Below are 560,766 nucleotides of genomic sequence, written 5' to 3'. Positions count from 1 at the left end.
CCATTTATAACATCTCATTGACGGAGAGGAAAACTGCAGCTGGAGGCATACATCATAAACAACAACAACAACATTGTGTGTTATTAAAAAGGAAGGAGTTTCCGAGAAAGAGAGCGAAGGATAAACAGACTGGGAAAAAAATAGAAAAAACTTAAAATTAGCTACAATTTGAGTACATTTCTGGTTAATTGTCCTTTGGGACGTGATTTGATCTACAGATCTAAACATTTAGCTGCATAATAAAGCCTCAGTCAGCAACAGCAAAACCAAAAAAAAAAACTAAATCACCAGCACAAGCAGAGGATTATTTCCAGTAGCAATGATATTATATACTGCAGACTCACCTGATCAGGAATAAAACAGTCACCTAGTGTGAGATCAGCAGGATGCCGAAAAGAAGACTTTTTAGATTTGATCCTAATGGTCACACGGAAGCAGTGCCATGCATTTACGCCTAAATATATCACAACGTTTGAAAAGGTTATTGCTGACATTTAAACATATTTTCCTTCCAAAGCACCAGTGCAAATTACCGAGAAGTCAACATATTCATTTAAAACTATTTACCATGTCCAAAACTAAGGTTTCATTCACCAGTACCAATGTTTTTTTTGTCTTACTTCTGACCCTATTTGAACTACAATGCCAAGTATAGAATTTACTATACCTTTAATTTGAATAGATAACAGAATCCTGGTAGTACCAGGTAATCAAACATTAGTTGGAAAAAAATGTTATTTCTATATTAAAGGTACACTATGTGTCACAGTCACCGTCTGCACCATCCTGTCTTCGTCTTCACTACACTTCCCAGAATCCTTCTTGTTTCCACACCTGAACTCACTCCCTCAATCACCCACCTGTTCTTCTTCATCATCATCATCATCATCATCATCCGTGTCACCTGTCCTCACCTCATTATTGTTCATTAGTGTCTGTATTTAGTTCTCTTTGTTCAGTCTGTCTTAGTCGGTTCTTGTCTATGTTACGAGTTGTTTGTACCCTGTGAGTTTATTATTGTAAGTAAAGTTTATTGTTATTGGAAATTTGACTTCTTGTCTTCCTCTGCATACACCGCCTGTAACACTATATAACTTTTAGCCCAGGTTAAAAATACAAAACTCCATGCATTTTGTGGCAGAACATTGTTTTGGTTGTGCTTTGGCTCTGCATTACTGTGCAAATGGACGTGATTATCCTACTAATCATAAAACATTCACCATAGGCTTAATAAATGTAACCAGTTCAGATGGAAAGGATCTTAAGCTGAAGACGTTACTGTAGCTTTACGCATTAAGAGTCACGGTACAGCCTTGAAAATAAGTTCCAGCACAACAACCATGATGAAATGATGAAATGAGCCTTCAAAACACCATCTCTGTGTCGCTTTTACAACATTTCAAATCTCTCAATTCTCTCCGTCTCCGAAAAGCCGAGCCAAATGTTGATTCTTGTTTTATTACGAGCTCTGTCGCGTTTTCTTTTTCTCCTTTCTTCAGCTTTTTTTAAACGTGCGATTCCCCGGCAGTTGGAGATTGAACTGCTTCATGTCAACCTTTCTCGGTCACGCCGTTTCAAGTCGAACACACCCACCTTTTCTCTATTTACGGATATGACGAGACATAAGCAAATTCCCGCAAAAAACATCCCGCCAAGTTTAAAATATAAACGCTTATTATAGGCTTACCATAGTGAATCAGGTAAGAAAAAAAACACGTTTTGACAGATACATTGACTCATTATTTAAATGATGTTAATTCCGAACCCAAAATGTACATAGTGTGCATTTAAAGGATTAGTTCACTTTTGAAAAAACTTTTGCTGATAATTTACTCACCCCCATGTCATCCCATGTCATGTCTTTCTTTCCTCAGTAGAAAAGAAATTAAGGTTTTTGATGAAAACATTCCAGAATTTTTCTCCATATAATGGACTTACATGGGAACCAGACGGTCCATGGTCGAAAAGAGACTTAATAAGAGTTTCAGATGCAGCTTCAAATGTCTTTAAACGACACCAGACGATGAATAAGGGTCTTATCATGCGAAACGATCGGTTATTTCAAAACTTATTCCAAAAATGTAACTTTTCTAAGGACAAATGCTAGCGTTGATCTATTCTGTGAGGCGCGTTTGCAACGTCACGTAATACGTAATTCTGCTCAAAAGGTCACGGGCGACGTGGCCGTAAGTACAGAGTCAGTGTTTACAAGTTGAACGCATAGGTTGAACGTGCAAACTAACTCAAACGGCGTTTACAAAAAAAGAATTAAAAGGAAAAACAACGATGTCGGACGATTTTGATTCTGTACTTCCGGCCACGTCGCCCGTGACCTTTCGAACGTAATTACGTATTACGTGACGTTGCAAACGCGCCTCACAATATATTACAAGGCTAGCATTTGTCCTTAGAAAAGTTAAATTTTTGGAATAAGCTTTGAAATAACCGATCGTTTCGCATGATAAGACCCTTATTCATCGTCTGGTGTCGTTTAAAGACATTTGAAGCTGCATCTGAAACTGTTATTAACTGTCGTTTGGACCTCGGTTGGACCTGGTTCCCATTGAAGTCCATTATAAGGAGAAAAATCCTGGAATGTTTTCATCAAAAACCTTAATTTCTTTTCGACTGAGGAAAGAAAGACATGGACATCTTGGATGACATGGGGGTGAGTAAATTATCAGCAAAAGTTTTTTCAAAAGTGAACTAATCATTTAAATTCGTAGAGTATAATGTATATTCAGGATTCCCTGAATATTCATTATAGACTCAACATGAAGTAAATTGACTTGTGAACATGATTAGAAACGAAGTGTGACTCTATTCCAGGTGACTCCAAAGCAACTGTCTCCACAATTGGTTCACTGTAAATTACTGTGTTTGTTAAGTAATGAGGCGACCAATTAACTGTGACCGCAGGTTAATGAAGTCACGGCCTCTGTGGACAAATTTCAGAGCAACAGTTTGTGAAAACGCATCCAGCATCCAGCCGTCAAACATCTCCAGAGTGAATCAACACAAAGGACCATGTGACTTTTGGCGCTTTGAACAACAATACCTTTAATCGTCCCAGTAATATAAAACCACACTTTCCCATCTCAGACCGGCCATTACACCAGTCTGTGTGTAATTTGTCTCTTTCATTAGTGAGACGGGGCATCAATGAAGTTTTTCAGTGTTGTACAGTCTCGATACAAGACCTCCCTATCTCATGTCAACTGAGGTCTCGTAATGGCTCTGTATGTGTGTATCAGCCAAACACAGACGTTCAGTGTGTTCCCTAAACTGCGCTTCATCTGAGCCCAAATCTGGAGGATCATAACAGTTTGGCCTGCTTGAGCTCTGGGCTTTGACTGCTCTGAATGGGTGGGTAATGGGATGGAGGGGGGGGATCCCAGCGTGATACAGGACATGAGCTGAATACTTCAATACCTGTCAGGTGTACGGTGACATTGCAACATTGTTTGGGGAGGTTCAGATTGATTTCGGATAGCCTGGCTGGAGCAGAGGCTGATGGGAACGCCAAATAAAGCCATTGGTTTCATCTGTTGTCATGCCAACCTGGATGGGAGAGAAAAGAGGAAAATAAAGCGAAAAGTGACACAGAAACTGAAAACTGAAAGAAAGGGGGAAGTCACTGCGAATGACTGATGATTGCTGATAGTGTTGTGTATTTGCTGTTTGTGTTGTTTTACAATTTAGTATTCGGTTAATACTGCGAACACAACTCAAAAATGTAATCTGGGGGCAATTTACATGCCGTCTTTGTTCTTATGCCGCTTACAGCAGATATCCTCAATCTGCCATACTTTACTGTGACTGGCACTGGACTTGGTTAAAGGACAACTCCGGCGCAAAATGAACCTTTGGTCTAATTACACATTGTTACCTAGTCAGCCGTTATCTGAGATTTGTTTTCATGATTGCCGAATGTAAATAGTTTTATCTCTAAAAACAGTTTAGCCTATAACGCTAGTATAATGCTAGTATATAGGGCATAGAGTAATGACAAATAAAAATCGCTTGTTATTACCACTAACAAGGCTCAAAATAGCCCCACAGCAACACGACAGCATAATAAGAGTCCCTACATTCAAACCGAAGCATTGAGAACTCTGTCAGTGTCCATACAGTTTAATAAGAAGATATTTTATACACACAGTCAACTTCGCGAATACAGGAAGAAGCCATCTTTGAAAAATAGTCCCTACCAGTCGATCTACGAACGCCGATCCATGTGCACCGGTGAGATGTGAATAAGGTGATAAGGTGAGCGCGAACAGTAGGCTACGTGTACATATTGAAGAGAAGAAAACGGTTCGTGTTTGTGTTTCTTCCGTAAACAACGGACCATATGAGATTCTGCACAGTTCAGCGCACTTGGATCGGCATTCGTAGATCGACTGGTATAGACTATTTTTCAAAGATGGCTTCTTCCTGTTTTTGCGAAGTTGACTGTGTGTATAAAATATCTTCTTATTACACTGTTTGGACACTGACAAAGTTCTCAATGCTTCGGTTTGAATGTAGGGACCCTTGTTATGCTGTCGTGTTAGTGTGGGGCTATTTTGAGCCTTTTTAGTGGTAATAACAAGCGATTTTTATTTGTCATTACTCTATGCCCTATAGACCAGCGTTATACTAGCGTTATAGGCTAAACTGTTTTTAGAGATAAAACTATTTACATTCGGCAATCATGAAAACAAATCTCAGATAACGGTTGACTAGGTAGCAATGTGTAATTAGACCAAAGGTTCATTTTGCGCCGGAGTTGTCCTTTAAATGTTCTTCTCCATCTCTGTCTTTCAAACAGAAGTATTGGTAACACTTTATTTGGATGGTTCCCTTTAGACATAAGTAACGCTGCACATCAATACACTCTCATTAGAGGATTAGTAGACTGTTTGCTTAAAGGGACACTTCAGGATTTAGCATTAAGCTTTGTATTAGTAAAAACCTGTAGTATTTTCGAATTACCATGCTTTCTACCCTCATATCCCCCTGAGACGAGAGATTTATGTATTTTTTTGTCTGGAAAAAATCCTCTGATAACGCAAAAATTGTCATTTTGCGTCATCTGAGGATTTTTTTGTTCAGAGGCTAAAGACTACAGTCAGTAGTAGGGTCTGTCCCGCATGTTCTCATAGAGGGTGATGGGATCTCACTCACAGAATGAACACATAGTGTCGGCCATCTTTTTTTGGAAGCTAAGCTAGCAGGCTCTTGTTCTGTGGAGAAAGCTGAGTAGTATGGTTACCATCCTCTTTTTCCCGAATGTGTTTAAATGAACGCTAAACAAGTGATCGGTTGATGTGCGTTTTAACATTGCTAAGAAAATTTCCGCTCCTCCGTGAGACATACGAGACCGGTGCGTCTCACAGGTGTCGCTCATCGGTAATCATCGGTAAACCGCGGCCCTCACTCGTCCTGCGAGCCATAGTAAACATAAGCCCCTTTCACACAGTGTGTTGATCCCGGGAAATTGCTGGGAAAATGCCTTCTGTGTGAACGCAAACACGACCCAGGATTGATACCGGCATCGATGCCGGGTTGGTGACCTAGTAACATTGCCGGAATCAGTTCTGCCGATTTTTGCTTCCTTGTCGAAAAATGCTACCGTAGCGCGAATTGATGACAGAATGCCGATTAAAGTCGTATGAAATACAATTATAATACAATTCTAAGTTATGAGTAGCTACTGTATACTGTAGACGACTATTTTTACTTTTAAAACGGTGTGAAAAGTAAAAATTATCATAAAATATTCATCTTTGACTTGTCAAAGTACACCTTTCCTCATAGTAACTGAAAATTTCAGTTACTCTTTTTCAGCTGGCTGGCCGTACAAATATTCATATGGTAGTAAGCATTTTTTAAAGGGAAATTATATATTTTAACAGGAAAATGTACCTTTTGTAAAAAAAGAGAAAAAAATCTGTGAGTCTGCACATGCGCATAACCGGTAAGTAGCAAATCTCGATGGGTAGCATGAATTATCAGAACTCTTTGTGAACAAAAGCCAGGACCAATGCCGTAAGGGGTGTGTCATAGTGATGACGCTCGTGCCATCGCGCGACTCTGTTGCTCTTAGAAGAAAGTTTGTGTTCGTCATCAACAAAGAACGGACGAACAAATGTCTGCAAACTAGAACGAAGCAGAGACCAGGAGGTCCTCACTATCCGCGCTGAAGCTGAGATCGTTCAACAGCTTTGTGGAACGGTATGCGCGTGTACATGTTTTCGACGCGTACGTTACACGTCTCATCCTGACGTCATGTGTCTTTCCGGGAACGCACTCACAGATCCCGGCAAATCACTGGCAGTGTGAATGAACCGAAATCAAACAATCCCGGGACAAATGCCGGGTCACATTATCCATGTATTTTCCGGAATCTCTGTGAAAGGGGTTATAATGAATGGCGACTGTCGAACGCAAAATCCGAATCCCGGACATTTTGGGCGATCCCGAAACACATATTCGGGCAGACTCATCACGGAGACTCACTAGTAGCCTAGACTTGTTGTTTAACGACTGCGCTCTGTTACCGGTAGGCGTGGCCTCCTAGGGCAGCGAAGCAAGTGCATTCTGGGAGTTGTTGTCTTTCATCCACATAACCAAAAATACATTTTCTGTCTTTTCTCAGACTAGAAAGCTCCAAATTCACAATAATTTCACATTTCTTCGACATAAATGACCCATTTTAAATATACATTCATCTTTCCAGAGATGAGATATACCTTTAATATCTGCTAAAGCTTTATTTTGATGCAAGTACATGTCAACTTATTCTACTAACCCTAACAGTCTACTAATACACAACTAATACTCTAATGAGAGTTAGTTGACATCTAGGTGAAATTTACTTACTTATATTGAAGAGTATGTCTAAAGGTGACCATCAAATCAAAGTGTAACCGAATTCTCTAATATGCAATAAATAATACATATAATATATATATAATATTTCATTTAAACTGGTAGAGTTTGTGTTGAACCAACTGTTTAGGGAATTTATCCCAAAATGTTTAAGGCAGAGTTTAGATTGTCACAGACAGTCGTTTTTGTCTTGAACACTAGTGGACAAAATATATCATGTGTTATTTAAGTATTATGTTTAAACTTACATCCTTAAGCTGCTTTGTTATAGGTGATATGATCGAAATTTAAGTCTTTATGCATAAGTACACATCAACAAGTTTTGCTGGTCACTATATCAAATTGGTTCAGTTCACACATCACATAATCCTCAATAATACCACATGACAAATTAATAATGTTGACTTATGAACATTATTATGAACATAGGGGTATACGCATATAAGCATCCTTGCTTCAGCCTACTTTATTATCTTAAGACTTTTGTAACAAACATGATTGTGAATAGCTCAAATAAATAAATAATAATTAATAACTCCAACTACTGTAGGTCTATATCCAACATTGCCCACTTATAAGCACAGTACACTCACAGAAAGCCATACTATATAAATCCAACTGTGTATATCATCGCAAAATGTAAACTTTATTATCGCCCAGCTCTAATCTGCTAAATTTGACAAACAATTTTCACTATTAGCATACATATTACTTGGATATTGGCTGTTTATTAGTACTTACAAAGCACATATTAATGCCTTATTCTGCATGACCATATTCTACATCCCTTAATCCTATTCAATACCTAAATTTAACGACGACCTTACTAACTGTGTGGTGAAAATCAAGCTTTTAATGTTGTTTATGTGTCTATGTGATGTTTTTAATATGCTTTAAGACGAACCATGTGTAAATTCATAAGTCAACACCATTGCTGAGTATATTTTATCTTTAAAACTGCAGTGAACCAAAGACCGTCTCAAAAACACGGTTTGAAATCGCTGGTGTTTCTGATCTCACAAACTATACCTTGTAACCAATCAGGTCGACGTGTGACTTTGATAATCAATAATGAGTAGTTTATTGAGGCAAAAGTATTAGTGAAATGTTAGTTAATAATGAGAATTGGACCCTCATCTAAAGTTTGACCTACGAGACACATTTGGATTGTGAAAAGTGCTGTACAAAGAAATGTAACTTGTCTTTTCGAAGAGAGACAAAATAAGGGCTTAGGTGTGGATTAAATAATATTTGAATTGAATTAATAAATGAATGAACTTCCCAGGGAAGTCTTTTAACTAATCTTTAAAGAGAGGCAAATCTTGGCAGAGAAGTGGCAGAATCACAAGTTGAGTGTGTGTAGAACGAGGTCCATTAAACAGCCTCCATTAAGGGACGTGGCCGTGTGTGTGCTCTCCCTCGCTCTAGACGTGAGGAGTGTGCTACTGATATTGAGATGCTAATGGCTTCAGTACAATTATCTCACCATTTGAGTAAATGGACTCGGCCATGCGTGTGTGTGATCGTCTCGGAGAATGTGCTCTCCTGTACGTGTCGGAGCGAGCGGCTTCCATGAATATGGAACTACATCAGATTCGGTCTTTGTCGCAGAGGGTCATTATGGAAGCAAAAGCTCCACAATGAGACTTTTTTATTGGGTGGCAAAAGAACAATATAGAGATGGGGTCTGGTATTAACCATTCGTTTTTATGAATTGTGGGGATGTGTAATGTGCATGAAAGCAGCAATCAAACATTTGGTTAAGGACAGTTCTGTTGATCTTTTAGATTCCGGATACAAATTGCTCCTACTAAGGGAAGGGATTTGAACAAATCCTCATTAAATATGATGCAATGATAGCTCAAATCTTAGCTTACACTCTAAAAAAATTATGCATTGTCTCAACCCAAATTTGGGTCAAATATGGACAAACCCAAATGTTGGGTTAAAAATGCAATGAAAGTGAAAGTTGAAGTTGGGTTAAAATTTAACTAACATTTAACATTTAAGTTTGTCCATATTTTACCCATTGAGTTAAAACAACCCAGCATTGTTTAGAGTGCACGGGCTTTAAAAAAATTGTGTGTGTGTGTGTCTGCGCAAGGGCAGGGGATTCCCAGGTTTTTGGACTCTGAAATCTCACTGCAGCCTCTATACTCAACATGCGTGTGTGTCGGCACGGACACAATGGTTGTCGTCACATAGTCTGGGCTAGTAATGTGCTGAGAGAGGAGGGAAAAAAAGAGATTGTACATGAAGATGAGAGCAGGTTGACTCTTACAATACTCTCATTTATTGCGCTGAGCCTCCCAGGCTCCCAGGCCGTCAGCCCCTCTGTCTACAAGCCTCGGCCCAGGACCGGATCTCCACCCTGGGGACACACAGACTGCTGACGCCCCCTCTCCACACATCAATCACACACTGCAATCCTCCAAAGACATGCTCAGGGCAAGGACAGTCAGATAAGAGATGGCCTAAAATAGCATTCAATGGATCTAGTTGGGGATCTTCATCAAAAAAACAAAAAACATTTCAGATTACTGTGTTGAATAAACTAACCACTTTTCAGGTATTTTGCTTTGGACACACTGTTTTGTTTGGACATAGAAGAAAAGGTTCTGTATAGAACCTTAAAAGGTTCTATCAGCGTTACATATTTGGAACCCCTAAAATGTTCTATACAGAATCCTTTTTAAGGGTTCAATAATAAGAACACTTTAGGGTAAAAGGTTCTATATGGAACCTTTTGGGTTCATTTGTTTTGTCCTTTCCGGATTAAATATTTCATATTATTGACAAACATCAAGACCAATATATTTATGAATGCATGTGAATGATCACAAAATTCAAGATATGGGGGTTGGAAAATGTATATATTTATATCATTTTATGTAGTTAATCAATATCACATGAAGAGTGCCATTTCAGTTTTTCGCCTCCAAAAATCAGCATGATTCAAATGTGATATTAAGTAGAACAGTTTAATAAACAATAATTTAATTACAACTAAAATGTTGCAGAATAATGTAATATATGAATGAATAATAGCCTATAAAGAACCTTTGTGCCAAACGGGTTCTTTCTTGTCATTATAGAACCTGTTTTAGCATAAAAGGTTCTTTGGAGTTGAGTAAAGAACCTTATGCTTCATATTTAAAACCCCAATGAACGCTTTTTTCTAAGAGTGTATAAAGAGAGACACATAGAGTCTCGGTTTCACCCATCGGAAACATACTGTACAGTAAAAATGCTTTTTCTTGATCCAGCATCTCATTTCAGAGACTTTACACAACTCTTTTTACCAGTCTTGGATTTACAGGGTGACTGGATTTTTAACTTTGGACTTTTCTTAATTGGATTAATAGTAACTAAACTTACAATGCCCGACCCAAAAAAGCCGCTGTTTGGATTTAAATACACTAAAACCAATTAGTTCAGTTTACTTAATTTTAGCATGCAAACTCGTTGCCTTAATTTCATTAAGTAAGCATAACTTAATTGCATCAAGTTATATTTACTTAATCCATTTAAGTTTTGTCAACTTAATTCTGTCTATGATCTGAGGAAGTGTATTCCCAGAGTGCATTGCGGCATTGTTTTACTATTTTTGGCTTTATTTTACCATTACAATTTTATTTGCTATCGTTATTGGGGTAAAACCAGTCAAGTAATGTTTACAAGGTTTTTCTGAGTAATGAAGGCATGCATGCAAACCGTACAGATTACTAAGAAATTTTGAGTAAGTTCAACTAATTATTGGACAAAAAAAAAATATTAGTAAGAACAATGTTAAATTTTTAGGCAGATGCTTAAAAGCTCTTTGATTGGATCATTATTACAGTGATTATTATGTTTCTAGCATTGTATATTTGGAAACAGTTCCAGACCTTAAATTAATTGTAAGTCATTGGCATGTGCTGGAGGAGACTTTACAGAGTGCTGGACTCTTGCATTGTTAATACAAGATCTTGACCAAAAACTGATGCACCTCTTGATGGAAACAAATGTTGTGATATTCTCTTTAAGTGAATTTAAGGTCTCAGAACTCATTCTCTCAGAAGATTCATGTGTGAAAATGATTCTTCATGCGCCTCACAACCATTCTTACACACTTTGAGATGGTCATCCTGGAATATGGTCATGATGTTCATCCTACATGATTGTTTAAGAAATGAAAAGCTACACACTCCAACGATTAGTGCTAGAAGAACTGTTGCCAAACATAACATGCTAGAAACATAATAATCACTGCAATAATGATCCAATCATAGACTCTTAAGCATTTGCCAATTAAAATCCAAAAGCATTGTAGATATTTTGCTCTTTTTAAATAATTAACTTTAATTGGTTTTGAAATAATATTCATTTACTAAAGAAAACTAAATTTCTATTCCAATACTTATTTTAATTTTTTTACTGGATTTTGTGGAATACCACTGGGGTGATTGAATACCATGTTCTATGATTATGCTATGAACTATTTCAGATAAATTCACTGTATTCGATCATATTGTGACCTGTCACTTTTCATTCCAGTTAGATGGCCTTTTCCTGCCCAAGTGGGATCTTTTCAGCCTAAATAATCTGCACACCTGACCAGACTAGATAATCAAATGTCTGGTTACACGAGGCTATCCGGACTTCAACATGCATTACCTCCAAGAGCACCAAGAGCGTGTCCACTGTGTCTTTAACTAAACACAACTTTAAATATCTCTTAGATTCAGAGTTTGAGTCCAGAGTCTGCTGCGATATTAGTCTGATTTCTGTGGTCAGGCATTTTGAGCTTCTGTGTGTGTGTGTTGATCAATGTCTACATATGATATGAATAAAACACTCAATTAAATCTGTGGTTACACTTAGTTATTTTAAGGTTTTTAGCAGTTTTGGGGTTTTAAGCAATTTAGCAGTTACTATGGGGTTAGGGTTAGGAATAGGGGTTGGTTTAGTGTTAGTTGCGTGTAATTATGCACATTTTATAGTAATTACTACAGTAAAAGCAACATGTTGGGTCACAATTTAGATTAGGGTCCGGTTCTCACTATTAATGAACTATTAACTATAACTTTTGCCTCAATAAACTCCTAATAACTGCTTATTAATAGTTAGTAAGCTAGTTGTGTGGTTTGGGTATTGGATTATGGGATGTAGAATCTGATCATGCAGAACAAGGCATTAATATGTGCTTTTTTATATAAAACGGTTAGTTCCAATCCTTGATTCTGATCTTTCTGATTCTTTCATGCATATTACACACTGGAACGTTGTTGCTGTTTATGGTCAGGGACTATTTTTTCTAGTGAAAGGAAGGCTTTTAGTGCCTAACAACACCCTTCAGCCGTTACTTATTCATGATACAGCCTCGAGGCTGCGCGAATACGTAACGGCTAAGGGGCGTTGTTAAGGCCAATTTATACTTCAGCGTCTAGGGTACGCCGTAGTGTACGGCGTAGGCTACTCATATAGGTGACGTCGTCGTGAGGTTGGTTGCTCTGCAGTACTGCTCCAAAACGCTAGTTGGCGGCGGAGGGTTTTAATGTTACACTGTGTTTAGATTCCTCGCGGCTAGGTTACCACAAGCAATAGCGACTGAAAGAGAGCGTATCATGTTGGAGTTGGTTATTGAGGTGGAAAAACAGTTAATTTTAGTGAAATTCCTAAAACTAAAAGGCAGAAACGAGAGAAGACGTCGGAGGAAATGATGCGTGCGGAAATGCGTAGGAGGAAATGCGATGCTACCAAGCCGACCAATCACAGATCTCGCGGTCCACGTAGTCGCGACGTGTAGTTACATTTTTGAGGAGGTGCGCGTCAGGCTACGGCGAAGAGTACGCGGTATGGTACGCCGTACCTACTGCGCGCACCCTACGCAGAAGTAAAAATGAAACGAAGTGGAGTAATTATTCACGATACAGCGCTTGCCTCGAGTACCTTATTGGTTTTATAAAACGGTTACCACACAATAAAAATATTAAAGTAAAAAAAAATTTATTAGTGCAACTTTCATGAAGTGAAACACTAAAAGCCTTCCTTCCGCTAGAAAAAATAGTCCCTGACCGTGAACAGCAACAACGCTCCAGTGTGTGATACGCATGAAAGCTCAAATAAACACAACATAGGAACTGCAGTGTTGCGCAGTGATACATAGAGCCGTTGGGTGAAGCGGTCATAGCCGTGTTTTATCATGAATAAAGCACAGCTATTGACCAATCAGAATCAAGGATTGGAACTATGTTAATAAACAACTAGTTATTAGTGAGAATTGGACCCTAAACTAAAGTGTTACCAAAATATTTGTCACGATGTCACCTCTTAGCTGAATTTAAAGTCTGCAAGATTGCAGTAAAGTGGGGCAAATTGCATATTTTTACATTTTGGATGTTGAATAAAGAAGACGTGTGCTCAAAGTCTAGTGTGACCGAAGCCTAGGACTCGGACTACAGAGTCGAATGCATTACATTTATGAGCTCAGAAACTCTACAATAAAACATCTTCTTAAGAAATAATGTGCTGGTTTGAAACAACATGGGGGTGAGTAACTGATGACCAGTAAATCTGGGTGAGCGTTCCCTTTCGGATGTAGCAAACTTTTAAATCGTCACAATATTTAAAAATCAGACTTCTGCACAATCTGTCACGAGTGACTTGAAATGAAACGGTGCATTTCTGGACGCTGAGATGGCGGTGTGGTCAATGTAATCAGGCCACATCGAATAAAGATGCTCAGTCATGATGAGGTGGTTACGTGTGTTTGACTGAAAATACTGCCTGTTTAAAACACACACACACACACACAGTAGTTGGACCGGCTGGTGACCTGTTACACTGCTCCAGTAATCAACAGGGGTCTGTGGCTCCAGATGTGTGTGTGTGTAAGAGCGTGCAGGGGTCCCGTGATCTCATGAGCCAATCAGAGAGCCCATAAGGGTCCCGTGGAGCAGCACTGTGGGGTTCAACACTGTCCTTCTCCTCATCATCTTCATCACCCACCAATCAGAGAACAGCACTACAGCCACTCTCAACACACTGGACTCAGCGGGGAGGACACACACATACACACGCTCTTCTACACTGACGGAGAACAGCATGTGTCCGAAAACACACTCACATGCATTTCAAAAGCCATCAGTCGGCCACTGAATATACAATCACTCTCTCTCTCACACACACACACACACTCACAGGCACAAGCCTCAGCAGGGTTTCCAATAGAGAGCCCTCTTTCTCATACACACTCACAAATTCGCACAGTTCTCTGCAGAGAGAAGCCTTCATTGACAGTCAGATACCTGAACACACACTTTCTTTCGCATAATCTTCTGTCTTTTTTCTCCTTCACAGACAAATCCTACAGTCATCATTGATCTCTCTCACACACACACACACACACACACACAGTGCAATACACACTGCAATAACTTGGCCATGCAAAACTCCAACGCATTCTAACTGATGCTTTCTTTTAGCGTCAGTTACATGACGCGATCATACGGCGTCAAATAACTGACGCTAAAGGAAAGCATCAGTTAGATGACGCGGTTAGGTTTAGGTCTGGGATGGGGGTAGGGTTACACGCGATCCTAGGGCGTCATGGTCAAAATGCTTCAGTTAAGTGACGGCTTGGGGGTTAGAATGGGCTGAAAACTCACCAGCACAATGTTTAAAGCTTGAATTTTTTTACTTAAATATGATTCAGAGAAACAGTTCAGCCGAAAACCAAAGTCATCATTTACTCGACATCCTGAATGAGTTTGTTTCTTCTGTGGGACATACTGAAGATATTCTGAAGAATATTGGTAACCAAACAACATTTCCAAGTGCACTTGATCCTATTGAATCTGCACTTGAAAGTGTACTTCAAATCTTTAAATATTTAAAAAAAAAAAAACTGCAAATAATAATGCAAATAATATAATAGGCTAATATTAAAGGATTAGTTCACTTTTAAAAAAAAAAACTTTTGCTGATAATTTACTCACCCCCATGTCATCCAAGATGTCCATGTCTTTCTTTATTCAGTCGAAAAGAAATGAAGGTTTTTGATGAAAAAATTCCAGGATTTTCTCCATATAATGGACTTCAGTGGGAACCAAACGGTTCAAGGTCCAAATGAGAGTTTCAGTGCAAACTGTTCAAAGGGCTTTAAACGATTCCAGACTTAATAAAAAAATCTCCTGTTTGATCTCGCTAATCAAAATGAACAAATCTTTTTTCGTGTCATTTGGTTCATTCAACGAACGAAATGAACGAGTTGACTTGGGAAATGATTCGTTCATTTTGATGAACGAGTTCGAACAGGAGAGTCACGAACGCGCATCACAGAACAGAGCAAGGCGAGCATTTGAGCTTATAAAACGTAAACTTTATTTTTTTTTTTAAATGAGCGATCGTTTCGCTTGATAAGACCCTTATTCATCGTCTGGAATCGTTTAAAGCCTTTTGAACAGTTTGCAGTTTGCACTGAAAGTGTCTTTTGGACCTTGAACCGTTTGGTTCCCATTGAAGTCCATTATATGGAGAAAAATGCTGGAATGTTTTCATCAAAAACCTTAATTTCTTTTTGACTGAAGAAATAAAGACATGGGCATCTTGGATGACATGGGGGTGAGTAAATTATCAGCAGAAGTTTTTTTTGTTTTTTTTTAAAGTGAACTACTCCTTTAATGCTAAACATGTGCTTATTCAATTACATGACATTTTAAATTAAATTACACGAATGTATATTTCACTTGGTAGTACATTTAGCAGTAGGCTACACTTTAAGGACAATAGAAGTAATTTTGAAATATAAAGTATATACACAAGATTATAAATGTATTCTGTACGGGTCAAAAAAGCACTCTAAAGTTCAGCTCAATGCATGTAAGTGTCTGAGAATATTGCATTCAGCTTGCAGACTAAATGTTTTCTTTTAAATCATCTTACATAAACCACAAGACAAACAAAACACTGAGACTTTCAAAACTGTTCCACAAAATAAAGAAATATTTGTGCGCACACACCCCTTTAAGTCTACTGAGCTTTGAAAGAGCAAGCTCTGAGACGGTCCTGAATCACAGGTGAAGTGCCCTGAGGTCAAGAGGTCACTATAGGGGTACATCTAAAACCAATACAGTAAATCTCCTCCGTGCATCTTCACTGATTAGCAGATCATAAAAAGTGTGTGTATGCAGACCTACTGATGAGGGCACATGTATATCTAGATCTGATGTGTGTGTGTGTGTAGTCCTCCAGACAGTCTGTTAAAACCTCTGTGATTACCAGCACCTGTGCGGCCCACCATCTCAGCCAATCAGGTCACTCCGTTCGTGGTTGAACACGCAACCAGCTCATCAATATCTAGAAAGCCGTGATGAACCTCTTCCGTCCAGGCGGAGGAAGGACTGAATCCTTGATTGTGCAGCTGTTACTACACTGCTGACAAGGGTCACGACCCACATCTATCTCCAGTCTCCCTCGTTCAGTAGACCATTGTCTAGCAGAAAACACCATAAACCAGCCTCAATTGCCGGTTAGCTTGGCTAGAATCAAATCAGTAAGAAAAGTTACACCCATGGTTTTCAAAAAAGCTTTGGGAGTGAGTGATTTAAAGGGCTAGTCACCCAAATATTGTTCACCCAAAAGTAAAAATGCTGCCATCATATTTTGAAAAAAGGGTTAATTGGGGTTCTAAATATGAAGCATAGGGTTCTTTACTCAACTCCAAAGAACCTTTTATGCTAAAACAGGTTCTATAATGACAAGAAAGAACCCGTTTGGCACAAAGGTTCCTTATAGGCTATTATTCATTCATATATTACATTATTCTGCAACATTTTAGTTGTAATTAAATTATTGTTTATTAAACTGTTCTACTTAATATCACATTTTAATCATGCTGATTTTTGGAGGAGAAAAACTGAAATGGCACTCTTTATGTGATATTGATTAACTACATAAAAGGATATAAATATATATATTCTGACCCCCATATTTTGAATTTTGTGATCATTCACATGCATTCATAAATACATTTTAGGGTCTTGATGTTTGTCAATAATATGAAATTTTTAATCCGGAAAGGACAAAACAAATTATAATGAATGAACCCAAAAAGGTTCTATATAGAACCCTTATTATTGAACCCTTATAAAATGTTCTGTATAGAACCTTTTAGGGGTTCCAAATACTTAGCGCTGAACCTTTCGAATATTTTCTTCTAAAAGTGTACTACTCTTAGAAGAAAACGTACAAAAGCTGTCACTGGGGCTGTACCTTTTCAAAAGGTAAACTTTTGTCCATTGTAGGTGCTAATATATCAATTTTATGAGCTAATATGTCATTTTAGGTGTTAATATGTACATTTTAAGTGTTTCTACATTTTAGGTGTTAATAACTATGTACATTTTAGGTGCTAATATGAATATTTTAGGTGGTAATATGTACATTTTAGGTACTGATATGTACATTTTAAGTGTTAATATGTCCATTTTAGGTGGTAGTAAGTACATTTTAGGTGCCAATATACATTTTAAGTGTTAATATGTATATTTTAGGTGCTAATATGTCCATTTCATGTGCTAATATGTCAATTTTAGGTGGTAATATGTACATTTTAGGTACTAATCTGTATCACTAAGGTACCAATATGCAGCCTTTGGGTACAAAAGTGAACCTTTTGAAGAGGTACAGCCCTAGTGACAGCTTTTGTACCTTTTTCTGAGAGTGTACTCTTAGAAGAAAAGGTTCTAGAACCTTAAAACCTTTTTTATTGTTCAATAATAAGGGTTCTATATGGAACCTTTTTGGGTTCATTCATTATCATTTGTTTTGTCCTTTCTGGATTAAATATGTAAATATTCTATAGGTTCTATGTAGAACCTTAAAAGGTTCCATCAGCGCTAAGTATTTGAAACCCCTAATAGGTTCTATAGAGAACCCTTTATAAAGGTTCAATAATAAGGGTTCTATATGGAACCTTTTGGGTTCATTCATTATCATTTGTTTTGTCCTTTCTGGATTAAATATGTAAATATTCTATAGGTTCTATGTAGAACCTTAAAAGGTTCCATCAGCGCTTAGTATTTGAAACCCTAATAGCTTCTATAGAGAACCCTTTATAAAGGTTCAATAATAAGGGTTCTATATGGAACCTTTTTGGGTTCATTCATTATCATTTGTTTTGTCCTTTCCGGATTAAATATTTCATATTATTGACAAACATCAAGACCCTAAAATGTATTTATGAATGCATGTGAATGATCACAAAATTCAAGATATGGGGCTTAGAAAATGTATATATTTATATCATTTTATGTAGTTAATCAATATCACACGAAGAGTGCCATTTCAGTTTTTCAGCATGATTAAAATGTGATATTAACAGTTTAATAAACAATAATTGAATTACAACAACAAAATGTTGCAGAATAATGTAATATATGAATGAATAATAGCCTATAAAGAACCTTTGTACCAAACGGGTTCTTTCTTGTTATTATAGAACCTGTTTTAGTATAAAAGGTCTTTGGAGTTGAGTAAAGAACCCTATGATTCATATATCGAACCCCAATTTCTTCAAAATATCTTCTTTTGCGTTCACTCATACAGGTTTGGAACGGCATAACAGGAGTGAATTGAGACTTAATTTTCCTTTTGGCATGAACTATTCCTTTAAAACCAGAAGCATTTGGTCATGTTTGTTCAGCTGAACAGGTCTGCTCATTAAAAATACTTTAATAAATCAGATCCTTAATGTCAAGCATGCCGGATAAGCCAGAGATCTATTATAAATACTGCATGTGTGCTATCAAACTCAGGAGCCTAAAGTTTCAAGTAACCATCAGTCAGCCTTATAACAAAGAAAGCATTGGGAAATTGTTTTTAGTGTGTGTGTGTACTGTAGATATCCAGATCCAGATAGGCATCGAGATAAGGAATGGTTTGTAGACCAGAGCACTTGACTCTTATTTTTACTGTAATACAGGATGCGGTAATTGCGTTACTCATGTAGACGACGTGACTTGAAAGAGTTCAGAGTTGATGGTGTTTAGCCTTCTACCTCACTTAATGAGGAGAACTAAGCAAGCTTTCATCTTGCAATAAGCTTCAGATGGGATGGACATTGTTCAAATGAATCTTTCTCCACATACACAAAGGCCTGGATTGAAATGGTGATTCCTCTTAGTGTGGAGTCAATTGAGAGGTTAGTAAGTGGTCAGCATAGAGAGAAAACCTCTGTTCCTCTCTCTCGATTTATTCTTTTGTGATTTTTTTTTCTGTTTTTAGCCATGACTACAGAACAAACATCATCTTCACAGATCATTTCATAGAGCTACACCATCAGACAGGGTGGGTGGAGGACATGTCTGCACAACACAATCACGCTCTCCATCAACCACACACGCAACCACCCAACTCACACAAAAAGGGAGAAAAAGGGTGAGATTTGGTCATTTTTGGGATGTTTATGGCGTTATGGATGATTATTATTTCTTGTGAAATTAGTAAAAATCACAATGTCACAATGGAAAAATCAAAAATTATCTTCATGATCCAGTATGTACTTAAATCAGATAATAATCGTATTCACATAATAGTATAATACTATTTATCAAGGGATCATCAAATATATATATATCAAACATGGAGAAGCTGTATTCACCGTTGAAAATAATAAGCAGCAAACCATCATATCAGAATGATTTCTGAAGGGTCATGTGACACTGAATACTGGAGTAATGATGCTGAAAATTCAGCTTTGATCACAGGAATATATTTGAATTTTATTTAAAAAAAAGTGGAAGAACAGTTATTTTAAATTAAAATAACATTTCAGAATATAACTTTTTACCATATAGTTTTATTTTTCCAAACACCATTACCAAGTTGAAATGAAAATATCATGCTTTCACTATCCAGTTTTGTTACAATGCTTTTTGCATTTCCGGATATATTTTTGAATTTCTATTTAGTTCTGCCCGTAAATATGTTTACGGTAACATTTATTGCTAAAAATAATGGTTTGATCTTTCTGAAATCATGTTTGAATGGGTGACATCATACATGGATCAACCAGAGATAAGTTTCTCTAGTCTTTCTCAGTTACACTGTCAATGTCATGGGAAATATATATATTGTTTTTCAAAGAACAATTGATGAAAAAAGGAGATGTATCTGGGCAGCAGAATGTATTGATGACGAAATCAAAATTACACAAATGCGGTAATATTTTACATTAAGGTTTAATTTTAAATTTACCGTTTATTAACTACTTTAGTTAACATGAACTAAGAATTAAGAATACTTCTACAGCATTTATTAATCATAGTTATTGTTAATTTTAGCATTTATTAATACATTATTACAATCAAATGATATATTTGTCAAAATGAACTTGTGAACTAACATAAACAAACAATGAACAGCTGGATTTTTATTAACCAACATTAATAAAGATGAACAAATACTGCAACACATGTATTGCTTATTTGTAGTTCATGTTAGTTAATGCATTACTTAATGTTAACAAATTCGACCTTACTGTAATGTGTTACCGCAAACTGCAATATGTTACTGTAATGTGCTACCGCAAATACTCATCAGCAATATCAAGCAAAACAGCTACTACATAGAGACAATATCTGACAAAGACTGCAACAAATAAATAATCCTGTAAAAAAAACGGTAAACTACTGGCAGCTGTGGTTGCCAGCATCATACAGTAAAAATACGGTGTGTTACTGTTTTTGAAATTAACAGATAAATACCGTATTGTCAGCTACAGTATAAAACTTTAAATGCCCTAACACAAAAACAGTAAAACACTGTATAGTTAAGGTATGATGCTGGCCACCACATCCAGTAGTTTACCGTTTTTACAGGATTATTTTTTACAGTGGGAACACAACAATCTAAACAAGATAATTAAAGATGAACTGAACTGAAAAATTTCGACGTTGAAAACGTGTTGTTTATGACAATTAAAAGTAAATTACACTAAACATTTTTTTAAAATATATATTAATATAGCTTTTTTAAGCAACGCAAAATTGCGCTTGTTTGCGCTGGCAGTTCCGATGACGTCACTGGCATGGTAGGACCCGCGGAGCGCCATAGACAACAGCTGTAGGTCCTGTACACAGACGAAAATGAGCACTTTTAACGGCATGGATTACGCATTTGAGCCCGTGAGGGACAGGCCGGTAGTGTCTGACTACCACCACATGGAGGACGATCAGTTTCAGGCTTCACTTGCAGTACAGGATCGTTTGGGGGAAAGTGACTGTGGGCGCGAGCGCTGTGGAGTATAGACACTGCACGGAGACGATCTGTTGCAGAGAGGTCAACATGGACATTTATTGATCGGCGAAAAATGCATCACCATGCACCGTTCATTTCGGATGCTGTTCGGTGAGAGAAACGTGTTGAAGGAGGCTATGCTGTCTCTAATGGATGCCCGAGCTGAGACGCGAGCGCCCCATGGGGTATTTTACGAATAGGTGACGTCTGGGCTAACTTGTTACACTTTTCTCAGATTGTTTAGATTAACAGCGTACTGGCAGTTCACTCTATGGGCGAGGGTGCATTTAGGAAGGAGAAAATCCCATCCTTTACAGTAAACTATACATCAGGGATCTTTTCCCCCTCACCCGAATATCAAGGATTCGAGTAACGTTAACGTGATGCATTGAACTTGTAACTTGTGTAAATAAAACATTTCATGCATTGTCAGACGTTTCATGTACTCATTGACGAAAGTACACATCTCTAAATAGTGTGTCGCTAAAAAATCTGTTTCCTCAGCCATGTCAGCGACCCTCAGACTGTTTACAAGCTACGGCTGTTCTGCTGGTGCGGGTAGGCAACGGAGTGGCTTACCATGCCAGTGACGTAGTCGAACGTTGAAATCCAACATGGCGGCGCCCGTGTAACAAAAACAACACTTTTAATGTACCATTTTATCCCTTTTAACAAATTCTGCCATTTTAAAAATTGTACCAATGAGAATAAATAAAATACATCTGTTATATCACCTTTTCTCAAATTTCAGTTCAGTTCATCTTTAACTATACACACGTGTGACACAAATCATGGCAACAGAAAACACAGGAAAACTGAACTGAGAACAGATGCAAAACTAACTCAAAGTCCAAATGAAGAAAAACACAAACACAGTTATTATTTCATTCTCTATTCAAGTTTCTGAACTACAAACTTACTGTGGTGGGCTTAAATAATGCAACAATTAGGTTATGATATAACCTGAATACAATATAATATATACAAAATATTCAATGTGGGGTTTGCACATCTAGTGGTTCCCCAATGTGACAGTTAAGGCCCTTATTCTTCAGACCTAAGACTTTTTCAACTGTATTTGAAGAGTTAATATCAACAGTAACCTGTGCAAAATTACATGTGGATGTTTCCTGAGAAAGAATTGGCCGCTTAAATGGGCCGACCAAATAGACCAACCATTTTCAGTCAAGCAAAGTCTGTCAAATTCAAGAAAAAGTGGATCAGAAGAAAGTTTCCCCCTGAATTTAATGTCCAAACATTCTTAAAATAAACACATTTTAATCATAAAGCTGAGAGATTAGCATCTGAATTCTGCACATGGCTCAGGTCCGATCATGTTAAACAACCCAGACAAGTGGTTTGAGACGGGCACCGCGACAGTAAAAGTAGCTGAGCTGAGAAGGTCGAAGGGTGAGGCCACTGATTTAGAAAGTGCTAAGGTCTGAGCTCCCAATGCCATCAAACAATATTGGAAAAACCTCTGTGCCATGTGCAAAGCATTATTTGAGCTTATCTTTCTCAATGTTTATGTGACGTGAAGATCAAGTTGTCAGTGCGGCCATTTAAGCAGACAGGTATTATGTCAATGACAAACTCGTCAAAGCCTTCACTGGAACCAAACCAAGATGAAGAAGATTTCTGAGGTGTTCAAATCCCCCCACTAGAGCAGGACTGGTTCAAGGGCTGACCCACCCATCCGCCAAGCAAAATACTCCAAGACGCATGCAATTATAGTCTCAGTCAAAGGGCACGCACAATTTGCAAGCCTATTTACACAGCGGAGAACGCACCTCCCACCCTGCCAGGAATAGAAGAGATCAAGATCGGACGATGCAGACAACCTCGCTTTCAGCGGAAATCCACAGAACGAGTCAGGCACCGAACAGACAAGCGGTTGTAGAATATTAACAGTTGAAGAACATGCAAATGATGTGGTAAAATACTTCAATTGGACGATTCCGTTTCACCGAACATGTGGTCACAGTGGGAGCGTAAATGAGCTCCTGTGCTTGAGTTGACAAACACACACAACTCGCAGGTGTCTCGGCGCACGTTCCTCCAAATGAAGCCATATGAGGGCATCTAAACAGCAAACAGCCTCCTCCAGCTGTATAATATGCTTCCCACACCTGTGTGAGGTGAAGAGGAATGCAGTCTCGAGGATTTTCAGGGGACGGTAAATCTGCAGCACTTAAAGTTGTAGGCTCAAATCAGAGCCTTTTTTTCATTTCCGATCAGGGCTTGACATTAACACCCCTTTTTCAGTGCGTATCGATACTGAAATATCGGAAACGCTTCCAATACTCATTTTTTCCATAGAATAGAAACACGATAGCTTCAATTTCTCTCTGTATATCATCTCTCCGACAGTAAGTTGACACACAAACCCATCTCCCCTTACACTCTTAGAAGAAAAGGTTCTATATAGAATCTTTAAAGGTTCCATCAGCGCTAGTACGTATTTGAAACCCCTAAAAGGTTCTATACACTCTTAAAAAGGGTTCCTCTGGGTTCTATATAGAACCCTGGGGTTCCATACTTGGCCAATAGAACCTTTTACCAAAAAAAAAATGGTTCTGTATAGAACCATTTTGGAGTTCTATATATGAAGCGGGGGATGGAACCATTTCAGGTTCTAAATAGAACCATTTCTTCTAAGAATGTACTTTCCGGCGCAGATTTGGTGCTCACATCCAAAGTGTGGCGCATAAAGCCACCTCTTAGTGCTAAATTGAGATCTTTTTCGCTGCTTATTGCACTAAAAGCCTAGTTCACAGTCACACAACTTGATTTTAAGCCCGATTTGCAAATAGTTGAGCTCGCGGACAGGTCAGGGTGTTATCGCGCGCAAATCGCGGGGGATTAGCGGGCGATGAATGCGATGAAAGAGCCAACAATGCATCAAAGATGCTAAATATGATGCTAGATAGACCAAATCGACCAAAACGCATCTTAAAGGGTTAGTTCACCCAAAAATGAAAATTCTGTCAGTATTTACTCACCCTCGTGTTGTTCCAAACCTCTATGTGTTTATTTTTTCTGCTGAACACAAAGGAAGATATTTGGAAGAATGTTTTTATCAAACAGATCTCATTCCCTATTGACTACCATAGTACTATGATAGTCAATGGGGAATGAGATCTGTTTGATTAAAAACATTCTTCCAAATATCTTCCTTTGTGTTCAGCAGAACAAATAAACACATAGAGGTTTGGAACAACACGAGGGTGAGTAAATACTGACAGAATTTTCATTTTTGGGTGAACTAACCCTTTAATACCAGTAAACCGGGCCTAAGCGATGCTGACAAGAAGAACACACTGATTTAACAAAACCAGACAAATGTGCACTGTCTGTTTGTCTGTCTGTCTGTCAGTGCAGTGTGAATTGGCTTTGAAAATTACGATGATTTTCAGTTGATAGCCAAAATAGCAACATGTGGCAAACTTTCTTTGAGCACAAAGCAGAACGAGATGTTTTAAGGATTAGGCCGCTTCCCCTCTGATTCGGCTGGAGCAGGTCTCTCCCTCGAGACGGGTGTGAAAAACGGAGAGACCACCAGACCAGCACAGCTGCGCTCCAGCACCGAGATCCAGCGGTCCTCTGCGTTTCCTCTCCTCCACGGGACGACAGGACGCCCCAGGGCACAGCGCACCAATAAGAACAACATTCGTACAGAGAGCGGGTCAGCCCTGCCTTGACCCGCCATCAGAGCGCTGAGTTCTGGACAGAAGCCAGAGCCCGGAGAGAGAGAGAGAGAGAGTGGTACCACAGGAACACTTCCTGTACTCTGTTGTCCTTCCTGTTTTGAACAGCCTCAACAATGACTCCTTCTAAGATGAGAGGCACTCATTAAAGTCATTTTTAGGCAAGGTGCATCAGCTTTAATGTAGAAAATCCTGTAAAATTACACGAGTCGGTCTCTGAATTATCTCATACTTTGATAACGTTTTTCAAAAGAGCTTTCTCCAAACAATGCCTTAATACACAAATAAGGGTACATATCACATTTCTCTAGCACTAAACTGATTGGATTGTTGCTAGGAGACCAAGGAAACATGGTTCCCACGGCAATAACCCTCCCAACACAACTTGGATTCATGCTGATGATGTCATTTTGGTGTTCTTTAGTTGAAGCACAGTATTAGTATTTCTAGAGCTAGAAGAACAATATAAGGTATTTAAATATAAGGGACGTTACTCTGAAGACTGAAACGTAGGTATTTTGCAACAATAAAGTTTCAGATATATTATATATTCAATGTACACAGACAAACCCAACTGTTGGTTTAAATTTTTTAAAACAATTTTTAACCCAACAATTGGGTTTGTCTATATTTAACCCAAACATGGGTTGAAACAACCCAACATTTTTTAGTGTAGTAGTTTATATTATATTTTTAGTCTTCTATGCTGCCAAGACTGCATTTATTTGACCAAAAATATAGTAAAAAGGGTGCTATTGTAAAATATTGTTGTTTATTTGATTATATAATAAGATTTCATTTATTCCTGTAATCAAAGCTGAATTTTCAGCATCATTACTCCAGTCTTCGGTGTCACATGACCCTTAAGAAATCACTCTAATATGATAATTTGCTACTCAAGAAACATTTATGATTATTATCAATGTTGAAAACACTGTGCTGCTTCGGATTTTTTGTGGAAAGCATGGTGATTTTTTTTTCAGGATTCTTTGATGAATAGAAATTTCAAAACAGCAAAAGTGAACTGTCACTTTTGATCAATTTAGTGCTTCCTTGTTTAATAAAAGCATTAATTTATCTTTTAAAAAACAATTGTACTAACCCCAAAACTAGATTGTACAACAACATTATATATATATATATATATATATATATATATATATATATATATATATATATATATATATATGAAGAGTTCAGATGCAAAAGCCTCTAAATGCCATTTGAAATTTTCTTCTTTAATGAAGATTTTTATCAAACTTGTATATAAGTTCAGTAATTTCACTTAAATAACAATTAATAGGTAATTATCATTGCCATTTAAGTGAAATTACTGAACTTAAATATACAAGTTTGATAAAAATCATCATTAAAGAAGAACATTTCAAATGGCATTTAGAGGCTTTTGCATCTGAACTCTTCATATATATATATATACACACTCTAAAAAATGCTTAGTTGTTTTAACCCAATTTTGGGTCAAATATGGACAAACCCAGCCATTGGGTTACATTTTTTAATTGCATTTTTAACCCAATGTTTGAGTTTGTCCATATTAGACCCAAAATTGGGTTAAAACAACCCAGCATTTTTTAGAGTGTACAGTATATATATATATATATATATATATATATATATACACACACACACACTCTCTCTCTCTAAACAATGCTGGGTTGTTTAAACCCAAATCCGGGTCAAATATGGACAAACCCAAATGTTGGGTTAAAAATATAATTTCAAATTTTAACCCAACTTCAACTTTCACTTTCAACTGTTTTTTTAATTACATTTGGACAACCCCAGCCATTGGGTTAAAAATCTAATTTAAAAATGTAACCCAATGGCTGGATTTGTCCATATTTTACCCAAAATTGGGTTAAAACAACCCAGCATTTTTTAGACTATATATATATATATATATATGTATATATATATATTAAATCACATATAGTAAAATAAAACGTCAAATGAAACGCATTGCATAGTGGGAATATGTGTCATAGTGTAGGTCATCTGGGTAATACATGCATTTGTATATAAGATGTCTAAGATGATATTAAACATAAGATATCTTTAAAATTGCTGTGTTGATGTTGCTTTTCGATTCAATCGTCAAGTTGGAAATGGAAGTATTCAGGCTATTCAGGTGTTTCATGCATACAAATGTGCATCGCTGTAAACATGTGTTGAGTACGGATGCAGGATTCGGAGGAACCGGACTCATCACACAGCCAAACACACTGGAGGGATGGAGTCATCCATGGCCTTCATACTGTAGGATTTGTGTTGAACACAAAAGCCCAGCAGGGAGATTGGCAGAGGTGTGTGGGAGAGAGTGTGTATGCCAGAGCTTACAGACGTGTAATTATAGCGCGGTCCCTCGGAAAAAACGGCAAATGGCTTCGAGTTCGGAGAGGAAGGATGGCGGAAAAAAGGCAGAAGTGGACAGAGAGAGATTTTAATGTTACTGTAAGAAAAAGTCTGACAAATGTCAATAAAGAAAAAACACACTCCAATGAAACTCCCACAGACACACACTCGCATAGAGAACAGGTTCCCATGGCATTCATTTCACTTATCCTTTCACGAACCATCAAAACCATCTTTCTGGAATAACCCTATTATAGCATGACAGTTTCTCAGTCTCTGAAATAACTCCCCGATGGGTTGTAAAGCAAATAGCGAAGAGGTGTTTGCACTGGGAGTGTTTGCATTATGTAAACAGCAGCATGTCCTAAAGGTTGAGGTGCAGGAGTGTACTAGTCTTTGCACTGTTCTGGTTTCTCACACACTCGGCATCATGGGAATACTCAAGCTAATTAGCTCTCCGCATCTGGGAAACTTCAGCTTGTCTCCTCGCGGCATTGGCAACATTCCTGTTCCCTTAGTAAGATCACGCTGCCCCACAACGTCTCTGTGGACGACTAAAAAATACCCAATAAACAATGCTTCAAAACCTATAATTAGCCTAGAAAATAATTCATTAAGAAAGGAAACCACTGAAATCGCTACACGATGTGATTATTGGTAGACAGTATAAAATATACATGCTGTTGGCAAATCAAGTTGATGAATATCCAGACCAAAAAAAAAACCTGTGAACCGAAAACCAACGTGATTTTGTGGTCGAAGTATAAATATAACTACAAGTCAACGGTTTGGACACACCCACTCATTCTTTATTATCAAAATGATATTCATCAAAACCATGAACTAACAAAATTAGAAGTATGTTTATAATAGTGACCAAACAAAGTTGAACAAATCAAAATGATCTGGAACTCAGCTCTGCACACTTCATCAGATAATGTTGAAAAATTTAAAAAATGAAGATTCGCACACACCCTCAACAAGGTGCTGAAAGCATTCTTTAGAAATGTTGGCCCATACTGATAGGATAGCATCTTGCAGTTGATGGAGATTTGTGGGATGCACATCCAGGGCACGAAGCTCCCGTTTCACCACATCCCAAAGATGATCTATTGGGTTGAGATCTGGTGACTGTGGGGGCCATTTTAGTACAGTCAACTCATTGTCATGTTCAAGAAACCAATATGAAATGATTGGAGCTTTGTGACATGGTGCATTATCCTGCTGGGAGTAGCCATCAGAGGATGGGGGCATGGTGGCCATAAAGGGATGGACATGGTCAGAAACAATGCTCAGGTAGGCCGTGGCATTTAAACGATGCCCAATTGGCACTAAGGGGCCTAAAGTGTGCCAAGAAAACATCCCCACACCATTACACCACCACCACCAGCCTGCACAGAGGTAACAAGGCATGATGGATCCATGTTCTCATTCTGTTTACGCCAAATTCTGACTCTACCATCTGAATGTCTCAACAGAAATCGAGACTCATCAGACCAGGCAACATTTCTCCAGTCTTCAATTGTCCAACTTTGGTGAGCTCTTGCAAACGGTTGTAACGAGTGGTTATTTCAGTCAAAGTTGCTCTTCTATCAGCTTGAATCAGTCGGCCCATTCTCCTCTGACCTCTAGCATCAACAAGGCATTTTCGCCCACAGGACTGGATGTCTTTTCACACCATTCTTTGTAAACCCTAGAAATGGTTGAGTGTGAAAATCCCAGTAACTGAGTAGATTGTGAAATACTCAGACCGGCCCGTCTGGCACCAACAACCATGCCACGCTCAAAATTGCTTAAATCCCCTTTCTTTCCCATGCTGACATTCAGTTTGGAGTTCAGGAGATTGTCTTGACCAGGACCACAACCCTAAATGCATTGAAACAACTGCCATGTGATTGGTTGATTAGATAATTGCATTAATGAGAAACTGAACAGGTGATCCTAATAATCCTTTAGGTGAGTCTAAAATGAGGTTTTGGAATGAGCAACGAAGGCATGGGATGAGATGTGTAAGAAATGAGTACTACACAAAGGAGCTTTTTAAGGACAAATATATATATATATGCATGTGTTTTGTTTTAGAAATACAAACTAACTGTTAAACTAATCTCTCCTCAGAAATGAATGTGTAATGAGGGTCGTGACCCATAGGCCCCTGCAGGACATCTGAAATCTGTCTTCAGTCGGGATGACCTCCACCACAGCATGACTTCACAAAAATGTTAAAGCCTGATTCTGGATTAGCAGATGCGTGGGAGACATTCACTCTTGATTGTTTTCATGTATTTATGATTATTTATGAATTAGAGGTAAATTAATAGTTATAATTCCAAAACTATTACTTCTGGGGATATTCTATGACTATCCCAGACAGCAACATAGTGTCGGCCTAGATCCGTTCATTCCACATGGCCCAGATCTGGGCCAGATCTGGGCCGACACCATGTTGCTGTCTGGGACAAATGCAATCAACACAGGTTTCACGCTGTCTGAAGAAAATGTGCTTGCCTGTGCAAAAACTGACACTCAGATGCAGTTTTGTGTTTGGTCGCCACGGCAACGATATGTGGTTGCGCTATGATATTCTAGCCTTTAGATATGACTATTTCCGTGTAAGTATATGGACCTTCACTCATTTTTCTGTTTGTCGAGCAATAGGGGGAAAAAAATCTGAATTTTCAGAGAAAGGAATATCTGACTCAACACTAATTTTAAATTTGGGAATTATGGGAAAATCCATGTACAAATTAATTTCAGTTTATCATAATAGTTTACTTATAGTGTATCTCAGATGGATTTACAGATAATCAACAACTATACAGAAGGCTTGACTATTTTCTAAAGGTTGTTGTTGTTTTACTGTATGTTGGTTTTAATATTTAATTCAAATCTTAAATTAACCCTCTTAAATTCAAGTATATTTTTTGTGAATTCTGTCCTCTACACTGAAAATTATGATTATCATATTTTTTAATAGCCTAGCTGTTGGCCAACAAGTGGAAACAATAAAACAACAAACATTCAGACTAGTCAATTATGATGAAGATGGATTTTAACTGACACGATGAACGCGTTATAAGAACTTTTTATTACTCACAAAATTCTGTTTAAGACGGAGCCCCCCTAGTCCCACTTTGGCAAAAAAAATAATTATAACTATCTTGTGGCCTCAAGATACTAACTCGTGGCCTCTAGATAGTAACTCGTGGCCTCTAGATAGTAACTCGTGGCCTCAAGATACTATTTCTTGGCCTCAAGATAGTAACTTGTGGCCTCAAGATAGAGTTAGTATCTTGAGGCCACGAGATAGTATCTTGAGGCCACGAGTTAATATCTTGAGGCCACGAATAACTATCTCGAGGCCACGAGTTACTATCTTGAGGCCACGGGTTACTATCTTGAGGCCACGAGATAGTATCTTGAGGCCACGAGTTACTATCTTGAGGCCACAGGTTACTATCTTGAGGCCACGAGTTAATATCTTGAGGCCACGAGTTACTATCTTGAGGCCACGAGTTACTATCTTGAGGCCACAGGTTACTATCTTGAGGTCACGAGTTACTATCTTGAGGCCACGAGTTTCTATCTTGAGGCCACGAGTTAATATCTTGAGGCCACGAGTAACTATCTTGAGGCCACGAGTTTCTATCTTGAGGCCACAAGATAGTATCTTGAGGCCACGAGTTAATATCTTGAGGCCACGAGTAACTATCTTGAGGCCACGAGTTTCTATCTTGAGGCCACAAGATAGTATCTTGAGGCCACGAGTTAATATCTTGAGGCCACGAGTAACTATCTTGAGGCCACGAGTTACTATCTTGAGGCCACGAGATAGTATCAATGAATTTTTTTTGCCAAAGTGGCACTAGGGGGGCTCCGTAGTGTAAAGTCGTCATGAAACGGAATTTGCGATCATCTCTTCCCTATTGTGACGTATAATTCAAGTGAAATCTCAAACAAGAAAAAATGTGTGGCGGTGACTTGATTTTATACATGGGGAATTGATTGGCTGGTGAGATGTGGTTTGTGATTGGTGGATCTCATGTGAGTGACAGGTTGCCCCGCCCTCGTGCCATTAAACACATCGTCAGAGCACGAGGAGAGGGATAAGTGTTGGTTAAAAATGACAAAGGCACATGGAAAAAAATGTCACACATAAATAATTTATAATAAATGCTGCAATATTCTGTATAAAATAAAAACAGAATTGTCAAATTTGATTTTGTGGTGACTAGCCAAACAATGGTTTTATTTGTTGTATGCTACCTTTTGCCATTTTATGAATGGATCTTTTTTATTTTATAGTTGTTTCACATGGTTGTTGAAAAGCCTAAATATAAGCTAGGTTCCATTATGACAAATATCATGTGACAACATGCCCCGCTAATGGGTCAAGATGTGCTCACACACCAAACACTCATATCTTGATATATAATATCACTCTGTGAGTGTATATCTATATCTTTTTTCCCCCAACATCACCAATATATAATCAATAATGTTGTTATATCACACTGGAATAACCTACTCATTATTCTTATTTCTGTTCCTGTATACACTACTATATCTACATATATTTTGCTGTTTTTTTATTTATGCTTTTTTTTCTCTTTTTGTTTTTTTTATCTCCCCCAATGTGTACTTACTTTGTGTGTACGTCATTGAAAAAATAACTTTTTGCAACCATGTAGCAGCACTAGGCCTACAGTCACAGTGAATGATAACATGATTTGAATAAGGTTCGTCGGTTCTTGTAGAACAGCATGAGAGTATTTCAGTTGTGTGTTGCAGGATTAAACTGAATTAACGTAAGAGTCAGACTCAGAACAGATACATCACCTCAGAACATCATAGACTATCTGTCTGCCCTGATACTATCTCTCTCTCTCTCTCTCCATTTTCATTTGAGCATACCACATCTGTCCAATCCATGTGTGTGTGTGAGTATGTTTGGTGGTCACACTCCTTGGGGTCAGTTGCATAAACTGCTAGTCTTAAAAGTTAGTCATCTATTTCTTCTTCTTCAAGACATGGTCCTCACTTTTTAAAGTCAGTTACATGAAAAGCTAGGTTGGTTTAACTTGAATCGTTAAGGTAAGACTGATTACCTCTTGACTAACTGCTATTTGGCTAACACACAGTCTTAACATAGTGGCTAAGTTCCTGCAACCGGGCCCTGATCTTCTGTTAATTGCGGGACGCCAGACGTCCTCCACACCCGCCACTACTTAGATTCAAGAGATTAATGTCTCCGCTCTGGACCGCAGCGAGACCTGATTTATTCCTTCACGCCAGTTACAAACAATCTCTCCAAGCAGCTCCAGTTTCCCTCAAATGTTTCCTTTTTCTTTTCAGAAAGAAAGTCACTTGTTTAAAAAATTATGCAAATGTGCTGCATGTTGAGTGAATGTTAGCTATGAATTTATAGTTTAAAAAAAATGAAAAAAAAATCACCCTCCCGACTTAATTGGTGTTAAAGGGAAGCTGGTTTTGTTTCAGCACATGGCCATTGTGCTGCTGTTTGAGTTGTGCTGTGTGTAGCGAGACAGCCCCCTCCTGAGGACCTCCAATAGAAATCTTTCTCTCTTCCACTTTCTGACTGTCTGAACCAAGAAAGTGTGACATGTTCGGGTTTCTGTGAAGGAGAAACAAAAGGCCGCAGTCGCCATGAGCGGAGGTCACTCAGCACGGCTCGTTCAGCCTAATGACATCTGCCCATTAGCATTTGTTAAAATCAATTAAAAAAACGAAACGTTAAACAAGCGAATGAGCGAGGGGGGTGAACGATGTAACAAATGAGCTCATCAGACGAGGGCGACAAAGAAGTTGAAATGTTTTGCTACGCCGCTCTGACAGGAAGAGGCTTTAGGGCATCAGACGCGAGCGTTATCGAGCCACGATTCAGGATGGACTGTTTACGGTCTCGGCTTTACCTACATACATCACGAGTGACTAAAAATAACAAGCAGAGGACTGGAGCTGTTCAATCAACGTCAATCATTATAACCAGATGCACAGCCAACAAGTGCTTTCTTGCAGTCTCACTGCTGTACCAGTCTGTTTCAATATTTATTAGGCGAAATGTAAAAACCAAGCGCTTAGTATTCCAATTCTGTACGACTTTGCCTCGGCTACACAATTGCAGATATTAGGGTAAGTAAAACCTTCTCAAAATTACTTAAAGGAGTAGTTGACTTTAAAAAAAACTTTTGCTTATAATTTACTCACCCCCATGTCATCCAAGATGTCTATGTCTTTCTCTCTTCAGTCGAAAAGAAATTAAGGTTTTTGATGAAAACATTCCAGGATTTTTCTCAATATAATGGACTTTACTGGTAACCAAACTTTCAAGGTCCAAATGAGAGTTTCAGTGCAGCTTCAAAGGGCTTTAAACGACACCAGACGATGAATATGGGTCTTATCTAGCGAAACGATCTGTCATTTCAAAAATAAATAAAAACGTTTAAAGGGATAACGTTAGTTCACCCAAAATTTTAAATTATGTCAGTATTTACTCACCCTCATGTTGTTCCAACCCTGTAAGACCTTCGTTCATCTTCGGAACACAAATTAAGATATTTAAGATATTAAGATCGCTCCTGCATACAGTCCATAGGCTTCTTGAGGGATTGAAACTTGCCGGCCTCGAAAAGTTATTAAAGACATCGTTAAAATAGTCCAAGTGACTACAGTGGCTCAATCTTAACTTTATCAAGCGACGAGAACACTTTTTGTGCGCAAAAACAAACATAAATAGCAACTTTAATTCAACAATTAATTTCCTTCTCTTTGGGCCTCTAGTCAGTTAAACATCACACGTAGGCTCACTATTGGCCGTCGCTGGTCATGTGTGTGAGTGTGTGACGTACAACAACAGATCATACGCTGTTAAACTCGAGGCCCAGAGAGAAGGAAATGAATAGTTGAAATAAAGTCGTTGTTTTTGTTTGATTTTTTTGTGCACAAAAAGTGTTCTCGTCGCTTGATAAACTTAAGGTTGAGCTGTAGTCACTCTGACTATTTTAACGATGTCTTTAATAACTTTTCGAGGTCGACAAGTTTCAATCCCTCAAGAAGCCTATGGACTAGTATGGAGGAGTGATCCAGCTCTCAGATTTCATCAAAAATATCTTAATTTGACTTCTGAAGATGAACGAAGGTCTTACGGGGTTGGAACAACATGAGGGTGAGTAAATACTGACAGCATTTTCATTTATGGGTGAGCTATCCCTTTAAGTTTTGCTGTGTTCTGTGATGCACGTTCGTGACTCGAGTCATTTTCGAGTCATTTTGTTCATTTTTTTAGTGAAAACAACAGCTTTGGTGACTTATTCCAGTCGACATGAAATGGAAACTTACGATCGTGGTTTTCTTGCCTTGTTGAGTACATCAGAGTGAAACGGTTTCACAAACTTTCACGAAAATTGGAATTACAGTTTTTCTCATTTGCTAAGACACTCTAAATGAAACCGGGATCCCCTTGATCTCCATCATCACATTCTTAGCACAGCAGAAGTCTTCTCTTACAAATGTCACTTGTTTCACACATTTATCACAGATCTCATCGAAAGACCCCGAACCCAAACACGAACTTTTACGAAAATTGGAAATAATAACGGATAATTGGATCATTGACCTTTGCTATTGGTGGATCCTCAAAAAATCCTCAGACAGGCTATGACTTTGACTCCTCCAGACTGCAATTTGGGGCAAATAAGTGTTAAGGGTTTTTTTTTTTTTTTTGTCCATTGCTAGGGAGTTGCAAGGGTGTTCTAGGGAGGAGAGGCGGGCTTTGCAATTCGGGGCCTGTTTCAAAGACACAGTTGGTGGCCCACTATCATTTAGTAAAACGATTTACGTAACAAAATTAATTTAGTAACAAAACATTTAGTTGCTCTGAGAAGCGTAACGGCTCTGTGGATTTGTTTGGAACTATTTTTGTTGGCAAAAACACCTAACAAAAAGTCACCTAACATTAACACCTTGATTATACAGGGGTTGGACAATGAAACTGAAACACCTGGTTTTACAACACAATAATTTGTTAGAATGGTGAGGGCCTCATTTTGCATCCAAATACAGCACCAATTGACAGATAGAAGTCCTTCACAGTGACCAGAGGGATTATGAGCCGTTCCTCTTCCAGAACAGTGTCCAGGTCGCTATATGATGCTGGTGGACTCGCTCCTCCAAAACACCTCAATAATATTCAGATCTGGTGACTGTCAGACCATGGGAGATGTTCAACGTCACTTTCATCTTCATCAAACCCTTCTGTCACAAGTCTTGCTGTGTGTGTTGGTGCATGATCATACTGATACACGGTTTGAGCATCAGGTGATCCTCCAGAAGGGTTTGGTAGTCCCCGGCAGTGTCGTGTCCATCAAATACAATCAGGATTGTCATGATATTGGAGCTCGCACCATCACTGATCCACCCGTGCTTCACTCTGAAGATTGGCCGCCAGGCATATAGATGTGAAACCTCCAACATTGGCCAGTGTTTCAGTTTCATTGTCCAACCCCTGTAGATCGGTTCTATGAAATCAATAGGCTATCACATTTGCAACTGTGCTGATAGTAGGGAAAGCAGCACTTTTGACCCATATATTGTGAATTTGGGGGGCATTTTTATCAATTTTGGTTGCAATATTGCCCCTAGCCCCAATTAATTTCCGTGATGATGATTGGCAGGGCTCTTCTTTGAGTGTAAGCGGAAGCTCCTTCTGTTGTGAGACTCGTTTCAAGTAAAATGTGAGAAACAGCATAGGCCGCTAACAAGTCAAAACAGCTTACCATCAAGTCCCACTAGATATGGCTAAGGCCCCTCCTTCAATGTAACTTATCGTCTCAAAACACTTTGAAAGTAGATTGCTTAGAAAAGTCACACAAAGTTTGATATATGTATTGGAAGTTTAGTAGGATTAGGGGTTTGCTCAAATCTGCAAACAATAAAGATGCTTGTTAATATAATTGAGTTAATATCATTGAAATATTTTGATATACTTTAATAAAAAAAAAATTTGACATTGATCCTGTGTGAGGTTACGGATAAATAATTATATTTTACTGGCTTTAGAAATTCCAGCTATAAAACCGTCAGGATCTAAAGGGAATCTCAAGCACCTGTACGAGGTAGAGTGAGGTGTGTGTGTTTGTGTGTGTTTACACAGCGGGACACTTTGCCACGAGCCCCTAGAGATCCTTGCTCTGTTACACACACACACACACACACACACATCAGAGCTCTCAGGTTTACAACCCAACCTGCCCACCTGATCCCCCCCACAGTAATCAGTCTTCTGTTGGCACACGCAATTAAAAGATGTCAAACCTGGTTTCTTTAACCTTGTTTGGGTTTGGCTTGTCAGCATGTCAAAGGGTATCTAAAGAAGGTCTCAATTAAGGCAGAAAAAGAGCGGTCTGGAAAAGTGAGTTTGAGGAGAACTGCTGTCCCTCAGGCATGAGAAGGCGCTCAGGGAGACAATGGTCCGGGAACACGATAAGGAAGGGGGGGATACGGCGTGTCTGTCTCTCCCGCCCCCTGGGAATTCTGGGACTGAGACGCTGGGATCCTGAAGGAAAGGTATCAGGTTTGTAAGGCTGACGACTGCGGACGACTGGGATGAGATCCAACTGCTCCTCGCTGTCTCAGGCCAGGCATACGGAGGCGCCACCAGGTAACGAGAGGCGCGGGGTTTACGTGCCAACGAGCGTAACCGGAGATCCAAAAACCCAGATTGAAACTTTCAGTCCATCATAATTACAGAGGGAAACACTGCTGTCACTGGAATAGACTACAGTATCCAGAACTGCACAAAACACCTTCGTATATTCCGCATATTCACACATAAATCAAATGGAAACATTGTACTACTTTAAAACGAAAGCCTAGAAGCCAAGCGTCCCGATGTGTTCAGAGAGGTTTTTCGTAAAACACTTCCATGAGTACTTCACTAAATCCGCTTAAGCTGTCTAAATCCTCAGTTGGAAGCAGAACTACTTATCGAGGTGGAGTAAACTCTGCCCAGACAGCAACTTATGGTGCTTTTCCACTACACAGTACCAGCTCGACTCGGCTCGGCTAGTCTCGGCTTTGTTTGGTTTTCCACTGTGTAAAAGTTGTACCTGTACCTGCTTTCGGGTACTTTTTTGTACCATCTCCGGCGAGGTTCTGAGCGAGCTAAGGCGATACTAAAATGTCATGTAAAAACAATGCCGACTGCTGATTGTTCAGAGAGAGCCGTCATCATTACACGCGCCAGATGGAGAATAACCCCACTATTTTTAAATAGTTTGGCCAGAGATAGTTACTAAACTTACCAGTGTTGTAGTCGAGACCACCTCACTCGAGTCCGAGTCGAGACCGAGACCAGAGAGAGTCGAGTCCGAGTCAAGACCGAGTCCATAGAGAGTCGAGTCCGAGTCGAGTCCGAGACCAGAGACGGTCGAGTCCGAGTCGAGGCTCGAGGGCGAGACCAGAGTTTAAAAAATATGATCAGTTTAGGGTAAAAAGGCCACATAGTAGGTGGTGTTAAAAGTAATTTATTGCAATTTGTCATGCGCAGTTGCGCACTAGAAAATCACCAATCACTGGGCGTGTCAATCAATTTAAAGAAATATTTTATTAACATACATTAATAATCATGAAAAATATTTTGAATTGAACTCGAGTGGACTCGGGAATAAGTCCGAGTCCTAAAAAAAAAATGTTCGAGTACGAGTCAATTCCGAGTCCAAATGCACACGAGTCCATGACAAGACCAAGACCATTAAAATATGGTCTCGAGACCGAGTCCGAGACGAGTCCGAGTCTCAAGTACTACAACACCGAAACTTACTACTATTATTACGGCAACTCGGAAGAATACTCTGTGGTTGCCGAAGAGAAGATCCTGCGAGAGCTTGATGGGGCAACGAGGAACGAAAGGGGTTGCTATGACGACCGGGTACTATTTATGGAGGTACTGTCTGCAATGAAAAACGCAGCGAAAAGCGAGCTGAGTCGAGGCAAGCCGAGTCGAGTCGAGCTGGTATTGGTAATGGAAAAGCGCCAATAGTGTCGGCCCAGATCCGGGCCACATCCGGGACATGTTGATTCAACACGTACCAGATCTGGGACAACACTATGGGACAACACAACTGGGATGTTACCACTGTCATTGGTGGAAGGCTCTCCATATAAACAGCACTGTTAGGAAAGTCACATCCACATGACTGGAAAGCTGTCACAATACCTCATGGCAGCACATGCAATGTTTAATACTTCTGAAACAATGTAATTGTAAGTGCGTTATGTGATTTTTGTTGATCTTTACAAACTGAGGAACAATTTGAAATTATTTCCTGCGTTAATCGACAGCTTGCTAGTTGACTCGAAAATAAAAATCCTGTCCGGATTTGCTCACCCTGATATTGTTGACTTCAGTCTTCAAAACCCAAAGAAACAAATTTTTAAAGAAACATGTCTCTTCATTAAAGGAGAACTCCGGCGCAAAATGAACCTTTGGTCTAATAAAACATCGGTACCTAGTCAACCGTTCTCTGATATTTATTTTCATGATAATCGAATGTAAAGAGTTTTATCTCCAAAAACGGTTTAGCATATAACGCTAGTATATGGGGGCATATAATAAAAAGAGAAATCGCTAGTTTATACCACTAACAAGGCTCAAAATAGCCCCACACTAACAGAGTAACATAATGAGGCTCCATACACTCTCAGAAAAAAAGGGACAAAAGCTATCACTGGGGCTGTACCTTTTCAAAAGGTACACTTTGTACCTTAAGGGTGCATATTGGTACCTTAATGGTACATATTAGCACCTAAAATGAACATATGAACACTTAAACTGTACATATTAGTACCTGGAATGTACATATTAGCACCAAAAATGTACATATTAGCACATAAAATGTATATATTAGCACATAAAATGTACATATTAACACCTAAAATGTACATATTAGCACCTAAAATGAACATATGAACACTTAAACTGTACATATTAGTACCTGGAATGTACATATTAGCACCAAAAATGTACATATTAGCACATAAAATGTATATATTAGCACATAAAATGTACATATTAACACCTAAAATGTACTTATTAGCACCTGAAATGTACATATTAGCACCAAAAATGCATTAGCACATAAAATGTATATATTAGCACATAAAACGTACAAATTAGTACCTAAAATGGACAAAAGTGTACCTTTTGAAAAGTTACAGCGCCAGTGACAGCTTTCGTACCTTTTTTCTGAGAGTGTACATGCAAAACGAAGCATTGAGAACTTTGTAAGTGTACAGCATTAAGATCTTTTATAAAGACAGTGCGAACCATGAACCACAAACGACGTGCCAAGTGAGCTGAACTGTATGAAGTTCAGCGAACATCTGAACTGTATGAACGTTGTTCGTGGTTCGACTTGTCGAGACTGTTTTCCAAAGATGGCTGCCTTGATTTGAGCCTTGTTAGAGGTATTAACTACTGATTTCTTTTTACTTATTAAATGCCCCCATATACTAGCATTATACGCTAAACAGTTTTTAGAGATAAAACTCTTTACATTTGATTATCATGAAAACAAATCTCAGAGAACGGTCGAGGTACCAATGTGTAATTAGACCAAAGGTTCATTTTGAGTTCTCCTTTAAAAGTCCATTCACCCAAAACCTTTACACTTCAAAACGTTCATGAAGCAATCCAAATAAATTGAGGTTCACTACAAGTCTTGTGAAGAGGCATGATCACTTTATATGATAATTTAGGATTTTCAGCACATATCAATCCACAACCCAAACGTGCTTGCTTGATGCAAAGTACCAGTGAGGCTTGTTCTCAAGCAAGTTTGATTTAGATTTAGCTTACCATATTTGATGTGCTCAATGTAGGTGCGCTAATCAATGTTCGTATGTGGATAAAAGCCTAGCTCAATCTGTTCATAATATATAACGCAGTCATGTCTATCCAGAAGACTTGGATTCAACAGTTTGAAAAACTTTCACAATGTCTTTATGAGGTCAAAGTTTTGGGGTGAATGGATTTTCAATGGAGGGACAGAAACATGCTCACTTCATACTTCTTAAATCAGACTCTTAAAAATAAAATATCTTTTTTTTTATTTATCAATGCCATGGAAGAAACATTTTTGTTCCACAAAGAACCTTTCAGTGACCAGGTCTTAAAAGAAACATGTTTTTCTTAGAGTAAACAACTATATACTGTACAACCTTTTGTGTAATGGAAAGTTTCCATGGATGTTAAAGGTTCCTCGCGGATATGAAAATCCAATAAAAACCAATATGGAAAAAAACAACAGTGCGCAAGACACATCTGGAAATACATCATGGATCCTCACTAGGAATCAGACTTATGAAAGCATTTATATCCGTGTCAGTTTAGGGAAGCAGGACCAGCTAAAGCCAGCTAATCTCAAAAAAGAGGTGCAGACAGTCAGATTCCTGTAATCTAACTAACCTTCTCTACCCCCAGCGCTGAACTCAGATCACTGACTGACGGTGATGATGATGGATCCTCCACAGTAAAACACAAAAGCCTCTGTCTGTAGTGTGCGTTAACTCTGATGTCTGTGTTCGTTCTCAGCGGTTTGAGTGACTGCAGTCGGGGAAACCCTGCAATACAAGCACATATTACGGTTTACACAGCTCTCAGAGTGATGCCTCCAAGAATACAGTTATTTCCCCCACACACAGACCGTCAGATGCTTTAAGACATTTCAGCTGTGAGAGTTACGGACTGTGTTTTAATCCAAGAACTCTAGTGCTATGTTTTAGCTCACACGCTTCAAATATGACAAGCAGACTGCAGTAGAGATAAATATCTGTGGGTTAAATACAAAGTATCATGTACATAAAGCAACAAAGAAATTGTTGTGGATCCGACTGAGATATATTCCCACAGAAAAACCTGTTTAGATCAGCTTGGACCAGTTTAAAGTCCAGTTTAAGTTACAAAGTTACAGTTTAAGGGGTTTATATGGGCAATGCTGACCTTCATACCCACATTTTGCTCTAAAAACATCTAAATATAATTTTTCACCAGCTGAAAATTAAACAAGAAGACTTTTTTAAGCTCCTGGTTATCTGGGTTGAATCTTTCACAAAATCCAGTTCCACCATAAATATCTACTGTCAAAATCTTCAGTGGAAATCCTCTTTAACACCCCAGATACTCCAGCCACATTAATTATTCTCCTCTATTTGGATTCAGGCGAGAGGCCTTGATATGAACTCAGGAGCCAGAGGAACATGAGAGGATACAATTAATATCTGACATGGTCAAGAGTTCTGGGCTCAACTTCTCACATTTGAAGAGGATGACAAATGAAAATTAACCTCCAGACCTTAATTTTTTAACTGCACGCGTTGAGTAAAAGGGAAGAGATGGTAATTCATCCATGGAATCAGCACGAGTGGTCCGTGTGGCGGCAGGAAGGGTCGGTCATTAGCGAAGCACTCAATGCTAACTGCAATCAGAAGATGCATTAGCTACAAAAGGGAGGGAGCACGTTTTACAGCACATTTCTGCTTGTAAATTGATTTGGCTTGAAATGAGTGAATGATCCGAGGTTTAAATTCTTTATCATTGTGTTGTAATTCCAGCTAAAACTAGCTAATCTTCAGAGCTCGTGTGTCGAGGAGATCGAATTTTGCAGGTTTAACTTACCTCAGGAAATCATTTGGTTTAGGTTTGTAGTTCACGAACAGAATCAAAATGGAAAATAAATAAACAAATCGCATTTATAATGATATTTTTTATACAAATAGTTAGTTCTGATCATCTAATGTGATGTCATCATCCAAGATTGCTGACATAGATATATACACTGACTACTAGACCTCATCTTGTGGCTCTAAGCATGCGTTAAAACCGCCGCCATCTTGGAACAGGGGTCTTGTCATAGGAAGTAGCTAGGTAACGCTGCTATCTTTGCCTTTACGTCGAATTCATTGATGGTGGCAGCGTATGTTGTGCAGCGTATGATGTTCACGGATGAAATCTGAACTAGGAAGAATGTTTTTTACAAAAAAAAAAAATTCTTTCTGGAATCAATGATAAATACATGTCTGACCGTTGGAACAAACCAAAAAAAAAACAAGAAAAATTGCATTCATGATGATTTATGGTGATTTTATTTCCGTTAGACCTGTGTCTACTACATTGACGCTGATGCATTAAAGTGAGGGGCTCCCCTGTTTCAAGATGGCGGCTCTATTGACGCATTCGTTCCAATGAACTGCCGTAGCCAAGGTGAGGTCTAGTGTATGTCTATGGATTGCTGATCGGTAAGTTATAGGCCTATCTGTCGTTGAAGATTCAGAACTTTTGTTTTTAACAGGGTTTTGACAGATATTTTGATTTAATTGAAATTCACAAGCTCTTTATTTGATTCGAAGGTCCCAATTTATATTTACATCTAAAATAAGTAAAATTTACTTGTTGTATTCATGTTGTATTGTAAAACGTAGGCCTATTGCTGCTATTGAGGTGTAATCGGGGTGTAATACGGGTAAGGTAAGGACAAGTCAACCAATTGCAAATGCAATTACATAAATGAATTACAGCTGTAAATACATGCAAGTATTTTTAAAATATAAGTACAATGTAAACACAATAGCCTAAGTCCATTGTATCAAATTATTAATTTCAATGTTAGTACATTAAAGCCACTTAATGTAAAGTAAGATCGATTGGAATCTTGATTAAATTGATTCAATATCAGTTTCTTTTGAAAATAGTTCAGGTTCATGTCAATATTTCACAATAAAAAAATTAAAAAACTCAAACCTCAACCTCATTTCATGTCAACTCCCCAAACTTTAAAGTACATTACTATTAGTTTTTGAAAGTCTCTCATGCTCACCAAAGCTGTTTATTTGATCATAAATACAATAAAAAGTGATATTGTTAAATGATTACAATATAAAACTATTTTCAATCAGAATATATTGTAAAATGCGATCTGAGCTGAATTTTCAGCATCATTACTCATCTTCAGTGTCACATGAATCTTTAGATTCGCTGCTCAAGAAACATTTGATTATTACCAATGTTGAAACCAGCTGTGCTGTTTCACGTGATCCATTTTCATTCAGGATTATGTAATTAATAGAAAGCTTTTTTTTTTTTTAACAATTCAAGCCTTTACTTAACTTTTGATTCATTTAATGCATCCTTGCTAAATAAGTTTATTCCCTTTACATTTTACTTTTGTACAGTTGCACACATCAAACAAGTTTTACATAATACATTAAACAATGCAGGGTTTGAGCCTGTTAAGTAAAATCTTTTTATTTTAGACACATCACCAAAGAGATGGAAAGTCATACATTTGAGCAATATACAAAACATTTTATTTGATCAAGGAAGTGCTTCAAAATCTACATTTTTTACATTAAGGAAAATATTTGATGGAAAAAAAACATCAACTGAAAAATTCATCTCCACAGTAGACCAATGCGCTCATCTCTTATTATGTGAATAACTGCCCCCCTGTCTATCACAAATGTAACAAATGCAGATGTTTCATGTTTAATCCCTCATTAACACTGTGTACAACGCAATAGAACAGTGTGTGTGTGTCTCAGCCAGTCTTTCCAGGACGATGCAGAAGTCTTGCGTAGCTCACACCTGAGCCAGCCGCTCCAGGACTCGCCGATAATCCGCAAGCACGTCCTGGTAGCTTTTCTCCAGCTCCTCGTGTTGCATACTCGTGTCCATCTGGCTGATGTGGGATGCCAACTCCTCTGGCCTCAAACATTTCCGCATCTTAGTCAGCTCACGCTGGTTTTTCTACACGCACAACGAAAAATACACAGGTGTCAGTACAGCGAAAGAGAAAATAAGATGCAAACCAGCTCACCCGATCCCATCCAAAACCCGCCATTGAATAGAAACCCCAGGGCAAATGGGATTACATCACAGCTAAACTTCACATACAAAAACAAAGAGGGGAGAAATAAAAGAGCTGTGAACAAAAATTGAGTCTGTACGGTTGTTGAGAGGCTTTGGCAATGAATCAAGACACTCAAAACATGAACTCGCGCACAGAGAAATTTGAAGTTGGGTTAAAATTTTAAATAAATTTTTTTAACCCAACATTTGGGTTTGTCCATATTTGACCCAAATTTGGGTTAAAACAACCAAGCATTGTTTAGAGTGTAGATGTAAATCCTATCACAGCTTCATACGTGAGGATCTGAGTTTACATGACGGACAATCACTGTGGTCATTCTGTAGCAACTTACATAAAAAAAAAAACAGCAGGAATTGATTTACAAAATTAACATTTGAGGGATAATTGTGTTATACAAAACATCAAACGGTAGTGTTACCACAGACCTTATTTTCCTCAAGAATCAAAAAAAGCACTATTGAAAACCCATGGGAAATTCCAGAGAGAAAGAGAAGCCATGGCAAATCAGGCTTCCAGGTTGATATCACGACGACTGAACAACTCTACTGTGTAATTCATCCAGTAAAGAGCTAAAGCAGTGCGGATAGTGTGTGTGGATGTCACATGTCCCAGTGAAAAATGTCAACTTTCATGAAAAATTCTTCTTATTTTTCAAGATATTCCCAAGAACATTTCTCAACAATGATCCAACTTGTTTTAAATACCCAAAGGTAAAATGTTCAATTAATTTATTGGGTCGTTGCAATTATTAAAGGTATAGCGGAGGATCTTTCCGAATTTTAGAGAAGACCCGCCCTCTCCAATTTAAAAAAAAAAAAAAAAATGCACAAAAAAAACACTCCCGAGAGGGAACACCTACTATTACTATTTAAACTTGACGAAAGCAAACTTTTTATACTCTTGTCAGCAGTAAAATGAACGTGCATCTGTAAACTGTGTCCAGCGTCAGTGATTATAATGGCTTCTGTTTGCTTTAGACGCGGCACTCACATGCAGTGAAGGCAAAAGTCAGGCGTTAAGCGACTTAAAGGTATAGCGGAGGATCTTTCCGAATTTTAGAGAAGACCCGCCCTCTCCAATTTTTTTTTAAAAAAATGCACATGGACAAACACAACACTCTTGCTCCTGGTGAGGGAACGTCTATTACGCCTTACACAATTATGTAGCAAATTATAAACTAACTCAAAAACATTCATAAAAAAGACAACATGTCAAATGCCCTTCCGTGTTTTATTTACTTATTATACTGATCGATTGAGTGACCGAGGACTCAAGACATGATATGTGCAACCCTGTATCACACGAAATACGTTCCGAGGAAACTATTTTGCAAATCGCAAGTAAGTGACGTTACATAGCAACATATAAGCAGTGCTATACGTTGGTCCTTAACCAAATATGTCTCATTGTTAATAATACGTTATTTTTATACATAGTTGCATATGTAATGGAGAAGTAGCTTGTTGCATTTGTGTAATAATAAACACACAAGGTTTTAGAATATGAACACATGAACACACAAGATTTTAGAATATTTCAGGGTGATACCATTTATCATTTGGTCAAAAGGCTACTTTAGACAAATTGAGATGTTTACCGTGTCTATGCGGTGCATGACTTGTGCCAGGGCTAGCATTGCTAAGTAGCTTGCATTAACTTTTACTAGTGATTTTAAATGGATTTCTCCAAATAGCGTGACAAACTTTACCTGTCTAGTAGAATCTTCGCGACTGCGGCATCAGTGAGAAGCCCAACCTGTGCTTTTAGCGCACGCCAGCGTGTGAAATATTCACCCAAAATCACTCTGGTCTTGTTTCTATATTCTGCGGCCTTTCTCTTCTTATCATACACTTCGTATACATTTTTTTTCTCTTTCGACCCTCAGCCATTTTCAAAGGAATGGCTGAAACCGCAACTCCGACATAATACACATGAAAGTGAAAACTATAGGGACGAGCACGTACGACGGCCTTACGTAAACATATCACCAGAATGATTGACACTTAGATCGACCAATAGTATAGACTACCCACCCGGAAAAAGAAAATCCTCCGCTATACCTTTAAGTTTTTATGCAGTATATGACTTCCAACCAGCATTAAAAAAAAATTCTGGATCAAATCACCTACCCTGCCTTTAAATATTCTTCTTGGTGTTGATGAGATAATAACATCTAAAGTGAATGCAAACAGGGAAAATATTGGACTGGATCTATTTAAATTTAAATTATTGTGCATTGAGTGTCTTGCAGTGTCAATCCAACTTATGTCATTCAAATTAATCAATTTATGTTGTTAGACCTAAAAAAAATGTTGGGCAAAGTTCATTATTAGCGAATTACCACCATAAATCCCTACCCACACACACACACATTCAAAATTCTGCAACACGCATATGGTCTGCAGATCCTGCTCTATTTCCTTCCCAGCCTTATGTTTTTCCCTCTTTCTTTGGCTCGCTCTCTTCACTGCTGTCAGAGCTTTCTGTCCTGGACTGTGTCATGATGAGAGCGGTTCTGATCCAACACATCACCAGTGCTGGACTGAAGCAGATCTCAGATCAACTCACATTATCTGCAGAATATCAACTAATATCCCCACAACCTCCGAAGGATCAGGACACGTGCGGTGAAAAGAAACAGCTAATCGAGTACAACCCAAGTAAGACGAGAAGATAAAGACCACTGCATGGACACAGAATTCTGATAAATCCTCCTGAGAATCGTCTGGCATTCTACTGTGGAACACGGAGCAATTTAGTAGAATGTTCACGCTGCTCTTTTTCCTATTATGAATACAAACAGCAACCGGAACATGTTAAGCTCAGAGACTAGCCTATATTACAAGACTCCTGAAGACATGATAGATTTGCGTGAGAATCAGGACAAAATTTGAATTTATATTCACTAAAAACTAGGCCTGTGAAACGATTAATCGCATCCAAAAATAAAAGTTTGTGTTTACATAATATGTGTGTGTGTGAGGTAGGGCTGGGTAATAAATATTGATTTCTCGATATTAATCGATTCTCATTTTTATGAACCGATGTCGATTCTTAAATCTCAAGAATCGATTAGTCATCCTGTTTTATTTGAATGAATGGGACATTGTATCGCGGCTGCGCGCATCCAAAAAAATCGTAATAATCTTTGTCCTTTGTTACTATTGATTTGAAACAACGTCTCAATTTTCAAATTACGTCCATTTTCTTTAGAAATTCAAAACATAAATAACGTTTTGGCGCAGTGGCGTGAGATCGCTCTGGCGTAGCTCAAGAGAAGCAGCAGCGCTGATCTCTCTTCCGGCGTTTCAACCGTGGAAAGACGTCAGTTAAACAGCTTGTAATCAATGTCATGTATCGTCATATTTACCTCAGAAAACCCACATAAACTCGTTAGTCAGCTAGAAAAAAATAACAGAATATATACACCATATTACATATGCATTATAATCTTAATGTTCTTCAATATTTAATGCATATCTGAATAAATCTGGCAAGTTTTTATGACAGCCACCATTTAAATGTTTATATTTCATATAATCTTCTTATAAAAATAAATAAAAGTGTAATTTAAGTGTTTGTATAGCTACAAAACAGTTCATTATTACCTTCATATTAGGCTAATGAAGCCTATAGGCTACAACTGACTCCCATAGTTTACAGCATTAGTTAAGAGATTTGATTTCCTTGAGAAAAATTGCCATTTATTGTAACTGATATCCAAAATAATCAATATCGAATCGAAATCGAATTGCAAGCTTGTGAATCGAAATTGAATCGAATTGTGAAATTTGTGTCAATACCCAGCCCTAGTGTGTAGTGTGTATAATTAATTTGTATATAAAAAATACACACACATGCATGAATATATTTAAGAAACATTTGCATGTACAGTATATACAAAATTTATATTATACATAAATATAAATATTTGATATATTAATAACAAATTTTTCTTAAACATATACATGCATGTGTGTGTATTTATATATACAAATGAATTATACACACACACACACATATATTAAGTAAACACAAACTTTTATTTTGGATGCGATTAATCATTTCGCAGCCCTACTAAAAACACTGCTCAAATCTCATTTGTGGTTGCATAATGTATGCACTTTTATGGTAAAAACAGACTAAATAAATATTAACTTGGAACAAAATGAGAAAATTACTCTTCAGAATCATGAATATATTTATTCTGGTGTCACCATTGTCCTTGGGTTACAAACACAAAGTCCAAACCTATTCATTTGAACCCACAATGTAATATCCAATTTAGCATTTAAATCAACTAAAATGTCAGTTTTAGTTAACCTTTTACCATATGTCTTGGAGTATCGCAATAATATCGTATCGTGAGTTTTATACGGTGATATGTAGTGAATCATGACACGAGGGCATCGTTACACCCCTAACAGTAAGTCCAAAAACACAGAACAGCATTTATCATAATTAAAATATAATCTTTTGAAACATCATAAATGTATTTACTGTCACTTTTGATCAACTGAATGCATCCTTGCCAAATAAAACGTAAATTAAACCCCACCATTGAAACGTTTGTGCATTTCTTTACATTTTTGGACAATTTGATGATAATGCATACATTTTTTTCTCGCATAATCAGTGCAGAGAGTGCAATAAAATTGCACAGAGGTTGTGAAGTCCCCCTATGGTCAATTGTATCCCTCAAAACTTGAATGTAACTCGACACCCTTGCCTCATTTAGTATACGGTTCTATGAATATGTAAATGAGCCCCGCCTCCACTCACTCACACTTAAGAGTTTAACGCTGCACGATGGCAAGTGTAAATACTGGTTTAATTCAGCCATATATGTTTGAGTCAGAAACTGATTCAGAAGACAAGGAAGTGTGAATTATACAGGGTCGCATACAAAGTCAATATCAGAATGGTCGTGTTTTATGTATCGCTTTATAATACATCGGAGACATAACGATAATTCATATGATTAGCCTTTGGCTTGACTACGATATCAAACAGCTAATCATGTGTTGCTAATGTTACACAAACCATGGTCCCGTTCATCATCTCAGATTCAGAACGCGGCCTTCTACCAATCAGCATCCGCAGAAACACTTATAAGAAAAAAGCATATAGTACATCATAATATAAATCATATAACACAACTCACTCTACACTGATAAATGTGCCTGATTATTCATATCAACAGAAAAATACACGTCTTCTCTCAAGCTCCCCCGTTCCCCAGCAAGTTGATGTGATTGGTTACAGCACACGTGAGGTAGCGAAAAAGGGCGATTTCAGTGTTTTTGCAACTGTCTTTTTGGTTCACTGCAGTTTTAAAGAGAAAATACTCAGCAATGCTGTCGTCGACTTATGAATTTACTAGGGATGCACGATATATCGGCCAGCATATCGGTATCGGCCGATATATGTTCATTTTTTATGTTATCGTTATCGGCCTGGTAAGAAAATGTGGCCGATATATTAAAGCCGATAAATAATGTATTATTCCCTTCAGCTGAGACACTTGTTGAGCACTGTTTATGTTTTTGATTTTCTTGAAATATTATTGAAATCTCTTTAAAAAAAAATGAAAATATGGTTCGGTACAACATGTGCAGCGCAAATCTGTCATATCGTCTGAACAACACTATAATGAGAACATCATTATAATCGTGCGCTTGGGACATGGATTTAATTGTGAGACTTTTGTTGTTGTAATCAGGCTCTCAAAATTAGATACAAATTTGGATTTAAATTAATCGGCCGATATATCGGTTATCAAATATAAAGAATTATCGGTTATTATCGGTTTCATATCGGTGCATCCCTTTGTCTTAACGCATATTAAAAACACTAAATAGACATATAAACAACTTGATTTTCACCACAGGTGGTCTTTAAGATGTTAAAATACTGCATCCAAATCATAACTATAACAAACCAAAGCCTCCAGTAAGACAACCATCAGGGCCAAAATAATTGAGCGACATTGCACAGATGCTCAGCTCCAATCCTGAGACACACACAGCATCCGTGTGTCTTCACGCAGAGAGATGGAATTAGAGAGAGACCGTGTGCAGGTGACTGGGTGCTGCATTCTCCCAGCTAAATGGCTCCGCTTAAATCAGATGCAAATCTATAATAATGACACTTGTTGTGAATGGAGCTCGTGGTGTGGATGTGGAGACTGCGGCTGCCGCCCGGTGTGAGCCATTATACCCTCAAACAAACCCAGACCGAGGCCTCGGGTCCCTCTCGCTCTTAACACCGCGTGAGAGGATCACACAGGAAACGGCAGAAACTATTCACACCACTCAATGAATAAATTACGCCAGACAAAGACTGCAGAGTATCAGAACAGCAGCACTGAAAGAGTTTTGTTTCTGTTCGCTTTTACACGGCGCACTAACATAAACGGGGCTAGAAATGTGCCGCTCTCTTTGAAGTCAAGAAATGCTTCATTTCGCATGTTGTAGTTTGGAGAACGCTACACGGGCTGGCCAATCTTGGCAGTCGGGGTTTGTTTTGGCAAGACTTCACTTGTTTTGTTGTTTCTTGCGCCCCACCTTCAGTACATGAAGTCCAAGATCCTTTCAGTGCACTTTATGACTGACTAATCATTGCATGTTGGTTGTTGTAGCTACGCCTAATGGGTAATGCACTCCGTGTACAGAGTCAGATTGCAGTCATTCTGCTTCTTAAATGCGGCCCATCGGCACAGACGGAGACATGAGCAGATAAAACACACAAGCACACTTACTCTGTATGGTCCAAAGAGTCGCTTTTTCACCTCCAAGCGAAATTCTCGGGCTTTCTCTTCATCGCTCATGTCTGTGTTTCTGAGACGCAGAATTTCATAAACACGCCGTGCATGTTTCTAAAGGTTAGAGAACAGACAAAAGGCATGTTGTAAAGGTTTGTTTCATTTAACACACATTCTAGATAATTTTCATTCTAAAGTTTGGGGACAGCATCTGTGGCAATAATTAAAGGAGTACTCCGGCGCAACATGAACCTTTGGTCTAATAACACATCGGTACCTAGTCGACCGTTCTCTTTCATGATAATCCAATGTAAAGAGTTTTATCTCTAAAAACTGTTTAGCGTATAATGCTAGTATATGGGGGCATTTAATAAGTAGAGAGAAATCGCTAGTTTATACCACTAACAAGGCTCAAAATAGCCCCACACTAACAGAGTAACATAATGAGGCTCCATACATGCAAAACGAAGCATTGAGAACAGACCGTTTAATAAGAAAATACTTTATAAAGACAGTTCACTTCATGTATACAGGCGTCAGCCATCTTTGGAAGGCAGACTCGATAAGTCAAACCACGAACGCAGTTCATACAGTTCAGCTCACTTAGCACAGCGTTCGTGATTTGACTGGTTGAGACTGTTTTCCAAAGATGGCTGCTGTCTGTATATGCGAAGTGGACTCTCATTATGCTACCGTGTTAGTGTGGGGCTATTTTGAGCCTTGTTAGTTGTATTAACTAGCGATTTTTATTTTTCATTACTCTGTGCCCTATATACTAGCATATACGCTAAACAGTTTTTAGAGATATAACTCTTTACATTTGATTATCATGAAAACAAATCTCAGAGAAAAGTTGACCAGGTACCAACGAGTTATTAGACCAAAATCTAATTCATTTAGCGCCAAAGTTGTCCTTTAAAGGAGTAGTTCACTTTTAAAAAAAACTTTTGCTGATAATTTACTCACCCCCATGTCATCCAAGATGACCATGTCTTTCTTTCTTCAGTCGAAAAGAAATTAAGGTTTTTGATGGAAACATTCCAGGATTTTCTCCATATAATGGACTTCAATGGGAACCGAACAGTTTAAGGTACAAAAGACAGTTGCAGTGCAAACTGTTCAAAGGGCTTTAAACGACTCCAGACGATGAATAAGGGTCTTATCAAGCGAAACGATCGCTCATTTAAAAAAAAAAAAAAGTTTAAGTTTTATAAGCTCAATTGGTCGCCTTGCTCTGTTCTGTGATGCGCGTTCGTGACTCTCCTGTTCGAACTCGTTTATCAAAATGAACAAATCTTTTTTCGTGTCATTTGGTTCATTCAACGAACGAAATGAACGAATTTACTCGGGAAAAGATTCGTTCATTTTGATAAACAAGTTCGAACAGGAGAGTCACGAACCCTCATCACAGAACAGAGCGAGACGAGCATTTGAGCTTATAAAACTTAAACTTTTTTATTTTATTTTTTATAAATGAGCGCTCGTTTCGCTTGATAAGACCCTTATTCATCGTCTGGAGTCGTTTAAAGCCCTTTGAACAGTTTGCACTGAAACTCATTTGGACCTTGAACCGTTTGGTTCCCATTGAAGTCCATTATATGGAGAAAAATCCTGGAATGTTTTCATCAAAAACCTTAATTTCTTTTTGACTGAAAGACATGGACATCTTGAATGACATGGGGGTGAGTAAATGATCAGCAAAAGTTTGTTTTTTCAAAGTTAACTACTCCTTTAAAGGGATACTCCACTTTTTTTGGAAATATGCTCATTTTACAACTCCTCCAGAGTTAAACTGTTGAGTTTTACCTTTTTTTTTTACCTTTCTTCACCCAAAACAATTACTAAAGTGTTTCAATATTTTTCCTATTTAAAATTTGACTCTTCTTTAGTTACATTGTGCACTAAGACAGACGGAAAATGTAAAGTTGCGATTTTCTAGGCTGATCTGACTAGGAACTATACTCTCATTCCTGCGTAATAATCCAGAAACTTCACTGTTGCACTGTTGCATAACATTTATGACGCAGCGCCTGAAAATAGTCCCCAGCTTCCAACGTGACCGGGACTAAGTTTGTGTAGTCATCGCGCCTGCTGCACTCATGGTGCGACAGTGAAGTTTCCTGATAATTACGCAGGAATGAGAGTATAGTTCCTAGTCATTTCAGCCAATTGCAACTTTACATTTTCCGTCTGTCTTAGTGCACGATGTTACTATAGAAGAGTCAAGTTCTAAATAGGAAAAATATCGAAACACTTTAATTTTTTTGGGAGAAATGCTAATGGTCTGGTGCACTTCAATGATGTACGCTAAGCTATGCTAAAAGTGGTGCCGCCAAAACCGGAGATCAGCTAAATGGATTCAAAAAAGGTAAAACTCAACAGTTTAACTCTGGGGGAGTTGTAAAATGAGCATATTTCCAAAAAAGTGGAGTATCCCTTTAAGTCCTGAGCATTTAAAAGCAGAATATGCAAGGTTCATATTTTCTTTAACAATCTTCCATGAGTTCTTTAGTAAAATTGATTTATTTAAGCTGTACCTGCTGTCATATAGTACCTTAGATGTGGAACTAAGTTTAATTATGACATATCGATACAATTCCAGTTGAAAGTTTAGTTGTGTTTTACCAGTGTAATTCCCGTAGGTAGAGTTAGTCAGCCCATCATTTTTACAAAATTAACCCAGATAGTGTGATTAGGACAAAGCTGAGTCGTGCATCACCCTAAAGAAGTTTATTTTGTTAATTACCAACTGACTACGCAATATCCATCCAACTACATGGTTTTCACCAAAAAATATATAAAACATGGACCTGAAATGTTCTTAATTTGAGATGATTTAAGTGAAACAAGAGAAGATGTAGCACAGCTATAAAAGAAATGTCAGTGTGCCACAGATGCTATCCACATAAGCAGAGACATACACAAACGCAAAAGACAAAACCTGAATAAAAGGAAGAACGCTATCTAGAGTTATCATGTTTACTATGCTATATGGGTAACTTCCATAAGTTTAGCTAGTCTTTTTTGTACTAATGAAAGCAAAGACCATAGATGATCAGATTATTTGTTTCTAATCAATTAAACATGTAAAGGACGCTCACATTGCACGTCACATTACAGTAAGATAAGGTAATGTCCATATCCTAGCAGTCACTGATGAACAGTTTTGTAACAGTGAAGAGCAGAGTCTCTAAATACATTGCACAAAATGTACCAGTCCCAGCAATTATGGACTGAATCTTTAATGGCGTCCACTTCTCTGGTTAAAAGCATCTTGCTCTGGGATTCCCGAGCTACTCTGACTCCTTCTGTAACTATGACTCCGAGAGGTCCACCATACCTCACGCAGTTCCCACTAGGGTAGTATGGAGAGACACGCATTTTGCCTGGCCATGCCACAGGCACCACCCTGAGATAATCACTCACAAACAACACGAACAGAGGGGATTGTGGGGCATAAAAGGAGATGCTGGGTCATAATTGGAGCAGTTAAAGAGTGACCGGAGTGGCGAGAGAGAGAGGAGTCCCACAGGGGTCACTGTTAGGCCCACTCCCACTCACTACCTGCTAATGGCCCTCAGAGAAAACGGATGTTCACTCCTACCTTTAGGGGCATTGCAGGTTGAAAACCCATCAGGACAAAGCCATCATCACAGTAACTCTTTGTAGAATTAATTGTAGAACTACTTGGCCTTACACTACACAGCACCAGTAAAGTTTTAAAGGAAGGGCTGCGAAACTATGAAACAATATAACAAATGTATATTAATAAAACTTACATATATTTTTACTAAAACATTTTAAAGCAGATCAAATGCCACACAGGAACTTTTGGGAACACTTTTAGTGATATCGCAAACAACTAATTGGATTTACTGAAACAAAAAAATGATTAATGTAGCCCTCAAACCGTATTCACTTTATAGCCCTTAATTCTGTAATTGTGGACAAATGTGGGCACAGAGGACTCAAGTGTGATCCTAATTTTTATCTATTATAAATGTTATATCACTGTCTTCGATAAAGTTGTCTATCCATTTATGGTGTGTTTTTTTTTTATTTTGGGGCATTTTTTTATTTATTTACTTCAAAAAGTACCATATTTTCCATGCAAACTATGCTTATTTTTGTTTTATTTATTTTTAACCACATTAAAATATCATTCCAATAAGTTCTTAGAGCTAAAACCTAAAGATGAAGTGACTTTGCTGTCACCTGGTGTCTTATTTTGGCTTATTTTAGAGTACTCTAAATCAGTTTTTCCCATTCATTTCTATGGGTGCCCATTTTTGACCCAAATACAAGATTAAGGAGGTTTTTTTTCACCCACTTAACATTGTAGAATTGAGTCAAAAAAAAACAAACTCAATTCTGTGTGTGTTCAAGAGGCAAACTTAGGAAAAGTAGCCAAGTCTTGTACCGCTCAGATCAAGGGAAGTATTTTTTAAAAATAAATCAAAACTATTTTACCCACATTTGTCCAGAATACGGTTTTAGGGTTAAACTAAAATTATCTAATCAGGTTTGAAAATGGTGGTAGTATTAAATCGTGTATGTGAGAAGCAGGTTTGAATGCATCTTGTGACTTTTCAATCCTATTACAATCTTATTTTCACCTTTTCTCAAGTCTTTTCTGGACCATCAATATCAATAAAAAGGCCAAATTAATAAAGTAAAATAAATAAACATGTAAGGGAAGTTACCTTGTTGATCTTGAGTTTTTCTCTGGCCTCAGACGCCATTTCTTCACTGAAGCCCTGAGAGAGTTTCTCATTGGAGAAGGACGACAGAGTCAAGCACATCTTCACCAGCACAAAATCTCTCAGCTTCACATAACTTTCAGAAGGATCTTCCGCTGCAGAGAAGACAGTTGTGAAATGTCAGCCCACGGCTCTTGAACTTTTTCATTTGGTAAAATACAGTATTAAGATACTGACGCCAGACAAACAGCTCAACCTTTACGAAAACACTCATTACATGCTGAATACATCGTTGGAGAAAATTAAGATAAATGCATGTTTACTCTTGTAATCAGAGGGAACAAAGACTTTTACTAAATAAAAAAAAGAGATGGGAGACAAAATACAGTAATACAGTGTAGATTAGGACTGGGCAATACATTGAATGTTTACGATATATAGCAGATGCTGGCAATAAAAAAAAAAATGACGAACAAGCTAATATCATGATTTTAATATACTGAAAGGAGAACTCCAGTCAATTTTAACATTGAGCTAATTTTTTTTGTACATCTGGAGTGCTGTCAGTAAAGACAAAAACGACAAAAATCGGTGTTGCCAACACTGTGTTATCGTCTTTTTAAAATTCGCACCCTGTTGACTTCAGTGGGGCAAGTTCTAAACCTGCTTTTAGCCTCTATACTAGAGCCCGACCGATAAAGGATTTTGAAGGCCGATACCGATACAAATATTTTTGGGTTTTAAAATCCGATATTCTGATATATCGGCCGATTTTTTTTTTTATTAAATATTGTTGGATTTCACACACGTGTAAAAGAAAAGCTAACTTTTCTGCACAAGATACGTTTGATACTTTTTCTCTATGTCACTCCTCGCAAGTATAACTTACAGTATATTTTACAATGCAGGGACTGTAACTAGAGATATGCTAGTTATAAATACAGTAATCATTACTTTATTTAGGCAGAAAGTTGTTCATTGTGGTTTCCAAGCTCGTTAATGTTAACGTTAGCGGTCTTCCACTGATGATAGTGGCATTAGCTAGTCTATGATGAGCCATAATTTAGCAATAGATAACATCATACTCCAAATTGTAAAACATACATTTTCAATATAACAGGCCAAGGAGAAATGATAGAAGTGTGTTTCATCCGTTTTTATTTTATTTTTTAAATATGAATTTATCGGCCATTATAACTGCCGTCTGCCGATACCGATATTTTGGAAAATGCCTGATATCGGCCGATAATATCGGTCTGGCTCTACTCAATAAATCCTTGATTTGTCATTACGAGTGCACAGCCATGTGAGTGGTGTTATTAAGAGTGACCACGGTCAATCTGACTGCAGTAGATGTGAAAGATGATTTTCACTAATGATCGCGCGCGTGAGATCGACAATCGACTACTGTGGGCTTCGACCGAAAACAGGAAGTATTTTTGAGGGGAAATTTTTATTAACCCTCAAAGAACTGTAAGGGTATTTTTACAATTAATTTTCCGTCAGGTTTTATTTACTAAAAAAGCTTGTAAAACATTAACCCTTTTGTGCACAGACAATTGACACACCTCTTTAGGACAAATTGAACTTTCAGCATATTTGTGTTGCATTGATGTCACTTGAATGTAAAATAAGCTATGGGACCATAAAGACAAATGAAAAAATAAATCAGAAATTGAATCACTCAATTTAAAATAAATAAAGCTAATCAAATTTCCTCTGGAAAACAGTTTATTCATGTCTCTGGAGTCCTGGAGCACAGGAATAAACATTATAACTTGTACAGAACCAAAACTATTGTCATTTTTCCAAAAGAAGTCCAGGCGTTTGGGGCTAGGGTTGGGTATCGAGAATCGAGTATCGATTGGAACCGAGACTAACTTTTAGTTTTTCCCGGAATCGTTCAAAAGTTAAAATTTCAATTCCTAGTTTCGATATTCACAGTCCGCCGAGCGGAAGAAGAAACCGCTGAACAACACCAACGAAGAAGCGTCTACCGGAAGTGTTGGCATAACCACGCGAGTCGAACATGAGTACCTTACGTCGGCGATCCAAAGTGTGGCTTCACTTTTCTAAAAATAACGAAATCTCGGCAAAATGCAAAATTTGTGACAAAAGGAATATTTTTACAGGAGTATTTCCTTCAGAAAGGCCGTTGGTTAGCAAGGTTAGCTAAACTTTTTTGACCCTGCCTCTTAAAAGAATCAGAATCGAGAATCGTTAGGAACCGGAATCGAAACAAGGAATCGGAATCGGAATCAGAATCGTTCAAATTCAAACGATACCCAACCCTATTTGGGGCCTCATGAAATTCACTGGTGCCAAGCCTCAAAACAGTTCCTATCAGCAATCACACAGAGGGCCACGTCACAGGCTTTGCATTTCTATTTTATTTATTCTATTCTTTTTATACTTTTATACTTTTACAGTAAATAAATAAATGGCACTTGAGCTGGGTCTATCCTGGTAATCTAGTTCCTCATCTGTCAAAAAGCTCTGTTCTCCTGAGAATCCATCATCCTGCATGGCATTAAAAAAGCCCTTTGAAGCTGCACTGAAACTCTCTTTTGGACCTTGAACTGTTTGGTTCCCATTGAAGTCCATTATATGGAGAAAATCCTAGAATGTTTTCATCAAAAACCTTAATTTCTTTTGGACTGACTGAAGAAAGAAAGACATGGACATCTTGGATGACATGGGGGTGAGTAAATTATCAGCAAAAGTTTTTTAAAAGTGAACTTCTCCTTTAACAATGTCTTATATTAAACTTACTTTAGTTGCAAAAAGTTTAACTCATTTCATTGAATCAGTTGAATTGATTCAAACTGATGATTTGATTTGTGCAGCATCATAAGTGTGTCCAAAAGGCCTTTTATAGGATTAAAATGTTTTAGTAAAAATATATGAGGATAAATATTTGCTGTTCACCATTGTGTACAGTATGTATTTGTCATATTAGCGTATGATTGATACAAACGATTTAATATTATTCAGTGTGTTCATGTTTAGCGCAAATACAGTGTAGAAAAAAATATTCTAAATTATTTAATTAACTATTAAACTAAACTAAGAAATTACAATTACTAATCTAGACTATTATTAACTACATTTTTTATAATGGTTTTATATTATTTTATATAATGCTATACTACACAGCAGCTCCTGTTATCTGGTTCTCTCTGTATATAGAGAGAGAAATGAACAAACATGGTAAAATAGTGTGAGCTGGGTAGAGATCTGGTGGAGTGTGGTCTCTCTCTCTCTGAATAATTGTGTCTTTGTTGAGGGGGTGAGTGAGTGGCAGCATGTGGCCAGCACATTTCAGCAGCAAACTGCCGGCAATTAACATCACATCCCTTCACCTCCCCAAAACTGAAGGCAGAGCAGCTCAGCGGCAACAACTGCCTTATGAAAGGACATTCACAACACTTTGCCCTCGCTCTCATTCACACACACACAGAATGTCATTAGAAAGGCTGCGTGATCATACATGCTTTCTGAACGCATGCTCTAATGGTACTAGGCTTCACATTCATTTTTTTAATTAGATAAAGCCATTTGCAAAGTATTTCCAAGATCAACATGAAGAAAACAACGAGACAAATTATAATCGACTGTATTTGAACTTGCATGCTGCCATTAATGACTGCATTAATGCATGTGAAAGTTGGTCAACCAATACCAATGTTTCTCATGTCAGCTGTTCATTGTTGAAAAATAAACCCAAAAGTGTGATTAAAAATGGAGACTGACTTTATATTATCCCTTGTAATAATAAATTAATATACATGGAATATAGACCATTTCGCAAGATGTAAACAACACTGGTCCAGAAGCACTTCCTGTTTCAGTTTGTTTTCTTTATTTTACATGTAAAGAAAACATCTTAAAGATGTTTGTTTAACTTTTTGATTCAGTTTTAAATGTTCTGTTGGTTGTATTTTATGCCAGCTTTTATGTAATGTTAAAAAACTGAAACAGGAAGTGCTTCTGGACCAGTGTTGTTTACATCTTGTGAAATGGTCTATAGATTTGAGCTGCAGACATTGCCTTGCAACATACTATATTATTACTACAATTGATGTTTTTTATGTCCCTTTTTTCTTTCTCTTATAATTGTGGATACTACTGTTATGGATGCAATATCTGTTTCACAAAATTTGTTTTGCTGTTTTTTGTTGTTGTTTTTCCCAGCCAATAAACCCAATTGTTGAATGTCTTTACTAAGATTTCAGGTACCGTTCAAATGCAAGGAATTGTTATAATTACTGTAATAAAAACTATATATATATATATATATATATATATATATATATATATATATATACACACACATACACACACACACGCACAACTGGTCAAAAGTTTTAGATCAGTACGATTTTTTATGTTTTTAAATGAAGTCTCTTTTACTCACCAAGGCTGCTTTATTTGATGAAAAATAAATGACAAACAGTAATATTGTGAAATATATGTTGACAATTTAAAGTGACTGTTTTCTATTTTAATATATTTTAAAATGTAATTTGAAAGCTGAATTGTCAACATCATTACTGTTGCTGATAGCACATCAGTTTTCAGTGAAACATGATCCTTTTCTAACATTATAAATGTCTTTACTGTAACTTTTGATCAATTTAACTCATCCTTGATGAATAAAAGTATTTTCTAATTTCTTTCCCCCAAAAATAAAAAATAAATTCTTACTGACCCCAAACTTTTGAATGATAGTGATTATAATGTTACAAAAGCTTTCCATTTCAGATCAATTCTGTTCTTTTGAACTTTCTATTCATCAAAGAATCCTGAAATAAAAACGTAAAATACTGTTTTCAACATGGATATTATTGGATAATAATCGGAAAATAAATGTTTCTTGAGCATCATATTATAATAATTTCTGTAGGATCATGTGACACTGAAGACTTGAGTAATGATGTCTTGGTGAGCAGAAGACGCTTCTTTTAAAAACATATATATAATATATATATATATATGTGTGTGTGTATATAAATTTAAGAAGATTTTTTAATATTATTTGTGAATAAAGAGGCTGTAGAGTGATTGGAAATAAATAAACCTATCATAACTATATAAAACAATATATTTATACTACTACAATGGCCAGCAGTTTAGTGAGACGTGTAATAATGTAATGTGTGTATGTGTGTGTATATATATATATATATATATATATATTAGTTAGTGCTGGGCAACCATTAATCACGATTAATCGCATCCAAAATAAAAATTTGTGTTTACATAATACATGTATGTATACTGCGTATAATTATTTTGTATATATAAATACACACACATGCATGTACATATTTTAGAAAAATGTGTCATTTATAAATAAAATATTAATATTTATATATAATATAAATTATGGTTAAATATACATACAATATATACATGCATATTTCTTAAATGTATACAAGCATGTGTGTGTATATGTATACAAAATAATTATACCCAGTACACACACATGTATTATGTAAACACAAACTTTTATTTTGGATGCGATTAATCACGATTAATGGTTGCCCAGTACTAATATATATAAAATGGATATATTCAAGTTATGTTAGGGCCACAAACTGATATGATGGCTGATATTATAAATCTATACCATACAGTTATGCTATACTGTTTGCACCACTCACATTTTCTGTCACATTGTATCGTCTTCCAGCCAGGTTAGCATTATGTGGGGCAAGTTAGTATTTAAAAGATAATATTAGCACAAGTCTTTTGTTCAAATGTTTGGTTAAGTACACACTGCAGCTAAATTTGGTTGTCAATTCAGCTTTTCAAATGAACTCATGAAAAAATAGTGGATAAGAAAAACGAAATTGTGTCCTCCTAACCAGACGCGATGTGATAATATTCCAGCGACAAGCACTATGTCCGTCCAAAATCAATCAAAAATCACAGCCAATCAGAAGAGCGCATGGGCGGAGTCTCTCTGCAAACTGAACGAAATGGATACCCACAATCTAATTAATAAATATTTCACCATTTTAACACGATTCAAAATACATACTGGGTGACTGAATCAATCTGTCATAGAATACACTTGTTTTCAGTTTTATTTTAAAGATCTGAAAATGATGTAATCATGTAAACTATATTAAAACTCACATTAGATGCTTTTAACATCAAAACAAAACCAGAGATTATCACGGTCATACTCTGTTTGTTGTTCTTCCAGCCGCAACGTTGCAGAAATAGAAACCGTTTCTAAAATAGACCCGTTGTGTATATCGTCATCACGGCTGGTTAGGACAATAACTCTGATTAACACGGAAAAGACACCTTTTATTACGTGGCAATCACCACAATTTCGGGAGTGAGTCGTGTACTGTAATATGCACGAAATTATAATGTATGGGATTCGATCCTGAATCTTTACCATGTGTGTGTGGCCTTACGTATGAGAAGAAATCATTTCATTAGTAATAAAATAACTCACGCATGTTTAATCTAGGGCTTGTGTGTGCTCATCATACCTGTGATGTCCTGTACTTTAGCAAGCGTGCAGTAGTATCGGTGGACAGTCTCTAAGAGCTGAGCCCCGTGGCCTTCTCCCTGGAACGGTGGTAAGATCAGCATCTGGCTACACACACAATACACACAGCTTCAGTGATGCAGCACAGAAGAGCACACGATGATTAGGCACAATACCAATGTAAGATTAGAGCTCTTGAGCCTTTGAGCAACTGTTCTGCAAACACAGACCCTGTTACAACTCTAGCACTCTTCAGACACACACTACACCACTGACTTACAGAATCTGCTGAAACTGACATTATAGGACAGAGATTTTGTGCATTTTTACGTCAGTGAACCGTTAGCCGCAAGATGCGTGATTAAACAACAGGTGGCGGTAATGGCAAAAAATGAGTTGGTAATCTAACAAGAAGAAGAATATTCTTGCATCGCGCTGATTCGCACAGGCTCGACAAACACAATGTAGCTTTTGCTCGCGCTACACCGCTACTTGCTGCAAAAAGTAGGTAGCTACTGGAAAAGCTACACGTTTAAAAAGCAACTGAGCTACTGCCAAGCTACTGAAAAATGTAGCTAAGTTAGTAGCGTCGCTACTCTGCGTTATATATTCATCAACAAAAATAAGTATGTCCAAGGAAAGCGAAATCTTTGTTGTAACATCCTTTTAACGTTTAAGGGTATTTCCCACTTCCCCCAACGCTTCTCGATGCATTAAATCAATGCTAAAGCAATGATCTCTAAGAAGTGAAGCATCAGCTTCAGCATTAACCATGAGACGCATTGCTGGCCAGCCGAGCCTTGTAAAGTGGCGCTAAAAGGTCAAATAATTAAACGCCTTTTTCGACTTGAATGTGTTAGTTGAATGAGGGGTGTCAAGCGATTAATCGCGATTAATCGCATCCAAAATAAAAGTTTGTGTTTACATAATATATCTGGGTGCACTGTGTTTAATTATTTTATATATATATATATATATATATATATATATATATATAAATACACACACATGCATATATATATATTTAAGAAATATTTTCATGTACTGTATATATACTTATATAATTTATATTATATATAAATATAAATATTTTATATATAAATCATATTTTTTTCTTAAATATACATGCATGTGTGTGTATTTATATACACTACCGGTCAAAAGTTTTAGATCGGTAAGATTTTTTATGTTTTTAAAAGAAGTCTCTTCTGCTCACCAAGGCTGCAATTATTTAATAAAAAATACAACAAAAAAACAGTAATATTGTGAAATATTATTACAATTTAAAACAGCAGTTTTCTATGTGAATATATAGTGAAGTGTAATTTATTCCTGTGATCAAAGCTGAATTTACAGCATCATTACTCCAGTCTTCAGTGTCACATGATCCTACAGAAATTATTATAATATGATGCTCAAGAAACATTTATGATTATTATCCATGTTGAAAACAGTTTTTTACATTTTTATTTCAGGATTCTTTGATGAATAGAAAGTTCAAAAGAACAGAATTGATCTGAAATGGAAAGCTTTTGTAACATTAATCACTACCATTCAAAAGTTTGGGGTCAGTAAGAATTTATTTTTATATTTTTGGGGGAAAGAAATTAGAAAATACTTTTATTCATCAAGGATGAGTTAAATTGATCAAAAGTTACAGTAAAGACATTTATAATGTTAGAAAAGATTATTTTTTAAATAAATGTTCTTTTGAACTTTCTATTCATCATAGAATTTTAGGGGGGAAATGGTACACGACTGTTTTCAACATTGAAAATAATAATTTATGTTTTTTGAGCATAAAATCAGCATATTAGAATGATTTCTGAAGGATCATGTGACACTGAAAACTGATGTGCAATCAGCAACAGTAATGATGTTGAAAATTCAGTTTCCAAATTACATTTTAAAATGTATTAAAATAGAAAAAAATAATTTTAAATAGTCATAATATTTCACAATATTACTGTTTGTCATTTTTTTTCTTCAAATAAAGCAGCCTTGGTGAGCAGAAGAGACTTCATTTAAAAATATAAAAAAATCTTACTGATCTAAAACTTTTGACCGGTAGTGTATATAAATACACACACATGCATGTATATATTTAAGAAATATTTTCATGTACTGTATATAGATTTATATCTAATTTATATTATATATAAATATTTCATACATAAATAATATTTTTATCTTAAATATAGATGCATGTGTGTGTATTTATAATATATAATAATACACAGTGCACCCACATATATTATGTAAACACAAACTTTTATTTTGGATGCGATTAATCGCAATTAATCGTTCGACAGCCCTACGGTTTAATGACTCAATCAAATATAGTCCCTTGCCACCACCTCCGCAGCTCAGGTGATATAACTTAAGGTGACATACCGGTGGGTTTCGGTACAAAACCCTAATCAATATGCAATGAAAGACAACAGCTGATAACGCTGAGCTAAATATCCCATTATATAACATGTATATACATGACCTGTGAAATCAACATCAAAAGAAACAGGAAACCGTTTTCTCCAGCCTTTCAAAAGCCTATTATTTCGACTATGCAGGACTATAGGGTTAGCTGCAATTTATCCTGGTTGATCCTATCAGAATATACTCATTTTGGGTCGCGACCCAGCGCTTGCGAATTACTGATAAAGACTGCCTCAATTTAGCAGCTGAAAATGTTCTCAAATACAGTAAGCAATGATATCATCAGTCTCCCAAAGGTTATCTCTGTTCATTCATCAGCGGCCGACGTAATGAAACGTTAGCACGTCTTGCCAATCAATACATTAGACTCGTTTTCAAAACGAGCTTTTGGGTGGGTGATGCTGAATTGGTCGGCCTTATAATACCCGGTGAGGGGCTGGCACACAAGAGACGCGAGATGGTAATTTGGGAGTTTTAGGGACAAGGGAGAGAGAGAAAGAAGTGTAATTTTCCTTTCCTTTTTTTCCACAGAATAAAGCAGATAGCGGGCACGTGCTTCCTCAGTAATTACCTGACACGTGGTCTGGTTTTGTCTGGGTATACGTAGTAATTATACACTGTCATGTAGCCAACAGTCGCGTAAAGGGTCTCTCCATCCTTATTGTACTTCTCGAATCTGCAAGAAAGACAGAGAGATAGAGAGAGATGACAAAGGCAGGCAGGTCAATCGCAGGCACGCTCCCATGCACCGAACCCCCCTGTCCCGTCCCGTCGTCGCTGTCGCCGCCAGTGGCCCGTCGCTGCACCTGCTGGAGACACTGAATGCATTATGCACTTAATTGGTGCACTGCAACTTTGAGCAGAGAGCCAGGCATCTAGCCTCTTCACATCACTCCAGTCCATTTGCCCATTGTCTGTTTTAATAGGTGCCAAAGCAAAGAAAACACAGGCAGAGTCCCCTTCACTAACGCTGGAGACTTCATTCAGCGTTTCAAAAGACAACAACATTCAATTCAGCCTCTTGGTCTGACTCAAGAAAGAAAGAAACACAAGAGCAAAGAAACCAGACAAACAACACAAAGGAAACTCTTGCCAGATCAACAATTTGCTTCAATGCAGGAGAAAATATAATTAAAGCGGTCTGATAATTGGCCCCACGGGCCCCACAAAAGGCAGGAGAGACGTAACTGGGGCACGTTAGACGTGTGTGAGAAAGATTTCGAAAGTTACTGTTCACTATTAATTGACACTACATTCGTATCGGCACTCGCCGACTATGTGAGAGCACTTGATTTGGATTCTTTGCCTGCCAAAGTTATCAACACTAAGTTTTTGCCGACAAACTTAAATCTGTCCTTTACCCACCCTCAATGTCGTTCCAAATTGGGGTTATCTCTGACTTCTTGTTACGTACCCCCGAGACAGCGGTCTAACATTTAAAATGGACATTTAAAAAGAAATAAATATGAGTGGTTTGTTGTACAAGTCCATAGGAGTACCGTACGAGTGGACATGTCATTTTTTAGCAATCAAAAAGCATGTCTAATTAATAGAAATCATGTATTATTAATATACATACTATGGTAGTCAATGGGGATTGAGATCTGTTTGATTAAAACATTCTTCCAAATATCTTCCTTTGTGCTCAGCAGAACAAATAAACACATGAGGATGGCAGAATTTTAATTTTTGGGTGAACTAACCCTTTAATATTCACACACACTAGTCTACATTGCGATTTGATTTAAAGTGTACTGAACCGCTTTCTATTTATTCCTCAAAAATTTTAAGTAAATTCCTTTGTTATGACTGGATTTCGTCAGCATTTTGGGGGGGAGGGGGTCGTTTTGGACCTAAAACAATGGTAGGGAAAACACTGAAGCGGATACATTTATTCAGCACAAAAAGGTTATGAATGAAGCAAAAACACCCACAAAGAATATAAATATATGTACAGTGGTTATTTACATTATTTTGTAAGTTATTTACATTATTTTAACAATAGTAGGAGGACGAGGCGACGCGGGCAGCATCAAAGAAAAAAAAAACATTGAGACATCGATTTCTCAAATTATCCTCTTTTATGTAAGTCGACATAGTAAATGGGTAGAGTAAATGATGACAGACTTTACATTTTTGGGTGAACTATACCTTTAAGTCCTAATGCCAGTATTTGTTACATAATTTAGAGTTTTGTTGATTGTAAAAACAAAAACCGCACTTACCGTAATGGTTATACATGGAAGTCTATGGGGCAAGACATTCAAAACAGAAATGTAAAGTTTGTTTTACTACCGGTTACACTATATATATATATATTTTTTTTAATATAAATGTTATATGACCCATATAGTCTAAATCATCCTGTTCTACAGATGTAGGAACTTCACAGCTGATTGTGAGTGAACATCATTCCAGTGAGCGGATGCAAACACATTCTTGCCTGTTAGACTGAAGATCATTTGAATCTTAGACACTCACACTAGGAAGAAATCCCAGCGGTCATCGTCCACATCGATGAAACTGGCCGTCTCGATGAACCACATGAGAAACGTCTGCAGGCGCTCGTGGTACTCTCTGAAGCCTGGACATGAGATATCCACCTAGAGTCACGAAGAGCAGAGGAAATGGGAAAACTTTACACTTAGGTCTTATTTATAACCATTACTTCAGGTAATACAAATCCAGCTGTTCATTGATGTTAGTTCACAGTGCATTGACTAATGTTAACAAATACAACATCTAATGTTACCATACCATACCGACTTTATTTGTTTAGCACTTTACAACAACCTAAGTTGACCAAAGTGCTGTACAGAAAACATAAACATACCTAACCCTACATTCATCATTAATAACAAAAAAATCATGGAGTCGACATCTTGCTAGGTGTCAACAGCCAAAGAGAAAGAGTTTTTTTTTTTATGTTAAGAATGTAAACCTTGAAATTAGCATTAACCAAGATTAATAAATGCTGTAGAAGTATTGTTAATTCTTAGTTCTAAAGTAGTTAACTAATGAAACCTTATTGTAAAGTGTTCACAATGAATTGTGCGAGAACTTAATTAAGAGTTTGTCATTCTTTAAAATGGGCAGTGGGAAAGTCAAAATTTTTGCACTTTTGAAAAAACTTTTGCATAATATGACACATCAAAAAGTGTTTAAATAATTTTTAAATCATCCTGCTGGATATAAAGTATTAGCAGCAAACCAAAGGAAACATGGGTGCACCAAAATGTGCCGAAAGCATTGACCGAAACAGTAGTTGCATTAACATGGACACTAATAATCAGACTGTAATCGAACTAGCAGAAGTCAAAATAAAAAAGTAATATGTACCCATGTTTATCGGAATGAATTTGCCAAATCCGATTAAAACTTCCTTCGGATTGTAAGGGGTGGTTTAAACCCTTTCCAATATATGTAATATACTATAATAGTGTATTGTGTAAAAAAATATTCCAGCCATCGTTTAAATGTCTATGTTTCACCAACAAATTATGGTAGAAACATAATTCTATTATTAAAAGTTGATATAAAAAAGCCTTATTTATAATTAAAATGTTTGCACAACGTTTTTTGAGTGTTGATTATTAAATAAATTTGATTAAGTAATTGAATATTAAATAAACTTTCGTTTCCGAAAAGTAAAAAAGTCTAATATTTATTAGGGCTGTGCAAAGATTAATTGTGATTAATCGCATCTAAAATAAAAGTTGTGTTTACATAATATATGTGTGTGCGCGGTGTATATTTACTTTGTATATATAAATACATATGCATGAATGTATTTAAGAATTATTTGCATGTAAATACTGTATATATAGTTATATAAATAATCTATATTCTATATAAATATTTTATATATGAATAATGCATTTTCTTAAATATATACAGTACATGCATGCGTGTGTATTTATATATACAAAATAATTATACACAGCACACACAAATATATTACGTAAACCCAAACTTTTATTTTGGACGCGATTAATCGCAATTAATCTTTGCACAGCCCTAATATTTATTCAATAATATAAAAAAATATACTTTAAAATAAGTTTAATTTTATTTTTTTATTTTTCACTTTTAAGCCAGTGCACCCTGAATTTTTGGTTTCAGTCGAGAATTTTAATTTCGGTGCATTATGCTCGCCAGATTGTTTATCTAAATAGCCCTATGTTGTTAGAAATGACTGTTTAGTAAAAACTCCGTAGTCCTTGTTTTTGGGACAAGAGTGTCACTGTGACACCAAGTATCACTTATTTACTTGATATTTTAATGGTTTTATTTTGGCCCATCTACACTGATATGATGACGATACTGTGTTCATATTGCTTAACACTGGGACAAAAATTTAGCCCTGGCACTGTAGCCACGCCAGCCCACATTACCATCGACAACCCCACCCACAGACATCTGCATTCAAATGTGATGTAGTTAAGGGGGGTGGGGGGCATGCTCCCCCTAGAAAATGTTGATTTCTCTGACCTATTATGTGCAATTTAAGAATTTTTGGCCAAAAAAAAGGATAATAAATAGCTTTAAAACCATGTCAGTGGGCATTAAATTATTTAGTCAATACCTGCTCTCTCCTCCTCTACATCTTTCTCTTAGTCTCCTTATCCTGCCATATTTCTTCCCCTCCTCAAGCTGAACTTTGACTGATCGTCTTTTCATTTTTGTCTGTGTCAGTGAAGAAAGTAAGCAGGTTTAACTGATATTTATATGTTTTATGAATCATTTTCTTAAACAAGTTAATTTAATCAAGGCTACCAAGTCAGTATTTCCACCTTCTACAAGCTTTGGAATTTGAAAAGTAGGCTACAAATTATAGGCTACATTTAACGCGGTTGGTGGAATTGGCAGATGTTTCCTCATCATGCGCTGTGGAAATGCGTCAAAGCATTGCGATAGGCCAAGAGAAAAAGTGCTAAGATTCCGATTGGCCCAGAGAAAAAATGCTAAGATTCCAATTGGCCCTGAGAAAAAAAGTGTTAAGATTCTGATTGGCCCAGAGAAAAAGTGCTAAGACTGCGATAGGCCAAGAGAAAAAGTGCTAAGATTCTGATAGGCCAAGAGAAAAAGTGCTAAGATTCTGATAGGCCAAGAGAAAAACTGCTAATATTACGATTGGCCCAGAGAAAAAGTGCTAAGATTCCGATAGGCCCAGAGAAAAAGTGCTAAGATTTCGATAGGCCAAGAGAAAATTTGCTAAGATTCCGATTGGCCCAGAGAAAAACTGCTAAGATACCGATTGGCCCAGAGAAAAAGTGCTACAATTCTGATTGGCCCAGAAAAAAAGTGCTAAGATTCCGATTGGCCAATAGAAAAAGTGCAAAGATTTCGATAGGCCAAAAGAAAAAGTGCCAAGATTCTGATAGGCCAAGAGAAAAAGTGCTAAGATTCTGATAGGCCAAGAGAAAAAGTGCTAAGATTCTGATAGGCCAAGAGAAAAACTGCTAATATTACGATTGGCCCAGAGAAAAAGTGCTAAGATTTCGATAGGCCAAGAGAAAATTTGCTAAGATTCCAATTGGCCCAGAGAAAAACTGCTAAGATATCGTTTGGCCCAGAGAAAAAGTGCTACGATTCTGATTGGCCCAGAAAAAAAGTGCTAAGATTCCGATTGGCCAATAGAAAAAGTGCAAAGATTTCGATAGGCCACAAGAAAAAGTGCCAAGATTCTGATAGGCCAAGAGAAAAAGTGCTAAGATTCTGATAGGCCAAGAGAAAAAGTGCTAAGATTCTGATAGGCCAAGAGAAAAACTGCTAATATTACGATTGGCCCAGAGAAAAAGTGCTAAGATTTCGATAGGCCAAGAGAAAATTTGCTAAGATTCCAATTGGCCCAGAGAAAAACTGCTAAGATACCGTTTGGCCCAGAGAAAAAGTGCTACGATTCTGATTGGCCCAGAAAAAAAGTGCTAAGATTCCGATTGGCCAATAGAAAAAGTGCAAAGATTTCGATAGGCCACAAGAAAAAGTGCCAAGATTCTGATAGGCCAAGAGAAAAAGTGCTAAGATTCCGATTGGCCAAAATTTTGGCCAAGATTTTCATATTCCAGTTTGAACGCTGAATGACGTCGCCAGCAGTCAAAGCAGTGGGAAACTCTGTACCTTGTGTATATGGTAGGTGAGATCCTCTCCAGCCTCCACATTGTGAACTTTGTAGGTGTGTTGCAGGCTGCCGAAGGGTCTGAAGTTGGCCTCTTTCTCCAAGAGAGAGATGAAGTCATCTGTGTTACAGCAGAAACCAGCAGGAATGATCTCTCTGACCTTTTCCTCCACATCATCTGGCTGAGGACAAACAGAGAGAGAGAGAGAGAGAGAGAGAGAGAGAGAGAGAGAGAGAGAGAGAGAGAGAGAGAGAGAGAGAGAGAGAGAGAGAGAGAGAGAGAGAGAGAGAGAGAGAGAGAGAGAGAGAGAGGGCTTTAAATGACTAACTACCAACATTTCAACAAATGAAAAACTACCAACATTTGCAGTGAGAGAACAACATTTATGTAAGAGAGACCAGTGTATACTACAGTTCAAACAATAGAAACAAAGTAATCTTGTTTCAATAGAAACAAGATCTTTACCAAAAAATGATGCACCTCTTGATGGAAATAAATGTTGTGATGTTATCATCATCTTGTATTAACAATGCAAGAGTCCAGCACTCTGTAAAGTCTCCTCCAGCACATCCCAAGGACTCTCAATGAATCTAAGGTCTGGACTCTGATGATTCTTACAGTCTTTGAGCCTGATGAATCCTGACATGGTCATGCTGGTATACGTATGTTCATGATGTTCTTCCTACATGATTGTTTAAGAAGCGAAAAGCTACACACTCCAACAATTAGTGCTAGAAGAGCTGTTGCCAATCATATAACATGCTAGAAACATAATAATCACTGCAATAATGATCCAATCATAGACTCTCAGGCTTTTGCCCTTTTAAATCCATACAGCAACTTTGGCCGGGGCAGTGAATGTATGTTTGTATATGCATTTGGGGTGTCACGTTTCTCCAAATCCTCGATTCGATTACATTTTCGATTCTAAGGTCACGGTTCAATTCGATTATCGGTTTTTATCTATCGGCCAATCAGGATGCTCTCTGCGCTTCATGAGGCACACACACAACGTCTCTCGCTCTCTCCCTCGCTGCCGTGCGCGCAATACGGTTTGGAGCACAGTTTTTTCTGTCTCGCCATGCACGCTCGCTCTTGCTCGCTCACTCTAGGTTCCGGGAACTCCAGGAACTTCCGCGAGACTTGGGATGTCTGCAAACTGTGGTTTTCTAAGCGCGAACGTTGTCAACAGAACTCACTGGAAATCCAAAAAACTTGCAACACCTGCAACTTCAATGAGAGAGGTTCAAGTTCTGTTGATGGGTCTCCTGCATCTGCAGTTGCCATGCTATCTTTTGAATGCCTGTAGCTAAGTTAGAGGAGGCTGACCATTGACTCGCAGCACTTCAACACGTGTTTTTTTCCGCTCGGCAAGCCAAACGGACGTGACATGAGGGCGTGGCAGCATCGACGATTCCATTTTTTAATTCAAAGTTCGAGATTGTGAATTAATTTCGATCGATATCGATTTGAAATTGAAATCGTGACACCCTTAGTATGCATGTACATTATATATATATATATATAGACGAATCCGGCGAAACTACCGGAAGTAAGCGGGCGCCATTACTGAGCTGTTGCTGGGTAGCGTTGCGCCATTGCCTCCTATAGTTGCAACTTGCGTCCACTGGAATAAACAGCCCGCGATTTACGACTGTCACTAACGTTACAACGTTAGCCCTTGTATAATGGCGAGTGGGTAAACAGTTTCCGTTATAAATTGTTTCAATGGTGGCAGTAAAATTTCAATTTTGAAGAGAAAACACTGTGAATACCCCGGGTCGAGTGCCCCTGTCTGGTGCCTGTACGGTTTACGAAGATTTCCTGGGCGAGTACAAGACGCGGACATTCGCGTATAATAGCAATTATTTAATGACATAAGTAAAAAAAATGTAATAAATATGTGATATAGTGATCAGCAAAATCTCCTCTCTTGCTATTTTTTTCTATTCAATTAACATGCTATGGTCATTAAATGGCTTTCCTGAGCTAAATGTAACGTTATGTGACATAATTATTCTCCTGCTGTTATATTGACCTCTTTCCATGGTTTAAAAACACTAATTGGTCGATATTATGTATACTTTCTAGCTGTAACGTTACCTTACCCTTGCCTGTTGCAATGTGAAAATGAGATAAATATGGACACAAATGAAAAACATGAATTTGTTTATTTGATTTCATTTATTTATTTATTGTTGCCAAATGGACAGATCTTTTTTTAACGTTAGCAAACGTTAGCCTAGCTAGCTTGCCAAGCTATTTTCATAAATAATCATATTTTCATCATCAACCCAACAAGTCATTCTGCCTGGCTGTAGCTGTCATCGAGGGTGAATTCGCGTGATCACCGAGGTTTGTTTACATACCGGTGCACATGTCTATGCCGGTGTAACAGCTCAGTAATGGCGTCGCCACAAGATGGCAGCCTACACAGAACGCTCGTCGGATTCGTCTATATATGAGTGTGCTTGTGTGTATATATATATTATATATAGGGGTGTATTCGTATTAGGGCTGTCAATCTTCCTCTATAATACTATTCAAATTCCATTCCATATTTTATGTAATATTTGAAATATATTCGAATATTAAATGCTCAAATTCATCCTATTATTAATATTTATGACATTACACATTCTTATGGATCGCCAATGCCATAGCCTGTGGTTGTTACACGTTCTGTCCTCTAACATGACTACAATAAACATTTAGATCGTTTTCTTATTAACAATAAAAAGCGGAACAAACGCGCATCCAATAGACCCTTTTACAGTTGGTAAACATGGTGACGTTTTTTTGTGGACGGAGCTAAGGTGAAGGCAGAAAGAGCGCACGAGGCAAGATTATACCTTTTATTTTACTTTATTTGTATATTTTGAAATGTATTTGGTATTAATTTATCCTTGCACTCAATGGACTGAAAACTAGTTAACGTTATATTGTCCTAAAGTGTATCTCAGAAACACTGCATCCGTAGGGGGCTGTCTTTGTTCGCGGGCTATGTGACGTCAGAACTCGTAACTGGGAGTACATCGGTCTAGTACGAGTTCACGGGTGGGAAGTCACGGGTTTGACTGCCGTTCCAGTGCACTTTCACGGGTATAAGGATGGAAAAACACGAGTTACAGGTTGCCTGGAACGCGGCATTAAATTGTAGCCTGGATGCCAGCCCGAACTCCGCCCACAACATTTTTTGGTCGGGAAGTTCGGTCTGAACTCGATCCATTGAGGAGTAATGGATCAGGCAAAAAATGATCGGGCCAATCAGATTGCCAGGGCGGGCTTTATCCGATGATGGACAGATGATCTGCAGGGACGTAATCATCACGTTATTAAAGAGCGCTAACTGCTTTCCCTCAGAGATGACTGCAGCTGGAGAATTGAGATGTATCGATTCCGCTGTCGCGTGTGCTTTTAAAATTAATCGACAGCACATTCATTTTAATAGAAAAACAGAAAACGGCAATCAAGGCATTTGTCGATCGGAAAGATATTCGGCAAAAGTGTAACTTATCAGCTGGCTCTGACGGTCGCTAAGTTAAAGATGGGACGTAATGAAAAGCATGTGGTCGTTGTGGCTTCTCCTTCGATCGCACTCATGAAGGACCAAGTGAAAGAAGCAACACTCGTTATTTAACTTCTAAAATAAGTAAGTTCTGTAGTTGACAACTGCGCTATGCAAAGTATTTGACTTACTGCGTTGCTCTGATTGGTTGTAGGTCTGTCCGACTATCCAATTGAGTGCAGAGGTTTTTTTTTGTCCTGGTTCGGTTAAGACACGCCTCATAATCAAAGCCCTACGGAGCGGTCTCAGACTGGTCAGAATATGAGTTTGACGAAGTCAGGCTACTTAAATTGTGCTTTTTTGCCCTTTTTTGCCTGAACTTTCGACCGCTTTCGATTTTCACTGTACAGAGAGCTGAACATGATGAACTTTCTGCTAAGCATCTCTCTTTTGTAATTCAGAGTTTTTTGGTCTGTGAGTGACAACAGAACATTACGCTGAACATCCCTTTAAAGGCAAAGATCAGCACAGGATTATGAAAGTGTGCGTCTCTATAGAGGTAACGCACGTTCATCTTGCGGTAATCTAAAGCAGGTTTCAAACTCCCACAGAGCGAGAGCGGTTAACTCAGCTGTGTCTAGTGTACAGTGCGAGCAGCTGAATTTAATCATATAAACTGAAGTGGCACATTTATGAGTTATGCGTCTATTCCCCCGGTGCTCGGCCTTACATATAATCACAAAAGAGCCCTAACAGAGTAATTCCCTATTGTTCTGTCATTAAGCTATACTTCAGCGGTGATTGGCATGCCACAAAAAGGAATTAAAGGAAAAAAAATACATATTTTTGTGGCACAAAAAAGGAGACCCATTAGGCAATTAGCAATGTCAGCTGAGGAGTGTCCCCTCCCCCCTCCTCGTCTTTCTGTGCCTCCCCTGAAAGACCACTTAATTGAATACATTTACTACTTATCTTAAACCATGAATATCAGATGAAGTTCCCCCCACCGTAATGTGTCCCAGCTTCTCACCGGGCAATAAAATTTAATGAATTGATCTCGACTTAACAAAAAAGGGAAAAAAAGCCTGGATATGTATAATAGGTTCCTGTGTTCTGAGGCTGGTGAGCGAACTCAATCAAACGAGTTTGCCCTCTCCATTCACGGGCTACGAACCGGACAATAGCGGCACCCCCCTCCTCCACCCGCTCCGAGATTTTTTTACCCAGCAGAATGTGCACCCATGTTTGCATTGTATCCATTTCCAGCGGGCCTGACATGAGAACACTTTGTATTAAGTTGCTAAGCAGGGCCCTTTGGCCGCATGATGGGCTGCACTTGTGTCGCGGGACTCTTCATTCACAACGGCCACAAAACACACGACAAAAGGCTAATGCAACACGCCGCTAATTCCTGCTCATTCAGACATCAGCTAATATCAGAAGGGGATCGGTGCACCTGCAGCTCAGTAACACTCACTATTGTCCTGCTGCATTATGGGAGCGACGAGAGGACGACAAAAACAGAGCAGACAGAAAACTGTAAAAATAGTTTCTCGGGCAAATTGCTCGATCGCGCAAATAAAAGCGAGGCATTGTGGCGTTCCTGTATTAACTAATGGCGCTTAAGGATGCAAGACTCTTCAGAGACTTGAGGTTCGTTTTTGAGAATACGTCTTCTTTATACGACGGGGTTCAACAAAGGCATTGAATCCAATTACAACCCTTCTAATCAAAGACATCATCTATGGGGAAAAAAGATGAAAAAAGAACCCAATATGAGCAACGGTGGAGGCACAATCAAATAAACACAATAAACATCTTAAGTATGTTTAGCGACTAAGCGTAAAGGTGAAAGATATTCAGAAACGGCAGTCACACGGTGCCGACACAGTAAATGATTAGGTCTGATCTTATCGAACCTTTCAAAGCAAGCTCGTTCAATCGCTGTAGAAAGACAGAGTTGCAAAATTGGTCAGTGTGTCGGATAAACACATTTCCTCTGTGTAAAGTGTTTTATTAAAGCTGAAATTAAAGTCTGGGGTGATGGCCTGTAAAGAGTGTAGAATACAGAATGTCTCGCAAAAATACAATTTCTGCCTTCATTTACTCGCCCTAATGTCTTTCCAAAAACTGCATGACTTCCACACAAAAGGTATATTCTGACTCTCCTCTTCTTGATAACAAAATGAGACTGTCTGCGCTAGTGCTGAAGGATTAATTGCATTTGCGATAAAATCGCGATATGATGAAACGCGATTTCGTAATCGCAAGAGCTGCGATTACATTGGTCACGTGACACGCGAGAGAAAAGCAGTCTGCAAGATAAAGCATCAACTTGCACCGCTACGCGGTCTGGCGTCCAGAAAAGAACAGTTTATTGTGTTATTTATTCTCTCCTCTCCTCAACAATCCTGGATCGATTCAGAGAATTTCAGAATCGAGTATGAGCTTATAGTTTTTAAACACAAATGCGTGATGACGCTGCGCGTGCTTTAGAAACGAACCGGGTTCTGAATCTGCTTGCTTCTATTTTCTCGCTCTCTCTCTTCCTCACTCACACATACACACACACGACACCGCTCGAACCTTACAAAACAAAGTAGCTATAACGTTATTTCATAAAGTTCGGGACTGAACCGAATTACAAGGACATTCGCGGGCTTCATTGAACAGGTTTTGCTGCTTTGCTTGATGTTATAAAGTTACTCTTGCAGTGCACGTTCTCTCCCGTGGGAATTTTCTTTACAAATGCTTCACAGAGGCATTATTTATGTCTTTTGGAATGCAGTCGGCTTATATATTAAAACCATGAAAATCACTGAGAAGGCTGCTTTCATTTTAAAATACTAACGCGTGCTTTGTGAAGAGCGCTCGTGCATGCGGCCGTGAGCGACTCATTGGTAAATGTACCTGCATGTCAAAATGCTTTTATGACGCGAAATTAATGTAAACACGGTCAGTTATATCTTAAACCAACAGGACAAACCACATTTACAATTTCAAAAGAGATATATGCATTAGTGTGAATGCAGCATATTTAAACTGAGGGGAAATCACTCCAGCTCTTGAATGAAAAACATTCAGACAGCCTACTTTTAAATACAGAGACCACTCTTTCTTTATTGCTTCTAATGTTTTTTTTTGTTTGTTTCTCTTTATTTACTAGCTTTTATATTTTGAAGCTATATTATTTTATATAGCCTATTTAAAATTCTTAACATGTAATTGGTTTAATTAAATGTTTTTTTAAGTATGTGTTTTTACACATGTAATTAAATACATATTTTAAGAGTTATTAAGATTAATTAATAAGAAAAAAAAAGTAGATCGGATCATGAGCTATCTAAATATTCCCATCCCTACTGTACAATGATCTATTGCTTGTCTTTGTTGACTAATACAGAAGGTAAATAACTTTTTTTTTAAATCGCATATTAAATCGCAATCGCAATATTGGTTAAAAAAATCGCAATTAGATTATTTTCCAAAATCGTTCAGCCCTAGTCTGCGCTATACTCTGTGCCCTCAAAAGCTTGGGCTCTCAATCAGAGGGCCTCAAGGAGACTCAAAAGGCTTAAAAACAAAACAAGTTAATAAAGCTAATTAAAATCAACTTGTTTCTTCTTTTAATTAACTCCCTTATGAGTTGCTAGCCTTTTAAAAGTGTTGTTTCTAGACTGAAAAAATAACTTTCTTAAAGGGATACTCCACTTTTTTTTTTTTTTTTTGGAAATAGGCTCATTTTACAACTCCCCCAGAGTTAAATAGTTGAGTTTTACCATTTTCAAATCCATTCAGCTGATTTTCTGATATTTAGAAGAATATCAGTAACCAGACAACTTGTGGTCTCATTGACTTCCATAGTAGGAAAAAAAATACAATGGAAGTCAATGAGACCAGAAACTGTTTGGTTACTGATATTCTTCTAAATATCAAAAAAATCTGCTGAATACATTCGAAAATGGTAAAACTCAACTGTTTAACTCTGGGTGAGTGGTAAAATAAGCCTATTTCAACAAAAAAAAAAAAAGTATCCCTTTAATCCTTTCTGAGGAAATCACGAATGACTGAAACACTTCATTGGTTAAAAACAACCTAACCAGAATATTCAACATCTGTAATCCTGAAGATCGGATTGATCTAGATCGGATTGATCTATACACAGTATTTACCTCAATTACATCAGAAGTAACTGTAATTAAATTACAGATAAATTAAGAGTAATTCCTTACTTTACATTTTCAAGGGAAAAGTAATTCAATTACAGTTTATTAGTTTATTAATCAATTACAGGCAGTTTGTGCATAACTGCCCATAGTGCAAAACATTTGTAGATCATGATCACCACAGGTACCTTGCTGCCATGACTGTTTTCTTATGAAATACAATTTCCCAAACCCATTTAGTATAATGAAAATGCACAAAAACTGCAATGCAAAAGCTTACAGAAATATACTGTTGGCAAATTATATTACATTATTCCTTTGATTAAATTGAAATGCATTATAATTGCGTCTTAACAGACGCTCTGTCACTAGTTATGTGCATCCAGTCACTGTATAAACTGGCCTGTCAATCATCTTGTCACATCCTCCACATTTCATTTAAATGAATGTCCTAGTGTATTGGAGAGAAAAGAAATAGCATCTGCCAGTCAATGGTCTTTCATCAGAGACTCTCCTCATATTTGTGCATAATGACGCATTTAAAGGTTAACGGTCAAATGGATATTTATAAAAGTTCAGATTAAATATAACACGGATAACATCAAAATAAATATTTTTCATCAGGTTAAATGATGATTATTATAGTTAATCTAAACCACTCTACTTTTATATATTTTTATATATTTTCTCCTTTTCATTTTAGTAGTTTAGGTTTTTTTGTCAATATTTTTATTATTAATTTATATTTCAGTTTTAGTTATTGTAGTACATCAAGTTAAACTACTATATTAAATGGAGAAATGTTGCCTTGGAAACCAAATGAATAAATAAATTGTAGTTTATTCTAATGCAAGTGACAAAAATGTTTATGTTTTTAGATAAACTATAATAAACCTGATGTACACACAGATACAGAAGTAAAAGAGCTGGCGCTATGTCCGTTATACTGCTATTTTAAACAGTTAAATATAATATAATTAGGGCTGTGCAAAGATTAATTGCGATTAATCACATCCAAAATAAAAGTTTGTGTTTACATAATATATTTGTGTGTGCTGTGTATAATTATTTTGTAAATATATATATATAAATACACACACATGCATGTGTATATTTAAGAAAATGTGTTATTCATATATAAAATATGTATATCTATTTATTTATATATATACACATATATATACAGTATTTACATGCAAACAATTCTTACATGCATGCATATGTGTGTGTATATATATATATATATATATATATATATATACAAAATAATTATACACAGCACACACACATATATATTATGAATGTATACACAAACTTTAATTTTGTACGGAAGCATATTGCACTGAATTAGCGTGTTAATTATCTCAGAATTACGAGATAATTTTTCATGGAAAAAAGTTTTTGCTCTGTTTTTCTGAATTAATGACTTGATTATCTCAAAAATGATTAATAACTCATTAATTCATAAAAACAGAGTGAAAAAAAAATGTTTTTCAAGAAAAATATATCTCGTATATCTGATATAATTAACTTGCTAATTCAGAAAAACAGAGTAGATTTTGTTTCCTCAGGTGAATGCAATACGCTTCCGTAATTTTGGGTGCGATTAATCGCAATTAATCTTTGCACAGCCCTAAATACAATATATAATATAAGTTAAAGATAAAGTGGATGAATTCCTAAATATGCTTTTCCTGGAAAACAATGGCATGCGATGCACAACATTACTGATTGGCTTAATATTAATTAACTTAATAGTCTCAACATATTTAAAATAGTAGCATTTATTTTGCAACTACAATGTTGAAAACATGACAAAACACCAAATATTTAAGATTGCATGAGTCCTGGATAATATGTTGGAAAGGCACATGCATGCTTTGTTCAGAATGTGGTGCATATGTAAATGGATATTTTCATTAGATTGTATGAATATGAAAAGTGTCATATGTAAGCACAGTCAGTGAGATGAACACACACAACATGAAAAGAGCAAGTATGAGAAGCTGTACCTCCACACAGTCAAACTTGTCTGTGACCCTGGAAGTGTACTTGACTTTGAACAGGGTGTTCAGGTTCCCTGCACTGTAGTACAGCTGGATCTGAAGACCTTTGTAGCCAAACGCCACTTCACTGTGCAAAAGCAAAGCACAAACACTTGAGAAACAGGGAAGAATAATGACGCAAGGAACACACACTGATTACATATTAGTCAATGAATACATTAAAAATAGTAATAAATGCATAACAGTGTATGATATGAAATAGAAGGTTTACATACTCGTCTCCATACAGCTGATGACTGAACTCAGGGTGAAACGTTGTGCTTTCATCCTCCACATCCTCTGGGAACCGCACTACATCACACACAAAACTGACTTTACCCATTGGGAATTGAATGGAAGGTGAGCATTACATATCATAATGGAGTCAAATTAAATAAAAGTTTATTTTTAATTGCTGTTAAACATTATCATCATCCAAACAAATACGAAGCAGAAAAGGAAAGTTGCTTCAGATACATTTTTTTTTTCAGATAAACACGCTAAATTTTGAATAACAGCGTCTGAAAACGAAGTAAATATGGTCAATTTCATGTCGACTTCTTGTGGTGATTTTTATTGATTTACCTAATTTCAGGCATATAGCTTCGTTAGTGTCGCATTTATACTCCGCAAGTTTCTTCTCCATGTCGTTCACAGCTGTAGGGAAAGAAAGAGAAACATTTTTAATCATAATATAATGGCTTGAAGTGTCATTTCTGTCATCAGCTACACAACTCAACATAATACAATATAATAATCAGTTCAATGCAATAAAGAAAATATCCACACAGATTAATGAATTATGTACAAGTTCACTAATCAAATATAACACATTTGGCTAACGTTACATGAGCTTCCGTGTGTAAGTTAGACAAATAGACTTTCTTAATATTCCTCTTTGGAAAATCTCAAATCATGCCAGAGTAAAAAGCTATGTAATGTAAAAAGCTACTTTAGAGAAAAAGCATTTGCATTAATTCAATTAAAATGTATTTGTATGGCGCTTTTCACAACACATATTGTTTCAAAGCAGCTTTACAGAAATGTACATAGAAAAAAATATGGTCTTATACTTTTGGACACAAGAGTATGGATGTATATAACAAACTATACGTCACAGTAAATATGTATCTGTATATCTATCTAGCTGCTACACGTGTACATTTCTTGCTCGCAGTCAGGATTACACTCAAACACATCTAATACACTGACAGCTCACAGTGTGTGCATTTGCAGCTGTCTTCATCCTAATGTGCACTGCTTAATCTGTGTGATATTGTGAGTTCGTGTGTTTGTAAGAATGTCTGACATTTAAAAACGAACAGATAATCATGAAAACAAACATGTGCTGTTCTTCTCTGTGATGATTAGCATTTAGCCGAAGCTAAAACTCTGTTTCTGTATTGTATCGGCTCGCGCACATCTCAGCACACAGCACCGCTTGAGCTCCAGCATCACACACACTTACATGCTTCATGACAGCATCAGTAATAATAAAACACTGGCGCTATAAAAGGGTTTTCACACTCACCCGCCATTTTTGCGCGTCTTCTCCGTTCAACCCGCCAAATGCCAAAACTACTTCCTGTTTACCCACGTGCTTCCGCTCGCTAAAGCCATTGGATAACGTACCGCGTTGTTTTTCTCATCGCAGCAGAATCCGATTTGTCTAGTACTTTCAACAGCACCGCAAGAAAGAGCGAGCACTGGATCCTGGCATTACTGTCGTCAACACATCATTTATTATTTGGTCTGAACGTTATCTTGACAATATAGCTGCCACAGGTTGTTCTTAAAATATTCCTTGTTTTTTAAGTTCCTGTAGCACTTTAAAGGGTTGGTAGAATGCCATTTTCACAAGATGTAAAACAAGTTCTGATGTGTGAAGGTTTAGCACAAAATACCCCCCAGAGATTTTTATATAGCATGTTAGGACGTGTGTCCACCAAAGCGTTTTTCCACGCGCCTGGCGTATGTTTTCAATTGTTTTCAATGGAAGCGCCGCGTTTTTTAAACGCCATGAGCGTACCGAGGCGCTGAGCGTTTTTTTTTTCATGCTGAAGCGCCGAGCGCCCGGCGTTTTTACTGGTCGCTGGGAGTTGAAAAATGTTCAACTTTGGATAAAACGCAGCGCTCATCACTGTCACTTTTTACCCAGCCGTCCAATCACAGTGGAGGAGGGGCGGGACTAATACCACACCGACCAACTGTCAATATTCAAACTGCTGCGGATATTCTGTATCATAGCAACGAAACGTCTCAACGGAAAAAACGCTGTGCTGCCAAAACGCTCTCAAGCGCCCGGTGCACGGCGTCTTCAGCAGAGCGTCTAGCGTTTTCAGCTGGCTAAAAACACTTTGGTGGACACACGGCCTTAAAGTTGTCACTTTTTGAGGGTTTGCAGAACGCACCATTTTGTGCCTTGCCCTTTAAATGCAAATGAGCTGCTGCAGAGGGCGGGGTTTCGAGAGCCTGCGTATGTTCGCAGCGCGATTACCTCATGCAGACATACTAAAATGACAGAAACTTTTCGCCCTTCAATGTTAAAACGGAGTCAGTCAAAGATGGAGAGACATAAGAAGTAGTGACATATGTTGAATGCAACAGGACATCTCTGAATGGTTAGTTGATGCATTTATGTTGCTGATGTGAAGTTAACTATCTTCAACCAATGAACCAATGAGGTTCATTCTCGTGTTACGCATCACGTTTGAGCTTCAGCAAGAACCAATGAGGTTCATTCTCATGTTACGCATCACGTTTGAGCTTCAGCAAGAACCAATGAGGTTCATTCTCGTGTTACATATCACGTTTGAGCTTCAGCAAGAACCAATGAGGTTCATTCTCGTGTTACATATCACGTTTGAGCTTCAGCAAGAACCAATGAGGTTCATTCTCGTGTTGCGCATCGCATTTGATCTTCAGCAGGAACCAATGAGGTTCATTCTCGTGTTACACATCACGTTTGAGCTTCAGCAAGAACCAATGAGGTTCATTCTCGTGTTACACATCACGTTTGAGCTTCAGCAAGAACCAATGAGGTTCATTCTCATGTTACGCATCACATTTGAGCTTCAGCAAGAACCAATGAGGTTCATTCTCGTGTTACGCATCACGTTTGATCTTCAGCAAGAACCAATGAGGTTCATTCTCGTGTTACACATCACGTTTGAGCTTCAGCAAGAACCAATGAGGTTCATTCTCATGTTACGCATCACATTTGAGCTTCAGCAAGAACCAATGAGGTTCATTCTCGTGTTACGCATCACGTTTGAGCTTCAGCAAGAACCAATGAGGATCATTCTCGTGTTACGCATCACGTTTGAGCTTCAGCAAGAACCAATGAGGATCATTCTCGTGTTACGCATCACGTTTGATCTTCAGTAAGAACCAATGAGGTTCATTCTCGTGTTACGCATCACGTTTGAGCTTCAGCAAGAACCAATGAGGTTCATTCTCATGTTACGCATCACATTTGAGCTTCAGTAAGAACCAATGAGGTTCATTCTCGTGTTACGCATCACGTTTGATCTTCAGTAAGAACCAATGAGGTTCATTCTCGTGGTACGCATCACATTTGATCTTCAGTAAGAACCAATGAGGTTCATTCTCGTGTTACGCATCACGTTTGAGCTTCAGCAAGAACCAATGAGGTTCATTCTCATGTTACGCATCACATTTGAGCTTCAGCAAGAACCAATGAGGTTCATTCTCATGTTACGCATCACATGTGAGCTTCAGTAAGAGGTTTGTTCTCACGTGTCAAGCAGGTTCGGTTGAGCTTCTGTTTATGTTCGCTTATCAATGTTTATAGGTATAAAGCCTAAATTAAATCTGTTATCATATAAAGTGATGTAAAATTTGGAATTAGGTTTACGATCTCTTTTTATGAACTTTTTGACGCATTAAAATTGTAGTTGTTTAGCTGTCAATTGATTTCAGATTTCATCAAAAAGATCTTCATTTGTGTTCCAAAGATGAGCGAAAGTCTTACCGGTTTGGAATGAAATGAGGGCAAGTAATGATAGAATTTTACATTTTAGGGTGAACTAACCCTAAGCTATGATGAATACAACACATGTTCACCCCAATAAGCATTTCTTGAAAAGAAATTGCAGTAGCCTAGCAATGATGTCAGATTCTATTGCAGAAGTGTTAATTAAACAAATCTGAGTGGTTTTTGATGATGAAATTAGAAATAAATCACTGAGGAAAACCGTTCCACATTTCACAAAAGTAGCAGTCACCACCATCAGGCATTTATGAAAACAGACAACCTCAAATGCAATAAATGACTGGGTTAGTCTCTATAATCTGACCAAATTCATCCTAGACGATCTTAAAAGATCATAAAATACCTTGAGAGAGAGAGAGAGAGAGAGAGAGAGAGAGAGAGAGATCGGGTAAGATGTAATATGTTGTCAAACACTAAATTGGACCTTTATGAAGTGGGCCATTATGTCAGTTGACTCATAGATTAGATACACGGGGAAAATTTCCTCCAAACGGGGAAGATGGTGTGGGAGCTCAATAAAAAACATGACCTTTACGGACTGGAAGATGAAATAGCTGTTCAGACTGACCCTGGGAAATCCTGTGTCATTATCCCTGCCATGGTGATTCTGAGCTGTGCCGGACAATCTTCTGAATCCGCTTGTGTCTGTAATATCCTGACTGATTCCCTGACAGTACTGGATTAGTGGTTTACTGAAGGCACGTTCATGACCTCTCGTACATTACAGGGCTGCCTGAACCATAAGAGTGAAACATGTTGACTGATTTGTGATCTGTGAGGTGGATCCATGGGGAAAGCCACCTCAATCTCCTGATATTTGGAGAAACGGACAGTGAAATGTGATTTGTGGTCGTCTCTGAAACCTCCATGAAAACGTTCAAAAAGGATTTCAAAATTTCTGAAAAAGGCATAAATTATTTCAAGTTTACCAACTGTGTGTTGCAACTGTCACAGTTATTGTTACATTAAAACTTATCTCCGTTGGAAATATACTGTCATCCGTCTGTTTCATCTGACAAGCCGTGACAATAACAGTCTGTGGCTATGTTAAAGCTCGGACTTTAAAGGGGCGATGAACTGAGAAATCAAATTTTCCTTGAGCTTTTGACATCCTCTAGATCATTTTATAAGAATATCCTGTAAGTTTCAGAACTGAAAACGTCCTTGTTAGTCCAATAAAAGCTTTTATTGACACCAGGCTCAGCAAACGACTCATTTTTCAAAGTGGGGAACTATGACGTCAAAGAGGATAAAACACCACCCCCGCAGAAGAAGATCAACGCCTACTTCAGCACCACCCACCAATTCGCGCATTACACGCATAGCTAAATAACAAATAAGGCCTACCTCGTGATGACAAACCGGATCGAGCTTCCGAGCAATACAAAATATTGTGCAGTGCCTGGTTATGGAAGAAGACAGTCCCTGCATAAGCTTCCTCTGGATTCCAATAGGACTGCATGGATAAACTTTATTTTTAATGACGTTCCAACTGATGAGGGTAAAACATTGTCCGTTTGTTCGCTTCATTTCACTGAGGATTGTTTTGTAAACGAGACTGGATTTGTAGACCGATTAAGATTAAAGAACGGTGCTGTGCCGTCTCTGACAGGAATGGTGCAACACACGGACTCTGGGTCGAGCATGTATAGGCAAATCATTCCGGTTGCCATTTTACAACATTGGACGTTTTCAAAACAATTTCCCCCCACACGCACCGACGGGTGAGTTGAAACTCATTATAATATGCAAAACTGTTTTCCACTCACAGCAGTGGGCGTTTACTTCCATGTCTTCAGTGCGAGACACCCATAAAAACCGTTTTTCAGCTAGGCGCAAAACTAGGGTAGAAAATAGCCCATTACTTATTTACTGTATTTTGATGTTTTTGAATGCAAAAACCAAGCGAACGTCATAAGTTGACCTCAGACAACAATATAATAAAATTTAAAAAGCCAGTTCATGACCCCTTACATTAGTAATCAGACACGGACATGGAGACAATCATTAACCAATGAAACCCGGACTAGGCGGAGTAGGCAAAACAGGAACTAACAGAAACAGAACTTTGGGCTTTGGAGGTGGGCATGGAGCTGGTGAAGCACAGGGACCAGGAGGAGTTGGAGACAGACACCATGGTGGAGCGGACGGTCGGAGGAACCAGGGTGGTGCTTTGACTGAGGGTGGGTGCATGGAGTATCAGAGAGGCAGATAGGCCGGCGGCCTGGAAGTCCAAGGTGGAGCTGCTGGATCACAAGACTGAGTTGGAGAGCGGGCTTGGCAGACCGGGGCGCTGACGGAGGAAGTAAGTATAATGGAGAAGCCGGTGGAGCTGTAGGGGTGGAGGGTCGAGGAGCAGTCTGTGGCAGAAACTGAGCAATGTCTGACTGAGGCTGATCCGGAGAGCAAGTCCTGGGGCAAGTGGACCACGGTGGATTTGAGGGAGCGCAGAGGCGAAGGGCTGACAGGCCAAGGTGGAGACTTGGGCCTGAAGTGAAGTCCAGCTGGTGGACGGGAAGGAGCCGAGGAGCTGAACAACACAAGTGACAATCATGGATCCAGGGAACTGGATGAAACCAGCGGAAGATATAGGGCCAGGAAAAAATCAGGTAGGACCACCCATTCTCACCCCCAAGGCGTCACCTAACTGACCATGCTTCAATATCTGACGCTTTAGGCGCCCTTTAGCCAGTGTTGGGGAAGCTACTCTGAAACTGTAGTTTGACAAGCTACAAGCTACTCGTACGTTAAAGTAGTTAAACTACAGTCCAGCTACCCTTTTGGAAAAGTAGTTAGCTACACTACAAGTTACTATCAAAAAGTAGCTAGCTACATTGAAACTACTTTTACTTTTTGAACAACATACTATAAATGTTATATTACCTATAATTATTATAAGATGTTATAAATTATATATTATAAATAACTGAATAAGTGTCTGATGAATGTTAATTCAAATATTTTGTGTTTAAAACAATGCAATACAATTATGATTTCATAGAGTATTGTTTTATTACACGCAACACTCAAATATCTCAGACTGTTTGTCAAAAGTGCAAAATTGCAAAAAATAGCCTACTACATTGCAAGAACGAAATATACATTCAACATAAATTGCATTTAGAACATTTTCTCAAAAATAACGATTGAACTTGGACAAATAAGACCATGGGTAATTAACGTTTGTTTCTCCATCCTCAAAATCTGCCGTCACCTGGGTGTGTCACTGTCAACCCACTTCTTTACGTCAGTGAACCGTTAGCCGCAAGATGCGTGCAAACAACAGGTGGCGGTACTGGCAAAAAATGAGTTTGTAATCTAACAAGAAGAAGAATATCCTTGCATCGGGCTGATTCGCGCAGGCTCGATAATGTAGCAATGTAGCTTTTGCTCGCGCTACACCGCTACTTGCTGCAAAAAGTAGTTAGCTACTGGAAAAGCTACACTGTTTAAAAAGCAACTGAGCTACTGCCAAGCTACTGAAAAATGTAGTTAAGTTAGTAGCTTCGCTACTTGTAGTTAACTACTCCCCAACACTGCCTTTAGCGTCAGTTAGATGATGCCCTAGGATCGTGTGTACCCTACCCCCACCCCATACCTAAACCTAACCGCGTCCTCTAACTGACGCTTTCCTTTAGCGTCAGTTAGATGACGCCGTAGGATCGCGTCATGTAAGTGATGCTAAAGGGCGCCTAAAACGTCAAATATTGAAGCATGGTCAAAGGTGACGCCTTGGGGTGAGAATGCGTTGGGTAGGAACATCGTAGGAGGAAGATAATGCGGGTGGGACCGGAGCATCCAGGCAGGACCGACCAGACATCATATAGGTAGACGTCCCTGTCGACTGCTACAGCCTATATCCATGGTGTATAAAATTCAATATAAATGTTCGGTTTTGCATTGGACTCTACGATCGGCGGAAGTTATCGAGCATCCTTACACCTTCACCGGAAATAACGCCGTGCATAGAGCCCATTGGCACGGACGAGCCGTTTGCTAAGCTGTCTGCACATTTAATGAATCATATCTCACTGAATACCAAACTTATTTTCACGCTGGGTTTTTTGCTGCAAAGGTCATACATGTAGCTGTGATACAGGACTCATGGGATATTTTATTCACAAAATACAAACATTAGTCAGGTAATGTTAAATGTTAAATCTTTCTTGTGAAAAGTAATTCCAGAGCGATAGTCCACCGATTTGAGCAGGAATTGAGAGCTTTCTGTTCCTCCATTGAAACTGTAAGTAGTACGGTATACTGTCCTTGTCCAGAAAGGAAATAAAGACATAATCTAAGTAGTCCATGTGTAGTTACAATGTTTTGAAGCATCGAAAATACATTTTGGTCCAAAAATAACAAAACCTAGGACTTTATTCAGCATTGTATTGTCTTCCGGTTCTGTTGTCAATCCGTGTTCACGAGTCCGCAGTGGCGCTGATGACGCTCATCGTGTATCTTTGAAGAAAATAACCAAGTGTTGTTGAATTCTATTGTTAATAGCAGTAGTCACTGAACCCACTTGTCACTGTTCATTACTCTCAACAGAGTGCTGTTCATTTAAAAGCCACTTTCTCAACACACATCACTGCATAGTTAACCTTGCTCGTAAATGATCAAATCTTTAATTGATGGAGTTATGATTTTAATACCCCCCTTGTCACATGAAATAATTAAGTAGCTCTTTGAAATTAAGACTGCTTTAATGTGTAAAGGAACCACTGCTAGCAAGAGCTGAATTTCATCCCAGCGCCGGCGTGCTTGGTTTAGCAATGAACTTCTTCGTGCTTATCAAGCTGAACTTGTGCTTAATTATGTAGTGAAGCTGTTAAATAAATTGTTTGGAATTAATGTTTTCTCTTATAGGTGTGACTTAGGAAATGTGTGTGCTGGCTGTGACAGACACGTGTCTAAAGGATCACCGCGTGTGAAAATATGAATATGAATACAATGTGAGAGCTACACACTGATGTTCTTTGTTGAACATTTCCAGTGTTTTATGCTTTCAAATATTTCCACTGCAATTGCCCAGAAATGCAGTTCCTTTAATTGGGCGGAGCTAAAATATGGAAAAAGTTCATTTGATTTGTTTAAAATACCAAATACTTAAGTAGAAAACATCTTCCACAACATAGCTGTATGTGAATACATTATATTTATTAGCAGAAATTAAATAATACAAAACTGGCATGTCAAAAATGTAAAAAAACAACAAAAACAAAACGAACATTTTTGAAAACGACAACATTTACAATGGCAAACAAGAAAGAGTTATATCAGATGAGGTACCGATTTGACACAATGCCCCAAAATTAAGTTTATGGGAAAACAGTTATTGTATATTTCAGTTAATAATAAATTAACATAAATATCCACTGCAACAGAGAACAATAATGTATGATACAGCGTATACAACTTGCCCCTATCTCCATACACACATTGATTGCAATAAGACTCTGAAGATTAATTTTCCTGCATTTGCATGTGATGTAAGTAAAGCATGATGAATGCAATCAGATATGAGATGCATTTGTGTTGCCAAGTGTAAATGAAGTGGATAAATGATGTCTGAATATGAGAGGTACGACGTGTAAATCTGGTCTAAATAACATCAGAATGTGTGAGAATATTTCAAACAGCAGAAAACACATCAGTATATGTGTTTGGCCTTGATGCAAAGCTGCAAAACTGAAGTGAATAATGAATGCAAGTTCTGTCAATTTCATTCAAACCACATCAGACCGACAAGTTTAGTGGACTAGCTTTGATATTGTGGCAAACTGAATTTATATGGTAGTGTAACATTATTTTTCATCAGCGAAAATGTCAAATTGAAATCAAATTGCATCTGATTTTATCAAGGCTGTAAAAAGGGCATTGGATAATATGAACCAATAGCCAAGTAGCAGCAAAATAATCTGCATATTGCAAATTTATGTTAATGTAATGAAGGTTATGGCAATGTGGAGATGCTCTTGAGAGTAAACTTGACCTTTAGCCTCCACGCCAAAGTGTGTGCAGCTGGTGTTGAGTAGACCAGACCTCCAAACTCCCATTCAGTTCTGTCTCCTATACATTTTTTATATTGTTTCAACTGGAAATCACATCCCATTACTGATTTAAAACAGGTTGTGAATGCTCAGAGTCAGAGTATTTGAGAACTTTAAAGGGTGAAAAAGAGCACAGAGAAAAGTTTTTGAAACACAAATGATTTTTTTTTCTTGTTCCTCCTAAAGTCATTCAGAATTTGAAGCTGTTGTGTGGAGAATAAAGAGCTACCTTTCAGCAGAATGACACGTGAACATTGAAACCGTTCTGTACATTTTTTTTGTCATCAATGGAATCTATGAAAAGAGTTTAAAATGATCGATCCAGTATGTACTGATTTTGTTGGGACGCCGGAATCAATGACTTTGGTCTTTTCACCGGCAGAATAAAAAAGGAGTGAAAAGCAGCTTTAGCTCGGAGAAAATAAGCAGTCTTCTGATCGCTCTGGGAACAATGATACAAAGGAGTGATTGTGGTTGATTTTCCTCCATGTTCCCTCAGAAGATTTTACAGAGCAAACAAATGTTTATTTGTGTGGAGCGTTTCATTTCCCACTGCTATTAGTGCCACCAGACGTGCTGTTGAGTGGAAAATACTCTTAGATTTTATCTCTCTTCGATTTCAGCCGTTGGAATGATTTAGGGATGAGCACTTTAGTGGCAATGACAGACCACACATTATTCAGTGTCCTTGAGTGGGAAAAAAGAGATGGTATTGGCATTAGTTTGTGTAAATGGAGTGAAATATTGATGTTGTTTGTTTTGGAACTTGGAACTTTTAACAAGCAAATGGCATGCCGATGTACACAAGAAGTAGGACCGTTTGATAGCGTAAATATTGGATCTATAGTAAGTGGCTGCAAATCATAACTGTGTGTGGTTTTGAAATTAGGGTTTTGTTCATTGTGTTGTTTGTTTCCCTGACCTAGTTCCCTAATGTGCGCCAGTTAGTTCCCTTAATGACTGATTTTGTTCGCCTGTTGTTCTATAGGGATCTTCGCCCGTGACGTCACGACGCGGTTACATGCGCTCTGGTTGGCAAAAAAAGTAATGGCCGTTTGCCGCACAGCGTTATAAAGACACAAGTTAACCCAAAGATTGGGTACTGTACGGTGTATCATCTGTGTACACACATACCCTTATAGACTAAGGGCAAATTATTGGGGTTTTTTTTTTTATACATTTTTACGTATTAGTGGGTTAAGTGCAAAAATCGATCACTTTGCAATAAAACCATCAAATTTGGTAGGAAGGCTCACAAAGGGGGTCTGATCAGATTAAGGACCGTAGGAGCTTGAAATTTGACCCCTGGGGGTCATGGCGGTAATTTTTCAAATGTGGATTTCGACGGCTTGGAGCCAGAAGGGGCTTTTAACAAACTTTACAGGAGAGAAAAAACAAAAGTTTTACCACGCTTCAATCACCTGTATTATTAACCTTAAACCACAGACATTGCAACCACAGGCATACTTACATAGAATGAGTATTTAAGTAAAAAATGTCTGGCATATTAACACAATAAACATGTTCTAAAACATTTTCAAAAAAAAGTCAAATACGTCAGATACAACTTTTTGTTGCTTTATTCAATACAGTTTGATCTCAGATAGGTATTTTTGGCACCATTGGATAGCGCTCATCGAGACCTTTATTTTGATATAAAGAACTCATATTCACCAAAAATGCCACTTACGCCCCTCTGGCTCCAAGCCCTCGATTTCGTAACTGGAAAATGGATTAAAAGGTGTCAGAAACATAAAATGCAATAAAACATTTCACCATAAATACTTTGTACATGTAAATATGAGCACACTTTCACAAAGAAGGTCTTTAAACTTTAAAATATAAGATATGTTTTAAAATTTGCTCCTGTAATAGTAAATATTACTATACATGGGTTAATGAAATATCTGTAAATTCATGTTATGTGATCAAAATTAGATATCACAGTGACAAGTGATTAAGAGCTGATCTTTGTCTGGTCTCTACCAAAGCAATTCACTGATGGTGATACAAAAAGATCAACTGTTTTTAAACAGCTGGCATGGAAAGAGACACGCAAGGTAATCCACCACGGCAAATGTGCAACTTTTTTAATTAATTTCTGTCGTCTATCCATTATGACATTATGAAATCCATATTTGGTGGCCATTTTCAATTTTTTTAAACATATCTTATATTTTAAAGTTTATTAGTTAAAAATACATTCTATGTGAAAGTGTGCTCATATTTACACGTGTTATTGCATTTCATGTTTCTGGCAGCTTTTAATTCATTTTCCCATTACGAAATCCATATTTGGCGGCCATTTTGAAAAATGCCCAGCATGGCCCCCAGGGGCCAAATTTTGAGCGCCTACGGTCCTAAATATGATCAGACGCCCTTTGTGAGCCTTCATACCAAATTTCATGCTTTTCTGATGAAAATCTGTGCTTAGCCGCCCCACTATATATGTTGACCAATGTTATATATCAGAGGTGAGATCATTTTGTGTCAAAATATAGCCCATGGACAAATTACACCTCTATTTTACTCTAGTTGTAACACATTTACCAGTTATCCTTAGTTAACACAAGTAATAATCATAATTATGACTATTAGGCATCTAAAGATTTGTACGCCTTCATTAACTCTCTGGTAAACATAGATGGCGTGTCGATGAGATACAAGTAGATGTCGCCGAATGTCAAATCTGGCCATGTGTCCGGGCTTTTGCTCCAACTCTCACTCAGGTGATATGGATCAGGCAGAGAACATGAACCCTGGTTACATAAAAGCTTAACCTTATATCTCCTTTTAGCTTCTTCGTACAAAGAATTATCATATGCTGACATAACACAGGTAGACTGCTGCGTGTGTTTTGGTTCTTTCTGCCAACCAGTTTGCGCCCACGCCCATATCGTGACGTCACTTTTGACTCCGGCGAACATCGCTATTAGCTGACTCTGTTATTTAAGGCCTGTGTTTCCTCACGGTACGTTTACACGACAACGATATGCTCAAAACTGAGAAGCTTTTCACTTTCCGCGTACAGACAACACCATTGACAAAACGATCCCCATTCACATGGATCCACGAAAACGACTAAAAACGCTGTATTATGAAAACCGTTTTCAATAGTTTGCGTTTTCAAGAACCCAAAATGTAGTTGTAAATGAATGGCCAAAAATACGATAAAAAGTTTTACGTATTTAGTTGAAAACGTTGTCATGTAAACAGCCCCTAAGTTCCTTTGTCCAGTATTGTTTGCTCCAGTTTCAGTTTGCTTGGTTGGTTGTTTTGTGGATTAATAAAGGCTGTTCTTTTGGGTTTCCTTTCGTCATGCGTGCTTCTCTACAACTACTGCTCGTTACAAAATACTGGACCCTCAAATTGAGTCACTTACCGGCAGTCCAGCTGCTTTCCCTTGAGCAGGAAGAGCCTCAAGGACCAAACACGAGGATTTCTTACCGAATTTCTCAACCACTCATTGTGCGTGCTCTATTATGAATGAACGCAAAAAGGCTCAACTCCCCGGTGTCGGTCCATGCCCAGACAGCAAACTGACATTGAATCAACGTGGAAACGACGTCTCTCATGACATTGAAACAACGTTGATTTTGCTCATCGAATTAACGTTGAACCAACGTCAGACGCGGCATTCTTCAAAGCTAAATAAAAATCGAAAATTGGTTTGCTTTTATAACGTTGAAACAACGCGTTGATTTCAAGTTGATTTTCCGTTAGTTTTGAAAGAATGACGGGTCTGACGTTGGTTCAACGTTAATTCGATGAGCAAAACAATGTCAGATCAACGTTGTTTCTATGTCATATTTCCACGTTGATTCAATGTCAGTTTGCTATCTGGGTGGGGAACTTTTGCCGAGTCCTTGTAGAGGGTGCTGGTGAACTGCAGGTCTGACAGAGGCCTCGCTAAACATCTGACCAAGTGATCCCGCTACATCGTCCGTCCCTGTGGGGTTGCTTGTGGAGTTCAAGGGCATGGCAGTGTTGCAGACATTATATTTTCTTTTACATGGAGAAAAGCCTCGCACACACACACACGGCCGCGGTGGATATATTGTGCCTGGCCTCTGGGAATTATTTTTGTTTTGGAAGAGGACAATTTCCTTTTTTTCCCATCGCCGCTGGCCCTGTCCAGCACAAAAGCCGCTTTCCGACCAAGTAGTTATAGGAACTGTTCACTTCTAAACAGTTAGAACTGCTCTCCCCCAAACTCGGTTTTGCTGCTTGCGTTCACACTGGCCAAGTGGCTATAGGAACTGGTAGGACGCAAGCACAGCGACGGTCTTTATGGCTTCATCACAACAACAACAACCAACCGGCATGGAGGAGGCTATTGCAATGTTCCTGGTAACCTGTTCTGCCTTGCCGGGACCTTAATAACGGAGAACGAAAGGCGGCGTTTAAAGATTATGCTTGAGTTCTGTACAGAGAAACACAGAAGACGAAGGCTCCAGCGTAATATGATATTAAGTAATATGATGGAAGAAGATAAAAGAGCAGAGCGCAGGAGGCAAACAAAACGACGGGTAAGTTTAGCTAGCATTAGCAATTAGCTGGTTGAATGCGTTATGTTTGTCTTAATCCTCGTTGTAATGTTTTGCAAAAACACACAGCGTCTGGCAGACAGCGCGCTACAAGTTCCGTGTTGACAGTGGGCATGACTTATAAGTTGAACGTAGACCAAGGGAAAGGGAACTAAAAAAGTCCTCACTCTAGACTAGGTACTGAAAGAGTTATAGGAACTACGGTCTGAGGAACTAAATCCCCAATTTAGTCCGGTCGGAACATGAGAAAAAAAGGGTTATAGGAACGTTAGGTTCTAGGAACTGCAAAAGTCCCTCCGGTCGGAAAGAGGCTAAAGTCTCTAGTTGGTCCACCTACAGTAGGTACACTTTCATTAGGTACACCCTGCAAGTACTGGGTTGGACCCCTTTTGACTTCAGAACTGCCTTAATTCTTTGTAGTACAGATTCAACAAGAGATTCTGGTCCATTTTGACATGATATCATCACGCAGTTGCTGCAGATTTATCAGCTCCTCATGATGTGAATCTCCCGTTCCTCCACATCCCAAAGCTGCTGTATTGAACTGAGATCTGGTGACTGGACTAGAGGACCTTTGAGTTTGAGTTGGGCCGGCAGTGGCTCAGTGGTTCATGTAGGTTGTTTACAAACCAGAAGGTTGGTGGTTCAATCTGGGTCCACCTGACCGAGTGTCTAGAGGTGTCCATGACCAAGACACTTAACCCCATGGCGCCTTGCATGACTGACACTGCCGTCAGTGTATGAATGAGGCAAAATGTAAAGTACTTTGGTGGCCATTGGGTCTGTGACAGTCCTATAAATAAATGCAGTCCATTTACCGTTTAGTGAACTCAATGTCATGATCAAGAAACCCGTTTGAGATGATTTGAGCTTTGTGACAATGTGTTATCCGGCTGGAAGTATCCATCAGAAGATAGGTAACAGTCATGAGTCATAAAGAAACTGAAAAAAAAGAAACTGTAATCATAAAGGGATGGTCATGAGACGTCAGCAATACTCTGGTAGGCTGTGGCTTTTAAACATTGCTCAATTGGTACTAAGGGGCACAAAATGTCCATTACAGCACCAGCAGCCTGAACCGTTGAGACAGGGCAGGATGTATCCATGCTTTCACTTTGTTTATGGCAAATTCTGGTCATTCTGGCATCAAGGCATTTTTGCCCACAATACTGCCACTCACTGGATATTTTCTCTTTTTCTAACCATTCTCTATAAAAACTAGATATGGTTATGTGTGAAAAGTCCAGTAGATTAGCAGTTTGGGAAAAACAAAGTGATGGGCCGGTCTGGCACCAACAACCCTGCCACGTTCAAAGTCCCTTAAAGGGGTCGTATAATGCCATTTTCATACAAGTTAATTTGATTCTTTAGGGTCTAAATTAAAAGTTTGTAAAATACTTTAATTTAAAATTCTTGTTAGTATTGTAAGAAAACACAATTTTTACCTAGTCAAAAACAGCTCTGTTTTCAGCACGCCGTTTCAGTGCATATGCCTTTAAATGATAATGAGCTTTGCTCACTCCGCCCCTCTGTTCTGTGGGCGTTTTCACCACAACGCACGTGGAGTGTTGCCTTGACAACAGTTGAGGGTATATTTTGGTGAGAGAATGACAGTGGGATTTTCTGAGAACACATCTGTCCAAACGTATCAGTTTGAACCGGAGTCGGACCCGGAACAAGATGGCGGCATTGAGGTCACAAAAATGAACGGCTCAATTTGAGGCATGGGAAAACATATAAGGAGATTAAAACAAAAATAAAACAAAAATTTTTATCATTATATGATGTTTGCGTACAGGCACTGCCAACACACATTACATGCATGTACCATTATATGACCCCTTTAAATCAACTTTCTTCCCCATTCTGATGCTCAGATCAGAACTTCAGCTGATCGCCTTGACCATGTCATGATTAGATATTTGCATTAACAAGCAGATGAACAGGTGTACCTAATAAAGTGGTAAAGTAAGTAACTTTAAATGTAATTTCGAATAACACACTACAGTTAAAACCTAATAAAAGATTGTTAAAGTTTTATTAAAATACATTTTAAATGATTAAAAGGATTTAAAATGTATTTTAAAGTAAACTTTAATTCAACATTATTACAAAGCATATTTTTTTTAATTACTTAAGTGTGAAGAAACTTTTATGAAAGTAAATAAACTGTCTTAGCTAAATGGTTTTTTATTTAATATGATGAAACTACCTGCAATTACAGGTAATTATATATTTATACTTTTAAGATTTGAAGTAAGTGCACATTCAATACAATAAAGTGCACTTCCTTTTCCCAAGAGAACATCTTTTTTCGTTTTTGGGAATGACTTTTTAATAGACTGGCACTTGTGTGACTTTTAGTAACGTTTAAAAGTCTGAATGCCATTGCATGACATTACAAAATATCAAATATTTTAAAGAAAGATCGGCTCAGGCACACAGAGTGCTATATTTTAAGATCATTTAGAGCACCTGTGTGAACCTGAGGGAAACTGATTTCATTCATTTACTAAAAATATCCAGAAAAGCAATTGCAAAGACACCCAATGAGAGCTCATGTCACTGTTCTGTCCACTCAGCGGGTCTTGATGCAGACCGTGCTGCAGTTACTGATAGCATTTTGAGTTGTGGAGATCAGAGGCTCTGCGCTGGTAATACGTGATGAGTCCTGACAGCAGCGCTGACTCCTTCACCCCCCGCCCCCACCCCCGCCTCCTGCGGCTGATTGTGGGGCCGTCCGCCTGGATCTCCGGAAGCACCTGCCTCCTCTCCGGGGCTCAAAGCTCAGGATCAGGCTACACCTGATGTGGCTTTCATTAAACACACATATTGACTTGCAAACTCACAGAACACACACACACACACCAGCAGAGCTTGCCAACTGCCAGTCAAGATCCTCACATCTGTGATCTCCATAAGACGAAGGACTATGACTCAGACTGACAACACGTTTTAAACTCGCATGCACAGGATTCTGCTTTGGACACATTTTATTCCTCAGTCAGGGTCAGAAAAACACTGTAACATACTTTTACAAGTGCAACTGAATGAATGTTTGCGGATACTTCATTTTCTATTACAGTAAATGCAAACTGTAATATTGAATCCCACTTCCTGGGAGTTAGAAGTAAATCTCGATTGGCTGGTTTCACAGGCAAGGTTTAGTCCCAGACTAAAATGCATGTTAAAGGAGTAGTTCACTTTTCAAAACACTTTTGCTGATAATTTACTCACCCCCATGTCATCCAAGATGTCCATGTCTTTCTTTCTTCAGTCGAAAAGAAATTAAGGTTTTTGATGAAAACATTTCAGGATTTTTCTCCATATAATGGACTTCAATGGGAACCAAACGGTTCAAGGTCCAAATGAGAGTTTCAGTGCAGCTTCAAAGGACTTTAACTGACACCAGATGATGAATAAGTGGCTTATCAAGCGAAACGATCGCTCATTTAGAAAATAAATAACATAGTTTAAGTTTTATAAGCTCAAATGGTCGCCTTGCTCTGTTCTGTGATGCGCGTTCGTGACTCTTCTGTTCGAACTCGTTTATCAAAATGAACGAGTGTTTTTCCGAGTCAATTCATTTCGTTTGTTGAATGAACCAAATGACTCGGAACAAGATTTGTTTTCAGGAGTCACGAACGCGCATCACGGAACAGAGCAAGGCGAGCATTTGAGCTTATAAAACTTAAAATTAGTTATTTATTTATTAAATGGGTGATCGTTTCACTAGATAAGACCCTTATTCATCGTCTGGAATCGTTTAAAGCCCTTTGAACAGTTTACACTGAAACTCTCTTTTGGACCTTGATCCGTTTGGTTCCCATTGAAGTCCATTATATGGAGAAAAATCCTGGAATGTTTTCATCAAAAACTTTAATTTCTTTTCGACTGAAGAAAGAAAGACATGGACATCTTGGATGACATGGGGGTGAGTAAATTATCAGCAAAAGTTTTTTCAAAAGTGAACTACTCCTTTAAGATATTACACATCAGAAGGGAATGACTTTGATAAAGATGCTCAAGATCTGTGAGTCAGTTATAAGCACAAAGGTCCCACTGAGCCGTTTCGAACACTGGATTGTACAGAGGTCACATCCACCAGGCCCAATAGTTCACTCCTAATCTTTGTTTAGTTCAAGTTAAGCAGTTTGAGATGCCCACACAAAAGGGGGTTAAGTAATCGAGGGTAATAACACACTGCTCCCACTGTCGTATTAACTCTGATGTCAGTATTTTTTCTCGTTAAAACGTTTTTCTATACAATATCTGTGATGCTTTAGCTTGAGGCGTCGAACACCCTGTACGTCTGTTACGTGTGGCATAATATTTTAGTCTTGCATATTAAACACACTCAACCTGAACAGCTTTTGTGATTAAAGCTAAAGGGTATAAAAACAGTACAATTGCATTTATAGCTCGTAAGTTTGACGTTATTGCTCGTTTTCAACAGCAGTTGCTGCTTGGGTTGATTTATTTGGGAAAGAGGGAAAACTGGAATGACGCCTGCAGCCTGTAGTCAGTGTGTGTGTGTGTGTGTGTGTTGTGGCTCCGGTCCAGTCTTGTTTTCTTGTTTGTGTATGCGAACACACATTATAACGCAGCAGTAAAGCAGGTTATAGGACTGTAAAAAGCTTGTGGAAAAAATGAGCTCATGCTGCTGGGAGCAAGTCTTCCCAGTGAGGACAGCTGAGGCCTGCCTTCCTCTCTAACACTGTTCCTCTCTCGTTTTAGTGTTCCTCCCAGGGATGGACTGACTAAAATAAGCCCGGACCTTATATAGTGTATGCTTGCCCATTACTTACAACCTACAGCAGTTGCATCGCATAATCAATAATGAAAAGAATCATTTTACTGCAGTCTGATAAGTTTACATAGCTGTTTTGATAACATTTGGAACAATAAAGTGTTTAGGAGGAATAAGAAATCTTTTTCAATCAAGTTTTTGGTCACATTTAATTGTTTTAATTAATAACTGATCAAAAGTTTGAACCAATTAATATTTTTGTCAATGTTTTTTTTTTTTTTTTAAGAAGTCTTAGGCTCACCAAGGATACATTTATTTTATCAAAAATACAATAAAAGCAGTAATATTGTGAAATTGTGTTATAAATTAATATAGCTCTAATAATAACAATAATAATATTTTTAAAATATATTTTTAAACTTTAATTTAGTCCTGTTATCAAAGCTGATCATTATCCAGTCTTGAGAGTCACGTGATCCTAACGAAATCACTCTAATATGATGATGTGTAAGCAACATTTCTGATTATTATCAATGTTGAAACACTGTGCTGCTTCATATTAGGGTATGTAATATTTAAAAATAGCATTAATAGTACCACTTTTATTCAGCAAAAATGCCATAAATTCATCAAACATTTATAATGTTAGAAAAAAATTCTATATCAAATAAATGCTGCTCCTACTTTCAAAGAATCCTTAAAAAATGTATACCACTGTATTCCACAAAAATATTATTGTTAGGGTTAGTTCAAACAAGGAGAGATGGGATGAGAATCTAGATGCCAGCATAAGTTTATTTATGAATTCAAACCAGTAGGGGATAGCCTGGGAAAACCCAGACAACTTCCGGCAAATTTAGATTTAGATCTGTCGCGTCGAAATCGCGGCACCAATCAGAAACGTCTTGTAAACGTCTTCTGACTTGTAAACATGAGCATCGCGATCATTTGTTGTTAGAAACAAAACCCATGAAATGATATTCATATGACATGCTGAAATATATGCCACTGTAACTGGGATGAAGACATTTCACACGCGACGCAAGCAGAACACCTGCAAGTGACCTCCTCCTCCAGTGTTCAGGGCTATCATGGTTGTCAACAAATGCGCGTGCATGTAGGATGACGAGAGTTTACGACAGAAGTAGAGGACAATACTGTTTCCCAACTGTAGGGGGAACCGGAGAGCAAACGTTCCCTCGTGTTACTTAGAAAAGTTATTTTAAATGGTAATAGTATTTTTGATCAAATAAATGCAGCCTTGGTGAGCAGAAGGGACTTCTTTAAAAAACACTTTAAAAAAAAACGTAATTATCCCAAACTTTTACAAACCTTATTCTGATTATACACCGAATTGCTAAATAGTTATGTGTGAGTAACAAACCACAACAGAACAAAATGTATGTAATTTCACCTTAAATTCCTTCCCCCCCACAACAGCTCTCCAATGAAACATGGCAGGATTGACACAAATGACATTTTGTCGCAAAACACACATTTAAGTCAATGACATCAATGAGATGGTGCTTTTCTGGTGAAGCTTGACAGTCCCAGTATACATTCACATTCATTTTATGGAAAAGTGTGGTAATTTGTGTGACAAATGAGGGAGGGAAAAAAAGTTGATAAATGGAAAATGGGTAAACTATTCTGTAGCTGATTTATCTTCGTCAGTCAGAACATACAAATCTATCAAACAAAGCTATAAAAGTAATGTGTTAAGCATAGCTTAGACCATTTGGTTGAAGAGGAATCAGATGAGAAATATTTAAGCAACATATTCAAATTTTTTATATCTTGTTAAATCTGAGAACACCTCGAGACATTGTTGAGATTAATAAAACATCACTGACATGAGATTAAATGTGATGGTTTTTTCTCTGAGAAGCAAAAAAGAGTTCTTTTTGTTCTTCTCATTGAGGTCTAGCAGAAACATTTGATATACTGAAGATATCTCATTGGTGATTTTTCTTTTCTATGGGCCTCGGAGTTTCAGCAGTTCCCTTTTGTTATGATGTAGGTTTTAAAGGAAGCTTTAATCTCCTGAGTCTCTCATCCTCTATAATGCCATAATCACCTGCTTATTACAGGGAAAATGACACAGGCTTTCTCCGAAGCAGAATTAGCGCAGGGACATGCACTCTTTTGTAATCCAGCATTACATGCAACTAATTGAAGAAAAAAATATCCCCAATTTCCTGCAGTAGTGGCTTGTCGTCCTCGCTCTGAATGAATGCATACTTCACACAAACACACACTCACATCTGAGCGACTTTAATAGCTGCTTTTATCAGTGCAGGGCTTTCTGCTACGTTATTGTGTGAATATTCTCAGTAGAGGTCTGTTCATGTGAGAGAAGAAGAAACTAGACATGTTTATAGTGAAACCCATCCAAGATGGTCGACAAAACTAGAAAGTTATATCTAATTAAAACTGGGACAGTTTTTAATTAGATTTAACTTTCTATTTTTGTCCGCCATCTTGGATGGGTTTCACTGAGCTAAGTGAAATAGCTTTTGCAAAGACTATTTGACATCGCTGGGTTAAGGTGCAGTCACATTTACATTTGTTCAGCAACTTTCAGAAATCCGGTCATTTTAATAGGAATCCACAACCGCAAATTTCACGTGAGGACGAAAGTTTTCCCCATGCAGATTTTGTAACTGGTTCAAGTTGGTCTCGCAGATTCTCTGCGCTGACCAACAGAAAAGTTTGAAAGTGACTTCTAAAGGCCCTTTCACATTGAGTCCGAAATTCGCGTCTGAAATTTTCGCACGTTAAAAAATAAATACGACCTTACGTTATGTAAATCACGCCTGCATACTGTCTCCGAAACTTTCGTCCATCATAAAAAAAATATTAAATCGGGTTCGATTTTCTGCGGTATTCGCATCCGTAGCAAGCAGTTTGAATGGCGTTTGAATGAAGTTTTGACAATTCGGAGCCACCGAATCACGAATACGAAAAAACGCATATAAATTTCGGACTCAGTGTGCAATGGCCTTAAATCACTACACTATTGCGTTTGAATGGAGTTTTGACAATTCGGAGCCACCGAATCACGAATACGAAAAAACTCATACGAAAATTTCGGACTCAGTGTGCAATGGCCTTAAATCACTACACTATTGCGTTTGAATGGAGTTTTGACAATTCGGAGCCACCGAATCACGAATACGAAAAACTCATACGAAAATTTCGGACTCAGTGTGCAATGGCCTTAAATCACTACACTATTGCGTTTGAATGGAGTTTTGACAATTTGGAGCCACCGAATCACGAATACGGAAAAAACGCATACGAAAAATTTCGGACTCAGTGTGCAATGGCCTTAAATCACTACACTATTGCCTTTGAATGGAGTTTTGACAATTCGGAGCCACCGAATCACGAATACGAAAAAACGCATACGAAAATTTTGAACTCATTGTGCAATGGCCTTAAATCACTACACTATTGCGTTTGAATGGAGTTTTGACAATTCGGAGCCACCGAATCACGAATACGAAAAAACGCATACGAAAATTTCGGACTCAGTGTGCAATGGCCTTAAATCGCTACACTATTGACCTTTTCTTGCAGCGGTATTTCGCTAATGTGTCCGCACATTAAAGTTGTTAATGTTGTTCTGCAAAATTTTTCTAATGTGAGTTCGGCCAAAAGAAGGTATGAAAGGCAACTCAGTGGGATTTTCGGCAGAGCTTTCTGTCGTGAGAGTGTGAATGTCTGAAGGCAGAGTCGGAGGTGCCTGTGGGCCATCCTCTCTGCTCTTTATCACACACACACACAGGCCTCACTGGGTGTGTAATTTGTGACTTCTTTGATCAAAGCACAACCTTGTTAGCATTCTGCTCTACAGTCAAAACAGCTGTGTGTGTGAGAGAGAGACCCGTGATCCTCAGCTGTAGAGCATGCTGTATGTAGATTTTCATGCTCAGGGTAAATCCCACAGGTATAATCACCCAAATCTGCTCTCTCACCCAGCTTCTGCAGGATGGAGAGAATTGTGATGAAAGGAAATAGAAGGTTAAACCTTTCACCCAGGTCACCTTCCTCAACGGAGCTCAATGATTTTCTAAAAACATTAAACATGTCAATACCCAGTCTGACCCTTTAAAATCTAACCACAAAAACCTGAACTGTTAAGTCAAAATAAGAAACATATTTTAATCTTTTGCTTAAAGGAATAGGCTTCTTGTTTTTCTTTAGTGAAGAGTCTTTTCTGACCCCTCCCCCCCACCCAGACACTGAGTCCGTATCAAGACCAACTAATATAAACCGCTAGATATTCATGAACAATAACACTATAATAACTTTTATTAAAATTACCAACAAACATATTATGCTACACTTTGATTCTCCATGGCAATAGATTATTCACTTGAAAGAGATTTGCAAATTTGATTTATTAAATTGATCAAAAGTCACAATAAATAATTGTTACAACAAATATTTCAAATACATTCAGTTCTTTTGAACTTTTTAGTCATCAAAGAATCCTGATTAAAAGTATCACAGTTTCCACAAAATATTAAAGGAACATTGCGGAAGTTCTGAAATGTCTTACCGTTACTGACAGTGACCGTTAGAGAAACTGCCAATTTGGACCCAACTCCTCCACAGACAATTGAGCATACAGGCTGATAGAGGCAACCGTGGTGGACTGTCAAGGTGTTATTCTTTCTATTACATCATGGTTGGCTCATAAATGTACATAGCCCCTTTAAAGGGTACATATCATGGTTTTAAATCATTCATTTTTACATATAAATCATACCTTTGTGGTCCATTTAAAACATGACTGCAATGCTTGGGTCTGAATTCCTCATTATTATAGCTCCACAAGCCCCTTTTCTACCCCTTTTCTGATGTGCGTCTTTGAGCGACCCGTTTCAAAGTGGCCCCTTTAAATAAAATGGAGTTGCGTCATACCCCGCCCGCTCTCCAGGTCGATGAGTTCACGGTCAGTTCAACTCCCCACGTTCGGCCATTATTGTAGTTTGATAAGAGATATATGATTATATACGATACCTTCAAAGAACATTTTTATTCACACGTTAATAAAATGTCAACAACAGAGTCTTGTCCATCAAGCCTTACATGTTCGAGCCAGAGCGAGCGAGTTGATAAAGACGACGGCGAACCTGCAGAACAACCTCTTCATATGGATGTATTGGTATGTGAGTTAACTGTTTTGTGTTATTCGTGAAAGTCGACTATTTCTCTTGTTAAAACAAGCACACTGACAAAATAAATGACTACGGTCTAATCTTACCACAAACAATCTGTATTGATAATATGATACGTTTAGGAAAGCATCAGAAAACAACGCAGCTAAATGACCATTGATGAAACTCAAGAACAATAATACTGCAGACGTGTAACGTTACTTCAAAACAAAGACAAAGAAAGACAAAGGTACTGCTAAACCATGACCACCATGTGTTTTAAGAAAGTAAAGTACTTTATTTTTAGTAACGATATTTACAGCTTATCGAAATGCTCTGTTCGTCGTCTCCAAAGATAGAAGGAATTTACCTCTCATTCAGACGAAGTCAATCGGCAAACCCTTCTTTATACTGGCGGAGGTTGTTGAAGTGGGAATCCTTGAAGTGCTTCAGGTCACTACATCCAACATCCGAACATTTTGACTAGCCCTCTCGTAACTTCTGCATCATTGAGCTCGGACTACAAAATCGGAGCGAGAAATAATAATCGCGGATTGCTGGAAGTGTTGGGCCGGAAGTCGATGTCCTTATTTGGCAGTTCCGCTGCAAATACGGTGACGCACTTGCTCAAAAAACATCATAGAGAACAGAAAAATCTGAACAGGTTGAAAAATACGACCAAAACAGAATATAAAGATATAAACGAAGCACCTGAAGAGAATAATTTCATCTTTTCTGTACTTATAAACACTCCAAATATACAACAAAATGCATTTAAGGGCTAAAAAAGTGGATTTTGCATGATATGTCCCCTTTAAGCATCACAAATAAAAAGTTCTGTCATTAAACTCTAGATAGCACAGGCTTTTACTCAAACGCTTGCAATCCTGCTCCTCCACCTGGTGTGTGAGCCAGTCCCAGTCTCCGTTCTGGTGGGAATTCTCATTTTGTATGAAGGCATGGTGTAGAGCACCACCAAAAGTACCAAGGGTGAACCATGTGCTGACTTCGAGCCCCGGAATTAAGATTGAGGAGAGTGAAAGGATTAGCACCAAGCCCGTTCAGTCGTCCACCACCATACCTATTTCGTTGCCCAGCACCAAGTCTGTGTCGTTGTGGATGCTCCCACTACCACCTCCTCTGCCTATCCCATATTGACCAGGGAGGCTGTTTCTGAAATCTCTCCCTGTCCTGTATTGGGCAAGGAGTCTGTTTCTGACTTGGTCTGTTGAGTAGTACCCTTCTGATGTGACAGGGAAGTTACATTTTAAGCCTCGCCATTCGCCAACCCCATTACAGTTTTTCTTTTATAGTTTATTTTATTTGTATAGATCTAGAAGTCTCTCAGTCTTAAACTCCTCATGAGGCAATCTTTACATTGAAGTCAAGGCACCAGGTTTTATAGCGAAGCCAGTTTGAGAGATCATATAAAGTGGGTACAGTTCATGGTTGCCGGATCATGTGACGGCGGAACTCCTCTTGCTCCTCGTGCGACACGGGACTCACAATTCAGATCAATGTCAACTGCAGGAACTGTGGTTTTCAACAAACCAACCAACGAATGTACAAACTTCTGGAATGCAACAGTATACCCATGCTTTACATCAGGGGCTTCCAGGACACTGGCAGTATTCCTCAAAAATAGTTGGTGGGGCTTCCCAAACTTCTCATGGAGGGCCACCATGGTATCAGTAAATGAGGTGAATACAAATAAGCATCTGCAATCAGCTTAGCCTCATTAAACTGTATGTGGTCCACTTGATATTTCTAGAGTTCAGTACCATCTGGAGGAAGCATATTCTCCAAGGCTATTCTAAGTATGGCGAACTCGCTTGGATCCGGCCGGCTGAACTTGGTTATAGAAAGGGAGGGCCTCTATATGTTTACTCTGACACTGATGTGTGGGTTAAAGGTGGCATATTTGTCTCTACCTTAACCACAGGTGCTGGACTGAACTGGCATGGACCCAAGTTGTGGGGAAGAAACTGGAATTTGGGTTTCCGATATTAGGGATGTGCAGCTTAGGATAATAACTCTCTAAGCTCTTCGGGTGTTGGAGGCAGGGGTAGCCCATTTGGATTTTGACAGTAATACTGGGAATGGCGGTATGCTTGTAAAGGGTGAGCCTGAGAGACCCTTAAATACTTTGGTACCTGTGGTTGGTATGTAGCTGTGCCCGGTTTTTTAACTTCAAAGTCTCCATACCCCTTCTCAGTTCTGACTTAGTCCAGGGTGGAAGCTCAGGCCACTCTTCATCATTAGCTGATGTGGATGGTCTACGTGGCAGGGAGGATAGGACAGCAGTTGGGAGTCTGGTCATATTGGAGGAGGTGTCACCTCCCAGGGGGGTGGGATAGCATGTTTAGTTACGGGTCTGCCCCTACATACTGCACTTGGAGTCATATTCTGCATTTTGTTTGGGTTGCCCCAACAATGTCTTCATCAGACTCCATGATACCAGGAATGAACACTGCATCAGGATCGAAGGACCTGTTGTTGGGAAAGAGACTGCTAGGTTCTGGTTCTATTAATAAGCAGTATACACTCCTCGGTGTCAGTCAGGACACAAAGAATGAGGAGACTAGGGCTTCTTTCCAAAGTGTATTGAATAGTAGTTTCATGGTCATGTACTAACACTATGGACACCACAACGCCAACGGATAACAGGCAGGGAGAAACTTCTAGGCACACAGCTGACGTTCTCTCAGTATTATACAAGGACACAGCAGCAGAGCTAACTCTAACAATAATGGCAGAGTGACATGAGAGCGTCACAAGGCCGGTGGCGTGAGAAGTAATGAGCGACACCTGTGAGACGCACCGATGTCGCATCTCTCATGGAAGAGCGGAAGCAAAAAGGAGGAGCGACAACAGTGCAGATGGAGAGAGGAACAGGCATTATTTTATGTTGTGTTTTGTTTCTGGTTCCCGCCTCCTTCTTCCCATAACAACGAAACTCGTTACATTAGTTCCGAAATCCCGGAAAGAAGGAGGAACGCCCTGTCAGAGAGTCCTCGCCGCTGTGGGGAGTCCGTCACCATGGACGCTTGAGGTGGTGCACTGGAGTGAGTTGGTGGGGGGACGGTTGAGCTCGCTGCTGGCCGCCTGGAGCCTGCTGCCATCTACCATGAAGGGAAGAAGCAGGGAACGGGGGATTCCTGCCGTCTGCCCAAACCCGGAGGAGCCATCGCCGCCCACCAGGCCTGTGTGTAATAAAAACAGAACTATCGTTTTGTGTTTTAAAGCAGAAGTCATTGAAATAGCTCACCCCACAGAAGTACGTTTCTGAGGCTGTCACTTGCTGCTGCACTCTTGACTTCATTTACATTCTCATTGATGCCCATGACAGATGCTTTCTTACCAAACCTGCATATAAGAATGTGGCAATGGTGTCGTGACAGTGTCTCCTGAGCAGGCCACAAAAGATACTTCAGAAGAGTCTGCCACAAATATTCAGCAACAGTTTTATTGCACACAAAGCTAGTCTAGTGTACATAAAGTACACGCTCACTCACACAGTCATGCTCTCTCTCTCTCTCAGACACGCACACAGACATCTATCGTAGTTAAATTAAGATCATTGTAATTAGAACTCTAAGTACAACTTTACGCATTTTTCACAGTGAATAAAAAACATAATTGTGTCGCTTTATAAATATTTCCTTTTGAGAAAACTGACCATTTTATCATCAGATGTTGATGGGGGAGGGGGGGGGGGCTTTACATTTAATATATTTATTTTGTTAAATGTTTCACAAATCGTAAAGGAGAGAGAATGGGAGAAAGATCAAGGGTGAGAAATTCCATCAATAGCCATTAAACATGGTCTGCAGATTTTCCCTGCAAACTGATTCACTTTCATTTGCAAGTTTGTAGCAGCAGGACGTTCATATTCTGATTGACATCTGCTCTGAGTGTGTGTGGTTCTGTCTCTGTGTGAGTGTGTAGTTCAGAGTTCATATTGTGACTATAAGTGTATGTGTGCATGTGTCTGAATACTGATGGAGAGTGCTCAGGGTTTGATTGACAGATTTACTCGGTTGTCTTGAGAAGCAACAGGAGCGACAGCTGTGTAACTCTTCGACCTGTTGAAGACATGCGTACAGAAACAAAGGTCCGATGAATTCTTTAAAGTTTAGCTCATGTACAAAAATAGCTTGACTGCATCAAGGAATTGTTCTGTTCTGACGGCTTCTTTGGCTTCCACAGAGTTAACACATAAACTGTCAACTCTGTTATTACAGCTCTCCTAAAATCAGCAATGTTACTATCATTGTATCATGTCTGATATATTTAGGTTTGTTACTGTCACCTCTGTTACTATCAATTCTGTTACTATTTGCTCTGTGACTGTTTGTTCTGTTACTATCAGTCCTGTTACTATTATGTCTGTTACATCCAGGTTTGCTACTGTCACCTCTGCTACTATCAGCTCTGTTACTGTTTGCTCTGTGACTGTTTGTTCTGTTACTATCAGTTCTGTTACTATTATGTCTGTTACAGCCAGGGTTTGTTACCGTCACCTCTGCTACTATCAGTTCTGTTACCGTTTGCTCTGTGACTGTTAGTTCTGTTACTATCAGTCCTGTTACTACTATGTCTGTTATATTCAGGTTTGTTACTGTCACCTCTGCTACTATCAGCTCTGTTACTATTTGCTCTGTGACTGTTTGTTCTGTTACTATCAGTCCTGTTACTATTATGTCTGTTACATCCAGGTTTGCTACTGTCACCTCTGCTACTATCAGCTCTGTTACTGTTTGCTCTGTGACTGTTAGTTCTGTTACTATCAGTTCTGTTACTATTATGTCTGTTACAGCCAGGGTTTGTTACCATCACCTCTGCTACTATCAGTTCTGTTACCGTTTGCTCTGTGACTGTTAGTTCTGTTACTATCAGTCCTGTTACTACTATGTCTGTTATATTCAGGTTTGTTACTGTCACCTCTGCTACTATCAGCTCTGTTACTGTTTGCTCTGTGACTGTTTGTTCTGTTACTATCAGCTCTGTTACTATTATGTCTGTTATATTCAGGGTTTGTTACTGTCCCCTCTGCTACTATCAGCTCTGTTACTGTTTGCTCTGTGACTATTTGTTCTGTTACTATCAGATCTGTTACTACTATGTCTGTTATATCCAGGTTTGTTATTGTCACATCTGCTACCATCAGCTCTGTTACTGTGTGCTCTGTGACTGTTAGTTCTGTTACTTTCAGTCCTGTTACTACTACGTCTGTTACATCCAGGTTTGTTACTGTGACCTCTGCTACTATCAGTTCTATTACTCTTTGCTCTGTGAATGTAAGTTATGTTACCATCAGTTCTGTTACTAGTATGTCTGTAATATCCAGGTTTGTTACTGACACCTCTGCTATCAGCTCTGTTACTGTTCGCTCTGTGACTGTTAGTTCTGTTACCATCAGTTCTGTTACTACTATGTCTGTTATATCCAGGGTTTGTTACTCTGCCACAATCAGTTCTGCTACTATCCACTTTGTTACTATCCTTCCTATTATATTAATGTTTGCTACTGTCACCTCTGCTACTATCAGCTCTGTTACTGTTTGCTCTGTGACTGTTAGTTCTGTTACTATCAGTTCTGTTACTATTATGTCTGTTACAGCCAGGGTTTGTTACCATCACCTCTGCTACTATCAGTTCTGTTACCGTTTGCTCTGTGACTGTTAGTTCTGTTACTATCAGTCCTGTTACTACTATGTCTGTTATATTCAGGTTTGTTACTGTCACCTCTGCTACTATCAGCTCTGTTACTGTTTGCTCTGTGACTGTTTGTTCTGTTACTATCAGCTCTGTTACTATTATGTCTGTTATATTCAGGGTTTGTTACTGTCCCCTCTGCTACTATCAGCTCTGTTACTGTTTGCTCTGTGACTATTTGTTCTGTTACTATCAGATCTGTTACTACTATGTCTGTTATATCCAGGTTTGTTATTGTCACATCTGCTACCATCAGCTCTGTTACTGTGTGCTCTGTGACTGTTAGTTCTGTTACTTTCAGTCCTGTTACTACTACGTCTGTTACATCCAGGTTTGTTACTGTGACCTCTGCTACTATCAGTTCTATTACTCTTTGCTCTGTGAATGTAAGTTATGTTACCATCAGTTCTGTTACTAGTATGTCTGTAATATCCAGGTTTGTTACTGACACCTCTGCTATCAGCTCTGTTACTGTTCGCTCTGTGACTGTTAGTTCTGTTACCATCAGTTCTGTTACTACTATGTCTGTTATATCCAGGGTTTGTTACTCTGCCACAATCAGTTCTGCTACTATCCACTTTGTTACTATCCTTCCTATTATATTAATGTTTGCTACTGTCACCTCTGCTACTATCAGCTCTGTTACTGTTTGCTCTGTGACTGTTAGTTCTGTTACTATCAGTTCTGTTACTATTATGTCTGTTACAGCCAGGGTTTGTTACCATCACCTCTGCTACTATCAGTTCTGTTACCGTTTGCTCTGTGACTGTTAGTTCTGTTACTATCAGTCCTGTTACTACTATGTCTGTTATATTCAGGTTTGTTACTGTCACCTCTGCTACTATCAGCTCTGTTACTGTTTGCTCTGTGACTGTTTGTTCTGTTACTATCAGCTCTGTTACTATTATGTCTGTTATATTCAGGGTTTGTTACTGTCCCCTCTGCTACTATCAGCTCTGTTACTGTTTGCTCTGTGACTATTTGTTCTGTTACTATCAGATCTGTTACTACTATGTCTGTTATATCCAGGTTTGTTATTGTCACATCTGCTACCATCAGCTCTGTTACTGTGTGCTCTGTGACTGTTAGTTCTGTTACTTTCAGTCCTGTTACTACTACGTCTGTTACATCCAGGTTTGTTACTGTGACCTCTGCTACTATCAGTTCTATTACTCTTTGCTCTGTGAATGTAAGTTATGTTACCATCAGTTCTGTTACTAGTATGTCTGTAATATCCAGGTTTGTTACTGACACCTCTGCTATCAGCTCTGTTACTGTTCGCTCTGTGACTGTTAGTTCTGTTACCATCAGTTCTGTTACTACTATGTCTGTTATATCCAGGGTTTGTTACTCTGCCACAATCAGTTCTGCTACTATCCACTTTGTTACTATCCTTCCTATTATATTAATGTTTGTCACTGTCAACTCTGTTACTATCAACTTTATTACTGTCAGCTCTGTGACTGTTAGCTCTGTTTCTGTCATGTCTGTTAAAATCCGCTTTGTCACTATCAACTGTTTTATTTAGGCTTGCTACTCTATTAATGTCAACTCTATAACTGTTGGCCTTGACTGTTTGCTGTTTTACTATCATTTATACTATCGTCTGTTACATTCATCCCTCTTAGTATCAGCTTTGTTACAATCTCTTACTATCCTATCTGTTATATTCAGGTTTGTTACGGTCATGTTCACATCTGTTAAAATATCAGATGTTACTGAGAGCTCTGTTACTGTAAGTTATTCAATAGGCTCTGCCTGTCATCACAGATGCCATCAGTTTTGTTAAATAAGCTTTGTTACTATCATGTCTGTTATGTTTAGGTTTGTAACCTCTGCCACTGTTACTGTAAACTCTTTTACTATTAGTTACGATACTGTTTTCTTTGTAACTGTCAACTCTGTTACTATCAGATCTTTTAACGTCAGTTCCATTACTGTCACCTTTAACGATCCGCTCTGGCATCTCCTTTTCACCGAGTATCTGTAATGCATGATACTTTCGTGTCTGTTACTGTCATCTCAATTAGATAAAGAATGTTACTTTCAGTCCTGTTACTAGCAGCAATACTGTCATTATCAGATATCATGTATTATCATTTTTTACAGTCGGCTCTGTTTCTTTTAGCTCTTTTACTATTAGTTACGATACTGATAGCTCTGTTACTATGAGCTTTGTTGCTATCAAATCTTTCACCAGTTCTGTTACTGTCAACTCTGTTACCTCTTTTTTATTATGTACCTTTAATATCTATTACAATCTCACCTGGTACTACCAGTTATGTTACCGTCAGCTCTTTTAGATAAGACCTCAACTATAAAAATCTCCATTCTTGGCTCTTCATTTTGATGCACATACATTAATAAAGAATATGAAATTATATGATGCCTCCATTATATTCTGGCCAAAATCACTTAAACAGATAGATAAGTTTTTTTGTTTTGTTTTTTTTTTTTAACTCTTACAGCATCCCATGAGAGCTTGAAGCAAATCATCTCTGGTTCCATGATATTTGTTGCTAACAGGTCTGTTACTTTTAAATCTGTTACTATGTCAGCTCTGTTACTGTAATTTGATACCTTAAAGACAAACACAGTGTTTTTCAATCAGCCATGGTTCGCTAAAGTCAAACTGTTTAGGTTTTTTTTTTTGGAGTTTAATGATAGAGCTGAGCTGAATGACTGATACGATTAGAGTTGAGGTGATAATGCGGAAGCGACCTGTGGAGTCAGTTCAGTTTATACAGACGCAAAGAGGTTTATATAGTACTTGCTGATTTTCAAACAATAAGAGGGACCCCACTGAATTTGTGTTATTTTACAAATTATAAGTTATTTTACAAATCTGAAGATTGCGCGCCAGCCACAGAGTGTGATGTTCTCAACAGTATTGTAAACACGCCGCTGAAAGACAGACCTGTGTTTTTAGAAAGCAGTCTGCCTCCCAGGGGATTATGGGCCAGTGGTTAGTGTTACTCTTTTCTCTTAAGATGTCAACAGCACAGAGATAAACCAGAGAGAGAGAGAGAGAGAGAGAGAGAGAGAGAGCCTCCTACACTCCGCTAATCCACACACACACTCACAGAGAGAGACAGTGAACCAGTTTTAGAAACATGATGGAGATCAATACTGCCATCTACTGCTGTCCCTGGCTTTTCATTCTTCTCATTCTACCTTAGTGTTTCTCTCTCTCTCTCTCTCTCTCTCTCTTTCTAAAGAGGGGTCAGCACCTCCAACAGCTCAATTAGGCAAATATTACAACCTTTTTTTGTGTGTGTGTGCAATTTTAAAGAGCACACCATGAAAGTATCACAATAACGGCCCATTGACTATTGGTTAACTGTACATTAGAATCATGTTTTTGTATTTTCTCTGATATGTGATTGGTGGTGGATAATACATCTGACTTGTTTTAACTTTCTCATTGGCCATTTGTAAGTTCTCCACTCTATACAATTGTCCTAAAATGAATTTGTTCTTATCCACACACCTTGTTGATTTTGTGAAGTTACACAGAATAACCACACAAAACTACTCGACTATGCAACATCAAAGCCCACGTGTTAAATTCAAGAGGAACAGATTGAAATTGAAGTCGGTATAAAATGTAAATCAGTTTGATCTGATTCTGGTTGACAGGCCACTGGACGGGAAGATTATCAGTGTGAATACAGTGTTTTTACACAAATGTTGTATGGAGGCTAATATCATGAACCTTATAATGCATCCTAAGAAGAATTATCCAATGTCACTTTACTTTTGCAACACACTTATACATCTAGACCTCTGATTTCATCACTCTAAAAAGGCTTTATTTAGAAAAGTCAAACTCATGTCACGGCCATCGGTGTAATTGTGTTGGGTGTGTGTGTGATAGCGATTATGCAGGTGAATGACTTTTCAGAGATACATTTACCACTCGAGACAATGCCATCCAACAACAGAGAAGTGTGTGTGTGTGTGTGTTTGGTCAAGTTCTTGTTATTAGAGCGTGCAGAGATGTGCTTGCACTTTTAGTGATTCGACATGTGATTTTTACCTAATGGATAATTAAAAAGACAAAGATATATTTGCATTGAAGTATCGGCATTAATTACAAGTAAATTATGTTTTTCCCCCACAAAAATATTAAGCCGAACAAACTGTTTTCAACATTGATAATGAGAAATGTTTCTTGAGCATCAAATCAGAGCATAATATTAAGGATCACGTGACACTAGAGACTGGAGTGAAAATTCAGCTTTGATCACAGGAATAAATTAGGTATTACAAGTCGTGTAATGTTCCATTTCTTATAATTATAATATTTTTGGTATTACATCAGCCATCCTGCTCTCTAAATATTGTAAGGACCATCAGCTATTTATAAACAAGCTCACATTTGACCACACCTTCTAATTCACAGCAGTTTTCAAGAATGTGGCATAACTGAAGCCCATTTTTATCAAATTCTAATAGTGCACATAGGCTGGTAGGGGTGTCAGATAGAGAAGAGAGAGAGAGAGAGAGTCAGGTCAGGTCTGCAGGGCTGTGACCTCTGTCAGGGCATAATTGGGGCAAGATGCCCTGCAGGACTGTGTCTAACCGGCTACAGTGTGAGTGTATTGAGTTTGACAGCAGTGTGTATACCTGCGGCCTCCACTCTTAGAAACCGCCAACACACTTACAAGCGCAGCATGTGCAAGAGCGCTTCTACCACCGCCATTAAACATGCTTCTGTTATTTGTTCATCACTTTTAATATTGACCATCCTCAAGGGTTTGAACAAAATCGAATTATTCAGCGCTCGTCACACACTTGAAAAAAATATTTTGTTTATGATTTTCACCCACCCGTCCACATTTTCAGTGGGCTTGGTTCTAGAAATCCCAATATTTTTTTCCCTTGGAGGTATCTTTTAAAAATGATTATCAATATTAGCGTATTAGATTTGATATGGATCTGCGCATTTAATTTCCACAGGAAATAGAAGGCCATCCGGGTAACTTTGGGATATACTCATTCCAACATACACTCTCAGAAAAAAGGTACAAAAGCTGTCAATGGGACTGTACATTTTCAAAAGGTAAACTTTTGTCCATTTTAGGTGCTAATATGTACATTTCAGGTGCTAATATGTACAATTTAGGTGCTACAATTTACATTTCAGGTGCTAATATGTATAATTTGGTTGCTATATTTACATTTCAGGTGCTAATATTTACATTTCAGGTGCTAATATGTATATTTCAGGTGCTAATATGTACAATTTAGGTGCTAAAATTTACATTTCAGGTGCTAATATGTATAATTTGGTTGCTATATTTACATTTCAGGTGCTAATATGTATATTTTGGTTGCTAATATTTACATTTCAGGTGCTAGTATGTATATTTTGGTTGCTAATATTTACATTTCAGGTGCTAATATTTACATTTCAGGTGCTAATATGTATATTTTGTTTGCTAATATTTACATTTCAGGTACTAATATGTACATTTCAGGTGCTAAAATTTACATTTCAAGTGCTAATATGTATAATTTGGTTGCTAATATTTACATTTCAGGTGCTAAAATTTACATTTCAGGTGCTAATATGTATAATTTGGTTGCTATATTTACATTTCAGGTGCTAATATGTATATTTTGGTTGCTAATATTTACATTTCAGGTGCTAGTATGTATATTTTGTTTGCTAATATTTACATTTCAGGTGCTAAAATTTACATTTCAAGTGCTAATATGTATAATTTGGTTGCTAATATTTACATTTCAGGTGCTAATATTCACATTTCAGGTGCTAATATGTACATTTCAGGTGCTAATATTTACATTTCAGGTGCTAGTATGTATATTTTGGTTGCTAATATTTACATTTCAGGTGCTAATATGGACATTTTAGGTGCTAAAATTTACATTTCAGGTGCTAATATGTATATTTTGGTTGCTAATATTTACATTTCAGGTGCTAATATGGACATTTTAGGTGCTAAAATTTACATTTCAGGTGCTAATATGTATAATTTGATTGCTAATATTTACATTTCAGGTGCTAATATGTATATTTTGGTTGCTAATATTTACATTTCAGGTGCTAATATTTACATTTCAGGTGCTAGTATGTATATTTTGTTTGCTAATATTTACATTTCAGGTACTAATATGTACATTTCAGGTGCTAAAATTTACATTTCAAGTGCTAATATGTATAATTTGGTTGCTAATATTTACATTTCAGGTGCTAATATGTATATTTTGGTTGCTAATATTTACATTTCAGGTGCTAATATTCACATTTCAGGTACTAATATGTACAATTCAGGTGCTAATATGTACATTTTAGGTGCTAAAATTTACATTTCAAGTGCTAATATGTATAATCTGGTTGCTAATATTTACATTTCAGGTGCTAATATGTACATTTTAGGTGCTAATATTTACATTTCAGGTGCTAATATGTATATTTTGGTTGCTAATATTTACATTTCAGGTGCTAATATGTACATTTCAGGTGCTAATATTTACATTTCAGGTGCTAATATGTATATTTTGGTTGTTAATATTTACATTTCAGGTGCTAATATGTATATTTTGGTTGCTAATATTTACATTTCAGGTGCTAATATGTATATTTTGGTTGTTAATATTTACATTTCAGGTGCTAATATGTATATTTTGGTTGCTAATATTCACATTTCAGGTGCTAATATGTACATTTCAGGTGCTAATATTTACATTTCAGGTGCTAATATGTATATTTTGGTTGTTAATATTTACATTTCAGGTGCTAATATGTATAATTTGGTTGCTAATATTTACATTTCAGGTGCTAATATGTACCATTAAGGTACCAATATGCAGCCTTTAGGTACAAAATTGTACCTTTTGAAAAGGTACAGACCCAGTGACAGCTTTTGTACCTTTTTTCTGAGAGTGTATGATTTGGGACATTAATTCTAATTTGGGATAATATTTACAAAAAGCCTAAGTGAACTGGAACTTTCTACATCATTTGTGGTGTTTTATGAATGGGCAGGTGCTAAAGACTTCTAATGGTGCGATTTGCTTGTTTCGATATTCTTTAGTTGTTGAGATTTTTCACAGAATCATGTTTTGTTTTACCAGGAATTCCACAGTTAAACATGATTATTTAAAAAAAATATATGTTTAATAATCCAGGCTGATGACTTCAACAAAACCATATTCCACCTTGCATGACTTTTTTATATTGTTAAAAGTCAATTCCCTATTATTTGTTTACTGTGTTTGAATACATTTTATTCATATGTTTCAAGCTGTCAAACCTTTCACGTTAAACGACCAGTGGTGTAATGTAACACAGTAATAATACTTCCTTACAGTATTTAATTGTTGGGGAGTATCTGTACTTTACTTGAGTTCTTTCAACGTTCACTTTCAACAGAGCAAGGCTAGCATTTGAGCTTATAAAACTTAAACTTTTTTTTTTTTGGTTGAGCGATCGTTTCGTTTGATAAGACCCTTATTCATCGTCTGGAATCGTTTAAAGCCCTTTGAACAGTTTACACTGAAACTGTCTTTTGGACCTTGAACCGTTTGGTTCCCATTGAAGTCCATTATATGGAGAAAAATCCTGGAATGTTTTCATCAAAAACCTTAATTTCTTTTCGACTGAAGAAAGAAAGACATGGACATCTTGGATGACATGGGGGTGAGTAAATTATCAGTATATCTTTATTTTTTAAAGTGAACTACTCCTTTAATATCACTTTATTGCGATGCTCCCCAATTCTGATTGTAAGTAACTTTGCATTGTACTGTATGTCAACCTATTCTACTATCCCGAACCGAGCAGTCTACAGTACTCTAATGAGAGTTAGTTGACATGTCGTTACTTAAAGTTAGTAGAATATCTAAAGTATACCATCAAATAAAGTGACCGAAAATAAAATCGAATTCAAAATGTCAATGACAGTAAAATAACACTGTTCAAAAGGCTGAGCTGCACCGCCTCGTGCTCCACATCCACCACACAGTCACGCTAACAGGCTAATTAAAGCTATTGATAGATCACTCGGGTACTTAAGAGGGGTAATTAATGAATCAAATGACGGATAGGATCTTTTTTTAGAGTAACGGATATCCCGCTTTACCTCTCGGATCTTGATGGACAGTCTTACGGCCTTTTTAAAGAAACCGTTCGGATGTTTACAGAGTCCAACTCGACCCCGGGTGTCACTTCCGGCCCTCTGTGGCCCTGATTAGGGTCCCGGAGCAGTGATAGATGCTCGCGAGTCAGAGGCCGGGACGCCCCGGAGGGGGTGCTCTCTCTGGGGACAGGAGGGGGCGAGGTGGGCTCTCGGGCCCAGCGAGGCGAAGCCCCCAAGGGGAACGCGCAGAGAGTAAAGGGGTGGAGCTGGAGGTCAATCCGTCTCACACCAACCCTGATCCTGATGACCTTTGTGTTTCGGCTCTGAATGGACGCTTGTTTCGCCCGCTCCGTCCCTCTGACACAGTGACATCACGCCTTAAAGGGACCTTTGTTTTCGGGTTTATGTAGCTGATTTAGAAACACACAATCCTGATGTGACAAAAATTAGGGGCCAAATTGTCTAGCTCAAATGCCCCGTCCTATCTGATTGCCCCATACATCACTGCAAAACAGGCTTTAAAGGACCCCCAAATGTTTTTGTTTTTGCTCAGTTTTCATAAAGTCGTGGGATCTATAAATAGCCGAAGAAAGTTCAGATGCTTTGGAATGAATGTTGCGGACTATTTATTTGTTACTGCTATGATTTTCATAGTGCAAAACGTTTCAAGATTTTATGTTCACGGTGGTTGTTTTTGAGTGATTTGTAATTTGGATATGGGTGTATAGATTCTACAGTGTTTTTACTCAATAAAGTGATATATTTCAGCTATATACAGTATTAAATGCAGTGTAAAGTTTAATTGAAGAGTTCAGATGCAAAAGCCTCTAAGTGCCATTTGAAATTTTCTTCTAAAATGATCATTTTTATCAAGCTTGTATATTTAAGTTCAATAATTTCACTTAAATGGCAATGAAGATTACCTATTAATTGCCATTTAAGTGAAATTACTGAATTTAAATATACAAGCTTGATAAAAAATAGTAATTTTAGAAGAAAATGTCAAATGGTATTTAGAGGCTTTTGCATCTGAACTCTTCAATTGTGTTTTAAGAAATATAATTGTAAGTAAACTCGAATAAAATAAGTTTAGAGTATAAGTTTTCTAAACTCAAAAGAAATGAGTTAAATGAGTTAAATGACTTAACTTGTAGTGTTTTTCAGTGATGGGGGGGTAATATATTTTAAAGGAATGTACTTTAATTTTATGTTAATTGCAATTGAATTAAAATGTATTATAGTTTAAATTTATATTAAATGCAATTGGCTGAAATTTAGAGTGTTTTTGACCCACTTGTATTTATCTATTGTCTTTGGAATCTGTGAATGCACTGAAAAGCATGTATATTGTAAACTAAAATATACTTTAATGTAATTTGTATTGAAACTTGTATGTCATGAATTTAATCTATTCTAAATACATTTGTAAATACACATTTGCAATGATGAAGTTGCAATGCACATTTAAATATATTAACATTAAATGTACAAAAATCACAGTAAAAATTACAATTAAGTATTTTATGTGCTCTAGTATGTTATTAGTGAGACAAAAGATAATAAAAACATATGTAAATTTAAAATGCACTTTTTAAAAGTGGGGTCAAATCAATTTTTCCATTAATATTATATTATTAATAATATTATATTATCTGAAAGAACAATTTTCAAAAAATATATATACTTTTAAAGGGTTAGTCGGCCAAAAATAAAAATCCTGTCGTTATTTTACATGTTGTTTCAAACCTGTATGCGTTTCTTTCTTCATGTTGAACACAAAAGAAGATATTTTGAAAAATGTTGTCTGGAAAATTGTCTGGTTACCAACATTTTCAAAATATCTTATTTTTGTGACAACTAAAAGACAGAAATGTAATTTTTGGGTGAACTATCCCTTTGAGATTTGAAGTTCACATTCAGCAAGCACACTTCTTTTTTACTAGGCTATGTTAAAAATGTCCATGTTAAAATCCTCTCTAAAACAAGATTTATATTCTTGGACACACATGATGTTTGTATTTGAGTCTATAGAGCTTCAAGTTATGGAAGTAGAGTTATGTGTGTGTTTGTGGGTTTCAGAATTATTTTTCAGTGTGTGCACGTGCACTGTAAACCCTAATGTTGTCTTTACTTAAACAATCAAGTGTACTTGACTAAACATTACTTAAAATTTTGCATTTTGGCCCTGTCACTCAAAAATATAAGTTCAAATAACTTATTTACCTTCAAAATACGAAAACTTAAGATTTCAAGTGCTGTGAACTCAAAATAATGATTAAACCTTACAAAAGGTCATTTTCAAAAATGTCTTAACTGTGAAATGATGATACATTCATTCATGCTTTCTTTCAAGGTGTCATTCTTATTTTACCAGTAAACAAATGGCTTTCATTTTACAATTATTGATCGTAATGGAAATAAACTGATGTTTATTTAAAAAAAAACTGATACTTTAAACTTGACAAATAAACTTTATTGCCCATATTCAAGTGCTTTTGTAATACTGGGGGTTGCACAATTTTCATACATTTCACGTGCACATTTTTGCCACGTGTCAAAATGCATGAAAGAGTTCCTCACATCAGCCAACAACCAAGTCTCAATAAAAAAAATAAAAAAATAACAGAAATACAGCGACGACACATTATGTTGAACGTTAAATCAAATTCATTTCAAAGGTTTAAAACGTCTCTCTCTGATCTTCCTCTGATGCGATTTGTCACGCAAGCAGTTCTGCATGGCAACAAGAGAACTAATGCGCTGATTGGTGGATTACAAAATTGGTGATTTTCGCATCGTCTCGTCAGTTGCTGACACCAGTTCAAATGTGAAGACGGGACGGGAGTTATTCTTTGTGTAACATTCTCGGTAAGTACAATTATTAAGATATAAAGTTATTTTGTATGACTTTTTAACTCAGAAATATGTTTATTTAAATCCTTGCACGGTTAATAAAAGAGAACGCAGCCATAACGTTAATTAGTTCCTGGTCAAACTTTTCCAACACGTTTTATGTGATGATATGATAACTGCGATATCAAACGATTCTTTAATTTATTAGTTTAATTGTGTAATCGTGTATTTCTCGGCAAAAGAACATAGTTAACTAACGTTAACGTTATTTGAGACCAGTCAACTTTGTGATGTTTTTTTCTGGTCAATCTTTTGACAATCTCGACATTAATTAACAGTATTTTCTTCATGACTTTGTGATAGTATGATTATTGAAATGTCAACTGCTTATTTTCTTATTTTACTAGTGAGATAGCTACATATTCGACGATCTTTTTTTCTGTGCAAGAAAGAACATGGCAGCTATGCACAGACCATGCGGGTTATTTTTCCCGGGCAAAGGTCAGTTTTACCAGTAACTTGCAAATATTTTCATGATACATTTCTGATTTTGACTTGTAAAACGTAAAGTATCTATCACAAGTTGTAAGAACATTTGTTACTATAGCAACGAGTCTAGAACGAATAGTTCGTAGATTGTAAAATTAACGTCACGCTTGTCACCAATAATTACAGCGATTTAGTCATATGGAAAATACTATAGAAGTCAATGCGAACTAGCAACTTTTGGTTACAAACATTAAAAATATTACTTTTCGTTTTCAGCAGAACAAAGAAAGCCATGCACACAACTGTTTGAGCATGAATAGGCTATGATCATTTTCATTTTTGAGTGGTCTATTCCTTTAACGTGTTAAAAATATTTCTTAGCCTCTACATTTGTTTCCTAATTATAAAGCATTTCAATGTGCACGCTAATGTGATTATGTGATCTGCTCTTATCTCCCCAGTTCAACAGAATTGCTGGCAAAAACCTAAAGCAGGATTTCGAGAACCTTGATAGATATAGTCCACGGTTCATGGACCTTTTTTAAGCCAAAAGGGGGACTCCTGGTCAGTAACGGTTACTTGGCTAACTTTTTGAATCAAATAAAGGTTAGTAATGGTTAATAATAATAAACAAGGTTTTGTCTTATTTAAGATAACTTAAAGGATAACTTTTACTCACCCTCAAGTTGTTCCAAACCTGTATACATTTCTTTGTTAACGCTGAACACAAAGTAAGATATTTTGAAGAATGTATGTAATTGAACAATTTTGGGTACAATTGGTGTTCTTAGTATTGTTATTTTTGCAATGTTGGCCCAAAACTGCTTGGTTACAAACATTTTTCAAAATGTATTCTTCCTTTGTATTCAACTGAGCAAAGAAATGTACAGGTTTGGAATAACTTGAGGGCGACTAAATGATGACAGAAATTTCATTTTGGGGGAACTATATCTATATATTTAAGAGCATTCATTTAATCGTATATTCTTACAAAAGTTCTTCAAATATATTGATTAGTTGTTGGCATTAATGGAATTTTGTGTTTTCCTCCAAAGTTAGCCCAGCCAACGGAGGTCCTAACCCTTGTGATTCAAGGACTACCTATCATGCTTGGAGATGATGGTGACTATTTCTTCAAGTCATGTTTAGTAAGTGCATCTGTTCTTCACGTGTTAACATTAAAACAACCACCTGTGCTCCCATTAGTCTAAGCATTTGTCAAGCATTTGAAAATCATGTTGATTTTAAAGCAATAGTTTCCTGAAAAAATTAAATTTGCAGGAAATGTTTTCACCTTCAGATTATTCAAGATGAAGAAGAGTTTGTTTCTTCATCTGAAAAGATTTGGAGAACTTCAGCATTACATCACCAGCTCACAAATTGATCCTCTTTAGCAAACAGATGCTCAAACTTGTTCAAACAGCTGATAAAAACATCACAATAATCCACAATTAATCCACACGTTTGCTCTTTCGACTCTTACTTACAACACCCATTCGCTACAGAGGATCAATTTGGGAGCAAGTGATGTGATGCTACAGTTCTCCAAATCTTTTCAGATAAAAAAAAAACAAAACAACAACTCTATATATTTAATGGCCTGAGAGTGAGTGCATTATCATGTTTGGGTGAACTATTCCTTTAAAATACAAATGTAGCCAGTTCTTCAAATTAATAAATGTAATTTATTCTGCATACTTAAAAAAAAAAACCATTGTCTTTGCTGGAAACATGTACATTTTCATAAAGTCAAATGCGTACTTGTCCATATAATTTGGGATAAAGGTTAGTGCTATGTGTGTTTTTAATAAATCTAGTGCACGTTCTGATAAACATCAATTTATAAACATTTGATTCCTGATCGTAATACTCTATTTATGTCTGTTTTTACACTAGGTGTCTGATCATCGCAACTCCATCCTTAATGTGCCAGTGGGCATCTTATTTGAGGACACTGACCTTCAGCCCCCCAATTCCTTGTATTGAACTTCTACGATTGGAATAATAAAATGCAGGACCTCCCACAGGCTACGTATGTGTCTCCTCTTCGGTCTGATCTACGAACTTGAACTGAATTACCCCAAATCACTTGGCAACACGTTTGATTTCATCCAGCCTGTGTTAATGTCAATGGGACAATATTCTCTCAAGTCTAAATTGCAGTCTCTGGCAAACCAGCTTTTTGTAAAAAAAAACAAAAAAAAAAACTTCACTTTGAGACTTTAACACCACTCTGAGAATGTTCTACAAATGATTTGCAGGATATATATATACCATGTATTGGTACCATTTTTACTACCTCTTCAGTTTTGTGACCCAGAAAATATTTGTTTAAACAAAAATGCCACTTTGAGACTTTAATATTTCTGACAATGTTTTATGAGGGAAAATGGTTTAAATTGTGAAATGCTCTATAATTAATGTGCATTAGTCAGTTTAGTACAGTACCATGGTTGGTAACAATACCTCTACAGTGTGTTCAATTACAGTATAGTTTGTACTGTAATATTGTGCAAATATTTGGTCAAAGACAGTGACTATGGTCAGTATGCTTTACTTATTTTGCTGTGATTGCATAAAGCTTAAACCAGTAAAATGTTAAAAGAATGTACATTACGTGTAAATGTTCAGTACATTTACAAAAATCTGAGACTTAAGTGTATTTTGTAAGTGATCAGAGTTGTACAATTGATATTGCACTACTTAATGTTAGATACTGTTGCCACATTTAAAGTTATGTACAGTGTTGACTCATTTCCATTTGAAATTGGTCAATAAAGACTCAAAAGATCAATATGTTGTTCATTGTTTTATGTAAGTGCAGTGTGCATACAGCTTACAGTCAAAAATAATAGCTTTAATATTTTAAAATAATATTACAGTAACATTTTCATGTTAAGTTTACTTAAATATACAAGTACAATTGATATTAACACTAAGTTAAGTGAACTTTATTGTTTAAGTGTATTAAATAATCGTCAAGTTTGGTGAACTAAACAATTTAAGTCAAGTCTACATAACTACCAAGTTAAGTAAACTTAAATATGCAAGTTTTGGGAGACCCCATTACTCAATTAAATTGAGGGAACGAGTTTACTCAAATCAATTGAGTTAAATCAACTTATTAGGTTTTTCAGTGTGTGTATTTGTGGCCACTGTGTCTCTGCTTGTATTATACTGCCGTGGTTTGGCTTCATTTTGAGTCTAACCACAGATTTATTCCACCGCACTCCTAGAATCTCACTCATAAACCCTCTCAGAGCTGTTCCTGGATCAGCTGCGCCGCCTGAAACACACAGTTAAGATGGAGCGGTCTGATTCTAGTTCAGTACTGTGTCTCTGCTGTCTCTTTAGTCTTTCTCTGAATCGGCCGGCTGGTTTGCATAGGATTCGCAGATGTCTGGGGGGCTAAAATATTACCGGATCCCAGGATAAGCGAATATATTACCGAAATATTACCGAATCCCAGGAATGACCCATACACTCTAAAAAATGCTGGGTTGTTTTAACCCAATTTTGGGTCAAATATGGACAAACCCGAAATGTTGGGTTAAAAATGTAATGTAAAAATTTAACCCAACGGCTGGGTTAGTCCATATTTGACCCAAAGTTGGGTTAAAACAACCCAGCATTTTTTAGAGTGTAGGATTACAATTTGAATTTATAACTTTATAACTGGTTACAGTTTTTCATAATAGCTAACAAGCGTTTATCAATAAAGGACTTTTTCTAAACTCTCAACACAGCAACACACCTGCATCACACAATCAGCCAAATCTTCATTTTCTGCCCACAACCACATTTTGTTGAATAAACACAAACTCTACATTTTAAAATGCTAACATCCATTTGCTACATATACTAACTCTATCTCACAGCAAACCCAACTCAAAATTTAATCACTTCAAAATTGTGCTGTGGCTTAATTTCGTTTTGTTGTGAACTTACAACACACAGTCCAGCACACATTCTTACTCCTCTCCCCTAGCTCTTCTTCTCTCGTGTCCTCCTCCATCTACTCCTCTCCTCATCCATCTACTCCTCTCCTCCTCATCTACTCCTCTCCTCCTCCATCTACTCCTCTCCTCATCCATCTACTCCTCTCCTCCTCATCTACTCCTCTCCTCATCCATCTACTCCTCTCCTCCTCCATCTACTCCTCTCCTCATCCATCTACTCCTCTCCTCCTCATCTACTCCTCTCCTCATCCATCTACTCCTCTCCTCCTCATCTACTCCTCTCCTCATCCATCTACTCCTCTCCTCCTCCATCTACTCCTCTCCTCATCCATCTACTCCTCTCCTCCTCATCTACTCCTCTCCTCATCCATCTACTCCTCTCCTCCTCATCTACTCCTCTCCTCATCCATCTACTCCTCTCCTTCTCCATCTACTCCTCTCCTCATCCATCTACTCCTCTCCTCCTCATCTACTCCTCTCCTCATCCATCTACTCCTCTCCTCCTCCATCTACTCCTCTCCTCCTCGTCTACTCCTCTCCTCATCCATCTACTCCTCTCCTCATCCATCTACTCCTCTCCTCCTCATCTACTCCTCTCCTCATCCATCTACTCCTCTCCTCCTCCATCTACTCCTCTCCTCATCCATCTACTCCTCTCCTCCTCATCTACTCCTCTCCTCATCCATCTACTCCTCTCCTCCTCATCTACTCCTCTCCTCCTCATCTACTCCTCTCCTCATCCATCTACTCCTCTCCTCCTCATCTACTCCTCTCCTCATCCATCTACTCCTCTCCTCCTCCATCTACTCCTCTCCTCATCCATCTACTCCTCTCCTCCTCATCTACTCCTCTCCTCATCCATCTACTCCTCTCCTCATCCATCTACTCCTCTCCTCCTCCATCTACTCCTCTCCTCATCCATCTACTCCTCTCCTCCTCATCTACTCCTCTCCTCATCCATCTACTCCTCTCCTCCTCATCTACTCCTCTCCTCATCCATCTACTCCTCTCCTCCTCCATCTACTCCTCTCCTCATCCATCTACTCCTCTCCTCCTCATCTACTCCTCTCCTCATCCATCTACTCCTCTCCTCCTCCATCTACTCCTCTCCTCCTCGTCTACTCCTCTCCTCATCCATCTACTCCTCTCCTCATCCATCTACTCCTCTCCTCCTCATCTACTCCTCTCCTCATCCATCTACTCCTCTCCTCCTCCATCTACTCCTCTCCTCATCCATCTACTCCTCTCCTCATCCATCTACTCCTCTCCTCCTCATCTACTCCTCTCCTCATCCATCTACTCCTCTCCTCCTCATCTACTCCTCTCCTCATCCATCTACTCCTCTCCTCATCCATCTACTCCTCTCCTCCTCATCTACTCCTCTCCTCATCCATCTACTCCTCTCCTCATCAACTACTCCTCTCCTCATCTACTCCTCTCCTTATCCATCTACTCCTCTCCTCATCATCTACTCCTCTCCTCATCCATCTACTCCTCTCCTTATCCATCTACTCCTCTCCTCCTCATTTACTCCTCTCCTCATCCATCTACTCCTCTCCTTATCCATCTACTCCTCTCCTCATCCATCTCCTCCTCTTCTACTCCTCTCCTCCTCATCTACTCCTCTCCTCATCCATCTACTCCTCTCCTTATCCATCTACTCCTCTCCTCCTCATTTACTCCTCTCCTCATCCATCTACTCCTCTCCTTATCCATCTACTCCTCTCCTCCTCATTTACTCCTCTCCTCCTCATCTACTCCTCTCCTCATCCATCTACTCCTCTCCTCATCCATCTACTCCTCTCCTCCTCATCTACTCCTCTCCTCATCCATCTACTCCTCTCCTCATCCATCTACTCCTCTCCTCCTCATCTACTCCTCTCCTCCTCATCTACTCCTCTCCTCCTCATCTACTCCTCTCCTCCTCATCTACTCCTCTCCTCATCCATCTACTCCTCTCCTCCTCATCTACTCCTCTCCTCCTCCATCTACTCCTCTCCTCCTCATCTACTCCTCTCCTCATCCATCTACTCCTCTCCTCCTCATCTACTCCTCTTCTCCTCCATCTACTCCTCTCCTCCTCCATCTACTCCTCTCCTCATCCATCTACTCCTCTCCTCCTCATCTACTCCTCTCCTCCTCCATCTACTCCTCTCCTCCTCCATCTACTCCTCTCCTCCTCATCTACTCCTCTCCTCATTCATTTACTCCTCACCTCCATCAACTACTCCTCTCCTCCTCATCTACTCCTCTCCTCATCCATTTACTCCTCTCCTCATCCATTTACTCCTCACCTCCATCAACTACTCCTCTCCTCCTCATCTAGTACTCCTCTCCTCATCCATTTACTCCTCACCTCCATCAACTACTCCTCTCCTCCTCATCTAGTACTCCTCTCCTCATCCATTTACTCCTCACCTCCATCAACTACTCCTCTCCTCCTCATCTAGTACTCCTCTCCTCATCCATTTACTCCTCACCTCCATCAACTACTCCTCTCCTCCTCATCTAGTACTCCTCTCCTCATCCATTTACTCCTCACCTCCATCAACTACTCCTCTCCTCCTCATCTACTCCTCTCTTTTATCTACTACTCCTCTCCCTTCTACAACTATTCCTCTCCCTCGCCAAGATATAATTAGTTTCTCTCTCTGCTCTCTTGGCTGAGTTGTTCTGCACCACATTGAGCACAACCAATTCAAAGAGTCCTATTTTACTGTGTGAAGTCTAATGCTTCCAACTGAGGTTGGATCCAGCTATTTCTCAATATTTCAGTAATCTGTTACCCAAAAATGCTTATCGGATGTTTCAATATTTTTTTCTTTATTTTTTTTTTTTTTTGAGTAATTTTGAGTTGCTGTTGTAGCAGGAGTAGAGGCTTTGTTTTATTGGGTAAGCTTGTGTGAAAATAAAATAAAAATATTTTAGAAACGTGTTAATGGTCACAATGGTCACAACAGACGGACGTTGTGCTAATTGTGTTTAGAGTTTTGAAAAAGTGACGACAGATTGAAAAAAAACTTTAAGTTAAAATTGTATCACTCAGTAGTATGTGCCTTGTCATTATAATTAATCTTACATTCTACAGAACTGCTGCATGATTATGGGTGGCCAAAACGATTTAGTATTTCTGGTTCCATTGTCCTGAAGTCAGTGGGTTTTTAATAAATTGGTTCTTGGTGAAATAAGTCTGTGGTTAACACAATGTCAACATATTTTCACATTTTATTCTACGACATAATACACCAGTAATACACCCTAGTGATTTTAAAGCTTTTACTGTTTCTAACAAGTGGCTAATTTAAACGTCATCAGCTGAACTGAACAGGTAATCTCACAGTGGTCATTTCCAAGCTCCTGCAAACTAACTCAAACGTTCGGGTTTTGGGACTTTTTAATAAAGGTTAAAAGAGTTGTCGTCGGTGACCGTGGTGTAGTTTTGTTTATAGCCTTCATTTAGCTTTTGACTTCTGCCGATTGTATTTAGGCTTCAAAATTCATAAAAGCTGTGTTCATTTGTTTAGATTATCATGATAAATTAAGCATGCAAGAATCATAAAACTTTTTATTTTATTTTTATTTTTTATTTTGTGTTCATATCACGCAATAATCCAAAAGCAAATCGAAAATATTGTCTTATGTGTGAACTTGTGAGTTGGCTTATAAAAATCTGCATTTCAGAAAAGCATTTCAGAACAATTAAGATATGTATGATGTCAAGGGTAGGCTACTACCATCAGATCACAACAGATGACAGCATGAGTAAAAGGAGACATCAATTTGAATATGAAGTACAGTAGCACAGAGGCCTTTTAAATTAAATTAGGCCTACATATCACTCAACATTATCATAGGCCTACATTTTTACAAATTTGGCATTTTTTTGTTATTAATTCTTTTTAGTGTCTTAATAAAATAATTGAAGTCACAGAGAAAAATATTTAATCTGGGTATTCTTAAAGAATGTTTGCATTTATGAATGAAATATTTTGCCAATAAAACAAAAATATTTCCTAAATATTCTATTTTATGATTACAATTCGAAAAATAACAACAAATTCACCCAAAGTTAAATCAATTTTCCAATTTTAGTTTTGAAACTAAGAGCTTTGACAATCAAAGGGAACACCCAAAGAAAAGATGATCAACTGACTCAGTTCAACTGTTGTTCAGTGTTATGATAACAGTTTAAATGTCGTAATTAGCCAAATAAAATGTGATATTTGTGATATTTAAACTGTGTATTATTGTTTATCTGTTCTGCTGAACACAAAGGAAGATATTTAGAAGAATGTTTTAATCAAACAGATCTCATTCCCCATTGACTGCCATAGTAGGAAAAAAAATACATGATAGTCAATGGGGAATGAGATCTGTTTGATTAAAACATTCTTCCAAATATCTTCCTTTGTGTTCAGCAGAACAAATAGAGGTTTGGAACAACATGAGGGTAATACAGAACTTTCATTTTTGGGTGAACTAAAATATCTTGTTCCTGTTTTATAGCTAGCTACGTTTTAACCAGCGCTAATTTAAATAAAATGAACAAATTTAAATGGATGAATAAACAATTGTTGCCCAATTGTTATTTTCTTTATTTATTTGTAATGAACGGTTAGTTAATTTACATAATTAAAATAGGTGTCTCAACTGCACCATGGTACCACATATGGGCGCAGTTGAGACAAAAAGCACTTTATATTCGAGCTAATTGTGTGTCTAAGCTAATTAAATGTCATGTGGAAATTCACTACTTTTTCGGTATTTTTGTGTGAAAAATCAAGTCTCAACTGTACTCAGTCTACCCTACATTCAATCATAAATATAACAGTGTTGGATATGTCTAATAGATATTCCATTCTAGACAGTTGAACTCTATTTCTGAATATATGAACGCGTCGTCGTGCCCTCTGGTTCGAGAAAAAGGACGTTCGGATTGCAGCTCACCTTTTTTAAAATTGCTGTCAGTGTTATGTAGATGCTTTACACCCTGTGTGAATCCGGCATAGCAGGACGCGACGGATGTGAGATTCTGCAGGTATTATGACAGAGCGTCTTTGCATTGTAATGGTTTTGTTGTATAGTTGTTCCTGCTGGCTCGCCGCTGGCCCCTGCTGATGTCATCTAAACGTGCACGCGGGTGGCGGCTGAACGTACAGCAGTGAGATTGACTGACTGACTGAGGAAAATGGAGACAGAGGAGCTTCAGAGCTCTGCGGAGGGCCAGGAGATACAAACACACACCTGTGATGTCTCACTACGGTGAAATGAGAGGTTTCACAGTCCTAATTGCGGTCTGCAAGATGTGTGTGAGATTGCATTGGGATTCAACACTGTCACTCTGCGTGTTTTCAGATCCTCTCCACAGTCTGCTGTAACTCTACTGACCTTCTGCAGAGATTGTTTTACATTAACTTTGGAGGACAGTGTCTCTAATAGGCTACTTCATTCTGCAGTCCAGCTGGATCATGTGTGTTAACCAGCGGGTCGAGGTTTGACTGGTTAGTGGTTTCAAGTTAAAGTTAGTGTCCCTGTTTGGACTGGAGATGTCCAGCTTTCAAAATTAGCCATGTATTCTGCACCTTTTTTTTATTTTTTTTGACAAGGCCTTATGTTACAGGAGATGTTTTTGCCTCAACCTCAGAGCAGGTTAGTGTCAATCATGTTGGCTGCAATTACAGATGAAGAGTTCAGATGCAAAAGCCTCTAAATGCCAATTGAAACAAAAGCCTCTAAATGCCAATGTCCATATAATGGACTTCACTGGGTACCAAACGGTTCAAGGTCCAAATGAGAGTTTCAGTGCAGCTTCAAAGGGCTTTAAACGACACCAGAGGATGAATAAGGGTCTTATCTAGCGAAACGATCGCTCATTTAAAAAATAAATAATTTTTTAAAGGTTTTATGCTCAAATGCTCGCCTTGCTCTGTTCTGTGATGCGCGTGACTCTCCTGTTCGAACTCGTTCATCAAAATGAACAAATCTTTTTTCCAGTCACTCGTACAAAGATTTGTTCGTTTTGATGAACGAGTTCGAACAGGAGAGTCACGAACGCGCATCACAAAACAGAGCAAGGCGAGCATTTATGCTTAGAAAACTATTTATTTTTTAAATGACTGATCGTTTTTCGCTTGATAAGACCCGTATTCATCGTCTGGTGTCCTTTAAAGCCCTTTGAAGCTGCACTGAATCTCTCATTTGGACCTTGAACCGTTTGGTTCCCATTGAAGTCCATTATATGGAGAAAATGCTGTAATGTTTTCATCAAAAACCTTCATTTCTTTTCAACTGAAGAAAGAAAGACATGGACATCTTGGATGACATGGGGGTGAGTAAATTATCAGCAAAAGTTTTTTTAAAAAAAAGTGAACTACTCCTTTAATTATGTTTTGAGTCGTCAGTGTCACATCACCTTTCCTTTTCATTACACTTTTTAATTGTTTGGGTATTGAGGATCCTACTTGTTGCAGTGGAAGTGTAAATTTTACACTTCTTTTTTTATTTTTATTTTATCGTCTGATATAAGACAGTCAGTTTTCCCAAAACTAGCTGAAACATGGACTCATCTGAGCTCTGCACACATTTCCACTGTGTTTTGGATGACCGGATATGAGCTCGGGCTCAGAGAACTCGCCAGCATCTCCTCATAGAACTGATGAATAGCTTTCTCCAAGCGGAGCAGAGATTCAAGTTGCATTTCTACAAAATACAATTAAGTTGTTCAGTGAAAACATTGGAAATCTTTTCTTTGTACTTTTGTCAGTTAAATAAATTTAAAAGAGAATTAACAAATCATAGATTCTTGTTTTTTTTTTTTTGTACAAAGTACATCATGCCTGACTGTGGAATCATTGTATGTATTTACTGTTATGGGATCTAACAGGGAATAAAAATAATAAAAAGACAGACTTAATTGTATTGTCATTTATTGAAATAAATCACAATAGTTGTTTTTAAATGCAGAAATTATTGGACATTCACTTAAACATGAGGAACACTGTAGAAAACAAGGTTTTGAAATACTCAAACCTACTTTCTGCTTGTGAATACTACAGGATAGACTGATGACTTCAAACTGATTGAGATAAATCAGAAGACATTTACCAAAGTTTTGGTTTAGAAAAAGTATTGAGATATACAAAGACATTCAAAGAGGTTCTGCAAAAGTTACTGTTAGCGTTTCAAACAGGAGAGGGACACTGGAAAAGGAAGACCTTGATCTCGAAAAGAGCGATTCAGACAGTCTTTAAATCAACCCAGTATATTGATATGTATAATAAATACGTGATTGTGCCTCTGCTAAGGTGGAACAAAATCCATCATTAACAGGAGAAAAACAAAAGAGCAAAGAGTCACAAATTACTCCAGCATTTGGTCCAGAGCTAGACAGCAGAAATCTCCACTCGTGATGCTGAATGTGTCCCACTGAAACCTTCTACAAGAGGTAGATCTGGAGATTTCTCTAGCTCTGTCATCGAGTTTGATAGAGTACAACGGTTTACTAGTATTGCCAATAGTTTGATGTTAGGGTGAATCTTACAAAACCTCTCAAAGATGTTTCATTTTCCATATTTCGACCCCAAAATCAAAAGAAAACAGCAACATTTTAAAGAGATATTTTTAGGACATTTTCTACTAAATGACAATTAACCATTCTTACTGCATTACAAAAAATAAAAATGAAATACAAATGTAGTTTTGCTCAAATCTGTGTAAATTTAAGGCAGTAAATCTAACAAAGATTTTTGTTTTGTGAATTTGTTGAAAATGTGTTCATGAAAATCTAAGTATTTTCTTTTCTCTTTTTTTAATTTTGGGGATGAATTATGAGCCAGACACCGGTTCAATGAGATACAACTGTGTAAATGGTTTATATTTGGCTGTGCATAATGAGCTGAGAGTTTAACACACACAGTGAAACCTGGATAGAAAAACAAAAACATTCATTATGGTTTTTGTTTTTGCATGCAAAAGTTAAGGCTTCTGGTTGGGGGTCGACAGGGAGGCCTTCTGCTCTCGCACTAAGAATCGCACCTACGGTCAACGGTACATATTTTCATTCGAAACAAAAGCAGAATCAAAGGTTTGCAGACAGAAATAACTTCATTTCCAAAGAGAGAGATGATTACAGCTTTGGTGGTTTCCACGAGGATCAAGCGGAAAGGCGTTGGGCGGCCAGCTCCTCAGCATCGTCACGGTTCTCGTTGATCTCCACCAGTGTTCGCACAAACCGGGTCCATTCGTCGTTCCGCGGGACTGCAATTTGCTATGGAGAGAGGAGGTAAACGGGTAAAAGGTAAACAGTGTGTAATATGTTAGTGTTTTGTAAAGGGGTGTAAACAGTGTATAATATGTGAGTGTTTTGTAAAGGGGTGTAAACAGTGTGTAATATCTGAGTGTTTTGTAAAAAAGTGTTAACTGTGTAATATGTGAGTGTTTTGTAAAGGGGTGTAAACAGCGTGTAATATGTGAGTGTTTTGTAAAGGGATGTAAACAGTGTGTAATATGTGAGGGTTTTGTAAAGGGGTGTAAACAGTGTGTAATATGTGAGTGTTTTGTAAAGAGGTGTAAACAGTGTGTAATATATTAGTGTTTTGTAAAGAAGTGTAAACAGTGTGTAATATGTGAGTGTTTTGTAAAGGAGTGTAAACAGTGTGTAATATGTGAGTGTTTTGTAAAGAAGTGTAAACAGTGTGCAATATGTGAGTGTTTTGTAAAGAAGTGTAAACAGTGTGTAATACGTGAGTGTTTTGTAAAGGGGTGTAAACAGTGTGTAACATGTGAGTGTTTTTTAAAGGGGTGTAAACAGTGTGTAATATGTGAGTGTTTTGTAAAGAAGTGTAAACAGTGTGTAATACGTGAGTGTTTTGTAAAGGGGTGTAAACAGTGTGTAATACGTGAGTGTTTTGTAAAGAAGTGTAAACATTGTGTAATATATTAGTGTTTTGTAAAGAAGTGTAAACAATGTGTAATATATTAGTGTTTTGTAAAGAAGTGTAAACAGTGTGTAATATGTGAGTGTTTTGTAAAGGAGTGTAAACAGTGTGTAATATGTGAGTGTTTTGTAAAGAAGTGTAAACAGTGTGCAATATGTGAGTGTTTTGTAAAGAAGTGTAAACAGTGTGTAATATGCGAGTGTTTTGTAAAGGGATGTAAACAGTGTGTAATACGTGAGTGTTTTGTAAAGGGGTGTAAACAGTGTGTAATATGTGAGTGTTTTTTAAAGGGGTGTAAACAGTGTGTAATATGTGAGTGTTTTGTAAAGAAGTGTAAACAGTGTGTAATACGCGAGTGTTTTGTAAAGGGGTGTAAACAGTGTGTAATACGCGAGTGTTTTGTAAAGGGGTGTAAACAGTGTGTAATACGCGAGTGTTTTGTAAAGGGGTGTAAACAGTGTGTAATATGTGTGAGTGTTTTGTAAAGGGGTGTAAACAGTGTGTAATTTGTTAGTGTTTTGTAAAGAAGTGTAAACAGTGTGTAATATGTGAGTGTTTTGTAAAGAAGTGTAAACAGCGTGTAATATGTTAGTGTTTTGTAAAGGGGTGTAAACAGTGTGTAATATGTGAGTGTTTTGTAAAGGGGTGTAAATAGTGTGTAATATGTGAGTGTTTTGTAAAGGGGTGTAAACAGTGTGTAATATGTGAGTGTTTTGTAAAGAAGTGTAAACAGTGTGTAATATGTGAGTGTTTTGTAAAGAAGTGTAAACAGTGTGTAATATGTGAGTGTTTTGTAAAGAAGTGTAAACAGTGTGTAATATGTGAGTGTTTTGCAAAGGGGTGTAAATAGTGTGTAATATGTGAGTGTTTTTTAAAGGGGTGTAAACAGTGTGTAATATGTTAGTGTTTTGTAAAGAAGTGTAAACAGTGTGTAATATGTGAGTGTTTTGTAAAGAAGTGTAAACAGTGTGTAATATGTGAGTGTTTTGCAAAGGGGTGTAAATAGTGTGTAATATGTGAGTGTTTTGTAAAGGGGTGTAAACAGTGTGTAATATGTGAGTGTTTTGTAAAGGGGTGTAAACAGTGTGTAATATGTGAGTGTTTCGCAAAGGGGTGTAAACAGTGTGTAATATGTGAGTGTTTTTTTAAGGGGTGTAAACAGTGTGTAATATGTGAGTGTTTCGCAAAGGGGTGTAAACAGTGTGTAATATGTGAGGGTTTTGTAAAGGGGTGTAAACAGTGTGTAATATGTGAGGGTTTTGTAAAGGGGTGTAAACAGTGTGTAATATGTGAGTGTTTCGCAAAGGGGTGTAAACTGTGTGTAATATGTTAGTGTTTTTTTAAGGGGTGTAAACAGTGTGTAATATGTGAGTGTTTCGCAAAGGGGTGTAAACAGTGTGTAATATGTTAGTGTTTTGTAAAGAGGTGTAAATAGTGTTTAATATGTGAGTGTTTTTTTAAGGGGTGTAAACAGTGTGTAATATGTGAGGGTTTTGTAAAGGGGTGTAAACAGTGTGTAATATGTGAGGGTTTTGTAAAGGGGTGTAAACAGTGTGTAATATGTGAGTGTTTCGCAAAGGGGTGTAAACTGTGTGTAATATGTTAGTGTTTTTTTAAGGGGTGTAAACAGTGTGTAATATGTGAGTGTTTCGCAAAGGGGTGTAAACAGTGTGTAATATGTGAGTGTTTCGCAAAGGGGTGTAAACTGTGTGTAATATGTTAGTGTTTTTTTAAGGGGTGTAAACAGTGTGTAATATGTGAGTGTTTCGCAAAGGGGTGTAAACAGTGTGTAATATGTGAGGGTTTTGTAAAGGGGTGTAAACAGTGTGTAATATGTGAGTGTTTTTTTAAGGGGTGTAAACAGTGTGTAATATGTGAGTGTTTTTTTAAGGGGTGTAAACAGTGTGTATTTTGTAAAGGGGTGTGAACAGTGTGTAATATGTGAGTGTTTTGTAAAGGGGTGTGAACAGTGTGTAATATGTGAGTGTTTTGTAAAGGGGTGTGAACAGTGTGTAATATGTGAGTGTTTTGTAAAGGGGTGTGAACAGTGTGTAATATGTGAGTGTTTTGTAAAGGGGTGTGAACAGTGTGTAATATGTGAGTGTTTCGCAAAGGGGTGTAAACAGTGTGTAATATGTGAGTGTTTTTTTAAGGGGTGTAAACAGTGTGTATTTTGTAAAGGGGTGTGAACAGTGTGTAATATGTGAGTGTTTTGTAAAGGGGTGTGAACAGTGTGTAATATGTGAGTGTTTTGTAAAGGGGTGTAAACAGTGTGTAATATGTGAGTGTTTCGCAAAGGGGTGTAAACAGTGTGTAATATGTGAGGGTTTTGTAAAGGGGTGTAAACAGTGTGTAATATGTGAGTGTTTTGTAAAGGGGTGTAAACAGTGTGTAATATGTGAGTGTTTCGCAAAGGGGTGTAAACAGTGTGTAATATGTGAGGGTTTTGTAAAGGGGTGTAAACAGTGTGTAATATGTGAGTGTTTTTTTAAGGGGTGTAAACAGTGTGTAATATGTGAGTGTTTTTTTAAGGGGTGTAAACAGTGTGTATTTTGTAAAGGGGTGTGAACAGTGTGTAATATGTGAGTGTTTTGTAAAGGGGTGTGAACAGTGTGTAATATGTGAGTGTTTTGTAAAGGGGTGTGAACAGTGGACGATCAGGCTATTCTGAGAGTGAACTGACCCCTGGCTAACAATCCCATTTCTCATTCTTCTACTCGCTCTGCTTTCATCCCCTCTTGTGAGTGACAGAGGCCCTCTGTGGCCCCTGAAGGGCCCCTCTCTGACAGACGTGTAATTGGTGTGTGTCATCTTTAGAGGCTCTGCATGGGCTTTTTACACGACTGTCTCGTGAGAGAGCGAGAGTGAGAAAGCCGCCCCGGAGCGTTGATGAAGGTGAAGTCAGTCTGTGATGTGCGTGTTCAGTAAACTCTACTATCTCACCTCGCCGATGTCGTAGATGTGTATCTGTCCCTCTGAGTCCCCGACAGCGATCTCTCTGCCCGACTGAGACCAGCGCAGTCTGTTCAGAGCAGGACTCCCTTCCACAGCCACGCTGACAGAGGGCACCTGCACACACACGCACACATTTAGCTTGACTAATAACACCAATAATACCATTCGTTCAGTCAGTATCTAATCCATCCACATGATTAATCAAAGAGGTCACGTAACATGTAACAGCCTGATATTTCAAAAAGAACTTGTTGTCAAACACATGTTGAACTACAAACAGGACAAATCTGATCACAACAAACTGTCCAATGTTCATATACTAGTTCTGCTAGCTAAACCAGCTAAGTCCCCCTGTGGTGAAAATCACATTTTAAATGTTGAAATCGCTGGTGTTTCTGACGTCACAAACTATATTGTAAACAATCAGATCAACGTGTGATCGTCAACGAGTGGATCTCTGAGTAAGTGAGTGGAGGCGGGACTCATTTGCATACTCAAAGAACCACATGTACTAACTGACGCAAGGGTGTAGAGTAACATTCAAACTAAGAAAAAACTTTAAATATGTAATTTTGGTGATCAAAAGTGAGTTTTAAGGGATAAAATACTTGACTACAGTGGGACTTTAAAAAAAATTCAACTGAAAATGAATTGGATATAATTGTTTATATTTTCCAGCACTACTAAAAGAACAGATTTTGTCCCTCAGTGTAGAAGTCCGTGTGGCGAAAATAAATAAAGTTATTTCTGCATATGCAAGTGTGTGTATCAGTGATGTTTCAGAGCACGTATGCTGTTGTAACCTCGGTGTCGTTGTTGAGGTTCCACAGGTCGATGCGTCCGAGTCCGTCGACACAAGCAAACAGGGCGGGATGTACCGGAGACCACATCACATCATACACATAATCCGAGTTATCCTCAAACGAGTACAGCGGCTTGTTATTCTACAGGAGAGAGAGAAACACACAGTCGGCTGAGAGATTCGTGAATGACAGTGTCAAGTAATGAGTGTGTATGAACGATCCGTTACCTTGCTGCTCCAGAGTTTAACGGTCCAATCAAAAGAGGCGGTCAGGAAGAGATGAGAGAAATCTACCGGCCCAGTCGCTGTGTGACAGTGAATGCCTGTGATTGGACCATGATGTCCCTCGAACATCTCACTGATCCCTGCCCGACTGCTCACACACACAGAATGACAGAGGGTTAATAACCTCAGCATGTTTCCATCAGTCAGGTAACACTTCACATTACTAACACACACACACACACACCGCTGAGTGTGTGTGAGCTCATTACTGTGAGAGGTAAACAGCCGAGTGAGATGCTGAGAGTGTGTGTAGAGGATGAGATAATCACAGCATCACAAATGAAGTGTTCGCTCTCTCAGCTCAGTGCAGCACACACAAACACATCTACTATATCCCATTCATAAACTGCTGATTTTCATATCTCTTATTTAAAAAAAAAAATGGTGCAGGAACTTCCATTCAGAGCAATAAAGTTTTGGGAGATAACAGATGACGATCATAACATGATTTCTGCTTCAGTAAAGCTCTACAGTAGACACTATTATTAATACAAAAAATATATTAATTACATATACACATTCATTTACTATTTTCTAACAATTAATTATATACATATGCATATATATATATATATATATATACACACACACACACACACACACACACACACACACACACACACACACACACACACACACACACACAAAATAATACTTATCATTCAATGATACTTATTCAATTATTGACATACAATAAGTCATTATTACCATTTATATAATTTTATTAATTACTATACAGTAATTACAACAAATTTGTGAACTAAACAAGCATGTTGATCAGTCCACTAAAGAAACATTAAAACATGCCTTTCCACTAATTTCCCCTTTCAAAAATATGTTCATATAATCATATTATACATTGAACTATGTGTAATCCACATTTCCATAAATACAAAATTAAATATATATATATTAGGGCTGTGCAAAAATTAATTGTGATTAATCGCATCCAAAATAAAAGTCTGTGTTTACATAGTATATTTGTGTGTGCTGTATATGATTATTTTGTATATATAAATACACACACATGCATCTATATATTTAAGAAAATGTGTTATTCATATATGAAATATTTATATTTATATAATATAGATTATGTATTTATAAATATATACAGAATTTAAGCGCAAATAATTCTTAAATATATACATGCATGCATAGGTATTTATATATACAAAATAATTATATACAGCACACACAAATATATTATGTAAACACAGACTTTTATTTTGGATGCGATTAATCGCAATTAACTTTTGCACAGCCCTATTATATATATATATATATATATATATATATATATTACAGTTATCTTACAGTTACATGGCGCTAGGGATGGGACGATATGAAAATTTCATATCACGATTATAGTGTCCAAAATAATCGTGATTATCAATATTATCACGGTTTTGTTAAAAATTTATGAAAGTGCTCAAAAAGAACTGATGCTCACACTGAAAACATTTCAACAAGTTTTATAATTGAAAATCAACAAACAACAAATAAAACAAGCCTCTCTATGCAGTTTTTCTTTCTATAGACCCTTTTACAGTTGGTAAACATGGTGACGTTTTTTTGTGGGCGGAGCTTAGGTGGAGGCAGAAAGATCCGTCTAGCCGCTTCACTAACGCTAGTTAGCAAGGATTGTTAGCTTGTTTTTTAACAATGACTGGAGAAAATCCGATATTATCTTAATGTGTAAGCTCACTCACTGTCCACGACTGTGATTGTTATTTCCAAAAGTTATTTTTAATAGTTTTTTGTAAAACCCAAAATATGACCACACCTCAGATTTGGTCCTCTTAAAAGGCTGAAAAATCTCCTGAGCACGGTCACTGCCTTCCACCATTCCTTCTCGAATAGTAATTTAAAAAAATATTGCGTGCTGCGCGCCTGCGTCAGACTGGCCGACAGGATTCAGTGAGTTATTAAAATCGCGATAATCAAACACGGTTTTAATGATAATTAAATTTTAAACGATTATACTAACCGTCAGTACATTTTATCACAGTTTATCGTGAAACCGGTTATTGTCCCATCCCTACATGGCGCGTTTCTGGTCTCAAATCAAATTGTAGCTTTTTTATTTCTTAAAATGTATCATTTTTCTTTTCACTAACATTGCATGTGGTAATAAACAATTAGTAATGCTTTAACCTTTATCCGTATGATTGGGAAAAAAATCACTTCGATAAAGCAAATGTATCTACATATAATAAGAACACACGTGACAAAAGAACGAACGACTCGAACCCGAAGACTCGCGAACGACTACTACGTTTCTGAGGATGTCCCGGAACGACTCAGATCGGGACTGCAGACCCAGTTAAGCAATGAATTAGTCATTTCTGTCTCTCATAATTTGGCATTGCAATTTTTTTCACTTTGTGAATTGATGTGTTGGGGAAGTTGGCTAGTAACATTTTAAATCTATTCTTCTGAAGTGAACAAAATGACTAGAAACGTAGAAGTTTAATTGGCACGGACTGAAGACGGATGGGAGAATAGAGAAGACCAGGAGAGCTGTGTCCTCAGACCTTCAGTATCACAGTGACGTCAAAATAAAAGTCTGCCGTCTCGTCAAAATAAAAGTTCAGTGTCCAATATATCGGCCACACAGAAAAACTTCTATCTAAAAAATGCCAAATATTGGCTGATATATCAGTTGACCACTAATTTTGTGAGAAAGAAAATAATCAGATTACATGCACAGATCCAGAGATCTCCTGCAGTGAACAGTGTGTGTAAGTGTGTGCGTATTACCTGCCATGGCGACAGGCTGCGTACACTGATCCATCCTCACTCCCCACCACAAAGTTATTAACGTCACCCAGAGGGAAGGACATGGAGGTGACCGCAACGGATTTAGACTGCTTAAACACCAGCTCCATACTGTCCTGTTGACACACACACACACACACCAATAACACCGCAGCCAACAGATTAGAAATGCGTAATTTAAATGCAGCTGGCGTTTTACCAATCATTAACAACTGACATTGTGGTTTGGCAAATGTTCTTGGAAACTCAAGGATGAGTTAATGGTATACTAACTCCAAATATGCGCTCCCTCTGTGTGTGTGTGTGTGTGTGTGTGTGTAAGGCAGCAGGGAAGAGGTTGTGGCTCTCAGTGAGTCAGTGCTTCTGAAGCCAACAAATCACTTCCCTTTGGCATTTGTCTTGACTTGACTTGTCCACAACATTCACTATATTTACTGGTCGAGTGAGCAAGTTGTTTCTTTGAGTAGGATATTCAAACTCTGAAAACATGCATTTTTGAAGGCAGGGGTCACGTGAGGGCAGAGAGAATTGTGGGTACCTGTGGTTGAGACAGCATGTCCAGACTCCAGGAGCACATCTTTCCATCAGTAGAGATGCTAATGAGGTTATGAGCGTTCTGTGTGCCAACCACATTCACGCAGTACACTGGGTGCTGGAAGAGAAACACAACAGTAAGGTTAGGGCAGGGCTCCAGACTGAGACCAAATGGATGCATTTTGCGGCCATTTTTCCTGTCGGTACGAGCCAAATTTGATTTAGGTCAGCAACCACAACGTTGCCCAGCATCAAATGAAAGCAGAATGAAACTGCGCTACTCATTTGTGCTTCACGGACTGTTTATTAATTCGGATCGATAATCGCTTCGGTACATCATTATTACATTATTAAAACATTCAGATTCGGCGCAGAGTTCTCTGTTATAAATCATAGATATCAGATCAAACATCACTGACGTGAAAACCAGGAGAAACATTGTTCCAAGAACGACTATAGAAGGCTTTAAGTCCACAAAACAGTAACATTCACCATGGATTTAATGTAGAAACACTAACCGTAACTATTGTATTGTGACAGAAATACTCAAAGACTACAAATCTTTTTTTCCAGCACGTCAAAACTATAATATCATATTTACAGTGATGTGAATAAGTTTGGACACCCATGTTAAAGTTTCCTAAAAAGAGGAATAAAAAAATCATCTTTTGGATATTGATCTTAATGCCTTAATTATAAAAATGAGGAAAACTCCAACCTTTAAGGACACCAATTTTCTTTGTGGATGAATAATGTATCATAAATAAATAAACGTTTTTCCTTAAAATACAGGGTTCATAAGTCAGGACACCCCTATGTTAAATTCCCATAGAGTCAGGCAGATTTTTATTTTTAAATCCAGTTATTTTATGGATCCAGGATAATATGCATCCTGATAAAGTTTGTAAAATTAAAATATCCCCACATCATCACACACCTTCCACCACACCTAGAGATTGGCATGGGGTACTTTCCATAAGATCATCTTTCAATGCAAATCAAACCAGCTATTAGGCTAACTGAAGTAAAACCATGCCAATCTCTAGGTGTGGTGGAAGGTGTGTGATGATGTGGGGATATTTTAATTTTACAAACTTTATCAGGATGCATATTATCCTGGATCCATGAAATAACTGTCTTTTAAAAATAAAAATCTGCCTGTCTCTATGGGAATTTAACATAGGGGTGTCCTGACTTATGCACCCTGTATTTTAAGGAAAAACATTTATTTATTTATGATACATTAATCATTCACAAAGAAAATGTGTGTCCTTAAAGGTTGAAGTTTTCCTCATTTTTCTAATTAAAGCATTAAGATCAATATCCAAAAGATGATTTTTTTATTCCTCTTTTTAGGCAACTTTAGCATGGGTGTCCAAACTTATTCACATCACTGAAATGTTATTTTTAATGTGATGACCAAAACGTTTTGTGTTCATCCTTCAAAGATTGTCCCCATTTAGAAAACTCACTTATTTAAAGGGGGGGTTGACTGCGATTTCATTTTTTTCATTTTAAATAGTGTGTAATGTTGCTGTTGATGCATGAACAGTATCTGCAAAGTTGCAGCGCTGAAAGTTCAGTGTAAGCAGAGATATCGTCTTTTAAAAATCAGGAAGTATATTGCCTACAAAAACGACTCGAATGGGACTACAGCTGGGTTTTAGACGTCACTAACCCACACATTTACATCAACCCTCCCTCCGGAATATGCAGAAAATGGCATGACCATATTTCTGTGGCTCGTCGAGTGTGTTGTTCATGCAGCTGTCAGGTCTTCTGTGTTCATGCTTCCCACGGACGCTGTACTTCATCAACGATGGATAAAATTTATGTTTGATTATGTTCCTGAAAAAGACGATCGTAATCTAGCTCTCTGTGCTGCGCATTTACGGAAGACAGCTTCCAGAATCTCCACGAGTTCAACACCGGATTCAACAAGAAACTGTTACTAAAACATGAAGCAGTTAAACATTAAAACCAGAGGCAGCAGTTGTTGGGCCACAATCTGTAAGTAGGCTAAGACTTCATCATTTGAAATGTATTTGCATGTATAATTTCAGACGTAATTTTTTAGTTTTGGCTTTATATCCACTTAGTTATGCTATTTCGTGTCTACGACAAATGCGCACATTAGGCTACAAACATTTTGGACCTGAATTTGTATATGTACTAATTTTATAAATGTATTTTTCATGTATATACTGTACACTAGATGACTTTATTTATCGATTTGATCAAGAACGTAAACCAATGCTAACGCTGTTTGTGTATATAGTAGCCAGTCGGTTCGATGCCATTTTGTAAAACAAACGTGTATCAAAAAGTAAAAAAAATATATAGGCAAATTACCATTCAGAAACGTTTAGTTAGAGCTGTGTGTTGAGGTTCTGCTTGACTCTCTTCATCGCCGCTTTCTGGGTCTGATTCTGCCTCATAGAGACTGATACCGCAGTATCGACACTATTATGTACATTTGACAGGAACACATGTGCAACTCTCGCCCGTAAAGGTAATGGACGTGAAGTATCAGGACAACGTGCACTACAATTTAGCCAATCACAACACACCGGCCCAAACTAACCAATCTGAGCCCACTGCCTGTTTCTTGGGGAGTGGTTTCATTGAATCAGGATGTAAACTGATCGTTCAAATCACAGAGGAGAAAATGTCTTAAAATAATGGTGAAATTTATGAAAAATAAGACATTTAAAAACAAAACCACAAATACATGTTATATTGCACCCCATAAACACAATCATGCAAAGAAAAAAAGCAGTAAACCCCCCCTTTAAAACAAAACAAAACAAAAAACATTTAAATTACAGTTGTAACCAGTAGGTGGCTGCAGAGGACGCTTATTTTTGCTCCCTGATATCTATTTCATCATCACTCGTTTTGCTTTTGAATTAACATAATTAAAGTTAATTTGATCTACACCTCAAATTAAGCTCAGTGCTTTTTTGTCAGTCCTAATAAACACTTTTTGGTGTGCTCCTAAAGAAAATGTTAGTCTGGACCTCTGAGTTAGGGTGTCAAAAATAATAAAACAAATGTGAAAAATAAGTAGTATTTTGTTTTAGGACATCACAGTTTTCATATCTCAAGATTCTTGGACCGCAGCTACTGCTTCACCTCCTTTTCTGCATGGTGTGTGTGTGTGTGTGTGATGCCATGTACCGTGTGGGCCGCAGCAGAGAGAGGGGTCCTCTGGACAGGGGTGCGCCTGTTACTTCTGTTGTCCCACAGGACGATCTGTCCTGAATAAGTGCCACCGACAACCAGGTTAGGATGAAACTTTGCAAACGATGCGGACATGACCGCAGACTACAGGAGAGAGAGAGAGAGATACAAAGATATTAAAAGACATAAGAGTAATCCTTATGAATCTTGTTTGCCACGTGAGAACAAACCTTATTGGTTCTTGCGGACGCTCAAACTTACCGGAGTGACGTGAAAACAAAACTCATTGGTTCTCACACATCAAGCAAGCAGATTTAACCCTTTGTTTACCATATCTGATGTGCTTCATGTATGAGTTGATCAATGTTCATCACACTCTCCAGTTTACCAGCCACAACAAACTCGGCTAAGAAGATGGAAAAGTAACAAGTCCAAACTTCTGTGTGTGTGTGTGAGGGAGCGAGCTGTGTATCCGTTCCTGAGGGCAGCACATGTGGTTCTACTCAGGTTATCTACAACGGATCCCCTCAGGCAAAACACACACTGAACATACAGTAACACTCAACAAATACACCACCACTGAGATAAAACCTTCCAAGAAATGCCACAATCTGCTTCTGTAAAGCATGATTAAAATCTCATGACTTTACGGAGTGTTTAAATCAACTAAGGTCAACAGAGTTCACATTGGGAATTCTCATGTTATACAAGTTCTTACAAATGTCATATAAAAATAACTTAAATAAAATGTCTCATAAATATTGGTGATGGTTTTTTTTGTGCATCACACTAGTTTTGCTGTGAAAATTCATTTTGTAACGGTCAATGGTTATTAACACAGCAGCCTCAATAATGTTAAATTCTTTGCACATATACAAGTTGCTAAGAAGTTATTAATTACATACATTTTGATTTTAGTTGAAATTATTCATGTTAATTTAGTGCAATTAATTAAATTTAGTGCTTTATGAACACACAAAAAAATCAAGGAGATGATTCTGATTTGTTAAAGGGTCGTAAAAAAAAAAGTCACACTTAGCTTCCTCCCGGTCAAAAATGACCGACATAGGAAATTAATGGGAAATACGAAAAAATAGGAAAACTCAGAGAAACTTTTGGTGGTACAAGCTACAGATCAGCAACTGTGCAGAAAAAAAGTGTACAGCAATGAAGGGGTGACACTCTAGAACATCAAGAGTGCAAATAAGACCACCCCCCCCACACACACACACACACACACACATACACAGATAAACTGGCAAGACTGCACCAGCAAATTTGTAGAATATGAAAAATAAAATCAATAAATGAGAAAAAAATCTTGCTCAAATGCGCACACACACACACACACACACACACACACAGACATGAGAAATCATGTCTAAACCAACAAAAAGCCTTTCTATGTATTTGAATAGGAAGCTATAGGCAGCCTACAGGCTGTACAGGACATTGCACACATGTAACTATTTTTTACAGCCACTAGGTACTTGAATTATTATTTTTTTTATTAGCTGACACTCTATTTTGATGTGAAATGTTGTATTTATTGAAAAAAAAATAAAAAAAAATATAAAATAAAAATATGTATATTAATTCTAATGGAAAAAATAGCTCATAAAAATTATATAATTAATGCAAAGTATCATAAAAAATTCTAAAAATTCTAAATAATAATCATAAAATATTATAGAACAAAAATATATTTGAATGGTTATCCTGGGAAGAAGTAAAGTAAAATTTTAAGGCTTCGTCCGTTTTTGACCGGGAGGAAGCTAAGTGTAACCCATTTACGAAGAAGCCCAGAGGGTTAATATGCTTTGCTGAGCTGGAGTGAGTGAGTGGAGGCGGAGCTCATTTGCATATTCATAGAACCGCGTATACTAAATGAGGCAAGGGTGTAGAGCTACATTCAGTCTATTTTAAGGCATAACGGAACAAAATTTGAAGGAAAAATGTATAAATATGTCATTTTGGTGATCAAAGATGAGATTTAAGGGATAAAATGATTGACTACAGGGGGACTTTAAGATCTACCAAGTCAGAGGAATGCAAAAGGAGTACACAGATTTTTAATCTGGAGGGTTTAGTGATATTTAGTAAGCAGAGTACTGAATATAAGAAGTGTTACTGACTTACTTGAGTATGTGCACGAATGTGCATGTGTTTAAAGTAATAGATCCATCATAAATGAATATTCCCCCTCACCCATGTTGCTCTAAGCCTGTATGACTTTCTATCATACACGAAACACAAAAGGAGACGTTACGCAGAATGTTAGCGTGCTGCTTTATTCCATGCAATAAGTCAGTGTCCAGAACTGTCAATCTCCAAAAAGGACATAAAAGTAATCCATAAGTCAATATTTCATGTCTTCTGAAGACAATAGCTTTGTGAGACTCAAATAAAGTCAATATTCACTGAAAGTCTTCCTCTTCCCTGCAGTTCTCCAATCTCAGCCTCACTAGGGTTCAATTTAAGCATGCCTTTTGAGATGTCGCACGCTTTGGTTGATTGAACATGACTAATAAACACACGACTATGACAATATATGCTTTTTTCAAGTCTTCTTGGGTATTTTCATGATAATAAAGTACATTTTTACTTCAAAGCTAACAGAAATAGCCTTTATCACTGTATAGAATACTATGAAATATTACGTCTCACAGAAACATGCTCTCAAGTGTTGTTATGAGTAAAAATCATGTTATTAAATGTTGCCTTTTGTTGGATAAGAGGTTCATAAATGCTTCTCATGTTAAGAAAGATGTTCAGCGACTCATACTCGCAGCGTTTACAACGGGTCAGAGCCGTGCTTCACTGACAAGCTGCACATAAATTTTTTTTATAAATAATAACAATAATCGCAGCCTTTGTGATTTCAAAAATCGCAAAAAGCCAAACCGGTTTAAATGTTAATTGCAATTAATCGTGGAGCCCTACTTTTGATCCATGTAACCTTTAATTCTAATAAATACGTTTTTTTATACAAATACAAATACAAAATATAAGCAAAAGCACACGGACAAAGATACGAATGAATAAACCATGCTTTGAGTTTTTCAGGTCTATCAGATAGAAAAATACTTTAAATGTAAAATTAAATGTTATCAAATGTATATATATATATATATATATATATATATATATATATTAGGGCTGTCAGTTTAATGCGTTATTAACAGCGTTAACACAAACCCATTTTAACGGCGTTAATTTTTTTATCGCACGATAAACGTTTTTTTGTCCTAGCAAACTTTTTTTCACATGCTTTTGCATGCGTCCTGATCCATTTCGGCGTCTCGGGCTCGTCATCCACTCAAAGCCGGCTCGCAAGCCCAAACGTGTGTTTACGGCGTGCCTGTTGTTTTGTTTCCGGTCTAGCTAGATCTGCTTGTGCTTTGGTCGAAGAAGCAACAAAACGTCCTCGCGCGGCACAAGCCATTGAAATGAACGTGTTTCAGAGCGCAGCGCGAGGACGTTTTGTGCCGCACACACTCGTTTTGGCTTGCGAGACGGCCAAATAGTAACGTTACGTTTTGAGTGGATGACGAGCGCGAGACGCCGAAATGGATGCCCTAAGATTCTGAATGGAAAGTTTACTTTTAAAAAGTTGCCAAACTGTCCCATTGACAAGACCAAGTGATCTGTGTTTTGTCGTTGTGAACTGAGCTATCATCATCACACACACAGCTGATGCGAATTCTCCGCCCCCTTGTCAATATCAGGACCTCGTCAGTATTTCTTTCACCCTTTTATTGATACACAGTGTTACATTGTGTGAGAGATTATTTATATATGTTAGTGTGAAATTGAGCACTATTCCAATGTTATTTTCAATAATAATAATAATAAAAAAACACTAAACAAGCCGATCCACTTTTCCATGTTGACAAGAGCATTAAAATGAGAAAAAAATAATGTAACAAAAAGAAATCAAAAGACATTTAGAATAGATAAAAATGTGCGATTAATCGCGAGTTAACTATGACATTAATGCGATTAATCGCGATTAAATATTTTAATCGTTTGACAGCACTAATATATATATATACATATATATATATTGTGTACAAATATAAATATAGATTAATCCTATTAAGGCTACAAAAGTTATTCAGTCAGTGGCAGTGAAAGATTTTCTCTTTTTCTTTTGTTGTTTGATTAACATTAACGACATAGACCTGTCGATCGGACGATGCATGAGTACCAAATCGAGGTTTTAGGAGGTGTGTGCGTGTGTGTGTGTACCTGACAGTGGAAGACATACTCCGGTGTGGCCTTCTTGTATTTCATGTTCCAGACCAAAGCCACTCCATCAGGCTCATGTGGGGATTCCTCATTGTTGTTGTAAGAGGCGACCAGCAACTCTGGATACTGTGAACACACGTGTACAGGTCAGCAAAACAAAACCTGTGTCTATTCAAGAACAACTTTTGACTGCATGCATTAAGTCTGGTCCGCATTACAGCTCGTTCTGGCAAAGAACCACCCACTTACACACATTTAATCTTTTGTTTATGCTGACTATTACAAATATGCAAAAAAAAAAAAAAGTTAAATCATTTTTTAATAGGGACAAAATATACTTTTTATGTATAGTATGTCTTAATATGTCATTTTTGGATATTTTTTATACTATACCAACCAACTTTGAAAAGCACCTCAAAACATACAGTTTTTCACAACCATATTTTGGTTTGAAGTCTAATTTTTTTTTTTATGGAACACTTAAAAAAAAACATTTTTACCAGATGAGCTAGAGCTTTTGCTTGTTTTAAGAGGATCAGTAATATTTTCAACATTTCTGATGGTCTCAGACAAATTCCTCTTTTATTTCACATTCACTACTGCCATAATCAGAAATACATTTTGAAATATAGTGAAGATAATTCAGAGAAAATCAACGGTGAAAAAATAATATGTAAATGTGTGTGGCTCTGAAATTATGAGTGTAAAACTGATCCTAAACTTCATCCAAACAGGGTCAAATTGACCTGTAAAATCAAAATGACTAGTACATCTGTAGATTAAATGGTTTTGAAGATCAGTCAAGCATGTCAAAACCTTTAAATGGTACTGTACTAAAATAAATAACCATTCATGGTTACAGTAAATGACATATTACATCCATATTATATCACTTATCAAAAGTATAATTTATTAGAACTTGATCAACAGCTAATGTCATGTGTTATTATCATTGTATGCATGTAAGTTTTGAGGTAACGTACCAGTGGGGACCAATCCAGACAAGTTACCACTCGCTGTTTGGACCAGCGGTCATCAACAAACTTTCTGTTCAGAGACAGTTTTGCCCCAGCCTGCATCTCACTAGATACACACACAAACACACACATATCTCACATTAAACAGTGCATATGAGCAGCTCTGTGATTTATTTTTTAGGGCTGATGGTTACCCCTCCTTCTCCTCCATGTCCCGGCCGCTGTAGTCGAAGAAAACATCCACGCGTTCGGACAGAGCGCGCTCCACGATGCGTGTGCTGTGATCGAAAAACTCCATGAACTCCTCCGAGTGCAGAATCTGTAACTTCTCCTCTTCTGTTAGCTCATGAGGGGACGCTACACTCACCAACAGACACGGAAGAAACGACAGGTGTGGAATTGGACGAAATTAATTCCATTTATAAATCAGAATACTTTAATTCTTGATTCTAATGGTTAAAGGGATAGTTCACCAAAAAATGAAAATTTGCCCAGGATTTACTCTCAAATCATCCTAGGTGTATATGACTTTCTTCTTTCAGACGAATACAATCAGGAGTTATATTAAAACATTCATCATAAAAGTGCACCTATCATAATAAAAGTGCATCTATCCATGATAGAAGTGCATCTATCCATGATAAAAGTGCATCTATCCATGATAAAAGTGCATATTCATCATAAAAGTGCATCTATCATCATAAAAGTGCATCTATCCATCATAAAAGTGCATCTGTCATCATAAAAGTGCATCTATCCATGATAAAAGTGCATCTATCCATGATAAAAGTGCATCTATCCATGATAAAAGTGCATCTACCCATCATAAAAGTGCATCTATCCATCATAAAAGTGCATCTATCCATGATAAAAGTGCATCTATCCATGATAAAAGTGCATCTATCATCATAAAAGTGCATCTATCCATGATAAAAGTGCATCTATCCATCATAAAAGTGCATCTATGCATGATAAAAGTGAATCTATCCATGATAAAAGTGCACCTATAATCATAAAAGTGCATCTATCATCATAAAAGTGCATCTATGCATGATAAAAGTGCATCTATCTATGATAAAAGGGCATCTATCCATCATAAAAGTGCATCTAGCATCATAAAAGTGGATTTCATAAAAGTGGATCTATGCATGATAAAAGTGCATCTATCCATCATAAAAGTGCATCTATCCATGATAAAAGTGCATCTATCCATCATAAAAGGGCATCTATCCATCATAAAAGTGCATCTATCCAAGATAAAAGTGCATCTATCCATCATAAAAGTGCATCTATCCATCATAAAAGGGCATCTATCCATGATAAAAGTGCATCTATCCATCATAAAAGGGCATCTATCCATCATAAAAGTGCATCTATCCAAGATAAAAGTGCATCTATCCATGATAGAAGTGCATCTGTCATCATAAAAGTGGATCTATGCATGATAAAAGTGCATCTATCCATCATAAAAGTGCATCTATCCAAGATAAAAGTGCATCTATCCATCATAAAAGTGCATCTATCCATCATAAAAGGGCATCTATCCATGATAAAAGTGCATCTATCCATCATAAAAGGGCATCTATCCATCATAAAAGGGCATCTATCCATGATAAAAGTGCATCTATCCATCATAAAAGTGCATCTATCCATCATAAAAGGGCATCTATCCATGATAAAAGTGCATCTATCCATCATAAAAGTGGATCTATGCATGATAAAAGTGCATCTATCCATCATAAAAGTGCATCTATCATCATAAAAGTGGATCTATGCATGATAAAAGTGCCTCTATCATCATAAAAGTGCATCTATCCAAGATAAAAGTGCATCTATCCATGATAGAAGTGCATCTGTCATCATAAAAGTGGATCTATGCATGATAAAAGTGCATCTATCCATCATAAAAGTGCATCTATCATCATAAAAGTGAATCTATGCACGATAAAAGTGCATCTATCATCATAAAAGTACATCTATCCATAATAAAAGTGCATCTATCAATGATAAAAGTGTCCCAAAAGAGGAGTTAATAAAGGCCTTCTGAAGAGAAGTGATGCATTTGTGTAAGAATAATATCCATATATAAACTTTATAAAGTAAAATAACTAGCTTTCGAACAGAAACAACCATTCACTGCCATTATAAAGCTTGGAAGAGCCAGGACATTTTGAAATATAACTCTGATTGTATTTGTCTGAAAGAAGAAAGTCATATACACCTTGGATGACTTCAGGGCGAGTAAATCATGGGTTAATTTTATTTTTTGTAAGAACTATCCCTTTAACAATTGTTCCAGGTTCATTCTTGTTATTCCAGTTTTGAGCCAAGCAAGATGCTTAATTGTTGCACAGGGTAACTGCACATAAGTGGAAAAATTGATTTCGACCCACTGAACTATTGAACATTTAACACACACTCAAGGTGGAAACATGTCCATCACTTGGAGTTGAAATTGTCTGTTTCCCCCCCCATTGCATTATGTTCTCTAGTTGTGTGTCTAATATACCAACACTACACTAAAAGTCTGATTTCAGCAACAACCACTGCCAATTTTCATGGCAAAAACAGAACATATGTGAATTGTCTTCTTCAATCACGAATAACATTATGTCAACAAATATCACTGTTTGGATTATTATTATAGAGAAACATAAAACATCTAAACACACCAAATGATCTGTAATGCATTCCAGTGGAGTTGAACATTGAATACTTTACCTTCCTCTTCGTGTTTCTCCACTGGTTTCTCTTTCTCTACCTCCACCTCTGGCTGTGGTGCTGGGGCCTCTTCCTCCTCATCTTCCTCTGCAACAGTAACATCACACACATCAGGATCGTTTACACCAGAGCTGTGTTATTAAAGGACACATAATACTTGACTCTGGGTTAAAGGGATAGTTCACCCAAAACGATTAATCGCGATTAATCGCATCCAAAATAAAAGTTTGTGTTTACATAATATATGTGGGTGCACAGTGTATAATTATTTTGTATATATATAAATACACACACATGCATTTAAGAAAAAAAATATTTAGATATAAAATATTTATATATAATATAAATTATATACAAATCTATATACAGAAAATATTTCATAAATATATACAAGTATGTGTGTGTATTTATATATATGAAATAAGTATACACAGTGCACCCACATATATCATGTAAACACAAACTTTTATTTTGGATGCGATTAATCGTTTGACAGCCCTACATTTTTACAATTTAATTAATGCAATAGTGAAAAATTCATCGGCTTCAGCCAATAATTTTCATTTCGGTGCATCCCTATATTTAAGATAAGATAAAATGACCCATCACTGCTGGTAACACACAAGTGATGCTGCTAACAGAACAAGCAGGTGATAGATGTTCATTTCACCCTGAATATCAATTGAATTGTTGGAAAAAACCCAAAGTGAATCAGCCACCAAATTCAAAGTCCATGACTGCTGACAGACAAACGAGAACAACCTGTAGAGAGTGTGTGTATGTGAACATTGTATCTAGTCTGTCTTGTCTCTAATCTACAGGGGTCTTCACCATCACAGAGGTCTTAACCAACGGCCCGTCCAACAGACTCCCGGTGTAACTGAGACAGGGACTATTCAGCAGCGCATCCCATAGACACACGCAGGGCAGCAGGTGCCAGTGGCTGAGACAGCTGACGGCTGCCTGTGTGTATTAGGCAGATGGTTTTGCAGCAATTGTGTGTGTGGTGGCACGGAGATGGCACAGGGGTTTCTGCCTGACTGCTTTTAGTCAAGACTCTCTCCGGATACACAAGTTCATGCAATTAGAGAGTCGGCAGGGGGTCCATGGGCCGCTATTCACCCCCAAACATGAGCAGCTAAATGGAGCCCTGACCAGCTGTAAGCCACACACACACACACACACAGCTCATCTCCGACAATACTGACACCACTAAAGCCTGAACAAATGTAAAAAGCTCAGGGCAAAAAAAAACATGTTAAAAAGACCTCAAAGGAATAGTTCCCACAATGCAACATCTTCGTTTATTTGCCTTCATGCCATTCCAAACTCGTAAGACTTTCTTTCCTCCATGGAAAAGGAGAATATCTGCAGAATATTATAGCCCCATTACATTTTCAGTAAAATAAAAAAAAGAAATGGGGCCAGGTCTGTCAAGCTCTGAAATGAAAAAATTAACCACCATAAAAATAGCATATCAGGGTGCATGACTTTGGGATGTAAAAAAATATGTTTTAAAAATGCCATTTTTTCTGATAAATGTTGCAACTGTGATTTTAAATATCTTTTAAATTTGATTTTTTTTAAAAAAATAAGTAAATAATAAATGTTATTACAAGATAAAATCTAAAACATAATAAAAATATTAATATTTTTCAAGTTTTTTGTTATTAAGAATATATACATTTCTTGCATGATACAATGAGCAGAATAATTGCAGCAGAATGAAAATAGTGGAAATAAGATTAGAAAGCATGAATCTCGCGGTGTCAGAATGGCAGAATATCCGAAGCAAGACGCAACCCATACAGCCACGATGTCAGATAGTCTGAAGGGTAAACTAAATAAATGACTTTTGAATAATTTGTCACAAAAGTGTGCATTAAATGCGCTAAACATGAGCTGCTTCTTTTCCTTTGTATGGCATTAGGCGAACCCACTCGAAGGTGGATAGCGCCACCTACTGCATAACACCTGTGTTTACATGTGACGAAAATGGTATCGCATTCAAAAACGTGCACTCTGAAGCCTGTTTCTGGTCCCCAAAACGCCATTGCTGTGTAAATTAATGGCTATAACCCATAAAAAGTTGATTGTTTTTAGTTGAAAACTTCATGTCACGTAAATGTCCCAAGACGTTTGAGTTTTTACTTCTTTCTGCTCCTTTTCAATCATGTTAAATGCTGTCGTTGTATTTGTTTTAAATGAATGAAATAAATAATACATAAATATAGTTCTGTGAGGTATTATACTGACAAAAACTTCCGGCTTTTTTACGTACATCGGGAAATGCATTCAGTAAATGTGTTTCCATCGTAGTTTGAGCGCATTGGTTTTTGCAATTGAGCACATTCGTTTCTTTATGCACGTTTTTAGAATTGATGAGCATCTTGGCATTTCCATTCATGCTAGGTCCCAAAATACGCATAAAAAATAGGATGGAAACATAGCTACTGACTACAATAGGTCACTAGTTCCTCACATGTAAACATTTGAAGAGCTCTTTTCCAAAACGTGATAAACGCCATTTAAAAAAAAAAAAAATGAGTTTGTCGTGTCATTCTGCTGTGTACAGAACCCATTCACTGCTCCATCAACGTTTCATGCCAAATCGCTATATTTCCTGATAGTTCTTTCCAAACTGCGATAAGCGGCAAACCTATTTTTAGCCTAAACGCGATAAATCCTTGAATTCGATGAGCGTTCTACGCAATCGGCGAACTCTGAACCCGAACAGAGGTTTGTATTAGGGCTGTCAATCTTCCTCTATAATACTATTCGAATTCCATTCCTTATTGTATGTAATCCAGCACGGCGGCACTCTGAACCCAAACAGAGGGGTTAAATGCTCAAATTTATCCTATTATTAATATCTACGATTTTCATTTGTATTTCAATTAATCGTGTAGCCCAAGTCTATATTAAACCATAAGACAAGCTTTTCTGAGAGCAACAGAATGAAATACAAGTCATTATTCACTGAAAATACTCTCCTCCGCCACATCTTTCAAATGAAATAAGGCAGCCACGACATAAAGCATTTTTCTAGTCAGAATGACTTCTTGAACCATTTTAAATGGGAATACTATCAGTAAATAATGACTTTCAATGTTTTCGCCACACAAAGCTCTGACCTCAGCGCTACAACTAAAGACTTTGTACATCCGTCTAATGCCGAGTTCAGACTGCATGATTTTAGCCACGATTTTGGCTCGCCGACAGGTTTTGAGAAATCGCCGACAAATGCCCGAAATCACAGGCAAATCGGCGCTCGTTCCCGCGAGTGACAATCACGCAGTGTGAATGAACAAAGACGCGAACTGAGAGAATCACCGACGAGTCGCCGACGCCCGTGAGATATTTGGCATGCTAAATATCTGGACCTGTCGGCGATTCAAAATCCTGCTGTGTGAAAAGTGTTTTGACTGAAAACTACATCGGCGATCACCGGCAGCCAGTGAGAGAGCAAGATACAGAGCAGCAGGGAGTTCGGGGAGGAGTATAGATCACATATCAACATGATATGGCATTGTTTCAACAAAAAAAGCTTCTTCTCGGTCTATTTGGACACAATAAATGGAAGAAAAATTAGTAAAAATTTGGCAGGAGCACTCGTGTCTGTTTCACCAGCTGTACCACAACCGGGTCGAAAAAAAAGTCTCACGTGAGAACTCCGGTCTTGCACGTGTGGTGTCGCGCGTTGTTTCCTTTTCATATCTCACGCGTGTTTGTTGTGAAATGTAGTTTTCGTGCAGCGTGCTAGACAGAGTCTGTCGGCGATTTTTCTAAAGTCATGCAGTGTGAAACCTTCTGTCGCCGATCCATCGTCCAGTGTGAACACAGCAGCGACTGAATGCTGGCCAAGATAGTCATGCAGTGTGAAAAGAGCAGCGACCTGACTACTTTGAAAATCGTGCAGTCTGAAAGAGCCATAATGGACTGCTTTTGGTTGCCATTTAATAGTAAATAAAAGTGGCAAGGCCATTCTTCAAAGACTCTCACCTAATGACACAAAGCCAAAATAATGAATTTCCTTTAATTTCTCGACAAACGGTGTTCATATTCGATAATCAAAACGATGGTTTTGTGTTACGCCCATGTTAATGGCATGCTGTTTTGCATGACCAGAAAAACTTGTTTCAATAGAGAGCGAAATCGCCCTTTCCTGCAATAATCAAAATGATAATGTCATCTGTCAGCTTTTACATCGGAGACGAGTCCGCGGCTCTCTCTGGAAAGGCCGGGGTTTGAAGAGAGAAAGAGAGGGGGTAGGGGGGGTCTCTCTCTGATGAGTTTATGGAGTCGTTCTGATGACACGGGCCATCTCGCCGTGCCGGGCCCGTACTCAGGAACGAGAGAGGAGAGAAGGTTAAAATCTTTCCTTTCAAGGGCCTCAATCAGGCTTGGAGGAAAACAGTAATCAGTGTCTTTCAGTCCGGGGCCCGAACGCAGCGCGGCCCTTTCTCTGCCAGCCAGACCCGAGCAATCAACCTGCCAGGCATTAGCAGCGGAAAGACAATCTGAAAATAAGGGGTGTAATGCACCTGCCAGCAAAAATGCCCATTTGGAGAAAAGCAAGTGATCCTGGTGACCCCACAGAGAGGAGGAGAGAGAGAGAGAAAAAAACATTTAACAGAATTCACCCTGATGGCAGATCCCCTTCCCATCGACACCTCATCTCAAAGCTGCAGCAATTATAGCTTTTGTATCCCTCAAGAAATAAAAGCTTTTTTTGCAGGAGGGAGGGCGTAAGCAGAGAGAGAAAGAGAGCGGCCGGTAATCGGCAGGCTTTGTCAAAGCACAATGTATTAATGCGAGCGCCCCATGGGGTCAGAGGTTGTTCGAGAACAAGACTAATGCTCTTTGATGTCCTCTGCAGGTGCACAGACTCCGTCGGACGCCCGCAGAAAAGAGGACACAGGGAGAGAGACCCTCCGAACGCTGACTTCCTTGTTTGTGCTTGTGAAAGACGACCGAGCAAACCGTAGCTCTTTGAATAAGACTACGGGACTTCTGCGCAACTCAATGGACGGGTTTGTTTGGGATTGGCTTTACCCCTGGAAAAAGAAACAAGAAAAAGATGTGCGCTTCGAGCTCACACAGGAAGTTCATTCGAACAGATCGACAAAGATCAATGTTCAGTGTCACTTTTGGGCATCACAGGCCTGGATTTCAATTTCTTAAGGTCACATTTACCCTTGTTCAGCATACACTCATCTAGTACTAATACTGTGTTTGACCCCATTTCTCCTTCAGAACTGCCTTAATTCTACGTGGCATTGATTCAACAAGGTGCTGAAAGCATTCTTTAGAAATGTTGGCCCATATTGATAGGATAGCATCTTGCAGTTGATGGAGATTTGTGGGATGCACATCCAGGGCACGAAGCTCCCGTTCCATCACATCCCAAAGATGCTCTATTGGGTTGAGATCTGGTGACTGTGGGGGCCATTTTAGTACAGTGAACTCATTGTCATGTTCAAGAAACCCATTTGAAATGATTCGAGCTTTGTGACATGGTGCATTATCCTGCTGGAAGTATCCATCAGAGGAATGGACAAATGCTCAGGTAGATCATTTAAACGATGCCCAATTGGCACTAAGGAGCCTAAAGTGTGCCAAGAAAACATCCCCCACACCATTACACCACCACCACCAGCCTGCACAGTGCTAACAAGGCATGATGGATCCATGTTCTCATTCTGTTTACGCCAAATTCTGAATGTCTCAACAGAAATCGAGACTCATCAGACCAGGCAACATTTTTCCAGTCTTCAACTGTCCAATTTTGGTGAGCTCTTGCAAATTGTCGCCTCTTTTTCCTATTTGTAGTGGAGATGAGTGGTACCCGGTGGGGTCTTCTGCTGTTGTAGCCCATCCGCCTCAAGGTTGTGTGTGTTGTGGCTTCACAAATACTTTGCTGCATACCTCGGTTGTAACGAGTGGTTATTTCAGTCAAAGTTGCTCTTCTAGCTTGAATCAGTCGGCCCATTCTCCTCTGACCTCTCGCATCAACAAGGCATTTTCGCCCACAGGACTGCCGCACACTGGATGTTTTTCCCTTTTCACACCATTCTTTGTAAACCCTAGAAATGGTTGAGTGTAAAAATCCCAGTAACTGAGCAGATTGTGAAATACTCAGACCGGCCCGTCTGGCACCAACAACCATGCCACACTCAAAATCCCCTTTCTTTCCCATGCTGACATTCAGTTTGGAGTTCAGGAGATTGTCTTGACCAGGACCAAACCCCTAAATGCATTGAAGCAACTGCCATGTGATTGGTTGATTAGATAATTGCATTAATGAGAAATTGAACAGGTGTTCCTAATAATCCTTCAGGTGATTGTTTGTGTTAGTGGGCGAAATCCAGTTATTTCAATAGGAATCCACAGCCAAATTCACATATGGCTGAAAAAGCAAAAAGTTGCTGTTTTAAATTGGCAAATGCTTAAGAGTCTATGATTGGATCATTATTACAGTGATTATTAATGTTTCTAGCATGTTATATGATTGGCAACAGTTCTTCTAGCACTAATTGTTGGAGTGTGTAGCTTTTCATTTCTTAAACAATCATGTAGGAAGAACATCATGAACATATTCCAGGATGACCATGTCAGGACTCATCAGGCTCAAAGTGTGAAGGAATGGTTATAATCATTTTCAAACATGAATCTTCTCCTCTGAGTCCAGACCTTAAATTCATAGAGTCTTTGACAGTCCTTCCAGAAAAACGTGATTATACGATCACATGATTTAGTGCATAATCAGCCAAAGTCCGCATATTTATGCGGGGCCGCATTTTCGCCGCATAAATTGCCGTTTTACGTGTGTAAAATATGCAGGGCTTGCATGATTTCATAATCCTCGCATTTTCGTTGCAGAAAAGTCACATATATCTAAGCAGAAAGTTGAAAAATGTTGCGTTTGCGTCACACAAGTAAAACCTGTTGCAATGGGAATGTTATAAAGTGACGTAATTGCGCAACATGAACATCGAAAAGCTATAAAACAGGAGCACACTTTATTTTTTTATATTTTATTTATTCATTTTTACAGAAGGTGTAAGATATTCCTTTTGTAAAGCTACAAAACTTGTTTGACTCATCAATGTTTTTTAAGTTGTATGTGTTTATGAAGGTCTGAAATAAAACAAGATGAAATATTCCAGCACTTTCTATGATGTAGTATGCGTGTTTATCATAGGAAGTAATAAGAAATGACTCTTTACATTAAGTTAGTAGCCTAGTGAGAACAGGGTGTCGGGGGAATCGGTTCTCTTTTTTATCAAAAAATTTCATTGCATAAAATTGCATAAATATCCCGCATATTCCATCGCATTTTTCAGAAAACGAGCCGCATAATGAAGGATTTTTGCCAGCAGCAATCACAAAAAAAAATGCATTTTTCTGGAACTTGTATTTCATTAATTTTGTTGTAAAGAAATTATAAATAAATGCACCTCTAATGCCCCAAAGTATTAAAACCTTACACATTTAACATTGTTCAGTGAATATTTGCAGGCAAAATCCAGTTATTTCATGAGATCGGGAATGGGCGAAAGATTTCCCTATGCAGATTTCGCAAAGTTGATCATGCAGATTTTTCGCATCGACCAACAGAAAGCTCATTACCAAATTAGTTCTGTCTCAAAAAGTTCAAACTGAAAATAAAATGAGCAAAACGGGGGCTTTATTACCCCTATGATCAAAGTCGCAATTCCGGTGTCTAGGGCTGCAACGATTAGTCGACATTATCAAAATAAAAAGTTGTCGACAAATATCTTTGTTGTCGAGTAGTCGTTTGATCTCACGTAACCTAATGTAAGGGCGAGCAATATCACGATTTGACCGCTACGCCGCTTTGGCGCTAGAGTGTAATGCAGCCCTTTATAAATGCAAATGCGGTAAAAGAAAAAAACAGCGCGAATTATAACGAATCCGAACTAGCAAGGTTTGGCAAAGTTTTACAAAACTTAAAAACCAACAATGCTGTCATGTGCAATACAAGCAAGGCAGAACTTGCTTTTCACGGGAGCACCACATGCATGTTGGAGCACTTAAAGAGGAAACATCCCGGCAAAAGGGGAGCCGGTGAGCAGTGGCGCCTCCAGAAATTTTTCGTAGGGGTGGCCAGATGGGGCCAGTTAAAATCTTGGGGTGGCACACCAAAACTACAGTATAAACCATAATTTCAGAATTGTTTTCTACTGTTGTAATAAACCAGCCTGTAGAAAACTATCAGAAAGACTTAAGGAAACTCCTACTGATATACTTTGGTTTATTGTGTAATATTTAATGTTACTAATGATATTAGTAGGGCCCAACTAATATATATTACATTGTATATAATGATATATATTATATGATATAAGGGTCCTTGCCCCACAGCAAATTTCCAGATACTTACATAATTGTGATGAATTTAATCATGTTTAAGTTATTAGTTTGCAGTGTAAGATTACAGTTAACACCTTTAAATATTACATAAATGTATTATGAATTTTTAATACACTTAATGAGTGTATACATCAGCAGCAAAAAGTAATTCTTGAAAAAATCTGCACAGTAATTTTATAAAATCTAAATATGTTAATAAAAAAAATTACTATTAGTTCTCTTTTAAAATTCAATCAGGCAATCATGTCACAATTTTATATTTATATATTAATGTCAAGAATTCAGAAGTGCATAGCCTAAACTACAAATAAATTATATACAATTAAATTATGCTTATTTAAAATGTATTGAGCAGGCTAGGTATAACAAAATATATTGGCTTTTAATAATATTTCAGTGCGCAAACCCATGATTACATGAAAAACAGCGAGCACACAGCATGTATGCGCATCGCGGGTGCAGAATGATGTGCTCAAAGCAACATGGAGTCACAGTGTGCAGCAGCACTGCGCTTCATAAGTGCGCATTTAAAAGCTCATGTCACAAATCGAAGAAATGTTGAGCGCACAAAATAATCCTAGTGCGATTTGTTCCTTTGTTTCACAGTTATTGTGCGTTTGATGCCGATTCATAAATATGTATGTGTGATCAAACAGAACACGGTAGTGAGTCGTTTAAAAACAGCAACAAACTCCAAGAAAATAAAGTAATTTTATGCGAATATACAGACTTTTATCTACAGATCATGCATTTATAATGTCAATATATCATATTGGAGAGAGTTTTACCGTTCATCCAAGAGGCGCGCGTGCTGTTTGAATATGAATGGAGAATGATTGACAGCCGCAGAGGAGGGAAAACGAGTTTATACTTTAATGATGTAAATGTACTTCTGTCCCTCACATTAAGCTATGGAATGACTTCAGATGACTTTGTCACCCAAACTGACGTGAAAAAAAGCGGGAGGCGCCGAAAAGCGCGCTGTTTGCATCCCTGCCTGTCCAAACGTGGCAAAAAAGCTGCTGTAACAGTATACCATTTGGCACTTAAAAAGCACGTCACGACACATAATTCCCCGTCTTCTTTTACTTAAGAATATTTTTGACTTATTTATAAAATGCATAACTGATGCTACAAAAATTAATACTGGCCATTGGGGTGGCCAATGGGGTGGCCAGGAGTCGGCCAGGGGTGGCCATGGCCACCCCTGGCCACCCCCTGGTGGCGCCATTGCCGGTGAGAAGTGAGTGTTCTCCAGCTGGAGCTGACTAAACTGTAGTGGTAAAGTATCTCTTTATTAGATCATGCAATACTATTAATAGTAATAATATCATCAATAATAATATAATTACAGGAATGTGATGATTTAATTTGCATAGAATAAAGCTTGATTGAGCTTAGGAGTATTATTGTAACACTATTAGGTATTATAGTCTTATTACTTAAGACTTACAAAAGGAGATGTTAGGAATAATATCATGGCAGTTGCTTTTTCTTTTTCATTCTGTAAATTAAAAGGTGAATGAGAACATCTCCGTCAGCTCGATTCTCATGTAAAAAAAACTATTGTAATTTTATATCTATTGTTAATATTTTACTCTTTTTGTGTCCTGAAGTAATGACCCTTTTTCTGTTTGAGTTCTATGAAAAGCAGTTTAGTGTATTTAAGAGATGATGGACAATAGTGTTCATTTCGAGATGCTGGGATCAGTGAAGAGCTAGGCTGAGGGTTCCTCACTTTAAAAGAGATGCTCTCCATATAAGAGGATCCTTGTGATTAGTACGGGATATTAACCCTCCCGTGAGCACACAGGCAATTAAAACAATCATATTTAATTCAATTTTATACTCTCACAACCTGCAGCAAGCAGAGCTGTGGATCGGGGAGTAATGAAAGTGATTTCCGTACACACGTCTACAGCTTTTTGAAGGTGCACCAAGACCATAAAACGGACGGATGAAGCACCACTGGAAAACCTTCAGATATCGGTCATATCAGGTCAGTTTGAACATAAAAAAAAAGAAATCAACAATTAAGATGTGACAGACAGCTAGTGTTTCCCAGTGTGGTTCTACTCGCTCTCACAATGCAGGAGTGAGTCTCTTTAAGATTTAAGACAGTCAGTTAATTTACAGATTGTGAATGTAACCGTATCTGGCACTCGAACACACCTTCTGTCCCGCTGGGCACAGTAACGGCCACACACACCTCCTGACCTACACAGAGCTGAGCCTTTAACAGCCCCACATGCCTCTTTCCCACAAACCACTCCATCAGAGAGAGATGGGAAAACCTCACAATGTCACCCAGAGTGATTTGTTATGTGATGGAGGAGAGACAGAAGAGAGTGTGAGAGTTGATGAAATGATTATACAGTGGCAGGAATGGAAGGAGAGAATGTGTGTGTGTGTGTGGAGAGAGGAGAGCTTTTGGACAGTCTGAAGATAAGTCTTATTTAACACTTTCAATACGCAGTGGGATGAGGCTCAGTGATACAGAAGGGAAAAAATGTAGAGCTCGATATCTTTTCAGACTTTTTACGATATTGATATGTATCGTGATATGATTTTTATGTAAATGCTCTGAAATAGCTTAAAAATACATATGATTTTTTCACCAAGGCGGTAGCGAGGTAGCATCCTATTATCCAAACAGACAGTGTAGCCAAATATACTCAAGTACAATTCAAAATTAATGTAATTAAAATAAAATTGAGTATAAAATTGAGTAAAAAGCTATAATAAATATAAATATAATTATATATAAATAATTATAAATACAGATATATATATATATATATAAATATATATATATATAAATACAGATATATATATATATATATATATATATATATATATATAAATAAACAAATATATATACAGCTATATATATATGAAGAGTTCAGGTGCAAAAGCCTCTAAGTGCCATTTGAAATTTTCTTCTAGAATGATTTTTTTTATCAAACTTGTATATTTAAGTTCAGTAATTTCACTTAAATAACAAGTGAAATTACTGAACTTAAATATACAAGTTTGATAAAAAAAATCATCATTAAAGAAGAAAATTTCAAATGGCATTTAGAGGCTTTTGCATCTGAACTCTTCATATATATATATATATATATGCATTTCTTACTAAAGGGACAGGAGGAATATTTACTTGTAGTGATACATAACATTAACAAGTAATTAAACAGCAATATATCTACATAAATGTAATACTGTTCAAAAGTTTAGGGTTGATTTTTTTTTTTAAAAAGGGGTTATCGGATGCCCATTTTCCACAAATTGGTATGATTCTTTAGGGTCTTAATATTAAGTTTGTAACATACAGTACTTTGGTTAAAATTCTTCAATGGTTGTGTAAAAACACCCTTTTCTCTTTAAATAGAGTTCTGTTGACAGCGACCCGTTTCGGTGCATGTCTCTTTAAATGATAATGAGCAACAGCTCCCCCAATCCCTTTCTGGGACGAGTTGACGCACGTAAAGGGCTGACCGTATCCAAATGGCTGAGGGCGGAAGTATGCTAATATGGGAAATATGCTAATACGGGACAGTCCGTCAGCGTTTGTGGGCGGAGCATGAGCAATATGACATCATATTAATCAGAAAATCCAAACGGCTTGATTGAGTGTTTAGGCTGTTAGAGGATTTTTTTTTTTAAAAGGAGTGAATGGATTTTTTTCATTGTATGGTGGTTGTGTCCACACACTGGCACTGCAAACACCATATAAAAGTGAATTTTGCATCCGAAAACCTCTTTAAAGAAGTCTAGTATGCTTCAAATATGCTATTTATGATCAAATAAATGCAGAGTAAAAACAGTAATATTACGAAATATATTACAATCTAAAATAACTTCTTTATTTGAATGTATTTTAAAATGTAATTCCTGTGATGTCAAAGCTGAATTTTCAAAAGCATAATTACTCCAGTCTTCTCCTTAATTTCTTATTAACAATGTAGAAAACAATTGTGCTGCTTCATATTTTGAAAATATTACATGATCTGTTTCAAAGCACAGTGTTATTTCAGTTTAACCTTGGATTTTTATATTTTTTATTTAATTTTTAGAATGTTTTGATTGATCTTGTTATTTTATTTATATTTAGGGTTAATTTAAATTTAGGCTATTTAGGGTTAATTTATTAAATTATTTAGTTTTAGTTAGATTTTTTTTTTAATAATAGTGCTTCCAATTAGACATATTTAACTTACAAAGTATTCTGTAATAGAAAGTAAGTTGAGTACGAACTGTAAGAATAGTAAAAAACAAAAAAAATAATCCCTGATAATATCTGCAACAATTATCAGCCTAATCAGACAAATGGCAATTTAATTGTCCAATAATTATATAGTCATGATATCCCTAAAAATAGATCCCTAAAAGGGCTTTCATTAAAATGTTCTTTCATTATCTCCAAAAAAAACATCAACAGAATAAACATCTCAAAGACACACACACACACGGTAAAGCAGTGATCTTGTGTATTTGTCATGAGTGGGCCGGTCACACACACATGCACGACCGGCCACATGAAAGGGCACAACAGCAATTACACAAATCCTGACCTGCCTTTGGACACACACACACACTCCGATATCTCCACTAACCTTCTACTCATTTCCTGTGCCCCCTCTCTGTTAACGGATGTGTGTGTGTGTGTGTGTGTTTGTGTTTAATCTTGCCTTGACGTCTTATGTTTCTCGAGTCTCTGCAATTTTCCCTCAGCTTTCATCTCCATGTTCACTACGGTCAGATCATTTCCAAAAACCTTCACACACTTCTGATGTCTCACGCACACACACACACACACACACACACATCTGAATAGTTCTGTTATCAGAGGCTTGTGCTCTAACTCTGGGTTTAAACACAGCGCCACTCAGCATCCTCCTCCTTTGATTGACATGTGTCAGTCATGCTGTGTGATGCTCGAGGTTGCTTTTTTGACCATGATCTGCATCCTCACCATTACAGAATCAGTTTCTACTTGTTTCGGAGACATGTTTCATTAGTAACCAAAAAGAATTCCGGCTAAAAGAGAAGATCAAAAATAAAGATGCACAATATAATAGTGACCACAATCATAACAACCAATACTGCTTTATTCTTTAATAACTACTGGATTTTACTCATTTGCATTCGTTTATTTGTTAATTTCAAACTGTAAATTCAGTTTCTTTAACAGTTTTGAAAGGAAATATACAATACTGTTTGTGATCTATACTCTACATTAGTGATAGCCTAATACTGTTTTGAGATTATCAGCATTGGCCAATTACTATGTTCACTTGGAGCATTAAAGTGCCCCATTATGCTTTTCACATATTATCTTTCATGTAGCGTATAATATAGCTGTGAATGTAAATGGTCTGGCAAGATCTAAGTACAGATAAATGGAGTTATTGACTCCCAAAAGAAAAAACATTCTGAACTGCCTGAAACGAGTCGTCAGTAATCCCGGTCTTAATTCTTCGTAGGTTTGTAACACATTTGCGTAATGCCAGTCTATGATCTTCATTTGCTGCTAAGGAACCACATATACATTGAGCCTCAAACACTATAGTTGCAGCTGAGACTGGAGGAGTTTGATTCGTGTTGTTCATGTCGAGACTTTGACGCACTTTTAAAAGGATGTGGAAAACACGGAAAAATCAATGCCATCATTACTGTTTGCATCACAGTGTATCAAGTGCTGAGGAAGATCCGGAGCTAATATCTGACCAATCAGAGTGGAGTAGACCAATCCCAACTGACTGGGTCATCTGACCAATCAGAGCAGAGTGGACCAATCCCAACAGACTGGGTCATCTGACCAATCAGTGCGGAGTAGACCAATAACAACAGACTGGGTCATCTGACCAATCAGAGTGGAGTAGACCAATCCCAACAGACTGGGTCATCTGACCAATCAGTGCGGAGTAGACCAATAACAACAGACTGGGTCATCTGACCAATCAGAGTGGAGTAGACCAATAACAACAGACTGGGTCATCTGACCAATCAGAGTGGAGTAGACCAATCCCAACAGACTGGGTCATCTGACCAATCAGTGCGGAGTAGACCAATAACAACAGACTGGGTCATCTGACCAATCAGAGTGGAGTAGACCAATAACAACAGACTGGGTCATCTGACCAATCAGAGTGGAGTAGACCAATAACAACTGACTGGGTCATCAGACCAATCACAGTGGAGTAGACCAATAACAACTGACTGGGTCATCAGACCAATCAAAGCGGAGTGGACCAGTGATGTTTTCGTAAAAAGAGATGACGATAACGTAATGATTTCGTTAACGCATTGTTTTTTTTATGACGATAACGCGACGATGACTAGCTAAAAATAGCTCTGAGGTGACTAAAACATGACGAGACGTTTTCGAGTTTTCGTTGACGAGACGAGACGGAACGAAAATGATTATAAGTCTGACGTTCACAATGCATGTAATTTATGCCTGTTTTGCGTGAAATCAGTCTGTATGGAGCTAAAAATAAGTATCAGCAATGCTGCCGTTTCCTATCGTGTGCGCCCAGCACCGGCCGCCGCGCGTGCACCAGATTCCACACAACAACAACACAGGGTTTAATGGTAGTTTTTGTACCAAGTCAAGTCAATAGAGTAGCATATTTTGCAGCGATGTTTGTGTGAGCATATCAGTGAACATCCCTGACCACTCGGTGAGTTTGACGTCTTTGTAAACGAATGTTTAATGCGTTTTATGAATGATTGTGTGGGTGCTAACACACAAACCTAAAATTCTCGGGACAACAGCATTTGTCCAAATTTCAATCTTAACAGTTCTATTTCATCAGAAACGAGTGTAAAATACCGAACTAACCAAGACCAAATACAGTGTTTATTCAGGGATTGTCTTATTCATTTTTATGTTCAACACACTCCAAGTGTCATGTTTGTTTCAAACTTTATATTCAAGTATGCATTCTTTGTTCAATGCACCTCAGTATTAGATATTTATTTTATTATTTTGTTTCAGAATGTTTGCAACTTTGCACAAGTTAAAGATAGACTGGGTTGTATACATAATGTTTGTGTTTACAAATAATATGCATCTTATTGTTGCATACTACGTTGTTCATTGCACTTTCAGCAATTTCTCAAATAAAGCCACAATTGCCAAAGTAAGAATGTTTTTATGCTTGGCTTTTTTGGAGTAAAACAGTGATTCCACTGTTACCACTTTATCTGTGCACAATGTTCTAGTAGCTCAACGTTTTTGCCATTTAAACCATTCCTTTATTCCTTTATTACTGTGATAACTGGTGAAAATAGCTTTTAATATTCAGGGGTAAAACTATAACTTGAAATATGGGGGTAAAAGGTTTCTGCCCAAGGTGACAATGAAGTACAGCTTGGCAATGGCAGCACTGCATCTCCATCAATGAGAAAGTCTAGTTTATTAAACAAAGGTTTTAAGGTTAGCTTGTTTTATGAATTGCAACACTTGCTAAATCTGTCAAACCTAAGCCTATTTCCACTACTTTTTAAACTAAATTAATTTGTTAAAGACTACTTTTTTTTTTACTAAAATTGATTAAACTTGACTAAAACCTTTTGGTGTTTTCGTCGACTAAAACCTTTTGTGTTTTCGTCGACTAAAACTTGACTAAAACTATTAAGTTTATAAGCGACTAAAATGTGACTAAAACTTAAAAGCATTTTCGTCCATAAGACTAAAACTAAAAGGGCTGCCAAAAACAACACTGGAGTGGACCAATCACAACTGACTAGGTCATCTGACCAATCAGAGCGGAGTAGAATAGTTTTGTTTTCTGCCGTTTGAAATGCACAAGCTCTTTAAAGTTGGGTGGATTCAGATTGGCTGTCAATATTTTTATCAGCTGGAAAACACAATTTTGAAAGTGATTCAACTAAATTGTTCCTCGGTAATTATCGCTATACTATGATCCGATCACAGATATATCATGATGCCTGAATTCCCCTGAAGCATGTAAAACTCTGCAGTCTGCTGGGTGTGTGTGTATGTGTGTGTGTGTTTTAAATATATAACAATATCAGAAATTGCTTTGTTTACTGGCGATAACATAAAAAATGAATGTTTTGAATGGCATTAGTCAGAATTGCTGCATGTGCATGACCACAGCTCACCCTCTTTCTGCTGCGTCGTGGTGGGCGTCTGAGTCTCCTTGGTGTAGGACACCACCTCTTTGGGTGGGAAATCCACGTGAGTCGTCTTCGCCATTGCCAACTTCATAGGACCACGTCTGGGAGAGCGCACAAACACACACAGACACACAAATCATACGGAGGAACTGTGCACACACTGCTCAAACATCTAAAAATTCACACAGGCTTTTAAAATAATGCTGCTGTCTATGTAGTAGAGAGGCTTTATTAATTTATTTATTTTCTACTTGATGCTACATTGCTAGAGAAAACAGATAAAAATGCCTTTTCCCTGTTGCCAAAAACACTCATAATAATGCACTTTTGATTTTGGCGCCACCCTTCTGTTGATCGGCTTGTTCGTGGACAGGAATACAAAATTTCAAAAGCTCAATCTGTAGTTTAAATAAAAGTCCAGCTTCAGTCTCAGGCCCTGTGTACAGCTGGTGTGAAGATGCTTTTTGGTCGATCAGATCACAGGTGGACGACACTAAATACAGGAGTAAACGGGTCTAAAGCGTTTGAGCTTGTCCACTTTCGACCACTTCCAGAGGGAGTTGAAAACACATTAGAGCGGATTGCTTTCGTAGTGTAAACGCACATGTGATCGAATGTGTTCAAACAGCCACTTAACACCGTCTGCTCTCCGTCTACTGATCTAATGATGAACATTAAGGGAAGATCTCTAGCCAGACGGGGTTTAAACTTTGTCAGCTGAAGACCCAAGTTTGGTTTGAAGATGAAAAACGCACCAAGCACAATGTTCTCTCACCATTCCTGATTTCTAACACACACTCTTGATTAAGTCTATCAGAGCAGAAACTAAAGCTGATGATCTCCGTATGTTTTCCATTGTCTCTGTGTGCGTTCATATGTAAATTACACAAGCTTATTTGGCCCATTAGATCAAAAGTTTAAAGAAATGACAAACACTCAGCTAAAAGAAATCAGGACAGAAGTGGTTGAAAGTCTCTCGTCTACTTGTGATCGACTAAAATGCATCTTAATATCAGGTATAAACAGGACCTAAGAAAAGCCCCGTGATCTAATCACCCCTACCACATTTATAGACCATTTCACAAGATGTAAACAACACTGGTCCAGAAGCACTTCCTGTTTCAGTTTTTTAACACTACATAAAAGCTGGCATAAAATACAACCAACAACAAATAAAACTGAATCAAAAAGTTAAACAAACATCTTTAAGATGTGTTCTTTACATGTGAAATAAAGAAAACAGTTACAAACTGAAACAGGAAGTGCTTCTGGACCAGTGTTGTTTACATCTTGTGAAATGGTCTATAGGTGACTAGTAGGGCTGGGCAAAAAAATCGATTTTTCGATTAATCGTTTTTTAAAATGTGGTCGATTCAAAATCGATTCTCAACGGCCACGAATCGATTTTTTCCATATTAAGGGCTCACGGTGCTGCGTCTTCTCCCTCTGCACCAGCCGCGGCAAGCGCGCTGCAGGCGTCACACACTCGCGTTTAGGAGTCGGGACATGACGGAATATTCACTTGCACAATCGGGCCAGCATTGCATCGTAACCTATGATCGTAACTAACGTTTATCATTTTCACGTCTTTTTTAGTTTACTACTGTTCTGACTTGTCCAATTTCCAGCATCAATTTTGCATCTTGCATCAAAATCCAGTCTATTCATTGTATGCATTTAGTGTATAGTGTACCTAAAATAAAAAGAGTTTTATATACAGGTTTGTGGGTCTTAATTTCTTTCTGCTAATTAACCACTAGTAAATTTATGTCCTGTTCTTTTTTTTATAAATATAGGATTTGTATTACATCCAGTGGTGGAGGAAGTACTGAATCTCAGTACTTAAGTAAAAGTACAAATACCCAGATAAATATTTACTTTAGTAAAAGTAAAAGTAACACAATGACAACCATACTTAAGTAAAAAGTAAAAAGTACTTTATTTTAAATGTACTTTAAGTATTAAAAGTAAAAGTACTTGCATAACAATTTATTATCTTAATGTCTATTTTCTAATGATTAATAAAACATTTAATTCTAACTCATTCAACCTAATAGCCTACTCCTATAATGATGTTCAATAATGATGGAAAAAAAAATGTCACCATTTCTGAAACAAGCTTGCAATTAGGCAATATCATGCTTATCCTTACTATATGTTAATAACTATGTTTGGCAGTAGACGCGATTCATTTATGGTGTAATTCTGAACCTCTTGGCTTGCCATAATCCTAACCAAACCAAACATATATTACACACGGTGTGTTTCACGTAAAAACTAATTTTCGCGTATGAGTTGCATGATAAACACACTGCGTGTGAGACGCATTTAGTGACCGGGTTGATATACTGTATCTATGGCAACCAAACGTCACTGGTGAGACAAATGTGCAACGAACGGACGGTCAGATTACGTTTTGGCAGGGGAAAAACTGATCAGAAAATGTAACAGAAGTTGTATAAATGTAGTGGAGTAGAAAGTAGAATAATTGCTGCAAAATGTAACGAAGTAAAAGTAAAAAGTATGCACTATTTATTGTACTTAAGTAAAGTAAAGATACGTGAAAAATGTACTTAAGTAAAGTAACGAAGTATTTGTACTTCGTTACATTCCACCACTGATTACATCGATATTCATTATAGTTTAATCGAGAATCTAATCAGTAATCGAGAATCGAAATCGAAAATCGAATCGAGAATCGAAATCGAATCGAACTGAGAGCTTGCGAATCGAAATCGAATCGAATTGAACATGTGAATCGATACCCAGCCCTAGTGACTAGCATGTAACATTCTGACATGAAAAAAAAATATATAAATAATGTGAACACACTTGACTAGTGTGTGTTACTCATGATGATCTTAAAAAGCTTTTAGTTAAATACGTAGAAAACATAGAACATTTTTTTAAAGTAATTAATTAATTCTAATGGAAAAATTGGACCGGGTTGTGAAGGACAAGTTGGCAACAGTGCACTTGGGAACTCCTTCAATACTGTTGCTTCAAATACAGATAGTTTTGATTTGTTTAATATTTTTGGTCATTATATATGACTAAATATATATATATATATATATATTAGGGCTGTCACAAGATTAATCACGATTAATCGCATCCAAAATAAAAGTTTGTGTTTACATAATATATGTGGGTGCACTGGGTATAATCATTTTATATATATAAATACAAACACGCTTGAATATTTAAGAAAAAAAATATTATTTTTATATAAAATATTTATATTTATATATAATATAAATTATATATAAATCTATATACAGTATATACATGAAAATATTTCTCAAATATATACAAGCATGCGTGTGTATTTATATATATATATGTGTATTTTACATATTATGCAAACACAAACTTTTATTTTGGATGCGATTAATCACGATTAATCGTTTGACAGCCTTAATATATATATATATATATATATATATATATATATATTCATAATTTTGATGACTTTACTATAACTCTAAGGTCTGGTTTCACAGACAAGGCTTAGATCAAGCCAGGATTAGGCCTTAGATTTATTCGGATGTTAGCTTTTTATTAGCCTGACTACGTCAGACTTCCTACTTCCGCTAATTTCATTTCGCTCCTGTAGTCAGCCTGAGATAGCGGCCTATCTTTCAGTTTTCCACAAATAGACGTCTCTGCGGAACAACAAAAAGAAGGCATTTCCCAATTATTGGGCGTTTTCAAACCCGTCTAGGCATTTTCCGACCATCCAATCAAAACGCACGGAACGGACCCGGAAGCCCTTTCAGAAGCGGAGATGCGTTATTAATATTTCTCGTTTTCTTGATTTTTACTATTATGTCTATATCGCGACAACATTTCACAAAGCAATATACAGTTTACAGTTACCTATTTTCTTTAAAATAGAAACTCGTTTTTATAAGATAGGCGTTACAGATCTTGTATAATAGCCGGTGTGTATTATATTTTATAATATTCTCTCCAACCTACATGTAATTTGTCCCTTAAAAGGTTTACATTTTTTAAAACAAGTATTAAAAATTACGTTGTTACTCAACTATTTATAATTACATAGTTTTAATTTCGTTTTGTGTGTGTGAACACAACATAAATCAAGTTGTAACGGTGATTAACAAGGTAAATTAATAGCAATTTCCACTAATGATATCGAATCATACTGTAAAGCAATGGTGAAAATGATTGTATTGGTCTTTCTCACCTGTATTTTTCAAAATATGTTTATATGTAATGACTGATATTTAAGTGATATTTGTAACTTACATTAAATTACATATAAAGTCAAACATATTGAATGTTCATACAGTCCCTAAATATCCTCTGGAAATCACTGTGCTCACATTATAAGTCTGCTTAGATTTACATGCACATCTGTGTGGCAGTTACAACATCTACAGCGAACAGTGTGAATCCCTGCCACTCATGAGTCCTCTACAGGTTTGAAAGAGCAGAAAGAGTGCAGTACCCCAGCTCAGAGTGAAGCAGAAGAGTAGAGGGGTCGCAGTCCCAGTGCAGAGTCCTGTTAGTGTCAGAGCCACGGGACAGGGTTACACACACACACAGACACAGAGAGAGGTCGTTATATAAAAGTTGGCTAAAAACACAATGTTACGACACTTCAGAGCAGTTAAGAGAGACAAGCAGAACAGCTTCTATACACACACACCACAAACACAGAAACAGAACCAGATGTCCATGCAGGGCTACAGTATGTTTCTAAAGGAAATCATCTGTTCTGATGTCCACACTCCTCCAGTACACATCAGTTATTGCATGATGATCACAATTATTTGAGAAAATCCCATATAGAGGGAATGCATTGACACGTGACTTTCCCGCGTGACAACCCCCCTCAGCCTGCAGCCAGGAATTGTGTTGCCTGACATTTATGTTTGCCTGATTTCGACACCGGGGAAATAAAAGCAAGACCTAAACATAAAGCAAATTTGCCTGTGAACGCTTTATATAAATATAATATAGGTAGGTCTAAATCCGGGTGGTCACTTATATCAGTGTTATATATAGCCTATATATATATATCATATCGTCCAGCCCTAAAACTTTATAAGTTTTTTTGGTCAGTGTTTATTAAAAAAACATCCAATAATGCAGAATATGCAATGATAAATATTTAATTGATGAGCTGATAATGTATATAACAATACAAAATATATGGGTATGTTTTTATAGCTAAATTCAGCATATTGACACAAAATGATAACGGCAAATCCACCTTTCGCTGACTGGAGTCCAGCTGTTTCTGTGAATTGCAGCGATCCATTTGCTCCTCTTTCCATAGCAGTCTGTAAAAATATACCTCGGATGTTTTGTCAAATCTAGTTGTAGGCCTACAGTCAATCGCAAAGCTCGTTCCCACTTTATTTGTGTGTGTTGTGTTTGTTTTTCGCGGCATTCACGCTGAACACATATACAGCCGCTCAGTCTTTTTGCCACTCACTGTGAGGAACTGAAGGCACGCCGGCCGACGGTGACGTCACGCGCATACCCTCTATACCTTAAAGGGTTAGTTCACCCAAAAATGAAAATTAAGTCATTAATTACTCACCCCCATGCTGTACCAACCCCGTAAGACGTTCGTTCGTCTTCGGAACACAAATGAAGATATTTTTGATTAAATTTGAGAGCTGTATAACTACCACATTGGCTCCTAAAGGACTGCCTCTTGACGGCCCAGAAAGTCAATGAAGAAAATGTTTAAATATCCCAAGTGACTACCGTGGCTCAACTATATGTTTATCAAGCGACGCGAATACTTTTTGTGTGAAAAAACAAACAAAAATAACGAGTTTATTCGACTATTTCTTTTCTTCCTTGTAGGCCAGAACGAGACTTCCTTAGATTTCCACGACGCATGCGCGAGATTTGCGATCTGAAGTAGTGAAGCTGGTGTGAGCAGATCGCAAATCTCGCGCATGCGTCGTGGAAATCTAAGGAAGTCTCGTTTCTGGCCTACAAGGAAGAAAAGAAATAGTCGAATAAACTCGTTATTTTTGTTTGTTTTTTCACACAAAAAGTATTCTCGTCGCTTGATAAACATATAGTTGAGCCACGGTAGTCACTTGGGATATTTAAACATTTTCTTCATTGACTTTCTGGGCCGTCAAGAGGCAGTCCCTTAGGAGCCAATGTGGTAGTTATACAGCTCTCAAATTTAATCAAAAATATCTTCATTTGTGTTCCGAAGACGAACGAAGGTCTTACGGGGTTGGTACAGCATGGGGGTGAGTAATTAATGACTTAATTTTCAGTTTTGGGTGAACTAACCCTTTAAATGACACCATCATAGATTTACTATAAATATGAGAATTTTAGGTAACACTTTACTTGAAAGGGCATGCTTAAGACTGACATGACACCTTCATAATCATGACTAGAGCCCGACTGATAAAGGATTTTGAAGGCCGATACCGATACAAATATTTGTTGGTTTTAAAATCCGATATATCGGCCGATATTATTATTTTATTTTTTTTCAGAAACGAGCAACAAAATATTATCAGATTTCCCTAACATTTGTAGTTAATTATGAGTTTTAACTAAAATAATATGATAATGCATAACTGGTTCTCTCTGCCTGTTGCAGGATGTGTGGCACGTTATACACGAGAGTGCCCTCTGGTGGACAAACTATACAACTCCAACACTCATGACATGGTTGAAGTGTGATTCGCCCGTTTTTATTTTATTATTGAAATATTCATTTATCGGCCATTATAACTGCCGATACCGATATTTTATAAAATGCCTAATATCATCCGATAATATCGGCCTGCCGATATATCGGTCTGGCTCTAATAATGACATGACATGTTTTATGCATGTTTGTGACAACTGTCATTAAGTGTCATTCGCTCAATTATGACATTTTTAATGCAAATATGACATTCTTTGAGATGTCTTGACATAAACCGATACATCACAACCTGTCGGTGTCTTTGTCATGATAACTTGACATTACTAAGACAACACAACCTGTCATAAACATGACATAGCAGATTAATGATCAAACTTAAGAAACCACCTAGCTTTATGGGTTAACATTACATTATAACTCTCATGTGGTTGGTTTTGACATTGGCTGTCATGAAGCCATTATAACTGTGTCATGACTAATTTTTACAGTGGTAAACATTGAATTTGTCTTTAAAAGGTTATAATGGCCTCATGACAGTCAATTAGTAATGTATTGTCAATTGTAAAGCTAAGTGGTTTCTTAAGTTTGATAATTAATCTGTTATGTCATGTTATGACAGGTTGTGTTGTCTTAGTAATGTCAAGGTGTCATAGCAAAGACATCTCAAACAATTTCACATTTGCATTCAAAATGTCATTATTGAGCGAATGACACTTAATGACAGTTGTCATAAACATCATTGTCATAAGCTATCAAACTCATGTTTTCATGTGACCAGATGCACTAGTGCATATTATTTGGTCGCTAAATTGGTGCAATGTTCAGCCAAAAAGCTGTCTGTCACCCAAATAACTGTCTTAAGGTCTACCCAGCAGGTGATAAATACCTGTGAAGATTTGGGGTTATCCCAATTGGTTAGTTTTAGGGGTCTGAGACCTCTCTAAACTCTATGAAATGAAATCTGCCACCTTGAGTTAAACAGGATATTCTCACTATATACGGCAGTGACACAAGCCAAAAAGGAAAAGCAGCACAAGAGGTGTTTACATTATGATGAAAGATTTTCTTTTTAGTTTAGCTATTCATGAAAATACACTGAAAATGTATCTGGTGTATAATGTGTTGTGTTCGCTCAGTGCAGGGTCTGACACTAAAGTCGTTCTTCTATTAAGACAGTGGGGCATGAAATATCCTTCATCTCTAAAAAGAACAACAGACTGATGCGAATCGAGAGATTATTTTGGGCCATTTTTGATAGAAAAAGACATTGTGATTTCTCCACTCCATTAAGACCCCGAACTGGCGTGACGTCATTTCCAACAAAATCAGGCCAAAGCTAACTTTTTTTGAAGTTCGTTTCTGGAGTTTGAAAGTGAACTTTACAGAAAAGTTTGTTGCGGCCGATAAACACCGTTAGTCCGTGGCGATGACGTAACGGTAGCGTGTGGCTCTGAGGCTCCGCCTTCTTTGACGTGTACAATTTCTTCAGTTCAGTTCGTTGCGGTCAAACGTGAGTAAAAACATGAACACATACGCTTTATAGCAGGAATTGAGGTCGTTATTCTAATTGATAGAGACACTATAAAGCAATCAGTTGCACTTTATTTTTTAGTATGTGTACTTAAAGTGTACTTGCCTAAGAAGGTACTGGTAATATAAAGTAACTACATGGGTTAAGGTTAGGTTTAGGGGTAGGTTCAGAGTTAGTACCTAGTTATTATTGCAATTACTATAAGTAGCACATAGTTTGTAGATGGGGAACAGGACTGTAAAATAAAGAGCTACCAGTCAAACTATAGTTTGAATAATCGTAATTAAAGGAGTAGTTCACTTTTCAAAAAAAATTTGCTGATAATTTACTCACCCCCATGTCATCCAAGATGTCCATGTCTTTCTTTCTTCAGTCGAAAGGAAATTAAGGTTTTTGATGAAAACATTCCAGGATTTTTCTCCATATAATGGACTTCAATGGGAACCAAACGGTTCAAGGTCCAAAAGACACTTTCAGTGCAAACTGCAAACTGTTCAAAGGGCTTTAAATGATTCCAGATGATGAGTAAGGGTCTTATCAAGCGAAACGATCGCTCATTTAATAAATAAATAACAAAGTTTAAGTTTTATAAGCTCAAATGCTCGCCTTGCTCTGTTCTGTGTACATATGAACATATGATATGAACACAACCAGAGACGACAGAAAAACATACGGAGATCATCAGCTTTAGTTTCTGCTCTGATAGACGCAAGACCAGCCGAACGCTGTGAGTGTGTGTTGAGAGAACATTGTGTTTGGTGCGTTTTTCATCTTCAAACCAAACTTGGGTCTCCCGCCGACAAAGTTTAAACCCCGTCCGGCTAGAGATCTTCCCATAATGTTCATCATTAGATCAGACGGTGTTTAGTGTCTGTTTGAACACATTCGATCACATGAGCGTTTACACTACGAAAGCAATCCGGGCGAATGTGTTTTCGGTGGACAAGCTTAAAATATTTTAGACCCGTTTACTCCTGTATTTAGCGTCGTCCACTTGTGATCCGATCGACCAAGACGCAGCTGTAAACAGGGCCTGAATGATTGGAGAAATCCTGCATTCATCACCAGAAAGAAGTGTGTTGTTTTCACTGGAAGGTCCAGTCATGGACATTATGATGTCAAAGCATATTGAAAAAAGAAATATGCATAAATGAATGGTTCACAATAAGTGCATATCTAAAATATGCATTTAGAAAATAGATAGGGTTCATATTTATTTCATGCTGACTTTAAAAAGGCAACGAAATCCGTCCAGATCCTGACACTAACCCGACCCACGTCAGCGGAAGCACAACCTGTGTGTGGTCATGAGTGTGTAAGAGGGAGTATGACTGTGATGAGGGAGAATTTGGTAACATGACCTGCATGTGTGTAGGAAGTGGTGAAGTGGTGCGGGATATGAGTAGACACGGAGCCCCGGGGGCATCTGTGTGTGTGTGTGTGTGAGAGCTTCTGCTGTAATCAGGGGTTAAACACTCTCCACGGCAGCTCTTCACTGCTCCCGCAGGTCTTATTCCAGCATTTAAATCTATTTCTATATTCATAGTTTCACTAGCTGGAGCCATGGCCTAGTGCTTAGCTCATGCGCCTCAGAAAAGCATTGTGGGAAATGCGTGTTCGAGTTTTTTCCCCACTGCAAAATATTTTCCAGTTTCCCCTCTATTTTTTTGACTATCAATAATGAATTGTGGCAATATTGTTTTACAACCAGATTTTTGTAACCCTAAACTTGAATCTGGTTCTGATAATTCCCAGCTGACACCTAACAGATATAATGTAAGGCTGAGAAACATTATAGGCAAAAGATTAAAAAAATGCTAAGTTTTTTTTTTTTTAACAGGTTTTTGGTTAAACAGGGTCTTGGATTTACATTTTTATGTTTATTTTCTATGACATAAAATACATCAGTAATATGTGATTTTTTTAAATACTCCTAACAAGTGTCTAAAAGGACTAGAAAACTTCTATCCATTCGCTTTCACGGCCTTCCCACAGTTTGTTTATAATCGAGCTCTTGCAAACTATTATAACTCAAACTTTCAGAGAAAATGTTTTTAATAATAAAAAGTTGCCGTGATCTTAAAGGAGTACCAGTAGTTCACTTTTATTTTGCTGATAATTTACTCACCCCCATGTCATCCAAGATGGCCATGTATTTCTTTCTTCAGTCGAAAAGAAATGAAGGTTTTTGATGAAAACATTCCAGGATTTTCTCCATATAATGGACTTCAATGGGAACCAAACGGTTCAAGGTACAAATGAGAGTTTCAGTGCAGCTTCAAAGGGCTTTAAACGATTCCAGACGATGAATAAGGGTCTTATCTAGCTAAAGGATCGGTAATTTTAAAAAAACTAACAACAAAGTTTAAGTTTATAAGCTCAAATGCTCGACTCGCTCTGTTCTGTGATGCGCGTTCGTGACTCTCCTGTTCGAACTCGTTTATCAAAATGAACAAATCTTTTTCCGAGTCAATTCGTTCATTTCGTTCGTTGAATGAACCAAATGACTCTAAAAGATTAATTCATTTTGATGAATGAGTTCGAACAGGAGAGTCACGAACGCGCATCACAGAACAGAGCGAGTCGAGCATTTGAGCTTTTAAAACTTAAACTTTGTTTTGTTTTTTTTAAAGACTGCTCGTTTCGCTTGATCGTCTGGAATCGTTTAAAGGCCTTTGAAGCTGCACTGAAAGTGTCTTTTGGACCTTGAGCCGTTTGGTTCCCATTGAAGTCCATTATATGGAGAAAATCCTGGAATGTTTTCATCAAAAACTTTAATTTCTTTTCGACTGAAGAAAGAAAGACATGGACATCTTGGATGACATGGGGGTGAGTGAATTATCAGCAAAAGTTGTGTGTGGTTCGTTTATAGCACATGTTTAGCTTTTCACTTCTGCTGTTTGTTTTGAGGTTTCAAAATTCATAAACGACAATTGTGAGGATTATCGTGATGAAGAAAACGTATAAAAAAATCATAAACTTTTGTTGGTCACAGAGATCATTTCCTACATTTTTTTTGCCAAACTTTCAAAATTGAAAGTACATCTAAAAACCTATACTCTATACTATTATCACTGATCGGAGCTTTTCGCAGTGCATTCTGGGATTGCCTTCTCTGTAGATATAGACGGCCACATCCCCATCATCATTTTGGATCAGCCTTTGCATTAAGAGCCCATCTATGACACTCTCAAACGCAGACTAGATGGGTGTCAGAACACAGCTGATGTTTCATGTTTTGCTTCGCTCTTCTCAGGGCTTTTCCAGCAGTGAATTCTCTTTGAAGTTAAAGCTGAAAACAGCTAATGACAGACACGTATTCTGAAGAAGCTTTCCCAACCTGCTCAGACCTGCACAGCACAGACACAACAACCCGGACACTTCGTCCTTCATGTGATGTTAAGGCCTCACACCTCTCCGCTGCCACATGACATATACATCTATTATATATATATAGAGAGAGAGAGATAATACCTTGGTCCGGTGACCCCTTCTCCTGAGTCTTGGCTCCCGGCCTCACTAGGAGTTCCCACAGATTTGGCCGTGGGAGACACGGGTGCAGGAACTAAAGGAAGAGAAAAACACATCAACATACTTTCATCTGCATTGTTGAAGGTTCGGTTCAGTTCAATAAAATGCCTTTTTGCTCAATGTCTTGTAATATACTAGTGTTTTGGTGATTTTTTAGTGGATGTTGTAATACTGCAACTGCACACACACACAATAAATAAAAAAAGGATTAATTTTTAAATGGATATAGATATCTGTTAAATGATTATTAGTCTGAGCAAACATTTGACCCACGATTGTCAACATTAATTTCGTTTGAACAATATTCTTAATTAAAATGACAAATATTCAGAAAATGTGAGTGCTTGATGAAATTGCAAGAGACACCATCAAAACTACCGTGGTGCACTTCTGCCCCCTTGTGTTCAATCTATGAAGCTCACTACAGGGGTTTCTTCATCTAGTGCACACTCATAGGAACTTGCAGAGATTTTTAATATATTGGGATGCAGTCACATTTAAATTTGAACAAGCATAATTTCAGGGCCGAATTGAAATCATCTTCATATGAATCTATATGTGACAAAATTGGGGTCTCTGACTCAGAATGTGTTACAAAAAAGAGAAAGGACACTTTCAAATATGGCCTATATCTCTGTGTTGCTACCTACTATTTCAATAAAGTCTAACTATATATTTCTTTGACTCAACCCTTTATTGATCTGTGCATAATACAGTTTATTTATATAGGCGCCTTTTTGGACACTCAAGGTCACCTCACAAAACATGATTAAACATTACAGCAATAAATATGACAAATTACAACTATAGTTACGTCATATAAAATATGAGTACATGTGTGCATGTGTTATTTATAATTATTTTCCTTTTATACATGCAGATTTTAGAAATATTATTTTATATTGTGCACCATTTATGCACATAATTATTCTTTATTTTTTATTTATGTACTTATTTCCTTTTTTAGGGGTAAAATGGGGGTAAAAACTAGGGCTGTCAAACGATTAATCGTGATTATCCAAAATAAAAGTTTGTGTTTACATAATATATGTGGGTGCACTGTGTATAATTATTTTGTATATATATATATATATATATATATATATATATATATATAAATACACACACATGCTTGTATATTTAAGAAAAAAATCTTATTTATATATAAAATATTTATATTTATATGTAATATACATTATATATAAATCTATATACATGAAAATATTTCTTAAATATATACAAGCATGTGTGTGTATTTATATATATATAAAATAATTATACACAGTGCACCCACATATATTATGTAAACACAAACTTTTATTTTGGATGCGATTAATCGTGATTAATCGTTTGACAGCCCTAGTAAAAACTAAAACATGTCACTGTTAAAACTTCATATTTGAAAAAAAAAAATCAATCCAATATGGAATTTCACGTGATGGATGCATTAGAAGAAACTCATGGGTTTTGCATTGGATGAATTTGCTGCGCTGAACAATATAAAGCGACTGACTTTAGAAGTCATCTATGAGTAAGTGGTGCTAAAAGTACTCATAATGGACAATGGATTTGCTTTGCCCGTAAAATTCGGCTAAATATCTGATAATGTGACTGCACTTGTAGGATAAATTGTGGCCTAATAATATTAGGGGTGTAACAATATATCGTGCCACAATACAAAAATGCAACAATACGTATCGTGGATAGTGACAATATGTATTGTGTATAAAAATGACTGAGTGAGAAAAAAGTTTTCAGAGTTTTAGACATTAAAACACTATATATAATGTTGAATATAATGTATAATAATCCACTGGGGGGAATATTAGTGGTCCAGATAATGCCAAATGTCTGATGTTAGCAGTGAAAAGTGGCCGACATTTATTTGATATATCTCTAGTCAGTGACAACACAAGCATATTCGTCTAAAATAATTCAGTATTTTCAGCTTCAGAATCACTGAATATTGTTATTGTGGTGTCTCTATTGTCCAAGTCCAAAAGCCTGTTCATTTACACACATAATGTAACAACAAATTTAGCATTTTAATCAACATTACATTTTTTGTTAACCTTTTACTTGGAATATCACAATAATATGAATCGAATCATTACATCACTATAATAATATACCAAAAATGTGTTATTATTATTGAACATTGGGACGAATGAACATTGTCGTCTCACTGATAGCATTTAGAGTTTGATATCTAAGGACAGGTGAATCTGAAGGACATGCTGTGTGAAACTGACACACACACACACACGTACCCGCAGGTGTGTCTGACGTGATGCCCATACTCTGCAGAAGGGCATCCGCCTCTCTGCGCTTCTTCTCCAGGTCTGAGTCATCCTGCTGTGGGACGGCCACCTTCTTCAGCTCAGCCTGACACAAACACACTCAATCAAACACTTCCTTCAAAAACTAACTTTCTATTTTTCTCAAAGCACAAAAAAACAGCAATCTGACTCTTCCGCCAGGAACCATCCTACAGCATACTCAATTTTGACACAAATTGTAGTGTTGCCTGCATTAATCAAGCTCAACCCTGTTAAAGTTATAGTAAGATAAACATTTCTCTTTTTTATGGGAAATTTAAGTTGATCAATAACTGCAAACTAACACCGTCCAAACTTTTTTTACTCATGTAATGTGCTTGAAAATATGCAAATAGTGCTGAAGATTGTGGCGGATTCATTTCTTGAACAACATTGCTTCATATTAATATGACATGTTAAAGGTACAGTATGTAGGATTTCTCGCCACCAGGGGTCGCTAACCTCTTACAAAAACAAAGGCGTATATTAATGACGGATATTCCGCATTAAGTGGAATTATGGATTTTGTCGTCAAGCTGATGGATCTTTTATGGATGAGTGAATACAGTGATGTTTTTAACATGACTGTGGTGTGAAGCAGGGTGCGATTGCTAGACGTATACCAGAGCCACACGCAACGCGAGTCTCGCGGATATAAAAGAATAAGGACATTTCATTCTACCGAACTACAAACAAGTGCTGAATTACTCACACAGGTCTGTTTATTAGACGAATGACACTTCAGATAATGCAGCGCTGCTTTAACCCTCTGGGGTTGTTCGTTTCAGAGTCACACTCGGGGTGTTCGGGTCCAAATGGACCAAAAGGGCGGGATTCATATTTTTAAAAAAAAAATCATGATTTTTTTTTTTACTCGTTTTTTTATAATATTTTTTCTTTTCTTTTTTGGTGTTTTGAGAAAATTTCAAAAATATTTTTTTTTATAATTAGTATTAATGCAATAATTATGACAAAATTTCCCCCCATTGAACATAATAGAAAAAATATTTACATTTTTTTTTTTTTTTTTTTAAAGCTGTATTTCATTTTAGAGTCAAGGCTAGGCCTCATAAAAGCAATTTTTGAAATGAGATGGATGCCATCTGGTGGACAAACTGAGCATTTTAAAAATGCAAAACACATGTATAATCTGAATTTTTTGGTGTGTTTGTGTATAAAAGTGTGTTTGTGTGTGTGTGTGTGTGTGTGTGTGTGTGTGTGTGTGGATGTGTCTGTTTTGCACTCTTGATGTTTTATAGATTCACCCCTTCACTGTTGAGCATTTTTTCAAGATCGTGGCTGATTTGTAGATTGTACGCACAAAAAAACTCAGTATTTTCACATTTTTGCCAATTTCCCATTCATTTTCCATGCGGGTCCACCCAAGTGTGACTATTTTTTTTACAACCACTTAGACTATTCACATCCTGTCCCCAATTTTTTTGGGTGTTCAAATACCAACAAAGTCACCAAATTTCGGATCATTCCGAGGAAACTGATTTAAAAAAAAAATGTATTTAAATTGTTCGGGTCCATTTGGGCCGAACAACCCCAGAGGGTTAACAGTTACATTATCACACTAAATGGCATTTGAGTGTGTTGGATGTTGTTAGTTAGGTTGTGTGTTGGCTGTGCGAGACTAAGTAAGCTAGACCAACATTAGAATAACATGCAGATCATATTCTAACATTTCATCATGTTGAACTAAATAACATTGATTAGTTTTATGTTATATTTGCTCATCTGTCTAATAAAGTACATGCAACACTCGTGTCTCTGTCAAGTCGAAGTTAGTCGCGGACGTGGAGCTCTCGACATCTCCAAAACGATATTGATCCTCGTTTTAGTCCTCTTTTTGTCTTAAAGTCTGCTAAAATGTTTGAACAAAACAACAGCATGAGGTCTGTCGCCATGGTTACTATGGCAGTACGAGCGGAAACCGAGGGTAACGCGGATATGACGTCATTGACTGGCGACTCCTCGCCCCGACTCACACGTCCCCGTTTCCTTGGTTAAAATGATTTCAAACAGTTTGAAACATTTGGGATATTGTAAGTAATCAACTAAACAAAATATATAACATTGGCCTAGCGGTTTTTGGATATTTTACTGCAAAAATCCTACATATTGTACCTTTAACAGAGTATATGTGGATTATTGTTTTTATCGCAGTTATGCACAGTATAGTATAAAAGCATACTATGCACACTAAAGACAAGCTGTTTCACAGACACATCTTACAGCAACAGACCTCTGGCATGCTGGACAGTATTGAGTCGCATTCTTGTGTGTGAATGAATGCACATAAAGTGGAACTTATTGTGGTATATTAAAGGGATAGTTCACTGTCCTCACTTACTCACCCTCAAGTTGTTTCAAACCTGTATACATTTCTTTCTTCTGTGGATCACAAAAGAAGATATTTTGAAGAATATGGGTAACCAGACAGTTGGACCCCATTGACTTCCAATGTTTTTTTCACCATACTATGGAAGTCAATGGGGTCCAACTGTTTGGTTACTGACATAGAGAAATTTATACAGGTTTGGAACAACTTGAGGGAGAGCAAATAATGGCATCCCTTAATGACTAAAATAACTATCCCTTTAATGCAAGTAAAAAGTCTGTACCTCTTTTTTCTTGCGTTCCTCCTCCTTTCTCTTCTTCTCCTCTCTAATCTGAGCCAAGCGTTGTTTCTTTCGCTCAAGCTCGGCCTTCAGCTCACTTTTATCCGACATGATGCTTCACACACACACAAAGAAAAGAAAGAATATATGTCATGTTAAACAAGGTTTTTCTGTATAATGTTCAATTATTTAGAGAGACAATGTCAAAAAGACCTAGTCTCAGCCTTTTCTGTATATTAAACCTTTACATAATTTACATAAAAAAATAGTTTGCATATTTAGTTTTGTTGAGTATCATATTTGACCACATACGTTTTTTTTTAGGTTTGATATAGTGAGAATATGAAGCTCACTATCGAGGAGGAAAACAGCAAAAATGTGAAATGTTATGCTGTTAAATATTGATATGGCCAGCAAAGTGAAATTCTGATTGTAATGCAAATCAATGAGATCTTTATAAGCAGACTACTTACATAAAACGCTTATAATACTAGTCGTCACTCTATATCTGCTATTAAAATAATGTCTTAGTAAGATGATATTCCAATGCTCAGTTTTAAGATCGAAGCTCTGTTGTTTTTATTAGGAGGGGGGGGGGGGGATATAATGCAATGCAATACAATGATGATTGAAAGATGAACAAATAAATCCTCAAAAGCCTGATGTATCATACTGATGTACAGAAAATATGTATGGATAATCAAGCAAATGTTCATCTTATATATTACTAACAACATAAATGTTATTCATAAAATGAATAAAGATTTCACGACAAAAAGACATGCGTAAACAACCTGGGGCGGTTATACTTGATAAAAAGTATGAATTATCAACTAACCTGGCTATAGGCTACATGTTATAGAATTGTGTATCAAATATGATGTAGTAGGCTTTAAAACATTGACTAGCAGTTGACCAAGCATAAGGCGCTGAGGGAAAGAAAGAGACATTCTTCCTTCGCCTAGTCTCGTCTCAGGCTCTTCAGACAGATTTACAGGAGTCGTGTGTGTGTGTGTAATCTGACTCTCTCCACACACCACTCTGAATGACCACATTAAAACATGCACTTGAAACGGACTAGTTTAGTCCAGAAACCAGGCCAATTTCCACTGGAGACTTCAGGACTGATCCATGAGTCCTGATCCAGAAACATCACACCACAGCTCGTGATCTTAGGAGGAGTTTCACAGCACAATAAAACCACTGTTAAACTCAACACTTTAAACATAGAATCACACAAGATCATTTTTGTAATTTCAGCATAAGAGAACGAACTTCTTTTAACCAACATCCTGTATGATCTTAAGTGGCAAAACATACTGATCTTTTCTCAGAATGATATTGTTCTTCCTGAATTTTGGTGAATATATTTAGTCATTTCTCCTCAAGTTCACACAGGTGACGTCCATCACATTAACTATGAACAATGTTCTAATGTTTTAAATGACACTGCATTTGAATGTGTTTATACAACAAAATGACAATTATGAATCAACTATATATTAATGCATAATAGTTAACTGTCCAAGTCTAACATTATCAGCATTTTTGGAGTGTAGCAAAGAGAGCAGAGACAACTCATGGCATCGTAATATCATGTATTAATAATGATAATAATATAATTGTTTGTTTAGGCACTACAAAACTGAAAGTTCAATAATCGATTTCAAGTCTGTGTACACATAAACATTTACTGTAATCCATTTTAAAGCGGATTTATCTAACGTTCCTGTCAGTAATCCGAATGAGATTAACTTCTGCCTTCTCACAGCAGAAACAACAAACAACAACCATACATACCAACAAACACACAAACTATATATATATATATATATATATATACAAAAAACAGAGGACTTTAATGTGTGTTACTGCCATCTGATTCACAGTAGCAGCCCCAGTAGAAACCTACCGCTGGACTACACCCAACACATTTAAAAGTGACATACTGAAGGATAAACAGTTGACTTGTATTATAAACATACTACTGGAATGTTTTCTCTTATCTGAAAGCATGTTGTGGATGTGAACAGACCTGGTGGAGTTTATTGCCTGCAGAAAGCGATGCTTTTGTTGCACTGATCAGTTTCCGGGTGCGCGGATGTGGAGGAGGCGCGACTGACGGGTGCCGGCGAGGAACAAAATAACCGAATGTCTAAAACGCGATTGTTTTCTTCAAAAAGTAAACTGCTAAAATTCTTCATTAAAAGAAAACAGCAAAAATAACGTAACCTTTTTGTTAACTTATTGCTATATTTTACAGTTATTACAGTCTGGTGGCATGCCATGTAGGTTATTTGTACTTTAGTGTTTGCAAACAGTATTTTTTTATTAGAAAAAAACATATTTATTCCTTTATTTAATTTTACATTTCAATTTCTTTTTTTATAAATCCCAATATGCGTGGGGAAAATTGTGACATTGTTCTGGACTGGAAACCATTGGCTTCGTGCTTAAAATGTCTGGTTAGGAAGAACACAGAGTCTAGTACTATACCATTTTATTGTGCCATTGGAGCAAGAAGCAGAAGAGAGAGATGCAGAAGATAATGTGTCTTTTTTGTTGTTGTTGTTGTTGTTGTTGTTTCAAAGAACAAAAAAATACAAAATTCTTAAAAACAGGACAAATATTAAACTACACAAATACACATGTGTGTATTAACAGCAATCAGGCAAATATTAAACATATGAAAAGATTACCTGAAAAATCTAACCAAAATCGAATCTCATTCCTATCCCTGATCTATATGTAAGTGTTTATACATTGAATATAAATTGTAGTGATTGGTAGATGTACAGAGGTGTGCACACCTCGACTTTCTCAGTTTGTGTAAATCCACTCGGGGGTTCAGAGTATTTTACCTCCACACAAATAGAGGAGCCAGAATGCTTTACATTTCTTTGCTTAACATTGAACTCTCAGTATTTTTTCACCTGTTTCTCATGATTTCTCAATAGAATGCATTAATTATTAATGTGAATTATCTAACGTCATAGCCGCATCGTTCATTGTTATACAGTGTTACAACATGCTCCATCAACAGGGATTTTAACCTGGCTAGCAGGGCCGTGCACAGGGGGGTGGCTTGGTGGCTAGAGCCACTGCCCCTCTGCCCTCATCGACTGAGGTGCCCCTCTTCCCACCCCCACCGCTCCGCTGATTCCGCTAATCCGCTACAGGTTTTCCGAGTGGGGGTTCAATCTTCAACTGGCTGACTGGCAGCTGCCAGTGGTTGTCTGTCTGTCAGTCTGCCTTTGGCAAGTTTCAGAAACCATTGATTTTTGACAGTTTTTGTGTTTTGTGTTCCTCCCTTTATAGCTCATTTATTATGTATCTGTTGAAATTATTGTTATTAGTAGTAGGATCCCAATTTAATAGTCAAATGGCCGTGATCAGACTGGCAGTTTACAGACGCTGCTGGCCTCATCCAGTCAGCCGCGGGTGATCAGCGAATATAACGCGTTGCCTGACACTCTCGCTGAAAGGAAATAAAAAAAATTCTTATTATGAATATAATGTCATGCCTTCATTCTTGTGTATTATTGGTGTTTTGGGTACTGTTGTCGCGATTAAACCAATCAAATGGCCGTGATCCGACTGGCAGCTTACAGACGCTTGCTGGACGCTCATCCAGCCAGCACTGCAGTCAAGCCAGCCTCCAGTTCAAAATGAGCAGTCAAACTAGCCGCCCCTATATTTCTTTATGCGCTTATACACTAGCTATTACGGTAAGACCGTCAACCTCTCAACCTTTCTGAAACTGAAAACATTGATCTTCCAGCAAAAGCGATTTCAGTTATTCCGTCCATCCGTCCGTCCGTCCGTCCGTCCGTCCGTCTGTCTGTCTATCTATCTATCTATCTATCTATCTATCTATCTATCTATCTATCTATCTATCTATCTATCTATCTATCTATCTATCTATCTATCTATCATTAGACATTCAGAATGTCATATAGACATTCTGATGTTGTTTTACAAAATAAGAGCCCCCTGTTTTGTCCATACATTCAGAAAATCATAAAAATAAAAGTCCTAGCTTCCACAGGCCAATTCCTTCTCAGATGGAGAGGACACCTTCTCAAGGTGTCCACTGCAAAGTTTCAGGACATTCTGATGTTGTTTTACAAAATAAAAGCCCCCCAAAACTCATATATTATGCCTGTTGTCTCCATACATTCAGAAAATCATAAAAATAAAAGTCCTAGCTTCCACAGGCCAATTCCACCTCAGATGGAGAGGACACCTTCTCAAGGTGTCCCCTGCAAAGTTTCAGGACTTTTATTTTGTATGATTTTCTGAATGTATGGACAAAACAGTTACTATATTAGATTTGGGGGGCTCTTATTTTGTAAAACAACATCAGAATGTCCTGAAACTTTACGGGGGACACCCTGAGCAGGTGTCCTCTCCATCTGAGGTGGAATTGGTCTGTGGAAGCTAGGACTTTTATTTTTATGATTTTCTGAATGTATTGACAAAACAGGTACTATATGAGATTTGGGGGGCTTTTATTTTGGAAAGCAACATCAGAATGTCCTGAAACTTTGCAAGGGACACCTTGAGAAGGTGTACTCTCCATCTGAGAAGGAATTGGCCTGTGGAATCTAGGACTTTTATTTTTATGATTTTCTGAATGTATGGACAAAACAGGTGATATATGAGATTTGGAGGGCTCTTATTTTGTAAAACAACATCGGAATGTCCTGAAACTTTGCAGGGGACACCTTGAGAAGGTGTACTCTCCATCTGAGAAGGAATTGGCCTGTGGAAGCTAGGACTTTTATTTTTATGATTTTCTGAATGTATGGACAAAACAGGTGATATATGAGATTTGGAGGGCTCTTATTTTGTAAAACAACATCAGAATGTCCTGAAACTTTGCAAGGGACACCTTGAGAAGGTGTACTCTCCATCTGAGAAGGAATTGGCCTGTGGAAGCTAGGACTTTTATTTTTATGATTTTCTGAATGTATGGACAAAACAGGTGATATATGAGATTTGGAGGGCTCTTATTTTGTAAACCAACATCAAAATGTCCTGAAACTTTGCAGGGGACACCTTGAGAAGGTGTCCTCTCCATATGAGGTGGAATTGGTCTGTGGAAGCTAGGACTTTTATTTTTATGATTTTTTGAATGTATGGACAAAACAGGTATGAGTTTTGGGAGGCTTTTATTTTGTAAAACAACATCATAATGTCCTAAAACTTTGCAGGGGACACCTTGAGAAGGTGTACTCTCCATCTGAGGTGGAATTGGTCTGTGGAAGCTAGGACTTTTATTTTTATGATTTTCTGAATGTATGAACAAAACAGGTGATATATTAGTTTTGGGGGGCTTTTATTTTGGAAAACAACATCAGAATGTCCTGAAACTTTGCAGGGGACACCTTGAGAAGGTGTACTCTCCATCTGAGGTGGAATTGGTCTGTGGAAGCTAGGACTTTTATTTTTATGATTTTCTGAATGCATGGACAAAACCGGTAATATATGAAATTTGGGGGGCTCTTATTTTGTAAAACAACATCAGAATGTCCTGAAACTTTGCAGGGGACACCTTGAGGAGGTGTCCTCTCCATCTGAGGTGGAATTGGTCTGTGGAAGCTAGGACTTTTATTTTTATGATTTTCTGAATGCGTGGACAAAACAGGAAATATATAAGATTTGGAGGGCTCTTATTTCGTAAAACAACATCAGAATGTCCTGAAACTTTGCAGGGGACACCTTGAGAAGGTGTACTCTCCATCTGAGAAGGAATTGGTCTGTGGAAGCTAGGACTTTTATTTTTATGATTTTTTGAATGTATGGACAAAACGGGGGGCTCTTATTCTGTAAAATAACATCAGAATGTTATAGATAGATAGAATATAGTTATATAGTTATAGGCAGAATAGATAGATAGACAGACAGACAGACGGACAGACAGATAGACGGACGGACGGACGGAATAAATTAAATAGCCTTCGCTGGAAGATCAATGTTTTCAGTTTCAGAAAGGTTGACGTTCTTACCGTAATAGCTAGTGTATAAGCGCATAGAGACATATAGGGGCGGCTAGTTTGACTGCTCATTTCGAACTGGAGGCTGGCTTGACTGCAGTCAGCCAGCCGCGGTGTAGTCGGGGTATTCTGTTTTTCCTTTACCGGTGTTGTGCCGAATTTCGACCCCCGCCAAATTATTACCCCCCTAGTATTGGTAGGTTTAGGATTAGTTGTGGGGGAGGGGTTAAGATTAGGGGCGGGGTTGGGATTAGGCAATCAGGTACTGACTTCAACGAGGGGGGTAATAATTTGGCAGGGGGTCGAAATTAGGCACAACCCTACCTGTGTTAGGCCTACTTATTTTGATTAATTTATGATTTATTGTTTACTCAACTCTCAAGACCTCTCTTATTAAAACTATGGTGTGTCAACACCAGAAACGCTACCCCGATTGTCTGTAATTTCTAATATGTTCGGTCCTTTGTCTATTGGAGAATTTGAAACGAGCTGAACTAGACCCAGATAGCAAAAAATATCCGCACGGCTTCTTTTTGCCGCCGGCCTGACGCTGTCGCTATAGGTCCGTCCCGCTTAATCGATTAAGGGCTGTAACAATATTCAAACACCTTAAAGGGGTGATGAACTGAGAAATCAAATTTTTCTTGAGCTTTTGACATCTAGGTCATCGTATTATAAAAATATCCTGTAAGTTTCAGAACTGAAAACGTCCTTATTAGTCCAATAAAGCTTTTATTGACACCTGCCCCAGCAAACGACTCATTTTAAAAAGTGGGGAACTTTGATGACAAAGTGGATACATTACATACAGTCCGCAAAGTTGGGGGCCGTGGTCTGCGTGGGGGAAAGCAGCGCGACCAATGTAGGCTAGGCTATTTGAATGACAAAAATGTCATATTGCGTGTCATTTATGCCTGCCGACCGGCAATGGTACATTATGAACTGTAATAGGTTATGATTGCCCTTATTTAATTAAAAACTGGGTCAATGACCCAACCAAATGGCCGGAGGTGTCGTTTCCAGACTATTATTATCTGGTTGAATCTCCAGGTAAGACATCGCGGAAGCTACCGGCAACTAACTCAATCAACTTGCGTATAGCCTAAGTTACTATAAGTCCATAAAACCCAATTGTATGCTTCACTCCAAACTATTAATCCTTTTGTAAAACTGTGATAAGTAGTAGCTACGAAGTTGAGGGACTTTGCTGACAGTTATCCAAATTCCCACAGACTGCAGTCTGATAACCTTCAGCTAACGCTAATGTGACTGAGACATCCCTTATGAAAAACAACTAAAGGAATCTTGTAGTATTTTAGGACAAAATATTATAGTAACGTTAATCCTATAGGAATACTATTATATAATACTATAAGTATACACTACAATAGAATACTAACAGCCATAGGATTACTATAGTTCTTTTTCGTAAGAGATGTAACTGGCAAATCTGGCCCACTGCCTAATAACGAGTTAAACATCTACTATATCACACAGGGACCTCTACTCACACAGTAATCTAATAAGATATGATTAATTTTGCCATTTTGTCCTCCTATTCGGTTCTGTATGTATGTAAGAAAGGAGGATAGAACTTCAATTTATAATTTGTTAGTTTATTGGTGGTACAGAAAACGACACAGCAACTTTTCGGCATGATTGTTCTATGTATTTCAATGAGCGCCAAGACATCCCCAAGTGCATCGACGGGACTCATTATAATATGCAAAACTGTTCTCCACTCACAGCAGTGGGCGTTTACTTCCAAGTCTTCAGTGCGAGACGCCCATAAAAATCCAGCGTTTTTCAGGTAGGCTAAAAACTTGGACACAATATAGCCTATTACTTATTCATTTGGATGTTTTTGAATGCAAAAACCAAGCGAACGTCATAAGTTGACCTCAGACAACAATATAATATAATTAAAAAAGCCAGTTCATGACCCCTTTAAAATGCACACATGTAGGTCTTGGGGTAGTATGACCCCCCAAAAACCCCCTAACTACCTCAATTTTGCATGTGCTTGACTGTGTGGTAATGTGGGCTGGTGTGGTTACAGTGGCAGGGATGCCCCGTGCATATAGGCCTGCAATATACATTATTCTCTCTCTGTATCGAATCGTGTTATCTTATTACCCATCCCAGCCCCTGATGTTTTGGGTTCAGCCCCTGATTTTATTAAAACCTAGAAACGCCCCTGGTTAACAATTTAAAAACGAATAAAATTATGTTTTAACTGTATATGTTGTTTAAATCAAAAACAAACTAATTGGTAGTCTAATATTAAAAAGCCTTATATATATATATATATATATATATATATATATATATATATTAAATATATAAGAGGAAGCACCTGTGGAAAAAAGTATACCGCTTTTATATTTAAAATATACAAATAGTTTGCATACAATGATATATAACTTTATTGATAAAGGCAAGCAAATACATCTAAGAAATATATAGCAGTTACAGTAAAGTGAGATCTGTGAGTCTCTTTCTTCATTTTTTTTGTATCAGAAAGAAATATAAACAAAGCCTTACACAAAATTTATTTTAAAAATCTGACACAAAGTATACAGAAGCTGAAATAATCATCAATATTATTTATGACAATAACACTAGAGAAACAAAAAACACACTTGAAAAACCTTCAAAGTTCAGTTTTCTGCTTTAGGTTTCAATACCTGAAAAAGATGAACATATAAATCAATAAATGTAATAAATCTCACAGATATTTGCTAAATCATGACTTAATGAATCCTGTACCTGATGCGGGAATATGTGCTTAATCTTGTCCAGCTCTTCTGGATCTGATGTGATAAACCAGAATGATGACAGTAGCCACGCCCACCAGAGCAGAGAGAACCAATCTGATCACAGCTTCAATAGGACCACACCAGTGGTCTGAGGAATAAACACATTGAGTCAATAAACACTAACATCAACTAGTATGTCTGAATAAACAGAAATCTAATCAACAATCTTTTACTTGGTTCTACGGAGGCGTATTGCATTCACTTGAAGAAAAAAAATCTACTCTGTTTTTCTGAATTAACGAGTTAATTTTTCATGAGAAAAAAAAATTTGCTCTGTTTTTCTGAATTAACGAGTTAATTTTTCATGAGAAAAAAAAATTTGCTCTGTTTTTCTGAATTAACGAGTTAATTTTTCATGAGAAAAAAAATGTTGCTCTGTTTTTCTGAATTAATGAGTTAATTTTTCATGAGAAAAAAAGTTTTTGCTCTGTTTTTCTGAATTAATGAGTTAATTTTTCATGAGGAAATTTATTTTTGCTGTTTTTCTAAATTAACTCATTAATTCAGAAAAACAGAGCAAAAAAATTTTTCTCATGAAAAATTAACCCGTTAATTCAGAAAAACAGAGCAATTTTTTTTCTCATGAAAAATTAACTCGTTAATTCAGAAAAACAGAGTAGATTTTTTTTCTTCAAGTGAATGCAATACGCCTCCGTATGGTTCTGTGTAAGTGAGTTTTTATAACAGTCTGTCATCTCAAACTATAAAATGATTCAACAATTCAATATGTAAATACTTAATAAAATAAGAACATCTGATAGACAGGACAAATGAACTCTACTCACCATAGACAGAAACTCTGAATATTTTTGATGTGAAAAATCTCCCTTCTGCATACATCAGTAGTTGATAATCTCCATCATGTTCAGTTGTGGTGTGTGTGATGGTCAGAGATCCAGTTTGATTGTCCAGCTTCAGTCGGTCTCTGAATCTCCCATCAAGAACATCATCACATACAGTGATTCTGTCAAACCATTTATTGACGTCAACTAGCACAGTGTTTCCCAATCCAAACCTCCACTGAATCACATCATAACCCTTCATTTCAGTAAGATTCGAGTTTAGGGAGATTGAATCTCCCGCCATCACTGACACTAACTCCACGTCAACTGTCAAACACACAGAGAACAAACAGAAACAGATGAATACTGTTAAATAACTTTAGAAGGGTTACTAAATTGAATAGTTCAAAATTAAAAATAAATGATATAAAATAACAAAAACAAAATGGTATATGAATTAATTTGAATTTTGTCATTAAAAAAAACAGGGGTAAACGTTTTTGAACTCACCAATGACAGCGAGACAGAAAGTCTTGATCACACTGTTGATCTGTTGGTGAAAACGTCCAGTCTGTTCAGTTGTGGTGTGTGTGATGGTCAGAGATCCAGTTTGTGTGTCCAGCTTCAGTCTGTCTCCGAATCTCCCATCAAGAACATCATATAGAGTGATGCTGTTGGCCCGTTTATTAATTTCCGCTATCAGAGTTTTTTTATTTCCAAACTTCCATTGAATCACATCATCATCCTTCATTTCAGTAAGATTCGAGTTTAGAGTTGCTGAATCTCCCTCCATCACTGACACCAGGACTGAATCACCACACACACACACACACACAGAGGGAGAGAGAGAGAGAGGGTTGGCCACAGATTAAGACGGTCACTTGATGGATTAAAAGAAAGAGTTTGAAATTTAAAATGTAAATGAATATCATCATTAAACACCAAAAGCAAAATGGTGTTTGAATTATTGTATCTTTGTGTTGATTAAAATATACAAAAAAACCCTGAAATTTAACTCACCAATGACAAAGAGACTGAATATCTTGATCTTACGGTTGATCTTTAGTTGATAATCTCCATCATGTTCAGTTGTGGTGTGTGTGATGGTCAGAGATCCAGTTTGATTGTCCAGCTTCAGTCGGTCTCTGAATCTCCCATCAAGAACATCATCATGTACAGTGTTTCTGTCGGCCCGTTTATTGATGTCAGCTATTACAGTGTTTCCAAACCTCCACTGAATCACATCATCATCCTTTATTTCAGTAAGATCAGAGTTTAGAGAGACTGAATCTCCCTCTATCACTGACACTGACACTAACACTGGCACTGGCGCTGGCGTTGGCGCTGGCAATATTTCATATCCTTCATATTCTTCATATTTTTCATATGCTGAAGAACCAAACACACCTGAAGAACAGATATTTCACAGCTTTGAATTGGTTTCATGAAGCTTCACTAAAATACTTTTATTCATTTAAATGAGAAATTAATAATCCCGGGTGAAAAAAAGTTCACTAATACACATTTTAAGTGCACTTATTACACTTTCATAATGTAGAGTGCTCTATTTTCGCGCACTCACTTTGTCCTTAATATATTAAAGCTTATCTTTAGTACTGCTTAAGGTAAACTTAAGATCATCTTAGTGTACTCAACTGTGCTATTTTGAGACACACTGAAGATGAACTAAAGTGTAATTTAAATATACTATTTCAACTTCAAAACATGTATTTTGTTACCACTTTTAGTAAAACTGAAACCAACTTTAATACATTTTAAATGCAATAATAAATTATGTAAAATATATTCATATGCAATAAATATATACAAATTATACTTTAAATGAATTCCTAGGTTAAAAAAGTGCACTATACATTTTATTAAAGTACACATCCATAATGTACTTAAAGTGCTCCATTTTCGCACACTAATTTTCTTTAGTACTTCTTAAGATAAACTTTAATTTACTTAACTTAAACACACTGAAGATTAACTAAAATATGCTTTTAACATACTATTTCAGCTTAAATGTTTTTATTTTACCTGTTTAGTACAATTGAAACCATCTTTAATGCATTTTAAATACACTTATTAAAATAAATATATTATTTAAAATATAATATATACAATTCATAATATATAGTAAATAATTTCTTTCAAATACATTTTAACTATGTCAACAGGACTGTTTTAAACATAATTAAATAGCCTATGTGTTAAAAGTATTTTAAAAGTAGTCAGTACACTATTACTGTTATCAGTAGCATTTTCTGAGCACATTTTGGAAAATGTAATTTTTGACTATTACATTTTGAATATATTTTAAGTAAAATCATTTTAATTTAAACTTATGATAGCTATCTAAAAGTACACTAACAATGAACTATTTTTAACGCTTTAAAAATGTACTTGTAATAAATACATTAATAAAACTCTTCTGTGTATTTTTCAAATACTACATCTTATTTCTATGCACTAAAAATACTACTTAAGTAAAAATATTATTTTAATTAGTGTATTTATAGTGTATAATTTTTACAGGGTTTTTTTTTTAGCACAAAAAGTAAGAATGTACTTTATGGATTTAAGTGTTTTTTTAGTGCACTCAAGTAAACTTTATTTTCACCTGGGATATTCTGCAGATGAAATGATGAATGAAAAGAGAAATAGATTTATATGGAACAATAGGCCAAACTAAAAAAATACACTTTTACTTTAATGTTTAATCTCACACCAAAACTAATGCTGTTGAGCATCTGGGCTTTATATTTAAATTATTTACTTAATACATAAGTGAGTTTAGAGCTGAATTCAAACTTGAACTCATAGTAAAATCACAGATCAATTATTCCTAGATGAGAATAACAGTGAATGTTGATCCTCTCTGAAGAAATGAACCAGTAATTCATTACATGGTACCAGAACAGAAACAACTAAAGTCATAAAAACATTGAAACTCACCAACCAGACGCCAGAAACACAAACAGAACAAAACAGGGTGAAACATCTTCAACAGTTTCAGTCCACAAATATGAAGACAAACTCTACAAAACAGTAATTAAATGACAGACGCGCTGATATGAAGCTGCTCTGTAGTAAATTCATGAGAAACTCTACAATCAGTCAAATCATCTTGAACAGTTTTGATGTGTTTTACTGATTACTTCACATCATCTGAGCTTCACCAGATTGAGCTCCACGTCCACAAGATCTGATAGTGTTATTTTCACAAGTGCCTCATGAAGTTGCATGGACTAGAGAAGTTAAAAACATCTTGAAGCAACAGTTTGATCTTGTCATGAGATTCTGCAAGTGTTTGGCTCTGCTCTCTCCTGTAACTGTCTTCAGGTCGTTTGAAGACGTAGTTCATTTCTTATCAAATCTTATCAATATGAAACACCTGACGAATACAGTCACATATTTTAGTCACATAAGATTTAAAAATCACTTGATGTTAGTTCTCCAAAAAAAAAAAAAATAGATAAAATACTTCAAACAAACTGATACACACAGCACTTAAAAACTGCAGAGGAAGCTGTTTATAACACTAGACAGATTTCTGCATGGATATACCAGTGGAAAACCATGGCTGGTTTCAACACGCACAAACTGAACTGATAACACTTTATTTTAGATTCAAAATTTCAAAAATTAAATTTAATATGCTTTGTATGTATTTTTTTCATCAATTTTATGACAGCATTAAGCAAAATCATACAGTGTGTTAATAAAACATATTTATGAATTATTCTAATTTTTGGTGTTATTTTTTTCTTTGGATGTTTCTTTTCAAAATGTCTTTTCTCTTTACCTTAAAGTAAAAATAAACACCAAATGCACATATTTTGCTTTTCCTAAAATATAGGGACCACTTTATATTTAGTCCCCTTCACTAAAAACAACACTTCTTTTAATACTTAGCATACTTTAAGTAAATGCCTGTGTAGGGACTAATCATATGATTTGTGATATTAAAGTGCACGTTATTTGTGTTCATTACGAGTGTCTTCAATATCCCTAAGAGAAAAGATATAGATTTAAATGTATTAAATGTATTATTTTGAAGCAACTTCAAGCATTTGCACTATATTTTAATATATTAAAGGCCATGTTGCAGGTTAACCACCACTGTTGATTAATGGGTACATAACTCAAGATATGTATATCATTTTTAAAATGTCTCAAACATGGTCTTAAAACCAGTTTTACACATTTCTGGTAGTGACGGGGTTTTTTTTACGCAATCCGGTGATGACATCACGTTGGGCAGAAGCGGAGGAAAGGCGCCTCAGCCTAGTGTTAGAACTATGGCGACTGACTGGGATGAGGAAGAGTTGGCAAGAGGAGCCAACATGCATGATGGCCCGCAGCAGTATAATTTTGAACCTGCTAGACGTGAAGGGGCAAATGAAGAATTGCCAAGAACAAAGGAAAATGAGTGGAGAGTTAGGTCTAAGAAACATATAGGCCTTACCAACTGATTATTTATTTTACTTGCTTATTTTTTTTTGTTTAAAGTGCTTTTCTTTATAGCTTCTCTATAGATTTTCTTTTCTGTTGCTATGTTTGTCTGTAAAGCGCTTTGAGAAAGCAACTTTTAAAGGCGCTATACAAAATAAATCATGTATTATTATTATTATTATTATAATTAACTAAAAAAAAGTTGGTTTAGGGTTTACACTTTAAGATGTTTATGATTTAAAATGTATCTAAAACTGACATCTAAAAGACATCTATCAGATGTTAGCAGATGCTCTCCAGATGAAATGACATTTGATTTTGCAGATGTACGTGTGATAATAACGGAACGACGCAGACAGTCACGTGACGTGATACGGCGACTTCCACAATGCGGAAGTAAACAGAGTGGACGCTCTATGCGTAAACGAAACATCTATGTCAACGTGTTTACAGCAACCTGGCAAAACAAATAGACAATCAAGAAAACAGGTCAGAGATTACGGCTTTTTTCAGGGTTTGTTGTCCTCGGAGTTCAGCCGGTGTTGTTTAGCATGTGTCTTGGGCTATTAATGCGGTCAGAGGCCCAGTGTGCGCTGATGCTCCTGCGTATATGAGCTCAATCTCTCTCTCACACACAAACACAAACACACACACACACACACACACACACACACACACTGTGCTGGTGTGCTTATCTGTCTTAACACACGTCAAGCATTAACGTTACTCCGGGATTACCTACATGTGTAGGGCCATATCATTATAGGCTATAACGTGTGCAATGCCATTACCGAATAATACAGGACTGTGTTTTCTACAGAGTGGAACTGCATTTTCCAGACAGCCCTGGATAAACCAGGATCACTAGTGAACTAACGATGCATGTGCGAACATGACTGACATTCAACTTTACTCCACGAGAAACAACTACACAGTCTTTGGACAAGAAAATATGAGTTCAGAAAGCCAACAGGACATGTTTTTCTACATTTTCTGAAGAACTGAAGCTAACAACAAAAGACTTCAAAATGAGAATCTTCAGGACCTTGATGAAGACTGCATCTATGTCCAAGCAAATCGACTTTTACTCCAGATTCTCGCCTTCTCCTCTCTCTATGAAACAGTTCATAGATTTTGGTAAGTCTGGACTCAGGTGGATACAATTAAATATGTTAATAGAACAGTATCTAACGTGATCCAATCCTGAAGTGGAGTAGTTTAAGTTTGAGTAGTAAAAGTTTGAATATTTAAACTAATCCCTGTTCTATTTTTGTAATTTTAAGTAGATTACAATAGGATGTTAGTTGGGGGAAGTATCATGTGATGATGGTATTACAGTAATTTTACATATGTTATTGTTTGACTATCATATCTATATAGTTTTATATCACGGTGTTTACCAGAGGTTTTCTGGGCCCCTTGTGTAGTTAATGGACCCCAAGCGCTCATAACTCTGGGAATCCTGTACTCAGTCGCAACTTTATCAAATAAATGGTGAAATCACCAAATAATGATGATGATGTTCCCATAGTCTTTCTGTACACATTTTTCTCATCAGGTTCAGAGAACGCATGTGAGAAAACATCATTCACGTTTCTAAGGCAGGAGCTGCCTGTCAGGCTGGCGAATATTTTGAAGGAAATCGATTTATTGCCTGATAACCTGCTGAGGACTCCTTCAGTGCACCTGGTGCAGAGCTGGTCAGTGGGAATGCATGCGTGCAGTGCTAAAATTGGGATATGTTTGTCTATCTGAGCTACATTTTCTTTGGTTGTGTTGCATTTCTGTAGGTACATGCAAAGTTTCCAGGATATACTTGAGTTCAAAGACAGGAGTATGGATGATCAAGCAGTCACACATGAGTAAGAGATCTGATCAAATACCCTGCAGTGGAGGTCTTCTCTGGTCCTAAGATCTGTACCTGACCCCAATCATTTCACACCCAAACCCATAATAATGGACTTTTTTTTTTTTTGAAAAAAAGAGACCGAATGCATAAAGTTAAGCCAGAGTTCAACCCGACCCAAAAATAAAGATGAGTGGTGACTTTTTCAGTTGGACCAATGTCAAGAAGGGATTGATTATTTACATAGAAGCAGGGATTTATAGAGAAGTGAGGATAATAATATAATAGAATTATTGATACGCATTTGTTTTAAGTCGTAAAATATTGCTAAATGCTTAAAATAAAAAAACAAAAGATTGGCATATTTTAAAGTCCTCCTGTGGTGAAAATCCAGCTTTTAATGTTGTTTATGTGTCTATGTGGTGTTTTTAATGTGCTTTAAGACAAACCATGTGTGAATTCATAAGTCGACACCATTGCAGAGTAAAACTGCAGTGAACCAAAGACGGTCTCAAAAACACGGTTTGAAATCGCTGGTGTTTCTGACGTCACAAACTACCTTGTAACCAATCAGATCAACGTGTGATCATCAACGAGCGGTTTGAGTGAGTGGAGGCGGGGCTCATTTGCATACTAAATGAGGCAACGGTGTAGAGTTACATTCAAGCTATTGAATTTATTTATTTATTTACATTCAAGCATTTAATTTTGGTGTTCAAAAATGAGTTTTAACCCTTAAGTGTCACCCCCCCCCTTTTTTGAATATAGATGAAAATGCGCATTTCGAACTTAAATGGTTGTAATTCAAGAATGCTTTGGAATATAGACGTAAAAATGGTCTCGTTTTAAAAAAGACATTTGGCAGATTTTTGTAGAAGTGAAATAAATTAAGAATGTGAAACAGAAGAAAAGTTATAGAAGTTTGAGTTTATGAAAATGTACAATATAAAAAATTTAATTATTCATATTTTATATAAAATATATATTTTCAAAATCTGGCGACTCTAAAACTGCTTAAAAAAAATCAAAGCCAAAAATCTGAATAAGTTGTGTTTGAAATTTTAGGTTGATATCTCAAAAAATTAGCTTTCAGTGAGATTTTGTTTGGGCGCAGTACCAAACTTTTACACTAGGGCACAACCAGACTCCATTACTGCCCATATAAGGGCGCCTCCATTTCCATATGAAATAATAATAATTATAATTATAAAATAATTGAATGGAGGCTTTCTTTTGAACTCTTGGCATGAAAACAAACAGGTTTCTACCCTTCTTTCATGATTTTTCATGTTCATCACAATTTCAAAATAAAGGAAAATATTCTTGTTGCAAATTGATCAATTATGGCTCCTCTGTAATATATTTTGAAAATCTAGAGATTATAAGCTTTCAATTGATATATAGTTTGTCAAGATTAGTTTAGGTTTAGTATAGGATAATTCTGTTTTAAAAATGTAATGGATTTGGGCCCCCCGGTGGGCCCGTGACACTTAAGGGGTTGAGGGATAAAATGGTTGACTACAGGGGGACTTTAAAGAATTTGTAAGTAAAAGCACATTTATATTTGAGGATAAACATTATTTATTCCCAAAGGGGGACCTTCACACAATACATTTATTTAGAAATGACTTTTTTATACAAAAGTTTTGGACCCGTGAAGACCTCTACCTTTTAGCTCTGCTTGTGCTAACAAATACACTCACTTTTACACACATAAACACACACCTTTGTTGTTTTAGCTTTACAGAGGCTGTGATTAAGATCAGAAACCGCCACAATGATGTAGTTCCCACCATGGCTCAAGGAGTGGTGGAGTACAAAGAGACCTACGGCACCGACCCAATTACCAGCCAGAACATGCAGTACTTCCTGGACCGCTTCTACATGAGCAGGATTTCAATCAGAATGCTCCTGAACCAGCACAGTGAGACACACACACACACACACTCTTCTAGTGCTGTAGTTCATAATAGGGCCCATTATGGCCAGCAGAAATGTGAAGTCAGTTGAACGGGCTTCGGGAATGTAGTAGTGTAGTTTGGATTAGCAGCACCGACTGGCATGTTTACGAGTTTCACAGCCATCAGTGCCCCACATTTCTGAATCTCATTCATTGATCGCCACCCTTTTATGTCAATATATCAATAACATGATGATGTCTGTGTGTTTTCAGCTCTTCTGTTTGGGGGAAAGGTGCGTGACAATCCCGCTCATCCCAAACAGATCGGCAGCATTGACCCCAACTGTCTCGTCACTGATGTGGTCAGAGGTGACCGGGATTTTTCTTTCATATAAACATTTAACAATACTTAAAATATTTTATTTGTGGGGTAATGAGTACAGTAAATGCTACCATGATGGATGAATACTTGAAACTGGAAACTGGTTGAAGAGATGAAACAAAAGGATCTTGTTGGAAATTAACAATTGACTCCCTCCCCCTCTTAATATTTTTTAATTTAGATAATATCATTTTTTTACTAGGGTTGGGTATCGTTTGAATTTGAACGATTCTGATTCCAATTCCGATTCCTTGTTTCGATTCCGGTTCCTAACGATTCTCGATTCCGATTCTTTTAAGAGGCAGGGTCAAAAAAGTTTAGCTAACCTTGCTAACCAACGGCCTTTCTGAAGGAAATACTCCTTTTGTCACAAATTTTGCATTTTGCCGAGATTTCGTTATTTTTAGAAAAGTGAAGCCACACTTTGGATCGCCGACGTAAGCTACTCATGTTCGACTCGCGTAGTTATGCCAACACTTCCGGTAGACGCTTCTTCGTTGGTGTTGTTCAGCGGTTTCTTCTTCCGCTCGGCGGACTGTGAATATCGAAACTAGGAATCGAAATTTTAACTTTTGAACGATTCCGGGAAAAACGAAAAGTTAGTCTCGGTTCCAATCGATACTCGATTCTCGATACTACCCAACCCTATTTTTTACAGCAACTAATAAGAAACTTCACTGAAATCGAAATCGAAATTTGTTATGAAAAATAATATCACCAAAATAGTCCTAAATTAGACTCCTTCAATCAAACAGATGTGATCTTTAACTTGCCAGTTTTGACAGGATACCACCACGGCATAATCTGGATAGTTCACGACTACATGAGATATATATACACTGCAGACTTCATTAAGAAAATCTAGTTCATTTTGTATTATTTTGAGGTGAAATTTGATCAAATTTCCCTAGCAAATGCCCAAAACACTGCATTGACAAGCACCGCTCATATTTCTCCAGTATTTGTACAAATCTACTTTTCTATTCAACTTTTTTTTTTTAGATGCGTATGAAAATGCCCAAAACCTGTGTGACCGGTATTATATGAACTCACCTGAGGTAGTACTGGAGGAATTTAATGGTAACTTAAGTTTCTTCTACACACACTTTGAGTCACTTGACTGAATTGATGATCTGCAAATGCATCATGGATGGTCGTTAGTGTGACTGCTGGTTCTCATGTGTTTCCTCTGCAGTTAAAGGGCCGGATAAACCCATTGTTGTGGTGTATGTGCCGTCTCATCTGTACCACATGGTGTTTGAGCTCTGTAAGGTGCTGTACATCATTTTTCACCTTTTTTCACTCATAAAGTGTGTGTGTTCAGTTGTGCAGCACTACTGTATGCCTGTGGTGTGAATGGCTTCGGGCTTTAGATGTGCAGCAGTGCTGAGCTATTAATATGTTGTGTGACTCCTGCAGAATGCCATGCGCGCTACCATTGAGCTTCATGAAGATGCCATGGAATATCCCCCGGTGCACATCCAGGTCGTCCTCGGACACGAAGACTTGACCGTCAAGGTACGGACTGTGCTCAAATCTGCCGTAACCCCTCACCTCAGTTTATTACAGGATTAGATAATTTCAGAATGACACAATTTCCTGATAATTTACTCTCCTCCACGTCATCCAAGATGTTCATGTCTTTCTTTCTTCAGGCGAAAAGAAATGAATGTTTTTGAGGAAAACATTCCAGGATTTTCTCCATATAGGGACTTCAATGGGAACCAAATGTCAGTTTCAGTGCAGCTCGACACGATCCCAGCCGAGAAATAAGAGTCTTATCTAGTGAAACAATCATACATTAAAAATAAACATATTAACCACAAATGCTGGTCTTGCTCTAGCTCTGCGATGCGTCACACATTACGCAATCACGTTGAAAGGTCAAGCGTGACGTAGGCGGAAGTACCGACCTAGTGTTTACAAAGTGAACATGCATAGACTAAGTCAAACGGCATTTAAAAAAAATAAATAGAAGTAAACTGTTACCACTGTTGGCTTTGGTTTGCACAGTTGGGGATATTCAAATTAAATGACCCATCATACCATTGATCGGCTCTATCAAACTTGGATTTTTTTTTCCAGTAATAAACAAACACTGTTAAGTTGTTTTGATTGATACTGTGAAGCAGCTTTGATACAATCTGTATTGAGAAATGCGCTATATAAATATATTTGACTTGACTTAAAACAACAAAGTCGAATGATTTTGAAGTTGCAGGAGAAAATTTGAGTTTTTTTCGCATTCACCCTACGTTATTTAAAGGGATAGTTCACTTTGAAATTAATTTTTGATATGTTTTATCTTACCTCAAGGGCATCCAAGATGTAGGTGTCGTTGTTTCCACAGTATTTTCAATTTTGATATTTTTAGCTCAAAACCGTTGTTGTCTGTCAGTCATATAATGGAGGTCTATGGTCACCACCTCAAAGAGCAGCACAGAGAAGTCCAAATTAAACATGATTTAATGACTCATAAATGTACACATTGATGTCCTAAGACACGAAACGACCGGTTTCTGTGAGAAAACAAACAGTATTTGTATTGTTTTTAAACTTTTTCGGAAGTTTTACCTTTCATTGTGAAGATCTAAATATCGAAGTCGTCTTCCAGTGTGATTTCCTGTATATCTAAATATGTTTAGATCTTCACAGTGAAGGGCAACACTTCTGAAATCTCTGTGTAAGTAAGGAGTGACGTAGACGCGCGAGAGATCACTTCCGGCGCTTGCGCAGACCGAATTGCCCGTGCCGTCAGATCACTTGGACGTGGCTGTGGTTACAAGAGGTAAAAACGATATAAATACTGTTCGTTTTTTCACACAAACCGCTCGTTTCGTGTCTTAGGCCATCAGTGTGTACTTACATTTACGAGTCATTAAATCATGTTTAATTTGGACTTCTCTGCGCATGCTCTTTGAGGTGGTGACCATAGACCTCCATTATATGACTGACAGACAAGAACGGTTTGAGCTAAAAATATCAAAATTGAAAATACTGTGGAAACAAAGACACCTACATCTTGGATGCCCTTGAGGTAAGATAAAACATCTCAAAAATGTATTTCAAAGTGAACTATCCCTTTAACCAGAACACGCGTGACCTTTCAATGAGATTTCGTAATGCATGGCGCATCACAGAGTGAGCATTTGTGGTTAAAAAGTATATAAAAAGGGGATCGTGTCGAGACTTTGAAGCTGCACTGAAACTCCCATTTGGTTCCCATTGAAGTCCATTATATGGAGAAAATCCTGGAATGTTTTCGACTGAAGAAAGACAGACATGGACATCTTGGATGACGTGTGGAGAGTTAATTATCAGCAAATTTTAATTCTGAGGTGAACTGATCCTTTAATTATAGCTGAACAGCCAGTTAGAATCAATCCCTTCATTAGTCAAGGAAATTACCAGATTCCTCACATATTTTATCCTAACATTACCATCCAAATTTTTTTTAGTACTTTTATTCAGCAAGTATGCATTAAAATGTTCAAAAGTGACTAAAATGCTTTTTAAAATATTACAATAAATTTTTATTTTAAATAAATGCCGTTTTTTTAGCTTTCTGTGGATCAAAATGTCCGTGTTCACAAAAATATAAAGCAGCACAACTGTTTTTAACATTTGATAATAATCAGTAATGAGCATCAAATCAGCATTTCATAATGATTTCTGAAGGATCATGTGACTGAAGACTGGAGTAATGATGCTGAATATTATGTTTTACAATTAGGACTGTCTAATTAATGCGTTGATATGGTTAATTCTTTACAACGATTAGTCCACCAGTTCAGTTATACAACAGTACAATAAATAAGAAGTTATTGTTGTGTTATATTTTAGACATAATATTGTCCGAGTTTTGCCAGGACTGTTGTGCGTCTGCCGAACAACACACAGCAGTGTTTCATCACCGAGTGAATCCATGTTTTCAACTAATAGGGTGAACAAATGATTCAGTGGCCATTCAAAAGAGCCATTTACTTCATTCATGAATGAATGACATTTATTTTGATATTATTTAGAGTATCATTTCATTAAAAACAACAACCAAAATAGACATTTCCATGTTAAGAAAAACCTACTAAAGTGATAGTTCACCCACAAATCTGTCATCATTTAGGATTCATGTTACATAAACGATATTTTAGTTTTGGTCACCATTGACTTCCATTGTATATTCTTTTATATTTCACAACTCTTATTGTCAGAATCCTTGATCAATGATTGGCTATTATACAATCAAAACTAAGTTTGATGTGATTGATGATGACAGACTCTCATCTCGCTCTGTCATAGGTCAGTGATCGTGGAGGCGGAGTTCCACTGAGGAAGATTGACAGGTTGTTCACGTACACCTACTCCACTGCTCCTCGTCCTCAGATGGACACGTCTCGAGCAACTCCTCTGGTCAGTATGAGACACCACTGAAATATGAACATATAACCCAGGTTCATATTTGATGATGAGAAAGTTAACTGTGGCTTAGTGAATGAGGTACAAGCTCAGACAGATGGGGATGTGGGACGTTCGAGCCTTCGTTATTTCAGAACTTTTCGATTAGTAAAAATGGCAAATGCATTGTTTTGAATGGCATATTTCCTGTAAAGTCTTAAATGAGATGTTGAAGCACCCACAAAATGTTTATTAAGAGTGAAAGTTTGTCGTGTTGTGATCACAGGCTGGCTTCGGTTACGGGCTGCCCCTCTCCAAACTTTACGCCAGATATTTCCAGGGTGACCTGAAGCTCTACTCTATGGAGGGATTCGGCACAGATGCCGTCATTTACATTAGAGTGAGTATCTCTGAAATAAAAACTGTATTTCATCCACTCAAAGACATATACTTATTTTCATTATTATTATTATTATTATTATTACAGAATTTTATATTAAGTCAATTTAGATGCTTTGCATTTTTTGTTAATTATGATATATAACATTCTTTTTACTGTAATGCAAAAAACAACTCTCATCACAGTAATATGGGGTTAAAAAACATTGTATTACAGGAATGAGAATGTAATAGAAAAATATTTTGACACGTTACACTGAGAATTTGAAACAATGGGAAGCCTCTTCCGAAATGTTTAATTGTCACGTCACAATCCAAAACGGTTCAAAAAATAGATAAAAAAAAAATTAGTTAGAAATAAATATTGCATTTATTATAAAACACAGTAATCATCATAAAATGATTATTATTTAGATTATAAAAATACATATTCTCTACCATTCAAAAGTTTGTGGTTGGTAAAATTGAGTTGTTGTTTTTTAAAGAAATGAATATATTATTCAGCAAGGATGCATTAAATTGACCAAAAGTGACAGTAAAGACATATTGTTACAAAAAATATTTCCATTCATCAAAGAATTCTGAAAAAATTCTTAAAGGGATAGTTCTCTTTGAAATTAATTTTTTGGTATGTTTTAGCTTACCTCAAGATGTAGGTGTCTTTGTTTCCGCAGTAGTTTCAATTTTGATATTTTTAGGTCAAACCGTTCTTGTCTGTCAGTCATATAATGGAGGTCTATGGTCACCACCTCAAAGAGCATGCACAGAGAAGTCCAAATTAAACATGATTTAATGATTTGTGAATGAAAGTACACATTGATGGCCTAAGACGAGCGGTTTGTGTGAGAAAAAGTTTTTACCCCTTTTAAACTTTTTCGGAAGTTTTACCTTTCACTGTGAAGATCTAAATATCGAAATCGTCTTCCATTGTGATTTCCTGTATATCTAAATATGTTTAGATTTTCACAGTGAAGGGCAACACTTCTGAAATCTCTGTGTAAACAAGGAGTGACGTAGACGCGCGAGAGATCACTTCCGGCGCTTGCGCAGACCGAAGCGCCCGTGCCGTCAGATCACTTTGACGTGGCTGTGGTTACAAGAGGTAAAACGATATAAACACTGTTCGTTTTCTCACACAAACCGCTCGTTTCGTGTCTTAGGCCATCAATGTGTACTTACATTTACGAGTCATTAAATCATGTTTAATTTGGACTTCTCTGTGCATGCTCTTTGAGGTGGTGACCATAGACCTCCATTATATGACTGACAGACAAGAACGGTTTGACCTAAAAATATCAAAATTGAAAATACTGCGGAAACAAAGACACCTACATCTTGGATGCCCTTGAGGTAAGATAAAACATATCAAAAATTAATTTCGAAGTGAACTATCCCTTTAAGCAGCACTACAAATTTTTAAGCACTGAATGTGACACTGAAGACTGGAATAAAATATATATAGAAATGAAAAAATAAAAACGCGTTTCAAAATAGAAAACAGTTCTTTTAAATATTGGTCAACATAAGTGACGATTTTCAGAATTAATAATTCGAACCAAACATTTTAATGATCACGTATGATAATAATACATATTATTATTACAGTTGAAGAACTGGGCATGTTTTTGTTCGGTTCACCCGCATGACTAGCTTTTTCTGAAAAAAGAGTGTTTGATTTATTTTCTCTTTCACTCCTGAATTCCCTTTATAATAACGTGTGTTTGGATTCCTGAAGGCTTTGTCCACCGAGTCCATCGAGAGGCTTCCCGTTTACAACAAATCCGCCTGGAAACATTACAAAACCATCCACGAGGCCGACGACTGGTGCGTTCCCAGCAAAGAGCCCAAAGACATGACCACCTTCCGCAGCGCCTAGCCCCGTCCCAAACCCTGTACCTGCAGCAGATCTTCTCTTCATCCGCCTGCCCGTGTCGAAGAACCAGAGACAGTATTATGAACGCGAGCATGCTGAAACCTCACGTGTTTCCAGTGTGTTCTCATGAGGAAGTTTAACAGGTGGTCCCAGTATTGGAAGTTAGCTAAGTGCCATCACATCCCACATAGACGATAATGCAGTTGCAGTTGTGGTGTATTTTGAGTGTGTATTACCTTTGAGTGAGATTCAGTGTGTTTTCTCTTGCTTCTATATTTGAATGTGTAAGTCAGTATTTATTTATCCATCATCATAAGATGTTGATCATTATTGCTTTAATGTCTATAACTGGGACTTCACATTCCACACACAGTCCCATGTGTTACATGCATTGTTTTCAGAGACGATGAAAAGATCGAATGGTCTAAAGAAATGTTTTTTTTTTTTTTTAGAAACTGAGTGTAGCGTGAATAGTTTACTGTTAAATGCTTCTCCTACCAGAAAATACTTCCGCTAAGTAACAATTCTGGCACTTCAGTGACAAAACGCATGTTTGTGTGAGTTGTGTGCTTCTCTTGATGGGTTTAAACAAGTGTTAAGTTGTTCGAAACTCATTGTGTTTAATAAAGGACTGGGTGTAATTCCAGCGGCCTCTACTGGAGACGGACTGTAACTGCAGCCTCGCTTTAAAATTTCTGTCCTCATAATATCTAACTTCACTTTTGCAATAACTTAGTCAAATATTGATTTGAGGATTTTTAGTGGATGTGAAGTCAGTTCATGCAGGTTTTCTTACTGTGGACCTAAAAATGAATCATACCACAGTGTCAGAATGCATTTTTCTTTTTTATCAATATTTTAAAGTTTTGTCTCATGTTCAGAGCACATTGCAGTAGAATGAACTTTTTTGGCCGCTGCATCTGAATCTTTGTTTAAACAGTATTTGGCCAAAAAAAAAAAAAACGGTTGCACTTTATTTTACAGTACGTCGTGCACATGTATGCTTTACAGTGTGGTAATATAAGGTAAATACAAGGGTTAAGGTTAGGTTTAGTACCTATTTATTACCCAGTTATTGCAATTACTATAATAAGTGTACATTGGGAAGAGGACTGTAAAATAAAGTGCTACAAAAAAAAAAAAACATTTAAAGTCACAGTGCATTGGCGGTATTTATTCAACATACATTTCACATTTATGAAGACGAATGAGAGAAGACTGAAAGCCAAGTCCTTCATGACTAAGATGGAGACAGTGTTGAGTGTGAGTGGTGTGCCAGTGGTTCGTAGGTGTAAATGTAACTCTAGGAAAATGGGTGTTTCTCTGTTTTCTGCAGTCCCAGACACAAGCACATTACGGACTGTAGCTTTGTCTCATTATACAGATGTCCAGTCAGCAACCGAGAGCAAACAGCCCCGAGGGGAGAGGCAGACACAGTGCAGTGACACTCGCAGTTACTGACAAATACATCACTGCATTAGTATACGATTTACAGTTTGCATCATTTCCACTTATACTTGTAAGTGTTTTAATTTTCCTCGTGGACATAAACAGTGATTAACACAAAAGATGAGCTTTGAACATCAACGCTCCACATTCCTCTGCTGTATCCTTGGTAACAGAAGGACAAAAGAAGACATTTATTTTACAAGATCAAACACTGTGCGAAACGTGGTTTGTGAGTTCTCAGTTATCTACAAAACCCCAGGCTCTGTAAAGAGATTAATTAAATGTTGATTGTTATCATTGATTTATGATATATTGATGTAGCTGGCATTAATGTTTAGGTTGCAATGCAATAACTTTAATTTAAAGGACTCGGTGTCACGTGGTCAGTGAACTCTGAAGGTGACGTCAAATCAGTCCACCAGGTGGCAACACCTCCATTTGGCTTTGTGAGCCGGAAATGTGAAAAAAGTTTTTAGACCTACATTGTAGAGAGGTTTTCATTTGTTTAGCCTACGCATCTCCAATGATAGGCTTTAAAAGATCGTTTCAGTTTTCACCTGTGAGTCTGTGTTTACTGCGAGAACTAAACCCATGGTTTGCAGATAGCCTACTGTATTTTTCTTTTCTTTGTTTACTGCAGGCTATTTCCAGAGACAAACTTACAAGCTTTTAGAATGAAACTGTCCAAAATAAATAGCCATATAAAAATAAAATTCAATAAACACATTTATATATTTATATTGTAATGGTTGTTGGGTAAATAAGCCAATGCAATAAAATCACACTAAGCTTATACATTCAGAAAAGAGTTGTTCCAATCCTTGATTTTGATTGGTCGGTTCTACGTATCTCTGCGCAACACTGCACTTCCTATGTTGCTTTTATTTGAGCTTTCATGCATATTACCAGAAAAGGACTTTAATATTAGACTACACACTGGAGTGTTGTTGCTGTTCATGGTCAGGGACTATTTTTTTCTAGCGGAATCCATTTTTTTTTTTACTTCAATATTTTTATTGTGTGGTAACCGTTTTGTGTAGCTAGTAGCATAGTACAGTTAGGATAGCTTCAAGTTAGCATAGATTTATCAGTGTTTAGTACAGTGATCAGGATAGTAACGGAATAGAGGTGGACACGGGCTTCTCCACACAGCTCCACACGCAGTGCCAAACACTGCTCGTCCTGCATGGACTCCTCCACCACAGCGGCGTCTTGATGTGAGTGATCAGAACCGGAAGTAGCAAACGATTTTTCTCCAGTGCTGTGACGTATTTCCAAGTGAAACGGAATATTGAACAGAGGGCAGGGTTTTACTCTAGCGCTCCTCCTCTCCATCTCTCGCTCATAGCAAACTAACGGTTTGAGGGGAGTGGTTAAGCGTTTCCCCACCCAAGTTGTGAAACCTACGTCATCAGAAAAAGAAACCGTTCCAGACCGGAAGTAACTTTTCAGATTTTGATTAAAGATTACCAAGGTAAAACATTTTTTAAATATATTTTTACTTGCACGGATTAATTGTTCACCACAAGACTAGTAATATGCGCTAACAAAGTAAATAGGTTCAATTTTGATTTCACGGGGACTTTAATCACAATTTATGGTTAGGATAAAGTTAATCCTCTGGGGTCGACAAACGAGCTGGCGCATTTTGCTGGATTTTTTCACATAGCGGCAGAATATCAATATGAATATATGCCCACAGAGCGCGCGCTATGAGATCAACTCGACGACATAACTCATCAGATGCCGGTCGCGATGCGGGAGTTAAGACCGCAGTTTGAGCCAGCGGCTCGAATGGATTTGGCCCTGTGTCTACATACAATTCACCCTCATCCACTTCAGGTGAAGGTGAAGGTGAGGGAGAAAAGTCCTCGACTTAATGGCCGCTCTGTTGCAAAGGCAGCTACTTGAGTCACTCCAGTCTCGCTCTATTTTAGAGTCTGACAGCAGCTGTCACTCACGGCGGGTCTCAGGTGCACGCCCCCTAGCCCCGCTGGGGTCTGCCCATTTTTTCAGCATTTTTCAAATATTGCTAGTGGGTGGAGTCAGGCTCTGACCAGGGGTTTAGTTACCCTTTAAAGCAAGGTACTTGTGGCAAGTGCTGTATCGTGAATAAGTAGGCACAACGCGTGCGTACCAAGCCAAAGGACATTCCCATATTCTATATGCAGATTATTCATTAATGTAATAAAAGGCCACTTATTTCATGACTATATTTCTTACACTTTAAATAGGCATTTTGTATAAACATTTAAATTAATAATATAAATATCTTTCAAATGTATATTCATATAGGCCTACTTTCATATATATTTCATATAAAATATAACTTTACATTTAATATGGAATAAAACACTATAATCAATACTGATTGGCTGCATGTAATAAAACGTAGTCAATGTTAGATACAGGTGCAAAACATACTTGGTTACTAACGCAACCTCAGTTCTCTCTAGAAGAGGTTCTTTCGTACTGCGTAATAACTTACGCTAGGGGAAAACCTCTTTTCCTCGAGATATTGAAGCCAAAAAATTATCCTTAATTTTGAATTATTGCAAAACGCGTTACGGCAGCATACAGACATAGGCAAAGCGGCTAAGCGTGCCTATTGGCTGTCCTGCGGCAACTGCAGCAGCCTATCGAGAGCGGCCCTGTGGTGACGGTCCAATGGGGGCGCTTCCCGCCCATTGCGTCACGCTCCCGCCAAAGCAGGCGTGGCCTAGCCCTGATAACATAGCTCGATGGGCTGATATCGATCTATCGATCTGAATAGGGTCTGTTTCGAAGCGGCTAGGCCCTTAGCGCTACCGCTGAACGAAACGAAAAGCTGATCAGTCTGTCTGAAAACAGATGAGTGAGATACGTAGGCCTTTAACACCCTTACTGAGCGAAGGAGACCTGTGCTTTCCTCCTCCTTATGAACCAGTAGGGCAAACAGGGAGATAGCCCTGGCCCTAAAAAGTGTGTTGAGGGATTCAGGCACGTATGTCTTGGTTTGAGTATGACTTTTGAGTCGTTAGGCCCAAATTCCAGACACGTTGCGCTTATTGAGAGCGCTTGCAGATCCCCTATGCGTTTTACAAGCGTTTCATATCCGATGTCTGGAACGGCTCGTTTCAGGGCTTCTAGCACCATGGAAACGTCCCACATGACCATATTATGCAAAACATAATCAGTAACTATGACAGCAAACTAGCGAGTAGAACACAAGAAGGAAACACATGAATACAATGACCTACAAACTAAAGGTCAATGAAGACGAAACTGGAACTGAAACTGAGGCCTTGTCCACACTAATACGTTTTCGTTTGAAAACACTTTTTCTCTCTCCGTTTTAGCCTTCCTTCCAGACTGAGAGTGTGTTTTTATGAAAATTAAACTTTTTGAAAACGCAAATTTGAACACGCTTGAAAACACTGGTGTGGATGGAGAGGATTATGAAACGAAAACTCTGTTTTCAAATGTATCCGAAGTAAGACTTCGCCTTAAATCCCAGAGGAAACTCACTACAGACCCAAACCCAAGAAAACAGAACTAAGCATCCGTTTACATGCTAGCGTAAACTAAAAACGGAAAGCTTTTTATGCATTTTGGCAGTTCATTTACACGACAATGGCATTTCGTGGACCTGAAAATGCAAACTTTTGAAAACAAGTTTCAAAGTGTGAGTTTATAAGACTGATACTACCGTGTAAAATACAAAAATACAAATTTTTGAAAACACTGACGTCATGCCCTTAAATATTAAGTGTTCAGTCTTCTTTACAAAGTGCCATCGCCACCTACTGGCTCGGCAGAAGAATACAGAATTTTTAGTTGTTTTCGCGGATCCGTATGAAAGAGATCATTTTGACAATGTTGGCGTCACACGAAAACTCAAATGGAAAAACGTTTCCGTTTTTAGTACATCGTTGTCAAGTAAACATACCCTGGCCTGAAACCTACCCAAAACAAGACATAAAGCATGATCAACCGTAACAATTCAGATGTTGTCATTAAATGCATTTTGTGGCAAATAAATCAGACATGTAGACTGCTGTTGTGCTCACTGTGTGAAAAGTAATGGGTAAAAATGCCAGTTATATGAATTCCTATTGATTTAAATTTAGCTCCTACATTCAGATTATTACGTATGTGAACGAGGAAGGGTAATGATAACTAGCGAACATAAAGTTTGAACTTGACATTTATTGGTCATTGAGAAGTAAATGAAAATGTCATCATCAATAAATGTTTTCTGCAAGCCCATATCATCATAAATATTGAAAAAGCATGCACTTTTAGTGAAGTATATCCATTTATTAATGGGACTAAAGATCACAGACTCCCCCATTGTTGAAAAAAGGCCCAAAAATGTGAAGACTTGTTCTTATCAGCCAGTCTTACAAGTATGTAAACATGAAAAATTCCATTTCAAACTTTTAAAAAAAGCCAGACTTAGTAAAAATAGTAAGAAAAAGTCAAATGGACCCATTTTAAAATCGGTTTATCATTTATGCAACCAATTTCTGTGCTAAGAAAATTAGTTTTTACATCAGTAAACATTACAGAGAAACAAGTCAACTCAACTCAAAATTCATACTGATAAAAATGAATTTGCTTGCCCTGTTAAGACAAGACTGGCTGTAAATGACTGATTTTGAGCAGTTTGAGCTCGTTCCCTAAAACGCTTCGAAGGCAAAAACCCTTTAAAGCTGTACTTTGACACCACAAGCCTGCATTGATCATGTGTCCGAGAGATAAAGCCTGCTCATCGCACTGATCACATCAGCAGAACCTGACAGAGACAAAAGGTCATTTTGGTGATCAAAGATGAGTTTTAAGGGATAAAATGATTGGAATTTATGGATATATCTTCACAATAATAATAATAAAGTGACCCAAACTCAGACATGAACAAAACAGATCAAAAACAAACATAACCCTGACAACTATAGTGGCCGACCATTTTTTCTCTGTCCTTTGTTAATGTTTACTCATGTTTATTTATAATTTATTCATCCTTTTTTTTTTCTTGGGTTTTTCACCTTGACTGGTACATGTGAATTTTTGTCTTGATGTTCATTTATGTACAATTTCTGTTTCTTTGATAACAGGCAGGCAGATATGATACACTGTAAAAAAAAAAAATGTGGGCTGTTTTAACCCAATTTTTGGGTCAAATATGGACAAACCCAGCCATTTGGTTACATTTTTAAATGACATTTTTAACCCATTGTTTGAGTTTGTCCATATTTGACCCAAAATTGGGTTAAAACAACCCAGCATATTTTAGAGTGTAGATGATTCTGTCAACCTGAACTAATAATTCAGTGAGAAATGATCTTAAAGTGTCATCCGTGTCATCTATTCATAAATGAGCAGCCAGTGTGTGAGGATGGTCATCGTGTTTATCTTGAGGAGGGTGGAGGGCCTGTCTAAAGTGTGATCATCCGATAACTCGACCCAGGACGAGCTGGAATGAGGAAGCAGGAAATGCCAGTAATCCGACAGCCCTTGACACACGTCATCAACAAACTTAAACTCAAAAAGCGGATCTTTTCAAAACAAGCGCTCAGTAGGTCAAGAAAGTGTTCTCCTCTTAAAAACCTCTGTATATGCCTACTTCCATACCGTCTAGTAGGTGAAAAACAGTATGTGAGCTGAGAACATTAGAGAAAAGGTTCAGTGGTTCCATATAGAATCATAGGATTCTTAACTCAATTTTAAAGAACTGCCAAAAAAGTACTATATAATGTCTTACATTAATGCATAATACTTTTATGTCTACCAGGTTATCTCTTTTTTTCTTGTGATTAAGTTTATGAGCAGTTTAATTTAATTTGGATTTTACTGACAGTTACAACATGGCTGATGTAGTAGTACGTTTAATTTCATTCACACATTCACACTACATAGAACACATACTTAAACTTGCTTCATGACCGATAAAAAGTATGAAACGCCTCCATTGTATAGTTTTGAGTTTTGGGGAACGAACACGTCACAATACATCTCATTTTTAATAATTCATATGCAGAATAAAGGGGCGGGGCCTGGTTGAGTTAGTTAGTTGTGTGTTGAAACCAAACTGCCGGTGATGGTAAGGGGCGGGATATTTCCCAAACACACTCAAAACGCTCGAGCAATCACAACGCACTGATCCAGCTGACCAATCAGAGCACAGCCAAATCCATGGCTTTTCTGTGGAATTGGGCTATTTTTAAGTTGTTGCCGTGGGTTAATTTTTTTTTCACATGTTTATTTTCACCCATGTAGGTACAATTTTGGAACTTAAACACCCCCAAAACACTATAGATGTACAAATGCAGTGGAAAATTTGGCCGTCTGATGGAGAAAATTGCAATGGACTAGTTTAGGGATTTGACTGGCCATTTGACTATTTTTGGGATACTTTTTACTGGCCATTGGACTATTTTTGGGGATTTGACTAGTCATTTGACTATTTTTTTGGGAGACTTTTGACTGGCCATTGGACTATTTTGGGGATTTGACTGGTCTTTTGACTTTTTTGGGGGATACTTTTGACTGGCCATTGGACTATTTTGGAGGATTTAACTGGCCAAAGGACTATTTTTGGGGATTTGACCAGCCATTTGACTGGCCATTTGACTATTTTTGGAGATTTGACTGGCCATTTGACTATTTTGGGGGATTTGACTGGCCATTTGACTATTTTTGGGGATTTGACTGGCCATTTGACTATTTTTGGGATTTGACTGGCCATTGGACTATTTTGGGGGATTTGAATGGCCATTTGGCTATTTTGTGGGATTTGACTGGCCATTTGACTATTTTGGGGGATTTGACTGGCCATTTGACTATTTTTGGGGATTTGACCATTTGACTATTTTTGGGATTTGACTGGCCATTGGACTATTTTGGGGGATTTGAATGGCCATTTGGCTATTTTGGGGGATTTGACTGGCCATTGGACTATTTTGGGGGATTTGAATGGCCATTTGGCTATTTTGGGGGATTTGACTGGCCATTTGACTATTTTGGGGGATTTGACTGGCCATTTAACTATTTTTTGGGATACTTTTGGGGATTTGACTGGCCATTTGACTATTTTTGGAGATTTGACTGGCCATTTGACTATTTTGGGGGATTTGACTGGCCATTTGACTATTTTTGGGGATTTGACTGGCCATTTGACTATTTTTGGGATTTGACTGGCCATTGGACTATTTTGGGGGATTTGAATGGCCATTTGGCTATTTTGGGGGATTTGACTGGCCATTTGACTATTTTGGGGGATTTGACTGGCCATTTGACTATTTTGTGGGATTTGACTGGCCATTTGACTATTTTGGGGGATTTGACTGGCCATTTGACTATTTTTGGGGATTTGACCATTTGACTATTTTTGGGATTTGACTGGCCATTGGACTATTTTGGGGGATTTGAATGGCCATTTGGCTATTTTGGGGGATTTGACTGGCCATTGGACTATTTTGGGGGATTTGAATGGCCATTTGGCTATTTTGGGGGATTTGACTGGCCATTTGGCTATTTTGGGGGATTTGACTGGCCATTGGACTATTTTGGGGGATTTGAATGGCCATATTTGGCTATTTTGGGGGATTTGACTGGCCATTGGACTATTTTGGGGGATTTGACTGGCCATTGGACTATTTTGGGGGATTTGAATGGCCATTTGGCTATTTTGGGGGATTTGACTGGCCATTTGACTATTTTGGGGGATTTGACTGGCCATTTAACTATTTTTTGGGATACTTTTGGGGATTTGACTGGCCATTTGACTATTTTTGGGGATTTGACTGGCCATTTGTCTATTTTTTGGGATACTTTTGACTGGCCATTGGACTACTTTTGTTGCACAGACTTGGCAACCCTGGGAGGGCCTTCATAGAGAAAGGAACTAAACGTTATTGATATACTGGGAAGAGCTGCAACAATGGAGAATGAGGGGAAAATAATGTATTTTATTTACATTCAAGTATGCGTAAAAACTTAAACTTAATTAAATAGAGCAGATCAAGACTTTGAAAAGGACAAAATAAGTCCCCTTTAAATGAGCTTCTTTTTGATAAAAACTATTGGACATATTTCCCAGGTACATATACTGGGTCTCCCCTTAAGTGAAAATTTGGGGGTCAAAATAGATAGGGTCAATGCTAAAAGACATGAAGAAAACACTATTACTATGTAATGAGTTATAGTTAAAAAACTGTTTTGTGTAAGAAAATTCTTCATGATCATTACCTTGAATTAAGTGTTTATGCATATAACAATTTTATAATAATTGTATTTTCCATCATATGCTATGCAGCTTTCAGTTAACTTTCCATTTTTCTATTATCCCTGTAGTTTTTCATTGGTATTTTCTAAGATGTTTAATTGACTCACACACACTATAGACATCAAAAGCATCTGTTATGCTTCATAGTAAAACACTAATAATGACTTGCCCATAAAATTGTTTTCCTAATTTTAGTTCCCATAGCCATTATGTACTGTATGTTTCTCATACTCCAACATCATCTCAATCTTTTTATTGCCCCGGCCCTCTGACTGAAGCAGGCGCATCAGTGACACACACACACACACACACACACACACACTCTCAGACAGAAAACGGAAATATCTTCAGACATCTGTGAACAGAGCACATGAGACTGCCACATCACCCGGACACACTCACATATGCACTGCATCGAGAGACTGCTGACCAAATGTTTCTTTAATTGAGATTAATGTTCATGTAGTTGACATAATTGAATCATTGTGACAGCAGCAAGAATTCACACTGTGATTTCAACTCTGCTCCGACCTATGAACTTGTGTAATATAATATTCAAGACTAAAATCAATCTAATAAGCATTAAGGTGGACATATTCAGAATCAGATCAGTGGTAATCGATCAGTTTTGGGGTTTCAGTTCAGCTCTAATATTGAACACTCTGTAGCATATTTTCAACAAAACAAAAAATAATACATATACCTAAATTAATTACATGGATATAAAATTAAAATAATCTAAATTAAAAAATCGAAGGAAATCAAACTCAGTTTTTAAAATATTTTTTTCTATAGTCTTTTTCTTTTTTTCTTATTACATATATTTTTATATGATAGGGTGATGTAAAAAATTTGAAAAATATTCTGGTAAATTTAACCATTTATTTAACAAAATAAATGAAATAGGAGAACAAAAATGTCCATTGTTAGGGACAGAATGGCATTTTGTTTACTTTTTATACTACATTATTGATATATATATATATTTTATATTGCATTATTTTACAATATTGACACCTTAATTGTCACTGAATTATTAGTGGGTTTTTTTTACCCCAATTAGTGCTGACTTTATGAAAAAAACAACAGGGTGGACCAGTGGTAAAGAATGGATTATTTTCTATCTCTCATAACCAGTTTCATTATTACTTCAGTTTGAACTGGATTAAGATGGAAAACCATAAGTAAAACTTATCTAACGAACTTTAAAAGCATCAACTTTAAACATTATTTTCACAATCACTCTTGTATATTTCGAAGAGGACTCTTCTATATTTCGAAGAAGGAAGAAGGATAAGGTTGACATAAAATTTGAAAGATAAAATTGGTAAAAAAAAATAAATAAAAAAAAATCGATGATCTTGTTCAAGTGCCCAAACTGGACGCTCCACGCAGGTTTCTAAAAGGCTCGTCACCGTGCGCTAATTAATATTTATTACCCATATACCTTCGCCATAGTAGAATTAGCAAACTCGCAGTTGGGAAGGGGGTTGGGATTATTAGCAGCCCTGGAATGTGCTCGTGTAGCGTCGGGAGCGCGCAGCGGTGCGACAGGTCTGTGAAGTGGAGTTCAATAGGAAGAGAGACGCTTAGGGAGTTCGAGTCATTTGGCGAATCGATTCGTTGTGTCTGGACATTTCAGCGAGCCGGTTCTAATCCAACGATTTACCAGTCATTCCGTTCAATAGTGTTCCCTGAAGTTCTTTAAACAATAATTTGGTTAAAGTTAAAATCCCCCTACATTTTAACATTAAACGTACACAATTTAACAATAACAAATGTTTAATGTAATAATGTTTAAACGTACAAAAACCTAGGTGCATTACGATATCCCATTACACGTCCTTCTCAAAAAAAAAAAAAAAGCCTATGTCTGCCCTGAATATCATTTCGTATCCTTCTGTTTGAGACCCTGGTTGTTTGTTATATTTTACAGATAGCCTAGTTATTTTCCTACTTGCTCGAAAAGTGTGTAAACTGTTAGCGTCATTGAAGTTTTACTCCCAACAACGGTCTCCCTCACTGACTGATTTACGAACGCTTTCTGAATCGTTTCGATCGAATCACTTAAACAAATTGATTCAATCGAACGATTCCTTCGCGAATCGGATGGCACTACGTTGGAGAACCATGGCGGTGAAACAAATGACATGGTTGGGGAATCTGGGGATCTAAATTACACACAGCAGAAGAACCGGCGCCCGTAGACAGTGAGATATCCGTGAAGGTAAGTGAAGCAGATGACTTGAGTGTTGCAGAAGCTGTAATTGTTTGAAACTCGATTTCCGAAACTTTATTTTGATCATTTGTTGGAACTAATGCTGAGCTATTGTTCCACGGCGAGTCAGCTTTAACGTTAGTGGTGTTTGGTGGTGAGGTTTAACACTAATCGCGGTAACTTAGTTCTCGATCATTTGAAGAACATTATATAATCTAGATTCGACTATTTGACTAATATATAGGTATTCCGAGTCGCTGTCAGATCATTAAGCATTGATTCAATGAAGCCCAATGGATCTGCCAGCAAATCACAGTTGAAAACTTTTGATCTCAGTTGGAAAAGTTTCTTTGATCAGTCGGACGAGTGTCGTGGAGATTTGATCTGATAACAAAAGAGCGCCTAAATAACACACGTTTAACGTGCGCGTGCTTTCAAATCGCGTTAAAATGCTAAATCTTTTGATTGTTATTGTTTCTTTTCTTTTCAGATGTGCGCGGGGATTCGAGACAATGTATCAGAGTGACTGTGAAGGGCTAATTTCCACTCTCCAATTGAGGATTACAGGACCACGGACCTAAAAATACAGTTTTAAAGTAGGTTTTTAAAGTCATTGAAAATGATCAAGGGTGAACGCACCCTGCGGAGCGCGTCCCCGCATAGAAATGCTTACAAGTCGGACTTCCACGCCATTAAGTGCACTTTTGATGGGACCAAATCCGACAGCGAGGCCAAATCTTATGCTAATGGAGCCAGCGACCCCCGAGAGGACACCAGGGGGAGGCCGTTTGGCAACCGGATAAACAAAATCAAGAACATTTTCTTGCAAATGGATGGCCAGCAATCGCTTGAGAGTCAGGAGAATAAAGCAGATGCATCATCTCCCGTGTCCCCAGTGTCCAAGCTCCCAGTCAGCACCAGCAAAACCTCCCTCAGCACTGCCAACAACCAAGAGCCGCAAAACACAGACAGAACTCCAAAGGGAGAAGAAGGCGAGATAGATAAAGTCGCACTGGCGCAGAAATTTTCAGTGACCAGGAAGCTCTTTGAAAGAGGGATAAAAGAGCAGCCCGTCGCGGAGAGAAGGACCTCAGTCACCCGGAGGTCCTTCGGATCTTCTGAAAACAACAGCAACAATAGCGTCAGCAAAAGCCCGACGTCACCTGGGAGTAGCGCCGCAGAGGAAAAGAAGGACGTCGAGGACTCGAAACAAGTCAATAGGCTATCGCTGAATGCGGGACCTATTTCCAGGCGGTTGGAGAACTTCATTGTGGACGGTGATAATGAAGTTTCCGCTAAAAGCCCAGAGAAACTGAGCAGCGCCTCTGAGCAGTCGCTACGAGGGAGATCCCAGAAACCCACTTCCACAGTTACTGATCAAGTACACGAACCCACATCCCCAAACCCTGACGCATCACCCAAATCATTCCCGCTTAAAACAGAACCAGTAGCCGGTAGCCCTCCGTTCAAGTCCATCAGCCCGGTTTCATACAAACCGACCGGCAGGAGCACCGGCGAGCCTCTTTCGCCCACGGCTCATGGCCCATTTAAACGATCTCTGTCTTCTGGAAGTGACTCAGGCCTCTGTAAACGGCCTTGGAGTCCTGAGGAACCAAAAAGTGAGAACCACATAATTCCCAGTCCGTCTCGTGAGCCGACCGCCACACAATGCCTGGACCCGACTGGTGCGGGAGTGGTGCGGGCCGAGCTGGTAGTGGTCCAGAACGAGTCTTCAGAAAGCGAGGAGAACGACGAAGACTTTTTGGAGGATGCCATGTCAGAGGTGAAGCTACAAAGGGAGTCTCCAAAAGCAGATCTGAAGGTGTCATCACCTCAAAACCATGCTGAGGACAAACGGCTGGAGAAGGATGTATGTGTATCATCAGAGCTGGAGAATGAGGAACCGAATCGAGAAGAAGAAGAGGAGGAGGAGGAGGAGATCATACAAAAGAGGAATAGCTGTCATGAAGATGACGACGAGGAGAGCGAGCAGGAAGATCCGGACGAATGTGGGAAATCTTCTCCGGTGTTTTATAGTTTTGAGAATGCTGCGTTTTTGGATGATAAGGAAGGGGAATCGGTTCAGGACCAGCAGGATGAGGATGAAGATGAGGTCTATCGGGAGTATGATGATGCTCCCGGTTTGTCTGAGGATGAGGAACCGTCTCCAAGAAGGAAAATCAGATTCTCCACCGAGCCGATACGGGTAAGCGGTATCTTGCTGACATAACAGTAGCTGGGTTTGCGATTTGTGATTTTAAAGGAGTAGTTTTTAAAAAAAAACTTTTGCTGATAATTTACTCACCCCCATGTCATCCAAGATGTCCACGTCTTTCTTTCTTCAGTCGAAAAAAAATTAAGGTTTTTGATGAAAACATTCCAGGATTTTTTGCATATAATGGACTTCAATGGGAACCAAACTGTTCAAGGTCCAAATGAGAGTTTCAGAGCAGCTTCGAAGGGCTTTAAATGACACCACATGATGAATAAGGGTCTTATCTAGGACCCTTCGAGTCACGACTCGAAAAAAGATTTGTTCATTTTGATAAACGAGTTCGAACAGGAGAGTCACGAACGCTCATCACAGAACAGAGCAAGGCGAGCATTTGTGCTTATAAAACTTAAACTTTTTTATTTATTTTTTAAATGACCGATCGTTTTGCTAGATAAGACCCTTATTCATCGTCTGGTGTCGTTTAAAGCCCTTTGAAGCTGCACTGAAACTCTCATTTGGACCTTGAACCGTTTGGTTCCCATTGAAGTCCATTATATGCAAAAAATCCTGGAATGTTTTCATCAAAAACCTTAATTTCTTTTCGATTGAAGAAAGAAAGACATGGACATGTTGGATGACACGGGGGTGAGTAAATTATCAGTAAAAGTGTTTTTTAAAAGTGAACTACTTCTTTAAGGAAAACACTCAATTAATGTTTGTGTGAGCAGTCAGAAACATGATTGTGAAGTTTTGGGAGAGCAGGAAAGCTCCTCTCTGTAAGTCTGGGGTCAAAGGTCTGCCAACAGTTGGGCAACAGAAGGGCTCATTGCAGAACATTTGTTTGGGGGTTGAAAAAGGGAAGTATTTTTAGAAATATTGTTGACATTGTGGCCCAATGAGGGACAGAGACCTGAAACGCGGATGGTATATAGACAACTATGTTGGCATAGCAAAGCAAAGCTCATTAGAACAGCATTCCTTTCAAAAATTCCTCATGGGTGAAGAACATGTCTGGGTCATATCGGAGCCTAAAACGTAAATAGAATCAAATTAAAGACAAAAGCAGAGATGGGACTATTTAATAACGAGAATTTAAAGGGATATTTCACTTAATAATGAAAACTCTCTCATCTTTTACTCGCCCTCATGTCGTTCCAAACCTGTATGACTTTAAGAAGATATTTTGAAAAATGTATATACAATGGAAGTCAATGGTGACCAAAACTTTTTGGTTACCAAGATGTTGATCCACATTTTCTAAATGACACGCATTTCTTGTATAATTTTTTGTTTGTTTTTGGGCTTAAATAGGACCTGGACATGTTTATTTATCATATTTCTGCATGCACAAACACTTCTCAGATCTGATTTTGTCCCTGAAACCCAATGATCTGACACCACTCCTGTCCTATGGCAGCCTGCCAGGGTCATATGGTCCTGATCTACTTTGCCACGCTGCTCTTTTTGTCTGTTCAGGCCTTCAGACGCGTAAAAGAGTAGTTCATGTCATAACTACATTAATTGAACCCATGTCATCCAAGATGTCCATGTATTTCTTTCTTCAGTCGAAAAGAAATTAAGGTTTTTGATGAAAAAATTCCAGGATTTTTCTCTATATAATGGACTTCAATGGGAACCAAACGGTTCAAGGTCCAAAAGAATCTTTCAGTACAAACTGCAAACTTGTTCAAAGGGCTTCATTCCAGACGATGAATAAGGGTCTAATCAAGCGAAAAGATCGCTCATTTAAAAAAATAAAATAACAAAGTTTAAGTTTTATGAGCTCAAATGGTCGCCTCGCTCTGTTCTGTGATGCGCGTTCGTGACTCTCATGTTCGAACTCGTTTATCAAAATGAACGAATCTTTTTTCGTGTCATTTGGTTCATTCAACGAACGAAATGAACAAGTTGACTCTGGAAAAGATGGAGTTCGAACAGGAGAGTCACGAACGCGCATCACAGAACAGAGCAAGGCGAGCATTCGTGCTTATAAAACTTAAACTTTGTTATTTATTTATTAAATGAGTGATCGTTTCGCTAGATAAGACCCTTATTCATCGTCTGGAATCATTTAAAGCCCTTTGAAGAGTTTGCAGTTTGCATTGAAACTGTCTTTTGTACCTTGAACCGTTTGGTTCCCATTGAAGTGCATTATATAGAGAAATTATATTATATTTTTTCCATTATATTAGTTTCATCAAAAACCTTAATTTCTTTTCCAACTGAAGAAAGGATGACAATGGGAGTGAGTAAATAATCAGCAAAAGTTTTTTTTTTTTAAAGCGAACTACTCCTTTAATGTCTATTAATCTATTTTAAGTTCATCGTTTCCATGTAATGCATTCCTGAGCTCTGGAATGTCTTTCACACCTTTGCTGGTAATGATCAACAACACAATGTGTTTTCTATTTCCACTGGGCTGTTAGAAAATGTAAAAAAAATTAAACCGAGCACTGTCATAGTGTCAGCAATTTGACAAAACCCCAGTATTCGCCTGTTCCCGGGGCGTTCCAGCACCCCTATTCTCCCTCTATTCTAGTAAAGCTACTGTAAACTCGCACGCTCAAATCAGGTGTGACATGATACACATGTACTTCTGTGCAATCTTCATTCATCTGTCTGTTTGGAGATCTTTAACTGGACATTAATCAGAATTTTACATCGAAAACAGAAACTGGTGTTGCATTCTTGTGCAAAATTGAACAATGTTGCTATGCAGTCGTTAGGGCTATGTGGTTGCTAAGATGTCCTGATTGGTTCAACATATCGTTATGCAGTCGCAAGGGTTTTCTAGATTGATACATAATTGCTAAGGTGTTCTGAGTGGTTTTTACTAGGGCTTCATTGGAAAAACTGACATATTTTGTTTTTCTACAATATCTATTGCAATGTGATGACTTGAAAAGATATTTTGGCAAATAATTAATCATTCTAGAATGATTGGGGAGTGTATCTGCACTGAAAAAATGCAAGCGTAAAAGAACTAAGGAAATAAACATTGCTTTGTTTTTTAGGTAAGTCTAAAAGTCTACAATGATTAATCAAGTGGAAAATAAATATAATTAATAACTGTCCCCAATCAAGCAAGCCAACGGTGTCAGTGGCAAGAAGCCCAAATTCCCTTGGTCGGAGAAAATCTTTACATTAAAAGGATAGTTCACCCAAAAATTAAATTTCTGTCATTAATTACTCACCCTCATGTTGTTCGAAACCCGTAATTGTGCGTTCACACCGGACTCGAATAATGCGTCAGGCGCAAATAATTTCAATGTTAAGTCAATGCAAAGACACGTTACCTGCATAAAAAATACCTGCGGCGCGAATAAGGCGTAGAGTGCGGCGTGGTAGACGCAAATACGCCTCATTTGTGTGTCAATTTTGCGTGAATGAATGGCGCGAATGGCACGAATTGAGTGTCTGCCGCTTTAAGTGTGAATGATTTAGTTAGTGCTATTTGTGCATTCACGCGTTTGACGTGAATTCTGGTCTGCCGCCCGAGTTGAAAATCTGAACTTTGGTGTCAAATTCGCGCCATGTTAAGTTAACCAATCAGGAGCCTGCTGCTTGCTCACGTGTTGAAGGATCTGGATGCTTCAATACATTATTTTGTATTATGACTAAATGCGTGTGGTTCTAATGCACAACAAAGCAAATATTTTATTACTCAACTTTATTTCAATATACGAGACATGTTCATTTTGTATTGAATGTTATTTATTATTACATATCTAGATTAGATGAAATATTATTATGATGTAAAGACAATCAACATACATTTGCATACGTTCGTGTCTGGACGTGAGAGAGAAAAAAATCACAGGACAGGTTAATAACTGGAGGCTGGCTCTATTTAGCATCAAAACAAAAATAAATGACAGATTAGATGGATGAGGGCGAACCTCGCTCCGATGCGGGACAACATGTCATCAAACTGGGCGCGGGATAGGCGGAAGTAACGCTGACAGCGGCCGTCATCCAGCGCAGCTCCTGGAGCGAGCAAATGGTGAAACTCGCAAAACGGTTCGCCTCCGAAGGATCCGGTGGACACAAATATGACGACGATGATCCCCACGCCGCTGTTCTAGCTCTCCAAAGCAAATACAGAGCGGTGACTCTCTCGATGAATACTCGGTCGACATAAAAAAATCGCCGCCAACGGATTTCGATTCTGATGCCCATAAATTTCGCTTCAAACTTTTGTTTTTACGCGCGTCAGTGTCACTCTTGACGCGCAAATTAACACAAAGTGGTCAAGCGTCAAACTAGACCATTTTGTGTTAATTCGCGCGTGAAGAGTGAAACTGACGTACACAAATTAAGTTATTTTTATTGAAATCCGAGAGGAAATCCGTAGATCCATAGGCACCAACGTAATTGCAACTTTGGAGGCCCAGAAACGTAGTAAAGACATTGTTAAAACAATCCATGTGACTCCAGTGGTTCAACCTTAATGTTATAAAGCGAAGAAAACACTTTTCGTGCGAACCCCTCATAAAAATAACCACTTTACTTTTCAATAAACAGTGAATAAACTGTATAAGGAACACGTCCGGGTTCTACGTCAGAACATAGGCTTACTATTGGACGACGCTAGACATGTGAGCACCACAACACATGCGTGTGTGCTAGGTTGAACCACTGAAGTCACATGCACTATTTCAACGATGTCTTTACTGCCTTTCTCGGATTCCTTCTAAAACATCTTAATTTGTATTTTAAAGATGACCGAAGGGGGTAGGAATCTCTAGGTACGTGTACGTCACGATTCGTTTCGATTGCGATTCAGAGGGGCTGCGATTCGATGCTAAAGCAATTCTTCATTATCGGCAACTTTTTTTTGTGTGTGACTATAAATACTTTTCTTTAAAAGCACAAAGTAATGACCCATAAAGAATTAACGTACAAAATATTGTATTAACATTGCAAAGAACCAACAGGAAAATAAATGTGTGCCTGAACTAGCAGCAAAGTTGTAGTAAATTAATGATATAATAACGTCCGGTACAGCCGAGTGTTTTTCCTCCTCTGGGTGGAAACGTGTCATGGCTTCTCATATTTGTCGTGTTTCCGAAATATTTTATTCTACAAAGCTTACTAATAGTGTGGCTCTTGTCCAGCTTCTTTTCCCCTTCAACTTCAGAAGCCAAAATATTTCCACACGTCAGATTTTTACGAGGAAGGTGTTTGGTTTTCGCGCTCAGCCATCGCGTTATGTGCACGCCACAGACGGTCGGGCCACTGCACTTCCGCGCTTCAAAGTTCCGTCTTTTGCGTTCCGTCAATATTACGTTATTATAAACGCATATAATTTTTTTTTTTGGGTGAACTAACCCTTTAATGATACGTGACGGCAATGGTTATTTCTTTATGCCATTTTGAACTCAGCAGTTCGCAAATGCCTGCATTAATGGTTTTTGTTTACCTGGTTTGGAATGTCCCATTTTTTTTCCATGTAAACACGTGCTAGACGGACGTATTTAACAGTTGCGCTTGCGTCTTTTGTAGCATCTCGCGCATTGACATGCTGTTCAGGCCAGGGTTGGCGGAAACAAGGTTAAAGAAGAACAACTTAAGCGCATCTCTAGACCCTCGTCTCATGTTTTTAACGAAATCGCATTCTGTGTAAATGAGCACTACTCTGTTTAGCCGCAATGCTAGTTTGACAGGTCTTGCAAATTTATTGGCTCCGTGATGCATCATCTCTCCTGTATCCAAAATATCCCCAACCCACGAATGTTGATTTTTCTTTGGCCAAGTCCTAATCCTGCCCTGAATTCACCATCCCTTTTTCTGTGCTTTCTTCCATGTGCTTTCAACTGTAAACCCACTCTGTTCTGTTCTTCCGCTGGATTTAGGCGCTTTATATTCAGATTGCACACGACTGGCGGAAAATCATGCTTTCGGTGGTTTAGGAACGTTGCAGTTTTTTTAAGATTTTGATTAATCGACATGGTAAAACCACTCAGAACGTCTTAGCATGTTGCTTTGTGGTTGGTAGGGTATTTTAGGTGGTTTCTTGCATATTGGTCCAAATGTTACATTGCCATTGTAAAGTCTTAATTTCATAGCCTCTTTTCATCCGCATACAATTTAATATGGGAATCAGGATCTACCCAGGCTTAGGTCTATAAACCTTTCTAGGACCCACGTCTCACACTCATCCATCTCTTATTTCTCTGTGATTGTGAAATGAAGGTGTGTAACTGTGTAAACAGGTCTTGTCCTGGCTTGAGGGAGGTATTTTTCCACCATTGTTGTGTTTCATATTGGTTTTAACATGTTGAGCTGCAGTGTTGCTGTTGATGGGGTTCATAGGGATTCAGATGTTTACTACATGGCTGGTCAGACTTCTTTAAGTCTTTTTATGAACCGGTTTGGTGAATTGTGTAAAATTGTGAGTCTGCATCTCTAGTATATTTGAGGCAGAAAAGTGAAAAGCAGAGTGAAAGATTTTATCCTCTGGCTGTAGTTTACCTTTCTGTTGTAACAATGATTGTAATAACTGTCATTAAATAGAATATAAATCAATTGTAAATTAATTGTAGATTTGTTTTGGGAGTCCTATTGCTGTAGAACACTTAAGTGTCCGTTGGCACATGAAAAAATGTCAGGTCTGTCGCAGTAGTATACTAATATTGCGATATTTAGTTTTTCTGCAATATGAAAACCATTTCTTCAGATTAATTAATCTGTCTACACTTGAATGATGGGGTGATTTTGTTAGGGAGTGAATCTGCATTGAAAAAAAATAAACAAATGACAAGCATAGACAATATACAAATGAAATAAACAGTGCTTTGTTTTTCAGGTAAATCTAACTGTATTCAGGTACAGACAATAGCCATGTTTCCATCCACTTGTCAATCGAATTATCTGAAGTTCGGTTAAAAAACTCATGCGGATAAAGCTGGTGAAAGTGTGTTTCCATCCAACGGCTTTAAAGCGAATAAAAACCTGTACGTAATGACGTCACATGCTGTTTTGCGATCAAATTGTTATATCGAATTGATTTGAGACATTTTAAGGTGTTTCTATTAGTTTTCGCACTGAATCGAACAACATTCAAGCAAACTTTTGCGAACAAAGTTTTGTTAGACAAAACGGATCGCGCCATCTACCAACAAATCAATATTTCACAAGTTGTAGCCTAATAATGCTTATGTGCCAACTGATAGCGACATATGTAAGGGAAAATGTATGCGAGGCGGTTGTTAGCCTGAAGGGGTTGTATTCGCTATAACAGCCTCACTATACATTATCCTGCTTATTACATATAAATCAACCAAATAAATAAATAAATCAATAATTTGACAACATATTGACTTAAAAACGAGTTTATTGATTTAAAAACGAGTGTTGCTTCTGCTAAAGAAAATAGTCCGGAAATGAACTCGTCTTCTGGCGTGTTGCAACCATAAAAGGGCCTAAAACTTAATCGCTATTCATTATTTATTCGGCAAATAACGTTTCCATCAGCTTTTATCGCATTAGCCGCATATTGAAAGCCGCATATTGATATTCATGAAATTTAATCGAATTTTACTGTTTCCATAAGGCATTCTTCATTCGATATCACTTAATTCAAATAAAAACGTGTGGATGGAAACATGGCTATTGAATAATTAAATGTAAAATACCACTGCATGGTCTTCACTGTGTAAATGAAATATAATTAATCGCTGTTAAAGCTACAAAAGTGATTTTCTCTTTGTCTTTTGTTGTTTGATTAATATTAATGTAGACAGCAGCAAGTGTATTAGGCTGATGTCACTTTAAGAGCAAATGCATGGATCAAATATAAGACAGTTAAAGGTCCAATATGTACGAATTTTGTAATAAAATATCCAAAAATCACTTGCACAGTGTGATGTATTTCCTGCAGTTGTCTTACAATATCCCAGAATTCTCCAAAGTTCTTTTATTTCAGAGAAATTCCAATTGTAAATAAGTGCACGTCCCGGAAAAAAATGTCGCCTGTCAATGACGCAACATCCGAGCTATCCTCGGTTTTCGCTCGTACTGCCATAGCCGTGATGTAACCATGGCGTCAGACGTGGACAACTGCGTAGTGCGTAACGTTTAGCTGCACCCAGTTCTTGCTTCGTTCAAACATAGACCATGGCAAGCAGACTTTGGGACAAACAAGGAAAATTAAAATGAGGATCAATATCAGCGTGATGTTTTTGAGATGCCGAGAGCTAGCGTCCGAGACTAACTTGGACTTGACAGAACTTCACGAGTCACGACTTTACAGCTTTATTAGACAGGTGAGCAAATGTACATGAAACAAATCAATGTTATATAACGTTAGCTTGACATGATGAAATGTTCGAATATGGTCAGTATGTTATTCTTATGTTGATCTAGCTGCTAGTTTCGTATAGCAAACGAACTAACACGTAGAATAACATTATAACTTTCAACACACATTTAAATGCCGTTTAGTGTGATGGTGTAACGTTATACCAAGTGGAACAGTGCTGCGTTTCCCTCACAAGTTTAATTCATCTAATAAACTGACCTGTGAGTAATCCAGCGCTTGCGTGTAGTTCAATAGGATGAAATTTCCTCATTCCTTTATATCCCCGCAGTGTTTCCCCTAGAATTTTTTTCAGCAGCGGTGCTGTTAGGTGCCGGAGGTTGTTACCAAGCCGCGGTGGGCGGGGCGGGGTGGGGCTGTGGGCGGGGCGGTGTGCGGTTTGGGGAATTGCACCTCCGGGAGAATTTTTTTTTAAATAACCCCTTCAACCATGAGTTTGAAAAATGTAAATACATTTTCCATACACATTAGATCCATCTGCATGACAAGTTCCATCATTACGCGTATTCACTGTGTCCTAAACCTACGCCTTTGTTATTGTAAGAGGTTAGCGACCCCTAGCGGCGGAGAAAAATACATAATGTAGCTTTAATGATATTTTGACAGTTAAGAGGTCGTTATACTATAAAAAATAACCTGTAAGTTTTAAAACTCAAACTAAAATGTAGAAATTGATAGGGGAAAAATGAAACGTCACAACCCAGAAAAAGATTATTTACAATTTATTGAACATTTTTTCTTAATGGCAAAGGCCACACCCAATCTGTGAGCACTTAATTTTTCTGGGTTTTTCAGATGTGTGTGAGTGACAGTGATACTATTTTATGTTTTTGCAAGAATTTTATGTTTTTGCAAGAAGCCTTATGCTCATCTAGCCTGCATTTATTTAATCAAAAATACAGAAAAAACAGTAGCCTAATATTGTGAAATACTATTACATGATGTTATTTTTTAATAATAAAAGAAACTTTAAAAAAAGAGCAGATATCATCATATTAGAATGTAGGGCTGGGTATTGACACAAATTTCACAATTCGATTCGATTTCGATTCATAAGCTTGCAATTCGATTCGATTTCGATTCCGTTTCGATTCAATATTAATTATTTTGGATATCAGTTACAATAAATGGCTAATTTTCTCAAGGAAATCAAATCTCTTAACTAATGCTGTAAACTATGGGAGTCTAGTTGTAGTAGCCTGCTAGGATTCATTAGCCTAATATGAAGGTAATAATGAACTGTTTTGTAGCTATACAAACACTTAAATTACACTTTTATTTATTTTTATAATAAGAAGATTATATAAACATTTAAATGGTGACTGTCATAAAAACTTGCCAGATTTATTCAAATATGCATTAAATATTGAAGAACATTAAGATTATAATGCATATGTAATATGGTGTATATATTTAGCAATATACTCCTCTCTAGAGTTATTTTTCTAGCTGACTAACGAGTTGATGTGGGTTTTCTGAGGTAAATATGACGATACATGACATTGATTACAAGCTGTTTAACTGACGTCTTTCTACGGTTGAAACGCTGATTGAGCGAATCAATGTGACATGATACGGATTTGGATAAGTTGTACTCTATCTTTAACACACTTTCAGATGCTCATTCATGTTTATTTCGCGCTGTGACTGGTATTATTAAGCCGGAAGAGAGATCAGGACTATGAGCAGTAGGTGATACTTCCTCGTCCGGCTCATGGAAAAAGTTCGTACCGCTTTCTCCTTTCCACAAGTGCTCGCTGTCCCGTGGAGTCTCTCGTTGCTATGCAACCTTGAACAGAGGCGCGATTGGATAAACGAGCGCGCCGCCACCGCGTCATTTCTATTCTGAGTGGAGCGCGTATGGCTTATTTAAATTAACGAACGGCCCCTTATGGCAACGTGACATTAGCCTAATCGAAAATATTTCCATATATGGCTCTTTCCTCCGTTCTTGTCAACAAGTGGATTCAGAGCCACATTAGCAGCGCTGCCGGTCGCCATGTCTGTGTTTTTAGGTGTATAAGTGAATGAAGTGAATGTCATGATATTGCTGATCATGAAAAGATTTTGCGGCCGCGCTGAAAATCCAGCGGCGGCGCTGCGCCGCTGCTGAATACATTGTAGGGGAAACACTGTCCCCGGGACTCGCGTGTGATATATGTCTCTTATTAGCAATCGCGACCTGCTTCATACCACTGTAATGTTAAAAAAACATGAGTGTTTTCACTAATCCATAAACATTATTAGATCCATCTGCTTGACAGCGAGTCCCATCATTCAGCTCGTCACTGCGTCATAAACCTTTGTTATTGTTGGAAACTGTGCCCTCTTGTGGCCAAAAAAGCTACATATTGTAGCTTTAAGTGATATACTGTGAGTGTGTATGTTTATATATAGGCGGCCTATATTATACATAGATATATACATGCATACAATCAATAAATCATAGATGCATGATTAAACTTGGATGCATCCTGGATGCATCATTTTACAAATCCGTTATTAATTTTGGAGATTTTTGAAAATTTAAATGATTAGTATTAAAAAACTATTTGCAAAAAGCAAGGTATTGCCAAAAACACTCCAAATCATGCCAAAATCATGTGAAATTTTAACACATTTGTGTGTATTTACTGGGTCATTCCGTGTCAACTGAACCAGAGGTCCCTGGCTAAACATGTTGACTTTCTTTTCTGGTGAAAGACAAATATTAATGAAGAAGAAAGCCAAAATATTAAATGTCATGACGTGGATGAATATTTAAGGAGTACTCCACTATTTTGTAGGAGTCAAAATGACAATTTTCACCTGACCTTAGGAGGGGATCAAAATTGACTTTAGAAAGGCAGCATCATTGTTTTATTTTTACACAGATTAGGAGGTGTATCAGATGATTTTAGCCATATTATGTTGCATTGAATGCCAACGGTGACAGGGCAAAAATGTGAAAAGCACTTTTTTTTTGGTTTTTAGTTTGTATGCCTGTTAAATATATCTTAATATCCTTCTAGATTTTGGATCTTCACAAATTTTTCTTTTAATGTCTTAATTTTAAGGCCCTGATGGTTCATTTCAAGTAAGATTCCAGAAGGATTTCAATGTGGCTCCATGAGTAAATTGCTAAAATGTATTAATTTTCATGGGTCAAAAACCAAACGTGGGTCACTTTGCATTTACCTGATATTTTTGTTCTTTTAAGGGCTTCTTCGTTTAGAATAACACTTTTTTTTCTGCACGGTGGCTGGTCTGTAGTTTGTACCACCAAAAGTTTCTCTGAGTTTTTCGTATTTCCAATTCATTTCCTATGGTCGGTCATTTTTGACCGGGATGAAGCTAAGTGTGATTATTTTTTGAATGACCCTTTAACATATCCGAACCATATCCGATTATTTTGTGTGTGTGTGTGTTCACATAGGTAATACAACAAAAGTCACCAAGTTTCATCCCCCTCCGATGAAGCAAAAAAATGTAACATTTCAAAACGTAACAGTTTTCGGTCATTTTTGACCGAAGAAGCCCAGAGGGTTAATAAAGACGAATGTCTGAAAAACAAATTATGCTGAAACTAGAAATGTATCTTTTTTTCCCCTTTATCAAAACAATTGCATAGAACATTCCTAGTACCATATTCATTTTTCAAAGTTTGCATGCCTGTAACTCAGTATTAAAGATATCTCAAAATCTTAATAAACTTCTTTTTGAATCTTCTAAAGGCCCTAAATGGTCAAATCCCAGAGATATGAGGATCCCAATGTGACTATGTTCAAATTATTGGTTGAAATCAAAAACTGGGTCACTTTTCATACTGCTAATAATTATTGTATTTAAAGAATAATCACTAAAGAACAAATAAATAAGATTGAAAGTAGAAATATATCATGTCTCCCTCTATCAAAACAACTGGATATAGAACATAGTGCATAATGACTGATGGAATATATGCAAATAATAACGCCGGTAACCCAGGGATATGTCAGATTATGAATAACCAGGATTAATTTTTAACTCCGGGTAAAGTATGAGCAGTGTGAAACCCAGGATCCCATTTACCTGGGGAGGGCTTAGAATGACTATTTCAAGTGTGAGAGCTCTTAAATGTTTTAAAGTTTGATGTATCATCAGTTACTTCACATGCTATAACAATAGGAAATTGTAATACTTAATCCAGGTGCGGCAAATCTTGGTTTATTGATGTGAATACAATGCATGGGGAGAGCAAACACACTTTCCTAAGAGGCTTGACACTTGTAGTTACAACACTGCATATTTGAACTCTTGGCTTCAGAAGCTGTTTAAATCAACTAAAGCCCTCCTGCCAAATTTCTCTGAAACTGATTTAAATTTAGAATTTTAATTACAGACTAATATGCCACAACTTGACCATTTAAGTGTATTTTTTTGTCCCCCAAACTGCATGGTATAATGAAACATCATTTATCAGACGTTCCCCTTTAAATACAATACTTATCAGCTATGGGAAAAGTGAGTTTTTAACCGTTGAATATGGGTAATATTTAACAATTTGGACATGGAGCAGCTTTGAGATTTATGGAAAGCTCAGTTCTTGGCCGAACAACGACATTGGCCAAGAAAATAAATATAACAAACAATAGGTTAAAAATTGCACACTATTGTCTTGTTTTTCCTAGGGCTGGGAAACGATTAATCGCATCCACAATTGAAACTAACCGTTTTATAAATAAATATTGTAAATATTTTATCTAAAAAATCACACAAGTTTGCGATTAATCGTTTCATAACCCTAGTTTTGACCCAAAAAAGTTTTAATGTAAGAAACGTATGGGTTTGGAACGAGGTGAGGGTGAGTAAATGATGACAGAATCTACATTTTTGGGTGAACTGTCCCTTTAACAGACAAACACTGAACAATCAGACATTACTCTGGCAGTTCACACGGCCCTGTGAAGCTCTCGAGCCAACATCAACACACACTGACTGCAGACGGTCTGGTCAATGGTCTGCGGACCGCTGTAAACGTTCTGCTATTTTTTTGGGGATGATCTTTTACAACCCTCACACTCATTCAAATGTGTTCTCAGCTGGGAGGGATCTTTTATGACTTCATTTAAAAATATACAAATTATATTAGTTGTCTGTCAGATTCAGGAAAGTATTTTTGGAGGTGATTTATCTGCTGATATTAAAGTTTCTAATCTGGACACAGTGAAGATGAAGGTAAACTGTGTAATCTATGCTTCTAACATTTGACAAGTTTACTTAACAGTTCATTGCAGTGTGTGGACAATTTTTTTTTTTTGTTTTTTTTGTGGTAAACAGTATTTATTAATGTGCGTCTTGTAGGGATGCAACGGTACAGATAGCCCACGGTACGGTCCGTACCTCGGTTTTTGGGCCACGGTCTCGGTTCGGTTTCGGTACATGTTTTGTGCAGAAAGAGACTGCTATTTCATCCCAAAAATATGTTTTATTTTTCTTATGAGCATAAACAGAATGTCACAGTAATAACATCAATGTGTATGGAATAAATTAACACTCTAGTCTGTACTGAACCTCTTCAACTACCACTTATGAAATACAAAATGTAAACAAGGAAACTTTAAAATATTCAAGTGGATCCCAAATCCAAACCTTGATAACTGGTAAATGAAGTGATCAATGTGAAAGAAAAAGTGCACTTTTACCTTTAACATAACTTAGCTTGTGGTTTGAATAAAAAGAGCAGAGCAAAATAATATAATTAAAAAAAAAATACTGCATTCAGGATACAAAGTACAATGTTATTTACTCATCCACTTTTGAGAGATTCTTGTGCAAAAATATACTGCAGTCAAACGTTTGACTGGGTTTGCGTTATGCATCTGTGCTGGGAATGTAGAGAGTAGGCTACGTGGAGCCGAGGTGAGGCGTTTATTTAGTAAGCGTGAGCGCGCTGGGGCGGGCACGTAACTTACATTCGCAGCCTGACTCATATGAGTATTCAATGTGCGGCGGCTCGCTAACAACAGTGGGTTGTTTTGAATGAGATGACCCGTGTGAACGGGGAGCGCTTTATGAACGTCTATGACGCGCGAGCAGCGCCGGTCTGTTCGTGTGTCTGTTAGAGTGAGCGCTCGTGATCGACACACACACATTACCTGATTTATACGTGGTTGAACTGGCCGTGTGACAAACAAAGCGGGCGCGAGTTCGCGGGCGAATTTAATAATGTGGAGCGTTGTTAACTAATTGATCCATATAGTAAGGCGCTCCCGAATATAAGGCACAATACTGTCGTCTTTTGAGAAGATTAAAGGCTTTTAAGTGCGCCTTTTATAGTGCGGAAAATACGGTAAAAGGATCAGCACGAACTCTATGGCAGTCTTGGCAGAACCGAAGTCCCGCGGGACACGAGGTTAGATTGTCCCGTGCAGGGCTGACCGAACGGTCCGGGATTTTACCGTGTACCGTTGCATCCCTAGCGTCTTGTGAGCCCTGACAGTGTGTCTTAACCAGATGTGACTTTCTTGTGAACCCTGAAAATGAAAATGCCATACAACCAGACACCATTCAGTGGAATAATGTAATCCAGTTATAAAAATGGAAAATAATATAACATCGCGGAATATGAGGTTAATCCACATGAGCATTTCACCGTTTCATTTGATGGAACTGTTGTCTTATTATATATCACAAACTCTTCATGACAAACCATCAAAATAAAACTTTGGTTTAACTTGAAGAAATTGTGACACATTACTAATGTACAGTAGAATGTACTTACAATTATGAACTAAATTTTGTATGGAGTATTATTTTTCTTAAACCTCTGTTGTGTGGCATTTTGTTTGGCAAAAATAAAAAGAATTGTTCAATTTTCATTTGATTATGTTTAAAAGATGAATTAAATGATTCATTTTTTATGTCTTCATTTGGTTTCCACAGTTTTTTGACAATAAATTGTACATCATAAATCCAGAAAAATGAAAACAGACGTATATTTTTGAAAATGTTTTAATTAAATTCAGTGGGCCCTATTATTAAATAAATAAATAATTAAACTGTTAAAGTTTTATAAATTCATTTGATTAGACATGCTTTATAAATTATTGAAATTTAATTAAACCATTTGATTAGAATCCAGTAAAAAAAAAAAATGCATAAAACAGAAATTGGGAAAAATAAAACTTTATTTGAGGGGGAAGGGATCAAATATTCATAGGTCCCTAAAATATTTAATTGTATACATTTCATGATTTCAGTGAATTACTAATTTTTTTTTTAACTATTAAAACAGAATCCAGAAAAATTTAAAATTTTGGGCAGGGAAAAAAAACAAAGCGGATTTTTTAGGACCCCACAATCACAGCCACATTTTCTATTTAGCATACAAGATTTTGAACCAATCACATTTCCCTGGAGGCGGGGCCGCTCAGCGCATTGCCGCAGAAATAGAAACCAAGCGACAGACAAAACTGTTGTCACAGTAGCAGCTGGTTGGGACAGAAACTCATTAATATGGGAGAGAGAGAGAGCTCAGATTGTCACACATAGTTAGGATACATTGCCAGTGCGGTTTACGAATAGTTTGCATATTGCACGCAAAAGTTTTCTGACAACCGCATGGTCCAGTGTGTCAGGGTGCACCAAAAACAGTCTGTCCCGTTTTCCAGAGGGGAGGATTCGGGACTGAACCGGCTCTCACAGTAACCTGAGACTGTCCTGTAGAGGAAGAGACACAGACAGAGAGAGAGAGACTCTTTGTTCAGTAGAATAACTCCCTTGATCACTCTCTTCTGTTAGATGTCTCTGTAGCTCCTGAAGTCATTATGATCTATAAAAGAATAGAAGCTTGTTCCCCCCAAAAAAAAAAATGTAAAAAAATAGTTGTGACTTTTTATCTCACAATTGCGAGATATAAAGTCATAATTCTGAGAAATAAAGTCGCAATTGCGAGAAAAAAAAGACAGAATTGAGACATTATCTCACAATTTTGACTTTTTTTCTCACAATTACAAGTTTACATCTCGCAATTCTGACTTTATAACACATAATTGCGAGTTTTTATCTCCAATTTCGGACATCTTTTCTCAGAATTATGAGATATAAACTCGTAATTGCGAGTTATCAGGCCAATTCTAAGGAAACTAACTTTTTTCCCCTCAGAATAGTTTATATCTCGCAATTCTGACTTTACAACACGCAATTGCGACTTAATATCACGTAATTCTGACTTTATATCTCGCAATTCTGACTTTATAACATGCAGTTGTGAGATTATATCATGTAATTCTGACTTTATATCTCAAATGACTTTTATAACACGCAATTGCAACTTTATATCATGCAATTGCGTCTATAACTCGCAATTCCAATTGCGACTTTATATCATGCAGTTCTGACTTTATATCTCAATTCTGAGAAATAAAGTCAGAATTGCGAGATGTAAAGTCGCAATTGTGAGAAAAAAAGTCATAATTGTGAGATCATTATGACATAACTGTGGCGGAAACAAGCTTCCATAATAAAGGGTCAGGTTCTAAATCAACTTTTTTTTTTGTATTCGTCATTTTGGGGCTCTGAATTGTCAAAACACCTCTCAAAATGCTTGCTACAGAAGCAAAGAATGGAGAAAAATCGAACCCAATCCGAATTTTTATGACAGACGAAAGTTGACACAACATGAGGTCGTAGTTATTTTATAACGTGAGGAAAATTTCGGACAAGAATTTAGTGCAGTGCACTGACCTTGACTTTGAATAAATGGCTGCTTTTGCTACTGTACCTTTAAGACTTATATATGTAAATATTTCTGTTGTGATTGGCTATTCAGTAAGTGAACACAAAGCTAGTAAACACTATCGTTCATTAGGGAGAGCCAGGTTTATAGATGTTGACGGTAGTACTTTACTCCCACAAAGAAGATCATAATAATACATTTGTTTTCTGTTGTGTGGGATTGGCACATCCGCTTGCCATGCCCCGTTAGTTACTGTTGCTAACGCTGTCAAAATTTCTTACTGGTGCTTGTTTTGTCTCTGGCAAATATGTACAAAGAACTGATAGGATTATGTGATTTATCCCAGGAATTACTAAAGATTAACTGTTTTTATAGCCATTATTTTAATGTGGTCTGCTGGGTTGTCATGGAAGGCTTCAGCTAGATCCTGATGTGTGCTGGGACTGAATGCTGCACAACCAAAGAAAAATATCATCACGGTGTACTTACTTAAAAGAGGCAAGCAAAAAAAGACGGCAAGCCAAAATAATTATTTTTCCATAATTTATTTTTATATACATTTCATTGTTTTTAATTGGAACACTCACTAATTGTAAGTTAGACCTACATAAAGTGCCCCTATTATGCTATTTTAAACATTCATCATTTTATTTTGCAGTCTCCTTTCATGCATCCAAGGTAAAAAACAAAAAAACAATTGAATTTTCTCATAATATTCTCTGCAGCATCAGCTTGTTTGAAACTGTTTGACAAAGGATTCGGTCTCTCTAAACCACTCCTCCCAAAGAGTCTACTCCACTCTGATTGGTCAGGTGAGTCTGTTGTGATTTGTCTACTCTGCTCTGATTGGTCAGATGACTCAGTCTGTTGTGATTGATCAACTCCGCTCTGATTGGTCAGATGAGTCTGTTGTGATTGATCAACTCCGCTCTGATTGGTCAGATGAGTCTGTTGTGATTGATCAACTCTCCTCTGATTGGTCAGATGGCCCAGTCTGTTGTGATTGATCTACTCCACTCTGATTGGTCAGATGAGTCTGTTGTGATTGGTCTACTCTGCTCTGATTGGTGAGATGGCCAAGTCTGTTGTGATTGATCAACTCTCCTCTGATTGGTCAGATGGCCCAGTCTGTTGTGATTGATCTACTCCACTCTGATTGGTCAGATGAGTCTGTTGTGATTGGTCCACTCTGCTCTGATTGGTCAGATGACCCAGTTTGTTGTGATTGGTCTACTCTGCTCTGATTGGTCAGATGAGTCTGTTGAGATTGATCTACTCTGCTCTGATTGGTCAGATGACCCAGTTTGTTGTGATTGGTCTACTTTGCTCTGATTGGTCAGATAAGTCTGTTGAGATTGATCTACTCCACTCTGATTGGTCAGATGGCCCAGTCTGTTGTGATTGATCAACTCAGCTCTGATTGGTCAGATGAGTCTGTTGTTGAGATTGATCTACTCCGCTCTGATTGGTCAGATGAGTCTGTTGTGATTGATCAACTCAGCTCTGATTGGTCAGATGAGTCTGTTGTGATTGATCTACTCTGCTCTGATTGGTCAGATGAGTCTGTTGTGATTGATCTACTCCGCTCTGATTGGTCAGATGAGTCTGTTGTGATTGATCAACTCAGCTCTGATTGGTCAGATGAGTCTGTTGTGATTGATCTACTCTGCTCTGATTGGTCAGATGAGTCTGTTGTGATTGATCTACTCCGCTCTGATTGGTCAGATGAGTCTGTTGTGAGTGATTGGTCTACTCTGCTCTGATTGGTCAGATGAGTCTGTTGTGATTGATCTACTCTGCTCTGATTGGTCAGATGAGTCTGTTGTGATTGATCTACTCTGCTCTGATTGGTCAGATGAGTCTGTTGTGATTGATCTACTCTCCTCTGATTGGTCAGATGAGTCTGTTGTGATTGATCTACTCTGCTCTGACTGGTGAGATGGCCAAGTCTGTTGTGATTGATCAACTCTCCTCTGATTGGTCAGATGGCCCAGTCTGTTGTGATTGATCTACTCTGCTCTGATTGGTCAGATGACCCAGTTTGTTGTGATTGGTCTACTTTGCTCTGATTGGTCAGATAAGTCTGTTGAGATTGATCTACTCCACTCTGATTGGTCAGATGGCCCAGTCTGTTGTGATTGATCAACTCAGCTCTGATTGGTCAGATGAGTCTGTTGTTGAGATTGATCTACTCCGCTCTGATTGGTCAGATGAGTCTGTTGTGATTGATCAACTCAGCTCTGATTGGTCAGATGAGTCTGTTGTGATTGATCTACTCTGCTCTGATTGGTCAGATGAGTCTGTTGTGATTGATCTACTCTGCTCTGATTGGTCAGATGAGTCTGTTGTGATTGATCTCCTCTGCTTTCATTCCTCTCAGCAAACATATACAGTATAGAATGCCAAATGTGTTCTGAAAATCACAAGCTCCTCCAGTCTGTAATTCTCCTCTCAAGAATGTAATGAGTATGAATATATCCCACTATTTTTTCATAATTCATAATAAATGTAAGTATGAATGAAAGTTATTCATACTTACATTTATTATGAATTATGAAAAAATGTATGTAGAGTTTGTATGCAGATTTCACACTAATTTATGCGTACACATGATTAGTGAATGAGGACCATTGTTTTAATCAAATATCATTTCTATTCTTTCAGTAGTTTTTGAATCAATTTACCCGTGTAGATTGTGGTATGTAATGTTGTAGGTAGATATAGGAGGAGTCCAAAGAGTTTGAGTGTCTGCTCACTTGAACCAAATTTAAAAGCAGTTAAATGTATTTGTAGTGTAAACATTAATCCCTGTACTAAAACAAGCACTTTAAACAGTGCAGGTTATGTGTGACTTTCACTGTCTGACCATTTACAACAACTACAAATAACGATGAGCATTGCATACATTTGAATATATCTGAAGCAACAATGTAACCAGTTTTTGGTACTTTATCAACATCTGATCTTTCCTCGAAATCCATTAACAAGTGAGATGCATGTTCCTAGCAGGTGTCAACAGTTATCTTATCTATCTCTGCTGAACACTTGTGTTCAGATCATCGGAGATGTTAATACTAGGGCCATAGTAAAGAGCAGACAGCACATACGGTATTTAGTTGGCATGTGATGACACCTCACTGCGGTAATGACAGGTTGGTAAGTTAGCGCTTAGCTTCCCTGAGCCGTTGACTGTCTGTTTGCAGTGGGTGTAACTCCGTTGCTGGCATCTCAAATACTCAAACCACAAATACTATTGCGCATTTCACATGTTATGATGATAGTTTAAACATTTGTTGGTGGTGCTTATTTTTAACAGTGGTAAGATTAATTTATTATGACACTAACAGATGTCTGTCATGTTCTCTCTGAAAGACAGGGTTATTTTTATTGTTGTGTGTAAAATAGTTGAAATCACATCGGCAGTTCAAGTGTGAGTTTAATTTCTGAACTCTTTCTGCTCTTGATTCACTTGCTGTTTAATAGTCTGAACTAGAATGCTTGGTCATGGCAAAAATAAAGGAAATAATATATAAAGTAGCAATAGTTCAAATGGATCTAGGCCTATATTAACTAGCGGTTAAACAGATTGTAGTTGATTCGTGATCTGTACGGTCCCACGATTCAGAAGGCATGTCATTCGTCGATTAATTGCAAAGTTTACTCATCATAGAGTTAAAGTTTATCATTTGCACGTTTTTTTTGTCTTGCCAATGTACACATTCAAGCGATTTTAAACCATTCCAACGCAAAATGTAACACAATTAATCTCGTAATGCCAAATGTTTTTAACATGAAACAAAAAAGCTTGTTGAATCGCACTACTTGAAGAAATATGCATTGCATCAACCGTGCTTGCATTTTAATGCATTGGCTTTTTTATGGGCTGAAATTCAACATGGTTGTATATTTAAGCTGTGAATATTTCAATTCCAAACATTTCATAAATTTTAAAAATTCAATAATCCATATTCACCTTTCAGATTTCGCTTCCAAAATATTCTTTCTGTTTCAAAATTACAACCTATAATATTCGACAGGCCATTTTGGGTCCGTTTTATTTCACTTCCACAAATTCAGTGGTTCAAATTCGACAGAAAATGTGTCTGTTGCTCAATTTCATCAAGTCTTTTATATTTCCTTCATCCTCCTCACACACCGTCTGTTGTTGTTATATTTAGCAGCACAAGGTGTGTTCCTACTGTTTAGGGTTTTAATATGCATTTGTGTGCTGTCCTCGTGTCCTGGTTTGGCCATTGTAGTGTGTGTGTGTCCCATGTGTTTATGAAGTGCACTTGCCGGTCGCCCCACCTCTTACCGTTCACTCCAGGAAGTTCAACAGCCTCTCCTCAAAGCTACACAAAAAAAACTGAACAAACACACGGGTGTGGTGTAAACACGGGAATACTCGTGTTTCTGTGACACACATCAGCCGTCGCCGGAGGAATGTAACTCTCTCTCTTTGTCTCTCTCTCTCTCTCTCTCTCTCTCTCTGAAATACTTTAAATACTATAATTGAACATATTTTGGAAATACTCACCCCAATCTATGAGTATGTGTATAATAGTGCACTACTATACTATGCTAGCATTATGGATGGCAAATGTGCAGTACACAACCTGTATCCCACAATGCTGTGTGCTTGACTTGACAGTGATGTATCAATGAACTGGAAGTAATCTCCTCCTTGACTTATCATTTGATCTGACTGCCAAAAGTTAAGGCATTTTTTTCTAGTGCTGTCAATGTTAAAGGCATAGTTCACCCAGAAAGGAAAAGTATCTCGTGTTGCTCCAAACCTGTATGACTTGCTTTCTTCTACAGAACACACATACTAGTTTACAGCTTATGAATGATAAAACATTGACAGCCAATCAGAATCCATCCTGCTGTAATGAGCTCGAGCATTTAAAGTGACAGTCAAGCAGACGCTTAGAAAAACAGAATGATATCATCTGCTGGACGCTAATATTGTTATCATTCTTGGTGTGAACAGGCCTTTAAAGGAGTAGTTCACTTTTAAAAAACCTTTTGCTGATACTACTCACCCACATGTCATCCAAGATGTCCACATTTTTCTTTCTTCAGTCGAAAAGAAATTAAGGTTTTTGATGAAAACATTCCAGCATTTTTCTCCATATAATGGACTTTACTGGGAACCAAACGGTTCAAGGTCCAAAAGACAGTTTCAGTGCAGCTTCAAAGGGCTTTAAACGACAAACAAACGATGAATAAGGGTCTTATCAAGCGAAACGATTGGTCATTTAAAAAATGACTCGAAAATAGATTTGTTCATTTTGATGAACAAGTTCGAAAGGGAGAGTCTCGAATGCGCATCACAGGACAGAGCAAGGCGAGCAATTGTCCTTATAAAACTTAAACTTTTTATTTATGTTTTAATTGGCCGATCGTTTTGCTACATACAATTTGCAGTATGACGTTTTCCATGGCTAAATTATGGCTCATCATAGACTAGATAACCACAAAGCTAGCTAATGCCACTATCATCAGTGAAAGACCGCTAACGTTAACATTAAAGGTGGAATACCTAAGATTTTTGCATTAAAATATCCCAAAATCACAAGGCCAGTGTTATATATTTAGTTAAAGGGTTAGTTCACCCAAAAAATGAAAATTAAGTCATTAATTACTCACCCCCATGCTGTACCAACCCCGTAAGACCTTCGTTCGTCTTCGGAACACAAATGAAGATATTTTTGATTAAATTTGAGAGCTGTATAACTACCACATTGGCTCCTAAAGGACTGCCTCTTGACGGCCCAAAAGATCAATGAAGAAAATGTTTAAATATCCCAAGTGACTACCGTGGTTCAACTATATGTTTATCAAGCGACGCGAATACTTTTTGTGCGAAAAAACAAACAAAAATAACGAGTTTATTCGACTATTTCTTTTCTTCCTTGTAGGCCAGAACGAGACTTCCTTATAGATTTCCACGACGCATGCGCGAGATTTGCGATCTGCTCACACCAGCTTCACTACTTCAGATCGCAATTCTCGCGCATGCGTCGTGGAAATCTAAGGAAGTCTCGTTCTGGCCTACAAGGAAGAAAAGAAATAGTCGAATAAACTCGTTATTTTTGTTTGTTTTTTCACACAAAAAGTATTCGCGTCGCTAGATAAACATATAGTTGAACCACGGTAGTCACTTGGGATATTTAAACATTTTCTTCATTGACTTTCTGGGCCGTCAAGAGGCAGTCCCTTAGGAGCCAATGTGGTAGTTATACAGCTCTCAAATTTAATCAAAAATATCTTTATTTGTGTTCCGAAGACGAACGAAAGTCTTACGGGGTTGGTACAGCATGGGGGTGAGTAATTAATGACTTAATTTTCATTTTTGGGTGAACTAACCCTTTAAGATGATAACTTACAATATTCCAAATGTTTCAAACAATGTTTAAATCGTGAGAAAATTGAGATTTTAACCAAGGAAACGGGGCGTGTGAGCAGGGCTGAGCTGGGAGTCGCCAGTCAATCGTGTCATATCCGCGTTACCTCGGTTTTCCGCTCGTACTGCGTGTAGTCCTGGACAAATGCGGTAGTTGTAGTTGTGCGTTCGCGTCTATCAAGCAACAAACGTCAGGTTGTTTCGCGCATTTGTTATGGAATGGAGCACAATTATTCTTTAGCGATTGCACCTGGTTCTGTCGACAAAGACAAGTCTCATAAACGCAAACGTCAACGAACGGGTCAACCAAACGACCCAAGAAGAATTTGGGACAAGAGAAATAAAACCAGCTCTAACTAGAAAGAGACGCCGATCTTGCATGTGTTTTACTTGACAGGTGAGTAACACCGTGTTCTGTATTCAAATTTCATGTCAGTAAACCATGCAAAATAATTAGTATTATTGTTAGAATGTCTTGTTTTCTATGCATATGATGTGAAAAATCGTAAGGTCATATTCACCGCGAATACTTCTCGGAATGTGAACTGTTGGCCGTATCTTAGAAAACGACGTTTATCTGAAAAGTGTTTCAACAGTCCGTTACTTTTAAACCTGACTTTTCTTGCGGTTATTTCAGTTTAATGAAAAACAAGCATGTCATTAAACGCAACAGTTATAGAAATCGAACTTTACCTCATCCATGACAACTAATTTTTGATTCCCGTCTGACTGATTTATACTGTCTTTGATTTATCCACGGTGGAGTTGAAAACAACAGTTCCCATCATTCCGCGTTCCTCCATGGCGTCATCAAGCAAAGCCGTTGTTGTTGTTTTGAATGTAGCGCCCTCTAGCGGCATAAAATCTTGGGTATTGTAGCTTTAATGAGCTTTGGTTCCTCTGTTCTGTTGCGACAATAAAAGAAACAAGTTTCTTTTTAAAATGCATTATCATATTATTTTAGTTAAAACTCATACATAAATAACAAATGTTAGGGAAATCTGTTAATGTTTTGTTGCGCGTTTCTAGAAAAAAAAAAAAAACAATATCGGATTTTAAAACCAACAAATATTTGTATTGGTATCCCAGACAGCAAACTGACATTGAATCAACGTGGAAACGACGTCTCTCATGACATTGAAACAACGTTGATTTTGCTCATCGAATTAACGTTGAACCAACGTCAGACGCGGCATTCTTCAAAGCTAAATGAAAATCGAAAATTGGTTTGCTTTCATAACGTTGAAACAACGCGTTGATTTCAAGTTGATTTTCCGTTAGTTTTGAAAGAATGACGCGTCTGACGTTGGTTCAACGTTAATTCGATGAGCAAAACAATGTCAGATCAACGTTGTTTCGATGTCATGTTTCCACGTTGATTCAATGTCAGTTTGCTATCTGGGATCTGCCTTCAAAATCCTTTATCGGTCGTGCTCTATTAAAGTGTCGGTATTACGGTGTTGCAGATCTAGATGAAGGACAGCGGGCTGCATAGCAGTTTGATGGCTTGAAGAGGAAAGCTGTTCTTCAGTTCGGTGGTCTGTGATCGGATGGATCGTAAGCGTCTGCCTAGGGCTGAAACGATTCCTCGAGTTACTCGATTACAAAAAATTCCTCAAGGCAAAAAATCTGCCTCGAAGCCTCGTTAAATTCCAATGATGCGCACTGTACGCGCACGCAGGGATCTGATTGTTTCACACGGACCAAATGGCCTTTACTATTTAAGTTTGTATTCAAAGTTTTACATGTTTTACAGTAAATTGATTTAACTGTATTGTCATATAATTGTTGGCACTGGCACTTATAAACACTAAATGGGTAAAAATTGCATAAATAGGCTTAGTTTTGGAGCCAAATGTTGGAGTTGGAATAAATAGCTCTAGTTTTTTAAAGAAATAAAAGCCAAACACCTTATCATTTTCGTTACACATAATTTGTTTTGGTTGTTTAAAAACACACACAAACAAATTTTCTGATTTGATCAAATCGGTGTTAACTGTGAGCAAATGAATTGCATTCCCGCTTAAAACAAGCGTTCGTAAATATTTCCAATAAAAGTTGCACTCATCAGTTTATTAGACGAATGAAACTTGAGGTAACGCAGCGCTGTTTCACTTGCTCTAACAGTTACACTATCATACTAAACTTTGTAACAAAAATAATATGATAATGCATTTTAAAAAGAAGCTTGTTTCTTTTATTGGCACCACAGAACGGAGGAACATCAAAATATATTAAAATTCTGATAAATAAAATAATAATTAGTCCCTACATTGCCTTATAAGCTACCGTAATCAGCAGGTTGCAGGATGTGTGGCGCGTTATACACAAGAGTTTCCAACAGGGACGGTGTAGAGTGCCCTCTGGTGGACAAACTATACAACTCCAACACTCATGACATGATTCAAGCGTGTTTCGTCCGTTTTTATTTTATTTTTGAAATGTTCATTTATCGGCCATTATAACGGCCGATACCGATAGTTTGGAAAATGCCTAATATTAGGCCGACAAAAAATTAGGCTTCTGCTGCTTCCGAACGGACTCATTTGAGGAGACAGTGGATTTCCAAATGTGTTGCTCTGTTTCCACGGGATTCCACAGCGTTCACATTTGCGATTTCTCATGCGAACCGCGCCCCGTTTCGAACTAAACTGCCAGTGTGAAAGCCCACTAAGTATGCTAGATCAACATACAGATCACATTCTAACTAACATTTCATCATGTTGAACTAAATAACATTGATTCATTTTATGTACATTTGCTCACATTTCTAGTAAAATACATGCAACACTCGCGTCTCTGTCAAGTCGAAGTTATTCGCGGACGTGGAGCTCTCGGCATCTCGAAAGATTTTGATCTTTGTTTTAGTCCTCTTTTTGTCTCAAAGTCTGCTTGCCATGGTCCATAATGTTTGAACAAAACAACAACAGTGTGAGCGTAAGTATAACCTGCTAAGCATAACCCAGTTGTCCGTCTGTCACCATTGTTACTATGGCAGTACGAGCGGAAACCGAGGGTAACGCGGATATGACCCCATGGATTAGTGACTCCTAAAATCGCAATTTTCTCACGTTTTACAAAAAGTTTGAAACATTTGGGATATTGAAAGTAATCAACTAAACAAAATATATAACATTGGCCTAGCGGTTTTTGGATATTTTACAGCAAAAATCCTACATATTGTACCTTTAAAACTAAGTATTTGGTTTAAAATTCACCATGAAATCAAAATGGACAATTTTTGGAGTATTTATAATACATACTAGGGCTGGGTATTGACACAAATTTCACAATTCGATTCGATTTCGATTCACAAGCTTGCAATTCGATTCGATTTCGATTCAATATTGATTATTTTGGATATCAGTTACTATAAATGGCAAATTTTCTCAAGGAAAATCAAATCTCTTAACTAATGCTGTAAACTATGGGAGTCTACAGTAGTTGTAGCCTACTAGGCTTCATTAGCCTAATTACATAATAAGAAGATTATATAAAATATAAACATTTAAATGGTGGCTGTCATAAAAACTTGCCAGATTTATTCAAATATGCAGTAAATATTGAAGAACATTAAGATTATAATGCATATGGTGTATATATTTAGCAAAATGCTCCTCTCTGGAGTAATTTTTTCTAGCTGACTAACGAGTTGATGTGGGTTTTCTGAGGTAAATATATATGACGATACATGACATTGATTACAAGCTGTTTAACTGACGTCTTTCCACGGTTTAAATGCTGATTGAGCGAATCAATGTGACATGATACGGATTTCGATAAGTTGTACTCAATCTTTTAACACACTTTCAGATGCTCATACATGTTTATTTCACACTGTAACTGGTATTATTAAGCCTGAAGAGAGATCATTCAGCGCTGCTGCTTCTCTTGAGCTACGCCAGAGCGATCTCACGCCACAGCGCCAAAACGTTATTTATGTTTTTGAATTTCTAAAGAAAATGGACGTAATTTGAAAATTGAGACTTTGTTTCATATCAATAGTAAGAAAGGACAAAGATTATTGCGATTTTTTTTTTTTTGGATGCGCGCAGCCACGATACAATGTCCCATTCATTCAAATGAAACAGGATGACTAATCGATTCTTGAGATTTAAGAATCGATACCGGCTCGTAAAACTGAGAATCGATTAATATCGAGAAATCGATATTTATTACCCAGCCCTAATACGTACATAAAAAAACCCATGTCCCCTCTTAATTTTTAATCAAGAGCATAATTGTCATGGCAATTAGTAATCAATTCCCGATGGAAAAAAAAAAAGTCCCTCTTAAAATATTGTTGACATAATATCGACCTCGTATAAAAAAAGAATTGAAAATAAATTGTCACATGTTGCACTCCTGAGTTTGATGATCATCAGTGCATTTTAAAGGTCAGGAAGGCTACATTATTTTACACATGCATTTTTTTTTTTTAAATCTATTTAATTTTTTTTAACAAATGATATTTCATACACAATATTGTACACGACTTGTTGAAATTTCATATTAAGTTTCTGGTTAAAGAGTAACTAAACACTTAACCAACTTTTTTTAGTTATTGATCTGTAAGAATGGATCTTTATTAATACCAGTCATTGATTCGAGTAACTTTTTTGGCATTTGTTTATAAAGTGTTATATTTCTACAATATATGGTGTAAAAACGTCTTAGCGCTGCCCTCTTCAGGTTGAACGGTGGCTACAGTTGAATTTTCCTATTGGATGTTTGCAGTGGTACGTGACACAGCGGTTGTTGGTGACGTAGGCAAGTTCCATACAAAGAGATGCGTCTCAGGTGCACGCCCCCCCCCCCTCAGGTGCAAGCCCATTTTTCCAGCATTTTTCGAATATTGCCAGTGGGTGGAGTCAGGCTCTGACCAGGGGTTTAGTTACCCTTTAAAGTGTTAGATGGCTGCTGCCTCGCTTCATGAAAAAGCAGCATTCAATTGGGATTTTTTTTTAATCATCTTTGCTTCTGTTTGTGGCCATGTGTACGGTTTGTGTCGGCGTGTGTGTTCTAGGGCTGCACAATTAATCGAATTTGTAATCGCGATTACAATTATGGATGCCACAATTATGTAATCGTTCAAAGGCACAATGGGCTATATGCACGCATAAGTTCCGCATTTGACGCAAGGATGCTCGTCCATTTCCGGTTGTGGAGATTATAGCGGAGGAGAACTGAGGAAAACGGGATTATGGCAGAGTCTTCAAAATTTACTGTCCTCCAGTCTTTGAAACGAAACGTACACACGTTTAGATGTAATTTTATATATAGTTATATTTATTTAATATAATTTTAAAAAGAAGCATAAACACAACGAGGGGTGTCTGTTTTATCTGTTTTTGTGACTAACGTTTCTTTATTATAACCATGGAGTATAAAATTCAATATAAATTCTCGGTATTGCATTGGACTCTACGATCGGCGGAAGTTATCGAGCATCCCTAATGCTTCACCGGAAATACCGCCGTGCATAGAGCCCATTATAAAAAGTCCACTTACATTATTCTGTGTGCTTAAAATGTGTTTTTTTACAGCTTATCTTAAGGGTTTTTTTCCCCATTGTTTTAATTTTAGTTAGTGTAACATTATAATTATAATTAGCATTAAAGCAACACTATCTAACATTGTTTACTTAAAATAATGTTTCCAAAATCTTATCAGTGGTTCATCAAGTCGTAACAGGGTGAAAGGCACTTCTGCCGTCGCCTGACGAGGTCTGTATCAATTTTACTGGCACTATGTAACTTCGGGTTTCAGGTAGAAAACACAGTACACAGTACAAACACAGTACAAAATTCGACTGCTTTACATCAAGCACTACAATAGTCATTATTTCGTTTGCTTCGTTTCTGATGTCGCAATACATCCCCAGATAGCAGACTGACATTGAATCAACGTGGAAATATGACATCGAAACAACGTTGATCTGACATTGTTTTGCTCATCGAATTACGTTGAACCAACGTCAGACGCGTCATTCTTTCAAAACTAACGGAAAATCAACTTGAAATCAACGTGTTGTTTCAACGTTATGAAAGCAAACCAATTTTCGATTTTCATTTAGCTTTGAAGAATGCCGCGTCTGACGTTGGTTCAACGTTAATTCGATGAGCAAAATCAACGTTGTTTCAATGTCATGAGAGACGTCGTTTCCACGTTGATTCAATGTCAGTTTGCTGTCTGGGTCATCCTTTCATGAATTCATGTAACATACTCTACCTTGTCTGTGGACATCGTTCATTCTAAAGCCGGTGCTGGATAAACGGCGAGCGTGCGTGCTTGCGACGGTAGGCAAAATTATTTACGATGGACAATTTCCTTTCCAACCAGTAGGGCGACCGAAGAGGAAAAGTTACTGGTGTTACTTTAAACCATAGAAAATCATTGAAAGTTTTTCAGGAGTTTTCAGCTGTTTTATTTTGATATAACAATTTGCATGCAGTCACTTCGAACAATGGCATAAAGCTGTTCAAAACATCATTCAATGTAAATTGTGATAATCGTAATTAATAATCGCAATTACAATTTCAAGGAAATAATCGACAATTATGATTTTTGTCATAATCGTGCAGCCCTAGTGTGTTCCATTCAAGTTTGTGTAACTGCGATCGCATCACTTGCTCCACCAATCCCTACCATCTACCTCTGTTTCCTGGACCAGGATTTGAGTTTTCTTCACCTCACACAGTGTGTGTGTGTGTAAGACGCCTCTCTGTTGAAGCTTAAAGGAATTAAAGTATTGTCTTTGAAGGGAGAGATGGAGACATACACTGGGATTCCAGACTTTCTCTGGACTGAAGTTGTATAAATGTAAATGTGTTGCAGATGTACAGTATTAATTTACCCACATTACAAATATCGGGACATAAAACATGCACAGTGGTCAGGCATTAAGCATTCTGTCTCTATTTGCTCATCCTCATCTTGCCCCAAATTCCTCTCTGCTCTTCAGAAGAATGTTCACACAAGTATTCAATGACCAAGGGCTTTAAAAGTCCAAACAGCTATTAAGGAAAGTATCAAAATTACCCTCTACGTGATTTCTTTCTGATTATTCCTATTGTCTTCTGAAGTTTTCTGATAAACGCATCCAAATTCGTTAATCACTAAATCGTTGTGTCTTCCTCGGTAGTTCTCAAATCGCATGCATTCTTTTGCGGCATCTTAAAACTTTGAACATAACAATGTATTCTGACCGTTTTGATGATGTTAATACAAAACATCATTGGATCTCGCACATCTGGTGACTGATGAAGTCAAGCTTTTATGTGTAGGTCTAATTTCTTATGCGGCTCATCCCGTTGCTAATGCTAAAGCGTCATTTTAACGACTCAGCTAGTAACTGAGTTTTAAACCATCCAGTGAGATCTTTGTTCAATAATAATAATAAAAACTGACTAATGGAAAGAGCTTGATAAACTTATTAAGTAGTGCTGGGCGGTAAACCGGTTCATACTGAAAACCGGTGTATATTGTTGTTATAATATAAATTTTGAATATACCGCCATACCGATGTATTTTATGGGAAGCCAAACAAACCAAAAGTGGGACGAGACAGCGGGGGGTTTACAGAACTCGCACCGCGCTGGCGTTATTTGCGCGGTTCAATGGTCCGAGCCGCGCGGCCGATTCGGCGCAAGCGATCCTCACCAGCGCTGCGCTGACCAATTTAAACAGCGCAGCCCGAACCAAATAAATGTACAATATAGAAACTCCCTTCAAACAACCTTCTGGTAATTATATTGGACAGTTTATGTTCAGGTAATGTATTGTAGTAAGTTTTGCACCATCATTTGTAGACTTTAAGCATTTTATGTCTGAATTCCACAATTAAACAATCATTTGTTAATTTTGAATAAAATGTTAAAACTAAAGATTGTGGGATTTGGACACTTTGCCATTGAGATTAATTGGAAAAAGTGTCTCTCATATATATAAAATATATACGTAGTGTATTAAATAAATAGACTACATTTATGTATAGGCTATATACATAGTGTGTGTCAGTGATGCGCGGGTTGATCCGAAATGAGCGGGTGCCTGCGGTCACCCGCGGTTACCCGCAGTTACGGGTCATCCAAAAATGTTTTTAATGATTTTCGGGTCGCAGTCGGTCGGGTCGTTTGAAAAAAGATGCCAATTAAACATTTGTATATAGTACTAGACACAATTTTTGATGAAATATACAGCCCTACACATTATTGGCAGAATAACTGGCACGAAGATAACACAGAAGCTCAGTCTAAACAGTTCTCGGTTCTTTACTAGTGATTGGAGAACCGCTGTCCCTGTGCGTTCGGTAGTACGCAGTATATATACGCAGTATCAGCTGCTCGTGTTCATCACTTCTCTCAACAGTGGCACCAACATGTCTCGGTTCAGTGAACTGTTGGAGTTACTGGAGTAAAATATAATTCTGGATATTAATTTATTTCGATTCGGAGGCGACTGTCAGGCATGTCTGAAAGTGAGTAACTTTAGTAACTTGTGGATCAGCAGTGACGCAAGACGCGAACTGTTTCGAACGATTCAGTTCGATTTAGTGTACTGGTTCGACCGGTTCACTAAAAAGAACCGGTTCGAAAGAACGATTCGTTCACGAACCGGCCATGTCTACGATCACTACAGTCTGCAGAGAGATGGAGGCGGCAAGAGAAAAGGTGAAGACTGGGGAGTGGAAGCTCCGCAAATACACAAATAGAAAGAGTAAAAGTGTGGGAGACATTTGCTGAAATAATGAAAGATGATGACCAAAGTGCTGGCTTTGCCTTTGTTATGTGTAGGCCTACGTCTTCTTGCGACGCTGTGTTGTTACACGTCTATGGCCCAATAACGCTCCGATGAGCATTTACTACTTTAAAAAAATGCGGCCAGGAAGCGGGTCGGGTACAATGTTTTTTACTTTTTTTTGCGGTCCGAGTTGCGGACGGGTAGCTGAAAACGTCGGTCGGTTGCGGGTTGTTTATACATTGACCCGCGCATCACTGATGTGTGTGTGTCTTCAGGTTGATTGGGAGGGACTCTCTTTTCCAATTAATCTCAATGGCAAAAAGTGTCAATCACACTGAATTCACCCTATAATTCAATATCAGAAAATATCAATAACATAAAATCGTTTAGTTTTAACATATTATTGAAAATTAACAAATAGTTGTTTTAATTATGGAACTCTCCATAATTAAAAACTACAATTCAGCAGATAATTAATTTTATTTTTTTTTATTTTTTCTTTATTGTACATTTATTTGGTTCGCGCTGCGCAGTTTAAATTGGTCAGCGCAGCGCTGGTGAGGATTGTTTGCCGCACTGCCCATTGGCTGTCGCTAGGGTGCGCTGACGAGTCGGCTGCGTGGCTCGGACCATTGAACCGTGCAAATGACTCTGTAAACCCCCGCTGTCTCGTCCCACTTTTGGTTTGTTTGGCTTCCCATAGTATTTCATTCGCTGCGCGACACTGTTTCAGGCGCACCCTTTACAATGTTGCACTTCTAAGCAGCGACTGCGACGCGAGGCCGAGGGTTTTCAGCAGGGAAGATGGATGCTGCAGAACTATGGCGTTATTTTCCTGTCAAATGTCGAGAGCGCACTATTGTAGCGCGAAAGTACATTAATGTAATGCGCGAGCGCGAATCTCTCTGCTCGTACGCGGATTATAATGTGCCTCAGATACACGCTGCTCTTGTAAGAATAGGTCTATTTTCTCTGGGCTCCCTCAGAGAATCCTGCACATATGCAATCGCGAATCTCTCCTCTTCCCCAGATAACAATTTGAGGTTATAAGAACGTTTTAAAAAGTTATAAAAAGTGTTATTTCTGATAGGAACATTACATTTTTTTAGACGTTGTATTAGCGTTATTTCTTGGTTATAAGAACGTTATTAGAACGTACAGTTCTCCCGTTATATAAACGTTGTATTAACGTTCTTGCTTGGCTATAAGAACATCATTCAAACGTCATTAGAACGTTCAATTCTTCCATTATATAAACGTTGTATTAACGTTATTTCTTGGTTATAGGAACATCATTTAAACGTTATTAGAACGTTCAGTTCTCCCTTTATATAAACGTTGTATTAACGTTCTTGCTTGGCTTATAACAAGGAAATAACGTTAAATATCATTCAAACGTCATTAGAACGTTCAGTTCTCCTGTTACATAAACGTTATTTTAACGTTATTTCCTTGTTATAAGAATGTTATTTGAACGTTAAGAAATAACAGTTTTATTAAATGCTTTGAACACCTGATAATGCATGAAAACCGGCTTAATTTTGAAAAAAAAGAACGTGATATACATTTTTGGTCAAACTGCCCAGCACTATGATTAAGCGTGTGTGAATTACCTGAGTCTGTGTGTCTCTCAACAGTGTTCGTAAATTTTATCGCAGTCTTGACATGATATTGTTTATCGCCAAACCCTATTACAGTGGTTAACAGCTCTCTGGAAAGAAAGATTATCAATAATGACATTCAATTTCATCTAATCTCTCACACAAAGCTGTCACATGACCAACTATGGTAGATGTAGTGGATTTAGAACACGAGTCGTGTTGTATTTAACACCTGCGATACTTTATTTCTTCCGTGGGACATAAAAGATTTGGAACAATATTAGTATAAACAGTCATTTTGTTTGGTTCCCAGACTGTAACCGCTCTCTATACGAGGATGAGAGAGGAGGTCAGAAGTCGACAGGAAGGTGTTTGAATGTTGTAGTGTAGCTGAAGCAGGTGTGAACAGCCCAGCACAGATTCTCTTTCTCACTCTCAGAGACCAAGAGTGATCAGGTTTCAGCAATGAAAAGGAACATTGTTTGAATCGCTGGCGTCGTCCACGGCAACCGGAGAGATGGAAGAGAGACAGAAAGAAAGAGAAGGAGAAAAAGAGGCCAAGTGTAACCACAGAGCGGTGTGAGGTCAGCGCAGGCCTGCTATTCATCACACACACACATACTCACATCATTTTAACAGTTAATTAACACGCAATCATAGCAGTTTCTCAGTCTCGCTATTATTTTTCTAGATAGATTTTCACAGGTTCATTCTCTGGTGGGCGCAAGTCATTTTTAAATTGGGATGTTGTATTACTTTCCAGGCAAATATAAATACATTTACTTGAGATTGGATTATATAAGACTTGTTTTCTGTGAACCATGGTATTGTTTCTCCATTTTCAAATATAAGCTTCAATATACAATATCTGAAAAGATAATTTGATCGTGTTTTAAGGATAAGATATTGTTCTTTAAATCAAGACGAAAATATTGATTTAGATTTTTTTTCCTTCTTCTAAAGTTCAGCAGACACCGAGTCTGTGGGGGATTTCTGTTCAGTGGCTTCCGTGAAGATTCATGCTGAGCTTTTCTTTTCTAATGTGCCGCCCAGCCGACTGTTGTTTAGATTAAATCCTGTGAGGAGTGTGGAGGAATCTACAGCGCCATGGCCGAAGAAATCCTATTTCACACAAGTTGTGATAAGTTAAAAGCAGTGATTAAATGGCTACAATTTCTCTATTAAACATACAGTGCAACCACTTTGAAGAGAATGACTCTTATGAGCTGGTTCTTTTTAATAAATCAATTGAAAGGGTTCATGGACATGAAATTTAAAGGGAACCTTTTATGCCCCTTTTCACAAGATATTATAACAATAATAATAATAATATAAGTCTCTGGTGTCCCAAGAATGTGTCTTTAAAGTTTCAGGTCAAGATTATTTGTTATATCTTGTCAAATTTGCCTCTATTTGGGTGTGAGCAAAAATATTTTTATTAGACTATGTTATTCCCTTAACTAAGGCCCCGTCCACACTACTGCGTTTTCGTTTAAAAACGGAGACCTTTTGCTACGTTTGCACCTCCCGTCCACACTAAAACGGGAAAAACGAAGACCTAAAACGGAGAAGTTTAGAAACGCTGCAGTTGCGTTTTTAAACTCCGGAGGGCGTTTTAGTGTGGACGAGACAAAACGGAGGAGTTTACAAACGATGACGCAGAGGCTCACGCTCGGCTCTATGATTGGGTGTCATCAGTCATGATGTATCCTTCCCTGATTCGCCAACCACTGTTTACACCGGCGCGCGCATGCCCAGTGTTGGTGAATGGTCACGTGATCTGCGTTTTCAGTCGTTTTAATGTGGACGGAGATCAATTTTAATACGCAGACAAAACGCTGGTGTGGACGGAGATCGTATTCGTTTTAATTCTCCGTTTTTAAACGAAAACGCAGTAGTGTGGACGGGGCCTAAGACGAGTTGATACAATCTCCTCTCTTCTCAGTGCGTGCACTAAATCTAACTATTATTGTTACCCACTTTACACGCTTAGAAAAGCGCAACGTTTTATTGTGTCACCATTCTTGGTCGAGCTACACTACTCGTGTAACTGTATTTAAATTGGGAAAACGTGGAGTTGTTCTCTGCTTGGATCCTAATGAATGAACTGGGCTAAGCTAACTGCTAATAAAGTTTCGCTGCAAGATAGAGCGATTGAGTGCACGCATTGAGACGAGAGAGGTATGTATCAACTCGTCTTAGATAAGTCGGCGTGAAACGGAAGCTGAGTGAAACGGCTTCTGAAATGCTTGATTTCGTCCTTCGGGAATTGATTGGATCGTAGGATTTGGGCGTTGCAAACAAAATGGAGGTAGCCTGGTTAAAACTAGACCATTCTTGTTACTGAGTTATGGTCTGGCAAAGCATCATAGATAAATCATTTCCAGAGGGGCGTCACCAACGGACTTCGTGGAATAGACCTAAAACCAATCAGAGCGATGAAAGAGATGACGTATGCAGAGTGATTTCTCCGAGTGTTGTTCTTTACTCCATTTTTAACAAAAAGGAAACGTTCAAATCGCTTAAAACAGACGCGATAGCTGATTCGAACGAGTGATGTTCGACGGCGGCATCCATCTTTGTAATGTAGGCTACAAAAACTGCTTCAAAATCCCAGCGCTGTGGTTATCGTGTAAAGCCCGCCCCAACGTTTCTGATTGGTGGCGCGATTTCGACGGATTGGAAATGGGCTTGACCAGACTAACTTACAGAGCAAATCTAAATTTACCGGAAGTTGTCCGGGTTTTCCCAGGCTAAAATGGAGGCAGATTTGAATGCAATTCTCTGAGAGGTGGTGCACCGATAGCCGCACCCTCATCGGATCTGGCCGCACCCTTTCGCCGTTGCACGTGACCGAAATAGAAGAGAGGTCGTTTCAATGGGGGAGGGAATGGTAATGTATAGGGCTGGGTATTGACACAAATTTCACAATTCGATTCGATTTCGATTCACAAGCTTGCAATTTGATTCGATTTCGATTACAATTCGATTCAATATTGATTATGTTGGATATCAGGTTTATTTTTATAGTAAGAAAGTTATATGAAATATAAACATTTAAATCGTGGCTGTCATTAAAATCATACCAGATTTATTCAAACATGCATTAGATATTGAAGAACATTAAAAAATTAGAATGAATATGTAATATGGTGCATATATTTAGCAACATTCTCCTCTCTTATAGAGTTATTTTTTCTAGCTGACTAACGAGTTTATGGTCACATGTTTTTTTTTCTGAGGTAAATGTGACGTTACATGTTTACAAGTTGTTTTACTGACGTCTTTCCACGATTCCATGTGACATGATACAGATTTCGAAAAGTTGTACTCTATCTTTTAACACACTTTCAGATGCTCGTTCATGTTTATTTGGAGCTGTAACTGGTATTATTAAGGCGGAAGAGGAGATCATGTGCGCTCCGCACTGCTGCTTCTCTAGAGCCTGAGCGATCTCACGCCACAGCGCCAAAACGCTATTTATGTTTTTGAATTTCGTAAGAAAATAGATGCAATTCGAAATTTGAGACTTTACTTCATAATAATAGTCACAAAGCACAAAGATTATTGTGATTTATTGGATGGGATGTGCGATACAATGCTCCATTCATTCATCAAATGAAAACAGGAAGACTAATCGATTCTTGGGATTTAATAATCGATATCAGTTCATAAAAATGAGAATCGATTAATATAGAGAAATCGATATTTGTAATGTAATTGTGACTAGTAATGTATTTGATTTATAATAAAAATAATACATTTATGATAAACGCTACAATATAAAAAGAAGATTTGTCAAATTTGATTTCATGCCGACTTTAAGGGAATAACAACTAGAAAAAAACAACAACTAAAAAATGGTGGAGTATCCCTTTAAGTGCAAATTAGCTGCTGCCCCGCCCCCTTCACACGATCTTCGGATACTCCGGCGACGACAAAACTGGACAATCTCACGCAGCCAAAATATCAGAAATTGTGTTCAGACTTACATGTTAGAAACAGAGTCGGACACTGATGGAAGATACAACTTTTAAATGGCAACTAGATGTTTCTGAATGGTGGATACATATGTTGTTGTTGTGGCGTTAAGTTCGACTAGTATGTACCGTTTTTTACCGTGGATTTTTAGCATCATAGGCTGGTTGTTTACATCTTATAAAAGTGAATTTTGCATATTGGGTCCCCTTTAGATATGTTTTACAAATCATTTGTGATTGGTTACAATTAACACCACTAAACTCAGTCACTTATCTTAACTTCAGCTCTAAAAATAAGTGAACAAGAACGATTAGCAGCATATCAGCACACAGTAGTTGTAGATCTCAAGTGTGAAAGTGTTGAGATGGTCTCTACATGAAGCCACTATATGTGAGTCGGTTCTTTTCACTGTCCATTTCAGTCAATCATTGTAAACAGCGTGTTTTTGTATTGTTGTGTGGTTATACATAATTTTTTTTTTTACAATATCAAATTGTCCTTAAATTCTATTTTTTTTTTTTTGTATTAGTCTTTTAGGTCTTAAAATGTTTCATTCAAACATTCAAATATTAGGGGTGTCACGATTTCGATATTAAATCGAAATCGATCGAAATTAATTCAATGGTATCGAAATCGAAATAAAAAATGGTATCGTCGATACTGCCACGCCCCATGTCGCGTCCGTGATGGAAAGTTCGGATCGTTTTACTGACTCTATTGTTCAATCTCGTTCATCAAAATTAACTAAACTTTTTTTCTAGTCATTTCAGGGGCTTTAAATGTTATACTATTAAGTTATGTTACTTGTTTTTGTTATATTTTAAATTTGGCAATGGTGTAGTGTACATTGTGAACAAATTTATATTGCATAATGCATAAATGTGTAGTCTAAAAATTGCATAGCAATCTGCGCTTTACATTTTTTTTTTTAAATCGAGAATCGAATCGAATCGTGACCTTAGAATCGATAACTTAATCGAATCGAGGATTTGGAGAATCGTGACACCCCTATCAAATATGGTACAAAAGCAGTGTGTTTTTGTTTAGCTTAGTTACGACCAATTATTATTGGTTAGGAAAGTTAGTCCCTGTGGCTGAGAGAGGAGACTGTGTGTGTAGACAGAGAGACGTCGAGTCGTGTGGATTGGAGATTATGTTCAAGGTCAGGAAGCTGAACACTTTTTTCCAGTTTTTGGACTACATCAATTTATATATCACCATCCCCGACCCAACCCTGTCCGGTTTCCATGTTTTATGGGGACTTTCCATAGATATTTAGATTTTTAGACTGTACAAACTGTATTATTTCCCACCTTCCCCATCACAGAAAACTCTGCATACTTTTATAAGCCATTTTTCTCATGGAAACCAAAAAAAGTAAAAAAAAAAAAGTGTGGTATTACTGAATGTCCCCACAACATAGGGTTTACCAGGACCACACATACACACACACTGTTTTTAGATATGTCATATTCTAGACTTATGCAGAATTTTATTTTTTGAAGTTCACTAAGTGATGTTAGTCAAGATTTAATGCACCAGAAGAAGTTGTATTTAAACCAACAGTTTTTGCTACTGTACCTTTAAGGTTTCGATATGCAAATGACCTCTGCTTAGATAAGTTAAGTACAGTTCCATTCATTTTCTCCATAGGGAAATTGATTTTAAAGACACACATGCTGTGAACTTCGATGTTGCTAATTGATGGTGTGCTTTTGTTCAAACTATTAATCTGCATAATTGAAACCTTTTTTATGTGCAATGCTTCATGGGATTCTCATTAAAGCAGAGTAACTTTGTCTTTTTATCTGATTTTCAATTAATTTTGTAATGTTGTGATTCACCTCATGGCTGGTTGGTTTAGTTCATGGCTTTTAAAATCTTTTATGGAGACTTTAAAAAAAGAGAACGAAACCAGTCTTTGCTGTGTTTTTGACTTTTTTGGCATCATCCTGATATATTCTGACGCTTTTCATCACATGAGTTGCAGTGCTGTTTTTTGTGCATGTAGTTGTTTCTCTGTACTGCATGTAATAAGGTTACTCTTTTCTGCTCCTAATTTCATTTAATTCAAACCACAACCCTCAATGATATAAACCCAGATTGCGAAATACTTTGGACCCCTCAGAAATGTTCTTTTCCCCTAAAACTGCAAATCTGAAGTCTAAGAGAGAGCGGTTAGTTAGTTATGATGGTATCTGTCTCTGTGTCTTTCCTTAGTAAAAGTTTGTAGCTCTCAGACAGATTATGTGATGATAAAAACATCAATTTCCTTCCTGTCTGATAAAAGTATGACGCGACTCAGTCTCAGATGAGCTGACTGACTGCTGTTGGCATGCTTTGTGTGTGTTCATGTGTATCCGCTCAAGCTCCAACATGCTCCTGGTATTCCACACACAGGACATGTTTACCAGGTTAAATAACACCTCACAGAGTCCAAATCAGTGGACTGATCACATTCCCTTTACAGAGCCTTAGTGGAAAATTGTTTGTGAGAGACAGATACAGTGCGAGAGAGAGAGATACACAGAGGGAGTGAGAGAGAGCTGGCATGGATTGTGCATCGACTTTGTTCTTTCAAAGTTTGGAGTCCGGTCTGTGTGTCTCTCAACAAAATAATCATTAATTTAGGATAGTTTGGCTCTGTCTACAGTTGGATTCATTTTATATTGAGTTTCCCCTCAAATTTCTACTCTCAGACTGATAAAATATAATTAGTGTAAGCCATAGTAAGATCATTTTACTCAAACTCAATGTTACTCTCTCACAGTGATCAGACTTAATCCGCTTTCACTATTTCACACACACATTGAACTCTACCCATTAATCGGAAAAAAAATCTCATACTATTTAAAGGCATATTTCAGCCAACCCCCCCCCCCCCCCCCCCACACACACACACACAATTGTCATTATTTACTAGGGGTGTAACGATACACGAATTCGTATTGAACCGTTCGGTACGAGGCTTTCGGTTCGGATTTCAGTACGCATTTTTGGACCATTTTTCCTGCCGACCAAAATTTCGTTATTTCAAATATGTGTGCGGAGAGCGGGCTCATAATGTAAGAGACGCTGGCGTGACCACAAATTCAACATTAAATGCCAAATGTAATGTAAGCGGAACGAAACGGAGCTGATGACGGACCGTTTATCAGTTTGGACCAATGCAGCACGAGTCGATCTGAATCAAGCAGCACTGTTAGCCTACTACACAGCCAAATCCAGGAAAGAAAACATTTGAATTCGCCACTGAAGTAATAACATCGCTGCGAGATCTAGTGGGAAACATTCACATTTCTCCGTTATTTACGGATCAAAGAGCGCTGACATGGAAACCAGGAAGAAATATTGTGCCATGAATGAACTATCCAGTGTCCACAGATCAGCAACATCACCATGGGTTTACTGTAGTGACACTAACTGTTACCATGGTAATGAAAGTTTGGCAGCTAGGCTATAATACTTTCAAGTAACATCACGTTGGTTTTATTTTGACGTTATGAATACAATTGCTGCCCTCAAATGATAATATGAACTAAAATTACTTAAAACTACTACAATATTAGCTGTTTTGTTTTATATGCTCCTCAGAAAATTCAAGAATAGCTCCATCATTGCTCAAAGTTAAAAAATAGTTTTAGTTTAGTTCGTTTTGATAAAAATATAATTAAAAAAAATAAATCGAGGAAATTTCTCTGCCATCTTTTTTGCTGTAGGCCTATTGGAAACGTACTGAACCGCATCGAACCGAACTGTGACACAAGTGTATCGTATCGAACCGAACCGTGAATTTTGTGAACCGTTACACCCCTATTATTTACTTTTACAGTATGTCGTTCCTGATCGGTGTGACTGACTTTCTTTTGTGGAACACAAAAGCACAATTATTAAAAAAAAGCACATAATTTACTGAGCAAGGGCATGGTGGTGGAAAAAAAAGATGATCTGGGAGGAAAAATAATAAGTCAGCGCTTTTGTGTTCCCCCGAGAAACTTTGCGTTTGCTCGGTAAACCTTTGCGTTCATCACTTTCCAGTCGCTCATGAAACCTTTGCATTCCTCCGAAAAACTTTTGTGTTCGCTCGCGAAACCTTTGCGTTCCCCTGTGAAACTTAGCGCTTGCTCGCAAAATGTTTGCGTTCCTCAGAGAATCTTTACTTTGTCCTGAGAATCTTTGTCCGCTTGCGAAACCTTCGCGTTCACTCACGAAACCTTTGCGTTCCTCCGCGAAACCTTTGTGTTTCCTAAAGAAACTTTGCCGTCTCTCGCGAAACATTTGCGTTCCTCAGAGAATCTTTACGTTCGCTCGCGATACTCCGAGAAACTTGGGGTTCGCTCGCAAAACCTTTGGGTTCCTCTGAGAAACTTTCGTTTCGCTCGTGAAACCTTTTCGTCTACTCGTGAAACGTTTGCGTTCCTCTGCGAAACTTTGGGTTCGCTCACAAAACCTTTGGGTTCCTCTGAGAAACTTTCAGTTCGCTCGCGAAACCTTTGCGTTCCTCAAAGAATCTTTACATTCTCCCCTTCATGTTCCTCAGATAATATTTACTCTGTCCTGAGAATCTTTACGTCCGCTTGTGAAACCTTTGCGTTCCTCTGAGAAATTTTGTGTTCGCTCACGAAACCTTTGCGTTCCTCCGCGAAACCTTTGTGTTTCCCCAAGAAACTTTGCTTTCACTCGCGAAACATTTGCGTTCCTCAGAGAATCTTTACGTTCTCCCCTTCACGTTCCTCTGAGAAACTTTGGGTTCACTCGTGAAACCTTTTCGTCCGCTCGTGAAACCTTTGCACTCCCCCAAGAATCTTTACGTTCGCTTGTGAAACCTTTTTGTTCGCTCGCAAAACCTTTGCGTTCCTCGAGAAACTTTGGGTTCGCTTGTGAAACATTTCCTCACATTTGCGTTCCTCAGAGAATCTTTACATTCTTCCCTTCATATTCCTACGAGAATCTTTGAATTTCTCGGAGAAACTTTGTGTTCGCTCACGAACCTTTGCGTTCCCCCAAGAATCTTTACGTATGCTCATGAAACCTTTTCGTCCGCTTGCGAAATCTTTGCTTTCTTCCGAGAAACTTTGGGTTCGCTTGTGAAACCTTTTCGTTCTGCTCGTGAAACCTTTGCGTTTCTCTGCGAAACTTTGGGTTCGCTCGTGAAACCTTTGCGCTCCTCCGAGAAATTTTTGGGTTTGCTCGCGAAACCTTTGTGTTCCTCCGAGAAATTTTTGGGTTTGCTCGCGAAACCTTTGCGTCCCTCTGAGAAACTTTGGGTTTGCTTGCGAAACCTTTGCGTTCCCTGAGAAACATTTTGTTCGCTTGCAAAGCGTTTTGAGCAAAAGCAAAGTTTCTTGGCAGAATGTAAAACATTTGCGAGATAGAAATGCTTTGGCATTTGACAAATAATTCTTCCTCCATCACATTTTTTCCTTTCATTTCCCTTTAGGGGCTCCGTAGTAATGGACTTGGGGCGAAATCTCTCAGATTTCATTAAAATATCTTCATCTGTGTCTTCATCTTTTTTTTGAAGATGAACGAAAATCTTCTGCATCTGAAACTACATGAGGGTGAGAAAAGTATGATAGGATTTGTTTTTTTTTGAGTGAACTATTCTTATAATGGTCTTAATTGATACTGTATACAACAAAACTCTAGTAATAAAATGTCCTTTATGATTGTTGCTTGTTTGTTGACAGTTGCATTAAGAGCATCCGCCCCGCAGGACTATGATCCCACAATTTTGTAAAACCATGGAAAAGATTCATCAGATGTCAATTTTTTTAAACCTTCTGACTTAAATTGACCACAAAGAATGAGTTAATCTGTAATAAGTGATTTTGTGTGTGTGTGTGTGTGTGTGTGTGTGTTTGTGTGCAGTTTTGAAGTGATTTTCTTTTTAGTAGACAAGGGTTGCTTTCACCGAGCTGATATTAAAGCAGAGAGGAAGCCCTTCTTTGGCAAGACTGTAGAGAAACTGATTACAGCTTTGATGTTTTGGTTTCTGTGAAATGTCCACCGTTTTCTCAATAACTGAAATACTGACCTGTGATCTAGGAAGGGGTCTCATCTTCATAATACACATAATAAGCAGTCTTAAAGATTATGAAACAGTTATTGTGTGTTATTAGCTGTAATTGATCTTGAGTTGTGTTTGTGGTGTCTCAGGTGTACAGCACGTTCTCCAATGAAGACTACGACCGGAGGAATGACGATGTGGATCCTGTGGCGGCGTCTGCGGAGTACGAGCTGGAGAAACGGGTGGAGAAGATGGACGTGTTTCCCGTGGAGATAGAGAAAGGTGAGGATGTGTCTTTCCCAAAACACTCTTCACTCTTTCTTGGATTTATTGATTAATAAACCAACAGTCAAAACAATTTAAATTTGAGTTTAACTTTTAAACACCTTGTTGTTGTTATAAATCAACTTGAAATGTCATCGGCCATAATATTAGTTTTCATGCAAATTTTTTCCATCCCCTCACTGACCCTTAAATTAAGGGCCGTTCACAAAATGATAATTCTAAAGATTACGATAAAGATATAGTTCTACAAATCTTTCTAAATATATAAGAATAGCAGTTCACACTAGGGTTGCCGCGGTGAGGAAAATTTCCCACCGGTTAATCGACGTGTGACAACACCGGTAATCCCGGTGTCACCGTGGAGGGCAGGGCGGGGGGGGGTTAAATAGCTTTCAATTGCTCAATAAGCGTCAATTGCTTGAATGGACAAAAAACAAAAAAAACAACTCGCTGATAATAAAACTTTTATTTATAGACAGAACTTTTATTAGCATAACAAACGAATAAAAATAACCCCATGCATAGGCTGAAAAAAGTGAAAATCGGCAAACTGTGGGCCCAAACAAATAAGAACCATAAAACGTTTATTAACAAATAAGAAAATAAAATAGGTCTAAATAAATTACACAAAGTTTAAATGAGATAAAACCAATTAAAAAGAGACGAATATAAAATAAAAACTTCAAAACGGACCTTAGCCCATAAATGACATACTTTCACTTTCGAAATAAGCGTCAATTGCAATTCAGCGTCAATTGCTGGAATGGACAAAAAAAAAAACTCGCTGACAATAGGCTAAACTTTTATTTAGACAGCACTTTTATTAGAATAATAAACGAATAAAATATAGACAGAACTTTTATTAGCATAACGAACGAATAAAAATAACCCCATGCATAGGCTGAAAAAAGTGAAAATCGGCAAACTGTGGGCCCAAACAAATAAAACGTTTATTAACGAATAAGAAAACAAAATAGGCTTAAATAAATTAAACAAAGTTTAAACAAGATAAAACCAAATAAAAAGAGACGAATATAAAATAAAAACTTTAAAAAGGACCTTAGCCTACATAAATGACAGCACTCTAAAAAAAAGTAAAACACTATAAATTGGCATTTATTAACATTAATATATATTGGCCAAAATATTGCCAAACAGGCGCTTTTGCATTGCGTTTTGACACCAAATCTTCCGCCATTATCTTGCTTTTCTGTAATTTGACTCGTTCTCGTCTCCACACGCGCTAAATGGAATCCTGATGCTTGCTGATCTGTGACGTGACGGCACGCGTTGCGCAGCTCATTTTTAATTATAATGCTCTCTTCATAACTAAATAATTGAAAATGATTATTTTTAATTAATTCAAATAAATATTTTAGCAAAAACGAATACTTAAAAAAAAAAAAAAGTCAAGACATCGCGGTGTCACGGTGGGAAAGTGATGTCACCGGTGATGGGGCTTAAAACCGGTAACACCGTCAACACCGTCTATCGCGGCAAGCCTAGTTCACACCACAACTATAAGGATAACGACACTGAGAAATTATATCTTTGGAATCAGTTTCAAAACGTTTTTTTTTTTTTCCAGCTGATGAACGATAAAAACATTGACAGCCAATCAGAATCCTTCCAACTTTAACAGGCTTGTGCATTTAAAGTGACAAACAATATAACTGCAGCGAACACTTTGTTTAACGGAATTATATCGTCTGCTGGTGTGGGCGTTAATATAGTTATTTTTATAGTTATCGTTTTTTGTGTGAGCGTGAGCGAGCCTTTAAACTGCTTTTACCGTTGTACAAATTTCATGATTCGATCCAATCGATTTATTTCAAATATGAAATATTTAAGAACAGGTTACATAAAAATATAATGAATATGTAATATAGTGCATATATTTAGCAAAATGTTAATTCTAGCTAACGATCAAGCAATGCACATTGAATGGCTTACCTGAGATAAACGTAACATGTACCGGTATAAGCTGTTTTATTGACGTCAGTTGAAACACTGATATGACACAAGATTGTTGTATTTCAATACGTTATAAGGTATTTTTCAGCATATTGTTCTTGTTTTATTTCGTGTTGTAACTCGTCGCGCTAATAATTTATGAACAAAACACTTTTTAAAATTTTGTTCCAGCAAACCCTCTACAGACACATTGAAGCTCGAGTCGCCATCGGCGAGTACTTTTTTTTATTTTACTCGGCAGACTTTTTACATGGAATGCAAGAACTGTTCAAGCGCAAGAAGACGTGAAAGAGCTCAAATCAGCATTCGCGTCCTGTCAGACTCGCGCAAGTTATCTTTCACATCTTCTTGCACTTGAATGTTTAAATAGGCAAGGCTAAAAAACACATGCAAATGATAGACCTTCATGCAGTCCTGTCGAGCCCTGCGTTTAGACCTAGCGAGTCAATTCTCTTAGCTCAGCGCTAAACTTATTTTTTTGCCTGTGACTCAATTACAGGTTACTGAAATCGTACAGTTAACTCACCATTGGCTAATTAAAGACGTTCTTTAGTGGTCTAGCATGAAATTTGGTCGCATATGCAAGTGATTTACTCCCGTTGAATAAATTGAACTGGGGAGGAACTGTGAATGCTAGGGTATGTCTTCATAAATTGTTGCAAAACTCATATTTGTAATTTACTAAAAGTCTGTTACTGTAATATAGCCTTTTTGAAGACTAACCTTGAATAATTCAGTCAAGAGATTGGCTTAAAAACACTGGTTAATCCAGTAATGAAACAAGTGAAGTGCTTCTGAGTGAGTAATCATTCTGCCTTTCTTTTTCTCTTTTTACTTCTCTTTGTGAAGGTGATAAAGGCCTGGGGATCAGTATCATAGGGATGGGTGTTGGGGCAGACCAGGGTCTGGAGAAACTGGGCATCTTCGTCAAGACCATCACGCAGGATGGAGCCGCAGAGAGAGATGGGAGGTGAGATCTTTTGATTCATCATTGGACCTGTTATATTATTAGTTACCAGCTGTGACACATCTGGAAGCTCACATATCGCCTTCTTTACACCTGTTTTTCATCCAGCACATGAAAAAACACAGGTCTGATTGAGGGAGCACACCTCTCCTCAACTGGTCCTGATACTCTATATTAGAGATGCACAATTATTTGTTAAAAGATTGTGAACTCGATTCAAACACGCATGCGATCTTCTTCCTAAGTGACATTTAAACTATTAACAACTATTAAACATTTGACAAGTACGATCATAGTGAACATTCAGACCTGCGATCTGTCTTACAATAATTCAAATTGTCCCAGAAGTGCTGGGATAAAAGTTTATAGTTTGGATATAAACACTGATGTCTGCGGTAGTGATTCAATCAGAGCAAATCACCTTTTGAAAGTAACTTGACGCTTCAAATTAAGGATTGTATCAATTATATTGTTACACCAGTAGGTGGCGACAAGTGAAGTGACTGTTACAAAAGGTATTTGTCTTAGAATCATTCAATCAAGAGAAACGCTGATTCATCCAGGAATGAAACAAGTGAAGTCTGAGTGAATCATTGAATCATTCACTCAAACTGTTTTTTTTTCCAATTATTCATTAAAATTAAGTAAACATTTTTAATGTTTAAATCAGGATTGCAGCAATTAACATTTAGTCAGAACCTCTAAGTTACATTTTGTGAATGTAAGGAGAATCGTGATCTCTATTTAAAAGAAGAACAAAAAAACCTGATTAATTTTGATCCAGAATCACGCAGCTCTATCAGGCTAGAATAGATCATCCTGATCGGACCAATCGTCCAAATAATTTGAGCCAGTACGTTTTTTTTTTTTCCTTCTTTTATTAATACTTTTTTTTCCAGCCAGTATGCATTAAATTTATCAAATGTGACTGTAAAGACTTTTACATTTTTATAAATGATTTCTGTCTTTTTTGGACTTTAGATTCATCAAATAATCCTGAAAAAAAGTCATGTTTTTCACAAAAATATGACGAGGCTCGACTGTTTTTTAACATTGATAATGATAATAATCAGAAATGTTTCTTGAGCAGCAAATCATCATATTAGAGTGATTTCTGAAGGATCATGGGACACTGAAGACTGGAGTAATGATGAAAATTGATCACAGGAATAAATTACATTTTAAAATACATAGGGCTGTGCAGAGATTAATTGCGATTAATCGCATGATCCAAGATAAGTGTTTGTGTTTACATAATACATGTGTGTGTGCGCTGTGTATAATTATTTTGTATATATAAATACACACACATGCATGTATATATTTAAGACAATGTGTTAGTCATATATAAAATATTATTAAATTATATATAATATAGATTATATACATGCATGCATATTAGGGCTGTCAAACGATTAATCGCATCCAAAATAAAAGTTTGTGTTTACATAATATATGTGGGTGCACTGTGTATAATTATTTTGTATATATATATATATATGTATGTATGTATGTATGTATATATATATATATATATAAATACACGCATATATATATATATATATGTATATATATATATAAATACACACACATGTATGTATATATTTAAGAAAATGTGTTAGTCATATATAAAATATAATTAAATTATATATAATATAGATTATGTATTTATATATATATATATATATATATATATATGTATATATACACACATGCATGTATATTTAAGAAAATATATCCATAGTTATATTTATATTATATACACATAATTATACAATATTATTGCAATACAATATTTCTGGTTTTTTATCAAATAAATGCAGCTTTGATAAGCATAAACGACTCCCTTAAAAAAACATGAAAAAGTCTGACCCCGACCCCAAACGTCTGGACAGTCTGCCTGCTGGTGAACCCTGTCTCGGGTCATGTTGCAGCTGCGCTAGTGCTGGGCATGTCCTCATGTTCTGCTTCCTGAGGGCAACTGAAGCGGGACACACGTTTGATCTCTCTGACGGGCTGTTGAACAGTCTCTGTCCAAACACACTGCATTCATGTCTCTGTCACAGCGCAGAAAACACACTTCCTCTTCCCTGTGAACCTCGGCATTGGCTGCCAACTGCTGACTGTTGGAAATACTCAGTGCGGTGTGGATAAAGCATCCCAGCTGGGCATCAGGCCTCAGAGGTGGCAGTCGTAAACATGTTGTGATGTGTGTAGTGCCAGTGCAGGTTCGGTGTGAGAAGTGTTAGCAGTCTGTCTTCCTCAGAGAGGTGCGATTACTCATTCACGGAGTCATGAACATGTATTTATTTTTTACGTGTCACAGTGCAGCATTTCATTAATTACATTAGTGTGAAGTACATAGAGTGAAAAGTCAACTTTTAGAGGATTACATTACAGTGGGGTTTGGAGCTTTTGTTGAGGGCGATGTGTGTTTTGTAATCGGATATTTAAGTAAATTGTTACTTTTGAATTGCATTTAATTTTATTTTCATGCATTTACTTACAAATGCATTTCAAAACATCTGCACAAAGTATGCTGCCATATCCAAGGCCTGTAAAAAGTGATATGATCAATACGATCATGTTTTACATGACTTAAGCTCATAAAAATAAGTAATTTCAACTTTTTATTATTAGTTTTACAAAATTGAGCTTGTTTTTTATGTAAATTCAGTTTAATATACTTTATTTTTCTATTTTAACCTATTTTATACTGCAATTTCTTCCTGTGATTCCTGGATTTTCAGCACCATTACTTCAGGAAAATTAAGCGGCAAAAGCTGTTTTCAACACTGATAATAACAATCATTGTTGATTTTCGTCATTGTTGATAATTAAGAAATTAAATCATTGTTGATAATTGAGAATTAAAAAGTAATTGATGATAACTAAGAGGAATTTAAATTGTAATAATTGTAAAATATTTCACAATATTACTGTTTTATTACTTTTTTGTCAAATAACTGCAGCTTTGGTGAGCAAAAGAGAAAATAGTTTTATTGTTTAAGCTTTTGAAAGTAACATTTCCCTACACTGGTTTGAGGCGTCATGAATATTGTTTGCTGTTGGTTTGTAACTTAAGTATACATTAATAGTTGCTTAAAGGTGTAGTTCACTTTTAAAAAAACTTTTGCTGATAATTTACTCACCCCCGTGTCATCCGAGATGTCCACGTCTTTCTTTCTTCAATCAAAAAGAAATTAAGGTTTTTGATGAAAACATTCCAGGATTTTTCTCCATATAATGGACTTCAATGGGAACCAAAGACAGTTTCAGGGAAAACTGTTCGAAGGGCTTCAAACGATTCCAGACGATGAATAAGGGTCTTATCAAGTGAAACGATCGCTCATTTAAAAAAAAATAAAGTTGAAGTTTTATGAGCTCAAATGGTCGCCTCGCTCTGTTCTGTGATGTTCGAACTCGTTCATCAAAATGAACAAATCTTTTTTCGTGTCATTTGGTTCATTCAACGAACGAAATGAACGAATTTACTCGGGAAAAGATTTGTTCATTTTGATGAACGAGTTCAATAGCAGAGTCACGAACGTGCATCGCAGAACAGAGCGAGGCGGCCATTTGAGCTTATATAACTTTTTTTTTAAATGAGCGATCGTTTCGCTTGATAAGACCCGTATTCATCGTCTGGAATCGTTTAAAGTCCTTTGAACAGTTTCCAATTTGTACTGAAAGTGTCTTTTGGACCTTGAACCGTTTGGTTCCCATTGAAGTCCATTATATGGAGAAAAATCCTGGAATGTTTTCATCAAAAACCTTAATTTCTTTTCGACTGAAGAAAGAAAGACGTGGCCATCTTGGATGACATGGGGGCGAGTAAATTATCAGCAAAAGTTTTTTTAAAAGTGAACTACTCCTTAAATAAGACATATGATATCAAGATTACTTTTGTCAGTGTAACACATTAAACCTCCTCTATCATGTTCTGTTCCAGGATCCAGGTGAATGATCAGATTGTGGAGGTGGACGGCATCAGTCTGGTTGGTGTGACGCAACACTTTGCTGCGACCGTCCTCAAGAACACGAAGGGAACGGTCAGGTCAGTCCTGTTCTGTCTGTGTGTCCATCAGTGAAAGAAAGCAAAAAACAAAAACAGCCGTGGAAAAGGCATTCGAGTGTGTAAATGGCAGTTGGCGCTGTGCCTCATATAGCGGCACCAAATGCCAATTCCTCAGAATTTTTCTTGTTCAGACCGTTGAGTTTGCTCTGTCTGAACAAGCCCAAGATCCACACCACCGTAAAGCTGCATCTCTTCAGCGAACGCCATCGCAAGCGGTGAACTCGTTCCAGCGAGAACATGTTCAAGACGCTGAGCTCGAGAGGCAGCCGTCACAAGAGCTCACTGCAGCCACTAGCTGCTCATTGGTCATACAAATCAGCATCACTGAAATATTGGAAAATCTTTACATTTTCATCATTTTTGGGTGAAATTATTTGTTAGGCAGAGGTGGAGCTGGGGAGTGCCACATTTAAAAAAAAAAAAGTTCGACCTCACGTTATGTCATTTACACTTGCACACCGCCTCCGAAACTTTCGTCCATCATAAAAAAATTCGGACTAGGTCCGATTTTCTGCGTTTTTTGCATCCACAGCCAGCATTTTGAGAGGTTTTTTGAAAATTCAGCACCCGGGGTCCTTTCAGTTTCTGTTTTCATAAGTGTTTACATGTTCTCTCGATCGGATTATGAAAGGAGTAAGCCTCCCCGTTCAATTAGATTGAAATTTTGTGTCGATTAAGGTGTGTTTTAGCAGCCAATTTGATAACTAATGTATTTTTTGGGTACAATATATAACCTGTTGCCTATTGAGAATGAGGAGTCACGTGCCGATTTGGGCGGGGTCTCAGCTAGTCGGCCATGACGGTAGGAGACGCTATCGGTTACCAGCGGCAACGCCTTTAGAATCTCACAGAGATGCGACTAAACATTCCAGGGGTCTCATTTATAAAACTGTGCGTAGGATCCTTACTAAAAGTGTACGTGTGCGCCTGAAAGCCAAAAATGGCGTACGGCAAAAAATATTCAGATTTATAAAACCGTGCGTACGCCAGAACCTGCGCAGAATTCCCTTTATAAATCCCAGTCAGCGGAAGAATGCGCGCACATGCGTCTCCTCCCCGAAATAACCATATATGGAGCTTACAACGCCTAGTTTAAATATGCATATCCCCATCTGCATATCATTTGCATGTGATTATTCATCCACGTGAGACCATGTTAACGTACAAGACGTTAGGAAAATATGAAATACAGATGTGCCGTGTCACAATAAATTATTATTGTTTTTTTTAGTAGCCTATATCCTTGCCTTGTTTTTGAATGAATAAATCAAATAGCGTCAAATACATTTCAGAGAAATCTTTTCAACTGGCCAAATAGTATTTTTAATGAATTTATATTTTTAATGGAAACAGATAGACATGGTTGTGGATTATGGAACTATTTTCTCAGACAATCTGCTATTATCATAAAACACTGCATGCCAGAGGGAAAATGTTCAAAAGCATTGCATCCACAACAAATATTGCCTATATTTGTATTTATTGAATATATATTTTTTGTAACTTCTCAGTAATGATTTCATGTAGTTTAAGTGTTCAACTCCATTAACGAGAATGGCATATTTAATCGAAATGTTTATCAGAAGTAAAACATAGCTTAAATCATTATTTCATTTATTTAAACTGTTATTGAGAACGTGCACTGTATTTATTAGCCTATGAAGATTTAAGGTTCATCTGCCGTTAGATTATGTGCGTCAGTTTCACTAAACGGCCCAACGCGTGTGCTGGCGCGGACACGAAGGGATGGATATTGGCTTCAAGTGATTGGCTTGGTGAGTGAAATTTTATTCGTAGGCTATTATCTTTCTGTATCCTATAGACTATTTTTCTTTCGATTTTCGTTCTAAAAGTGACCAAAAAGACATTTAACTACAGCTCACCATCAGTGTCTCCAATTCCCTTTGTCTCCAGAATGTGCGTACGCACGGCTCGAAGTTTGCTTAATGGTGCGCCCATTCTCCCGTCAAGTTAGTTTTTTATAGATCACAAACTTTGCGTGGAAACTGGCGTACGCACAAAACGGGGCTGGAAACGTACGTACGCCAGTTTCCACGCAAAGCGTTTGTGACGCTTTATAAATGAGACCCCAGAGTTCTTTAATTTTCACGCATTTATTGTTTTCGCGCATTTATTATTTTGGCAGGACAGAGACGGATCTAAGAATACGAGAAAAAAAGGAAGAAAGTAAAGCAATGCAAAAAGATTGCAAAAGGGGAAAGAAAAGGGACCTTACAGGATGATATTTGTTCTTTTGCACTAATAGCAGTATTATTATTTTATTATTATTACTTATGTTGTCCATGACAGGGCTCCAGACTGCGACCAAAATTTGAGAGTGTGCGACTGAATTTTACATCCAGGCGCACATGTGCGACCAGTAAATTTGCCACACATTAAACGCATTGTAAAGCGTAGAACGGGCGCGTCAATGAATCCGTGACAAGAATAGCGTGCGTAAACGCCTGTGGGAAGGAGACGGAGACAAATATCACAACCTGATGTGCGTCTGAGCAATCAGCGATCTATCGACTCGTTTAGTCGTCACCTAGCAGCGAATGCAAACAAAATGAAAGTGGAACGAATATGATTAGGACCGTGGAGCAGCCGCAGCGATCTGAACCATTGACAGTAAAATAAAGCCCCAACTTGCCAGTCGCGGGCCGATCTCGCTCACGCAACTACTGTTACTAGGCGATCCAGTGAAGAAATCCATTGAATTCGCCTCAGAATTAATAACATCAACACCACGAGATCCAGTGAGAAACACTCCGATTCGGCGCAGAGTTTATAGACCATATCAGATCAAACAGCGCTGACGTGGAAACATGGAGAAACACTTATAGAAGGCTTTCAGTCCACAAATCAGCCTAACAGAACCATGGATTTAGGCTAATGTAGTAAGTTAACTCTAACCATAAATATGATAATGTGTAAGAAATAGTCAAATGCTTACAAATAGCCTACTACACATCTTTTCCCAGCACTTCAATAATATCATATATAGAAATGTTTTATTTTTTTGTATTTTTTTATGTGATTACCAACACATTTTTTGTTAATCCTTTAAAGATTGTCCTAAAACGAAAAACAAAGATGTTGGAAAACTCTTATTTAAACACTTAAAAAATAATAATAATACCATTGTAAACAGTAGGATGTTTATTCGCAATTTTCACTCCATATACATATTTTCACTTCTTTTATTAATTAATATTAAGACATTATAAATGATAATAACTAAAGTTAATTTCATCTACACCCTAAATTAAGTTTAGTAATTTATTGTCAGCCCCAGTGCTACCAGAATTTTTTTTTGTCCTGTGAAAAACATTAAAATAAAACAGCATATCATAATGTTAAGTCTGTTTATTATTAAATAATTGTTCATTATTACAGTTATTTTGGGGGAAATTTGAATAATTGCATTGCAAGCTGATTTAAGGTGTGCCCCTAAATTTTCTGCTTGCGCTCCTAAAATTTTCAGTCAGGGGCAACAGCGCTCCTAGTAAAAAAAGTTAGTCTGGAGCCCTGCATGAAACTTATGTTGTCCAAATATACATATATTTCAGTTCTCAATAAATATTGTTAAGCCATATCAACATTTATTTCAAAGAAATAAAAAAAAGTAATGAACAAGACACTCAAACAACACTTTTGCGTATGTTTGTTAAGGCACAGCAAACAGTGAAAATCGTATACTAAAGGCATCAGCAAACCAAGCAATCCGGCGTCTCCTCATCAGGTCAGCGACTCTCCCTGATGCTGTGTTCATTTCGGTAACCTAAAAAACTGTATTCCATTGTTCCTTCCTATCCCAGATAGCAAACTGACATTGAAACAACGTTGATCTGACATTGTTTTGCTCATCGAATTAACGTTGAACCAACGTCAGATGCGTCATTCTTTCAAAACTAATGGAAAATCAACTTGAAATCAACGCGTTGTTTCAACGTTATGAAAGCAAACCAATTTTCGATTTCATTTAGCTTTGAAGAATGCCGCGTCTGACGTTGGTTCAACGTTAATTCGATGAGCAAATCAACGTTGTTTCAATGTCATGAGAGACGTTGTTTCCACGTTGATTCAATGTCAGTTTGCTGTCTGGGATGTTTTCCATATGTATCATGTGAGGTACTGGAACAGTTTTTACCTTGGACACACTGCCAGTCTCTGTTCAGGATCGATTGGTTCACGGAAATTGGTGGTCTTGTTTTTAATATGTGGCTCCAGAATCGCTAGCAAAGCATCAAACTGTCCCACTGACATTCTGAGGTAAATTTTTAATCGCTCAGGATAAATTCGCGACTCCTTAATAAGAAGGTGCTTCCTCTTGGCGCAATTTCAGGATTGGATGGACCCAATATTTTCTCTTTCTTCTCTTTTCAATAAGAGAGAGGACAAAATCATCCTCGCTGCTTGACGAATCCATTTTGTATTTTTGTCTGTGTGTGTGGGGGGGGTTCTCACAAAGGTTTAATAAATACGCGTCGGACTCAGTGTGCACGGTTTCTGTGCGTGACGAATTTTTGTGCTACGTTCACACTGGACGCGAATAGGGCGTCAGGCGCGAATGATTTCAATGTTAAGTCAATGCAAAGACGCTTTACGCGCGTGAAAAATTCCTGCGGCGCGAATGAGGCGTGGAGCGCGGCGCGGAAGACGCCTCATTCGCGCGTCAAGTTGGCGCGAATGGCGCGAATTGAGCGTTGTGCATTCACGCGTTTGACGCGAATTCGCGTCTGCCGCCCGAGTTGAAAAATCTGAACTTTGGCGTGAATTCGCGCCGCGTTAACCAATCAGGAGCCTAGCTGCTTGCTCATGTGGTGAAGTGTCTGGATGCTTCAATAAATTATTTTGTTAATATGACTAAAAGCATGGTGGGATTATGCACAACAAAGCAAATGTTTCATCACTTAAAACATTATTTCTATATACGAGACATGTTCATTTTGTATTATTTATTCCATATCTAGAAATAGTATTATGTTGTAAAGACAATATATGTGCATAAATTCGTGTCTGGATGTGAGAGAGAGAGAAAAAAAATCACAGGACAGGTTAATAAGTTTTGAAGGCTGGCTCTATTTATTATCAAAACAAAAATAAATGACAGCTAGATTAGATGGATGAGGGCGAGGGTGATCCTCGCTCAGATGCGGGACAACAGGTCATCAAACTGGGCGCGTGACAGGCGGAAGTACCGCTGACAGCGCCCGTCATCCAGCACAGCTCCTGGAGCGAGCAAATGGTGAAACTCGCCAAACGGTTCGCCTCCGAAGGGTCCGGTGGACACAAATACGGCGACAATGATCCCCACACCGCTGTTCTGCTCTCCAGAGTAAATACAGAGCGGTAACTCTCTTGATGAATGCTCGGTTGACATGAAAACAATGGCCGCCAACGGATTTTGATTCTGACGCGCGTCACGCGCGTAAATTTCGCTTCAAACTTTACGCGCGCCAATTTCACTCTTGACACGCGAATTAACACTAGTGGTCAAGCGTCAAACTAGACGCGTCAGGCGCGAATTTGACGCGCGATTCGCGTCCGATGTGAACGTAGCATTAGGCTGACGAACACGAAAAGTCGCATACGAAAATGACGTACTCAGCCTTTACAGGGCTTGGATTTCGGCACGAGTTTGCACATAATTTTACTCATTCCAGTAGATTTTGCTCACACCCAAAGAAAGCCGCCTCTCAGTGCTAAATTGAGTTTAAACTATTGCGCTTAAACAGTCAAATACACACAAAACAATGTCAAAATGCGGATTTTGGCAAGTATTCACGTAAACAGTGTCAGTTATGCTTTAAGTGCACGTGTGTTTTCTTCCCTAGAAGAATCACTGATGAAAACATGAATTCCTAATAAAGACCTGTACACACACACACTCCAAGAATAACTTGACAGTTGTGCTCTATTTGCTCTCTAGCAATAATATGAATGCTCTTAACGCACATAATTCTCTGTAGGCTCTGGTTTGAAGGTTACCAGTTCCCCACATGCAAATAAACAACATGCACACACACACACACACACACACACACAGGCTCTGTTGTTTCCTCTACCTGATCAGCAGCTCAGTACACGTTACACACATTGTAATTCTTGTTTCCGTCTTGCTCACCTGTCACTCACCCCCGTGCAGGTTTCTGATTGGCCGAGAGAAGCCAGGCGCTCAGAGTGAGGTGGCGCGTCTGATCAGCGAGACCCTGGAGCAGGAGCGCCAGCAGCAGCAGGTGGACGAGGCGTACGAGCAGTCGACTGAAGAGGTCAGTCAAGCACGTCTACTGGGCCATCCCTGCACATGCATTCTACAAGTTAGGAGTGATATGATATAAATTGTGTTAAAAAGTGTTACTTTTGCCCTGTACTTTAGTATCAGCACACTTCTGTATGTTCCTGTGTATGTTATTGTTGATGTATTTATTATAAGTTCATAAGTGTGTACCAATTTTCTTTTAAGGGGATACGTCACCTCTGGAAAGATGAATGTGTATTTCAAATGTGAAAAATGTGAAATTATTTAAGAATTTGGAGATTTCTAGACTGAGAAAAGACAGAAAATGTATTTTTGGCTTAGGTGGATGAAAGACAACAACTCCCAGAATGCACTTGCTTCGCTACCCTAGGAGGCCACGCCTACCGGTAACAGAGCGCAGTCGTTAAACAACAAGTCTAGGCTACTAGTGAGTCTCATGATGAGTCTGCCCGAAAATGTGTTTCGAGATCGCACAAAATGTCCGGATTCGGCTTTTGCGTTCAACAGTCGCCATTCATCATGTTTGACAATCAAAGTTGACAGCCCTATTAGCTTCCAAACAAAGATGGCCGACACTATGTGTTCATTCTGTGAGTGAGATCGCCCTCTATGGGTGGGTTGAGAACATGCGGGACAGACCCTACTACTGACTGTAGGAAAAAAAAAATCCTCCGATGATGCTAAATGATGATTTCCAGACAAAAAATACATAAATCTCTCGTCTCAGGGGGATATGAGGGTGGAAAGCACGGTAAATACTACAGGTTTCCTACTAATACAAAGCATAATGCTAAAGCCTGAAGTATCCCTTTAAACTAATGTTTGCAGAATGTTATTTATGATGTCAATCAAGAAACATGTTTTGGTACAGTTATGGGATCTACCAGCAGGGGCTAAACTTTGACATCATGGTCCAGACGTACCTTTTTAACTTTATTTCAATCTCGTCAGAGGGTTTTATGGTGCGCTTTATTTAACTTTTGCTTGGCAAAATCCATAACAGAAGATGGACGTGTCTGACAGTTGGTAAAGGAATATTTCACCCACAAAAATGAAAATTCTGTCATCATTTACTCACCCTCAAGTTGTTCCAAACCTTATTAATTTCTTTCTTCTGCTGAACACAAAAGAAGACATTTTGAAGATAGACTGGAATACGTTTTCAGCTGTAATCTCTTCAGAGCTGCTTTGTGTTGAATGTTCTCAAGTATGCAAAAAATATGTAAAAAAGCCCCATGTTGAATGAGGAAACAGATTCGTGAGTTCATTCACAATCCAAATTGTGTTGTTTATGCCTGTCGAGTCATTCGGTTTTCCAGGTAGTCAATTCTTAACGGTTAGTGTTGTACCAGCTATGAGGAACATTATTTGTTCATTTATGACTTATTTCTCATCTCTGCTCTCTTTTTGAACTGTTTGTTTCTTGTTGTGTGAGTGTCATCATCATGTCTGATGTCATCACAGGACGAGCACTACGAGGATGAGGAGGAAGGGGGGGAGGACGTCATCCTGGGGTCTAGTTTCGGCAGGAGGAACGTGGACGAGCTACCAGAGAGCGAAGAAGTGTTCCTGCCATCAAACATGGACACCACTCAACTAATGTTCAGATTTAAAGAGGTAGCACCTTGCGCTTTTCATTTCACATGGTTTCAATAGTTTGCCATTTTCTTAATTCTTTGTGTATTCTGTTTTAATTCCAGCTCCAGATTAAACACAGCATCGCTGAGGCGGAATTAGATGAACTGAAAGAGACGGTACGAACTTATGAACAATCTTATCCATTGATGTCAAACGTATGGGAGTTCCTGTGTGTTTAAACGGTGATGTTTGTTCGGTGGTGTAGTTGAGGGATTCGTCGGAGGAGCGCGCGGCGTGGGAAGCGAGGGAAGCTCAGTTAGAGAGGAGCGTTCAGGAGAACTCTGAGAGAATCGTTCAGATGGAGAAGAACTGGCTGGAGGCTCAAGCTCTCTGCAAAAGCATCAACGAACAGCTCAATGACACGCAGGGCCAATATGAAGCTCTGGATAAAAAATACAGCAAAGCCAAGAAGCTGCTCAAGGACTATCAGCAGAAGTGAGTGGAGACTACAACACTTAACCTCTCTATTCATTACCTAACATTTGAATTTTCTGGTATGTAAGGGATTTTCTATGGAAGCTTGTTTCGAGATCGCTGAATCACTGAATAATCACTGAATTCACTGAATAAAAAAAAAAAAATATATATATATATAATAGATATAGTCACAATTGCGAGATATGAAGTCAGAATTGTGAGAAATAAAGTTGCAATTGCGTGTTAAAACTCGCAATCGTGAGAAAAAGTCAGAATTGCGACTTTTTATCTCACAATTCTGACTTTTTTTCTCACGATTGCGAGTTTACATCTCACTATTTTGACTTTATAACACATAATTGCGAGTTTATATCTCAAAATTCTGCCATCTTTCCTCAGAATTGTGTGATATAAACTCGCAATTGCGAGTTATCAGGCCAATTCTAAGGGGAAAAAATACTTATTTCCCCCCTCAGAATAGTTTATATCTCACAATTCTGACTTTACAACATGCAATTGCGACTTTATATCTCGCAATTCTGACTATATCTCGCATTTGCGACTTTATATCAATCAATTCTGACTTTATTTCTCGCATTTCTGACTTTATTTCGCAATTCTGACTTTATATCTCGCAATTGCGACTTTATATCAATCAATTCTGACTTTATATCGCGCAATTGCGAATTTATATCAATTCTGACTTTATATCATGCAATTGTGATTTTATATCTCGCAATTGCGACTTTATATCAGTCAGTTCTGACTATATCTCGCAATTCTGACTTTATATCTCGCAATTGCGACTTTATATCAATTCTGACTTTATATCTCGCAATTGCGACTTTATATCAATCAATTCTGACTTTATATCTTGCAATTCTGACTTTATATCTCGCAATTGCGACTTTATATCAATTCTGACTTTATATCACGCAATTGTGATTTTATATCTCACAATTGCGACTTTATATCTTGCAATTCTTAATTTACATCTCGCAATTCTGAGAAATAAAGTCAGTATTCAGTCCCTCCAGAAAAACGCGATTATGCGATCGCTGAATTCAATGCAAAATCAGCCAAAGTCCGCATATTTATGCGGGGGCCGCATTTTTTCAAATACGCCGCACTTTCGCCGCATAAATTGCCGATTTCCTTGCAAAATATGCGGGGTTTGCATAATTTCATAATCCTCGCATTTTCGTTGCAAAAAAAAGTCACGTGTATTTTAGTAGAAAGTTAAAAAATGTTCCGTTTGCTTCACACAAGAGCAGCCATTTCCCTCTGTTTCCATGGGAACGTTATGAAGTGACGCAATTACGCGACGCCGGACAGACTCACGGAGGCGATTGACGTCTCACAAATCGAACTCGTATAACTGTCACACGTTCTACCGTCACATAGTTACTTAATAAACAACATAAGATAAAAGAAGTATTATCAATCAGAAATTACTCGCACACATGGGGTGTTCGAGGCGCACATATAACACTGCAGAGAGTTCAACAGGGAGCGCGCAGCTCTTAAAGGGGCCACACCTTATTTACACTCGTTATAATCTGAAATAAAACAAGATGAGAAATTAAATATTCCCAGCACTTTCTATGATGTAGTATGCTTGCTTATCAAAGGAAGTAATAAGAAATGACTCTTACATTAGCCTAGTGAGAACAGGATGTTGGGGGAATCACTGAAAAAGAGAAATCTTTTTCACCAAACCACAATTTTTGCAAGTTCTCTCAATTTTTGCAAATTCCTGCAATTTCATCGCATAAAATTGCATAAATATCCCGCATATTCCATCGCATTTTTAAAGAAAACGGGCCGAGTAGGCTAATCAATCAATTTTTGCCCGCAACAATCACAAAAAAGCTCCGCGTTTTTCTGGAAGGACTGAATACTATTATGGTAAATGTTATATATAAATCGCAAATTTTTTCACAAATTTTTGGAAATTACCACCACAAAATCAGTCATTTTGATCGCAAAAATCACAAAAAAAAAATCGTGAAATCCTGGAGGGACTGAGTATTGTGAGAAATAAAGTCGCAATTACCTTTTTTATTTTTCATTCTGTGGCGGAAACAAGCTTCCATAATTTTCAGCGGTTGTTATCAGGGAATAAAATATCACTGGATGGCGTGATTGACCAATCAGAATCAAGTATTCCACAGAGTTTATAAGCAGTGTTTATACACAATCATTCAAAGGTTTGGGGTTTTAAAGAAATTCATATTTTATTCAGGAAGAACCAGTGTCGTTTGTAAGTAATGCGTTACCGCAACGTAACTACTTTTTCTTGTAAAAAGTACTGTAACGCGCTACTACTGAAAATTTGGTAACGAAACGTACTTCCTTTTTCAATTCGGCGAAACGTTACTTGTCTGCTATATTTGCTTCTTATTTATTAAATCCAGGCAATTGGTTGATAAAAATTTATTCAAATTAAGGTACAATTTATACAAAACGAAATTCAATTTAAAGAAAGGCTTTCTTCAAAACAAAGTGGTTAAATCATGTCTGACCCACTCAATGTCTCCCGATATATTGCGCATCCATCTCACTCATGCTGTTCACTTTTCATAATCAACATAGATGGAAAAAAATAACATAATATTTTAACAAATATGAAACTAAATGCGCTTATTTAATGGCTACAACACGTATAGGAGGCATAGACTCTCTATTTGTACAAATTACTGCACATTCATTTAATTCTGAATTTTGCAACATAAGTCGAAAGGTATTTGTTTACGTGCATAACACATATCAAGTTTGCGGATAATAGTGCGTGCATTTATTAATTATTATGATACTAAAATCATAATAAAGTAGGCTATACTATGTACAAAAAATCAGGTGAGCCCAGAATATGAACGCAACATGTTTAATTACACGTTAAGCATCCCATAGAAAACCATTATAAGAATGCTTAATTTATAATAATAATAATAATAATAATACGTTTAATTTATAACGCACTTTTCATCCAAGGATCTCAAAGTGCTACAGGTTAAAAACAATAAAAGATAAACAGTTCTTTAAAAAGAGAGGGAAAAAATAGAAAGAGAGAAAAAAAAAAGAAGAAAAAAAAAGAACATCTAAAGGGTATCAAAAGCTTTGCTAAAAAGGAATGTCTTAAGGCCTTTTTTAAAACATTCAGTGGATTGAGGTATTTGTGAATTTGGCTTAATGCAGATTAGAATGTCCTGTTAATATGTCGAAATAACAAGATAAGTTTTATTTTTGTCTTTATCTTTTGGTTCAGGACTTCCATAGAATACAGACTGAATATAATTGCTTCCAGAAATTATTTTTGGGGGTGCTAGTGCTAACGGGGAGCTTTTCAAAATAGTCAAAATTTTGATTTATGCATTTATGGCATTATATATGGCATTATGCATAGTAGAACTTTATGTAGGCCTACACATTTAGGAACAGATATTGGGTTCTGCCCAAAGTCAAGCAACCTAAAAGTAACGAGTAACGAAAAAAGTTGCTTTCCATATGGGGTAACTAAGTAAAGTAACAGATTACTTTTTTTAAGAAGTAACGAGTTACACTACTTTTTAAAAGTAACATCCCCAACACAGAAAGAAAGAAAGAAAGAAAGAAAGAAAGAAAGAAAGAAAGAAAGAAAGAAAGAAAGAAAGAAAGAAAGAAAGAAAGAAAGAAAGAAAGAAAGAAAGAAAGAAAGAAAGAAAGAAAGAAAGAAAGAAGTTTTTGCACAGGTTTGTTTTGCTACAGTAGACTTGCTCATGCTTCTGTCTTCATTTATTCATCTTCATATCATCGTTTTTATTCTGTGCAATGAAAATCAGATGCTGTTGAACTCCAAAAATGACACAAAAGCATGTGACTCATACACTGTCTTCTGAAGTAAAACAATAGCTTTTGTGGAGGAACAAACAGATTAGAGTTCTTCTGTTACACAAAGCTGTCATCAAAACTCTGGGAATTTAGTCTGCAAGTTCTATGGATCATTTTATTCACTTGGAATAGTCACAGTATGTTTTATTGTATGAACCATTTCCTGCAGTGTTTCACAGTAGAAAGTTATCCAGATTTCAAATGATATGAGAGTGACGATCCTTTTCAGTCAACTAACCCTTCGAGATTCGGATTGGCTGGATGTGTGTGTGTTGTAGAGAGGCGGAGTTTGAGCAGAAGGAGGAGGAGTTAAGGAGAACTCTGGAGGAGAGAGAGGCTTCTTATAAAACTCAGATAGAGGATCTGCAGCAGAGGGTGAGAAGTTGAACACGAACAGAAACACACTCACACACACACACACACACACAGCTCTTATGTACTCTGACTTGCACCTGTCAATCTCTCTCTCGGTGTAGTTGGCCAAGCTTGAATCTGGCGGTGGTCATCATGAGTCTTCACTGTCGGGCAGTAAGTCTGCAGATTCACTTCTTTTGGGTGAGTTAAACCTCTGGCTCTCTGATTCATTGATTGTGAGGTCATGCTGAGTCTATACTGAACTTACAAGATGGAGAAAAAGAATTGGGATCAGTCACAGAAACATTGTAAAACTGAGGAATAGCAACAGTAAAGATGCACTTTACATGTTCAACTTCTTTTGTGTGTAATGTTGCTGTTTGAGCATAAAACAAAGTCTTTATGTTCTCTGTATCAGTGACATTTCCCAAACACACCCGAACCGCTTGACGGGTTGAGCATTTAAAACATATCTCCAAAAGCATTGGTTTATGATTAGTGGATTGTTCTCCAGGAGCGGACTGGAGTGAGGTGGTTCCCGAGACGGAGCGTTTGGACACCAGCGCCCATCGTGCAAGGGCCCATCCGGCTCAGAGGTCCAAACGCCAGCCCCCGTCCCGAAGCAAACTGAAAGAGATGCTCAGCTCTCCGACGGGACCAGCACAGGTCACAAAGAGCTGGAGATATTCATGAGATGTGACCCAATACGTCTCTTTTAAAGTCTTTGAAGGTTGGATGCGCTTGTCTCTTTTCCAGGGTGAGGAGGAGAGCGAGTCTTTGAGTCCAGACTCCCCACCGACCCGTAGGAGATCCATCCAGGAGAGTTTGTCCCTGCCGGTGGCCATATCTTCCCCTGCAAACCACCCGAAGGATGAAGCATCTGTTACGAGCAGCAGCCAATCAGTGCAGAGGGATCCACAGGGCCCCGCCCTCTCGCCCCCCAAAGACTCCTCCCCCTCCAGCTTCCTGAGGAACGTGAAGAAGAGAGAGTCCAAAGGCAAAGGCAAAGAGGTCAAAGGTAACTAGCTGGATTTAGAATGGCGCTTTTTACAATGACCTATTTTCTGCCTAGCAACAGCAATATGATACAAAAAAGACCTATTCGGGATATGAATTCTGAAAAATGATCTTTTTTTAATTGATTTTTTCCATCTGGTGAGTGATAAAAACAATGACAGCCAATCAGAATCCTTCCTGCTTTATAGAGCTTGAGCGTTTAATAAACAGAACGTTGTCTTCCGCTGGTCTGGACGCTGCTATATTCATCATTATAGTTATATTTACAGTTATAAAACAGTTGGTTCCAATCCTTGATTCTGATTGGTCAATAGCTGCGCTACACTGCAGTTTTTATGTTGTGTTTATTTGAGCTTTCATTCATTTTACGCGTTGGAGCGTTGTTGCTGTTCACGGTCGGGGACTATTTTTTCTAGCGGAAGGAAGGCTTTTACTTCATGAAAGTCGCACTAATCCATATTTTTTTTACTTTAATATTTGTATTGTGTGGTAACCGTTTTATAAAAGCAATGAGGTACTGGATCGTGAATAAGTAACGGCTGAAGGGGTTCCTCCGCTTCGCGTCGGGCCTAACAACCATTGCTGTCAACCCTCCCGTTTTTTCCGGGTTTCTCACGTATTTTAGCTCTTTTCCCGCTGTCTTCCCGTTTGAGTATTTTCCCGTAAAATATACCGTATTTTTACTCTCTGATTGTGTGAGACGTACGGGCTCGGACAGATTCGGCTTGAAGTCGTTTATCCTCGGATGCGGTGCCGCGCGCGCTGGCCGGAGACACACTGGCTGCGTGGCGTGTCCGTTTTTATTGCACGCTGCCTGCGTGACACGCGCGTCTCCAGAAAACGCGTGCACGTGTTTCTTTGCCTGGAATTTCTTTGCGTTTCCAGGCAAAAAAATAAATAAAAAATAGGAAACGATGTTTAGGCTAGCTGAATGTAATTTTGTACTCGAATACATATTAATACATTACATTTTGATGTTTGAAAGTCTAGGTTTTTACATAAATTCAGATATCAATGTAATTTAAACAAATAATAATTATTATAAATAGATTTTCAAATATATGAATAAAATATATTTTCTTTTTTTCCTTTTGTTTCTTAAGCTCTTAACAATGTGATTACATGAAGAAGAAAAAAAAAACTTGAAAAAAAAAAAACGTTCTGGGCCTATAGGAGGATATAAAGATAGTGTGTCTTCTGAGTGATGGTCCACCATCAGGCTAAATAGGCTCTTTAAAGCTACACAAAATGTGTAAATGTAATTAAAATAAACAGACAGCCCACTTCCCTATTTTGCGGATTTTGGAAGATGTGTGATAGGCTAAATGTTGAAATTGTTGTCCAAATGCTAGAGCAACACACGCTAATCCAAATGTAGATTTTTTTCCCTTTAAATGACACTGTCTCTTTCTCTCTCACACATAGGCTAGTTATGAACACCTTAGACTTTTAAGGATTGTGCTTTATTTTTAAAGTTTGTGGGTGAGAATCGTGCAAAAAAAAAAAAAAATCCCTTATTTTGGGGATGGATTTCGGGAAAACTCCCTTATTTTCAATGTTCAATGTTGACAGCTATGCTAACAACGCCCTTCAGCCGTTACTTATTCACGATACAAGCAACCGTATTGCTTTCATATCGTTCTTGGAGAAACGTTGCACTGGAACGGCATGCTAAAGTAGTCCAACTGTTAAGGGATTTAGCCCCAGAGTTTTCTCATTACTACAAGAAGATCAATGCAAATCAGTCCACGTCAGCCTGGCCATCAGATGTTTGTCTGTGTTTGTGTTCTGATACAGTTCTGTTATTCGTTTCAGACGAGTCTAATGATGCAGCGGGAAAAACCAAAAGAAGATTTCCAGATTTTGGGTTGGTGCAAAAAACAAACAAATCCCCTTACAACATCAGTACATGAGGCTCTAATGGTTTCAATGGTTCACTATGGATTGTGGTGTTGTATATAATGCATGTTGTTTCTGATAGTGGTTTAAGGAAATCTGGAGGAAAGGGGAAAAAAACGAACAAAGAATCCAAAAGGGCATCACTGGACAGCAGGTACACATGAACACACACACACACACCGATGACATTTTCACAATTCAACTTTTAATGTTGGCACAAATCCATTTGACATTAGAGGTTTTGTCAGTGTAAAAGCTGTTCCTCGAGCATCGTTTTGTGTTTTGCAAAGTTTGCTGCTTCTGTATTTGTAGATTTTCTTTTCTTAAACAATTAAACAAATTTCATTCGTTTTAAAGGCTTTTATTGGCAAAAACATACCATTTATGCAAGACTCAATATCTACAGTGTTGAATCTTCATCTTCATAACCTCTGTAATTCATTCAGTCATGCTGGATATCAAATTATGGGCCGGATCCTGACTTATAGACCTTATTAACGGCGGCGCCATGACCGGTATGAAAGTGAGGCTGTGAGGGATAGACTTACCGTGTTTCCAATGGCATCCACAGTAAAAAGCTGAATAAAGCGGCTAGATTACTTACAATTTTCCACAGCTTACATTGTCGGGAGTTTTTTGTCAACTGACATTTCTTGGAAAGATATTTTTCCAGTGTTTCATGAGCAGAACAATCCGAAAACACATTAAATAACAGTACAGCCCATTGAAGAGATGCATGTCTATCCCTCACAGCCTCGCTTTCATTCTCATTAAAAATCAAAGATGGCGCTGCCGTGAATAAGGCGTATGGCGATCACTTCTTGCTTTATTAGCTCAATCTGATCACAATTTGTGGACTTCTGCTCGTCCACACGCCTTTTGAGGACTGACCACACACAGGTTCTCTATGGGGTTAAGATCCGGGGAGTTGCCTGGCTACTAGGGCTGGGCAAAAAAAATTGATTTTTCGATTAATCGTTTTTTAAAATGTGTTCGATTCAAAATCGATTCTCACCGGCCACGAATCGATTTTTCCCATATAAAGGGCTCGCGGACGCGGTGCTGCATCTTCTCGTCTCTCTGCACTAGGCAAGCGCCAAGCGCTGCAGCTGTCGATACACACACGCGTTTAGGAGTCGGGACATGACAGAATATTCATTTAACAATCGGGCCAGCATTGCATCGTAACCTATGATCGTAACTAACGTTTATCATTTTCACGTCTTTTTAAGTTTTACAAGCAATGTTAAACTATCCCGTGCTCGCGCACTCTCAGAGATGTCTTTCACTGCGTGCACAGTAACGTTACAGCCTAAATCCGCCTCACAAACAGCTCGCCAGAAACAAAAGTTTTATCCCTGGATTATATCGCTTTGAGTTAAAACACGCGACATTATGTCAAAACTCTGGTCTTGGTGAGTAACCTCGTAAAGACAGTCGGTAATGTCTTAAATTAGCATTAAACGCGTGTGACAGAAAGTTAATGAAACAGTAATGGATTCACGCACTAGTTCTTAAAGTGAACGCAGCCATTTGTGTCAGTCATTAATTCTGTTGTCATAACAACAGAATATAGTATTAATTGTAAGTAATCAGAATTAATAGCCTTTGTCTTTAATTCAGTCTGGACTAAAAAGACTATCCAGTGTTATTTTACATTGGATTACTTTATTCAGTTTCTGTAGTATTTCTGACATACACAAAAAACTACCCCACAATGTCTCTTAATTTGTGTCTTTAATCTATTGTATTTATTTGTGCTACTTTTTTCAATTTAATTCAAAGATTGAAATCAAGCTTCCATACATAAACTCTTAACAAAAAAATAAACAAAAAATTACATTACCATTTAGGTAAGATCAATGTAAAAAAAATGTCTAAATATTTATATATTTATTTATCTATATCTATCTTAAACATAAAATAACATGATACTGTTTGATCAAGCTGTGCGACTGTTCTGACATTTTTTGTATATTGCATCAAAATCCTGTTTATTCTCTGTATGCATTTAGTGTACCTAAAATAAAAAGAGTTTTATATACAGGTTTATGCCTCTTAATTTCCTTGTATTAATTAACCACTAGTAACCTTATGTCCACTGTTCTTTTTTATAAATATAGGATTTATATTACATCTTCATTATAGTCGAATCGAGAATCAAATCAGGAATCGAAATCGAAAATTGAATCGAGAATCGAAATCGAATCGAGAATCGAAATCGAATCGAACTGAGAGCTTGTGAATCGAAATCGAATCGAACTGAGAGCTTGTGAATCGAAATCGAATCGAAATTGAAATGTGAATCGATACCCAGCCCTACTGGCTACGGATCAAAAATGTATTGAAATGTAATGATAGCCGAGGCACTTCATTATCACTCTTGTCTTATTGTGATGGGGCTCCATTATGCTGGAAAATGCACTTTTTTACAACAGAAATGAACCAACACTGAACTTACTCAAGCTGGACTATGACTCTATTTTCTTCTAGATCTGCTGTACGGCAGAAATAAACGTTGTTGCATTATTTTCCTGTTATCACTGTAAAGCTACTTAATCACCTAAAGGATTATTAGGAACACCTGTTCAATTTCTCATTAATGCAATTATCTAATCAACCAATCACATGGCAGTTGCTTCAATGCATTTAGGGGTGTGGTCCTGGTCAAGACAATCTCTTGAACTCCAAACTGAATGTCAGAATGGCAAAGAAAGGGGATTTAAGCAATTTTGAGCGTGGCATGGTTGTTGGTGTCTGAGTATTTCACAATCTGCTCAGTTACTGGGATTTTCACACACAACCATTTCTAGGGTTTACAAAGAATGGTGTGAAAAGGGAAAAACATCCAGTATGCGGCAGTCCTGTGGGCGAAAATGCCTTGTTGATGCTAGAGGTCAGAGGAGAATGGGCCGACTGATTCAAGCTCATAGAAGAGCAACTTTGACTGAAATAACCACTCGTTACAACCGAGGTATGCAGCAAAGACACAACACACACAACCTTGAGGCGGATGGGCTACAACAGCAGAAGACCCCACCGGGTACCTCTCATCTCCACTACAAATAGGAAAAAGAGGTGACATTTTGCAAGAGCTCACCAAAATTGGACAGTTGAAGACTGGAAAAATGTTGCCTGGTCTGATGAGTCTCGATTTCTGTTGAACATTCAGATGGTAGAGTCAGAATTTGGTGTAAACAGAATGAGAACATGGATCCATCATGCCTTGTTACCACTGTGCAGGCTGGTGGTGGTGGTGTAATGGTGTGGGGGATGTTTTCTTGGCACACTTTAGGCCCTTTAGTGCCAATTGGGCATCGTGTAAATGAGCAACATTACAACTGAAGCAGCAAACGTAGCTAAACACACACTTTGTCACTGCCAACACTGTATTGGCTGTATGTGTACGGTCTGGTCTCGGCTTTGCAGGGGTTCAGCAGATTTACTGGAGGAGTCGGGAACGCGAGTCTCTCCGTCGGAGTCCATGACCTCCATCCCCACCTGCATGCCCTTCTCCTGGTTCGGAGAGAAGGACAAAGAGCGAGACCGAGAGCCGTCGTCCTCCACCAGCAGTCTCCCATACACCACTGCAGACGCCAGCGAACACACACACAACTCCAAGAACAAGGTGAGCACTTAATCTTCTCTCACGGGGCGGTTCTGCGCAAGAAACCTGAACCGATTCTCTCGCCTAGATTAAAGCTAATTCAGAACTGTTATAGAACATAATGATTAATTACTTTATTCATATATTGATCCCTGTAGTTTTAGGGCTAAATAATATGTAAATCAAAATGTAACATGTGGCACATTTCACAAATACAATACCAAAAATGTATTATATGAGCAATAAACATAAAACAAGCAGAATTGATCAAATTAAGCCTAGTTTTTGAAACTAAATAGTATTCATGCTAAGTTAATCGTATTATGAAATAGTTTATGCTTCTCTTTAAGGGATAGTTCACTTTGAAGCTATGTTTTAGCTTACCTCAAGGGCATCTTGTCTGTCAGTCATATAATGGAGGTCTATGGTCACCACCTCAAAGAGCATGCACAGAGAAGTCCAAATTAAACATGATTTAATGACTTGTAAATGTAAGCACACATTGATGGCCTAAGACACGAAACGAGCGGTTTGTGTGAGAAAACTAACAGTATTTATATCGTTTATAACTTGTAACAAAGCGCCTGCGCCCTCAGATCACTTGGACGTGGCTGTGGTTACAAGAGGTAAAAACGATATAAATACTGTTGGTTTTCTCACACAAACCGCTCGTTTCGTGTCTTAGGCCATCAATGTGTACTTACATTTACGAGTCATTAAATCATGTTTAATTTGGACTTCTCTGCGCATGCTCTTTGAGGTGGTGACCATAGACCTCCATTATATGACTGACAGACAAGAACGGTTTGACCTAAAAATATCAAAATTGAAAATACTGCAGAAACAAAGACACCTACATCTTGGATGCCCTTGAGGTAAGATAAAACATACCAAAAATTAATTTCAAAGTGAACTATCCCTTTAATGCTTCTCACAACAAAAACGCGAGATCTGTGAATTTAAGGCTTTTTTTAAGTCAAGGGACACCAAAGTGAATCTTATGATTCATATTCATTAAAAAAGTTTGGGTTAGGTAAGATATTTTCATTTAATTGATCAAAAATACAGTAATATTGTCAAATATTATAAGAAATGTTCTTGAATATAGTGTAAATTAATTTATTCCTGTTATCAACTTACTCCAGTCTTCAGTGTCGCATGATCCTTCAGAAATCATTCTGATATGATGTTTTGATTATTATTATTAATGCTAAAAACAGTTGTGCTGCTTCACATCTTTATAGAAACTAGGATTTATATTTTTTCAGAATTCTTTGATGAATATAATCTGAAAAACATATTTATTTTAATAATGTAAAAGTATTAACTGTCACATTTGATACAAAAATATGGATATAAAAACCTTATAAAAAGTTTATATCATCGCTTGTAAAAGTGAGTCACATGGGAGAACTAACCAGCTTTCTGATAACACAAACAACACATATTTGGCGTCCAGCTGGACTGGGTTTAGCCTATCAGTTGTGAGATGCTAAGGAGAAGCAGTCAAAGTGTTCTGGGATGAAGTCTGCAGCCATATGGATATGATCAATAACTCAGCCGAAGCCTGTTTGGTAAAGCTTTGAGCCAGTGATGTCATATTATGAACCCCTCTCCCCGAACAGACAAACCTCTCCTGGTCTTCTCTGTTCAGTCGCTCCTTAGATTTGGTACAGTATATTTTCTCTTTTAGACGCTCAAATTTAATCTAGCAACGTAGTGAGATTCCAGCTGAATATCAAACCTAGTGTCTAGCATTAATACTTGTAGAATCACAATAGAATGCAGTGCACTAGATGCATGATGCTGCTTATGATTTCATCAGATTTATTTGAGCAATCACTCTTTTTTTCTTTCCTCTAATGATTATTTTTCCAAACATTATTGTTGCTTGTAGACGCATTACGCTGCTGATCTGGTTTAGTTTGTGCTGTTATGTTGTAGTTAGGTGGGGATTGACCGATACGAGTTGGCCGATATAATACAATATTAATAGGAACGTTGAAAATGTTGATTACTTTGCTTTAATTTGTGCCGATATTGATTCTTAAATCCATAGCTATAATTCAAACGTCTGGTTTTGTCGCTCTTCAAACAGCACATAAACCGATCATCTCTTCCTCTTTACTACTAGTTATAGCTTGAAATAAACATGAACATCAGAAGGAATGATGAAAGAAACAGTACTTTAACTTTACTGTAACTTACTGAAATGTCGCATGTAATTCAACCACAGAAAGACTTAAAACGAACGAAGTTGCGTAATGCTCAGTGGCGTAACTTTGTTTTAAAAATTATAAATGAATGAATCACGTGACACGTGAGTAAAAACATAGATCCAACTTTACAACATGTCCAGTGGAAATAGCCTATACAGAAAGTCCTGTAAAATTAAATGAATAAATTGACCTAATAATATGAATAAAAATTATAAACAAAAATATACATAAAAGTTTTAAATGTAAATTAACTATTAGGCCAGAATTTTGATAACTGATTTTTTGGGAACGCGCATGATTCAAATTTAAAACACCCGCCAATTACGCCCCTGGTAATGCTACGTTTACCTCAGAAAAGCCGTTCAATGACCGTATCTCGATAGTTAGCTATAAAAAATAAAAAAAAACTAGAGAGGAGAATTGTAATAAATATTTGCAGTATATTGCATATTCATTATATTTTTACTCAAGCTGTTAGTTATGTTTACTGTTTAATAAATATTTCAGGAAAACAGCCATTGTTTAAATGTTTATATTTTAACAAAAAATTTGTTAAATTTACGGGAAAAAAACTAGCAGCTGTGGTTATCAGAGTTTTCCTGTTAAAAATACGGTAGCAACATTTTAGGTTTTACAGACTTCTAGAACCGTATATAATTTTACAGCAATAAACCGTAATTCATTGTCTGATATAATGTTAATTCTGTTTTGTTACATTTTTTTTCACTGTGAATTATACATTGACTTATTTAAATTTAACAGTATTTTACAGTAAGATTACATTAAATTTATCATTCATTATATATATCACAGTTATTTACCGTATTTAGTAAGGAAACTTTCTGTTAACCAATAAATACTTTTTCACTGTAATCACAATATTTTTTTTACAGTGAATTTAATTAAAAGAAGTTACGATAAAAACTGCCTTATGTGCAATTTTAAATGTTTGTATACAACTCAGTAGGGCTGGGTATTGACACAAATTTCACAATATGATTCGATTTCGATTCACAAGCTTGCAATTCGATTTCGATTCAATATTGATTATTTTGGATATCAGTTACAATAAATGGGAAATTGTCTCAAGGAAATCAAATCTCTTAACTAATGCTGTAAACTATGGGAGTCTAGTTGTAGCCTACTAGGCTTCATTAGCCTAATATGAAGGTAATAATGAACTGTTTTGTAGCTATACAAACACTTAAATTACACTTTTATTTATTTTTATAATAAGAAGATTATATGAAATATAAACATTTAAATGGTGACTGTCATAAAAACTTGCCAGATTTATTCAAATATGCATTAAATATTGAAGAACATTAAGATTATAATGCATATGTAATATGGTGTATATATTTAGCAAAATGCTCCTCTCTAGAGTTATTTTTCTAGCTGACTAACGAGTTTATGTGGGTTTTCTGAGGTAATATATGACGATACATGACATTGATTACAAGCTGTTTAACTGACGTCTTTCCACGGTTGAAACGCTGATTGAGCGAATCAATGTGACATGATATGGATTTCGATAAGTTGTACTCAATCTTTTAAAACACTTTCAGATGCTCATTCATGTTTATTTCGCGCTGTGACTGGTTTCTCTTGAGCTGAGCCAAAACGCTATTTATGTTTTTGAACTTCTAAAGAAAATGGACGTAATTTGAAAATTGAGACTTTGTTTCATATCAATAGTAACAAAGGACAAAGATTATTGCGATTTTTTTTTTGGATGCGCGCAGCCGCGATACAATGTCCCATTCATTCAAATAAAACAGGATGACTAATCGATTCTTGAGATTTAAGAATCGATATCGGTTCGTAAAAATGAGAATCGATTAATATCAAGAAATCGATATTTATTACCCAGCCCTACAACTCAGTTTTTATATGAGTGTTAATTATATCTAAAAAAAGAAAATGGCAATTGAATTGAATAGTTTGGACTCTTTCTAATTTTAACCTTTAATATTATTGTAATGTACCAACGGATGACTACTTTACAGCATTAAGGCCCGTACACACCGGGGCGAAAATCAGCGTGCGTTATTCGTCTGCATTTTTCAACATGTTTTTTGTATTCACACCCAAGCGATTTTTGCTGACGATGATCCGAGTGAACATGCAAATTCATTCCCTGACATAAGATGGCGCCAATTTGCTCTGAAATGCAGTACAGTTCTCTTTTATGTTTGTAGTTGCTGTCGCGTTTGCCATATGGTGCTTTATGTTGTAGCACCAACGAGACCAGCAGCTCTACATTCATCTTGCCTCGCATCTTCCTCGTCTTATTTCTTCCTGGCAGTGTAGACGGCGACGCTACTTGGCGTATATCTTCTTCGCCACTGCATATGTTTGCTCGGCAAGACCGTTTTGTGTTTGAGCGCCCCCAAGTTGTGTTATACTGTAACTTCAGAAGCTCCAAACACGTGAGCAAAAGCGCCAATCTCATGTGTCGGATAGTTTTTGACGCAACGCGTCAAACTAAAAAAACTAAACCGAGGCGTTTTTTTAATTTATTTATTTAATTTTTATTACGCTTTCACGCGTCTATGCGCACACTCACATTGGTGCCCTTTGTTTAGTCACAAGCCGTTAAACGTCGGCCAATAACGCGCACGAAATTCGTCCCGGTGTGATCACGCCTTTAGGATTGGTTTGATTTTTTTTTTTTTTTTTTAAATTGACATGTACTGTAGCTGATATACAGTATAACCAAATGAATCAAAATTGAATCGAATCAAAGCTTGTGAATCTAATCGATTCAAGAAAACAGTAACAATTAGAATCAAAAACAGTTTTATTGTTTCAAAGAGAGATCGTGATTCTCCCACTATTCTGCATCGGCAACTAAACTAAAATAATGTGTGATTTAGTCTGACAAAACCAAAATCGTTTAGAACGAATGATTCAACGATTCACTCATAATGACTCCAGCGTTTTTAGACGAATCTCTTGAATGAATGATTCAACGATAAAAACATTTACAAGTCATTTGTCGCCACCTACTGGTGATTTAATTGATACATTAAACTTTTATCCCATCACTTGTGAGATTATTCGAATTATGTGTGCTTCACATACACACACACACAGCATATAATGTGCAATCAACAGGACTAGGATGTGTTTGTGTTGTAGTAATGTGATTTGATTATGTGCATCAGCTCATTCTCTAGGCGTAAAGAGCTGAAAATCTTGTGTGTTTGGATAACAAACCCATGTTTCTGTGCCCGTTCCAGAGTTTGTCAGTGCTAGATGATTCGAACCATAGCAGTCCTGCTCCAGATTTGTCTGGGCTGGTGGTGGAGCCCAACCTGTCGGGCCGCTCACACACTTTAACCTTCTCCTCCAGCGAGGTGAGTGCGTGGCCTTCGTTTGCATGGCTTTCCTGTGGCGTGTAAACGGTCCTCTGGAAGGTCAAGCATTGTCTCGATTCGCTCGTGGAGTTCCTGAGTTAGTTATTTTTACTCTGAAGCGCTGATCCCGTCTCATTTCATGCGTCCGTTGTCAGTAGTGTTCGTTTTCTTTGACGAGAGGATCGGATGCATGTCGCGTGAACATTAGCGGATAGCATTCATTCCATCCAAAACACATCCATGGTATTAGAATTTTGATGAAAATGTAATGAAAATAATGGTCCTTAAAGGGCCGAATGGTCAAAATATGTTTCTTTCTTTGATTTTGAGGTGAAATCTGGCAGGTTTCATGAGATTCACCTGGTGTGTGTGTGTGTTAGATGCTGGATGAGGAGCCTTGCTCTGGAGGGAAGGAATATCACTGGCAGACCCGTCCGGTCTCTGATTGGACGTCCCAGCAGGTGTGTCACTGGCTGATGGGTATGAACATGGATCAGTACACACCTGAGTTCAGCACACAGGCCATCGATGGACAGCAGCTCCTGAACCTGGACAGTGACCGACTCAAGGTGAGCGGGCTGAGGAGGATATGATGTCAGTCACAACTGTTTAGGGGTAGTTCACCCAAAAATAACAATTCTGCCATCATTTACTCATCCTCAAGTTGTTTCAAACCTGTTTGAGTTTTCTGCTGAACACCAAAGATATTTTGAAGAATCTTAGTAACCAAAGAGATGCTGGTCCCCATTGACTTCAATAGTAGAAAATACTATGGAAGTCAATGGGGTCCAACAATCATATGCTCTGATGGGCTTCCAAAAAAATATACCCATCGACACCCATTATAAAGCTTGGAAGAGCCATGACGTTTTTCAATATAACTCCTGATTGTATTTGTCTGAAAGAAGAAAGTCATATACATACACCTAGGATGACTTTTTCATTTTCATTTTTGGGTGAACTATCTATCCCTTTAACCAGTGTATTGCCCACCCTTAACAATAGTGACATGGCATTATTTCAAGGATGTTTTGGCTTCACAGTCTATGATAAGAATGCAAAAAGGAGAGCACAATCTTTTGGAAAAGATCTCCCCCTGGTGGTTGGCTGCAGTATAGCTCATAAACCCCGCCCTCTCCATGTAATCCAATGGGACGCGAGTCAAATTAAAAATATGCAATTACACTTTTAGCTTTTTTTGTCATTTTAGGTAGTTGTGTGTATGTTCAAGTGTTAGTTCCAATAAGTTTGGTTTTAGTTTAGTTGGTTATTTGCTGCTCCAGTCTTAAAGTGGGGTTGTAACATCATGATTGACAGCTGTGCTTGCCAGTGAAGGCCTAATAGACAATACAACTCTCCCGATTTTAAAAAAGCATTAAAGGAGTAGTTCACTTTTTAAAAAAAAAAACTTTTGCTGAAATTGAAAAGAAATTAAGGTCGATAAGAAATGAAGGTTTTTGATGAAAACATTCCAGGATTTTTCTCCATATAATGGACTTCAATGGGAACCAAACGGTTCAAGGTCCAAAAGAGAGTTTCAGTGCAAACTGCAAACTGTTCAAAGGGCTTTAAACGATTCCAGACGATGATTAAGGGTCTTATCAAGTGATATAACGATCGTTCATTTAAAAAAAAAAAAAGTTAAAGTTTTATAAGCACAAATAGTCGCCTTGGTCTGTTCTGTGATGCGCGATCGTGACTCAAAGTGAACGAATCTTTTTTCGTGTCATTTGGTTCATTCAACGAACGAAATGAACGAATTGACTCGGAAAAAGATTCGTTCATTTTGTTAAATGAGTTCGAACAGGAGAGTCACGAACGCGCATCGGAGCGAAAAATTTAGCTTATAAAACTTAAACTTTGTTATTTATTTATTAAATGAGCGATCGTTTCGCTTGATAAGACCCTTATTCATCGTCTGGTGTCGTTTAAAGCCCTTTGAACAGTTTGCAGTTTGCACTGAAAGTGTCTTGGACCTTGAACCGTTTGGTTCCCATTGAAGTCCATTATATGGAGAAAAATCCTGGAATGTTTTCTTTAACAACCTTAATTTCTTTTCGACTGAAGAAAGAAAGACATGGACATATTGGATGACATGGGGGTGAGTAAATTATCAGCAAAAGTTTTTTGAAAAGTGAACTACTCCTTTAAGATCTCGGCAACTAGACGATGCTTACTAGTATATTGTGCCACTGTCGTCTGATACGCTTGTGTGTATTGAAACGCTCTCCCGTAGGCACTGGGTGTGTCCAGTCAGAATGACCGTGCCATCATCAAGAAGAAGCTGAAGGAGATGAAGAAAGCGCAGGAGAAGATGGAGAAACAGCGGGAAAAGCGTGAGAAAGAGGCCAGACGGAGCGGACGCCTGCCCGCCAGCACCGACTCGCTCTGCTGAAGATCATTCGTCTCCTTTCATTCCTGTCCGGCAGACTGGGACCACTTCCTTCAACACACACACACACACACACACGAGTCACTACAGAGAATATCCTCACATATACGGTCAGTAATAGTGCTGAAACACTAATGAAGCTGCTTATGAGAACATCTTCACACACAGAATATACATGTTCATCTAGAGGTAGTAATTTTAATAAGACGAGCGTTTACAGACTCTACGTTTTTGGGCCTGTTGCCTTCACTGTTAAAACACGATTTGTTTCTTAAACAGTATTTTTTTGCCATTAAAAATCCAACCCTCCTAAAGCAGGATAAGACGCAAACTGAATTTGTTTAAATTGCCAGTGAAGAAAAATACATTTAATTGATATTCTGTGAAAATATTTTTTAAATTTTTTTTTTCCAGAGAATATGAAATCAAGACAAAATACTGATTAAGAAAAAGATTTTTTTTGCCGAGATTTTCCTATTAGACGAGGTTGTGAGAGAATGAATATGGCTGTGACCGGTGTATAGCTGACCAAAACTTTAATTAGTTTTAATTGTATTTTATGAAACCACTGTAGGGGCTATAAAAACACTCACTTAAGGGATATATAAATATTTAGATGCCTATTTTCACATCGTGGCTCAAATAGTGCTTTTAAAAAGATTTCATGTTGTATTTTTAGTACTTTTTGCTTGAACCTTGTACAGTCGAGTGATATTGAGCACTATATTTTTTACTATAACAAAGGGGAACATGGTTTATAAATGTACAAATGAAATATTTTATACACGACTATTAGCATAGCTTTAAGGAAAATGCATTAACTTTTGTACACATTTTCTACTAAGTAGAATAGCTTGTTGGTTAAAACCATTTTGCTAATTCTGAAAAGCAGAGAGTGAAACTCAGTTTGCACATTGTTTTTATTTGGACGGTTACTGCTTTTTACGTTACGGATGTGGTGCAAAAATACTTCATTGTTACAAAATATAGCATTGTTTTATTAGTCACCATCACCCAGATTTCATTTCACTAATAACAAAGGATGTAATGAATACTGGATTATCTTGCCACCTGTGCTCATGTCATCATGATTCTGTGTCCTGTGGTTATATACCTTGTAAAATAGATGATTTTGGACACAAAGTCTGTAAGACAAAATCAAGCTTTCTATCTGGTACAAAGTGCATACGCTGCAAAATAAACGCTTTCACCTCTCGTAGAAAAGATTGTGTGTGTTCAATCCATAATGTGGTTTCTTTTATAGAGTAAAATTTCAGAGAGACTAGCAAATTAGCGAGCTAGCTTTGAGAGCATGAGATCCCACCCTCCCTTCAGAGCGTCTCCAAAGCCACACCTCCTTTAACCCTCGGAGTCACGTCCTGGGCCTTCCCGGTCAGAAGTGACCGGACACCTGAAATTGAAACTTCCTCCATCCCAGTAAAAACCAATGCAATTTATTTTTGTTCTATAATATTTAGACAATTTGATTGAATTTACTAATATTTATGCAATATTTATGGTCTATTTTTGCCATGAAAAAAAAATCATATTTTTCTATATATATATATATATATATATATATATATATATATTATTATTATTATTATTATTTAAAAAAAATATATTAATGCAGTATTTTAGTTTAATATAGAGTCTAGGCCTTCAGAAAAAATATATATTTTTTGAAGAAAATTCTTGTCTGTCTGTCATATAATGCAGGTCTATGGTCACCACCTTTTAAGAGCGTGCACAGAGAAGTCCAAATTAAACATGATTTAATGACTTTAAAGAGATTTTCTTTGAAATTCAGTTTTGGTATGTTTTAGCTTACCTCAACAAGTGCATCCAAGATGTAGCCGTCTTTGTTTCCGCAGTAGTTTCAATTTTGATATTTTTAGGTCAAATATAGAGATTTATATATATCAGAAACAAAATATCAGATATTTTTAGGTCATTTTTATTTATATATTTTTTTATATATTTTTACGTCAAACCGTTCTTGTCTGTCAGTCATATAATGGAGGTCTATGGTCACCACCTCAAAGAGCATGCACAGAGAAGTCCAAATTAAACATGATTTAATGTCTTGTAAATGTAAGTACACACTGACTGCCTAAGACACGAAATGAGCAGTTTGTGTGCGAAAACGAACAGTATTTATGTAATTTTTGCCTCTTGTTACCAGAGCCACAAAGCGTCCTCAGATCAGTTGGACGTGGCTGTGGTTACAAGAGGTAAAAACAATATATATACTGTTAGTTTTCGCACACAAACTGCTCGTTTCGTGTTTTAGACCATCAATGTGTGTAGTGTACTTACATTTACGAGTCATTAAATCATGTTTAATTTGGACTTCTCTGTGCATGCTCTTTGAGGTGGTGACCATAGACCTCCATTATATGACTAACAGACAAGAACGGTTTGACCTAAAAATATCAAAAACTACAGCGGAAACAAAGACACCTACTGTACATCTTGGATGCCCTTGAGGTAAGATAAAACATACCAAAAATTAATTTCAAAGTGAACTATCCCTTTAATATTTTTTTTTAGAATTCTTTGATGAATGGAAATAATTTTAACCAAACAGTTGATGGACCCCGTTGACTTCCATAGTAAAAAAAAAAATAAGTATTTTAGGCAAAACCATGATTTTCTCAGCTTTTTGTTCATAATGTTGCTTTTTTATAAAACTTACCCGCATATAAAATAAAACAAAATATATATAGCTAGATTTCATTATTATTATTTTAAAGCAGAAGCTCAGTTCTTTATTTTTAAACATTCTGGGGGCCACGAAACTTAAAAATGATCATTTAAAAAATGATCAAAAATGCTGGTGCTGGCAACTTAAAAAAAGTTAAACTTCTCTTAAATAAAAAAAAATAATATCATTACTTAGCAAACAATTAAAATCACCTAAAGAGTTATGGTATATACAATAATACATTAAAAATCTGCAATTATTAAATATGTTAACTAGATTATAAACTATAAATATATGAACTAACTATATATTATAATTATAAATATGTTAAATATATTACACAAAAGGGCTCTCAAACGATTAATCGCATTCAAAATAAAAGTTTGTGTTTACATAATATAATGTGTGTGTATCTATTTTATACACACATGCTTGCTTATATATTTAAGAAATATTTTCATGTATATACAGATTTATATATAATTTATATTATATATAAATATACATGCATGTGTGTGTTTTTATATATATATATATAAAATAATTATACACAGTGCACCCACATATATTATGTAAAAGCAAACTTTTATTTTGGATGCAATTAATCGCGATTATTCGTTTGACAGCCCCAAAAAAATCCCTTTTTTTGTATTTAATCTCACTTTATTAATCAATGTCTTTGCTGCTGACCTTTGACCTGTTTGTAAAAGGTCTTATTGGGTCATAAATTATACCATATTACAGGGGAAAGTTACTTTTAAAAGGAATTATTGCATTATACTGTGATGGCCGATGACGTGGCCACACAAAAGGACAGTAACTGAGAACACACATGCATACATACATCCTTATTTCTGGGTTGTTTACATGTTATTTTTAGTATTTCATGATTAAATATTTGTTGCAGATACCTTGGTTACAGATCATGCTATATACATATTTCATAATAATGACAGACACAGATTTATTTTCAATTTTTTTCTGCCATAAATTACTAGTTTGGGTGCACACTTTATTATTGGAATCTTTTTGATTTATTTTATTTCATTTGAGTTTAAGAAGTTGCTTAAATGGGAAGTCCAATAAAGGACTGCCTGGCGTCAATTTCCGCCATTTTGTTCTATTAAGCCAATTAGCCTCGACTAGTAGGCTATATTGAGTCAATATACGTCACATCTACACATAAAGACAAGTCTCGGCTAGCAGGCTATGAGTGTGAGGATGTTGACAGTGGAGATTTATAGCCTTTTCTCACTGCACTTGATATAATTAAACTTATCAATTTGATGGCGAATCCAGAAAGGTTCAAACAACAATCACCAGTGACAACAGATTCACCCGCTGTAAAATCCAGAAGACTTTGTTCGGACTTCAGATTGACTACAGAAAAAAAGAGACTGCAACCGGCTCATGTGAAAACAAGGATAACATCGAAAGGGCTTTAAATGTAGTCACGCAATGCTGGCGTTGAACATTACCAATTTGAGAAACAAAGTATAATTTGCATAGTTTTACGTGATATGATAAGCGATTGTTGGATTTTTATCAGCGTGATTTACTTTTTCAGAACATAAGTGGAACCAGAACAAAAGTGGATGTTAATTGCTTGTTCAGATGACATTTTCCGGTAAAAATCTGAATAATCTGAATGCCAGTATCCACACCGGCAGTGACTGACAGCCACACACTCTCCTCAAACATTGTGTTCATCCACGCTGTGCCGTGCCGAGGCACAACTCACGTAAAGTTGATAATTCTGCCAATAACTGCAATTGCAGATTTCGAACAGAGATGGCGGCAAAGAGGAAAAACTGCGGACTGCAGCTTTAAGTGATGTTTGTTATTCCCTGTGTGTACAGTAATAGACAAGTCCTTTGTGTTTATAAGTTCCCCATGTGTGTCATTTGGGAGGTCTGGTTTCTTGTTTAGTTTGGCCCAGTTGGTTTGATTATTAAGTTTGGTTGTTTTCAGTTTACCCTTTTTATGGGCCCAGACCTGACTTTATTTCGATCAGTTTTTCAAGTAATTTAATTTGTAATTTTGTTTGGCATTTAATAAATAATTTTCTTTGTTTGGAAATCCTGCATTCTGTGCACTTGACTGCTTGGTCCCTCATACTAGTCCCTGAAAAAAGTAATTGTGAAGTAATGTGTTTTAGTTTACTTTTGTGTTATTTTTGCTCATGTGGGCTGGTCTTGCTTGATTGTTTTTAACAACAAAAAAGTTGTCAAATGTAAAGGCCTTTCACAACAAAATGAAATGAATGAGCCTCAGGCTGAAGAAAATGCAAATTCACTCCTGTTCAGTAGACAACAAACCTGTTAAAAAGTACCAATATAAAATATTTTTGTGTAATTCAACAAATTTTAATTATTGCAGGTTTGTGTCATATCTGAGTTTGCATTTCACTGTTTGTATTCATTTAGAGGAATACTGAATCTGTAGGAAGACTGTAAGTTGCTTTGGATATAAGCGTCAGTATTGTTAATGGTTTCCCGCAGTCCGCCGGATCCAGGCCATATCCAAATCTGATGAAGGACCTGCGCCTGCACGCGACAACAACGCAGTCCTGAATCTGTTTTTGTGCCAGTGAGATGAGTAAATGCTCTCATTTTGCTCACGCAACATCTTTACTCCTGATTTCACTGAGTACAGGAGAGCTGTCAGTCAATACATGGGAAACAAAGTTACTTGTTTTACTTTGTAAAAGTAAAACAGACATTGTGTTGTAAATTTAAAGGCGATGCGTTACTTTACTAGATGAAAAAAGTAATCTGATTACATAACCCGCATTACTTAGATTCGCATTTAATATGCTATTATGCCTTCATGCCTTTTACGTCTGATTGATAGCCTAGTTCAGACTTTTTAAGCAAGTAAAAGGCCTTGTGATATAACTGTAAAAACGTCTTCAGGTCATGGTAGGCATAGCTACATACTGAAATCTTTAATGATTTTAATAAAGTAAATGTATAAGCTAGGCCTAACTTTAATGGACTTGACTGATAGCTATAATGGACAGAATCAACTTTACTTGAATGAGATGAGACTATTTTTTGTTGTTGTAAAAAAATCATGATAAAAAAAGAGCAATATCAGGAGGAACGTCTAGTTTTTCCTCAATTATCATTTCTATATGCTATTGTATGTTTTGCCCCGACAATAAAACACTTTCAGTAAAAATATCTTAATTTGTTCGAAGATAAAAGTCAAACGAGTAAATGATGACAGAACGTTAATTTTTCCAGACTACCCGACCCGTTTAATCGTGACTCTTTCGAGTTTGTCATCACTTGTTGTTGCAGCCCATTGAAAATAAAGCTGGGATTTTAGATTAAAACAACATACAAAACCACAATACGTAACGTTATAGGCTACGTTTGACTGGTGGCGATAACTTCCCATGTGACAACTAGCCCCGGCGTGTTTCCGTGTGTCAGCTGTGTGGGCGGCAGCATCGCTCACTCTCAAACTCAAACTCGATCTCTCTCAGTAAAGTCGCATATGCTGCTCATGATCAGGTGCGGGCGATGCGAACTGTAGTTTTACTCCATGATTTCACCGAAGATGGTTGCGACACACTCCTCCAGCCACCCGTCCTCTTCCGCGGAGTGGATCATCTGTCTGGATAAGAGGTACCATCGTTTACCCGACACAAACTTCATGGTGTTCCTCCTCTGATCGACCTGCAGCAATCTTTCACACATCAGTGCCTCATAGAAAACACATTACAAGCACTTGTGATTTGTTAAACCATGAATATAAGTTTCATTTGCCAAATGCGATTACAGTGTAATTGATGTAGATGCAGCATTTTATTCTCAGCACGACTGGTTTAAGGATTCATTGCGAGCTTCACGTCTGTGAATAGTGTGTGTGAGTGTAGTTTGTAAAGGGTTGTTTATTTGTCTCCTGGAAGAGGTCACTAGTGCTGCAGTGCTTGTGTTACTGCAGACGCTTTCTGCTGTGTGTGTATGAAGCGCTTTAGTAACAGAGACGAAACTTCACCCTCATGTCCCTGCTCTATGCATTTCTTTCTTCAGAGGAACCCAAAAGGAGAGGTTTAGCAGAATGTCCAGGGTGCTCTTGATGCAGTAGATAATAAAGTGAATGTGATTTGGTGGATCAAGGCTTCTTACCAGCATCAATGCGGGAAAGAACGTAAATCCTCTGAAGCATTGCAAATGACAATCAAATTAAAGATGACAGAGAAATATAGATTTATAGATGTTGCTTGTGTATAATAGAAACCACATGTTTTACATGTATTGCTTAGTAAATATTTACGCATATTTGTCAGGAGCATGGGTAACACTTTACAATAAAATTAATTAGTTAACATTAGTTAATACATGAACTAAGAATGAACAATACTTTTACAGCATTTATTAATCTTAGTTCATATTAATTTCAACATTTACGGATACATTATTAAAATCAGAAGTTATATTTGTTAACATTAGATAATGAACAGTGAACAGCTGTATTTTTATTAACTAACATTAACACATTAATAAATATTATAACAAATGTATTGATCATTGTTTTGTTCATGTTAGTTAATACATTATCTAGTGTTAATAAATGAGACCTCTGAAGATTGAGAGTGGTGTGCATTTAGACAAGCGTTATGGGTGGGAAATCCGCATGCACATGGTGACGCAAAAGTGTGTGAATTCAATGTAGTATGCACTCCAGACGGCTAGGTGGCGATGTGAAGCACTGCCACACAACAACACCAAGTCAGCGCGCCTGCGTACAACCTTCACTATCAAGCAGACTTTTTCGTTTTTACCCTTTACACAGGAACACGGCGGTGGAGCGTTTTTAAGATTTCCACTCTGGAGGGTGGTTTCACTTTTTTGCGTTTTTAACCTCCAAAAACGCTGTCACCGTGTAATCAAAAGGCACATCCGATAAATTATTTTTTTTACGAGCTACTCTGTCATCCTCATTCAGTTCACCTTTTGTTAATCAATTATCTCATTCTGGTATTTATACTCTCTGTTTTTGTTCAATCCTTTGTCCTGTCTCATCTATGATTGAGGGTACGTTTACATGACAACGAAATGTTTAAAACGGAGAAGTTTTTCCTTTGAGTTTCAAAAGAACAAACCACTGCGTAGGATGACACCATTGTGAAAACGATCCCCATTCACACGGATCTGCGAAAACGACTAAAAACGCTGTATTCTGCTGCCAGGCCATTAGATGGCGATGAAACACTATAGACTGAACACGTAATACGCATGTGCATGACATCATCGTTTTCAGAGATTTGCATTTTTGTTGTTTACACAGAGACCGTTTTCAGAAACTTGTACTTTGAATACCCGTTTTCAAAAGTTTGCGTTTTCAGGGCCCAAAACGTTGTTTTCGTGTAAATGAATGGCAAAACACATAAGAAGTTTTTCGTTTTTCGTTGAAAACGGTGTCGTGTAAACAGCCACTTAATGTGGTGGTTGTGTTTTCCTGAGTTGGGTTTTTAGTAAAAACTGTTTCCTTGGACTATTCCTGTTGTGCGCTTCATCCAGCACAGCCACTCGTGACGATATTTTGCAATATCGTAATATTTTCAATAAAAGACGATATTAAATTTATGATGCTGTGATAGAATCAGTCTCCCAATGCTCAAACTACAAATATAAAGTATACAAAAATTCAGTATTCGCAGTGCTTCAAGGGAGTGGATTAGCCCTAAAAAGTTTTTGGGGGGCATGATTTGCTAGTTTCGATTAGCTGATTATCTGGTGCATTGCGCACCATTTCATGTTAAAAATAGCCGTTTTGGCCCAAGCCAGCCCAAAATCTGTGGACCAGTCTGGCAACCAACAACCAGCCCAATTCAGCTCACAGGCTGGCCTGCCGTCAGCACAGGCCAGCTACCAGTTTGTACCCCAGCTTGGTTTCCGAAGACCAACACAAACTGGCTACCAGTCTGTTAATGGCCCCAGTGGTCTGAAGTCAGGACAAGCCCACGACCAGTCTTTGTCCCGTTCCAACAGTCTGCAGTTAGGACAAGCCCGCTACCAGTCTTTGTCCGGGCCCAGTGGTCTGCAGACAGTACAAGCCCGCTACCAGTCTGTGTCCCAGTCCAGTGGTCTGCAATCAGGCCAAGCCAGCTACCAGTCTCTGTCCCAGCCCAGCGGTCCTCAATCAGGCCAAGCCAGGTACCAGTCTGTGTCCCAGCCCAGCGGTCCTCAATCAGGCCAAGCCAGCTACCAGTCTGTGTCCCAGCCCATTGGCCTACAGTCAGCCCAAGCCAGCTACCAGTCTGTTTCCCAGCCCAGTGGTCTGCAATCTGGACAAGCCAACTACCAGTCTGTGTCCCAGCTCAGTGGTCTTCAATCAGGACAAGCCAGGTACCAGTCTGTGTCCCAGCCCAGTGGCCTGCAGTCAACCCAAGCCAGGTACCAGTCTGTGTCCCAGTCCAGTGGTCTGCAATCAGGCCAAGCCAGGTACCAGTCTCTGTCCCAGCTCAGCGGTCCTCAATCAGGCCAAGCCAGCTACCAGTCTGTGTCCCAGCCCATTGGCCTACAGTCAGCCCAAGCCAGGTACCAGTCTGTTTCCCAGCCCAGTGGTCTGCAATCTGGACAAGCCAACTACCAGTCTGTGTCCCAGCTCAGTGGTCTTCAATCAGGACAAGCCAGGTACCAGTCTGTGTCCCAGCCCAGTGGCCTGCAGTCAACCCAAGCCAGGTACCAGTCTGTGTCCCAGTCCAGTGGTCTGCAATCAGGCCAAGCCAGGTACCAGTCTCTGTCCCAGCTCAGCGGTCCTCAATCAGGCCAAGCCAGCTACCAGTCTGTGTCCCAGCCCATTGGCCTACAGTCAACCCAAGCCAGGTACCAGTCTGTGTCCCAGTCCAGTGGTCTGCAATCAGGCCAAGCCAGGTACCAGTCTCTGTCCCAGCCCAGCGGTCCTCAATCAGGCCAAGCCAGCTACCAGTCTGTGTCCCAGCCCATTGGCCTACAGTCAGCCCAAGCCAGGTACCAGTCTGTTTCCCAGCCCAGTGGTCTGCAATCTGGACAAGCCAACTACCAGTCTGTGTCCCAGCTCAGTGGTCTTCAATCAGGACAAGCCAGGTACCAGTCTGTGTCCCAGCCCAGTGGCCTGCAGTCAACCCAAGCCAGGTACCAGTCTGTGTCCCAGTCCAGTGGTCTGCAATCAGGCCAAGCCAGGTACCAGTCTCTGTCCCAGCTCAGCGGTCTGCAATCAGGACAAGCCAGCAACCAGTCTGTGTCCCAGCCCAGCGGTCCTCAATCAGGCCAAGCCAGCTACCAGTCTGTGTCCCAGCCCAGCGGTCCTCAATCAGGCCAAGCCAGCTACCAGTCTGTGTCCCAGCCCATTGCCCTACAGTCAGCCCAAGCCAGGTACCAGTCTGTTTCCCAGCTCAGCGGTCTGCAATCAGGACAAGCCAGCTACCAGTCTCTGTCCCAGCCCAGCGGTCCTCAATCAGGCCAAGCCAGCTACCAGTCTGTGTCCCAGCCCAGCGGTCCTCAATCAGGCCAAGCCAGCTACCAGTCTGTGTCCCAGCCCATTGCCCTACAGTCAGCCCAAGCCAGGTACCAGTCTGTTTCCCAGCCCAGTGGTCTGCAATCAGGACAAGCCAACTACCAGTCTGTGTCCCAGCTCAGTGGTCTTCAATCAGGACAATCCAGCTACCAGTCTGTGTCGCAACAGTCGAGATTCAAGGTCTCTCCTAAGCCAGAGCAGTCAAGTTACATGTCTCTTTCCAGTCTTGGTTCCAAACCTGTGGCGCAACCCAGTAAAATACCACTTCAAGCTATGAGTCTGATGCAGTTTGTCCAGCCTGGCTTTCAAGATCCAGCACCTCTGCACTCTGAGACTGCTCATAAGCATTTGTCTCCAGGCATATTGAGGTTTTTGCAACAAGTGAAGTCATAGCTGAATACTCTGCCTTGTTTTCTTCATTTAGTGTTTGCTTTTGTTTTTGAAAAAAATAAACAAACTTGTGACCTCAAAAAAAAAAAAAAAAAAAAAAATAGCCGTTTTCTAACCCTTACATGCTTAAGGGTGCCATGTGTAAGAATTGAGGTTAAAATATCCAAATAATGAGCTACACACATCAAAAGAATGAGAAGAAATAAGGTTGATGATGTCATTAAAAATGACAAGTTAAAGTGCTGCCTAGATATTAACCTGAATTAGCATGCTAAATTACTAGCCCCGGCCCGGCAGGTGTCGTAATACCAGTTTCGGCCATGGGAGGCGGTATGCGGGCGGGCAACGTTACCACCAGCCAAACTGCAATACACGAGTAACTCGCACGGCTTGTGGGTGTTGAACCTGATGAAGTATAGCCCAATACTACATTTCAGTTCAGGGAAGAGTTCAAAATGAGGAATATATTTTGGTAAGGTGTAGCATACTGTATCTTTCAACAGTGTTCGTGTTCTTTTACCATTAGCTAGTAGAGATGATCGGTTCACATGCGCTAGGGATCTGTCGTGTAACATTTACTGTACAAGCGCCAAAACGGTATTTATTGTTTGAATTGCGTTATAAAATTGACAGAATCTGAGAGCTGAGATTTTTTTATATATCATATCTAACCTGCTCTGTCTAGTCTGTCGGTCTCCGTGTCCTTTTCTGTGCGTGACAAACTTTATGTGTGGCGTGAGAGCATGTGAAAAGTGTAAATTCCGTATTTATAACTTTATTGCCTCATTATGACTGTAACAAAAGATGTGTGATGCTCCTTTGGTTATGAACAGCTCGTGCAAACTTGCGTGTGTGTGTGTGTGTTCCATGAGCGTGCAAACCTCTGGTTGCAGTTTCGCTTGTCGCCAGAGGGGGCATAGTTCTGCAAAAACTCAGATACTTGCGTTTTGCACCTTTAAACAGTTTTTTAAGAAATAAGTTGCAATAATAATGCAAGCTGATGCACTGATCACTATTAACCCAAAAATGAAAATTCTGTCATCATTTGCTCACCTTTTTCAAAAACAATAAGACTTCTGTTCATCTTCCAAACAAAAATAAAGATATTATTAATATTTTAATATCCATCCTAGCAACCAATATTTCCAAGCTTCAAAAAGAACAAAAAACATTGTAAAAGTAAGTAATCCATAAATGAATTGAGCGGTTTAATCCAAGCCCTCTGAAGAGATACGATTGCTTTATAAGATGAACAGATTCAATTTAGGCATTTCTTGACATATAAACAGTGATAAACACATATAGAGCACATCAAATATGGCAAACAGAAGCTCAGATGTGCTGAACTTTAGTGAGTTTTTGTGGACTCTGCCCATGACAGCCTAGAAACACGACGTCTAGTATATATCCAAGATTATAAAGCGGTTAACAAACATTATAGTCTCGTTATCAAACACGGAGCAGAGATTTGTGTGTAATGTGTTTATGACACACTCTAATGGGCTCCGACCGACTCTTCCTGCAATGAATGTCTCCATCTTGCTGTAGATCAATATTTACACATCTAAAGCAGATGGACACGTGCCCGCTAAAATGAGTAATGTATATATGCCAGCTTTCAGCTCTCCATTCCTGTCTTCATCTCCTTTGACCTGACACAGTTTTGATGGAGAGATGGATGCATAACAGCACTGATGTCCAGATGTGTTTGAGTTTCACTGCAGTGGTTTCTCCTCTGACTCAGACCACAGTAGATTGATTGCTGTTTGAATTATATGAACGGCATAAATTTAACTATTGAGGATGAAAGTATAGTTGAGAGTTTTACATTTTCAAGCGAGACTGTTTCAAAATGCAAATCTTTTGTAAAATATTAAGGTGAGGAAGTCCATACATGCCCAAATTTATTAAACACCTGAAGTTAGGAGGCTTTTCAAATCATTAACCCTTTAGTTTGAGCAAAAGCACTTACTTTCCAGCTAACAGAGCTTTGGCTACACTGTTAAAGGTACAATATGTAGGATTTTTGCCGTAAACTATCCCAAAACCACTAGGCCAATGTTATATATTTTGTTTAGTTGACTACTTACAATATCCCAAATGTTTCAAACTATTTGTAAATCATTTTAACCAAGGAAACGGGGTGTGTGAGCCGGGGTGAAGAATCACCAGTCAACGTCATATCCGCGTTACGCTCGGTTACCGCTCGGTTTCTGCCATGGTAACCGGTAACCATGGCGACAGACGTTGACAACTGGGTTATGCCCGTCTGTGTTACATTCCTCTAATAAACTGACCTGTGTGAGTAATAAAAAAGCACTTGCGTTTAGATCGGTAGAATGACATGTCCTTATTCCTTTATATCCGCAGGACTCGCGTTGCGTGTGACTAGGGATGGGACGGTATGAAAATTTCATATCACGATTATAGTGTCCAAAATAATCGTGATTATCAATATTATCACGGTTTTTGTAAAACAATTATGAAAGTGCTCAAAAAGAACTGATGCTCACACTGAAAACATTTCATTTCATTTTATAATTGAAAATCAACAAACAACAAATAAAACAAGCCTCTCTATGCAGTTTTTTAAGCAAGATTCTATTCTATGGCATTTGCTTCTTTATAATGCCCGTCGTCAATAGCAACGCATTATTACACAGCGCACATCCATATCACAACGGACGTGCGCTCTTGTTTCATTCAAATACAACTTGCTGTCTTGCGTCTCCGGTTTTTGATTGTATTGCAAAAATGAAATCAGAGTTGATTTATTGTTTACAGAGTTTGATAATATTGTTGTGATATATCTTGTCTGGACGATTGTTTTACAAAATGAATTCATAAACAGGTAAGATTTAAAACATTAGCTAATCTCAATATCAATTCAATATGTCCCCGTAATTATGTGGTAAAAATAAAATCGGTTTAATACGTGATGTATCTATACTTTACTGTCCCTTAAAATATCACTCTTAATAATAGTCTTGTTTGAAGTTGTTCGTTCGTCTTTGGCTCAAAGCCACTTGCTACGAACTTTTCTTCGTGGAAGCTTCACGTCTATTTCAAGTGAGTGACATAAAATGTTTCAACTCAAAACAACATTTCGTGCCCAATTGTTTACCAGCCGTAGTTTTGGTATTGAGGTCAAAGTTAACTTGCCTTGCGTTCGGGTGATGATCACACAAGACGACTCGGCAGATTTGAAGTGTTTCTATTGCAGTGACTTTTTGTTCGGCAGACAGGGTGACCATCCTCGATCAAGTTTCCCTCAGGACTTTTGTAAAACCCAAAATATGACCACACCTCAGATTTGGTCCTCTTAAAAGGCTGAAAAACCTCCTGAGCACGGTCACTACCTTCCGCCATTCCTTCTCGAATAGTAATTTAAAAAAATATTGTGTGCTGCGCGCCTGCGTCAGACTGGCCGACAGGATTCAGTAAGTTATTAAAATCGCGATAATCAAACACGGTTTTAATGATAATTAAATTTTAAACGATAATACTAACCGTCAGTACATTTTATCACGGTTTATAGTGAAACCGGTTATCGTTCCATCCCTACGTGTGACGCTGGTATACGTCTAGCAATCGTGCCCTGCTTCACACCACAGTCATGTTAAAAACATCACTGTTTTCACTCATCCATAAAAGATCCATCAGCTTGACGACAAGATCCATAATTCCGCTTAATGTGGAATATCCGTCATTAATATACAGTACGCCGTTGTTATTGTAAGAGGTTAGCGACCCCTGGAGGCAAAAAATCCTACATATTGTACCTTTAATCATTTTGGTCGCTCTTTATTTTTACTGTACGTTCACTTCTGTGTACCTACAGTGTTTACCTAAGAAAGTACTGGTAATATAACGTAACTACATTGGTTAAGGTTAGGTTTAATGGTTGGTTCAGAGTTAGTACCAAGTTATTACCCAGTTATTGCAATTACAATAATAAGTGTACATGGGGAAGAGGACTGTAAAATAAAGAGCTACTGAAAACTAAAATTTAAAAAATGTAAAATTACAATATATTTCAGGTTCCTAATTGCATTACTTTCACTGTAGGACTTCTCCTATATCTAACTGCTCTTTCTGAAATTTCTTGTCAAATCAACAGTATACTTTACTGGCAATTTATGTCATGTTTTTACAATTGTACTGTAAAATAGCTTGGTTTTACTGTGAGTTTATTGAATTGCAAAAGAAAACCCGCTACAAAATACTGTAAACAAACAGCATCAAACCGTAGTTCTGCAGTGCATATGTACAATGAAGGCACCCGGCATGCAGTGCGGCATGAATAGATTATGCTGTGGAGTTATTGGAGATGTGTTGGCTTTATCTGTGCTGCTTATTGGTTTTATAATGTCGGTTTATGTTGTAAGTGTTTTTGTTTAGTGTCACCATTGTTGTGTTTTTTATGTGGAATATTGATGTCTGTGCATCATTAGGTGATGCTTATGAGGAAAAATAATCATGTTGCTAGATGATGTCACACCTTTTAAAGAAGTACCTCAGCATTTGCGTCACTATTGTGAAAGATCCATCTACAAAGAATTACGAATTATAAATAATTTATTAGAAAAATAGAATATTTATAGTCATGCTAAAATATTTGACCAACAAAGTCACCCAACTAGCCAATTCATTTCATGCTATATTTCATAATATATACAAATTTGAATTCCCATTATGGTGACTTTAAAATTACAGTGGTAAACAATTACATTTCTTAAAGTGACATTTTTTTACAGTAAAAAATTGTGTGTAAAATAACACTCTTTAATCCTGTAAATTCCTGGTAATTTTGTCATTTAATTAGTCACTACTGATGTCATTTCATGAAATACTGTATAGACTATAGAACAATCTAATATAAAACAATAGTGGATTTAACATCAAAATGTAATATCTAATGTAAAAATGTATGTTTTTATTGTAACCTGCTCCCTTTACACATTTTGGTCAGTTCAAGAATAATTAATGCAATTGTAGATCGTTTCTTTGAAAGAATTAAAAGTGCAGTTTCGTGTCTGTTCTTGTCTTGTTTAAATGCTCGAGGTTGATATGGGATTTAGAAAGTAATTGGTGAAAAGTAATCCAGTACTTTTGAGAGAGAGTAATTAGTACAGTAATCTGACTACACTGTTAAAGATGTTTTGAAAATTCAGAAAACATTTAGAAATAACATTTCCATAACTTAATGGGAACTCTGAATTCAAACTGTGTTGTTCTGATGAAACCTTTGGGTTACATGTGTTGGTCACGTTGACAGTGTTTTTTAGGTTTTGATGTAGAACTGTTTGCATAGTAAATGGATTTTTAGTCCCTGTTAAACACCCGGAGACACACACTGGCACATGCTCACGCTTATTGTTTGCACAGGTGTGTCTGACCTTTAAGTGGACATGTGCTTTTTAGTAGAAAAAAAAGGACATCTAATTTTAAGCCTAGACGAAACCTTATATTTAAAGCCCCTGTAAAGGTAATTCAACAAAAAAGTTCTAAACACATTATTAATGTTATATATGTATTGCTAAAACATATTACAAAGACTGTGAACTGTGAAGTTCTGAAATACGGAGTTAGACCGTTAAACAGTTTTTCACCCTTGTTATTTTACGGATTTTTTGGGTGGCGCTAAAACAGGACTCGATGACGCACTGAAGCCCAAGAGCTCGTGAACACGCCCCACCTTGATGACGCACGTTGGCTGATCCATAGACAGGGGCTGATCTCTCCCCTAACAATAGAGCACATTTGCATTCGCCGCTCAATCGCGAGTTACTGTCAGTCCTATTAGTTACTACAGCCTACAGTTTGCTAGCTTGCTATGCCTTTGACAAGGAAATGCATAGGCTACTACCTGGATGCGATCATGTACAAAACAGATTAGTGTCTTTATTTAAATTTCCTAAAAGTGATCACATCAAGAAGAGGTGGAATAATTTTGTGTAGAACCAACCTTGAGCTGAGGTGAGGATCACCGACAGCAACACCCGCCTCTTTAGTGATCATTTTACACAGGATCGTTTTATAAACTTTCCTCAGAGACAACTGGCATTCACTGATAATCCGATGCTGCTGGTGAACGGGGCCGAATTTATTGCCTGTTTTGGATTAGGGAGTTGGGGAAGTAATTGTATTTTATTTTATTTTGTGGATTAGGACAGTGATGAGCGTGATGACAGTCTGACAAATTGTAAATCTTCAAGTAGCTGTGCCAAGACAAATCTGAATCAACTAATGCCTAGTTCACACTACATGATTTTAAAATGTCGGGCTGAACTGTGCAGTTCACAATACATGACTTGCTCTCAGTGAAATCATGAGTGTTCAAGTTGTTTAGCTGTTCACACCACACAACACAACATGATTGATCCACAACAGGAGGTAACTCACTACACGAGTTAACAACGCACTACATAGAGATACAACCACGATCGGATGATAAGAGCATATCATTTGTGACTCAATGAGAGCTGTTTCAGTACTATAATACGGTCTAAATCCTGAAAATAATCAAACAAATATCGAGTTGACAACAACACGATTCTATCTGGTCTAGAAACCATGTTTTGTAACGAAAAACCACGCAATTAAACGAACCAGAAATGACGCGAAACTGCAAAGAAGAACACAACACACGAATATGGACGTCAGACAGAAACTAGTGCTGCACACTGTTTGCTCGACGATCTGCTCTGAGAAAAAAAAAATGCAAAAAAGAAAAAGTAAGATTTACCTGGTGTCCTCAACCCATGCGTTGCTATGATTGGCTGTACTCATGACATCACTGAGATTGAGTCGCGCGACTGCGCGAGATATCTAGCATGCTAGATATTTTTCTGAGCTCGGTGACCTGTCTGCGAGCTGTCTGCGAGCTGTCTTTGATGCGTTGTTGGCTCTTTCACACTAACGGATTGGCGAGCGTTAATCGTCCGCTAATCGCCCGCGATTTGCACGCGATAACACCCTGACTTGTCGGCGACTCAACGATTTGCAAATCGGGCTTAAATCGGGCTTAAAATCACGTAGTGTGAACTAGGCTTAACTCCTCAAAAAACGTTGTTGAAATATTTTTTCCTGTGTCTTTTATGGACTCTGTATCTATGGGCTTCTCCCTTGACTTTGTGCCTCCATGTCCCCTCGTTTGCCTCATAGACAGTAAAAGATTGCCTGCAAGCTTCTCCTCCTGTCTATACGGTAATGTCTATATTGTGCGACAGAAAGTTGTGTGGTTATGACGCAATCGTTAGGCTAATTTTACCAAAATGGCTTCTACGGGGTCGTAACATAAGATACAAAGTAAGGGAGCGTTTTATACATTGTCGTGTTTCTTTAGAAATGAATAATGGAAAAATGGAGTCTTTGGACGCCTCAGATATAAAGTTATTCTCTGTAAAAGTGACACCAAAATGAATGGGAGTCAATGAAATGCTAACAGCAGGTGAAGTTCTGCTACAATGGCGGCTCCCGCGAGGCTTCAACTTCTGGCTGATGGATTACCCCCGTGAGTAACACCTTAAGATCTGGAGATCAAGGCGGAGCTTCGGGAACAAGCGGCCAGGGTGCCGAAGGACTGAGGCATAGCAAGTGGGAGTGAGGACTGAGGTGGAGCCGAATGGAAGGAGGAACCTAACAAAGTCAAAGGGATGGAGCTTTGAAGTCCATGGTGGGAGTAGAGCAACGACTGACCAAGGTGGACCTGGAGGGACAAGGGAGCCTGGTGGAGCCAGAAGGACGACAGTCCCAGGTGGAGCTGAGGGAGTGAGGAGCCAAAGTGGAGCCGACCGGTCAACGGAGCAAGTTGGATTAGTGGGGTTGGAAGCCTGAGGCAGGGCCAGGGGATCCACACACCAAGGTGGAGCTGGGGACCGGGAGGTCCATGGCATAGCAGCGTGGCTGGGCTGAGTAGGCGGAGGAGCCAAGGAGCCGAACGAGACCAGCAGAGCTGATACAGAGGAACTAGAATGCTTACTTGCGGGAGGAGGGAGTGGGAGGCTGGACAGGACCATCAGCGACGAAGGAGATTTGGAGCTGGGTGGATCGAGATGCGACAAAGAAGACTTTAGGGCTGGGCGGGAGAAGACGGAGAAGCTGAAGAACTCTTGGGGCTGGGTGAAACCAGCGGAAAAGGAAGGGCATGGACACAGGAAATCATCAGGAAATCGATCACTCAAGACTGAGGTAGACTAAACTCCGATTCTGGAAGATGGGGGCAACCACAAACTTCTGCATCCAGCTTCAACAAAACTCCCACCTTGACGGATGTAGGAACCGCCTCACACATGGTCTAACTGGGCAGAAGGCTTTGTCTCTGGGACAGACGAGGATTCGTTGAGGGCATTAGAGGCCGACCGATAAAGGCCGATGCCGATAAATTTTTGGGTTTTAAAATCCGACATTCCGATATATCGACCGATATTTTATTTATTTATTTATTCATTTATTAAACTGGACATGATAATCACAAATTTTGTCATGCTTATTTGAGTTAAGAGAACTGATGGGGATGTTCTTTTAATTGTTATTAAAGCAATGTATGTATCGTGCCCAACTCAACGAGTGTTTCCAACAGGAATGGTGTAGAGTGCCCTCTGGTGGACAAACTATACAACTCCAACACTCATGACATGGTTCAAGCGTGTTTCGTCCGTTTTTATTTTATTTTTGAAATATTAATTTATTGGCCATTATAACTGCTGATACCGATAGTTTGGAAAATGCCTAATATCGGCCGATACTATCGGTCTGCCGATATATCGGTCTGGCTCTAGTGGGCATAGGCTCTGGCATTGGGTCTGTGGTGGACTCAGGCTCATTACACAGCTGGTTTGGGCTCTGGATCTGGGTCCATGGTAGTCATGAGCAAGGAAATGGAATGGAAATGCTGCTGCTATATCCATTTTATAATCCTCTCTGTGGTATTGTAAAATGAAGAATCAACAAAACAGACATCAGACAAAGAGCAACTGAAACTGAGGACTCTGATCTAATTGAGGAACAGGTGGGGGAAATCAGTCAAACAATAATTAAATATTACAACCAGAAAACATGCTTACCATGACAACAAGGAAACAATGAGAAACAAACTAAAAGTACATGAAAACCATACTAAAACATGACAGTGATATCAGGACTGTTGTATCAACTTGACAGAAGAAATATCAAGATTAATTGTATTTTTTTCAAAACTCATCATAGAAGAGGTGGAGCTATTCAAGTCACTATGTATTAATTGTATTTTTCGGGTATGTTTTAATAAATTAATATATTGGACAAGAAAATTGGCATCATGTTGTTGACATACAGTACATCAAAACAAACGCTGATTGTTCTGTTTTAGAGCCCGACCGATAAAGGATTTTGAAGGCTGATACCGATACAAATATTTTGGGGTTTTAAAATCCGATATTCCGATATATCGGCCGATATTTTATTTAGTTAGTTTTTTAAACTGGACATGATATTCACAAATTTTGTCATGCTTATTTGAGTTAAGAGAACTGATGCGGATGTTATTTAATTGTTATTCAAGCAATGTATGTATCGTGAGCAACTCAACGAGTGTTGCCAACAGGAATGGTGTAGAGTGCCCTCTGGTGGACAAACTATACAACTCCAACACTCATGACATGGTTCAAGCGTGTTTCGTCCGTTTTTATTTTATTTTTGAAATATTCATTTATCGGCCATTATAACTGCCGATACCGATAGTTTGGAAAATGCCTAATATCGGCCGATAATATCGGTCTGCCGATATATCGGTCAGGCCCTATTCTGTTTAGATTGGGATCAAACCGTGTCTTTCTGGTGGTTCTTTGCCATATACTGCATTATGACTTCATGACAATCGTGAAACTTCTCGCTATGCAAGAATGATGATGTTGTTGTCCCTTTGATCTGAGTGAAACCTAGAGATTCGGTCACACAAACTTGTACCTCTTTAGTTTGCAAGACATGTTACGACTGCAGTGTTATTCTTGACTTGCTGTGTGTGTGTGTGAGGTGTTAATTAGCAGGTACTGTCAATATTTCATTACTCTACGCTGCTTAAACCTTAAGCATTCACACATGATCGATCTCAGTGCATTCTGATGACACGAAAGTTACTAACAGTACCTACACTGTATAGGCCAACATTCAGCCTGCTCTGTCAGCACTAGCATTAGTCATCAAAATCCCATATCACTCCACCACTAGCTTTGTACATCATGATTTGTGTGATATTGTGTTCCTCGCTGATTTGTGATGTTTTTCCTCAGTCCATGAATGATGTTTATTCTCTCTCTGAGCTGGTGCTGAATAAATCAGGCCTGCTATATTGCAGTTCTTGAACGGCTTCAGGCGACAGCAGCAGTCAGAGGTCCCTTAAACATTTATAAACCCAGTCTCACATCTTGATAGGTTCATTTAGCTCACTGTATTGGCACATTGGTTTTGGTCTATGATCAGAACTTCAAAGATGTTGTTGGCACACAGACCAGCTCCACCATAGTGTGGAATCTTTTTTTTTTTTAATTATTGTTTTTTTTTTCATGTTTGGAGATTTTGAATTTAGCTTTTCATAATGTTTTTGTTCAGACTAGTAGAAAGAAAACATGGAAAATACATGTTTATTATTGTACTGTACTTTAACTATTTCCGTCTGTAGATTTGAATTGCATTTCTTTAAAGGGGTGATGAACTGAGAAATCAAATTTTCCTTGAGCTTTTGACATCTTATTTGACAGGTCATCATATTATAAGAATATCCTGTAAGTTTCAGAACTGAAAACGTCCTTGTTAGTCCAATAAAAGCTTTGATTGACACCAGGCTCAGCAAACGACTCGTTTTTCAAAGTGGGGAACTATGACGTCCAAGAGGATAAAACACCACCCCCGCAGAACAAGATCAACGCCCACTTCAACACAGCCGGTTTAGCCCCGCCCACCAATTCACACATTACACGCATAGCTAAATAACATAGACGCCTACCTACCTCGTGATGACAAACCGGTGTTCTGACGATTCATGCTACCCATCGAGATTTGCTACTTACCGGTTATGCGCATGTGCAGACTCACAGTTTTTTTTTGTTTTTTTTACAAAAGGTACATTTTCCGGTTATAATGTATAATTTCCCTTTAAAAAATGCTTACTACCATATGAATATTTGTACGGACAGCTGAAAGTTTCAGTTACTATGAGGAAAGGTAGGCTACTTAACAAGTCAAAGATGAATATTTTATGATAATTTTTACTTTTCACACCATTTTAAAAATAAAAACAGTAGTCTACAGTATACAGTAGCTACTCATAACTTAGAATTGCATTATAATTGTATTTCATACGACTTTAATCGGCATTCTGTGATCAATTCGCGCTACGGTAGCATTTTTCGACAAGGCAACAAAAATCGACAGAGCACCGGATCAAGAGTGAAACTCATTATAATATGCAAACCTGTTATCCACTCTTCCACTTACAAGTCTTCAATGCGAGACGGGCGCTCATAAAAACCGAGCGTTTTTCAGCTGGGCTCAAAACTAGGGTAGAAAATAGCCTATTACTTATTCATTTTGATGTTTTTTTAATGTAAAAACCATAAGTTGACCTCAGACAACAATATAAAAAAATGTAAAAAGCCAGTTCATGAGGCCGTTTTCTCAAATTATTCTTTTTTTCTTCTCCTGGTGCATGCGACCTTTTAATTTTGGGTTGAGTATTCCTGTAATTTGATTTGTGTGTGTGTGTTATCAGTCGAGAGGAGCGTTCGGGGGAGGATGTGGACATTATCTTGGCCCGTCTGAAAAGTGTGAAGGCCTTTGAGAAGTTCCACCCTGCTCTCCTTCAGCAGATCTGTCTGTGTGGCTTCTATGAATGTCTGGAGAAAGGCATAACATGTGAGTCAAACACACACACATTGTTGACAGATTATACTGTAAAGTGCAGTTAAATACTGTATGGTTGCATTCTGACTGAGATTGGTGTTACAAGTTGATTTCTCAAATATAGCACTACCTCTGTTTGTGTGTGTGTGTGTGTGTGTGTGTTAGTATACAGGCAGGGTGACATCGGCACTAACTGGTACACTGTCCTTTCTGGTTCTCTTGATGTCAAAGTCTCAGAAACAGCAAACCATCAGGTACATTATCACTTCAGTTTTGTTTTTAGATGCTAGAGAACAGAGCTCATCCTTTCTCTGAACTATCAAAGAAATGTAATACTGTCATTTATTTATTTATTTTATTGAGAAATAAATCCAAATACAAAATGCGGTATATAACAGGAATGTAATACTGTCATTTATTTATTTATTTTATTGAGAAATAAATCCAAATACAAAATACGGTATATAACAGGAATGTAATACTGTCATTTATTTATTTATTTATTGAGAAATAAATCCAAATACAAAATACGGTATACAGGAATGCAATACTGTCATTTATATGCATCACCCGTACCAGTGAGACACATCACCAGAGTAATTAAGCTTGTCACTATATCAAATTGTTAAAAATTGAACAAAAACCTCACAGGTTTCCAAATAACACATAACAAATAATTATTAGTAATGAATTATACAACTACTATAACTTATACATACAGTCCACTCACTTAAAGCAATATTTACTCTGCTTCAAAATTGTTTATATCAAATTTATATATAAACATGCTAAAAGTTCAAATTGAACTATATTATCGCATATATTATTAACTATATACTATCACAAATGGTTCACCGTTTGCAATAATTGCACAATCGAGAGTTTTTTAAGTCTTTAATCACAAGTCTAAACATGGAAACACAAAGGAGAACATAGGAATATGGAAGTAAAATAATGACATGTTTTTGAAACAAAAAAGCTTGTTGAACTGCACTATTTGGAGAAATGTGAACCCTGTTTGCAAATTTGATGCATTGTATTTTTAGGGCTTGCAATTTTATGGGCTGAAATTCAACATGGTTGTACAAGCTTTTACAAGTACACATTTTCATTATTGAAAGTTAAAGGGTTAGTTCACCCAAAAATGAAAATTAAGTCATTAATTACTCACCCCCATGCTGTTCCAACCCCGTAAGACCTTCGTTCATCTTCGGAACACAAATAAAGATATTTTTGATTGAATCTGAGAGCTGGATCAGTCAGTCCTACATAGACTGCCTAAGGGACTGGCTCTTGACGGCCCATAAAGTCATTAAAGAAAATGTTTAAATATTCCATGTGCCTACAGCCGCTCAATTATAAGTTTATCAAGCGACAAGACTACTTTTTGTGCGAAAAAAACATAAATAACGACTTTATTCGACTATTCCATTACTTCCTTATGGTCGCATGCGCGAGAACTGAGACGAGGACGTTCTTCTTCGACTACTTCTTGTTACCGGCTGCTCGCCGCTTAGGAGTTTTACCGCCCCCTACCATATAAGATGATGTGCTGATATAGCTGGAGGCGCAAAACTTTCTGTTTACAAGCAGAGGAAGATGCGCGCTGTACATACGCTTTTCAATTTGCGTATTTTCCGCACTATAAGGTGCACTTAAAAGCCTTTAATCTTCTCAAAAAACGACAGTGTTCCTTATAATCCGGAGCGCCTTATATATGGATCATCATTTTATACGGTAGGGGTCGGTAAAACTCCTAAGCGGAGCAGCCGGTAACAAGAAGTAGACGAAGGAGAACGTCCTCGTCTCAGTTCTCGCGCATGCGCCCATAAGGAAGTATTGGAATAGTGGAATAAAGTCGTTATTTATGTTTTTTTTCGCACAAAAGTAGTCTCGTCGCTTGATAAACTTATAATTGAGCCGCTGCAGGCACATGGAATATTTAAACCTTTTCTTTAATGACTTTATGGGCCGTCAAGAGCCAGTCCCTTAGGCACTCTATATAGGACTGATCCAGCTCTCAGATTCAATCAAAAATATCTTTATTTGTGTTCCGAAGATGAACGAAGGTCTTACAGGGTTGGAACAGCATGGGGGTGAGTAATTAATGACTTAATTTTCATTTTTGGGTGAACTAAACTTTTAAAAAATCCATATTTCAGCTTCTCTTCCAAAATATTAATTATGTTTAAATATCCAAGCTATGATATTCGACGGAAAAATTTGTGGCCCATTTTATTTCGCTTTCAAAAACTCGACATCCGGGAACGGCAGGAATAGCAGTAGATTACCGATTGATAATCTCCATAGCTGTTCGTCGTTCTAACCAGCAGGAGGTGCAAGTGGCTGTTGATGAAGAAAACTATAGATCAGTGTGTGAGAGAGTCATTCATTTATTCATAAAAACAAATTCACAGAAATGGAGCAAGCGGTAAGTATCTGTGATGATTATAAGGGTCAACACCCAGATAGCGAACTGACATTGAATCAACGTGGAAACATGACATCGAAACAACGTTGATCTGACATTGTTTTGCTCATCGAATTAACGTTGAACCAACGTCAGATGCGTCATTCTTTCAAAACTAACGGAAAATCAACTTGAAATCAACGTGTTGTTTCAACGTTATGAAAGCAAACCAATTTTCGATTTTCATTTAGCTTTGAAGAATGCCGCGTCTGACGTTGGTTCAACGTTAATTCGATGAGCAAAATCAACGTTGTTTCAATGTCATGAGAGACGTCGTTTCCACGTTAATTCAATGTCAGTTTGCTGTCTGGGCACCTGTTCATTTTCTCATTAATGCAATTATCTAACCAACCAATCACATGGCAGTTGCTTCAATGCCTTTGGGGGTGTGGTCCAGGTCAAGATAATCTCCTGGACAGTAAATTTCTTTGTTTAAAAGCAAAACAAATGTTATGGATTCACAAAGGTGTCTCAGTTCAGAATCTGAATCGGATCCAGAATCGTTAAACTCTCCCACAGTGACAACTGTTATGAACGTACATTATTCAGAGGCTCACAGTGGAAGTTGTCTATTGAGTGCAGCTGCTTATTATAGACTTCAGGAGAAAACTAGAGCAAGTCCTAACAGAGCTGCGAGGGACAAATGAGCTGACCTCTCTCTTTCTCTGTGTGTGTTGAGTCCTTGAGATAGGCCTGAATCTACAGTAAGTGGAGCTACAACAGACTCCCAATCAGGAACGTCTCACATGCTTATTTGATTCCTCTCCTCTCTGAAAGAGTTTTGCACTGACTTGTGTTCTTCCTCATGTTAAGGATGCCGTCACCATCTGTACATTGGGCATCGGCACAGCTTTCGGCGAGTCCATTCTGGATAACACGCCCCGGCACGCCACCATTGTCACCCGGGAGTTCAGTGAACTATTGCGGATTGAGAAGAGGGAGTTTAGGACCCTGTGGGAGGTATGCCAGTCTACTGACAATATATAACAATGACATCATCATATTAGAACGTTTGATGTAATCTGCTTTTATTTACATTCACATATCCCACAGTTTTATTAAGAAGGAATCACTTTAGAAGAGTTATTTTGTGTTTGTCTCTATAATATTGAACGCTTTTTACACCTGTTATAAATCACATTATTTAATGAATAAATCACATTATTTATTACTTATCAGAGCAGTTGAAACTGGACTCCATTCAGCATGCTTCTGTTTTTCAAATAAAATCAAATAATCAACAAATAAGATGATGAAGAAGACCATGTGCATTTAATTTTAATATACAGCTGTTTACTCTAACAATTAATAGAAATTTTACGGTGGAAATCCCGCTAAATGTTTTCTGACTTTGATAACATTACTGCTTAAGTTCATCGTGTGGTAATGAAGACTGTCCAAACAGACGAGCTTTATACGTACACTGTTTTGATTCGACAGATAAAACATCACAGAATCACTCTGCTCAATGCAGTGATTTGATTGGCTATTTGGGCTGTCGTTCATTCATCGATCCAAAGCTCAATTTCCAGACTGGGACTACTTCTGAAAAAAAAAAAAAAAGAGAAATGTATTTTAGCTGCTTTATCATCTTTAGCCAGCAGAGGACAGTGTGATCTTAATATTTGATCCCCCCACGGGCCAGGAGATCAGTTTTAAAGGCCACGAGAGGGTTGAAAATAAGCTAAAACAGCTCAAAATCAAACAAAATTCAGCCTTAATCCGTTATCAATCACAGACCAGAAAAGTGTATATAAAGATCTCTGAAAAACAGTTTGTTCTTGAAACGTCTCACTGTAAAAAATATTTTCCAGATTTGTTATCACAACATATTTTTTTTTTTTTGTCAAATCAACTTTATAGTAATTTATTTAGTTGAGATAACTTATTATTTTGAGTTTCTATTGATTAAATGAATCTCCTTCATTGTATTAACTCACTTGTTCCAGTTCAATCAACTTAAAATTTTAAGGCAACCAGGTTACTTACTTTTTTAAGTTAAACCAACAATATTTTTTACAGTGTAGTAATCATAACACATTTTTTTCTTTTGTCAAATCAACTTAAATAATTTATTTAGTTCAGATAACATATAATTTTGAGTTTCTGATGGTTAAATCATTCTCCTTCATTGTATTAACTCACTTTTTCCATTTCAATGAACTTAAAATATTAAGGCAACCATGCAGGTTACTTACTTTTTTAAGTTAAACCATCAATATTTTTTACAGTGTAGTAATCAAAAAAAAATTTTTCTTTTGTCAAATCAACTTAAATAATTTATTTAGTTGAGATAACTTATTATTTTGAGTTTCTGATGGTTAAATGAATCTCCTTCATTGTATTAACTCACTTTTTCCAGTCCAATCAACTTAAAATTTTAAGGCAACCCAAGTTACTTATTTTTTAAGTTAAACCAACAATATTTTTTACAGTGTAGTAATCTTAACATTTTTTTCTTTTGTCAAATCAACTTAAATCATTTATTTAGTTGAGATAACTTATTATTTTGAGTTTCTGATGGTTAAATTAATCTCCTTCATTGTATTAACTCACTTTTTCCAGTCCAATCAACTTAAAATTTTAAAGCAACCCAAGTTACTTACTTTTTTAAGTTAAACCAACAATATTTTTTACAGTGTAGTAATCACAACATTTTTTCTTTTGTCAAATCAACTTAAATCATTTATTTAGTTCAGATAACATATAATTTTGAGTTTCTGATGGTTAAATCAATCACCTTCATTGTATTAACTCACTTTTTCCATTTCAATGAACTTAAAATATTAAGGCAACCCAGGTTACTTACTTTTTTAAGTTAAACCATCAATATTTTTTACAGTGAGCTGAAACGTATATATTTTAATTGTAATAAATTGCCACTCCTAGTTCAAAGGAGCTTTGTTATCACAAACGACGTACCAGAAATATCTCAGTCTAAATGGTGTCATGGATAATGGGGAGCCCTGGAGTCAAAAAGGTTGAGAACAGAACATCTCTAGAAACACATCATTTCTGTATCTTTTATGTACGGAGTTGTTCTTCATTCCCAGAACTCACACTGAAGGAATTGTCTATCACTCACTTCGCCATAAGCAGCAACAGAAGAAGAATAGAGAGCTTTTCTATCAGCGCTTCTGCTCTTTAGGGCCGCGAGTTTATTTCTGTCGTAGTCTTTCATTCTCTCGTTTTGTTCTTTCTGGCCCGTGGGCGATCCGAAACTCCGTGCCTGATGGGAAGCTTTTACTGGAGCAGGTCAGAGAAGGACAGAGCAGCCTCGAGCTGGAGCAGAAGGAGAGGAAGACAGGGGGAAGAAACACAAATAGAGTGAAGGAAGAGAGACGGAGACACAGAGTTTCCCCTGAGAGGGCCTGTCCCTCTGTGTGTGTGTGTGTGTGTGTGTGTGGGAACCGAGAGGACCAGCAGAAGACCTGCTCTGTAACTCCAAGGTGATTCTTATCTGGCTGACTGTGTTTATGGTCAGATTTATTTGTAGCTCTAAGTCGTACTGTTATGTCTATCATGTCTTAGAGCAAGTTTTAGGGCTGATGTAAATGGATGATTCGAGTGATTCTCCGGGTTCTGGTCCAGATTTACTGTATTTATAGTGTTGTCTAGCGCTGTGGTTCCCAACCTTTTTTTGTATGAGACATTCTTGTATTGATTTTTTTTCCAAGAATATATTTTAGGGCCCCCCTTCACATTTAATGATATTATCGCTCTTGTAAGCTTGCAGCTAGGATGACAAAATATGTTTTTTTGCAAACAAACTGTATGTTAATGCACAAATAATAGCCATATTTAAAATACAATGACAAAAACATCAGTAGGCCCTTTGTAATTTAAAAACGTTAGCCTAGGAGAAGTCTATAAAAAGGTACGAAAGCTGTCACTTTTCAAAAGGTACACTTTTGTCCATTTTAGGTACTAATTTGTACGTTTTATGTGCTAATATAGACATTTTTTTTGCTAATATGTACATTTTTGGTGCTAATATGTACATTTCAGGTGCTAATATGCACATTTTAAGTGTTGATATGTACATTTTAGGTGTTAATATGTACATTTTATGTGCTAATATATACATTGTATGTGCTAATATGTACATTTTTGGTGCTAATATGTACATTTCAGGTACTAATATGTACATTTTAAGTGTTGATATGTACATTTTAGGTGCTAATAGGTGCAAAAATGTACATTTCAGGTACTAATATGTACATTTTAAGTGTTGATATGTGCATTTTAGGTGCTAATATGTACATTTTAAGTGTTGATATGTACATTTTAGGTGCTAATAGGTGCTAATATGTACATTTCATGTACTAATATGTACTTTTTAAGTGTTGATATGTACATTTTAGGTGTTGATATGTACATTTTATGTGCTAATATATACATTTTATGTGCTAATATGTAAATTTTTGGTGCTAATATGTACATTTCAGGTACCAATATGTACATTTTAAGTGTTGATATGTACATTTTAGGTGCTAATAGGTGCTAATATGTACATTTCAGGTAATAATATGTACAGTTTAAGTGTTGATATGTTCATTTTAGGTGCTAATATGCACCCTTAAGGTACAAAAGTGTACCTTTTGAAAAGGTACAGCCCCAGTGACAGCTTTTGTACCTTTTTTTCTGAGAGTGTATGTTGGCCCTATTTGAAATGCAAAAAATATTCACACTGGTGTGTAGGTAAAAAAAAAGAAAGAATATAGGCTATTACTAAATGACTGTCAGGGCCTCAATACTTGCATGTTATTTGTGAGGCTTTATCAATGTGAGGCTTTATTTTTATGCTTTTAGCGCTATAGTGAGTGATTATAAACTTGCATTTATTAAAGGAGTAGTTCACTTTTAAAAAAATTTTGCTGATAATTTACTCTCCCCCGTGTCATCCAAGATGTCCACGTCTTTCTTTCTTCAGTCGAAAAGAAATTAAGGTTTTTGATGAAAACATTCCAGCATTTTTCTCCATATAATGGACTTCAATGGGGACCAAACGGTTCAAGGTCCAAATGAGAGTTTCAGTGCAAACTATTCACAGGGCTTTAAACGATTCCAGACGATGAATAAGGGTCTTATCAAGCGAAACGATCAGTGGCGTACATCTGAGCGTTTAATTCAGAGATATAAATGTCAGTTTTCTAAACAAGAGTAAGTGTTTCTCAAAAAAAGTAGAACTAAATAAGATTTTTCGATTTTCGATTTAAGTTTTTTTTGTAAGCAAAAGTCAAGTTAGCTTAAAGCATCACTGAAGATACGATTATAAGTGAAAACTAGAGTCTGAGGTGTTCACCATTTTACAAATTGAATTAAACATAGTTAATGTGAAGACATTAAAAATTGAATTGAATTAAAAGTATTTAATGTTAAGAAATATGGCTAGCATCTCTGATTTCAGGCAGAATTACTGTAACGCAATGGTGTTCCTGACTGAAGATTCAGGTCTGCACCAACCTAATATCATTTAGATCCTTAATTATATTTTGTCATGCTTTGAAGAAATGCACTTATTTTGACGTGTTTGATGTCTCATACTAAATCGCATGTAAAGTACTATTAGGTAATTTTAACTGTAGTGAGTTATCCAGTTTTCCATGTAAAGTTTATATATTTTAAATGCACTAAATTGCAGCAACATCATTACACATGTGGAATTACATTTTAAAACATGACAGAAATCACATTAAAATATATTTTTCTTTACCATAATACATCGTTTTCATTTAATTTTTGTTTAAGTGTACTTCTTTTTCACAAGGGTGACATCTGAATACTGAATAGCTGTTGAAATGGAAATATGTGTGTGTGTGTGGTCATATGTTAATGAGCATGTGCGTTGTTTTTGGACTGGGAGGGTGTTTTTTTATTGCGAATAATAGATGTCTGTCTAGATTAAACTCTTTTATTACAAAACAGCAAGAAAAATACTTTTGTCCATGATTTTAAAGTTGTATAGAGTCAAAACAAAATGACAGCTCAAAAGATGTATGTCTCCTTTCCTTTGTACAATTTTAGATGTTAATCACGTCTGCTGGGAACGAGAGGTGTGTTCTTGTTGTTGTTTTTTATATGGGTTTGTGTGTGTGCACTGTAAAAATGAATATCTAAGCAATAAAATTGTGGCAATAGATTACAAGCAATATTATTAATTAAATTTAACAAATTAATAATTAATCAAATTAATTCCTTAAAAGTTAACCAGTAATGAGTAAAAGTTAACCAGTCAAATGATTGTGATAAAATGATGTTAAAACATAACCAACACCATCAGATAACCTTTTCTATTTGTTCATCTGACTGTTATAACTCAGGTATATCAGCCAAACAAAACTTAAAGTGAATGATTTAAGGGTCAAGAGCCCAACTAAAACAAACACTGATCACCATAATGGTGACTTACAATAATGGTTTTCTCCTTCAGCGATTCGGCTTGTTAACATCAGGTGTCTTCAATATTGCCAATATACAATAAAGAGTTCTTCATTCATCTTCAACGTCTATCTGTTATTCAGATATTTTTGTTCATTTTTTTGTGTAAAAAAAACTCATTTTAATGTACTCATTTTAAATGGTTAACTTTTAAGGAATTAATTAGATGAATTATTGCTCAGTTATAATTTGTTAAATTGTATTAATAATATTGCTTGTAATCTGTTGTCACAATTCTATTGATATAGCGTAATCATTTTTACTGTCTGTGTGTGTGTGTGTGTGCTTGTGTGTGGTGAAATGTTGGGTCACTGGGTGGGATGCAGAGAAAGCTGACTAACAGGAAATCAGAGAGACACTGTGTGTGTGTGTGTGTGTGTGTGTGTGTGTGTGTGTGTGTGTGTGTGTGTGTGTGTGTGTGTGTGTGTGTGTGTGTGTGTGTGTGTGTGTGTGTGTGTGTGTGTGTATTTTGGGATGGGCAGGATGGCCATGTTCCCATCCCACCCACACCAGGTTAAACACAAAGACATATAAACACACGGAGGAGATTTAAAACAAAACATGAATGTTTCTTTGAGCTTTAGAAACATTTTAAATCATCTGCTGTACATGCCTCCAACACGTTACATTTATCATTACATCATCATTAAACTTTATCTGAATGTGAAATAGATGATAAACTGATATGACAACATAGATTTGGTTCCTAAAACACTCCAATCATATCATTTTTATGAAATATTTTGCATGAGAAAGAAACAAAGAGTTGAAAAAACAACAACAACCTAAATACAAAAAAAAAGGAAAAAGAACATGAGGGTAAGATATTAATCTATATACATCAGTTACAATGTACAAAATTAAAGTCCTTACAAATTGAAGACATTCTACTTCTTATTTAGTAATTGTATTAAGATGCATTTTAACTCTTTTGAAAAAATGGTTTGTTGTTGGTAAACTTACATGTATGGGTACAATTTTTACAAAAAAAAAATTATGATAAGTAGGAAAAGATTAATTGCGATTAATTGTGCAAAGATTAATTGCGATTAATCGCATCCAAAATAAAAGTTTGTGTTTACTTAATATATGTGTGTGTGTCCTGTGTATAATTATTTGTATATATAAATACATATGCATGCATGTATATATTTAAGAATTATTTGCACATAAATACTGTATATAGATATATAAATAGTACATAAATATTTTATACATAAATAACACATTTTCTTAAATATATACATGCATGTGTGTGTATTTATATATACAACATAATTATACACAGCACACACAAATATATTATGTAAACACAAACTTTTATTTTGGATGCGATTAATCGCGATTAATCTTTGCACGGCCCTAAAAGCAAGCATTATTTTTGATTGCAAGACACATGAGAAGCAAGGTAAGCACATGACAAACAGGAAGCATAACAAAGAGCATGAAATACAAAATAAAAGACATGAACACAAACAAAACCCACAACCAACCGTGACATTGCAATATATATTAACTGTTTTAAAGCATACAATTACCATCATATTCTGAAAATACTACAGGCATATTTTCTGACATATTTTTTTTTACATATATATATATATATATATATATATATATATATGTATATGTAATTATTAAATAATTAATTTTGATAACCAATATGATGGCTGATATACTGTAGCAGTTTTGATCAATACCAAATGCATCCCTAATTTGTATTTATTTCTCTATATGATTATAATTGTATAACACCGTTATAAATAGTACCTGGTGTTCTTGTTTTGGCTTCATTTAGAGGAAACTATATTCATAGATAAAAGAAGGCTTTGGCAGAAACCAGCAGCACCTGTAAGTAACTCATTTCTATTTCAAAGCCTGAAGCTCTGCGCTGGGTAATTGTGATGTCTGCTTGAATGACAGTTGTCTCTTTTGAAGCAGCATGTCTCTGTGCCTTTATAGAGGGACAGCTGGCCTTTAATCTGAGACGAACACAGATCCTATCACAGCACAGACTCCGCCTGTCTCTGAATTAAACCCGAACGCAGACGCAGCGTGTCCGTATAGGAACCACACCAATTTGCTGCTCCAATATTTCTATCCAAGGTTTGAGGAGGGTTAATTCACCCCAGATTATTTCCTCAAAACTTTTTAGATTAAGACGTTTGTGTCAGCATTTTGTTGACGTTGTTGGACGTTTATGGACTGTTAATGACTGTTAATTTTCTAAATATTGATAAAAAAAACTTGCGAAATGACAGCGAAGTTATGCGACTAAACCATATTATTTTTCTGCTTCAATATCTTGATAAATTATGGCATTTCTTTGTTGTTTAGAATCCAGTATTCCTGTAATACTTTTGTCGTTTATGAAAAAAAAAAATACCATGGAAGTCAGGGTTGTCTGTGTTTGTTTGAGTTTGACTTTAGTTTTCATTGTTTCTAGAGCTGTGTTCGTTAGTTACTATGGTTACTCATAGGTTAATTAGTGTTTGCACCGGATGTTCATTTTTTAGTTCATTAGTTTGTTTCAGCACTCTAAAAATGTCTGGGTCAAAAACAACCAATTTGGCAACCCAGTGATGGGTAAATATGGGACAGAACACATGCTGGGTTAAAGTAACTCAACGCAGTGGGTTACACATTTTAACCCTTCAGGTTGGGTTGAACAATTTAGCCTAAATTCTGCTTTTTTCACTAAATGCTGGGCTAATTTTACATAATTAATGGTTATTTTCAAGACAATATGGCAGCTACAAATCCAGTTTTATCAAGTTTGGCAAACCAGCAGTGGGTTACTTACTATAACCCAGCAGGCTGGGTAGTTTATGAGGGGGTGCATCATTTCTACTGTCAATGAATTTTAACCCAGCTGTGGGTTACACACACAACTACCCAACAGTTTGAAAATGACTCAACAAAATTACCCAACATGAGAACCCAGCAGTCTGGTGTCCCAGTGTCTGGTTGTGTTTCCCTGGGTTGTCACTAGAGGTCCTCGTTCTCACGGTGTCTTTCACATTTGACTTCATTTCCCAGCATTCTGTCTGTCACTCATCAGTTCATTGCACTCAGCTGTTTCCCATCACCTTGCTAGATCTGTGTGTATATATTCCCTGTCTGTGTTAGTGTTTGTTACGGAGTCCTTGTTATATGTCGCCACTTCCGAGGTCTGTTCCCTGCTTGTTTTTGTTCTTATGTTTTGATTGATTTTTGATATTTGACCCCTGCCTGGATTAAAATGATTTTGGATTGCCCTCATTATTAAAACTTACGGTGACTGGATTTTCTGCTTCCCGTGTGTGGTTTGTGACCGAATGACTCCGTCCAAAACCAAGATCCAGTGGTATGTTTTTTAATATCTCTTACCCAGCCATTTTCCACTCAAGCCCCTCTTCGACCCTGGGCTGGTGAAATCCAGTCCAGAGTTTCATCCGGCGCTGTTTCCATCCAGCCCAGAGCGCGCAGTTCACCAGCGGAAACGGTGGAGGAGGAGGAAGACCTCTAGCCTCCCAAAAGGCCCGGAGGCCGTGTCCCAGCAGCCCACCACTTTTCTGGAGGCTGATTCAGAGTTGGTTCAAGTCATGTCTGCCCAGCCAGAGACTGCTCAGGTCATGTCTGCCCAGCCAGAGACTGCTCAGGTCATGTCTGCCCAGCCAGAGACTGTTCAGGTCACGTCTGCCCAGCCAGAGACTGTTCAGGTCATGTCTGCCCAGCCAGAGACTGTTCAGGTCACGTCTGCCCAGCCAGAGACTGTTCACGTCCCGTCTGCCCAGTCAGAGACGGTTCACGTCATGTCTGCCCAGTCAGAGACGGTTCACGCCACGTCCGGCCGGTCAGAGACGAGATGCCCATTCACGTGGCCGCGAGGACACTAATGGACTATTTGGAGTGTCTGGCTCGGATCCTGGACATGCCTGTGTTCATTGTTCCAGAGCCGGAGCCAGTGTCTGTTCCAGAGCCTGTTCCAGTGTCCACAGACAAGATGGCCGCCGCCGAGCCAGTGTCTGTTCCTGGTCCTGGGCCAGTGTCTGTTCCTGAGCCGGTGTCTGCTGCTCCTGAGCCGGCGTCGGTGGCTGTTTCTGAGCCAGTGTGTCTGTTCTTAAACCTCCGCCCTGCCCGCCTGAAGGGTCTTCACCGCCCTGGCCGTCCGAAGGGTCTTCTCGCCCTAAGGGTCTTCACCGCCCTGGCCGCCCGAAGGGTCTTCTCTGCCCTGGCCGCCCGAAGGGTCTTCTCCGCCCTGGCCACCCGAGGGGTCTTCTCCGCCCTGGCCACCCGAAGGGTCTTCTCCGCCCTGGCCACCCGAAGGGTCTTCTCGCCCGAAGGGTCTTCACCACCCTGGCCGCCCGAAGGGTCTTCTCCGCCCTGGCCACCCGAAGGGTCTTCTCGCCCGAAGGGTCTTCACCACCCTGGCCGCCCGAAGGGTCTTCTCCGCCCTGGCCGCCAGAATGGTCTTCTCCGCCCTGGCCACCCGAGGGGTCTTCTCCGCCCTGGCCACCCGAAGGGTCTTCTCGGCCAAAGGGTCTTCACCACCCTGGCCGCCCGAAGGGTCTTCTCCGCCCTGGCCACCCAAGGGGTCTTCTCCGCCCTGGCCACCCGAAGGGTCTTCTCGGCCAAAGGGTCTTCACCACCCTGGCCGCCCGAAGGGTCTTCTCCGCCCTGGACGCCCGAAGGGTCTTCACCACCCTGGCCACCCGAAGGGTCTTCTCCGCCCTGGCCACCCGAAGGGTCTTCTCCACCCTGGCCGCCCGAAGGGTCTTCACCACCCTGGCTGCCTGAAAGGCCTGTCTTTTGTTTCGTCCTGGCCACTCGATGGAATATCTTCTCCGCCCTGGACGCCCGAAGGGTCTTCACCACCCTGGCCACCCGAAGGGTCTTCTCCGCCCTGGCCACCCGAAGGGTCTTCTCCACCCTGGCCGCCCGAAGGGTCTTCACCACCCTGGCTGCCTGAAAGGCCTGTCTTTTGTTTCGTCCTGGCCACTCGATGGAATATCTTCTCCGCCCTGGCCGCCCAATGGACTGCCTTCTCCCTGGCTGCCTGAGTGGTTATCTGCTTCGCTCTGGTCAAACGTTAAGTCGGCACCTTGTGTTCCCGTTCCCCTGCATGGTCCTGGCCCTCTCTTCCCTCCCTCGGATTTTCCACGGTCCTCCCTCCTCTTGAACTCTTGTATTGTTTTTTTGTCTGGTAGCCGCTCCGTAGAGAGGGGGTACTGTCCCAGTGTCTGGTTGTGTTTCCCTGGGTTGTCACTAGAGGTCCTCATGGTGTCTTTCACATTTGACTTCATTTCCCAGCATTCTGTCTGTCACTCATCAGTTCATTGCACTCAGCTGTTTCCTATCACCTTGTTAGATCTGTGTGTATATATTCCCTGTCTGTGTTAGTGTTTGTTACGGAGTCCTTGTTATATGTCACCACTTCCGAGGTCTGTTCCCTGCTTGTTTTTGTTCTTATGTTTTGATTGATTTTTGATATTTGACCCCTGCCTGGATTACAATGATTTTGGATTGCCCTCGTTATTAAAACTTACTGCGACAGGATTTTCTGCTTCCCGTGTGTGGTTCATGACATCTGGATAAAACAATAATCCAATAAATTTTAGAGTGGGTGTATTTAAACTCTGTTCATTTCTGCTCTTTGTCCGTTGTCATCACGTTTAGCTTAGTTGATTCTGTTCCTGTGTAGCGTTTTTGAGTTCTTGGGCCCTATTTTAATATTGTAAGCGCATGGCCTAAAGTGCACTTAGGGTGTGTCTGAATCCACTTTTGCTAGTTTAAAGACGGAAAATGGTCAGCGCACTCGGCACATGGTCTAAAAGTGTTGTCCCTGTTCTCTTAGTGAGTGATGGGTGTGTTTTGGGCGTAAACATGCAATTAACCAATTAGAGTCTCATCTCCCATTCCCTTTAATAGCCAGTGCTTGCGCCATGGCGGATTCACTATGTACATGACTGAATTTGCAAGTGGAAAGACTGAACACTTCTCTAGCGAGGAAACGGATCTGCTCGTGTGCGAGGTTAAAGCACAAGGAGAACATTTACAGGACAAACCGAATTCCACCATGTCTTTACACTCACCTAAAGGATTATTAGGAACACCATCCTAAGACTGTGTTTGACCCTTTCGCCTTCAGAACTGCCTTAATTCTATGTGGCATTGATTCAACAAGGTGCTGAAAGCATTCTTTAAATATGTTGGCCCATATTGATAGGATATAATCTTGCAGTTGATGGAGATTTGTGGGATGCACATCCAGGGCATGAAGCTCCTGTTCCACCACATCCCAAAGATGCTCTATTGGGTTGAGATCTGGTGACTGTGGGGCCATTTTAGTACAGTGAACTCATTGTCATGTTCAAGAAACCAATTTGAAATGATTCGAGCTTTGTGACATGGTGCATTATCCTGCTGGAAGTAGCCATCAGAGGATGGGCACATGGTGGCCATAAAGGGATGGACATGGTCAGAAACAATGCTCAGGTAGGCCGTGGCATTTACACGATGCCCAATTGGCTCTAAGGGGCCTAAAGTGTGCCAAGAAAACATCCCCCACACCATTACACCCCCACCACCAGCCTGCACAGTGGTAACAAGGCATGATGGATCCATGTTCTCGTTCTGTTTACGCCAAATTCTGACTCTACCATCTGAATGTCTCAACAGAAATCGAGACTCATCAGACCAGGCAACATTTTTCCAGTCTTCAACTGTCCAATTTTGATGAGCTCTTGCAAATTGTCGCCTCTTTTTCCTATTTGTAGTGGAGATGAGTGGTACCCGGTGGGGTCTTCTGCTGTTGTAGCCCATCCGCCTCAAGGTTGTGTGTGTTGTGGCTTCACAAATGCTTTGCTGCATACCTCGGTTGTAACGAGTGGTTATTTCAGTCAAAGTTGCTCTTCTATCAGCTTGAATCAGTCGGCCCATTCTCCTCTGACCTCTCGCATCAACAAGGTATTTTCACCCACAGGACTGCCGCATACTGGATGTTTTTCCCTTTTTACACCATTCTTTGTAAACCCTAGAAATGGTTGTGTATGAAAATCCCAGTTACTGAGCAGATTGTGAAATAGTCCAACAACCAACAAAAATGCCACACTCAAAATTGCTTAAATCCCTTTTTTTCCCATTCTGACATTCAGTTTGGAGTTCAGGAGATTGTCTTGACCAGGACCACACCCCTAAATGCATTGAAGCAACTGCCATGTGATTAGTTGATTAGATAATTGCATTAATGAGAAATTGAAAAGGTGTTCCTAATAATCCTTTAGGTGAGTGTATGTACACAATAACAATCTTTTACATTGTAATCCTTTTATTTTAAGCAGAGTGTAAGCATGTTGTTGACGCTCCAAGCCGCACATTACTAACGCGCTCTTTAAATAACAAAAAAAAAAAATTGCGCCATTGACTTTAGAACAGGATTCAATTGGTCAATGGCTCAGTCTATTTCAGTTCCTCAAAATAGCAACACACCAACAATGTGCCCGAACAGACCTCATTCTCAGACCAGCAGTCCAAATGTGCGCCAATGCATTTGCTATTTAAGCAACGTAGCGCAGGACGTGAAAATGATAACTGCGTTGGGCTGAAACATAGCGGGCCCATTGTGTAAATAAAGTCTTTATATTATATCATCTTTATATTCAACAAGCTGTGACAAATGGAATTGGAACTGTTTGGTTGGTGAAATTCTTCAAAATATCTTCTTTTGTGTTCAGCCGATTAAATAAATTCATACAATTTTGGAACAACTTGACGGTGAGTAAATAATGACAGAATTTTCCAATTTTTCTTTTTAAATAATGAATAATGTACATATACATTTTTAAAATTTCAATTTGTATACATAAACAAGTTACAGTAAAGAACATTCAACAATGCTACATCTATTTAAAAAAAATAATATTTTCTATTTTTCAAAGAATCCTGAAAAAATTATCATGGTTTCCGCAAAAAAATATTAAGCAGCAGAACTTTTTTCAACGTTGATAATAATCATGAATATTTCTTGAGCATCAAATCCTCATATCAGAGTGATTTCTGAAGGATCATGTGAGTACTGATGCTGAAAATTCAGATTTGATCACAGGAATAAATGACTGTTTCCAATATATTTACATACAAAACAGCTATTTTAAAATGTAATAATATACTTATTAATATACATGAAAAAACTGTAGCCTTGGTGAACATAAAAGACTCAAAACCATTAAAAGACCTCATGAAGCCCAAACTTTTGAACGCTAGTGCACGGTAATGAATGTCCAGGATGAATGACCTCACTGGTTCAGTGATGCTACTTTAGTCCAGTGCTTTGATGATCTGTGATGGAGAGCAGGAGTGTCTGATCCCAGAGTCTCGTCCGCGCACTCGGCCGTCGCCCAGAGCAACGCTAAGCTAACAGCTGCTCAGATGACCGCCCGAGTAGCACACGTTTCCTTTTACAGCAGAATCTGAAGTTCAGCCACAGTGTGAAACGGCATCTCGGTGTCTCTATTCTCTGATCATAAAAGCAGAAAGTGTGTTTAATTGTACTGAAGTGTACTTCAAATATACCTTTTTTAAAATTACTTGCTGGTATTAATGACGCAACTTAAAGGAAGTACGCTTTCATTACTGTTTCTTAACACACTTAAAAGTTCACTTTGTAATGTCAAATTAAAAGTTTTACTTTATAAAATGGTTCATTCCATTCCTTGATTCTGATTGGTCAATAGTGCTTTATTCATGATAAAACACGTCCGCTTCACCCAACGGCTCTATGTATCACTGCGCAACACTGCAGTTCCTATGTTGTGTTTATTTGAGCTTTCATTCATATTACACACTGAAGCGTTGTTGCTGTTCACGGTCAGGGACTATTTTTTCTAGCGGAAGGAAGGCTTTCAGAAACTTTTAGTTTCTTAATTTAAAGTGTCATGTTACATTTCGGTCATTCACACGTCAAATTTGAAGAAGCCTCGAAAAATGGGCACTGTGAAAAAGTGGGAGTGTAGAGGGCGGGAAGAGTAATAAAACACACACCTGCTGCAACACACTCATTATACACACAAATGAGGATTGAAAATTGGAGGCACCGTGATGTATTTGAGAAATATTACCCTATGAGAACAAAATAACACAAATCTTATCATTACATACTACTAACAACTATCGTCAACATAAATATATAAATCAGTTATTCTCAGAAATATCAACAAATCAGCATTAAAACTTTGCATAGCTATTGGAAATGAGGGAGAACATTTAAAAATCATTTATAATAAATACTGAAATATTCTATAAAAAAAAATTATTAGTCATTACTGTGCGTCTGCCGCGTCTAGTTTGACGCTTGACCACTTAATGGTCGACTTAATGGTTGTGTTAATTCTTTTGTTTTTACGTGCGTCAGTTTCACTCTTGACGCACGTAAAAACAAAAGTTTGAAGCGAAATTTATGCAAAATGAACATGTCTCGTATATTGAAATACATTTTTGAGTGATAAAATATTTGCTCTGTTGTGCATTAGAACCACACCAGGCATTTAGTCATATTACAAAATAATTTATTGAAGCATCCAGATACCTCACCACGTGAGCAAGCAGCTAGGCTCCTGATTGGGTAACGCGGCACGAATTGACGCCAAAGTTCAGATTTTTCAACTTGGGCGGCAGACGCGAATTCGCATCAAACGAGTGAATGCACAAATAGCACTAACTAAATCATTCGTGCGTAACGTGCTTAACGCGCCAGACGCTCAATTCGCGCCATTCGCGCAAACTTGATGCGCGAACGAGGCTTATTCGCGTCTACCGCGCTGCTCTCTACGCCTCATTCGCGCCGCAGGAATTTTTTGCGTGCGTAACTCATCTTTGCATTGACTTGACACTGAAATCATTCACGTCTGACGCGCTATTCGCGTCCGGTGTGAACGTAGCATTAGTCAATTTCATGGTGACTTTTAAAAAAATTACTTCTAGTAAAAGTAAAACTTGCCCCAGTCTCTCCTCTATAGATGCTTGATATGATTTAGACGATATTCTCGAGGTTTAAAGAGATTTGTAGAAAAAAAAAAAACAATAATCTGAATGAGTCTCATCATATAACACATCAGTACATATGGAGTACTCTCACTTCATGTCTGTGTTCATCTGTGTATGAAAATACTGAATTATTGAGCGAAGCCCTGTTACCCTTATCACGCTTGAGCAAGCAAACACTGTTCGGCTGTGGAAATGCTTGTTTCTGAGTGTTTAACTTTTATTTGTGGGCAGGGGTTCGTCTTAAACATGAAATTATTACTTGGAATTATTATTGAAGACCTTTTTGGACAAAACAATGATGTCAGGTTGTGAGCGTTCTTGTTTTTATATGTATGTTTATGTGTGTGTGTGTGTGCAGTCAGTAGTCATCAGACCATGATGATTGGAGGAGTACTCAAATCGCCTAGCAACCACTCCGCTCTCAAAGGGGGGGGGGGGGGGGGGGGGGGGGGGGGGGTCAGCTGCCCGTTCATCCCTACACACACAGACGCGCGCGCTCACTACATCAGCACTCTTCCTGGCTCGCCACACACACACTAAAGCATGCTTGAGCTGTCATAGAGCGCTCCGCATTACACACTAATAGCTAAAGTGAGCAAAGAGGCATAGAGTAGGACTGACTGCTTCATGGGTGGGTCACTGCTGTAGGTGAGTGTGTTTTTCTGTGCTTTTTGGTCTCAGGATGTAACTTTCTGCACACACAGATTTAGGACCGCATGATATTGTGGGTTGACTTTGAGAGTAAGTCGTGTGTTTGCTTTGGATGAGTTGAGGAGAATAGGTTACGCTGAGAGTGTGTGGATGTGAATTATGTAATGAATGTGTTTTGAAGCGCAGTTATGAGATGCATTTGTATGTCAAGCATGAAAGAGAGACTATTTAACACAGTTCTCTCATATTGCTGTAAACACTGTAGGAACAAAATCAGTGGAAAATCACAAAAGGCACTGGCGATATTAAGTTGACGGACATTTACTTTAACCCTAAAACACAACAGAATGCAGTGCGTAATTCAGAATATGAGTAAAACACTTTTCACACACACACAATTCCTTCATATTAACACAGTACATTGGGCTCTATTTTACTGCTCTTTCTTAGTGTATAATAATGTGATGATTCTTGAAATAAATCAATATGTCAGACAGACAGTTCTCTTCTTTATGCCGTGGATTCGAGTACTTTTAGGTTTAAATCATCTAAATGTTTGGTAAAGAAATGTGTGCTGATAGACAGTTTGTTATGTTAAATGTTGACTGTCAGTTCACCTCCATTACTGAAGAAATCCTACCAATTACAAAACATATTCATGTTCGGATATCACCGCAATGCAGTGTTGTACAGCGCAGTAATAAAATGTTTATTTTGCATATAAAAATCGACATTAATTAGGTTAATGAAGTTGTGTATTGTACAGAGAGTCTGATTAGCAAAACTGCAGCCTGAACACAAAATCATTTTTATCCTAATATTTTTAAAAATATTTTTATTAAAATTAGCTCACACTTTAGTTTAGTGTCCAATTCTCACTTTTAACTAACTAACTACATATTAACAATGATATTAAAACACCTAATTACTGCTTATTAATAATTAGGTAGTTGAGTAAAGGAGAATTTGGTCATGCATTAATATGTGCTTTTATAAGTACTAATAAACAGCCAATATCATATGCATGTTATTAGACCCTAAACTAAAGTGTTACCAAAAATGTATTGTGTGTATAGCATTCAATGTCCACATTTTGAGATGTTAAATAACACAAGTGAGAGTACTCTACTGTACTGGTGTGTTGTAATATATGATATGAGACAATAATATTCAAACAAATCCCTGGGAAATTATCTAAATCTATTGGAGCAAAAGTCCTGTGAACATTTCTGAAAGTCAATTTCTGTATTGACACAAAAGTACGCATTCATATATCTTTTTTTTCTTTCCTTTAAAAAATAAATCTATAATTTGTCAAGTCATATTTCTGACTTTTGTTGTAAAAGGTTTGGTACACTCTGAGTTTTAGCCTATTTTCATAAGCATTATAGGTTTGTAGCAATAATGCTGCTATTGCTGGTTGAATTGACGTTTACCTGCTGGTTTCTGTGTTAATCAGCCTTCTGTTTTCAGTCACCGTCCTGCTGGAAGGCTTTTTTTGTCCAAGACTCACTTCAAGTTTCTTTTAATGTTTCCATATATAGCATCAGCCATATCTCCTCCATATTACTGTTAGATTCGGTCCACACACACACACTGTATGGGTTTGATGTGTGCTGTGCTTAAAGGAGTAGTTAACTTTGAAAAAAAAACTTTTGCTGATAATTTACTCACCCCCATGTCATACAAGATGTCAATGTCTTTCTTTCTTCAGTCGAAAAGAAATTAAGGTTTTTGATGAAAACATTCCAGGATTTTTCTCCATATAATGGACTTCAATGGGAACCAAACGGTTCAAGGTCCAAAAGACACTTTAAGTACAAACTGCAAACTTGTTCAAAGGGCTTTAAACGATTCCAGACGATGAATAATGGTCTTATCAAGCGAAACGATCGCTCATTTAATAAATAAACAACAAACTTTACGTTTTATAAGCTCAAACGCTCGCCTTGCTCTGTTCTGTGACGCTCTCCTCTTCGAACTCGTTCATCAAAATGAACAAATCTTTTTCCGAGTCATTTGGTTCATTCGGCGAAAGAAACGAACGAATTGATTCGGAAAAAGATTAGTTCATTTTGTTGAACGAGTTCGAAAAGGAGAGTCACGAACGTGCACCACAGAACAGAGCGAGGCGAGCGTTTGATCTTATAAAACTTAAACTTTGTTATTTAAAAAAAAAATGAGCGATCGTTTCGCTTGATAAGACCCTTTTTCATCGTCTGGAATCATTTAAAGCCCTTTGAACAGTTCACAGTTTGTACTGAAAGTTTATTTTGGAACTTTAACCGTTTGGTTCCCATTGAAGTCCATTATATGGAGAAAATCCTGGAATGTTTTCATCAAAAACCTTAATTTCTATTCGACTGAAGAAAGAACGACATGGACATCTTGGATGACATGGGGGCGAGTAAATTATCAGCAAAAGTTTTTTTAAAAGTGAACTACTCCTTTAATCTTGCTCTCATCTCATACAACATCTCATTCTTGTGCTTTTTAGCCCCAGACATGGATCTTTTTGAGTAATGGCGTATTTCTTATGGTTGATCGCAGTATATTTCTTTGCTTGTTCTGGGTGATTTGGCTTTTTGTACCTTCTTCCTATTTAAGACTTAACAGTAACACTTTACTTGAAGGGGTGTGCATAAGACTGACATGATGACAGCTTCATAATAATGACATGACATATGTGTGTTTGTGTTTATGCATGTTTGTGACAACTGTCATTAAGTGTCTTTCACTCAATAATGACGTTTTGAATGCAAATATGACATTGTTTAAGATGTCTTTGTTATGACACATTGACATAAACCGATACATCACAACCTGTCAGTGTCTTTGTCATGACAACTTGACATTAAATTAAGTTAAACTGTCATGTGGTTGGCTTTGACATTGGCTGTCATGAGGCCGTTATAACTGTGTCATGAATATTTTCCGTGACCTCAACTACAGCGGTACTAATTGAATTTGTCATTAAAATGTTATAATGGCCTCATGAAAGCCAATGTCAAAACCAATCACCTGACAGTTTTATGTAATGTTAACCAATAAAACTAAGTGGTTTCTTAAGTTTGATAATGAATCTGCTATGTCATGTTTATGACAGGTTGTGTTGTCTTAGTAATGTCAAGTTGTCAAAGACACTGACAGGTTATGATGTATTGGTTTATGTCAAGGTGTCATAACAAAGACATCTCAAACAATGTCATATTTGCATTAAAAATGTTGTAACTGAGCGAATGACACTTAATGACAGTTGTCACAAACATGCATGAAACAGTATCACATGTCATGATTATGAAGGTGTCATGTCGGTGTTATGCACACACCCCTTCAAGTACAGTATTATCGACTTTGCATAATAATCAGTAACTGGTTTTATCCAGAAAATACTAGATAATTTCATTATTTATTGATAATGATAATACTTTATAGGTTTTGTTGTTTAGAGAAACATATCAAAGAGAGGTGGGCTCCTGAATACTCTATAGTGTTGTTGTCCAGTAAGCAGAATGTCTTAATGGTCAGACTGGTGCCCCGCTGATGCTGGCAACTTACAGTCAGAAAAACTCAGAAGTCAAACTCTAATTATCCCAGCGCATGATGCGGGAAGCTGCTGTTGTCATGGCGACCAGACACTCTTATTACTTCTGAGTATTATCGTCAGGGTGCCATATATCTAACAGATGGTCTAAACTTTTTTTTTGTATACCATTTTTGCAGACACAATGGCTCGTTTCAGCGAAGAGCTTTTTAATTTCCTGTTGATATTATTGTGTTTCTGCTTTAATACAGATGCAATCGACTCGAGTTTACAGTGACCATGCTGCAGAACTAATGAGATTATTGAAGATGAGCTCTCGTCACCCTCACAAAACTCACCTTATGATTTATATGTGAGCGGAGAAATCTCAGATCTATGAGACAAGTAAAACTCTTAAAATATCTGAATCAATACAGTAGAAGACCTATAGTGTGAAATACCCCTTTCCAAAAGAAAGACAAATCTCTTTACTTATCTCAAGAGTTTCTCTTAACTTCGTGAGATACATTTTTACATTAATACAAGACTTGTTTAAGGATCCTATTAAATCTAAATGTGAATTTTGTAGCTTTTAGGCATTCAATTGTGTCATTATTACAATTTGAAATCATTACTCCCATCTTCTGTGTTACATGATCCTCCAGAAATCATTCTAATATGAGGATTGCTTCTCAAGAAACATTTCTGATCATTATCAATGTCGAAAGTAGTTGTGCTGCTTCATATTTTTGTGGAAAACATTACACTTTTTTTTCCCAAGTTTCTTAAATGGATAGAAAGTTCAAAAGAACAGCATTTTGAAGCATTTGAAATAGAAATATTTTGTAACATTCATAATCATGTTTTTTTTTTTTAGGTTTTAAAGTCACTTTTGATTAATTTATAGGAGAAATCCAGCGCAAAATGAACCTTTGGTCTAAAAAAAATGGGTACTTAGTCAACCGTTCTCTGAGATTTGTTTTCATGATAATCGAATGTAAAGAGTTTTATCTCTAAGAACTGTTTAGCGTATAATGCTAGTAATGGGGGCATATAATAAGTAAAGAGAAATGGCTAGTTTATACCACTAACAAGGCTCAAAATAGCCCCACACTAACACAGTAACATAATGAGGCTCCATACATGCAAAACGAAGCATTGAGAACTTTGTAAGTGTACAGACCATTTAATAAGAAGATACTTTGTGTATATAGACATTATACGCATTATACGCTTTTTAGAGATAAAACTCTTTGCATTCGATTATCATGAAAACAAATCTCAGAGGTAGCAATGTTTTATTAGACCTAAGGTTCATTTTGCGCCAGAGTTCTCCTTTAATGCATCCTTGGTGAATAAAAGTATTAATTTCTTTAAAAAATATTCTACTGATCCCAAACCTGTGTATGTTCATATAAACTTTTAGCAGTTAACCAACATTGCTAAAAATTTGTATCAATGGCATTTTTACATTAAAAACAAATACATTTATACAACAATCAAAATATACTTCTTCGTCATTGAATATCATGGAAAATATAGTTTTTTTTTAAAGGTCCCGTATTATGCCCCTTTTCACAAGATGTAAAATAAGTCTCTGATGTCCCCAGAATGTGTATGTGAAGTTTCAGCTCAAAATTTTTTTTACAGCATGTTTAAATTGTCATTTTTTGGGCGCTCAGAAAAACGCGCTGTTTTAGTGTGTGCCCTTTAAATGCAAATGAGCTGCTGCCAGTGTTGTAGTCGAGACCACCTCACTCGAGTCCGAGTCGACACCGAGACCAGAGAGAGTCGAGTCCGAGTCAAGACCGAGTCCATAGAGTGTCGAGTCCGAGTCGAGTCCAAGACCAGAGACGGTCGAGTCCGAGTCGAGACCGAGACCAGTGAGGGTTGATTACCTAATTTACTTTTATTTACTTAGAGAAATCCTTTTTTTTTTTTTTTTTACCGAATTTACTTAGAGTTTAAAAAATGATCAGTTTAGGGTAAAAAGGCCACATAGTAGGTGGTGTTAAAAGTAATTTTATTACAATTTGTCATGCGCAGTTGCGCACTAGAAAATCACCAATCACTGGGCGTGTCAATCAATTTAAAGAAATATTTTATTAACATACATTAATAATCATGAAAAATATTTTGAATTGAACTCGAGTGGACTCGGGAATAAGTCTGAGTCCTAAAAAAAAAAATGTTCGAGTACGAGTCAATTCCGAGTCTAAATGGACACGAGTCCATGACAAGACCAAGACCATTAAAATATGGTCTCGAGACCGAGTCCGAGACGAGTCCGAGTCTCGAGTACTACAACACTGGCTGCTGCTGCCGGCACAGGGGGCGGAGCTTCGGAGTCTCTCAGGACAATTTCATCTCACGGAATGATGATAATATAAGAAACTCTCAGTAACGGTGTTCATTTCGAGTCGGACAATAATGCCTACAGAGTCAGAGTGCTGTATAGAGATGGAACCGGTATAGTTTAGTAGTTTAATTACGGTTATTATAACGTATTTGTCATCTGCTTGTATTATTTATTAATAGCCTACAAGTCAGCTGTTTCGGACCAGGTCCGAATGATGATCAAACGGGATGTAGTCCAAACGGGCCGTTCGATATAGGCTACTTCTGTTAAATTAAATATCTCGCTTGGCATTGAAATTTGAGCTTTATAATTTTACAGATATTATTTATAGTCTAACAACCACATTACACACTATCTTAAGTTTGAAACATGGGATCACGAAGAACAGGACCTTTAATCTAGATCACTCTGCTCTACTCTTGATCTGTTTTCACTAATCTGGTGAGTTTAATATCTATGTTGTGTCTGTCTGTTCAGAGATTGAATACTCAGTTGTGTGGGTTGTGTAGTTGTGGGTTATGTAAGAGTTTGCTTGAGATATTCACACACCCTGAGCATGAACGCTTCATTACTCATTACTGTGCTCAGGTTGAATGCATGCAACTTAATGAAAAAAAAGCCTGCCACATTCAGTTTCACTCTACACAGTGTGTGTGTTCCTACTGAACTCTATTTTGGGTGCAAATTTGTACCCAGAAGTTTCCAAAACCCTCCCTTTAGGCATGTCATTTGTAAACTGGGTATAAAAATAAAGTTATTAAAGTTTTTATTTTATTTTATTTTATTTTTTAACGTTTCTGTGATGGGTTTAGGAGTAGGGTTAGTGTAATGGGACTGAATATACACTACAGTTTGTACAGTATAAAAACCATTACGTCTATGGAATGATAGCTTTTCCCCATTTAGATAGCTAAGTAAACGTGTGTGTGTGCTTTGAGGGTCTGGCTCTTCCCGCTATTGAAAACTCAATTTAAATTGAACTCATTACTGTCTGGCTGCTAGTTTAAATTGACAGCACTGCACAGCTAGTGATCTAATTCTTTTAGTTTTTAATGCTCCAGAAACACTGTATAAATCTGTGGTTTTGTGTGTGCATCTGACTGTGTAATTACATATCAGCCTCCACTAAGCACCTCTGGGCTGTCAAGTCTCCTCCAATCACAGCACCCCATTTAAGCCCTAGGGAATGCTGGGTAATCTGTCATGTTCTGTTGCTGTTTGTACATAATTAAGGTCATTAGTGTTTATTGTATAACATATATGCTATAATATATAATAAAATAATAATAACTATAATAAAATATCTCCACATCATCACACACCTTCCACCACACCTAGAGATTGGCATGGTTTTACTTCAGTTAGCCAAATAGCTGGTTTGATTTGCATTGAAAGATGATCTTATGGAAAGTACCCCATGCCAATCTCTAGGTGTGGTGGAAGGACTGTGATGATGTGGGGATATTTTAATTCCAAAGGCCAAGGGAACTTTATCAGGATGCATATTATCCTGGATCCATGAAATAACTGGCTTTTAAAAATAAAAATCTGCCTGACTCTATGGGAATTTAACATAGGGGTGTCCTGACTTATGCACCCTGTATTTTAAGGAAAAAACATTTATTTATTTATGATACATTATTCATTCACAAAGAAAATTGGTGTCCTTAAAGGTTGGAGTTTTCCTCATTTTTCTAATTAAGGCATTAAGATCAATTTCCAAAAGATGATTTTTTATTCCTCTTTTTAGGCAACTTTAGCATGGGTGCCAAAACTTATTCACACCACTGTATATATATATATATATATATGAAGAGTTCAGATGCAAAAGCCTCTAAATGCCATTTGAAATTTTCTTCTTTAATGATGATTTTTATCAAACTTGTATATTTAAGTTCAGTAATTTCACTTAAATAACAATTAATATGTAATTATCATTGCCATTTAAGTGAAATCACTGAACTTAAATATACAAGCTTGATAAAAATGATCATTAAAGAAGAAAATTTCAAATGGCACTTAGAGGCTTTTGCATCTGAACTCTTCATATATATATATATATATATATATATATATATATATATATATATATATATATGTTACATATTTACTGGGTTATTATAATTAAAGTGGCCCTATTATGCTTTTTCGATATACCTTAGTTTCATGCAGTGAGTAATACAGCTGTGTGTGAATGTAAAAGTCTGTAAAGTTTTAAAAATCAAAGTGCTCAACATTTAAAGTAATTATTTCCTAAAAGAAATAATAGATTTTGAACTGCTGAAACAAGTCATAAGCAATTCAGTCACTTCCTGTTACATTCCTACATAATAATGTAACAAATTTGCATAATGCCAGCCTATGGTCTTGATTGGCAATGTCTACTTAGTCCCGCCTTCAGACACTGTAGTTGTAGCTGAGACTGCAAGAGTTTGATTCGAATGATTCAATGATTGATTTGAATTCTGCTTGAAATTAATACGGCAAAAGAAAGAAATCCAGACTAATTCTCCCCAAATTCTGTGCAATCACCATGGAAATGATTAAAGTGATTACGCAACCCACGCTCAGCTCATCAGTTCTAAAAGACAAGGTATTTTTAAATGACATTTTGGGGGATTTTTCTTCTTTATTGTACAGGGGTGCGTTTCCCGTACAACGACGTAGTTCGCTGTTTCACTACCATAGTACGATGCATCGTTGGAAAAATCAACTAGCTAGTCACGACTGTTTCCCGAAACCCACTGTCGCAAAGTATCGTTCAACCACGTTGGTTTCGCACGAGGTGGAGTAATAACTGCTTTTAATGAAACGGTTTGAGATCCAATTAACGCTAGATTTGTTTTATATAAATTACAGGCATGTCATCTGAGGACTATTTCTAATTGTTCTCAGTTGTTTTGCTTTATTACCAGACTCAATATTTGGCTCGTTCTTGCATAGTGGAGCGTGTTCGCACATGCGCACTTTTCAAACACGTTACTTCAAATTTCTTGACAAACTAAAAGACGTAAATTACATTTGTATGTATAAATAAAAGGCACCGGTTGTACTGAATGTCAGCTTGCTTATTTTGCTCAAGATAAGGATTTATTACCTCCAAATGTGTTGCAATATAGAAATGATGCCTCTAACCACAGGTTGAGAGCTGTCGTTCAAACCACACAACTTTGCGATGCTGTTTGCGAATGTCCGTTGGAACGATGGTTTCGGGAAACACCGACTCGTTAAACTATGCTGATAACGACGGAACTTGCGACCATAGTTGGCTAACGATGCTTTTGGGAAACGCACCCCAGGACTCCAATCACAGTTGCATCTTATGTTGGCGCATGGCCAAAAAGACAGTCGGTTGTTTGTTTTTATGAAGAGTCTGTTCTTGCTGGAATTTTAACCTTTGACACTGTGCCTGGTGCTTGTATACTTCTCCAAACCCACACACAATCTGCATCTGCAAAGCAAAGTTATATCAGTCACAATTCTACATATCTCTCCCTCCTTTCGTGTTCATTATGTATTTAGTCTAATTTGAGTGTGCTTTCAGCTACCAATAAGTACAGTATGGAAAATTCTGTATGTATTCTTTGAAAATCAGTACCAAAATGTGACATTTTTTGTGGGTCTGCCCACCGCTGACACTTAACACTTCTGAAGTAACACAATTCTACAAGAAACTTTTTTTATGATCGCTTTTACACACAAACTGTCTTTATCATCATTAAATATAACTGTTTCAGAAGCTCCTCATATGAAGAAGTGCTTTGTGCAGTTAGACTCATTACCATACAAAGATAAATCATTACAAATACAATAGAAACAAGACGCAAGATGCAATTAAAGGTACTCTACGACTATGTAACTTTTCTTTTTAATAAAAAATAAACAAAGTTCAAATGAGTTAAGACATCATCAATCGTTCTACCAAAACGTGCTTTTGTCTTACTCTGATTAGCTATGTTATAAGTAGGGTTGGGTATCGAGAATCGAGTATCGATTGGAACCGAGACTAACTTTTCGTTTTTCCCGGAATCGTTCAAAAGTTAAAATTTTGATTCCTAGTTTCGATATTCACAGTCCGCCGAGCGGAAGAAGAAACCGCTGAACAACACCAACAAAGAAGCGTCTACCGGAAGTGTTGGCATAACCACGCGAGTCGAACATGAGTACCTTACGACGGCGATCCAAAATGTGGCTTCACTTTTCTAAAAATAACGAAATCTCGGCAAAATGCAAAATTTGTGTATTTCCTTCAGAAAGGATTATTTCCTTCTGAAAGACCGTTGGTTAGCAAGGTTAGCTAAACTTTTTTGACCCTGCCTCTAAAAAGAATCGGAATCGAGAATCGTTAGGAACCGGAATCGAAACAAGGAATCGCAATCGGAATCAGAATCGTTCAAATTCAAACGATACCCAACCCTAGTTATAAGGTGTTATAAGCTATGTTATATGTTATAATATTATAAGGGTTTATTTTTTAGACTGGGCAGGATGGTTTTCATAGGAAATTTATGTACATTTACGAAGAGGGAACAAGACGCTGCGTTGAAACGCTGTGGAGACGCCTCTGCGTGATTGCATCGTAAAGCACTATAGAATCAGTCCATACACCTGAACCAAACAATTACCCATTTTCCACCAAAAAAAGAACTGGTTCGGAACTGGTGCTGGTTCAAAGTTGGTTAGGAGTTGGTTCAACTTGCGAACCGCTTCAGAACCTATTTGTTTTTCCACTGACTAGAGCGCCCAGGGAACGACGTCGTTACGCCACTGTGTACTTCGCCATACGCCTTAGCTAGAAACGCTTGCAAATACAACATTACTTTCGGATTATCTCTAACTCGTATACCAAGAAAGCTTTAAAAACAATTGAAATATGTAAGTCTTTTAATCTTTTCGTTTGATATGTAATTTTTTCTGATAAGTTACGTACCCCTGTAATTGTGTCTTTTTTTCTTTCCATTTATTTGTTCTATATTGTGACTTTTCTTCTTTGCTTATGATGTCTTCAATAAAAAAATTACAAAATAGAAACGCTTGCGTTAACTTCAAGCATAATATTTACAAAGGCGGACTCCATCGTGTTTCTGCAAATGTTTCTCTTGGCTTTGCGATCCTTTATTATAGTCAGAAATGATGTTTAGGACACATCTAAACCCGCCCCAGACCCCGACGTAAGCATGACGTGGTAAAAGAACGGTTCTAGTCCAGCAAAGAGTTGGTGCCGCTTTGGAACCAGTTCTCCTGGCCGAGAACCGGTTCTTTGGCTGTCGAAACACAAAAAACTGGTTCGCGCGCAGGCACCGGCTCCGAACCGACTGTCAAAATGCTTTGGTGGAAAAGGGGCTAATGTCAGCTTCTGATAGGCTGAAGCAAGTCGATCATGGGTATGCCGGACGTATGGCAGGATGATGCAGTGTCTCGTTCCCTCTTGAGGGAACTAAGGTTACATATGTAACCGAGATGTTCCCTTTCAAGGGAACTCAAGCTGTGTCGAAACGACGCTGTGGGAACACTATATCCACGCCGCCATAAGAGCAAGTGTCCATTTGTAAAATCAATGCGCACATCCAGAAGAAAGCAATATAATAAAGCCAGGGGATGACGATGATGACCGCAGTGAGCAGAATCCCAGAAGATAAACAGGTGCACTTTAACCAATGAGAGGACAGTTTACTCACATGTGACTTGTGAAAGCGAACTGAACCGAAAAGAAATTGCAGCATTTTAATCCCTCTTTTGGAAGAAAGTAAACGATCTACTGTACGGGTCCAAGAACGCCTCTAGACTCTGAAGACACACTTTGACACTTTTGATGTTGTTGCATTAGATAACAAATGACAATCTGAAATCATTAATTTTCCCTTATGTCAGTTCAAACTGATATGATTTTCTTTTAACCTTTCAAAAGAACAGAAAAATATCAAAAGAAGTGCTTCATGATTTTCAAGCGAACAAGTGTCCAAACACATTTTGAAGCTCACAAATGCAGACTCACTCTCTTGACTGTTGTGTTCATTATTGTGGGATTTATCGATAGACATAATGACATATTAGGTTATGTTTGTGTGATTTATGAGCTGCATCAGTCAGAGATAATGACTTGCCCTCTTTTAGAGAGACGTCCACTCCCCAGAGAGTGGGACACTCATATCTGTGGCCCAGAAAGGTCGTATTAACTGTCCCAGGTGTCCTGGTTAATGGCTCAGGCCGCCTCCGTGTCATTAGTCACTGAGATTAATTTATTGGCACCTCTTTTTACTAAAACATCGCTTTGAGAGTGATAAAATCTACGTATTCTGTCACATTCCTTCTAAATGATGATATTTATGAAATTTATTTAAATCCTATAGAGAATGTGATGTATAAAGTTAAGGTCTTCCGTTCTGTATTGGGTTTGATGGATCAAAACAGAATTAATGGACATATTGAATATGGTCTTTGGGGATGTGTGAAACCTGTGCATGTGGTGGGGTCTTAAACACATTACCTGGACTTTCTGCTCTCTCGCCAAACACTAAATGGGCACTAATCTCTCTCATGTGTCTACACTTAGCAGATGTTTTTGTCCAAAGCAACTTAAAGTAAACTAATGCTCTCCTCCAGAGAAATCCAAGGTTAAGTGCCTTTCCCAATGGCACTATCTGTCTGTCTATCTTCAATTTGCTGTCAGCTGTAGATACTACACTCTAAACAATACTGGGTTGTTTTAACCCAATTTTGTGTCAAATATGGACAAACCCAAATGTTGGGTTAAAAATCTAATTAATAAATTGAACCCAATGGCTGGGTTTGTCCACATTTGACCCAAAATTGAGGCGAAACAACCCAGCATTTTTTAGAGTGTAACTGAACTGTCTAATAACTTTGACTGACTTTGTCTCTCTGATTATCATATTTTTTTCTGCAAAATATTTTTTTTGCTTCAAGAAAAGGAAAATAATAATAATGAACACTGCAATATTTCTTAATAGTTTGCTAATTGTTAGTGCAGAACACCAGACAAATGACAAAAGTGAGATTACTAATGAAATAAATTTAATCAAAATTCTTTCAACCCTATGAACACTTATAATATTACATTATTCAGTTCATACTTAAGTATATTCTTTTAATGTATATTATATCCATAAGTACTTCTTTCTCACAAGGGTGATCTTTAACACCATGAAGTTAGGATTTGGTCCACTATATTAAGACATATTTGATAGAGGGATAAAAATACATTGCATAGTGAGACTTTAAGTCTCACTGCAAGTGTGTGTATGTCAGAAATGTGCATATGTGTGTGACCTGTGAGTGCTGTCTGGTCTTTCATTCAGAAATATTGATTTAATCCAGCATAATCTCTTCTGATCTGCAGTCAAAGCTGATTTAAGAGATTACTGATGGTACTGCCTCCTAACTCTTCTGAAACTGCTTTCTTTATGTGTTCTTAGATGAGTCCATCATTCTGGGCTGCAACTATAAAGAAAAACTAGGCTACTTTGGCTAGAAACCTAATTGGATGTTTGGGAACTAAAAAGAAAAAACAGACTCAGATGAGGTTTATGTTTTTTTTTTTCATGTGTGTATTTTGCTATCTCTGATTTAAGGACTCAAAATAAGAGGTACGAAAAGGAAAGTTATGATGAAAGATTAAAAAAACAAACAGGTTTTCTTTGGAATAACTGATGAAGCTTACACAAAAAGACCAGGAACATGTACTAAGGCATCATCAACTCATTACTCATTTACTCAATTTCTTTGTATTTGCTGTCTTTGACTGCACTGTTTGTATCTTTCAGAATTACCGTCAGTGTATGGCTGGTCTACTGGTCCCTCCCTATGGTGTTATGGATAGTGTCCCAAATGCTGACAGTAAGTACAAACACTTGTCTTCATTCTTAAAGGGCCTGTTCACCCAAACAATGATACGTGTGCCAAAATGTATTCACTGATGTTGTTCCACACATGCATGTGTGGGTGGTGATGGCGCAGTGGATAAGACACATGCCTTTGGTGTGAAAGACCCGGGTTTCGAATCCACTGTGAGGCACCAACTTGTCCCCCAAAAGCAAACCGTAGAAACGGCCTGTGCTGAGGAAGGATAAAAATATAAATGTATAGCTGCGTTTCCACTGCAGGAACTTTCCCCAAGAACGAGGAACTTTGGGGTGGTACTCGGTGTGTTTCCACCGCAGGAACTTTCCCCAAGAACGAAGAACTTTGGGGTGGTACTCGGTGTGTTTCCACCGCAGGAACTTTCCCCAAGAACGAGGAACTTTGGGGTGGTACTCAATGTGTTTCCACCGCAGAAACTTTCCCCAAGAACGAGGAACTTTGGGGTGGTACTCGATGTGTTTACACCGCAGGAACTTTCTACAGGAACGAGGAACTTTGGGGTGGTACTCGATGTGTTTCCACCGCAGGAACTTTCTACAGGAACGAAGAACTTTGGGGTGGTACTCAGTGTGTTTCCACCGCAGGAACTTTCCCCAAGAACGAAGAACTTTGGGTTGGTACTCGATGTGTTTACACCGCAGGAACTTTCTACAGGAACGAAGAACTTTGGGGTGGTACTCGGTGTGTTTCCACCGCAGGAACTTTCCCCAAGAACGAGGAACTTTGGGGTGGTACTCGATGTGTTTTTCCACCGCAGGAACTTTCTACAGGAACGAGGAACTTTGGGGTGGTACTCGGTGTGTTTCCACCGCAGAAACTTTCCCCAGGAACGAAGAACTTTGGGGTGTTACTCAGTGTGTTTCCACCGCAGGAACTTTCCCCAAGAACGAAGAACTTTGGGGTGGTACTCGATGTGTTTACACCGCAGGAACTTTCTACAGGAACGAAGAACTTTGGGGTGGTACTCGGTGTGTTTCCACCGCAGGAACTTTCCCCAAGAACGAGGAACTTTGGGGTGGTACTCGATGTGTTTTTCCACCGCAGGAACTTTCTACAGGAACGAGGAACTTTGGGGTGGTACTCGGTGTGTTTACACCGCAGGAACTTTCTACAGGAACGAAGAACTTTGGGGTGGTACTCGGTGTGTTTACACCGCAGGAACTTTCTACAGGAACGAGGAACTTTGGGGTGGTACTCGTTGTGTTTCCACCGCAGGAACTTTCTACAGGAACGAGGAACTTTGGGGTGGTACTCGGTGTGTTTACACCGCAAGAACTTTCTACAGGAACGAAGAACTTTGGGGTGGTACTCGGTGTGTTTCCACCGCAGGAACTTTCTACAGGAACGAGGAACTTTGGGGTGGTACTCGGTGTGTTTCCACCGCAGAAACTTTCCCCAGGAACGAAGAACTTTGGGGTGTTACTCAGTGTGTTTCCACCGCAGGAACTTTCCCCAAGAACGAAGAACTTTGGGGTGGTACTCGATGTGTTTACACCGCAGGAACTTTCTACAGGAACGAAGAACTTTGGGGTGGTACTCGGTGTGTTTCCACCGCAGGAACTTTCCCCAAGAACGAGGAACTTTGGGGTGGTACTCGATGTGTTTTTCCACCGCAGGAACTTTCTACAGGAACGAGGAACTTTGGGGTGGTACTCGTTGTGTTTACACCGCAGGAACTTTCTACAGGAACGAGGAACTTTGGGGTGGTACTCGTTGTGTTTCCACCGCAGGAACTTTCTACAGGAACGAGGAACTTTGGGGTGGTACTCGGTGTGTTTACACCGCAAGAACTTTCTACAGGAACGAGGAACTTTGGGGTGGTACTCGATGTGTTTTTCCACCGCAGGAACTTTCTACAGGAACGAGGAACTTTGGGGTGGTACTCGATGTGTTTACACCGCAGGAACTTTCTACAGGAACGAGGAACTTTGGGGTGGTACTCGTTGTGTTTCCACCGCAGGAACTTTCTACAGGAACGAGGAACTTTGGGGTGGTACTCGGTGTGTTTACACCGCAAGAACTTTCTACAGGAACGAAGAACTTTGGGGTGGTACTCGGTGTGTTTCCACCGCAGGAACTTTCTACAGGAACGAGGAACTTTGGGGTGGTACTCGATGTGTTTACACCGCAGGAACTTTCTACAGGAACGAGGAACTTTAGGGTGGTACTCGGTGTGTTTCCACCGCAGGAACTTTCCCCTAGAACGAGGAACTTTGGGGTGGTACTCGGTGTGTTTACACCGCAGGAACTTTCTACAGGAACGAGGAACTTTGGGGTGGTACTCGATGTGTTTCCACCGCAGGAACTTTCCCCAAGAACAAGGAACTTTGGGGTGGTACTCGATGTGTTTTTCCACCGCAGGAACTTTCTACAGGAACGAAGAACTTTGGGGTGGTACTCGATGTGTTTCCACCGCAGGAACTTTCCCCAAGAACAAGGAACTTTGGGGTGGTACTCGATGTGTTTACACCGCAAGAACTTTCTACAGGAACGAGGAACTTTAGGGTGGTACTCGGTGTGTTTCCACCGCAGGAACTTTCTACAGGAACGAGGAACTTTGGGGTGGTACTCGGTGTGTTTCCACCGCAAGAACTTTCTACAGGAACGAAGAACTTTAGGGTGGTACTCGGTGTGTTTCCACCGCAGGAACTTTCCCCTAGAACGAGGAACTTTGGGGTGGTACTCGGTGTGTTTACACCGCAGGAACTTTCTACAGGAACGAGGAACTTTGGGGTGGTACTCGGTGTGTTTCCACCGCAAGAACTTTCTACAGGAACGAAGAACTTTAGGGTGGTACTCGGTGTGTTTCCACCGCAGGAACTTTCCCCTAGAACGAGGAACTTTGGGGTGGTACTCGGTGTGTTTACACCGCAGGAACTTTCTACAGGAACGAGGAACTTTGGGGTGGTACTCGGTGTGTTTACACCGCAAGAACTTTCTACAGGAACGAAGAACTTTAGGGTGGTACTCGGTGTGTTTCCACCGCAGGAACTTTCTACAGGAACGAGGAACTTTGGGGTGGTACTCGATGTGTTTACACCGCAGGAACTTTCTACAGGAACGAGGAACTTTGGGGTGGTACTCGGTGTGTTTACACCACAGGAACTTTCTACAGGAACTTGGAACTTTGGGGTGGTACTCGGTGTGTTTACACTGCAGGAACCAGGGTCTCAATGAAGTTCCGGGTAAAAATTACCCCCCAGAAAGTCCCTGCTGGCGAGGTAGTAATTTTTCAGAGTTCGGGAACTTTTGGGGTGGGACTTGTGCGCTGAACATGGTGATTGCTTCTTACGACTTGTTCTTTCTGCCCGATGGAGCGCGTTCGTCCCATCCATCTCACGGTCAATAATAGGGATGGGGCCGATCCGATCCAGTATCGGTATCGGGACCGATACCAGCATAATTCACGTATCGGATTTTTCCGATCCAACCTGCGGAGAAATCCGATATTTATGATCCATGTCTACGCTTTAACGTTGTCTGCTGAAATGACTCCAAAAGTGATTCCCGCCGGGCCTGCTAGTCTGCTATAGCTGGCTGCAAACTGTGGAATGGATACCCTGAACGGAGGTGCAGCTCAATCAGTGACTGTAAAACATAGGGCTCAATGAGACACACCCCCGCTCAGGAAATCCATTCCGCAGTTTGCAGCCAGCTAGCAGGATAGCACTGCTATAACATGTTCGCTGTGTGGAAATCATATAGTGGAACTGGAAACACCGCTGCAGTGCAGAGCAAGACAGCAAAGTGCAATGTTTGCAAAGCCGTATTAATTAAACTATTTGATGCATGTTTGCAATTCGCAGTCCAGAAGAGAAAGAGAGAGATCTCTCACGCGGTGCAACAGCAAGCACAACATGACAGCCCGGCGTAATGAGTGACGACAGAGGAAACGTAGCCTGGTTACACTTTAGATCTGTGATATTAGTCTGATTTCCAAATATTAAAGAATATATTGAGGTAAAAAAAAACCATTAAAAACAATAGCCGCATTCTCCCTAAAACTCAAACTTTAAGACAAAATCAGCACGATCGATGATTGTAGTAAAATGCAGTCTCTGCTGTTACTAAATTGCATCACGCTTTTAATAATAAAAAGCTATTAAAAGCACAAAATTTGCGCAAGAGATGCTGTTCCCAGTGCGGCGCGCTCCGAAACAGACCGCAACAAGACAAGCAAATTATACTCTGGGCTTCATATGCGCGTCTAAACGATCAAATGTAGCCTGCACAAAAATGTCAAACCGACCGACTTGGAGATTAACACTTAAACAATTTATTATGTCTAAAATGAACGTAGTTATGGAAATATTTGGGAGAAAATATGGTGCATCAGTAGACTATGAAATCTGAACTCGTTCTTAAAGGGGCAGCAGTATAAATGTGACGATTGCGACATTACTGAGAATCAAACAACCAAAGGCAAAGAGAAAATCACTCACAGCTCTTGAATGAATTACTTCAGCTTTAATAAGCATAAATCTATCTATGATAAACTTTGCAGTGCTATTTTACTTTTGATTACTTTATTATAATTCTTTTTAAGACCATACCTGAATAATGTTTGTAGACCTTCCTGAAATTAAAGCACTGTGTAGGCCTGTATAATGTGTATCTTTGTTTAATTGTCTATCTATTGTTTAATATATATATATATATATATATATTTATATTGACATACATACATACGTACATATCATCCTTGCCTGTAGAGAAGAGTTTATTTCAGCATCATATAAAATCAACAATAATGATAAATACTATTAAAGCAAACACAGCTCTGGTATCGGAAAAGTATCGGTATCGGCCGATATCCAAAGTCAGGTATCAGGATCGGATCGGAAGTGAAAAAATGTGGATCGGTGCATCCCTAGTCAATAATAAACGTCTACTTTTATATCTAGCATTACGAGCTTTCTGAATATGCTTTGGGTGCTTGTCTCTTTTCTGTTTTGTTAATTACCTCGTTAGTAAACCAATCGCACACAAAATCAGCACAGCTTGAATCTCCTCCATACAAAACTCAAAACAAATGTGCAGACTGGGAGGAGCAGTCACACGCAGTTAAACGTCAATACATAATCTTCCCGCCCCGGACCGGTACATTAGTCCGCGGTGTAAACGCAGTAAGCAAGCAATCTGGGGCAAAAAAAGTTCCTGTGACAAATATTTCCTGGTAATTGCGGTGGAAACGCGGCTTATGTTCCTTCAGGTCTATCAGCGCAAACCAACCAGTTCATGTTAAATTCAACATTTATTTTATATTTTTTTCAAATAAAAAGTTGAATACAAAATGGTTGTATTTTTAATGCTAATAGGACCATATTGTAAATTGTTACAGATATATTTATGTTGCTGTGCAGAATTTAGTACGAGTCATTGCTCTCTATTTATATGAAGAGGGGTGTGCTGTTTTATCATAGATAAGAGTCTTCCAGGACTGGATACTTTAAGAGAGTTATTGTTCCTGCAGGAGAAAACATTTGTGGTTTGGGTAATGGCCCACCCCTGCTCCCTGTGCCCCCTCAGGGCCCATTACTGAAGATTACACACATCCTGCATCCCCCTGATGACTTTACAGACGATATTTAATCTTCTTGCTTAACTATATGATTGATGCTCATTTTAGATTTTAAAGACTTGATATTTATTTAATTAATAGATTTTTTTTCCCCCATAGGAATGCCTGACAAAGAGAATCTGAGCAACAGTTCACCCGGATCATCATCCAAACACTTAAAAAAGGTTTGTTTTAACCCTAAAATACAAGCATCTATCTTTGACATCTTCCACTGTTCATCAGGACATGTTCATTATCCTGTCTCCTGTCTCTGTGATTGTCATCTTGTGGACACCAAAAGTGAAAGGTCTGTCATAAATGCTGATTGAGGTTTTAATTGTAATGTTACTCATTCAACAATAGTATACCATTGCTGTGTAAGACTGTGTATGTTCACGTCTGCCTGCATAATAACTTTTTTTCAAGACGTTTTTTGCCCTCATTATAAGGTGGTTTGTTAAAAATGTAGTGCTACTGTGAAATCCGATGCAAGCTCTCTGCGGCTTCATGCCTGGCATCAGGAAGCAAACTTATTGTGAAACGTCTTTTATAAATAAGCAATATCTAAAAACTTGCACAGAAAATGAATTTCTCCTAGTCGGCTAATGGAAAGTTTCTTAAAGTCCATTTAATACAGTGTTGGACTCATCTGATGAGCAGAGAGAGTTTGATTATTGTTATTTCTCCTGTTTGCGTCAGTTCTGATAAAACCACATCCTTCCTTCCCACCATCTCCTCCATAGAATTCAACATTTGTTTGAAATTTAAAAATGAACTAGGCAGCTCTGGCATCCTCTCTCCCATTTCTGAGCCTGCGCCCATTTGGAGTTCCTGTTCCTCTGACCTCTCAGGTCATTTCAAGTGCTTTGTTTTTATTTATTTTTTTCCTTTTTATTTATTTATTTATTTTTTTTCTATAATGATGCATCCAAATAGCAGTTGATCAATATTTGCCACAACAGAGTGCCTGTGATTTGCATAATGGTGTTGTTTTATTCACTTAAGTCTGTTTGTGGCTTTGGTTAACAGAGGGCTGAATCTGTCTTATGTGATGTACATAATCGTTATGTAATGTAGGAACACACTCCTCCGAGTGTACAAATCATGCTGTAAGATGCTGAAGATCTCAGCAGACAGACACACTTCTATTGATTTGAACTTGGATGAGTTCACTGCTAATACTGCTCAGAGTCTGTTCTGTTCTAGTTAAGCTTTGCTGGATTGCAGACAGAATTTGTTTGTTTGGAACAAAAACTAATTTGAGATATGTTTGCTTCGTAGCTCTTAGTTTCAATTAAAGTTCTGAGATTATTTTTTATACATTTTAATATACAGTGTATTAAAAGGGAAATTAAATTACTCAGTAATTACTAGTCATGTTGTTCCAACCCCGTAAGACTTTCGTTAATCTTCACAACACAAATTAAGATATTTTTGATTAAATCTGAGAGCTGGATCACTCCGCCTGAAACCATAGTTTACATTATCGAGTGCACTCATTCAATCCCACAATGCATTGCAATAATGAGTGCACAACCAATGTATGCCCAACTGCTAGAATACCCATAATGCACTGTGTGCTGAATCATCCATCCATCCATTTTGAACTAATGTAGGGAATAGGGAATGAGGGCGATTTTGAACACAGCCCCGAATTCAAGCATTAACAGGTGTGTCCCAATACTTTTGTCCATAAAGTGTATCTCAAAATTGAACAGTACTTGAAAAAACAATGCATTTGCCCGTAGTATCTTGCCTCAAATGTAATGTGTTAATTCTACTGGCAAAACAGCACCCAAGACAATGTGTTGTTGTAGAAGTGCAGCCTGGGTGAGGATGGTAAGATGGACACGAATCTTGCTTGAAATTATGACGTGTACATTTTTATGTAATATGAGAAGACATTTGCTCTGATATTAAAGCACATGTTAATGGATTTGTTTCATAAATTGGCACATTCCAAGAATAGGGCACAGAGTAATCAATGTATGTCTGCAACCATCACATCAGTGACGGGTAAATATCGTTGAAAAGATCGATTGATTGGATTTCATTATTCTATAGCAATTTATTCTATGGCAAGAAATTAATTAATGAAAGTTAATTATTTACTCAATAATTAAACATATTATAGGTTCAAATAAATAGGTGAGTGAGTGAGGGAGTGTTAAAATTGTAAAAATGTAGATTATTTATGTGAAAATGACACTTCTCATTATTATTATGATTTATATATCTCCTTTTTCTTCCTTTTTTTAAAATTATTATGTAAGTCCATTGACACTAGTTTTGTGTTAGTCATGATGTTGTAAATTCTTTTTGGAAACGTAATGCCTCAGCAAATGAGATGTTATGATATTGCTCATTGTGCATTCAGATAGTCTGAATATTTCACAGAAAGCCGTCCTTTATTATTCAGAAGATTTAAAGTTGACTCTGTTTCTATTTCACTGTGTATTTGTGCTCTATGAAGGTTAAAAAAAAACACGGAAGAAAAAACCTAATAGTCCCACATTATTATCCTTTTGTTTTCCAGAAATTATTAATTCAAAGTCCCATCAAACATCACCCCAAATCCATTTCTCAGGTATTCAACCATCCTGTTGTTTGTTAGTCCAACTCCTGTCAATCACAGTGTTGAATTGTGTAACATTATGTTATGTATAGAGTGGTTTATGTCTCTCTCTTTGTTTCTGTGCGTAATGTTTGTCTCTCAGGTGGCGTCAGAAAAGATCCTACGGGCAGGTGAAGTGTTACGAAACACCATTTTGTTCCGAGCACCTCAAATGATCAGAGACAGGAAGTACCACCTAAAAACATACAGGTAAATACAGGTATAATATGCATTTGATATATATATATATAAACTTATATATCCCGCGGCGGTTAAAGTATTATTCTGGTTGCCCAGACAGCAAACTGACATTGAATCAACGTGGAAACGACGTCTCTCATGACATTGAATCAACGTTGATTTTGCTCATCGAATTAACGTTGAACCAACGTCAGACGCGGCATTCTTCAAAGCTAAATGAAAATCGAAAATTGGTTTGCTTTCATAACGTTGAAACAACGTTGATTTCAAGTTGATTTTCCGTTAGTTTTGAAAGAATGACGCGTCTGACGTTGGTTCAACGTTAATTCGATGAGCAAAACAATGTCAGATCAACGTTGTTTCGATGTCATTTTCCACGTTGATTCAATGTCAGTTTGCTATCTGGGAACTGGACTGTTCAGTAAAACGATATGTTATTGCGAATATCATTGTTACTTGTTCATCATTGTGTCACTGTTTTATTCACTGACTTTAGCTAGCTTTTTTTTACGAAGAACAACATAGTGACGAAACGCGGTTTGTCCTTTCAGGGCCACCATAGAAACATGTCGGCGCAAAATGGCTATTTCAATGTAAATTAAATAGATAGAAATGGCTCATTCTAAGGTAATAACATAACGGTTCATTGAGTAAGGTCTTTATACACCACTGAAATCATAGTTATGTATATTATATTGCATTTCAGTCCACAGATCCTCCTAAATATTACACAATGCACCTTTAAGTACAGTAACATAAAAACACTTCGTTACTGTCCACTACTGGTGTTGAGTGGCTTAATGGATTATTTATTTGAAGTATCCTGCGCACCTGTGTTTGTTGTAGGCGGTGCTGTATGGGCACAGAGCTTGTTGATTGGCTGTTACAGCACACTTCCTGTGTGCACTCTCGTGTTCAGGCGGTGGGGATGTGGCAGGTGCTGCTGGAGGAGGGAGTCTTAAACCATGGTGAGTGTGTCATACTCATTCACTTTCAGAGGTCAGTGACTGCTTAAGGAACAACATGTATATACAGGGACGTGCACAGGAATTTTGAGGGGCAGTTGCTCTGACCTGAAAAAAGGGCACACCCCCCTCCTCTCCCCTCACGAGCTATATGAAGGAATATATTCAGTTGAATTTGTCACCTTCCAAATTGCCTTATCTGGCCGTGTTTGTCCAAACGCAATGCCTCATCTTATGGTCTTATTATTATTTATAAAGATTGCAAAATGTCAGAGATGAGACAAATGAGCAAAAGAGTTCCTCATATTGTTGTTTATTGTTTTTTAAATTATTTGTATTTATTTATTTATTTGAAAAGAAATAATCTGGATTGAATGGAAAAACTCGAAAAATTAAAAAACGCTTAGATTTCGGGAAAAAATAAAATACAATCCTTTTTTGCCAATCCTGACCTCCCCCTGGGGCCCTAAGCAAAATTCTGCTAAGGGGCCCTCTACCTGATCTGTGATGCCGTGAGCCATGTAAACCATTTGCCATTGCCACTCAATACCGCCCAATACAATCCTCCCTCCTTTAAACAAAACAGTCAAAGAATAAGTACAACAATATAGAACAGAATGAGGTTCAAACAAACAATATTTACTGAATAAAGCATTTTTATAGAATGTTAAGATAACAAGTGAATATTAACGTAAACATAAATAAGAAGAAAATAATAAAAGTACAACCCTGAACTTTGGCTTTAGGGATTAATTTTGGTTCACTCTACAGCCTGGGTATTTTTGGAATCAGTAGCTTTTTATTTTTTTTATGCATGTTGAAGTAAATCTTGATTTATGGTTATTTACTGAGGGATTTGCATTCATATTGACCAGAATGTCCAGCTAATCATCATTTTAAATTCAATATAGCCTATAAATCAATAGTCAATCAATGTCAAATTGCCAATATCTTGCATAATTAGTGCAGTTGTTTAGAGTTTTTAACTACACTGAGACTAGATAATCAGTGTCTTTATAATGTGTACTTTGATTGGGAGTGCCATCATTCACGTATTGTACAGTATTTCTGGTCTCCACGTTTCTGCTTGAAAAATGCAAGTTTCATTTCGTGCACGCGCATATGAACGCAACAGACGCGACGCGGTTATGTTTACCGAGATGCAGTAAACAAACACTGTTGTTGCACTTTGTCGTTTATCAAAAACAAAACGTAATAAATAATGGTATTTTTTACTCTCACTTTTGTCAGGCAAAAAGTGATGCAAGAGCACTGCCCAGTTAGCAAGACCAAAAACCATCAAACTTTGCTGACATCAAACTAGAGAGGAGAGAACACAAGTTTACCTGACTGCTGTTCCCGCAATTCACTCTCATGTTTTTCTTCTTCCTCTTTTCGTGACGAGAAGGATAGTTTCGCTTCATTTTGTCATGGACTTCGTGCACATTAATTAGCGCGCGACACGAGATGGAGGCGCGGCCTGAGTAATTTGCGATGCTTACCATACGCACCGGTCGCGTGCAGTCTATGGTCGCGTGCGGCACTGCAGCCACGTAAACAGTTTGACTTTCACTTTCAGTGCCCGAATGGAAGTAAATGAGGCTTTGCGATTTTTATATTATTTTTTTGTCTAGGCCTACGTGAAATTCTACATCCATTGTAGCCTACGATTTTTTTTTTCCTCGGAAGGGCAACCTGAGTCGAGAAGGGCATATGGGCAGTTGCCCGGGCAACCTGAGCAACCCCCCTGTGCACGTCCCTGTGTATATATATATATATACACTCACCTAAAGCATTATTAGGAGCACCTGTTCAATTTCTCATTAATGCAATTATCTAGTCAACCAATCACATGGCAGTTGTTTCAGTGCATTTAGGGGTGTGGACCTGGTCAAGACAATCTCCTGAACTCCAAACTGAATGTCAGAATGGGAAAGAAAGGGGATTTAGGCAATTTTGAGCGTGGCATGGTTGTTGGTGTCTGAGTATTTCACAATCTGCTCAGTTACTGGGATTTTCACACACAAACCATTTCTAGGGTTTACAAAGAATGGTGTGAAAAGGGAAAAACATCCAGTATGCGACAGTCCTGTGGGCGAAAATGCCTTGTTGATGCTAGAGGTCAGAGGAGAATGGGCCGACTGATTCAAGCTCATAGAAGAGCAACTTTGACTGAAATAACCACTCGTTACAACCGAGGTATGCAGCAAAGACACACACAACCTTGAGGCGGATGGGCTACAACAGCAGAAGACCCCACCGGGTACCACTCATCTCCACTACAAATAGGAAAAAGAGGTGACAATTTGCAAGAGCTCACCAAAATTGGACAGTTGAAGACTGGAAAAATGTTGCCTGGTCTGATGAGTCTCGATTTCTGTTGAACATTCAGATGGTAAAGTCAGAATTTGGCGTAAACAGAATGAGAACATGGATCCATCATGCCTTGTTACCACTGTGCAGGCTGGTGGTGGTGGTGTTATGGTGTGGGGGATGTTTTCTTGGCACACTTAAGGCCCCTTAGTGCCAATTGGGCATCGTTTAAATGCCATGGCCTACCTGAGCATTGTTTCTGACCATGTCCATCCCTTAATGGCCACCATGTCCATCCTCTGATGGCTACTTCCAGCAGGATAATGCATCATGTCACAAAGCTCGAATCATTTCATATTGGTTTCTTGGACATGACAATGAGTTGACTGTACTAAAATGGCCCCCACAGTCACCAGATCCCAATAGAGCATCTTTGGGATGTGGTGGAACGGGAGCTTCGTGTCCTGGATGTTCATCCCACAAATCTCCATCAACTGCAAGATGCTATCCTATCAATATGGGCCAACATTTCTAAAGAATGCTTTCAGCACTTTGTTGAATCAACGCCACGTAGAATTAAGGCAGTTCTGAAGGAGAAAGGGGGTCAAACACAGTCTTAGGATGGTGTTCCTAATAATCCTTTAGGTGAGTGATATATGACCACAAAACAGTTTGGACATTATAAATGTGATATGGTTGAATGTTTTTCTTTGTTTAATGGTTGATTTGTTCTTTGTGGTTCCTGTTCGGTGCTTTTCTGCAGTGGACCAGGAGCTGAGTTTCCAAGATAAGTATTTGTTTTATCGGTTCCTGGACGATGAGACAGAGGAGGCACCCCTCCCCAATGAGGAAGAGCAGAAAGAGAGTGACGAAGAACTGCAGGACACCCTTCTGCTCCTCTCTCAGATCGGACCTGACGCCCATCTAAGAATGATCCTGCGGAAACTGTACGTTCTTCCTCGGAAACATCAGCGCCTGCTAATATGAGTCATTACGTCCCCCCGAGGACTCTGGGCTATAAAGAGAAGTGCCTCCCCGTGATCTGATCTGTATCTGCCACTGTTTGGCTGCTTTCCTACGAACTTCTCCACAATTCTCCAAAGACAGATTAGACTTTTATATGCATGCTGTAACTGAAGCAGAGACCTTTTAAATGTCCTGGATGATGTAACATCTGCACTAGGACCTTTTTAGGACAAATTTGATCCACAAAAACTTTTTTAAATGTCAGAATAAGTTCCTAAGTCATTACTGCCCGATGACATCATTGTCCTTTCTGCTCTTCTCTGCAGGCCCGGCCAGAGGACAGTAGATGACTTGGAGATCATTTACGAGGAGCTGCTGCATATTAAAGCCTTATCACATCTCTCCACCACTGTAAGTCCACATAATGGCCTTATACACAGTGTCTGGACTGACAACCGCATTTAACTACAGGAGTGAGTCCCCTGTGTGAACTGAACACGACTCACTCCCGAAACTGTGATGATTGATGATTTTAACTAAAGCACAGTTTTGTTGATGCTTGTAGGCTGCTTCACAAAGTTGCGTTTTTGGGCATTGTTGTTAAGCCTTGCCTCATAAAGCAATCGAGTTTATTGAGTTATTAAAGGGGTCATATAATGGTACATGCACTTTTTATCACCTGATATGTTTTTCCGTGCCTCAAATCAAGCCGGTCGACCGTGTGACCCCTCCCACTACTGTTGATTGACAGCAGCATTTCAACACAGCCCTGAGCGACCTGTCATCATTGTCCGCCATTGTTGAAACGCGGGAGCAGATTAGAGTGCTGATGTGACGACGTCACTTTGTAGGAAAACTCGGAAGCTAGCGCCGCATGGGTTACCTCGATCGAAAAGCTATGAATTTTTCCCATAGACTTTTGGAAAATCGCAAAAAATTTGTTGTGGCCCTTATACGTTTAATCCAAAAGTTAATCCAAAATTTATAAATTTTGAAGCCTATATAAAGTTTTTGAAAAAACACAAGCAGACACAATAAAGTTTAAAAAACCACAAGCAGATTATAACTGTGTGTTTTATGTCATAGACAGTCCCTCCAGAAAAACGCGATTATGCGATCGCTGAATTCAACCAAAATCCGCATATTTATGCGGGGGCCGCATTTTTTCAAATACGCCGCGCTTTCGCCGCATAAATTGCCGATTTCCGTGCAAAATATGAGGGGTTTGCATGATTTCATAATCCTCGCATTTTCGTTGCAAAAAAGTCACATATATCTTGGCAGAAAGTTGAAAAATGTTGTGTTTGCCTCACACAAGAGCAGCCATTTCCCCCTGTTTCCATGGGAACGTTATGAAGTGACGCAATTACGTGACGGGATAGCTCACAGCTGAAGTTATTGCAGAGGCCAGACAGACTCACGGAGGCGATTGACATCTCACAAATCGAACACGTATAACTGTCTGTCACACGTTCTACCGTCACATCGTTACTTAATAAACAACATAAGATAAAAGAATCAGCATCAAATAGAAATTAGCCGCACACATGGGGTGTTTGAGGCGCACATATAACACTGCAGACAATTCAATAGGGAGCGCGCAGCTCTTAAATGGGCCACACCTTATTTACACTCGTTATAGTCTGAAATAAAACAAGATGAGAAATTAAACATTCCCAGCACTTTCTATGATGTAGTATGCTTGCTTATCAAAGGAAGTATTAAGAAATGACTCTTTACATTAAGGTAGTAGCCTAGTGAGAACAGGGAGTTGGGGGAATCACTTTTTTTCTCTTTTTCATCAAACTGCAGTTTTTGCAATTTCCCGCAATTTTTGCAAATTCCCGCAATTTTTGCAAGTTTCCGCAATTTTTGCAAGTTCCCGCAATTTAATCGCATAAAATTGCATAAATATCCCGCATATTTTTAAAGAAAACGGGCCGCGTAATTAAGGATTTTTGCCCGCAACAATCACAAAAAAACTCTGTTTTTCTGGAAGGACTGCATAGATCAAAGCGTGAAAATATTTAGAGGCTTTATTCACCACAAACCTTATTTCAGGTGATTTAGCAAAAACCCATTCAAAAATCCCATAGGCTTTAGAGCGAGGGAACCGTAGTGCTAAAATGCGAACTCACTTCCGCGTTTTGGCGTACAGAGTGACGTCGTAACTTCGGCACCCTATGGCATCTAAGCGACTGTGGTGTTCGAAACACAGTCATTTCGATGTTCCTACACTCTAAAAAATGCTGGGTCGTTTTAAACCAATTTTGGGTCAAATATGGACAAACTCAAACATTGGTTTAAAAATGTAACTTAAATGTAACCCAATGGCTGGGTTTGTCCATATTTGACCCAAAATTGGGTTAAAACAAAAACAACCCAGCATTTTTTAGAGTGTAAATCCGAACCGCTGAAGACACAGGGGCTGAGTTTTGTTTTCGAAGGGTATAGTCACCATGAGCAACGTCAATGCTTTCATGTTTGCGCGATTCACGAATCTTTTCTCACCAGACTGCTTTATAAACGAGGGTCGGACTCAGTATAAAGCTGGTTTTGCTAAGAAGCTTCTCCTGAAAAAAGAAACGGTAACTATTCGTGTCCCTGCTGCGCCTCCAGAAGAAGTGAGTGTAAAATTGTATATTTTATATTAATCTTTGCAAATCGCGTGCACGCTTCACGATGAATGCGGCTAAGGTTTACACTCAGGGTACATTTTGGCATGTTTTCTATGTGACATTCTCAATATAATTCATAATCCCATGTTTATAATGAACAACACGTTATGGTTACTGAGTACGTACATCAGTAAGCACATAGCGTTCGTACTTTTCAATAAGTTACTCTAACGTTATCCTGCCAGTGCACAAAGATAGATCAAAGTGACATTACGTTCACCAACCATTCAGAAATGTCCTGTTCGAGGCTTAATTGTCGAACTTCTTTGGGCCGCCATCTTGTTCCGGGTCCGATTCCGGTTCAAACTGATATGATTGCACAGATGTGTCCTTAGAGACTCCCGCTGCCATTCTCTCACCAAAATATACCCTCAACTGTTGTCAAGGCAACACTCCACGTGCGTTCTGGTGAAAACGCCCACAGAACAGAGGGGCGGAGAGAGCAAAGCTCATTATCATTTAAAGGCATATGCACTGAAACGGCGTGCTGAAAACAGGGCTGTTTTTGACTAGGTAAAAATTGTGTTTTCTTACAATACTAACGAGAATTTTAAATTAAAGTATACTACAAACTTGTCATTTAGACCATAAAGAATCAAATTAACTTGTATGAAAATGGCATTATATGACCCCTTTAAGTGAGCAGGTGCGGTCGCAACATTTTGGTTTTATTTTCAGCATAAAGCATTTTAGGCTTGTTCTTGTTTGCTGTTTTCCTAGCAAGACCTGGCAACACGAATGAGTCAAGGCTCATATCACTGTGAAAGTGATTTATTACACTGCACATACAGATGAGAGACACATCTGTAATACTTCATAAACAACTAGCTGTTTAGTTTAGAGTTTATTGGGTTGTAGAACAGAACAGGATTGAAAGTGCCATGTGAAGGCCAAGTTTGTTAACCCATACTTGGAATTTTTTTTTCTGCATTTAACCCATCCAAGTTAGTGCACACACATTAGGAGGAGTAGTGAGTAGTAAACATACACTGCACACTATGGACACCATTTTGCTGCGGCGCCCGGGGAGCGATTGGGGGTTTGGTGCCTTGAGAATCGAACCCACAACCTTCGAATTACCAGTCTGACTCCATTAGGCCACGACTGCTTGTATCGGATTTAACTGCAGTGTGGCCTATATGAGGTTAGTTAGAGGAAATTAGATTTGTATGCACACATAAAGAACAATATAGGCAAACATGAAAATTCTATCATCACCTGTAACACTTTTTCTTTTGTGCAAACTGATTCTGTTCATCTCCATAAAGGACAAAAAAGAAGCCCACCCATGCTCCTGTGAAAAAGAAGTGCCCTTTATTATATTAAATGTGCAATTTTAGTGTGCTTCATTTGTTTTTTTTAAAGAGCACATAAAACATGTATAAAAGTACTGTATAAAAAACTGTACTTTGGGATCATATATTTTTTTAAAGAAATAAAAGGCCACTTAAAAGTGCACTTTGTAGTAGTCAAATTAAACTTTTACATTAAAGTACATTTTACTTTATTGTTATTTTAACTACAGTGCATTATTTGATACTAATTTTAAAGTTAATATATTTTTTTAAATGTATTTTATTGCAACAGCATCATTACAAATGTGAAATTTCTAGCATCAAGCATTCATATAAATAAGGGCTGTCAAGCGATTAATCGCATCCAAAATAAAAGTTTGTGTTTAAATAATATATGTGGGTGCACTGTGTATAATAATTTTATATATATAAATACACACACATGCTTGTATATATTTAGGAAATATTTTCTGTATATAGATTTATATATAATTTATATAAATATTTTATATATAAATAATTTTCTGTCTTAAATATACATGCAAGTGTATATATATATACAGTATATATATATATACAGTATATATACAATATAATTATGTAAACACAAACTTTTATTTTGGATGCGATTAATCACTTGACAGCTCTAATATATTTTAGTTCACTGTAAATGATTGTCAATACATTCAACTGTACAATTTAACCCTATTCTGTATATCCTAAATATATATATATATAAAATATATCCTAAATATATATCCTATATATATAAAATATATCCTAAATATATATCCTATATATATAAAATATATCCTAAATATAATGTACTTAAGTTCTACCTTTTTTTAATTTAATTATAGTTAAAATGCAGTCAAGTGTCTGAAAACATTATTTTTGGTTCACACTTAATTATATCCATAAGTACTCTTTATAAGTGTATTATAGTGAGATAGTGTTTTCACAAGTCTATTACAGTTCAAGTCTTCTGAAGTCAGCTTGTGTGAAGTCATTATTCTCTGAAAAAGCCAGATTTGACTTCATTAAAGATATATGCAAGAACGAACAATGTCAATAACATCAAACCTGGTGTGGCGTTTCTTGACACATGTGAATGTACCAGAATGTGATATAAATGGTGTGATTTTCAGCAAATAATGAAGAATTTATGTCTGTTTCTTACATTGGGATCTTCTCCTTTTGTGTTTCTTCATGAATAGCACGCTGAGCATTAATGTGTGCACTGTTAAAAATGTCCTCCGCTTTGAAATAAAGCTTTTTTTATTAATTGCAGGGTGTGTTTCATCTGTAATATAGAGTCTATTGTGCTCTCTTTGCTCCTCAGGTGAAGAGGGAACTAGCTGGTGTTCTGATATTTGAGTCGCACGCAAAAGCAGGCACAGTGTGTAAGTGATTACACGATTACACCACGTACAGTACATGCTAACTTCTCAAACTTACGTCGAACCGTAGAGAAACAAACAGATTTAAATGTCTGCTGGTAGTCTGATAAATGTTTCTGTGCTATTATAATCAGACAGGTTTCATGCTGATTATTGATCTGTTCTGTTCCTAGTGTTTAATCAAGGGGAAGAGGGGACGTCATGGTACATCATCCTGAAGGGCTCCGTTAACGTGGTGATCTATGGAAAGGTCAGACTAGTAATTCCCTACTAATGCTTTACATTCAACAGACTAATTAAGTGTTTAATGTGTGAGAATGCTGGCCAGTATTGACTCTCAAACCAGTTATAGTACCAGGAAAGTGTGCGTGTGCTAATTCCATATGTTCTCAGGAGTGTTTGCTGGTCTGTCTGGCTGTGTTTAGATGACGTGTGTGTTTGCAGGGTGTAGTCTGTACGTTGCATGAGGGAGATGACTTCGGGAAGCTGGCTCTGGTGAACGACGCTCCTCGAGCAGCGTCTATCGTACTGAGAGAGGACAACTGCCACTTCCTGAGAGTGGACAAAGAAGACTTCAACAGGATCCTCAGGGTGTGTGCTTCATTACTAATGGCCTAGTACTTCAACTTCAACTTTATTTCAGTTAGTTGCCAGAGCAACATTTCTATTGTTTATTTTTTAAGTTTTTATCTAATATTTTATTTATTTAACAATATATATTATAATATATTTATATATATTTATATACTGTATATTAAAATATATATAAAATATTTGAACAATAACAACTTTATAGTGCTATTTTTAGAACTATTGGAAATGTATTCAGGATTTAGCATTAAGCTTTGTATTAGTAGAAAACCTGTAGTATTTTCGTATTTTCAAATTTCGCATTTTCAAATGATTTATGTATTTTTTGTCTGGAAAAAAATCCTCAGATGACGCAAATATCGGCATTTTGCGTCATCAGAGGATTTTTTGTTCAGAGGCTAAAGACTACAGTCAGTAGTAGGGTCTGTCCCGCATGTCCTCAACCCGCCCATAGAGGGCGATCTCACTCACAGAATGAACACATAGTGTCGGCCATCTTTCATTGGAAGCTAAGATAGCAGGCTCTTGTTCGTGGTTACCATCCTATTTTTCCCGCACATGTCCGGCTGTCGATGTCCGCGATTCAGCTTTTGCTTTCTGCAGTCGCCATTCATTGTTTACATGCACACTTTTGTTTCAATCTAACTGAATTCATTGTGATTGGTGAATCTGAATGTAGTGTTTACATGAACGCTAAACAAGTGATCGGTTGATGTGCGTTTTAACATGTGCGTCTCACAGGTGTCACTCATTGGTAATCACGCGCGGTTCTCCCGCGGCCCTCACTCGTCCCGCTCGCCACAGTAAACATAATGAATGGCGACCGTAGAACGCAAAAGCCGAATCCCGGACATTTTGGGCGATCTCGAAACACATTTTCGGGCACACTCATCACGGAGACTCACTAGTAGCCTAGACTTGTTGTTTAACGACTGCGCTCTGTTACCGGTAGGCGTGGCCTCCTAGGGCAGCGAAGCAAGTGCATTCTGGGAGTTGTTGTCTTTCATCCACATAAACCAAAAATACATTTTCTGGTTTTTCTCAGTCTAGAAAGCTCCAAATTCAAAAATAATTTCACATTTCTTTTACATAAATGACCTGTTTTAAATACACATTCATCTTTCCAGAGGTGAAGTATCCCTTTAATATTTTAAATTAGATTTTTTTTTCTGTCTTCATTTCTTTTTTTCTTTCTTTTTTTCCATTTTTATTAGTTTTAATATTTCCTCTAATATGTAGTTATATAGTTTGTATTTATCAGTTTTAGTTAATTCAGTTTAATTCAAATTTAGTTTCATTTAATTTAGTTCAATCAAAATAAATCAAATGAGAAATGTTGCCATGGCAGCAAAGTTAATGATAATAACCCTGGTATCTAAATATACATTTTTCTACAAACATAAATCTTTTATTATCCTTTTTTATAAATCTTTTTATAAAAATAAATAAATACAGATTTAAAAGGGTGAGTTGTAACAGATAGCAAATTAAAAGCAGGCAACATGTGAACTCCTTTTAAATCCCAGGATGCAAGTGAATAGACAAAGAAGAAGCTCAGTTTTAAAAGTCACTGCATAATTCATAGTGTACTTTCAGTCTAATGACTAATTATCGTCTAATTGTTTTCTCATGCTGTCTCTGTCTCTGCACACAGTAAATTTGAAATCCGGAAATCAACACCAAAAGAGTTAATTTCAACACTTTAAAAGTGTATATTTGGGAACCACCCACAAAGTGTTACTTCAACACTTTCAAAAGTGTTGCCTCTCTCAACACCGACACAGTGTTACAATTCAAACACTAAGAGAGTGGAATTTTAACACCAATGCAGATAACAACAACACTGCCAGTGTTTACTTCTTCAACCTTATAGTAGTCAAATTACACCATCCTGGTGTTAATAGAACACATTTTTACAAATAAAAACACCAAAGAAGTTACCAGTTTTTCTTATTAGGGTTATGCATTACCTACTGTACTTAAATGATTTGTCAGTTTATTTTCTTCAGTTCTTTAAATCTGAAAAGAATAATTTCACTTTGAAAAACACATAACTCTTTATTACTCTTTCAAAACTTTATTTCAAAACAATCCAGAAAGTATGGGATCATAGTAGAATTCAGTTCATTGTAAAGTTGAAAATAAAGGCAAATGTAAACAGTTGTTTCAAGCAAACTATTTTTTTTATTACCGAACAAACACGTTTACATCATAGGTTAACTTTTAAAATAAACGATGAATGCACTGTAATCAGAATTATATGATGTGATCAAATGGTGTCCTGAACATATCAGTGAATGTGAGTCCTGTGTCAGTGAAGTTGATTCAGTACCTTTGACTTTGCAACAGTACAGCAGTGCTTGAGTCAAAAACATTCAGCAGATGAAGAACAGTAGCAGGATATGAGTGGATCAGTTGTGTGTCTCCAGTCACTAACAGTAAAGTTCAGTGCATAGTTGTTTCACAGAGCAGCAAAAGCTGTGTAGATCCAACTTTCTCGAAAAATCCTGTAGGACTGGGTACCTAGACAACACAAAACCAGATCAATTACAATTAATACCATTTGTGTTTCATAAATACAGCAGGTTTATGGTGAAAAAAGTTCAATCATCGACTCAAACAAGAAACCATTTTGGTTAGATTAAGACTTGCATTTATTGATTTCCAAGAAAATTGAAGATTTAATTAATCCAAAAAATTTAATTCTGTCATTAATTAGTCACCCTTGTTGTTCCAAACCAGTAAGAGTTTTGCTCATCTTGGGAACACTTAAAGGGATAGTTCACCCAAAAATGAAAATTCTAGCACTAATTACTCAACCCTCGTGTTGTTCCAACTCGGTAAGACTTTCCTTCATCTTCGGGAGACAAATGAATGATATTGTTGATTAAATCTGAGAGCTGGATCACTCCTGCAAAGCCTTTTAAGGGATTGAAACTTGGCAGCCAATAAAAGTTATTAAAGACATTGTTAAAATAGTCAGAGTGACTACAGTGGCTCAACCTTAAGTTTATCAAGTGACGAGAATACTTTTTGTGCGCAAAACAAACTAAAAATTAAAAATATTACAATCAACTATTCATTTTCTTCTGTGTGGGCCTGAGCAAGTTAACAGTGTAACAGTGCAGCGCTACTGTGTTGTACGTCACACACACACACACACACGACCAGCGTCAGCCAATAGTGAGCCTGTGTGTGACGTACAACACCGAGGCGCTGCGCTGTTACACTACGAGAAGCCCATCTCGAGGCCCACAGAGAAGGAAATGCATAGTTGAATAAAGTCGTAATTTCTGTTTGTTTTTTTGCGCACACAAAGCATTCTCGTTTGGATTGGATTTAGGATTGCGCTTCTGTAATCAACAATATCTTTAATGACTTTCTGGGCCAGCAAGTTTTGATCCCTTAGAAGCCTATAGAGGAGTGATCCAGCTCACAGATTTAATCAAAAATATCTTAATTTGTGTTCCGAAGATGAATGAGTCTTGCGAGGTTGGAACAACATGAGGGTGAGTAATTACTGACAGAATTGACATTTTTGGGTGAACAGTCCCTTTAATAAAGATATTTTTAATGAAATCTAAGAGAATTCTGTCCATTCATCTAAAGCCTATTCAACGACCACTTCAAAAACCACGGAAAGGTATAAAGGAAATCAAAAGTAATCCATGTGACTCTAGTGGTTTAACCTCAACCTTTTTGACAATTTTAACTCAACTTTATTTACAAAATATTAATCTTCAATGCATATACATGCACATCAACAACAAGCACGAGTTGTAACTTTGTCATGAACGCATGTTGGAAATAAATATTTAATAAATTAAGCTGTAAATCTGTTTTTGCTGTAAACACAGCACTTGCATAGTTTAATAAACATTTATGTTAAACCACTGGAGTTGCATGGAGTACTTTAATGATGTACTTTTGTCTGGGGCTTGAAAGTGGTAGTTGTGTAGATTGTCAATGGAGGGACAGGAAGCTCTCCGATTTCATTAAAAATATGTTTGTTTGTGTTGTGAACATGAAAAAGTCTCACTTGTTTGGAAAGAATGAGGGTGAGTAATTAATAACAGAATTTCCATTTGTGGGTGAACTAACACTTTAAGAAAAAATAAAGACACGCACCTTAAGAAATCTCACTAAATTGTCAGCCGTCGGATTCCGGAAGGATCGGTGTTCCCGTCTTGTGGCTTTGTATGTTGGGGGCAGGTGATGGGCAGATATTTTCCAATCAGTTGAGTCTAAAATTAAACAGCAAGAAAACATCTCCTTGTCAAATCATGAAAACCATTGGTTCGAAATCTTATTTTAAGTATATATATATATATATACACTAGATTTACTTTTGTAAATTAATTTGACTGGACAAATTCAAAATGAGTGTTATGAAACAAAGAAAATCTAGCTATACCAAATAACAACCAAGCTATGATTATTTTTTGTTTGTGCCCATGACTCTCTCATATGTTAACTTATCTGTTCTCTTTCCATCACCAGGTTCTAGTCTGTACAGTCTTTAAACACCAAGCCTGGTACCCTTAGTCACTTCATATAAATCATAGTGCATCATAGAAATGCTCCTAGCAAACACAAATTGTAAAAAACAATACATTTAAACATTAAAGCATCTCCAAATATCAACCAAAAGTTAATCTGATAAATACATTTTGCATCAATATTTAATTTGAAATAATTGCAATTTGCTTACCCATTCTAAAAAGATTGGTCCTCCAAATAAGGAAATAAAGTGCAAATTCCACGTGCATTGTTGGTCCGCAGTTTGTGGAGTTGTTCTTCTGTTTTATACGTTAACGTTAGGTCTGCTGGCAGACGAGAGTAAAAGATAGTTTTAGGATAAATCCTTTATGATATTTGCACATCACACATATCGTCATAAACAATATAATATTATAAAACACGTATAGTAAATGAGTTAAACACTTACTTAATCGGTGTTTTTATTGTTAAAAGCAAACTCCGTGTCTGCACTCTGCACTGCTTTTTGAAATGCGTCACGAGCAGGTCACGAGTCAGTCAAAGAAGATGCAGGACCTAGACTGTGAGAGGTTTAGGCGCGCACATCACATAAATATCGTTACAAAACAATATAATGCCATGAAATTCATGTGGTAAATTATGTTAAAAACACTTACTTTAGGTGTTTCCCTGTTAACGTTAGCTACAAGCCTCCTCCTCGTCAGCTCCGTGTTTCAAAGATGATGTCGTCTTTGAAAAGAATTTCGACCGTTTAATCGCGCAGAACATTTAAATATCGCTTTGAATCAATGTGTTATAAAATATATTGGCTATGTGAATTAGAAAACACTTACTTTCGTTGTTTCCATGTTAAAAAGCAAACCCATCCTGGTCTGCTCCGCATCGCGCGTCATAGAAAATACCCCTTCTGAGAGCAGTTTGCTCGTCCACAGCACATACATATTGTTATAAAACAATATGGTGTTATAAAATGAATATATAAATGCGATTTAACGCATAATAAATGCGTGTTTCCTCCTCGCATGTCTTGCGACTCGAGTCAAAGAAAATGGCGCCTGTGAAGAAAGTTTCAACTCGTTTCGTCCCGCCCAGCGCGTAAATGTCCCGGATGTGACTAGTAACACTCTCGGTGTTCTCAAAGCAGATCTGGTGTACAACTCCACATATTTTCACCAGCCAGAGAGTGTGGTTTACACTAGCAGTGTTAATCCCTTGAAATTCAACACCAGAAAATTAACACTTTACTCTAAAAGTCCTTAACACCAGGATTTCAACACTGGAGATTTTATTTAAGTGTGTGTGTGTGTGTGGGTTATACTCATGCCATCATCACCAGTACAGGGGAATCTCTCTCCCAGCGCTGTGACAATAGGGAGCTCAGCCCAGGAAAGCCTCAGCAGAATGGAAGCGGAAGCTCAGTCTGATAGTGTGTGTGTGTTAGTGTCTAACAGGATGCCGTCCATCTAAACACACATAGTGAGATTTAGTGAGATTTCCCATTCTGTGGTCATTTGTTGCATAGTTACGCACAACATGATGCAACTGGGAAAAAACTCTGTATTAATTTGATCAGATAGTCTAAATGAAGGAAAATGCCATTTAAATACAGGCTGTACCTTATTTTTATTTGAATAAATCCAAATAAAGCATTTTAAGGTGCCATTGCTACAGTGTAATTATATATTTAAGTACTGTAATATTAAGCAACTACATGTACCTACTATAGGGTTAGGGTAGGATTTGGTTGTGGTGTGTTAGTTTCATGTAATTATGCATAATTTGCTGTTATTACTATAGTAAGTACATGTATCATATGTAACAGGGACACTAAAATAAAGTGTTACCAAGCATGTTGCTCTAATCAATTTCTCTATGGATTTGAATACAATTTACTGAATATTTCAACCGTTGTCACATAGGAAAAATATGTTGACAAAATAAAATTAAAATTCTAAAGAAAAACAAAATCTAACAAAATCTAAAATTAAATTCTAAAATAAATACTAGTAATTTAAATAACATTAGTTCAACTGACAAAGACCGTTTGAAGCCCCAGCTGTAAACTGAGTGAGAGTCTCCCTCTATTGGTACGGATGCTGCATTACAACACAAGTGACATTGTGGAGATCTTAAAGACAAGCACCTGCTCTTGACTCCATTCTTAATTCATCTGTCTGATCTGGGCTCAGTTCAGTGCTGTGTAACCTGAGTTTAGTGTAGTTTATCACTGTCACAAAAGCACTAATCCACCATTAGCTGAGCTCATCTTTGTGTACCTAACCAGTCATTTTTGTTAGTGCAAAAAAATATATAGGTTGATTATTTGTGATCAATCTCATCCACACACTGTATTTCATCTGTGTGTGTTCAGGATGTGGAGGCAAACACTGTCCGTCTGAAGGAACATGAGGAGGATGTGTTAGTTTTGGAGAGGAGTAACAACAGGAGCTCCACTTCTTCTCCTCTCAAGTACATTTATCTTCTTCTGTTAATCTTAAATATATACTAAAAACTGTAATCAACAACCTCAAACTACATGTCAAACCGTGGCCTTTGACCTGTTCTTCAGGTACACTGTGATGTCAGGAACTCCAGAGAAGATTCTGGAACATCTTCTGGAGACGGTGAAACTTGACTCCCAATTCACAGAGCCAGGTACTTTACAATGCATTCAGAGAAATATGGAGATGGTCCTCCTCACTGCAGTACATGAAATCCATGGGGAGGAGTCGGATCCAGATCCAACTCCTCCCACCTACCCAGCTCCACCCCTCAGACCTGGATCTGACTCCGCCCCCTGGATCTTGTGTACTGCAATGAGGTCCTACTGGAAATATATGCAGACAAACAGGGAAACTGTAATGAATAATCCACTGTAGGCATGTTTGACAAACCCACGTGCGGTTTTATTTCATCAAAGTTAAACCAAAGACGAAATAAACAATGACTGCACAGCACAACGAATCATCATATTAGAGTGATTTCTGAAGGATCATGTGACACTGAAGACTGGAGTGATGATGCTGAACATTCAGCTTTGATCACAGGAATAAATTACATTTTACAATATATTCACAGAGAATTAAATTATTTAACATTTTGCAATATGAAATATTCATATAAATGCAGCCTTGATGAGGAGAAGAGACTTGTTTAAAAAACATAAAAAATCGTACAGATCCAAAACTATTGAACGGCAGTGTATATTCACACACTCAAAAAAATTATATATTGGCTTTAATTAATTTTATTTTGTCAACAGGTTCTACATAAGTGGATTACGTTAAACAAACATAATTTGTTCATGTAACTTCAACCTGATGAAATTAAGTAATTTTAACTGACCCAATTTATTTAGTCTCAACGTGAATTTTTAAAGGCTTCCTGACATGATTCAGGTATTTTTTATATTCATTAATCCATTATTATTTCATTTATTTTAGTGACACATAATTAAATTGATAGACTACAGCTAGCTATTTGCTAGCAGTAGTACATATTAGCATCTTAGATGCTAAGTTTCACATGCTGCTTTAACCAAAACAATAGAAAGAGTTGAATCAGTCGACAACTGATAACCCACAATGGTAACCCAATGTAATTTAAATGGTTCCAATTATTCCAGTGTAATTTTACATTAAACACAATTACACACTATCAAGTCTTCGCCTTTTCTAAATTTCTCAAAAAATGACAGAATCACACTTAATTTTAACATTTATTCTCTCTTAATTCAACCATATGCGAAGCATGCTGGGAACTAACAAGCACCGCCCAGTTTCAGCTAATGCAACACAAATCAATCATGTAATCCAACACAAACGGATTAAGTAAACTTAAATTGTACATATATTTAAGCTGCAGATTGAACACAATCAAATTAAGTTCGGCAAAATGGCAGTCGGCTCGCACTATACTGCCACCCTCTGGATGTACACATTTTTTTACTTAACATAAATGGTTTGTGTTCAGACAACAACACGTAAGGATTTTGTACTGTTAAGGTGAGACATAATTACATTTCAAGTCAAAAAACACAATTATTATAAGTAAGCTAAATATAAATATATTATGTAAAGTGCACAACCTTCCTAGTTCACTTTTTTGAGTGCATATAAAACTGTTATTTTAAATTGTAATACTATTTCAAATCATTACTCAAATCAAATCTCACTGACCCCAAACTTATGGACATTATGAAGGTGTAGATATTGTGTGCGACTTTTATAAAACTCACTTGAGAACCATAGTGATGTTCATTTTCTTTTGAATCATTTACTTTCAATGGAGTCTTTACTGAATCATTGATCAAAATTAGGGTGACCATATTTCGATTACCAAAAACCAGGACACTCGGCTCGGCAAACAGACGCTCGAATGAAACTCGAAGTTAACTCAAAGATGCCTTATTAATTTCAGTACATTGAAAGTAGGCTATGCCTCCTCTGTATGGATATAAATTTATTACATTAAAAGACACAAATTCAGATAGGCTTCTCAGAGGTTACTCAACATTTTGTTCAACCTATTATGACAGGTTTTAAAAATAATAATAGAAATAACGTCTCTTCTGTATTAGAAAAATAAATAAATAACTAAAAGAAATACCTCCAAATTGAACAAAAACTTACAAAAAAACGAACTAACAAAATATATTTATATCTTTAGTTTTCTTCCTCTTTATCCTGTTTTTCTTCCTCCTTGTTTGCCCATCTATATTTTGCTGTAGAGCTGATCTTTCCCAGAAGTTTTTTGTTAATCAGGACATTTTCATCACTTTATAAAGAACAGCCAGGACAGGACGTGAAAACAGGACTGTTGGTCACCATAATCAAAATGATTATTAAAAATCACAAATGACTGGAAACACCATGAGTACGAAGCCTGTAAACATACATTGACTGTACATGTACTGTGAAGAAACCAATCATTCACCAGAATTATCTGTTAAAGGAGTAGTTCACTTAAAAAAAAAAAAAAACACTTTTGCTGATAATTTACTCACCCCCATGTCATTCAAGATGTCCATGTCTTTCTTTCTTCAGTCGAAAAGAAATTAAGGTTTTTGATGAAAACATTCCAGGATTTTTCTCCATATAATGGACTTCAATGGGAACCAAACAGTTCAAGGTCCAAAAGACACTTTCAGTGCAAACTGTTCAAATGGCTTTAAACGACACCAGACGATGAATAAGGGTCTTATCAAGCGAAATGATCGCTCATTTAATAAATAAATAACAAAGTTTAAGTTTTATAAGCTCAAATGGTCGCCTTGCTCTGTTCTGTGATGCGCATTCATGACTCTCCTGTTCGAACTCATTCATTAAAATGAACAAATCTTTTCCAGAGTCAACTCGTTCAGTTCGTTCGTTGAATTTACCAAATGACACGAAAAAAGATTTGTTCATTTTGATGTTCGAACAGGATAGTCACGAACGATGAGTGATCGTTTCGCTTGATAAGACCCTTATTCATCGTCTGGTGTCATTTAAAGCCCTTTGAACAGTTTGCACTGAAACTCTCATTTGGACCTTGAACCGTTTGGTTCCCATTGAAGTCCATTATATGGAGAAAATCCTGGAATGTGTTCATCAAAAACCTTAATTTCTTTTCGACTGAAGAAAGAAAGACATGGACATCTTGGATGACATGGGGGTGAGTAAATTATCAGCACAAGTTTTTTGTGAACTATCCCTTTAACATTGCTGCTTCATGTTACTCTTGAGCGCACCTAACTAACTTCTTTCTTTCTCCATCTCTGTAGACCCTGCTCTGGATGACTTCTTACTTATGCACTGTGTTTTTGTCCCGAACGGTCAGCTGTGTCCGCTGCTCATGGCCCAATATCCTTCACAGCTGCACTGGCTGAATTGAGTCACTTTATGAATATAGTTTTATTTTGATTGTTCATGTGTGTGAGTCTCTCTGGTTTTTGGCTGTGAAGTCCTTAGCGCTCGTGCACCTATCACGCTGAGGCGTCCCAGGGCAGTGAACAGGAGCGCATGGATTACACACTCAATAACAAGCGCAGGGTGATTCGTCTGGTGTTACAGTGGGCCGCCATCAACACAGACCATCTACAGGAGGAGGACAGCTCCTACAACTTCCTCCAGGTCAGCAGCTCCACTCCACTCTCTCTCTTCAGCCGGCAGTGTTGTAGTCGAGACCACCTCACTCGAGTCCGAGTCGAGACCAGTGAGGGTTGATTACCTAATTTACTTTTATTTACTTAGAGAAATCCTTTTTTTATTTTACTGAATTTACTTAGAGTTTAATAAATGTGATCAGTTTAGGGTAAAAAGGCCACATAGTAGGTGGTGTTAAAAGTAATTTTATTGCAATTTTTCATGCGCAGTTGCGCACTAGAAAATCACCAATCACTGGGCGTGTCAATCAATTTAAAGAAATATTTTATTAACATACATTAATAATCATGAAAAATATTTTGAATTGAACTGGAGTGGACTCGGGAATAAGTCCGAGTCCTAAAAAAAAAATGTTCGAGTACGAGTCAATTACGAGTCCAAATGGACACGAGTCCATGACAAGACCAAGACCATTAAAATATGGTCTCGAGACCGAGTCCGAGACGAGTCCGAGTCTCGAGCACTACAACACTGTCAGCCGGTTCACGTGAGTTTAGACCGGAGACTTTCTGGTCCTGCTGTGATAAAGGGCCCTATTTTAACGATATAAGCGAGCGCACGGCGCAAGTGCACTTAGAATCCACTTTTGCTAGTTTAACGACGGGGAAAATGGTCGACGCACGGCCTAAAAGTGTTGTCCCTATTCTCTGTGAGTGATGGGTGTGTTTTGGGCGTAACATCCAATAAACCAATCAGAGTCTCATGTCACATTCCCTTTAATAGCCAGTCGCGCTCACGCCATAGCGGATTCGCTATTGTATTTACATGATGGAATTTGCATGCGGAAACACCAAACGCTTCTCCAGAGAGGAAACCGATCTGCTCGTGCGTGAGGTTAAAGGAGTAGTTCACTTTTGAAAAAACTTTTGCTGATGATTTACTCACCCAGATGTCATCCAAGATGTCCACGTCTTCAGTCGAAAAGAAATTAAGATTTTTGATGAAAACATTCAGGATTTTTCTCCATATAATGGACTTCTATGGGAACCAAACGGTTCAAGGTCCAAAAGAAACTTTCAGTACAAACTGCAAACTTGTGTAAAGGGCTTTAAACGATTCCAGACGATGAATAAGGGTCTTATCAAGCGAAACGATCGCTCATTTTATAAATAAATAACAAAGTTTAAGTTTTATAAGCTCAAACACTCGCCTTGCTCTGTTCTGTGACGCACTCCTGTTCGAACTCGTTCATCAAAATGAACAAATCTTTTTCCGAGTCATTTGGTTCATTCGGCGAAAGAAATTCGGAAAAAGATTTTTTCATTTTGATGAACGAGTTCAAACAGGAGAGTCACGAACGCGCACCACAGAACAGAGCGAGGCGAGCGTTTGATCTTATAAAACTAAAACTTTGTTATTAAAAAAAAAAATTAGCGATCGTTTAGCATGATAAGACCCTTATTTATCGTCTGGAGTCGTTTAAAGACCTTTGAACAGTTTGTAGTTTGCACTGAAACGGTCTTTTCGACCTTGAACCGTTTGGTTCCCATTGAAGTCCATTATATGGAGAAAATCCTGGAACGTTTTCATTAAAAACCTTTTCTTTTCAACTGAAGAAAGAAAGACATGGACATCTTGGATGACATGGGGATGAGTAAATTATAAGCAAAAGTTTTTTGAAAAGTGAACTAATCCTTTAAAGTGCTACCAGAACATCTACAGGTGTGTGCGTTGTGGACCCGCCTATTGGCTCATATTACTAACGCGCTGTTTAAAGGTGCAGTGTGTATTTTTTAGCGACATCTAGTGGTCTGGTTGCAAGTTGCACTAAGGCCTCACCCCACTGCTCACCCTCCCCCCCTTTCGAAGAAGCTACGGTGGCTAAAACAGGACAAACATATCGTCTGAGACAGCAGAGAATAGCCAGTGTAAGCCAGAAGTGTGTAACATTGTCACTGTTCCTGAACCACAGTCCATTATAAACCACATCATTGATAAGGTTTACAAAGCCATAGTCAGGTTTTTTTTTATAATTATTATAATAGTAATTGATTGTCTCACAAACGTAACCAGCACATTTTATTAAGTTCTTTATAAACCACTGAAAACATAGTCATGGATGTCATATTGCATATCTGTTAGTAGATACTCAAAATTTGTACACATTGCACTTAGAATTGTGACATGAAATTGGAGTTAGAATTGTTGCATTATTCCAAATAAATAGATTGAGATTCCCAAATAAATGTAAAGAGTTTCTCAAAAAATGATATGACTCACAAATAAATAAAATGAGATTTGCAAATTTGATTTGGGAATCTCAATCTATTTATTTGGAATAATGCAACAATTCTAACCCCATATTTAAATAACAAAAAAAATACTTTAATTGACTTTAGAGCAGGTTTCAGTTAGTCAATGTCACGCCTCGCTCTCAGACCAGCAGCCCATGGGCGCAAATGCATTTGCTATTTAAACAATGTGGCACAGGACATAAAAATGATAACTGCGTTGGGCTGAAACTAGCAAAACACACTTGCGTCGCACCTGCCGCTGCATTGCACCGGTGTATGATAGGGCCCTCAGTGTGTTTCATTGCCATTGTCCGTTACAGGAGTTTTATGAGACCGTGTGTGAAGATTCCAGACTCATTCCAGCTCTCAAAGATCAACTGCCTGAACTAGAGAAGATCATAAAGCAAACGTAAGAGCAGAGGAATTTTTTAACCCTGTAAAACCTGACATATAAAATAACTGTCAGAAAATTGTAATTTTTTTTTAATGGAAGAGTTTATTGAACCTTTAGGGGGGGAAAAAACAACAACTTTTGAAACAAATTCAATAAAAAAGTTTGCAGAAGTATTTTTGTTGAGTGTCATATTTGATACATCAGGCTTTTATGGCTCATATAGTTTGATATATTGAGAATATGGAGCTCATTCTTGAAGAGGAAAAAAAGCCTCAATTTTATTGCGAGACACAATCCGAGCAAAAATATCCAATTTGGTGCAGTTGCTGATATTTATATGACCAAAATTAAGATAAAATATTGGTGCTTGTAATAAATCACTGATTAATTTATAGCAGTATAACGTATATAAAATGCATATAAATATTAGTCCTCACTTTATCTGCCAATACAATGTCTTAGTAAGATAATATTAAAAAGCTTAGTTTTTATAATCAAAGCTCTGCTAAACAATGAGTGAGCGTCGCGATGAACAAATAAACCTTCCTCAAAAGCCTGATGATCATATTTGCTGCTTCAGTCTTGTAAATGTTCATCTTAATGTATTACTAACAATATAAAAGTTATTCTTACGTTAAAGATGTCATAAATGCTATGTTATAAATGCATTTAAATTCATGAAATAAAAAGAATGAACTACAGTTTATAAAGTAAAATGAGCTTCATAAGGACAACATAACAGATTTAGTTTGCAGAAACCTTTTATTTGCTCATATTTATAACTCTCGTAACATTTATTCGCAGCTCCGAAGATGGTCGGCCCTCTCAAAAAAAGGTGAGGGGAAAATTAAAATAAACACAGTGTTTCCTTCAGTGCTGATGAAGGGTCATGTGACACTGACAGTCCTTTCTCATTGCAGCACAAAGTCCTCCTGCGTCAGTTCAGCCCCGGGAACGACAGACTGCAGAAGAGACAGCCGATCAAAAGCACAGATGAGAGTGAGTCCGGATCTGCTCTCCGGTTCAAATGTTGGATCTGTTCACACCAAGAGCGATGACTGTAGCGATATATTAATGTTCACAGCAATGCACAATCGTTTGGTTTATTAGCGAGCGCTGCAGTTTTATCGTCTGTTAAGCTTGTTTCCGCCACAGAATGAAAAAAAAAGAGTTAATTGCGACTTTTTTATCTCACAATTCTGACCTTATTTCTCAGAATTGCGAGATATATAGTCAGAATTGTGTGATATAAAGTCGCAATTGCGTGTTTTAAAGTCAAAATTGTGTGATATAAAGTCAGAATTGTGTGGTATAAAGTCGCAATTGTGTTATAAAGTCAGAATTGCAAGATATAAAGTCAAAATTGCGAGATATAAAGTCAGAATTGCGAGATATAAAGTCAGAATTGCGAGATATAAAGTCAGAATTGCGAGATATAAAGTCAGAATTGCGAGATATAAAGTCAAAATTGATTGATATAAAGTCACAATTGCGAGATATAAAGTCAGAAATGCATGATATACACTCTAAAAAATGCTGGGTTGTTTTAACCCAATTTTGGGTCAAATATGGACAAACCCGAAATGTTGGGTTAAAAATGTAATGTAAAAATTTAACCCAACGGCTGGGTTAGTCCATATTTGACCCAAAGTTGGGTTAAAACAACCCAGCATTTTTTAGAGTGTAAAGTCAAAATTGTGTGTTGTAAAGTCAGAATTGTGAGATATACTATAAACTATTCAGAGGGGGAAAAAAAGTTAGTCTGTTCCCCCCCTTAGAATTGGCCTGATAACTCGCAATTGCGAGTTCATATCTCACAATTCTGAGGAAAGATGTCAGATTTTCGAGATATAAACTCGCAATTGTGTCATAAAGTCAGAATTGCGAGATGTAAACTCGCAATTGTGAGAAAAAAAAGTCAGAATTGTGAGATAAAAAGTCGCAATTCTCTTTTTTTCTTACAATTGCAACTTTATTTCTCAGAATTGCGACTTTATATCTCACAATTGTGACTTTATTTCTCACAATAGCAACTATTTTTCAGAATTGCGACTTTATTTCTCAGAATTGCAACTTTATATTTCGCAATTGTGACTATTTCTCAGAATTGCAACTTTTTTTCTCAGAATTGTGACTTTATTTCTCACAATAGCGACTATTTTTCAGAATTGCGACTTTATTTCTTAGAATTGCGACTTTATTTCTCAGAATGCAACTTTATATTTCGCAATTGCGACTATTTCTCAGAATTGCGACTTTATATCTCGTAATTGCGACTTTATTTCTCAGAATTGCGAATATTTCTCACAATTGTGACTTTATTCCTCAGAATTGCAATTTTATATCTCGCAATTGCGACTATTTCTCAGAATTGCAACTTTATATCTCGTAATTGTGACTATTTCTCAAAATTGCAACTTTGTTTCTCAGAATTGCAACTTTATATCTCGAAATTGCGACTTTATTTTTCAGAATTGTGACTTTATTTCTCAGAATTGCAACTTTATTTCTCAGAATTGCGACTTTATATCTCGCAGTTGCGACTATTTCTCAAAATTGCAACTTTATTTCTCTGAGTTGCGACTATTTCTCAGAATTGCGACTTTATTTCTCAGAATTGTGACTTTATATCTCGCAATTGTGACTATTTCTCAAAATTGCAACTTTATTTCTCCGAGTTGCGACTATTTCTCAGAATTGCGACTTTATTTCTCAGAATTGCGACTTTATATCTCGCAATTGCGACTATTTCTCAGAATTGCGACTTTATATTTCGCAATTGCGACTTTATTTATCACAATTCTGACTTCATAACACAATTGCGAGATAAAAAGTTGCAATTATTATTATTTTTTTTTTATTCAGTGGCGGAAACAAGCTTCCATAGTCTGTCGCTGTAAATGGTCGAGCTCATTAAAGCAGGATGGATTCTGATTGGCTGTCAATGTTTTTATCATCCATCAGCTGGGAAAAAAAATCCTCTTTGATGTTATCGTATGGTATGAACTCTGCTATTCTTTTATAGTCAGAATATTAGTTATCATCCTTGGTGTTAAAAGGTCTCAAGAGTATGTAAGATATACTATATAATATTAAGAGACTTAAGTATCATTAAGAGTATGACACAAGTGAAATCCTTTGGTCAATTTCACAGATGATAAGTATATGAAGAGTTCTGATGCAAAAGCCTCTAAATGCCATTGAACATTTTCTTCTAAAATGACCATTTTTATCAAGCTTGTATATTTAAGTTCAGTAATTTCACTTAAATGACAATTAACAGGTAATCTTCATTGCCATTTAAGTGAAATTACTGAACTTAAATATATAAGCTTGATAAAAATTATCATTCTTGAAGAAAATTTTAAATGGCACTTAGAGGCTTTTGCATCTGAACTCTTCATATATAGATCGTAGGGGTTTAGCCTACCTAAAATCTATTTATTTATTCAATCATTCATTAATTTAGAGGGAGATCAGAAAAGATAGACAGAAGAGATCAGTCATAGAACAGAAGAGTCAAGTGAAACAACTAAAAATAGACAGGAAGAGTCACACAAAGTTTCAAAAAGATGTTCGTTTAGGAAATTTATCAGCTGATGTTATTTCACTTCTGCACAAATTAAGCAAAAGTCCACAGTATTGAACAAATGTGCACCAAACACATCTTTAATTAAAAGCTATTTTATTATTTTAATAATGTGATTCACCAGTGTTTGTAATGTATTTATTTATTTATCCCCGTAGTAGGGAAAGCAGCGTACAATCACCCTACATTTGGCAAATTCACATTTGACATATTATGTACATATATTTGAATTCATAAAAAAATAATCTAATAGTAAACCTAATTAAGATATCCAGTCTGGCGTATATTCATTTACTACCACTAGAGGGAGGATAATTTTAAAAACTTGATTGCTTGGGGAATAAAAGAAAATTTAAACCTATTTGTTTAAACATCTAGGGACACAATATCGTCGACCTGATGGTAGTAGCTCAAAAGTATAGGATAGAGGGTGCCTCTTATCATTCACAATGATGTTAGTCTTGTTTAACCCTCTGGGGTTGTTTGGCCCAAATGGACCCGAAGAATTTAAATACTTTTTTTTTTTAAATCACAGCTTCCTCGGAATGGTCCAAAATTTGGTGACTTTGTTGGTATTTGGTATATGAACACCCCAAAAAATTGGGGACAGGATGTGAATAGTCTAAGTGGTTGTAAAAAAAATAGTCACACTTGGGGTGTTCGGGTCCAAATGGACCCACATGGAAAATGAATGGCAAATTGGCAAAAACGTGAAAATACTGAGCTTTTTTGTGCGTACAATCTACAAATCAGCCACGATCTTGAAAAAAAAAAAAGCACACAACAGTGAAGGGGTGAATCTATAAAACATCAAGAGTGCAAAACAGACACACACACACACACACACACACACTTTTATACACAAACACACCAAAAATTCAGATTATACATGTGTTTTGCATTTTTAAAATGCTCAGTTTGTCCACCAGATGGCATCCATCTAATTTCAAAAATCGCTTTTATGAGGCCTAGGCTAGACTCTAAAATGAAATACAGCTTTAAAAAAAAAAAAAAAAAATTCAATATTTTTTTTATTATGTTCAATGGGGGGAAATTTTGTCTTAATTATTGCATTAATACTAATTATAATTTTTTTACATTTTTGAAATTTTCTCAAAACACCAAAAAAGAAAAGAAAAAATATTATAAAAAACGAGTAAAAAATAAAATCATGATTTTTTTTTTTTTTTTAAATATGAATCCCGCCCTTTGGGTCCATTTGGAACCGAACACCCCGAGTGTGAGTCTGAAACGAACAACCCCAGAGGGTTAACACTCTTTCTTCTATATACTCTCTAACTTTTTTCCTAGTAATTTACTTGCTGTTACTACCACCTTCCCCAATGATCTCTTCTGGGCCTCAGAGGCATTACCATACCAGCAGATCACACAAAATAAAAGCCCCATAATGTTATACAATGTACATTAAAGGACAGTAATTTCTTTAAGAAGTGTTGTTGGTGTAGTCCTCTTCAAGGTTTACTGCAGTGATCACACCTACTCCACTATCAGAGTGCCTGTCGCTGCGTCTGTCAGAGAGGTCGTCTCCGCGGTTACCGACAAACTGGGGTCAGGAGATGATCTTCTTCTCATCCACCTCAACTCGGCCGGAGGTGAACACACACACACACACACACACTCACTCACTCATCATTTGTTCCATGTTTATCGCTATATTGACAGCCATTTCCTCTATTTTCATTTGTGTTTGATTAATGGCAGGTTTATTAATACCATGTTTGCAGAGTGTGCGGTTGCACTGACTCTTATCTCTTTGACCTCTGGCTGACAATATCGCTGCACTCATCTTGCTGTAGCATTTCAGATTCTGCATCCCAGTGCTGCTGTGTGTGTGTGTGAGACAGATGTTTCTTTCTAACTGCCAGTTCTGTCTGATACACTGTGACCTTTGTGAACACACACATTCGGACACTCAAGCCAGATCAAAACTGATAGTGTCACCGCATTAGATGAAATAGGACACATTTGAACAGTTTAATTAGAAGTTTAAGTGGATTTTATATTCAATAAATGCTGATGTAATGTCTTGTCTCAATGTGAAATGAAATAATGATGACAGTTTTTATAGATGACTTTTGGTGACTGCCTTACATCATGCACAGTAACTAATAGTACACGTTAAACTAGATTTGTTCATTTTCAGATGAATATATGAGTGGTGCAAAACACGGTTCTTAACTTTTGGAATGTAAATATTTTTTTAATTAAGTATAACCTGACTGTTTAGTCACGTGAGAAGCAGCTGATAACTGACATCTGTGCCTCCACATTCTTGAAAAACACCAACTTTGACAGTCGATTACTCCGTGACACTAACTGGTGACCGTGTGTTTTTCAGATAAAGAGCTTCTAAAGCCATCTGACGTGTCCATCTTCTCAACTCTGAGTATTAATGGTCGTTTGTTTGTCTGCTCGAGGGACCAGATCGACACTTTGGTGTGTGATACGGTTTAAAACACACATCTGCTAAACACGCATGCATGATGGTATTGATTGGCTGATGGACTGATCAATGGATTGACTGTTTGTGCAGACTCCACTGCCGGAGCAGGAGGGCCCGTCCGCAGGGTCCATGTCCACGTTTGAACTCATGAGCTCTAAAGATCTGGCTCATCACATGACACTTTATGACTGGGAGCTCTTCGACTGTGTACATGAGGTACATACACACTGTTTTAACATTCCTCTGACTTAAAGAACCGGTTCACTCAAAAAATGAGAATTCTGTCATTATTTATCTTATCTTACAATTCTGACTTTACATCACAATTCTGAGATAAAACGTCAGAATCCTGAGATAAAAAGTCAAAATTATGAGATAACAGTCAGAATTATGAGATAAAAAGCCAGAATTGTGAGATAAAAAGCCAGAATTCTGAGATAAAAGTCAGAATTATGAGATAACAGTCAGAATTGTGAGATAAAAAGCCAGAATTGTGAGATAAAAAGTCAGAAATATGAGATAAAAGTCAGAATTGTGAGATAAAAAGTCAGAAATATGAGATAAAGAGTCAGAAATATGAGATAAAGAGTCAGAATTGTGAGATTAAAAAGTCAGAATTATGAGATAAAAAGTCAGAATTCTGAGATAACAGTCAGAATTGTGAGATTAAAAAGTCAGAATTATGAGATAAAAAGTCAGAATTCTGAGATAAAAAGTCAGAATTCTAAGAAAAGTGAGATAAAAGTCAGAATTTTAAGATAAAAGTCAGAATTATGAGATAAAGTCAGAATTATGAGATAAAAGTCAGAATTGTGAGATAAAAAGTCAGAATCATTAGATAAAAAGTCACGTTTTTTTCTGCGCGACAAAAAACTGATCTCTAATGACTCGGTAAAAACGAGGGTTATGAGAATGGTTATCGTTGAGATGCCGAATACGAGCCGGGTGCTGAATGTACTGGAATGAAATGAGATCCGGCGAGGACACTGATGATTGTAAAAAGCATCCGCTCAACTTAAACCATTCCAAGTTCTGAAAATGTAGCAAAATATCTATATTATTCTTCTTTTTTTAATTCTATTGTAATTGTGATTCAAATATCAGGAAAGTTTTATACTATTGTGACAGTTAGAGATCCGTCCATGTTACAATAGATCCGTAACGCTCTGAATATGTGTAAATGATAAGCATTCATGTGTGTAAGTGTTAATCACTACAGATGCTGCGGTGTTCAGACCACACTTGTCATCAATTTTTAATCTGTAAACTTTTATTTACAGTATCCTTGTTACATATGTTACATGTTTTTACCATAGTAATAACAGTAAATATGCATAATTGCATGCAACTAGCCCTAAACCAAGTCCTAACCCTATAGTAAGTACATGCATTTAATAATTATTACTCAGTACTTAAATATATAAATACACTGTAACAATAATGCCTTAAAATAAAGTGTAACTGTATTTTTGAATCATAATAATTAATATCTAATTGCAGCGTTACTGTGTAATTGCAAACATATTTAAATACATAACTTACACTTTTCAATGGAAATTACATTCAGGTATATTTTAGTTATCATAAATGCTTGTCAGTACATTTAGTAGTAAACTTTTTTTTCATATTTCAAAGACAATAGAAGTACAGTAATTATGATATTACATATAAATGTCCTTCTCTGAAGTTCAGTTAATTGCATATATTCTTTTTAAAAAGACTATAATTCCCTAAAGTCTCCCTGTATTCAATAATTTTATCCCTTAAAACTCGTCTTTGATCACCAAAATGACATATTTTAATGTTTTTTTCCTTGAAAACAAATCTTCATGCCTTAAAATAGCTTGAATGTAACTCTACACCCTTGCCTCATTTAGTATACACGCTTCTATTAATATGCAAATGAGCCCCGCCTCCACTCACTCACTCAGCTCAGAGATCCACTGGTTGATGACCACACGTTGATCTGATTGGTTACAAGGTAGTGTGTGATGTTAGAAACACCAGCGATATCAAACCGTGTTTTTGAGGCTGTCTTCTTTTCAAAAGAAGGTTACACTTTATTTTTGTGTCCTTGTTACAGTACTCTAAGTACTGAGTAATATTAGTTAACTGATTAGGGTTTGGTTCAGGCTTAGTTGCATGTAATTATGCATAATTTATAGTGTTGATTACTAGAGTAACTACATGTAACGTAACAATCACACTGCAAAATAAACCGTGACCTACATTTATTAACCACCAGGTCTAAACTAGTAAATCTGTATGCATTTGTGTTTTAGCACGAGCTGATCTACCACACATTTGGCCGTCCGCATTTCAAGAAGACGACGGCGAACCTGGATCTGTTCCTGCGGAGGTTCAATGAGGTGCAGCTCTGGGTGGTCACTGAGGTTTGCTTGTGTCCCACGCTCAGCAAACGCGTACAACTGCTCAAGAAGTTCATCAAGATCGCAGCACAGTGAGTCTCTGAGGTCTTCACTCACATGCGACCTTAATGTGTGTGATGAATCATTTTATTTTATTTAATGTAATGTATTCGGACAATTAATATCAATGTTAAAAGTTAAAATTGACATATAATGACGTTAGTTTTGACCCGCTTAAGTATAGGACATACAGTACATCTTGTTTTTTCATAATTATGGTTAAATGTGTATTGCAAATGTACTGAAACGTGTTTATGGTGAACTAAAATAAACTACCATAGAATTTCTATTGAAACTTGTGTCATGTATTTAAATCTTGAAAATAAGTGTACTTAAAGATTATCAAAACTTAATCATTTAAAATGTACTTAAGTAAAATTGTATAATTTGACAAGATTATAGATTATTAAAAAAGGGCACCTTTTAAAAGTCTACTTAAGTGTGTTAAGAAACAGCCGTGAAAGTGTACCTCAAGTACACTTAAGTGGACTTTTATTTCAATAATATTATATTATCTTTTTTTTAATATAGTTTTAAGTTGTGTCAGTAGAGAGTGTGTGATGTGTACTAACCCAGAAAATGCATACCTCGGGTTTGTTTTGACCCGGGACGTCATTCACTAACTCTACCGCTCATTCATTTTTTAAAGTTAGACATGATCCTTCTTAGTATTTCTGAAACTATTCATTATAAAAAATTTAACAAGAATAAAATGAAATTACAAAAGAATTACTTTTTTTAATTAATTTAGCTGTGAAAAGTTTATAGGGTTGCTAGCGACCCATTATGGAAGTTTGTTTTCACCACAGAATAAAAGAAATGTAAAAGATAATTGCGACTTTTTAGAGTTTTACATCTTTATTTATAAGAATTGAGAGTTATAAAGTGATAATTTCGAGATATGAAGTCACAATTCTGACTTTTTTTTCTTGCTATTGCGAGTTTACATCTCGCAATTCTGACATCTTTTTTCAATTGTGTTATAAAGTCAGAATACCGAGATATAAACATGCAATTCTGAGAATTGCGAATTTATATCTCACAATTCTGAATTTATAACATGCAATTGCTCCTTTATATCATACAATTCTAACTTTATAACACATGATTATGACTTTACATCACAATTCTGAGATAAAACGTCAGAATCCTGAGATAAAAAGTCAAAATTATGAGATAAAAAGTCAGAATTCTGAGATAAAAAGTCCAAATTAGGAGATAAAGTCAGAACTATGAGATAACAGTCACAATTGTGAAATAAATTCAGAATTCTAAGAAAAGTGAGATAAAAGTCAGAATTCTAAGATAAGTCAGAATTATGAGATAAAAGTCAGAATTCTGAGATAAAAAGTCAAAATTGTGAGATAAAAAGTCAGAATTATGAGATAAAAGTCAGAATTCTAAGATAAAAGTCAGAATTAAAGTCAGAATTCTGAGATAAAAAGTCAAAATTGTGAAATAAAAAGCCAGAATTCTGAGATAAAAAGTCAGAATTATGAGACAACAGTCAGAATTGTGAAATAAAGTCAGAATTCTAAGAAAAGTGAGATAAAAGTCAGAATTCTAAGATAAAAGTCAGAATTCTAAGATAAAAGTCAGAATTAAAGCCAGAATTCTGAGATAAAAAGTCAGAATTATGAGATAACAGTCAGAATTGTGAAATAAAGTCAGAATTCTAAGAAAAGTGAGATAAAAGTCTGAATTCTAAGATAAAAGTCAGAATTATGAGATAAAGTCAGAATTTTGAGATAAAAAGTCAAAATTATGAGATAAAAGTCAGAATTGTGAGATAAAAAGTCAGAATCATTAGAGAAAAAGTCATAAAAATTACCTTTTTTATTATTCTGTGCCAGAAACAAGCTTCCATATCTTGCTGAATGTAACAGTGTACGTTTTTTTCTGTGTTTGCTCTTTTTAAGCTGTAAAGAGTTTAAGAATCTGAACTCCTTCTTTGCCATTATCATGGGCCTGGGAAACCCTGCAGTCTGTCGACTCAGTCAGACATGGGAGGTGAGCATTCACTACACACACACATAACAGACACGTTACGAACGGGAACGGCTGCTTGTTCCCATGTTTAACACTGATTCAGCTCTCACAGAATAAGAGTTTGCTCTCTCTCACAGAAACTGCCCAGCAAGTTCAAGAAGTTTTATGGAGAGTTTGAGAACCTGATGGTGAGTTCAGCATGGCAGCCTCTGGTAAGCTAAGCATTTAACCAAATATTAAAGATACTTAAAGAGAGTGTTGTTTTTCTCACTGCAGGATCCCTCCAGAAATCACAGAGCATATCGGCTGACAATGGCCAAGTTAGAGCCGCCGATCATCCCTTTCATGCCTTTGTTAATTAAAGGTGAGCTTTGCACTGCAGTCACAAACACCAACAAAATGTGCGACACATCTACAGTACGTGCTCTTTATTAGTGGCTTTTTCAACACTTTTGAATACTAGTAAAGTCAGCACAGCTATGAAAAATCAAATAGACTATGAAATGAAAGTATGGGAGCTCTATATTTTAAATGTAATACAGTATAGTTGTTTTCTTTTCGTTTAAAATTAATTATTAAAGCATGCAACACATTTTCTTATGATTTACATGATTTAATGGCATTTTCCACATTTCTAATGAATCCATTAATAAATTAATCCAACACACACACCACTAGATAATACATATAAATTTAGTCCAGATTAAAATTTTTCACATTTAAATAATTTTTTTTTATTTTTATAATTGATCTACTTTGTAAAACTGGTAAATGTAAATGTTTGTAAATGTTTTTAGATCATTTAATTTTAAAAAATCACTCATCTATTTGCAAGGTTTATTGAAATTATTATTAAAAAATTATAAATTCAGATATATAATCAAACATTATATATAATAAATCTTACATTTATCTCACATATATAATTTAATTTAAGACAATAATAATTATTATAACAATAATCATGATTCTGATTTTAAAAATGTGTTATTTGTTATTATTAAAAATTATTCTTAATCAATGAAAAGGCTATAAATGTGTTTAGACATTAACTTCGCACTCCTGCACTTCTTCCATGCTGTACATTTGTATATATTTACACATAATTCATGCAGTACAAAGCAGTGAGAGCCTACAGTAACTGCAACATTTCAATGAAATCCACAAAACAAACAACAGAATGTTTTGAAGAACTGTATAGTAAAAGATGCAGATTTATAACATAAAAAGTCAGAATTACGAGATAAAAAGTCAAAAATCTGAGATAAAAGTCAGAATTATGAGATAAAGTCAGAACTGTGAGATAAAAAGTCAGAAATCTGAGATAAAAAGTCAGAATTATGAGATAAAGTCAGAATTATGAGATAAAAAGTCAGAATTATGAGATAAAGTCAGAACTGTGAGATAAAAAGTCAGAAATCTGTGATAAAAAGTCAGAATTATGAGATAAAGTCAGAATTATGAGATAAAAAGTCAGAATTATGAGATAAAGTCAGAACTGTGAGATAAAAAGTCAGAAATCTGAGATAAAGTCAGAATTCTGAGATAAATTTAGAATTATGAGATAAAAGTCAGAATTATGAGATCCACAAAACAAACAACAGAATGTTTCAAAGAACTGTATAGTAAAAGATGCAGATTTGATCAGACCGTAAAATGTCGAACATCTGCGCTTTTGCTCTTTCAGATATGACTTTCACACACGAGGGCAACAAGACATTTACCGACAGACTGGTCAACTTTGAGAAAATGGTGAGTCTCTCTCTTGCACAGGAACCTATCTCTCCATCCCGAGACGGTTTAAAACGAGACGTCCTGAATGTGTCTGTGTGTGTTTTCCAGAGAATGATTGCTAACACAGTCCGAATCATGAGATACTGCCGAAGTCAGCCCTTCAGTAAGACACCAGTGTGAACTTCATATCAGAACCATGTTTCAGTCCAGCTGATTCTGAGGCTTTTCTCTCTCTCTCTCTCTCTTTGGTATCTATAGATCAAGAAGCGCCACAGGTGACGGGTAAAAGCCATCAGGATGTGCGTGGCTATGTACGTCACATCAGTGTGATTGACAACCAGCGCACGCTATCCCAGCTGTCCCACCGGATCGAGCCGCGCCGGTCCTGATGCTTCAGTGCTGCTTTACCTCTGCCAGTGAATAAGCTAGCGCTGTATATGAGCGTATATCCGGTCAAACACGTCTCGGCTCAAGGGCTTTCCGTTCTCTGGCTGGTGGTGTGGACGCGTGGCTTGGTTTCAGTGTTCGCCTGCAGGGCGTTTGGACCTCTGTTATTGACCTTTGTGGTTATATTCTGCCACAGATCAGATGGTGTTTTAGAGTTCGGATTCGATTGAAAATGGAAAAAATCTTCCAAAGCGTATGTTCTGTGGCAACTTTTTTGAGACCTTTTTTTATGCTTTGAATGATTCTGGGCATGTTGATCTTACACTACCATTCAAAAATTTGAGGTAAGTAAGATATTTTGTTTGTTTTTTGATGCAGGAAGGATGTATTAAAAGGATAGTTCACTTTGAAATTATTTTTTGGTATGTTTTATCTTACCTCAAGGGCATCCAAGATGTAGGTGTCTTTGTTTCCACAGTATTTTCAATTTTGATATTTTTAGGTCAAACCGTTCTTGTCTGTCAGTCATATAATGGAGGTCTATGGTCACCACCTCAAAGAACATGCATAGAGAAGTCCAAATTAAACATGATTTAAAGACTCGTAAATGTAAGTACACACTGATGGCCTAAGACACGAAACGAGCGGTTTGTGTGAGAAAACCAACAGTATTTATATCGTTTTTACCTCTTGTAACCACAGTCACGTCCAAGTGATCTGACGGCACGGGCGCTTCGGTCTGTGCAAGCGCTGGAAGTGATCTCTCGCGCGTGTACCTCACTCATTGTTTACACAGAGATTTCAGAAGTGTTGCCCTTCACTGCGAATATCTAAACATATTTAGATATACAGAAAATTGCAATGGAAGACGATTTCGATATATCACAAGAGATCACTTCTTGCACTTTCCGGCGCTCACGCAGACCTGCCCTCAGATCAGTTGGACGTGGCTGTGGTTACAAGAGGTAAAAACGATATAAATACTGTTGGTTTTCTCACACAAACCGCTCGTTTCGTGTCTAAGGCCATCAACGTGTACTTACATTTACGAGTCTTTAAATCATGTTTAATTTGGACTTCTCTGCGCATGCTGTTTGAGGTGGTGACCATAGACCTCCATTATATGACTGACAGACAAGAACGGTTTGAGCTAAAAATATCAAAATTGAAAATACTGTGGAAACAAAGACACCTACATCTTGGATGCCCTTGAGGTAAGATAAAACATACCAAAAAATTATTTTCAAAGTGAACTAGCCCTTTAAATTGATCAAAGATACAGTAACAACAGTAAAGAAAAACAAATCAGTTAAGAAATAAATTTTGAACTTATATTCATCAAAAAATCATGGTTTTCTCAGAAATGTGAAGCAGCACAATAATAATCATACATGTTTCTTGAGCCTCAAATTATCATTTCTGAAGGATCATGTGACACTGAAGACTAGAGTAATGATGCTGATAATTCAGCTTTGATCACAGGAATAAATTACATATTAAACTGCAGAAATATATTACTGTTTTTACTGTATTTTTGGTCTGATGAATGCAGTATTGGTGAGCAGAAGAGACTTTCAAACCTTTGAACGGTAGTGTACATCAATCATCACAAAGCATTTTGAATTTCATTTCTAAATTAGATTTTTTTTAATGTTGATTTATGGAAGTTTGAGCCTGGATGTGATGATATAGATATTTATATGAACTTAAGCATGAAGTAAAAAAATAAAATAAAATAAAAAGCTAAATGGTGAATTGAGAACATGTGAGCACATTTCGAAAGCCTATACTGGTGGCTTGTCTGCAAATCTTTGTGTGTATTGTGTAAATAAAAACTGCCATAAGATGCATATTTACTGACATCTCAAAACCTTTTTTTTCATTCAGAATTCTTTTCAATTTGTTTCACTTTCAGGTCATAGGTAATAAGCAGGTTACAAAAACTGCATCACATGCTCAGAATAGTAAACTATTATATTATACAGTTTTTTATTGTGCTCACATTTTCATATATAATTGATTCTAAATGTTCATTTAATTATAATATGCTAAGTCACTAGCCTATAATGTTTTAAAAATGTAAAAATGTGATTTTATTAGTAATATATTCACATGTATCATTTCAAAAACAACAATTGGTAACACTTTAGTTTAGGGTCTAACTAGGTAGCATGCATATTACTATGATATCATTGGCTGTTTATTAGTAGCCTAAAGCACATATTATCATATTCTACATAACTTAACAACTACCTTACTAACTATGAATAAGCAGTAATTACTTTATTGAGGCAAAGTCGTAGTTAATAGTGAGAATTGGACCCAATAATCATTATGGCCTATATCTTAACATTTTATTCGATTTTTTCTTTCTTAAATATCACGTGAGTGTCTGGTTTACAGACAAGGCTTAGTCTAGTCCCAGACTCTCAAATGCATGTTTTGTTGTTAAATAATTATAAAACGATTTTTGAATACACGCATAGTATAAGTTTAAATAATGAGAAAAACACTTTATTATATGTTTCGTGTCTTGTAACATCGTTTAACGATATTCGTGCACTGCTTGATTGAGGACACTGACGCGAGTATTTTCACATGGCAGCTTTACTGACTCACTACCCTTTACTGGGTCACACACTGAGTTGTTCTGCGCATGTACAATATAAGAGGGAAGTGAACAAGTACGGAGTGTCGTAACTTTTAGAATGCAAGAAATACACAACATATTTTGATGTCCACCCAACCTTGATACACTGATATCGTTGTTATTGATGCAGCCTTGAGTCAAGTAGCTACTCCAGTCGTTTTTCTGAAGTAAACGAACTGCAAATATGACATCCGTCTAAAGCGTATGTTTTCTAGGAATTTCACTAACAAACTGAAAGCAACTTACACTGATATGTGTCAGTGCCATTGTTTTGTCTCACGATCGACCCACATCAGTTATGATTTTTTCTAAGGCATTTACATACATTTCCTAACTGAAATAAGGCCTAATCCTGTCTTAATCTAAACCCTGTCTGTGAAATGTAATTTATGTAATCTGTAGTCTAAATAAATAGCTCTACGATGACAGTGTGAGGAGTGTGCAGTGGCGGTTCTCCTCCGCTGGGTGTCGCTGTTTCTCTCCACTTTCGTGCGTCACTGATCTTGGCACAGTTGGCAGATCTGATCAGGAAGAAGTTGCAACACGTGAAATCGCCGGATCGGACACTGACTGGAAAGAAATATCTGACACTGACAAGTTGCCTGAAGGACTTCTTGACTGCTGTCCATCTCTCCCGGGAAGACTGACCGCAGAATACAGGAGAGTGGGTACGTGTGTGTGTGTGTTTGTTTGTGTCTGTTTGTTTTTCTCATGATGTTACACTGTAATAACAATTACTCTGTGAGGTGTGGATCTCATTTTGGGATTTGATCTGTCTGGACATGTACCTGGATCATCCACATCACAGACAGGGAATGTTTTATGATGAAATGATCACTTATTAATGAGTAATTTGTGCAAAATTGTTCTATCTGCTTTTTAACCTTAAACTCTGATTAACCAAAGCACGTGTGGTTTTGGTTTAGAACCGGGTTTATGTACAATTTTGCAATTATCTGTAATAGAAAAACGTATATAGGGCACGTTGAATGTTTTGCACTAATTATAACGTGTATCCTTTACAAAAAGTAGGCCCACCAGAACATTGAAGACAGGCCTATCAGATATTCATGCTTTTGACATGATGCTTCAGGACTTCAATGGTGTTCAACATGTACTTACTTTGTAATTATAACGTAATTATGCATTTATTACACCCATAAAGGCTGCCTCATAACTAAAATGATTCGGGGAGTCGCCCTCTTATCTATCACCTTATATTGTTTCAGTGAACTGACTGAATGGTGTGAAAGTCATTCTGCTGTCCTCTGCATGCTTCATTGTATGAATACACAGGCCTTCACTGGGTGAATGAGAAAAATCCCAATCATTCCGCATGGTTTTACTTTCTGTTCCAGTGCATGTGCCTGGAAATGTATGCAGGAATGTTGTTGTGATCCTATTGGTTCATGATTTCATGAGGACATAGTGCACAAGCAATGCAGAGAGGTTATCAGAATCAGATGATAAATACAGCAATCTCCAAAAGCATTTGGACATTTAATTTATACATAAAAATGTTAGCTACGGAATATCTAAGTGTCATTTATTTTAAAGGACGATAACACAATCAGACTGGTCAAGGAAAACATTTTTGTTTTGAAGTGATACCACAGTTATGAAACAATGATTATATTGTTGACAATGCAGAGAAATAGTGACTCTTTGTGGTTGTCAGTGTTAGTTGATCATCTGCATTTTTAATGTGATTCTCTACACCTGTGGTTAGGACACCCACCTGTGAGAACTTGAGGAGAATTGACTTCATGCATCCACTAAGAATCACCAAAACACCAGCTGATTAAAATACATTGAGCAAAAATGAGGAAGAAAAGTTGGTGAAAAAGAAGTGTAATATAAATGTGCTGTGCACACTTGTAGTTGTACTTAAACTCCAAAGATTAAAAAAAAACAAAAAACAACTTGCATATAATTATGAATATTAATAAATGAAAAGGCCATTTAAGGACACTTTATATAAGTATGTTTCTTAATACATCTTAATGTTTTAATAATCTTTTGTCAGCTTTAAAGAAATTATTTTGATGTATTGACTAACACACACAAGCACATGCAAAGTACTTGATTATAATTTTAACTGTAGTGTGTTATTTGATTTTATATTTAAAGTTAATATATTTTAAATGCACTAAATTTCAACTTCATCATCATTACAAATGTGTAATAACAAATATATTTAAATACATGACAGAATAGAATTACATTAAACTATATTCTAGTTGACCATAAATTCTTGTCAGTACATTCAGCTGTACACTTTAACCATATTTCAAAGACAATAGAAGTAATTATGAAATTAGACATTTACAGATGCACTTAAGTCATGCTTAAGAGGGTAAAAAAACACACTCTGTTAAGTCCAGATAATTGCATTAAATATAAATCATTGCATTTATTTTAATCTACAATTATGCAATCAAGTGTACAAAACATAAGTATATTCTTTATAAGTATATTATTTGCATTTGATGATGCTTCCTTTGATATTTTGTATCTAATTCAATTACATTCACATTTTTATGTGTGATTCTAAACAATTTTGGAGACACTGAATTTATGAAGATGTGGCCATGCTAGTCTTTATTGGAGGTATATATATATATTCACTAGAGTCTATTTCTTTCTTGTGTGCTTGAATTAAAGCACCGGTGAGGTGATCTGCTTCCTGCGCGGCTAAATATAACACAAATGGCCCCAAACCGCCCAAGAGCCGTGGCGTCCCTCTGTGAGAATGACGCTCAAACCCGCTGTGCACCCCAGCAGGCCCACGCAGCCCTCTAAAAACCATAATTACTCCACTGAAAATGTGAAACCTAATGAGCTTTTTCTTTATTTTTTAGGGAAATTGAAGGTTTTACTGAAAAAGTGCATTCTATATGCATCTTTATTGGAGTTCACTCTCATGACATTATATGATATAGGGCAGGGGTGTAACAGTTCGGTTTTTTAGTCACAGTTCGGTACGGCCGGGGGGAGTAAACTTAAAACAAAATTGCTTCTTTTATCTTTTTTTATTAAACTGTTTTTTTTTAATTGAATAATCAAACATTTTTATATTAGAAAAAGAGATTATAATCTCAGAGTTTTAGTTTAATCATTGAGTGAAGCCTGCTCCTATTCCTATATATAAAATGTTGTATAGTCTAAATTTTTAAAGATCTTTAGAGTGCTTTTGTTTTACCCATTTAAGTAGGACTTAAATACATTTTTATTTGTAATTTCAGAATTATTTTGAAACATTGTCTTTGAAATATGGTTAATGTGTACCGCTGAATGTGCTGACAAGCATGAATGATAACCTAAATATATACATTTAAAAAATATTAACTTTAAATGTAAATTTGAATAACACATACACATAAAGTTAAACATTTAGCACACTAAAATTATACTTTCAATGTGCTAGTCATCTTTTTTAAATCTCAACAAACGATTATTAAAACACTTAGGGCCCTATTTTAACGATCTGAAACACAAGTATCAAGTGCGAAGCGCAAGTAAATTTGTGGGCGGGTCTTGGGCGCTGTTGCTATTTTACCGGCGGGATAAATGGCTCTTGTGCCCGATGCAAGTTTAATAGGGGTTGGTCTGAAGTAGCTTCATTATTCATAGGTGTGGTTTGGGCGTAACGTGAAATAAACCAACCAGAGCGTCATCCAACATACCCTTTAAAGGGTAACTAAACCCCTGGTCAGAGCCTGACTCCACCCACTGGCAATATTTGAAAATGCTGAAAAAGTGGGTTGACCCCAACGGAGATAGAGGGGACGAAATAGATGCTAAAACACTCTATCCTGATCGTTTTCAATACTCACAATTCCAATTCCTGACTCCCTACAGTGGTTTTGACGACACAAGATGGTTTTTATACTGCCAAGGGCGTAGCTCGCGTGGTGAGCTGAAACCTGCGTACGTCACGAAGTGCGGAAAATCCAACTGCAGTAGCCACCGTTCAACCTAAAGAGGGCAGAACTAAGACGTTTTTACACCATATATTGTAGAAATAAAACACTTTATAAACAAATGTCAAAAAAGTTACTTGAATCAATGACTGGTATTAATAAAGATCCATTCTTACAGATCATTAACTAAAAAAAGTTGGTTTAGTGTTTAGTTACTCTTTAAGAGTATGTGCGCATGCCATGTTGCATGACGGATTGTTATTATAACGGCACGCGCAAGGAGCGGTTCATAGCCGAGGAGACCGGCGTTCTCGTCAGGGCAGTGAAAGTCAAGTCAAGTCACATTTATTTATATAGCGCTTTTCACAATACAGATTGTATCAAAGCAGCTTCACAGTGATAACATGAAAGTAGCACAACACAGATCAACAACATTGCTAAACACTAAATAACCCCAACTGAGCAAGCTCAAAGCAAGCCAAAAGCAAGGCGACAGTGGCAAGGAACCAAAACTCCATCAGATTGGATGGAGAAAAAACCTTGGGAGAACCCAGGCTCAGTCGGGGGCCAGTTCTCCTCTGGCTTACATTCATATTGTTTAAATATAAATATTAAATATAAATATTGTTTATGAATCAAACGGCGCCATAACATATCGCAGGCGTTGAGTCGTCTCATCACAGGCGTTGAGTCGTCTCATCACAGGCGTTGGGGCATCCGAAATCCCCGTGAGAGGCTGGACACAAAACTGGACCTGACGAACGCCATTTTTCTCGGGACAAGCGTCCCGAGATAACAGCAGAAAGGCAGATGGGAAATAATTAGCATAGCTGATGTTCATAATAATTTCCGTTATAACTCACAAACTCTCCGTAACCTGAACTCTCCGCAACCCAACCATACGCGCCGACCCGTTTGTCTAAGAGGCTGTCGAGCCCCACTGGTGCGTTAAGCAGTTTCAGTGGCAAACGGTTCCGTATGGCATAACAGAGGACTAGAAGGTAAGCATTATGTGAATGCTTGACTAAAGAGATGCGTCTTTAACCTAGTTTTAAACTGTGTCAGCGAGTCAGAGGCTCGGACCGTATCGGGAAGGCCATTCCAGAGTTTTGGAGCTAAATGCGAGAACGCCCTCCCTCCTTTACTGGACTTCGATATCCTAGGAATGACCAGAAGCCTTGAATTTAGTGATCTTAAGGAACGCGGTGGATTGTAGGGCGAAAGAAGGTCCGTTAAGTACATAGGAGCTAAACCATTTAGGGCTTTATAGGTCAGTAGTAGTACTTTGTAGTTGATGCGGAACTTAATAGGTAACCAGTGAAAGACAAAGAAGTGACGTTGTATGGGGATGGGAGTTTTTTTTTTTTTTCGTTTTTTTTCTTGACGGACAAACTGCTTTGTCAGATGTCCTTATAAACATATGCCACTATTTGGCAAACAGGTCTGATCCGTCATTACTACAATAAGCCTGAAAATTTTTTTTATGTCTTCATGGACACCACAATGATTTCCCTCATGTGTTAATATTTTTCCTTGTTATAATGTATGATTTGCAAAAATTTGCAAAAACCGCTACATCTGTGTTGATGAGAGAATCAAAGTGTATGTGCGTTGTGCACCCGCTACATTATGGGCAAGCATGCTCGCTTAAAATAGCGCACAACAACGCGCAACGCGCCACTGACTTCAGACCAGGTGTTTTCTGGTCAGTGGCGGAATTGTTTTCTGGAACTGCAAAATAGAGATGTTCTGATACCCTTTTTCTTTTCCCAATACCAATTCCAGTACCTGGACCGAGGCGATACCGAGTACCGATCCGATACCTGGATGTGTATAGTATCTATTCAGCTGCAATTCATTCTAGCACTGTATGAATTGATAGACTTATTATGGTGTGCTTCAAACTTATCCCTAAATTAAACATGAACAAATACACACAGTGAACAAGAGTATTTTTATTATCTGAATTACATTTCATTACATCTTAAGTGAAAAAGAACTTAAAATGCAGCTACACATCTAATACTGTAAACTAAAAAAGGTATTTTAGATTTACAAAATAACTACATATGTAAAAAAGTGCAACAAATAAATCTAGGAATCTAAAAAGATTATATTAATAATATAAGAAAATAATCTCTTTATAAGTGAAGATCAATAAACAATTTTGTTAAATAAACGACATTTCAGTTTTGACTGCGGCTGGTCATCCAGATTAATAAACTCAATAAATTTCATGTTGTTGGTTATATTTATTGTTCGTTGACATTTCTTTTCGTTTGAGGCCCTGTTTTTACACGAGAACGCTCGCGGGTGAAAACGTAAAAAATATTTTTATCGCATGTGCCTTTCGTTTACACGGCGACGGCGTTTTTGGGGCTTAAAAACACAAAAAAGTGAAACCACCCTCCAGAGTGGAAATCTTTAAAACGCTCCACTGCCGCGTTCCCGTGTAAATGGTAAAAACGCAAAGGTCTGCTTGAAAATGAAGATTTTGGGCGATCTCGAAACACATTTTTGGGCAGACTCATCATGGAGACTCACTAGTAGCCTAGACTTGTTGTTTAACGAACACATACGAACATGTGGTTTACAGTTCACTTCGTGTATAGAGGGAATGTATTGACACGTGACTTTCCCGCGTGACAACCCCCCTCAGCCAGACCGAGTGGCAAAAGATCTGCTGCGTGACTGGATTTAATAGGGGAAACTGCGGAAATGCGTCTAAATCGAACAATTTTATCAATTTAAACTAAATGTTGGACTCAATATAGTGTTCCTTACAACTTACTAAAGATCCAGCGATCCATGGATATTGACATGCAGCCAGGAATCGTGTTGCCTGACATTTATGTTTGCCTGATTTCGACACCGGGGAAATAAAAGCACCTAAACATAAAGCAAATTTGCCTGGGAACGCTTTATATAATATAGGTAGGTCTAAATCCGGGTGGTCACTTATATCAGTGTTATATATAGCCTATATATCATATCGTCCAGCCCTAAAACTTTATAAGTTTTTTTGGTCAGTGTTTATTAAAAAAACATCCAATAATGCAGAATATGCAATGATAAATATTTAATTGATGAGTTGTTAATGTATATAACAATACAAAATATATGGGTATGGTTTTACAGCTAAATTCAGCATATTGACACAAAATGATAACGGCAAATCCACCTTTCGCTGTTGTTTCTGTGAATTGCAGTGATCCATTTGCTCCTCTTTCCATAGCAGTCTGTAAAAATATACCTTGGATGTTTTGTCAAATCTAGTTGTAGGCCTACAGTCAATCTCAAAGCTCTTTCCCACTTTATTTGTGTGTGTTGTGTTTGTTTTTCGCGGCATTCACGCTGAACACACATACAGCCGCTCAGTCTTTTTGCCACTCACTGTGAGGAACTGCAGGCACGCCGGCCGACGGTGACGTCACACGCATTCCCTCTATACAGGCAGCGCCATCTTTGGAAAACAGTCTCGACTAGTCAAACCACGAACGTCATGCTGAGTGATCTGAACTGTATGAAGTTCAGCAAACTTCTGAACTGTATGAACGGCGTTCGGGGATCGACTTGTCGAGACTATTTTCTAAGATGGCTCCTGTCTGTATACACGAAGTGAACTGTCTTCATAAAGTAGCTTCTTATTAAACGGTCTGTACACTTACGAAGTTCTCAATGCTTCGTTTTGCATGTATGGACTCACATTATGTTACTGTGTTAGTGTGGGGCTATTTTGAGCCTTGTTAGTGGTATAAACTAGAGATTTCTCTTTACTTATCATATGCCCCCATTACTAGCATTATACGCTAAACAGATTTTAGAGATAAAACTCTTTACATCCGATTATCATGAAAACATGTGTGATGATTTAATGGACCTCGGCGGAGGCAACCATCCTCCGCTGCGCGTCGGCCGGTTCACGCCTCGCAGTCGTCCATTAAAACCTGACAATGGACACCTCGGAGGGCATTAACCCTTACATATACGACGTTACTGATGAGTTTAATTTTAGATGAATTTAAGATGAAGCGTCAGTTTTACTTCAGAAAATCACCGTAAGAGCTGAGTAAACACAGTAAGTTATGTTGACGGAGTTGAGGGAGCGTTCCTGTGGGCCGACGTGAGTCAAAAAACTGTTCTACTGACGTCATTAAAGAAGGAAGTCGAGGGATGTAGTCCAAACGGGCCGTTGGATGTAGGCTACTTCTGTTAAATTAAATATCTCGCTTGGCATTGAACTTTTAGCTTTATAATTTTACAGATATTATTTATACTCTTAACAACAACATTACACACTATCTTAAGTTTGAAACATGGGATCACGAAGAACGGGACCTTTAACAGTATAAGTCCAACGATTGTCAGTACACTTGTTGATCATACACCAAACTTTGTCCTTTCTACTATTAATTGAAGCGTGTTATGAATCTTGCTGATTTAAATATTAACACATGTATTTGGACAGGCACAAGAACACATACACACACACACACACAGCGCCAGACATTACGTTCACACCAGCCTGTGTGTGTATGTGTGTGTGGGTGTGTTGATTAAAGTAGAAGTGAGCAGTTCTCTCAGTGCCAAATCACAACATCTCTCCTCTCGAGGAGTCCCTCGTTCTCCTCTCATCCTCTCCTCTTTTCTCGGTTCTTCAGGAGAGAAGCGAGTGCCATTATGCTATGGCATCTCTGGGCGGCTCCTTTGTGCAAATCAAATCCGATGACATCCTCTTCTACGAGAACTGCGGCGGCGGGAGTTTCGGGAGCGTGTATCGCGCCCGCTGGCTCTCGCAGGATAAAGAGGTGGCGGTGAAAAAGCTTCTGAAGATTGAAAACGAGGTGGGAGTGAGAGTCGCCCGAGCTTTTCATACACATGCTTTAATTGTCAGTGTGATAATCATTTTAATTGCCTCTCTGTGTGTCGACTCCAGTCCGACCAGCGCGGTTACGCCTCCCCTCTACTCTACGCTCTCACGGCGCCTTTTGTGAACTGAAATTCATAGACTATGTCTTTAAGAGAAAATTGTCACATAATTAAGTCATATTAGTTTCAGCTGGTTGCAGTGTTTGTCTTTGGGGTGAAGTGTATTTACTTTTAAGTGCTGGATTCATTGTCGTCTTTGTTCTTCGCATAGTGATTTTCCAGCATAATGGCTCCGGTAATGTTTGGGATGGGACCATTTGGTCGGGGGAAAATCACATAAAAAAATGATAATTCCATGGAGGGACTAAAAAGTTAGTAAAATCACACAAATATATCACCAGCAGTCTTATAAAACTTCGAATTCAAGCTTTTTTAAGTTAGCTTTTCTCTTTAATTGTCGTGCTGATTATATAATTTGGGTTACACTTTATTTTTATGTGATGTGTTTACATTGTACTTACTTGACGGGCCAATATAATTAATTACATGTCCTTATATAGAGTTAAGGTTAGGGTTTGGGTTAGTCACTTGTAGTTATGCATAATTTACTGCTACTACTGTAGTAAGTACATGTTGTAACTCTGTCAAAGTGTTTCCATCAATTGTAATTAAAATGTCTTGTGAGCATATTGAATCTGCATCATGAATCTGTATAGCATATTGTCATGTTTCAATTCTTTCTGCTGGCTGTATTTTTTAGGCAGAAATTTTAAGTGTTCTCAGTCATCGAAACATTATCCAGTTTTATGGAGCGATCCTGGAAGCTCCCAACTATGGGATTGTTACAGGTCAGTAAATTCACTCTGAATCGCTACATTTATTACACTGTTTGCAAGGCGGGGCTTTTTTGAAATTCCTTAAATGCTCTTTTTTTAGTATTGTCCATTCAATCTTTGCTTCATCGTATATTTAGTTTTTTTTATTTATAATTAATATTTATTTTTATCGTTTTACCTCTTTATTCTTTTCTATACTTTAAAAAATGTAAGATTGAAGTTGGAAAATGATGTGATTGTTTTAATTTGCATAATAAATTGTTCTAGATCTTCTAAATCGCATTCAAAATAAAAGTTTGTGTTTACATAATATATGTGGGTGCACTGTGTATAATTATTTTGTATATATATATAAATACACACTCATGCATGTATATTTAAGAAAAAATATTATTTATATATAAAATATTAATATTTATATATAATATAAATTATATATCAATCTATGTACAGTATATACATGAAAATATTTCTTAAATATATACAAACATTTATATATATAAAATAATTACATTTTATTATTACAAATTTATTACATTATTACATTTATAATTACAAAACATTTATATATATAATAGGGCTGTGCAAAAATTAATTGCGATTAATCACATCCAAAATAAAAGTCTGTGTTTACATAATATATTTGTGTGTGCTGTATATAATTATTTTGTATTTATAAATACCTATGCATGCATGTATATATTTAAGAATTATTTGCGCTTAAATTCTGTATATATATACTGTATATAAATACATAATCTATATTATATAAATAAAAATATTTTATATATGAATAACACATTTTCTTAAATATATACATACATGTGTGTGTATTTATATATACAAAATAGTTATATACAGCACACACAAATATATTATGTAAACACAGACTTTTATTTTGGATGCGATTAATCGCAATTAATTTTTGCACAGCCCTAATATATAAATACACAGTATACCCACATATATTATGTAAACACAAACTTTTATTTTGGATGCGATTAATCGTTTGACAGCCCTAATATATATATATATTATATGGGCTTGGCACCGATTAATCGTATCCAAAATAAAAGTTTGTGTTTACATAATATATGTGTGTGTACTGTGTATCATTATTTTGTATATACAAATTCACACATATGCATGTATATATTTAAGAAAAATGTGTTATTAATATATAAAATATTCATATTTATATTTAATATAAATTATTATTTATAAATATATATACATGCAAATATGTCTTAAATATATAGATGCATGTGTGTGTATTATACAAAATAATTACACACACATATATTATGTAAACACAAACTTTTATTTTGGATACGATTAATCGCGATTAATTGTTGCTTAGCCTAAATATAGTGTGTGTGTGTTTATTATTATTCTGCTGGGATAAATCAGAATACAGAAGTGCAAATATAAACATATCTATCAAATATTTTTTGTGTCCATGTGTACTGTATTGAAAATATTACATTTTTGATTAATGAAATTGTGGGACCTTTGTCTGGGAGACGCGGTATGTTGGTCTGCTTCTGCTTTTGCTGTGCTGAATGAGTGTGACTCAAATGAAGATGCAGTGATTGTAAAAGATCATAAAGTGCTGTGCAAAGAGTCTATGGTCTGCACTATTGGGAGACAGTTGAGTCTCTCTTTATGAAAAGTAAATATAATAAGAGCAGGAGAAGGTGACGTTTATGACCAGCTCACCTTTGTCAGTGAGGTTATTAATTTCCCCTGTGTAAATCTCTGTTTGAAACTGATAATCTGACCATTATATGGTAATGTAATTATATGATGTGTATGGACTAAACCTAAACTAAACATACATTATTCATGGATAATAACAGACTCAACTTCACTTGTATGCCAGTGGTATGTGTCTGTATTTGGATACCTCACATTCTTTTGGGAACACATCTTTTGTGGTGGGATATCCTGAATGTTTTTATAATCTATTACTGATATTTAATTTAGACACTGGTACTTTTATAAATCAATTTGTAAGACTATTTAACTATTTAACTCTGTGATTCAGTTATTATTAAATCCTTTACTGCAAACACTATATATAAATTAGTAATTTGATATATATTCAAGTCAAATTAAAAATCAATATAAAATATATTATATAATTTAATTATATGATTTTATATATATATATACAGTATATATATTCAATAAAATTAAAAATCAATATAAAATATATTATATAAAATATATTATAATTTAATTATATGATTTAATATATACAATAAAATTAAACATCAATATAAAATATATTATATCATTGAATTATATGATTTAATATATATGTTCAATCAAATTAAAAATCAATATGAATTGAAAATATTTAATTATATGATTTTATATATATATATATATATATATATAGTATACAAATATGAGGCAGCAAAGCTGTTTTCATCATTGTTGATAGTATTTATGTTTCTTGAGCATCAAATCAGCATATTATAATGATTTTTCTAAGAATACGAAATAGTTATTGCACTTATTATATTTTTAAATCTTTCAAATATTGTTATTAATATTAAAATATTATCTAAAATAAGTATTTTATAAATCATATATCCTCATGTTAGGCGCATGTATCAGTAGGGCCGCCCGTATGAGGCATCTAAACATCAAATAACTAAATAAGGAGTGCCTTGAAACAGGGTCAGAGTCCATAGCCGTAGCTGAGAGTCAGAGTTTGAAACAATTTTTCATTTAATCATTTAACCTCTTGCCTTCTAAGTACTTCGCCATGCAAATAAATGACAGTACAGTTGTACGTAGATGTCAGTGTTTGTGTATATGAGGGATTATGTGTTGTTTTAATGTTCCAGTGTATTTAGATGATGTCATTGAGTGTTTGAGCTCAGAAACAGGATATTGGGATAATGTGACTCACTTTATATCACAGTACTTGATGACAACTAATACTAGAAGTGTACCATGGCCCACAGCATGACAGCAGTGATATGTAAAACTACTGCCCAATGCGAGAGATTATGTATTTTAATTTGTATTCTATGTGTGTGTGTGTTTTATGGTAGAGTATGCCAGTGGTGGATCTCTGTTTGACTATCTGTCCAGTGCCGAGAGTGAAGACATCAGTATGAAGCAGATTATGACCTGGGCCATGGACATTGCTAAAGGTATTATATACACTTACACACACATAAACTGAAAAAAAAAAAACGAGATTAGGCCCTGGTTTCACAGACGAGGCTTAAAGGGATAGTTCTCCCAAAAATGGAAATTAGCCCATGGGTATATCAATGGGAGTCAATGGGTAATTTTTTTTTTTTTTGGAAGTCCATCAAAGCACATCCATCCATGATAAAAGGGCTTGACACGGCTCTGGTGGGATAATAAAGTATACAAAAAAGAGTAACACTTGATGATGTACAGTATGTACTTACACTTCCCAGCACTACACTTCCCAGAAGTCTAACGCCGCCTTCACACTGGCAGTTGAAATCAGCTCCGTAATACGCAATACATTCCCAACGGACGTCGTACTACACAGTGAAAAGCGTCGGACGCGGGTAGAACAAAAATGGCGGAGAGATTAAAGTTTGATTCTGTCAGTTCTGTATGATCTCTCTGATGAGGGTTATGCTGCGTGAGGAAAGTTGCTCAGGACGTTGACATGTCAGGTCGGCTAAAAAAGGTGATATAGTGGTCAATAGTTCAATGTCTACCTTCAATTTAATTGTATTAACTGCCCTTATAAACGTTAGAAAGTCATGAAAATAAAAAATGACATCACAACTTATCGTTATAAAATCAATATTTATTTTATTAAAAGTTAATAATTCAGGTTTGTTTATCAGTACCATAGCAACGCTCAACTTCCGCTGGAATTGTCGGATAGGAACCGTCCGTAGCTTTTCGCAAGAGTTCAAATTTTTGAACGCATCCGGATGACCAACGGACACAATTTTCTTCGCACCGCACTTGGTCGAACCCGTTTCGGACCCATTCGCATGCGGTCTGCGAATCTCCATAGGAAATGAATGACTTCCGGTCGTTTCGCAGCCGCATCGGAGCTGATTTCAACTGCCAGTGTGAAGGCGGCGTTAGTAATCATGCCGGATTGGAGACGAGATGTTGAGGATCAGTGCCGATGGCTGTCGTGTCGATGAGGCCGGCACTTAAGAATGAGTCGGGATGGGTCCAGACGCAGGTCCACCATAGAGGGTCCCTCGGGATAAACAGAGAGACTTATATTAGCATTGACGCCATCTTTCTTATGATGTACCAAGTACATCAGGATTTACGGGACGTGTTCCTGGTTCCGGCTGATCTAAACTATGCAGCCTAATTTTTAGGAAGTATATAGTGTGTTATGTGTATGCTAGGCCAAAGAGATGTGTTTTTAGTCTAGATGTGAACTGACAGAGTGTGTCTGCTTGGGAAGATTGTTCCAGAGTTTTGGTGCTAAATAGGAAAAGGATCTGCCGCCAGCAGTCGATTTAGATATTCTAGGTATTATCAACTGGCCGGAGTTTTGAGATCGCAATAGACGTGAAGGACTATAATGCGTTAAGAGCTCGCTCAAGTACTGCAGAGCTAAACCATTTAGTGCTTTGTGCTTTAAAAATGTATACGATGTTTAATAGGCAGCCAATGCAGGGTTGACAGAACCGGGCTAACATGGTCATACTTCCTGGTTCTGGTAAGAACTCAAGCTGCTGCGTTGTTGGACCAGCTGGAGTTTGTTTATTAAGCGTGCAGGGCAACCCCCCAGTAGAGCATTACAATAATCTAGCCTTGATGTCATGAACGCATGAACTAATTGTTCCGCATTAGTCAATGGGAGCATATGGCGTAATTTAGATATATATTTTAAGATGGAAAAATGCGGTTTTATAGATACTAGACACATGACTTTCAAATGAGAGATTGGTTTCAAAGACGACGACGACGAAGACTTAAAGGATTAGTTCACTTTTGAAAAAGCTTTTGCTGATAATTTACTCACCCCCATGTCATCCAAGATGTCCATGTCTTTCTTTCCTCAGTCGAAAATAAATTAAGGTCAAATTCGATCACATTGACTCAATCAGCGTTTCAGCAGTGGAAAGACGTCAGTTAAACAGCTTGTAATCAATGTCATGTTTCTTCATTACCTCAGAAAACCCACATCAACTCGTTAGTCAGCTAGAAAATAATAACTTCAGAGAGGAGCATTTTGCTAAATATATACACCATATTAAATATGCATTATAATCTTAATGTTCTTCAATAATTAATGCATATTTGAATAAATCTGGCAAGTTTTTATGACAGCCACCATTTAAATGTTTATATTTCATATAATCTTCTTATCATAAAAATAAATAAATGTGTAATTTAAGTGTTTGTATAGCTACAAAACAGTTCATTATTACCTTCGTATTAGGCTAATGAAGTCTATAGGCTAAAACTAGACTCCCATAGTTTACAGCATTTAAGAGATTTGATTCCCTTGAGAAAAATGGCCATTTATTGTAACTGATATCCAAAATAATCGATATTGAATCGAATCGAAATCGTATCGAATTGCAAGCTTGTGAATCGAAATCAAATCAAATTGTGAAATTTGTCTCAATACCCAGCCCTAGTAAATTTCGTTAGGTTTTGAAGAAATATACAGCTGAGTATAATCAGCATAACAGTGAAAGTTCCTAATGATATCTCCTAATGATAGCATGTACAGAGTGAATAGCAGCGGTCCTAGTACTGAGCCTTGTGGTACGCCAAATGATGTATTAGGTTTTTACCATATTTTTTCTGACACAGCTTTGGTGAGCAGAAAAGACTTGAACAGCTTCAATACAAGCTGCGATGAACCCCTCTAGGCCTCCATTAAAATCGCAGTACTGTAAACACATTTCCTGTTTGTTTATACACACCGAGAATTGGGAGAAGCAACAGATGTTGTTATTTTGACTCATATACTTCTTCAAGGACCTTCAGTATAATAATAGCCCCTTTCGCAATGGGTTGTTAGGATCTAGCCACCAGTGTGGTTCCCATAAGGCCATTTTCCTGGTTGCATTCGCTCCGCCAGTAGGAGTCGTTCCCAGTTCCTGTGGTGCAAACACTGCACAAAGCGGGTACTTCCACCATTATTTCTAGGAACTATGAAAAGGTTCCTCTTGTGCGAAAGCCCCTATTGACTAATAACAAAATCAAATTCTAGTCTTTCACAATTGGTTTGCTTGTATGTTGTGTTTTCTCTCATAGGCATACACTATCTGCACGCTGAGGCCCCGTTTACTGTCATTCACAGAGACCTCAAGTCCCGAAATGGTTTGTAACTTTGTGAAATAAAGGCTGTATAAATATTTATTTGAGTTCAGGAGTGCCTGTCTGACCTGAAGACCTTGTGTTTCTTTTCAGTTGTGTTGACGGCAGATTCAGTTCCCAAGGTACATACAAACAGAATCAAGTTCTCTACTGTATATGTTATTAGTTCTGCATGAAAAAGTCTGCTGATTAACTGTAGTTTTATTAACCGAACTCTCCGTTTCCTCAGATCTGTGATTTCGGGGCGTCTAAGTTTCACTCTCACACCACCCACATGTCTCTGGTGGGCACATTTCCCTGGATGGCCCCTGAAGTCATCCAGAGCTTCCCTGTGTCTGAGACCTGCGACACTTACTCTTACGGAGTGGTGAGTGTGTGAACGTCAGTAGGTGTATATTACTTTCTTCTTTCAGCCAAACACAATCAGGTTTATGATATGTAAGTGATAATGTACATCCAGCTAGTTGTTATCTCAGAATCGTGTTGGAAATCAACCCCTTGTGATGGAAATAAATGTTGTCGAGAGGTGCATCAGTTTTGGGCATAGCTGTCAACCCTCCCGTTTTTTCCGGGTTTCTCACGTGTTTTTGCTCTTTTCCCGCTGTCTTCCCGTTTTAGTATTTTCCCGTAAAATATCCCGTATTTTTACTCTGATTGTGTGAGACGTTCGAGCTCGGACTGATTCGGCTTGAAGTCGTTTATCCTCGGATGCGGCGCCGCGCGCGCTGGCCGGAGACACACTGGCTGTGTGGCGTGTCCGTTTTTATTTCGGCTCCCATGTTAACAGATTAGAGCTTGCACACTGCCCGCGTGACACGTTTCCAGAAAGCGCGTGCATGCTAGAAATAGAACTGACGCCTATTTTTTCACGCGACACGCAAGCGTGTTGAAAGCGTTTCCAGGCAAAAAAAAATAAAAAATAAAAAATAGGAAACAATGTTTATTTTGTACTCGAAAAGCCTACATTTTACATTTTGATGTTTGAAAGTCAAGGTTTTTACATAAATTCAGATATCAATGTAATTTAAACAAATAATAATTATAATAATCGATTTATATTGCCATTAGTTTTGCCTATATATAATTTAATGTCATATAACATATGAATAAAATATCTTTTCTTTTTTTTCTTTCTTTTTTTTTATGCTCTTAACAATGTGATTACACGAAGAAGAAGAAAAAACATTTTTGGGAAAAAAACGTTCTGGGCCTCAGGAGGATATAAAGATGGGATAGGCTACAATAACAACAGAGTGTGTCTTCTGAGTGACGGTCCACCACCAGGCTAAATATAGGCTCTTTAAAACTACATAAAATGTGTAAATGTAATTGAAATAAACAGACAGCCCACTTCCCTATTTTGTGGGTTTTGGAAGATGTGATAACAGTTAAATTGTTGTCGTAAAGGCGAGAGCAACACACCGCTAATCCAAATGTAGATTTTTTTTTCTTTAAATGACACTAGTTTCTAGGCTAGTTATTAACTCTTTAGACTTTTAAGGATTAGTGCTTTATTTTTAAAGTTTGTGGGTAAGAATCGTGTAAAACAAAATCCCTTATTTTGGGGAAGGATTCCGGGAAAACTCCCTTATTTTCAATGTTCAATGTTGACAGCTATGGTTTTGGGTCAGATGCAAGAGTCCAGCACTCCGTAATTCGCAAATAATTTGTGAAAATGATCTGTGGGAAAATAATAATTTATTTAAAACTAATACAAATTAGGGTATTTTTATCATTTGGTGGATTCACTGGTTTCGTTGGCATCTTTTTCTGTGAATATAGCTGTGAATTATAAGCAGGTTTCTTTCAGGTCCTGTGGGAGATGTTGACGCGGGAAGTCCCCTTCAAAGGTCTGGAGGGTCTGCAGGTGGCCTGGCTGGTGGTGGAGAAGAACGAGGTGACGGGAGACTCTGATTGGCTGTGTCACTGATGAGCTGTGTTCAGCTGGTTTTGACACGTGTCGTGTGTGTGTGTGTTGTGCAGAGGTTGACGATTCCCAGTTGCTGCCCGGCCAGTTTCGCCTGTCTGATGAGAAGCTGCTGGGTGACGGAACCAAAAGTAAGTCAAAAATGTTTACCTCGAAATGTAAATTAGGTTACATAGTAGATCACGACCACAGACTAAACCAAACCCAGTCATACAGGTTTGGAACGGCACAAGACAGGTGGATCAACTCTTTTACAGTGTGATTATCCTGTGAGATCTTATTTAGCAAATACAGTATAAATTGTTATGGTTTTGAGACTGCATTGCAATCATATAGTTAACCTCCTTGATAATGACATAGATTGGAGAGCATTCGCAATATGTTGCTTTATACTACTAATACAGTAATTATGCAGTGCTCTACGTTAAAGTGCAATGCATTAATGCATGAATAATAGATAAGACATGCTGTTTGGTTAGGATATTAATAACAGCTGTCTTTATTGATATATGACTGTCTCTTATCCTGACATTTTTAATTCATCCAATCAAAGTTCATTTTATCTGCCTCATGTCAGGGCTTGTTTTTTTCACTCTGTCAGATCGCACATGAACACTCATTTAAAGGAGTAGTTCACTTTTAAAAAAACTTTTGCTGATAATTTACTCACCCCCATGTCATCCAAGATGTCCATGTCTTTCTTTCCTCAGTCGAAAAGAAATTAAGGTTTTTGATGAAAACATTCCAGGATTTTCTCCATATAATGGACTTCAATGGGAACCAAACGGTTCAAGGTCCAAAAGAGAGATTCAGTGCAGCTTCAAAGGGCTTTAAACGACACCAGACGATGAATAAGGGTCTTATTTAGCGAAATGATCGCTCATTTAAAAAATAAATAAAAAAGTTTAAGTTTTATAAGCTCAAATGGTCGCCTTGCTCTGTTCTGTGATGCGCGTTCGTGACTCTCCTGTTTGAACTCGTTTATCAAAATGAACTAATCTTTTTTCGAGTCATTTGGTTCATTCAACGAACAAAATGAACGAAATGACTCGAAAAAAGATTCATCGCCTGGTGTCGTTTAAAGCCCTTTGAAGCTGCACTGAAACTCTCATTTGGACCTTGAACCGTTTGGTTCCCATTGAGGTCCATTATATGGAGAAAATCCTGGATCGTTTTCATCTTTTCGACTGAAGAAAGAAAGACATGGACATCTTGGATGACATGGGGGTGAGTAAATTATCAGCAAAAGTTGTTTTAAAAGTGAACTACTCCTTTAAGTGAGCTTCATAAATTCGTGTTGGCTGGCGCTGACGTCCGCCTGTCACTCACAGTATCATAACACTAAAAAACACTCCCATTGCAATTTGAGCAGCACACAGCTGTTGTTCAACGTCTGATAAGTATCATATGGATGTTTCTTCTGTGCATTAAACTTGCAAACGTTTAATTGAAAAAGGTGTTTATGTGTCACACAGCCTGCTGCTTTTATGAACCGTTTCAACCTTTCAAGTACTTTTGAAAAAGAAGTGCACTTAATTGTATTGAATATGCACTTGTAGTGTACTTCAAAACCTTAAAAAGTATTTTTTTTTAAGAAACGGTACATGCAGATAATATATTAGTTAAATAAAAAGTTGGATATGACTTTTTCTTAACACACTTAAAGTCCCCATGAATCAAAATTGACCATACTTACTTTGTTTGCCTAAATTGATAGTTTTGTGGTGAACAATTCATACATGCAAGTCAATCCACACAAAAAATTGTTTGGCTTCGTAATCTTTAATCAAATTTTGAAAATGCCCCTCCCCTCTGCATTGGAGGACCTTGCCCGATGACGTAGGTTTTACGGTTTGGGTGTCTCCTAGACAGCGTGTGTAAACTTGCGTCATCCTCCATTTCAGAATGAAACACCCATTTTTTTAGATCCAATCAGGTGCTAGTTGGAAAAAAAAGCCACGCCCACTATTTTGCCTCATTTAGTATTCCGTTTCTCTCGGAAATATGTCACAACACTAGAGAATAGCCGTTTGCAACTTCCGGTTCACGGGGACTTTAAGTACGTTTATAAATTCACTTTGTAATAGTCAAATTAAAAGTTTCACTTTAAAATACAAAATCATTGTTTTAATAATCTTTTGTCATATTTTAAATAAGTGCACTTAATTTGATGTGTTGACTAACATACTAAAACACATGTAAAGGACTTGATTATTAGTGTATCTGTAGTGTGTTATTAAGGATTCAAGATAATTTAAAAGTAATAAATTACAACTTCATCATTACAAATGTGTGATTACAAATATATTTAAATACACGGCACACAAGCTTCAATATAGAAATGGCATTAAATTATATTACATTTGACCATAAATTCTTGTCATGCATTGAACTCTACACTTTAACCATATGTGAAAGACAATATAGTACTCATGGAATTAAACATAAAAATGCACAAAAAAAAATCATTAATTTAAATTGAATTACAATTGACTTTCAATTAAGTGTTCGAAAACATTACATGCAGTGCACACAAGTATATTATTTCCACATTAAAGGGTTAGTTCACCCAAAAATGAAAATTAAGTCATTAATTACTCACCCCCATGCTGTACCAACCCCGTAAGACCTTCGTTCATCTTCGGAACACAAATGAAGATATTTTTGATTAAATTTGAGAGCTGTATAACTACCACATTGGCTCCTAAGGGACTGCCTCTTGACAGCCCAAAAAGTCAATGAAGAAAATGTTTAAATATCCCAAGTGACTACCGTGGCTCAACTATAAGTTTATCAAGCGACGCGAATACTTTTTGTGTGAAAAAACAAACAAAAATAACGAGTTTATTCGACTATTTCTTTTCTTCCTTGTAGGCCAGAACGAGAATTCCTTAGATTTCCACGACGCATGCGCGAGAATTGCGATCTGCTCACACCAGCTTACACTACTTCAGATCGCAAATCTCGCGCATGCGTCGTGGAAATCTAAGGAAGTCTCGTTTCTGGCCTACAAGGAAGAAAAGAAATAGTCGAATAAACTCGTTATTTTTGTTTGTTTTTTCGCACAAAAAGTATTCGCGTCGCTTGATAAACATATAGTTGAGCCACGGTAGTCACTTGGGATATTTAAACATTTTCTTCATTGACTTTCTGGGCCGTCAAGAGGCAGTCCCTTAGGAGCCAATGTGGTAGTTATACAGCTCTCAAATTTAATCAAAAATATCTTCATTTGTGTTCCGAAGACGAACGAAGGTCTTACGGGGTTGGTACAGCATGGGGGTGAGTAATTAATGACTTAATTTTCATTTTTGGGTGAACTAACCCTTTAAGTGCTCTTTTTAAGTCTTTTTCACTAGAGAGTGCTTGTGAGGTATTGGTGTAGTGTTGTTCATTGATCAGATCTGAATGTTAAAGGGTACATATCATGCTTTTAAATCATTCATTTTTACTTATAAATCATACCGTTGTGGTCTATATAAAACATAACTGCAATGCTTGGGTCTGAATTCCTCATTATTATAGCTCCACAGGCCCCTTTTCTGATGTGCGTCTGTGAGCGACCCGTTTCAAAGCGGCCCCTTTAAATAAAATGGAGTTGCGTCTTTTCCCGCCCGCTCTCCAGGTCGATGAGTTCACGGTCAGTTCAACTCCCCGCGTTCGGCCATTATTGTAGTTTGATTAGAGATATACGATTATATACGATAGCTTCAAAGAACATTTTTAGTCACTCGTTAACAAAATGTCAACAATGGAAGACTTGTCCATCAAGCCTTAACGTTACATATTCGAGCCAGAGCGAGCGATTTGAAAAAGACGAAGACGAACCTGCAGAACAACGTCTTCATACGGATGCAGGGGTATGTAACGTTAAGTTAACTATGTAGTGTTATTAGTGAAAGTCGACTATTTCTCTTGTTAAAACAAGCACACTGACAAGATAAATGACTGCGGTCTGATCTTACCACTAAAAAACTGTATTAATAATAATATAATAACTTACGTGTAGAAAAGAATCAGAAAACACAGCAGCTAAATGACAGAAGGAATTGACCCCTCATTCAGACGAAGTCGATCGGCAAACCCTTCTTTATACTGGCGGAGGTTGTTGAAGTGGGAATCCTTGAAGTGCTTCAGGTCACTAACGTACATCCAACAACCGAACATTTTGACTTGCCCTCTCGTTACTTCTGCATCATTGAGCTCGGACTACAAAATCGGACCGAGAAATAATAATGGCGGATTGCTGGAAGTGTTGGACCGGTAGTCGATGTCCTTATTTGGCAGTTCCGCTGCAAATACGGTGACGTGATAGTTCAAAAAACGTCATAGAGAACAGAAAAATCTGAACAGGTTGAAAAATATGACCAAAACAGAATATTAAGATATAAACGAAGCACCTGAAGAGAATAATTTCATCTTTTCTGTACTTATAAACACTCCAAATATACAACAAAATGCATTTAAGGGCTAAAAAAGTGGATTTTGCATGATATGTCCCCTTTAAATGCGGATGTTGTGATTGTGTTGTAGGACAGGCCGCTGTTCAAACACATCCTGTCCACGCTGGAGTCCATGTGGAACGACAGTCAGTTACCGGACCAGTGCAACACGTTCCTGCAGAATAAAGCAGAGTGGAGGTACACTAACACACTAATGACTGCACAATTATCAATATCATGTCTCTCTATACACTAAAGCAGTGGCTCTCAAAGTGTGGGACGCAGAGGAATCACTGAATTTCGCATGTAAGATCTATTCTTCTCCCAGTTCACCGGCCACTTACTTATACCGGGAGAAGTGGAGGAATTCACGTGCTGTAAATCCAACAGATCTGATTCTCCGAACAGCGGCACAAACTAACAAGGAGGCGCATAGCTCAACTAACGCAATCGTTATAAAGGTGTTTAAACAACATTTCCACTTGCATATTTGACAATCGGAATATCAAATATTCCATCATATTCATAGCTAACAAATTTTTGAATATTTTGAATAAAAAAAATGATCATTAGTCATTTACATTGCGTCACATGACAAACAATGACGCGTCACAATGAAGTGATAAGTTCTAAATAATGATCGCCTTGAAAAATATTTTACATGTACGTCTAAAATTAAGGTTAAATATTAATACACAGCCTGTAGGCTACAATATATATATATATATATATTTTTTACTTAATAATTTAAGTACAGTAGGCTACATTGTTTATTTTACTTTTAGGTGCAATACATTTGAATTTAATCATTATTTAAGTTTTTTATTTACCTGTATGTAAGCAGATCAGTGCAGTGTTAATGCTCAAACTGTGTTTTTACAATGTTTAAAGTGGCTGAATAGTTAGAGCAAGACCGATATATCGGCCGGCCGATATTATCGGCCGATATTAGGCATTTTCTAAACGAATATTACTAAATGAATATTTCAAAAATAAAATAAAAACGGACGAAACACGCTTCAATCATCTCTCCTTGGCCTGTTAAATTGAAAATGTATGTTTTATAATTTGCAGTATGACGTTATTGCTAAATTATGGCTCATCATAGACTAGCTAACCTGACATTGTAATTATAAGGTAGCTTATAAGGCAATGTAGGGACTAATTATTATTTTAGTTATCAAAATTTTAGTATATTTTGATGTTCCTCTGTTCTGTTGTGACAATAAAAGAAACAAGTTTCTTTTTAAAATGCATTATCATATTATTTCAGTTAAAACTCATAAATAACTACAAATAACTATGTTAAGGAAATCTGTTAATGTTTTGTTGCGCGTTTCTGAAAAAAAATAAATAAATAAAAAATATCGGCCGATATATCGGAATATCGGATTTTAAAACCAAAAAATATTTGTATCGGTATCGGCCTTCAAAATCCTTTATCAGTCGGGCTCTAAGGCCTACTGCACTACTGTATTTTCATATCGGTCATTATGGTGGTACATGGAGAGCCAAATATTTTCTGAGGTGGTACGTGGTGTAAAAAGTTTGAGAACACACTGTAAAAAATGCAACCCATTTTGATGTAAAAACTGCAGTTTAAATGCTATAAATTTGTAGTCAGTCATTTTATCCCTTAAGCTTGAATGTAACTCGACACCCTTGCCTCATTAAGTATACGTGATTCAATGAATATGTAAATGAGCCCCGCCTCCACTCACTCACTCAGCTCAGAGATCCACTCGTTGACAAACTGACACAAAGACATAAATATGTAATTTAGCATACAATGAAATTTTAACAATCCTCCTCCTCCACGCTTGTAAACAATGGGGCGGTACTTCCACATCCGTCCAGCGTGACCTTTCCAACAGGATCACGTAATGCCTGGCGCATCGCAGACAAGCACAAGACGAACAATTGTGGTTAAAAAGTATGTACATTTTTTATTTATTTTCGTTGTTACGCTAGATATAACACTATTCCTCAGCTGGGATCGTGCAGAGCCGTTTGAAGCTCTTCGAAGGACACCAGTAAGGTTGTTTATAAAAGCTACTTAAATATCCTAATTAATCTAAACCCTGTCTGTGAAACCAGACCATTGTGTCCTGGTGGTCTAGAAAGTCCTGATGCTATATTAAGACCATCTGGAACTGGGCCAGGAGGTTCCTGTCCCTCCCTACAGCTCAACAGGGAAACGTCGAATGAAGAAAAGAAATGTGACGTGTCAAAAAGGGGAACTTTAGGTCACATATAATTGTGAAATTCCAGTAGCATTTCTTAGAAAGAGTCAGACTGGGAAATCAGTCACACGGGAAGTGTGATGAAGTTGAGCAAGCAGGGCGTCAGGGGTGGGGCTCGACGGGACGGTGTTTGAGGACACCCGTTCCCGCTCCTGTCCCTTTATAAACAACTGATGCCTGAAGAGAATGTGTTGCTCCCTCTGCTGGGTAAATCAGATATTACAAATGTACAGTGGTGATTCTGCACTAAATGTTGCCAGCCAGCCTAAAAAAAGGCATTTATCCTGTCTAGAGAATAAAGACAACATTCAGTACTTATTCTTACACACATTTCTTTGCATACTTTGGCCAAACTTGTAAAATCAGTGAAAAACAACAAACACCACATTTTGTCTTGAAAGCATAAATTGTCTGTGTAATCAAAAACACAGTCAATTGTGGCTGTGGGTATACAGTTTGTCAAAACTCAAAACAAAACATCATATATTAGGGCTGTGCAAAAATTAATTGCGATTAATCGCATCCAAAATAAAAGTCTGTGTTTACATAATATATTTGTGTGTGCTGTATATAATTATTTTGTAAATATAAATACACACACATGCATGTATATATTTAAGAAAATGTGTTATTCATATATAAAATATTTATATTTATATAATATAGATTATGTATTTATAAATATATACAGAATTTAAGCGCAAATAATTCTTAAATATATACATGCATGCATAGGTATTTATTTGTAGAAAATATGTATATACAGCACACACAAATATATTATGTAAACACAGACTTTTATTTTGGATGCGATTAATCACAATTAACTTTTGCACAGCCCTAATATATATATATATATATATATATATATATACCCCATTTATTTTAAATTTTTGGACAAACAAGTGTTTTTTTGAGTCCAGTGAAATTGTATTAATGTTGTTACATTTCCACTCCAAAAGTGTGAATATGGGTACAGAATTTGTCCGAATTGAAAGTAATACGTAATATTAAAATGTTCAAACAATAATATTTCTATTAGTGTTAAAATTAATATATTTTGTCTTCTAATGAATATTTTAATGTCTCTCTCTCTCTCTCTCTCTCTCTCTCTCTCTCTCTCTCTCTCTCTCTCTCTCTCTCTCTAGTTCTGGCCCAGTGACATTAATAATTATGTTGTTAAATTGTCTATGCAATCATGTGGGTATAAATTGAAAAAAAAAATTCTGTAATATTTACATTTTCAAAAAAATATATTTTTAAATCTCAATACATTTTTTTATATTAGTACATCAAATTATGACACATTATGCAGTAAAATAATAATGGATGTAAGAAATGACATACTCTAAACAAGGTAATCTCGCCAAATTTTACAATAAATGGCAACCATTTATACTATTTTCCAGGCTAACTAGGCCTAACTCCAACTCACACCAATTTTATTTTATTTTAATATTTTATTTTATTTTTTTTCCGCTTTTCTTTTGTTTTATAAAAGGTTGTACACAAATGTGTTTGTGCATACCAATAAAAACATATGAAACAGAATAATGTAAGCTAATCACTTGATAAATATTGATTATGTTAATGAATGGGGATATGATGTTGATGAATATGATGTGTGTTGTGTGAGCAGGTGTGAGATCGAGGCGACTCTCGAACGTCTGAAGCGGTTGGAGAGAGATCTGAGCTGTAAAGAACAAGAGCTGAGAGAAAGAGAGAGACGGTTAAAGATGTGGGAGAGAAAACTCATCGACCAGTCTAACACACCGGTGAGTCTCTCTCTCTCTCTCTTCATGCAGGACACTGAGGACCTCGAGCTCGCTCTAACTTAAAGCAACTCAGAAGACCATTTCTGTCATCGTTTACTTGCATGTTTTTCCAGGTCGTTTGTTTCTTTAGTAGACCATAAAAAGAAGAATATACACAGTACAAAGTGATGTTTAGAGGGGATGTTTGTTTTTTATGACCCAACAAATTCGATTAAACTATCAAAAAATGAGGAAAATATTTTTAATTATATAATATAATATTATAAATATAAGGGAATAACAAAACAATGAACTTGCTTAGGGTATTTATGTGACAAAATTATTTGGCAAACTACAGCTAGAGTAAAGAAGTAAGCAAGTAAATGTTATTTATATAGCATGTTTAAATGTAGCAATGCTACCCAAAGTGCTAAACAGAATAACGGAAAGTCATATGAAGACAGTAAAACAGGCAATAAGACAAAAATAGAGTTAGAATAATATTCTGAGGCATAGATAAAGACTATTTATCATATAGGCCTGAGGATAAAAACAGAAACTTCTCAAATCCTAGTAAATGTGTTTCTATTAAAACACCTGCAAAATGACTTTTTATTGTCACACAGAAGTGCATTTATGCAGAAACCACAATCTCAAAAAGCCAAGATCCGTGTTTGGATTAATTACAGTTCGTCACTGAGATGGTTTGATCGCAGATTTAGTCGCAGGAAGTTCAAACTGACTGATTAACTCTTTCATTAAAGTAGAATATCTCAAATGGAGATCTCTAAACTGCAGCTCACACATTTGTCTGTTTTCAGATCATCCTCTCTTCTTCCGCAGTGTAGAGAGAGCGTGTGTAAACGGTTGCCAGATTGCAGAGTTGAAAGCGTGATCCTTTTTTTTTTTCAACGTTGTATTTATTGATTTTAGAAACATTTACTTTAAAACAAGCACAGGAAAAAATAATAATAATAAAAACAACAACGACAACATCTATACTATACAAATGTCAAGACAATGGTACATTAATAACATAAGAAAGCGTGATCTTTTAACAGAAAAGCAATGGTTGGGTGATTTAAGTCAAGTCAAGTCACATTTATTTATATAGCGCTTTTCACAATACAGATTGTATCAAAGCAGCTTCACACTGATAACATGAAAGTAGCACAACACAGATCAACAACATTGCTAAACACTAAATAATCCCAACTGAGCAAGCTCAAAGCAAGCCAAAAGCAAGGCGACAGTGGCAAGGAACCAAAACTCCATCAGATTGGATGGAGAAAAAACCTTGGGAGAACCCAGGCTCAGTCGGGGGCCAGTTCTCCTCTGGCTTACATTCATATTGTTTAAATATAAATATTAAATATAAATATTGTTTATGAATAAAACGGCGCCATAACATATCGCAGGCGTTGAGTCGTCTCATCACAGGCGTTGGGGCATCCGAAATCCCCGTGAGAGGCTGGACACAAAACTGGACCTGACGAACGCCATTTTTCTCGGGACAAGCGTCCCGAGATAACAGCAGAAAGGCAGATGGGAAATAATTAGCATAGCTGATGTTCATAATGATTTCCGTTATAACTCACAAACTCTCCGCAACCCAACCATACGCGCCGACCCGTTTGTCTAAGAGGCTGTCGAGCCCCACTGGTGCGTTAAGCAGTTTCAGTGGCAAACGGTTCCGTATGGCATAACAGAGGACTAGAAGGTAAGCATTATGTGAATGCTTGACTAAAGAGAAGCGTCTTTAATCTAGTTTTAAACTGTGTCAGCGAGTCAGAGGCTCGGACCGTATCGGGAAGGCCATTCCAGAGTTTTGGAGCTAAATGCGAGAACGCCCTCCCTCCTTTACTGGACTTCGATATCCTAGGAATGACCAGAAGCCTTGAATTTAGTGATCTTAAGGAACGCGGTGGATTGTAGGGCGAAAGAAGGTCCGTTAAGTACATAGGTGCTAAACCATTTAGGGCTTTATAGGTCAGTAGTAGTACTTTGTAGTTGATGCGGAACTTAATAGGTAACCAGTGTAGAGATGATAAAATCGGTGTTATATGATCATATTTTTTTAATTCAATTCTTTTATTTTAATTCTTGAACTCTGGCAACTGTATGCATGAAAGCTCGTAGCCGCTTCATAGAAACAGTCTGTTTTGTCTCCTCTTTTATTCGACAAAAACAAAGCGTGATCTTGGTCAAGTTATTATTTTGTAACTACATTTTAGCCTTTTTCGTCAAAGACGTTGCATGTTGATAAAGTCGCAGTGATCGTTGGTGTCGTTATCGTCTTAGTCATGGAAAAAAAGGTCGCTGTCATAGGTTTTTGTCATAGATTTCATTAATGAAATTAACACTAGTGTGTCAGAAACGAAACACCCATTACCATATCCGAGTGTCAGCTCTTGATACACAGTGATACGAACAGTGGCGTCGGTTTTACCCAATCAATTCCTGCAGAATTAAGTTTCGATCTTCTGGAAGTTCATCATAGTGGATTTGCTGCTCTAAACTCTTCCAGTCTCAGCTGAAGATACACTGTATGAGGGTCTTCACATTGTTCACAGGCAGCCAATGAAGACCAGAGACTGGCGTTCGGAAAATTTGTTACAAACCAACGTAGGTTTCGTCTAAGAAGTGAGACTGGAATCACTGACGACTCGTCTCAAGCAGTTCAGAATCGATTCTCTCTTTATTAAATCCATTTCTCAAGCATTTTGATCTTTGAAACTTTGCAGAGCTTCTACATTCTCACACAGCCACTGCATTAAATCCGAGGTAATATCCGAAAAAGCATAATTGGGGCACTTTAAACCGTATTTGCTGGACACTCGCTCACTGTCTTTCCTATAATATCCATTTCAACTCATTTAATTCAGTCATTTTAAGAACAGTTTAGTTTATGTAAAGAAGGGCACTCAATCCAGACGTTTCACGAGATCAAAATTAACTGCTCGTATTCAAGTTTTCTCAGATGAGGAATAGCTTGTGAAGGTATCTTTTTCCCCCATCAGGAACAGTGTTTATTTGCTGGAGGAAATCTGCTGTCTTTGTACGAAGAGTTTTAAGTGTAATAAGTCGTGTGTCGTGGAGGTTAGAGCAGTCACTTTCTCTGATTCCCTGTAACGGCTGTATTAGGTGAGGCCGTCTGAAGCCCACCGGGTCCTTATGGATGTTATTTATGGCAAATGAAGTGGATGTATAGCCACATGCTGAGGAGAGCGAGAGAGAACAGCGTGTCAGCGCGGCGAGGACAGCGCGCACTTACGAACAACTGACATTTCACTGACATTAAGATTGGCCAATTTGAGCAGTGTGAAGACTGTGAGGAACTCGCACACCGTCAAGAAGGAGAGAGAGATTGAAAAACATGAGCAAGAAAGAGTATTTCAATATTCCTTCCACAGTCGAGGATCTGTTCCTCTGTTCTTCTATTTATACTTTCCGAGGAAACCTGAAAAACTGTTAAAAAAAAAGAAAAAGAAATGACAGTGCTGTTCACTAGATATACCACTGATATTAATTCAGTTAAAGACTTTTATAGGAGGCTAGATTTAAAAAAAAAAACTGTATAGATGTCCTTACAGGATGACGGTGAAGGAAAGCTAAACCAGACTCAGCAGTTACATGTCATCCAAATAATAATACGTAACGGTTCGTATATTCGTTTATTCTGACTGAATTTGTGCTTGTTTATAAGAAATTTGCTGATTTGAAAAACTCATTATACGTGATTATACCGTACTGTTTCTATTGGGTCATTTCAATCAACATTTCAGTCATCTCGTCCTCCATTTTGTTTTTGTTTTCACTGAGCTCGTCGCAGTGCATTTTGGGATTACATTTGTTATATTGACATCACTATTCCAAAGAAAAAATGTTTTTGATATTTGCTAAAACGTTTGCTTGGGTCATTTGTTTAGGGACAATTGTAATAACATCATGAGCATTCGTCTTGACAATATAAAAAAATGGTGTCTTTAATTTTTATCTTTAATAGTCTGTCTAAGTAATTTCTCTTATAACAATTATGAAAATTGATTTACTAAAAAAAACTATCGTTCTGAAAATATATATGATCTGTGACACGATTGAATAATCTTGCCTGAGATATATCAGATCTGCCCATCAGATTGAACATGATTCATTTCCCTGAAGCTTGAGGAAAATATGAAAGTTTATGGAATATTTCATTACTTTAGAGGGGAAGATTTGATCATAACACATAACCTGGAACACAACTTCACATCCTGTTAATAAGCAAAACCAATTCAAAAACAAAACTGAGATACAGAATAAAGTTAAAATGTCATAAAATCGTCCATAAATGAGATGTCAAAAACACCAAGAAACAAACACACACACAAATAAATTTAGATATTCTACATATTAAACGTTAGTTAATTCTATGTAAGAATTTGCCTCATTTTTAAATTATTTATACCCTTGTAAATTAGGGATATCAATGAATGACTCTCTGACTCTCTTTGACTGTATCAAACATTGCTCAATGGAGTTCTTGTTGTTATTCTCTCTACTTCACAATATAAGAACACTCTATATATATGTCATTTGATAAGTGAACATGATGACGAGTGTTTGTGTGCTTCTGTCCGTCTCCGACAGCTTCTTCCGAACCTGGCGATCCACTCCTGGACAGAAGAACATGTGGTGGGTATTTTTTCAATCGAGATGATTTCAGATTTTTGTTCTTTTTTTTTTAACATCTTTTGTTTTTATAGCATTTCTGGATGAAGCAGATCTTTGAAGGTGAGATTCTTCTTCTTCTTCAACATTGATAATAATTTATTAGTTTCTTCAGCATCGAGTCATCATTTTAGAATGATCATGTGACACTGAAGACTGGAGTAATGTGGAATATTCAGCATTGATCACAGGAATAAATTATTGTTTTCTTACAACATATTCACATCAAGGCTCGAAATTGCGACCATTTTGGTCGCATATGCTCCTGAATTTTAACCTGTGCGACCTAAAAATATATTTGGGAGCATTGGTGCGAGTGCAAATAATGGTTGTGGTGCGACCTGTTTTCATTTCTCTACAAAAAGTTTGCAAATTACCGTGTACCTTATGTGCGCTGATACGCGGTGGCCGGACCATCATTTTATCCAACGTTACATAACCAATCAAACTTTATCCTTACGTTCTTAACTTTAAAGCAGATTTTAGATTGGTTAATATCAGCTGTCAATCACTCCCTTTCGCGGCGCTCCGTTGTCACGTGTGTTAATATCATTGGGGTCATAGCAGATAGATACTATCCGCAAGAACACCGCAGTTAAAGTGTCGTCAGCTCAGTACATCTAAAGAGATTATTAATTATCGATGGAGACACCGACCTGTCTGTCAAGGAGTGTGTGATCGTGTATGTCTATGTCCGCGTGCTTGATGGACAGCCCACGAACATCCTTGTCGGACACGTTGAGTGGAACATGCCAATGCTGATAGTGAGGATGTTTTTCGTTTTTATTTATATTGTTTTATTAATGCATAGCTTATTTAGTATTATATAGCAATATATGAGTAATATCATAATAAATACTTTGCTTGTTTCATTAATGGATGAATCAGCGTTTTTTTTAACAAATCTCTTGAATGAATGATTCAATAACAAATACATTTAAGTCACTTGTCGCCACCTAGTGGAGTAACAATGTAATCGATACAATTGTTATTTGAAGCTCCATGTTACTTTCAAAAGGTGCTCGTCTCTATTTTGATTGCTTCTGTAGACGTCAGTGTTTATATCCAAACCATAATCTTTAATTCTAGTTCCGATTCAAGTTCTTCTGTGATAAGAATATTTGTAACACAGAAATAACAATACTGCGTAGTTGTTGTATATACTCTCTGGGTCAGCAGGAGCACCATAATGTTCAGCTGTGATTTATAATAGACATGTTTAATAGACAAAATGTTGTCATTTAGGAATGAAAATCAGACATTAGATCTTCATTACATCCTAACACAGTAGAAGATCTAATTCAAATCAGTGTTGAGGGTCCTCCTTTGGAGGCGTTCGATGCCTCAGCCTCAGTGAAGAGATGGATGGAGGAGGGACAGAGAGCCTGGAGACCAAATTTCAAATCCTGGCCACAGGATGTGTAATGCCCCAGTGATTTTTGGTGTTGATAGGTGTTGTTTTTAAATAAAAGAAATTTGTTTATATATAATTTGTAGTTGTGGTGATCTTTAATTTTTGGTGGGTGCTCCTTAATTTTCGCTGGTGCTCCTAACTTTTTGAAGTTGGTAGCACCAGTGCTACCAAGTAAAAAAGTTAATTTCGAGCCTTGTCACATAGAAAACAACAGTGAAATTTCAGAATATTACTGTTTTTAAATAAATGCAGCCTCTCTGAGGATAAGATATTTCTTTTAAAAACATTAAAGGTGCACTGTGTAAGAATCTTGCTGTAAAATATCCAAAAACCGCTAGGCCAATGTTATATATTTTGTTTAGTTGATTACTTACAATATCCCAAATGTTTCAAACTATTTGAAATCATGAGAACATTGCGATTTTAACCAGAGCAGGGGTGAGGAGTCACCAGTCAATGACATCATATCCGCTTTACCCTCGTTTCCGCTCGCACTGCCATAGTAACCATGGCGACAGACGTTGACAACTGGGTTATGCCTAGCAGGACGCTCACACTGTTGTTGTTTTGTTCAAACATTTTGAACCATAGCTAGCAGACTTTAAGACAATAAGAGGACTAATACGAGGATCAATATCATTTTGGATATACCGAGAGCTCCACGTCGCGACTAACTTTGACTTGACAGAGACGCGAGTGTTGCATGTACTTTATTAGACAGGTGAGCAAATGTACATAAAACTGATCAATGTTATTTAGTTGTTAGAATATGATCTGCATGTTATTCTAATGTTGATCTAGCTTACTTAGTCTCATACAGCCAACACACAACCTAACTAACAACATTCAACACACTAAAATGCAGTTTAGTGTGATACCCAGACAGCAAACTGACATTGAATCAACGTGGAAACGACGTCTCTCATGACATTGAAACAACGTTGATTTTGCTCATCGAATTAACGTTGAACCAACGTCAGACGCGGCATTCTTCAAAGCTAAATGAAAATCGAAAATTGGTTTGCTTTCATAACGTTGAAACAACGCGTTGATTTCAAGTTGATTTTCCGTTAGTTTTGAAAGAATGACGCGTCTGACGTTGGTTCAACGTTAATTCGATGAGCAAAACAATGTCAGATCAACGTTGTTTCGATGTCATGTTTCCACGTTGATTCAACGTCAGTTTGCTATCTGGGTAGTGTAACTGTTAAAACGAGTGAAACAGCGCTGCGTTACATCAAGTGTCATTCCTCTAATAAACTGACCTGTGTGAGTAGTAAAAAAAGCACTTGAGTGTAGTTCGGTAGAATTAGTTCTCATCAACATTATTAGATCCATCAGCTTGACGACAAGATCTATAATTCCGCTTAATGCGTTGCGTCATCAACCTACGACTTTGTTATTGTAAGAGGCTAGCGACCCCTAACGGCGAAAAAAATTACATATTGAAGCTTTAAACAAATCTAACTGACCCTAACACAAACACTGGTCACTTACCAAATGACATATATTGTTCTTATAATGTGAAGTACAGATATAAAAGATCAGTATAAAAGTATAAAAACAATAGAATTGGATGCAGAGTCCCTGCTATAGAAAGATGACTGTGTGTGTGTGTGTGTGTGTGTGTGTGCTGCAGGTGATGGAGAGCTTCAACAGTACGCTGAGGTCTTCATGCAGAATCACATTACGGGACAGAGACTCCTGCTGCTGTCTGAGAGTGACATGAGGGATCTGGGTGTGACGTCCAAAGGACACATCATACATCTGAAGGTGCCACGCTACGTCCTCCACGATTACAGCTCTTACCATTACAAATGTTAGAAATATATATACATTATTTGTCCGTGTCCTGGTTTAAACTGCTTACTTCTCTGGATTTAAACATTCTTAGAAACATTTAGGCCGTGTGTCCACCAAAGCGTTTTTATCCAGCTGAAAACGCTAGACGCTCTGCTGAAGACGCCGTGCACCGGGCGCTTGAGAGCGTTTTTGCAGCATAGCGTTTTTTTCTGTTGAGACGTTTCGTTGCTATGAAACAGAATATCCGCAGCAGTTTGAATGTTGACAGTTGGTCAGTGTGGTATTAGTCCCGCCCCTCCTCCACTGTGATTGGATGGCTGGGTAAAAAGTGACAGTGATGAGCGCTGCGTTTTATCCAAAGTTGAACATTTTTCAACTCTCGGCGACCAGTAAAAAACGCCGGGCGCTTCAGCGTGAAAAAAACACTTAGCGCCTCGTTACGCTCATGGCGTTTAAAAAACGCCGCGCTCCCATTGAAAACAATTGAAAACATACGCTAGGCGCATGGAAAAACGCTTTGGTGGACCAATCAACCAAATATATAACATTATTCGAGTGGACACAGGTGAAGACAACATTACGCAACATCAAGCTACGCCTTTGTTTTGAGTAAACGCCCTCTAGTGGCGAAAAATTACATACTTTGCCAACATAATTTAATGCGAGTTTTAATAGACCCCTTTTCAGTTGGTAAACACTGTGACTTTTTCCGTGGGCGGAGCTTAGGTGGATGCAGAACGATCCCTCTGGCCGCTTCACTAACGCTAGTTAGCAAGTATTGTTAGCTTGTTTTTTAACAATGACAGTATCCAGGGCCGTGATTGATATTTCCAAAAGTTATTTTTAACGGACGGAACCAGATTGGCCGACTTGTAGCCACCTAGTCACTCAATGCATGGACGATCTGACAGGATTAACGTTACGTTACCTCGGTTGAGTGGCCTGACTTCTACACCTACCTTATAGAGAAACCGATCGTAAAGAGAAACTGAGGGCATATAAATCTTTAGATGCCTATATGGTCCTGTACAAGACTTGTGTTTACGATCCGCAGTTCTGCCGAGCCAACGCCGAGACGACGACAATGTAAAGAGTGACATTACAGTGCGATTTTAATATACATATTCATTTTTCATCAATTCTTGCACCAAACAACTCAACAAGCTGACCTTTAACAATAGTAACAATAATTGAAGCTCCTTATTATGTAGCCGAATCTGTGCTGGTTTGTATTGGCCGCCTCCAGTTTTCACTTTGTTTTGCCTCCAGCTAGCGCCGTGACGTAACGTAACTGCAGTGGTGGAATGTAACGAAGTACAAATACTTCGTTACTTTACTTAAGTACATTTTTCACGTATCTTTACTTTACTTAAGTACAATAAATAGTGCATACTTTTTACTTTTACTTCGTTACATTTTGCAGCAATTATTCTACTTTCTACTCCACTACATTTCTACAACTTCTGTTACATTTTCGTTACATTTTCTGATCAGTTTTTCCCCTGACAAAACGTAATCTGACCGTCCGTTCGTTGCACGTTTGTCTCACCAGTGACGTTTGGTTGCCATAGATACATCAACTAAATGCGTCTCACACGCAGTGTGTTTATCATGCAACTCATACGCGAAAATTTGTTTTTACGTGCATAGGAAACACACCCTGTCTAATATGGTTAGGATTATGGCAAGCCAAGAGGTTCAGAATTACACCATAAATGAATCGCGTCTACTGCCAAACATAGTTATTAACATATAGTAAGGATAAGCATGATATTGCCTCATTGCAAGCTTGTTTCAGAAATGGTGACATTTTTTTTTCCATCATTATTGAACATCATTATAGGAGTAGGCTATTAGGTTGAATGAGTTAGAATTAAATGTTTTATTAATCATTAGAAAATAGACATTAAGATAATAAATTGTTATGCAAGTACTTTTACTTTTAATACTTAAAGTACATTTAAAATAAAGTACTTTTTACTTAAGTATGGTGGTCATTGTGTTACTTCTACTTTTACTAAAGTAAATATTTATCTGGGTATTTGTACTTTTACTTAAGTACTGAGATTCAGTACTTCCTCCACCACTGCGTAACTGTGACGTCGGCGCGTCTATATCATTTTTATAAACAGACTGAAAGCAACAACTAATAGGCTAATTCACCTCAGATCCTGAAAATAAATGAAAGGAAAGAACATCTTCAACTCAAGGTGAACAAATGAAGATTTATCAGTCACTCAGAATGTATTTTTAATCAGGTTAAAATGGTGTAAGATTTATGAATTTGATAATGTACTTATCCATTTCATTGCGAATGCAGTGTGCTTGCAGAGAGACTCCGCCCCCACGCTCTTCTGATTGGCTGGGATTTTTGATTGATTTTGTCGCATTTTGAACAGATAAATCACATCACGTCTGGATAAATCACATCACGTCACATCATGTTTATCATTTATGTGTTTCTCCTTTTTGTCTGAATACTGCTATACTCTCCCTCACGTAAACGCCGTTTCTGAGAAGTCACGTGCCGTAATCTGTCGGCATTGGTCCTCGTCTGTCGATGCACTGTGAATCGGCCTATAGAAACCAAGCAAGAAATCTCACACAGGTTTCAATATGTAAATATCTCTATATGAAGGCGATTGAACAATATGAGCAATTTTCATGTCTCGAAAATTGATTTATTTATCCCTCGAACGTAATTTTATTCCCCCCAATGAATTTTTTTAGAAATATCCGTGACGGCGTTGATGTTTAATTGAAAACTCCATTCTGTCATATTGCTAAGCTTTGAAAGAGCGACCTCTGAGAAATAATTTTTCCTCCTCTGGGAAACGCTGCTAACTGACATCACACGTCTGATCCTGCAAAGCGTTAGTATGTTCGCTCCATAGAGAGCGTGATTTGTTGAATTAATTACTCTAGATGTATATGACATATGCCAGAGCACGAATTATACGTTCATAAGTGATACACAATGGTATTAATTGTTGTTTTGCTGCTGAAAGTCCATTAACAGGTAATAATTATGCAACATTCACACACAGCTGGTCATTGGCTGATTGTCAATGCGCTGCATAACTGCATAAATCCATCTCGTAATGTTTTAAACATTGTGTCAAATCTTTTCTTTTTCAGACCGAAATTGAGAAACTCACCCACGACTACCTGAGTCTGTTCCACTTTCCTCCGTTGATCAAGGCATGTGTTCACTTTCTAGATCATCTTTCACATCGAGCTGACATGATTTTGCATTTTTGAACATGTACTTACTATAGAGTTACAATTAGGGTTAGGGTTAGAGTTAGTTACTTGTAAATTATACATAATTTACTGTTATTACTATAACTACATCACCTCAAAGGGATAGTTCACTTTGAAATTAATTTTTGGTATGTTTTATCTTACCTCAAGGGCATCCAAGATGTAGGTGTCTTTGTTTCCGCAGTATTTTCAATTTTGATATTTTTAGGTCAAACCGTTTTTGTCTGTCAGTCATATAATGGAGGTCTATGGTCACCACCTCAAAGAGCATGCACAGAGAAGTCCAGATTAAACATGATTTAATGACTCGTAAATGTAAGTACACATTGATAGCCTAAGACACGAAACGAGCGGTTTGTGTGAGAAAACGAACAGTATTTATATCGTGAAATATCCCTTTAAAATAAAGTGTTACCTAATCTTTTTTGCTTTTAGTAAACTAAACTTAATTTACTGGGTTTATCCAATTAATTTGCCCAATTGATTTGAATTGACAAGCTATGAGGGTAAAACTCAAAAAAGCCAGTGCAATATATATATATATATACTGTATATATATATATATATATATATATATATATAATGACTTGAGATTTTTTATACAGTACACAGCTAATGCATTTATATTAGTGCTGTCAAATTGATTAATCGTAATTAATCGCATCTAACGTAAACGTATTTGTTTACGTATACGTGTGTATATATAATATTATATTTATATATATTATATATATATGTCACTCTGTATGTGTGTGTGTGTGTGTGATCATGTCTGTATATATATACACACACACACACATATATTATGTAAATAAAAACATTTGACGGCACTCATTTCAATATTCCTTGTGTGCGCTCTTAGGATGGTTTGGCCACTGAAGAAGAGGACGAGGAGTGGAGCAAGACTGTAAATCTGGAGTTAGTGTTTGGATACCACTGGAAAGCAGGCACAGGCAACACGGTAAATCACTCCGCTTCATATCATGTGTAGGAGCCCTCATAGTTTTTGATAGGTTTATGATACACAGCTTAGGCCCTGTCCCAAATGTCACACTTCATATGCACTTACTGTTAACTCCACAAGACCGTAGGGTGTCCCATTTGTCATTTTAGGTTCTCAGGGCCTTAATCTGAGTTTGGCATAATATATTCTGTCAGTGACAACTTAGATTTTCATTTTTTTAAATATTGTTCACCACTACATAGGGGTGCAACAGATTGCAGTTGATCCGTGATCCATGCGGACCTGGCCCCACGTTTCGGTACGCATGTGGTTCATGGATTAATTGCTACGTTTTTATGTTTTTCGTCAACGGCTTACACATTTGAGCGATTTTAAACCATTCAAGCACAAGAAGAGGCTAAAGAGAAGTCGATCGTGCGTTTTTCATCTGTGCACACACACCTGAAGTGCGCACACACACACAGAGGCAGGTTTCAGATAGCGGGCTAACACCGAATCGATTCCTTTTTCGCGTCTCATTGTGCTTGACAAATACACAAAAAATTATGTTAAAACACACCACTAGCCCAAATACACTAGCCCAGTTTTAGGTGTTGGCTTGTGTGTGTAGGCTGTTTGGTGGAAATCATATGTGCATATATCTGTTTCCATCCACCTATTTTCATGTGTATTTTGGGTTATCGCATAAAAAAACAAGAAGATGAACATAAATTCTGAAAATACACACAAAAAAGTATTATTTTATGCGATAATAAGACATGCGCATGAACTCTAATGGGAACACATTTAAAGAAATAAATGTGGATGCATAACAAAAAAATCTTGTGACTTTGCCTCAACAGTGGATGTGATTGTGTCACCAGTGGATCAGTTTCATCGCACCGCCTCTCAAATGTTGGCTTGATTATTCTGAAACGCCTGAGCCAAAGTCTGTCATCAGAGTGATGTGGTTTAATTCCCAGAAGCGAATGCGTTCCCAAACACCAGGCAAATGAACGCGAGAGAACATGACAGCGTTTATTGCGTTTCGTCTTCGCGCTCTGAGACGCAAGTCAATTATTATAAAGGGAAAAAAGCCACAGTGGTTTCCCAGACTGCAGCAACTTCCATTTTTATTATTACAGATATTTTGCGCCAAATTTCCCAGGAAGTGACACATGTGAGATGGAAACGCTGCATTATTCACTAATGTTTAAGGCAATATTTGCGTTAAATTTGCAACTTAGGCTGGAAACAGCTATTGACATGACACTTACTTTTTTTCATATCTATGAATTAGAATCAAATTACTTTTACAAAACGCTATTTAATTTCCATATTAATACTTATTTCGAATTTTTGCAGTATAAACTCAATTTTCTTTTTATCACACAATTGCGTGTTATAAAGTCAGAATTGCGAGATCCAAAGTCAGAATTGCGTGATATAAAGTCACAATTCTGAGAAAAAAAGACAGAAGTGCGACTTTTTATCTCACAATTGCGAGTTGACATCTCGCAATTCTGACTTTATAACACATAATTGCGAGTTTATATGTCGAAATTCTGACATCTTTTCTCAGAATTGTGAGATATAAACTCGCAATTGCGACTTATCAGGCCAATTCTAAGGGATAATTCTCAGAATAGTTTAAATCTCACAATTCTGACTTTATATCTCGCAATTCTGACTTTATATCTATCAATTCTGACTTTATATCTCGCAATTCTGACTTTATATCTATCAATTCTGACTTTATATCTCGCAATTCTGACCTTATATCTCGCAATTGGGACTTTATATCTCGCAATTGTGACTTTATATCTCACAATTGTGACTTTACATCTCGCAATTGTGACTCTATATCTCGCAATTGTGACTTTATATCTCGCAATTGCGACTTTATATCTCGCAATTGTGACTTTATATCTCGCAATTGTGACTTTATATCTCGCAATTGCGACTTTATATCTTGCAATTGTGACTTTATATCTCGCAATTGCGACTTTATATCTCACAATTGTGACTTTATATCTCGCAATTGTGACTTTATATCTCGCAATTGTGACTATATCTCGCAATTGCGACTTTATATCTTGCAATTCTGACTTTATATCTCACAATTCTGAGAAATATAGTCAGAATTGTGAGATAAAAAGTCACAAATTACCTTTTTATTTTTCATTCTATGGCGGAAACAAGCTTCCATACCAACAGAGGTATGCAGAAAAAAAACTAAAACAGGAAATGATATCATAGAGAGGACCCCGCAGACCCTATGTGTCAGGGTCAATAAAGGTAATATATAAATACTAGGGCTGTCAGTTAAACGCGTTATTAACGGCGTTAACGCAAACCCATTTTAACAGCGTTCATTTTTTTATCGCGCGATTAACAGTCTTTTTGTCCTAGCAAACTTTGTAGTTTTCTTTCACATGCTTTTGCAACAGGACGCGGCATGCGCGCGCTGCGCTATGAAACCCATTAATTTCAATGGCTTGCGCCGCGCGAGGACGTTTTGTTTCATCGTCAACCAAAGCGCAAGCGGATCTTGCTAGAACGGAAACAAAACCACAGGCACGCCGCACACACTCGTTTGGGCTTGCGAGCTGGTCAAATAGTGGGTTAACGTTACGTTTCGGATGCCAATAAGATTCTGAATGGAAAGTTTACTTTAAAAAGTTGCCAAATGGTTCCATTGACGAGACCAAAGTGATCAGTGTGTTTTGTCGTTGTGAACTGAGCGATCATCATCGAAGCACGTCCAGTCTGAAATACTGCGTGATGATGGCCAAGCACACACAAACACACACACAGCTGATGCGAATTCTCCGCCCCCTCGTCAATATCAGGACCTCGTCAGTATTTCTTTCACCCTTTTATTGATGGACAGTGTTACATTGTGTGAGAGATTATTTGCTCCAAGTGAGAATTCTAGTGTGAATTTAAACACAGTATATGCCAATGTTGTTTTCAATAAAAAAAACATTTGCACAAAGCAAGCCGATCCACTTTTCCATGTTGATAAGAGCATTAAAATGAGAAAAAAACAATGGGACAAAAATAAATCAATAGACATTTAGAATAGATAAAAATGTGTGATTAATCGCGAGTTAACTATGACATTAATGCGATTAATTGCGATTAAATATTTTAATCGTTTGACAGCACTAATAAATAAATACATATAAATTATTAACGTTTAATGACAATGCATGGTTAGTTCGGGATGTAAAATGTCATTCGGTGAGGCAAAAAACTTTTCGTTTAATGTAATATATATTTAAAAACTTCTAAAAAAATTGTGATTAAAATGCAGACACTCGCATGGATTCTAGACAAATTACGATCACACCACATTTCGAATTGGCTTTTCTTGGAAATGTTACCAAGATGATTTCATTTCTAATAATCTTTTTTAAAAGAGTTTTCCTTGTCATTGTTCACTTAAAAAAGTGATTGCATTCCTCTCATCGACAATCCGAATATCGGAGAAACACAAATGTGGCGTTTCCTCACGGTTCTCTTTAATGTATGAAACGCTTGTGATTTGCTGTCATTATTTTCGCATCACCGTCTGCGCATCGTTTCCTGTGTTGACAGGGAGCTTTTGTTGCCGATGTGATGCCTTGTCATAACTGAGACTTTTTGTCTCACAATTGCGGCGCTCCTTGATTTGAAGTTGTCTTCCTCAAGTAAAAGACGCCTGTTATCGCCCTCCTCCGAAGACTGACCACCGTCTCGCTGAACGCATTTGCCGTTCCCAAGCCTCTTGTTTTGGTTCCTCTTTTTGGTTCACTTAAAAGAGGCCGCAAGAGATGAATGATTTCTGGTGTAAAGCCAGGCGTAGCATCCATCCACCCCCTCTCGCCGGCGAGCCTTTGTTTGGGCTCCTGACACAGGAGAGCGACTGCGTCTTCACTTTCCGTTTGAATTTAATCAAAAATTTAGCCAGAAGTCATTTTCTTTTTAAAAGGCAAATGTTATTTAATCTTTCAGCTGTTCATTGTCCCATCATAAATAGTCCCCTTTCAACGCGTGCGGCGGGGCTGAAGCGGGGCCGCTAATTGCCTCCTATTTCTCCTGACATGTGGTGGTTTGGTTGGGAGGAAGCTCAGCGGGAAGAAGGAAACAGGAGTCTGAGAAAATGAGAGCTAATTATTTTCCCCTGCCTGGTGTCAGCCTCCGTGTCAGCCTTGTTTTTACAAACTGCAAGGTTTTTTTTGCACTAAATAAAACAAACCCGCTTTGCTCGAGTTTTTTTTTTTGTGCCTTTTTTCGCTCGTCTCTCTCTCGCTCTCTTTCCCTCCCTCTCTCCTTCTCTCTCTCTTTCTCTCTCCCTCTCTTTTCTGGCGGTGTCGTGGTACCAGCTGCACTTCTCAAAGCCTAAATGAGACCCTACGATTGTGCTTTGCCCATCTGACAGCACAGAGTGTTTCTGTTAATGAGGATATCAGGGCTTAGTCGCCGGAAAGGTGCTGAATTATGTATGAGGTGTCATTAGACGCTTACCACGCTGGCGGTCATTACCGCGCATTGTTTCTGCTGCTGCTATTAGGCTGGGAAAACGTTTGGCAAACGCTTGGTCAGCACTCGGTCGACTTGTTACTGGACGCCTTTAAGACCCGTCCAAAAAAAAACCAAGCCGGCACGCGCTCACGGTTGCATGTTCCTGCTTGTGTAACAGGGTTATATATAGCATGTGTCTCCACTTGCCAATAATGAAGCGTTGAAATGAAAGATGATTGGTCAGGAAGGGGTTAACGGGGTTTCCTTTTGGCCGGCTGTATCTCTGTGCTGCCAGTGGCAAGGAGTCTGTGTTGCCTTAATGCAATTGGTCAAATCTGTGTTGTTTGAGGAAATTAATTGCATTCCCCCTGAAAAACAAGCGTTCTAGCGTGAAAATGTTGCCTATAAATGGTGTTGCGCGCCTTCTCATCAAACTCACATGATCAACCTCTCCTCCATTTGGCTTGGGATCTGATGTGGTCAGACCCAGGACCAGAACTAGGCTCCTCTCAAGCGGAGGACTTCTACATCCCCATTGGTTATGGCGGAGGACTTCTACATCCCCATTGGTTATGGCGGAGGACTTCTACATCCCCATTGGTTATGGCGGAGGACTTCTACATCCCCATTGGTTATAGTGGAGGACATCTACATGCCCATTGGTTATAGCGGAAGACTTCTACATCCCCATTGGTTATAGTGGAGGACTTCTACATCCCCATTGGTTATAGTGGAGGACTTCTACATCCCCATTGGTTATAGCGGAGGACTTCTACATCCCCATTGGTTATAGCGGAAGACTTCTACATCCCCATTGGTTATGGCGGAGGACTTCTACATCCCCATTGGTTATAGCGGAGGACTTCTACATCCCCATTGGTTATAGCGGAGGACTTCTACATCCCCATTGGTTATAGCGGAGGACTTCTACATCCCCATTGGTTATAGCGGAGGACTTCTACATCCCGATTGGTTATAGCGGAGGACTTCTACATCCCGATTGGTTATAGCGGAGGACTTCTAAATCCCGATTGGTTATAGCGGAGGACTTCTACATCCCCATTGGTTATAGCGGAGGACTTCTACATCCCCATTGGTTATAGCGGAGGACTTCTACATCCCCATTGGTTATAGCGGAGGACTTCTACATCCCGATTGGTTATAGCGGAGGACTTCTAAATCCCGATTGGTTATAGCGGAGGACTTCTACATCCCCATTGGTTATAGCGGAGGACTTCTAAATCCCGATTGGTTATGGCGGAGGACTTCTACATCCCCATTGGTTATGGCAGAGGACTTCTACATCCCCATTGGTTATAGCGGAAGACTTCTACATCCCCATTGGTTATGGCGGAGGACTTCTACATCCCCATTGGTTATAGCGGAGGACTTCTACATCCCCATTGGTTATAGCGGAGGACTTCTACATCCCCATTGGTTATAGCGGAGGACTTCTACATCCCCATTGGTTATAGCGGAGGACTTCTACATCCCCATTGGTTATAGCGGAGGACTTCTACATCCCCATTGGTTATAGTGGAGGACTTCTACATCCCGATTGGTTATAGCGGAGGACTTCTACATCCCCATTGGTTATAGTGGAGGACTTCTACATCCCCATTGGTTATAGCGGAGGACTTCTACATCCCGATTGGTTATAGCGGAGGACTTCTACATCCCGATTGGTTATAGCGGAGGACTTCTAAATCCCGATTGGTTATAGCGGAGGACTTCTACATCCCCATTGGTTATAGCGGAGGACTTCTACATCCCCATTGGTTATAGCGGAGGACTTCTACATCCCCATTGGTTATAGCGGAGGACTTCTACATCCCGATTGGTTATAGCGGAGGACTTCTAAATCCCGATTGGTTATAGCGGAGGACTTCTACATCCCGATTGGTTATAGCGGAGGACTTCTAAATCCCGATTGGTTATGGCGGAGGACTTCTACATCCCCATTGGTTATGGCAGAGGACTTCTACATCCCCATTGGTTATAGCGGAAGACTTCTACATCCCCATTGGTTATAGCGGAGGACTTCTACATCCCCATTGGTTATGGCGGAGGACTTCTACATCCCCATTGGTTATAGCGGAGGACTTCTACATCCCCATTGGTTATGGTGGAGGACTTCTACATCCCATTGGTTATAGTGGAGGACTTCTACATCCCCATTGGTTATAGCGGAGGACTTCTACATCCCATTGGTTATAGCGGAAGACTTCTACATCCCATTGGTTATAGTGGAGGACTTCTACATCCCATTGGTTATAGTGGAGGACTTCTACATCCCCATTGGTTATAGCGGAGGACTTCTACATCCCCATTGGTTATAGCGGAGGACTTCTACATCCCATTGGTTATAGCGGAAGACTTCTACATCCCATTGGTTATAGTGGAGGACTTCTACATCCCCATTGGTTATAGCGGAGGACTTCTACATCCCCATTGGTTATAGCGGAAGACTTCTACATCCCATTGGTTATAGTGGAGGAGTTCTACATCCCCATTGGTTATAGCGGAGGACTTCTACATCCCCATTGGTTATGGCGGAGGACTTCTACATCCCCATTGGTTATAGCGGAGGACTTCTACATCCCCATTGGTTATGGCGGAGGACTTCTACATCCCATTGGTTATAGCGGAGGACTTCTACATCCCGATTGGTTATAGCGGAGGACTTCTAAATCCCGATTGGTTATAGCGGAGGACTTCTACATCCCATTGGTTATAGCGGAAGACTTCTACATCCCATTGGTTATAGTGGAGGACTTCTACATCCCCATTGGTTATAGTGGAGGACTTCTACATCCCATTGGTTATAGTGGAGGACTTCTACATCCCCATTGGTTATAGCGGAGGACTTCTACATCCCCATTGGTTATGGCGGAGGACTTCTACATCCCCATTGGTTATAGCGGAGGACTTCTACATCCCCATTGGTTATGGCGGAGGACTCTTTACATCCCATTGGTTATAGTGGAGGACTTCTACATCCCATTGGTTATAGCGGAAGACTTCTACATCCCCATTGGTTATAGTGGAGGACTTCTACATCCCCATTGGTTATAGTGGAGGACTTCTACATCCCCATTGGTTATAGCGGAAGACTTCTACATCCCCATTGGTTATAGCGGAGGACTTCTACATCCCCATTGGTTATAGCGGAAGACTTCTACATCCCCATTGGTTATAGTGGAGGACTTCTACATCCCATTGGTTATAGCGGAAGACTTCTACATCCCCATTGGTTATAGTGGAGGACTTCTACATCCCCATTGGTTATAGCGGAGGACTTCTACATCCCCATTGGTTATGGCGGAGGACTTCTACATCCGATTGGTTATAGCGGAGGACTTCTACATCCCCATTGGTTATGGCGGAGGACTTCTACATCCGATTGGTTATAGCGGAGGACTTCTACATCCCCATTGGTTATAGCGGAGGACTTCTACATCCCCATTGGTTATAGCGGAGGACTTCTACATCCCATTGGTTATAGCGGAAGACTTCTACATCCCATTGGTTATAGTGGAGGACTTCTCACCGATTGAGCTCACCGATTGAACACACAGTTAGGGTGTGTTCATGCTTGGAATGTTTGGTTGGATTAAAACCACTGAATGCTGCCATCTGAACCCTGGTGACACCAAACAAGCGGACCAAGATCCTGAAAAGATGGATCTCGCTCCACTTCCAAACTCTACAAACTCTGGTGTGGTATGCATGAAATATGAACGTAACACGGACCAAAGACATAACGTTAAACGAACCAAAAACAGGACAATTGCCAACAGTTGCCAATCAGAGTTTAGGACAGGCGTGAGAACTGTGTCTCCTCACAGCAGATCTTCATTTGTGTGTGTGACGGAGGGATTCCTGACGCTGTTTTGGGTCATTTAATCAGTTTTTAAGCTCTTCACGAGTTCTCGGCTGGTCAAAATAGCATCATATGTAGGCTACGCACATACAGCGAGTGCATTTAACCCAGAACGCAGCACTGTTTTGGATGTTCAGTAAATTCCGTCGCGAAATAAACGGCATAAAAGCAGACCAATCAGGTTGTGAATATATCCCTACGCCTTTAAGTTTGGTAAAGCTAAGCAAACCAGGACTAAATATTTGGATTTTTCCGGTGCTGATGCTGCTCTCTCTCTCATTGCTGTCTTTGATCTTGTAATTTACCTGGTCATAAATAAAATACAGCGCTGATATTAAATTTTCATATAGCGCAAATTTATTTTCATTTTGCGGAGAGACATTTATGTGTTCTAGTGTAAATAGAACAGTTTTAACAAATCAGATTGTCTGAACAGTAAAACTTTTGTTTTTGCAAAGGATATATGTTTTCCTATACACTGTGCTTTTAAATATTCTTAAAAATAATATATATGGCTGATATTAAGATCCACAAATATATTCATTTATATTTGTAGGAATGAATGACTCCACAACATTTACGAATTTGCATTCTATTTAAGCACGTTTAGTTTCGGAATAAAAAACTACTATGACAGAACAACAGAATATTTGAGGGATAAATGTTTACAAAAGACAAAATTATCATTCCACAGGTTACGCTTAAACAGAATGCAAATCCGTAAATGTTGAGGAATGACATAATAGATGCAATGCAATGCAAAAAAAGAGATAAAGTGTATTATCCTGAATATTGTCTAATAATACTTTAGGCTCAGACTTAAATACATTATACAGGTTTCATGAATGCATAACGCAGAAGGGACACAGACCAGTTACACTGGCATGAGGATGCTCTATCAAACGACGTGCAAGTGTGTGCAGTGTGAACGGCCACATGTTTTAAGCTGTTCCCTTTGACCTCTGCGGATCTGACGGATCATTACCTCGGCTCAGCCGTGTCTCGCGTGGGCTCTCTGTGAGGGGTCTCATCTCCATTGCTAATGTGAAAGAGAATGGATGTTAAGGTGTCTCGCTCTTGTTATGCCTGAGAAACGAACACGTTCGCTTCTCTGCCCTCTGATATCTGGTAGCTTTAGTCGTCAAATCATTCTGTCTCAGAAACACGCGCGCGCGTGTGTGTGTGTGTGTGTGTGTGTGTGAATGAATACTCAAATTCAGTGATTCATTCTCAGGCTTATTTTATAGGCATTCATCAGCTGTCCTATTGAAACGTCAAAAGTCAAGACGGTGGACACGTGCACACAAGTTTCATCCTTGTTTATTGGGTATCTGCAGGATTTTTTAAATCAAATTAAATCATTTTAAACACAATATCTGCACAAATACAAATAAAAGCATATTGAAAATGTACGCAGCGCGTTTGAGCTTCTGCAAGAACCAATGAGGATCATTCTCGTGTTGCGCATCACGTTTGAGCTTCAGTAAGAACCAATGAGGTTCATTCTCGTGTTACGCATCACGTTTGAGCTTCAGTAAGAACCAATGAGGTTCATTCTCGTGTTTCAAGGGCCAATGAGGTTCATTCTTGTGTTACGCATCACGTTTGAGCTTCAGTAAGAACCAATGAGGTTCATTCTCGTGTTACGCATCACGTTTGAGCTTCAGCAAGAACCAATGAGGTTCATTCTCGTGTTACGCATCACGTTTGAGCTTCAGTAAGAACCAATGAGGTTCATTCTCGTGTTACGCATCACGTTTGAGCTTCAGCAAGAACCAATGAGGTTCATTCTTGTGTTACGCATCACGTTTGAGCTTCAGCAAGAACCAATGAGGTTCATTCTCGTGTTACGCATCACGTTTGAGCTTCAGCAAGAACCAATGAGTTTCATTCTCGTGTTTCGCAGCACATTTGAGCTTCTGCAATAAGTTTGTTCTCAAACGTCAAGAAGGTCCGGTTGAGCTTCTGTTTATTTTCGCTGATCAAAGTTTATATGTGAATAAAAGCCTAAATTCATCATATAAAGTGATCAAGTCTCTTCAGATTGTTTGGACTAAACCGTTTAATTCATATGGATTAGTTGTACGATTTCTTTATGAACTTTTTGAAGCGTCGAAGTGGTAGTTGCGTAGCTGTCAATGGAGGGACAGAAATCTCTCAAATTTATTTAAAACTATCTTCATTTGTGTTCCCAAAATGAATTAAAGTCTTACAGGTTTGGAACAACATGGCGATGAGGAATTAATGACAGAATTTTCATTTTCGGATGAACTATCCCTTTAATTTAGCAAAAAATGTCTAAAACAAAAAAAGATAGAGACTTGAAGGGAGTCTAGATATCTAGAGACCAGAGGCCAACTTTTCCACTATGTTAAAACTGTCTTAAGAACTAATTTGACACAAGGAATTAGCCATCTTACTTTTTTTATTAGACTGAACTACCTTTTTATGTGACTGACTTTAAAAAGTTAGGACCAGTCTTGAAGAACAAAAATAGATGGCTAACTTAAGATTCGTCTAAGCAGTTTATGCAACCAGCCCCAGAATATCATATAGATGACCTGAGAGTAGCCAAAACACATTAGAATCCACAAAGCAATGCATTAAAAACACTTACCTTAGCAACGCCCTGGCGACCACCCACATGTTTATTATTGGAAAAAAAACACTGCAAATTCCTTCAGAATGAGAAGAAATTAAAATATGACTTTTCTAAGCGTTTAGATTTATAATTTTGTGCTGAGAGAAATTGTAGTGACACTGAAGTGTGCAGGTAGTGTGTGTTCTCAATTCCCATTGTCGTCCTCTAGGTTGTGCTGTTGTTATATCACCCTCATACAGCTAAAACTGTTTGTTAAAAACCTGCATTATATCTATGCCGACATTTACCTTCACTTTAACCTCATCCTACACACATTTTTCTCATCTGTGTATCGCTCTGTCTTTCTGACCTCTGCAGGACTGCAAATGGAAAATGTACATGGAGCTTGATGGGGATGAGGTGGCGATAGCATATATCAAAGACGTGACCTTTAACGCCAACAGACCAGATGTAGATGTATTAAAGATGACCAAGGTACGAAATGCCATATATCACTGTAAATGATGTCTCCATTAGATTTCCACTGTGTTTTGAGGGATCCACGAGATGAGGTCATAATTCTACCTCACAACTATGTACTCCACCAACACAAGTCTTAAAAGTGTCATGATTAGAGTAAAGATCTGATGCGTGTTATGATGCCTTTCAGCCTCTGTTGTGATGTGCTTTAAAATCTAAATTACTCTGCAGCCTCCGTTTGTCATGGATAAATGGATAGTCGGAATATCTGGCACTCAATCTGTTGACTGCATAGTAAACTATGAGGTAAGTTCCATCCAAAAGACTAAAACTTTATTTTACAGTCCTGTTCTGCATGTACAGTGCACACTATCTACTTATTACATTCATTACAAGGCACTAACCCTGAACTCAACCCTAAAACTTCAGAATGAGAAGAACTTAAAATATGACTACTTTTCTAAGCGATTAGATTTATAATTTTGAACTGAGAGAAATTGTGAATGTAGTGAGATTGAAGTGTGCGATATATCACATCCAAAATAAAAGTTCGTGTTTACATAATATATGTGGGTACACTGTGTATAATTATTTTGTATATATATAAATACACACACATGCATCTATATTTAAGAAAACAAAATTATTTATATATAAAATATTTATATATAATATAAATTATATATAAATCTATATACAGTATATACATGAAAATATTTCTTAAATATATACAAGCATGTGTGTGTATTTATACATATATATATATATATATATATAAAATAATTATACACAGTGCACCCACATATATTATGCAAACAAAAACTTTTATTTTGGATGCGATTAATTGAGATTAATTGTTGACAGCCCTAATATATATATATATATATATATATATATATATATATATATAGTGGAACTGCATATTCTATAAAGTTTTGATAAAAGATTCCAAAGACTAACATTATTTTACTTTTGAATAATGTGTACAATAATAGCATTGTAAAAAAGAAGTACTGTTTACTTTAGCTTACTTTAAAAGAGTACTTATTAGAGAAATAATAATTACTTATTAATGCAATTAGATACAAAAATGTGTTATAGTAATAAATCATAAATATGTGTCTTTAATTACACATTTGTAATGATAAAGTTGTAATTTAGTGCATTTAAAATATATTAACGTTAATTGTAATATTGAATGACACTACAGTTAAAATTAATATCAAGTACTTTACATGTGCTTTAGTATGTTAGTCAACAATAAGTGCACTTCTTTAAAGCATGACATTATCATTGAAACTACTGAATTTAAAATGTGCTTTTACATTATATAGGCATGAAATTGTGCTCTCATGAAAAGTGGATTTTTTGTACAGTAAGTTAATACAGTTGTTAAAAAATATACTTTTAACAACTGCACATACAATACAATTAAACGCTCTTGTTTTTCCACAAAGGTAGCAATGCATACTAACAAATTAAATGGCCGATTTTAATTTTATGTGGATATGTAACATCTAACTGGATATTTCTGTTATTTTAGACAGTACTTTCAGGTTGATAACTGATGTGATGTCTGTCAAAGTTTAGCTACATAAATATTATAACCTGTTTCAAGAAACTGCTTATGTGCAACTTGCTGAATAGCTTATAAATATTCAGTATGTCTTGAGAAATTACAGATGTGGTTATAATGGGGCATGAGTCTGTTTTCAACTGGTGCCTTGTTTCCTGATAGGGTAATGTGAGATCTCCGAAGTGCACGAGACATGTGCACACACTGCGGTGGAGTCCCGACAGCGGGAGAGACGTGATCAAACCAGTAGAGCTGCTCATCGAGACGGCCGCGAGCCTCAGGGAAGGTTACAACAGAAGCAGGTCCAACTCGGGTAATGCTAATTCACTGATTCACAGAGAGCATGTTTGCTGTCATATTAGAATGTATTATATTGGATAACTATTTCAGTATAATTCCTAGATTAATTCAAGTAAATAATGACCGTTTACACAAATTGTTGACTGTATTTGTCACATTCAGCCATTCAACCGTGGTACCGAATTTACAGTAAAATCGGTCATTTTTACTGTAACTTTTCGTCAAGTAACTTACTCGTGACATCCAAGTAAATGCTTCATTTTGGAAAAATCCTGCAACTTAACCTGCACAAGTTTTATTTATTTATCTATTTTAGTTTTATTTGGATTTTTAAGATTTTATTTGGTTGCAAAAAAATGCAAACCCCACTTAAAATGAATAGAAAATAAACCAGCTTTAGTTTGATCTCCTGAGATTTTATTTCTTTTTAGCTATCTGTTTTTAAAGGATTAGTTCACTTCAGAATTATTTAAAATATCTTGATGATTCACTCACCTCCACATCATCCAAGATATTTATGTCTTTCTTTCTTCAGTCGGAAAGAAATGAAGGTTTTTGAGGAAAACATTCCAGGATTTTTCACTGTATAGTGACTTCAATGGGGACTTCAATGGTTTGAAGGTCCAAATTGCAGTTTCAGTGCAGCTTCAAAGACTCTGCACTTACGTTACAAGACAAAAAAATACTCTACATGATCCCAGCTGAGGAATAAGGTTCTTATTTAGCAAAATGATTGGTCATTTTCTTTAAAAAATTAACATTTATATACTTCTTAAAGGGATACATCACCTCTGGAAAGATGAATGTGTGTTTAAAATGGGTCATTTATGTAGAAGAAATGTGAAATTATTTTTGAATTTGGAGATTTCTAGACTGAGAAAAGACAGAAAATGTATTTTTGGTTCATGTGGATGAAAGACAACAACTCCCAGAATGCACTTGCTTCGCTGCCTCAGGAGGCCACGCCTACCGGTAACAGAGCGCAGTCGTTAAACAACAAGTCTAGGCTACTAGTGAGTCTCATGATGAGTCTGCCTGAAAATGTGTTTTGAGATCGCCCAAAATGTCCGGGATTCGGCTTTTGCGTTCAACAGTCGCCATTCATCATGTTTAGTGTGGCGAGCGGGACGAGTGAGGGCCGCAGGAGAACGGCACGAGGCCGGTGGCGTGATTACCGATGAGCCACACCTGTGAGACGCACCAGTCTCGTATCTCTCACGGAGGAGCGGGAGTTTTCTTAGCAATGTTAAAATGCATATCAACCGATCACTTGTTTAGCGTTCATGTAAACACTACATTCAGATTCACCAATCGGAATGAATTCAGTTAGATTGAAACAAAAGGGGTGTGCATGTAAACAATGAATGGCGACTGCAGCTAAATCCCGGACATCGACAGCCGGACATGTGCGGGAAAAAGTGGATGGTAACTCGGCTTTCTCCACAGAACAAGAGCCTGCTAGCTTAGCTTCCAAACAAAGATGGCCGACACTATGTGTTCATTCTGTGAGTGAGATCCCATCACCCTCTATGGGCGGGTTGAGAACATGCGGGACAGACCCTACTACTGACTGTAGTCTTTAGCCTCTGGACAAAACATCCTCCGATGATGCAAAATGACGATTTTTGCTTCATCAGAGGATTTTTTCCAGACAAAAAATGCATAAATCTCTCGTCTCAGGGGGATATGAGGGTGGAAAGCACGGTAATTTGAAAATACTACAGGTTTTCTACTAATACAAAGCTTAATGCTAAATCCTGAAGTATCCCTTTAACCACAAATGATCATCTTGAGCTCTCAGCTCTGTGATATGCCACGTATTACATAATCACGTTTAAAGGTCACGTGTGTTCCGGCTTAAAAATGTAGGGTAGGGCGAAAATCTCCTCCATCTTCAAAACCATCCGACATCTTTGTTTTACCTTTTTTTGTGTAAATGGCGTTTGACTTAGTATTTGCACTTTCGCTTTGTAAACACTAGGTCTGTACTTCCGCCTACATCACGCTTGACCTTTCAACCTTTCAACCCATTGAAGTCCATAAGTAAATTATCAGGAAATTTTAATTCTGAAGTGAACTAATCCTTTAAGGCCTTATTGTGTAACTACTTTGTACAATTATAAAATAAAATTGAATGATTGTTTTTGTGTTTCTCAATCAGGTGTTGATCCCAGATGGATTTACAACCTGAGAATGAAGCAGAGGAGAGAACAAGCTACCCAGGAGTCCACAGGCAAGATAACCCTACCTCAGTTCCTGTCAGTCATCTCCAACCAATCATCGTACGCCGCTGCGTTGAGGAAGTCGCCCAATCGCAGCCCTCGCACACCATGGAACGACTCGCGGAGTTCCTCTCCCACTCTTTCAGTCAAACTCTCCAACATCCACCTGGGGTCGAAGGGCAGCAGCCCGTCCAGCACGACGTCTGAGAGCGCCTCCGAGCGAGAGCGCCCCCCTAGCGCCGGAGCTAAACACAACTACAACAGAAAAACCTTCTACGACCACACGATTAAGATCACTGGAGGAGGACGAGGAGACGGAGAAGCCAGGAGGTTTAATCAGATGACACAGAGAGGATCCAGAGGTTTCCAACAGGCTGGGCGGCCACGAAACAGCTCGTACACAACTCCATCTAACCACCAACGGCCAATACCGGGGATGTCAATCGTCACTGAAGTGGTAAAGCAGAAAGAGGCATCTGAAGAGGCCGGTGATGATGATTGGATTAAAGTAGAAAGAAAGAAGTCTAATAAACAGGAAAATAAACATCAGGAAGGAAGGCAGGCCAGAAGCCGGCCACGGAGAGGAGGCAGGGGAGGGGGGCGTGGACGAAGTTGAGCGTTTATTCTGGTAGAAGGGGTAATGAATCAAGTTTGATTCACAGTATGGGCTGAACGGGGAGCTGGTTTTAACCAAAGAAAGCACTTAAATCTAGTTGTGCACAGACAGGGCTTAGATTAAACCAGGATTATGCCTTAGTTCAAATGGGGCATTTTAGTAGCTTTTATAAGCATGCCTTAGAAAAAAACATTACTTGTGTGCATCTTGAGACAAAACAATAGCACTGACATATTTTAAGATACGTCAGTGCAAGTTGCCTTTAATTGAAACAGCTCAAACATGCATTTAGTCTGTGAAAGCGTGGGAATGTGTATTGTAAATAAAAGAATCTTTTGAAATTGACATTGATTGAAATGGGTATACTGATCTTAATATCATGAATTATAATGCTGTTCCTGAAAAAGGCCCATTTTCTTAGCTTTTTTAAAAGTTGATATTCCCTTATGGCTTAAACTTAAATTTGCCTCTTGTGATTTTATTTTGTTTCCTTTTTTTATTGAAACTATGCTGAATACTTCAATTATGATCATAATAACTGAGGACATTTTCTATGTTTGATATTGTCTGGTTATATATTAAATGTGGTTATATATTAAATTGTGATATTTTATTATGGAGGATTATTTCTTTTAAATGATATTAAAGATTTATTTATTATTATATTGTTGGGATTTCAAAAGTTATCCATTTATAAGATAATAATAAAATATACAATTTAAACCAACACTTTGTTTGTTTTGTTTTATTTAGTCTGCATTTCGCGCGATTTATGTGTCCTTATGCAAATGAGCTCTGAGGTTTGGCGCCACAGCTAAAGATCCTGGAAGCGGATGGAATTCCAAATAGACATAATTCTATTCACCTTCATTTAAATAACCCCAGACTTCTAATGCAATTGTATCATCAAGTTAATACTGAACTCTTAATTAAACGGATAATACAGTTCTTGAATTTGCAAGCTTTTCGAATGGGTTAGTTTATTATTAGTTTTACACACCTTCCAGGACTCTGGAGTGGCGCGGCAGAGACTCGCGCCTCTTCAACATTTACCCGCCAAACTTCCAGTCCAAACACTGCAGGCAGGACAGAGACACACTCGCGCTCCAGAGGACTCCTGCACACAAGCTTACACAGAACTGCAATAATGCGCTCCAAGGTACTGTTACATAAAACAGCTTTTCTTTTCTATTGACCTGAAAGTGTTTTTTGTGAAGGAATGTGGCTTTTGTAGTTCTTTTCAGCGATAAAAGGATTAAACTAACGTTGCCAGTTAAAAAGATTGCCCTTTTTATATCTGTGTTTGTTTGGGACGTAACGTTATATTCGAGAGCGTGGTTGTGTTTGTAAGTATTGTTTGCTGTTTTAAACGTGTAGACTTGTTTAACTTGGGGATAGGGGTCGCCCTAAGTTCAGGAAAACATTATAACTTGGTAGAAAGTTAAAATTATTAAACAAACAACAACAAAAAAACCCCTTTTATGAACTATTTAAGTTGAAAGCGTCTGCAACGGTTTACATTTAACTTTTCGATCGTCCTTGTAAAAAAAAAATAATAATAATTTGCATAAAAAGAAATGCAGTCAATTTAAAGAGTTTAAAGTTATATTCACGCCCTCCGGACACCGATGACGTTTGAACAGAGCTGGCTTCACTTTTACTTCACACTATTTCTATTTCTTACACAATTTAAAGCCATACGTTCAGTATAATAATAGAATATGAACAGGCCCTCTCTAAGTAGAACATCTGACACTTTGATCTCTACTAAAAACCAGTCAGAGCTGTGCTGGATTTCGAGTATTTGCTCTTATTCTTCATTAATGTTCTGCTTAAACCCTGTCCAGAGGCTGCAGGCATCTCCGCCCTCCACCAGAATGAACCTGCGCAGTTACAGGAGCACTGCTGTGGTCCCGATGGAAACCTCCTCCTCGGACGACAGCTGTGACAGTTTTGGATCTGATGGTTTTGGGAACTCGGTATGACACTAACTTTAACATAAAATTGACCTCCAAGTGTCTTTCAGCGGACCCATGATAAGTGTTGTCTTTTTACGTTCTTCTAGAAGAGACCAACGAGACAGACGAGAAGCTCGGCTCAGATCGAGAAAGTGTTTAAAGTTCTACCTGCGACCGAGGAAGAGGACGCATGCAGTGGTTTTGAGAGTGACCTGAACGATGGCATGACCGAAATGGTTTGTAATGACAGAAAATCATTTTTATGTCTGTAGTCGTTGCTTTATAAAATGGCTTTTGACATATTTATGCATTTCCTTTCAGAAAATGGACTCAGACTCTGAAACTTGTTCGCCTCCCAGGAAAACTCGCAAATCATTCACACTCCGAGTAGCCATGAAGTTCCCCAACAAACGGGCCAGTCCATCGAAGCCAGTGACCCCCGAGTCCAAACCCAAACCTGAAGCCAAAGTCCCCGAGTCTGACCCTGAGAGTGACAACTTCCTGATGAAGAGAGCGCTGAACATTAAAGAAAATAAAGCGATGGTGAGCAAGTCAACTTATTTTCCATAACTTTCCATTCATGAAATGGTTGTCCAGCCCTAGATAGCCTACTCATTTGCATTTATGTGCTTGAAGTTAAAATTCAATTCTGATTGGAGTGTGAATCCAGTTTTAACAGAATTGTTCCCTCCCCTTGTAGCTTGCTAAACTAATGGCAGAGCTGGATAAGGTTCCTGGACTGTTTCCTGGGAAGGCTGCTTTGTCACCGGGCAATACGGTAAGATTTTAAGGTGCTAAATAAATTGATAATAGATGTTAATTTTAATACTAACCGTAAAGATGTAACATTTCTATTAGGGCTGTCAGTTTAACGCGTTATTAACGGCGTTAACGCAAACCCATTTTACGGCGTTAATTTTTTTTAATCGCGCGATTAATGGTCTTATTGTCCTAGCAAACTTTGTAGTTTTCACATGCTTTTGCAACAGGACACGGCATGCGTCCTGGTCCATTTTGGCGTCTTGCGCTCGTCATCCACTCAAAGCCGGCTCACAAGCCGAAACGTGTGTTTGCGGCGTGCCTGTTTTGTTTACGCTCTAGATCTGCTTGCGCTTTGGTCGAAGAAGCTACAAAATGTCCTCGCGCGGTGCAAGCCATTGAAATTAATGGCTTTCAGAGCGCAGCGCAAGGACGTTTTGTGCCGCACACACGTTTCGGCCGGCCAAATAGTTACGTTTTGAGTGGATGACGAGCGCGAGATGCTGAAATGGATGCTCTAAGATTCTGAATGAAAAGTTTACTTCTAAAAAGTTGCCAAATTGTCCCATTGACAAGACCAAGTGATCTGTGTTTTGTCGTTGTGAACTGAGCGATCATCATCGCAGCACGTCCAGTCTGAAACGCCACTTGATGGCCAAGCGCGCGCACACACACACACACACACAGCTGATGCGAATTCTCCGCCCCCCTCGTCAATATCAGGACCTCGTCAGTATTTCTTTCACCCTTTTATTGATAGACAGTGTTGCATTGTGTGAGAGATTATTTATATATGTTGGTGTGAAATTGAACACTATTCCAATGTTATTTTCAATATTAATAATAATAAAAAAAACCATTTGCACTAAACAAGCCGATCCACTTTTCCATGTTGACAAGAGCATTAAAATGAGAAAAAAATAATGTAACAAAAAGAAATCAAAAGACATTTAGAATAGATAAAAATGTGCGATTAATCGCGAGTTAACTATGACATTAATGTGATTAATCGCGATTAAATATTTTAATCGTTTGACGGCACTAATTTTTATTAATGATGTTAATAGCTAATTGGCCAAAGCAACATTATCCTACAGAACCAATATATCATTTTTTTTTGTTTACTTCTCACCTATTCATTAATGCTGTGTTTTTGGAGATATAAAGTACTTTTGTATCCATATACCACACAATTCCTCAACTACACCATTAGTTTGTATATAAAATATTTGATTTTTTTTTTTTATTAAACATTGCATTCATGCTCCATTACTAGGCCTTCATTTTTGTGTAAAATGTTCAGATTTATGCTGGGTTTTTTCTTCTTCTTCTTTTTTTTTTTCTTTTTTTTTTTTTTTCACATTTCAATGTGGGCTCATATTGACCCTGAAGACCAATGCTCAATACCTTTCACAGATCTGAGACAAACACTAAATGCATACACCAAAAATAAATGACAACTGGGATCAGTGCCTAAACAACCAACTACATGAAATAAATCTTGATGTTTGCTGGGAATAAGTCATTTACACACAATGCCGGATGGGACGCTCATCACACATTATTTTTTTTACTGTCAGGAGAAAGTTCACCAAAGTTTTCCTCTTGTTGGAATCCAATTAAATGGATTTAGCTGGACTGTAATACTACTTCCCCTGAGAAAGTTTTATTCTGATGCTTTTGAAAAAGTTTTCAACCAAATAAACCCAGACAGTCCCTTTAAAGTAAAAGTTTAAGAGTTTGTCAAACTACAGAAAAATAGTATTAGCCACCCAGCTAAATTTGAGTAAGCCGTCAAGTACATAAAATAAGCTATCAGAATCTTGAAGCAATTAGCATTATTCTCTGCTCTCAAACGTCTGCTGGCTGCGCTGAAACCACGCCCACTCGCGGGAAAGCTGCCAACGGTGATATTTGGCGATACTGCTTTCGGGAGTTTGAAGGTTGAGGCGGGAGATAGTCGGTTCGGCCCCGTTCACCAGTAACAGCAGATTATCCGTGAATCCCAGTTGTCTCTGACAAAAGTTTATAAAACTATCCGTGTAAAATGATCACTGTTAGTGGTGGTGATCCTCAGCTCTCTATCAAGGATGGCTCTTCACAAAGGACACCGATCTGTTTCGTACATGATCGCATCCAGGTAGTAGCCTACGCATTTCTGTGTCGAAGGCATAGCTAGCTAGTGAACTGTAGGCTGTAGTAACTAATAGTACTGACAGTAACTCGCGATTGAGCGGCGAACTGATGTGATTGTGCTCTATTGTTAGGGGAAGAGCCAGCCTCAGTGCGTCAAGTAGGGGTGTGTCCAACTCACCAGAAACTTGGCGATAGAAACTGGATTGGCGTTAAGGGAAATAAAATAAACGTATTGACGCTAATACTAGGGTTGGGTATCGAGAATCGAGTATCGATTGGAATCGGGACTAACTTTTCGTTTTTCCCGGAATCGTTCAAAAGTTAAAAATTCAATTCCTAGTTTCGATATTCACAGTCCGCCGAGCGGAAGAAGAAACCGCTGAACAACACCAACGAAGAAGCGTCTACCGGAAGTGTTGGCATAACCGCGCGAGTCGAACATGAGTAGCTTATGTCGGCGATCCAAAGTGTGGCTTCACTTTTCTAAAAATAACGAAATCTCGGCAAAATTTAAAATTTGTGACAACAGGAGTATTTGTGACAGGAGTATTTCCTTCAGAAAGGTTTATTTCCTTCAGAAAGACCGTTGGTTAGCAAGGTTAGCTAAACCTTTTTGACCCTGCCTCTTAAAAGAATCGGAATCGAGAATCGTTAGGAACCGGAATCGAAACAAGGAATTGGAATCGGAATCAGAAATTCGTTCAAATTCAAACGATACCCAACCCTAGCTAATACTACTACTGGTTGTATAATAAAAAAATACTGTAGTAGTTTTATTTATTTCTTTTCTCCGTGCACAGCCTCGTCGAATTCCTCGTCGTTCTTTTGACCCCAGCGCGGCTCGGCGGAGAGACCTGGACCGATCGTCCCGTCCTCACACACGCTCCCGCTCGCTGGCTGGCGGACCCCCCTCCCCCGCTACACAGGATGATCCCGACGACAAATACAGCCTGGTTCGCAAAAACAGAGCTTATGACGACGATGATGAGGAGGAAGAGGTGAGTTTCTTGGCGTTAACTAAATGCTTTAACTTTAAATGCTAATTTATTTTTTTTTTTTACAGTCACTTTTGATCAATTTAATGTGTACTTGTTGAACTATAAGCTTCAAATGGTCTTGGTTTCCTGTTTACACTTCTGGGCTTCAGGGTCTATACGACCCCAAAAATTGATTGAGTAATTGTATAAAAAATAAACATTTTTAATCATAGAAATAATATATCTTTTTTTTTTTTTGTTTACTTCTCACCTATTCGATAATGCTGTGTTTTTGGAGATATAAAGTACTTTTGTATCCATATACCACACAATTCCTCAACTACACCATTAGCTTGTATATAAAATATTTGATTTTTTTTATTTTTATTAAACATTGCGTTCATGCTCTATTACTAGGCCTTCATTTCTGTGTAAAATTTTTAGATTTATGTTGGGTTTTTTCTTCTTCTTCTTCTTTTTTTTTTTTTTTTCACATTTCAATGTGGGCTCATATTGACCCCGAAGACCAGAAGTGTAAACTTTTTTTTTTTTTTTTTTTAAAGTAAAAGTCGATTGGCGTCGTATAGACCCTGTGACCTGATTGAGGGCTACAGGGTTATCTCACCCAAAAAAAGAGCATAAGTTGTTTATTTACTCACCCTCAGGCTATCCCATATATAGAGTTTTTCTTCAGTGTAAAGGTTTTAAGCTGAGACCGTGGTTCTTATTGATTCAAGTCAATGGCTACAGAGTCAAAAAAACAAGTACAGGCAATATGAATACCCATGATGCCTGAGGTCTTGTGAAGCGAACCGATCAGTCCGTGGAAGAAACTCTGGATTACAGGTATAAATGCTAGAAATAATCTTCAGTCTCTGCGTACGGTCCTGAGTGTGTTCACGGGAGTCTGGAGTGTGAGCTTACTGTCGCATGATGTATACACGGCAAACTCGTACACGAGCCGACGCGGTGTTTTTTTACAACAGACGGCGGACCGGTGACAGGAATACTCCAGACTGCTGTGAACGCGTGCCGGACCGTTGCAGGAAATGATGTCCTGCACAGACCAATCGTTTCGATTCATAAGACCTCAATGTATCGCCACGGATATTCATCTTGTTCTGTATTCCACTTCCAAAGTGACTGTTGGCATTGACTTGCTTTAAAGGAGTAGTTCACTTTAAAAAAAAAACTTTTGCTGATAATTTACTCACCCCCATGTCATCCAAGATGTCCATGTCTTTCTTTCTTCAGTCGAAAAGAAATTAAGGAATTTCTTCATATAATGGACTTAAATGGGAACCAAACGGTTCAAGGTCCAAAAGACCATTTCAGTGCAAACTGTTCAAAGGGCTGTAAACGATTTCAGATGATGAATAAGGGTCTTATCATGCGAAACGATTGCTCATAAGTAGTTTTATGAGCACAAATGCTCGCCTTGCTCTGTGATGCGCGTTCGTGACTCTCCTGTTTAAACTCGTTCATCAAAATGAACAACTTTTTCTGAGTCAATCTGTTCGTTTCATTCGTTGAATGAATGAAGTGACTCGAAAAAAAGATTCGTTCATTTTGATGAACGAGTTCGAACAGGAGAGTCAAGAACGTGCATCACAGAACAGAGCAAGGTGAGAATTTGAGCTTATAAAACTTTTTAAAAAATTTTTTTTTGAATGAGCGATCGTTTCGCTAGATAAGACCCTTATTCATCGTCTGGAATCGTTTGAAAAAAAATTCATCGTCTGGAATCGTTTGAAAAAAAAAAAGCCCTTTGAACAGTTTGCACTGAAACTCTCATTTGGACCTTGAACCGTTTGGTTCCCATTGAAGTCCATTATATGAAGAAAAATCCTGGAATGTTTTCATCAAAAACCTTAATTTCTTTTCGAATGAATAAAGAAAGACATGGACATCTTGGATGACATGGGGGTGAATAAATCATCAGCAAATTTTTTTTCTTTTTTAAAGTGAACTACTCCTTAAAATAAATGACCAGTGACCAAGGTTTCAGCTAAAAATCTTAATTGACAGCAAATGTTCAGTTTAGGGTGAACTTCAAATTTTTAAAGAAAAGTCTTGCTGACCCCAAAATCAACTTTTGAGCGGTACTGTACATTCAGTCTCAAAATGGCCAATTATTGCCATGGACAAATCACTTGCATTCAAGTAAGGTGACTATATGGAATATGTGTGTTGAGTAGAAGGAGCCACGGCGGCGCAGTTATAACAGCACTCTGACGATTCCTCATGTCGTGAGGCCTGTGGAGGAAATCACTCAGGCTGAACTGGACAACATCTGTGTCAACGTCAGAGAGAAGACTTACAACCGTGCCACAGTGAGTCTTGAATCTGAATATCACGCTTTCCGTGTTCGTCTTCCCGCTTGTTTGAAGCGTACTAGAACTGTGTGTGACTGTGCTTTTGTTCGTCAGGGTTCAACCTGCCATCAGTGCCGCCAGAAAACCACTGACACCAAGACCAACTGCCGCAACCATGAGTGTGTGGGTGTTCGCGGGCAGTTCTGCGGGCCTTGTCTCAGGAACCGCTATGGAGAAGAGGTCCATGACGCCCTCCTGAACCCGGTTAGTCTCTCTGCATATCCTGACATCATCAGCACTGGCTTGTGTTCTGAACGATGAGAGTATATTGATGATGTGGGGGTTCTCTTCCAGGAGTGGCACTGCCCGCCGTGCAGGGGCATCTGTAACTGCAGTTTCTGCCGGGCCAGAGAGGGGCGCTGTGCCACCGGTGTGCTCGTGTACCTGGCCAAGTACCATGGCTATGACAATGTGCACTCTTATCTCAAAAGGTAATGTTTTTAGTAGCTATTACTGTTAACTTCATCGTAACGCTATTATGTTTAATATTTAGGATTATAAAAGGATTATATCTTGATATTGTAAATGGCGACTCGATTACAATAGAGTGGGATATGTATTCATAGCTGAGTAAATAATAATGATGATGACTAATTACTGTTATTGTAAAACTGTTTAAACGAAATGCTAGGAAATGGTGATATTTTAAATATGTGATTAGTATAGATATCGGGACATATTTTAATGTTTATGATAATGAGGATTATCAGATTATAGTGATTATTGACATAGCATAATGTAATTGTAAGAAACTATAATATCAAATAAATATTCATTTTACTGTTAATGGCAGTGGATATGGGGTAATATAAGGGAAGGAATTGGGGGTGGCAGTAAATAAGTTATACTACTTTCCATTCCCTTTCGAGCAACTGTTTTTATAAGTGTAAATAATGTGTGTGTGTGTGTGTGTGTGTATATTTATATCTATGTATAGGGGAGATGAGCTGTGCTGTTTTTATTTGCGTGTTAATATGTATTTTGTTCGAAATAAACTTCAGTCAATGAATGTATAAACGCCATGGAAGATTGTTTCCGCCTAAGAAAATAAGAATAAAAGGGTAATTGTGACTCCTCTCGATTGTGAGTTTACATTATGCAATTCTGACTATCTCAGAATTGTGAGAAACTCACAATTTTTTTATTTTTTTTTTTTTTGCAAATTTTTTAGTTTTTCCTTAGAATTGGGCTTTGTAACTCGCAATTGTGATTTTTGTCGAGATATATCCAGCTGCAGACCTGCAGCACCACCAGTTTCAGAACCCCAGCGCCAGAACCGGAAGTGAGGGAGGGGTGAAATTATTATTATTATAGCTATTTAGCAAGAATGTAAGGACAAAATGGGCCTGAGAGTGAGTTCCTCATTTGATATATTGAAAGTTAAATTAATACAAGATTGTTGTGATAAAATAGGCCTAGGGTTGAATTGGTCATTTTGTATACCTTTTTGTTTCGTTTAAATCAATGCCAAATTTTCTCTCTTTTTTTTAGATTTTGACATTATTATTTTACACAAACACAAAAAAATGCATGCTGCACAAAAGTATATTTTATAAAAAATACCCATACTTTTTTTTTATTAAACAATCTTCATTATCAAAACAATTTAAGATTTTTATAACCACAATAAATAAGTAGAACATAAAATATCACAGAGGTCTAATCAGTTATCGAATTGTGTATAATTTTGAAAACCTCCCATGCTTGTCTTGTTTTATATCTTTCAAAGCTTTATTATACAGAGTTAACTGTAAAAAACAAAAACAAAGGTCTTTCCTTCATAAATCTACACGCATGTATAAACTGCATAGCAATAATAATTTAACTGTTATGAGCATTTTAATGTACAAGTTTCAAGTATTATTTTTTCACCATCATGATCTGGAAGTAACTCATAATACAATGAAACCGATAACCATATACAATTATATTACACAAAATCAATGTTTTAAAATGCGTATTGTACTGTAATGTAGCATCATAACATGCATGCATATAGAGTAGCATGTTTCATGTTCATTAAGCGGTTTCATGTGTAAAATACCCTCCAAATTAAGTTAGGTGGCGTTATTAGGTTTTGAATCTAAGCTCCGCCCCTCACTTACAACCCTGGTGCTGGTGTTGGAACGCAAGCTCCGCCCCTTACGTCCGGTTCTGGTGTTGGGGTTCTGAAACTGGTGTGCTGCGTGTCTGCAGCTGGATACTATAGAGTTTGTGAGTTATAATAGTCAGAATTGTGAGTTATAAACTCCCGATTTTGAGAGATAAAGTCAGAATTCTCTTCTAAAATGTTTTAATCTTTGCCAGAAACGAGCTTCCATTAAACCTGGTACACACCAAGCCGACGGTCGGCCAACTAAGGCTATGTTTACACGGAAACGATTCTGAAGAGAAACCGCAAAAGTGGCGCTGCTTTTTTTTTTATTTATTTATTTATTTTTTATTCTGCGTTTAGACGAGCGTTTTGTGTGGGAAATCCGTGTGCAAATTGTGACACAAAAGTGTGTGATTCAATGTAGTATGCACTTCAGGCGGCTAGGAGTGCATACTACAACAACACCAAGTCCACGCGCCTGCGTACAACCTTCACGGTCAAGCAGACTTTCACGTTTTTACCGTTTACACAGGAACACGGCGGTGGAGCGTTTTTAAGATTTCCACTCTGGAGGGTGGTTTCACTTTTTTAAGCTTCAAAAACGCCGTCGCCGTGTAAACGAAAGGCACATCCGATAAAATATTTTTAAGTTTTCACCCGCGAGTGTTCTCATGTAAACAGGGCCTAAGTTTCCTCGGTGTGTTCCATACCGTCGGCTGACATTGATCCTCGTCGGCTTTGTTTCGGCCGATTCGACATGTTGAATCGGCGTCGGTGAAAGAGGGAACTCTGACTCTTTCACTAAGCTGAAACGCCATTCAATGCACGGGAGTTAAAGCAAAACAGCAAGCAAAGAAGTCAGAATGGTTCAGATAGAAGGCTGTTACGTTATGTCATCTCACCCGAGTGTTCCTTGGCGAATATTTCAATGTCAACCCAAGCGGAGTTGAATAAAAAGAGTTTAGCAGGATTGATACTTAAAACGGAAGCACGCACTGCTTTGTTTATGGCTTGTGTCAAAAAAATCGAATAGAATTTTTTTATCCGATTAATCGAAAAAATAATCGTCCGATTAATCGATTGTAAAAAAAAAAATAATCGTTAGTTGCAACCGGATTTCGGATTTCATCCGACTATTTCTTTGGTGTAACAATGTAGATGTTTGGCTCTTTGCCAGAATGCATGTTTGCCTGTCTTTACTGCTTTTAGAGTTCTAGTTGGGGTGTGTTGACGTCTCTGTCACTCACTCGGTGGCTTTTGGGAAATCTACAAAGGTGTAACCAATGTTTCTGACTTCTCTCTGCAGTTTAAAGAAGGAATTGGAGGAAGGAGAATAAAACGTTCGCCATGTTCTGTGGAGTCCAACCAAAACTGCCGCTTCTCGTTGACCATTGATGTGATTCACGGCTTCCGCGGCGGGTGCTTTGAGTAGGCCGTTGGGAGTTATCTACATGAAATCTACATTTGCATTGTTTTAAATGTGCAATTCTTTTTAAAGGGAGTGTTTTTATCTCTGTACTGTATTGATTACTTGGAAAACTGTTTGCTGCAATACTTGTTCTTTACTGTTTTTAACTTTTTTTTTTTTTTAATACTTGTTCTTTTACTGCTTTAGATGCTTTTATGACTGCGCAATATTCTGGTGTAGTACTGGAATAAAAGTTTTGCTTTTAAGATCTGTAGTCTTTGTGGGTGTTGTGCAGGACGGAGGGTTAAATGTTCATTTTTGGTTTTGTTTTTAGATCTCTGACAATTTAAGTTGACTTGTGGTTAAAATGGTGTAATCTGTCCTCACATCTTCAATTAATTTATGTCGTAGATTTTGAAGACTTTTTAACGAACGTCATCCGGGTATCTGTAAGGTTATTTTTAACACTTTACCTGTCAACCCCCCTTTTGATTGACTTTAAAATGCACTATACAAACTTAAATGGTTGTAATTCAAGAATGCTTTGGAATATAGACCCAAGTTTGTTCTTGTTTTAATGAAAACATTCAGCAGATTATTACTGAAGTGAAAGCACTTCAAAAAATTAAAGTATGAAAAAGTTAAGAAGTTATAATTTACAGTAAATCAAAAACTTAAATATATATATTTTTAATATAAAATTAATATTTTACAAAATATTTTTTACTTTAAAATGAAGTTGTGTTCCAAATTTAAAATTGATGTCACAAAAATTGAAGTTGTCATGAGATTTTGTTTAGGCATTATACCAAAAATAGCCACCGGGTGCCATTGAATTCAATTGTATGCATTCTGACATAAATAATTTCTATCCGAATATCACTTCTGTCACTAAATATGGACCCTTATGACTCAGACCTTTCTGACAATGTGTTTTGTCAAGATTAGAAAAGGTTTTGATAATAAATTAGTAAAGATGATGCCCAAAAGGGGAGGGGCCTAATAAAAAAATACCATTTCTATGGTAGCGCAACGTCCAATTCCGAAACGGATTTCACAGGATGAATTCAGACTTTGTAAGCTTTCAAATGATACCTAATTTATGATAACTACTAAAATGTGATATAATAATAAAAAAAAAATATATATATACTTTTTAGAGGACTTCTTACCTTTTTAAAATATAATTTTGTCTTTGTTTATTGACAAATACTAATTATGTTTTATTTTGAACTTTTAGCACTAAAAACCAACATTTCAATTATTAAAAGTGTGTGGGTCGACTTTTTGTAACAGGTCAGAAACTTTTAATGACATCGATTTTTTGAGGCGCACTCTTTTCATAAATTTATACTGTATATTACTGTTCATTCATAATTTGTAAGAAAACAGAGCAAAAATATCTATCTAGGTGTCTTAGACCTTTCCAACAATATATAGTTTGTCATGACTAGATTAGGATTTCTTAGTAATATAGTGTAGTAAATTTAGGTTGCCCGTATACGGGCAAGTGACTGTTACTGAGTGACTGAGGGGTTAAAGTGTTTAAGTCACTTTACAGTATGTTTTTTAAAATAAATAAATAGTATGGGACACAAAAGCAGAGTGTGTGATTTCCCATATGAATGCAGAACCTCCTCTTACATCAGAACAAGCCCTATACCAAACATTTCATATTACAGCGGTGAGTCCGCCTCGACATCTATTTCAGCAGGAATTCAATCAGAAAAGATTATTTGAACATGCCCTCAGCTCTTGCCCCTCTGTGCCCGTGTGGGTTAAGAGGGCATGAGGAGGGGGTTACAGCCGAGGAGAGCCAGAACGCTGTGATATACTGCAGTCTGCTCACATCCCTCATTAGAGAGCTGCCACTAATGGTGTGGAAATAATTAGCAGACTCTAATGGGAAATCTTATACCTGTGAATCATTTTTCCCTGTTAAAGCTCTTTCGCAACCCTCAGCTCACTCTTTCTTTCCCTTTTTCCCTCACATTCAGATCACCGGACTTGCTGATTTCAGACATTAAACGCCCCTTTAGTGGCCTATTAATACATCTTGTGCATTCATGGAATACAAATACAGCAAAAATAACAGTCTTTTTTAGGATATTGGATTTTAAAGATAATTTTGTAAAATCCAAATGATCTTAACAGATCTTTTGAAAAGGGAGTTCAAATGCTTGTTCAATTAACTATCAACAATTCTAGCACATGCACCTGTGGATCAGTCCTTAAAGGGATAGTTGGGGATGGCCTAAGACACAAACGAGTGGTTTGTGTGAGAAAACGAACAGTTTTTAAATCGTTTTTACCTCTTGTTGCCAACCACGGAAACAAAGACACCTACATCTTGGATGCCCTTGAGGTAAGATAAAACATCAAAAATTAATTTCAAAGTGAACTATCCCTTTAAGACTAATGGTTTTCAGGCGCTTGACAATTAAGGTCACAGTTACAATTACTTACAGGACACTAAAGAGACCATTCTACTGACTCAAGAGGTCTATGAGGACTGCAGATGTCAACAGAGCAATAGACTGCAATGTCTTAAAAGATGAAGTATGAGCCTCAGGATCAAAATTTAATCGTAAGTAGCATTCATGTTGTACACACTTCTATAAGAGACGTATATAACGCTATACATTTTAAAATACAAAATGGCCAAAGACATCCATCTAGCACATGTTAACATAAAACAACCGAAAAACTGTGGACAGAGACAAGGAACAAGGTTCTCCCACAGTTATGAACAAACGTGCTTCCAGTAAAATGTTTATTATGAGTTATTTGGACGCTAAACGTTAGCACAAAATGTATTTATACATCGTTCATGGAATGTTTTGTTTTTTTGTTAAACATTTTATTTTATTTGATTTCTAAATTTTTGTTATTACTCGTTTCATAATGTTCAGAGAACCTTCAAAAGTAGTATTCCCATAACGTTTACAAAATGAATAAAATGTAATGCTTCCATAACCAAAAAAATAAAAAGAAATCGAACATTCAGAGAACCTTCGGAAATGACGTTTTCGTAACTTAATGGAAGGTTAGCATCTTCAAATGACAGCCCAAGATAGTACACGTAAGTCTGCAAGATGTCTGTTAAAGATCACTCCCTGATAGTACTCGCACATCACGACGTCTATTTGATGTGTGTATTTACATCTGGAAGACGTATTTTTAAGTGTTTGCTCATCTGCAATACGTCTATATGACGTTTCCTGTCAGATGTCAAATAGATGTTTAGAAGATGTCTTTAAGATGTAATGATTTAGAATGCATGTTAAACTGACATCTTCTAAACGTCTTTGACATCTGAATTTGACATCTGACAAGAAACGTCCTATCGACGTATTGCAGACGTGCAAACACTCTTAAAAATACGTCTTCCAGATGTAAACACACACATCAAATAGACGTTGTGATGTGCGTGTACTATTAACGAGTGATCTTTAACAGACATCTTGCAGACATACATGTACTATCTGGACTGTCATTTGAAGACGCTACCCTTCCATTAAGTTACGAAAATGTAATTTTTCGTAACACTCTAAAAAATACGTCTTCCAGGTGTAAACACACATCAAATAGACGTCTCTGTGATGTATCTGTGCTATCAGGGATTGGTCTGTGCGATAAATCCTGCCTCTTGTTTTCGTGCGCATTCGCAAATCAGTCTGAATGAAGATAACGTTAATGGAAAGACGAATGAAAAACGTAGTCTAAACAACAAAGCCACTTAGATATCACTGCTTTATGCCCCGTCAAAATCTAACTTGAAATGGTTTAAAAACATGTCGACTGTGGGGTTTTTAGTGAGAAATCAGCTTAGGGAAATGAAAGGTATAGCCTGTCTCTGACCAGTGTGCTTGATGGCTGATGAAAATAAGTTGATTCATTTTTTTTTTTTTTTTAATAAATGTATAAAAACAATCTCTTGATGAGATTTATAATTGGTTTTAATTAATGAATTGCATAGTGTAAAAATACAACAGTATCTGGTTTATTTAACCAAGGGACACAACGTTAAGTGTAAACGGGACATTAATTTACATTTGATATATTTTTTTAATAAAAACTTTGAGGACTAGGAGTAGGTTTCGGGTCATGAGCTTTAGTTTCCACCAAGTTTTACTTCCATTTTAAAATTCTTTCTAAGATGTGGCTTATCACAGTTTTACAACTTTTTGGCGGGAACCACTGGTAGCCTACAAAGTTTATTCTATGAGGGATTTACACATGTCAATGCATAACCTCTTTTGTCATAAGGCTAATGTCATGTCTCATGCCTATTTTTCCCCCGAATGCTCAGTTTTTAATTCTAAGAGTGAATCTTTTCGGATCTGCTGGAAACAAACGCTTCAAAAGTATTTATTTGCATAATAAAGATGCACTCGAAAATACTGGTATTAAATACCAATGATCATCCACTTTAGGGTGATGAATATTTAGGGAAATAATTGTTTACGACGCTCGAGCGTCGAGCTGATCTGGTAATCAGGCTATGAAATACAATATTTATTCATTAGAGCGAACTTAATGAGGCCTCGCGGCGCTAATTATGAAAAGCAGCGTAGCGCTAAATGAGCGCGGGAGAGACGGCGCGTGCGAGGGAGCCCGCGCGCGCGCTTTCTTACCTGTTTCCCGCGCTGCAGGGTCAGTGGGCAGCATCACAGAGATCTGCGTGATTATATGATGGTCCCATAAACACTGCAGCGCTGCAGCACACACTGGCAGAGGCAAGAGTGGTCCTGGCTGCTGTTGTATCCGTGATTAATAATTATGTAGAATATCGAGTCCCCTTTTCACTGGCATTGTTCACATGTGTGCTTCTGTTTGCCTGTTGAGAAGAGAGACCAGTAGAGCAAATTGCTCCCACAATCTCCCGCGGTTAAACATTGATTGAAAGAGCAGGAGGAAAAGAAGAGGTGAAATTAGATTTTTAGCTGCTTTATAGTAGTATTGTAGAATACAGAGTATATATTTCCCTTTATTAAAGAGATTTTAAAACATATTAGGATGCATCATAGGCTCCTTAGCTTTGACATTGACAACAGAACGGAATGTCAATTTCAGAATAATACCTTTAATATAATATTAATGTGACAACATGCAATGATACATGCAAAAATGATTTGAACATGTATGCAAGCCTATTGTGCACAGTATGCACATTTTCATTTGCAATGTGACTGGACAAAATCAACATTTTTAACCATTATTATCATTTTAAGTCACCATTATTTATACACTTTATACATGCAGATTATTTCAAAGCAGATCAAGTTATAAAAAGGAAAATAATGCAAACCTTCAAATGAATGCTGTAAAACTGCTTGTTCACTTTAGACACTATTTTTATTTATAAAATAGTGGGATGCAACATGATAAAGTCATGTGACAACAGTATAATACAGTTTGAAATGTTTCTCCTGGCATATGCATATTGTCTTATTATTATTAATATTTTGGTAGCACTTTATTTTACAGTCCTGTCCCTCATGATGTAGCTACTACGTATAGTCTTCAGTAACTGTAATAACCCTGAACCAACACCTTAACCTAACCTTAACCCATGTATACTTAGTAGGTAAAGGTACACGTACTGTAAAATAAAGTGCAACCAATATTTAGCTAGCAGCATGTAGTGTTCAGCCATTCTGCACATCCAACGAGTCAAGAAAAAGAAGTTAAAAGTCATGACTGATAGTAAGCTACTTCTTGATTTGTCTCACTGGAAAAGAACATTGTCCCATGAAGTGTGCTTTGTGCACTGCACATGTTGTCACGCATTACTAGCCTAATTTCCCATGCATACAGATTATTTGCATATTTTCACAGTGTGCCCACACTGCAGTAATAGTAGATCACTATGCTGTTTCAGATCTCATCAGAAGGCCACAGCTGACTGGACTGAACTGGACTGGAGTGGACCGCATGCTGGTCGTCTGCAGTTTGAGGTTAGAGGGAGTTGGATGACAAGTCCCCGTCAGTATATCCCAGCTGTGCGTGCTGATGCTAACAGCCGTTCATGTCAGAGACGCTATCAGGGAGAGACGCCAGACTGCAGTGCTTCCATCTCAGGAAATTGCTAACTCACCCTAACAAAAGAAAGCACAAGTGCACTCACAGTGCAGTCCTCAGAGCAAGCCAGATAAGATGACATTATAAATAGTGAATTTCTAGAAAAGGGGGTGTTGGGGGGTGTTGAACTTCTCAATTCTCTCTCTCTCTCTCTCTCTCTCTCTCTCTCTCTCTCTCTCTCTCTCTCTCTCTCTCTCTCTCTCTTCTGCTGTCTGAGAGACTTTGAAAAGCAATTTGAAAAAGTGCCTCACGTCTTGAATAATATCACAGGAGGATGTATGTGATAACATATAGATTTAGAAATAAGATTAGGGAGGAAAAACACTAAGTGTATTTGGTGAATATTCAAGTTATAACCACAATCTAAAATGTAAAACACAACATAGCCAAATCAGCTATAGTGCTAAAATATTATATTACTATTCTAATATTGCCATATATTTCAATATGACCATAATTTATATTAGAAATACATATACACAAAGATCATTAGTTTAACATGTGTGAGGAAGTGCAGTGCAGTGTTGCTCCTGAAGGGGGAGCTCTGATACAGCACACTTTCTGAACCTCTGCGTCAGAGACAGACTCGCCACAGATGGACTAACTGGACATTTAACTGGACACTTATATTACAGTCAGAATTGTGTGAGTACATATACGTCTTATATGTGTAGTCTAAAATGATCAACTAAGAGGGTCTCAGCCACCAAAGGGGAAATTATATTTTAGACTAGACAGCTTGCTGGTTCACTTTGGTGAATCTTTAGTTGAAACTTTAAAATAATACAAAACAGTTCATGTTTACAAAGATTATGTAATGTTTAGACTTTTTCAGTTGCTTTATACACTTTAAATTGTCCACCTATTTCAACATAAAGGTCTGGTTTCACAGACAGGGTTTAGATTAAGGATTAGACCTTAGATCAACGATAATGGGCTCTATGCACAGCGGTATTTCCGGTGAAGGTGTAAGGATGCTCGATAAATAAATTTCGAAGATTCTGCCAAAATCCCGTTTTCCTCGGTTTTCCTCCGCTTAAATCTCCACAACCGGAAGTGGACGAGCATCCTTACGTCAAATGCGGAACTTCTGCGTGCATATAGCCCATAAACATGCTTTTTAAAAAAAAAAAAAAAAAACATTACTAGTGTTCATATTGAGACAAAACAAAACAATGACACTGAAAGCAACTTGCACTAACAGATCTTAAATTATATCAGTTAAAACATCTCAAACATGCATTTTAGTCTGTGACTGGACTTAAGTCTCGTCTGTGAAAAGGGGGGAGGGTTGGTTCAGCTGCTGCCTTAAAGGGATAGTTCAATCTAAAATGAAAATTCTGTCATAACTCACCCTCATGTCGTTCTAAACCTGTAAAAGTTTTCTTCATCTTCAGAATACAAATGAAGATCTTTTTAATGAGATCATTTTGAGAGATTTCTGTCCCTCCATTGAGAGCTACGCGACTACCACTTTTCATAAAAAAGTTCATAAAGAGATCGTAAAATGAATTCATATTAATCGGTTTAGTCCATTATTTTTTAGAAACTATCGCTTTATATGACGAACAGATTTAATTTAAGCTATTATTCATATAAACATTCATGAACCAATGAGGTTCATTCTCGTGTTACGCATCACGTTTGAGCTTCTGCAAGAACCAATGAGGTATCAACACGCATAATCGCTTTTCAGCGTGTTTATGACCACTGACTTAACGTTACATTGACTTAACGTTACATTACTGTATATATAAATATATAACCTACCCCAACCCCGTCCCTAAACCTACCCGTCACTGGGGTTAATAGCATTTATGAGTCTTCCCCTACCATTCTAGAAAAAAATATCACTCCCCAGATGTAGATCTACATTTTGCTTCGTTTCGCGCGGGCATTTAACGGCGTAGAGATACACGCGGAATCACTCGGACATTAATGGCGTAGATAGACATACACACATTCACGCGGATAGCTCAAAATGCGTATAGATAACACGCCACTTCACTTGAAAGTGGCGTGTATGCTTACGCAAAAGTCATGATGTCATGTTGCGTATGGATTAGTTTAATAGTCTCTTTATGAACTTTTTCAAGCGTCAAAGTGGTAGTAGCTGTCAACGGAGGAACAGAAATCTCTGATTTCACATGAAATATCTTCATGTGTGTTCTGATGATCTTACATGTTTGGAACAACATGAAGGCGATTAATTGATGTGATTGTAAGTTTTACTTTTTTTATTTTTAATTTTTTACATTTTTTTTTTTTTTTACTTAAAAAAAAGTAATTGGCGAGTAATTTTTTCATTTATTAAAATAGAATTAACTTGGCTGTACAAGTAATTTCAACTTAAATTATACTAAACTAACTTAAATCAAAAAGATGAAATTACTTTTTCATAAAAGAAAGTAAAAGTTGCCATTGACTTACTGACCATATAATTATTTTATAGTGTAGAGTATATGAGAATACAGAGTCATTTTAGTCCATTACTCTGATCTCACATACATCTTAAATTGCATTAACATGCAACATGAATCACTCAAAATTAATTTTGGTTTGCAAACATAAGAATATTATAAAATATTCTTATGAGTAATATAAGACAGCACACTTATGCATGCCGCTCAGTTGCATAGAATATCATAATCAGTTTCACTGTAATTAAATTTGGGAAGATAATTATTATTAATCAATCTGATGTGCTACCGTAGATCTATGTTATAAGCAAACGAGGCTGTTTAGATTCTGCATTGGGTTAAAAGAGAGTAAAATATATAAGTTAACCTTTTGAACAACAACAAACTGCATGGCTGAATGATTCTTGCAAATAATAAATCATGTTTTTTATGTTTTATTTGTGCATATATGCCAGAACGGGGAAAACGGTGTCTGTCCTGGGCAGTGTGGAGTTATATAGGAGTATAATGTCTCACGTAAGAGAGAGCGAGTGGAATGGACGTGTTTTATTGAGCTCATCGGTTACGAGTGCAGGCATAGAGTCTCTCAGCTGTGATGTGGAGGCACTCGTAAGCTTCATTAGTTTTTACCTCATTAATCTGTTCTCTTATAACCTGTAACACACAATTCACCTCAGTTCATTACACTACACAGCCCGCACGAGAGGGCTTCATTCATATAAATATATAGTGTTTGATGAGGATTGTTGGAAAACAAACAAGTAAACGTTAAATTCATTTTATTTTTTAATTCAGATACTAAATTGTTACGAGTGTTTAATGAGATATTGTAAACATATGAATAATTTTGAATAATTAATCTATGAAGGCAACATTTTTACTTATTTCAAGCACAGAGTGCACGAACCAACTTTTATTAATTTCATATACTTATATCATACTTGCTGTTGTTCATTTATTTGATTCATTAATTACATTTATTTATTTATACATTAATTAATCCAAGCTATTAAGGTCGATGGCCTTTTTAATAGTCTTGTTCTATCAGTCATACCCATATAGAATAATACACAAATAAATATTTTCCCTCTCAAATTCCAACATTTCATAAACTTTGTTTTATTTTTCTTTAGAAATATTTTTTCTCTCTCTCTCATTCATAGCTATTTTTACCAGTCCATTAGACGATCTCATCGCACACTTAATGGTTTTATTTCCAACGACTCTCCATTTTTGATTATTTTATTAAAAGTAATAGTTATTTTTCTTCTTTTTTATTTCTCTTACTCTCAAATTAGAGTTTCTGACAAGCATAGAGATTATTAGTATGGAAGTCTAAACATTTATTTTGCTTTCATTGAAAAATCTGGCCCAAAATTTTTTTTGTTCATAAGGATTCATTTACTTGTTGTCTCAGACAAGCTCTCTTGCGTTAGGCTTTTCTTCTGTTTCATGGATCATTCGTTTAATACCAATAACTCCACAATAGCAATGTGCCATTAAAAGTGTGTGTGTGTCCTCCTCGTGTGTGCCATGGTGTGACACTCAGAACAATGTATAACAACACTCACCTTTAGTTTCCCACAGCCACTGTAACAGCTCTCCTTCATCACATCCATTGTCGTGAGAAGTCTTTCGAAAGATTATGAATAATGTATAAAAGAGGGTTGTGTTGTTTAGCATGAATCACAATATTAATTGGTAAATATATTGTAAGTTGTAATGCACACTATATGTGTTTTTTTTTCTGTTCTTATCCTGCAAATGTAGCCTAATGAATGAAGACCATTAAATTTGACCTAACACTGATGCGGAGACAGTAACGCAATTCATATTAAATCAAATGAAGGAATGAATGTTCTGCAATTAATCTAATGATTTCATTGTCCTTCAATATTCCCTGTTTGATTGAGTCTGAACTATTGAAGTGAAGCCTATATGTGCTCATTATATCAGCACAGAGTGTGAACACATATTCAAGCTTTCTTCATTCATTTGACTTGAATTGACTGAAGAGAAACTTGATTTGACATATTTATTCCTACATTTCTGCGGTAACTATATTTCATATCTATCTTTATATTTCATAACCATCTTATACAGTATTTCATATCTATCTGGTACTCAAATATTTTTAAAGGGTTGTTTCCCAAGGCTCATCTTCTAAATGCAAATGAAGACATTTTAATGAAATCTGAGTGATTATTGTTTCTTCGGTTGACAGCTAGACACGATCGCTTTATATGATGAACAGATTGAATTTAGGCTTTTATTCACATATAAACATTGATCAGAAACAGAATCTCAACCGAACCTGCTTGAAGCATGAGAATGAACCTCATTGGTTCTTGCTGAAGCTCAAACGTGATGCGTAACAAGAATGAACCTCATTGGTTCTTGCTGAAGCCCAAAGGTGATGCGTAACACGAGAATGAACCTCATTGGTTCTTGCTGAAGCTCAAACGTGATGCGTAACACGAGAATGAACCTCATTGGTTCTTGCTGAAGCCCAAACGTGATGCGTAACAAGAATGAACCTCATTGGTTCTTGCTGAAGCCCAAACGTGATGCGTAACACGAGAATGAACCTCATTGGTTCTTGCTGAAGCTCAAACGTGATGCGTAACAAGAATGAACCTCATTGGTTCTTGCTGAAGCCCAAACGTGATGCGTAACAAGAATGAACCTCATTGGTTCTTGCTGAAGCCCAAACGTGATGCGTAACAAGAATGAACCTCATTGGTTCTTGCTGAAGCCCAAACGTGATGCGTAACACGAGAATGAACCTCATTGGTCCTTGCTGAAGCTCAAATGTGATGCGAAACACAAGAATGAACCTCATTGGTTTTCGCACATCAAGCAAGCATGCTTGAGCTTCTGTAACACAACTGATGTACGAGTTGATGAATGTTTATATGTGAATAAAAGCCTAAATAAAATATATTCATCATATACTGTAAGGCAATCGAGTCTCTTCAGAAAATTTAGACTAAACCACTTGATTCATATGGATTTGTTTTTATGAGCTTTTTGAAGCGTCAATGTGGTAGTTGGAGGGACAGAAATCTCTCTGAGGATAATTTAAAAGATCTTCATTTGTGTTTCAAAGACAAACAAAAGTCTTACAGGTTTGAACGTGCAACATAACGACATGAACGACATGAGGGTGATTAATTGATGACAGAACTTTCATTTTTAGGGGAACTATCGCTTCAATTGTTTTCTAAGTTTGTTGAAATGCATATGATTACTATAAAACACATATGAGAATTGTAATTCAACGTCGTTACCAATGCTTCTGCTTTCAGACAACAGAAAAGTTAATTTCTACAGTGTCTGAACTGCATTCTCCCGAAATCCCAGATGTAATGCATTGTTTAAAAAATCCTAATATATCCCAGAGCTAAAATAATTTAAATAATACATTAAAAATTGTCACAGGAAAAAAATGTAATTGCAAAATATCAAATTACACCCTGGAGCTTGATTCTTTAACCAAACATGCTCTGGCTGGTTAGGTTCTGTCACAGAGGACCAGGCTGCCACGCACACATTAATTTCTCCTCTCTCAGAGGCAAGAAAACAATTAGGTGTCTGGAAGCACATTTCACCATCCGCCACTTGACACAGTTTTGGACTTATCACAGGGGCAACTGTCTGAGGAAGGGCGAAAGACAAAGTCATTACAGTCAGACTTCTAGGAAAAGCTCTCGATTTAAAAACATTTCAATTAGGAGTGAAATGAGGATGCTAAATAATAGCCCAATTCAGTGATTTCTAACCGTCGGATTGTGACCCAGGTCTGTTTTGACAGCAGGGCAAAACATTGCGAATAACTAAATGCAATAAACCACCATAATAGTCAAAAAAAAAAATGTGAACTTAATTTTCGAAGGGAGAAAATGCTTCCCATATATTTTACATTTGACATTGAAGGCTATGTGTCCAATCCAATCAGTCTACATTTTGACACAAATTCATCTGTTAATTGTTAGACGCTAGACAAATTAAAGAGATGCCCTCATCCTTTAAAACCATTTTTTTAACTATAAATAAAAATGTCAATAAAATATATAGTTAGAACCAGACTAGATTAAAAATGGGTTTAGTCACAATGCATGATATCAAGTCACACTGTGAGATCAAATGAGGGAAAGAAACACAATTGCAGGATATGAAATCACATTACATAATCAATATTTATTGTTACAATTGCGAAAAAATTGAGAGGCTGATCACTGCAGAGCCAATGGGTGGAGCTCAGCGTCCAGCTGCTACTCTCTTGAGTTAATGGGTGGGGCTTGACGTCTAGCTCCTCCTCTCTGGATGTAATAGGTGGGGCTTGACGTTCAGCTTCTCTTCTCTAGATGTAATAGGTGGGGCTTGACATCCAGCTCCTCCTCTCTGGATGTAATGGGTGCGACTTGACGTCAAGCTCCTCCTCTCTGGATGTAATAGGTGGGACTTGACGTCCAGCTCCTCCTCTCTGGATGTAATGGGTGGAACTTGATATCAACTCCTCCTCTCCGGGTGTAATAGATGGGGCTTGACGTCCAGCTCCTCCTCTCTTGATGTAATGGGTGGGATTTGACATCCAACTCCTCCTCTCCGGGTGTAATAGGTGGGGCTTGACGTCCAGCTCCTCCTCTCTTGATGTAATGGGTGGGATTTGATATCCAACTCCTCCACTCCGGGTGTAATAGGTGGGGCTTGACGTCCAGCTGCTACTCTCTTGAGTTAATGGTTGGAGCTTGATGTCCAGCTCCTCCTCTCTGGATGAAATAGGTGGGGCTTGACATTCAGGTCCTCCTCTCTGGATGTAATAGGTGGCACTTGACGTCCAACTCCTCCACTCCGGGTGTAATAGGTGGGGCTTGACATTCAGCTCCTCCTCTCTGAATGTAATGGGTGGGTCTTGATGTCCAGCTCCTCCTCTCTGGATGAAATAGGTGGGGCTTGACATTCAGGTCCTCCTCTCTGGATGTAGTAGGTGGCACTTGACATCCAACTCCTCCACTCCGGGTGTAATAGGTGGGGCTTGACATTCAGCTCCTCCTCTCCGGGTGTAGTAGGTGGGGCTTGACATTCAGCTCCTCCTCTCTGGATGTAATAGGTGGGGCTTGACATTCAGCTCCTCCTCTCTGGATGTAATAGGTGGGGCTTGACATTCAGCTCCTCTTCTCTAGATGTAATAGGTGGGGCTTGACATTCAGCTCCTCCTCTCTGGATGTAATAGGTGAGGCTTGACATTCAGCTCCTCCTCTCTGGATGTAATAGGTGGGGCTTGATGTTCAGCTCCTCTTCTCTAGATGTAATAGGTGGGGCTTGACATTCAGCTCCTCCTCTCTAGATGTAATAGGTGGGGCTTGACATTCAGCTCCTCCTCTCTGGATGTAATAGGTGAGGCTTGATGTTCAGCTCCTCTTCTCTAGATGTAATAGGTGGGGCTTGACATTCAGCTCCTCCTCTCTGGATGTAATAGGTGAGGCTTGACATTCAGCTCCTCCTCTCTGGATGTAATAGGTGGGGCTTGACGTCCAGCTCCTCTCTGGGTGTAGTAGGTGGGGCTTGATATCCAGCTCCTCCTCTCTGGATGTAATGGGTAGGGCTTGATGTCCAGCTCCTCCTCTCTGGATGTAATGGGTGGGTCTTGATGTCCAGGTCCTCCGCTCTGGATGTAGTATGGCCTGGCATGAATAATACAGCGTTTTTAATCATTTCGCTGATCCGTGTGACCGGGGATCATTTTGACAATGTTGTCGTCTGTGCGTGAAAAAAAGCTAAGGAAGAACATTTCCGTTTTTAGTACATTGTTTTTGTGTAAATGTACCCTACGACTTTTTAAATGTCAAGTGTGTGTGTGTCGGGGTCTGGAGTTCCCTCCTCCACCTGTGTTCTCATTCAGCTCTCCTTTCAAAACAAGGTAAGGTTAGTAATGTTGCTGCGTTTCGATGATCAAACAGAGCGCTATCACGTGTGTGTGGTGACAAGGGCAGTGCGTACAGATATTCTTTAATTGTGGCAGGCCTTACTGCCCCTGCCTGTCAATCACATCGCTTTGAATTGCACGAAATTTGCTCCATTCCTTCAGTTAAATGATGTATCCAATTAAAAGCGTTAGAATTCATGATCTTCACTCAAGGTTAAATGAAGGCACTCGCTGCTGTCACTGAGGGTGATTAAACGCTGCCTACATTAGCCACAGTCGCACAAAAAAAATTCAAATTTGCCTCTAAAGCTTGAATCTTTATTCATTATCAAACACACTCGCTGTATAAATGCGTCATACTTTTCCTCCTAATCACCAAGTTCATTCTGAAACTGCCCACTGCTTCCACACTGAAAAGATGTGATCTTTAAATTGTGCTACTTTAGACACACACACACACACACACACACACACACACACTAGCGTTGATGTTCAAAGGCCTCTCATGGGAAGATAAGGCTGGTCTGTCACACCATCACACTTTTAGTACATCTCAGATCAAACTCAACATATTTGAAAGGAAACTTTGAATTATCATGAAGTGTTGTGGTAAACATGACCCTGTATAAGGTCGCGTTCTTATTTCATTTTGGCAATTAAAATAAAACAATGTGATTTTTGCGAAATTCAAACTCAATAGCTCAAATATCAAAACAATGCCAAGGTCATGTGTTCAATTTTCAGAGAATGTTTGGACTGATAAACCAATGTATAGCTTGAATGCAAGGTTATAGTGGCTTTGTAAAAAAAAAAAAAAAAGATGGGCTAAATGTAAGTAAAAAAATCAAGGCTTTTTTCACAAATAAAACATCCATGGAAGTTTCAAACTAACTGTTGTATATGAAAATGAACCATATTTACTTTCTTAATTCATGCTCTTGGTCTTCAAGCACACGATTTGAATTTATTCCAAAATGTTAACTTTTTTTTAACTTAGTTAATATTAGCTATTTACCATTATTTTAGCCTACTGTTATAAGTAATGCAGCCTTGCGAAAAAGTGAACACAATGGTAAAAAATATTCGTGATTTTAACGGTAAAAATGCTACAGTGCAAAACTGTTAATTGGTTAACAGAAAGTTTCCGTACTATATACGGTAAATAACTGTGATAAAAGTTTACTGTAAAATACCGTTAATTTACAGTTTTTGAAAGTGAAAAAGAACTCCTTGTATAATTTACAGTGAACAACCGTAAATCGACATTCCCACAATTCCCTGTGTGACACTTCACATTTTATGTATTTTTGTTGAAATAACTATGGTATTCTCTCCATTTTGGCCTTCCGTCCACACTGAGACGGCATTTTAAGTCAACGAAAACGTATCTTTTGGAAAACTTTTGCTAAATAAAACTATCCTGTTGGAAGAATTGCGCAATAACTTTACTGTATTATTTATTTTCCCCTCTGTATCGTCTCAGTGAGCTTTTGTGAAGTTTCATGCATGCGCATTAAAGTGAATTTAGAAGTTTCTCATCCACACTGAAACGTCGCAAAACGCCTGAAAAGTGTGGACGGAGAGCGTTTTTAAACGAAAATCCCGTTTTCAAATGTATCCGCATTAATGTGGACGTAGCCTTATGTAAATTACACTATCAAAAACAATAGCATAATAGCTATGTTTCAGAATGAAATATGCCAAATGCTGGCCAGTAGGAACATGGCAGATGCTGTTTAGTTAACCTTTCACAAAGTCATCATAAAAACATTAATTGAAGCAGTGTTTCTAGTCCAACACCATTTTCGTCTTTCTTCTGTGGATTTCCTCAGCTCCTGATTGGTCAAGATCAGATAGTTCGACAAATCGGCTCATTCAACCGCACACACCTCACGAATGCAAGCCGACAGCTTCCGGACTTTTTCGACATGCTTAAAAATTATCGGGAGGTCGAAAGGTGCTCGGCTCGGCTCGTATCTTCCTCGCACACGACACGAGCCGCGACATGTGAGCATAACCGATTTACACGCGATTTCTCCCAAGTGAAAAAAAATCATCTGCGAGCTCGTAAAACAGCAAAAAATTCGCACCGTGTACGCCCGCCTTTAATCTTCTAATGGAAGACTACTTGTGATGAGCTTTGATTGCTCATGTAATTTCATTTCTCATCATTGCTGTGATGATTGTTGGTTGTCAGTGTATTACAATGGAACAAAACAGAACGGTTTATTACTGTAAATTTTAAGTAAAGTCTGTAAAACCAACATTCCTACCGTATTTTTAACGGTGAAGTTCTGGCAACCGTACAGCTGCCGTTTTTTACCGTCAAAATTATTTTTTTACAGTGTAGTCTGTGAAAACAAATTTCCTCTATCGAGGACAATAAATAATGAATCTGAATCTGGGATTCGGGAAGATCCAAGCTCTTTTCTACTCAACGAAAGTGAATAGCGACTGGGCCTGTCAAGCTTCAAAAATGACAAAACAATACCATGAAATTATCATAAAACCAGCTCATATGCCGTCTGAAATCACATGATAACTCTCTGTGAGGAAAAGACCAACATGTATTGAGAGTCCTTATTTGCTGGAAATCTTCCTCTGCATCTCTTTAATATCATTTGCGCTCATGATTTATAAAAACACGACAGTCAGTAAATCATTTTTGACGATATTTTCAGTACAGTAACGGCACACGTCTCCAGTCGTTTAGGGCGGCTTTGATCGTTTCTCTGGCTGACAGAGAGCAGTTTCCCACTCAAGGGTGCAACATTTATAAATAACATTTTGGATAACAGGAACACGACACTGATGGCAGCTAAACAGCGAGTGTTTACCCAGAGATCAACGCCCAGAGGAGCCAAAGCAGCAGTGGGTCTCATTTAAACAAGTCTGAGACAGCAAGCAAATAAATAAGGCCTGCAGCTCTCTTGCCCTTTAATGTATTCAATTAATCCAGTCCCTCTGGAGACAAGGAACACACACACACACATACTGCTGTAGGCGATATGAATACACTCCATCTTAAACCCTCATTGGAAATTTCCCTCAACAGGTTTCTCCTAATTAACCCTCCCAAAAGGAGACGCGCTCCTATACGCGGTCGGGGAAATATCAGATTCAAACACATTCAATGAAACGAAATGAGCGAAAGTTGTTTACCGGAGACATTGTGGAGGTTTTCATTCATCTGGTTGGAAGGCAAAAGAACAGGTATATACAATCGGTCCCTGTGCATGAGAAGAAAAAAGAAAATATAATTACACAGCAGGATGTGTGACATCGCTGAAAAATGTCACGGAAATACAACTTCGCCGGAGGATGGCATGAAAGATAAACGACAAACGTATAAACTTCACGAGTATTTTTCCGACCCCCTGATGTCACTCTCCGGAAAAAGCGGATAAAATCATCTAAATCTTGCAGTCATATGCGGCAGGTGAACTCAGACACGAGATGGCTGGTGGTGCAATTATGAGAAATATGTCTGTGACAGAATTAATCTAGTGTCCCTTTGTACTTCCAGCTAATTTTCCATGCAGCCCCATTGTGTTTCAAAACCCCACTGAATTTGTATCTATTAAAATGAATCTCTTATTACAGTGCCTACATGCCTCTCCTCTGCCCTCACATTTTTTTCCATAACAAATCAACTTAATCAAGCTCATTAACTGTCATTATTAGACATTTATTGTTATCTTTCCGTGAGCTCTCTTGACAGGCGGTCCCCTCCCACACACACGTCCCCGCAACACTGCGGGCACCGCTGGGCCCTGACACACACACACAGGCACGCACACACACTTCTTTGTCTTCGCTAAAACACACACACACACACACACAGCCATTTTACCTTCAGGTAGCTGCATGACACCATCATCTGCAGCGCTGCATGAATCTTCACATCAAAGACATGATGAAAATATCAATAACATGATAAAATGAAACGTCATGCATTTATCCACAGACATTTATAACTTCATGCATTTCATTTCAACTTAACATTGGCATAGCATCAGTGTTGGGGGAAAGTTACTTTCCTGGCATTATGTTGCGTTACTCCCTTAAAAAGTCAATAATTGTGATACTTTTTGAAAGTGTTACTTACAGTAGGAAAGTAATGCATTATATTACTTTTGCGTTACTTTTTCTCACCTGGGTTTGTTTCTTTAAAACAACAAAAATTATGTTGCATGTGCACTATATAGAGTTCTTTGAATATTAAATTAAAAATGTACTTGCAGATGATAGCTATGGCATTTATGGGTATTAATAAAATGCCACTTACTGTAAGTGTACTTAGAGCCCAATACATATGCAAGTATACATTTAAAAGGTGCACTTTTTAATAATCAAATTAAAACTTTAATAATATTTTGTATACTTATTTTTATGTGTTGACAAACATTATTAAATGTACTATATTGCAACCTCAGGATTACAAATATACATATATTTACATGTCTCAATAGAAATAACATTGAAGTATATTTTAGTTAGTGGAAATGCTGATTGCATTTATTATGAATTTAAACTATACATTTTCCTTTAATTGTAATTAACATGCAGTTAAGTGCCCAAAATAATTACATTTCATTCACACTACGTGTAGTATATCCATACTCTTTTTAAAAGTATGCTAAAGTGCCAAAATATTGCATTACTTTTTTTAAATTATTATTTAATTTAATTTAATTTATTCTTTGGGAATCAACCCCATGTTCTCCTGTTTGAGTTTGAGATATACAAGAACGCTATATAAGGTTATGTATAACGCTCTTTCAAGAGTCAGGATAATTAATGATTTTCTTAACTCAGGTTTAATCTTCATAAATGTTTAGGAGAATTAAAAACAGACACAAATGTTGTCATGGAAAATTGTTTTTAGCTCATGATGAAAATCTTGATTGCAGAATTTGTAATATTGGCGAATCAGAGTTTAGAACATTGTTGAGATCTCTTTTGCATCTGATCTGACACATGTGAGATTTTATTTTTTCCACTCAGAACAGAAACCTGAGGACGAAATATTTAAAGGAAAAAAAAAAATCTCAATTGGTTCAGAAACAGATTCACAATCTTATTGGCTGAGGACGTGATTCAGTGCCAGAGTTAAGAGAAGTTGCTGATGTAGGCCTACACATGTTAAGAAGGACTCTTCCTGACAGATGACAGTTTTCTTACACACACACACACACACACACACACACACAGCTAATTAGAGTCAGTGTGACTGGTGACTGTCTTGGTGGACAGAGTTTGTGAAAAAATATATATATATATATTGTTAAAAATGTCCACCTAAACTGTTTCAACTTAACCATTTAAGGCAGAAACTGAACTTTTGAGTTTTTAAGTAGAATCAACTTGGTTGTACAAGTCATGTCAACTTACAGTAAATTATATTAAAAATTGTGTTGAATCTCGTATAACTTATAAAAAAAAGGTTAAATTGCTTTAAAATGTTTTTTTATTTTTATGTAAAATCATAAGTTGCCATGACTGTCTGATCATATAATTTTTATAGCAAAATTGCATTCCATGTATTTAAATATTTTTATCACACATTTATAATGATGAAGTATATCAACTTTAAATGTGATATCAAATAAGGTTAAAAATTATAAGGACGTTCTTTAGATGTGCTTTAAAGTAAACAAAAGATTGTTAACATGATTTAAAATATTTAAGGTAAACTTTTAATTTGACTACAAAGTGCACTTTTTAAAAATGTACCTTCATGCAAGTGGCCTTTTTCATGAACATATTATTTGCAAGTGTTTTATATCCTCTTCAATTTATATATTCAATTAATTCAATATTTCTACAATTAAGCACACTACTTTTTCAAAAGGGAATGTAAATTATTCAACTAAAAAAGTTGAAGTCTTGTTTTCAATTTTTTGTACTACTCAGAAAAAGTGTCAGTGATTACTGATGTGTGTGTTTATTCGGTTATGAGAGAAATATAGTCCTCAAGGGCTAATTAAAAGTACTAAATGGAAAGTTTGCAGGAAAGTGGTGTGGAGCGCATGGCTGATTTGTGTTTTATCATGAGGTCATAATTCACTGCTGTATTCCTGGAGTCACAAACATTCATCACCCCTCAACACAAAACACACACATGCATATGAACACCCCCGCCACAATCTATCTCACCGCCGCAAATTAATGCACATCGCAGCACGTTATGCCTCATTTTTGTCATTTTCTAGTCCGCTGAATGTTTTGTACTTTTGTGAAACTCCTGAGTGTTTGACAGGTAATTCACACATTAGAGGGCCAGACTCGAACGGTGTGTGTGGGTTGCTGAAATGAAGCTAATCATGGCTTTATTTCTGGAGAAAGTGAGTGAAGACAGGGTCGTTCTCATCTGTTTTTCGTGGCTTTCAGTGCATACTAAACATCAACAAAGATCTCTAATCAGACATAATACCGCATTGAACCTTTTTCATTTATGAGTGAATCATTTCAATGTAAAGTGATTTTATGTATCAGGAATTGATTGGCCAGTGAATCGTAGGCGTTACATAACATTAGACGTGTTGGATCAACCCGATCCCCTCGGCAATTCGTACGAATTTTACAAGGTGGCTAATTTTGCAAATTCTTACATATTTTACGAGTTACCAAATTCATATGAATTCATACGAATGACCAACTCCTGACCCCGCCCCTAAACCCTAAATCACGTGGGTTTAAACAAATCGAAAAAAAACTTGTAAAATATGAAAAAACGTCATTTAAAATGTTAACCCAGTTACTGGGTTTGTCAATATTTGATCCAAATTTGGGTTTAAATAACCCAGCATTTTTTAGAGTGTACGAGTGAGGTCGTATGAATTAGCCACTTTTTAATCACGTGTACAAATTCATACGAATTGGTCGTGAGATAGCGTTGGTTGGTCTTTGTGAAGCCAGGGTATGAATGACCAACCCCTGACCCGCCCCTAAACCCTAAATCACGTGGGTTTAGACAAATCGTACATATTCGTACAAATTACGAATTCGCTACAAATTCGTACACTCTAAAAAATGCTGGGTTGTTTTAACCCAAGTTTGGGTAAAATTTGGACAAACCCAAACTTTGGGTTAAAAATGTCATTTAAAATGTTAACCCAATTACTGGGTTTGTCAACATTTAAACCAAATTTGGGTTGAAATAACCCAGCATTTTTTAGAGTGTACGAGTGAGGTCGTACGAATTAGCCACTTTTTAATCACTTGTACAAATTCGTACGAATTGGTCGTGAGATAGCGTTGGTTGGTCTTTATGAAGCCAGGATACGAATGACCAACCCCTGACCCCGCCCCTAAACCCTAAATCACGTGGGTTTAGACAAATCGTACATATTCATTCGTACAAATTACGAATTAGCTACAAATTTGTACACTCTAAAAAATGCTGGGTTGTTTTAACCCAAGTTTGGGTAAAATATTGACAAACCCAAACTTTGGGTTAAAAATGTCATTTAAAATGTTAACCCAATCACTGGGTTTGTCAAGATTTGATCCAAATTTGGGTTTAAATAACCCAGCATTTTTTAGAGTGTACGAGTGAGGTCGTACGAATTAGCCACTTTTTAATCACTTGTACAAATTCGTACGAATTGGTCGTGAGATAGCGTTGGTTGGTCTTTATGAAGCCAGGATACAAATGACCAACCCCTGACCCCGCCCCTAAACCCTAAATCACGTGGGTTTAGACAAATCGTACATATTCATTCGTACAAATTACGAATTAGCTACAAATTCGTACACTCTAAAAAATGCTGGGTTGTTTTAACCCAAGTTTGGGTAAAATTTGGACAAACCCAAACTTTGGGTTAAAAATGTCATTTAAAATGTTAACCCAATTACTGGGTTTGTCAACATTTAAACCAAATTTGGGTTGAAATAACCCAGCATTTTTTAGAGTGTACGAGTGAGGTCGTACGAATTAGCCACTTTTTAATCACTTGTACAAATTCGTACGAATTGGTCATGAGATAGCGTTGGTTGGTCTTTATGAAGCCAGGATACAAATGACCAACCCCTGACCCCGCCCCTAAACCCTAAATCACGTGGGTTTAGACAAATCGTACATATTCATTCGTACAAATTACGAATTAGCTACAAATTCGTACACTCTAAAAAATGCTGGGTTGTTTTAACCCAAGTTTGGGTAAAATATTGACAAACCCAAACTTTGGGTTAAAAATGTCATTTAAAATGTTAACCCAATCACTGGGTTTGTCAAGATTTGATCCAAATTTGGGTTTAAATAACCCAGCATTTTTTAGAGTGTACGAGTGAGGTCGTACGAATTAGCCACTTTTTAATCACGTGTACAAATTCATACGAATTGGTCGTGAGATAGCGTTGGTTGGTCTTTATGAAGCCAGGATACGAATGACCAACCCCTGACCCCTGACCCCGCCCCTAAACCCTAAATCACGTGGGTTTAGACAAATCGTACATATTCATTCGTACAAATTACGAATTAGCTACAAATTCGTACACTCTAAAAAATGCTGGGTTGTTTTAACCCAAGTTTGGGTAAAATATTGACAAACCCAAACTTTGGGTTAAAAATGTCATTTAAAATGTTAACCCAATCACTGGGTTTGTCAAGATTTGATCCAAATTTGGGTTTAAATAACCCAGCATTTTTTAGAGTGTACGAGTGAGGTCGTACGAATTAGCCACTTTTTAATCACTTGTACAAATTCGTACGAATTGGTCGTGAGATAGCGTTGGTTGGTCTTTATGAAGCCAGGATACGAATGACCAACCCCTGACCCCGCCCCTAAACCCTAAATCACGTGGGTTTAGACAAATCGTACATATTCATTCGTACAAATTACGAATTAGCTACAAATTCGTACACTCTAAAAAATGCTGGGTTGTTTTAACCCAAGTTTGGGTAAAATATTGACAAACCCAAACTTTGGGTTAAAAATGTCATTTAAAATGTTAACCCAATCACTGGGTTTGTCAAGATTTGATCCAAATTTGGGTTTAAATAACCCAGCATTTTTTAGAGTGTACGAGTGAGGTCGTACGAATTAGCCACTTTTTAATCACGTGTACAAATTCATACGAATTGGTCGTGAGATAGCGTTGGTTGGTCTTTATGAAGCCAGGATACGAATGACCAACCCCTGACCCCTGACCCCGCCCCTAAACCACGTGGGTTTAGACAAATCGTACATATTCATTCGTACAAATTACGAATTAGCTACAAATTCGTACACTCTAAAAAATGCTGGGTTGTTTTAACCCAAGTTTGGGTAAAATATTGACAAACCCAAACTTTGGGTTAAAAATGTCATTTAAAATGTTAACCCAATCACTGGGTTTGTCAAGATTTGATCCAAATTTGGGTTTAAATAACCCAGCATTTTTTAGAGTGTACGAGTGAGGTCGTACGAATTAGCCACTTTTTAATCACTTGTACAAATTCGTACGAATTGGTCGTGAGATAGCGTTGGTTGGTCTTTATGAAGCCAGGATACGAATGACCAACCCCTGACCCCGCCCCTAAACCCTAAATCACGTGGGTTTAGACAAATCGTACATATTCATTCGTACAAATTACGAATTAGCTACAAATTCGTACACTCTAAAAAATGCTGGGTTTTTTTTAACCCAAGTTTGGGTAAAATATTGACAAACCCAAACTTTGGGTTAAAAATGTCATTTAAAATGTTAACCCAATCACTGGGTTTGTCAAGATTTGATCCAAATTTGGGTTTAAATAACCCAGCATTTTTTAGAGTGTACGAGTGAAGTTGTATGATTAGCCACCTTTCAATCACTCGTACAAATTCGTATGAATTGGTCGTGAGATAGCGTTGGTTGGTCTCTGTGTGTTTTGCTGTTGATTGTGAAAATTAACTGTTTAAATGTTATTTCATAGTATTATTTTTCTTTATTAATTTTAAAATAATTTCATAATGTATTTTGTGAAGTACATGTGTGCTGAGCAGAGATATGGGATGAGTTATATTTTGCATATAACACAACACGCATATGCGCATAATACACATATTTTTGTAGACATATTCTTGTGTTTCACACCCATGTGGAATGACACGAGAGTCAGTAAATGCTCAAAAAGTAGACTTTTGCATTCTTTACAGAAATTTAAAATTCATAAAATTCAAATATAAAAGAAAATACTTGCATGCAAAGAGAATTTAGTGGAAAAAAATATATGATCAGTAAGTAAAACATGTTTTTACTTTGCTTTAACTCGTCAAAATAAGTTGTTTTTTTAAGTTTCAACTCTTTTTTTTTTAAGTCAGTTTAATGTAATTTGTTCAATTCAATTCAAGCTTTATTTGTCATTGCATAAATACAGTGCACACAACAAAATTACAAGTGCTACTCCAGATCAGTGCTTTAAATAAAAAATAAGTCATAAAATATGTACTAATTAATAAATATGTATCAAACAAACACCCCCCATTCATTACTCCCATCCCTCTCAACACACACCCTCCCACACGTGTAAAATAGCAGTTTAATGTAATTTAAGTTGATATTACTTGAAAATCCAAGTTGATTGAACTTAAATTTAAGGCAGCAACTTCTTTTTACCGTGTTAAGATCCAAATGTGATAATATGGACATAAAAGGTCTTTTAAATGTTTTTTTGACAGACATCTCTTATGAATATCAAGGCTGCATTTATTTGATCAAAACATACAGTAAAAACAACACGTTTGTTATTTCTGTACATTATTACATCACTTCGTTTTGAACGTTTTGTGGCTCTTTCAACGTAAATGTGAAGTGGCAGTAAAAGGATATTGGATGTAGCAGCTTTTTATTACGTTGGTTGTTGTACATGTGCAGTTCGGAAATGAAATGTCTGGTGATTCGCATTAAAAAGTTAATGCTGTATATTGTAAAAAACTTTTAAAAATGGTTAAAATGTTAAATTTAGTCAACTTGAAATGTGAAGTTGTACTAAGTGACAAATTAGATATTTGAGTTGACTAAACTTAAAATTTTAAGTCAGCAAGAACACACTTTTTTTTTACAGTCAAAGGGGTCATAACATGGATTTAATTTTTTTTAATATGTTCCTATAATGTTAATAAATGTTTTTGCACAAAAAAAACTAATAAACCTACATGTGGAAAAACAATTATTTTCAACTTTCATCCTGACCTTCTGAAATTATATGTTTTTAAAGCGCGACTCCTTTAAGGCTTGTCAGTAATTGGCCACTGATTATGATTGGCTAACGTCATAGGACACGGTATCAGTGCCCACTCACTATTGCACAAGACTAAGTGCTTTGAAAACATTATCCATATAAAAGCATCCATACAGCTGCTTCATCTCAACAAACCTTCTCTCCATTCCTCTGTGCCTTGCTGACAAAACAAACTTCTCTGAACAAACAATCCTTCAACACCATTCAAGTAACCCTTCCACTTGTTCCTGGGATCCTTCTGAAGTCAGTACAGACTAGGGCTGTCACTTTTGTGAAAAAAATCGTGTTCGATTTTTGAGACGTGTTCATTGAATCGATTGTAAAATCGATTTTCCATGTCTAAAGACGTCTCCATTTTCAACACCAAATACAGGCAAATCCATGGACACCTAACAGGCATTAGGACGAACCAGAGCCATGTATTCAGACGAACCATAGACTGTAAAAAAAAGATGGACGACGCTACTCCGTTCTTTTCCATCGGAGAGAACTGTAGCCGCCAGTGTCTCGATATGACGCTGACATCTTGGGACCTGAGTCTGCGTACTTGAGTGTTTCGGGACCAGTCATGCGCAGTCGTGAGCAGGAAGTAAAGCCGCGAAATCAAGGCCGCGCCCTCCTTCGCGCTGAATCAAACGCAAGCACACGCCCCGCACTTTCATTAAGTGTCCTCTGTCTGCTTCGTTCTTCTCCAATGATGTCTGCTGATTGCAGAACCTCGTTAAAATAAGGTAAATACAACTACTAACCACATAATCAACATTATGAAAAAAGTCCGCTGGTGCTTTAATGACTACGTCGCACAGAGAACCTGTCACTCACAGCTGTCAATCATGATGTCAGAGCACCGTTTTTATCATCACATAACTAACTAAAAACAAACTTATTTTAAAAACGAACACTTGAAATTACTTCAACGTGATAGAAACTACAGTAAATGACAGAAACTATCTTTGGAAAAAGGATATGTGAAGTGTAATTTAATTGTTTAGTTGGTCTCGCGTCCCATTGAATAACATGGGGAGGCGGGATTTATGAGCTATACTAGGACCGGCCACAGGGGGGCGATCGAGACGTTTTGGCTTCACTTTTGAGGGCTTGTGCGGCAGCGGCACGCTTGGGACGAACATAAAGAGGGCGCTTGAACCGCACAAGTCAGCAATATTCCTGATGATTTATAGACCTTATTCAGAGCAGCGCCATGACAGGTATGAAAGTGAGGCTGTGAGGGATAGACTTACTGTGTTTTCAATGGCATCCGCTGTAAAAAGCGGAATAAAGCTCCTAGATTACAATTTTCCACAGCTTACATTGTCAGGAGTTTTTTGTCATTGAAAGGTATTTTTCCTGTGTTTCATGAGCAGAACAATCCGAAAACACATTAAATAACAATACAGCCCATTGAAGAGATGCAAGTCTATCCCTCACAGCCTCGCTTTCATTCTCATTAAAAATCAAAGATGGCGCTGCCGTGAATACCCAGATAGCAGACTGACATTGAATCAACGTGGAAATATGACATCGAAACAACATTGATCTGACATTGTTTTGCTCATCGAATTAACGTTGAACCAACGTCAGGCGCGTCATTCTTTCAAAACTAACGGAAAATCAACTTGAAATCAACGCGTTGTTTCAACGTTATGAAAGCAAACCAATTTTCGATTTTCATTTAGCTTTGAAGAATGCCGCGTCTGACGTTGGTTCAACGTTAATTCGATGAGCAAAATCAACGTTGTTTCAATGTCATGAGAGACGTCGTTTCCACGTTGATTCAATGTCAGTTTGGTGTCTGGGTAAGGCGTTTCTGCACAATGACAAACAGGAGCGCAAATTCAGGGATTGAAATGAACACCCTCGACTCGCCAAATGTGGGGAAAAATTAACTTCAGCCGGATCAAATCACGAGCCAGTCTGGCGTTTCTATGTTCACTTTGCTGGGGAAGTTCGTGTAAGACAAATCAGCACGGATTTAGTGCAAATACAACTCGTGAGTCCTCATGGGCTATATGCACGCATAAGTTCCGCATTTGACGTAAGGATGCTCGTCCATTTCCGGTTGTGTAGATTAAAGCGGAGGAAAACAGGAGAAAACGGGATTATGGCAGAGTCTTCACTATTTACTGTCCTCTCGTCTTTGAAACGAAACGTACATACGTTTAGATGTAATTTTATATATAGTTATGTTTATTTAATATAATTTTAAAAAGAAGCATAAACACAACGAGGGGTGTCTGTTTTATCTGTTTTTGTGACTAACGTTTCATTAGTATAACCATGGAGTATAAAATTCAATATAAATTCTCGGTATTGCATTGGACTCTATGATCGGCGGAAGTTATCGAGCATCCTTAATCCTTCACCGGAAATAACGCAGTGCATAGAGCCCATCTGCGTAATTCTGGCTTACTTAAACACACGTCACTACGCATCAAATAACGGCGCGCTTGTTCACTTGCATTGAAGAAAAGACATTATTTTCCAACATCCTGTTCTGTGTGCTGTATTGATCTGTCCACCTAAAACAAAAAAAAAAGGCTGTTAAAATCGATCCCCTATTTTCGTTTTCGATACTTGTTTTGGTTGTATGATCGATTGTACAATCGACTTTCGAACGTACAGCGACAACCCTAGTACAGACACACAAATACGATGTTTAAACTTGACGAAAGCAAACTTTTTATCCTCTTGTCAGCAGTAAAATGAACGTGCATCTGTAAACTGTGTCCAGCGTCAGTGATTATAATGGCTTCTGTTTGCTTTAGACGCGGCACTCACATGCAGTGAAGGCAAAAGTCAGGCGTTAAGCGACTTAAAGGTATAGCGGAGGATCTTCCCGAATTTTAGAGAAGACCCGCCCTCTCCAATTTAAAAAAAAAAAAATGCACATGGACAAACACAACACTCTTGCTCCCGGTGAGGCAACGTCTATTACGCCTTACACAATTATGTAGCAAATTATAAACTAACTCAAAAACATTCATAAAAAAGACAACATGTCAAATGTCCTTCCGTGTTTTATTTACTTATTATACTGATCGATTGAGTGACCGAGAACTCAAGACATGATATGTGCAACCCTGTATCACACGAAATACGTTCTGAGGAAACTATTTTGCAAATCGCAATTACGTTACATGGCAACATATAAGCAGTGCTATTACGTTGGTCCTTAACCTAATATGTCTCATTGTTAATAATACGTTATTTTTATACATAGTTGCATATGTAATGGAGAAGTAGCTTGTTGCATTTGTGTAATAATAAACACACACGGTTTTAGAATATGAACACATGAACACACAAGGTTTTAGAATATTTCAGGGTGATACCATTTATCATTTGGTCAAAAGGCTACTTTAGACAAATTGAGATGTTTACCGTGTCTATGCGGTGCATGACTTGTGCCAGGGCTAGCATTGCTAAGTAGCTTGCATTAACTTTTACTAGTGATTTTAAATCGATTTCTCCAAATAGCATGACAAACTTTACCTGTGTAGTAGAATCTTCGCGACTGCAGCATCAGTGAGAAGCCCAACCTGTGCTTTTAGCGCACGCCAGCGTGTGAAATATTCACCCAAAATCTCTCTGGTCTTGTTTCTAAATTCTGCGGCCTTTCTCTTCTTATCATACACTTCGTATACATTTTTTTCTCTTTCAACCCTCAGCCATTTTCAAAGGAATGGCTGAAACCGCAACTCCGACATAATACACCTGAAAGTGAAAACTACATAGGGATGAGCACATACGACGGCCTTACGTAAACATATCACCAGAATGATTGACACTTAGGTGGACCAATAGTATAGACTACCCACCCGGAAAAAGAAAATCCTCCGCTATACCTTTAACACCAGTGTGCAGGGTCTATGGTACCGATGGGTGGGGCTTATAGTATGATGATGTATAACTATTTGTCAGTGTGTTGCTCTGGAGGCGGGCATATGCAAACATATTTGCCAGTGTGACGTCACAGACCCCGCAATATCAAAACGACCCGTTTTTGAAGCTTGATTAAAAAATTCTTTGTTTACAATTAGAAGGATGTTTTAAAAATATGAAACTTGTAGGATGTTTAATGGTACAAAGACCTCTTCAAGGCAAATTTGATTTCTCATATCATGACCCCTTTAACTAAAGCAAACCTGAAATAAAAACGCATTTGCTGAAACAAGTTTGTTTCTACTCAACAGTTATACCAGGTCAGTCACCAAGCAAATTAACTACAGTAGAAAAGTGATATATGTGGAGCTGATAATGTGATTTAAACGTCAAAATGTATTATTTTACAAATGATGCACAATATGGTATAATCGTTTTAAGGTCACAACATAGTATTGTAAAAGGAACAGTATGAAATAAGTCTTAATTGATCGATTATATGTCCCTGTAATAAAACTTTACGTGAAGAGCAATAAAAGTGGTTGGTGTTTGACGATGATGCAATAAAACAAAAGTTTGAAGCCATTCTTTCTGCTATAGAAAAGCAAATTACCAAATGATAACCATATATGATAGAGACTGGGACATTGCAGTTCCCTTAAAACTTGAAATGAACACGTTTCTTTTTTTTCATCCAGTCTTAATTGCCTCGCATTAAGCTGTTTCTTGAAAAGTGTGCATAATTGCATTACAGTCTGGAAGGTAGAGATATGCAGAAGATTGTCTTTGCAAGTTTGAATGAAAAAAAAAACCTTATGGATAGAGGTTGAGAAATATGCAAATGAGAAAGATAGTTGCTCCTCGTTAATGAGCCACACAAGCAAAACTAGAACGAGAGAGTTTTTAACTTAAACTCACAACAACAACAGAAATGTTTAACCCCTGCTAATCTTACATGTCCGAGATACATAAATCCACCATTAGTCTGTCCGCACATCATTAAATTTACACGTTTAGTCACGCAGGAAGTTTGCGTTTCTTTGAACCGTTCGTTACTTTGCACTGATTTCAAATGCCAAAGCAAATGCTAAGGACAAATCACACGTGACTCCAACATTCAAATGCTTCAGACAAATATCAAGTAATTCCAGAAACATTTTAAGGAAACACTTAAATAAAAGGCTTCGGTGATAAAGAAAACTTAATATCACAGGTTGGTTCGGAAGCAACCGTCGCAAAGTTTGATATTTATGTTCCCAAGTCTCTCCAACACAGAGGCAAACTTTCCGGTAAACACGTTTGTCTGATTATATCCCAGCAGTTCTCTCGCCTACAATCAGGAGAAAAATATGCCGGCGGGAAAAGTGACACAGAAATTGTAGGATTTTAGTCAAAAAGTCTATTTACAAATCAGTTCAATAGAGAGTGTGTACTACGAGAACACCAGCCATTTCCTTCCCAGCAAGACTCGCTACATTACACGGGCTCATTTTCATCTCTCCATTTCAGACTTTAATCAGACTTTAACTGCCGCAATATGAAAGTGTCTTAAACAAAGGGCTCTGCTCTCTACAATAACACTTAAAAAGGCCCTTTGTGTGGCTTTTTCCCCCTGCGAACAATAGCAAATTATATCGGGGTAAGAAATCTTTTATAATGAATCACACATTTGCTGATTGCAAATAATTGCGTTAGGCGTGTGATATTGGCGGGGTCGTAGAGGTGACTGTGCTTCGAGTAATGTGAGGATTTGATCTCTGGCCCTCGCTGATGAGGTCTATTCACAGCACCGCTGACCTGCCACTTCACTATGATGAGGAGAGTGTTGGTTAAAGTTTGGAGCGAGGTGCGATTAGAAGAGAGGCCGCTCTCAACCCGTCCACCCCCACGAGCCCTGTGCTAAACCTGAGGTTTCTCTGACCCGGGTCTGCTGGGGAGAACACACAAAGGAGAAAGCCACACTCAATTACCTGCTTAAACAAACGTGGCACGAGTTAACCGATGACGAGAAAGTGGTGGAGGACACAAAAACTGCTAAACGGGCTTGTGTGGTACAAGCCGCTGCTTATAACCACCGGCGCACGAGTCAGACGGAGAAAAGTATCGCAGAATGATCTCATGCGACACGTGTAGAGGGGTGGAGAGTCCAACCGTCTCCATTTAAGCCATCCTAGGTGAATATGACTTTCTTCATTCAGACGAATACAATCAAGTTAAATTAAAAAAAAGTGCTGGCTCTTCCAAGCTTTATGATGGCAGCGAATGGCCGTTTCTGTTTTGAAGTCAAGTGCATCTCTCCATGATAAAAGTGCATCTATCCATCATTAAAGGGCCTCTCTCCATCATAAAAGTTCATCCATCCATCATAAATGTGCCTCTCTCCATCATAAAAGGCCCATCATAAAAGGCCCTCTCTCCATCATAAAAGTGCATTATAAAAGTCCCTCTCTCCATCATAAAAGTTCATCCATCCATCATAAATGTGCCTCTCTCCATCATAAAAAGGCCTCTCTCCATCATAAAAGTGCATCTATCCATGATAAAAGGGCCTCTCTCCATCATAAAGGTGCATCTATCCATTAAAAAAGTGCCTCTCTTCATCATAAAAGTGCTTCTTTCCATCATAAAAGTGCATCTATCCATCACAAAAATTGCCTCTGGCTATGAGACACTCCAAAACAAACTAAAACGCAACACAAGAGTTCAGGAGGGAGGTGGAATGGTGGAGGACCGAGGGGATGGATGGTAGGCCAGAGGGCGGCCACGGCGGAGGAATAGACACTGGCTCAGGCACCGCAACAGGCACCAGTACAGGCTCAGGAACAGACACTGACACTGGCTAAGGAACAGCAACAGGAACAGACGACACTGGCTCAGGAACAGCAACAGGAATAGACGACACTGGCTCCGTTTCAGGAACAGACGACACTGGCTTCGGCTCAGGAATAGCAGACACCGGCTCCAGCTCTAAAACAGCAGACACTGGCTCCGGCTCAGGAACAGCAGACACTGGCTCCAGCTCTGCCAGTGATACGCCAGCAGCCATATCACCCTGTAGCCCAAGACTGGTTGCCCACTGAAGCTAAGCAGGGCTGAGCCTGGTTAGTACCTGGATGGGAGACCTTCTGAGAAAGCCAGGTTGCTGCTGGAAGAGGTGTTAGTGAGGCCAGCAGGGGGTGCTCACCCTGTGGTCTGTGTGGGTCCTAATGCCCCAGTATAGTAAAGGGGATACTATACTGTCAAAGAGCACCGTCCTTCGGATGAGACGTTAAACCGAGGTCCTGACTCTCTGTGGTCATTAATAATCCCAGGATGTTTTTCGAAAGAGTAGGGGTGTAACCACGGCATCCTGGCCAAATTTGCCCAGTGGCGTCTGTCCATCATGGCCTCCTAATCATCCCCATATATCAATTGGCTTCATCACTGTCTCCTCTCCACCAGTAAGCTGGTGTTTGGTGAGCGTTCTGGCGCACTATGGCAGGCGTCGCATCATCCAGGTGGATGCTGCACACTGGTGGTGGTTGAGGAGATTCCCCTCTCTATGTAAAGTGCTTTGAGTGCCGAGAAAAGCGCTATATAAATGTAATGAATTATTATTATTATTATTATTAGCTCTGGAACAGCAGACACTGGCTCTGGCTCTGGAATAACACAGTCTCATCCCAAAAAGTCATATAACTGACGTTTTGGGACGTATTTTGACCATACGTCAATATCTGCCTTTTTAGGGCCCCCTTAAACATCGGTAGATGGCGATCCCGGGCCGTCATACAACTGACGCTTTACCTTTAACGTCAGTTAGGTGACGGGTTAGGTTTAGGGTTAGGTTTAGGTCTGGGGTAGAGTTAGGATCCCATAACCTCATCTACCGACGTTTAAGGGGGCCCTAAAAAGGCGAATATTGACGTATGATCAAAAGACGTCCCAAAACGTCAGTTATATGACGTCTTGGGATGAGACCGGGTTGTCTGGAACAGCAGACACTGGCTCCGGCTCTGGAACAGATGACACTGGCTCCAATTCAGGAACAACAGACAAGGGTATCTCCAGGATCTGAGCTAGATGTTACAGATAGTCGATCAGAGTCCTCGCGGCCACGAGAACGGGCATCCCCTGTCTGTCTGGGCAGACGCGTCGTGAACAGTCTCCGGCTGGGCAGACGTGACGTGAGCAGTCTCTTGGCTCCGCAGACGTGACATGAACAGGAATCTACGGTTACACTTTATTTCGATAGTCACTTTAGACATTCTACTAACTATAAGTAACTTTTCAACTACATGTCAACTAAGTGTCATTAGAGTATTAGTAGGCTGTAGTAGACTGTTAGGTTAGGGTTAGGTGTTAGGGTTCAGGTTAGGAGAACAAGTTTACTTGTAGTTGCGTTGGGGGACCAACAAAATGTTAGCAGATATTAAGCTGACAGTCTACTAACACTCTAATGATAGTTAGTTGACATGTAGCCGCAAAGTTACTTATAGTTATAGAATGTCTAAAGTGGACTATCAAAATAAAGTGTTACCGAATCTACCAAAGGGAAAAAGAAGTACACTTTTACATAATTAAAAGAAAAAATACATTAAATGCAAGTATAGGACTACATTGCACATTAATGACAGGTATCAACTTGTCAATGTTATCAGGCTGTTAAAATCTTTTTTACAAGAGAGAAAACAAAAAAGTGTTCTGCATGAACCTCAAATTGCAGGGCAAATTTTCTTTTTTTGTCTCTGAAGGATTCAGTTCATATGCGATCTGATTACTTTGTGCATTTAATTTTTAAAACTGAGTTTGCTATTTACTGCAAATTGTTTTTCTGAGGCTTTCATTGCAAAAGAGAAAAGAGACCAGCATGCTGAAATCAGTCACAAGACATATATAGCCATGTGTTCAACATCATCGACAACAAATCTGCAGTTTTTCTGCAAATGTGGAGATTATGAATGAGAGAATTTGAGATATGAGCGTTTTTGTTGAGGCAAAGATTTTCAGGCGAAGTTACAAAAAATGTCACTGTGTTCCTCATACAAAGCTAGGTTACACTTTAATTTAAAGTGACGTAGTTACATTGTACTTACTCAAATATGTACTCAGTAATATTAATTAAAAACATGTACTGGTTACACTTTATTTTGAGGTGTCATTGTTACAGTGCAGTTATATATTTAAGGACTGAGTAATATTAAGCAACTACATGTACTTACTAGGGCTGTCAAACGATTAATCACGATTAATCTCATCCAAAATAAAAGTTTGTGTTTACATAATATATGTGGGTGCACTGAGTATAATTATTTTATATATATAAATACACACACAATCTTGTATATATTTGAGACATATTTTCATGTATATACTGTATATAGATGTATATATAATTTATATTATATATAAATATAAATATTTTATATATAAATAATATTTTTTCTTAAATATACATGCTTGTGTGTGTATTTATATATATATATATATATATATACAAAATAATTATACACCGTGCACCCACAAATATTATGTAAACACAAACTTTTATTTTGGATGCAATTAATTGCGATTAATCGTTTGACAGCCCTAGTACTCACTATAGGGTTAGGATTTGGTTGAGGGTTAGTTGCATGTAATTATGCATAATTTACTGTTATTACTATGGTAATTACATGTAACATATGTAACAAGAACACTTTAAAATAAAGTGTTGCCCATGTACTTACTATAGAGTTACAGTTACGGTTACTTTTATTTATTTTTTTACTGCTATTACTATATAAGAACATGTAGTAACGTGTGACTATGTCACCTTAAAATAAAGCATTACCGAAAGCTATTTTATGGCCCTAGAGTATGAGTGGATTGGACAACTTTTATGATACTTTTATGGTGCTTTTGTCATTTTTTGGAGCATGACAGTAAATATCACTGTCCACATTCATTGCATGGAAAAGAGTAGCTCCTTTATGCATAAGACATAAAATCAAATGGGTTTGAAATTACATACGAGCGAGTCAATGACAAAGGTTCAGTCTTTGGAAAGTAATAGAATCCTTCGACTGTTGGAGGAAAAGTCAAATCGTGTCAAGCAGGGAGTTTTTCCTCGAGTGTGATTTTCTTTTCTTCTTTCCAGAATCATTTAATGGTTCAGTCACAGCATAACCAGGTCAGTTATATATTAACCTGATTTGTTCAAAAGCAGCAGCTTAAAACACATTCTTCACTGTACCGCCTCACCTCCCCAAAAGAAACAAAATAGACCAATAAAATAAATGATTACATTGTGACATGCTCCTTTTGGATTTGGATTGTTTTGTAAAACAAAACCCCATTCAGATGCAATGCACTGCATGATTGCCATTTACACACACGGTAAACCTGAGGCTCTCCTCTGATAACAAATGTGTGTGAATGAGCTCTGAAAAACTCGGAATTAACTATCCCCTCGTTTTCACTCGCCATTGTTTCCTCGTGTGCAAATGCCACAGAATTTAGCGTGGTGTGAAAAACGTTGCGGTGTGTGTCGGCGGCTGTCTGACCCTGTCGTTTGGCAGCACTCAGATATGAAGTTTTAGGCTGGCAACAGATGAACATGGCTTATTTACAGCGCTGCGAACATAATAAATACAAACAAACATAATCGAGTCATTGAGCACATTGTTCTCCGTCTGAAAGGAACTATCCTGGGAAATCCTCAAAGGGACAAAACATAAATTTGAAATGAATTCCTATTTAATTACTTCAGGGCATCCTAAAATTCTCTCATGGAATTTGCCATAAATGTTGTGGTTCAGCCACAGGATTGTTCTTTTTAAACAAGGGAAATGGAAACAACACACACACACACACACACACACACACAAATGTTGGACTCGATATAGTTTTACAACTTATATAAAAGATCCAGTGATCCATGGATATAGACATGAAGCATGAATCGTGATATGTGTCTGAGACACAGGGGAAATACATAAAGCTAAATTGCCAGTGAACGCTTTTTATAAATTTAACATAACGTTAGGTCTAAATCTGGATGATCACTCATATCATTATATCGTCCAGCCCTAAAACTTACGTTTTTGTCAGTGTTTATTTAAAAAACATCCGATTATGCAGAATATACGATGGTAAATATTTCATTGATGAGTTGTCAATAATATATATATATACATCATTTTTATTTTTGATGAACTATACCTTTAATTAATGTTTTATTTAATTTTTTTTAAATGAAATGTTTTTATCCATAGTAATTGGTCAATAAAGAGTAATTTGTTACTGTTAAATTACTGTGTCTGGCCATTTTTAAGTAAATTTAACCATCTCTTAATAAGTAAGTTTAATTATTTCTATTCACTTATTATTATTAATAATAATTAAGTAGATTAACTGTTTTCTGCTAATAATAGATTAATTATTACTCAATTTGTATAAGTAATTAGCTGTGTAATGTATTGAGAAATATTAGGTAGAATATTTACCTAATTTCGTTTAGTATATCATAGCTGTTAAAGTCAGGTACTCCTTACTCAAAAATATAGAATGCAATCTACCCAAACAAAATGAGTGCAAATTGTTACCTCACTTTTATTGAGTAGATTCTATAGGTTTGTTTTTACAGTGTAGGGTTTGATTTTACCACTAAATTCAGCATAATGACACAAAAATGATAACTTCAAATCCACCTTCGCGAGTCCACTTGTTTCTATGAAACGGAGCAATCCATTTGCTTTCTGAAGCTTTTGGTGGTCTGTAAAAATATACCTCAGATTTCTTGTCAAATGTAGTTGTACAGTCAACCTCAAAGCTCTTTCCCCTTTTTTAAGTGTTTTGTGGCATTCAAACTGAAAACAAATGCTGCCACTCGGTCTTTTTGCCACTAAGTGGGCGTGACTGACATCACATGAATACCCTACACACACACACACACACACACACACACACACACACACACAAATATATATATAACAATTTTAGATAGATCTAAAAGACCGATTTAGACCTATCGTTACATATATATATATATATATATATACACTGTATATACACTGTAAAAAAAATATGTTCATGATTTGTAATTTTGTATTTGTCAAATCAACTTAACCCTAAAACTGTATTCTGGATATATGTGGGCAAAATAGTTGATTTATTTAAAAAAAAAAAAAAATACTTCTGAGCATCTGAGCGTTACAGGAAATTTAGGACATTTTCTGAATTTTTGAATTTTGCCTCCACACAAAATTTTTTTGGACTCAATTCTACAATGTTAAGTGGGTGAAAAAACTCCTTATTTTTGTATTTGGGTCAAAAATGGGCACCCATAGAAATGAATGTGAAAAACTGTATTTAGAGCACTCTAAAATAAGCCAAAATAAGCCACCAGGTGACAGCAAAGTCACTTCATCTTTAGGTTTTAGCTCTAAGAACTTATTGGAATGATATTTTACTGTAGTTAAAAAAAAATTAAAAATAAAACAAGCAAAATTAACATAGAAAATATGGTACTTTTTGAAGTAAATAAATTAAAAAATACCCCCAAAATAAAATTTAAAAAACACCATAAATGGATGGACAAAATTTTATCGAAGACAGTGATATAACATTTATAATAAATAAAAATTACAATCACACCCGAGTCCTCTGTACCCACATTTGTCCACAATTACAGGATTAATGGCTATAAAGTGAATACGTTTTGAGGGCTACATAATTTATGTGGTTCAGATAACATAATATTTTGAGTTTCTGATGATTTAAATCAATCTCCTTCATTGTATTAACTAAATTTTTTCCATTTCACTGAACAGGTTACTTAGTTTTTTTTTTAATTAAACCAACAATATTTTTTACAGTGAATAAATAAGGCCAAAGACATGACTATGTTTGCATACGTTGTATAAGCCGGGTTTTCCCGGGACTACATTTTTATGGGAAGAGACACTCAATCTTGTCTGTGAAACCAGCCCATTGTGTTTAGGAAATATGAATAATTAATAATAATATACTGAACACTACAGTCTTTGACTCATATTGCTGAATCTGCCGTGATAATCTGTGCATTAGTTGTTTGTACGACAGCTAAGAATGCTTTAAACAACATGTCACCTCTTAACTGTGATAAATAAGTAAATAAGAAGATCCATCAACGATGTCTGAGGAATCCCAGCGAACGCCATCATGCTCCTTCATGACCTTTGACCTCACTGTCACCGAAACTGGCCCAATGAAGAAAAATCAAAAAGTCATTTTCACTGGTTCAAATAAGTGTACAGCATAAAACGACTTATTGGTTATTGATTTTAATAATGTGTTGGGAAATTCATCAGGCAAATCAATTACCTCAGAGCACAAAAGAACAGGCAAATTTATTAATAGAAATTTTGGAGATGGAGTATCCTTTCTACTTTACCTGTTTTATTTCATTATTATCTATATGTGTGTATAATTGTGTATACATATGATATTGCTAATGTTTTAGCGATTCTTTTATGCCAATAAAGCCACTAGAGACAAAGAGAGAAAGAAAAGGTGAGAGGCACAGACATGTACTCAATACTTATGCTAAACCCTAAAAGTATCGATTTTTTTTTTTGTGAGGAAAAACGACATACTTTTGAGCATGTAGCAGACGAGTATTTAAGATTTGGGACATACGGTACTACTATGACGTCATCAAATTACGTCTTTTAACAGACGCTCTGTCGCACGGTTACATGTAAACTGGCCTGTCAATCATCTTGTCACAGTTAACATCCAACATTTCATTTAATTCAATTTCCTATCGTATTGGAGAGAAAAGAAATAGCATCTGTCAGTCAATGGTCTTTCATTAGAGACTCTCATATTTTTAGCATAATGTGATACATTGAAGTTAATGGTCAAACGGATATTTATAAAAGTTCACATAGTTGTTGCAAATGAAATATAACACGGATAACATAAAATAAATACAAATTATTACGTTAAATGTTGATTTTTAGTCACTCTACTTAACAGTTAGACTCGCACATCTGCCATGTTTGTAGTTTTTTAGTACGTTTTATTTGTGTTAGTAGTTCTGAAGCAAATCCTCCTCCTACCAGAAATAAACCATCCGGGGACTCTTTTCAACATACTATTCTTTGGGACGCACTTATTCTAATCTCACACACTATTTAGTAGGGCTGGGTATTTCACAATTCGATTCGATTTCGATTCACAAGCTTGCAATTCGATTCGATTTCGATTCAGATTCGATTCGATATTGATTATTTTGGATATCAGTTACAATAAATGGCAAATTTTCTCAAGGAAATCAAATCTCTTAACTAATGCTGTAAACTATGGGAGTCTAGTTGTAGCCTATAGGCTTCATTAGCCTAATATGAAGGTAATAATGAACTGTTTTGTACCTACAAAAACACTTATTTATTTTTATAATAAGAAGATTATATGAAATATAAACATTTAAATGGTGGCTGTCATAAAAACTTGCCAGATTTATTAAAAAATGCATTAAATATTGAAGAACATTAAGATTATAATGCATATGTAATATGGTGTATATATTTAGCAAAATGCTCCTCTCTAGAGTTATTTTTCTAGCTGACTAACGAGTTTATGTGGGTTTTCTGAGGTAAATATGACGATACATGACATTGATTACAAGCTGTTCAACTGACGTCTGTCCACGGTTGAAACGCTGATTGAGCGAATCAATGTGACATGATACGGATTTCGATAAGTTGTACTCTATCTTTTAAAAACTTTCAGACGCTCATTGATGTTTATTTCGCGCTGTGACTGGTATTATTAACCCGGACGAGAGATCAGCGCTGCTGCTTCTCTTGAGCTATGCCAGAGCGATCTCACGCCACAGCGCCAAAACGCTATTTATGTTTTTGAATTTCTAAAGAAAATGGACGTAATTTGAAAATTGAGACTTTGTTTCATATCAATAGTAACAAAGGACAAAGATTATTGCAATTTTTTTAATGCGCGCAGCCGCGATACAATGTCCCATTCATTCAAATGAAACAGGATGACTAATCGATTCTTAAGATTTAAGAATCGATATTGGTTCGTAAAAATGAGAATCGATTAATATCGAGAAATCGATATTTATTACCCAGCCCTACTATTTAGGATGGACAGTATGAACATTGGGACGCAGGGTGAGGGTCTTTTCAGAGTCAAAGCTAAAACCTAAATATTCCTTACGACCTTTCATCGGCTCCATAAAAAAATAAAAAAAAACGGCGTTTTTTTTTCACTTCTCTTATAATAACTTCCCTGTTTACTGAGAGCGTACTCCATCATCCCGAACGACCCCGTCTGAAGGGATCCAGCTCCAGGGGCCTTTCCCCGTGCAAACGAGTGACAGCAGAGAGGGCTAAAGCTCACAGCGCACACACTATTACCGGCACGCGTAATCTGCACACCGACTCCTTCTACCAAGCGTTTATCAGCTTGAAATGCAATTTTATGCATTACAACTCCCTTCTCCTTAAATGGTTTTCAAAGGAAGAAAGGTTCCTGACATGCGATTACCAGTCGACGAAACAATCCTCTCTCCTTCTCTTCAGTCGTATTTCCCAAACCGGATCCCCCCCTGTCGGGCTTGTCACCGTAGATGTGACGGAGGTGCCGGCGGGTGCTGGATCCCGGCTGCCGGGTGATGCTCTTTGATTTTTAACCATCACAGAGTTTTCATAGAGCTGCAGTCAATTTATTTTATTTATTCTAATGAGCAGCATTAGTGGTAACGTGGTTAGCGGCACTCGGGCTCATCGGGTCGTTAATCACACTCTGCAGACACTCGCAAATCAACTTCTAACAGCAAGCACTGAATCAAGCTCAATGGAGCATGCACTCCTTCACAATTTATGATCTTTCAAATTGCATCTTTTCAACCATTAAATTGCAAGATACCATAAATTTTTATCTCCTCTACTTTAGTCCCGGCATTCATTCTGTCCTGTGAACAGCAGAAAAGTAGTAAATCCAGGGTAGTTAGAAAGACTTTAAGCTCTGTCTCCTGAAAGGAAATCCAAGCGTAGGGCGAAGGCTGTTAATTTGCCATTGAGGACAAATACCAGGAGTGATAAAGTTTAAGAGCTCAACAGGGAGCTGAATTTGGCCCTGTTTGGCATCGGTTCTCTACAACCTTGGGTCCACTTCGTGTGTCTTGTTAGATCTGTCAGATTTGACTGGAGGTTAGAGCTTCATTTGAGGAAAGACTGGGCCGAACAAAAGTCCAATGTGAGGGACTTTTCAGGACTCGCGAAAAGAAAGCAGAGATGAGTGGGTCTATTCGGAAAGGGTCACGGACAACAGAGAAACGATAAAGACATGCAACATTAGATGCTGGCAGAGTTTTTAGTAGCCAATCAGGAGAGTTGTAAATGTCATGTGCTCGATCACTCTAGAGCCACACTGATTGGCTGATCAACGATCCTGAGCTGTGATATCACAGACCTACCTGTACACCCACGCACAGTACCCTACAAAACCACCCTTACATCGACTCTACAAGGCAAAATACGGATTAAAAACTGGATTTGAGATAAATCCCTTCAAGGGTTTGTTTGATTGAAACCAATTGTTTGATTTTCAGCAAATTCCTCTGATCATGGTCTAATACCAAATATCAGTCAACTTAATTTTGACGAAATGATTGTATGGTAGTATATAACCAGAGGCGGACAGAGTACACAGCTTTATTACTTGAGCAAAAGTACAGATAGCCCTTGCTAATTTGACTCAAGTACAAGTAAAAGTACTACAGTCAGAGGTCTACTTAAGTACTAAAAGTACTGAAGTACTTGTTTTTTAAGAGTACATTTTCTTAATATTGCATTCCTACTGCCACAGTGCTTACATTTATGGACGTAAACGTCCTACATGGAGTTATGAAAAATGTTTTTGTTCATACCTTGGAGAATGTAAAAGGAATTGAAAAGTCATTTTCATCTTTTTACCAAGTTGGTTTATTTAACATTTAAGAAAATTTCAGAAAATTCAGAAAATTGAAATAGTGTGGCGATGTGGGGCCTCGGTTTGGCACATTCTTGGGATGGACAAATCTGACCATGTATTTGACTTTGGCTGTCCCAATCAGTGGCGCCTGCACAATCCAATCCCGTTTGAGAGGGAAACAACAAATTGAGGGTTTCCGAGATTTTTCTTTTTTCCATTTTTTTTAGAAGGTCTTTTTATGGTCTAATCCCAAATATCAGTCAACTTAATTTTGACTAAATTATTGCATGGTAGTATAATATAACACTGAAATATACACCATATATCAAGTCCTGAAAAATGGACTTCCCCTTTTTTTTTTATTTATTGCCGGTTGGCAGACCATATTGCCGGTTGGCAGACCAGCTTTCGGTGCATCACTGCCAACGCTATAAACTAAAGAATTAATGAAAGCCTATTTAACTTTCAAGAAGACAGAGGATGATGTAGATGCTGGCAGAGTTTTTAGTAGCCAATCAGGAGAGTTGTAAATGTTATGTGCATTCACATTCATCCAATGGTTTAATAACATTTTATTTTTGTTCCTAATTTAAAAGAGTAGAACATCAGAATAAGTTAAGGTTCCTAATAAATGATTTGCTATTAAAACAAAATCTGAAGGAAAGGGCGATTTAGCGCTTAGCTCAGCCAAGAAGTTGCTTCTCAGCCTCATGTAAACTTCGGCTAACAACCCTCTAACTCTTGAGACTCCCATTCTAGACGATGGCGTTCGAGAGGCCATTGAATGTAACCTGACGAAGGTGGAAAACAAGCTACTTACCCGCACCATACTGTTCTGAGGAATTGTCATAATTGTTTCAGATTACATCTCCTGTGGCAGAGAGCAGTGAGGAACACACTTGTCAAACAATATGGTCAGATTAGCTGTTTCTGATTGGGTGCGTGTTGAAGCGATCTCTCTCATTACACACCTAAGAAAAGAAACAAAAGATCGCTTTAAAGTGACTTAATTATCCACATAAAGAACAGAGTGACAAAGCCAGTATAGCTGGGCTTGAAGTGAAGGGTTAACCCTTTCACTGTATGCAGAAACTCTTTAGCCCACTTCACACGGCGCAGGAATCAAGCCAAGCGACCGCAGGGCGCCGAGCGCGAGCAAATCTGCACACGGCTGATTGGTTCAGGAGTGGCTAACGTGCGAGAGCAGAAACCGAGCAGTTAAAGAATATTTAGAGAGACTTCTCTGTAAGTTAGCATGCATGTGCAGGTGAGAGGTGGCTGTCAGAGACTAAAGGTCACACTGTACGGTAGATCTATCTATCTATCTATCTATCTATCTATCTATCTATCTATCTATCTATCTATCTATCTATCTATCTATCTATCTATCTATCTATCTATCTATCTATCTATCTATCTATCTATCTATCTATCTATCTATCTATCTATCTATCTTCCTGTCTGTCTGTCTGTCTTTCTGTCTATCTATCTGTCTGTCTGTCTGTCTGTCTGTCTGTCTGTCTGTCTATCTATAAATGAGATCAGTGAGCACCGAACCTCCATGTTAATGTAGTCCACGGAGAACAGAAGCTTCTGCATGTGGGTTAATTGATCGCATTCTCAAATCACATTCTCTCTTGAGTAGGAATCACTTCAGAATCTCACCAGAGGTCATAGGTCATCCGGGCACTTTTTGCCTCTTTTATGAGTACTGTAAATTCAGACAAACTTCCTTTGTCACACACTGCTTTTCGCCTCCTATATAGCAGAAGTGATTTCGGATGCAGCCAATGTCTTCACTGAAGTGCTTTTAGAGCAACTAATAAAGTTCAAGAACACTCTCATTGTTGAGGTCCATCAAATGTCATGCATGTTATGCTAGAAAAATTGCATTTCAGTCTGTTCAGAGACAGACGAGGTCTATTTTAACATAAAATGCAAAGCAATCATATGATAGCGGCACTGTAAATGAATACCTGTGTATGGAGTTCATATTAACTTGTCAGCTGCTCCACGAGGTCCGACAGAAGAGCACGAGAACTGCAGGCGATGTTATTACTGCCGGAAACACACACACACACACACACACACACACACACATGCAAAGTGTCTCAAGAAATGGCGACTTAAAACATGACTGAAAGTGGAGGAAAGAGTGCCAAGACTGAGTAATTTTGCATCAAAAGACTTTAAAAGAAGTATTTTTCCTGCATATGATCACCTTTCTCATCGTCATACACATTCCCAAATCTGGTTATTTTAATCTGTGTTAAAGGATTAGTTCACTTCAGAATTAAATGGCACTTAATTGCAGAAACACGGCATCCATAGGGGCTGCCATTGTTGTTTTGTATGGACATCGACCTAGTACGAGTTCACAGGTGGGAAGTCACAGGTTTGACTGCCGTTCCAGTGCACTTTCACGGGCATAATACGAAGAACCATCCTGGAATGTTTCCCTCAAAAACATTAATTTCTTTTCGACTGAAGAAAGAAAGACATGGACATCTTGGATGACACGGGGGTGAGTAAATTGTCAGTAAAGTTTCATTCTGAAGCGAACTACTCGTTTAATTGTATTGAATACAGTGGCTAAAATCAGTCACACTCCACGCACACCAACACATGGGCAGAAACACTGTGTCGTTGTGTGTGTGTGTGTGTGTGTGTGGACATATGGACACTATGCAGTGTTTTCCCAGTGAGGGATGGTGGAATTTGCATGGTAAATTGTAAGTGGCAAAACAAATAATAACGAAAGGCATAAAATCTCACAAACACTGAATTGATCAGACAATTACAAACCATCTGGCTTGTTAAACTCAATCTGCCGGCCAAGTTCTCACACCAGCTCAATCTGCAGTTACTGACGCAAGACATCTCTGCATCTGGGGAACAACTACACACAGGTGAATGAGGATGAGAATGGGTTGTGCCAACTAGACACACACACACACACACACACACGGGTAAGAAACAGGTAGACACTCTCCACTGTAAGAAGACGAGACACATACTGAGGATCTTTGTGCACTGCATTTAGTAGGGTAGGAAGGGGGGGGTTCACCTGCACCCGAAAGATATATTTTTTTAACCTAGTTTTTTGTAATCCTTAAGGTGTCTAGAAAATTAATTTTGATGTTCCCCGCGCAAATTTTTGTCCCATATGTGATTTTTTGTATCATCTTTTGTGTCCGTGCTTGATTTTTGGCTGCGGAAAATGAAAACTTTAAACCTACATAGAATCTGAACAATACATCCTACAGACACAATCTACCCCATTTTCTCTTCGTCTTTGCATGAGGAATTGATAGATATGAGGATTGTCTTGATTAGATGATGTATAGTGCATAAAAACTCAAATAAACACCAAAAAAAATTTTAAAAAATGGTGACATTGGATCACTGGAACTCCTCCCCTATGGACCCTTCTGATATATGTTTTCTAACTTTTGTATTTTTACAGTCTTTAGGATGTCTAAGAAGCAAATGTTGATGATCTCCACCTGAAATATTGTCACATGTATGTATTTTCTGGCTATATTGGTTGCCACCCTGGATATCCAAAAAAGCACATATGCAGTCTGTTTTTCTCCTTTAGTTTTCGATTTGATAGATCTCCTCCATTTTTCATAACTGGCCATGTAAATTATTGTTGAGCACATGTTGAGCTTGTTCCCAATGTTCACTTGTTGCACATTAAAAATATAACATAGATATTTTAATTAAATAAAACATTTTAAGATACAACGTGTTCAAAAATATGCATTAATTAAAAATCACATCATGTAATTAGGATTCACTGGTAATGTGAGGTTTATTTAACATACGTTTTTAAACTAACTACACAAATACATAGCCTACACCATGCACCAACACACAATTAGAAAGGTCTTTCTTGGTGAAGAGCATTTAGCGTTATGGAAGCCCACATTAAGTGGCATATAATGGTCTCTCCAGGTTTCTGTTAAGTTGAAAAAAAATGTTCTGCTTAATAATTAATTAATTATACTTTCATTATTATTATTATTACTACTGGTGAGGGAATGTGTTTCATCTCGAGTGGGAGAATCTGAACAAAATAACAACAAACATTCATGGCTCAAATGTGGTGAACTGGACCGGTGGGATCATGATACAGGAGGTGAAACCTGAATTTGATGCCCCCAACTCTCTGGAAATTCCACGAATGCTCCCACTCTACGAGTGGAACAAGACGCGCTCCCTTATGGTAGATATACCTGAGACCCTAAATTCATCATCAAGTCATGATTAGATGATGTATAGTGCATAAACACTCAAATGAACACCAAAAAATGTAAAAAATAAATTGTGACATTGGATCACTGGAACTCCTGTCCTCAGGACCCTATTGATATATGTTTTATAACTTTTGTACTTTTACAGTCTTTATGATGTCTAAGAAGCAAATGTTGATGATCCCCACCTGAAACATGTTGGTCCAAATGAACATCTCCCATAATAAGTAGATACTATTCAAACCATGGTGTTATATTTATTGAAACAAAACAGAAAACCACTCATATATTCAAATACTGTATGTGTAATGTATATTTGAAGAGTTCAGATGCAAAAGCCTCTAAGTGCCATTTGAAATTTGTTTCTAGAATGACCACTTTTATCAAGCTTGTTGTGACGATCTTGGACCTGTTAGCTCCACCTTTTTCTTGCCTGTTCATTACGTCTCCCCTAATAGGTGAGACGAACGCAGGTGTGGCGTGTTGCAGGTGATTGCTCCCGGACCGCGTGTGGTTGCTTTCCTGGATGTTAAAAGCTCTCCAGAAGTGATTCAGAGGGGCCGCCGCTTCTCCTTCGCTCTCCGCACCGTTTTGCTGATTTTTGTTTCTTTTTGCATTACACTTCACATACCCTGATGGCATTTGTTTTCTTTTTATGTGGTACATTTAAACTGACTTTAATTATTTTATGTTGCTCATTCTTTGTCTTAAATAAATACATCTTTATGTGAAAATCAAATTAATCCGCGTGGTCTCCCCTCTCTGTTGTATAAGCCGGCTCGTAAGATAAGGATTGAAACGACATCGGTAAATATTTTTGATGCTTATAACTAGGCTTTAAATGGCCTGGGCGTTGAAAGCTTTAAATATATTAGGACCGTTTCATTCAGATACGTTGATTTGGAAAGCGCTTTGATTGTTCATTGAGTTGAGCGTTTTGTTTTGAATCATTTGAAGACGCATGTGGATTAAATTGAAAATGAGTTGCGTTCAAAATTAATTACTTTTTTTGTTGGTGCGGAGAGGAGGAGAATATTTTTGTTAAATTTGTGCCTGGGCTGTTTTTGAATAGCCAGGTTGTAGAGTTTGCGGTGAGCCATTGTTGTGTGTCTGCACCGTGCATATGTAACGGGACTTTAAGTCTCGCCTAGTAGGGGAATATTTAAATAGTTACCCTGGGAGATTTAGAAGCGAAAGGAACTTAGTCCCCGCTCCAGTTCTTTTAAGTCTCAGTATGCACTAAAGTGTATGTTTTATCTTACACTACTACAAAATGCAACAGGAATACGTGGTGTAGGCTTCAGGTCAGTATGTCAGAGCGGTGGCTTCCTGAAGTGCACGAAGTGAAATGGAAGTAAATTGAATTCACGTCCCCACCCACCTAATCCTAATAGTGTAAGCGAGACGCCCCTACCCCAAGATAAGTTCAGAAATAACTGTCAAATATTTTAGTTTGAACAACTAATAATTTATTTTCCTTCCCTCAATAGGTTACGTATTTGCTGAAAGAGACAGCTCAAACAAATAAAATGACAATCAAAATAAAATAAATAAAATAACAGTTCTAGTGTTCTTGTTTTCTTGAATGATCTTCAACTGACTAATATATTCAGAACAACACCTTTAAACACCTTCAAAGTGTTTACCCAACCTTATTATCTGGATAAGGATATTCTCATTAAACACAGAAAAACTTATTCACAACCCTGAGTACGAATAACTTTTGTGATTCAATTCAAATAACTCATTCAATCAAATGATTCACTTCAAATGACCCATTTCACATGCATAGTTAACCTTGAAATCACTAAACGACTCTTTTGAATCAATCTTATGATTCAGCTTTCAATCAACTCAGCAATCACAGTTCAAACTTACAATCGAAACAATCAGTTTGTTCAAACATTCAGTTCAGTCCATTCTGATTCAGTAAAATGTTCATATGTTCATGTGTACGTGTGTGTACTGAAATGTTGTACCAGTCTGTGGCAACGACGGCTTCGAAGCAATGACTTTGAAGACTTTTAGGAGATTCGTGAAGGCTTGTGATGATGACCTGTGATGATTCAATGAACAGTTGAGACAGAACAGCGAGATGTCGTCAGGATGGCAGGGTAATGAGCAAAAAAAATAAAAATCACAAGAAAAGTTTCAGTGTGGGCCCCAAAAAATCTTCCTAAGACAAAATGACTCAGTTCAGCTCTCACACGGCTCGCGTACACGGAATGATCTGGATCACAAAAAAATGTCTCTCAAAAATACACACTGTTCTGGAACGATTTTCAGCCCCTTTATAGACAAAACTAAAACGATTCACTCCAAAAACTACTCTTGCAGTCTGCACACGCGATCTTGTTCACTAACGAGTGCACTTAAACGGATTGCAGGCAGAAAACTCTCGCTCCGCACGGTTCACGTCACTTCAGAAAAAAAACTAAAAAAACAGTAGGCTCTTGAAAATATGTTCGGTTAAAGCAACGACGACACCCGGCAGTGTTATGAATGAACTCACGACTCCAGGCAGCAATCTTCCTCGTGCACTCAGCCAAGCTTCCAACACTGTTCTCCGTCCGAAGATATAACCGACCGAACTTCAGCTCTAACTGCGGTTCTCGTGTCACACGACGATATAGGTATACTCTAAACTCATAAAACTCAATCTGACAGTTTTACTTCTCGTTTTCAGCGAAACTCTCGAATTCTCCTGCTCACCCTTCTCCTTCCCAGACGTCTCTGCATCTCGCGCGAGCACACCGGAAAAAGGAAAAACCCCGTCAAAATAAAAGTCCCGTTAGAAAAGTACCTCCGTTACATTCCCCCCTGCTAAACCCTGCCATACCATCGACATCTCCAGACAGCCTGTCCCTGAAATATAAACAGAAAACAATTTAAAGGTGCAACATTGTACAAAATACATTCTTTTCAATCACAGTCTCATACATATTCCTCATCACATAAAATAATCATTTCTATACCTCAGAGGTAATTTACCACGGTTTTGTCTTTGAGAGCATCTGAGCTTTGGAACATTTTCACATTCAACATCTGAAATGTCAGCATCATCAGAAACTTCTTGTACTTCACACTCTACTTCAGGGACCACATCTACTACATTCTCCTGTTCTTGCATTACACACCCACTTTGTTCTACATCATTGGTTTCCATCTGTACCACCCTTTTATCTCTACTATGTGCAGTGGCTGGAAAACACACAAGATCTGGGAATTCAGTTTCAGAGTCTGACTGGTTTACGGGTCTACTTGTGATTCTACGTGGCGTACTAGATGGCGACAAAGGAAATGTGCAGTGACGGAGCTGATCCCTGTGTACTACTCTGGACTGACCCCCCTTTTCAGGTTTAATAGTAAATACAGGTGTGTCAGGGTGATTCTGTTTTACTACAATGTAAGGCGCATGTTCCCACTTGTCTTGAATCTTATTTCTGCCCCTATGTTTGTGGTTACGTAGCAGCACACGATCACCAGGCCTTACAAGCGCTCCAGAGGACTTGCGGTCGTACATTCTTTTCCGTCTCTTAGAGGCTTCCTGTGCGGCAGTATTTGCGACTTCTACTGCAGTCTTTAATCGACGATGATGACCCTTCACCCAATCATCCAGGTTTTCCACCTCACTTTCATCCAAATCCTTGCCACCCAAGACATCTAATGGAAGGCGTGCATCCCTCCCGAACATCAGGTAGAAAGGAGAATAACCAGTAGATGAGTGGACATGATTGTTGTATGCCATCACTAACTCAGGTAAGTGGGTTTTCCAATCTTTCTTTTTTTCAGGTGTCAACGTTCTCAGCATATCATGCATGGTGCGGTTGAATCTCTCGCACTGAGAGTTTCCTTGGGGATGGTAAGGACTTGTACGACTTTTTCCAATAGCATATACTCTACAAAGTTCCTTAATCACTTGTGCCTCGAAACACCTTCCCTGATCCGAATGCAGACGAGCTGGGCACCCATAGTAAACAAACCAATGCTTGATAAGGGCCTTCGCAGTGGTACTTGCTGTTTGGTTCTTGGTTGGGACAGCAACTGTAAACCGGGTAAACATATCAGTAAGCACCAGTACATTTTCATATCCTCCTGAGGACATTTCCAGCTGGGTGTAGTCCATTGCCAGCACTTCTAAAGGAGCAGTGACATTGCTACAAGTCATCGGAGCTCTGATTCTCGGAAAGACATCCTTTGCCAAAGTACACCTCTTACACTGTGATATCCATCCTTGAACATCCTTAGACATGTTCGGCCAGTAATAGCTTCGTCTCATCAGTGTCAAAGTACTCTTTTCCCCAAAATGACCTCCATGCTCATGTTGACTGTCATAAACTGAACGCTGTAAGGGGGCCGGAACAACCAGCTGCTTAATTTTCTCTCCATCCCTTGGATCAAGAAGACATCTAAACATCACTCCATGATGCAGTTGAAGACGTTCAAACTCTCTGCAAAGCTTTTTCGACTCTGGTGGCATACTCTGCCGTCCTGCCCCACTTGGTTTTCTGGCTTTGGACACGGCATTGTATATGGGTCCCATCAAGGCATCACTTCTTTGCAGCTCCCTTATTTCATCCCAGCTGTAACCATTCAGCACTTTCCTGATGGACGCTTGTACAGTTACTCGAACGTCAGTCTCGCCCTGCTTGGACTCTTGTGCAGGCCACATGCATGCACGCACTTCTTCAGAGTTCAACTTGATGAAATCCTTCTCCGTGTCCTCTTGTTCAGGAACTTCACTGGAGGGAATCCTTGATAAAACATCAGCGTTGGTGTTCAGTCGTCCTGGCTTATACATGACCTCGAAATTAAGCTCTGCTAACTGGGCCACCCAGCGTTGTTCAACTGCACCGAGATTTGCGGTCTCCAGATAACGCAGTGGATTATGGTCAGTGATCACAGTGAAGCAGGAGAACATCAGATACTCTTTAAATTTTTCCGTTGCAGCCCACTTAAGGGCCAACAGCTCCAGTTTAAACGCACTGTAGTACTTGTCATTTTTCTCTGACCCTCTCAAGCCTCTGCTAGCAAATGCAATGACACGCTCTGCTCCCCCTTGCTTTTGGCTCAATACAGCTCCGAGGCCCTGTTGACTTCCATCGGTAGTGAGGATAAATGGAAGGCCAAAGTCGGGGTAAGCAAGGACCGGTGGTGACATCAAGCATTGTCTCAATTTGTCAAATGCAGTCTGGCATTCACTACTCCACGTGAACAGTTCGGAGGCTCTCCTTTTGTCTTTGCTGCCCATTAATGCATGCAACGGTTTTGCTATTTGAGCAAACTGTGGTACGAACCGCCGGTAATAACTCATGAATCCAATCAATAGTCTCACTTCCTTCACACTCTTAGGCACAGGCCAAGCATCCAAGGCACTAACCTTTTCACTGTCAACTTTGATTCCTTCGGAGGAGATCACATGGCCCAAGAATTTTACCTCAGATCTGAAGAGGAAACATTTGCTTGGCTTCAACTTTAGGCCATGACGCTTCAGTCGATCAAAGACCAGCTCTAGTCTCTCACAGTGACCCTGGAAGTCCTTGGAAAAAACGATTATATCATCAAGATATATCAAGAGTACATCAAAAGACAAGTCCCCGAGCACTACTCCCATAAGGCGCTGGAAGGTGGCCGGTGCGTTGCACAGCCCGAATGGCATCCGCGTCCACTCGAACAGTCCAAACGGGGTAGTGACTGCTGTCTTTTCACGATCACGCTCATTTACAGCTACCTGGAAATAGCCGGCTGTAAGATCTAAAGTGGAGAACAGCTGAGCATTCCCCAGTGCGTCCAGAGATTCTTCCACTCTGGGAAGTGGATATGCGTCTTTGCATGTGACTTGATTAAGCCTTCTATAATCACAACAGAAGCGCACACTGCCGTCTTTCTTCACAACTATCACTGCTGGGGATGCCCAGGGACTCGCACTCTCCTTAAGGATGCCTTGTGACACTAGATCCTGCACGTGTTTCTTGAATTCTTGAAAGACATGTGGCGGTACTCTACGGTGTCGCTGTTTCACTGGCAGAGCAGCACCAGTGTGAATGTCATGCGTTACGGACTGTGTGTAACCATAGTCACTGTCATTTTTGGAGAATATGTCTCTGTACTTTGCCAACAACTGGTTAAGTTCCTCTCTTTGTGCAGGGGTGAGCTTTTCATAATTCACCTGAACTGGTACTGGAGGGATGTCAGAGATTTCAACTGCTTGAACATGCGTCACTCGTTTAACATGAAGTGTCCCTTCCTCCTCCTCAAACTCCAGCGTATTCTCAGTTAACACCTCCTGTGGTTTAGACACTACTGCCACTCTGCATCTTGGGTTAAGTCTGATTGTCCGCTCGCTTGAATTCATCACACGTACAGAAACTTTACCACCCTCAGTTTTTGTTAGCACATTGGCCACTAGGAGCCCCTTGGGTAGACTCACACTAGTGGTGGGCTCAATTAATACTTGGCACTTCACTTTAGGTGGCACTCTGCAACGACCTTCGAACACCTTTTCACTCAGAGGAGGGATGGTGATAGCCTGTTTTCCACCAACTTTGACGAACCCAATCTTGCCATCAGGACCCAGGGTTTCAGTTTTCTCGACACTGGCTAACACCCTTCGTATCTTTGCTTCTGCGGGTTGTCCATATTTATTGGCTGACTTCACCTTCTCTCCTGTGACGAACACTGACTTGAACTCCCTGATTATGTTCATTCCAATGATTCCTGAGAGCCCCTTTATCTCCTCTGCTTGTGGGCTCGTGTCTGTCAGCACAAAGATACACTTCCCAGGGAGAACCTTCCCCATGCACTCCACATCAGCTTGCAAACATCCTAGCACAGGTATGTCGAGTCCATTCGCTGCGGTGAGTCTAACCCAGTGAGCAGATGTCAACCTCAGCTCTTGTTCTCCGAAGTGTTTCCTAAAGTGTGACTCTGTAATAGTGGACACTTCTGAGCCTGTATCCAGTAAGCAGCTTGTCTTGACACCAGCTATTCTAACTTCAACAGTCAGGCAATCTCCAAATGCGCCACTTTTCAACGTCTCCGTCACTTCGTCAGTCCATTCAGCTGTATGACTTCTTATCATTGATGGGCCAGGGCTGGTTTGTGCTGTACTTGTTGGAATGTTTCCAGTGTTAGTTCCAGGCACCCCCGTAGAATGTCGGGCCCGATCAGTCACTGTAGCTGCATCAGTACCTTGTGGACATCGCCTGCTAGTGTGCCCCGGTTCACCACATGAATAACAGATGTATCTGCCATCACTGTCCTTCAGGGGTTGTCTTTTTGGACGGCTCTGTTGAAATTGTAGCCTGCTATTACCATGCACTGCTTGGTAAAGTTCATCTTGACGGGCGGCGATCTTTTGTATAGCTTCATGCAGTTTCTCCAGTGTTAACGTAGAGGAAGCTTGTTCTGCATCAGCACTTACTGCTCTGACACGGGGGCTGGGTTTAGGAATGTCCGGTGTTTGAGTCTCTTCTTCTTCAGCCCAAGTGATTGCGGCTTGCATCACCTGAACAAAAGTCAACCTTTCATCCTCCTTAACTCGCCTTTTCATTTCACGCCTCAGAAAATCATCTCGAAGGCCCAGGACAAGTTGTTCCTTTAACACACTTTCGGCCTCTGGAACTCTGTTTGGCTCTCTGCGCTGAACTCGGCTGAGTCTCTCTTGTAGGTCGTATGCGTATGAGCGTATCGTCTCACCTGGCATTTGCTTTCGTTCGTAAAAATCTTTCAGTCTGGTCCCAATTGGCACTTTGTCTCCATAGGTGTCTAGCAGTACTTTAAAGATATCGTCAGTAGATTTTTCACCATCACCCAACATGAACCTCACAGTCGCTTTGGCTTCATCTTTGAGATGCTGTTTCGCCAACTCTACACGATCTTCTGCGGGTACTCTCATCACTTGGAAGGCAGATTTCATTGATGCAACCCATTCCTCCACACTTAATTCCCCGGTTTTGGTCGAACGGCCACTGAACTCGGGAAGTTTCCGGTCCCTGGGAATATAAATGGCAGCTGGGGGTGCTTGAGCGGTGGCTTGATGCTCGATGACAGCTCTCGCTAGTGACAGGGCCTCTCTTTGTTCAGTTCTGGCTTGGTCGAGCGCTCCCGCCTGCTCGGCAAACCGCCTCTGCATCTCCGCCATCTCCTTTTTCAGTTCCTCAAACTCTGCCATTCTTCAGCTTGTAGGCCTGGGACTAGTGACACACACAAAAAAAGGTAAATACAGTCTAATTCTATCCTGTTCGTGACGCCAAATGTAACGGGACTTTAAGTCTCGCCTAGTAGGGGAATATTTAAATAGTTACCCTGGGAGATTTAGAAGCGAAAGGAACTTAGTCCCCGCTCCAGTTCTTTTAAGTCTCAGTATGCACTAAAGTGTATGTTTTATCTTACACTACTACAAAATGCAACAGGAATACGTGGTGTAGGCTTCAGGTCAGTATGTCAGAGCGGTGGCTTCCTGAAGTGCACGAAGTGAAATGGAAGTAAATTGAATTCACGTCCCCACCCACCTAATCCTAATAGTGTAAGCGAGACGCCCCTACCCCAAGATAAGTTCAGAAATAACTGTCAAATATTTTAGTTTGAACAACTAATAATTTATTTTCCTTCCCTCAATAGGTTACGTATTTGCTGAAAGAGACAGCTCAAACAAATAAAATGACAATCAAAATAAAATAAATAAAATAACAGTTCTAGTGTTCTTGTTTTCTTGAATGATCTTCAACTGACTAATATATTCAGAACAACACCTTTAAACACCTTCAAAGTGTTTACCCAACCTTATTATCTGGATAAGGATATTCTCATTAAACACAGAAAAACTTATTCACAACCCTGAGTACGAATAACTTTTGTGATTCAATTCAAATAACTCATTCAATCAAATGATTCACTTCAAATGACCCATTTCACATGCATAGTTAACCTTGAAATCACTAAACGACTCTTTTGAATCAATCTTATGATTCAGCTTTCAATCAACTCAGCAATCACAGTTCAAACTTACAATCGAAACAATCAGTTTGTTCAAACATTCAGTTCAGTCCATTCTGATTCAGTAAAATGTTCATATGTTCATGTGTACGTGTGTGTACTGAAATGTTGTACCAGTCTGTGGCAACGACGGCTTCGAAGCAATGACTTTGAAGACTTTTAGGAGATTCGTGAAGGCTTGTGATGATGACCTGTGATGATTCAATGAACAGTTGAGACAGAACAGCGAGATGTCGTCAGGATGGCAGGGTAATGAGCAAAAAAAATAAAAATCACAAGAAAAGTTTCAGTGTGGGCCCCAAAAAATCTTCCTAAGACAAAATGACTCAGTTCAGCTCTCACACGGCTCGCGTACACGGAATGATCTGGATCACAAAAAAATGTCTCTCAAAAATACACACTGTTCTGGAACGATTTTCAGCCCCTTTATAGACAAAACTAAAACGATTCACTCCAAAAACTACTCTTGCAGTCTGCACACGCGATCTTGTTCACTAACGAGTGCACTTAAACGGATTGCAGGCAGAAAACTCTCGCTCCGCACGGTTCACGTCACTTCAGAAAAAAAACTAAAAAAACAGTAGGCTCTTGAAAATATGTTCGGTTAAAGCAACGACGACACCCGGCAGTGTTATGAATGAACTCACGACTCCAGGCAGCAATCTTCCTCGTGCACTCAGCCAAGCTTCCAACACTGTTCTCCGTCCGAAGATATAACCGACCGAACTTCAGCTCTAACTGCGGTTCTCGTGTCACACGACGATATAGGTATACTCTAAACTCATAAAACTCAATCTGACAGTTTTACTTCTCGTTTTCAGCGAAACTCTCGAATTCTCCTGCTCACCCTTCTCCTTCCCAGACGTCTCTGCATCTCGCGCGAGCACACCGGAAAAAGGAAAAACCCCGTCAAAATAAAAGTCCCGTTAGAAAAGTACCTCCGTTACACATAGGCTACAAGATTGAGGTTATTGATGAAGTATTCGTTAAGATAATTATCGGAGCATCGCGAGTGCCCGTTAAGTTAAATGTTCGTTTGTTATTTTCGTTTGTTATTTTCGTTTGTTATTTTTGTGCAATCCTGGACAGAGGGCACCGTCGTGGATGCCTGCTTTAACGGCATTTTGTCGGGGGAGGCTAGCACCGCTGATATAGTGTATTAAAAATCTCTGTCCTTGGGATTTGCATGAAGAGGATCGTTTTGGTGTGTTTTTTTTTTTTTTTTTTTTTTTTTTACAGGGCAGCTCCTTTTTGTCTCGTCTTGATGCACAGTGTTGGGGCCACATTTATAATTTGAAAAGGTGAGCATTTTTCTCTTTTGTATCTCTAAGAATTGTATGCTGTAGAGTTAGTTCATTTTTATGGCTAGTTTGGAGGATTTTTTTTGTAGCTCCATCTGTGGAAGTTCTGAATAATTTGACAAAGGATCAGTTGCGTCAAGTTTGTGAACATTATAACTTTGATTTGGGTTTACCTAGAACAGCAAAATTAGCCCAGATTAGAGTGTCAGTTCAGGCAGAATTGGTCATTAGGAATATCCTTTCGTCACCTGCATCTCTGATTATGGAGGAGTTAGAGTTCGTAGGAGCAACGTTGGCACCTCTTTCAACTGAGTTTTCTAAAATGCCACTTACATTTGAGCAACAAAAGGTGTTAATAGAAATGCAACAGAAAGAAAGAGAAGCTCAACGTAAGGCAGATCAGGAAGAGAGAGAAGCTGAACGTCAAGAGAGAGAAGCTGAACGTGAGGCAGAGAGGAGAGAAAGAGAAGCTCAACGTGAGTTAGAGATGGAAAGAATAAAAAGTGAACGTGATGTGGCTTTAGAACGGCTGAGGCCCCGTCCACACTACTGCGTTTTCGTTTAAAAACGGAGACCTTTTGCTACGTTTGCACCTCCCGTCCACACTAAAACGGGAAAAACGAAGACCTAAAACGGAGAAGTTTAGAAACGCTGCAGCTCCGTTTTGCGTTTTGAATCTCCGGAGGGCGTTTTAGTGTGGACGAGACAAAACGGAGGAGTTTACAAACGATGACGCAGAGGCTCACGCTCGGCTCTATGATTGGGTGTCATCAGTAATGACGTATCTTTCCCTGATTCGCCAACCACTGTTTACACCGGCGCGCTGTTGGTGAATGGTCACGTGATCCACGTTTTCAGTCGTTTTAGTGTGGACGGAGATAAATTCTAATACGCAGGTAAAACGCTAGTGTGGACGGAGATCGTTTTCGTTTTAATTCTCCGTTTTTAAACGAAAACGCAGTAGTGTGGACGGGGCCTGAGACTGAGCGCTGAAGGTAGGCTTCCAGTTGTTGGAGATGAGGGTACTGCTCCTAGGGGGTTTGGGCGTTCCCCTGAAATATCTAACATGGTTAGGTTGCTGCCGAAATTCAATGAGAGAGATCCCGATATCTTCTTTTCTTTATTTGAGAGTGTGGCTGATGACCGTGGATGGTCTGACTCTGAGAAGACTTTGTTAATCCAAAGTGTTCTTGTAGGTAGAGCACAAGAAGCATTTATTGCGTTGCCTGTGTCAGATAGAAAAAAATATGTCAAAGTAAAAGAGGCAGTGCTTAAAATGTATGAGCTAGTTCCTGAGGCTTATCGCTTGCGGTTTCGCAGTTGGAGAAAAGGAGACAAACAGACCTATACAGAAGTAGCGAGGGAATTGAATGGACACTTTAATCGTTGGTGCTCTGCAGTGGGAGTCATTACTTTTGATGAATTGTCTAATCTAATTGTTTTAGAACAGTTCAGAAATATTCTTCCTGAGCGTGTTGCTACACATGTATTTGAGCATAAGATGAAAACCGCAGCAGAAGCCGCAGTTATGGCTGACGATTTTGCTTTGACATCTAAGTATAGTTTAAAAGAAAGCAATACAGGTAAGGTTCATCAGGAGCAACGTTTTAGACGTTTCGATAGAGTTTTGGGGTCTTCTTCATTGGGTCCATTGGAGTCAACTACTCGGAGGAAAATAGATTCACACTCCAATCAGTCACACAGAGGTGCTGTTGGTTTTCGCAGGGACTCTAGGTATTCTACGTTTACACCTGGTCAGGCTAAGAACGATGCTGATGTGTGTCGATACTGTTTAGAAAAGGGGCACTGGAAGAAAGACTGTCCTGTTTTAAAGGGGAAAAGTCAGAGAAACGGCACTGATGTTGTTAGAGGGGTCAATTTAGCTGAATCTGAGTCAGTTATGCCTTCTAAAGTTTTGGTGGGTGAGACTGAGGCTAAATCTGAAGGTGTTGTGATTTCATCTCAGATATCAGGCCTGAGTTCTCCTGAAGTTAATGAGGGAAATGGTGAGGCTGATCCAGTTGTAACAGGTGGGAGTGGTTACTTTCCTTTTGTTACGGATGGCTTAGTTTCACTGGTGGGTAGTTTCATCCAGGTTCCAGTTAAGATACTTAGGGACACAGGGGCTTCTGAGTCTTTTATTTTGGAGTCTGTTTTGCCTTTCTCTATCGACTCGAGTACCGGGAACAATGTTTTAGTCCGGGGGATTGGGTTGCAGGTTGTTTCTGTTCCTTTGCACAGAGTTAATCTGCAGTCTGAGTTAGTACAGGGGGATGTAGAAATAGCAGTCCGCCCTTCCTTACCTATAGAGGGTGTCCATCTTCTTTCGGGTAACAATCTGGCTGGAGGGCGTGTCTGGCGTGATATACCACCCCCTGTAATTGTTAAGAATGTTCCCTCTATTGCAGATGATAGTGACGTTCATGGTCAGAATGTGTCTGTCTTTACAGCATGTGCAGTGACATGGGCTATGAGCCGTGCCGTTGATGATGTTTCCCAGACAAGGGAGTTTAAGTCTGTTATTGTGCCTAATCTACCACCCTCTCTCTCTCATAGTGATTTTGTTGCCGCTCAAAAGGAGGATGAGACATTAAAAGATCTGTTTCTTGGGGTGTTACCACCTGAGGAGTTGCACAATGCAGCAAGGGGTTATTTTGTTCAGGACGGGTTGCTGATCCGAAAGTGGTCTTCTCACACTGATGAAGGGGTTGAGGATCCGGTATTTCAGTTGATAGTACCAGTTAAGTTCAGAGAATTGGTCCTACAGACAGCTCATGGGGAGGTAGCTGGGCACTTGGGGGTAAGAAAAACATACGACTGTCTTATGAAGTACTTCTATTGGCCTCGTTTAAAGAAGGATGTGGCATCCTTCATTAAGACGTGTCATGTATGCCAGTTAACAGGGAAGCCTAATCAGGTGTTGAAGCCAGCTCCACTTTATCCTATTCCAGCTGTAGGAAAACCATTTGAATACCTGTTAATTGATTGTGTGGGACCATTGCCTCCATCTAAGTCAGGGTGCGCTTACCTGCTGACGGTGATGTGTCAGTCTACCCGATATCCTGCTGCATATGCTTTGCGCTCAATAACCACTAGATCGGTGGTGAAAGTCCTTTCACAATTTATTTCTATTTTCGGTATCCCTCATACTATACAGAGTGACAGAGGATCTAACTTTACCTCACGCATGTTCAGAGAAGTGCTCGAGCAGTTGCATGTGAAACCTCAACTTAGTAGTGCTTATCACGCCCAGAGCCAAGGGGTTCTGGAGCGTTTTCATCAGACACTGAAGTCGCTTCTAAGGGGTTATTGTGTTGAGCTTAACAGAGACTGGGAAGAAGGGCTCCCATGGCTAATGTTGGCAGCACGAGAAGTAACCCAAGAGAGTATAGGGTTCTCGCCTAATGATCTGGTCTTTGGCCATAGAGTTCGTGGGCCTTTAGTAGTCTTACAAGGGGAGCTGAAGTGTCCTGAGTCTCCTGTTAATCTGTTGGACTACGTTAACGGTTTTCGTCGTAGGTTGCTTTTAGCCTGTGAGATGGCAAAAGACCACCTGACTAAAGCCCAACAGAAGATGAAGAGTTGGTATGACCGTCGAGCTGAACCAAGGGTCTTTAGTCCTGGTGATCAGGTTTTGGCCTTGTTGCCAATAGTAAACTCTCCTTTCCTTGCAAAATATATGGGTCCTTATAAGGTTATTCGACAGGTGTCCGACCTGAATTATTTACTTTCCACACCCAATCGTAGGCGTCCTACTCAGCTCTGTCACATAAATCTGTTGAAGTCCTATTATAGCAGGTCTTCAATCTCTGGGACAGTGGAGGCTAGTGATTTGGTGATGCCTGTTTCCTTAGCTGCTGCTGTTGAGGCTCCTAGGGCCTTGGATACTCCCTACATGGTGACAGCATGTAATGAGGATGATATGGTAGGTCCTGATGACTGTATGTTGAAACCTCGTCTGAGGAACTCTGAAAAACTGGGGGAGTTGAATATATTGTTTGGGCATTTGCCAGAGGAACGTGCCTTAGAACTGTCATCTTTGTTGTCTGATTTTCCTTCGTTATTTTCAGATACACCATCATGTACTCATTTAATTGAGCATGATATTGATGTTGGTGACGCAGAACCAATAAGACAGCGGTTCTATCGGGTGTCCCAAGAGAAACAGCGACATCTAGAGGCAGAGGTGAAGTACCTGTTGGATAACGGGTTGGCTAAGCCTTCCTATTCGAGTTGGTCTTCTCCCTGTTTATTGGTCAGTAAACCTGATGGTACATATAGATTCTGTACTGATTACCGTAAATTGAATAACATCACGAAATCAGATTCTTTTCCACTTCCCCGAGTTGAAGATTGTGTTGATCGTGTAGGATCCGCAAGGTTTGTGAGTAAGTTTGACTTGTTGAAGGGTTATTATCAAGTCCCTTTGTCACCTCGAGCTCAGGAAGTTTCAGCTTTTATAACATCATCTGGGTTATATTCTTACTCCGTAATGAGTTTCGGTTTGCGAAACGCTCCCGCCACGTTTCAACGACTTATGAATCGTGTCGTATCTGGGTTGCAGGGGTGTGCTGTGTACCTTGATGATGTGGTTGTGTATAGCGAGGAGTGGTCTGAACATCTGGACCGTGTTCGGGCACTATTTAATAGGCTTGTTGATGCTCGTCTCACTATCAATCTGGCCAAGTGTGAGTTTGCCCAAGCTACAGTTGCATATTTGGGGAAAATTGTAGGGCAGGGTCAAGTGAAGCCGGTCCATGCTAAAGTGGTGGCTATTGATAAGTTTCCTGTACCTACCACCAAAACCGAGTTGCGGCGCTTTTTGGGGATGGTAGGGTACTACCGTAGTTTTTGTTCCAAATTTTCTACGGTAGTAGCCCCTTTGACTAACCTGTTAAAAGCTAAAGTGAAGTTTGAATGGACTGTGACCTCTCAGAGTGCTTTTGATAATGTCAAGTTGTTGTTGACCTCGGCTCCAGTTTTGATGGCACCTCGTCTAGATCAGCCTTTCCGGATGCAGGTTGATGCAAGTCACGTGGGGGCGGGTGCAGTGCTCCTCCAGAGTGACGAGAAGGGGGTGGACAGGCCAATATGTTACTTCTCAAGAAAGTTTAATTGTCATCAGTTGAATTATTCAACTATTGAGAAGGAAACATTGGCGTTAGTTTGGGGTCTACAGCAGTTTGACGTGTATTTAGCTGGGGGTACGGTTCCTATCACGGTGTACTCAGATCATAATCCACTGACATTCCTCCACTCTTTAAAGAGTCCTAGTCAGTGCCTTATGCGATGGGTTTTATTTTTACAGCCATATAATTTAGAGATACGGCACATTCGTGGCGTGGACAATGTGATGGCTGACGCTTTTTCCCGTGCTCCGGGTGGGCTGGAGTGAATGTTTTGTGTTGTCCCATCTTTCTCTCTTCCTGTTTCTACACTCTTCTTCTGCCTAGTGTCCTTAAATGTAGCTTTCCAGGTACTGGGATTTGCTGGAGTTCTGGAATGAGGAAGATTGGAGTGGCTGAAGGGAAAGGGGGGGTTGGGGGCCTATGGACAGAGTTTTTCTGTCCAGTCCAGGCATATGGATTCTCAATATCTGGGAACTTAAGTTAAGTGCTCATTCTTTTCCATTTTATTGTTTATTTTGTGGTGTGGGGTTTTGAAGGATCTTGCAGAGTCCTTTTAGGGGCCTCTGTTTTAAGGGAGGGGGTGTGACGATCTTGGACCTGTTAGCTCCACCTTTTTCTTGCCTGTTCATTACGTCTCCCCTAATAGGTGAGACGAACGCAGGTGTGGCGTGTTGCAGGTGATTGCTCCCGGACCGCGTGTGGTTGCTTTCCTGGATGTTAAAAGCTCTCCAGAAGTGATTCAGAGGGGCCGCCGCTTCTCCTTCGCTCTCCGCACCGTTTTGCTGATTTTTGTTTCTTTTTGCATTACACTTCACATACCCTGATGGCATTTGTTTTCTTTTTATGTGGTACATTTAATCTGACTTTAATTATTTTATGTTGGTCATTCTTTGTCTTAAATACATCTTTATTTGAAAATCAAATTAATCCCCGTGGTCTCCCCTCTCTGTTGCATAAGCCGGCGCTGGAAATATGTAACACTTGTGTATTTAAGTTCAGTAATTTCACTTAAATGACCCTTAATAGGTAATCTTCATTGTCATTTAAGTGAAATTACTGAACTTAAATATACAAGCTTGATAAAAATGATAATTTTAGAAGAAAATTTCAAATGGCACTTCGAGGCTTTTGCATCTGAACTCTTCATATAGGGTATAACAAATCCCCATTAGAATAAACTGAAATAGAAAAAAAGTGATTCTAATCAACCCCTCCTTGCACTGCCACCTTAACGTGGTGGAGGGGTTTGAGTACCCGAACGACCCTATGAGCTATGTTGTCCGGGGCTATATGCCCCTGGTAGGGTCTCCCAAGGCAAACCGGTCCTAGGCGACGGGTCAGACCATGAACGGTTCAAAAAACCTTATGAGTGAAGTGAAAACAAGGACAGCCGGGGCCCCACCTTGGAGCCAGTATGTGAGCGCCTGGTGGCAGGGCCTCCCACACGGTGTCCGGCAGGGCTCAGTCTGAAGAAGCAACGTGAGGCCTCCTTCCCGTGGGCTCACCACCTTCAGGAGGGACCGTAAGGGGCCTGTGCTGAGAGCATCGGGCGGCAGTCGAAGGCGGGGGCCTCAACAACCCGATCCCTGGACATGGAAACTAGCTCTAGGGACAGAATGGCCCCCCTGACCTGAACCCGAGTAGTGTTCAGTTATTGGACTTCTGTGCTAGTCACAGTTTGTCCACAACGAACACCATCTTCAAGCAAAAGGGTGTCCATCAGTGCATGCAGCACCTGAACACCCTAGGGCGTAGGTCAATGATCGACTTTGTGGTCGTTTCATCTGACTGCAGCCATATGTCTTGGACACTTGGGTGAAGAGAGGGGCAGAGCTGTCAACAGATCACAACCTGGTGGTGAGTTGGATCAGATGGCGGGAGAGGAAGCTAAACAGACTCGGCAGACCCAAGCGTACTGTAAGGGTCTGCTGGAAACGTTTGGCAGAGATCTTCAACTCCCACCTCTGGAGGAGCCTCGACCAGATCCCGGGGGAGGCTGTAGATATTGAGTCCGAGTGGACCATGTTCTCCACCTACATTGTCGAAGCGGCTGCTCAAAGTTGCAGCCGTAAGGTCTCCGGTGCCTATCGAGGCGGCAATCCCCGAACCCGGTGGTGGACACAGGAAGTAAAGTATGCCGTCAAGCTGAAGAAGGAGGCCTATGGGGCCTGGCTGGCTTGTGGAACTCCTGAGGCAGCTGACTGGTACCGGCAGGCCAAGCGGACTGCAGCCCGGGTGGTTGTGGAGGCAAAAACTCGGGCCTGGGAGGAGTGCACTTTTATGATGGACAGATGCACTTATGTGATGGATAGATGAACTTTTATGATGGACAGATGCACTTTTATGATGGACAGATGCACTTTTATGATGGACAGATGCACTTTTATGATGGACAGATGCACTTTCATGATGGATAGATGCACTTTTATGATGGATAGATGAACTTTTATGATGGACAGATGCACTTATGTGATGGACAGATGCACTTTTATGATGGACAGATGCACTTTTATGATGGACAGATGAACTTTTATGATGGATAGATGCACTTTTATGATGGATAGATGCACTTTTATGATGGACAGATGCACTTATGTGATGGACAGATGCACTTTTATGATGGACAGATGAACTTTTATGATGGACAGATGCACTTTTATGATGGACAGATGAACTTTTATGATGGGTAGATGCACTTTTATGATGGATAGATGCACTTTTATGATGAACAGATGAACTTTTATGATGGACAGATGCACTTTTATGATGGACAGATGCACTTTTATGATGGACAGATGCACTTTTATGATGGACAGATGCACTTTTATGATGGACAGATGCACTTTCATGATGGATAGATGCACTTTTATGATGGATAGATGCACTTTTATGATGGACAGATGCACTTATGTGATGGACAGATGCACTTTTATGATGGACAGATGAACTTTTATGATGGACAGATGCACTTTTATGATGGACAGATGAACTTTTATGATGGATAGATGCACTTTTATGATGGATAGATGCACTTTTATGATGGACAGATGCACTTATGTGATGGACAGAAGCACTTTTATGATGGACAGATGAACTTTTATGATGGACAGATGCACTTTTATGATGGACAGATGAACTTTTATGATGGATAGATGCACTTTTATGATGGATAGATGCACTTTTATGATGGACAGATGAACTTTTATGATGGACAGATGCACTTTTATGATGGACAGATGCACTTTTATGATGGATAGATGCACATTTATGATGGATAGATGCACTTTTATGATGGACAGATGAACTTTTATGATTGATAGATGCACTTTTATGATGGATAGATGCACTTTTATGATGGACAGATGAACTTTTATGATGGACAGATGCACTTTTATGATGGATAGATGCACTTTTATGATTGATAGATGCACATTTATGATGGACAGAGGCACTTTTATGATGGACAGATGCACTTTTATGATGGATAGATGCACTTTTATGATTGATAGATGCACATTTATGATGGACAGAGGCACTTTTATGATGGACAGATGCACTTTTATGATGGACAGATGCACTTTTATGATTGATAGATGCACATTTATGATGGACAAATGCACTTTTATGATGGACAGATGCACTTTTATGATAGACAGATGCACTTTTATGATGGACAGATGAACTTTTATGATGGATAGATGCACTTTTATGATGGATAGATGCACTTTTATGATGGACAGATGCACTTTTATGATGGATAGATGCACTTTTATGATGGATAGATGCACTTTTATGATGGATAGATGCACTTTTATGATGGACAGATGCACTTTTATGATGGACAGATGAACTTTTATGATGGACAGATGCACTTTTATGATGGACAGATGAACTTTTATGATGGATAGATGCACTTTTATGATGGATAGATGCACTTTTATGATGGACAGATGCACTTTTATGATGGATAGATGCACTTTTATGATTGATAGATGCACATTTATGATGGACAGAGGCACTTTTATGATGGACAGAGGCACTTTTATGATGGACAGATGCACTTTTATGATGGACAGATGCACTTTTATGATTGATAGATGCACATTTATGATGGATAGATGCACTTTTATGATGATAGATGCACTTTTATGATGATAGATGCACTTTTATGATGGACAGATGAACTTTTATGATGGACAGATGCACTTTTATGATGGACAGATGCACTTTTATGATGGACACATGCACTTTTCTGATGGATAGATGCACTTTTATGATTGATAGATGCACATTTATGATGGACAGAGGCACTTTTATGATGGACAGATGCACTTTTATGATGGACAGATGCACTTTTATAATGGACAGATGCACATTTATGATGGACAGATGCACTTTTATGATGGACAAATGCACTTTTATGATGGACAGATGCACTTTTATGATTGATAGATGCACATTTATGATGGACAAATGCACTTTTATGATGGATAGATGCACTTTTATGATGGACAGATGCACTTTTATAATGGACAGATGCACTTTTATGATGGATAGATGCACTTTTATGATGGACAGATGCAATTTTATGATGGATAGATCACTTTTTTTTTCTCAGTGATCGTAAATAAAACAAAATTCCATTTTTCTGCGTTTAATGAAAACCGATAGGTCGTTATGGCACATAGACATATATACTAGACCTCACCTTGGCTACGGCAGTTCATTGGAACAAATGCGTCAATAGAGCCGCCATCTTGAAACAGGGGAGCCCCTCCACTTTAATGCATCAGCATCAATGTAGTAGACACAGTAAATCACCATAAATCATCATGAATGCGATTTTTCTTGTTTTTTTGGTTTGTTCCAATGGTCAGACATGTATTTATCATTGATTCCAGAAAGGAAAAAAAAGTTTTTTTTTGTTGTTTTTTTTAAAAACATTCTTTCTAGTTCAGATTTAATCCTTGAACATCATACGCTGCACAAAAGTCCGCCACCATCAATGAATTTGAAGTAAAGGCAGAGATAGCAGCATTACCTAGCTACTTCCTATGACAAGACCCCTGTTCCAAGATGGCGGCGGTTTTGACGCATGCTTAGACCCCCAAGGTGAGGTCTAGTGTATATATCTATGGTTATGGCAGAGGCGAATAAACATCTGGATATCTCTCCACTGGAGCGTGTTAACGCAAACGTGTAAGTTTCACGTTTGAGGGGGTTAAACCGTGACATCTACACATTTTCCAAAGTGGACTATTTAGGCTGCTTCATTAAAAATGTGACATTTAGACGTTTTTTTCGCCGTGGATCGAGGCAAATGAATCCTTTTCACCTTGAAAATAATAAAAATTTTTTGCATTTTAAATAATAGACCATTTCTCCGTGATCGTCAATAAAACAAAATTCCATTTTTCTCGGTTTAATGAAAACCAATAGGTCGTGATGGTAAGTTTCAGTTTAAGTGTAAGTTTCACGTTTGAGGGGGTTTAAACCGTGACATCTACGTTTTCAAAAGTGGACCAACGTGATTATTTCACGTCTTGTCGTGATACCGGGTTGAAGAAATGTTGTTTTGGCCACTTTGTTTGATATAATCACAACAATTTAACGTAAGCAAGAATGGGATTTGAACTCAGGTCTTCTTGCTTTAAGCCCAACGCTTTATCAATTGAGCCACTGAATCTGTTGAATTCAAAGGTGTATTGAATGGATTTTTATTGATGGTTTGGTTTTATTTGTTGAAAAAATAAATATAGAAATATTATTTGACACAAGAGGGCAGCATAGCCCTATTTATGGTTTTGAGTTTAAACTAAACCGTGACATCTACACGTTTTCCAAAGTGGACCAACATGATTATTTCACGTCTTGTCGTGATACGGGTTGGGCACTGAAGTTACAGGAGTTTCTTCCCATTGCTAATGGAACTAGGTTGAGTATTTAAAAGGTTATGGTTAACACCGATCAGAATCCAGAGTTTTGAGAAGATTAGGGATACTTAATTTTTCGCTCCAAAAAAAAAAAAACCGTAAGGGGTAACACTGTCATTTTTTTTTTTCTGGTTGACATTTTGATTTTCGATATCTCAGCTCTGGAAGGGTCTAGAGCCTCCATTTTTGCACTCAGGTCTAAGGCTCATGGCCCTCTATCAGAATCCAGAGTTTTGAGAAGATTGGGGATACTTAATTTTTCGCCCAAAAAAAAAAAAAAAACGTAAGGGGTAACACTGTCGTTTTTTTTCGGGTCGAAATTTTGAGTTTCGATATCTCAGCACTGGAAGGGTCTAGAGCCTCCATTGTTGCACTCAGGTCTATGTCTCATGGCCCTCTATCAGAATCCAGAGTTTTGAGAAGATTGGGGATACTTAATTTTTCGCCCCCCCAAAAAAAAAACGTAAGGGGTAACACTGTCGTTTTATTTTTCTGGTCGAAATTTTGAATTTCAATATCTCAGCTCTGGAAGGGTCTAGAGCCTCCATTGTTGCACTCAGGTCTATGTCTCATGGCCCTCTGTCAGAATCCAGAGTTTTGAGAAGATTAGGGATACTTAATTTTTCGCCCAAAAAAAACGTAAGGGGTAACACTGTCGTTTTATTTACGGGTCGAAATTTTGATTTTCGATATCTCAGCTCTGGAAGGGTCTAGAGCCTCCATTGTTGCACTCAGGTCTAAGGCTCATGGCCATATATCAGAATCCAGAGTTTTGAGAAGATTGTGGATACTTAATTTTTCGCCCCCCAAAAAAAAACGTAAGGGGTAACACTGTCGTTTTTTTTCTGGTCGAAATTTTGAATTTCAATATCTCAGCTCTGGAAGGGTCTAGAGCCTCCATTGTTGCACTCAGGTCTAAGTCTCATGGCCATATATCAGAATCCAGAGTTTTGAGAAGATTAGGGATACTTAATTTTTCGCCCAAAAAAAAAACGTAAGGGTTAACACTGTCGTTTTATTTACGGGTCAAAATTTTGATTTTCGATATCTCAGCTCTGGAAGGGTCTAGAGCCTCCATTGTTGCACTCAGGTCTAAGTCTCATGGCCCTCTATCAGAATCCAGAGTTTTGTGAAGATTGGGGATACTTAATTTTTCGCCCCCCCCAAAAAAAAAAACGTAGGCCTAAGGGGTAACACTGTCGTTTTTTTTTCTGGTCGAAATTTTGATTTTCGATATCTCAGCTCTGGAAGGGTCTAGAGCCTCCATTTTTGCACTCAGGTCTATGTCTCATGGCCCTCTATCAGAATCCAGAGTTTTGAGAAGATTGGGGACACTTAATTTTTCGCCCAAAAAAAAAAAACGTAAGGGGTAACACTGTCGTTTTTTTTTTCGGCTCGAAATTTTGAGTTTCGATATCTCAGCACTGGAAGGGTCTAGAGCCTCCATTGTTGCACTCAGGTCTATGTCTCATGGCCCTCTATCAGAATCCAGCGTTTTGAGAAGATTGGGGATACTTAATTTTTCGCCCAAAAAAAAAAAACGTAAGGGGTAACACTGTCGTTTTTTTTTCGGGTCGAAATTTTGAATTTCGATATCTCAGCTCTGGAAGGGTCTAGAGCCTCCATTTTTGCACTCAGGTTTAAGTCTCATGGCCCTCTATCAGAATCCAGAGTTTTGAGAAGATTGGAGAAACTTCCTTTTTCGCCCGAAAAAAAAAAACGAAAGGGGTACCACTGTCGTTTTTTTTTTTCAGGTCGAAATTTTGAGTTTCGATATCTCAGCTCTGGAAGGGTCTAGAGCCTCCATTGTTGCACTCAGGTCTATGTCTCATGGCCCTCTATCAGAATCCAGAGTTTTGAGAAGATTGGGGATACTTAATTTTTCGCCCCAAAAAAAAAACTTAAGGGGTAACACTGTCGGTTTTTTTTTCGGGTCGAAATTTTGAGTTTCGATATCTCAGCTCTGGAAGGGTCTAGAGCCTCCATTTTTGCACTCAGGTCTAAGGCTCATGGCCCTCTATCAGAATCCAGAGTTTTGAGAAGATTGGGGATACTTAATTTTTCGCCAAAAAAAAAAACAAAACATAAGGGCTAACACTGTCGTTTTTTTTTCGGGTCAAAATTTTGAGTTTCGATATCTCAGCCCTGGAAGGGTCTAGAGCCTCCATTGTTGCACTCAGGTCTAAGTCTCATGGCCCTCTATCAGAATCCAGAGTTTTGAAAAGATTGGGGATACTTAATTTTTCGCCCAAAAAAAAAAAAAAACGTAAGGGGTAACACTGTCGTTTTTTTTTTTCGGGTCGAAATTTTGAGTTTCGATATCTCATTACTGGAAGGGTCTAGAGCCTCCATTGTTGCACTCAGGTCTAAGGCTCATGGCCCTCTATCAGAATCCAGAGTTTTGAGAAGATTGGGGATACTTAATTTATCGCCCCCAAAAAAAAACTTAAGGGGTAACACTGTCGTTTTTTTTTTCGGGTCGAAATTTTGAATTTCGATATATCAGCTCTGGAAGGGTCTAGAGCCTCCATTGTTGCACTCAGGTCTATGTCTCATGGCCCTCTATCAGAATCCAGAGTTTTGAGAAGATTGGGGACACTTAATTTTTCGCCCAAAAAAAAAACGTAAGGGGTAACACTGTCGTTTTTTTTTTTCGGCTCGAAATTTTGAGTTTCGATATCTCAGCACTGGAAGGGTCTAGAGCCTCCATTGTTGCACTCAGGTCTATGTCTCATGGCCCTCTATCAGAATCCAGCGTTTTGAGAAGATTGGGGATACTTAATTTTTCGCCCAAAAAAAAAAAACGTAAGGGGTAACACTGTCGTTTTTTTTTCGGGTCGAAATTTTGAATTTCGATATCTCAGCTCTGGAAGGGTCTAGAGCCTCCATTTTTGCACTCAGGTTTAAGTCTCATGGCCCTCTATCAGAATCCAGAGTTTTGAGAAGATTGGAGAAACTTCATTTTTCGCCCGAAAAAAAAAAACGAAAGGGGTACCACTGTCGTTTTTTTTTTCGGGTCGAAATTTTGAGTTTCGATATCTCAGCTCTGGAAGGGTCTAGAGCCTCCATTGTTGCACTCAGGTCTATGTCTCATGGCCCTCTATCAGAATCCAGAGTTTTGAGAAGATTGGGGATACTTAATTTTTCGCCCCAAAAAAAAACTTAAGGGGTAACACTGTCGTTTTTTTTTTTCGGGTCGAAATTTTGAGTTTCGATATCTCAGCTCTGGAAGGGTCTAGAGCCTCCATTTTTGCACTCAGGTCTAAGGCTCATGGCCCTCTATCAGAATCCAGAGTTTTGAGAAGATTGGGGATACTTAATTTTTCGCCAAAAAAAAAACAAAACATAAAGGCTAACACTGTCGTTTTTTTTTCGGGTCAAAATTTTGAGTTTCGATATCTCAGCCCTGGAAGGGTCTAGAGCCTCCATTGTTGCACTCAGGTCTAAGTCTCATGGCCCTCTATCAGAATCCAGAGTTTTGAAAAGATTGGGGATACTTAATTTTTCGCCCAAAAAAAAAAAACCATAAGGGGTAACGCTGTCGTTTTTTTTTCGGGTCGAAATTTTGAGTTTCGATATCTCAGCTCTGGAAGGGTCTAGAGCCTCCATTTTTACACTCAGGTCTAAGGCTCATGGCCCTCTATCAGAATCCAGAGTTTTGAGAAGATTGGGGATACTTAATTTTTCGCCCAAAAAAAAACAAACATAAGGGGTAACACTGTCGTTTTTTTTTCGGGTCGAAATTTTGAGTTTCGATATCTCAGCCCTGGAAGGGTCTAGAGCCTCCATTGTTGCACTCAGGTCTAAGTCTCATGGCCCTCTATCAGAATCCAGAGTTTTGAGAAGATTGGAGAAACTTCATTTTTCGCCCGAAAAAAAAAAACGAAAGGGGTACCACTGTTGTTGTTTTTTCGGTTTGAAATTTTGAGTTTCGATATCTCAGCACTGGAAGGGTCTAGAGCCTCCATTGTTGCACTCAGGTCTATGTCTCATGGCCCTCTATCAGAATCCAGAGTTTTGAGAAGATTGGGGATACTTAATTTTTTGCCCAAAAAAAAAAACGTAAGGGGTAACACTGTCGTTTTTTTTTCGGGTCGAAATTTTGAGTTTCGATATCTCAGCACTGGAAGGGTCTAGAGCCTCCATTGTTGCACTCAGGTCTATGTCTCATGGCCCTCTATCAGAATCCAGAGTTTTGAGAAGATTGGGGATACTTAATTTTTCGCCCCAAAAAAAAAACCGTAAGGGGTAACACTGTCGTTTTTTTTCTGGTGGAAATTTTGAGTTTCGATATCTCAGCTCTGGAAGGGTCTAGAGCCTCCATTGTTGCACTCAGGTCTAAGTCTCATGGCCCTCTATAAGAATCCAGAGTTTTGAGAAGATTGGGGATACTTAATTTTTCGCCCCAAAAAAAAAACGTAAGGGGTAACACTGTCGTTTTTTTTTTCGGGTCGAAATTTTGAGTTTCGATATCTCAGCACTGGAAGGGTCTAGAGCCTCCATTGTTGCACTCAGGTCTATGTCTCATGGCCCTCTATCAGAATCCAGAGTTTTGAGAAGATTGGAGAAACTTCATTTCTCTTCACTGTCGTTTTTTCTCAAAGCTTCACTGTCGTTTTTTTTTTCGGGTCGAAATTTTGAGTTTCGATATCTCAGCACTGGAAGGGTCTAGAGCCTCCATTGTTGCACTCAGGTCTATGTCTCATGGCCCTCTATCAGAATCCAGAGTTTTGAGAAGATTGGGGATACTTAATTTTTCGCCCCCAAAAAAAAACGTAAGGGGTAACACTGTCGTTTTTTTTCTGGTCGAAATTTTGAGTTTCGATATCTCAGCTCTGGAAGGGTCTAGAGCCTCCATTGTTGCACTCAGGTCTAAGTCTCATGGCCCTCTATAAGAATCCAGAGTTTTGAGAAGATTGGGGATACTTAATTTTTCGCCCAAAAAAAAAAAACGTAAGGGGTAACACTGTCGTTTTTTTTTTCGGGTCGAAATTTTGAGTTTCGATATCTCAGCACTGGAAGGGTCTAGAGCCTCCATTGTTGCACTCAGGTCTATGTCTCATGGCCCTCTATCAGAATCCAGAGTTTTGAGAAGATTGGAGAAACTTCATTTCTCTTCACTGTCGTTTTTTCTCAAAGCTTCACTGTCGTTTTTTTTTTTGGGTCGAAATTTTGAGTTTCGATATCTCAGCACTGGAAGGGTCTAGAGCCTCCATTGTTGCACTCAGGTCTATGTCTCATGGCCCTCTATCAGAATCCAGAGTTTTGAGAAGATTGGGGATACTTAATTTTTCGCCCCAAAAAAAAAACGTAAGGGGTAACACTGTCGTTTTTTTTCTGGTCGAAATTTTGAGTTTCGATATCTCAGCTCTGGAAGGGTCTAGAGCCTCCATTGTTGCACTCAGGTCTAAGTCTCATGGCCCTCTATAAGAATCCAGAGTTTTGAGAAGATTGGGGATACTTAATTTTTCGCCCAAAAAAAAAAAAACGTAAGGGGTAACACTGTCGTTTTTTTTTTCGGGTCGAAATTTTGAGTTTCGATATCTCAGCACTGGAAGGGTCTAGAGCCTCCATTGTTGCACTCAGGTCTATGTCTCATGGCCCTCTATCAGAATCCAGAGTTTTGAGAAGATTGGGGATACTTAATTTTTCGCCCAAAAAAAAAAACGTAAGGGGTAACACTGTCGTTTTTTTTTCTGGTCGAAATTTTGAATTTCGATATCTCAGCTCTGGAAGGGTCTAGAGCCTCCATTTTTGCACTCAGGTCTAAGGCTCATGGCCCTCTATCAGAATCCAGAGTTTTGAGAAGATTGGGGATACTTAATTTTTCGCCCAAAAAAAAAAACAAACATAAGGGGTAACACTGTCGTTTTTTTTTCGGGTCGAAATTTTGAGTTTCGATATCTCAGCCCTGGAAGGGTCTAGAGCCTCCATTGTTGCACTCAGGTCTAAGTCTCATGGCCCTCTATCAGAATCCAGAGTTTTGAGATGATTGGAGAAACTTCATTTTTCGCCCGAAAAAAAAAAACGAAAGGGGTACCACTGTTGCTGTTTTTTCGGTTCGAAATTTTGAGTTTCGATATCTCAGCACTGGAAGGGTCTAGAGCCTCCATTGTTGCACTCAGGTCTGTGTCTCATGGCCCTCTATCAGAATCCAGAGTTTTGAGAAGATTGGGGATACTTAATTTTTTGCCCAAAAAAAACGTAAGGGGTAACAATGTCGTTTTTTTTTCGGGTCGAAATTTTGAGTTTCGATATCTCAGCACTGGAAGGGTCTAGAGCCTCCATTGTTGCACTCAGGTCTATGTCTCATGGCCCTCTATCAGAATCCAGAGTTTTGAGAAGATTGGGGATACTTAATTTTTCGCCCCAAAAAAAAAAAAACGTAAGGGGTAACACTGTCGTTTTTTTTCTGGTCGAAATTTTGAGTTTCGATATCTCAGCTCTGGAAGGGTCTAGAGCCTCCATTGTTGCACTCAGGTCTAAGTCTCATGGCCCTCTATAAGAATCCAGAGTTTTGAGAAGATTGGGGATACTTAATTTTTCGCCCAAAAAAAAAAACCTAAGGGGTAACACTGTCGTTTTTTTTTTCGGGTCGAAATTTTGAGTTTCGATATCTCAGCACTGGAAGGGTCTAGAGCCTCCATTGTTGCACTCAGGTCTATGTCTCATGGCCCTCTATCAGAATCCAGAGTTTTGAGAAGATTGGGGATACTTAATTTTTCGCCCCAAAAAAAAAACCGTAAGGGGTAACACTGTCGTTTTTTTTCTGGTCGAAATTTTGAGTTTCGATATCTCAGCTCTGGAAGGGTCTAGAGCCTCCATTGTTGCACTCAGGTCTAAGTCTCATGGCCCTCTATAAGAATCCAGAGTTTTGAGAAGATTGGGGATACTTAATTTTTCGCCCCAAAAAAAAAACGTAAGGGGTAACACTGTCGTTTTTTTTTTCGGGTCGAAATTTTGAGTTTCGATATCTCAGCACTGGAAGGGTCTAGAGCCTCCATTGTTGCACTCAGGTCTATGTCTCATGGCCCTCTATCAGAATCCAGAGTTTTGAGAAGATTGGAGAAACTTCATTTCTCTTCACTGTCGTTTTTTCTCAAAGCTTCACTGTCGTTTTTTTTTTCGGGTCGAAATTTTGAGTTTCGATATCTCAGCACTGGAAGGGTCTAGAGCCTCCATTGTTGCACTCAGGTCTATGTCTCATGGCCCTCTATCAGAATCCAGAGTTTTGAGAAGATTGGGGATACTTAATTTTTCGCCCCCAAAAAAAAACGTAAGGGGTAACACTGTCGTTTTTTTTCTGGTCGAAATTTTGAGTTTCGATATCTCAGCTCTGGAAGGGTCTAGAGCCTCCATTGTTGCACTCAGGTCTAAGTCTCATGGCCCTCTATAAGAATCCAGAGTTTTGAGAAGATTGGGGATACTTAATTTTTCGCCCAAAAAAAAAAAACGTAAGGGGTAACACTGTCGTTTTTTTTTTCGGGTCGAAATTTTGAGTTTCGATATCTCAGCACTGGAAGGGTCTAGAGCCTCCATTGTTGCACTCAGGTCTATGTCTCATGGCCCTCTATCAGAATCCAGAGTTTTGAGAAGATTGGGGATACTTAATTTTTCGCCCAAAAAAAAAAAACGTAAGGGGTAACACTGTCGTTTTTTTTTCTGGTCGAAATTTTGAATTTCGATATCTCAGCTCTGGAAGGGTCTAGAGCCTCCATTTTTGCACTCAGGTCTAAGGCTCATGGCCCTCTATCAGAATCCAGAGTTTTGAGAAGATTGGGGATACTTAATTTTTCGCCCAAAAAAAAAACAAACATAAGGGGTAACACTGTCGTTTTTTTTTCGGGTCGAAATTTTGAGTTTCGATATCTCAGCCCTGGAAGGGTCTAGAGCCTCCATTGTTGCACTCAGGTCTAAGTCTCATGGCCCTCTATCAGAATCCAGAGTTTTGAGATGATTGGAGAAACTTCATTTTTCGCCCGAAAAAAAAAAAACGAAAGGGGTACCACTGTTGCTGTTTTTTCGGTTCGAAATTTTGAGTTTCGATATCTCAGCACTGGAAGGGTCTAGAGCCTCCATTGTTGCACTCAGGTCTGTGTCTCATGGCCCTCTATCAGAATCCAGAGTTTTGAGAAGATTGGGGATACTTAATTTTTTGCCCAAAAAAAACGTAAGGGGTAACAATGTCGTTTTTTTTTCGGGTCGAAATTTTGAGTTTCGATATCTCAGCACTGGAAGGGTCTAGAGCCTCCATTGTTGCACTCAGGTCTATGTCTCATGGCCCTCTATCAGAATCCAGAGTTTTGAGAAGATTGGGGATACTTAATTTTTCGCCCCAAAAAAAAAAAACGTAAGGGGTAACACTGTCGTTTTTTTTCTGGTCGAAATTTTGAGTTTCGATATCTCAGCTCTGGAAGGGTCTAGAGCCTCCATTGTTGCACTCAGGTCTAAGTCTCATGGCCCTCTATAAGAATCCAGAGTTTTGAGAAGATTGGGGATACTTAATTTTTCGCCCAAAAAAAAAAACCTAAGGGGTAACACTGTCGTTTTTTTTTTCGGGTCGAAATTTTGAGTTTCGATATCTCAGCACTGGAAGGGTCTAGAGCCTCCATTGTTGCACTCAGGTCTATGTCTCATGGCCCTCTATCAGAATCCAGAGTTTTGAGAAGATTGGGGATACTTAATTTTTCGCCCCAAAAAAAAAAACCGTAAGGGGTAACACTGTCGTTTTTTTTCTGGTCGAAATTTTGAGTTTCGATATCTCAGCTCTGGAAGGGTCTAGAGCCTCCATTGTTGCACTCAGGTCTAAGTCTCATGGCCCTCTATAAGAATCCAGAGTTTTGAGAAGATTGGGGATACTTAATTTTTCGCCCCAAAAAAAAAAAACGTAAGGGGTAACACTGTCGTTTTTTTTCTGGTCGAAATTTTGAGTTTCGATATCTCAGCTCTGGAAGGGTCTAGAGCCTCCATTGTTGCACTCAGGTCTAAGTCTCATGGCCCTCTATAAGAATCCAGAGTTTTGAGAAGATTGGGGATACTTAATTTTTCGCCCAAAAAAAAAAACCTAAGGGGTAACACTGTCGTTTTTTTTTTCGGGTCGAAATTTTGAGTTTCGATATCTCAGCACTGGAAGGGTCTAGAGCCTCCATTGTTGCACTCAGGTCTATGTCTCATGGCCCTCTATCAGAATCCAGAGTTTTGAGAAGATTGGGGATACTTAATTTTTCGCCCCAAAAAAAAAACTTAAGGGGTAACACTGTCGGTTTTTTTTTCGGGTCGAAATTTTGAGTTTCGATATCTCAGCTCTGGAAGGGTCTAGAGCCTCCATTTTTGCACTCAGGTCTAAGGCTCATGGCCCTCTATCAGAATCCAGAGTTTTGAGAAGATTGGGGATACTTAATTTTTCGCCAAAAAAAAAAACAAAACATAAGGGCTAACACTGTCGTTTTTTTTTCGGGTCAAAATTTTGAGTTTCGATATCTCAGCCCTGGAAGGGTCTAGAGCCTCCATTGTTGCACTCAGGTCTAAGTCTCATGGCCCTCTATCAGAATCCAGAGTTTTGAAAAGATTGGGGATACTTAATTTTTCGCCCAAAAAAAAAAAAAACGTAAGGGGTAACACTGTCGTTTTTTTTTTTCGGGTCGAAATTTTGAGTTTCGATATCTCATTACTGGAAGGGTCTAGAGCCTCCATTGTTGCACTCAGGTCTAAGGCTCATGGCCCTCTATCAGAATCCAGAGTTTTGAGAAGATTGGGGATACTTAATTTATCGCCCCAAAAAAAAAACTTAAGGGGTAACACTGTCGTTTTTTTTTTCGGGTCGAAATTTTGAATTTCGATATATCAGCTCTGGAAGGGTCTAGAGCCTCCATTGTTGCACTCAGGTCTATGTCTCATGGCCCTCTATCAGAATCCAGAGTTTTGAGAAGATTGGGGACACTTAATTTTTCGCCCAAAAAAAAAACGTAAGGGGTAACACTGTCGTTTTTTTTTTTCGGCTCGAAATTTTGAGTTTCGATATCTCAGCACTGGAAGGGTCTAGAGCCTCCATTGTTGCACTCAGGTCTATGTCTCATGGCCCTCTATCAGAATCCAGCGTTTTGAGAAGATTGGGGATACTTAATTTTTCGCCCAAAAAAAAAAAACGTAAGGGGTAACACTGTCGTTTTTTTTTCGGGTCGAAATTTTGAATTTCGATATCTCAGCTCTGGAAGGGTCTAGAGCCTCCATTTTTGCACTCAGGTTTAAGTCTCATGGCCCTCTATCAGAATCCAGAGTTTTGAGAAGATTGGAGAAACTTCATTTTTCGCCCGAAAAAAAAAAACGAAAGGGGTACCACTGTCGTTTTTTTTTTCGGGTCGAAATTTTGAGTTTCGATATCTCAGCTCTGGAAGGGTCTAGAGCCTCCATTGTTGCACTCAGGTCTATGTCTCATGGCCCTCTATCAGAATCCAGAGTTTTGAGAAGATTGGGGATACTTAATTTTTCGCCCCCAAAAAAAACTTAAGGGGTAACACTGTCGTTTTTTTTTTTCGGGTCGAAATTTTGAGTTTCGATATCTCAGCTCTGGAAGGGTCTAGAGCCTCCATTTTTGCACTCAGGTCTAAGGCTCATGGCCCTCTATCAGAATCCAGAGTTTTGAGAAGATTGGGGATACTTAATTTTTCGCCAAAAAAAAAACAAAACATAAAGGCTAACACTGTCGTTTTTTTTTCGGGTCAAAATTTTGAGTTTCGATATCTCAGCCCTGGAAGGGTCTAGAGCCTCCATTGTTGCACTCAGGTCTAAGTCTCATGGCCCTCTATCAGAATCCAGAGTTTTGAAAAGATTGGGGATACTTAATTTTTCGCCCAAAAAAAAAAAACCATAAGGGGTAACGCTGTCGTTTTTTTTTCGGGTCGAAATTTTGAGTTTCGATATCTCAGCTCTGGAAGGGTCTAGAGCCTCCATTTTTACACTCAGGTCTAAGGCTCATGGCCCTCTATCAGAATCCAGAGTTTTGAGAAGATTGGGGATACTTAATTTTTCGCCCAAAAAAAAACAAACATAAGGGGTAACACTGTCGTTTTTTTTTCGGGTCGAAATTTTGAGTTTCGATATCTCAGCCCTGGAAGGGTCTAGAGCCTCCATTGTTGCACTCAGGTCTAAGTCTCATGGCCCTCTATCAGAATCCAGAGTTTTGAGAGGATTGGAGAAACTTCATTTTTCGCCCGAAAAAAAAAAAACGAAAGGGGTACCACTGTTGTTGTTTTTTCGGTTTGAAATTTTGAGTTTAGATATCTCAGCACTGGAAGGGTCTAGAGCCTCCATTGTTGCACTCAGGTCTATGTCTCATGGCCCTCTATCAGAATCCAGAGTTTTGAGAAGATTGGGGATACTTAATTTTTTGCCCAAAAAAAAAAACGTAAGGGGTAACACTGTCGTTTTTTTTTCGGGTCGAAATTTTGAGTTTCGATATCTCAGCACTGGAAGGGTCTAGAGCCTCCATTGTTGCACTCAGGTCTATGTCTCATGGCCCTCTATCAGAATCCAGAGTTTTGAGAAGATTGGGGATACTTAATTTTTCGCCCCAAAAAAAAAACCGTAAGGGGTAACACTGTCGTTTTTTTTCTGGTGGAAATTTTGAGTTTCGATATCTCAGCTCTGGAAGGGTCTAGAGCCTCCATTGTTGCACTCAGGTCTAAGTCTCATGGCCCTCTATAAGAATCCAGAGTTTTGAGAAGATTGGGGATACTTAATTTTTCGCCCCCAAAAAAAAACGTAAGGGGTAACACTGTCGTTTTTTTTTTCGGGTCGAAATTTTGAGTTTCGATATCTCAGCACTGGAAGGGTCTAGAGCCTCCATTGTTGCACTCAGGTCTATGTCTCATGGCCCTCTATCAGAATCCAGAGTTTTGAGAAGATTGGAGAAACTTCATTTCTCTTCACTGTCGTTTTTTCTCAAAGCTTCACTGTCGTTTTTTTTTTCGGGTCGAAATTTTGAGTTTCGATATCTCAGCACTGGAAGGGTCTAGAGCCTCCATTGTTGCACTCAGGTCTATGTCTCATGGCCCTCTATCAGAATCCAGAGTTTTGAGAAGATTGGGGATACTTAATTTTTCGCCCCCAAAAAAAAACGTAAGGGGTAACACTGTCGTTTTTTTTCTGGTCGAAATTTTGAGTTTCGATATCTCAGCTCTGGAAGGGTCTAGAGCCTCCATTGTTGCACTCAGGTCTAAGTCTCATGGCCCTCTATAAGAATCCAGAGTTTTGAGAAGATTGGGGATACTTAATTTTTCGCCCAAAAAAAAAAAACGTAAGGGGTAACACTGTCGTTTTTTTTTTCGGGTCGAAATTTTGAGTTTCGATATCTCAGCACTGGAAGGGTCTAGAGCCTCCATTGTTGCACTCAGGTCTATGTCTCATGGCCCTCTATCAGAATCCAGAGTTTTGAGAAGATTGGAGAAACTTCATTTCTCTTCACTGTCGTTTTTTCTCAAAGCTTCACTGTCGTTTTTTTTTTCGGGTCGAAATTTTGAGTTTCGATATCTCAGCACTGGAAGGGTCTAGAGCCTCCATTGTTGCACTCAGGTCTATGTCTCATGGCCCTCTATCAGAATCCAGAGTTTTGAGAAGATTGGGGATACTTAATTTTTCGCCGCCAAAAAAAAACGTAAGGGGTAACACTGTCGTTTTTTTTCTGGTCGAAATTTTGAGTTTCGATATCTCAGCTCTGGAAGGGTCTAGAGCCTCCATTGTTGCACTCAGGTCTAAGTCTCATGGCCCTCTATAAGAATCCAGAGTTTTGAGAAGATTGGGGATACTTAATTTTTCGCCCCAAAAAAAAACTTAAGGGGTAACACTGTCGTTTTTTTTTTTCGGGTCGAAATTTTGAGTTTCGATATCTCAGCTCTGGAAGGGTCTAGAGCCTCCATTTTTGCACTCAGGTCTAAGGCTCATGGCCCTCTATCAGAATCCAGAGTTTTGAGAAGATTGGGGATACTTAATTTTTCGCCAAAAAAAAAACAAAACATAAAGGCTAACACTGTCGTTTTTTTTTCGGGTCAAAATTTTGAGTTTCGATATCTCAGCCCTGGAAGGGTCTAGAGCCTCCATTGTTGCACTCAGGTCTAAGTCTCATGGCCCTCTATCAGAATCCAGAGTTTTGAAAAGATTGGGGATACTTAATTTTTCGCCCAAAAAAAAAAAACCATAAGGGGTAACGCTGTCGTTTTTTTTTCGGGTCGAAATTTTGAGTTTCGATATCTCAGCTCTGGAAGGGTCTAGAGCCTCCATTTTTACACTCAGGTCTAAGGCTCATGGCCCTCTATCAGAATCCAGAGTTTTGAGAAGATTGGGGATACTTAATTTTTCGCCCAAAAAAAAACAAACATAAGGGGTAACACTGTCGTTTTTTTTTCGGGTCGAAATTTTGAGTTTCGATATCTCAGCCCTGGAAGGGTCTAGAGCCTCCATTGTTGCACTCAGGTCTAAGTCTCATGGCCCTCTATCAGAATCCAGAGTTTTGAGAAGATTGGAGAAACTTCATTTTTCGCCCGAAAAAAAAAAACGAAAGGGGTACCACTGTTGTTGTTTTTTCGGTTTGAAATTTTGAGTTTCGATATCTCAGCACTGGAAGGGTCTAGAGCCTCCATTGTTGCACTCAGGTCTATGTCTCATGGCCCTCTATCAGAATCCAGAGTTTTGAGAAGATTGGGGATACTTAATTTTTTGCCCAAAAAAAAAAACGTAAGGGGTAACACTGTCGTTTTTTTTTCGGGTCGAAATTTTGAGTTTCGATATCTCAGCACTGGAAGGGTCTAGAGCCTCCATTGTTGCACTCAGGTCTATGTCTCATGGCCCTCTATCAGAATCCAGAGTTTTGAGAAGATTGGGGATACTTAATTTTTCGCCCCAAAAAAAAAACCGTAAGGGGTAACACTGTCGTTTTTTTTCTGGTGGAAATTTTGAGTTTCGATATCTCAGCTCTGGAAGGGTCTAGAGCCTCCATTGTTGCACTCAGGTCTAAGTCTCATGGCCCTCTATAAGAATCCAGAGTTTTGAGAAGATTGGGGATACTTAATTTTTCGCCCCAAAAAAAAAACGTAAGGGGTAACACTGTCGTTTTTTTTTTCGGGTCGAAATTTTGAGTTTCGATATCTCAGCACTGGAAGGGTCTAGAGCCTCCATTGTTGCACTCAGGTCTATGTCTCATGGCCCTCTATCAGAATCCAGAGTTTTGAGAAGATTGGAGAAACTTCATTTCTCTTCACTGTCGTTTTTTCTCAAAGCTTCACTGTCGTTTTTTTTTTCGGGTCGAAATTTTGAGTTTCGATATCTCAGCACTGGAAGGGTCTAGAGCCTCCATTGTTGCACTCAGGTCTATGTCTCATGGCCCTCTATCAGAATCCAGAGTTTTGAGAAGATTGGGGATACTTAATTTTTCGCCCCCAAAAAAAAACGTAAGGGGTAACACTGTCGTTTTTTTTCTGGTCGAAATTTTGAGTTTCGATATCTCAGCTCTGGAAGGGTCTAGAGCCTCCATTGTTGCACTCAGGTCTAAGTCTCATGGCCCTCTATAAGAATCCAGAGTTTTGAGAAGATTGGGGATACTTAATTTTTCGCCCCAAAAAAAAAAAACGTAAGGGGTAACACTGTCGTTTTTTTTTTCGGGTCGAAATTTTGAGTTTCGATATCTCAGCACTGGAAGGGTCTAGAGCCTCCATTGTTGCACTCAGGTCTATGTCTCATGGCCCTCTATCAGAATCCAGAGTTTTGAGAAGATTGGGGATACTTAATTTTTCGCCCAAAAAAAAAAACGTAAGGGGTAACACTGTCGTTTTTTTTTCTGGTCGAAATTTTGAATTTCGATATCTCAGCTCTGGAAGGGTCTAGAGCCTCCATTTTTGCACTCAGGTCTAAGGCTCATGGCCCTCTATCAGAATCCAGAGTTTTGAGAAGATTGGGGATACTTAATTTTTCGCCCAAAAAAAAAAACAAACATAAGGGGTAACACTGTCGTTTTTTTTTCGGGTCGAAATTTTGAGTTTCGATATCTCAGCCCTGGAAGGGTCTAGAGCCTCCATTGTTGCACTCAGGTCTAAGTCTCATGGCCCTCTATCAGAATCCAGAGTTTTGAGATGATTGGAGAAACTTCATTTTTCGCCCGAAAAAAAAAAAACGAAAGGGGTACCACTGTTGCTGTTTTTTCGGTTCGAAATTTTGAGTTTCGATATCTCAGCACTGGAAGGGTCTAGAGCCTCCATTGTTGCACTCAGGTCTGTGTCTCATGGCCCTCTATCAGAATCCAGAGTTTTGAGAAGATTGGGGATACTTAATTTTTTGCCCAAAAAAAACGTAAGGGGTAACAATGTCGTTTTTTTTTCGGGTCGAAATTTTGAGTTTCGATATCTCAGCACTGGAAGGGTCTAGAGCCTCCATTGTTGCACTCAGGTCTATGTCTCATGGCCCTCTATCAGAATCCAGAGTTTTGAGAAGATTGGGGATACTTAATTTTTCGCCCCAAAAAAAAAAAACGTAAGGGGTAACACTGTCGTTTTTTTTCTGGTCGAAATTTTGAGTTTCGATATCTCAGCTCTGGAAGGGTCTAGAGCCTCCATTGTTGCACTCAGGTCTAAGTCTCATGGCCCTCTATAAGAATCCAGAGTTTTGAGAAGATTGGGGATACTTAATTTTTCGCCCAAAAAAAAAAACCTAAGGGGTAACACTGTCGTTTTTTTTTTCGGGTCGAAATTTTGAGTTTCGATATCTCAGCACTGGAAGGGTCTAGAGCCTCCATTGTTGCACTCAGGTCTATGTCTCATGGCCCTCTATCAGAATCCAGAGTTTTGAGAAGATTGGGGATACTTAATTTTTCGCCCCAAAAAAAAAACCGTAAGGGGTAACACTGTCGTTTTTTTTCTGGTCGAAATTTTGAGTTTCGATATCTCAGCTCTGGAAGGGTCTAGAGCCTCCATTGTTGCACTCAGGTCTAAGTCTCATGGCCCTCTATAAGAATCCAGAGTTTTGAGAAGATTGGGGATACTTAATTTTTCGCCCCAAAAAAAAAACGTAAGGGGTAACACTGTCGTTTTTTTTTTCGGGTCGAAATTTTGAGTTTCGATATCTCAGCACTGGAAGGGTCTAGAGCCTCCATTGTTGCACTCAGGTCTATGTCTCATGGCCCTCTATCAGAATCCAGAGTTTTGAGAAGATTGGAGAAACTTCATTTCTCTTCACTGTCGTTTTTTCTCAAAGCTTCACTGTCGTTTTTTTTTTCGGGTCGAAATTTTGAGTTTCGATATCTCAGCACTGGAAGGGTCTAGAGCCTCCATTGTTGCACTCAGGTCTATGTCTCATGGCCCTCTATCAGAATCCAGAGTTTTGAGAAGATTGGGGATACTTAATTTTTCGCCCCCAAAAAAAAACGTAAGGGGTAACACTGTCGTTTTTTTTCTGGTCGAAATTTTGAGTTTCGATATCTCAGCTCTGGAAGGGTCTAGAGCCTCCATTGTTGCACTCAGGTCTAAGTCTCATGGCCCTCTATAAGAATCCAGAGTTTTGAGAAGATTGGGGATACTTAATTTTTCGCCCAAAAAAAAAAAACGTAAGGGGTAACACTGTCGTTTTTTTTTTCGGGTCGAAATTTTGAGTTTCGATATCTCAGCACTGGAAGGGTCTAGAGCCTCCATTGTTGCACTCAGGTCTATGTCTCATGGCCCTCTATCAGAATCCAGAGTTTTGAGAAGATTGGGGATACTTAATTTTTCGCCCAAAAAAAAAAAACGTAAGGGGTAACACTGTCGTTTTTTTTTCTGGTCGAAATTTTGAATTTCGATATCTCAGCTCTGGAAGGGTCTAGAGCCTCCATTTTTGCACTCAGGTCTAAGGCTCATGGCCCTCTATCAGAATCCAGAGTTTTAAAAAGATTGGGGATACTAAATTTTTCGCCCAAAAAAAAAACAAACATAAGGGGTAACACTGTCGTTTTTTTTTCGGGTCGAAATTTTGAGTTTCGATATCTCAGCCCTGGAAGGGTCTAGAGCCTCCATTGTTGCACTCAGGTCTAAGTCTCATGGCCCTCTATCAGAATCCAGAGTTTTGAGATGATTGGAGAAACTTCATTTTTCGCCCGAAAAAAAAAAACGAAAGGGGTACCACTGTTGCTGTTTTTTCGGTTCGAAATTTTGAGTTTCGATATCTCAGCACTGGAAGGGTCTAGAGCCTCCATTGTTGCACTCAGGTCTGTGTCTCATGGCCCTCTATCAGAATCCAGAGTTTTGAGAAGATTGGGGATACTTAATTTTTTGCCCAAAAAAAACGTAAGGGGTAACAATGTCGTTTTTTTTTCGGGTCGAAATTTTGAGTTTCGATATCTCAGCACTGGAAGGGTCTAGAGCCTCCATTGTTGCACTCAGGTCTATGTCTCATGGCCCTCTATCAGAATCCAGAGTTTTGAGAAGATTGGGGATACTTAATTTTTCGCCCCAAAAAAAAAAAACGTAAGGGGTAACACTGTCGTTTTTTTTCTGGTCGAAATTTTGAGTTTCGATATCTCAGCTCTGGAAGGGTCTAGAGCCTCCATTGTTGCACTCAGGTCTAAGTCTCATGGCCCTCTATAAGAATCCAGAGTTTTGAGAAGATTGGGGATACTTAATTTTTCGCCCAAAAAAAAAAACCTAAGGGGTAACACTGTCGTTTTTTTTTTCGGGTCGAAATTTTGAGTTTCGATATCTCAGCACTGGAAGGGTCTAGAGCCTCCATTGTTGCACTCAGGTCTATGTCTCATGGCCCTCTATCAGAATCCAGAGTTTTGAGAAGATTGGGGATACTTAATTTTTCGCCCCAAAAAAAAAAACCGTAAGGGGTAACACTGTCGTTTTTTTTCTGGTCGAAATTTTGAGTTTCGATATCTCAGCTCTGGAAGGGTCTAGAGCCTCCATTGTTGCACTCAGGTCTAAGTCTCATGGCCCTCTATAAGAATCCAGAGTTTTGAGAAGATTGGGGATACTTAATTTTTCGCCCCAAAAAAAAAAAACGTAAGGGGTAACACTGTCGTTTTTTTTCTGGTCGAAATTTTGAGTTTCGATATCTCAGCTCTGGAAGGGTCTAGAGCCTCCATTGTTGCACTCAGGTCTAAGTCTCATGGCCCTCTATAAGAATCCAGAGTTTTGAGAAGATTGGGGATACTTAATTTTTCGCCCAAAAAAAAAAACCTAAGGGGTAACACTGTCGTTTTTTTTTTCGGGTCGAAATTTTGAGTTTCGATATCTCAGCACTGGAAGGGTCTAGAGCCTCCATTGTTGCACTCAGGTCTATGTCTCATGGCCCTCTATCAGAATCCAGAGTTTTGAGAAGATTGGGGATACTTAATTTTTCGCCCCAAAAAAAAAACCGTAAGGGGTAACACTGTCGTTTTTTTTCTGGTCGAAATTTTGAGTTTTGATATCTCAGCTCTGGAAGGGTCTAGAGCCTCCATTGTTGCACTCAGGTCTAAGTCTCATGGCCCTCTATAAGAATCCAGAGTTTTGAGAAGATTGGGGATACTTAATTTTTCGCCCCAAAAAAAAAACGTAAGGGGTAACACTGTCGTTTTTTTTTTCGGGTCGAAATTTTGAGTTTCGATATCTCAGCACTGGAAGGGTCTAGAGCCTCCATTGTTGCACTCAGGTCTATGTCTCATGGCCCTCTATCAGAATCCAGAGTTTTGAGAAGATTGGGGATACTTAATTTTTCGCCCCCAAAAAAAAACGTAAGGGGTAACACTGTCGTTTTTTTTCTGGTCGAAATTTTGAGTTTCGATATCTCAGCTCTGGAAGGGTCTAGAGCCTCCATTGTTGCACTCAGGTCTAAGTCTCATGGCCCTCTATAAGAATCCAGAGTTTTGAGAAGATTGGGGATACTTAATTTTTCGCCCAAAAAAAAAAACGTAAGGGGTAACACTGTCGTTTTTTTTTTCGGGTCGAAATTTTGAGTTTCGATATCTCAGCACTGGAAGGGTCTAGAGCCTCCATTGTTGCACTCAGGTCTATGTCTCATGGCCCTCTATCAGAATCCAGAGTTTTGAGAAGATTGGGGATACTTAATTTTTCGCCCAAAAAAAAAAAACGTAAGGGGTAACACTGTCGTTTTTTTTTCTGGTCGAAATTTTGAATTTCGATATCTCAGCTCTGGAAGGGTCTAGAGCCTCCATTTTTGCACTCAGGTCTAAGGCTCATGGCCCTCTATCAGAATCCAGAGTTTTGAGAAGATTGGGGATACTTAATTTTTCGCCCAAAAAAAAAAACAAACATAAGGGGTAACACTGTCGTTTTTTTTTCGGGTCGAAATTTTGAGTTTCGATATCTCAGCCCTGGAAGGGTCTAGAGCCTCCATTGTTGCACTCAGGTCTAAGTCTCATGGCCCTCTATCAGAATCCAGAGTTTTGAGATGATTGGAGAAACTTCATTTTTCGCCCGAAAAAAAAAAACGAAAGGGGTACCACTGTTGCTGTTTTTTCGGTTCGAAATTTTGAGTTTCGATATCTCAGCACTGGAAGGGTCTAGAGCCTCCATTGTTGCACTCAGGTCTATGTCTCATGGCCCTCTATCAGAATCCAGAGTTTTGAGAAGAT

General features: G+C 38.0%; 9 protein-coding genes and 3 long non-coding RNA genes across 22 annotated transcripts; 7 read left to right on the top strand and 5 right to left on the bottom strand.

Annotated features, from left to right (window-relative positions):
• Nucleotides 1–2,886: 2,886 nt before the first annotated feature.
• Nucleotides 2,887–42,149, bottom strand: LOC120459847 (uncharacterized). Its single transcript, XR_016169237.1, has 4 exons — nt 41,932–42,149; nt 41,609–41,731; nt 40,723–40,877; nt 2,887–3,561 (listed from the first exon to the last, which is right to left on the bottom strand). It is a non-coding gene; the product is annotated as an uncharacterized LOC120459847 (long non-coding RNA).
• Nucleotides 42,150–43,531: 1,382 nt separating this feature from the next.
• Nucleotides 43,532–82,079, bottom strand: hat1 (histone acetyltransferase 1). Its single transcript, XM_039647322.2, has 11 exons — nt 81,962–82,079; nt 81,016–81,087; nt 80,667–80,742; nt 80,398–80,518; nt 70,713–70,892; nt 67,074–67,195; nt 65,164–65,268; nt 62,158–62,264; nt 55,649–55,800; nt 50,943–51,059; nt 43,532–44,058 (listed from the first exon to the last, which is right to left on the bottom strand). The coding sequence occupies exons 1-11, from the start codon at nt 81,966–81,968 to the stop codon at nt 43,891–43,893; spliced, it is 1,227 nt and encodes a 408-aa protein (XP_039503256.1). The 5' UTR covers nt 81,969–82,079; the 3' UTR covers nt 43,532–43,890.
• Nucleotides 82,080–120,904: 38,825 nt separating this feature from the next.
• LOC148978257 (uncharacterized) lies at nt 120,905–124,502 on the top strand. The gene is made up of 5 exons (XR_016169236.1): nt 120,905–121,653; nt 122,046–122,139; nt 122,589–122,733; nt 123,183–123,275; nt 124,024–124,502. It is a non-coding gene; the product is annotated as an uncharacterized LOC148978257 (long non-coding RNA).
• A 9,592-nt stretch (nt 124,503–134,094) lies between these two features.
• On the bottom strand, nt 134,095–188,858 carry dync1i2a (dynein, cytoplasmic 1, intermediate chain 2a). Of its 2 annotated transcripts, XM_039647257.2 has the most exons (17): nt 188,766–188,858; nt 186,734–186,845; nt 184,056–184,170; nt 181,729–181,819; nt 174,534–174,587; nt 170,045–170,160; nt 153,512–153,598; nt 150,985–151,147; nt 150,797–150,896; nt 149,814–149,939; nt 145,560–145,706; nt 142,384–142,497; nt 141,828–141,961; nt 139,008–139,152; nt 138,781–138,921; nt 137,966–138,091; nt 134,095–134,352 (listed from the first exon to the last, which is right to left on the bottom strand). In XM_039647257.2, exons 2-17 carry the CDS (start codon nt 186,839–186,841, stop codon nt 134,239–134,241), a joined length of 1,881 nt encoding a protein of 626 aa, XP_039503191.1. In that variant the 5' UTR covers nt 186,842–186,845; nt 188,766–188,858; the 3' UTR covers nt 134,095–134,238. The 2 variants fall into 2 exon arrangements, with proteins under 2 accessions (XP_039503191.1, XP_039503192.1); XM_039647258.2 differs by lacking the exon at nt 174,534–174,587.
• Nucleotides 188,859–195,191: 6,333 nt separating this feature from the next.
• On the bottom strand, nt 195,192–199,503 carry LOC120459851 (uncharacterized). The gene is made up of 6 exons (XM_039647329.2): nt 199,292–199,503; nt 197,351–197,737; nt 196,841–197,137; nt 196,334–196,657; nt 195,499–195,636; nt 195,192–195,416 (listed from the first exon to the last, which is right to left on the bottom strand). Exons 1-5 carry the CDS (start codon nt 199,335–199,337, stop codon nt 195,518–195,520), a joined length of 1,173 nt encoding a protein of 390 aa, XP_039503263.2. The 5' UTR covers nt 199,338–199,503; the 3' UTR covers nt 195,192–195,416; nt 195,499–195,517.
• A 1,632-nt stretch (nt 199,504–201,135) lies between these two features.
• pdk1 (pyruvate dehydrogenase kinase, isozyme 1) lies at nt 201,136–212,232 on the top strand. Its single transcript, XM_039647320.2, has 12 exons — nt 201,136–201,280; nt 201,612–201,928; nt 202,350–202,491; nt 202,582–202,653; nt 204,377–204,561; nt 204,811–204,906; nt 205,922–205,999; nt 206,115–206,191; nt 206,339–206,437; nt 209,219–209,329; nt 209,601–209,714; nt 211,449–212,232. The coding sequence occupies exons 2-12, from the start codon at nt 201,820–201,822 to the stop codon at nt 211,587–211,589; spliced, it is 1,224 nt and encodes a 407-aa protein (XP_039503254.2). The 5' UTR covers nt 201,136–201,280; nt 201,612–201,819; the 3' UTR covers nt 211,590–212,232.
• Nucleotides 212,233–223,378: 11,146 nt separating this feature from the next.
• ppp1r9ala (protein phosphatase 1 regulatory subunit 9A-like A) lies at nt 223,379–304,233 on the top strand. Of its 3 annotated transcripts, XM_089132990.1 has the most exons (21): nt 223,379–223,528; nt 224,010–224,036; nt 224,096–225,725; nt 269,645–269,777; nt 272,604–272,724; nt 276,674–276,778; nt 282,951–283,074; nt 284,529–284,681; nt 284,765–284,818; nt 284,908–285,137; nt 289,268–289,364; nt 289,466–289,544; nt 289,858–290,009; nt 290,100–290,361; nt 292,176–292,227; nt 292,342–292,413; nt 295,689–295,887; nt 297,492–297,536; nt 301,331–301,447; nt 301,828–302,016; nt 303,684–304,233. In XM_089132990.1, the coding sequence occupies exons 3-21, from the start codon at nt 224,139–224,141 to the stop codon at nt 303,840–303,842; spliced, it is 3,930 nt and encodes a 1,309-aa protein (XP_088989116.1). In that variant the 5' UTR covers nt 223,379–223,528; nt 224,010–224,036; nt 224,096–224,138; the 3' UTR covers nt 303,843–304,233. The 3 variants fall into 3 exon arrangements, with proteins under 3 accessions (XP_088989116.1, XP_039503120.2, XP_039503121.2); XM_039647186.2 differs by lacking the exon at nt 297,492–297,536 and having other exon boundaries at nt 224,010–225,725; XM_039647187.2 differs by lacking the exons at nt 297,492–297,536; nt 301,331–301,447 and having other exon boundaries at nt 224,010–225,725.
• A 5,556-nt stretch (nt 304,234–309,789) lies between these two features.
• rapgef4a (Rap guanine nucleotide exchange factor 4a) lies at nt 309,790–404,587 on the top strand. 3 transcript variants are annotated; one of them, XM_039647260.2, is made up of 31 exons: nt 309,790–310,181; nt 326,198–326,340; nt 326,494–326,582; nt 329,612–329,758; nt 359,580–359,652; nt 365,357–365,421; nt 367,773–367,823; nt 367,954–368,060; nt 368,898–369,019; nt 372,093–372,276; nt 372,622–372,706; nt 377,611–377,671; nt 377,842–377,918; nt 378,113–378,259; nt 385,131–385,228; nt 385,329–385,414; nt 388,524–388,602; nt 388,722–388,872; nt 391,460–391,548; nt 392,338–392,368; nt 392,454–392,532; nt 396,589–396,735; nt 397,482–397,579; nt 397,677–397,802; nt 399,869–400,047; nt 401,935–402,025; nt 402,142–402,192; nt 402,281–402,368; nt 403,692–403,756; nt 403,847–403,901; nt 403,997–404,587. In XM_039647260.2, exons 1-31 carry the CDS (start codon nt 310,099–310,101, stop codon nt 404,125–404,127), a joined length of 3,078 nt encoding a protein of 1,025 aa, XP_039503194.2. In that variant the 5' UTR covers nt 309,790–310,098; the 3' UTR covers nt 404,128–404,587. The 3 variants fall into 3 exon arrangements, with proteins under 3 accessions (XP_039503194.2, XP_039503196.2, XP_088989115.1); XM_039647262.2 differs by lacking the exon at nt 367,773–367,823; XM_089132989.1 differs by lacking the exons at nt 309,790–310,181; nt 326,198–326,340; nt 326,494–326,582; nt 329,612–329,758 and adding an exon at nt 345,776–345,910 and having other exon boundaries at nt 403,997–404,586.
• Nucleotides 312,316–314,490, top strand: LOC148978256 (uncharacterized). The gene has a single exon (XM_089133535.1). It carries the CDS (start codon nt 312,316–312,318, stop codon nt 314,449–314,451), a length of 2,136 nt encoding a protein of 711 aa, XP_088989661.1. The 3' UTR covers nt 314,452–314,490.
• On the bottom strand, nt 380,317–384,039 carry LOC148978255 (uncharacterized). 3 transcript variants are annotated; one of them, XR_016169234.1, is made up of 6 exons: nt 383,593–384,039; nt 383,416–383,488; nt 383,208–383,319; nt 382,971–383,085; nt 382,388–382,842; nt 380,317–380,782 (listed from the first exon to the last, which is right to left on the bottom strand). It is a non-coding gene; the product is annotated as an uncharacterized LOC148978255 (long non-coding RNA). The 3 variants fall into 3 exon arrangements; XR_016169233.1 differs by lacking the exon at nt 383,593–384,039 and having other exon boundaries at nt 383,416–383,586; XR_016169235.1 differs by lacking the exon at nt 383,593–384,039 and having other exon boundaries at nt 382,971–383,082; nt 383,416–383,586.
• A 2,241-nt stretch (nt 404,588–406,828) lies between the features above and the next one.
• Nucleotides 406,829–461,773, top strand: map3k20a (mitogen-activated protein kinase kinase kinase 20a). 3 transcript variants are annotated; one of them, XM_089132987.1, is made up of 20 exons: nt 406,829–407,439; nt 415,360–415,542; nt 416,328–416,415; nt 419,472–419,573; nt 422,653–422,718; nt 422,809–422,837; nt 422,945–423,082; nt 424,526–424,612; nt 424,699–424,773; nt 429,173–429,279; nt 432,964–433,099; nt 437,711–437,755; nt 437,827–437,854; nt 440,845–440,978; nt 444,147–444,209; nt 445,135–445,233; nt 456,567–456,683; nt 456,900–456,974; nt 458,407–458,557; nt 460,706–461,773. In XM_089132987.1, the coding sequence occupies exons 2-20, from the start codon at nt 415,384–415,386 to the stop codon at nt 461,380–461,382; spliced, it is 2,376 nt and encodes a 791-aa protein (XP_088989113.1). In that variant the 5' UTR covers nt 406,829–407,439; nt 415,360–415,383; the 3' UTR covers nt 461,383–461,773. The 3 variants fall into 3 exon arrangements, with proteins under 3 accessions (XP_088989113.1, XP_088989112.1, XP_088989114.1); XM_089132986.1 differs by having other exon boundaries at nt 406,830–407,443; XM_089132988.1 differs by lacking the exon at nt 415,360–415,542 and having other exon boundaries at nt 406,831–407,443.
• Nucleotides 461,774–462,384: 611 nt separating this feature from the next.
• cdca7a (cell division cycle associated 7a) lies at nt 462,385–473,039 on the top strand. Of its 2 annotated transcripts, none has more exons than XM_089132985.1 (10): nt 462,385–462,541; nt 463,230–463,361; nt 463,448–463,576; nt 463,662–463,883; nt 464,041–464,118; nt 467,036–467,233; nt 469,411–469,545; nt 469,642–469,791; nt 469,882–470,018; nt 472,989–473,039. In XM_089132985.1, the coding sequence occupies exons 1-10, from the start codon at nt 462,530–462,532 to the stop codon at nt 473,017–473,019; spliced, it is 1,224 nt and encodes a 407-aa protein (XP_088989111.1). In that variant the 5' UTR covers nt 462,385–462,529; the 3' UTR covers nt 473,020–473,039. The 2 variants fall into 2 exon arrangements, with proteins under 2 accessions (XP_088989111.1, XP_088989110.1); XM_089132984.1 differs by having other exon boundaries at nt 462,400–462,541; nt 463,451–463,576.
• Nucleotides 473,040–560,766: the final 87,727 nt, after the last annotated feature.

Source organism: Pimephales promelas, chromosome 7 (assembly GCF_988280905.1).
Source record: "Pimephales promelas chromosome 7, fPimPro1.hap1.1, whole genome shotgun sequence".
Classification (NCBI taxonomy): Eukaryota; Metazoa; Chordata; class Actinopteri; order Cypriniformes; family Leuciscidae; genus Pimephales; species Pimephales promelas.
Note: the sequence above shows the minus strand (reverse complement) of the source record. Positions and strands in the feature narration are given on the sequence as shown.

Excerpts from the sequence above, each read along its gene's own strand:
- ppp1r9ala (XM_089132990.1), top strand. The coding sequence starts at position 224,139 with ATGATCAAGGGTGAACGCACCCTGCGGAGCGCGTCCCCGCATAGAAAT. Across the intron at positions 283,075-284,528 it reads ACGAGCAGTCGACTGAAGAG|GACGAGCACTACGAGGATGA; the intron begins GTCAGTCAAGCA and ends ATGTCATCACAG. Across the intron at positions 289,365-289,465 it reads TAGAGGATCTGCAGCAGAGG|TTGGCCAAGCTTGAATCTGG; the intron begins GTGAGAAGTTGA and ends CTCTCGGTGTAG.
- LOC120459851 (XM_039647329.2), bottom strand. The coding sequence starts at position 199,337 with ATGTTTCACCCTGTTTTGTTCTGTTTGTGTTTCTGGCGTCTGGTTG. Across the intron at positions 197,138-197,350 it reads ATTCAGTCTCTTTGTCATTG|TCCTGGTGTCAGTGATGGAG; the intron begins GTGAGTTAAATT and ends GTGGTGATTCAG. Across the intron at positions 196,658-196,840 it reads TTTCTGTCTCGCTGTCATTG|TTGACGTGGAGTTAGTGTCA; the intron begins GTGAGTTCAAAA and ends TGTGTTTGACAG.
- pdk1 (XM_039647320.2), top strand. The coding sequence starts at position 201,820 with ATGAGAATCTTCAGGACCTTGATGAAGACTGCATCTATGTCCAAGCAA. Across the intron at positions 202,492-202,581 it reads GTGCACCTGGTGCAGAGCTG|GTACATGCAAAGTTTCCAGG; the intron begins GTCAGTGGGAAT and ends GCATTTCTGTAG. Across the intron at positions 209,715-211,448 it reads ATGCCGTCATTTACATTAGA|GCTTTGTCCACCGAGTCCAT; the intron begins GTGAGTATCTCT and ends GGATTCCTGAAG.
- cdca7a (XM_089132985.1), top strand. Across the intron at positions 463,577-463,661 it reads ACGATGGCATGACCGAAATG|AAAATGGACTCAGACTCTGA; the intron begins GTTTGTAATGAC and ends ATTTCCTTTCAG. Across the intron at positions 469,546-469,641 it reads AGACTTACAACCGTGCCACA|GGTTCAACCTGCCATCAGTG; the intron begins GTGAGTCTTGAA and ends TTTGTTCGTCAG.
- rapgef4a (XM_039647260.2), top strand. The coding sequence starts at position 310,099 with ATGATTTCACCGAAGATGGTTGCGACACACTCCTCCAGCCACCCGTCC. Across the intron at positions 372,277-372,621 it reads AGAATGATCCTGCGGAAACT|GCCCGGCCAGAGGACAGTAG; the intron begins GTACGTTCTTCC and ends TCTTCTCTGCAG. Across the intron at positions 385,229-385,328 it reads TCCACTTCTTCTCCTCTCAA|GTACACTGTGATGTCAGGAA; the intron begins GTACATTTATCT and ends CCTGTTCTTCAG.
- dync1i2a (XM_039647257.2), bottom strand. The coding sequence starts at position 186,841 with ATGTCGGATAAAAGTGAGCTGAAGGCCGAGCTTGAGCGAAAGAAACAA. Across the intron at positions 153,599-170,044 it reads CACGACGCAGCAGAAAGAGG|AGGAAGATGAGGAGGAAGAG; the intron begins GTGAGCTGTGGT and ends TTACTGTTGCAG. Across the intron at positions 142,498-145,559 it reads TCTCTGCTGCGGCCCACACG|CACCCAGTGTACTGCGTGAA; the intron begins GTACATGGCATC and ends TTTCTCTTCCAG.
- map3k20a (XM_089132987.1), top strand. The coding sequence starts at position 415,384 with ATGGCATCTCTGGGCGGCTCCTTTGTGCAAATCAAATCCGATGACATC. Across the intron at positions 424,613-424,698 it reads TGGTGGTGGAGAAGAACGAG|AGGTTGACGATTCCCAGTTG; the intron begins GTGACGGGAGAC and ends TGTGTTGTGCAG. Across the intron at positions 444,210-445,134 it reads ACTTTCCTCCGTTGATCAAG|GATGGTTTGGCCACTGAAGA; the intron begins GCATGTGTTCAC and ends GTGCGCTCTTAG.
- hat1 (XM_039647322.2), bottom strand. Across the intron at positions 80,519-80,666 it reads CATCAGCTGTATGGAGACGA|TGAAGTGGCGTTTGGCTACA; the intron begins GTATGTAAACCT and ends GCTTTTGCACAG. Across the intron at positions 65,269-67,073 it reads CGCTGGGATTTCTTCCTAGT|ATTCGAGAAGTACAATAAGG; the intron begins GTGAGTGTCTAA and ends TCTTTCTTGCAG.
- LOC148978256 (XM_089133535.1), top strand. The coding sequence starts at position 312,316 with ATGTTAAAAATAGCCGTTTTGGCCCAAGCCAGCCCAAAATCTGTGGAC.